General features: G+C 45.5%; 1 protein-coding gene across 8 annotated transcripts; it reads right to left on the bottom strand.

Moving 5' to 3' along the window:
• Positions 1-29,490: 29,490 nt before the first annotated feature.
• Positions 29,491-435,877, bottom strand: SUN1 (Sad1 and UNC84 domain containing 1). 8 transcript variants are annotated; one of them, XM_085629310.1, is made up of 23 exons: positions 348,854-349,108; positions 339,391-339,485; positions 269,019-269,216; positions 241,204-241,400; positions 229,029-229,055; positions 228,750-228,941; positions 187,474-187,593; positions 186,806-186,889; positions 186,337-186,453; positions 184,665-184,763; positions 183,882-183,975; positions 170,704-170,762; positions 146,184-146,323; positions 145,809-146,042; positions 144,470-144,556; positions 98,984-99,030; positions 98,242-98,383; positions 97,304-97,555; positions 81,337-81,421; positions 80,431-80,546; positions 41,950-42,117; positions 32,552-32,644; positions 29,491-31,857 (listed from the first exon to the last, which is right to left on the bottom strand). In XM_085629310.1, the coding sequence occupies exons 2-23, from the start codon at positions 339,465-339,467 to the stop codon at positions 31,741-31,743; spliced, it is 2,745 nt and encodes a 914-aa protein (XP_085485436.1). In that variant the 5' UTR covers positions 339,468-339,485; positions 348,854-349,108; the 3' UTR covers positions 29,491-31,740. The 8 variants fall into 8 exon arrangements, with proteins under 8 accessions (XP_085485436.1, XP_085485437.1, XP_085485441.1 ...); XM_085629311.1 differs by having other exon boundaries at positions 98,242-98,380; positions 348,854-349,092; XM_085629315.1 differs by lacking the exons at positions 339,391-339,485; positions 348,854-349,108 and adding an exon at positions 435,749-435,877.
• Between the last annotated feature and the right edge of the window lie 122,368 nt (positions 435,878-558,245).

Raw genomic sequence — 558,245 nt, forward strand, 5'->3', positions numbered from 1 at the left:
TTGCAAATACAATTTTCTTGTGAAGTATGGTCTGATATCATTGAAAACACCCTCAAAATAATAAAAATCTTTAAACAATAAAAAAGTTTGTGTTAAAATGGAAGCTTGGGATTTCTGTACAGAGGCAATTAATTTGGCTTCATAATAAAGGTTAGCCAAATGCTTACGTGAAACACTAATACATGCTGTCGCCGGGTCTGACCAGAGCAGCGGAAGGCCTATTTTCCCCAATTCCTCCTTCACATACCTCAGCCAAGGATGTTTCCCTGCATTAGGGAGCCCCAGGACTTCCAGAAGTTCTTTTCTATAGTCCTGAAGCTCTGGGGTAATCCAAATCCTCCACCAGAATGTTAGAGGTTTGAGACCCAATTCTTCATCTATGGATCTAAGACCCAGATCGAGTCTCAGTGGAAGTAAAGGAGTACTGGGGGGGGGGGAACGGCCAACAACTGCCTTAGGAATTTATTTTCTGTGACTGATCTCCGGACGGCAATAAGAGCCCCAGAGTTCACCACCATAGATTACTCCCCCCCCCCTTGCCTGTAGTTTGTATATTTCAAGGGGTGGGCCAATTGGTTTGGCACATGATTTGTTTAGGAATCTTATAATCCCCCCGCTGCTTGCGCTAGTTTAAGTTGGGCTTTGATTTGATGTGGGAGCCATGTCATTATTTCATTTAAGGTGAGCCCCAAGTACTCGAAAGTCTGGACCCTTTCTAGGCTGACTCTCCCTATACTCAGGTTGGGGCGTGTCGTTACTGGTGGATTGAAGATCATGTATTTTGTTTTGAGAGTATTTATTTCTAAGCCCCGTTCGAGGCAAATTCTCAAAACCATCCAGCACTCGTTGGATGCCCATCGGAGACTTCGAAAGTAGTAGGGTATCATCTGCGAACATAATCGCAGGGACCCGACATCCAGCAAGCTTGGGGGCATCACTATTTATGACCTCGTTCAGATGTGTAAATACTCCGTTGACAGAGGCAGAACAGGGTGGGAGCCAAAACACACCCTTGTCTGACTCCCCTGTCAACGGGAAATCTAGATGATAAAGCACCATTTTTCCCACACCTGACCTGTGCGAAATTTCCCCTATGGAGTCGAATGATCATGTTCAATAGGGGAACAGGAATGCCGAGTTGTAAAAGGACAGACCATAGTTTGACCCCGGGGACCAGGTCAAACGCCGCACGGAGGTCCACAAGGACAGTATATAACGAGCCACCCTCAATTTCTACAGTTTTCCAAAATAGCAGGGTCAGTCGGAAGATCTGGTCCGTAGTAGATACGTTCTTCCTAAACCCAGCCTGGTAAGGGCTTAGAATGGAAAACTCTTCTATCCAGTCCCAAATGCGATCTAAGATCAACTTTGCAAACAATTTTTTGGGGTACCTCAATAAGGCTGATAGGCCTATAATTGGCTGGGAGGAGAGGTGAGCCCTTCTTAAAGATTGGGACTATCTCAGCCCCCAGCCAAGTGCTAGGTACCGCCATGCCCCTCTGGACTGCATTAAATAGAGCCGTTAGATAAGGGGCCCAAACCTTAGGTTCGTGCTTGAAGAGGTCGCCAGGGAGTTTATCCAGCCCAGGCGCTTTGCCAGCTGGAAGTCTAGATAATATAACAAGGACCTCTTCTACCCTAAACTCGTCCTCATGTATATCAGTAGTGGAATTAAGCAATTCTAGGCCTTGCTCCATATTGATGGTGGAATGGTCGCCTCCATAGAGGGAGGAGAAGTGATCTTCCCAGACGTTAGCAGCAATATTCGGTACAATCGCCGGTAAAGGATCAGACGACCCCGTGTTAACAATTTGCCAAAACTTCCGGGAGTCTTTTGAATTTAGTGCACTAATTAAATTAGCCCAATTATCATTGTCCCACTCCATCTTGGCATGGTATATTAGCTGCTTATATTCTGATCGTTTTTGTCTTATTAATGCCTTGTTTTTGTTACACTTCACAGCCTTAAGAAGTTCTGTTTTTGACTTCCTGCAGGCATTATTGTACCAAGTAGGTCTGTTGCCTCTCCTTCTCTCTTTGGGCACTATGGGGTTAAGAACATCGGCCAGGATAGCAGTTAATTCCAAATTTAAATCCCCAAATTTTTGATGCATTTCTGGAGTTGGATGCTGCAGCGTTAAGGAACCAATTGCCTCCAGAAGCGGGATTACATGCTCATAAAGATCTGCCAGGGACGCTGGTTGTGTGACTATTTTTTCCCCACCTGACCCTACGCCTGTTGCTGGATAAGTGACACCTGTCATCCAGGTCATCATTTTGGTTACATAAGCCTGGGGGATATAAATTCTAGGATCAGCGGATTGTGGTCTCTTGCCCGGGCTTGTTGAAAGTGCACTTAGAGGGGATATCTGATTTTGAACGGCCATTGCATGCCCTGATTGAATGCTTTAAGGTTAGGGCCATAATTTGGACAGCCAATGGCGCCCATTACTTGGGTGAAGGACCCACTACTGGGGGAATTTTCCAGTACTCGTCCTCCTCCACAAGACCACTATCCGTCAAACCCAAAAGCGGCTCAAAATGACAGTTAAAATCACCCCCTAGCAGAAATGTAGTGCCCCGAGGAATCTTATTTAAAAATATGGAAAGCTCATCAATGATTCCAGACTCTGATGTAATATTCACAGGTCTTGAGTACACATTGACCAAAGCAAGCTTGGAGTCATTCGGCCATTCTAGGGTCACACACTGAAGATCTTCTGATGTCGTATTCAGCACCCTGGCTCGACAACCCAGGTGGGAACGACATGCCACTGGTTCTAAATAACGCGTTACAACAAACAAATGATGGACGGAATGCTGACAATGCAGACATTCTCCCCCAGTCAAGAGATCTGGGTTAAATCCATCGTTCTTTTGCCCACTACGCCACCCCAGTTCAGACATGGCCATATGCAAATCAGTCTTGACCCTGTGCCTCATGGGAACAGTCCAGCCCGAACTGCCAAGCCATGTCTTCCCTGGTTCTAAATAAGCTAACTCTGCAGCTTGCGCTATTATTGTAGGTTCAATGAAGGATGGAGTTTTCCATTCTAACTTGGTTTATACTCAGTCCCTTGGGGACGGCATGGCCCAATTGAAAGCTCTTTTAGCTCTAGAATATGCCGATCCTGAATTACCCACCCCAGTGGTGCACAATTCTTCAATGACAATTTTTTTTGGGGGAAACAAAATGATTTTCGAGATTCTAAAGGTAGCGTGACAAAGCATAAAGCAACACTTTGGGTTTGAGAGGCTTCTCTAAAAGAATGCTTGTACTTACACATGTCGTCCATACATTGGGCCATCAACATGCGGGAGCGTACGCTGTATTTCAATCGTTACCAACAACAGGGGCAGTCCAACACACCTGAACCAGGGGCAATCGTATGTATTCCTAACGAAGGTTCAAGAAGCAATTTGCCCAAAAGTACAAAGCTAACATCCAAATATCTAAACAAAACAATTAATAGACCTTTAAGTAAAAGAAAGAAAGAGAATCAACAATAAGAATACCATGTCTTGGAACGTCAATGGATTGGGGGATCGTATCAAACGGGGTGTTGTGCTGCAATATTTGCGTCGTTTGACTCCTGATGTGGTATTCTTACAGGAGACGCATTTGGTTGGTAATGTTTGTCATGCCATGAACAGGGGGGGCTACCGACTCGTGGCCCATTCCGGTTTCACCACCGGCTCTAGAGGGGTGGGCATTCTCCTACGATCTTCACTTCCGCTAGAGATCACCAGGGTTGTCCTAGACGATAGAGGGCGCTATGCGGCCCTGACTGGGAGGTGGGAGGGACAGTCCCTTTCCTTGGTTTCGGTTTATGTTCCCCCGGGCCTCCAGAACTCCACTTTCTCAGACTTGGGTCGTATGCTGCTTGAGCTTCCTGACAGTCTTTTGCTTTTGGGTGGGGATTTTAATTCGGTCGTTTCGAGAGATCTGGATCGCCACCCGCCCAGGGCCCTCCCTGCTGCCCAGGCGTGGCTCGGCGGGCTCTTGGATACCCTCGGTCTGGTGGATTGTTGGAGGTTAATGCATCCGACACAGTGTCAGTACACATTTCACTCTGGGGCCCATGGGAGTCTTTCCAGATTGGATTATTTTCTTATGCCCGCGGCCCAGACTGCCCGGATTCGAGAGGTTAAGCACCTGGCCCGGGGTATCTCTGATCATTCCCCACTGTGGTTGCTTTTTGACACCGGGACGCGGTCCGCTGTGCGGATCGCCCCTATTAACCCTTGGTACTTGCGAGACCCCAAAATTCGTGATAGCCTTGTTAAGTCGAATGATCTGTATTTTCTCGAGAATGAGGGGTCGGTGTTGTCCTCAGTGTCCCTGTGGGAAGCCTTCAAAGCAGTGCTCCGCGGGCATGCCCTATCCCAGATAGTGGAGGCTAAGAGGGTTAAGAATGAGGCGGTGGTGAAGCTGGAGACTGAAGTATCGGGGCTGGAGGCAGCTTTGGAGGCGGGTGTCACTCAGGACGGGCTTCACGCCCTCAGCTTGAAGCAGTTTGAATATAAGTCTCTGGTTACTGACGCTGCCAAGACCATGTATAGGGAGCAGCAGGGTAGGTTGTATGATGCCGGGGACAAGGCGGGTAAACTGATTGCTTGGTTGGACAAGAAGGAGAGAGTGAATCGTGTGGTCCCGGAGCTTCGGGTTTCGGATGGAGTGTGTGTGACTGACCCTGGTGAGATTGTGGAGTGTTTTGCTGACCACCTCCGGGTGGTGTACTCCCCGGTATCTGATAGAGATGAGGATGACTCTCGTCTCTTGCTGCGGGATATTGCCTTGCCCGGCTTATCCGTCGAGGATCGTGAGCGGATGGAGGCCTCCCTGTCTGTCGACGAGATCGCTACCGCGATTCGTTCCCTTCGCTCGGGCAAGGCTATGGGCCCCAACGGACTGCCGATTGAACTGTATAAACTACGCCCGGATAAAATCGCGCCCTTCCTCCGTCGTATGTTTCTGGAGTCGCTCGAGCGGGGTTCCCTTCCCGACGACCAGCGTCTGGCTACCATAGTTGTGATTCCCAAGGACGGTAAGCCACGAGACCGCTGTGCCTCATATAGGCCTATTTCCCTACTAAATGCCGAACCGAAAATCCTTGCCAAGGTCCTCGCTAATCGCTTGCTGAGAGTTATATGTGATCTGATACATCCGGATCAATGCGGCTTTATCCCGCATCGTAATACCGCTCTCAACTCGCGGCGTCTCCATGGCGTCCTCGCTAGGGCGGAGTCCTTCTCTGAACCGGCCATATTGGTTTCCTTAGACGCCACGATGGCCTTTGATACCATCGAGTGGCCATTCCTTTGGGCCGTCTTGGCGAAGTTTGGCTTTGGGGAGGGATTTATTAGTTGGGTTAAGCTCCTCTATGCTGGACCAATGGCTCAGGTTGTTGTCAATGGGCGGGTTTCTCGGCCCTTCGCTCTCGGGAGGGGTACTAGGCAGGGGTGCCCGTTGTCCCCTCTGCTCTTTGCTCTCGCCTTGGAGCCGCTCGCTGCCTGGCTCCGCTGGGAGCCCTCGATCAGAGGGATCCGGTGGGCCCCGGGCTTCGAGGATCGGGTCTCGTTGTACGCGGATGACATTCTTTTGTACCTCACCTCGCCGCGGAAGTCGCTCAATGTGCTTTTTGATGTTCTTACTTCCTTCGGGAGAAATTCGGGTTTGATAATTAACTGGTCCAAATCTTGCGTGTATCCTATCTCCGGTGGCCTTCCTCTCTTGCCGCCTCGGCTTCCGATCCAAACATCTCAATCCGGCTTTAAATACTTGGGGGTGTACGTTTCGTTGGACCCGGCGGCCCGCTATGAGCAGAATCTCCTGTCTCCCCTCCGGCGTTTGAGGGTGGATACGGCTCGGTGGTGTAAGTTGCCCTTGTCTCCACTTGGTCGCGCAGCACTGTTTAAAATGATGTCCCTTCCCAGATTTCTTTACGCACTCCAGAACTCCTTCGATATCATTCCGGCGGCCTACTTTAGGGAAGTGGAGAGTTTGCAGAGGAGACTGGTTTGGGACGGTCGTGCGCGCATCACTTTGGCAAAGCTGACTCTTCCCTGGTATGACGGGGGCATCGCGCTTCCTGACATTAGAAGGTACTATTGGGCCTCCCAGCTGGCTGCCATTAACCATGCTACGTACGCTCCTGGTTCGAACCCGGCATATGAGATGGATAAATTCCTGCTTCCCGGCGGTAACTATAACAAAGCGCTTTATTCTCGATCTGTCGGAAGGACCCTCACTGGCCCTACTAGGATTGCGGTACGGGTGTGGAAGGCGGCGAATGTAGCTGTGGGCTGGAGTGAGCGTTTAACGTGTGCTACTCCTTTATTCGCCTCAGAGCGCTTGGGAAGCCTCTGGACAACGAAAGGCTTTGAGCACTGGGATACGATCGGCATTAGCAGAGTGGGGGACCTATGGGTTAAAGGCGCGGTTAAATCCTTTGCGGCGCTTCAGAGCGAGTACGAGCTTAGTGAAAGGGAGTTCTTCCGCTATGCCCAGGTTCGGCACGCCCTGCTCTCGGTCTTTGGGGAGGGGACCACAGTCCCTGTTTCTTTGCCTCTCGAGGACCGTATACTCGACGGACACGTCCCCGACAGTACTATCTCCCTGATTTATAAAAAATTAATAAATAATCGGGCTGATCTCTTGGTGCGACTTCGGGAGGCGGGGACGGGTGATGGGGTTGAGTTGGACGACGAGGACTGGCAGTCTGCGCTGTCATCCCCTAAGGAGGTTGCCATCCCGGCCCGTCTCCGTCTGGTCCAGCTTAAGATTCTCCATCGTGTCTATGTGACGGGTCCCCGTTTGGTCTCGATGGGGTTTTCTGACGACGGGCTCTGTAAGCGTGGCTGCGGGCTCAGTGCCACCTTTCTCCACATCCTCTGGGAGTGCCGCGAGGTGGCGGAATATTGGCGCCAGGTGCATGCTGTTATGAAACGAGTCACTGGGGTTGCTCTGTTGCCGGAGGTGCGCCGATGTGTTCTGAATGTGTGGGAGCCCAATGACTATAATGCGGCCCAGGCTCGGTGGGTGGCCCTTGGGAACATGATCGCGAAGAGAGATATTGCGCAGCTTTGGGGTTCCCAACGGCCTCCCACCGTGTCTGTATGGAAGGAGAACATGGACTGGTGCATGTTCAGGGAGAAGACGGTGTATGTGGCTCGTGGTAAACCAGGGGCGTGGGGTAGAATCTGGGGTCAGTGGAATGTGTATCGAGGGACTATCTGTTCTCCCCCCCTGGTGGATACGTTTGAGGTTGCCTTGTCCCCCTGATCCTTGAGGGTTCCTTGCTTAATTTGTTCATCTGTGTATAGATTTGGTTTTCCCGTGGCCCCCCCTCCCTCTCAGACTCCCCTCCTTTTTATTGACCACCCTAGGGTGGTCGGGTGTGGAGTTCCTCTACTGTGGTTAGACGCCCTTTCAATGTTTTTCGCCTTGCTTTTTGTTTTTCTTTACTTTTGTTGATATTTATGTAAAAAGGGTATATCCTGACGTCCCTTTTGTGCAGTCTGATCTTCTGTAATTTAGCGGAGCCCCTGTGGGCCAGTCAATGTTTTTTGACCTGCTCGATCATTTCTGAATACTAGCGGCCAGCCCAGGAGGTTGTAGGCCCGTGCTTGTACCCTTTTTCTCTGCACAATAAAAACTTAAAAAAAAAAAAAAAATCAATAAGAATACCCATATGTAAAAAAAAAATAATCACTATAAAGCTATTAATTTATTACAAAAATGTAAAACAATTAAGACAAATAACGCTCAAAACATTATGCTGGTAAACAAACAATACAAATCACAAACCAGACAGGTGGCAAACGAAAAATTACACGTTACATTGAGGGTACAAAATATACAAAATGAATGTGTCCTTCATGAATTTTGGCCACATAGGCATTGACTGCGTTTCGACCGCTGTAGAATTACACGGTCATCCTCAGGACTAAAACTTCCATTGAGCGTCACAAATAATTCATTATCTGAAAATTACATATGGGTCACAATTAATAAAAAGTAAGCTCCTTCAAAAGAAAAGGCCTACTAGGTAAAAGATAAAAAGGAAAGAAAAGAAACTAGTTCCGTGCAATAAAGCTCCCACAGATACCCAACAGAAATAAGGAATTTAGCTCAATTTACAAACACCAAATAGACCATGATAATTTGTCAGGGAAAAAGACAATAACGTCACCTATTAAAAAAGAGAAGGACTGCAACCATAATTACTTCAGTTGGTCCAGGAACAAACTTTTTCAGTATCACTAAAAAGAAAAAGCTACAATAAGAGAAAGTTCCACATGTACTCTTGGAAGTAGAAAATAAAAGCTAAATAGTCGACCACTTACATAAAATGGGCGAGTGTAACTTTGGCCCGTCTCAAAGAATAGAAAATTCGGCCCGTCTCAGAGAGTTGAGTGTATTCAAGGTAGTGGAATCACTTCTTCTAATTAGGAAGATGATGTCATAAATCGGTGAACAAAACACCGGTGTGCTTCCGCACATCAATAGGCTGAAAAGACCGAAAACAAGGGGGGGTGGGGGGAGGAAGGAAGGAGCCTATTAGTATATTTAATTATACAGAGCGATCTCTCGACATAGGCATAACACAACTTTAACACCATGTATATAATTAAGCGTGGAGCAGTGTCGACTAAACTGAGAAACCGAAAAAAATGTAAGTATTTAATAGTACAGAGCAATATTCTAACCACAGTAGCGGTTGTCTCAACATAGGCGTAACTCAGGATTAATGCTGTGCATATATTAAAGGCATGAAAACAGTCTTGACATACCAATGTGATTACTCAGCCTTTAGGGGCATTAATCCCTGTCAGACCACGATGTTACAAAAAAGCACCCCTCACGCACAAACGCGAGCGCAAACATGCGCGCCCTGAATTTGTGCTTTTTTTGTGCCTGTGACCCTGATTTTCTCCCCGTTTTCACTTCTGTACCACCTCGCTGGTCTCGTGTCCCCCGTCCCTGCCGCTGCCTCCCCTGCGGTCCGCCCCCTCCGCGCCATTCGCCGCTCCCGTCCCTCGCCTCCCAGCTGCACCTCCCGTCCATCCTCCCCATATATGGCGGCCGCTGCGCGGTGAGGAGAAGCGACCCTTGACCTTCTGGTAGGTCGGTCCCCCCCCTGCCGCAGCTCCACCTGCACCCCCGCTGTCGCCGCTACCGCCAGAGAAGTCGAGGCCCTCCACCACCCGCAGGCCTCCACCTGCGCCTCATCCCTGGTGGCCAGTGGTGGCCTTAGGTTCGTTCATTTGCCTTGTGCTGTCTCTCTCCTTCTCGCCTCTGTGACCCTGTTTTGTGCCTATATCTGCCGCGCCACCTGCTCCTCGCTCGGCGCTCCGCTGCATTGCCCCTTTCACTCTGTACCACCTCGCCGTCCGCGCCCTCAATTTGTGCTCTTTTGTGCCTGTGACCCTGTTCTGTGCCCACTTTCATTTTGCACCACCTCGCCGTCCGCGTCCTCAATTTGTGCCTGTGACCCTTTGTGCCCCGTTTTCATTTCTGTACCACCTCTCCGTCCGCGCCCTGAATTTGTGCTTTTTTTGTGCCTGTGACCCTGATTTTCGCCCCGTTTTCACTTCTGTACCACCTCGCCGGTCTCCTGTCACCCGTCCCTGCCGCTGCCTCCCCTGCGGTCCCGCCCCCTCCGCGCCCATTCGCCGCTCCCGTCCCTCGCCTCCCGCCTCCCAGCTGCTCCTCCCTCCCCTCCTCCCCATATATGGCGGCTGCTGGGCGGCCGCGCTGAAGGCGAGCCTAAGGCAAGCCCGTATGCGCCCGTCCACGCCTGGACCGCGCCCAGTGCCAGATCCCCTGGCCCCCGCGCCAGACACGAGGAGCACCGTCTCCGCTACGACGCCAAGACCCTCATAACTCTCAACCCAGGAAGAACTCACACCTGCTGCAAGGTCGCCCCGTGGCGCACCCACGGCCCCTTCACCTGCCGAAACTGCTACTTTTCCTGCAACGAAAGGACCAAGACACCCACCACAACGGAAACCAACCAGCTCAGATGCATCCTGATCAACACTCGCTCTGCACACAAACACGCCATCGAACTCTGGGACCTACTCGACACTACATCTCTGGACGTCGCCTTCCTGACCAAAACCTGGATGAACGAAACCTCGGCGCCTGACATCGCCATAGCCATCCCAGACGGGTACAAGATCACCCGCAGAGACCGCGTAAACAGAGCCGGAGGAGGCATCGCCATCGTTCACAAAAACACCATCAAGATCTCTACAAACACCAACAACAACCTCAGCACCGCCGAACGCATGCACTTCCAGATCCACACGAACCCCAAGGCCACCCTTAGAGGCACCCTCGGCTACAGACCACCAGGACCCCGGGCTCAATTCTGCGACTCCATCGCCGACCTCATCAGCCCACACGCACTGACCTCCACCAACTACATCCTCCTCGGAGACCTGAACTATCACCTGGAAAACAACAACAACAGCAACTCCTCCACCCTGATCGACAATCTCGCCAACCTCGGACTCAAACAGCTCGTCACAACGCCGACCCACACCGCCGGCCACACACTTGACGCAATCTTCTCCTCAAGCCCCCACATCACCTTCAGCCACGTCTCCGAACTCACCTGGACCGACCACCACTGCATCCATTTCTCCCTCAGAAATCCGCTCGCACCCCACCGCACCCTACAGACCCCCCGCCGCCGCTGGGGCAAGATCACTGAAGAACAACTCCAGACAAGCCTCGCACCCAACCCTCCGATGAACCCCACCAACCCGGATGAGGGGGCACTCTCCCTCGAACGCTAGTTGAACGAATGCGCCAACACCATCGCACCAGCGAAAAACCCCACCAACAGAGGCACCAGCAGAAGAGTCAGCTGGTTCTCCTCGGAACTCCTCGACTTCAAACGCACCTGCCGGAAACTGGAATACACACGGAACAGGGACAAGACGCCAGACAGCCACACTGCCTACAAAGACGCAATCCGCAACCACCACCACCTCATCAGGACCTCCAAAAAGACCTCCTTCACAGACCGCCTCGACAACAACACGCACAACAGCAAGGAGCTCTTCAGCATTGTAAAAGAACTCTCCAACCCCAGCTCCAACGCCAACGACATCCCACCATCACAAGCCCTGTGCGACTCGCTTGCCACCTTCTTCCACCGGAAAATCACCAACATCCACAACAGCTTCAGACCCCGGCCGACCACGCCGCACCTAACCCACCGCACCCCACCACCCACGAAGCCCTGACCACCTGGGCTAACGTGAGCATCGAGGATACTATCAAGACCATGGGATCTATCCAATCCGGCTGCCCTTCAGACCCCCTCCCACATCACATCTTCAACAAAGCCAGCAACTCAATCGCACCCCACCTACACAAAATCATCAACCTCTCCTTCGAGACCGCCACCTTCCCTGAGAGCTGGAAGCACGCAGAGATCAACGCCCTACTGAAGAAACCCAAAGCTGACCCGAGCGACCTCAAAAACGTCCGCCCTATCTCCCTGCTCCCGTTCCCAGCTAAGGTCATCGAGAAGATAGTGAACACCCAGCTCACCAGTCACCTCGAAGACAACAAAATCCTTGACCCATCACAATCAGGATTCCGCAGCAACCACAGCACCGAGACCGCCCTCATCGCAGCCACAGACGACATCAGAATACTGCTAGACAACGGCGAGACAGCAGCCCTCATCCTCCTGGACCTCTCCGCCGCCTTCGACACCGTCTGCCACAGCACACTACGCACGTGCCTCCACGACGCAGGGATCCAAAACAAACCCCTGGACTGGATCACCTCCTTCCTCTCCGGCAGAACTCAGAGTCCGCCTCCCCCCCGTTCCGCTCCGAGGCTTTCAAGATCATCTGCGGCGTTCCACAAGGATCCTCCCTCAGCCTGACGCTGTTCAACGTCTAGATGGCCCCACTAGCACGCATCGCCCGACATCACGACCTCAACATAATCTCCTACGCCGACGACACGCAACTGATCCTTTCCCTCACCAAGGACCCCCTCACCGCCAAATCCAACCTCCATCAGGGAATGAAGGCTGTCGCCGACAGGATGGAAAACAGCTGCCTCAAACTGAACACAGACAAGACAGAAATCCTCATCCTCGGGTCCAACCCCTCCGCATGGGACGACTCCTGGTGGCCCACATCTCTGGGGTCCATCCCGGCCCCCACCGACCACGCACGCAACCTGGGAGTCATCCTCGACTCAAAACTCTCCATGACCAAACAAGTCAACGCAGTCTCCTCCACCTGTTTCAACACCCTCGGACAAACTCATCAGCAGACTACAAAGAATCCAGAATACCGCTGCACGCCTGATCCTCGACGTCCCACGCCGCGACCACATCTCCCCCCACCTGAGGAACCTGCACTGGCTCCCCGTCGACAAGAGAATCTCCTTCAAGCTCCTGATCCACGCACACAAAGCACTCCACAAAACCAGCCCAGCCTATCTCAACAGCCGACTCTCCTTCTACGTACCAAACAGGAAACTCCGCTCCGCTGACCACGCCCTGGCCACGGTCCCACGCATTCGGAGAACTACGTCCGGAGGCAGATCCTTCTCCCATCACGCCGCCAAGACCTGGAACACCCTTCCCATCCACCTACGCCAAACCGAAGACCTGCTGACCTTCAGGAGACAACTCAAGACACCTGGCTCTTCGACCAGTAACTTCTTCCTCCCACCCCCCCAGCGCCTTGAAACCCGCCCGGGTGTGTAGTGCGCTTTACAAATGACCTGATTGATTGCATGCATAAACTACCAAAAAGTGTTCTAAACACTACGGTTTCAGTAAAAAGTTTGTATATGCTTACCCTGCCGGCCCTTGAGGCAGCAATAAGTTAAGGGAACCGAGATGTACTAAGTCCGAAGACGCCACAGATATAATTTCAATCCGCATCAGTATTACATAAACATAGTAGAAGGACTCCGATACCGAGTCAGAAAACAGTTTACGCACGCCATCTTGAAACGATGTTGTGCCAGTTTCTTTACGAAAAAACGAATATAAGTAAAAGATTACAATCCCAAAGTCAATCGGTTTAGACAAAACAGTTTTGCAGACATGCTTATCAAACTGGATATGTATGCAGCAATAAATACAGGGAATCGGGATGTACTTAACGGGATAAGCTCCACAACTGTGATATATTGAAAAAACCACGTCAGAAGTGCATAAACAGTAAAAGGAGACTTCGATACAGAACAGCGGGCACCGTCTTGAAGCAATATTGTGCCAGCTTAAATGAGAGCAAAACTGTAATTCAGGACCAATCTGCCCATCACAATAAAGAAGAATTATGTGAGCATCACTTAGTGCAACAAAGAAAAACTAACATCCACCACCTTATAAAAATAAAAAAAGGAAAGGGGAAAGAGACATTTTCATATCGAAGGAAACTTCAAAAAAAGGGGGGGGGGGGGGGTAATATACATCCTACATTAAACAAAAACCAAAATAAGAAAATATGCAGCACCAGAAATAATGACCGAATACGGTTTCAAATATTTTAAAAAAGAAGAAACAAATATAAAGAATAATCCATAATAAATGAAAATCTTTGCAAGATACACTAACAGACATAAGATTCAATTCCAAGATTACACCTTCGATTTAGCATAGGTTGAAGACAATTGTGAATAATAGTCTCAGAAAGAGTATTATATCAAAATGTACATGTGTTCGCACTCAATATAGCAACTAGTGTGTAATTACAGTCGCCAATGGCAATAACAGTACCATGCAGACAATGTATTATTTGCGTATGTACCAATCTCTCAACTATATATTACAGAATGGCATTCCTCCATAGAGTTGAGACCCAGATTGATGCTGTCACAGCGAAGTATCCAGCGACATTCTGGCCGGAACTGCCAACGCATGTCAGAAGGAGCATGATTCTGCTCCAAATAGTGGGATACTAATGGGGCATTTTCAGTTCGACAGCAAATACGACTTTTGTGTTGACCCAGACATGTTTTTATCTTTTGAGTCGTCTGGCCAACATAAAGGAGGTCACATGGACACCAAATTGCATACACAACATTCTGAGTATTGCAATTTGAGTAGTCTCGCAAGTCATGGCATATGTTTCCATGAATTACATTTTTAGTATTTAGACTTGAACTACACATGAGACAACAACCACATTTGTAGTGTCCGATAAGTTTGTTCAAACTTCAAAGAGTAGTTAAATTTGGGGTCACAATCCGGGGCAGCGCAGCTCGGACCAGATGATCTCTAAGATTTTTGCCCCTTTTGTAGGAAAATAAAGGTAACTCGTGTGATTCCGGTTGAAATGACAAGTGGCCAATGTTTTTTAATAATGACAGAAATTTTGTTACTTTTTGTGCCAAAAGTGGTCACACACGGAATTCGATCAGTTAACTTTTTAGTCTTAGGGGTGAGTAAAAACTCACGGTGGTTATACCATGCTCTATTCATGGATCTCTTGATAAGTTTCCTGGGGTAGCCACGTTGTTTCAATTTGTCTGCCAAGATTTGTGCCTCATGAAAATAATCTTCCTTAAAGAAACAGTTTCTGCGTATGCGCAGAAACTGCCCAAAGAGCAAACCATCCCTTAGACCTCTTGGATGATTGCTGGAATACTCCAACAATGTATTGCGGGTTGTAGGTTTTGTAAATAATTTTGTAGACAGCACGCCATTGTTTGGAAAAATAGTTAGATCCAAAAAATCTACCTGAGTATTACTGGAATTTGACGTAAACTTAAAATCAGGGGAGCATGAGTTACGCCAGCTTAGAAACAGGGACAAATCCGCAACTGTGCCAGTCCAAATGAAAAAAATATCGATATAGCGTCGTCAACAACTATGTTAACTTTGTACTTTTGAGCAAATTGCTTCTTGAACCTTTGTTAGGAATACATACGATTGCCCCTGGTTCAGGTGTGTTGTGCTGCCCCTGTTGTTGGTAACAATTTGAGTACAGCCGGTTGGCTGTAAGGGCTCCTTTTGGCCTTGATATTTTGCCTAAATAATTATGGCTAATATCGACGCTCCTACTTATTCAGAGGAGTATATTACAAGGATTAAGAGTGGTCCATCACTGTTGGGATCAACAGTGATTCAACCTATTTTGAATGAAGCTCAAGCATTGCTTGATGAATTGGAACAATGTCGGTAAAAAACATGTACGTACCACCTTGCATGCTTTAATGATGACAGAATATCTTAAAACGGATGTGATACCAGTGGGCTTACAAGTACGTAATGTCCCAGTAATATTTACAAATGACCCTAAATTTACAAAGGGTTTAGTCACATAGGAGTAACGTGCTCTCACCATTGGCTTGTCCATGGCATTGATACTGCCTTGGAGCACAGTAAAAAAGAATTGGAAATTATTGCTGATTCGGAGAAACGCTTATCTGAAGGCAATGTGGTTGCTGACGCCAAATCAGCACTTGAGAAGGTGACCAAAACAATTGCTGAATTTGAGAACATTGAACGTAGTAAGAAAACAAATAAAATCCAAAAGGATATAGCCAGTTTTGATCAAACTAGGTTCAATCCATATTTGTTAGATACATTTTTTTCTCAGCCTAGACAGCAATATTCTGATAATTATCCTACATGGGGTCGTTTCAAAAGAAATACTGCAATTACATTTTCTGATTCATCAGCCAGTTCAGGTGAAGAATCTGACACAAGCATTAATGCTCGACCTGGAATCCTCCAATGTTGGCTACATGCCTTTTTTAGAACAGGGTGGACGGGGGAGAGGGAGAGTGAAAACTAGACAGCCGTCATCCCACCCACAGCCACAACATTGGAACTTCCAAGCAGGGAAGAGACAGACACGCAGGAAGTTTAATCAGTGGGGTCCTCCACAATAAAAGCTCCTGATACTATTACATCTGACATTATCCCCATTTTTAATGTATCCAATCATTTGCTGTCTTCGGCTGAGATTTCAATTTTGACTACAGGATTAAGTTTTGTGCCCACTGAAAAAACACGTTTGTTCGAGACAGCTGGAATTGTTACAATTTTTTCGGAAATTGCGCCTTAAAGCATTTATGAACAACACTTTGAACCAGCCTTCGAGTGCCTCTGGATTAAGGCCTCCTTCTGTTTTTAATCCTCCGACAAATAAAATGTCAATTGAACTGTTGGCATTTGAATCATTGGTTTTGAAAGAGGTCTCAGCTCTGAATAAAGATTTTGAGTTTATTCCCTATAACATTTCCCTGATTGAACAATAGGCTTTGAGAAAGCTTAAACAAAATCAGGAAGTTATTATATAGCCCGCGGATAGGGGTGGGGAAATTGTTGTACAATCTATTGATAAATATAAAACTGAAGTCAAACGACAACTAGATAATGTAAATCATTACCAGACTTTGAGAATTAACCCTCTATCTGAAATTCAAAAAGTAATTGCCACTGTGACTTCTATTGCTAAATCTGAGGGTTAACTTAGTGATAAGGAATTTTCCTTTCTTAATTCAAAATCTCCAAGGACTCCGGTTCTTTATACCCTCCCGAAAGGTTCATAAGGATTCTGAAAATCCGCCAGGCCGGCCCATAGTCTCTGGCTATGGGTCGGTCCTGGAGCCCCTTTGCAAATACGTCGATATCTTCATTAAAGATTTTGCCACCCATACCCGTAGTTATGTACGTGACAGTGGGGACATTATTTCACAAGTTTAAGTGATGCAGTTCTGTCCTAAATCCGAATTGCTGGTGTGTTTGGACCTTGAGTCCTTATACACCAACATTCCCCAATTGGAAGGTATTGAGGTGATTAGAAAAGTCTTGGACACACGTCCTGCTCCCGTGCCAGTCCCTACTGATTTTATTGTGGAGCTTTTGACGATTTCATTGACGCGAAATTATTTTGAGTTTGATGGACAATATTATTTACAGATTAAGGGTACTTCTATGGGGTCTTCTTATGCCCCCAATTTTGCCATATTGTTTGTTGAGGATTTTGAACAGATTTTTATTTAGGACCCTGGGGAAAAAATCATTTCGATAGCGTGCGTCATTGGCGACGCTATATTGATGATATTTTTTTCATTTGGACTGGCACGGTTGCGGATTTGTCCCTGTTTCTAATCTGGATTAACTCATGCTCTCCTGATTTGAAGTTTACGTCAAATTCCAGTAATGCTCAGGTAGATTTTTTGGATCTAACTATTTTTCCAAACAATGGCGGGCTGTCTACAAAATTATTCACAAAACCTACAACCTGCAATACATTGTTGGAGTATTCCAGCAATCATCCAAGAGGTCTAAGGGATGGTTTGCCCTTTGGGCAGTTTCTGCGCATACGCAGAAACTGTTTCTTTAAGGAAGATTATTTCATGAGGCACAAATCTTGGCAGACAAATTGAAACAACGTGGCTACCCCAGGAAACTTATCAAGAGATCCTTGAAAAGAGCATGGTATAACCACCGTGAGTTTTTACTCACCCCAAAGACTAAAAAGTTAACTGATCAAATTCCGTGTGTGACCACTTTTGGCACAAAAAGTAACAACATTTCTGGCATTAATAAAAAACATTGGCCACTTGTCATTTCAACCGGAATCACACGAGTTACCTTTATTTTCCTACAAAAGGGGAAAAAATCTTAGAGATCATCTGGTCCGAGCTGCGCTGCCCCGGATTGTGACCCCAAATTTAACTACTCTTTGGGGTTTGAACAAACTTATGTGGTTGTTGTCACATGTGTAGTTCAAGTCTAAATACAAAAAATTTCATTCATGGAAACATATGCCATGACTTGCGAGACTACTCAAATTGCAATATTCAGAATGTTGTGTATGCAATTTGGTGTCCATGTGACCTCATTGATGTTAGCCAGACGACTCAAAAGATAAAAACATGTCTGGGTCAACACAAAAGTCGTATTCGCTGTCGAACTGAAAATACCCCATTAGTATCCCACTATTTGGAGCAGAATCATGCTCCTTCTGACATGCGTTGGCAGGTCATTCAAGTGGTTCATGTTCCGGCCAGAGGAGGAAGTATTGCCAACATCCTTAACAAAATCGAATGTCGCTGGATATTTCGCTGTGACAGCATCAATCGGGGTCTCAACTCTATGGAGGAATGCCATTCTGTAATATATAGTTGAGAGATTGGTACATACGCAAATAATACATTGTCTGCATGGTACTGTTATTGCCATTGGCAACTGTAATTACACACTTGTTGCTATATTGAGTGCGAGCACATGTAAATTTTGATATAATAATACTCTTTCTGAGACTATTATTCACAATTGTCTTCAACCTATGTTAAATTGAAGGTGTAATCTTGGAATTGAACCCATATGTCTGTTAGTGTATCTTGCAAAGATTTTCATTTATTATGGATTATTGTTTATATTGGTTTCTTCTTTTTTAAAATATTTGAAACCGTATTCTCTGTCATTATTTCTGGTGCTGCATATTTTCTTATTTTGGTTTTTGTTTAATGCAGGCTGTATATTTACCCCCCCCCCTCCCCCCTCCCCCCTTTTTGAAGTTTCCTTCGATATGAAAATGTCTCTTTCCCCTGTCCTTTTTTTAGGTCTCGCCTGACCCAGCGCATGCGCTGGTCTGGCGAGACTTATTGAGAGGGCTCCAAAAAGTGCTACCAGGCCGGCCTAGAGCCACAGTGCATGTGCGCGAGCACGCGCGCCGTGCTTTACCGAGATTACTTTCGGCCGCTTTGATGTTTGATCGTGATCCCAATCGCGATCACTTTCACTTTCGCGGCTGCTTTGCATAGCCAATAGGTCTCGCTTTTGGGACCTTATAAGTATGTAGTTATGCAACTGTTGCATGGCTAAACACTTATAAGGTCCCAAAGGCGAGACCTATTGGCTATGCCAATGCTTGTTATTTTTATAAGGTGGTGGATATTTGTTTTTCTTTGTTGCACTAAGTGATGCTCACATAATTCTTCTTTATTGTGATAGGCAGATTGGTCCTGAATTACAGTTTTGCTCTCATTTAAGCTGGCACAATATCGCTTCAAGACGGTGCCCGCTGTTCTGTATCGAAGTCTCCTTTTACTGTTTATGCACTTCTGACGTGGTTTTTTCAATATATTACAGTTGCGGAGCTTATCCCGTTAAGTACATCCCAAGTCCCTGTATTTATCGCTGCATAAATATCCAGTTTGATAAGCATGTCTGCAAAACTGTTTTGTCTAAACCGATTGACTTTGGGATTGTAATCTTTTACTTATATTCGTTTTTTCGTAAAGAAACTGGCACAACATCGTGTCAAGATGGCGTGCGTTAACTGTTTTCTGACTCGGTATCTGAGTCCTTCTACTATGTTTATGTAATACTGATGCGGATTGAAATTATATCTGTGGCATCTTCGGAGTTAGTACATCTCGGCTCCCTTAACTTATTGCTGCCTCAAGGACCGGCAGGGTAAGCATATACAAACTTTTTACTGAAACCGTAGTGTTTAGAACACTTTTTGGTAGTTTATGCATGCACGCATGTTCGCGCTTGTGCGTGAGGGGTGCTTTTTCTAACATTGTGGTCTGACAGTGATTAATGCCCCTAAAGGCCAAGTAATCACATTGGTATGTCAAGACTGTTTTCATGCCTTAATATATGCACGGCATTAATCCAGAGTTACGCCTATGTTGAGAGACAACCGCTACTGTGGTTAGAATATTGCTCTGTACTATTAAATACTTTAATTTGTTTTGGTTTTTCAGTTTAGTCGACACTGCTCCACGCTTAATTATATACATAGTGTTAAAGTTGTGTTATGCCTATGTCGAGAGATCGCTCTGTATAATTAAATATACTAATAGGTTCCTTCCTTCCTCACCCCCCCCCCCCTTGTTTTCGGTCTTTTCAGCCTATTGATGTGCGGAAGCACACCGGTGTTTTGTTCACCGATTTATGACATCTCCCTAATTAGAAGAAGTGATGCCACTAACTTGAATACACTCAACTTCCTGAGACGGGCTGAATTTTCTATTCTTTGAGACGGGCTGAAGTTACACTCGCCCATTTTATGTAAGTGGTCGACTACTTAGGTTTTATTTTCTAGTTCCAAGAGTACATGTGGAACTTTCTCTTATTGTAGCTTTTTCTTTTTAGTGATACTGAAAAAGTTTGTTCCTGGACCAACTGAAGTAATTATGGTTGCAGTCCTTCTCTTTTTTAATAGGCTACTTGGTCTTTTTCCCCGACACTGTGGTGGTTTTTTATCATTTTCTATCATGGTCTATTTGGTGTTTGTAAATTGAGCTAAATTCCTGATTTCTGTTGGGTATCTGTGGGAGCATTACTGCACAGAACTAGTTTCTTTTCTTTCCTTTTTATCTTTTACCTAGTAGGCCTTTCTTTTGAAGGAGCTTACTTTTTATTGTGACCCATATGTAATTTTCAGATACTGAATTATTTGTGACACTCAATGGAAGTTTTAGTCCTGAGGATGACCGTGTAATTCTACAGTGGTCGAAACGCTGTAGACACCTATGTGGCCAAAATTCATGAAGGACACATTCATTTTGTATATGTTGTACCCTTAATGGAACGTGTAATTTTTGGTTTGCCACTTGTCTGGTTTGTGATTTGTATTGTTTGTTTACCAACATAATGTTTTGAGCGTTATTTGTCTTAATGGTTTTGTGTAATAAATTAATATCTTTATAGGGATTGTTTTTTTTACATATGGGTATTCTTTTTTTTTTTTTTGAAAGACCTTTATTCAGAGATTCACGGTACACAGCAGAGAGCCTACAACCCTTATGGGCCGGCCGCGGAGAATATACTTGCATATGTCTCGGATCACACAGCCCTGTGCCGTCAACCCGGAGGTACGGCGGCGTTGAAGGATGCAGGTGTACCAAGGTGTAACCAGAATGTTGCAGGTCTAGTGTCCCTCAGAACATCCACAAAAGTATGGGCATAGTGCCCCAATAGGCATTAAGGTGCCAAACAATCAAACTCACCCCCCCCCCCCACCCCTTAACTACCGGTCAACACTTCGCTCGTCTTACGTGTCCATGGCTCGGGGCTGCATCCTCCGCCCCCCTCCCCAGCACCCCAACCCGCAGCAGCAGGATACTAGACATCTCCGGGTTCTTCCTGCGCGATGGCAGGAGGCTCACAAATGGCCCCCCTAAAATCGTTCCACTTGGCCCATACCTCAACCCACTTACGAGGGCACCCTCTCGCCACATACACAGTTCTTTCCTGCAGCATGCACCAATCCATATCACATATGGGTATTCTTATTCTTAATTCTCTTTCTTTTACTTAAAGGTCAATTAATTGTTTTGTTTAGATATTTATATGTTAACTTTGTACTTGTGAGCAAATTGCTTCTTGAACCTTTGTTAGGAATACACGTTAGTATTTCAATGGCTGATTAAACAGCCAAATCTGGAGTAGCCACAGTTAAAGTAGCAGCAGTTACTCGTTCTATGACTAAAATGGATGATGACATTCTGGCGGCTATTGCCACGACTAGGGAGGGTACACCCTTTCCATAAGGCTTCCCTTCTCAATATACTTATCAATTGACTACTGACAAGAATCCCCTTGTAGCTTTTGCTATGGCTGGAGATCGCTGGATTCAAAACCTTGACCACATACAGTCTCTTATAGTGGCCGTCCATGAAGACATGGCTTCTGCTCATGCAGGTGTAGCGACCGTTTCTCTTTTACAACAATGAAGTTGGAGGCCCGGTTTGAACCACCAGACTCGCAAACATGTCCTTTGCCGTGATGTTTGTCTACAGATCACGAGTTCTACTGTGTTGGGTCCACCACAGAAGCCTCTTCTCATTTCTAATCATCCTTTTGGTTGCATTTACATTGATCACTGCGGTCCATTACTGTCCGATAATGCATTGAAATATATATTTGGTTGCAGTGGTTTCATGCACTAGGTTCCTCTGGGGTGGGCCAAAGCGCTTTGCTGACACTCGCACTGTTAAAAAGAATTTGCATGTCTTTGTTGGGACTAATGCCTGTGGCACTTTCCATTCAGACCAAGGTCCGGCTTTTGCCTCCAAGGCTTACCGTCATTCAATACCGTCCATGGGAGTGCAGGTGCATTTCTCATCTCCATATAGGCCAGAGGGCAATTCTGTTGTTGCACGGATGAACCATGACTTAAAGCAATCTTTAACAGCAAGGGTATTAGATACGGGCCGTGGCTGGTTAACTCACCTTTATAAGATTCAACGTGCTCTTCATAATCTCCAAAGAAGATCTCTGGGTGTGCGGACCCCGTAAAAAATGCTTTTTGGCATCAAGAGGTTTGTTACAGACCTTAATGGACTAGACGCTGTGGCGGCAGATAACTGGGCTAGCTTAAAGGATCTACAAAAAAGTTGTGATGCTCTGGCTAAAACCCATTTGCCCTACACTTCGCTTGAACATGCAGCTGCTCTGATTCCTGTTTCAGGCTGGCTCCTAAAATTTGGTGATCTGGTTTGTGAAAAGGGGCCGATCAAGAAGAAATTCGATCCCTCCTATTGTGCTCCTGTTCCAGTACTTGGTCTTCAGGGTACCCGAACTGTGATTTTACCTCCGTTGCCTGGATACAAATATAATCGCCTTGTTTCTATTTTACATGTCAACTTACACCATATGGTGAATTCTCAATAGTATGTCACAGGACGGGATATTCCTTTACATCCTGTAGAGCTCCGTTCCTTCTCGTTCTCCAGGCTGCCTGAGGGAAATGTCGAGTTTTTAGCTGACCTGGTATCCGTTTTACCTTCTACACCCTCCACAATGAAATTCGTTTATTCTGATCCACCCCTTGAGCCCCAGCGGGAGTGCAAGCCTCAAGTTGAAATCCAGAATCCCAGCCTCTTATTTCAGCTGAGTTACTATATCGATCAAGATAATTTTTCTTTGGACAATTCTTCGTTGTCTTCAGTTTTATCCCACCACCAGCAAGGAGTTGTGTGTTCATATCTTGGTTAAAACACACTTACCTGGATCCACATTGGGCACATGTCTGAATCAGGTTTTCCTTAGTATTTCTGTTCATGAAAATTGGATTTGTGACGGTTTTCTTTTTCCTTTTGATTAATGGCCACTACCTCCCAGAACGTTCTGCTGCAGAACTTGTGGGCGGGGTGTTGGCCCCACAGTCCTCCTCCCATAAAATGTTAACATTTCAGCAGTCCCAGTCACTGATTGAATTGTATGGAATAAAGCACCATTAGATGTCTTTGGTCCTACGGAGACCCTACGGATACCATATGTATTCCATCTTTCTATGGGTGAAGTGATAATACCTGGGTTGCAATCAGAGGATTGGGACGCCAATGCTGTGAATTCAATGTTTTCAGAATTGCAATATTACACGGTTTTGGATACTGAGGATTTATATTTGAATTCTGCTAACTATGCCGATTTGTTCTGTTATCAACATTATGGACTTAGTTTCCTGCATTGAGCAAATGGACAGCGTCCCCAAGTCAATTATGCTCATTGGGAACATTGCCCAACTCCATCTCAGATTAGTTCCAACACAAAAAAAAGATAAAGTACACTTATTTTACCGGTTATAACCTTTCAGATCCGGTACCATATTATTTTAAATTGGCTTCCAATGTACCAAAAAAATACATGCTTACTGAGACCAAGTTAATTTATTCATCTCATTGATAACTTAGCCCCGAAAGGATAGCCCTGAAAGGATACGATTACTGGAAAGATAATATGGACTTGAAATCAGTATGGGGTACCAAGTCCTGGCAGGTCCAAGGTATTGAATCTTTATTCTGTGCATGTATGATATCTGCTCAAATTATATTTCTTAATGACACAGTCCAACAGACTACTTGTCTGGGGTTAGCTAATACTAAGGAATTAAATACTTCTACTATTCCATCCTTGGCCCTGTTGACATTTGACAATCTTATACAAATTATAAGGAAGACCAACTAAATAGTATGATAGAAAATGGTAAACTACAATAGCGCCGTCTGGATGGTCATTATGGCCATAGAACACAAATGTTTGTCATTCTCATTTCGTGAACATTACTTCAGGGTTTACATTAAATAAACCTGATCCACATTACCCACATTCCAAATACCGTTATCACTTATTCTGAAGGTAAATTGTATCAACAATGGTTGGAACATTCTATATAGTCTGCCGTGATACAACATCTTTCACTTTTATCAGAAGACCTACACTTTTCAGATTTTCTTTTGGATCCAAAATCCCCTAGTTCGAAATGATTTCTTTATGCTGCATATAATGAATTTTGGAAATTGACACAAACTGAGGCTGCTGTACGTTTACTTCAAATTGAACAGGAAAATTTAGGCAAAGTGCTTGCTGTTGTCGACAACAGCATTAATACTTTATCATCTCGCAGTTATACTTTGGACAATATTGTGTCTTCTGTTATTGTACAGAATAAAGTGTCTATCTTGTATCATGGTCAAAATCAACTTAGATCGGTTATGCAATTTGGTTGGACACTGCAAACACTTAAAAATGGGGGCGTGCCTTGGCATTACCTGAATTGTAGTGCATTATTCTTACCATTCAATTCAACACACAAGCAGCCGTTAATGGCTATGGAAGACACTAGTTATACCATGCTACATATAGGAAAACTTGAACAGCTTCCTTTCACGGTCACGGAAACTCATTCTGCGGATTGGTTAATACACAAGGTGATCTCGTTGCCCATCTCAATGTTTGTTTACTGCCTGCATGAAGCACTTACCTATAGGTAGATCTAAACCCTTTGGGAGCAGATTATATATATATATATATATATATATATATAAGTTATGGTACCTGCATTTAATGTAAAGAAGTTTTTCTTACAGGAGAAATATGTGATTCCACTGCTGGACATTCCATTGTGTGACAATAAGTAAAAATACTTTAATGTTTCTGCCCCCAATCTGGCATGTAATTTGAAAGGAACACCGGTTCCCACAGTTATTTCCACCCTCACATTGCTTTAAAATGGCAGTTATCCTATCCTTAACAATCAAGACTGTTGCGGTCTGCGGGTGGGAATCCCGTACGTGGTGTCTGGTTCCCAATTAGTTACTTGTTGCAACAACGTCCTGCTTCCCCCTCCACATGGGAGTGTAGATAGTTTGTTGCCTCATTCCATTCCAACCCTGAAAACAGATAAATAGGCAAACAGACTCATAACGCTATTGTTTCAACAAGAAGTTACTCTCACTTCAGCACGTGAGAATTTTAAATTGCAGGATTCGAGAAAGTCTAGTGAAATACACTTATTACTGAACACAAATCTCCCCCTACATTCTGGGAAACTGATCCATCAAATATTTAACGCATCTCATACTACGGACCTGGCACGCTTTGTTAAAACTCGTGGGCTCCGGCCATGTGACTTCATTTCAAACTATTTGGGGAGTAATCCCAGCTTTTATACATTCTATTTTCCCAGCATATTCGGTGGGTTGCCGCTGCTGCTGATCTTTATTTGCGGCTTCACCATGCTGTTCCTTCTATTCTACAATGGCTGCTTCATCTGTGGTCCTGCCTGGAAAGGCATAGCGGCAGCTGTACCCTGGGCGAATGCTACGACTTTTTGGAATGGTGCCCCTAAACGCTCTAGATGCCAAATTTTGTCTAACTTTCCGGTATGCTCATTTTACCTGTGTTTCATTGAATCTGTTGCCCCTTTCAGTGGTCCCTGGATACCTGCCTAGCTACCTCAACTCATGCTGCCCTGGAATTCAAACTATTGATAGGTCTCTTAGTAGCCCATAACCAGGAGTGTTTCTTGGGCATGTGGCTTGTGTACAACTCAGCGTTGGGACCAGTGGCCGGAGGTAATCTCCATGCACAGCATCTCCTGAATCTCCATTTCATCGAAGTCAACACAGTTTCTCCTTGAATGGACCTATCAACAACTGAAAACAAGGAACATGTTTTTTCCTTAGAATTGCCAAAATGGAGCGCTGCTATTTTCAATTTGGAAGGCTTGGATATCTTCCTGGAATAAATGCAATTCCATTTGGCATCTTACATCCTGGGCCCCCGGCCATACGCTGTAATTGGATATATTTTTGTGCACAAGACTTTGCTTTTCATTAGGTAATACTATTTTTCAGATGTTCTCCAAATGCAATTAGTTGTACGCTTTGGTTCTGCTGATCATCTGACTTCTATCATCATTTAGTGCTACCGTCCTGACCAAGGGGAGGGTGTCATATGTCCCGTGCAGATCCATTGTCATTTTCCCGTTGTTTTGCATGAGCACGTAGCAGACTGTCCTATGCTTTACGCACGTTTCTCTACAAACACATTTTGGTTTGTGCCACACTGTACTTTCACACAGGACACCTGCACTTGTTTTTTCGTTCTGTTCTTTCATGGGATTTAGTCTGAACATGTAGAAAAGGTCGAACAATGCCCCTTGTTATTCTGTTCTGGTCAGGTCCTAGCACCTAGACAGAACACGCAAATGCAGTTGTTGTTTGGGAACACGTGTTTTTGCCTTATAGGTATGCACAGATAGGTAACACACACTTGGAGAGGGATCTTTTCAGGGAAGAGATCGTGACAGTCCCTGAAATGTAGAACTTTCATCTGTATATACTAAGGTACGAGGTCTGCTGCTAACTCCCATAGACCTTCTGATATATAATCATTTTGCTTCTGTAGAAGGGAAAGGAGGTTAGGCTACACTGTTGTGAATAATGACAGCTCAGTTTATGATTTACGGACTACTTGCTATGCAGACCATATTTGTATTAGGCAATTTCCTAGTTGTGGCAAGTATACTGCATACTAGAGCATGATAGCTAAAATAAACATTTAGAACTTTCCTCGTGTCTGTCAGAACTTATTGTGGTCTAGTAGGAGTGTGAAAGCAAAAGGGTGTGTCCTGTAACTGAGATTCTAGAGAGGGTCAGGAGTGTGGTGTTCTGGGGTGTCTAATCACTTGTTCCTCTGAGTGATTAGGAGGGTAAGTGAAACACAATAGCCAGTTGGTTCCGGGCTCATGGGTACTCCGGTGGTAGAATGACTCAGTCCCTGCCTACTAAGGTTCTATGATCTCAAGCATAGTTCTGTGACTGTGAATCCCTAGGGAAGCCCCCATTACATGGGACCCTACATCCAACACTGGAATTGGTGTTGGGGTAGGATTCCAACATGTTTGATAGCAAACATGACTGATTTTGGTGCAGCCAATGTATAGTTAGACATCTCATAATTGACTTGATGTCCATTATATGTATAAGATGGCTGATCCCACTTACAAAGTCAGGAGAATCAACTCCTGGGTTTGCAGGGGGGTGTCCTGCTCATGCAGGGCACCATCACATGTATAACCTAGCACCCTGCATTCAGGATGAAAAATTGAAAGGCTTGCTTTAGGGGTGACTTATAGGTTTACCGTGCAGTGACCTCCGATATAAGGACATTTATATCTGCTGTGAGTGGTGCTAGCACCAGCTCACACAGGCTGCAATGGCAGGCCTGCTGTCACAGTTTGAGTGGTCTCATGGGTGGCATAATACATGCTGCAGTCCATGGGAGTGTGTTACAGCAAACAAATGATGGACAGAATGCTGACAATGCAAACATTCTCCCCCCAGTCAAAAGATCTGGGTTAAATCCATTGTTCTTTTGCCCACTATGCCACCCCAGTTTGGACCCAGCCATATGCAAATCAGTCTTGACCCTGTGCCCTGCTGTACCTATGCCCTGGGTACCATATACTAGGGACTTAGAAGGGTACACCAGTAGCCAATTGGGAAGGTACCCAAGTACACACGATTGTCAAATTTAGGGCGAAAGCACAGTGACTGGGGTCCTGATTAGCAGAATACCAGTCAGACTAGTCCAAAACACACCGACACCAGGCATAAAGGAGGGGGTGGGTAGCCATGCCATAAGGATCATACCTTCCTACACCATTCAAATTCAGGCTTCTGTGTTTCACCCAATAGTCACAGTTTCAAATCCCAGCAGGTCACATATCCTACTGAGGTAGGGAACAACAAACTCATGTTATTGCAGCATCAAGTGACCCAAGGGGGAGTTTTGTTTTTACAAGTACCTTTATGTTATTTTGGACTAACATTACAGGCTTATTTAATTTTATTGAAATAAACTGTGGGAGCTGTGAGTGACAGGGTAGTCATTTCATCTTTGACAACTACTTATTCTTTTTTTTAGGAACTGAACGTTTATTTTATTTTTTTTAAACCAAAATGAACTTTTTTTTCTCTGTAATTGTATAATAGACCATCCCCACTTCACAATGTTGGCTAAAATGGGAGTGAGCAAATGGTTGGTAATTTAGTAATCGCATGTAAATGGAGAACAATTACTCATTACACTAGGCTAAGTGGAGTTTAGCAAACACAAGGAGATGATGGACGTAGCGCTGAAACTTTTCAGACATCACCCCCCAATCACAGATCTGGGTAGAATCCATCATTGTTCTTTAGCTCACTTTGCCATCTCAGTTCAGATACAGCTATATGCAAATCAGTCTTGATCCTGTGCCTCATGGGAAACAGTTCAGCCCAAACTGCCAAGCCATGTCTTCCCTGGACCGGAAACAAGCATCCTGGGACGGGTTTCGGGCTAACAGCCCTCGTCGACCAGGATGGCTTGAATCTAGTGGCAAAGTGAGCAAGGGACCCACGTCTGTGCATACCCTGCCAACTAAGTGGAGTTTAGCACAGAAGTGGTCCGGGAGCTTTATGGAGATTTCGGAATTCCCTTACTAATGTGGGGTCCAGGTTTCTAGCAGAAATTTAAAAACTACAGATAGGGGCTAGTGGATAAATAATCCCACGTATTTATTAAATTGGGAAGAACCTTTTTAAAATCGACAAAAGTTTCCCATTAGAACTCTCTTAAGGTGATGCCAAAATGCAGACGTTCTACTGGCCATCTGTGGCTCTTAGGGGATTTAATCGAAGCATACACATCAAAAAGGTAATTCAGCTTAAAATGTAAACAAGAAACATACCTCCTACTATATATTTACTGATCTATTTCACAAGCTCAATGGGTACCAGCATCCCACGAACTGACTATAAGGTGACAGCATGTTCAGTAAACACAAAGCCGCCACCTTTTTTACTTTCAGGGTGCGGGGCACATAATCCAAAACCCCCTGTTGTCAACCCAGCACAGCCATCTTAAAGGAGCAACCACCACAAAATCTTTCTGGCAAAGACATAATTCAACCAAATCAAGGGAATAAAATCTTTGTGATTCAAAACACGGTTTGGTGCCAAATTTCCTAATTTAAGTCACAGTGAATAGTTTCTGTCCTTTGGTCCTTTAACAAGTCTGACTTTGGCTGGCCACAGCTGCATGAAGATAGCGGGCCATGTGCGTTTTAGCCAATAGACAAACACCTATGGGATTGTCAACAAGCAGCAAGTTCACGGTTTCCTTCAATCCAATTTAATGCTAGTAGTAGTAGTAGTAGAGCAACCATGTACAAAAGTAAGCAGATACGAAAAAAGAAAATACACTGTTTATTACTGTTTTTCAAATATTACATGCAATTTCAAAATTACATTCTTTAAACCTTGGACTAGAATTCTGACAATTTTGAAAGCAAGTAAACATTCAGACAAAATAACTGGGAAAGCGTTTACAAAAATACATTGCACAAAGTCCTATTTTATTTCTTCAAAAATAAATTAGTTTTTCAAAATGTCCCCATACTTATCCCCTATCCCATCTTAGATTTACATATTATGCCTTTCATCTATATATTTGAAATATATACGAAATTCCTGTACATTTATTACACTTTCCTGCATAGGCCACGGGTTCTGCACAACAGCTGCGTGAATGAACAGAGGCAATTTCTACAGTGAGGCTTTCATTTGTCTTAGGACTGTTGTGCAACATACAAATAAAAAGTTAATTATTCAAAAAATAAGCCATTATTTTTTATCATCATGGAAGTACACTAGGGTTTACGGTACAGGGCAGATGAGGGCTTTTCTCTCAATAAAACACATACAAAAATCACCACTAAAATCTCTGTACAAAAAGCAAAAACATTGAGAAATGTATTTTGGTTAAAAATATCGGTCAAACCCGCCACCAAAATTCAGCCTTTGGAGTCTAGTGTATCGCATATAACAAATACATCTTGCTTATAAATTCATACCTTTTTCAAATAAAAACATTAAAATGAATGGTGTTTTACAGTAAAAAAAAAAAATACAAAAAGGGGAAATAAACTCTACAAATAAATGATTGACATTTCAAGAAATAAGGCAAAAGCTTATGTAAAGGGAATCTATAAAAGTACAAACTGTACAAACGAAAGGGGCTAGGTTCCATTGTTACACACCAACAAGATTTCTAATTATGGCACACAGGAATTTTAATGACACTCATCCAACCTCAAGTTTGGTCTACACCAAGCCTAGAAACACAATTGCTTGCACATTTACATTTGAGATATGCAATATTTACCTCCATCTCGCATTTCATTCAAATCTGAAGCAAAACAAACTAACATGGATGGATGTTCTTTAGTGCAGCTGATTTCCCTTCCCCCAACCACCTGCTCTTGAAAATCGCTTATGGGACTTAAAACTCAGTTGTGTGTTTTAACATGCAACTATAATGGTAGAGGGGACATACTCTTCTTGGACTTCTAGGACATTTTACGCATGTTGAAGTTCGGACGTTTGGGTTGATTCTTAAATTCAATTCAACTGTCCCAAGGACAGAAGTAAAAAATTAATTCCACTCGAGGTTATCAGACAAATGAAAGATGTTCTTCTGTTGGAGCTAGACTAACTATTTAAAAAATCAATTTCTTCAGAGTTTGCACCGTTTCAGTAGGCCTATAAGAGACATGGTCAGAGTTTTCATTGGAGTTCTTTTGTTACGCATACACACAAACTTCCAATAAAAGCTAGGGTAAGTGCTAGACTGTTCAATTTTCCTGCATCATGTACTTGCTACCATAATAGTATTCTTCTACCGTGGAGTAAAATTGGATGTCATTGTAAACTGCTCAAAATATACTCTTTTTGTTTGACTGTCTTCTGCAACCCTGAACACCCAACAGTTTTTTCTGTACCCCTGGAAAGACCTATACAAATAAAAAGCGTTGAAGAGCCTGACAAGATTCTGTTCTGTTCATCAGGATATAATGCAAAGTGCCAACGGTGTGCTCTTAGAGCTCAGAACTACAAACAATATGGTGATGAGTAGCTCAGTGACTGTGGCCTTTATACTTCAGTGTCTTGTTTCCAGCGCAAAATATACAGGGTCGAGGAACAGCAAGGATATTGACAAAAGAAAATAAATCTTGAGATCTCTTCAAGGCAACAAGTCTTCTGCAAAAATACATTTATACAGAATAATTGCCTAAATCATGTTATCAGAAGTAGTTAAGATGACAGCAGACACAGTTTTCAGCTTAACAAGCGACTTTAGACAAAAGACTTTTCAGAGCACAACCAAATAAAATTAAATTGACATCCTGATTGCCAAGTGTTATTCATGCACTATTATTCTCCACTGGGAGACAAAGATACACATCTGGCAATACAGCGGACTGACACCAACAAGCTGAGCACTAGATGTTTCTATGTACTTTGACAGACTTATATTTAACCAGAAGAGACAAGGGATTCTGCTGTAAATGCCACTTCTATACTTCCCTGAAATGTCCAGTGTTTCAGGAGTTGAGAATACACAAATAATAAAATGTACAAACAACGTTGACCAGGATTCTTCATCGGACGGCAGAGTTCCCATGCACCCGGAAACGATACAGACAGGTGTACTCAGTGTGACCCCAGTTAGACAGGATACGAAGTTCCACTATTTGAAAGGCAATTTCATTTTCTTCCTGCAAGTTAATGTCAAAATTCCTTTTTAATAAGTTCCACACAACAAAATTTAAGGAATGTCTTTGGTAAATTATTTTTTAATTGATGTACTCATCACAAATGTCAACCATGCAAATAATTTTGAGAGCCTTTCCAGGTAGGAACAGGCCTTTCCTCCAGAGTCAAAATGAAGCAAGGAAAGTGTGATACTTTAAAAAGGGCTATCTAGGGATGAGTTTTAAATAGGTGTCGAAATGCCACTAGACATTACTTTTTGTCTGATTGTTGCGGGTACTTGATTGGGTGAGGACAAGAGAATTTTCTTTACATTCACAGCTACTTTAAATATCCAAATACAATTCTAAATTTAGTTTAATAGGCAGTTTCCAGACCTGCTAAAGAACCTGCCACAAAGACCACTACTTTGACTTAATTATTGACCACTAATAAAAAGACAAAAAAAAACCACAAAAACTGAAAACCCAAAAACCCATAAAATCTATTATTTTCCTTATGAGTGACATCTCAACATTAATACAATGTCAAGTGGGGGTGATGCATTATTTTCTCAGATGATTTTGCTTAGCTTAAATGTTAAACAGTAAATGACTACTCGCCTCAATTTCCAAAATCAACATTTCTCAAAACAGATTTAAAAATGTCATGTCCTTTTATTTTAAACAATTAAAACATTATTATGGAAACTACACTTACCGTCACTTGGAAACTTTGTAGTGGATCTCCATCTTGATTATACATGTATTGGCCAAGAAGCTTTCCCTCTTCTTGATATTCGTCTTCTAAACCCTGTGACCGAAACAAGTGTTTACAGTGCGATATAACACCATAATTGCATACACTGCCCCTCAGCCAAACTGGTCAAAAAAGGAACAATCGTACTTCCAATTCACATTATTTCAACATATATCAAGACCAGTATGCTCCCTTTCAATTCAATACTCTAAAACTGTAAACTAATTACCCATCTCCAAACCCCAATTTTCCCTCTCACTTTTAGATCCCCCACAAAACATCGTAGGTGAGAATACTCACTTAATGCTGGGGTAAAATTATAATACACTTGCTTAAAGGTGCATTTTCACTTAAGGCAGTTTTGCACTTAATGGGACTCGGCAAATCAAAGTGATACTGCAGCATGGATATGTTGCAAATCTGCATATATTAGGTTGCTGTTAGCCCCTCACAAGGCACCAGTTTCACTGCACAACAATGCAGTTCATGCAACACATTTCTACTATTAAGCACAACAGCAAAGATAAGCTTGAGACTGAAAAGCTTTAATGCTGCAATAGATTCTACATATTTCATAGATCACTATGATTGTCAGAGCTAAAACAGACAAGTCATTGACTGATCATCTGAAGTGTCCAACAATGGGCTAAAATAGAAGTCCACTATTAGATGTTGTGAGTGAGATAAGAATTAAAAAAGAGCTTGTGGAGAATATGATTAGTCTAGATTTCACTCAGAAATAAACATAAGTGTCAAGAGTGCATTAAAAAGTTGGCATTTACTACAAGTGATATGAGAAGAATGGATTTCTAAGATGGCCAGAAGCCAAATGATGGCATTATATTAGGTGCTTCATGAAGAGACTACTTAAGCACACTACCAAGACCTTCCAAGTGTCACTCAAAAGACAGACTAAAGCATTCTGGGAACTTTCCTGTGCTACAGCAAGGTCCCAGAAATGCTGATGAATATCTGTCATCAGACTGAAATCTCTTGCAGTTTGCTCCTGTTCCCTCCTCTTTGTACCATATAGTTAATTAAGAGGTTGTTTAAATCAATGTGTCATTCTGGCCCAGCCACCAACTGAAGCGGAGATACTATTAAATGTCATTTGGCCTCCACTACAGGCTTCACTTCGGCTGGTGCTATCTTGCATACAGTACTGTGCGATGGCTGCCTGCTCTTCCAGATCGGGAATGGTGGCGCTGTCACGGAGATGAGTTGCATCTGAACCAGTGCTGGGTACCACTTCACGAATTCCCCTACACAGATGTAAACTAGCTAATGCTGGGTCACAGTGATACAGTGGCGTTTCAGCGGCAGCTCCAGGACAGTGCAGTGTTGCATGCATTTCCCTATTTTCCTAAATGTTGCCATTGGTAAGCTGACAAAGAAAATGCTTGATAACAAAATGCAGAGAAAGTAGACAGTGCCTAAGCCCCTGTAAATCAACCTGGAAACACTTCAAGTTACCGGACACAGGCTAGTCTGGGGTCACATGTTTAGGGCTTGACTGTAGTTTTGTTTACAGTGCAGTATACACTACATATGCATATATGAATGACTGATGTGTTCCCTTTGATTAGTTCATCCCACCCTAATCTTTTAATTGCTATTTAATTTTGCTCACTCGGGTGATGGGCAGGCACGGGGGGGGGGCAGCTTCCTTATGGTCCTATGAGCACTGAACATACAACACGGTTTTGTCACTATTAAAAGAGGGTTTTCATTAAAGTGTTTCATTTTTAAACTTTGAAAGTAACTAGTCTACTTGATCTCGGACTGTGCTGCTTCTGGGCGAGTGCTTGCACACTTTCCTAAAACGCATCTGCTTCGGTCACTCTTGACAATAGAGCCTTTCGCTGTGTAGGAGAGAGCACAACCATAGACACGCAGAAGAGACTGGGAGAGGGCAGAACGGAGATGGGGGAAAGGAAAGGAACAGGGACAAGAGCAGCAAGGATACACGTGAAGAGTTCAAAGGGGGAATAGTCAGTGAGCGGCATGAATGGAGAGAAGCAATAAATGGGAGGGGAAAATTAGTAGGTAGAAAGAGTAGCGGGAGATTTAGATGAAGGAGGGAGAAAAGGAAGAAAATGGAGAAGAAACAAATGGCTTTGGAGGTGAGAGAAAGGCTACAGAGTGAGTGGAGAGAATAAGCGAGCATGCGATTGGCAACAAGGAATGACAGTGAATGGTGAGCAGAGAGAAAGGAGGAAGTGGGAAGCAAAAGTTGCGAAGTGGCATGTAAGACTGAATGCCAAAATGAAAAATAAGTGTAGTAGAGGAAGGGATGTCAGTGTCAAGAATTTCCTCGTCCGAAACAACTAGAGATGTATGGCTGGCTATAGGTGCTTGATTTAGAGGCGCGTGATAATGCAGAATCTGCCAATTCCCAGAGGAAGAGTTTATCTAGAGAATTCAGGATATTTTCTGAAAGTCAGTGTTGCCAAGAACTGATCTGTGGAGCTCTGTTATAAGTTCCACCCGAGTTCTCTACCTATGTTTGATTCTTGATAGACAGAGGCAGCAGGAAGACTACACTGGTTCGGCTTGTAGAATCTACTTCATTTCAGATTCCATTTTGTGACACTTAATAGGAACCTGCAGAACGTCTGAAGGCCCGATAACCTATGCTGCAATGCCTGGAGAAACAAAAAGGAAATCATAACACCACAGAGTGTTCATGACAAGCAATTGCTTTGCTTTGGTTGCAGGACATTTCATAAGTCTGTTGAACAAGTTACTAACCTTCGGTAACGATGTATCTGTAAGAAACATTAGTTAGTTAGATTCCTCACCTTAGAATAGAATATCCCCAGGCGTCAGACTGGACCCGGAAGATTTTTCGTCAGCAATACCCCTTGCGCGTCGCTAGGCGTCGTCTGCGGCTCCGCGTCCGTCGTCGGCGTCGTGCGCCGGGATGACGTCGTCGGAGTACTTAGACGCCGCCCTCGCGCGCTGACGTCAGTTCTTGTACATAGCCTTCCGCGCCAGGAACGCAGAGCCATGCAAAGACCGACACTGGTGCCAAAAATAAAATCTAGGGGCCTGAAAGGACAACCTTAACCCTAGATGTCAGTTCGCAGAACGGGGAGGATGGGAGGGTCGGTGAGGAATCTAACTAACTAATGTTTCTTACAGATACATCGTTACCGAAGGTTAGTAACTTGTTCATCTGAAAGAAACACGTTAGTTAGATTCCTCACCTTAGAATAGATACCCAAGCAATACCATCCCCGGTGGTGGGTCTGCGAACCAAGATCACACCAGAAAGTCCTGGAGGACAGAACGGCCAAAGAAGCCATCCCTCCGGACTTGGCTGTCAAGGCAATAATGCCTGGCAAACGTGTGTAGAGAAGCCCACGTCGCCGCCTGACAGATGTCCTGCAAAGGGACTCCCCGTCCCAAGGCAGTAGTAGCCGCCGTGGCCCGAGTAGAATGGGCGCGCAGCCCAACAGGAGGGTCCTTTTTAGCCAAGGAATAGCAGATTTTTATACACAAAACGACCCACCGAGAGATGGTTCGTTTGTGCACAGCTTTCCCCTTCTTAGCGCCCACGTACCCAACAAAAAGCTGGTCGTCCACCCGGAACTGTTTTGTGCGGTCCAGATAGAAGGAGAGCGCACGTTTTGGGTCCAGACGGTGGAGCCTCTCTTCCTCTTTGGAAGGATGCGGAGGCGGAAAGAAGGTGGGCAAGGTGACAGACTGCCCAAGGTGAAATGGAGTCACCACTTTAGGAAGAAAAGAGGGACGAGGCCGAAGGACAACCTTGTCCGGATGAACAGAGAGAAAAGGAGGCTTTGAAGATAAAGCCTGGAGCTCACTCACCCGTCTAGCCGAGGTGATGGCTACCAGAAAAGCAGTCTTTAGAGTTAGAAGACGAAGAGGGCAATTGTGAAGAGGCTCGAAGGGAGCGCACATCAGGAATGTCAAAACCAGATTCAAGTCCCACTGAGGCATTACAAAAGGGACAGGAGGGAACGTGTGTGTAATGCCTTTGAGAAAGCGTGTAACCACAGGGGACTTGAAAAGAGAAGGCTGATCAGGAAGCCGCAAGAAGGCGGAGATGGCAGCAAGATAACCTTTCAGGGTGCCCAGGGCAGAGCCCTGCCGGGCCAGAGAAAGAAGGAAGAGGAGAACCTCAGAAAGAGGGGCGGAAAGGGGATCCACAGCCTTTGCTGTGCACCATGCCACAAATTTGTTCCACCGGCAGGCGTATACCGACTTTGTGGAGGGACGCCTGGCTGCCAGAATGATATCACAGACTTCAGGAGGCAAGTCAAATGGCATCAACTGCCGCCGCTCAATCTCCACGCATGGAGGTGGAGGCTGGACAGGTTCGGGTGGAGGACCGTCCCCTGCTGCTGCGACAGAAGATCCTCCCGAAGGGGCAGACGTATCGGGGGATCGGTCAACAGACTGAGTAGCTCGGGATACCAGTATCTTCGTGCCCAATCCGGAGCCACCAAGATGACTTGGGCCCGGTCGCGCCTGATCTTCTTCAGCACTCTGGGCAGAAGTGGTATAGGCGGAAAGGCGTACAACAGACCGCAACTCCACTCGTGACGAAAAGCGTCGCCGAGCGAGTGCCGCCTTGGAAATTCCAACGCGCAGAACTGCTGACATTGCGCGTTCTCTTCGGTGGCGAATAGATCTAACCAAGGCTCTCCCCACTGCTGAAAGAGGCCTTGCACCACTTCGGAGTTCAGACGCCATTCGTGATCCATCATGCACCGGCGGCTGAGTTCGTCTGCTCTGGCGTTCAGAGAGCCCGCCAAATGTTGAACCACCAGGGTGACGCCCTGGTGTTCCAGCCATGTCCAGAGGCGCAGAGCCTCCTGACAAAGGGTCCACGACCCCACCCCGCCCTGTTTGTTGCAGTACCACATGGCGGTGGTGTTGTCCGTGAACACCTGCACGACACTTCCCCTGACAGAGGGAAGGAAGGCTTTCAGTGCAAGCCGGATCGCTCTCAACTCCAACAGGTTGATGTGGAGACGAGACTCCGCCGGAGACCAGAGGCCTCTGATCTCCGCCTCTCCCATATGGCCACCCCAACCCAGGAGGGACGCATCCGTCACTACGACATGCTCCGGTTGGGGAAGGGAGAGGCTCTTGCCCTTGACCCACTCGCGGTCCGTGAGCCACCACTGCAACTGCTGTGCAGTGCCCTCCGAGATCAAGACATGGTCGGACAGGTTGCCGTGATGCTGGGCCCACTGAAACTTCAGGTCCCACTGCAGAGCCCGCATGCGCCGCCTGGCGTGATGCACTAGTAGGATGCAGGAGGCCATCAGCCCCAGAAGCCGCAACACTAGCCTGACCGAAACCCGGGATAGAGGCCGAAAGATGGGAACCAGGGCCTGTATATCCCGGACCCGCTGTTCCGGTGGATGGACCCGGAACTGCGCCGAATCGAGAACCGCTCCGATGAAGAGGAGCGTCTGAGAGGGACTCAAGTGTGACTTCGGCACGTTGATGGAAAACCCCAGCAAATGCAGGAGATCCGCCGTAGTCTGGAGGTGGGAGACGACTGCCTGGGGCGAGCCCGCCTTCAACAACCAGTCGTCGAGATAGGGGAAGACTGGGACCCCTGATCTGCGCAGATGAGCTGCGACCACCGCCATCACTTTCGTGAACACCCGAGGGGCACTGGTGAGGCCGAAGGGGAGCACGGTAAACTGAAAGTGCTCTTGGCCCACCGTGAACCGCAGGTAACGCCGGTGGGCCGGCAGGACGGGGATATGGAAATATGCGTCCTGCAAGTCCAACGCTACCATCCAGTCTCCAGGGTCTAGGGCAGCTAAAACCTGAGCCAACGTTAGCATCTTGAACCTTTCCTTTCGGAGGAAGGCATTGACGTTCCGGAGGTCCAAGATAGGGCGCAGGCCCCCCTTGCCCTTCTTGGGAACCAGAAAGTAGTGGGAATAACAACCACGACCTACTTCTGGACTCGGAACGCGCTCGACGGCCCCCTTGGCCAAGAGAGCCGAAACTTCCTCGCGGAGAAGATCCAAATGATCCCCCGAGATACGGTGGTGCTGTGGTGGCATGGCTGGAGGGGTCGTCTCGAAGGGGAGGGAGTAGCCCCTTCGGACGATTTGCAGCACCCACCTGTCCGATGTTATGGACCGCCAGTGGAGCAGGTGATGGCGAACTCTGCCGCCCACTGGCGTGGTATGGGCCTGAAAGCTCGGACTAGGAAGGCTTTGAGGCGGATGCTGCCGGGGTGGATGTGGGCTGACCACGTCGGCCTCCATTTCCGCCACGGCGGAAGCCACGTCCGCGACCGCGCGCAGGTTGGTTCTGCGGCTGGTGGCTCTGCGGACGTGAGGAGGCGCCCCTTCCTTGGCCACGAAAGGGGCGAAAAGCGGAGGTGTGCGCCCGCGGAGCCGAGAGGCCCAAGGACTTGGCCGTAGCCCGGGAGTCCTTAAAGCGGTTCAGCGCACTGTCCGCCTTCTCACCAAACAGGCGAGTGCCATCAAAGGGCATGTCCATGAGGGTGTTCTGGACATCCCCGGAAAATGACGTGGACCGCATCCAGGCGTGGCGGCGGAGCGCCACCGTGGTGGAAATCGCCCGACCTAGCGAGTCCGTGGTGTCAAGCCCACATCTTATGGCGTGCCGTGCTGCATCCCTCCCATCGGCCAGAGCCTGGGAAAGACGTGGCCGGACCTCCTCCGGACACAGGGGCAGCACGTCCTCCACCGTATCCCACAGGGAATGGGAATAACGGTCCAAGAGACAGGCGGTATTTAAGGACCGCAGGCCCAAACTAAGGGACGAGAACAGTTTCTTGCCAAACTGCTCGAGTCTCTTGGAATCCCGGTCCGGCGGAGCGGTCGGGAAGGAGGATTGGGAAGTAGAGGCCTGGATAACCAGACTCTCGGGGGTGGGGTGTTGGGACAGGAAGCTGGGGTCGCCCGGAGCAGGGCGGTGGCGCCTGGCAACGTTCCTATCCACAGGAGGAACTGTGGAGGGCTTGGACCAGGTGCCCTGCAGAACGTCAGTGAGGGCCTCGTTAAACGGCAGCAGAGGCTCAGTGGAGCTTGCTGAGGTTTGAAGCACCTCAGTGAGGATGTTGGTCCTCACAGCCACGGCAGGCAACTCGAGCCCAAGGGCCTCAGCCGCCTTGCGCAGCACCACAGAAAATGCTGCACCCTCCTCCGAAGCCACGGTCGGAGGAGAAGTGAATCCAGCGTCTGGCGAGGTGTCCAGCCCGCTGGCCTCCCCCAGTTCATCTGCCCAGTCCTGAGAAAGCTGTGACTGAACAGCCAGAGGGTCCTCGAACCCCTCCCAGTCGCCCCCTTCTTCCGATTCCTGATAAACAGGAGGAATGATCGGAACCGGACTGTAGAGATGGTAGGTCTCTAGCGGCGTCGGATGCGGCGTCGGCGGACGCCGTGCCGGCGTCGGGTCCGGATGAGGGCTAAACTGGGGCGTCGGCGTCACAGGCGTCGGCGTCGGCGGCGCCGGTGACGGCGTCGGTGGTTCAGGCGTCGGCGCCGGTGGAGGAGTGACAAGGTCAACCGGCGTCGACTGGGGCCCAGGCATGGGCCCCGCGGGGACCTGCGGCGTCGAGACCGGAGTCGTCGACGGCGCCGGGGCCGGAGCCGCCGGCACGCGAGGTCGCCCAGTCGAGCCCGCGGGGCCCGAAGGCGCGCCAGCGGGCGTCGACGGCGGGGCCAGGCTCCTCATGGCCGAGAGGAAGGCGCTGATCTCCGCCGGCGCCGCGTCAGCCCCAGGGACCGGAAGGTATGGGGGCGGACGCGGCACCTGCGGCTCCGCCGGAGCCGCGGGGGTGGAACCACTTGGACCCTCGGCCGAGTCGCGCGACCGGCGAGGGGAGTCCGAAGAGCGATGTCGCCTCTTGGACTTCTTTGAGTGCTTGGACTTACCCGACGACTTGGAGCCCGACGATCGATGGTGGCGTCGGCTAGGGCTCCGCGAGCGATCCTTGGACCTCCTCCTGGACCGGGATCGCGCACGACGCGGAGCCGAGTGGCGAAGCTCGAGAAGCTTGCGGGACCGCTCCCGCCTAGCCTTCGAAGTCAGGGCCTGGCAGTCGTTGCACGACTCCGCGTCGTGGTCGAGGCCTAAGCAATAGAGGCACCGGCGGTGGTGATCGGTCACCGACATCAGTCGATGACAGTCTTCACAAGCCTTGAACCCAGGCATCCTACCGGCACCAGATGTCGACAGACAGGGATCAAAAATGATCAAAAAGAGTTAGTCAAAAAAGACTAAAAGGGGTAGCTCTCCCGGATCTGCGCTTACTGGCGCGGAAAAAAGAAGAACTGACGTCAGCGCGCGAGGGCGGCGTCTAAGTACTCCGACGACGTCATCCCGGCGCACGACGCCGACGACGGACGCGGAGCCGCAGACGACGCCTAGCGACGCGCAAGGGGTATTGCTGACGAAAAATCTTCCGGATCCAGTCTGACGCCTGGGGATATTCTATTCTAAGGTGAGGAATCTAACTAACGTGTTTCTTTCAGATTCCAAATATAGTTAAATGTCTGTTGTCTGAGTAAATGTTTGGAAAATCAACGCTGTGTGGTGCCTGTTTGCCTCTTTTAAACAGACACAATGTATCAGAAGATATACAAACCTATATGAATTATTGTGCTCTCTTATTAGGTTTTATTCAATGTGGCCAAAACATGTAGTGCCCAGATGCTGGAATGGATTACTTTCTCCTGAGGCATTGCGCTTTGTTGTTAATCTTCCCACGGAACCCTGGAAAAAAACATCGCAAGAAAGACATTGGGTCCTCTCAGGCAATGTTAGTCATAGATCCCTTCCCAAAAGAAAATAGCTCCCTTGATGAGCAAGGTAGTGCCCACCCAGATTCAGGTAGCATCTGGGCAAGGTTATCTCAGTGGGACCTCAAAGCATGCCACTAACAATAGTGGGCGAGAGTCCTTTTAAAAACTGAAAAAGGTGTCTTAAATGGATGAGAGATGCAGAACATCTTCCTTTGCATCATGTTCCCTCGGTTTTGATTAATTACATTGATGGTGGTTATTGTGGATAAGTCAAGTCAAACAAGAGGCAGAATTCTTACATCTAGGAGGAATGAGTTTCGTATTAGGGAGGATCAGAAGTCTTAAGTGTGGTTAACAATAGGACTTAGGTCATATGGAAGAAAGCTGAAGAGGGCAATGGTATCGTTGCCTCTGCGATTACCAGGGTAAAGAATTGCAAATCGTCTTTCAGTTATGGCCACAAGTTTAATACATTTATTGTACTGTACTAATACAAAGGCAAACATTTGAAAATGTAACATTTAGGATAAATACTGCAAACATTAACAAATCACTCCATCATTTGAGAACCAAAAAAGGTTTACTTACAAACACTGCAAACTCTTTAGGTGCACTGGTGATGTTTCCGGTTGGTGAAAGTGTCTTTGGTATATGCTCTAGTGTAAATGCAGTGGGGTAGATCTGCATAGAAAGTCGAACCACTAGATAGCCCTGGGATCCTTTAAATGCCCAACAGTTTCCGGGATACATATCAGGCTATTAAAAAACACAAAAATACTTAAAATATTTACTCAATCCCCAAACGTTTTAGAACATTTTTAGGGTGCATTAAAGTAACTAATGCCATCTAATACATACTGGAATGTTTACACATGATTCTTCTGTTATTCCCTTTGTCAATTACATCTGGAAGCAACAAACTACTCAGCCTTAAACAGACCAATACATGGGAGCCTGCAATCTCTATATGAAAGCCAGTCTCTAATTTCTTTATTATATGCAACCTGTGAAGTCTCCAGTTCCTTGTAATTAAGAAATTACGTAGCTGCTGAACTGTAATAACTTATTACTGTTGAGTTCTGACACAATATTGCCTGTTGCAGAGCCAGGACCCTAGTGGGGAAAGGAAGGGAAATGGTGCATAATTAAAGCTGCAATTTAAACGTCAAAAACAAAATCTGTTTTTCTAGATGAACAGTGATCAGGAGAAATTAGATACTTATGGTAACATGCATATTTTAAGCACACTTTGGGTAATTATAGGACAGCTGGAATCGCTCTATATGTTTCTACACATTCTAAGCTACACATTTTAAAAAAACATCTCATTCGAATATCTTTTAGCAAAAGATATTCGACTCCTCTTTGGTGTGTTTAATTTGTGAGTTTATACTTTTGTTCATCATGTCTGCATACATTCTATCTCTTTCATATGAAAGAGCAACACCACCAAGGATTTAAGAGGTTTGGGGGAAGGGTGATAGTGTGACCATACATTATAAGAAACAAAGTACCCGCTGACATACATTAAAAGGAAGTCAACTAAGAGCTCCGTGACCCTATAAAGGAACTCTGCTTTCAACATCATTCATCTCTATAGTCAAGCAAGTTTGATGATTCTAATGTCCTTATAATGTACGGCAGTGGGTACTTTATCCCATATATTATTTAGAAAGACATTGGCAGATAAATGAGCTGCAGAGGGCGGTTTTTCGAGCTAAATATCACATGTCAATCAGCTTTAATTTTTTGCATCAGCCAAATGCAAGCCATTAAAACTTAGTAAATAAAATATAAAGAATATAAGAGAAAGTACATTTCATGGAATAATTTAGAACACAAAACACAACAGCTTTATAGAAAGTACTATACATCATCCAGGAACCAATATTTTGGATAACATTCTTTGAATAGGCATAAGAAGAATCCAGCATTTTAAAGATTGCCCAAACAAATCTGTGTTGGACTTAGCAGGGTCATCCCCAAATATTTTACCTTCACCCTCCCATTTTCTTAACCCGTTTTGTTGGCTTTTACAACTCTTTACCTATGTTAACCAGTGCTTGTGCTTTCCCTTTAACATGGTGAAATTGCCTTACACCCAATTGGCACATTTAATTTACATGTAAGTTCCTAGTAGAGTGGGTATCACATGCACCCAGGGCCTGTAAATTAAATGCTAATAGTGGGCCTGCAGCACTCCTTCAACATGTTCAAAGGGCTACTTAAGGGGTAGAACAAGGTCTGCGATTGCAGCCTGTGTGTGCAGTTTGAAACTGACATTTCGACCTGCCAAAAAAAAACAAAACTTTTGCCAGGCCTAAACCTTTTTTTATAGGGCTAGGTGGAGTGTATTTAAAGAACAAGTTACTTACCTTCGGTAACGATGTATCTGTAAGAAACATTAGTTGGTTAGATTCCTCACATTAGAATATCCCCAGGCATCAGGCTGGATCCGGAAAGATTTTTTGTCAGCAATACCCCTTGCGCGTCGCTAGGCGTCGTCTGCGGCTCCGCGTCCGTCGTCGGTGTCGTGCGCCAGAATGACGGAGTACTTAGACGCCACCCTCGCGCGCTGACGTCAGTTCTTGTACATAGCTTTCCGTGCCAGGAACGCAGAGCCATGCAAGAGACCGACACTGGTGCCAAAAAATCTAGGGCCCTAGAAAGGATAGCCTTAACCCTAGATGTCGGTTCGCAAAACGGGGAGGATGGGTGGGTCAGTGAGGAATCTAACTAACTAATGTTTCTTACAGGTACATCGTTACCGAAGGTAAGTAACTTGTTCATCTGAAAGAAACACGTTAGATTCCTCACCTTAGAATAGATACCCCAGCAATACCAACCCCTGTGGTGGGTCTGTGAACCAAGATCACACCAGAAAGTCCTGGAGAACAGAACGGCCAAAGAAGCCATCTCTCCGGACTTGGCTGTCCAGGCAATAATGCTTGGCAAACGTGTGCAGCGAGGCCCAAGTTACTGCCTGACAGATGTCCTGCAAAGGGACTCCCCGTCCCAGGGCAGTAGTAGCCGCTGTGGCCCGGGTGGAATGGGCTCTCAGCCCTACAGGAGGGTCCTTTTTAGCGAAGTAGTAACAAGCCTTTATACAGAATACGACCCACCGTGAGATGGTCCGCTTGTGTACTGCCCTTCCCTTCTTAGCACCCACGTATCCAACAAAAAGCTGGCCGTCCACCCGGAACTGTTTGGTGCGGTCCGAATAAAAGGACAGCACCCGTTTTGGGTCCAGACGGTGGAGCCTCTCTTCCTCTTCCGAAGGATGCGGAGGCGGAAAGAAGGTGGGCAAGGTGACAGATTGCCCGATGTGAAAGGGAGTTACCACTTTTGGAAGAAAGGAAGGACGAGTCCGGAGGACAACCTTGTCCGGATGAACAGAAAGAAAAGGCGGCTTAGACGATAACGCCTGGAGCTCACCCACCAGTCTAGCCGAGGTGATAGCTACCAGGAAAGCAGTCTTAAGAGTCAGAAGACGAATGGGACAATTGTGAAGAGGCTCAAAGGGAGCGCACATCAGAAAGGTCAAAACTAAATTCAAATCCCACTGAGGCATTACGAAGGGGACAGGAGGAAACATGTGAGTAATGCCCTTAAGGAAACAAGAAACAGGGGATTTGAAAAGAGAAGGCTGATCAGGAAGTCGTAAGAAAGCAGAGATAGCTGATAGATAACCTTTCAAGGTGCCCAGAGCAGAGCCCTGCTGGGCTAGAGAGAGAAGAAAGAGGAGAACCTCAGAAAGACGGGCGGAAAGGGGATCCACAGCCTTTGTTGTGCACCATGTCACAAATTTGTTCCACCTGCAGGCGTATACTGTTTTAGTGGAGGGACGCCTGGCTGCCAGAATAACGTCACAAACTTCAGGAGGTAAGTCAAATGGCATCAACTGTCGCCGCTCAATCTCCACGCATGGAGGTGGAGACTGGACAGGTTCGGGTGGAGAACCGTCCCCTGCTGCTGCGACAGAAGGTCCTCCCGAAGAGGCAGTCGTGTCGGAGGATCGATTGACATACTGAGTAGCTCGGGATACCAGTTCCTTCGTGCCCAATCCGGAACCACTAAGATGACTTTGGCCCGGTCGCGCCTGATCATCTTCAGCACTCTGGGCAGAAGTGGTATAGGCGGAAAGAGGTACAACAGACCGCAACTCCACTCGTGACGAAAGGCGTCCCCGAGCGAGTGACGCCTTGGAAACTCCAACGCGCACAACTGCAGACATTGCACGTTCTCTTTGGTGGCGAATAGATCTAACCAAGGCTCTCCCCACTGCCGAAAGAGACCTTGCGCCACTTCGGAGTTTAGACGCCATTCGTGATCCATCATGCACCGGCGGCTGAGTTCGTCTGCTCTGGCGTTCAGAGAGCCCGCCAGATGTTGAACCACCAGGGTGATACCCTGGTGTTCCAGTCATGTCCAGAGGCGCAGAGCCTCCTGACAAAGGGTCCACGACCCCACCCCGCCCTGTGTGTTGCAATACCACATGGCGGTGGTGTTGTCCGTGAACACCTGCACCACACTTCCCCGGACAACGGGAAGGAATGCCTTCAGTGCAAGTTGGATCGCTCTCCGCTCTAAAAGGTTGATATGGAGCAGAGTCTCCGTCGGAGACGAGAGTCCTATGATCTCCGCCTCCCGCCATGTGGGCCCCCCCCATCCCAGGAGGGACGCATCCGTCACTACCACGTGCTCCGGTTGGGGTAGGGAGAGGGATCTGCCGCTGACCCAATCGCGGTTCGTGAGCCACCACTGCAACTGCTTCGCAGTGCTCTCCGAGATCAAGACATGGTCTGACAGATTGCCACGATGCTGGGCCCACTGAAACTTCAGGTCCCACTGCAGAGCCCGCATTCGCCACCTGGCGTAATGCACCAACAGGATGCAGGAGGCCATCAGCCCCAGAAGCCGCATCACCCACCTGACCGAAATCCAGGATAGAGGCCGAAAGATGGGAATCAGAGCCTGAATATCCCGGACCCGCTGCTCCGGAGGATAGGCCCAGAACTGCGCCGAATCTAGAACCGCTCCGATGAAGAGGAGCTTCTGGGAGGGTCTCAGGTGTGACTTCGGCACATTGATGGAGAACCCCAGCAAATGCAGGAGGTCGGCCGTAGTCTGGAGGTGGGAGACGACTGCCTGGGGCGAGCCCGCCTCCAACAGCCGGTCGTCGAGATAGGGGAAGACTGGAACCCCCGATCTGCGCAGAAGAGCTGCGACCACCGCCATCACTTTCGTGAACACCAGAGGGGCACTAGTGAGGCCGAAGGGGAGCACGGTGAATTGAAAATGCTCCTGACCCACCGTGAACCACAGGTAACGCCGGTGGGCCGGCAGGACGGGGATGTGAAAATAAGCGTCCTGCAAGTCCAACACTACCATCCAGTCTCCTGGGTCTAGGGCAGCCAGAACCTGAGCTAAGGTGAGCATCTTGAACCGCTCCTTCCGGAGGAAGGCGTTGACGCTCCTGAGGTCCATGATAGGGCGTAGGCCCCCTTTGCCCTTCTTGGGAACCAGAAAGTAGTGGGAATAGCAACCACGACCTACTTCTGGACCAGGAACGCGCTCGACGGCCTCTTTGGCCAAGAGGGCTGTAACTTCCTCCCAGAGATGATTCAAGTGATCCCCCGACATGCTGTGGTACTGTGGTGGCATGGCTGGAGGGGTCGTCTCGAAGGGGAGGGAGTAGACCCTTCGGACGATTTGCAGCACCCACCTCTCCGACGTGATGGAACGCCAGTGGAGCAGGTGATGGCGTGGAATGGGCCTGAAAGCTCGGACTAGGAGGGCTTTGAGGCGGATGCTGCTGGGGTGGATGTGGACTGACCGGCACGTTGTCCGCCAGTACCGCCTCGGCGGAATCCACGTCCACGACTGCGTGCAGGTTGGTTCTGCGGCCGGTGGCTAGGCGGACGTGAGGAGGCGCCCCTTCCTTGGCCACGAAAGGTGGAAGTTTGCGGCCGTGGGGCGAGAGACCCAAGGACTTGGCCGTAGCCCGGGAGTCCTTGAAACGAGCCAGCGCACTATCCGCCTTCTCGCCAAAAAGGCAAGTGCCATCAAAGGGCATATCCATGAGGGTACTCTGGACATCCCCCGAGAAAGACGTGGACCATAGCCAGGCGTGGCGACGAAGCGCCACCGTGGTCGAAATTGCCCGCCCCAGCGAGTCCGTGGTGTCTAGTCCACACCGTATGGCATGCCGTGCTGCATCTCGCCCATCAGCAAGCGCCTGGGTGAGCCGTGACCGGGTCTCCTCCGGACACAGGGGCATCACGTCCTCCACCGTATCCCACAGAGAGTGGGAATAACGGTCCAAGAGGCAAGCGGTATTCAAGGACCGCAGACCCAAACTCAGGGAAGAGAACAGCTTCTTTCCGAACTGTTCCAGCCTCTTGGATTCCCGATCCGGAGGAGCGGACGGGAAGGAGGATTGGAAAGTCGAGGCCTGGATAACCAGACTCTCGGGAGTGGGGTGTTGGGACAGAAAACTGGGGTCGCCCGGAGCAGGGCGGTGTCGCCGGGCCACGTTCCAATCCACAGGAGGTACTGTGGAGGGCTTGGACCAGGTGCCCTGCAGAACGTCAACGAGTGCCTCATAGAAATGCAGCAGAGGCTCTGTGGAGCTTGCTGACGGTTGAAGCACTTCTGTGAGGACATTAGTCCTCACGGCCACAGCAGGCAACTCCAGCCCAAGGACATCAGCCGCCTTGCGCAGCACCACTGAAAAAGCTGCACCTTCCACCGAGGCCACAGTCGGAGGAGAGATGAAACCAGCGACCGGGGAGGTGTCCAGACCACTGGCATCCCCCAGTTTGTCTGCCCAGTCCTGTGAAAGGTCGGCCTGTCTGGCCATAGGGTCCTCAGACCCCTCCCAGTCGCCCCCGTCATCCGATTCCTGATAAACAGGAGGAATAACCGGAGTCGGGCGGTAGATGAAATGCTCATGCATCGGCGTCGAGCGGTGCCGGGCCGGGGCTAAACCAGGGAACGGCGCCGGTGCCGGGGGTGGAACCGGTGTCGGCGGAGAAGGCGTCATGAGGTCGACCGGCGCCGGCAGAGATCCAGGCCTGGATCCCTCGGGGACCTGCGGCGTCGGGACCGAAGTCGTAGTCGGCGCCGGGGCCGGGGCCGGAGCCGCTGGCTCGCGAGGTCGCCCAGTCGAGCCCGTGGGGCCCGAAGGCGTGCCGGCAGGCTTCGACGGCGGAGCCAGGCCCCTCATGGCCGAGAGGAAGGCGCTGAACTCCGCCGGAGTCACATCAGTCCCAGGGACCGGCGGGTATGGAGATGCACGCGGCTCCGATGGAGCCGCGGGGGTGGCACCACCCTGACCCTCGACCGAGTCGCGCGAACGGCGAGGGGAGTCTGAAGAGCGGTGTCGCCTCTTGGACTTCTTCGAGCGCTTCGACTTACCCGAAGACTTCGAGCCCGACGAGCGATGATGGTGACTGCGGCTCCGCGACCGGTCCTTGGACCTCCTCCTGGACCGGGAACAGCGCGGAGCAGAGTGCCGAAGCTCCAGAAGCTTATGGGACCGCACCCGTCTAGCCTTCGAGGTCAAGGCCTGACAGTCGAGGCACGACTCTGCATCGTGGTCGGGCCCCAAGCAGTAAAGGCACCGGCGATGGTGGTTCGTCACCGACATCAGTCGATGACAGGAGTCACAGGCCTTAAAACCTGGCCAAAAAGAGTCAAAAAAGTTTAGTCAGAAAGTGACTAAGGGGTAAGTTCTTCCCGGATCGGCGCTGATGGTCGCGGAAAAAAGAAGAACTGACGTCAGCGCGCGAGGGAGGCGTCTAAGTACTCCGACTACGTCATTCCGGCGCACGACGCCGACGATGGATGGGGAGCAGCAGGCGACGCCTAGCGACGCGCAAGGGGTATTGCTGACGAAAAATGTTTCTGGATCCAGCCTGACGCCTGGGGATATTCTAAGGTGAGGAATCTAACTAACGTGTTTCTTTCAGATAAGTTGGGCATGTACTTGTAACTTTTACATGTTCTGGTAGTGAAAAACTCCTAAATTTGTTTTTTTACTACTGCAAGACCTACCTTCTCCTATAGGATAACATGGGGTCATCTTATTACATCTAATAAATGATAACGTTCAATTGGGAGCAGGTAGCGATGTTGAGTTGGTAACCAAAGAATTGTATTTTATACCCTCTTTAATGTTAAAGTTGGATTTTAAGCCGCAATTCAGAAAATGCTACATTTAGAAAGTTGGCATTTTCTTGTCCTAACCATTTGGTGCCTGCAGCCTGTATCTTGGGCAATACAACTAGGTGTAGATGGCAGTTGGTCTGTGTGTATTGCTTCCAGCTAGTGAGACAAAGGGGGAGTAGGTATTGGTAGGACAGGCCATCTCTGACTTGGTAAGTGGGTAAAGGTGTCGCCTATCACACATACACATCACAAAGCCTCGGCCTCAGCATACCCACAAAGGGTCACACTAGTCTTATGTGCCTTCAGACAAGCTAGGGCAGGGAGGCAGGACATTCTAGATACCTTTGTAGGGGGAGAACTCTAGAAAGTTGCACTTCAAAAGTATAAAAAGTGGACCCTTAAACCAAACTGTTCAGATCACTTCTGGACCTGAGAACTCTGCCAAGAAGGACTCCCCAGCTGTGAAGTCTACCCAGCTGACTCGCTTGCTGACTAAGGACTGCTTTGATGCCAAGGCCTGCTGTTGTTGCACAAGGACTCAAACTGCTGCAAGCTGCCCTGATGAATACAGCCTGCCTGTGTGGACCCAGAACTCCAGGAAATGTCCAAGGGCCCCCTGTTCCCGCCACAGGGACATAAGACGCTTCTTCAACGTTGACACATTGACACAGCTCACCATAGACTCCTGACCAGTGCAGGTCGTCCTCTATGCTGATGCAGCTAGAATCCCACACCGGCCCAAAATGACACATCTTGTCCCCTGCTCTGACGAATCGCAGTGCACGTCTCTGCAAGACCCAAGGGCTTCCTTGTTGATGGCAGAGGACCTCCCAGCACCTCAGACAGTTCAGAGGCGCCGCCCCGCACATCTAGACACACAGACTTCACATCTCATCACCCAGGCCACAAGGTATTTCATCAGACGACTGAACTTAGTCTTGTATCCATCGCAGCTGCCTGAACTTGTGACTTGGACGTGGTCTACTGCATCCAGATAACCATGGCTGGTGCTTTTTGCTTCTTAGAGACCGATTTTACACTAAAGTTTTAAAATAGCATACCTTTATTCCTACTAATTGGACTTTTGTTGTTTTGGTGCCAAATAATTTATTAGACTTTACTCTACTTTTCCAAATTGTTGTGGTTTTTGTTTTCTTGTGTTTTTCTCTTTATTACCATTTGAAGTGCGGCATAAATACTTTACACCAGGGGTCTCCAAGCTTTCCTGTAGTGAGAGCTACTTCTGATCAGTGAAAATCATTGTGAGCTACTGAAGGCCAAGCCACTCATGCAATGTAACCAGACACCCACACAGCTAGTTTAATTGAATTGAAGACTAATATCCATCTATAGAGCCAAAGACTATGGTTTGAACAAAACTGCATAACATGTGTGTCAGAGTGTGTGGTCTTTGGGAATGTCCAAACACGTATACGTATGAGTGGGATATATGTGTATGGGTAAATGAGAATGTGTAGTGTGTACTTGTGGCACAGGACATAACGTTTGCCATATGTTGCACTGTTAAATGTATGACAAACATACAATCAAGTGTAGAAAAATATTTTCTGTAAGAAGATGTTCATAATACACAACATTTTCTGCACTTCAAATTACTCACACTTAAAAAAAAATGTTTGCAAGATGCCTGCTGTGTATAAATGTGCTGCTTTGAAATGGGAGAAAATTAAACTGGAGTTGACTTTATGTTATATAGATCATAACAAACTCATTTACATTTTCACCCAATTACGAAATGTTGCATTTACAAACAGCAGGCATTTTGCATTCAGTAGCCTGTAGACATTGTGCCATATTTATAACAGAAAAACACAGCCATTTATTTAAATAGGTTGTATTTTACTGTGAAGAAATATGCTTCGGAAAATATTAAGACTTAATTGGCTTAATTTAAAGTGGAGAAAACCATTGACTCAATGTTTCATAAAAGGATTATTTTTCCATTTGCAATAAATGACATTATCGTTCAGTTATAAATATGGAACAGTGTCTGACTACTGGGCGAAGGAGGCCTTCGGTTTGGAAATATAACACTTTGAAATGGGATCAAATTAAAATGAAGAGTTAACTTAATCATTAAGTTTACTCTTCATTTTAATTTTCTTGAATTTAAGAGTATTCAGAAACATAATTTTGTTCTCATGCTCCAATACAGAGTTGAAAAGGACTTATATTTAATTTTTTTTAAATATTTTTATTTGCAACACCAATAGTTAAATACATACATATATAGAAACATTAAGAAATTCAAGCAAGAATAAATAAGTTGGAGAGAAAGATAAAATTTCATACCTCACTGTAAAAAAACTGCAATTAATATATTTCAATATACACAATATTGGCAATGCTTCATACCAATTCTCAACCAGGCTTCGCGATCGTTTTTCCAGTTCCAAATTGGGGCCCAGATACATTTTCCTACTTTTTTTTGCCCTTCATCCCTTTCTTGCATATATCCCCTTTTCAAGATTAAAAATAGATCAAAGCCGAGCAAGCTATTGCTCAAAGGTAGGGGGAGTTGGGTCCAAACAGACGGAGGAAATACAGTTTCTTACAACTGCCACAGCCAGGAAAACTAAATATTGGCGTGCCCCTGACATTCCTTCACTAGTGACCCCAACAGCATTAATTCAGCTGCAAACATTACTTTAATCTTCAGGGAGTAAGCTAAAAAAGTTTCTATATCCTTCTTCAGGGTTACTAAGGTTGGACAGGCAGAAAACATATGAATAATATCAGCTGCTGTACTGCGGCATCGGGGACAGAGGACCCCTGCTAAGCCCCCCATTGGGCAATCTTGGCCAATGTATGATAAAGAGAAAAGATTGTTTTACAGTGTTGCACCTGTAACCCAGCCGAGCACAAAATGGAGCGACCAAGTTTTAGCGAGTCTAAAAAACAGACGCTGTCTCTACCTAGTTTTTGTCTCCATTTCTCACAGTGTTTCTGTAGATCATCAGGCACCAGCTGGTTCAGCCAGCCCTCCATATATTTGACTAAAAGTGCATCCCTCATGACCACTTATAGCCTCCATTATAGCGTCTTGACTATATTTAAGATTTAAATGCCTCAGTAATTCAGTTCACCTGTGTGCCATCGGTCACAAATCAGACTCCAGCACTGCTAATTAGCAGGCCCTGCCATATGCAGCATGAAAATAATAATGTAAACTTCCCTTAACTTTAAAAGGAAAATATGACCTGTGCTTAGTTAAAAACGAACTCAAGGCTATTAGCTACTCTTGAAGGTGTCTATGACCTACTGATAGCTTGCGATTGACTGGTTGAATACACACCTGCTTTACACAATGCCTCCAAATTAAGATGACTGCCTATGTGCCAAACTACCAGAGGGTTAAGCACAGCTTAATATGGGGATTGCTTGTGTTTACCCCAACAAGAATTGTGGTTGCTGCTTAAGAGTTTCACCCCCATCAACCAGTAACCCAATTTCCTACAACCTGGAATTCTAATTCAAAAGATTTTTTCAGGGCTGCACACATAATATCAAGATGAGGGTAACTCTACAGCAGAGGAACATGTAGAGTAAAGAAGCTATTTCACACTACACATATGCATTTAAAAAGTTACTGGTTTATATAGCTTGTTGTGTGGGCACCAGCAGTGCAGACAACATGCTTTACAACCTATACACAAGAACTAGCAGGAATGAATCCATGGTAACTGAGGCACCCTTGAATTGTGTAAATGAAGAGGTTATAGGTGTTGTCTGTATTCATCTCTTGCATGGCACTGGAATTGCTAGTCTCCTTACATTAAAGTACCACCACACATTTAGTCACTGCAAAAACCCAAGACGCCTCATTTGAAAGCGGGATTTGAAAAAAACTGATTCCCAAGGCAGTAGAATCTCTTCTACCTAATCCATAAGAAAGAACAATCTTTTGCTTTATTTACAAGCTCAGTATGATCTTAAGTTAGGCAAAAGCAAAGCCTGAAGAGGGGGAACTGGAAGCATAGTTGGAACCAACTCAGACACTCCTCCCACAGATACCACTATAAGGTGGTCTACAGATAGATAAAGAAAGCACCTTAAACTCCTGATTGAAGAGCAAATATTTCAGACAACTGTTAGGAAGCCATCTGAGCCGGGGGGGGGGTTTGTCACCTACAAGATTTTTGTCATGGGCACAGGTGTGTGTTCCTGCTAAATTTGCATTTCAGGGTTGAAAACATTGGCATTAGCTACAAACCTCTCTTGCAGCTACCTGTAGAGAAATGGACAATATTTCCATAAACTCATTTAATTAAATTTCATCCTCTGATTTCTAGCTACCTCTAGTAATCGTGAAGTTTTTCTTTTTCCTTTTAGTACTGGAAAGCATTATACCCGCCTTATTTATACATCATTGGTAGCAATGTTTCTACCAGAAGCACCTTGAGTAGAGCCATTGTCACTGGACCCATTAGCAACGAAAGCAACTTTATTGCATCTCCAAATTGGTTATTTCTTTTTCAACTTCTCACTCGTCAGTACTCTCATATTACTGAGGTGCCCCAACATCAGTTGGCCACACATTACAGCATTACGAGCAACTAGAACAGATTTCAAACCCGCCTTCTCTGATTTTTTTCCCCCATGTGCAATATTGATCTCTGCAACGACCTTGGGGGTCTCTTAGGACCCATTCATCCAGTTTCCATGAGTGCTGTTTGAATGTGTGCATGCCAAAATCTAGTGGCATGTGAAGCGGAGCATGCGCAATATGGTAATGGGGCCTAGTCCCCTGGCCTGGTGTCTCAGTGTTTCCTCAATGTATAGATAGTACAATCTTGCACCAATTCGGAGAGCTGTAAAGTAATGTGTGCACTCTATGCCCCAGCATGACACAGTTGCCAATGATTTCAACCATTCCATTCTCCTAGAGCAATGTTTCAAGTACCTCCAATTCAACACTGTCTGCGCTATGCAACAAACCATTTAGCCATCCGCCTATCCGTCTGCCCATCCATCCTCCCACGGCCATCTATCCGCCCACGCCCATCTATCCGTCCGTCCATCCATCCATCCATCCATCCATCCATCCATCCTTCCTTCCTTCCTTCCTTCCTTCCTTCCTTCCTTCCTTCCTTCCTTCCTTCCTTCCTTCCTTCCTTCCTTCCTTCCTTCCTTCCTTCCTTCCTTCCTTCCTTCCTTCCTTCCTTCCTTCCTTCCTTCCTTCCTTCCTTCCTTCCTTCCTTCCTTCCTTCCTTCCTTCCTTCCGCCCGTCCATCCGTCCGTCCGCCCGTCCATCTGCCCGTCCATCTGCCCGCCCAACCATCCATCCATCCATCCATCCATCCGTCCGTCCGTCCGTCCACCCATACACCCATTCATCTGCCTGCTCGGCAATCTGCTCGGCAATCCGTCCGTCCATCCATCCATCCATCCATCCATCCATCCATCCATCCATCGCCGACCAATCCATCAATCGACCAATCCATCAATCCATCCATCCATCCATCCATCCACCGCCCCATCCATCCATTGCCGACCCATTCATCCATTCACAGCAGACTGATCCATCTATCCATTCGCCTATCCATCTATCCACCGCCCATCCATCTATCCCCCGCCCATCCATCTATCCCCCGCCCATCCATCTATCCATCCGGCGATCCATCCATCCATCCATCCACCTACTCCATCCATTCATCTACAGATATAAAGCACCACTTAAGCTAATATTTTTGAAACAGCCAACCTAAGAAAGCCTTTCTGCCTTTTACTGGAGTACATACCAACATTAAGGAGGCTTGCCACCATGTTTAGCCCCAAGATGGCATAACAATACTGCTTGTCTCTAGAATATCCAGTGGCAAGGTTTTAAAAGACAGGAATAGCCACCACCCATATCTTATATTGTCCAGAAGCAAAACTGTTGGTGAAATGCTTGTGATCTAAGCACACCACAGTGTTTATTGAACAGAGGCATTTCTTGCAAGAGGCATCCATCAACACTCAGCCTTGCTCCATATCCATTAAATTCCTCCCATTTTCGATGATGCCTTCTGATTAATGAGCAACCTTTAAAATAATTCCTACTGAGCAAAAACCTCTCAATCTTCAGCCACTGTAATGCAGCTTTGCATCAGCGCAACTAAAAGAGACAAAGCCATTCACGTCAACTTAGACTGGGAGTTGGAATAGGGTCCCTGGCAACAATTATTTTCTAAATTGGCAGGAGTCTTACTAATTACCTAAGCTGGAATCTTAACCCATCTTGTACTCCTGTAGAACCTGGATATCTAATTAGGAACGCCTCTTATCCGTCTCTTCCAAGTCAGGATGTACAGAATATTTTGGTTACAATATAACTGTTGCTAAAAAGTGGATACTATTTCAGATTCAAAGCCACCTGCTGCCTTTGGACTTTTCAGACTTGGTGCACATGCTCCAAGACATCTATCGTACCATCTGCTGAAAATCCTCCCCTTGCCTCAGTCTCATCCCACTGTGGGAAACATCCTTTACCACGCAACCATTACAACGCGGTATGGTTACATCGTGGTTTTAACAACGCAAGTCGTTACACCGACTTGCACTGGAGGGCGCTCTAGACTAAGGGATAGTGTGAATTACTATTCTAACACCTTCCCTACTGTACGTATGCTGGAGTTGGAATAATAATTCACACTATTCCTCAGTCCAGCATCCTCCAACGCAAGTCGATGTAACGACTTGCGTTGTCAAAACCGCGATGTAACATACCGCGTTGTGATGGTAATCGTTGTATTATCATACATCCGCCACTGTTGCTAGCTTGGACTTTCCTTGTGCACTGGCGTATATTTGCCTTCAGTCTGGCCTCCCCAGACCATCCCAGCTTTAGGTTACCTTTCTTTTCTTCAACGGATTTAACTATATGCTTCTCTTCAAGTTCACATTAGCCTAAAAGGAGGTTCCCCCATCTGTGTTCTGCTTTATGATTAACCTCCTAGCTGCTAAGCTATTTCAAACCTCCCTGTTAGACCTGTCAGCCCTTTGGGTGGTCCCTCCTCATCATTATTTATTTTGTCCCACTTTTGCCTCAAACCCTGTTATGAATTTTTCCTTTTTGGGAACCACCAGACTTTTTAGTGTTGATGCAGGGCCAGGGAGCCATTTTCCCTACCCCTGGAACTCCTGTCTGAGGGCCTGAGACACAAAATGGTGGCCACCTGTGACATCATCAGAACCCACTGGAGATTTCTAGAACCTTCTGCAACATTCTGGAACCCTGTGACAGTTGGAGGCAGTTTGGAATGTTGGGAGGCCATCTCAGTGTGGCAGTTGGCAGTTGGCACTTGACTGGAGAGGAGAGAGGACAGAGATTCAGAAGGAGGAAGGAGTGAGGCAGCAGGGGTGGAAACCAGTGCTTTGAGTGGGGTCCAGAAACCCACCCTTGATGCTAGTCCCTACTGACCAAGCCCAGCCTAGAGCCCTGTGTGGGACCAAGACCAGAAAAACCATCTTAAGGACCTAAAGATTGTGAAGAGGCCTTAAAGAAGACGACCAGCAAGTTCCTGACCTGTACAGCAGTGTCCTCCTGGAGTCCCAACGTCGAGAAGCCTGGAGACCTGGAGCCCGAGGTGGAGAAGCGGTGCTGACGGAAAGCAGACGTCGTACCCGGAGCCGCCAGAGGTCGATAGAGGGCGCTGACGGGGGTCGTGGAGAGTCACCGGAGGTCGAGTAGGAAGTCACCTGAGGTCGAGGTGAGGCGTCGACGGGGGAGTGAAGTCCGCCCTCCGGAGTCGCCGGAAACCGAGGTGAAGCGCGCAGGAGGTAGGGAGTGGAGACCACCCTCCGGAGTCGCCGGAAACGGAGGTGAAGCGCGCAGGAGGTCGGGAGTGGAGATCGCACTCCGGAGTCGCCGGAACCTGAGGTGGAGCCGACGGAGGTCGGGAGTGGAGGTCGCACTCCGGAGACACCCGGAAGCGGGGAGACCGTGACCCTGTGACGCCGGAACACGACATCGAGCCAAGGCCGCCCAGCGACATCGATCCGGAGCCGCCTCACGGCACCGAACCGGCGTCAGGTAAAGCAGATCGACGCGACATCGAACCGAGGCCGCCCAGCGACATCGAACCGGAACCGCCAGACGGCATCGACACGGCGTCAAGTGGAACAGGTCGACGCGACATCGAACCGGAGCCGTCCAGCGACGTCGACACGGCGCCGAGCGGAGCCGATCATCTTGAAAAGGGCAGTAAGTGGTAGAGGGGGCATCTGAGGCCCTGTGGAGCCCTAAAAGACCATTCTAGGGGCTAGAGGGGTGTTAGAACCAGCCTGGGAGTGCCAGGGGTGAACTGAGACTGGTGCAGTGACCTCTGTGAGGGGTTGTGTATTTTGGGGAGAGCCAGATCCTTAGGTTACCCTTATTCTACCTCAGTGCAGGCCCAGCCTTGATCAATCTAGGTGGGACACCCCTCATGTCATCCAAATGACCACAAGCTGTACCTGGGCATAGTAAAACCAGACTACCTCATAAATGTGATCTGATTTGCCATTGTTAGTGATTGCTTATATTATCTATTGAAGGCGTTTTATCTATGGTCTGACTGTATTTATTCCTGCATGGTATTTATTGTCTGACAGTATTTAATTGCCCTCTGTATTTATTGCACCTATATTTATTCCGTGTTTATTTATGACCTGATCCTATTTATTGAAACCCCACTGTGGTATTATTTATTTGACCTGCTCTTTTGAGGAAAACCTTATTGTATTGTATTGTATTTATTTTTATGAAACCTGCAACTAAGAGAAAAAGATAAAGACAAGCTACTTTCTTTCATAATTTTTACGGTGTAGTGTCGTTTTTGGAACAGATGAACGCATGGTTATTGTGAGGGTGTGACGTACGCCTAGCATGGTGCCTGACCCCGACCGCTCGAGCCAAGCTACCGTTGTGCTTGGAAACCTGGTGACTGCTGACCCGGTTGCCCGGTTTCAAACACTCCCTGCTAAGCCCTTTGTTGATATTTGGGGTACTTTGCGTTTACGCCTTCATAACGATTTCCACAAGGTATCATCACAAAATTTGCATCCTTTGTTCCAACTTCCTGGTAATTATAAATGTGTGCATGGTTTGTAGATTACACTGGTGGGCACAGAGAAAAGGTAGCTTTTGGGGGAAAAGGTGCTGCACAAGATTTTTTTTCTAACAATGGCATTAACGGTGATGTGTTGTTCTATGATCAACATTTTGCCAGCTTTAAGGAACAAGCAGAATAAAAAATACAGCAAAAAATAGACACTTTTTTTAACCACTTTTTTTTGCCTTTTTCTAACAGGTAGTCCTTATTCCTACTTTTTGTGGTTTCAACCTACGAACAGATTTATTTATTTTGAAGGTTTTATATAGCTCGAACAAGACCTTTGCGCGTATCAGAGCGCTTTACATGTCAGATGTTGGAAACAAGTAAGGACATAGAAAAGACAGTTATAGGCGATTCAGATATACAATACTCAAATAAGTATAAAACTAGCGATTAAAATATGGAGCTCAATAAAACAGACTAGTAATTAAAATACAGTAATAAGTCAGTAAATTCATGTGAGTTTAGCCATGAGAATCGCTTTCACTTCTTTTTTGATGGAGACAGTGGAAGGATTCAGTCTTGTTTCTGTGGGCAAAGCATTCCAGATCCTGGCAGCCATTCCAGAAAAGGATCGGTTGTAGGTTTTTTTCTTGGCAAATCGTTGTGGTTTCAGTAGAAGAGTCTTGGCACTCCTCGAGGCTCTAATACCAGCAGAGAGCACCAGTTTCTGAGCTAGGTAGTTCGGCGAATTGTGGTGTAAGGCCTTGTGCGTCATACATGCGATTTCCAGATGAATTCTAGCTTCAAACTGTAGCCAGTTGAGGGCTCTAAGGTCTGGAGAGATGTGAGAGGTTCTCTTTTGAGCCAGTGATGAGTCTTGCAGCTGAGTTGATAGCGGCTCTTAGCGGGGCTGTCGACGACCTTGGGAGGCCGCATAAGGTTACAGCCCCAGGTTCCACTCTTGGGATTATTAGGGCTTGAACTGCTTGTTTGAAGTCGTAAGCTGGCAGGAAGTGTTTCAGTTTTCGCAGGGTCTTCATGTGGAAGTTAGCTCCTTTTGTGGAGGCGCTGATATGCTTCTGCATCTTTAGGTTACTGTCCAGAGTCACATCGACAATGAGAGGTTGTCCTTTGAGAGCTGTTAGGTGTTTCATCCAGTCCAGGATAAAGGATGCTTTGTTAGGAGGGGCGATTAAGGGGAACTCCGTTTTGAGGGAGTTTAGTGCAGATGGTTTTCGGCCAGCCAGGTTTGGGTTTTTGTAGTGTTGTGTTGAGAGATTTGATGTCCTCAAGTGAGTGGATCTTGATGTAGAGTTGGGTGTCGTCTGAATACATATGGAAATGAATCCTGGAGAGACTGAGAAGTTCGGTGAGTGGTTCCATGAAGCGGTTGAACAGAGTGGGTGAGAGGGAGGAGCCTTACGGAACTTCTAACGTGACTGGCATGGGGTTGGACAAAGATTGATTGACCTTGAACCTAGATTGTGGTGTACACAGCTGTGAAACTGACAGGAAATTCTGGGGGGGGGGGGGGCGATATATATTTCCGAAAAGTAGACAATTAAGCAAGGGGTAATTTGTGTAGATCTGTTAACATTTTCTCAAAGAAACTAATTGTTGAAATAAAAAAGTAAAAAAAATATGCAGAAAAAATAATTGGCGGCAACGTTTTCTTCTGTCATTTTTGTCACAAGGGACAACTTACAAAAGTGGTATATGGTTATGTCCATCAGACTATCGGTCACAAGGACAAATTGGGTTGGGAGGTTTTTAAAAAAAATGAGTTGCAGCTTCTAATGATTTCTTATTGTGTACAAACCATGCATTAATTTATGCATGAAGGTATGGAGGACACTTGGTTTCCCCATTCAGGGATTTATAATTTTTTGGGTGTTTACTAATTAGAAGGCAGGGTATGACTTGTAAAATAGAAAAAACCTTATGCAATGAATTAGCAATATAACTTACGGAAGTGACAAATGTATATACATAGAGATTTTCTCTGCGTCATATTCATCTTTCGTAACATCATCATGTTATTACCTGCCTTATACTGTACATATAATGTATATATATTATGATTGCATTATGCATTACTGCCAGAGACATGCTACAAGATAGCCGCCATTGTAGTAACATTATTGTGGTAGGAGTTTTTTGGCCATCTTCGCTGTTCATGAAATTCTTTCTTTACGTCATCACAATTCACTTTATAATGGTGCTTTATTTATATACTCACTGACATCGAAGAAGGTGGTAATGCCGAAACGCGTCTGTTAGTGCGGGGGAGGTTCTGCACATTAAAAATTTCACTCGACTGAATTCCCGCGAGTGCTTTCCTGCTCTCTGGTCGACTTGGATTGTCCACCGTTGTGGATGTGGATATATATATATATATCTACATATATCCCCAAGCAGGCACTGCCTTTCAAGTGTCATTAAAAACTCCTCATGGGACAAACAATGTTCCGACGTGACGCCTTTGTAATTTAAATCACCCCTCCAGCCCCGCTACTGCTATGACAGTGCATTGTGGCAGACCCGCTCAGGTCTCGCGGTGGTGCAGTCCCGTGGCCTGGGCTTGGCCACACAAATCTGAAAACTTGAAGTTTGCCGCTCCGTTGGGACACACTCGCTGGAGGTAAGGTCATGAGAAAAGGCTGCTCACACGATACACACACATTATATATATATGCATAATGCCCAGTGTCCAATAAAAGGCTTCCAACAGGATTCCCCCGTGTGGCCTCTTGCATCTTGGCATCGATGGGGTGTTTTTGGATGTTTGTACACGCTGGCCAGCAGCGTGTTTAGGAGGCCCCGTTCCACTTTGAGGCCGGAGCATTGCTGGCACAGCTGTTGACTTTACCGAGGGATTGGTAGCTCCGGCCCGCCTCGGACTGCAGAGCGGGGGATAGGGCTGTTGCCAGGAGCAGCTCGTCACTGCATGAGGAGCCGGGAATCATTGCATCCAGACTCGCGGCCAGCCCGGTTCCTGCCGGAGACAGAACACCACCACCCACATGTGAGGCACCTGAAACAGCAGAGGACGAAGATGCTGACGATTCTTCCATGGCGGGGGGAAGAAAGCGGTAGCAGTCATCTCCGCCATATGGCCTGTTTCTGCTTGGTTCTGTCCTCTACATCATCAACTTACACTGTCCCCCGATGCACTCTGCAACGCTCACCTTGGACCTCGACATGGACTGCCATATTCTGTTTGCTCACCAATGGCACAGCTATCAGACTTCAGACTGAACTCCTCCTCTTCTGATGTACTTGTCCTTCCCTGAAGGACTCTTGCTGGCCCGCCACAGGCTATCAGTGTAAAGTGGGGTTTGCATGGCCCTGTACTGCTCCAGCTACGACACTCCATTGAATATGCATTAAACAGTCATTGTCACACCGATGTGTCATGTCTATCATCTTGCAAGTGTAGAGGTATGGATGAATGCAGGGTCAATGATTACCCCATTACGTCCATGTTGCTCATGTTGTGGGACTTGGGTCAATGGGGGCCTGAGGAAGTCCGAGGACACCATTCCTAAACGGGGCCAGCCATCATAACAGCCCTCACCATTTCTCCCCGTGGACATTGACAACTATTTTGTTTCCCCAGTGCATTGCCTTTGCCTAACTGATTAACTCTGGGTACTGTAGTGAAGACCTAAAGACTACAGAAGGTGTGCAAGTTTACAACTGTGGGTGGAGCTCTCAGACCAATGAGAGAGCAGTAGGAGATTAAAAGGTGGAGATGGAATAGTGCTTCATTTTTGGAGGCATTTGACGAGGCGAAGGGTCGCCGAAATGCATAATTCCCCAGTGTCCAATAAAAGGCTTCCAACAGGATTCCCCCGTGTGGCCTCTTGCTTCTCGGCATCGGAGCGGTGTTTTTTGGATATAGCAAATATATATATACATACACACACACACACACACAAACACACACACACACAAACACATACAAATATATACCACACATAATAGACATATGCATAAACCTAATAAACCTATAGACAAATCCAAAGAGGAAAGGAGTACCTTAATGAAACAGTTGACGGAGCACTGCTTGCCCAACCGCTGAAACTCCTATCCATGCTGTTTCCAAACAGTAGTACTTGGTTAAAGTATGGGCATTCGACCACGTAGCTACTCTACAACTGTCCGGGAGCAATACTCCTACGAATAGAGCTGTGGAGGTAGCTATTTTCCTTCTTGAATGGGCTATCACTCTTGACGCCAGCGGTTTTTGTGCTTTGTCGTGACAAAAGGCAATGGCTGAAGATATCCAACGGGATATGCTGCTTCTAGATAGAGCACATCCTTTCTTGGCGGGAGCAAAGGCGATGAGTAATTGGTTTGATTTTCCAAATGTTTTTGTCTTTTCAATGTAAAATCTCAAGCAGCATCTGATATCTAGCGTGTGGAGAGACCTTTCCGCAGGGGTTGAATGCTCTCTGAAGTAAGCTGACAATATTATAGGCTCATTTAGATGGAACAAATTAGGTACTTCCAGTATGAATTTCTGATTTGTCCTCAATACCACTTTGTGACGCTGGCAATATTATAGGCTCACTTAGATGGAACAAATTAGGTACTTTCAGAATTAATTTCTGATTTGTCCTCAATACCACTTTGTCCTTTTTAAATTGGATAAAAGATTCCAAGATTGAGAAAGCTTGGATTTTGCTTCCTCTCCTGTCTGGTGTCAATGCCAACAATAGTGCAGTCTCCCTGGATACAAATTTAATGTCTGCATTATGAATAGGTTCGAACGGTGACATCAACAGTTGAGCAAGGAATGTATTTAATTGACAGGAAATTACTGGACGCTTTATTGGTGGTAACACTCTGAAGAGCCACTTCATAAATTCCTTAATCATTCTGGAAGACCAAAGCGATATTTGCCGTGGCTTCCTCCGTTATCTCGTGATTGCAGATAAATGCACATTTACTAAAGAATGGGCCAGACCCGTGCCTGCTAATTTTAGCAAATAAGGTAGTATCTGATCCGGTGTGGATTGTAATGGATGTTTCTAGTGATCTATGCACCAATGGCAGAATCTCTTCCATTTCACAGCATAAGTTTTATTAGTGGTAGTTGCCCTTGAATGACTAGGATCTCTCGACAATCTCGTGGGAATGTTCAGGGATTCAAATTTCCTGGGAATGAGGTTCCAGGCGGATAAATTCAGAGAGTCTATCTACGAATGTACCGCCTGTCCCTTGTTCATGGATAGAAGGTTGTGAACAGGTGGGAGCCAGATGTGGGGGAAGAAAGACATCCATAGAAGTTCTGAGAACCCAAATTGCCTCTGCCATGCTGGTGCTATTAGGATCAGGTGACAGCTCCGACTTCATCTTGCATAGCACTCTTGATATGAGAGGGAAGTGTGGGAATGCGTAGGCAAACATAGGTCCAGCAAAGCTGAAGAACATTCCCCCACAAACCTTTGAGGGAATCTGCTTATAAAACTCTCATGTTTTGTTTTCCCAAGTTGCAAACGAGTCCAACTTTAGGGTTCACCATTTTGTGAAGATTTGGGTGATCATCGGTGATTCAACTCCCATTCGTGGCACTGACTTGAGGACCTGCTGAGGGAGTCCGCCCACGTGTTGTAGACTCTGGGAACATGCTCCACTTGAACAGCAATGTTGTGCTTTATGAGCCTTTGCCAGATTTCCTGAGCTTGAGAGGATGGTATTTGCAATCTTGTACCTCCCTGCTTGAGCAGGTAAAACATTGTAGTAGTGTTGTCCATTCTCACTAGAACAGGAGACTCACGGATTCTGGGTAGAAAGGCTTGTAATCCTAAGACCACCGCCTTCAGCTCGAAGAAACGGACGTGCATCACTGTCTCTTACACGTTCCATTGTCCTCGAATCTCCAGTTCTTGCAGATGTGCCTCCCACCCCTGTGGCGATGCTTCTGTAACAAGAAGAGAGAAGTGTGCAGTTCCTGTATTGGGGTCTAAGCCTCCTGGTGAAACCAGGGTAGTCCAGGAGTGCTCCTTTTAGGAGCAAGGGCCCTCACACCCCAGGGGGTGTAATGATTCATCATCGCGCAGCCCCTCGTTGGGCCGGCGCTGTAATGCCCACCGGGCCCCTCGAGGGGGCTCTTTGCCGGAGTTCTTTTCTTTTTAGCTGACATGAAGAGTGAGGTGAATGGGTGATACGTGGGTGTGAGTAGATTTAGGGAGGGGTATGTGTATTAAAAAAAAAATTATTAGAGAGAGTCCAAAAAATCTATTTTAATTATCGAGTCTCTTTATCATGATTAAAAACGTGACTAGAGAGCTTGCGATGGATCTAATGGTCTATCTAGGCTCTAGTTAGCGCAAGTCTGGGGTCAACATGTTTCACTGTCCGCTAGGATCATGGCATTTCATCAGCACCAATTAAACTTCATCTACTCAAACAGGGATACTCTGTGAAATCTGTATAAAGCATGCCCTGTATATCTTACATTAGTATGCAGTATATTCCTGTGTGTAGTCCTTCCAATTAATAGGTATAGTGCCTCAATCACACTGGTCAGTGCGGAACGCTATTGTGCATGCCAACGGTCAGCCGACGGTGCGCGTTATGGGCCTCCGACCTACCCCTCACACTGCCTGTCTGGAAATGTCAGATGTGTCTGTAGTCATTACAAAACTGGGAGATTGTGGCTCGAAAACTAGACCTGTAGATATATTTTCTCTTATCTTCCACCATGACAGGGCTTTTCGAATTTCTAGAGTGATAGTAATGAGATCCTCGAATGAGCCCCGAGCTTTGATCCACTGTATATCTAGTTTTTCTTGAAGTGGTCTCATACGTAGCCGACAGTTTGGGATCAGTGGAATGCACAGAAAGCCTCCCCAGCATGTATTTGTATATTCTCACTGAAACTGACCTTTTTCCCTGTGTTAACGATGCCATCTTTAATATTTTTTCTATGCGTTACTCTAAAGGGTAGGGCTTTGCGCTCGTTGTGTCCAGTACTGCCCCTAGAAACATCAGGGATTGCGATATGAGGGTGGATTTTTCCACATTTACTTGTAGCCCTAGTGTCCTGAAGATTTGCTGACAAACCCTTGAGTTTTTTGCAGAGTGGTATGTAGGTCGCTGTACCAGCCAGTCATCGAGATATGGATAGACTTGGTGTCCTTTTTGTCTCAAGAACGCTGCTATTGGCGCCATACACTCTTAAACACCCTTGGCGCTGACCGGAGACCAAAAGGCAGCACCTTGAATTGGTAGTGGCACCTCGAACCTTAGAAATGGTCGATGTTTGACATGGATAGGGATGTGAAAATAAGCTTCCAAGAGATCTAGGGGTGCCATATAAAATCCTTTATTTAACATTCAAAGGATCTCCTGCAACAATAGCATCCTGACGGGTTGTTTTTTGACATATTTGTTCAAACCCCAAGATCCGTTACCGGTCTCCATTTGGCACTCTGCTTTTTTTTCAGTAGAATCCCTTCCTCCGGTGTTGCTGTTGAACCTCTTCTATAGCCCCTTTTAGAAGCAGGTTCGAAATTTCTCGTTTTAACAAGGCTAGATGTTGGTGTCTTCGAGACGTGAGGGAGCGCAGGAGGTTTCTGGACAAACTCCAGGGTGTGTCCCTGATGAATAATGTCCAACACCCATTTTTCCGTAGTTCTCTTAAACCATTGATGGCAATATGCAGACAGGTAGCAACTGAGGATATTTGTGCCAGTACGAGGTGGGTGGTGCAATCAGACTGTCACGGACGTCTGGAGTTGTCCTGTGACTTTCCTCTTGTAGGAGCCCACTTTCGGGCTGTCTGCTGCTTATAGGGCACATAGACGTCCATAACTTTTGCTGACCTGCATACTGGCAATCTCTGTTGGTGGTAAGGTTGGTATCTGTAGGACTGAAAGGAAGGTTTCTGTTGGTATTGACCCCTTCATCTACCTCCTCGAAACGACTGAAAATGTTGATGTTAGAGGGTTCTAAGGGACTGTGTCGTCTCCATATCAGCCTTTATACCCTGGAGAGCGTCTTCAATATGTTTCCCATAAAAGATTTTCTCCTTCTAACAGCATGTCTACGATCTTCGTCTGAATCTCCATGCGGAAGGAGGTAGCCTTTAACAAACCCTGCCTGCATAGAGCAAGTGCTCCAGCCATTTGCCTGACTGCCACTGAAGAGATATCCATAGCTATAGCTATATCCTCTCCGATTCTGCCCTAGCAACCTCTGGTAGGAGCTGTGTGGCCTCTTTTTTTTATCTTCAGGGAGATGGCCCAGGAAAGGTGCCAAGCCGGACCACGTCTGGCGGTCAGAATGTCCTAAGGTGGCTAATGCATTTGACGACTTGATGGAAGCGGCCGCCATCACTACACACTGTTTCTCTGTACCATACATCCTTCTATCATCCCTATTGGGAGGAGCTGAGCGCAGAGCTGTAGGGTTTCTGGAGAGTCTTTGGGCTGCTTGCATGACTACCGACTCTGGCCTTGGGTGCACAATAAGACATGCTGAAGAAGACTCCGGGGTTTTATATTTCTTGTCCATCCTTGGAATCGCAGCGGGTACTGAAGCTGCAGTTTTCATAAGCGTTAGTCCTGCTTCCCAAATATAATTCACTATTGGGATGGCCCTTTTAGACTTCCTAGTGGAATCTTTAAAATCATAAAGAAATATTCTGAGTTAGCTGGGAGAGGTGACGGATATGGTGAGGATGGCTTGACATAATTGTCCCATTCTGCGCCCGCAGGAACTAAACCGTGCACCAACTCTCCTTCCTTTGGTTGGTCCTCCAAATCACACTCGATATAATCATCTCTAATGGGTATTACCCTAGGAGCTCAGCCGGGGGAGGCTCCAAAACTTCAGGAAGAGGTGTATTCTGCAGTCCTTCTTGCTGGCTCAGAGTGCAAGAACAGGAGCATGAGCTTCTGGAAATAGTTTATAGTAGTCGTCGAACACATGTCTAAGATTATCTGTGACCAGTGACATTGGGACCGCTGTGGTATCTTCACGTGAAGACAGCAGGTTATCGTCTTCTCCGAAACCATTATTTTCTTGGAAAGACTCATAACGTTGAGATCTTGGAGGTGGACTATCTTTAAAGAAGAAATCAGCCTCCACATATTCCGACGTTTCACCCTGGTACTCATCCTCGGTCAGTACCCAGGCATTTTACTTTAAGCTTTGAAGGGCTATAAGAAGGCCTAAACGAGCCCTCATCTGCGGATTCTTCCATTTCCACTAGATGTGACGGAGGAAGTGGCGAGATCTTAAAGATGCCAGACCTGACAGCATTCTCCTTGATTCCGGTGTCAGAGTGTCCTTTTTGTGGTCCATCGACGAGGAAATGCACTTAACTGTTATTGTCGTAGACGATCCCTGCATTTTAGGAGATTCAAACCCTGTTGTCCACGGAATGGTCGTCAACGACCTCGGCCTTGGAGCAGCAGTCTGTCGTCGTCGGGGCCCCCATTGACGATGTTGCTGTTGAGGCGGCCGTCAGCTATGCCGTAGACGTAGTCCTCGCTGTGACTGCTCGTCGACGACGTCGTCGTTGACTCAGTCACCGACAAGGAAGATTTCGCTACTCTAGTCGACGGGACAGTCGACAGAGTCTTCTGTGCCAAAGCAAGGCCATGTCTGAACTGGGGTGGCGGAGTGGGCTAAAGAACGGGGATGGATCAAACCCAGATCTGTTGACTGGGTGTGAGTGTTTGATTGGTTCTGATGCTCCGTCCATCACCACCCTCTTTTGTACCCCTTCTTTAGAAGGCATGTAGCTATGGAATTTGGGCCATAGCTCAGCCACCACCCAGTGAAACCCACAGAACTCGGACATTTCAGAAAACTAGATACCCATGGGAGTCCATGGTGGTGTGACTTGTGTGGATCCCATGATATCTGCTTACTCATACGGCCTTGAAAACAAAACCTCAAACATGGGCTACAAACACACATTTATCTCATGTATGTGACAAAGTTGCAGAAGCTGTGGGGATCCACAAAATTACCACCTACCGTTCTTGTGTCTTCCAATAAAAACAGAACCCCACTTGTATGGCTGCACACAAAATGCCCCAAAATGCAATGTGAAGGCATCAAAAAACCTGAGAGAAAAACAATGCTATGTGAGTAGCTGCGAACTCTGGGCCCAGGCTTTACCTCCTCCCAGGGAATCCCACCTGACCCAAAGACTTTTGAAAACTTGACACCAAGCTGAGTCCAGGATGGTGCAACTCGTGTTGATCCTATGTCATTTTCTTACTAATAAGGCCTTGCAAACCTAAAACCTTCACTAAACATGCATTTTTCTAACATTTCAGTTACAAAGATCTGGAAACTGCGTGGATCCACAACACGCCTACCATCCGGCATTCTCACATTTATCCTGATAAAACCTCTAACTCACTTGTGCTGATGAACAAAGTGCCAATAGGAAAACCACCAAAACACAATACGGACTGGACTGATCACATTTTTCCACTCAATACAATCCTTTTTTGCAAACGTTATACATCTAGCTCATGTTGTCTGTCTTTATCAGGACTACCTCGCTCCACATGACTTGAAGCAGGGTCTTTAGAGTGAGATGTATGGCTCAAGATAGTTGATGTGCGCCCCTAGTGATGGACAACAAAACCACCTGTATTGTCATATGGTCGAGATGTGCACCTCCGCTGGCGAGAAAGGCTGAAGTAATGGTGACTTGCGGAACAGGGTCTGAGAAAAGCCTGCCTTGCAAAAGGTTGTTGCTCCTCCAACACGGCAGAGAGCGATGGACGCTGTTCTTTGCCAACACTAGATCTTCCCAGTGGCCTTCCACTTGTGACCACCGACTAGAGAGTTATTAATGCAACAGGCGCACATGGAGCTGGGCGATGCAGGAGGCCATCATCCTTTGGAGGCGTATGAAAGTTTTGACTGCTAGTTGATGGTTGGTCTGAGAAAGAGGTAAGAGCAGATGGAACGCAAACAAACTGCTGGCTGTGGTAGGTTTTCCCTCTGGCTGCATGGAGTACAGACCTGAGGAAGGGTGGGATCTGCAAGGGTTCTAGGGGAGGCTTGGTGGCATTTATAGTAAATTACATGCCTTTAAGCAGGGACATCACAGCTTGGGAGTGGGGAAGTCATTGTTGCCTGCCTGTGCTCTCTGGATCAATCAATCGTCGAGGTAGGGGTATACATGGATGCTCCACCCCTCTCCACCTTCTCCTTGAATGAGTGACTACCACTGCTAGGCACTTTGTGAAGGTACTTGGCGTGGTGGTAACCCCAATGGGAAGCACTTTGGTTGTTAACGATGACCACTTAGCAGAAGTCCGATATAGCGCTGGTGGGAGGGATGGACAACGTATGAAATTAGGCGCATTTGAGGTCCAGCATCGCCATGTAGTCACAGTGTCAGAGTGGAAGAGTGACATCTTGCAAGGTTGTCATGTGGAAATATTTCGAAAGGATTTATTGATTGGGGGGGCCTGACATCCAAAATTGGCCTGATGGAGCCATCCTTCTTTGGGATGAAGAAGCAAAGAGTTGAAGCCCTTGCTCAGGTAGTAAGGAGGCACTCTTGCTCCTTTATGGAGGTAGTGCGGCCTTCTGTTAAAGGTCTGGAGCCCGTCTATTTTGCAGAGTAGTCGTTGGTAGATCCTGGACCAACTACATGCAATGTCCTCTATCACTGCTTTATCAACTTGGACTGCTTATACACAGGAGACCCCCTGCACGAATGAAAAGTTCCTGAGGCAGGGAAAATAACAACTGAAATGTAAATCCTCAGGCAACCACTAAATTTACTTACAAATACAATATTTCACGATTAACAGAGCTCATGAACACAAAAATAAGAAAAGCTACAAAATAATTTCATTATCAATATTCAAGAATATACACACAACATAAACAAATATATATAAAAAATACAGCTCTAAATCAAACCAGTACAATCAACAACTGTCATAACCCATACACATTCATGAATTGCACTTAATAAACGAATAATGAAGTTCCAAAATATTTATACATCACTTTCATGTTGATATACAAGTCCTAATATGAATATGAAGGATAACCATTCAAACATATATTTTCTGATATAGCTCAAGATATAGCAAACACAAATTTCAATAGTCAAATATCATCGACAATTGATTAATGTAATGTAGCTGGAGTGAATGATACACTCTGAAGATCTCTCTACGAGTGTTGTGGCTCAGAGGCCTTCATCAGATCAGGAAAGCCATATTTCATAGCTTTGGATAATACCCGATGAAGAGTAAAACCAAAGCAGATCCTTATAAGGTATAACAATACCAGCTCAAGGTGTAGTTTCCAATATCAGGTAAAAAAAAAAATCAATAGAGCCATCTCCGCTCCTTGATAGGTCATCGGAAATTGCAGACTTTGGCACTGTATAGGCTGGTCAATACGTGGTCCGCTTTGTGGTTTTATCCTCTCCCGTTTCTGGGGCAGCATTGCGTTGACATAACGCAATTTCCTAGGACCCTGAAGATCCGAATTTAATATGCCGTAGTTTTGGATGCCTCAGCTGTTTTGTTTTCAGGTTTTCTAGCACCAGGACGCCTTTTTGGGCAATCGCATGCTTTATACATTTTGAAAACATTATTACACTCCTTCATTAATATCAGTTTAGCACAAATTAGCTTCTGCTCTCATCCCAACATGTTTTCATGATCAAATGCTCGTTGCAAAGTCAGCAATGTACTTCTGGTTCTTTTCTGATTAGTCCCCAGCACCCAATCTCTTCAGCTAAGGAAGCAATCCATATAGTACTGGCGTGCAATCAGTTCTCTGTTGGATATGTCTGGTCTCTGCAGAGGAATAGTTTTGAGTATTACGAAGGGTGCAAATATTTCCTTGATTGAGAGGTCTTTTCTTCCTTCTACCCCCAGCACACTATTCCCATTATCATGACTTTAGAACTAGAGCAATTTGAGCTTGTCTCCCTCCTCGTGGTGATGTGTTCCATTGAGGTACCCACCCACAAAAATGACCGTCATGTCCTCAGGGATGACAGGAAAGGTGCTTTGCTATTAACTCCACCGAAGATGCACTGAAGTCTCATTTCCTCATCTCCAATTGGGTGTGGGCGCCATCACCCTGGCGCCCTATCTTCTTTTATTATTGGAAGGGAGAGCGGACAATTGTTTGAGCCAACGTATCTTCAACTTACACAAGTCCTTGTACAGTTAAGGGCACATTTCGACATTAGCAGTCTCCCTCATTTTGCCCATGGTCTTCTAGACTTTCACAGTTGTCTACTGTAGCATTCACCCCAGGTTGCATGTCGTTTGAAGAAAATGTGCTTCAGCCTTGCTAAGAGAACAACCAAGGCAGTAAATAATCCAGCTGTACCAAGTGACAGAAGGTTAATCATAGGGACAGGGGGAGTTCTTTGTACCAACAGTAGATCTTGTAACAATCTAGTTGCATGGTGTGGAACCCTCAGACTACATCATCCCTCATTCTAGGAGAAAAAATTGTCAAAGTCCTTTCCTACGAAGGTTGGAAAAATTACAGCCATACTGCTGTATTCATGGAGGGTTGGCAAAAGTCTGAACAACCAGATAGTCTCTTCTAAGATCTGAATGATTCCTTGTTCTCATGGCATATGCCCAAAAGGCCCAGAATTAAGCAACCAAAAGACAACCTTCCAAATACATCTGGGTTGCATCATAACACAGCTACATGCAAAGCTTATGCTAAAGACATCCCCTTTCCCTGTGAGGTTGGGTCAAGGTAGGAATTTCACATCTACAAAGCCAAGATAGGTTAGTGTCCAGTCAGTTTCAACAGTACTAAGTAAGCCATGTCTCCCCGAGATCAGGTACTCTTGAAGATCGTCATCAACAATGTACTCCATCCAAGGCCCTCACTGGGACACTCTCAAATGCCTTTGCCTCACTCTGCAAGGCTTCCATGTTATCTGTTCATGGGTAGCCTCTTTCTCAACTCCCAAACACAGGCTTCTCCATTTCTTTGAGCTCCAACAGCCTCTCTCCACTTTCAGCTCACCCAGTGGCTCTGCCTACTATTTCTCTATATTCTTGGCTTGGCAGTGACAGAACTTTGGCAGCTGCTCAGTTTTCCATCTTCAATTGCTTTGGTTCACATAGATATTATCACCATCAGTCATAGTCCAAGAGACCCACCACCTCAACTCGCAACAGGATACCAGGGAGTGTGCCATTAAGGCTAGGACCAGCTACACATTTCAGCAGCACACCAACTAAGCTCAACTGCTTCGGAGTTCTCTGTCTCTCTTTACCGCCAGCCCATCTTACAAGATATGTTCTACAGTAGCACCATCCACCCAATGATTCTGCCTTCATCTCGAATGGCCATGCATCTGCAACTGAGGAGGATGTTTCTTCCTTTCAGCGTCTCATGGAAAGTTACAAGCAATGTGGAGATGACCTTGAAGAGGTCATTCTCTCACGTTTACAGGAACCAAGTCATTGCATCACACTAATGCTTGGCTGTGACTTTGACTGTTCAATACCAACACATTACCACCTGTACTTGTAGTAGGAATTACATCAATGCCAGATACATGACCCTAAACTCTAAAATGACTTAAATACTGTTTCTTTTCCTAGTCACATTACAAGAAGAACAAGTTACTTACCTTCGGTAACGATGTATCTGTAAGAAACATTGGTTAGTTAGATTCCTCACCTTAGAATATCCCCAGGCGTCAGACTGGATCCGGAAGATTTTTCGTCAGCAATACCCCTTGCGCGTCGCTAGGCGTCGTCTGCGGCTCCGCGTCCGTCGTCGGCGTCGTGCGCCGGAATGACGTCGTCGGAGTACTTAGACGCCGCCCTCGCGCGCTGACGTCAGTTCTTGTACATAGCTTTCCGCGCCAGGAACGCAGAGCCATGCAAAGACCGACACTGGTGCCAAAAAATAAAATCTAGGGGCCTGAAAAGGACAACCTTAACCCTAGATGTCAGTTCGCAGAAGGGGGAGGATGGGTGGGTCGGTGAGGAATCTAACTAACTAATGTTTCTTACAGATACATCGTTACCGAAGGTAAGTAACTTGTTCATCTGAAAGAAACACGTTAGTTAGATTCCTCACCTTAGAATAGATACCCAAGCAATACCATCCCCGGTGGTGGGTCTGCGAACCAAGATCACACCAGAAAGTCCTGGAGGACAGAACGGCCAAAGAAGCCATCCCTCCGGACTTGGCTGTCAAGGCAATAATGCCTGGCAAACGTGTGTAACGAAGCCCACGTCGCCGCCTGACAGATGTCCTGCAAAGGGACTCCCCGTCCCAAAGCAGTAGTAGCCGCTGTGGCCCGAGTAGAATGGGCGCGCAGCCCAACAGGAGGGTCCTTTTTTGCCAAAGAATAGCAAATTTTGATACACAAAACGACCCACCGAGAGATGGTCCGTTTGTGCACAGCTTTCCCCTTCTTAGCGCCCACGTACCCAACAAAAAGCTGGTCGTCCACCCGGAACTGTTTTGTGCGGTCCAGATAAAAGGAGAGCGCACGTTTTGGGTCCAGACGGTGGAGCCTCTCTTCCTCTTTGGAAGGATGCGGAGGTGGAAAGAAGGTGGGCAAGGTAACAGACTGCCCAAGATGAAATGGAGTCACCACTTTCGGAAGAAAGGAAGGACGAGGCCGAAGGACAACCTTGTCCGGATGAACAGAGAGAAAAGGAGGCTTTGAAGATAAAGCCTGGAGCTCACTCACCCGTCTAGCCGAGGTGATGGCTACCAGAAAAGCAGTCTTAAGAGTCAGAAGACGAAGAGGACAATTGTGAAGAGGCTCGAAGGGAGCGCACATCAGGAATGTCAAGACCAGATTCAAGTCCCACTGAGGCATTACAAAAGGGACAGGAGGGAACGTGTGAGTAATGCCTTTTAGAAAGCGTGTAACCACAGGGGACTTGAAAAGAGAAGGCTGATCAGGAAGCCGCAAGAAGGCGGAGATGGCAGCACGATAACCTTTCAGGGTGCCCAGGGCAGAGCCCTGCCGGGCCAGAGAAAGAAGAAAGAGGAGAATCTCAGAAAGAGGGGCGGAAAGGGGATCCACAGCCTTTGCTGTGCACCATGCCACAAATTTGTTCCACCGGCAGGCGTATACCGTCTTTGTGGAGGGACGCCTGGCTGCCAGAATGATATCACAGACTTCAGGAGGCAAGTCAAAGGGCATCAACTGCCGCCGCTCAATCTCCACGCATGGAGGTGGAGGCTGGACAGGTTCGGGTGGAGGACCGTCCCCTGCTGCTGCGACAGAAGATCCTCCCGAAGGGTCAGACGTATCGGGGGATCGGTCAACATACTGAGTAGCTCGGGATACCAGTATCTTCGTGCCCAATCCGGAGCCACCAAGATGACTTGGGCCCGGTCGTGCCTGATCTTCTTCAGCACTCTGGGCAGAAGTGGTATAGGCGGAAAGGCGTACAACAGACCGCAACTCCACTCGTGACGAAAAGCGTCGCCGAGCGAGTGCCGCCTTGGAAATTCCAACGCGCAGAACTGCGGACATTGCGCGTTCTCTTCGGTGGCGAATAGATCTAACCAAGGCTCTCCCCACTGCTGAAAGAGACCTTGCGCCACTTCGGAGTGCAGACGCCATTCGTGATCCATCATGCACCGGCGGCTGAGTTCGTCCGCTCTGGCGTTCAGAGAGCCCGCCAGATGTTGAACCACTAGGGTGACGCCCTGGTGTTCCAGCCACGTCTAGAGGCGCAGAGCCTCCTGACAAAGGGTCCACGACCCCACCCCGTCCTGTTTGTTGCAATACCACATGGCGGTGGTGTTGTCCGTGAACACCTGCACGACACTTCCCCGGACAGAGGGAAGGAAGGCTTTCAGTGCAAGTCGGATCGCTCTCAACTCCAACAGGTTGATGTGGAGACGAGACTCCGCCGGAGACCAGAGGCCTCTGATCTCCGCCTCTCCCATATGGCCACCCCAGCCCAGGAGGGACGCATCCGTCACTACGACATGCTCCGGTTGGGGAAGGGAGAGGCTCCTGCCCATGACCCAATCGCGGTCCGTGAGCCACCACTGCAACTGTTGTGCAGTGCCCTCCGAGATCAAGACATGGTCGGACAGGTTGCCGTGATGCTGGGCCCACTGAAACTTCAGGTCCCACTGCAGAGCCCGCATGCGCCGCCTGGCGTGATGCACTAGTAGGATGCAGGAGGCCATCAGCCCCAGAAGCCGCAACACTAGCCTGACCGAAACCCAGGATAGAGGCCGAAAGATGGGAATCAGGGCCTGTATATCCCGGACCCGCTGTTCCGGTGGATAGACCCGGAACTGCGCCGAATCGAGAACTGCTCCGATGAAGAGGAGCGTCTGAGAGGGACTCAGGTGTGACTTCGGCACGTTGATGGAAAATCCCAGCAAATGCAGGAGATCCGCCGTAGTCTGGAGGTGGGAGACTACTGCCTGGGGCGAGCCCGCCTTCAACAACCAGTCGTCGAGATAGGGGAAGACTGGAACCCCTGATCTGCGCAGATGAGCTGCGACCACCGCCATCACTTTCGTGAACACCCGAGGGGCACTGGTGAGGCCGAAGGGGAGCACGGTAAACTGAAAATGCTCTTGGCCCACCGTGAACCGCAGGTAACGCCGGTGGGCCGGCAGGACGGGGATATGGAAGTATGCGTCCTGCAAGTCCAACGCTACCATCCAGTCTCCGGGGTCTAGGGCAGCTAGAACCTGAGCCAAGGTTAACATCTTGAACCTTTCCTTTCGGAGGAAGGCATTGACGTTCCGGAGGTCCAAGATGGGGCGTAGGCCCCCTTTGCCCTTCTTGGGAACCAGAAAGTAGTGGGAATAACAACCACGACCTACTTCTGGACTCGGAACGCGCTCGACGGCCCCCTTGGCCAAGAGGGCCGAAACTTCCTCGCGGAGAAGATTCAAGTGATCCCCCGAGATACGGTGGTGCTGCGGTGGCATGGCTTGAGGGGTCGTCTCGAAGGGGAGGGAGTAGCCCCTTCGGACGATTTGCAGCACCCACCTGTCCGATGTAATGGACCGCCAGTGGAGCAGGTGATGGCGAACTCTGCCGCCCACTGGCGTGGAATGGGCCTGAAAGCTCGGACTAGGAAGGCTTTGAGGCGGATGCTGCCGGGGTGGATGTGGGCTGACCACGTCGTCCTCCAGATCCGCCACAGCGGAAACCACGTCCGCGACCGCGCGCAGGTTGGTTCTGCGGCTGGTGGCTGGGCGGACATGAGGAGGCGCCCCTTCCTTGGCCACGAAAGGGGCGAAAAGCGGAGGTGTGCGCCCGCGGAGCCGAGAGGCCCAAGGACTTGGCCGTAGCCCGGGAGTCCTTAAAGCGGTTCAGCGCACTGTCCGCCTTCTCACCAAACAGGTGAGTGCCATCAAAGGGCATGTCCATGAGGGTGTTCTGGACATCCCCGGAAAATGACGTGAACCGCATCCAGGCGTGGCGGCGGAGCGCCACCGTGGTGGAAATCGCCCGACCCAGCGAGTCCGTGGTGTCAAGCCCACATCGTATGGCGTGCCGCGCTGCATCCCTCCCATCGGCCAAAGCCTGGGTAAGACGTGTCCGGACCTCCTCCGGACACAGGGGCAGCACGTCCTCCACCGTATCCCACAGAGAATGGGAATAACGGTCCAAGAGACAGGCGGTGTTCAAAGACCGCAGGCCCAAACTAAGGGACGAGAACAGTTTCTTGCCAAACTGCTCGAGTCTCTTGGAATCCCGGTCCGGCGGAGCGGTCGGGAAGGAGGATTGGGAGGTAGAGGCCTGGATAACCAGACTCTCGGGGGTGGGGTGTTGGGACAGGAAACTGGGGTCGCCCGGAGCAGGGCGGTGGCGCCTGGCAACGTTCCTATCCACAGGAGGAACTGTGGAGGGCTTGGACCAGGTGCCCTGCAGAACGTCAGTGAGGGCCTCATTGAACGGCAGCAGAGGCTCAGTGGAGCTTGCTGCGGTTTGAAGCACCTCAGTGAGGATGTTAGTCCTCACAGCCACGGCAGGCAGCTCGAGCCCAAGGGCTGCGGCCGCCTTGCGCAGCACCACAGAAAATGCTGCACCCTCCTCCGAAGCCACAGTCGGAGGAGAAGTGAATCCAGTGTCTGGCGAGGTATCCAGACCACTGGCCTCCCCCAGTTCATCTGCCCAGTCCTGTGAAAGCTGCGACTGAACAGCCATAGGGTCCTCGAACCCCTCCCAGTCGCCCCCGTCGTCCGATTCCTGATAAACAGGAGGAATGATCGGAGCCGGACTGTAGAGATGATAGGTCTCAAGCGGCGCCGGACGCGGCGTCGGTCGACGCCGTTGCGGCGCCGGTCGACGCCGTTGCGGCGCCGGGTCCGGAATAGGGCTAAACTGGGGTTGGACGCCGTCCGGAGGCGGCACCGGAGGTGTAGGCGTCTGCGCCGGCGTCGGTGGTTCATTCGCCGGCGGAGGAGTGGTTAGGTCAACCGGCGTCGACGGGGGCCCAGGCATGGGCCCCGCGGGGACCTGCGGCGTCGAGACCGGAGTCGTCGACGGCGCCGGGGCCGAAGCCGCTGGCAGGCAAGGTCGCCCAGTCGAGTCCGCGGGGCCCGAAGGCGCGCCAGCGGGCGTCGACGGCGGGGCCAGGCTCCTCATGGCCGAGAGGAAGGCACTGACCTCCGCCGGCGTCGCGTTAGTCCCAGGGACCGGAGGGTATGGGGACGGGCGCGGCGCCTGCGGCTCTGCCGGAGCCGCGGGGGTGGAACCACCCGGACCCTCGGCCGAGTCGCGCGACCGGCGAGGGGAGTCCGAAGAGCGATGTCGCCTCTTGGACTTCTTAGAGCGTTTGGACTTACCCGACGACTTGGAGCCCGACGATCGATGGTGGCGTCGGCTAGGGCTCCGCGAGCGATCCTTGGACCTCCTCCTGGACCGGGATCGCGCACGACGCGGAGCCGAGTGGCGAAGCTCGAGAAGCTTGCGGGACCGCTCCCGCCGAGCCTTCGAAGTCAGGGCCTGGCAATCGGAGCACGACTCCGCGTCGTGGTCGGGGCCTAAACAGTAGAGGCACCGGCGGTGGTGATCGGTCACCGACATCAGTCGATGGCAATCCTCGCAAGCCTTGAACCCAGGCATCCTACCGGCACCAGATGTCGACAGACAAGGATCAAAAGCGATCAAAAAAGATTTAGTCAAAAAAGACTAAAAGGGGTAGCTCTCCCGGATCTGCGCTTACTGGCGCGGAAAAAAGAAGAACTGACGTCAGCGCGCGAGGGCGGCGTCTAAGTACTCCGACGACGTCATTCCGGCGCACGACGCCGACGACGGACCCGCAGACGACGCCTAGCGACGCGCAAGGGGTATTGCTGACGAAAAATCTTCCAGATCCAGTCTGACGCCTGGGGATATTCTAAGGTGAGGAATCTAACTAACGTGTTTCTTTCAGATACTTATATGTGGTTATTTCAAGTGAATACCCAGACCATCATGAATACCCATGACCACATTGTAATCTGACAGCATGAAAGGCTATGCTTTCAATAGGTTATCCTTGAAATACCATAGAAGATCTGAGCTATGCTCCTAAAAGCTAACAATAAGTATTAGTAGTTACTGAGGCATTTAAAATTAAAAACTCTCAGCCTCACAAAGCACAAAAAGAATTGCAGAAGCTACTGGGCCCTCTAGTCAAAGAAAAATACCCACCGAATACATCTGCACTATAACTTGAATCCACTAAGGTGGAAGAAACAGATGTGTTTCAAATGTCACCATCACTGTACTGCAGGTAAAGAATTTCCCTTTGCTTGGGTGACAAAAATGCAAAGGCTTGCAAAATGGACATTGTTCTGGGAAGGCAGCGGACCTGAGAAGCTTTCATCAGCCAATTATCCAGGTGATGGTGCATGTGTAGTCAAACTGGCAATCACTACATGCAGTGTAATCGCAAGGTTTCAACATCAGGCTACATGGCAAAGCCTTAAGCTGAATAGGATGGGTCACCATGGCAAGTCTAAGAAGCAGGTGTTCGGACAAATCAGGATGCAAAAATATGTCTTGCACTTAAATAAATTAACATTAAGACCAATTTTGGAACAAAGAGGTTTAGTAGTACCAGACTGAGAAGGATTCTGTATCACACACCCACCTTTACTGCATGATTTTGCAATTTCTGATCTACCTCCTGTAACAATTTAGCTGGAAGTTTTTCTGGCACTGTTATACTTGTTGATGTATGTCAGACAACTACACTGGGTGAGGGCTCTATGATAAAGCATACCACACTGAAGTATGTGAGTGGGAGAGTGTAAAAAACAACAACCCACCAACAACAAATGAGTGTTTCATGGGATGGCCTCTTTAGTGATATTAATTTAGTTGAGTCATGGAACGGAGGTACGCCCCTCCAATTAATTTTCCTCACACTCTCCTTTTTTATTAAGTTATTAGTTACTTACTGGGCAGGTGCACACAAATTAATATCATATTGTGAATGGTCAGATGATGCATTATAATTTTGCTCAACACAAATAAGTAAAAGCCTCACTTATCTCCTATAGGGCTACCTGTTCTAGGGCTCACGGCTCTAGGACATTCTGAGCCTGGAAGAGCTCAGTAGAAACAGCAAAGAGATAAGTGAGGGACCAAAGTGAGAAGGGTCTGGAATCTTTGGAGACAAACAAAAGAATGATAGAATGGAAGAACCTGATAGGAATCTTAGGGCAGGCATGGTATAAAGACTCTTTAAGGAGAAAGTGACTGCCTGGTTTCAGGATGCTGCAGAAGGAAAACAAACAGACACACACACACACACACACACGCACACACAAACACACACAACCCCCCCCCCCACACACACACACATTACAGAAGACAAAGTAGTGATCTACTGTCCCATTTAATTCTGGAATTTACCTGGATCACAACTCGAGGAGACTGTGAGAAGTACCATAAAGGAATTCCAAAAAGGCTCATTAGGGCAGTTTTGGTTTCATACGTCTCAGAACAGCGAGTACTCAGAATGCTCCCACCTAAATGAAAGAAAATCTTATTTAACCTACAATCATTAGTTGTTTACAGGTCTAGTTTTATTATAAGCTCATAAGACAGCATAATTGGGTATTGTGGAAGCCCAATCTCCAACCTGCAATCAATGAGCAGCTTTAAAAAAACGTACATGTTCTCAAAGCTTTATGTGACTTCACCTTTGAGGTCAGACTCCCAACAGACAGCTCATGAGCAACCTGGACCCTAGCATTAACCAGCATGCCATAAGCCAGAAAAGGCCAGAAAATGAATTCCTTGAAGTAAACTAGTCTACAGCTTGCTTGCAAAATTAGTTGCAATATCACCACTAAAAATTAAAGTGCTTTTGCTGGTTGCAAAGAAACAATTCTGGAGAGAAATGACATTTCATTTCAGTTGATTCTTGGACAGATCCTCAGTCATATACCAGGTGGTCTACAGTATCTGTAATCCGTAGTCTCAATGGATACATTCACTCTGGAGTCATGCAGATAAGGATCACCTGTGTAGCCAGTGTTTCGATAGGTTGTCAGCGCTGGCAAACACATAGCAAAGAGCTTGTGACTGGTCAAAAGAAAAGGGTTCTTTCACAACTGATCTTGTTCGCTTGGGTTAGTATTCATACCCGTTTAAATATGGATTACAAGCGTATCATGTATATGCACATCGAAACCCCATCTTATCTTGAAAGGTATGCATGTAACTAGTTTGAACTGTTAGCAGAGAATCATATACATTAAAATACATTACACAACATGGAAAATGAAGGTATTACAATTCTTCATTTAATCATACCTCCAGATTCCAAAGCATAGTCCACCATCCCGATTTTATCTTGAGAATACAGCTTTAATGCGTTATTTACAATGATGTGTGCTTGCTGTGAAAAAAAGTGAAAAAAAAGTTTATTGCCTAATAATGACATTTTATGCCAACTTAAAAACACATGAGTACAGAAATAGGGAGCCGATTATGTAGCAAAGTACAGAACAACAAGATTCAGATATGGAATGTAACAAATCCTGAGCTGTGCACCACATCCTGCATACATGACACAATAAGCAGATTAATACTGTGATGCCAGTGAACAGCGAGGGTCCAGGAGGCAACAAATTTGTGCCAAAGTAAACTAAAAATATATGTTTAGGACTTGGCTCTGCGGTGATCAGTAGAATAAAGAAAATCTTTCGTTTTTGATGGTACCCCCCATTAAAATACAGACCTTTCCTGTTAAGCAAGAATTAATCTGTTGATGTGAACAAGGGCGCCCTCTAACCAGCAACCTAAGCAAGGACATAATTAGTTTATGCATATGGAGTGTTTCAAGAGCACTAATGATAAAAAGGGAAACTTTATTTGCTCACAAACTACGTTATCTAACCAGAGTACAACCTTTAAATAAGCATTTGCAATGCAATAGGTCTCGCATTAACGCGAGTTTAAGGTATTGGTATTGTAAATGACAATGCGTTTTATTTATGTTTCAAAAACCAAAACATAAATAAAAGGCACTGTCATTTACAATGCCAATAGCTCAAACTCATGTAAATGAGAGACCGGTTGCATTGCAAATGCTTGTCTGCTTTTGGATCCTCAGTGTGTCATGTTAGAGTTCAGGAGACAGCCGTGCGTTTCCCTTTTCCAAACATGATCTCCCACATCCTCGTTCTTCCTGCTCAGCAGTTCGGGCTTCAAGCAAAGGGACACAACATCCTCTCTCCAGCGAAGTACTCGTTCTCAAACGTAACCCCAGAAAGACTAGTGAATTTACTAACTTTGTGTGCTGGAAACCATTAAGTGGTTTGCGCTGCCTCTCTATGCAGCTAAATAACAACAAGCACTGGCAAAGACAATATGTCTAGCTTCTGAAAGGCATGAATTGGCCTTGGCACTAGAACTTTTTTTCCTATCCAGGTATTGTTGCACATGTTAAACAACACTAGCAAAAAGAAAAAAAAAAGAAAAAGTCGCAAATGCTGAATAATATTGGCAACAAAATAAAGTAAAAAATGGGCACCCCAGTAGGAGTCTGTATATGCGCATGCGCCACCAATTATGCCCGTAGTGTCAGGATGCAAATTTTTTGTTTACTTTAATTTTCTGTTCTAAGATTGCAGACCGCGAGCTTGCTGCCATGAATTAAAACATAACATTGATAAGTGCATAATAGAGTAAAGAGTGGCTTGGTTGCAGATTGCCGCCCCTCCCCCTCAAAACCAGCATGGAAAGTTGTGCTGAATAGAAAGCAGAGGCAGGCTGGAGGTGTCACACTGGCACAGCGCCAAGTGCAGTTACAACCTGCATGGGAGAGGGAAAGTTGGGAGGGGCAAGAAAGTTGGGTAGAGACAGGAAATAACTAAACTATGAGGGTGAGAGACAGCAGGAGGTGTTACTGGTGGACAAGATGGGAATGAAAGAGCCAAGGGACAGGAAGTGGGGCAGATATCAGTGCAGATGTAGGCTTGTTTGGAGCAGTAAGACAGAAGTTTAGCACATAGTTGACACATTGTCCCTGATTGCATGTGTGTTTTTATCATTGAATTCAGGACTGTATGTTTTATTCTTCCCAGATATTTATTGCTGGACCACAAGCACCAGGATTTCAGATAAAGTCAATACAACTGCAACTGCATCTCTTCAGTTGCCTCTGTGGACCTGTCAGGCACAAGAAGGGGTCGGGCGAAGAAAGTCTGCAGCATAAGACCACTTGGTTTGCCAGGGGGCGCTCCTGGCACGTGCAGGGACTTGTGTCCCATTTTCTACCAGTCACTGGCGCCACCTAGCGGCTGACATCGAGTTATGCAGCCTGCCCGGGGCGTTTTTTTAAACTAGGGTGAAGGAGTGTATGAGAGTCAGAAAAGAAAGAGGTCTCATAGGGGCAAGAGGAACAGAGGATGGGCGAGCGGGAGACTGTTCTGTGTGAAATAGGGAGGAGGGCATGGGAGGAGGGCATGGGAGGGGGGCGGGGGAGAGCGGGAGGGTAATGTACGTATTTGGGTATGTCCTTTCCACTCCTGGTTTAATCACCTGCTGGCAACTCATCATGGACATTGGGAGTCGGATATGTGTAGAAGGCCCACCTCCTCTAACGACAAGACTCTTCTTTGCTGTGAAATAAAATCTGCAACACGTTGTAGAAATGGGATAGCTACGTCTAATAGAGCCCTTCTGGCTAGGCCAGGGTAAACTTTGCTGCCACTTGTCCATAGCCTATTACTGCTGAAATGAGAGGGGTGGCTTTGCTTTAGGCTCGCCTGGCCTCCAATTTTTCCTTAAGGGTTTCTGCAAGAGCTGAAGTGCTTAGCTGTGAAACTGGTTACCACGGTTCAGGGCTGCCGTAAAATGAAGTGCTCGCGCAGAGCAAACACACTTGTCCTTAATACCTTTGAACGCACATAACATTATGCTATTGATCTAGCAGTTTACAAACTATTTTTATCCCAACCTTATATCTGTAGCAGCGCGAGCAGCTGTCCCCTCCCTTTACCGCCCCCATAGGACATGTCCGTACTTGCCCTGGGATAGAGGATAGAGCTGACAGGTCCAGTGTAAGGACGAGACACCGCTCAATGGGTGGACAGGAAGCCAGGCGAGCAAGAAATCAGGCAAAACTGGCACAACCAGGTCCCTTACCCACCCAATCCCAGCAATGTGAGTGATCAGGAAACAAGTGTGAAAAGATGCTAATCTGGTGGCAAACGCTCGATGTCTCGTGTGCACAGGAGCCAATAAATGTATGGTTAATGACACAGCTTCCAGAGAGGATTCTTCCCCACACACCCTTCAGACGCAGGAGACTGCATCAACATAGTTCGATATTAAATCAACCTCATTCACTAGCTCAAACACAAACATCACCCAAGTTCGTAAGTAGTCACTCTTCGCGACGCTCACGAGCATTACGCACGCACACGCACTATCAGCCGCCCTTAAGATCACCTGATCAAAGTTCACTAGTCTCTGGAGCGACCCTCCCTCCTCCAAGCAGTGTTAAGTATGCCAAGTGTCGGAGTGCCAGTCTTACTCTTTGGCACGGACATCCGACGTGTCCTTACTTTTAGGAAACTGTTCAAACGCAATGATGTTGGGGCGGGCGCACCCTGAGCCAACGACACCAATGTAGCCTTACGGCTAGAGCTGCCGATTTTGGAGCCTCCCCCCCGGAGCTCTGTAGAGTGTGCAAACGGACACCAGGAACAAACAAAAAACACAAAGCATGGGCAGGCATGGCGGATTCTGTGAAGGAGCACATTCAGAGGTTGGGGGTGGGGTGCTGTGGGAGGAATGCAGCTGCCACCCTGCGCGCGGTCCCTAAAGTGAAACCGGACCGCACTAGAAACAAGCACGGTCCGCTTTCACTTTCATCCGTTGTGAAAGCTTTCTTGTCTTTATGGGACCATGTGTTTAAACACATGGCCCCATAAAGATGAGAAAGCTTTTACTTCAGCCGGAAAGCAGATGAGCCCGTCCAAGTGGGCCGGCCGAAAAGTGGAAAAGACTACGTCACGCAGTGCTCTTTCCCAATGGCTGGCCACCGTTTAGCATAAACAGTGACGCCGGCCAATGGGAAAGAGGGGCGGGGCTTGAAGCCCTTTACAGAACTTCCTCCAAATCATTAAATCTCGACAGCGAGACTGCGCATGTGCGCAGCCCACGCAGGCGAGACCTAAAAAGGGCACATACTTTGCATTATTTATGTACCCACTAAACTTTCAGGACTGGTTATTTCATGATTCTAAAGAATCATTGCCTGTACTACCAGGGTATTATTTACTCAAATATTTCAACAAGAGGTAAATTAACATTATCCTTAATAACTACAACATTTTCAATTCTAAATGCGGCTTGTTGACAAATGCAGTTCTTAGGTGCTTAACCTTTAGTAAATTCACATGCTTTTTTCAGTCTTGCAAGAATCTCACTTTAGCGGTCTTCAATACGTTAAAAAAAAGATGCATATGGTCGGCTTTTGTGCTTGCTTCCTATTCGATGGCTATCCATCCTCATCTTGCCTCTCTCTACACACACTTACATATATTCACTGAAAAAACCATAGGTTTCACACATGTTATAGTTAGTGGAAATTTTACTGATAAAAAACCAATGAAATTGCCCCGTTATAGTTAGCGCAGGCAACTATAACTCACGCGACCACAATCCTCTGCTGATGCTAATACTGTATTTAGACACTTATTTGCCCATGTCTTCTTCCATACATTTTTAGCTATACATATATTACAAATATTTTTTTTTCATAAAGACACATATGTCATCAGCAGAGGATTGCGGTCGCGTGAGTTATAGTTGCCTGCGCTAACTATAACGGGGCAATTTCATTGGTTTTTTATCAGTAAAATTTCCACTAACTATAACATGTGTGAAACCTATGGTTTTTTCAGTGAATTTGCAAGGTTTTTTAAATGCTAATTCCTAACTATAACGTGTGTGAAACCTATGGTTTTTTCAGTGAATTAGTACGGTTTTTTAAATGCTAAGTTTTTTTCCCTTATAATAAGCCCTGTACATTTGGTGGCCTACGGCCACCAAAAGCACAGGGGGTGGGGTAAGTGTGGATAGTGTTTTTTTCCATTGTAATAAGCCCAGCACATTTGGTGGTTTTTTTTATTTTTATTTTTTTACCGTACGCTTACCGTAAGCGTACGGTAAGCGTACCCCGCGAAATTGCCGAAAAAAAAATAAAACCGTTTTTGCACTTGGGGGATGTTTGGGGACTCCCTCAACATGACTATGTGGGAGGGAGTTGTCAAAACAGCCCCTTTACATGTTTTTGGGCTTCCGATTTTAAAAATCTCTCTCAGTGCGAGAGACAAAATGGCGGCCGCCGCTTCCTGGTTTCGGCCGATTCGAATGTTTACTAAGATCTAAGAGCCAATCAGAATCGCGCTCGCGCACGCCACCGTACGCTTACCGTAAGCGTACGGTAAGCGTACCGTAAGCTGGGTCAGATATATATATTGATTTAAAGGCTATTTTCTCAGAATCTACTGAACAGATTTACACCAAACCTACAAAAGGCACTTCCTTGACCTAGGGACTACCTCTCTGCCAAATTTTGAGTAATTCTGTTCAGCCATTCGGGCTGTAGCTCGTTCTAAAGGTCCTATGGAAAAATGCATGGGAAAAACGCGTTTTGGGACCCCCCTTTTATCTCAGCCCCCGCTTGACGAATCCCCCCGAGACTTTCAGGGTAGGAGCGGAGCGTAGCGCCCCACCTATTTTGAGAAATTCGCGAGGATTCGTCGACCGGCGCCAAAGTTATTCAAAATAGAATGTTGAGGTTTTCCTATGGAAACGTGGTCCTAACTATAACTACCTACTGGCTATCGCCAGTAGGTAATATATATATATATATACACACACATACATATACACACACACACACACACACACCTATACACAAAGGGAAAAAAAAACAAAGGATAGAGTGACGTTATAGTTCGGTTCAGACTGTACACGCACAAAACCATCTTATCTAAAGAAACTTTGACTCATGCCCTAAGGTAACTAAAACTGGTGCCTGGTCATGCACAGACTTCTCATCACAAATGTTATTGCAAATGTTGCAGTTCTATTATGAATGATGTCATACAAGAGGTTATTTCTGATGTAATATGTTGGGTAAGTAGCAGTGCATGGAAAGAGCACGAGTTATAGTTACCTTAGGACACAAGTTATAGTTTCTTGAGATAAGTATAACTATAACTGTTTAATTTCTCTGGTTTTGTGAGTGTAAAATGCTTTTGCTTTTTTGGACCCTAGACAGGTCGCTGGGCGACCCCAATACCATGCCTCGGAGGTCAGGGAATCCTTACCCTGCCCCCCTTCTCTTTTTTTATTTTTTTAAACTTCTTTTTTGGGACTCAACTGAGTCAGAGTCCCAAAATAGCTGCCAACACTTCCTGGCTGAAGTGTTGGTAGCCAAACAGATCTCAGCATAAGATCTGTCGGATCCTTATCTCTACATATCTATATTTCTTTTTCCTTTATCATTTCAAAAACTACTGAATGGATTTGCACCAAATCACAAAAAGATCTTTCTGCACCCAGATCTAGCTTTCTGCTAAATTTGGTGTAATTCCATTCAGCAGTTCGGGCTGTAGTCATGTCTAAAATCTCTATGGGAATGAACACTACAATTTTTTTTACCGCCCCTTTTTCTCAGCCCCCGCTTGACGAGTCACCCCGAAGCTTTCCATGCACAACAAGACACAGGAAAACACCCTTTCCGGAAAATGTTGTGGAGATTCGTCAAACCTCACCAAAGTTATAAGCAAACCAAAATGGAATGGAATCTATGTCTCATCTCGAACTACCTACTGGTGACCACCAGTAGGTTAAAAAAACAAGCATTTACAATGCAACGGTCTCGGCATTGTTAAAGTTAGAGCTATTGGCATTGCTCGTGACATTATTTTTGTTTGTTTTTAAAACATTTAAAGAAACGGCATTGTTATTTACAATGTCAATAGCTTAATCACTCTCAAAAGCGAGATTTATTATGCGAGCATTATTTGGGAAGTTTGGCAAATCCATAATTATAAGGAAAACGCTGCAGCATCGCAAAATGCCAGTGGCCCAGACTAATATGCATGATTAGTATGTGGATTCCATGCCCATTCCATCTTTGTCCTCTCTGCTGAAACTGCTGTCTGAAGTGTCAAATTTTATTAATACTAAACAAAAATCGCACTACCGTGCCAGGGCCAGACTTGGCGTTGATAATGATTGTTTGAAAAGGGAACTTTGAAAGGATACGAACTTGACCAATTCTGGTTTCAAAATATAAGAGAACACTGTAGAGGCATGCGTCTACCGACTGTTATATATAATTTGGGATATATTTCTTAATCTATCGAGTTCAGCCACTGCATGATTATATTGTTGTCTCTTTTTGAAACTCATGAGCAGTAACATTGTCGTGGTGTCACTAGGGCTTCAAGTGGATGCTTTTTCAATATTATATACAAGCCACAGTTACTGCAAATTTATCTTATGCAACTAACAACGATTGACAAAGCCAATAGTCCTAACTTGTTGTAGGTATCATGTTACTTGTTGTATCATTATGCCTGGATGCAATGACAAAAGAGACAGCAAAAGACAAGTCGTATAGACCCCGCGCAACACCGCCCCCCACCCCCACCCATTTGTTTGTATCCCACTTAAAGCCCTGGGTAGGATACTCAACAACAGGGCCGAACTGGAACCCCAAAGTAGGCCTGGCAATTATGTCGGACCAGCTGGAGGGTCATGGGGGAGGTTAACTGTGAAGCACTTTTGCTACAGGAATCGCCCGATGCCAGCCCGGCCCTGCTCAACAACCCCGTTCTCTCCCACATTTACCTGTGATCAGGCGCGCAACACCCATTGAACTCAAAGGGCTTCAGCCCCCCCCCCCCCCCCCCGTCGTGTGTGGCAGCCCGGGATGAGACCGCTTCCCGGGCAGACACAAAGCCGCGCCTGAGCAGTTCACAGGTCTTTAAAAATACCATTTGCATGTTGATGAGGCCTCACTGTTGCTTCACCCCTTCCAAGAACCCCCGCAGCTCCACTCTGCCTAGATTCAGCCCCCCCACCCCCGAAATCAGCGCCACTCTGCCTACTGTTTAAAGATTCAGCGCCCCCCCCCCCCCGAAATTTTCGCTTATTCCCCCCCCCCCCCCCCCAGAACATTAACTAGCAAGTGATTTCGCTGGTCGCTTTTTCACAAGCTCTGAACTTTGGCAGTGATGTTTCCCCTTGATAGAGAAGTTTCAGTTTCTGTATTTGGATTCCATGCCCATTCCATCTTTGTCCTCTCTGCTGAAACTGCTGTCTGAAGTGTCAAATTTTATTAATACTAAACAAAAATCGCACTACCGTGCCAGGGCCAGACTTGGCGTTGATAATGATTGTTTGAAAAGGGAACTTTGAAAGGATACGAACTTGACCAATTCTGGTTTCAAAATATAAGAGAACACTGTAGAGGCATGCGTCTACCGACTGTTATATATAATTCGGGATATATTTCTTAATCTGTCGAGTTGGAGTGGTGAATGTTCCATGCCACATTTTGCCATCAAAATTCATTTCGACTCAAAACTAGAACCGGAAATGAGGCAAGACGCCGAGTTGTAGCACCACAACATAAAAGGAAGTTAAGGAGGTCGAAGTACTGTTTGCCAGAGCGGAGACCATAGTCCAAGCACGGTTCATTGTGGCAGAGAAACCAGAGTTCTATAAAATAAATGTTCGTGAGGGAGGGGGTGGTTTTCGTAAAACGTGCCTGGCGCTCGGTAAAACAGCTTGAATTGTGTAACGATGACCCGCAAGCCGAGAGAGCGTGCACAAATGTTGATGTGAGAGACTGAAGACATTGAGAGTTAAAATCTGCAAGCGACAATTACTTTTATTTTCTTTGCTACATAAATGATCGAATTTAATGGAGGGCACCGAAAGACACCACCGCCTTTCTCCGAGGCACAGCAGAAATGCCTCGGAGAAAGGGAGCGTCCTTTTCGGATTCGGGGGCGTGTTTTGCTGTTGTCTCCTCCCTGAGACTTTTCGCAAAAAACACGCCCCCCGATCCGAAAAGGACGGGGCATGATTGGAGTGACGGGACCTCTTCTCCAATGGCTGGCCAGCATTTACTAGGCCAGCCAATGGAGAACAGGGTAGAAGAGGGGCGGGTTCAAGCCCCTCTTCTCCCAAGTCATTATCTCTCGCGAGCGAGACTGCGCAAGCGCAGCCATCGCTAGCCGAGACCTAAAAATACATATGTACATATATACATAACACATATATCTTTCCCTCTTCTTCTGCTTCCCTACATAGGGCCCATTAGTGTTAATTTGCTATCTGGCCACTCCTTTGTCTTTTATGCGCGCTTGCACAATTATTTTTAATTTTTATTTACCACTGCAAGACTGGAATTCTCCACCCCGGAACAGTAAAGATTACATTTAAAAACTGTCTCGTGTCACGTCAACTTAATCATTCAGCGGCCACAGTAGAATTAGGATGCATATGCGATCATGGAATGCCTCAGGTGCACATGTACCTCGTTGCACCTTTTCCCCCCAATGCGGTTTTGCATTACTAACCGCTATTTTTCCCATTGCTTTTCTGAACAGACATCAGCACAAACTTTTTCGAAGTCAACAGATCTACACTTGCAAAACCAAAAGGCGAGGCCGACTGGCTTTGCCAATGCTTGTTGTGAGACCGTGCCTCTTTCTGTGTGAGCACCTCCATTTTTGTGGTTTGATACTCTTGAATTTTGAACTCTGTGCACCAAGGTACTTCTGTCCAGTATCCAGTGTACGTGCTCCGACACCAAATACATGGTAAAATTCCTACATGGCATTTATCTAACCTGTAAGGCCATAGTATGTAGGGCAGGAAAATACACCAATGACACAAGAAAGTTCAATAGCATCTGTTGAGTACAGTACCTATTGTGCCATTGACTATTCTGACACGGAAAACATGGTTTCAGACCTAAGTGTGTAGCCCAACAGCATTTAAATCTACATGCAACACTGTCAAATAATCCTTTTTGATAGGATAGAAACCTACTTTTAAATACTAAACTAGTCAACCATACATACGCATTGTAGCCTACAAGACAGGATGCGTAGATTTTAAAAGTGGAACATGTAAGAATTTCATGATGGCTGTGAAAAACGAAAGCATATTTAAAACACCATTTTTGCTAACTTTGGTTTAAGATAAGTTACAGAAATGATTCAACCACGGTTATAAATATTAAACATCTAATTCCATGGTGGAAGAAAAGCACAGATTTTTGGTTAATATATAGGAAAAGTAACTTTAAAAAATGCAGACATTGCCTGCCTCGAGCTCCAACAGACTAATTACCATTAGCCTGCCTGCAGCTGGAGTGTTGAAGCTAATTGGATGAGGTGTGACATACTGTCATCAGAGTAAAGACAATGGTAGTGGCCTGGCAGGCTGGGTTAGGTGAAATATTTATCAAAGTTTAACCCAAGATGGACAGTTAAAAAGGACCCAGGCACTTCTCTAACTTGAAAGGGGCTAGTTGGAGACGGGTAAATTATCAGCATACTGATAATGAAAGCCTCGAGTAGAGGGATCTTATGCCCACATGATACACTTTAGTCTCAGTTTCTCAGGGAGCTGGCCAAGGAACAATTTAGGAATGACTGAGAGGGAGACCAATGCATATTACCATAGACACTCCAAGTGTTCCACAAGCTTCCTTCAGGGGCAGATGGGTTCTGACATTTTGAATTTTACAAAGAATGGTGCACTATGTAATAGTTTACAGAGAGGAAACCGGGTGTGCTGTTAAAGTGGGAAGGGTTGTAGCTGGGAATTGTTTACCCCTTGGTCAGAGCATCCAGGAGTCACTCCTATCCACTGGCTAGTGAACTGAACAAAAATAGCATCGTACCCCTACTTCCTCAGAACACTTTCTGGACCTGTGGCAGAAGAGGACTGGATCTGTGTGGAGACCTGAGGGATTAAACCTGCTCCCACTTGTGCCCAGAACTAAAAAAAATGGACTCCAAGGGTCAGTGGCTGCTCTCCTGTGTGGCTACAAGGACTTAAAAAAAGCTGAAGAGGCCATTTAATTTCGAGTAGTGACTAGTTGACCAGTTACAACTAGAACTGGACTGAACCTGGCTAGTGGCCTCTTGTAGAGTTTGTCGTTGCCACCAAGTGTTATCCCGAAGGTCCTAGTATCCTTAGAAGTTACTAAGAGGAACTGCTCCATAAAGTCTGAAAATTTGGGACATTTCATAACCTCAGAAGCTTCATTGTGACCTCACAGTAAAGGTATGCAATCTTGAAAGGACTTAGTCTAATACATCTTCAGGCTCCCCACGCTGGAAGGCGGTGAACTACAAAAAATACTAAGCCTGAAGGTAGAGATCTTAACAAGGCTAAGGATAAAAAAGTATTCGATTGATAACATTTCTTCAGCCATGAAACTTTCCATTCGGAGCTTCTACTGCAAAAGCAAACAGTTACAGCTGGACTTCTTCCATGTCTATCTGACTTCGACTGGCCTTTGCTGGATACAGTCTTCAACCGTCCCCAGTAAGACGACAGACTTTTTTTAATGGAAATCAGTGTCAGAACATAAAACCTTTGACTGCAATAATCAGCTTGGTGAATTCAAACTCCACTTCATTGTGGTTGGCCTGAAATCGTATGAAGGTCCCAGTCAATCACCAACAGCGATCTCGGATTGGTGCTTCACTTGCTCTTGGGGCCTTTTGCCTTTAAACTTTTAAGGTTCACACTTCCCATCCCCCTTACTGCACATTTAAAATTATTTTGTCACTTTTCTACCTACATTTCGTTTATTTTTGAGAAATTGGTTGCATGATTTTGACTGAGTTGTGCTTTGACTTTTCTAGTGTTGCTACACACTATACACATCTCCTTAATTCAGCCTCTCTACTCTGTGCCATATCTATCAGCAGTTAGAGCTTGTTGTTGAGCCTCTTCAGGAGAGCATGACAAAGCAATTCAGTCCGGGTCAGGAAGCCCCCACGTAGAGCTCCTGGAACATACACGGGCTCCAACAAAAAATCGAAACCAACAACACTGCACCATTTTGGCAGGACTTTCATGTCCTCATGCTACAAGAGACCTGGGCTCAACCCACTGTCACACTAACCAGCTTTGTAGAGTTCCAGAAACCAGCCATTAAAGTCAACAGGTGTAGTTGTCCAATAGGCGGCCTATCGATCTATATCTCTTCAGCTCTGTACCACACAGCAGAAGAAATTAATCTGAAAGTGCCCTGGGCTCAAGCAATCAACCTCACTCTCCACCAAAACGCTAAAGACCACTCACTCATGATTATTAACATCTACATCATCCCAACCAAGCATAGGAAAAGGGAGATATTGAGGAACCTGGTGTTAATAACCAACCTCAAGTTAAAATATCCCTCCTCTAATATTCTGCTACCCGGTGACTTTAACATCAACCTATTTGGGGGGCTAATTGGCTGGGAGGCCAAAAGCTTAGATATTGAGTACGACCGTCCAGTTCAAAATCTACCTCAGCCAACCTCGTCAGAAAATAGCCAATTTCTTCCTAAACCAGTGTGACTAGCTAGGCATCAGGCTTCTCAACAGCCACTTTAGTGGTGACAATCCACCTGGCTGGACAAGATCTGTGGGTAAGTCTATTTCCTACATAGATTTTACCCTCAGCACGGTGGGACTTTTTGATCACATCACATCAGAGATTTCTCCTTAGGGCTACCCCACAACAGCGATCATAGGCCACAGCATATTAAGTTCTCCTTCAGCCCTTTAAGACTGAAGGCCGCTCTGCTCACTAGCACAGGGGGGCGGGCAGAAAACCTAAAGTGACTGAGATGGGACGACAAAATCAGTCAGGAAGCAATGCCATGGATCAAAGCGCTACTGGCCAAAGTCATAGCCCAAAACAACTCCCCTATAAGGCAGCGGTCTCTCCTAATTGAACAAATTATGCAGGAACTCCTAGGCAAACTCTCACCACAGACAAAGCCATGCAACACGCCCTCTTTTAAACAGAAGATCTGAAGCTGCTAAAAAGTAGAGGAAAACGTAACATGCAAGCCGTTATTAAGCAACCTTTATCTATGGCCACAAGAAAGAGCGTGAATCTATCAAGATCCTTATTCAGGAGAGCACTCTGGAGTGCTAAAGGGGAAAGAAATGAGGAATTCTGGCTTCACCTGCTAGCAGCCAGTAAGGGAAGGAACCCAAGAAAATGTTGGTCCCTGATTAATCAAACCACAATTGGAAGCAAGAGGACCAACGCCAACATTCCAGATCCAGAGTGGGTCACTTGTCTGTCAGCCCACTTTTCGTCAGGGCCCAAACGCTCAATCAATCTCAGCAGCTGGAAAGGCACCCACAGCGCCAGGCTTGTGCCCCCAAAGGCCAGCAAAATGCCTGGCCCCACAAATCCTCCAGAAGTTTGTAGTAGTCTAAAGGAACGCTGCACACACAAACTGGCAACGCTGCGCAAAGACTGAGCTCCTGGCTCTAATGGGTTACCCACTGCTTTCCTCGCTTCTGACCCAGCTCTCAGGTCCAAGGTATTAGCTCCTCTGTTCAAACACTGCCTGGCAACAGATTCCATCCCAGAGTCTTGGAGAGGCTCTATAATCCAACCAATTTTTAAAGAGGGCTCGAAATCTAACCCTAGTCACTACAGTCTCATAGCTCTAAGTAACGACGCCAAACTGTACACTATCCTGCTACTTGATGCTCTCAAAGCCTGGGCAGAATTTCATTAGATCATACCCAATAACCAATGTGGCTTCAGGGACAAGTGTGGCACCTCCTCAAACTGGATTGTTTTGGCCCTCATGTGCGACAAAGCATTCAAAGGCAAAAGGGCGTTTACTCCTGCTTCATGGACTTTAACGCCGCCTTCGACAGCATTCCAAGAGGGCTCCTCTGGTGTAAACTGCAGGACTGGGGACTGCCCGACGGCCTACTGAGAGCAATAATACAGCTCCACACCAATACATGGGTTTGAATCAAACTAGGAGACTGCTCCTGCATATCCAGGTTGATCTCCACGAGCTCTGGAATGAAGCAAGGCTGCGTGCTAGCCCCCTGCTATTTAATTCATACATAGCGGACATGTCCCAGCAACTTGACGAAACAAATTGCTACCTGCCTAAATTAGGAGGTCAAAGCATGTCACATCTGCTCTATGCAGATGACCTGCTGCTCCTCAGTCAGACAAAGGTCGGCCTCCAACAGCTCGTAACCACCTTACATGACTACACAAGGGCACCAGGCTCCAGCACAGTAAGCACTACAAATACTTCGGAATAGTGCTAGACAGCAAATGGTCACTCACTTCTCACATATCCACCATAAAGAACAAGGGCTCCAGCCTAAAGTTTGCCCTATCATCTATCACACTAAAGCTACAAGGCCCTAGCCCTGACCCCCACCGTCCCCCCTCCTCCAGGTGATGAAAGCAAAAATCATACCAACTCTAACATACAGGTGCAAAGTCACCCACGGCAAGAACAAAGGGCCCGTAGACTAACTGGCCACCAAGATATACAATCCACTCTGCGTCTCCTTAAAAGAGCATCACAGGTGCAAGTAAGACTTGAGTTCAACATCACAAGACAGCACTGGGCAAGAGGCAGCTTCTTCTTCAACTTCTGCCACAGGTTCAGACAGGCCCCACCTAACACCATGCATGGCCTAATCTAGCGTGAACTTGAGCATTGTGACTCAAGATCATCTTCATACACACAACACCTCGAGGCCAAACTGTCTGAATTCTCTCTAGCCGAAGCTTGGAACAAACACCTCTCACAACAGGTCTTCAAGAACCTAGCAACCCAAACAGCTAAAAAAAATGTCAAAATTAGAAGACATGACAACTCTGTGAAAGCGCTCTCACGCGTGGTCAGTCATAAACTCCTATTCCCAAGCAGCAGTGCTACATCAGCTGCACCTACCCAATATGGATCAAACTGCGGCTTGTGGCATTATGAATGGGCGAGTGGACCTTCCGGGCCTTTTTGCCGTCCTGGCACCGCCTAGCTACCCACGACACAAGCTGCCGTCTATGCGGACAAGGTAAAGAAACCTTAGGTCATATCTTATGCACCTGTACGCAACTCATGGAGCAAAGGAGAACTCTTCTCCGAGTTGACCTAGGGGGGCGTACATGCCGGAAGCAGTGATCGCCAGTCTGAAACCAGCAAATACATCACAAAACATGAAAACTGTCAAATTTCTTCAAACTGTAGCCAACTGTACTAACACTGAAGTATCTTCTTCTCAAACACCAAAACCATCGCCTCCGCGCCGGACGCCAATACCATCTGTACAAAAGAGGAAGGCAGACCATGCCACATTTCTGAAATGCATTACACCTTACCTCTTGGACTGCACAAGGCATACCTTGAGCAAGAGAACCCACCTGCTGTCCGACACAGCTCAGCCGATTATCGCACTTTAACTGCAGTGTTATGCAACATTTGCACATTGCTTTCAGTGTCTTTCTCAAGCCGGTCCTCCTTGGTGCCTTGTTTGCTGCCTTAACTAATTTTAAAGAACAGTCTATTGATTTTGATTATTTAAAGAACAACGCTCACCATCCAGAGTCACATTTTACGCCCTGTCCTGTACTAGGTCCGAGGCCTCCTATTCTGTTCATTGATAAACTTTTTATTGCACCAGAAGCAGAACGACCTACAAGTACTAGGGCCATAGGCACTTGTGATACCTATTCTTGAGTCTACCTGCAAGTTGTTCACTTTCTTTAATCCTTTGTAAAGGTTTTTATTAACCATACAATAAAATACAATACACAGATGAAATGGCATGGTGTTGAGTGGATCCAACTTGTGCTATTTACAGTGCCACAAAACAAGAAAGTAGAGTGGCTTTAATAAATATATATTTTTTCAAGTTTAAATGTCAACGTAATTTGCCTTCTATGTCAACATTGTTAAGCTGTTTTAGGACCAGCCAAAGTGCTTGCAAATCCAACACAAACAGAAATGAGACCTTTTTGTTAAAAACACTACAGGTTGATATTTCCTTCTCATGTTTTGTTGATTGGAGAGGAAAAGACACAGTGAAACACGAACCTTCTTTATGCTTGTTTCTACCTAGTCAGCCTTCCGTTACTATGTTTAGTACTTCGGACTTGCTGTACAGCTACTTAAAAAAAACTATAATTTCAGTGTATGTGGTAAATACAAGAAGAACAGCAGGCCTACCTCAGCAGTAATTCCAGTAATCCCTCCAGCCACAGCACTCTCTACAAATTCAAAAGTGGGCATTTTGTTTGTGACAGCCACATGTTGACTGATATTCTTAAGTATCCTGAGCTCCAAATCTTGCAAGGATACATGGAATTCACTCTTGCTCACGCATTTGGATGACAGCCATTGCAGAAGCGATTCCGGCAAATCTTCCTCATGGTTTCCAAAAAACAACACTTTAACAGATTCCTTTACTTGGGCATTTACCTAACAATCCAAAAAAGAATCAATTATTTTAAAACTTTCCCAATAGTCTTTTTGCCATTATACTCTTGAAAATAGAATTACATTGATAAACTTGAATTTACCAAGCAAGACCATAGAAGTTTTAACACCCAAAAATGTGACTGCTTTCTCCAGCTGAGAAACTACTTCCCTCATTGTTTTCCCAGCCAACCCACCTTCCCCGCAGTAAGACATTGGGCATTCAAAGATATGCAGTTTGCCAACACAGTGATTTCATAAAACCCTGAAACCTGATCTGCTGCACATGTAATTGAAATTTTCTCATAATGAGTAATACAACTATTACACAACCATAGATGCAGAGATAAGTTTTCACTTAAAAATGTTTGACATTATTAGAGTTGTTATTCCCAAAACTAATGTTGGCTCTTCAACCGAACCAACTAGGAAGTACCAAATTAAAAGATTACAGCCTTTAAAGGAAACATGTGCTACATCATAACGGTCAAAAACCCTCTTTACGTCCATGAAAACATTATATGGCAAACACACTTTACATCGCAGACATTTTCTGTCCAGCATCTCTAGTACCAGGTCATATTTATTTAAAAAGACTAATCAACAGTGAAGTACTCAACATAGTAGTTTTTGTATCTGAACACCCTAGTTGTGTGTGCAACCCTACAGATTGCCTATACAAGACTTACTTGTTCATGTATTGTTTCCATTTTTTCACAGTTGGTCTTAAAGCTTTGCCAGTTCCACAATTCTGCTTTAATTTCAGCCAACTCTAACTCCAGATGCTGAATCTTGTTCATCAGGGATTCCTCCTGCTCAACAAATCCTCTACTAAAAGAAACATGAAACAAATTGTAAAAAAAGAAAAAAAGAATTTCAGAAAACACCTTTCACCTCAGTTTAGCAATCTGTCACATCTAAATTATATGTAGTAGAATACATTCAAAGTTAGACTATAATATTTATAATATTCTACATAATAGGTCTCATATTAGGTTGGTTGCAAATACCTTTTGAAAAGCAAAACAAGTAACAGATTTAAAAATTGTTCCCACTTTAGAAAGGAATGATTCTTAATTAAGTTGTGCATATGGGATATGGATGTTCTAGTCATCAGGAGATATTGGAACAAAGGATTGTTTCAAAGTCTAGGATCTGCACCACTCTCTTACAACCCATCCTCCTTCTTATCTTAAATATTAGCTCACTGAAAAGATACACAAAGTGCCCTCTCTCCAAAGTACTCCACTCCAAAGAATGGCACACTTCTTTTTGTGGTCAAGATAATCAGCAGAACTTGTTAAGGATTCAGAAATATTTCAGAAAACCAAGGCACGTCTCATCAGAAACAATTTGTATATGGTTAGGTCCACTACATAAAAACTAGTTATTTAAAACTTTAAGAAATCAACCTAAAAGCAATGGCTATACCTCTCTGCTTTTGTGGATTTTGCAACCTCCAGTTCTTTTTGGAGCTCCTAAAATAGGAAAAGAAATCACATATGAAGTAACTGTTTAGGCTATAAAAGCAGTACCTAATGAAATACAGACAGTAGATGAAAGGAAGAACAACATATCTGTCATTGTTAATAGTTCTCAATCTTTTATACGCTCCAGGCAGTAACACGTATTGAATACCCTCTGCCGTGTTTATCTCGGGTGCCCTTTAGTAAACTTTTATAGCCTTACTGCAGGAAAAATTATCTTCATGGCAACTCTGATATCTTTGAGTCGAATGACAGAAACCATCTTTTCCTCAAATTACTTTTGCTAAGTTTTCTACTCATGAGGACAACTATTGGGCTGCAATTCCTTCACTAGCCAAACTGAACTGGTTGCCTTTTTGGTATTCTGTGGAACCGAAACAGTGTTCCAAAATGTCTTATTTGATAGTTTCTTTTTCTGTAGGCTGGAGAAAGAGCTCGTGGAGGTTAACTTACCCACACTTAACCTCACTAGTTTTACCTCCAAGGTTCATCCCCATTTGTCCTTAAAAAGCTTGCCTCAAGTACCCCCTTCTTCTCATCGCACTTTGTGCCATGCACTCTACTTATACCCTTTGATTAGAACGCATTCACATTAGGTGTACGGAAACCGCAAGGATCAAATCTATACCCATACTGAGAGCAGAATCTGGGCAAATATTTTTATCAAGGGAAGACCCACAACGAACACTGGCACCAAAATTAGATAGATCACCCGTCGCTTGTGTGGAAAATAAATGCTTGCACTTCGTGTTAGCTGGAATACTTCTCACCCAGAGGAACTCCAAGGGGTGAATGCAGTACTTCCTTTAGGGAACAATTAAAACGGAAAGCATACAAAGGGAGTCAGAGGCAAAAGTGGAAACAAGATTAAGTCTGACAATTTGCCGGGAACTCTGGTTACATTTCACCATGCATTACATCCGAGTAAGGAGCTATTAAATTGTTTAATAATTTTTGGATATGGCAGAACTTTACAGATGGTAAAGTAAAATGGGAATTATTGGCTACTATGTTATGCAACCTGCAGCGCCAAGATCCCTCTGCAATTAGTCCGTATTATTGGCAATAATATCTATTTATGAACAACCCTTTGAGGTGGACTAATAAGGATCAAAAATACATCTCCAAAGATTGCTGGTTGCCGATTAGGACAAAATAATAGCGTTCTTTCTCACATAATACAACTTTGTCATGCTGTCCACTGTTGAATAACTATTTTGAAATACACTTGCCAGCATTTTGAAAAATTAGGTGGGATCACAGAAGTGCACACTGACCATCAACAAGGCAATGTTATGAGCAACTATTGTTTTTGATAAGATGAGAGCCACTGAGTTACATTTTTACCAGGTACTACCTAATTTTCTGTAAAATCATCCAACATGGAACAAGCCAGCAACCACTGTACTGAACCTTTTAACAGCAAATCAGACTCCACTTAGCTATTTAGCTGGTATAGAATTTTTCACCTCTGTGCAGGTGGAAGAACTTTAATGAACCACGTCAATGCGTTTGAGGCATACAGATATAAATCCATTCCCTCACAAAACTTCAGCTGAAGGGATGTTATTGTTAGGATGGTTTACTCTTGTAAGGATTGTTCCCTCTAAAAAGAAATGTGCTAGTTATGGTTACCAATGCAACCATAATTCTCACCCAAATCAATGCTCATAAACCCACTTCTTCAATGACATGTCTAACCTCCCCATTGACATCATCAAGGACATGAATTGTGATCATATCACCGCAGCAAAGACCAAGCACAGCAACACATGACGGCAGTGCCTGGTCTTCTGTCAAGCCCAACACCAAGCCCCTGTATTAGCATAAGCCACGTCACAGGACCTATGGCAGTATGTAACAAGGGTCAGTCTTGAGGCCTCTACCCAGCATCTGTCTGAACTTAACTTCTTTCGCTGTGCACAGCGAGGGCTGAGTATGGGCTGGCTGCACACTTTGTTACAACAACTGAATGTTTTTAAGGTGAGTTTTATGGCTACTTTAGCAGGTTTTTTTTGTCTTCTAAGCATAAATAAATATCACCCATTAACAAGGTATTTTCAGTGATTTCTTTTAAGCATTGAAACTAACCTAATCCCATTCAAATCAGCAGTGCAATGCCTACGCTCAGTTTCCCAGTGGCCATAGACTATTGTTCACAAATGTCCACTTCACATAGTCATATAGTGCACCAAGCCCTGTAGAACAAGTTACTTACTTACCTTCGGTAACAATGTATCGGTAAGAAACATTAGTTAGTTAGATTCCTCACCTTAGAATATCCCCAGGCGTCAGGCTGGATCCGGAAAGATTTTTGTAGCAATACCCCTTGTGCGTCGCTAGGCGTCGTCTGCGGCTTCGCGTCCGTCGTTGGCGTCGTGCGCCGGAATGACGTTGTCGGAGTACTTAGACGCCGCCCTTGCGTGCGGACGTCAGTTCTTGTACATAGCTTTCCGCGCCAGGAACGCAGAGCCATGCAAGAGACCGACACTGGTGCCAAAAAGTCTAGGGCCCTGAACAGGATGACCTTAACCCTAGATGTCGGTTCGCAGAGCGGGGAGGATGGGTGGGTCGGTGAGGAATCTAACTAACTAATGTTTCTTACAGATACATCGTTACCGAAGGTAAGTAACTTGTTCATCTGAAAGAAACACGTAAGTTAGATTCCTCACCTTAGAATAGATACCCCAGCAACACCAACCCCGGTGGAGGGTCTGCGAACCAAGATCACACCAGAAAGTCCTGGAGAACAGAACGGCCAAAGAAGCCATCTCTCCGGACTTGGCTGTCCAGGCAATAGTGCTTGGCGAACGAGTGCAGTGAGGCCCACGTCGCCGCCTGACAGATGTCCTGCAAGGGAACTCCCCGTCCCAGGGCAGTAGTCGCCGCAGTGGCCCGGGTGGAATGGGCTCTCAGCCCAACAGGAGGGTCCTTTTTCGCCAAGGAGTAACAAACCTTTATACACAATACGACCCACCGTGAGATGGTCCGCTTGTGTACAGCCCTCCCCTTCTTAGCACGTACGTATACAACAAAAAGTTGGTCGTCCACCCGGAACTGTCTGGTGCGGTCCAAATAAAAGGACAGCGCACGTTTGGGGTCCAGACGGTGGAGCCTCTCTTCCTCTTTCGAAGGATGCGGAGGCGGAAAGAAGGTGGGCAATGTGACCGATTGCCCGATGTGAAAAGGGGGTCACCACTTTTGGAAGAAAAGAAGGACGAGTCCGGAGGACAACCTTGTACGGATGAACAGAAAGAGAGGCTTAGATGACAGAGCCTGGAGCTCACTCACCCGTCTAGCCGAGGTGATAGCTACCAGGAAAGCAGTCTTAAGAGTCAGAAGACTAAGGGGACAATTGTGAAGAGGCTCAAAGGGAGCGTACATCAGAAAGGTCAAGACAAGATTCAAATCCCACTGATGCATTACGAAGGGGACAGGGGGAAACATGTGAGTAATGCCTTTAAGAAAACGCGAAACAGGGGACTTGAAAAGAGAAGTGTGATCAGGAAGCCGTAAGAAAGCAGAGATTGCAGAAAGATAACCTTTCAAGGTGCCCAGAGCAGAGCCATGCTGGGCCAAAGAAAGAGTAGAACCTCAGAAAGAGGGGCGGAAAGGGGATCCACAGCCTTTGCTGTGCACCATGCCACATATGTGTTCCACCTGCAGGCGTATACCAATTTTGTGGAGGGACGCCTGGCTGCCAGAATGACGTCACAGACTTCAGGAGGCAAGTCAAATGACATCAACTGTCGCCGCTCAATCTCCACGCATGGAGGTGGAGCCTGGACAGGTTCGGGTGGAGGACCGTCCCCTGCTGCTGCGACAGAAGGTCCTCCTGAAGAGGCAGTCGTACCGGAGGATTGATTGACATACTGAGTAGCTCGGGATACCAGTACCTTCGTGCCCAATCCAGAGCCACTAAGATGACTTGGGCCCGGTCGCTCTGGATCTTCTTCAGTACTCTGGGCAGAAGTGATATAGGCGGAAAGGCGTACAACAGACCGCAACTCCACTCGCAACGAAAAGCGTCTCCGAGTGAGTGCCGCCTTGGAAATTCCAACGCGCAGAACTGACATTGCGCGTTCTCTTTAGTGGCGAATAGATCTAACCAAGGCTCTCCCCACTGCAGAAAGAGACCTTGCGCCACGTCCGAGTGCAGACGCCATTCGTGATCCATCATGCACCGGCGGCTGAGTTCGTCTGCTCTGGCGTTCACAGAGCCCGCCAGATGTTGAACCACCAGGATGATGCCCTGGTGTTCCAGCCATGTCCAGAGGCGCAGAGCCGTCCACGACCCCACCCCGCCCTGTTTGTTGCAATACCACATGGCGGTGGTGTTGTCCGTGAACACCTGCACGACACTTCCCCGGACAGAGGGAAGGAAGGCTTTCAGTGCAAGCCGGATAGCTCTCAGCTCCAACAAGTTGATATGGAGTTGAGACTCCACCGGAGACCAGAGGCCTCTGATCTCCGCCTCTCCCATATGGCCCCCCCATACCAGGAGGGACGCATCAGTCACTACTACGTGCTTCGGTTGGGGTAGGGAGAGGCATCTGCCCCTGACCCAATCGCGGTCCGTGAGCCACCACTGCAACGGTTTCGCAGTGCCCTCCGAGATCAAGACATGGTCGGAAAGGTTGCCGCGATGCTGGGTCCACTGAAACTTCAGGTCCCACTGCAGAGCCCGTATTCGCCACCTGGCGTAACGCACCAACAGGATGCAGGAGGCCATCAGCCCCAGAAGCCGCAGCACCAACCTGACCGAAACCCAGGATAGAGGCCGAAATCCGAGCCTGAATATTCCAGACCCGCTGTTCCGGAGGATAGGCCCGGAACTGCGCCGAATCGATAACCGCTCCGATGAAGAGGAGCTTCTGGGAGGGTCACAGGTGTGACTTCGGCACATTGATGGAGAAGCCCAGCACATGCAGGAGGTCGGCCGTAGTCTGGAGGTGGGAGACGACTGCCTGGGGCGAGCCCGCCTTTAACAGCCGGTCGTCGAGATGGGGGAAGACTGGAACCCCCGATCTGCGCAGATGAGCTGCGACCACCGCCATCACTTTCGTGAACACCTGAGGGGCACTGGTGAGGCCGAAGGGGAGCACGGTGAACTGAAAGTGCTCCTGACCCATCGTGAACCGCAGGTAACGCCGGTGGGCCGGCAGGACGGGGATGTGAAAATAGGCGTCCTGCAAGTCCAACGCTACCATCCAGTCTCCTGGGTCTAGGGCAGCCAGAACCTGAGCTAAGGTGAGCATCTTGAACCGCTCCTTCCGGAGGAAGGCGTTGACGCTCCTGAGGTCCAAGATAGGGCGTAGGCCCCCTTTGCCCTTCTTGGGAACCAGAAAGTAGTGGGAATAGCAACCACGACCTACTACTGGACCAGGAACGCGCTCGACGGCCCCTTTGGCCAAGAGGGCCGTAACTTCCTCCCGCAGAAGATTCAAGTGATCCTCCAACATACAGTGGCACTGCGGTGGCATTGCTGGAGGGGTCGTCTCGAAGGGGAGGGAGTAGCCCCTTCGGACGATTTGCAGCACCCACCTGTCCGATGTGATGGATCGCCAGTGGAGCAGGTGATGGCGAACTCTGCCGCCCACTGGCGTGGAATGGGCCTGAAAGCTCGGACTAGGAGGGCTTTGAGGCAAATGCTGCCGGGGTGGATGTGGACTGACCGGCACGTTGTCCTCCCGTACCGCCACGGCGGAATCCACGTCCGCGTGCAGGTTGGTTCTGCGGCCGGTGGCTAGGCGGACGTGAGGAGGCGCCCCTTCCTTGGCCACGAAAGGGGCGAAAGGCGGAAGTTTGCGTCCGCGGGGCCGAGAGACCCAAGGACTTGGCCGTAGCCCGGGAGTCCTTAAAACGAGCCAGCGCACTACCCGCCTTCTCACCAAAAAGGCGAGTGCCATCAAAGGGCATATCCATGAGGGTACTCTGGACATCCCCCGAGAAAGACGTGGACCGCAGCCAGGCGTGGCGCCGGAGCGCCAACGTGGTGGAAATCACCCTAACCAGCGAGTCCGTGGTGTCTAGTCCACACGGTATGGCATGTCGTGCTGCATCTCGCCCGTCAGCAAGCGCCTGGGAGAGACGTGTCCGGGCCTCCTCCGGTCACAGTGGCAGCACGTCCTCCACCGTATCCCACAGAGAGTGGGAGAAACGGTCCAAGAGGCAAGCGGTGTTCAAAGACCGCAGGCCCAAACTCCGGGAAGAGAACAGCTTCTTTCCGAACTGTTCCAGCCTCTTGGATTCCCGATCCGGAGGAGCGGACGGGAAGGAGGAGTGGGAAGATGAGGCCTGGATAACCAGACTCTCGGGGGTGGGGTGTTGGGACAGGAAACTGGGGTCGCCCGGAGCAGGGCGGTGGCGCCGGGCCACGTTCCGATCCACAGGAGGAACTGTGGAGGGCTTGGACCAAGTGCCCTGCAGAACGTCTATGAGGGCCTCATTGAACTGCAGCAGATGCTCTGTGGAGCTTGCTGACGGTTGAAGCACCTCTGTGAGGATGTTAGTCCTCACAGCCAGAGCAGGCAACTCGAGCCCCAGGGCTTCGGCCGCCTTGCGCAGCACCACTGAGAAAGCTGCACCTTCCTCCGAGGCCACAGTCGGAGGAGAGAAGAAACCAGCATCCGGGGAGGTGTCCAGACCACTGGCATCCCCCAGTTTGTCTGCCCAGTCCTGTGAAAGTTGGCCCTGTCTGGCCATAGGGTCCTCAGACCCCTCCCAGTTGCCCCCATCATCCGATTCCTGATAAACAGGAGGAATGATCGGAGCCGGGCGGTAGATGAATCGCTCATCCATCGGCGTCGGAAGCGGCATCGAGCGGCACCGCGCCGGGACCGGGACTAAACCGGGAAACGGCGTTGTCCGGAGACTGCACCGGAGGCGGAACCGGTGTCGGCGCCGGCGGAGGAGGCCCCGACACGCGAGGTCGCCCAGTCGAGCCCACGGGGCCCGAAGGCGCACTGGCAGGCGTCGACGGCGGAGCCAGGCCCCTCATGGCCGAGAGGAAGGCACTGACCTCCGCCGGAGTCGCGTCATTGCCAGGGACCGGTGGGTATGGGGACGGACGCGGCTCCTGCGGCTCCGATGGAGCCGCGGGACCACCCTGACCCTCGGCCGAGTCGCGCGACCGGCAAGAGGAGTCCGAAGAGCGGTGTCGCCTCTTGGACTTCTTTGATCGCTTCGACTTACCTGAAAACTTTGAGCCCGACGAGCGAGGATGGTGGCTGCGGCTCCGCGACCGGTCCTTGGACCTCCTTCTGGACCGGGACCGTGAGCGGCGTGGAGCAGAGTGCCGAAGCTCGAGAAGCTTACGGGACCGCTCCCGCCTAGCCTTCGAGGTCAAGGCCTGACAATCGGGGCACGACTCCGCGTCGTGGTCGGCCCCCAGGCAGTAAAGGCACCGGCGATGGTGGTCTGTCACTGACATCAGTCGATGACAGGAGTCACAGGCTTTAAACCGAGGCATCCTACCGGCACCAGAGTCGAGTCGACAGAAGACCAAAAAGAGTCAAAAAAGTTTTGTCAGAAATTGACTAAGGGGTAAGCTCTTCCCGGATCGGCGCTGTCTGGCGCGGAAAAAAGAAGAAGAACTGACGTCAGCGCGCGAGGGCGGCGTCTAAGTACTCCGACGACGTCATTCCGGCGCACGGCGCCAACGACGGACGCGGAGCCGCTGACACTGCGCAAGGGGTATTGCTACAAAAATCTCAGGGGGGGGGGGGGGGGGGGGGGGCACCCCACACTGGTCATCTGCGATGCCCGAGGCCTCTGCGGCGCACTCAATGCCTTACCGATCTGAGGTGCTCGAGACGGCTTGACAGGGTGTGCCCGCTGCGATCTCAGTGGCTACAGTAGCAATGTGCCGGAGCCCGCGACGCCAGTGGGTGCTGTGACATGCAGTCAGTGCCCCAGGGCAGCCGGCAGTACCCAGGGTCCAACCATTTGACAAGAGCCACCCACATTGTAGGCCTCGGGAGAGTATAGGAGCAGGCCCAGAGGTGAGGGAGCAGAGGTAACCCGGGCCTTCACTTCTCTTGCAGTGGGGACTGCAGAGAAGACAAAGCAACGGCAAGGGCAATTGAGATCCCAAAGGAGGGTGCAGGTGTATCGTGGACGGGAGAGAGCGTGGAAGCGTCTCATGGTGTCCGACGAGATAACTACAGCAGGGCCTAGTCACAGTAGCCTTTTGTCCACATCAGGAGGCCTCATGGGCAGGTGTCTGGTCCTCCTCCCTGATTAAGCACTATACTGCATGGGTGACGGCGATGCCACTGCAATCTACCAATTGGACTGTGCTGGCCCCCCGTGGACCAAGCCCATACACTCTGCTGGGTGAGACTGTTCTCTGTGGCAAAGGGCTCTCCGGAACTGCGGGAAAACTGCGGCACAAAGCTGGTCTGTGAGGCCACTGTAACCCTACACGGGCCTAAAAAACTCGGGGCTCCATTCTACCATCACCGGTAATGGTGGCACAGAGGCACTTCGAGGCGGGCCCTGTGCAGTAGTTGTGCATGCTCAGGAGAGCTGCTGTTTGCAGTGCTCTGCTGCACAGCGGGGACACCTACTGTGGTCACACTCCCAGCTGGTCATTAACTCCAGCACCAGAATGGTGAAATAAAAAAGGGCCAAAACTGGCAAAGGAATGCCACTGCCCTCTCTGGTTGTGGCTGGCGCAGTTTCAGGGATATGTTTTCCATGGTTTATTATGTTTGTTGCATGCGGGTGCTCTCTCGTTCTCTCTCTCTCTCTCTCGTTCTCTCTCTCTCTCTCGTTCTCTCTCTCTCTCTCTCTCTCTCTCTCTCTCTCTCTCTCTCTCTCTCTCTCTCTCTCTCGTTCTCTCTCGTTCTCTCTCTCTCGTTCTCGTTCTCTCTCGTTCTCGCTCTCTCTCGTTCTCGCTCTCTCTCGTTCTCGCTCTCTCTCGTTCTCGCTCTCTCTCGTTCTCGCTCTCTCTCGTTCTCGCTCTCTCTCGTTCTCTCTCTCTCTCGTTCTCTCTCTCTCTCGTTCTCTCTCTCTCTCGTTCTCTCTCTCTCTCGTTCTCTCTCTCTCTCGTTCTCTCTCTCTCTCGTTCTCTCTCTCTCTCGTTCTCTCTCTCTCTCGTTCTCTCTCTCTCTCGTTCTCTCTCTCTCTCGTTCTCTCTCTCTCTCGTTCTCTCTCTCTCGTTCTCTCTCTCTCGTTCTCTCTCTCTCTCGTTCTCTCTCTCTCTCGTTCTCTCTCTCTCTCGTTCTCTCTCTCTCTCGTTCTCTCTCTCTCTCGTTCTCTCTCTCTCTCGTTCTCTCTCTCTCTCGTTCTCTCTCTCTCTCGTTCTCTCTCTCTCTCGTTCTCTCTCTCTCTCGTTCTCTCTCTCTCTCGTTCTCTCTCTCTCTCGTTCTCTCTCTCTCGTTCTCTCTCTCTCGTTCTCTCTCTCTCGTTCTCTCTCTCTCGTTCTCTCTCTCTCGTTCTCTCTCTCTCGTTCTCTCTCTCTCGTTCTCTCTCTCTCGTTCTCTCTCTCTCTCGTTCTCTCTCTCTCTCGTTCTCTCTCTCTCTCTCTCTCTCTCTCCTTCACTGGGGATCTATTCATGGAAATGCACACCAACTTATTATGGCAACACAGGAGTATTGGTTACTCACAGGGTATGTGAGAGGTATAGGCACATGTGAAAAGACAGGACTCATTCGTATCTTAAAAGTGGTCATACACAGTTGGCATGCCTCCAGGAAAGAGACTTAACGGCAGGTGAGCTTACTAAACTAAGTAAGCGATGGAGGGGTGGGATATTTGCCATTACCTATTTGGGGTACACCAGCAGGTACGTATGTGGGTGTCCCTGGGAGTCCCGTACACAGTCTCCTATACTCAGATCCGAAGGGTTGATCAGTGGTGCTGGAGTGGGCTGCTAGATGGGAAGCCTCTAACGCTGGTGGCTATATATGTGCCCAATGCAGAGCTGGCTTCTTTCTTTGCCTATTTGACGCTCTCACTCCTATGCAATACAATAGCGTTTTCGATATGGTGCGGGTACTTTAACTGTGTCCCGGACCTACTGAGGGATAGATCGGCACCCCCGGTCCCCGGAGTACAGTCCTGTGCTCCTTCTCAGTAGATAAGTCTTTGGGCACATAACATGCAAGTTGAGAATGTATGGAGGGAGCTGAATCCTGAGGAACGAGAATGCTCACACTACTGAACAGTACATTTACTACACTCGTGCCTAGATATAGTGCACCGTTTCCTTAATCTGGTGCATAAATTTGTACGGGAGGAGTACTGGGGGTGCACCCTTCTCTGATCACAACCCACTACTGGTCACTCTCACCTGAAGGAGGTCCTGTTGGAGGATCCCTACGTGGCACCTACCAACAGCAGCTCTTAACAACAAGGGGTATGCAAACTGGTGAGACCATATGGCAGTACTTCATGGAAAACAATGGCTCAGTGTTGGGGGCACTTGTGGAGTAGGATGAATTCAAGGTGGTTTGGAGGGTGGATGTGCATTAAAACCATGTATGGGGTGAAAAGGGTGCTGAACAAAGAAGTGCTTAGAACAGAGGACCATATTAGAACCATGCAGGATGACTGTCGCACCCGGAAAGACTAGCAACACGGACTGAGCTGAGGAAGGGCTATAGGGCGCTATTGCATAAGTTGTCCAACCTAGAATATATAAGGCATAGCTACAGAGCCAACATGGAACAGGAGATAAAGCTGTTAGCCTTCGGACATGGTTGATGCGAGCAGAAGCAAATTAGTTACTTACCTTTAACTGCAATTCTCCAGTATTGGAATCTTTCATAGATTCGCATGCTTGAATCATTCCCCATCACAGTGGGAGTCCCACGGTACCATAGTAAAGAAGTATGGAATAGCACCATAGGCTATAATGGCAGCGCAAAGTCACTTTAACAGCCTAAGTCCTTTATAAAAAAAAAAAAAGACCAAACTTGGAGTATAACCAATCAGGTGACAGCACCCTGGAGAACACTCCCAACAGAGGGGGAGTCCCTCAGATTTTCAAAGCACAAGTGGGAATGAATAATCCCAATCTAGGAGGAGAGCCGCTAAAGGGAGGAGAGTAGGTTGCATGTAAATCCATGAAAAATACCAATACTGGAAAACTGCACTTACAGGTAAGTAACTAACGTTCTTCTCCAGCAAGAAAGAGCGGAACGCCTGTATCTTGAAATTGCAGCCAGGTAAACTTTTAAGACGCATGTACCAAGCCTGATCTGGCTTGGGTGAGTAGGTAAAGAATGATCTGCTCAGGTGACGCTTCCGAGGGATGAAGGTTAGATTGCAGACACCACAAGCAGAATCTTTTCCATTTCAACCTGTATGTCTTGTTTGTTGATTGGGCTCTTGCCTTGGCCAAACTGTTTCTACAGTCTAGTTGAATTTAGGAGTTAAGCATGTAATTGGAGAGAAGCTGGTTCTGGGTGTAGGATCTGGCCATTGTTCCTTGTCAAGAGGGTTTAGATCCTGGGTAGGCAGATGGGATTGGACTCAGACAGAGCAGCAGGAGCGTGGTAAACCAATGCTGCCTGAGCCATTTCGGAGCTATTGGAATGAGGAGACAGTGCCCCATCTTCATCTTGGTGAGGATCCTCGGTATAAGAGGGAAGGGGTGAAAACGTATGCATATATCCCAGACCATCTCATTGAAAGGGCACTCCCTGACGACCCTGGGAGCAGGTATGGACTGGCATAGAACTTGCATTTGGCATTCTTGTCTGTTGTGAAGCGATCCAATGCTGGTTTGCCCCAGCGTGAGAAGATCTTGTCCAACACCATCGATTCAACTCACACTCAAGATAACTGTTTCTGGTTCTTCTGAGTGTCCACCAAGGTTTTGTTCACTCCTGACACATGCTTGGTTTTTAGAGATATGTTGTGGGCTGTAAGCCAAGCCCAAAGGTCTTGAGCCTCCTGAGAGGGAGTTAGAGATTTTGTTCCCCCCGCTTGTTGATGTAATACACACCGTTCGTATTGTCAGTACAGAACAGCACGGAGGCTCCTGCTATTCGAGGCAGAAAGGCTTGAAGAGTGAGAAAAATCGCTTAGAGCTCTAGACGACTGACGTGCATCGATTTCTGAAGTACGGACCATTTTCCCCGAATTTGCAGGTCCTGCAAATAGCAGCCCCAGCCCTCCAAGGAGGCATCTGTAGTGATGACGAAGTCCGGAACTGATGGGAGGAATGTGAGGTTTTGTGAGAGATATGCTTGAGACCACCACGCTAGTGTCCCCCACATCCTTGGGGTAATGTCAATTAAATCCTCGAAGGAGCCTTTTGATTGGATCCATTGCATCTGGAGTTCCTCTTGCAGTGGCTTTATTTTTAGCCGTGCAAGCGGGACCAAGTTTATAGAAGAGGAGATCATTCCGAGGAGCGGCTTGAACAGCTGACTAAAACAGACCTTCTTTTGGAGATTTTTAGGGTCAGGCTTGATAATCTTCGTTGTCTATCTTGTGACAAATAGGCCTGCTTTCTGATGTTATCGAGGTGTGTATCCTGGTTTGACTTTGGATGGTGGGGATTTTGGGTAATTCACTGTGAGGCCTAGTCTGTAAAACAGTGAACAGCAGGTCGAGGGACCCTTGTTGCAGAGTTGAGGCTTTTAGCAGCCAGTCGTCTAGGTAGGGGAATACCCAATGACCTTGCTTGCGAAGTGTGACTGCTACCGGGGCGAGACATTTCGAGAAAATCCAAGGAGCAGACTTGATTCAGTAATGGGTACCGGCTGCGGTGAAATGGGGATACTTGCGATGCTTTAGATGTATAGGAATGTGGAAGAACATCTTGTAAATCCAGGGTCACCTAATCCCCGCTGTTCCGTAGGTGGAGCATGTCGGAAACAGTACTCGTATGGAAAGACTGTTTGCGCAGAAATTTGTTTAGTTTCCTAAAGTAGAGGATAGGTCTCCATTCTCCTGATTTCTTGCTTATAATAAAAAAAACTGTATTTGAATCCCATGCCCTTTTGAGAACAAGAAACCCTATCTATAGCGCCCTTATTAGAGCTTCTTTCCTCAGTAAGTGAAGACGAGGTAGGTGTGCGCCTTTTGAGGAGTGTCTGGTGGTTTCTGCACAAAAACTAAGGTATGTCTGTAGATTTCTGAGTCCAACATCTATTTGTCCAATTGTATCTGCTTCCATTGGGAGAGGTAGTTGGAGATATTCACGACCACATGGGTGGAAGAGCAGATGTAGCCCGTCGATGGTCTGGGACACTGTGGCCTGCATTATGACCCGGGTGGGGGTTGCTTTCGGCATGCGCCTAGCTTGCTGTAGGCTGTTGAGGATGGTTGGTGGTAGGCAGGCCTATATGGAGATTGAGGCTGGTAATGCAGAGGTCGCTGATAACCGCCTCTGAAGGTACAGAAACCGCTCCCTCCAGCTCCCCAAAGGGCAGCTTCTTGAACTGGAAAGTGGCAAGAGATCTAGCAGTGTCAGTTTTGATAGCCAATAAAGTGTCAGCAAGAGGTTTACCAAACAAAGTTTTATCGTCATAGGCCATGACCAGGATATTTGATTGGACTTCAGGTCTAAAAGAGGCAGCCTTGAGCCATCCTTGGCATCTTAAGACTGCTGCTCAGGCCATTTGACAAAAACCAGTGAAGGCGATGTCGAGAGCACAGTATAATTTCTGAAGAAGTACGTTCTCCTTCCTGTAGGATCTATTTTGCTTCCGCCTTACTGTCTTCAGGGATCAAATCAAGCAGACTGCTGACATCTGACCACATCTAGTGGTCCTAGCACCCCAGGATCGCAAGTGAGTTGGCTGCTCAGACTGTAATGGCAGATATAAGGGAGAATCTTTTCCCTATATTGTTCAAGTGCCTGCCCTCCTTGTCTGGTAGCGCAGAGATGGGTGCGGAAGGATTTTTAGAGTGCCTTTGTGCCGCTTGAGAGAGGGCAGTCAGGCTTGGGATGACTGGTGAAGCAAGCAGGGGAATCAGTGGCCTTGTATTTTCTGTCTAGGTGAGGCGGTACTGGCACTACCGTCACCAGGGTTCTTCATGATTTTAATCCCCTCAACCCAGATGTAGTCTATAATGGGGATGGCTCTCAGACTTTCTGGCTGGCTCTTTAAAATCATGAAGAAAACCGTCAGACTGCGATACAGAATTTGGAAGATGGAATCTCACCGCAGCTCGGTATATCAGATTATGAAAACCCCCGATATCCTCTGGGGGAGACTCCGATGGATGAAGTGATGTAGGAGACTGAGTAAGGACAAGGTAGTCATCCCTAACGTCACATGGATTTTGGGTAGTCAGGCATCTCATCCTATGTGGATGTGTAGTTCTCCGATGGAGGTGCTGCAATATTCAGGACTGGTGTCATTCTGAGCATTATCGGATATATTCTTGGCGCGCCAGGAGAAGCAGGCTGGGGTGAAACAATTGGCTGCTCTTGTGGAGGTTCAGAAACTCTTCTCCATTAATCCTGCAGCATGGTCTGTAAGTCCTGAACTAGAGAAATATGCATCTGAATTTTCACCTTGTCTAGGCTGAGGATGCATGTGGTATTCGTAGTGTTCATAACGTTGCCTAGGAGGGGCATATTAAGATTGATAGTAATGCTCTTCATCATCATCTTCCTCCTGGTATTTCACCTGGAGCTCTGAAGGATTGTGTGCATCTCCAAAAGGCATGTGGAGATCCGATTCTTCGAAGCCTAATAAGTGACTGGGTAGCAAAGATGAGACCTTGCTTAGAGAGGTCACTTTAGGCCTTAAAGCCGTTTTTGTTATCCTTGTAATCTTTGTCGATACTCCTGTCAACAACGTGAAGGTAAACAAAGGCGTCGATGGCAAGAAGGCGGTCATTAATGGTGCAGCTGAGGTGAATTCCGCTGTTGATGGTTACTTAGTGGAGGAGATCACCTTGGTTGACCGATCGGGAGCATTAATAGCTGCCAATGTCCTCGACGACGTTGGCCTTGTGGACGAGACGGTGGCGATGGTCGCCGTTACTAGCCTGAACGGTGATGTCGTCGTCGACTATGTTCCGGGAAGATTTTTTGACTTATGTCCACAGTTCTGAGGAGGGAGAATGTTTTCTCACCCTTTCTTCACAGACTGAGTAGAGGGTTAGGAAGAGGCCGCCCCTGTGAGGATGAGCTTAAGTTTCTCATTTCCCAGAGGGTCCTTAGGATGCAACTTCAAGGCCTTTCTACTCTCCTCAGAATCCCCATGGTCTAAGGATCTTGACCTTTTATGGGGTCTCTCAGAGGAGTACCTGTTCTCCTCAGAAGAGCTGGAGTTTTGGGATTTTAACTTCTGTACCCACAAAAGCAGCCCCTCCTCTCTGTCGCTCTATGTTTTAGAAGAGAATGTGCGACAAGTCTTGCACTCCTTTACTTCGCGGTAGATTGTAAGCTGTAAAATTAATGCGTGTGTAAATCGATAAACATGACCTGTATCACTCTAACCTGTGTGTTTTCTGAAACGATAAAAAAATCTTAAACAAGTCTTGCACTCCTTTACCCGATGTTGAAGGTAGAGCGAAATTTGTGCGGCTCATCCACATGCAGCCTTTTCTTTCTACATGACTTGTAGGATCTGAAAAGGTCTTTCTTAGACGATTTGGTCATTGTAAATGGAGAAAAGTTGGAATATACTGGAAATAACTGAGCAGAGCTCAGGGAGACTCCCTTTACAAGGCGTCCAGTAGAAAATAGGAGGGGCTCAGCCTTTGTTGGGAGTGTTCTAGAGGGTGCTGTTGCCAGATTGGGTATAGTTAAAGTTTGGTCCTTCTTAAAAAAAAGAAAAAAGAAAAAAAAAAAGGATATAGATAGGCTATTAAACTGACTTTGCATTGCCATTATAACCTATGGTACTATTCCATACTGCTTTACTATGGTACAGTGGGAATCCCACTTCAATGACAGAGAAGGATTCAAGCATGTCAATCTATGAAAGATCCAATACTGGAGAACTCCTTGCTACACCCCTATAGCTTCCTTCCGCTTAGGATCAGGGCAGATGGGTGTACTTCCAACAGGAGATCAATAAAAATTTCAAGACTTATTATAAAGATCTGTACAAGGACAACACAGAACCCCACAATCAACTCCTTACACAAACAGGAGTTGGAGGCCACCTTAACCTTGGAAGAAATTGAGGTAGCGATCACACAAATAGCACAGGGAACAGGGCCGGGAAAGGACAGGTTCCCGACTGAGTTTTAACCCATCTTTTGTTGGCTCCTCACCTATTGCAGGCGCATGAGGCTGCGCTAAAAAGGGTTTCCTTTCAGACTCAATGAAGGAGGCTTTATTTGTCCTGGCTTGCAATCGGGCTGGACGTTTCCTATGGGGAGCAGGGTCGAGACTCATTTGCATATGTCTGGGTCCAAACGTGGGAGGCATGGGGAGCAAAAAAAACTATGGATTTAACCCATATCGGTGACTGGGTGTGAATATGTGACACTGCTCATCATTCGGTCCATCATCTCTTTTTGTGTTGCTTCAATTGTAGTGCTCCTGAAGCCTGGCATCCTACCACCCTTTGACCCCATTAAATCTGGCTTATAGGGTATATGGCAAAGGGCTTGCCAATCAACTAACCCGATAAGAAGTACGTTATTGCACCACACCCAAAAGTTTAATATCGGGTTGCAACGCCCTCCTTAATTTGCGCAGACTGTTCCACATAATGGAATGACCAAGGTGCACTAGCACGTATGGGTGTGCGGAGGAAAATAAAGATTTGGTTACTGGAGATTATACCCCAATGATTGGTGTCCTAAGGCAAGGAATGTATAAGCTGCAGCACTTCGAATCGGGAAATTACAAAGAAGTACCCAGTTACGATCATCTGCTTCCCCCCACACCATTCACAAGTGAGAGTGAAGAGAGTTTAAGGCTACAGGACATGTTTAACTAGGGAACCACAGGCCGTCATATTTCTTTTGGAATACCTTAGGAAGGCATTTGAATCAATGATGACTGAAAGTAGGAGGAAGAAACAGCATCCAAAGTTGATAAATCTACTGGTCAGTTTGTTTTAAAAAAAATGCAGGACTTTGTGTTTCTGGCCCAGTCACAGATCTGGGTTGAATCCATCATCGTTCTTTAGCTCACTTCGCCACCCCAATGGCAATTCGGGCTGGACTGCTCCCATGAGGCACAGGGTCAAGACTGATTTGCATATACCTGTCTGAACTGGGGTGGCGAAGTGAGCTAAAGAACGATGATGGATTCTACTCGGATCTGTGACTGGGGGTGAGTGTCTGAAAAGTTTCAGTGCTCCGTCCATCAGCTCCTTGTATTTGCTTTATTCGGCCTAAGTTGAAAGGGTATGTTATGCCCAGACATGGGTTCCTTGCTCACTTTGCCATTGGATTCAAATTAGCCTGGTTGATGAAGGGTTTCACTACATCTGGCCTGGTTTGACCCCGGGTCCAACATCTCAACCACATTCCCCAGGTAAAATATGCTCAATTCCTATCAGACCTTGGGACAATGACAGGGACCTCTCTGCTTCAGGGTCAGTACGATTGCAGAGTATTGGGTGTAGACATTAATGTGGCACTTGCACAGCTCATGCAGCTGCAGTTTGAACCACTTTACTCTTGCGCAATGCAATATCTTTCTTGGAAAGAAGCCTTCGGAATGGAATCCCTTCTCTAAGAGTCAGTGAGTTGCAGGTTCAAACTGAGGACTAATCCCCATTTTCTTCCTAGAGTGGTTTTCTCTTTCATGCAAACCTAATCATAGAGCTACAAAGAGTACCCAAAGTCTGTGGCAGAGAGAGCACTTCACACATTAAATGTAAAGAGGGTGCTAATGTTTTTTTATTGACGGAACAAAGTTCACCCACAAGCTCTATTGCTTTTGATGAACCTCACTTGGAAAACCCAATTCCCTATTTCAAAGTCAGATTTAGCAAGATGTAGTCTCAAATATATATACCACTCTGCTATTCAAAGGTAAAACAACCTTTGCATTCGCTGCAGAGGGCACCACCAGAAACACAGGAGCTACAATGGCTTTCTTAGGTAACACCCCACTAGCAGACATACACAAAGCAGCTACTTAAGCAACCCTACACACTTTTACTTATTATTGTGTGAATAATCAAGTCCACAAAGAGGTGAGAGCTGGCCAGGGAGTGCTTGGAACTTAAGTTTCACACATCTGCTTCATCAGCTCACTAACAATTGCTTACATGGAGTGCACTCCCTTATAGTCTATGCAAAACATGTGATCTATTGCAGCATGTGCTACAAACAGAAAATATAACTTATTTCAACTGACTTGTAGCCTGCAGTCCTGTAGATTCACTTGCACTGCCCCTCCTCCCCAGAGGCAAATCAATGCGCGTGCTGAGGCTTTTACCCTCAAAATGCACCTGTACTGCATACGTTTCAGCTTCACTTAATCTGTGAGGAGTCCTTGTCGTGGTGCACTGTGGGATTCAAGAAGTAGTCAGAAGACATCATACGACTAATGACTTATTAGAATAAAAACAACTTGCAAACATCCATTTCACCATTAGATGGGAGTGTGCAGAGTATGTTTTTTATACCAGCACATGCTACAAACAGAAGCTTTTACTGTTAAGCTCGAGTTAAACTCCCACCTGATAACTATGTGGTAATTCAAAACCATTTTCTCCTTGAAGTGCAGACCACTGGTGCAGTGGTGACCTGAGAAAACGTATGTAACCAGTGCATCTACGCTCTCATTGAATGTAACTTTTTGTTTAGACCCAGCACTCTCATTAGGTCTTAAACTATTTAGCAGATTACTATAAAGAAGGGTGAACATTGTGTAATATTTAAATTTGAGACGGTTACTCAATGTACGTAGGTGATCCATGTTGCAGTTATTGTAAGATGTTGTTCAATCCTTAGCTGGTCACAACAAGAATACGCAATGCTGAATGAAAATCTCTAACAGAATAATTCTTACTTTGATGAGTGCTCCTTAATAAAGTATGTACTGATCCCACAGATTCATCTAGCTATTGAACCATTGTACAGGACCACCTGCTTGCCAAAATCATGGAACGTATGTAGCCCTGCAAGATGTACGGCACCTGAAAACATCATGTTGTGTTAGGAAATGGTAATTGTGCTTCTGCCCTGGCATGGGCACGAAAATCAGCACTCCTGGATCAAGGGGAGCAGTCACATTGGATACGAGACGAGTGTGAACTTGCACTGTTTTGACACGCAAATCTTCGATATTCGGAGAAATTCCGGTCTGTCGCGTATGCAGATGACGTGTTCGTGCCCGCCTATGAACGCTTACAGCATCTGCTTTTACAGGAGGTAGACATCAACACCATTGTTAACGTAGCTAGTTTGGCCCTTCGTATCCGGTCTACGCAGCACTGGCCACAGTTGGGCACTATTTAGACGCCGCCTGGGAAAGTTGTGGGGGAAACCAAAGTACCACATCAGAACTCCAAGCCATGATTGAACTCGATGGCACTCAGCCCTGTTCTCTCTTCATCCCTAGTCACTGTGCCTCCACTCTGGGAAGCCGGGGAGGATGTGAGAGTCCAGGGCAACCTGAGGAGACAGGAGAGCACACACACACAGCACGGGGACGTTTCCAATGGTTTTCTTTTTACCTTGGCTCCTGAGTCAGCTTTTTCCGATTACCTTTCATTGTGACAAATCTGGGTGAGCTAAATTACATAGAGAAATGAACTCTCTATCAGAAGGATTTTAGCCTCTAACACTTGGTGGTGGCAGCTGAAGTAAAGTAAAGCGGATATTTGCAGAGGGAGCATGCAAGTTGCATTTTTAGCGTGTGGAATACTTTAAAGAGTGCATTACGTGGGAAGGTGGCAAGGACGGGGGAGATGGGAGAAATCAATACCATAGGAGAATGCTTTCTTATTACATTGACTTTTATGCTTACCTGCTGGTAGATACAGATGGGTTTAAATGTAAAATCTTTCTTAATAAAAAAGAGTTGATCCATAACAAGTAAAGTAAATAAAAAGATTTCACGATCAGGCTACTAAGAAACTAATTAACACCAGTAATTAGGTCCAAGCTATTCGCAGGGGATTAATTAAAACTAACTCCAAGTGTCCCACCTGGAAACTACCTTACAAATGCAGTGGTTTGGCAAGCAAAAAATCGTAAAAAATGAAAAGGCAACTTAAAACTACAACTTACACAAAGCAAAACATTAGAAGTTGAAAAATCAAATGAGTTGATAGTATATTAACTCCAGAAATTAAAGAAATTCTCTCAAGATCAGATGAGAGGCCTAATTTACAACCTATATCCTCCTTCATAGACAAGCATTACAATATAGCGAACACCATTTCACAGCATCATTCTTCTACATCTCCTGATAAACCTCAGGACCCAAAATTCAAATACCTAACATAGAGCCTGTAGCTCAAGTTCATCTGGGCCAGCATTGAGCATGTATCAATTATTGAGGTATCGCCACTCACTCACCAGTCAAAGGAATAAAAACAAGGACCCTGAAGTATAATAAAGTTAACAACTCTGATACCTTTGTACTGAACAACTCTGAAGTTGAACAAATGGATGACCTGTACTATTCATGAACACATGATCCCATGTTAAGTCAAATAATTTTAGCTACTCCAAGGAATATGCAAACCAATACACTTGTCTATATCAATCTTTCATTAGCCACAGCTATAAAGGAAGTGAATTGGCAATCTCTTAAACTTGAATTACAACTCAATCTTTTCAACTACCCTTCATTGCCCCTCACATTTTTGTCCACCTAGTATTGCAGTTGGTCCAGAAGTTTTTGTGTTTGAGAGGAAGGTTTTAGATGAAATTAAGATACTTGAAGAATCTCAGAAGCAGCAAACTTTTAGTAACATGAGTCAGTGTGATTGGCAAGCGATTAAATCCCTACAAGAGAATGCCTCTTTAACAATAAAGTCGGCAGATAAAGGTGGGGCCATAGTCCTTATGAATACTGTGGACTATGAAACAGAAGTAAGGAGGCTTTTACAGGTTAAGAAAAACTACCAACCATTGTCCAGAGATCCGGTTGTCGAGCTCCTTGGGGTAATTACAACAATGGTGGGACAAGCCAGAGAGAAGAAATGGATAACTAGTAAAGAGGCAGATTTTTTGATTAATACTAAACCAAGAACACCGGCTTTTTATATTCTGACGAAAATTCATAAGACGCAACGACCACCCCCAGGACGCCCGATAGTTTCGGGGATCTCCTCTGTGCTAGAACCGCTATCGCAGTTCGCGGATTTCTTTTTAAGAGAGTCAGTGTTGAAGCAGTTGTCGTATGTCCAGGACACTACAGATATTTTGAGCATTATCCAAGATATGGATTTTGATCCTTCACAACAGTTGTTAGCGACGATCAATACTGAATCTCTGTACACTAGCATCCCACAAGAGTGACGTTGGTGGCAGCAGCGCACGCGCTCTTGGGGGGCAGGATTGGTTTTATGACACGCCCCAATCCTTTGTGATGCAGTGTATCGAGATTGCCTTGACCCGCAACTACTTTGCTTACAAGAATGAACTTTTTTTGCAGATATCCGGTACTTCAATGGGCGCTACATTTGCGCAGAGTCTGGCCTGCATTTATGTAAGCCAGTTTGAAGAGCACCATCTGTACCATTCATCTAACCCCTTCCAGAGTCATATTTGCCTCTGGATTCGGTACATTGCTGATATTCTGTGTGTGTGGTCAGGGACTGAGAGTCATCTTTATAAATTCTTGGAATGGCTGGATAATCGTGATGAGTGCTTAGAATTCACCTGGATCATAAGTACTGAGAAGGCGACTTATCTGGATCTGGACATTGGTGTGGTTGATAACAAGCTAACCTCGAGTGTTCATCAGAAACCCACAGATGAGAACTCATTATTACATTACCAATCATTTCATCCCAGAGCTTTGAGGGATAACCTCCCGGTGGGGCAATTTCTTCGGTACCAGAGGAACTGCTCTTCCACTGGTGATTACTTGCAACAGTCTGAAAGTTTAACTGAAAGACTGGTGCAGCGTGCATATCCTAGAAGAATTGTCAACAGAGCTCGTAAGAGAGCACATAATACTCCACGGGAGGCCCTACTGGAAAAGAATACAAAAGAAAAAAAATTATCGTCTGCCTGTTGTACTGACTTTTGACCCCTTGTCGACCAAAATCCGTCAGGTGATTAGGAAGCATTGGTCGTTGTTATCTACCAATAATTACCAAATGCACCAACCTAGGTTTGCTTTAAAACTTGCGCAGAATGTTAAGGACAGGCTTGTCCACAGGAGGCCTATACAGCAAACAATGAACACATCTATTCCATCTGGGCACTACCTGTGTGGGGGGTGCTCAGTATGTGAGCTCACCGAAAAAACTAAGTGTGCAGCTACAGAATGGGAGAACGTGGTACCTAAACAGGTTTAGCAATTGCAATTCAACAAAGATCATCTACAGACTATCTTGCCCATGTGGATTACACTATATTGGCCTCACAACGAGAAAAATCAAAGTGAGGGTACAAGAACATCCAAGTACAATCAAAAATAGGAAGTTGACCACGAGATTGGTTCAACATTACAAAGATAAACAACACAACTACAGGGCAGTGAAGTGGGTGGTGTTGGAAAAAGCAATGTGACCCCAATAGCATTGAGAGAACACTTGCAATGAAAGACGCGTTGGATTTACTCTGAGAAGGCGGACCAAATTGGTCTTAACGACCAAATTGAATGGAATAAGATCACTAGATAGACATCGATAGCATATGTAGTACTGCTCCCTTGTGGTCAATAATGTTGGGTCAGATAATGTTGTGTCCTTACTATTATGAATAAACTGTTTGGGCTTTTTTGAAGGTATACATGCTTCAGGATGTCCAGTTTCTTTAGCCTTCTGATGCGTCCTTATTTGTGCTCGTGATTTGACTCTGTTCATAAATGGCCCCCAAATAATAAACCTTACTGCGCTTATAATTGGGTTTGAGATACTGTGGTTTTATAATTGAAATTGCATTGTTGCAGCTTAACATCATTGGACATCATGCTGCACCGAAATTGTAAGGCGTCTGTGTTGCGTATACTATGGTATTTTGTTTGGGCAACAATCGCTATGCAGTCGAGATGAGACTGACCCCTTCAAGATGGCCGCTGAATCGGCCACACGTAGATCGAAGCGTTTCTTCCAATTCCGGTCGTGTAGTTTACACTCTGACGCGAACCGGAAGGAGAAGAGACGCGCTACCCTTTAAAAATGAAGACGCGCACTGGCTCGGATTGTTGCCGGGACGAGTGACCGTGCGCATTTGTAGCGCTAACGGTGAGAGTATGGTTGGCGAGATGACTGTTCCTAAGGGTTGTGTGTTCATTGAATTTGTGGGAAAAGGCTTATGGCACATTTTTTCCAACAAAACGAAATGTAAAGAGAAGAGGTGTAAACGCGCTCTTGGCGGTATGACTTTAATAAGATCTTTAACAAGTCATGGATGGATACCAACTTCCTGATGTCTAAATTGGTTTCAAATTCAATCCTGAGCTTTAGTATAACGGAGGACATATTGGTTGAATTGGTGATGTTGGTATAGTATTTTAGTTTGATACATTTATTATTTCATTGTATGCGTCTGTCTCCGCAGATTAAATGAAGGTGTGAGCAACAGAGGTGCGTGCAGATGGGGAGAATAGTGTACATAGCACATACCCCCGCAATTAAATGAGAGCTGGTATGCGGGCCCGTGGGTCTCACTAGGTAAATAACCTTGATAACCTCATGCTATGTGGTTGCTATTTCAACTCAGTTGATTTTAACTTAGACTACCGGTCTTGAATTTGTGGATGGGAATGGGTGGTGTCTCATGAATTACCAGCCTAATTTCTTTTTTGCTTATTTACAGTCACTTTTTCTTAACTAGAAAGGTCCAGGGAAGTGAATGCTGACCTCATATGCCCTGATGAATTTGCAGTTATCTTTGAAAAAGGCAATGAAACATGTTGGCCATCCTGGACGTGGTTAAATGACATGAGTGTGTTTTTAACCTTGGGATAATTCACGCAATGAAAAAGAAATTGGAAGTATATACAGGAGTTAGACCCAATTTTACTTGAGACTTCACAGGTCTCTCTTTTTCTTTGGGGTTTTGCTTACATTCTTTCAACAACAAAACATTCACACTTTTTTTTCTGGTCACAATTTTTCTTTTATGAGAAAGTTATCAATGATGATAAAAACATGGGCAAGCTGGTGAGTAGCTGTCAGCAGCTCCTCTGGTGGTGCGCACGTGAGCTACTTTCTCATTTCTCCACACTTTTTCTCTGCACCTCATCTTTATGAGACATTTTCTTTTGATGGGTGTTGGTTGAGTGACTTAATTCGTGGCTGGTCTTTTCACATTATGGGAATTATTAAATACTAAGTTGCATGGCACAGGGGATTTTTTCAGAGTTCATGAAAAGAACGACTGATCTAGGGGAAATCGATTTATATATTACCCTATAAATAATCCTACGTATTTACATTTAAAAATTGTTGTAAAGTGCCGTTTGTTGCCAGGTCTTTGTTGTTGGATTATAAATTGAGTGGAGGGTGGCCTGGCATTTTTTATCCCTCTACAGCTCCTTGTTGGATTACATTGTGCACTTTGCCAGAAATGGTAAAATTATTAAATCAACAAACATTAAATCACTAAATGCATTACATGTAAAAACCCTTGCAGGTATGGTTGGTGACTTGGGCAGAATGGCCCTTACATCAGAAACAAATTTGCAAAACAGCTGTAATACCTTTATTTGTAATGAATAAATACAAGTCTTCAATCTAAATTGCATGAGGATTACAAAAGGGGCTACGGCTGTTGAGGATCTTGCAACTACTAATGAAAAAGCATTATCAAATCATTCAGTAGAAGAAAAAATGAAATTGAAAAAGAAAATGTTTAACAGGCACGCAATCTTCAAACAACTCATTATTCACCAGAAATATAGCAAAAAGCGAACACAATATATCCAATTTTTGCTCAAACTTCGAAAGAATACACTTCTCAGGTCGTAGCAATTTATCAGACTATTGCAGGTAAAGCATGCCAGTTGACGTCCTTTAGTCCAATGGATAGTATGATTTGTATCATAAAAAACGTTAAATTCCAATCTGACAGAGCTTTGACCAATCCAAAAGCTCCTCAGAGGACAGAAAGAAACACCAGTAAGGCAATACACAACAAGCAAAGCCAGGAACTGAAGCACACATGATTACGTACAGCACTCGACTAATTACAACCACTAATGTAAGCCCCCTTCCTGACCAGCAAAAACAGATTAGTTTAACAACCACCATCGGGAAAGAGGATACACACAGATAATCCAACATCTATAGACTGTTTGCAACCTTTAGAGAATTTAAATAACAAACATCTGTGGGCATACATCTTCTGTCCTGCTCAGAATTTATGCATACTGAAACATCAAATGTTCTTTCACATAAAAAAGGCAGAAGCAGAGAGCAAGAAAAAGTGGAATTTCTGGTAGAAGCCCTAAAGGCAAATTACATCTGTGGCATAAAACCCTTATCTGAACAGGTCACACACGTTTACAGTATATTTCTAGAGGGGAAGACGATCTCTTAAACAGAAAGAATATATTCTGTCCCACATATCAGCTTTATCGATATTAAAATCACAAGATTTACTCAGTATTCACTTTTTACCTTCACTTTTTCAGAGGCAACTCAAATTATTTGAAGACCAGCTGAAATAGCAGACCTGGTGTACAGTCTCAAGAAAACAACTGCCATCTGGGTGAGCAAAAAAGATATAAAAATACCCTGAAAAACTAGTCTCTTCACATCCTAAGGAACCCCTAGATAATAAGCATCAATCCATTTTTAAAAAAGGTCACATGGTGCTTCATCATCTCATCATACCTAAAAAGAGGCAATCCAAATTATATTAGGAGGTGGACATCACGTACACTCCTATTTTATACCTACATATTAAATAGAAAACAAGGCATATTGGAGTTGGTTTCCATTGATTTTGAGGTGTAGGGTTGATCAGCACCCTAAACAACATTTTATTTATCATAAAAGTTAACTAAATTTAAACTATTACCAAGAACACCATATTTCAGCAAAATCATGTAGCAACTTTGGCGGACCATCGGGTGGTTTGACAATATATATTTCTGCAGTAATAAAAACTGAATCCTCTATTCTAACTCTCTGGCCAGAGGTGATAAGTGGTGAAGGAGGACCCCAATTCTAAGTCACTTGAAGCTCGACACAAACCAAAAAGTTTTAAAGCAATCAGGAAAATCTAAAGAATACACACACAAAAGGGGATAACATCAGGTTTTAAGGAGACAGAAAAGCACAGGTGATTTGAAGTCTTGCTACAGCGTTTCTCAAGCATAACCTGCCTAGTTTCTGCTCCAACTCTCTCCACCCTTCTCTCCTCCATTCCACTGAAAGCTGATCTAACTGCAACGCAGTGTGTAAAACATCAGCTTGTATTTTATTTCATGGTGCTGTACTGGTGTGTACTTTACACTCTTGATTGCATGAATGACTGCTTATATATTTAAACAACAAATATTCAAATGCATGCTCTCTCACGGTTATATAGTAGGTATGTTTCTGGGCTGATGATACTGCAACTATCGTACATGATGGGGGTTATTTACTATTTGTTAGACAGGTTCTCCTCCGCAGCCGTGATAGGGTACCCTGTCCTCCACATGGGTAGTCCACCTGCTCTATTGCATTCATAATACCTCAGACCAGACCTGACATCTTGTTTTTTCCTTTTCGGGATTGACAGGGAAAGACTGGCGGGCTTTGAACGGAGAAAACTCCCAGGGTGCTCTGGCCATTTGTTTTTTGTTTAACAAAAACAAACTCCTGCTTTTGGAGTTCGCTTTTGAAAAACAAAAGTTTGCTGGACAGCTGCAGAAACATGGCAGCCACTCAAGAAACTCACCGCGCCTTGAGAGGGGTCGCCATGGCAACGGCTCATCTTAAGATCTAGAAATGTCCGCCAGGCAAGAGCTCGCTAAAACGTGTGCGGGGCCGAACACCACCAGTACATGCCTCTGCTGCCCCGGCGGAACGCAGTCCATCCTACAAAACCCTAAATGGCCTACACAGTGTTCGGATCACTTTTTACCTCTATGCAACTCAATTAAACATTCCTCCTAGCAAATAGAAACTTTGTTTAATAAATAAATAAAAATAATACATAATCAAATTCTGTAACGCACAGCCCTTTCAGGTGTTTGCTTACAGCAACAGAAGCTTGTATGTGCCATTGTGAATATCCACGGGGTCGCTGCTTTTAAACAAAATAAAACATCCGATTGCACAGTTTTAAACATTTCTCTGGATGAAAACAACGAGCATATATGCGATTAACTTGTTAAAGGATATATAAGGTGTTTTCCCTCCTTCTGGGGTTTTCAGCAGCACGAACAACCAGTGGTGCGCGCGCACCACAGAGGAGCGAGGGCGGAAATCGAAACTAGTGGTGCACCACAGAGGAGCACCACAGAGAAGCACGGGGCGAGGGAGCCTGTTGTCTGTGCCGCGCGCTGATGCGCGTCCTAGACACGGACGGGAATGGGCGGAGCAAAGGCGGGACATGCGCCCACCTTTGCCCAATCGCGTGCCGCTTAAAAAAAAATATATATTAAAAAGCACGCTACAGCCAATGCCAGCCTGCGAAAGCAAAACCACACGCACGAGCGTGTGGTTAGCTTTCTGAAGCCCATACAAGAGGTCTCGTGCTGCGCACTGCAACGCTAGGCGCAAGACCTAAAAAGGGACACGCAGATCTGAATAGGAGAAGCACATTAGCCAAATGTACACCTATATTAATTGCGATCCTGTGAGAATCTGGGTCCAAGCAACAGCCATCATTCAGCCTGATTATTTAACCAGGGATGGCAGCCTCAAGAATGTGAATTCACCTCTACAATCTACGCATGGGACACCAAATTAGCCCTAAAATGGTACAGATCAGATGGTGTTACAGGCAAAATTATATTCCTGGTGTGCAGTTTAAAGCAGACATCGACTGCTGGGAAACCTGACTAACTCTGGTACATTGAACAACTTTCCAGCTATCTATTACAATAGAAACCTGGTGCGATCCAATTCTATGTCCCCTTTTAAAAAAGGTTAAGTTGAGCAGATCCAGCTTATTATCGCCTGATGGCTTTGTTAGACATTGATAGGAAAGTCTATGCCAGGGTTCTACTGAAGAAATTAGAAAATTAATTAGAAAATAAGTTAATAATTCCTGTCTTTTACACAGCCTCAACCAAACTATAGCGCCATTGATAACATTGTCACAATGTCATACTTTGAGCAAGGCGCAATCCCAGGGCAAAGTGGTCCACTGTTTGCATGGTTCATCGATTACACAGTCGCCTTTGATAGTGGGTTGGCATATCCTCTGGAATAAACTTGCAGGCTTGGTGAGTATAGGACCCTCTCCTAAAGAAAGTAGCCTCATACTGTCAAACCTGGGTAAGAATAAAAGTTGTCAGAGGAAACTAAACCTCAAAGCAAATATAAACTGCTTGGGGGCTCAAACAAGGATGCATGTTGCCCCCCTTGCTGTTATTAGTGTTGCGTTAAAGCCAGAACCTTTCCAGCACATATCGATAACCATGGACTCCAAATTCTGCAATACATCAATGATTTTGTTATACTTGTTCAAACTCATATTGTCTTGCAGGGCCTTTAAGGCATTATATAATTAGAATGTTGAAAACAGGTTGAAATTGAACCAAGCAAAAATCAATATGCCATTAAAGAAAAAAAAAACTAGGCAGTCTGGCCAATTAGTTCTGAGCTATGCCACAATGTATAATTACCTAGGAATATGAAAAGGCGAATGGCAAGACACCAAATCCATAAAAAACAGAGGTGCTTCACTATCATTCGGCCTGTTCAGACTAAATGCATAATTACAGAGTCCTTCCCGCTCTAATCTATGGCCATCAGGGATTTCCAGGGCATTTTCTCCTACTGTGAAATGCAATGAAAAACTTTCAGTAAACTTTCACATACCAAAAAGTACATTTAGAGCCACAATAGAATTTGGATTACTACAGCAAGAGAACCCAGTAAAGTCAATTATTTGAAGTACTGTCACCTGATAAAGAATGCAAGGACGGATTCTCTAAAAAATGCAATAAAATCAATATTTGAGACTCGTAGCCATGACAATAATCCCTGGCCTGCTTATTTGACATAAGCTATTCATGATTTAAAACCGGAATCCACTGGGTGGGGAAAAATGCAACAAGGCTATTTTTTTTAGATCTGAAATAAAATCTCAGGTCATACTGCTTAGCAGCTCAATAGAGCTAACCAAAATAAGAAGAGAACAAACACTAGGAGCATCAAGGACTCCTACAACATCATGTTAGCTCAATATTGGTTATGGTAGTCAGTCAGTCAAACCACTTTAGTCGGTCGATTAAAACCATAAAAGTACAATACACAATATAATAAAATCATGTAACCAAATAAAACATATGAGCGACTTAAAAAATAAATATAGCAAGATCAATTTTCAAATGCATAAAAACTTAAAAACACAGTTAAGGGTAATTTCAGAAAGGAGCACAACAAAGGTTTTCTATGATCGGAGCTCATACAGATTTTAACATAGGGTACCTTCTTTTTCTGAGACGAGCCGCTGAAACTAAAAAGCTGGCAATGTTAAAAATCTCCCATGGATCGTTAAGCAGTTTAAGATAAATTAAGGCAGGTCTAACCTGTAAAAACCCCTTTCCCCCTTAGCAGAGGGACTAAAAACCTCCTACGAATCTCACTGTAATAGTCACAAAACATTATAAAATGCAACGTGTCCTGTGACGAAAAATTGTCACAAGGACATGGACCCAATTCCTCTGATCTGCACCAACCTTGCAGATTACCTAGAAATTAAATTAAAACGAAACCTAGTTAAAAGCCAGCGATGAAAGGGCTTGGTAACAATTCTCAGGTAGGGCTCAATCAGAGGGGAGGTTTTTAACAAAAAGTGAGCCCTAACTGAGGGTTTCAATAACTCCCGCTCCTCATGATCCGCCAACAATAAATTCAAGAATTGGGATTTAATCCATTTAACATCCTCTTTTTTTTATCCTATCGGGATAATTAAAAAGATCTGGACGCCCCAATTTTGACAACATATGCTTAACGTAATGCAACCACGGGATACTGCTAGCTTTCTCCAGGGTAACACAGTCCCGAATAATCTGATGATTCAGTGTTAAGTCTGGGTTAAGCCAGGTCTTAAGCCAGCGAACCACCGGGGCCAACCTCATCGAGTCTGACACATATCCGAGCCTCAATTCTTGATGGATAACAAAGGTTGAAGTTGATTGAGGGACCAACAAAAGGGTATGCAGACATTTTGTTTCAGCTATCTGGACCCCTTCTAAGTGCTTGTAGCCCCAGATGGCAGAGTCAAGCATTTAGATCTATAAATATTAAGCATGGCTTCGATGGGCCTCGCACCCAGACGCTGTGCAAACCCTTGAACAGCAGCCGTTGTTCTTACCATTGCATTTCTTTTGATTTTCTGTTGGGGGACCCAGGAACCTCTCTCGTCGAATAAAACCTCAAATAAGTAAAAGAGGACACCCTAGACACCTCAGCTCCATTGCAATAAAAAGATTTTACATTTTTGTCCAAGGACTTCATATAGGCCCCAAAGGCATCCAATAGCCTCTGAAGGCCTATGGCTACACGGGCCAATAACACAGCGTTATCCGCGTATAGGGGAACAGGGATACCCCTTTCCCCTACTCGCAGGATGTCCAAACTAGCCAGGTCTAAAAACGTAGCTAAATTATTGATATAAATGGTAAAAATTAGTGGCGTCAGAATACATCCCTGGCGAACAACTTGGCCAGATTTAAAGTGCCTTGTGCATTTTCCTTCCTGGGTTACTGTAACTGTTGCTGAGAGATCCCTGTGTAAGTCTGCCGGGAAATGAACTAGACCTGGATCAATGCCCATATCCAGCAGGATAGACCACAGCTTCGATCTGTTAACCAGATCGAAGGCAGAGGAGAGGTCCATAAAGGCCAACTGTAAAATACCTGCTTTAGCTATGGTATATTTGCCTATTAGGTGTAAATTAAGGAACTGATCCATGGTACTCCTGCCTTGTCTAAAGCCATATGGTAGGTTACATAAAACCTCATTTTCGTTCACCCAATCCGTGACCTTAGATAGGATCACTCTCCCTAGGATTTTCACAGCGGAATCGATTAGAGATATCTGTCTATAACACCATGGATCCCCTCTCTGGCCCTTTTTAAAAACTGGAATGATCGTGGATAAAGACCATGATGTGGGGAATCCCTGGGAACTTGACACATTAAATACATTAGTCAGTATTTTGGCCAGATCAGCCGGAACAGCATCTGGGCTGGGAGCTTTGTTACTAGACATCTGTATTATTGCCCTTTCTACATCATCTTCATTAAAAATCACAGGAAGGGAGACCCTATTAATCTCTAAACTAGCGGCTGAATCCGCAGCAACATTAGACCCATAAATTGCTTTGAAATGAGAAAGCCACTGGGCTTCTGTAATATCACATTCTAGAGAGCCATTCTCTGTACCAGAGAAAAAAAGGTTTATTAACAATGGCCCAAAATCTAGAGCTGTCCTTAAGAACCTCAACTGTTAAAAGGGCATTCCAAGCCTCCTCTTTAATCTATTTTTTCCGCGTAGAAACAGCAATCTTATACGGTTTTCTGAGCATAGCTATCTGGCCCTTACTTCGTGGTATATTTTTCAAAGCTTGAACCAGCTTACGGTGGGCCCGTGAGCAATCAAACCACCTTTCACCCACAGTTAATTTGGGTTTAGTTATTGTCAGATCAGATGCTACCCGACCACAAATGCCTTCAAAGGCTAAGAACCTTTTCCCCTTGGATGGTATTATCAAGATATATTGCAATATTATCTTGAGCTTTCTCACAAAGGTCCATGAAAAAGAGGTCCGGAATTACCTTGGCCCATTTAAGCCTCAGGCCCTGATCACTAGTTATCACACTATTAGCTCCCCCTATCTTTTCCGGATTCCCCAAAAGACCACATTCTTTATCTAGCACAAGTATAACCGGGTTGTGATCACAAAAAGGCTACCACCTGGCATTATAAAACAGTACCTGAGATAGCATGGTGGGGGAAATTGAATATGCTACTTACCAGTATGCATCTGTTCTTGGCATGTAGGGCTGCTGACATTCATATCTGTGCATAGATCGCCGCCTAGTGTTGGGTCCGGATGTTTGCACGTTGTTGTCCTGGAAGAGTCTTCGAAGTATCCTGGGATAGGGGACTCCTCCCCTGGACTACAGTGCGCATGGGCATCCTCTCCATCCTCAGATTGTTTTTCGCCATTGTGGCAGTGATGGAGTAGATACAGAAAGTGATGACCATGCTTACAGTAATTCTGAGAGCTGCAGCTGCTACAGGCGCCGGGGAGGAGGGAGGGCGATATGAATGTCAGCAGCCCTACATGCCAAGAACAGATGCATACTGGTAAGTAGCATATTCAGTTCGAGGCATGTGGGCTGCTGAATTCATATCTGTGCATAGAATACATAGCAGTGCCCTCTATTAGCGGCGGCTACCAGTGCCAGCTGCAGCGGTCTGAAAAAGAGTTTTGAGAACAGCCTGTCCTACAGCTGCCTGCTGTTTTGATTGCACATCTACACAATAGTGTTTGGTAAATGTATGTGTAGTGGACCAGGTGGCTGCTCTACATATATCACGCAGGGGAATGTTTCCTAGGAAAGCCACGGAGGCCCCTAACTTACGTGTTGAGTGGGCTCGTGGGGGAATCGTTAATGTGCGTTTAGCCTTTTGATAGCAAATTTGAATACATTTAACGATCCATCTGGCTATACCTGCTTTGGAGATAGCGTTACCTTTGTGGTGTGGCGCAAAGGCAACGAAAAGTTGTTTTGTCTTCCTAAAGATCTTAGTCCTGTCGATATAATACATGAGGGCTCTCTTCACATCTAGTGTATGGAGTGCTCTTTCTGCGACAGTTTGTGGGTTTTGAAAGAAAACAGGCAGTTCAATCGTTTGATTCATGTGGAACTGCGATACCACCTTGGGCATGAATTTGGGGTTGGTATGTAGTACGATCCTGTTGGCGTGAACCTGTATAAATGGCTCTTGAACGGTTAGTGCCTGGAGTTCACTAACTCTTCTTAAAGAAGTGATCGCTACTAGGAAAGCTACTTTCCAGGTAAGAAATTGAAGCTCGCATGAGTGAAGAGGTTCAAAGGGTGGACCCATCAGGCGTGTGAGGACCAAGTTGAGGTTCCACATTGGAGCCGGCGGGTGGCTTGGTGGAATGACTTGTTTGAGTCCTTCCAAGAATGCTTTGATGGCAGGCACTCTGAATAGAGAGAGGTGCTGCCTGGTCTGCAGATAGGCTGATATTGCGGTCAAATGGACACGTATAGAGGTGTACGCCAGATTGCATCGGTATAGGTGTAAGAGGTAACAAATTATGTTTTGTATGGATGCGTCTAGCGGGTTAATGTTATTATTAGTACAATAAATGACGAACCTCTTCCATTTGGCTGCATAGCAAGCTCTGGTAGTGGGTCTCCTGGCCTCCTTAATGATGTCCATACAGTCAGGTGGCAGGTTTAGGTAGCCAAACTCTAGGACTTCAGGAGCCAGATCGCCAGGTTCAGCTGTTGCGGATCTGGGTGCTGAATCTCTCCATGGTTCTGCGTTAAATGCGCGGGTTTGATCCGCAGCCTTTGATGCGGCACCACGGAAAGTTCGAGAAAGGTGGTGTACCACGGCTGGCGTGCCCACGTTGGAGCAACCAGGACGAGTGTCAGTGAGTGTTGTCTGAGTTTGCGTGCCACCAGCGGTATCAGTGGTGCTGGGGGAAAAGCGTACGCAAATCTGCCGGACCAGTTCATCCATATCGCATTGCCCTGCGACTGCGGATGTGGGAACCTGGCGGCAAAGCTTTGGCATTTTGCGTTTTCGCTTGTGGCGAATAGGTCTATCTCTGGATGACCCCACTGCTGGAAGTACGGTTGGAGTACTGATGGGTGTAACTCCCACTCGTGCATCTGGTGGCTGTGTCTGCTGAGCAGATCCGCCATCTGGTTGTCCTTGCCGGGGAGGTGTTCTGCCATGAGGAACATGTTCCTCTGAATGGCCCACTTCCACATGCTCTGAGCCAGATGAGACAACTGTGGAGAGTGTGTTCCTCCTTGCTTCTGTATGTAGTACATGGCGGTCATGTTGTCCGTCCGGATCAACACGACTTTGTTGCACAAGTGTACTTTGAATGCCTTCATTGCCAGGAAGATTGCCATCAGTTCCAGAAGGTGGATGTGCATCTTCTTCTGTTGTGTTGTCCATAGTCCCTGCACTGTGTAGTGGAGTACATGAGCTCCCCATCCCTGGAGAGACGCGTCCGCTGTCAGTATTATTTGTGGAACAGGCTCTTGGAACGGTCGGCCCTTGCAAAGGTTTTGTGGATTCCACCAATGCAGAGAGTTGTATGCCGGACCGCTCACCAACACTAGGTCTTTCAGCTGTCCTGGAGCCTGATTCCACTGACATGCTAAGCACTCCTGAAGTGGGCGCATATGTAGTCTCACGTGCGGGACTATGAAAATGCAGGAGGCCATCATGCCTATCAACTGCATGAACACTCGCGCAGGAAGGGAGTGTTGGGGTTTGAACTTGGAAATCAGCATTTGCATGCTGTTGATCCTCACTAAATTTGGCTGAGCTGTGGCCGCCAGAGTGTCTATAGTCGCACCTAGGTACTGTTGTACGTGTGCGGGCTGGAGATGGGATTTTGGGTAATTTAGTGAGAATCCCAGACTGTGAAGGAGGTGAATGATGCGGGACATGTGGCTGGCACATTGCTGGGCTGACTTTGCTTGAACGAGCCAGTCGTCCAGGTAAGGGTAGACGTGTATGTGTTGCCTCCGTAGATGTGCCGCCACAGTAGCTAGGCACTTTGTAAAAACCCTGGGTGCTGTTGTCACGCCAAAGGGAAGGACTTTGAATTGGTAGTGCTGCCCCTGAACAGTGAACCTGAGGTATTTTTTGTGTGAGGGGTGAATGGGTATGTGGAAATACGCATCCTTGAGGTCCAGTGTGGCCAGGAAGTCTCCCTGCTTGAGCAGCGGGAGGACTTGCTGTAAAGTGAGCATGTGAAAATGCTCGGAGAGAATGTAGCGGTTCAGGGGTCTCAGGTCTAATATAGGTCTGAGTGACCCGTCCTTTCTTGGTATTAAAAAGTACAGGGAGTACACCCCCGTACCTCGCTCGTGGACGGGTACGACCTCTATTGCGCCTTTTAGTAGCATGCTTAGCACCTCCTGCTGTAAGAGCGTTAAGTGCTCTGAGGACATAGGACGGTGTTTTGGAGGTATTGTGGGTGGAGTGGAGGTTAATTCTAGGCAGTAACCGTATTTGACAAGGTCTTTGACCCACCTGTCCGTGGTGATGGAGTTCCACGTGGACAGGAACCTTTGTAGCCTTCCCCCGACAGGTGTTATGTGGTCGGGAGGAAGGGAGAGGGCGTCACTGTTTGTTCTTGGGGGAGGACCTGGTGTTGCCGTATCCGCGTCCTCTGCCCTTTGTGCTTGAGCCACGATAACCACCCCGGGTGTTTTTATCGTAGGTGCTTTGTGTGTTGCCTTTGTTGTAGGTTTGCTGTGACCCCTGTCCTCTACCTGCTCCTCTATTTCCGGGGCGACGAAAGGAGCCGCTCCGAAAGGACTGCGTTTGAAGAGCCCCCATGGACTTTGCAGTGTCCGTGTCCTTTTTTATTTTCTCTAGGGTGGTGTCAACCTCCGGCCCGAATAAGTAGTCGGGGTTGACAGGCTGGTTGAGGATGTTATTTTGTACCTCAGGTTTGAATCCGGAGATTCGCAACCAGGCGTGTCGTCGCAACATGACGCTAGTGTTTATGGCTCTGGCAGCTGTATCTGCGGCATCCAGTGCACACTTGATGGATGCGTTTGTGAGGAGTTGTCCCTCCCTGATGAGGATCTCTGCACCTTCTTTGAATTGGTCAGGGAGATGTTGGAGTAATTGTTCTAGTGTGTCGTAGTGTGCTCGATCGTAGCGGGCGAGGAGCGCCTGAGTATTGGCAATGCGCCATATATTAGCTGCCTGGGCCGCAACCCGTTTGCCGGAGGTCTCTAGCACCTTGGACTCTTTGTCCGGGGGAGGAGCATCACCTGTTGTTTGCGAGTGTGCCCGTTTGCGAGCATTCGCAACTACAATGGAATCTGGAGGTAACTGGCCTCTAATGTAGGTAGGGTCCCCAGGCGCCGACCTGTATTTCTTGTCGATTCTGGGGTTTATTACTCTTGCCCTGGTGGGTTCTTTGAAGATGTCCTTTGCTGGTTTGAGGACACCCTTTAACATGGGTAGAGTTTTTATATTCCTTTCTGAGGATGCGAAAGTATCCATGAGAAAGTCGTCCTCCACGGTGTCAGAGTGGAGTTGCACCCCATGATTGGCCGCAGCACGTTCAATTAGGGCGTTGAATGCGGCAGTGTCCTCTGTGGGAGATGTTTTTGCTCCATAGAGTTGCGGGTCCTGTGTATCCATAGGTGCACCCGAGTCTACAGGGTCATCCCAAGCTTGGTCAGGGTCCTGTTGGCCTTCAGGGTCCATCTCTCCGGGGTAGGGGACGTGGTCACCCATGTAGTCCTCCAAAACGTCAGTGTCGGAGTGTGTGGGAGAGAAGGACTGTGGATCCTGGTAAGAGGAATGGAGAGGTTCGTAAAGAACTGGTTCCGAAGTCACTGGCATCTTTTTCTTAAGCGGGAGCCGGTAGGAGTCCAAAGCTGGCTCTGAAGTTATTCTCCTTTTGTGGAGCACCATCCTGCCGGTGTCGGTGTCGATGACATGTGACGGAGACGTCTCCGCAGGAGAGCGTTCGACAGGCGTGAACGTGGTGTGGGTGACCCGTGTTCTGATCTGGAACAGTTTTGGGGCCGTGGATGGCGGCAGGCCAAAAGTGATATTGGTCGGTGCCGAAGAGGCCGTTGGAGCTTTTATCGGCTTGGAGCCTGACGTGTCCTGGAGGACTGCTTTGTGTTTGGTGCGTTGCGCAGCAACGGTCCGCACCTGGAGTGCCATAGAGTCCTTTGTGCCGGCCGTTTCTGTAGAGGCGGGCGTGGACTTCTTCGGTGCCGGCGAGTCATCGAGTCGAGGGGCTCACCGGAGCTACTCTCTTCGGCCCCTAAGGCCTCATTGTAGTCTCCTACCTCGGTGTCGGCTTCATCTCTGGAAAAGAGTCGTTCTTCGACGTCTTCCGATCCGGAGTCGTGTTCGGAAGCGGGGCTGGAGGGTAGGTTCTCCACGTCTTCGACATCTTCGTCTTCGGCGCTGAAGATGTTGGCTGGGGCCGGTGCCGCTTGCTGCGCTTCGAGTCTCGCTGCTCGTCGATTCCGAAGAGTCTTCTTGGATCGGAATCGGGCACAGGCCATACATGTAGATTCGTCGTGATCCGGTGAAAGGCATTTGTTGCACACCGGATGGACGTCGATATGGGGATATTTCGCATTGCATACAGGACACGGCTTGAATGGTGTCCTCGATTCCATCGTCGATGACGGGTCGATGGTCGGGTAAAATGCGAAAAAGTTGTTTCTGGAAGTCAGTAAACTAACAATATACTATAGATACCGATCGGGAACAGTACCGACGCGAACTAAAGGCCTTTTGGCCTGTACAAAGTTTTTCCTAACTTGAGTCAAGATAAGCACATCCGAACCCAATGGCGGAAAAAAAATCTGAGGATGGTGAGGATGCCCATGCGCACTGTAGTCCAGGGGAGGAGTCACCTATCCCAGGATACTTCGAAGACTCTTCCAGGACAACAACGTGCAAACATCCGGACCCAACACTAGGCGGCGATCTATGCACAGATATGAATTCAGCAGCCCACATGCCTCGAACAAATATATAATCTATAACAGTCACCGGGGCTTTGAAAGTGGGGATCCGGTCCGTGTGATCACTAAAACTAGGGTTCAAAAAGATCTACCCCAGCCAAAAGCTCCGCCAGGGCTTCCCCCTGTTGTGTATGCTTAAAATGGGGAGTCGAGGAATAGACTGGCCCTAAATGATCATCAACCTGACAGTCCGGTCGCACACATGAATATTAAAATCGTCCATAAGTACAATAGAATAAAAAGTGGTTTGCTTCATCCTATATTCTTCTAAGAAACATTTCAAGTGACATAAATGTTTGTTTAAAAAACAGCTCTCTCCAGAGTTATAGAAATTAACAAATAACATTTTCGGGAGGTCATGGGTTATAAGTTCTATTGCAAGGCAATTATGAGACCCCACCTCCATCCTCCTTTGGGTCCCTTTCAATTTTAACGAAAATAGCATTAGAAGGCCCCCCCTTTGCTCTACCTGCCGGAGCGGGACGTGCTGGGGAACAGTAAGATTTAAACCCATCCACCCAGAAGTTATCTGCCTTGTCCCAGGTCTCCTGTAAACTGATTAGGTCATAGTTTGTAAGAAAACCCAGCCACCTGAGGTAATCTTTCTTGCTTCTAAGGCCTGCTGTTCCAACTAATAATTTTACAATTAGGGGCTACATCTACATCTATTACCTGACCATTATGGCTATCCCCAAGAAAGCTTTTTGGCACTGGGTCATCACCAGTCAGTTATTCACATCTAATTGGGGCAGTGGGAGAAATCAATTTTTTTTTTTTAGAACTAAGCCACCTCCTTCATTCCACACAGTGGGCAGGGTTAATAGCTGTGGGGCCATTACTGATCTCCAACTGGGCCTATCTGAACAGTTCACTGCCTCATCATTTAAAGAGGGACGGTTACCACCCTGGTTGTACGTCATTGGGCAAGACGCCCTTGGGGATCTGCCAAGTACCTGTGTTCCTCTTGCTGGTGGGTAAAAGAAGCACAGGGGCAAAGCCCTGATGCCCCCTTTCCCCTCCATAGAGCTGTCCCCAAACAGCCGGCCAGCTATATACCTTTTATCAAAGTTAACGATGATACAATCGCCGTCAACCTGTTTGGGACAATTGCCAACCCACCCCACACATCTAGCCATTATAATAGGAGGTGAAACCTTGGAATTGCCAATACAGTGCTGATCACACCAGTATTTGGTTTTTCGTAACAGATTCAAGGTAGATTCACGGCAGCGCTCTCTAAGTAGGGGCACCCCTGTAAGAACAGCTACCAGGGGAGTGACTTCTGGAGGGAGGTTATGTCTATTTGATCTAATATTTAACTCTTAAGTACCTTGGCTCCCACTTGTAGCCAAAATCATGCCATTAGACAAAGGACTTCAAGGTCTCTCAACCCGAAGGGAGGTGCTCCCCCCCTGCTTGTCTGCCTTATGGTTATGGTAGTCAATACAAAAAAAGTGACACTAAATCTAATGTGTTTTATGCAGCGATTAAACAGGAACAATAAATCTACATTAAGAAGATGTTATTGCCCAAAGAATCACAAGATGTACAGATGCACTAAAATAATGCTCAAATACTGGGAATATTTCAGTATTATGTTAGGCTAGTAAATTCTTTTAAGGCGGTTATAAAAAAAAAAAAAAAAAAAAAAAAAAAAAAGCTTTTAGCAGTTTTTTGATCAAGTGATAGCCTGTTGGGCTGTCTGACTGAGGTGGCATGGGTCTATGGAATTTTAAAGGATAGTTAAGGATTTTCTAGCCGACAGTCCCTCAAGTGAAATGTAGCGTGCTTGTCCACTTGTGCCACAGTCATCTGCGGCTCTCCTCAGGGTTTCTCGGCTCAGTTGTGTCTAGAGTTGGTAAGATCTGATTAATAAGAGCCCAGGAGCCTTGCCCCTACAGACATCCAGCCACAAAACCCAAGTACAGTTCTCTCACCCACTCCTTACACAAGAGGTAAATCAATGAATCTTAATATTTTAGTTTTGAGACAAAATGATTACATTAAAAGAAGCGGTTATGGACATATGTCTAGAAATATAACAACTGCTGCATGTTTTGTAGATAACTTGACAAATGTTTAGTATACTGACATATGTACATAGATCAAGTTAAGTACTTCATGTAAGCATTTATTATTAATCGGAAAGTAATGCGTTTAACTGGGTTAGCCTTTTCAAATCCGCTTCCACAGTGGGAGTGTGCTGCGAAGGGCTCCCTATGCCCCAGACATGCCCTTGTGGGTGGTTCAGCCCTTTCAACAGATCTCTGCATGTATGTCGGTGCATAAGTAGCGGGAGGGGGGATGCCTAAACATGGCGGACCTGTACGGCAACAAACAGTACATCACATGAGAGCAAGCGACAATCGCCTTCGTGTTGGGGCTGGGGCAGTTTCTCCAGTATGGGAAAATAGCTCAGGTAGCGTGGGAGCTGCGGCCTATGTTTCCGGAATAGCCTGCTGTCTCTCAGATACTACAGACTCTGATATCAATGACTAAGGGACGCAGGTTGGTGTAGCACCTCTAGCGGGCTATTCGGGCAGGCAGGAAGGCCCAGGCATTGCCGGTCCAGATGAACTGGGAGACATTGATAGGGAACCCCATAGCAGAGAGGGACTGCATCAAGATCCATGAAGGGGTTAAACAGGTGAGCTTGAATGCACAATTCAAACTAACACAGTTTAATTTTGTACACCAGACATATCTTACACCCAAAGGTTACACAAGATTTAACCGAAGCAGTCGGGCCGATGTACCAGGTGTGGAGGGGAGAAGGCCACATTTATACATACGGTCTGGTCCTGCTTAGAGCTTCAATTGTACTGGACTGGCGTCTTAGACGCGTTGCGGAAGGCGTCAGGATTGGTTAAATTAAGGGAAGTGCGGATAGTGTTGCTTGGTTTGTTGCCCCGACCGAAAAACAAGAACCTTAGTCGGAGGTTCGTCCTTTTGGGATTAGTATTAGCGAAACGCCGGAGAGCTATTAAGTGGCTGAGGCGCAACCCACCCAAAATGCTGCAATGGGTGAGGGATATGAAAGAGTGGGCGACAGCTGAGGTGTTGCGCATGCAGCGGACTAGACGTGATGAAAAGCTGGAGGATGACCTGCGGGCATGGAGGGCAATGGTAGAGGACCTGAAAAGTGAGGGAACAGACGCTATGCGACAGGATGAGGCCACCGAGAATGCATTAAGCCTTATGGGGAATGGGATCCGTAATGCAAACTCATGTAAAGGGGTATTGCCTCCCACGGCATTATCTTATATATATGCATAGAATGTACCTGCCCCACTCAACCTAATACACATGAATGTTTGAGGTGTCTTCATGTACAATTTTATAATAGTTCATGCTGTCCTGACATGTTTGTCTCAAAAGTCAATAAAACAAATATTAAAAAAAAAAAAAAAAAAACGCTTCCAGAGTGTGAGTTGCTACCATTTCTGAGAGCAATGCACCTCATTTATTGCAACAGAAGCACTCTCATGGAAGCAGAACAATACATCCAATGGCCAAAACCATAATGTAAGAGAAATACTCTTTTGGGCTCAACCAAAACTTCACGAAGTATTATTTCAATAAGTGAAGTTGACTGAGCCAAAGCCCACTATCTGTATATTGTACAATAGTCCTTGTCGGCAGTACAAGCGGTCAAGTTGGAGATAAAAATACTATTAATTCTTTTTCTGCGCAGAGTAGAAAGCTATAGGACGCAAACATTTAGGCTGGCTTGGATCTGCAGCATTGGTATATGTCAAATTCACTTTCCTAGTCACCGAACTAGGAGTTCCACTGTAAAAATTAACAGTGCCACTTTACTACCACATTTACCTCATTAGAAAGAACCAAAAATCCAGCCACCACCACTCACAATTCAAAGCACAAGTGAGAAACAATCAGTAGATCGGAGGTGAACTTCCAGCAGGAAAAAGTAAGAATCTCATGTGAATATATGAAAGATAGCAATTCTGGAGTACCATAGTTACAGGCAAGCAACACATTTTTATTCAGCACTTAATCTTTAATGGCACTGCATACTCAAAGTATAATAGCAAGCAGTACAGACAATACAATTACATATATAGTAAAAACGGAAGGTAGGGTCATTTTATTGAAACAAACGCTGTTTGATGCTTTTCCAAGAACAGAGTCTCCATATCTGGGCAAATCGTGTTTTGGACAGGTATGGCCACTCTTTCATGCTGCTGCTATGCAAATATAAAGCACGGCACTCCTGCAAAAAGAGCCAATGTCACATATACTCTGCCTATTTTATGAGCCTTCACAACAAAACAAAGTGGATATCCACTTCTTGCGTTGCAAAAACCTAATCACTGATGAAATCCATCTGGTGGTTCCATGATGGAAAACAGAGCACCCCATTTGAAGGGGACTAATTGAGATGAATAACTAGTTGGTCTGTCTTGAAGTTTTTACTTTTTTTAATTCCTCTGATGGTAAACTTGAGATGTTCAGATATCCAGAGAGACCACAACAGAAGGTAGCAATATCAGCTGGTGGAGAATTCACATGAAAAATGCATATGATCACCCCTAGCCGATAATCATGACACTTTTAGCTCCTATCCACCTAATCTTCATTGACTTCACTTTCTTCTGCTTCTTCAGTAGTATGCACCTTGCCTTGATAAGGCTAGTAAGCCAGAAAGGGAAGGACAGAGTTTGAGCTGGTGATGGCAGCGGGGGATGCTTGAGGCCATGCCGTACCAAACAGGGAATCTTGCATATTAATCACTCATCAGCTGTTGAAAATCGTTAAGGTCAGTAGGAAACTGCAGCACTACGGACCTTGGTATTTTGATTCTTTGAATATTGGTAATTGTGTCCATATCCCCAGTTTGTCCTGGTAATATGAACAACAGATATCTGCACCGTGGGGAACTTCGTTGCCAAGACCTTATTTCCATATGACGCGCAATTGAAATGTGCAGAATGGTAGCCTCAAGGGAAGCAAGTTCAGTGCACTCTTACTTCACTGGCTGGCATTTGAGGTATTTCCAATGAGATAGTATGACTGAAGCATCCAGTTTACAGTCTTTAGTGCGCATTTGAAGCTTATACTGCTTTTTTAAAGTTACTGTGACACTTCAATGACGGAGAGTGTCTCAAGCATGTGAACTTATGAAACACCACATTCTCAGTTCACTTTATGTCTCTAAAATTGATTTAGGTATAGGGGCATAAGCGTTTTGTGATGTGATTTATACAGAGCCTCATCACAAAAAAGAGAAGTATAGTTGGAATGCCCATCTAGGTTTTGTTTAGCTTTAGAATCTCCTTTACCTTCGTTCTTTTGATTTTATCCCATAGATTAATGGGGAGCTTTGTGTATGAATATAGTAAATACCATCTGCAAGGTAATTATAAAAATAATTTACTGTGCACCATACCTATTTCTAGTCTTACTTGACTGGATCCTGGTTACTTGGCTAACTTGTTGTTTAATCTGCTAAATTGCAAATATACATAGGCTTCAGTTTTAGTTTGCCTGTCATACAGTCTGGCAGAATTTCAAATATGCTTGGCGTCTTTCAGAAAGGCAACTTCACATTCATAAAATTGCATGACAAATACGTTATAACGCACATTAGCGCAGCCCTTGCAGAAAAAGAAAGACGATTAGGAGCAAAAAGAGTCTGTCTGCACAAAATTAAATGGGATTTTGCATCAATGTTCTGCCAAGGATACCCCAGTGTGTAAATTACTCTGACAGGAGTACAAATCTAATCAAGGCTCTGAATGTTACAGTCAAAGGAAGAGCTTACAATTGAGCCTATAGCGGTAGTCACATATTCAAAAGCCTGTGGGTGAGCATGTGCGTTCTCATGAAATATGATTCATAGCTAAAGCAAATAGGGACAGCAGGATTGTTGTAACCATCATAACATCTTCCCCCAAACTTTGCACACTATGGGCATTAGTACGGATTTATTAAAAGATATACAACGGTTTTTGCTGTAATGGACTAGTTGGCAAATAGTTACTTTGGTAAATTGCACTTCAAAGCTTTGTAGCAGAGTTTCTGGAAAAGTATTTTAAGTTCAGCTACTTTCACGATGGGAGCCTGGAAGAGGAAGTAGTTGGGTTCCAGACAGCTTTGAGATTGGCAGAGCCTACATGCGTAGGTCATATGAGAAACTTGATGATTACTTTATATTCAAATGTTTATAGTAAATGTTACTTAGGATGTGGTTCATTTTGGTGCTATCAGTGGTAAGAGAAGCGACTACATGCTGTTCACTTTTGAGTGATTAATAAAACCATAAATTTCTTCTAAATTAGTCTTCTAATTTTGCATTATGTATAGGTTTGATGCAATGAAACTTGGAAAAAACATCATACTAATTGTCAAATCTGTTTATCCGCATGTAGATTTACACCATTTTACCCATTTGGTGGCCCATTAAAGATATCTCTGTTGGGTTGGCTCGCAATGCCACATTAGTGATTCAAAGAGATATCCTAAAAATGTTTTTGCTTTTTAAGTTAAATGTCTCAGGCCCACTGAGAATAGTATTTTACATTATCAATTTGCAATTCAGCATGATTTCATACTAGAATTACGCAGCAGGTTGACTAAATTAGGTGGCAAGGATAGGTGAATTAGGAGTATGATATGGCAAAATCTTGTGGTATTATTAAGTTATTATTTTGCAATTTTTACACAAATTAACAGTGTCTGGCCGTATGTTTCATCTCAATAGTTCCAGGTGAGAAAGAAGCAACTGAATGGTGACCAGTTAAAATTTGCAAAGGGCCTGCCATTATGTGGCAATTTATTTAGTTACCTCTGTTGCGCTAGAGTTAGGAACTATTTTTTGCTACAATATGCTAATTATTTATCAGATGATTGAACTTTAAACACTGCAGTATCACACATTTCCAGTGGCACTGCCCAAATATGTGTGTCATACAATGTACCGACAAAATACATAACATCTATGAACATTCCTGTCAATTCCAATGGGCTGTTTATCTGACCAGACACAAAACTTTCTAGCAATTACTAGGCCTTGAGTAGATTCCATGCTCGCGAACTCAGGTGATACATCAAACATATGCAACATAACCCACTGAGTCTTGTCAAAAAGACAATATTTTTTCTACAGACGTACATAGTATCGAACAGCAATCCCTTAGAAGTATATATACACATTTCCTATCTCATCAAGTTCACTGCAGTGGTACAAATCATTCTCCACCGAACTGGCATTTAAAGAGCCTTGGAAGAAACTGCAGACAATCTTTTCTCATACAGTTTAGATTAATGCAATTCAGTCAATATCAATTTACATCATTACCACAGAAAAACGAGATGGCTGGTTTGGCTTTCCAGCAAGTATAGTATCAACCCAATTCTATAAATTAAATGAAAGCAGGGATGACTTTCGGTGACAAATATCAAGAATTTTAATGCATCACAATGAGATGTAAATGCTCATATGGACTCAACACATACAAAATAAAATGTCATACCTCAGATTTGGCGAGTAGTTTTGCAAAAAGATCTTCTAGCTTCCAAATACGTTCATCGGTGCTTTTATGGTAAACTTGGAATTCATCCTTTGAAGAAAAAAAAATGCACCCATTAAAATGTATCTTGAACATGAATATTGGCATATGAAACATCTCAAACCATCGGACCCCAGGACATGCCATCTCCAGTGACTGTTCCAGCACTATCCAGATATTAGTTATATGCACAGGAACAATAGTAAATTATCAACTCAATGTCTTTTAACACTAATTCAAAGTCATGAATACTCATATGGTTTGAGTAACCAGTCACAAACAGACTATAATATAACCAGCAAAATATGTAAAAGAAATATAGCAAAAGTATCTATTGGGTATGCTTCACAAATAAGGCAAGGTGAGAGATGTTATTAGGAAAGATATTCCATCCAATACCAGTAAGGAATATGCTACTTGGCACAAAGTGAATAAGAAGGGTCAATGAAAGGTATTTTGAATACAATTCCAGTGGAGGGGCTGCACCATTCTCTCAATTTTGGGCAGGACTGGTAGTTCAGAGCATGTACAAATATATGCGTTGGTGATTAAGAACCTATGGTTTTAATTAATTGATTAACCAATAGTATATGTTTGCCATCGACATAATCTATCAAAATTAAATACCAAAAACAAATTAACTTAATTAAAATTTTAATTGCAAAATCTACTGGGTTTAACTTTCCAAATGAATGTAAAAATGTAAATAGAGTAGCTCAATTACAAAATATAACACTGAAAATGATGAATTTGCATGCATTACACAATAAAGGTTTTACAATTACAATAATTAACATTTAATTAGGTATATCTGTCCAAATACAATTAAAACAAAAACAGACTGCATGAATTAAACCTATACAACTACAGAGCCAGATGTTATAATCACAAACTGTGTAATAAAAACAAATTAATAAAAAAAATTGAAATTACATTATGTAAAGAAATAAAATGCAATGGCTCACTGAAAGTAGAAATCCGATTAGACCACATTTCTTAGAAACTCAAAATGTTCAAGTTAGCACAATTATGAAGTACAAGATAATCTTTCCTTATATAAATTAATGTTTTCAAACAAACATTTTCTAACTGTTTGGTTCACCACCTAAAAATTACAAAACAAAAATCTGCTAGACACCAGTGAACATTTTTGATTTTGAGGATAGGATAATGCTAGAGGACCAACCTGAAAAGGACATTGCAAGAATTCATCAGCACTTTATATTGTGCATTTGTAAACCAACTTTAGAGGCTAGTCGATTTTTAGAAAGTTTGCTAAATATAGCATTGGTTACAAGCTTACCCTTGAGAAAAATTCTTGACCAGCTTTAGTTGACTGAAAATGTTGGGTTATTAAGTTTGTTATCATTGCTGACATTTCACTTTTGTCATCCATCTGTGTAACTTGCTGTTGAAGCTTCTGAAGGATTAGCACCATTTTACTATATTCTTCAATATGATGATGGTATTTGTCAGACAACACAGATATCTGTTTTTCTAACTCTGCAACATGATGAGAGTCAATCTGTATTGCAACCTAAGAGAAGATGGTGCAAACATATTTCTATTTAGTTTTGTACTTTCCAATTTACACATATTACTGCAACAAATAAAAACTAGTACAAAGTAACATTCTTTAACAGGCACTCTTATAATTAGAGCTTAACACACAACCTACCTTTGGAGGTGGACTAAAGCCAGAATAATCAGGTTGCTGGATAGGAATAGTGGGTTCTTCTGTTTGTGTTTTAGGTATGCCTTTTCCGATTAAGACAGGCAGTAGAGAAATAATTCCTTCAAGTCCCCAGTACAGCAAACCTTTGGAATAAGGATGGAAAGTATTAACAAACATATGGTAAGATTACGATTAACAGTTGCACCGAAGCAATTTAATGCATCCGAATGTAGAACATCGCTTAAAGTATACGTTACTGGTATGCAATATACTTATAGACAACCTTCTGCAACAAAAAACTAAAAAACCTGGAAACTGTTGAGTAACTCTACATGGAAATGACCAATGAGTGTACTTTTGAATCTACAAAAAGTTGTAAATTATTTTTGGGGAACTTCAAAATGGAAGAGAATTAACTTAGCACCACGTTTACCCAAAGCACCTAAGTTTACAAACTACGTAAAAGGCCTCAAAAGGAATGAGGGACTGTACATATGGAGGTCTCACAGACGTCCGCAATGATCATATATCTTTGAATAGCTAGAGATACTACCTGTAATTTAGGGGAATCTGTCAGGCACTAACATTTATCTGCCTTTCTAGAAATTAAGAAAAAAGTATTGTTCTAAACACTGCAGTTAGGCTTCCTAACAACATTCATACAACACTATCCTCTCAGCTTCAAGTGTATGTCTCCTACTAGGCCCATGGTGATGTTTGCTCAAAAGAACTACTTGACAAAGTCGGCTATTAAATGTCCCACTAATTAGTAGCTGGAGTTGATGGTGGGGCAAGGTTTGGGGTGAAAGTCCTAGGCAACAGGCAAGGATCACAACATGAAACAGGGCACAGTATCACATACAAGCAAATATATCATCAATCTCAAACTTTCATACTTATATAGACTCATAACCTTTTCCATTGCCCTTAACGAAGTAATGTTTATCTCCGTTAGGTAGACAACTACATAAGCTTCACTTTCTCAATAAAGTAATGAAATTGCAGCAAGCACTAATAGAAAAGCTAAAACCTGTAATATCTGTCAATCAGCTATTGTACTGATGAACCATCCTTTTTACATACTCCAAAAACAAATGATCATCAGTATTCCATACTATTATTTACCTAAAAACACTAGACATAGGCAAAGTATGCAGTACAAACTGAATACATAATGAATACTGTTATCAAACAGAATTTACTTAATTCAGAATACAGTTAGACTAGAACAAAACTTTTAAAAGTCTAACTGAATCCTAACCAGAGCATCACTGCTTTATAAACTAGATGAGGAGTAATTACTGGTTCCTTCAAATTAAGTTTTTTCCCCATACTGGAATCTAAAGTTTAGAAATGTTGTTAGTCTAGAACTTCGAAATTGCACAGTACATCTCTGGGGCCAAAACTTTCTCAATTTTGGAACACTTTTCAGTTTTGATAGCGAGGCAGAATTGACATGGCAGAAGACTGTCACACAATAGCCTTTTAAAAGCTTTTCTAAAAACATTGTACTTTATCATACTTTTGAATTCCATACGGTCATAATGATCATATTGTTAAATAGCCAATATTTTTTGCTGAGTGTAAATTAACAAAAATAAATGAAATACAGCAGAAATGATTCTTCGTTTAGTGTTGCTACTAGTGATATTCCCAAGTCTAATTCAACTACATCTCCAGAGTTACCTATTTTAGCTTATATATAGTCCTAAATTAAGAACACTTGATTCTGTATGACCTAGGATTACTTTTACCATTCTAAGACAGTAAGCAGCATTAGACAATAGAACACACTTTACTGTCAAAATTCCCCAGTCCTGGGCAACAGGATACTATACAACATTTGCAGTGAAACTGCAGCACAACCTCTGTAGTACTCCACATTTCTTCTTCAGATGTTACCATGTAGTGCCCGTAGGAAGCGGACTCTTTATATAGTGGACCAAAAAGAGGGACACAGTGTAAATTCAACACTGGAATCAGTGTGGATTTATTAATAAGAGGTGTTCGTTACCAAACACCATAGGTTTCAGTAAAGCCATTGCAGAGCTGGGAAACTCGTTTTTACCAGTGCCCAGAACATACCTTCAGATGGCTTCCCTGTTCACTTGTAATGTCAGTAATTAAATTGGCCAGTACAGGGGCATAGATGCTTATGCAGATATGTCACATGTAAAATGGTGCACCCTGCCTTAGGATTGTAAGGCCTGATGTAGGGGTTACTTACAAATATTACATGCCATGTTAGGGGACCTGGCACACAAGTGTTAGGGACACTCCTTAGTCCTATGCCCTAGGTACCAAAGTAACACTTGCTAGGGGCTTACAGAGGCACTAAGAGCCTGGTCATTTCGGGACCAAGTGACCAGCTGTCCTGTATTGGAGTAGGAACACTGGCACTGGGGACCTGTTAGCAGGATCCTAGTACACATCAGTCAAAGTCTCATCAAATACCAGGCAAAATGTAGAGGGACTACTGCAACAGAACCCAGTTTCCCACAGAGCCCATGTTAAGTTAGATTATACTTTAATGCCCAGATGATCATACCTTTCTACAGCCTTTATTGGCCATCATTCTACCATCCATGTGGAAGAACAAGCTTATGTGCCAAACATTACATGTTTTTGCAAATATTATTTTGTGCTGGAAAATGAAAATGCACATCTTCAAGCATCATGCAATTACAGAAACTCACATAGGTAAAATACGTTTCAAAGTGAATATCATCATAACACTAAGAATATGTTTTTCCGTCCCCGGATGGACATGGCTAGTGTAAATCACACATCTATCACAGTATTGACAATGCAGGGCTCTAGCAAAAATGTAATATATCCGTGTTTGGGTTCTGGTCACATCTTTTTAGGTAAGATCTTGACACTCCCTCCACAATACCCAAATTTGATCAGATTCATTAAGGCAGCCAGAACTTTTATAAGCTACTTTCATGCACCACTTAATGCCCTGGCAACCAGAAGATGATGATCTGTACTATTAAGCTACCCCATAAATAGGCTATAATCTGCTCAGCCACTCTAAAAGCTATATTGAAAAATATATTATTCTTTATGGGGCCATTTCTTATGGGAACCTACTCGTCTTCGTCCAGGTGAGACGAAGACGAGTAGGTTGCCATTTCTTATGGGAACCTACTCGTCTTCGTCCAGGTGAGACGAAGACGAGTAGGTTCCCATACGAGCTCGCTACCTATTCAGGTATACCCGTTCAAGTGGTCAGGTCGCCTTCCCTCATCTATGAGGCTCTCCATCCAACCTTAGGAGGTGGAAAGCCATATCAAGAACCCTAGACTAAGGATCTTGAATTAAAGAAAGGGAGTCCCCTTCCCTTGGCTGACAATCAGCGGTCATGTCATTTTGGTCCTGAAGAAGTGTCGCTTTACTCTAGAGCACAAGACACGAAACATGTCGACCTAATCAGCAAAAGGCTACCCGAATACCCTCACTTATTACACGTAGCCTCACTGTTTTTAATAAGTCCCAAGCTTGAGCATTAATAAAGTGAACCAACAAGGTCAGGGGCCTTTTTAAATCACACTTTGCACCTTGTAGAAGACAGTGTTTCTCCTATATCCCCACACACCGCACTCATTATACGGCGTTCTCAGATCAAACGATCTCAGACAAAGATGCCACCAGGCCCGTCGGACATTGCAGCGCCGGTCCGACGAGGAGCGCCCAATGATGAAGCATGACACCCTAACAGGTGTGTGAGGGCATTACAATCTGAATTTGCAGATCCCTCTCCAGATACCATCCACATTAGTGAAGTAAGTCATTGCAACTCTCTACGTAGGCCCATAGAGAGGAACTGTTCCCCCTTTTTGATATTAGCAGCTATGGATACGAGGTCCTGACTAGATCTACTTACTCAGGTAGGTACTTACAGTTAGGACATAGTTTCCATAAGAACAGCGTATTTTGTTTTACAAATAACTTTGGTGCCTTTGACGAAGCTTCACGAAATATTCCAAACCAAGTGACCTCCTGATTCTAGTTGTACATGGAAAGTTTCAGGTTGGTCGGTCAAGCGGGTGCTGAGAAAAAACGGAGGGCTGCTTAAATTTTTTTTTAAAGTGTGCTTCCTATGTTAATTCCCATAGAGATTATAGATAACCCTACAGCCTCAACTGCTGAACGAAATGACACCAAATTTAGCAGAAAGGTAGCCTGGTCAAGCAAGAGCTCTTTCGTGATCTAGTGTAAATCCATTCAGTAGTTTTTGAGATATTAAAGGAATTTAAATCTAGATATCAAGAGGAGCGGACCCTTTGCAAATTCTACAGATCTCCGACAGAGATCTGATTGGCTGCCAAGACTTCAACGAGGAAGTGTTGGCAGCCATTTAGGACTCTCACTCAACTGAGTCCCAAACAAAAAAGTAAAAAATTAAAAATAAAAAGAGCAAGGGGTAGGGTATGAATACCCTGACTCCCTAGGGCCTGGTAGTGGGGTCCCCCAGGACCAAAATGTATTTTAAAAAAATTTAAAATAAAATTCACAATAAAAATCACAACAATTTGCAAATCCTTGCGAAGATTTTTAAAAGTTCGTATTTGAGGCCTCAAGTGGGCCAGGTCCCGGGGAACATTCAATATAATATGGAGAGAGGGGTGCACACGTCCCCCCTACCCATGGCCAATATTGGCCTCGGGGACCGCCACCTCCCCAGGCAGGACGATTATTTTTATTGTAGGGGTCTGCACAGCCTCCACTACTGAGGCTCTTAAGAGACCCTAGGACCACCACCTCCCTGTGGCTTTATTAATAAATTGTAGAGGGGTCAATTGGGCACCCTTTCACTGCTTTTAAGGGCCCCAGGGAACACCACCTCTCCGTGGCCACAAATATAATTTAAAGGGGGAGGATGCTGAACCTCCCGGGCCGTTTTCAGCCCGGGATCCACCACATCCCCGGCAGCTGGCCCTAAAATAAAAAGAGTGGTCCCCCTCCTAGAGCCATTAATGGCCCTGGGACCCGCCCCCCCCTAAGTGCCCACCCTTGGACTCAGCTGTTTGCTCTAACTTGGTGGGAGCTGGGACAGCTCTCACAAAGCGAGAGCAAACAGCAAGGCTGCTCCCAGCAGGAGAGAGAACAAAAACTGCACCAGCTTGCTGGGATCAAACTTTATCTGTTTTCCTGCTTGCTGTCAAGGCGGACAAAACGGGTCGCTAATAAACAAAGATTTGCACTGATATTGGGTCTGCCTCCTCAGTAAACTGAAGATTGCAGTGGCGAAGGTACATATATATATATATATATATATATATATATATATATATATATATATATATATATATATATATATATATATATATACACACACACATACATATATACACACACACACACATATACACACACGCACTTTCTATATTATTCCTAATAACTAGGGCTCCAACTTAAGTATGCTTGATTTTCTCTCTATTTTTTTTTCTGTTCAGTAAAAAGATAAGAACCACAATAAGGTTTTTTTCCTCTGGGTAAATCCTTAGGGCTCCTCATTATGTGGAAGGGAGAGGACAAACTCCTATTCCAAAATGCTTGAAAGAGGGAACTGGGCATACAGTTCGATCACAAACATTAGTAGGAGTTTCTGGAGAGGGCTAATAAATTTTCCTTTCAGGTAGATGGAAAGTTGTAATGGTGGTACTATACCCCCAGCAGACAGACTATATGTACTCGATGAAAACCCAGAAGTGACACCTGCTGGAGACAGTGTGCAGAGAAGGGCTCAATTGCTAATATTGTCTGGTCTTTCTCACACATCAATCCCTTCTGGGAAAAGATTGTGCAGATTATTAGACATAAAATATCAGAACTGGCACTATGCTCGAAAGAAAGCCTATTGGGCTGATCTTCCTTAGCAAAATATACACAATAAAACAAAAGAGGGAAAAGTATTATGCATGCACTACTAGCAGCAAAGCAGGAATATGTCAACGGTTATGGGTTCGGTTGATGAAGCATGGCAAAAAGCCACAAGGAAAAGAAAAGGTTGTTCAGAAGTAATGACCTCTTTCTCACTTATCTGTTCTGGGAATTTACAGAATGTGAATATTGAACACACTGGAACAGTCAAAGTTGAATACTGCAAACCCAACTGCAGGCAAAACCTAGAACATGTATTACAAACTATAAAGCATAGCTAATCCCAATAGGACTTTGCTGGAGGTGTGAAATAATCTGGATGAGACTAGACTGAAGAGGGGGTGAAGGGGGCTGGGCGGTTTAAAACTTGGGGCTAAGGTCAAGGTCAATTTTGAAAGAAAGGTGATGGAGGTGCAACTAAGGGAAATATTTCAGTTAGGAGGGAGAAGCGACAGTCTGTCAAGCGTTCACCTTATTACTAGATGACACATCCGTTAAAATATCTGTAGCCGAAGCCCACAGCTGTTCCATCCCAAATATGTCAGCTTATCTAAAAGGAGCCTGATAACACATGTAGGTGGTCATCAAACAATAAGGAAACTGCAGATGCCACCAAATATTTAAATTGGTCAAAAACCTTGTCCCCTATATAGTGACTAATATTAAAAAGGTTTTTGGCTGGAATAATCTTGTCCAAACGGGGGTTGATCAGGTGGAAAATGGACTAAACATATACATAAGAGAACGTAATTACACAGTCAGTATAATGGATGGAGTATTAAAAAATTCCACTTAGATCCTCTTCAATGTCTAAAATGACAAAGGTATTTCATTTTTAATATTCAAAAGAGCTAGATAAGTCTTAAATCAAAAGAACCACTAAGATGAGTGTCTACATGTCTCAAAAAGGAAAGTTCACTAGCCTTCATATTGAGAGTGGCTCCTTTTGTTAATGTAAGGTCTAAGGAGACATGAGTAGGCTATTCTTGGAATCTGAAGTCCCTAGTATGGAGTCTTTGTTCTTCTCCATTCTGGATCTTCTGGGAGAAAACCCACCCTTCAAAAGCAAGCACTTTTGAAGAAACCAATAAAGAGCAACCAAGTAGCAGGGACCCTGAAAAGATCGGAAATCTATGTGCAAACCGAGATGGCACAGTACATGCACTTTCATCGGATTTCCCCATAGCTCGACCTAGGCGATTACATGGCCTAAACCTAGTGAAACAAAGCATCTTGAATCCCATCTACAAAACCCAAAAGTGCTTACCAGTCAAACAAAATACCAGTTTCTTATGGAGTAAAGCCTTGAAAGCTCAATGCTTTCCACTAAGAACCCCTCAGACGTCTTAGTCATTTAGTTGCAGCCCTTTAACTGCAAATTAATATCATGGCAGGTCTTAAATGGGGTACATATTGAGTTGGAAAAGCGGTCACAGTATATACGTTATATTACATATCAGAAATAATTTAATAATCTAAGAAAATAAGAGTATCTGCAGCAGAGCAGCTTGTTAGATGAGTGTATGGGTTTAGTCTGCAGTCTGCATATTATATTCTTTTCTTCCCCTTGGGTAAACAGAGGGATGAAAGCAAGTCTGTTTTCATTGCAAACGTGCTAGGTGACGTTGACATGAAAGCAATCTTGGTTGACAGCAACACTGAAACAAGCGGATCTTCTTACATTTTCAGTGTGGTAAAGTTGAAGGAATACATTTGAAATGAACTACAGATGGAATGCTGCCGTATGATATTACAGAGAGATTTGAAAGTGTGTGCGTGTTTATTTTACAATTCTGTAACCTTGAACTTTTATTTTATAGGCTAAACGCTACAAGTTTACACGATGTATGTCGAACTTCTGGTATTCATTTAGCACAAAGTGAAATCTGGCAATATTATTCCATGTGTGTTCTCCTAAGATGCTTTATAATTTTATATATGTGTAGTTGCAGGACCCCCGATTTCACTGCTTCCAAACATTAGCACATTGTTTAATTAACCAGTGGCCGTTTGTAGATTTTGACTATATAATGCGCTGAAACAATGTTCTAGTCTACATATGCCTAAGGAGTTACAGGGTGCTTGATTGGTTTATGTATGCGTGTACTGTATGATGTTTGCTGTTGGCACTATATGCAAGTTTTGCGTCTGCTGCTGATGTGTTATAGCTGGCCTATGCCTTTCGAAGTTTTAGACTGATGTCATGTGAAAAAATAAAATGATTATGTTAACTGTACATGTGTTTATGTTATCCAAGTCCCCAAGAGAGCTGTGTGTGTGATATCAGGGGACTAACTGTGTGTGTGTGTGTGTGTGTATATATGTGAATATGTGAAACAAATCTGCATATATACAAACAAAACCTTACATATGAGAGATGTACATCTCCCACATTTGTACATATATTGAGTAACAAAGTCACCCATGCACATGATTAACTGTTTACAGGGGAAAAGCTTAATAAAAAAAAAACAACAAAAAACAATGTGCTGTTGGGAAATCCTCAGTTTTTTTGGGAGGGGATTTAAAAAAAAGCTATGCACAAAAATGGCTTTGAAGTAGGAACTGTAACAATGCAGTTAGCTAGCGAGACCGTTTTGCAAGGAACAGAGTATGAAAAACTCACAGCAAATACTTTATCTGCTGTGCCCCCATAGTGTTGCTGAGGTTACACTTGGTTGCCTCAAAGCAACCAAATTAGGCTTAAAGTCTTTATGAGTCTGCACATATACATCCCCCCTTTGTACCTATGGGCATGTGCTCATAGATTTAAAACATATTTGTGGCTATGCCCCAGGGTCGTTGGATCATCAATTGCAATACATATTGTGGAGCGTACCTGTACAGAACTAGTTTACAGAGTATTTGCGGATAACCCTGCCCTTACACTTTTGAAAGGGGTTGCTGCATGAACCTCTGGATCTCTTAATGTATAGGCTATACCAAGTGTCTGTAGTTAACCTGAAGATGTTGCACTTGTGCATATATTATAGCTTTCTATAGGCAGATCTGTTCTCTTTCCCAGAGTGCTATATAACATAGGTATAAACAGTGCAAAGAGCCCTCGTATGCATTGTCACTTATCAATTTAGAACATTTCAATTTTGCTTTAACAGCTGGCACTGTATCTCTAACTTACTGTTCTTGTTAGAGGACAGCTAACGTACGTGCTTCCTGCAGATAAGTGAGATTGGTGTGTACTCGACATGAAGGACATTTTACAATGTTTTCAATTGCTTGCTCGAAGCCTCTTAGCTGTCGTTCCCCTATGTGTGTTGGACATGAGCAGGACCTTTACAACTCCTTGCCAGAAAGTTTCCAGATATTGTGCCCCATCTGGTGCAGAGCTGCATGTTTCCTGTTCTCACGTTTCCTGCCAGCTCTGCTTCCTCCCAGTTTTCCCGAATGTTTTCTCTTTTTCCCTTGTTTTTTACAGCTTTCTCCTTCCTTTCCCTCGTTTTTCTGAGTTGTCTCTCTGGCTTTTGCCTTGTGTTTATTACTTTCTCCTCCCTTTACCCCCATTTTTGTGAGTGCTTTCTCAAACTTTTACCTCGTTTTTTTACTGCTTTCTCCTTCCTTTCCCCTAATCTTTGTGAGCGATTTTCCTGCTTCAGCTGGTTTTTTTCTCACTTACTGTTCCCACCTGCTGCCCATTTTCCCGCCTCCCGACTAGCACCACCTACCTCCTCAGGTGTCTCCTCCCAGTACCTACTTAATGGAGCCCGCAGTGCGACCCCATTGAGCAGGCCCCAGACCCAGTTCTCCCGTGCTTTTGCCCGCTTTCCTTCATTTATTTTACTGCTTTCTCCTTCCTTTTCCCTCTGTTTGAAAGCTTTCTCCTAATTGCCTCATTTTTTACTGCTTTCTCCGTCCTTTCCCCCCATTTTTCTTAGTGCTTTCTCCAGCTTTTGCCTAGTTTTTCACTGCTTTCTCCATGCAGTAGCTAGCAACTCCAGCGCCTTGAGAACCACACAGGTGATTTGTCATGCTTTATAAATCCTGATTGATTGATATGGATTAGTTACTTACATGGAATCCTAGTTCTATTCCAAGGGTATCCTCATCAAAGTCATATGCATTAGAATATTCCCGCGCATGGGTGGGAATATTCTAATGCTTATGACTATTGATGAGGATCCCCTGGAAGAGAAACTTTGATACCCAGGAAAACTCTTGCTAGACTAAATAGAGATGAAGGTCCCCAAAAATCCCTTTTTTTATCAAAAGCACATCAGACTCATCATTGGACAACGTTAAACTTTTTAAGTGAAGATTTTAGTAGAGCTAGCTGTTTGGAAGCCAAAGAACAACAGGAACATAGGGGTAAACTTTCCCGAGAAAGACAAGTTATGGAAAACACTTTCTTTTCCTTTCAGTACAAGTGCATTACAAATTCATTTGAAAAACTTTAAGGATGTTGCAAAGCAATATAAAACAATATAGGGAGTACATTAACAAAACTTTGCAGTTAGCACTAACCCTGGGCAGTGAACTCCACTCAGTTTGCAGATTTTTCTGCACTCTGCGGAGCACACAGAGTTCCCCAAAACTCTGCAGAGCAGAGGTTTTTTTCCCCGCTCGCACTCTTCAATGTCAAGTTGGCATTCTTATGAGGGAAATATCCTTACTGTCTTGAAGGCGGTCACAACTTGCATTATCTACCGAAATGCATCAACGCATATACTGTGCTAAGTTTGAGGGACAGATGGCCACAATAGAAAAGGAGTTTTTTTTTTAAATAATTATTTTTGTGTGATTCCTACAAGCTAGCTCAAACTAATGACAGATGTAATTGTCTTGTATGTTTTCCTTCTTTTAAATAGTTTTTGTATATTCTCTATGTATTTTAAAAGAAATTTGTGTTTAGTCTTTTTATGCAAAGGAATTTTAGCTTGTGAGATGTAATGACACTTAAATATCGATTGACTCTTTATTAAAGTTTTGAGATAAAAAGAGCTAGTAATCTTTGCAGCATCTGCTCACTCAAGATTGTGGTTATGAGTGCTTGCCGTGTTGGTGTCTGTATATAGAGCTGGTGTAAGATCAGTGGTTTTCACAGGAAATTATTTACGGCTTGATAGGCCAGCAGTTGGCTAGAGTCTTCAGGTCTGATGAGGGTTTCATGAAAAGGAGGATAACTGTGGCATGTTTCCAGGCATCCGCTTAGGTGACGTGATGACTGAGTCTTTCAGAATCGGGGAGAGGTTAGCGCTAATGGGGTTCAGTCCTTTGATCAAGCCGTGGTCAATGCAGGGGTCCTCCAATATCCATGGTAGAAAAATAATCTGAGAGTTTGCGCACACCCGAAACAATTATAACAAACCAAGTAGCACTTTCCAACCACGATAATCCTCAATAAATAAGTAGACAAGGTGGAAATGTAGTCTTATGTCAATGACTAAATCCAGGCAGCGCAGAAACAAGTAAATGATACAAAATGTTACAAGAAAGTGACCAAAATCCCACATACACAAAAATGACCAAGCTACAAACAAAACTAGAAGAATGATACAGTAACCTTGCTTAATTTTGAAGGAAAAAAAGCTATCAACACACTCAACCAGGGTCTCTCTATTGCCTCCAAAATCGAAATTAAATTTTTTTGCCCCAGCGCTGACCAGCGAAGAAGTCTTGGCAAAGTTAACAAACAGGACACTTTTTCAAAGAACATTTAGGTAAGTGTCCGTCCACGAAGTTGGTTAGAAGTACTTGGGGTGACCAACTCCTCAAGGAGCTACTCAGGGGGACCAGCAAGGTCCTCAAGAAAAGTTACCTTCATAGAAGCAGTTCTTCAGCAGTTCCAGGTACTTTATCTGCGCTGCAATGGAGTCCTATGTAGTGGTTCTGATGCAAAGGATGAAGGACTGAGATTCTCCAAGGATGCTGTGAATGAGATGCGGTCAACAGGGTCTCCCTGTAGTGATTCCTGGGTCCACGAAGATGGTGAGGATATACTGTTTGCTGGGTTGATATCCCACGAAGTCCTCCCCGGTCTGGCTGAAGTTCAGTCACCACCGGACTACAAGTTGCCCGTTGTCGCGGTCACAGACCAATGCTTCTAGAGTTGATAACTCGCCTTCTGAGGTTTCCAGCAACTCTCCGACAGCACTCCCAGATTCAACCAACTCAGGTGCAACTCTGTGCTTCGGGTCTTGGTCCGTGTTGCTGCACTGAGGCAGTGGAAATGGTTTGAAAACTTTGGCTACCAACATGCCCCAGCAGGCTTCTTCAGCTGTTGAATCACTGTGCTGCGAACGGGAGATCAGTCGGCTGGAACTTGAGTCTCTTGGCTTAATTAGGCTCTGGAGACAACCCCTCTTTAAGCAGGATACGGTAGGCACAGTCCCTCTCTTCACTAGCCACCAGGTGCAGCCTGTGACGGTGAAGCTTTTCTTTGCTGGTCCCTCAGTGCAGCCAGGCAGTCCTCCTTCAGTCCTTCTTCCAAGATGGTAGAGATCCGAGTTCTGGGTGCCAGGGGTGCCCTATTTATCTTCAAAAAATGCACCCAGGTTAGGACTTGGTTGGTAGTCAACCGACTACCAGTTTCCCTCCTTCCTGATGACCACTTCCTGGTAAGTGTGGCATCTGGCTATCCCAGGATGCACCATTCTGGCAACTCCCAACATGGCGAGACCCCTCTCTATACTTTGGGAGCTCCTTAGCCCACCCCCAGAGGTGTGGCTACCAATGGGCTACAAGACCCTGGAAAAATCAGTTTGAAGAATGGCTTCTCCTCTCCGGTCCCCAGTTCCAGCCTGTCTGCCTAAACAATAGTGTCCCTCTTCTAACTGTTACCCATCAAAGACAGCTTCTCCTTTGAAGTTTGCTTTTTGGACCAACATCTGTGTCTCTTCCTTCAGGAGGGAGGTAAAACCTCTCTTACATACAGGCCCCTATTGAGTCCTTTCCTCTGAGTCATTTTCACGTCTCCCCAGAAGGACAGAAAACTGTCTGCAAGACAAGCTCCGTGTACATCATGAAACAACAATTTAGGGTCTTTACTGTTGGAACATGTAAAAGTACACCTTCCACTTGTTAACACACAACACCCTGCGTTAGGGCCTGTTAGGCATACCTTAGAGATGACTCTTATTAAAAAGCATTTGCCATGCAATAGGTCTCGCATTATTTAAATGTAGAGCTATTGGCTTTGAAAATGGAAAAGAAAAGCAGAGTCCGCCTGCCTTTGTTTTTTAGGTCTCGCGAGCCAAAGGCTCGAAGAGACATTTTATATCTGGGCTTTTTCAAAGTGCTGCCGTGGCCTAAAGCTACAGTGCACGTGAACGTGCACGCGCGCAGCGCCATGTGTCTTTCCTCCGTAGCGATCGTAATCACGATCACTTTCACTTTCGCGGGCTCCTCTGTTGCTGGCATTCCCCCCTCCCTTCTCGTTTGTTTATTTTCTCTGGCTGCACGCATAGAAACAACTGTGTTACATTCCTGATATTTTCATCATGATGCCATTGAGGACTATTCATTTGATCTCACTCTACATTTTATGTGGGCTTAAATTCTTGAACGATTTTATAACTTTGTTTTCGGCAGTTATATTAGAGTGCCTGCTCGAGCCGTGTGACGATTTTACTTCACTCTCTCCCCATATTGGAAGACCTGGACAACACTGCCATCTACTGGTTATTTTTTTAATTGAATATAAGAATTGCTCTTGTTTCTACCTGACACTTTCTTGCCTCTTGCCAACGACTCACAAATGGCTTTCAGTCATAGGCGCAGCAAGGGTGCCATGGGCCAATCGTGTGAGCAACGACAATGGCCCCGCCTCACCTCTGCTTGGAAAGTTAGATTCTTTAATAGTCAGGCTACAGTGAACATCTAAGGCCTCTGGGCCCCTGGTGCAATCGTACCTGCTGCAGCATTGGTAGCGACGCCCCAGCCTTGGTAAGAGCAGCCCCTTCGAGGACCGAACTGCAAGGACCTGCGTTTCTGCAGCCACACTCGTGCTCGAGGTAATAATTAACCACGCAATTAACTCATGCCTGTTCCCACCTTCAATGAGCAATGGGTCGTTTTAAATTTAGTGCTGAACAGGTGTAATCCTTTTCCTGGTGTCTGCAAAGCAATGTATTTTTCTTGAGGAATAATTCTTTACTCCCTAGGTCTCGTGCCTAGTTCGCCCCGTATCTCAGCCATTCCCCCTCCCCCACGGGTATTGCTGTTCCAAACATGCATCTTCCCCCTACCCGGCGCCCCCTCAACGGCTCCTGTCAGACTCGTGCCCCCTTCTCTAGCTTTCCCCCTCCCTTCCCCCCTCCAGGTGTCTGCCTCTCTGTGGTGAAACGTCCTCGAGTTTTCTTTGCCCGTGCAGCTCCTTTTACATGATTCCTTCTAATCTTTTATGTGCTTTTTTGGCACACACTGCATGGAGTCACAGAGAGCAAACTATCCTGTCCGATCGTTTTTACGAGCGAGTGATAAAAACGACAAGCTGTGTAGCTGCAATAAGTGTTGAATCTTTACACCTCTCTAGTGAAGACTAAAATGAAAGCATGTGCCTGCGTGGCCCTTCAGAGTTGTATTTCTCAATTCATAGACTTTTTATTGTATTTTCTTTTTTTCTTTTTGTTGTACGAGGCCCATCACACCCCACACAATTTTTTTCCAACCAGTTTAATTTTCCTGACTTGAAACTCTGCTTGCAAGGTACCATTTGAGCTTTTAATTGCTGCTTGTATTTTGTGTTTGTTTTTCAATAGCACAGCAAGTGGCTTTGATTGCCCTTGAGAGGCAGGAAGGCTGCTCTTAGCGTTCTTTCTGAAAGAGAAGCATGGCCTGCAGTGTTTGTTTTGGAGAAGGTGGACCTTTGATTGGTGACCAGTGTCTGGTGTAACTGCCGGTGATTGATTGTTTGGGCGCATTAGTGGTGCCTCTGTGTATTCTCTTACTGCTTAGGAAGCCAAACGAAGAGTGTGCTGAAAGTGAACTGTCTGCTGGGATTTGACTTTCAAACGCGTTGTGTCTGGAAGGAAAACAAGCATTGGCCAATAAGTCTCTCCTTTGGGACCTTATACGTGTTTAACCATGCAACAGTTGATGTTGTTGCACCAAGGATATTGTGCTGCATAACTAAATACTTATAAGGTCCCAAAAGCGAGACCTATTGGCTATGCCAATGCTTGTTTATTCATTGACTTCTGAAGCAATGGCGGCACGCTGTGCTTAAGTTTGAGATGTTTAAAGCTAAAGCACAGTGTGCCGCCATTGCCACAAAAGTGAATAAATGGAAAAAAAGTTGAGGCAAAAAACCTGAAGGATTGCAGCAATAATGGAAGGAAGGGGGTACGAGGCAACAGATGACCAGAGATGGCCAACCAAAAGAAACAATCGGTGATGTTCCATGGGAGGGAACCAAGCACCAAAGGCGGGACAGATGGACACTACTGACCAACCACAGTAAAGGAATTTCCAAAAGGCATGCCAACCAACCAACTAGTGTCTCAAACTTAACACCGACAAGACCGAAGTACTCATCTAGGGGAAACGCAAGGACACACTGGAACAGCAAATGATGGCCCCCAGAGCTGAGCCCAACCCCGATACCCACCGAGCACGCCCGCAACCTCTGCATCATCCTTGATAAGACAGCTATCCTTGAAGAAGAGTGTATGAGCCATTGCCTGCTTCCTCATGCTACGCATGCTCAGGAAGGGTTTCAGATGGCTCTCGACCAAGACCAGGCAAACTGTCACAGAGGCGCTCGTCACCAGCAGACTCTACTACGGCACCTCCCACTACGTAGGAATAACAGCCCAACTCATGAAGAAACTCCAGACGATCCCGAACACAGCAGCCAGGCTCATCCTCGAACTCCCCAGACGGATGCACCAAACTCCTCACCTCAGGAAACTCCACTGGCTTTCAGTCATGAAGAGATGCCAGTACAAGCTACTTACCCATGCATACAAGGCGCTACACAATGAAGTATCCGTGTACCTCAACCAACGCGTGCACTTTCACCAGCCAACCAGGAATATCAGACCCTGATCCCTCACCCAAGCTGCCACCCATCGCATCCGCCGGACGAACTGCGAAGGTCACTCATCATCTGGCAGCCAAGGCTTGGAACCGTCTCCCCATGCACCTCAGAGCCTCACCATTGCTGCGGCAATTCAGGAAGGACATCAGCACATGGATGTTCAAGCAATAGGAGAAGAGGCAGCACTACCCGACAGCCCCTCGAGACTCTCACATGTGAAGTAGCCGCGCTCTACAAATCCTGACTGATTGATAAGTTGGGGTAAACCTGGAAGCCTGTTGGTTCATTGAGTTTCAGGAATTCACACAGATCATTTTTTGTCTATTATGTATAGATGTCATGCTAATCATTTGGCAAGGATTAGCAGCAAATCAACTTGGTCATTTCACCCAAATAGACTTTTTAGATCTCATCTACATTAAAGACATTTTTTAAAACACCTTACATAGAAAAAACACTGCTGCAACTAGAATTCATGAAGAATACTATAGAAACATACAAAAATCTGATCCAACTCTACCACTGATAAACCACTATGTATAAGTTTATCAGCAAAACTGAACCTTCTCATTCTTTGGACATAAGCATATCTCTCAAAAATTCCATGGAGGAAATAGGAAACTGAGGATGAGAAAACAGGTAAGTGAACTCACACTACAATTTGATACTGTAAGATATGGACTCAATAAGGTTGCTGAAATGCATAATTAGCTGAAATAGAAGTCCAATATAACTTTACTGACCAGTGTTCCCACTAGTATTGGCCAATAGGGTCAACCACAACTAGGACGCTGACATAAACCTAATAGAGGCACTGCATGGGGCAACCTCACCTGATGCACTGAGGTGATCGCGGATAGTAATCTTGTATATTGGGACACTAATGTAATTAGGTCTGATGTGGTCAGTATTGCAACTCCAATATTCGTAATAGCGGTCAAAGAGTTTCATTGAACATAAATAGCTCTTTATACAGAAAGAGTAGAGCGGATTGTGCCCTTACTGTCATAGCCTTCTGTGGCCTTGCAGCATAGCTTACATGTATTCTCCATTTTAGATTCAACTTCTTAGGTTGACATCTCTTTCTCATGGTGCCCTTTGCCACACTTTCTGCTAATGCAAGAATGTGCTGTATATGCATCTCTGATGGGCACTGACACCCAGAAGTCTTTACAATTAGTTCCAGGGTCGGTTATGAAGAACACAATGCCATTGTTTGCCTTTTTTTTCTGAAGACACTTCATTTTAGCTAGACAAAATCAAATGAGCTGTTCTGCGTCTCTGCCACAGTTCATCAGAGCAGCTCTTTTACAGGAGTATTTTCATGCTGGGATTATCACAGAACCGCTGCAAACTGTGACTGAGATGCAGCCCTGCTGACTCCAACCTCCATCCTGCTAACGAGGAGAACCTGTTAAACTGTGACCCACTTTCTGACACCCAAGACCAAGGTGTGGGGATTAGGCTATCCCAATTGATCTGGCGGAGAGTATTCCCTGCTATGCTCTTTTTAGTACATTATTAGATACAAAAAGGAATAAGCTAACAACAATTAACATGGTTGAATTGTTCATATCGTTTACCATTCAGATAATGCTGATTATAGCAACTTCCTATCTTTCTAATAATCGCAGGTCATGCTTTCTTTAGAGGAACACGATAATTTCATTAATTGTTTGAAAATGCACTGTTTCTTTCTTGTGCTTACCTTGGGCATGCAAGAGTGACGAAACAAAGGGTCAGATCTGTTTCCACGGATACCTTGAGAATCAGTGTCATGTTCGAGGTTGCCAATAACATCTGTTACCCTGGTCAGTTTAGGGGTTAGATGTGGTACTGTGAGCTAGCCAAAACCCACCAACACGTACTGATGGTATATGTGGACTGTCACTATACTATGAAGTTTGTGTTGTTCTGAAACACAGTCCTGCTATATTTGTAGGAACCATATAACAAACTCCACATTCAGTGAAGAATCAGATGTGCTTTGTTCTCCCATGACCCTAAAGGTCAGTGGGACAGAGCCTGGAACTAGACAGGTCGTCTTGAAAACATACGGAGAAGGGGAGAGAGGTATCTCCAGTTGTGGAAGAGATGGCGGTGAGGGTGTTGGTACACCGGGAAGGTGGTGGTTGCAATGGTCATGTCAGTGGCTGAGGTTGCTATGGAAGTAAAGTTGGTTATGAATGCCACATAACTTTGTAGCACAGGTGAGTGCTTCTAAAGGTGCAGCAAGTAAGATAGGTCATTACTGCTTGGGCGGCCTTCCCCCGAGAAAGGTCTGAGGCGGATATTCTTGCTGGTATTTGCCATCCTCATAAGGAACCGACGAAAATTCAGGTACATAGTGAATATCCAACTGCACAGGACTGAATCCAATATTCTGCACGGGGGGCTGGGGGAAGGGAGGGGGAGGAGCGTACAAGCCTTTAGGGGGTAAACATGGAAATGTTAGAGACTGAAAAAGGCTTCCTGTCTTTGAAAATGTACTAATTGATGTGGTGGTCAATGAGGTAATGGGAGAACATAGTGTCACTGTAGATGTGATGCTTGCTTATGACAAGGTCTTTCTGGTCAATGAGGGAACACTGGCCGTTGACGACTTGGTCAAATCTGACAAGATGTCAGTAGTGCAATTTTTTGCTCAGATTATTCCTCACCCTTTTTAATCCCTTTTTCTAGTGTCAGCAGCTACTTTTTTCAAGCAGATGAATTTGAAGAAAACTTTAGGCAAGAAAGTTTCAGAAGCTTGCTTTTTGGGACGTCCTTCATGGCAGTGCTTGTTGGGCACTGTCACTGAATTTTCCCTTCTTTTCAAGCACAAAGAGCCAAACTCCTTTCTCTGTCCTTAAGCATCTTTGAAGGGAATGTTTGGGAGATGTAGCAGCAAGACATTTTATGAGTGGTCATATAAGTCAATAAGTTAACTTATGAGGACATTTTTTCACAAATACACCAGGACTTGAAGAGATCTTTTCCCATTCTAAGCCATTGCTGTAGTTGGCAACAGTTGACAGTCCACTTTGGCCGAGTGGTAGGTAAAAATCCCAGAAATCCGTTAAAAACAACACAGTTTGATGTAGCTGAAGACAGGGCTGTCAGTAGTCCTGTTACCAATTTAAGGTCAAACACAGGTTAGAGCACAGTTCTTATCAATGACTCTCTTATGCACAATGTGCAGCAGAACATCTGAGCAATAGTGGCTGCTAGGAGGAGAAAGAAATCTCCACACTTCCAACCTCATTGACTGAAGTTTCGAATGTTTCAAATGAGATGGATGTGCTACTAAACACCGCTGATTAAGTATACAACTATTTTAACATTGTTGCCTGCTATTTAAAGATTGCTCAACAAAAGAATGATGCAAGCATTTGAATATATGCAGGGTGGCCTTGATGTTGATACAACTGTATAAAAAAGGGGGGGCTTGAGGTCCCGCGACTACCTATACTACTATGCCGCTCACCTATGACACGCCGCCAGAAAGTTGGACCAAGATGATAATTAGGAGAAACACCTGCTGGCGGGCAGGGTCCCGGACAAATGTCTTTCCTAACTCCTGATGGAGGGCACGGGTGCCCCACAAGATGCCACTCACATAGTTAGACATAGGTCTGCAGTGTGGCAGAGCTTCGTTCAGTCGATTCCATAGAGAACTACCAATCTGGATACTGAAACCCATACAACAATTGATGGCCAATATGTCTTTCCAAGCTTGGCACAAGGGTGGGTGTGAGCATCTTGGGGACTTGTATCCCGGACGGATGTTCATATCCTTCGAAGAGGCCAGTCTTATCTTTACATTTGGACCCGGCTTCTTCATACACCATGCTGGTTTAGCAAACATAGCACGAGGAACCTAGCCTACCCACCCTGCTGCCCCTACACCTACACACACTAGGCATAATTTTAACCTGCAGTTCTGGCAGACACCTGATCACGCTCCTTTATATGGCCATGAGAACAGATACAGAGGGGGCCCCCCTCTGTGGTCAAGGATAGCACAGGATGCAGATCTGGAGTCACCTCTGGACAATAGGGATTGGGTCCACGTTAATAGCCTTGGACACACTATTTCATGCAAGGCTCACCTCAAGGTGATTCACTATAATTTTCTGCACAGGACCTCTCTCACCCTGGAGGCTTACATCGAATGTCCTCCAGATCGGACAGCTGCCCTCGTTTTGGTGCTGGTGGTGCAGGCTTCTTACATTTAGCTTGGCTATGCCATGAGGTCCAGTGTTTTTGGACCCTGGTGGTTGCGGATTTAAAAAGAACGGTGCAACTACCCCCTTGAACTGACACAGCAGTGCTGCTTAGCGAACAACGTCACGCGTCCAAGGGGCAAGACAGTGGCATATAAATGTTTACAACTGGCATTTGTTTTGGCCCGACGCAGAATAGCCATCACTTGGATGGGTCAGAGATCACCTGAATTTGACTACTGGCGAAAAGACATACAATAATAGGCTATAGAAGAGGAGACCCACATGAAGCTTAGTATGAGAGACAACAAGGTAAATGACGATCTCGCAGTCTGGAGGGAGCTCTGTGACACGCTTCTAGAACCCGGGTCTACTACGGCTTCCACAGACAGTGGCAACGGGGACAATGAGGGGTTAAGAAGACGCACACAGTAGGGGAAGAGGATACTGCGCAGCGGTCTAGTGCATTGTGACATGTTTGAATAGGTTGGGTGGATGCATTTCGGTTGGGTTCTAGCAAATCAGATGTTTGATGCTCTGCTATTAATGCGTCTGCAATAAATGTACCCGATGTACTGGGTGTCTTGTACGCCGATTTCTGCTGTTCACTTGTTCTCTATGAAAAATAATTAAAAAGGTTTAAAAAAAAATAAAATAAAAAAAAGTAAATAAGCATGTGAATATATGAAAGATTAAATGCCAGAGAATAAAATAGCCCTTCCAATTACTGAAAGAAAAAAAAACCTAAGCAGTGCAGTTGGGGGAACTGTATGCAAACTTTTTTAATTTGCATTTCAGAAACTACAGTTGACAAGGGAAGGATGTACAAAATTGTTATTGAACTGCTAGAAGACCAGAAAATGCCCTTGAATTTTATCCAAAGCTTCCAATATAGTACAGGAGAGCTTCCTGTGGAGGGTTCTTCTGGAAATATTTCAGATTTCAGTGGGCAGTGAACGCAACATATCCTGCAAGATGGCCTTAACATAGCAGTGGATGGCAAAGAGGACTTCAATAGAGAAGACTCCAGCATTAGTGCCATTATTTTAATAAAAAGCAAACAACATCTTTGAAGGGTAAATCTGGCAGCTACTGCAATTCTGAGAATTCGAATGCCTTGTACTACCCAAACTTGGAAATAAGGCTAATGCACATAGATTGTTTTGGGAGTCTCTCGCCATGTGATTTTGTTGGGAGAACCCATCTGGAACCATAGCCCTTTCCAAATGGAACTCTACAAGTCATCAGCAAAAATGTGTACAGCATGGAAAACAGATAGTTTGTAAATGGGCTCAGTGGTGAGAAAAGAAACAAACCAATTAAAAACCTGGATGTATCGATACCAATGAAAGGGTTTTACCTCTTATTACTGCATTGTATTCTTTCCACAGTCTAATTGGGATGCTGCTGACGGAGTGTGATCCCAAAGTATTCCTCAATCCCTTCGCGGAGGAGATCCGCAAAGACACTGTCTTTCAACCACCAGGAGCTCAGACGCCATATGCTCCAAGGTACTCTAGTGGAAGCATGAAAAACGTTTTTTAACTGAATTATGGTCTAAAAGACCTCTAGGCAGGACATGTGCACCTGCTGTTTCACTGAGTCTACCCGGTAGCACAAACAAGTAGTCTACCCTGGAATAACTATGGTCAGAGGCTCGGTAGCGTGTGTAATATCTCTCGCCAGGATGACAGGTGCACCATACATAGACTAGGCCCATGGAAGCTGCCCATTTATTAAAGTCCAATAATCGTCTAGGGGCACCGTGTTCCGGCATTCAGAGAGTTGTCAATGAATGAAAAACAGTTGCCCCCAATCACTTAATCCCCAGCTAATGTTTGGAGCAAGTCCTCCTGCAGTGTGCCTGTGACCAGTGAAGGAGGAGCATAAACACTACAAAAAGTCAATGGGTGTCCCTTCAGCGTCACCTCTAAGATGACTAAGAGACCCATGTTGTCTGTGTGAACCGTAGTAGTCTTCAAGAGAAGGACTTGCGTAGTATCACTCCCACCCCTCTTGAGCCTCTTGTGAAGCCTGTGTGGGGTACCCTAGAGTTACTGTATCTCCCCAAGGACACCTTGGAGGTGCATTTCTTGCATTAAGACAATCTCCGGGCAGTCCCTCTTAGTTTTAATCAAGGAAGCCATTATCATTCCACAACAAGTTCAAAAGGTTACATTCTCTAATGTGCAGCTGCAGCTGATGCATCTGGGAAGTGCTTTAAAAGCGAATGCCTGCCTAGTGCCATAACCAACTAAAGTAGAAACTGTCGCTCCCACCCCATAACAATTCCACCCCAGAAGTATCTCTCTCAAAAGGATTTCTTTAAATCAAGCAAACAGCAGGCTGCCTCTGCTACTTAATGAGTCACCCATCTATGGACTCACTCCCCGGACAGCGTCCCAACCTCCTGGTTTCAAAACCAGCTCAGCATATGTGAGCCAGTAGATGCAGTGTCTTTTTTCTATTCTCGCCACTCCATGGCTAAAGTAATCCATCTATAATGTGTCACAAGAGAGGGGAGCTGGCACACCTACCCTATGAATATAGAGGCTGTGGAGGGGGATGGGGTGGCTAATACTGGGAGCAGTGTGGAGACTAGGCAACTGCACCCCCTCCCAGTGTATGCCCCACTACCAATATGATTATATGCAGCAGGCAGGGGTCTTGTTCTGGGTGGACACAAAATCAAATGTCAGTTATGTGGACCCTTCTTGCTTGTTCGTGGCATGCCTGGGTCATGGATTACCAAGCGCCTACACTCTTCTGAGGCCTGCCACAGGGACACACAAGCTCAGCTGCTGATATACTCATTCGGTCTGTGAAAAATGTGTGGGGGGGGGGGGTGGAGAAGAGTGCTCTGCATGTTCTGCACAAGCCGGCAACAAACTCCCAAAGCCCAGAACAGGACACCACCTTTCTCCTATTGAAGCCTACGGACCCTCCTGTGCCCACCTCCCAGAATTTCAAATCTCGTATGAACTCACCGGGCAGTGGACCGGTACTACGTCACACCGCTTGAGATGATTCTCTCCAAGCCGGTCTGGGCAGCTCTTTCTGCTACCACCCCCCCACCAGGCAGTCAGCAAATAAATCAGTCATAGCAGGCCCCCAATTGAGTATTCAAGCATCCTCTCTCCCAGTCCTCACTACCTGGTGGAGTTGTTGGTGAGCTATTGGGGGAAGAGGGGATCCTACTTTTGTTGGATGGATGCTACAAGGGCAGCGTAAATGCAGAATATATGTTATAGGCTCAGAGTGCTGCAGTCATGCGACCATCATGTTGTGCTGCCGGGCACACCCAGCTTGTGATAATTTGACCACTTGGAAGTGGTTACAAGTACTCACTACCTGGTGGAGTTGTTGGTGAGCTATTGGGGGAAGAGGGGATCCTACTTTTGTTGGATGGATGTTACAAGGGCAGCGTAAATGCAGAATATATGTTATAGGCTCAGAGTGCTGCAGTCATGCGACCATCATGTTGTGCTGCCGGGCACACCCAGCTTGTGATAATTTGACCACTTGGAAGTGGTTACAAGTACTTAAGACTTATTCACTGTCCTTTAGTTTGCAAGGTGGGGGTTGCTAGTCACAAATCTAAAAAGAAAGATTGCAGACACAGTTATCTGAGTCCTGATCATGCCGGTTCTTGAAGGGGGTAGGATGGGGTTATTTTTAGTATTGTCTCCATGAGAAGGAAGAGTATCCATGAAAAGACTATTCTACTACACTCTCTTCAAGGCTAGAAGCCTGGGTTGGTTCCTCAAATGTGGCCTTGGAGTGTTACAGAATTGTGGGACTAATACTCTGACCAGTTTCATACTTATAGATTCATTTAATTTGGTAGATCAGGTTTGCCAAGGAAATGCTGGGAAACTGCTTTATAGAAGGCGTTGCAATATGGCAAAGGCATTCCACAATGGACAGTACAAAATAATATAAAAAATGCTGAAGTGGGCTTGGGAGGGATTGGAATAACCATACATTTTGGCAGTCAGCAAATTAAACAAATCTTGTAAAATGTGATCAGAAGTGGCTGTCAACAACTTTATTGCCTAGGAAGAAACTTACTTTTCTTCTTCTTGCATCATAGTGACGAAAATACGCGTTAGAATAAACGGTCATGAAATACAGGTATTCTGGAAAAATTAATCGAAACACTTATAAAATGCGATCATATTTCAAAGCTAGGAAGTACCTTGCAAAACCTACCAGAGGCTGCATCGGTTTCTGGAACTTGCAATATTCTAAAATAAATCCTTACTGAATATGATAATACAGCACATTAAACTAAACTGCGACCAAACAAAATACACTACAAATACTAATTTGAGTGCATCAGTAGGTTAAAAGTGTCTAAATGACCAAGATAAATCTTTAAATTAAAATAGTTTAATTATTACATAATTCAGCAAAATAGAAAGTATTTACTTACCGAAGAAAAGTAAAAGTGGGATGAGCAGCAATAACAACTTGAAAGCTTTCGGAAGGCACCTAAAAATATGAATGTAATCAATTAATGTACAGTAGCGGATAAAATCCTACACAAGACAACACTGTCATAATTGATCTGCAATAGAGGTGATTGAAAATGGATATGAAAAAATAAAGTTCAATCGACAGCCGCACCATTATGATTATACAATTATTGTTATTATGGTCTTGTATAGCACATAGCTACCCAAAAAGGCTTCCCAGTGCCGGACAAAGGTAGTTAACTAGCCAGAGAAAGAAGAGTGAACATCCAGGTTTTTGTGACAGATGGTCCTAGATTAGCAGCTTCTCAATGAATCGGGCAGCGTGTTCCAACGCTTGGGGCCGAAGTAGGAAAATTAACCACCACCAATACAGGCTTTGACAATGGAGCCCTTACAGATGTGTCAGTTGCTCGACTGAAGCGAGCAATTTAGGCAGTTCCACAAGCTGTTGCAGGTAAAGGGTACCAAAATTAGACCTAGCTTTATGCATATAGCATAGGGCTTTCAATTGTATGTTTGTCCACCAGAAGCCAGTGGAGATCATGAAGACGACTAGCTATTGCAGAGCACTTGGGAAGATGAAATAGAAGCCTTGCAGGGGAATCCTGAATCACTTGTAGGTGTTCGATAGGGGACTGGCCAGCCCCCAGATAGAGAATGTTCCCATAGTCCAGCCTCGATAAAATCAAGGCCTGGATAATCATTCTCCGAGCCGAGAAAGTGAGCACCCAAATGGCTTTCTTTTGCCATTTTAAGACAGCGAAAGTGGAGGCTACCTTGGAGATTTGAATTTATGGATAGCTCATCATCTAGCCTGAAACATAGGTTCTTAACCTTAGAGACCGGCATCGGGAGGGCTCTTAAGGTGTCCAGCCAGTGTTTGGTAGCCCACAGAAGGGGGTTCTTGCCCATCACCTCACTCTTACCACCATTTGGCTTTAAAGAGTTAATGTTCATCCAGGTGGATAGCTTGAGGTGATAAGAACTCAGGGTGACCATGCAGTGACCCTCTGCAAAAACAGATTATCTGAGAGTCATCAGCATAGGAAAGCAGAGTGAGGGCACAGCCTTCACACAACATCAGCAAGGGGATGAAAATAGATATTAAACAACATCTAACTTAAAATCGAGCCCCGTGGCACTCCAGAAGAAAGAGTGAAACCTATTCTATGTGCATTTGTGGAGCATATGGAGACCCCTAGGGCATCCCAGCGCCAGCAACGCGACTCAGAGTCCACATAAGTACTCAGGGGTGAATTAGTTATCAAGTAGCAACGTTTTTCTTTTAAGTTTACTGAATTTGAGTTCATTCTCAGTAAGTCTCACTGTGAGGGGGAAGGTATTCCATAATTTGGCCACCGTGTATCCAAATGACCGCCTTCCGCTTCTTGCTCTTTTTATACAAAGAACGGTAACCAAGCAGGCTTTGGTGGAACAGAGGGCTCCAACAAGCATGTAAGGGAACACCAGAGGGCTGTGCATAATAGGGTCTTTTGTTTGGAGTGCCTTGTGAGCTATGCATAGGGCTTTGAATTTTACCCTTTGTTTGACTGGAACCCAAGGCAGGGTGGCCAGGGCATGCCAGGCAGAGTGGTGCTTAGGAATATTCAGCAGAGCTCAGGATGATACGTTCTGCACCACTTGTTTTTTGCTGAACAATTGTAGGGCTCCCAGACATAGGGAGTTCTCATGGTCCAGGCAGGATAAGTGCCTGGACCACCAGCCTTCAGGAAGGGAAGAGGAATAGGTGTAGTATTTTGCAGAGCATTCGGAGAATGCCACAGCAGCACGCAACAGGTTTTGTGGCCTGGGCAGCCATGCTTGATGATTTGTACAGCTATACCCCGAGGATTATAAATAACTGACTTGGGGAACGGGGGAGCACCTAAGCAATCAGGCCAGCCCAGGTTGAGGTGGATACTGAGGTTATTGCCCAGTACCAGCTGCTTTGTTTTCTCCCCATTTAGTTTGAGGCAGGTGTCTGCCATCAATCTAGCTACTCACTCCAGACGGGGTCCTAGTGTGAGTGAATGGGAGTCATTTCCCTGGATTAGAGAAAACACCAGTGGGCGTAGGAAACCAGGTATATCCCAATGATTGTACTATGTCTGCTAATGGACGAGAATATATGTTGAAAAGAGTCAAGGTTAGGGATGAGCCCTGTGGTACTCCACACCTCAAATGGAAGAGGTTCAATGAGCAGCATCTATCACAGACTTGGAAAGTCCTGTCTTACAAGAAAGAGGTGAGCCAGTTTAGAGCAGTGCCCATGACACCTGCACTGTAAGTTCTATTAATGACACATAATTAGATAAAAAGAACTGAAAGATCTGATCATGCAAGAATGAGGTCATCCAAGACAAAGCTGTGGATTGGAGACTCCTGTTGCAATAACAATAGTTTAGTTTATTAGTCAATTAAAACCATAAACAAGATCATACAGTACATAAAGTTTACATACAAAAAGGATTTTTTTTAAAAGACCCCTGTTCTCAAGTCTTTCTAAAAGTCGTGTGAGACACGGTATTGAAAGCCACGCTCAAGTCAAGCAGGATCAGTACTGCCATTATCCAACAACCGTCTGAGGTGCTCAGTATCTCTCAGTAATGAGACTTCAGTACTGAAGACCGTTCTAAAGCCAGACTGGGACTCATGGAGAAAATTCTGCGATTCCACAAAGGCAGATATTTGGTGGTTGACATGTTTCTCGAAGATTTTGAAGAACAGACGGAGCTGCGAAATTGGCCTATAATTAGGCCAGTTGGAGGCATCCAGACTAGGTTTCTTCAATAGGGGCAGGAACATAGCATGGGCCATGCCTGGTGAATACGCACCTCTTGTAAGGAGGAATTATGGGGCATTGCCAAAATTTCAAGAAATTTCGGACCAAGTTTACTGATCTTGGCCAGGAGAGTTTAGAGGAGAGCCTGACTGTATTAATTGCAATAGTGTGCAAAAGAGAAGGGCAGTCAATGAAGCAAATTAATCTAGACTTTTTTTTTATAATAGGGGATGACGGTATCATCAGTGAAGTATTTAGTGCATGCAGTCAATATGGCTGTAGGTGGTTTTTCCATCCGTCAGAGGCTTAGAAGGCAAACGTTGAATGTCCGTCACTTTTTTAACAAAAAGGTGTGCTTGTTTATCACATTGTAACTGTGAAGGTGGAGGAGATAAGTTGCTAGTGCCAGAAAACTAACAATTCTGAGAAGCAGCGATTTCATCGGAGTAGAATGCAGCACAAGCAGCTCTGCATAGTGTATGGTATTCTTTCAGTGCTGCTCTATACTTATGATTCTTTTCCTCTGCATAAGATTTCCTCAAGCATCTTTCCAGAAGCTTGCACAGCTTTTATTCCCCTCAGAGGGTCTCATTAAACCAGGGGGCAGGTGGGTGGAGTCTGACAGAGGCTGAGGATTTGACAGGCAGACAGGCAAAACTAGGACAAGAGATTCCTGAACCCAGGCATCAACCACAGGTTGATCAAGATCAATGGACTGCTCTAGACTGGGCAAAGTGTCTAGTAGTCGACGGTAGAAGGTAAAAAAAAAAGTCAAGCTTGGACCAATGTCTGGACAGAGTAGAGGGCCCTGAGAGGACAGCAGAGTGCAGAGAATATGTCAGAATGGAGAAAGGAACTGAATGATTGTCAGACCAAAGTAACAGGATCTATTATAAGACCCTTAAGATTAAAAAATACAGGGTCAAGAAGATGTCCCACCTTATGCATAGGGACAGTTAATTAGGTAGAGGCTCAAAGATGTAAGGTCCTCTGTAAAGGAGAAGCCAAAGCCACAAGTGGCTTCCTCCAGGTGTATGTTTAGATCCTCTAAGAAAATAAAGTTGGCCTATTTAGGGATAGAAGGAGATGAAATGTTTCATACCGTAGAGCGCCAGTTGCCTGCATAGCCTGGCGGGCGGAAGATCAGAGCACCAGATAAAGTAAAATTATGTGAGAGACAAATGCAGAAGACAGAAGCTTCACAGTCAGGGATAAGAAGATCTTGTATCTTACATTGGTAGTTCTCTTTGAAAACAATAGCTATGCCACCTCCTTGCTTGTCCATGCAATCACTACTGAATATTGCGGTAATTAGAGGGGAAAGCTGCAATTGTCAGGCGATGATGCCTTATGGAACAATGTTTTAGTAAGAAACAATGCGTCTCTGGCATTATCCATTGGAAAGTTATAAACGTAAGGCTGATGTTTTGGCAAGGAATGGCAATTGATGTTATAAAAGGAAAAAATAGTGCCTTTAGCGTTACATGTGCCTAAGGCCTCGACCCTAGGAGAGGAAATAACAGCTTTCCAATGAGGAGTTATGGGAATTATAATCAGTAGGGATCAGAAAGTTACAGTGGTTACATTTCATAAGACTCTCCAGAGGGTGTTACGACAACCAGATCTCTCAGGCCTTATAATACTTAACTTAATGAGAGAATTCCGGAACACTCAGGATGGTGGGTTAATAGTGCTAACTCGCCCTTGTTTCCATTGGGACTCTTAAAAACGGTCACTGTGGACCAGCTCATTCCAGCGGGTTTAACCTGGAAGGTGGATACTGTTAAGTCATGGGCATAAAGATCATGCATGGAGACAGCGATCGTTCGACCTGAATATGGGATGGGTGCTTCGTAATCTCCATCCCTCAATTACATTCCTGGAACATCTTAAAAACTGTCACTGATGGGTATACTTGCATTAATTAAGATGGTGGCTTTGCCTAGGTGTTCACTATGGGCAACTTTCCCTGATGCTCCAGACTTTACATATACTCTGGTGACTTTACTATCTATGGTCGGAGAACGCAGACTCATTACACACCTATTCAGGGTGATGAGTGGAGACCGGAGACTATCGCAACTTCGCGTAGAGGAGGCCTGGCAGAAAGTCGGACTAACCAATAACACCCACCCCACCCCTCCCCCACCCCAAAGACTGGTTGAAAATTCATCCAGGGGTCCGTAAGGTGTCAATCTGTGCCAGGATCAAGCAGATCCAGTAGAATATTGTACACATGGTATTTCTTTCCCCTAAGAGACTGCACACCATATACCCCAGCTCGAGTTCAGCACTATCCACGCTGAGGTGTGATGGCAGCAGACTTTTTGCGTATATTGTGGGACTGTGCCGGGACACTCTTGAGTAGCCGAGCGCGTTACAAGTGGAATAAATGAAATTATACCTTTCTGGACAGAACTCCTGTCCTGTATTAAACATATCACTGGTCAGGACATCCTCCGACTGATTCTCCAATGCCTGCTGGGACTGATCCCAGATAACCTTAAAGAGACTTTGAATAGGAGATGCAGGATTCTATGTCTGGACCGGAGGCTCCGATAATGCTTTTCTTTCTCCGCTTTAATAAACAATCTCACAGCAGCCATGAAAAGCAAAAACCAAGATTTTTCTCCCAATATTACAGGAAAAAACATCTCACAAAACATCAAAAAATCGAAAGTCTGATAACAGACTACAACTCCCATGAGTCCACAGGGTATAATGCACAACAAGTCCTTCCATAGTGTCCATGAAGTATAGATATACCCTCCATTTTAGCTGTCCCTCCTCTTTCTTCGCTGCTTTGCAGCCAGTTAAGTCATTTTTTCATTCTGTGCTTGTAATTTTTTTTCTTGTTTTGCTAATTGTGATTTGCTGCCCGGTGCTCGTCTTCATTCCAGACAGGGCCCGGGGTTTGTTTGTAGTTGCTCTGCTAAGTGATGTAACTGTGTTGGTTAATTTTTTCCTTTTCAGAGCCCTGACGGCCGCAGGAGCGTTCCCGCTCCTTACGCGGACGACACCATTTCCCTCATGGCGTTTGTATAGGCCGCTAGGGGGACTCGCACGTCTCACTGCTCCCACGGCGCGGTCTTCTCAGTCGACGAGTCGTGCTGCGGGAGACAGACTGTCGTGAGCCTTGTCCCCAGATACCGTTCTCCCCTGAACGCCCCTCTGGGGTCTGTATTCCCGGCGGTGATTTAATCTACGCCCCGGCGGGGGTCTGTATTGCAGTTAGTGCAGCATTGACGCCTTCGGGCAGAATTCTTTGGGCACACGCTGTTTGGCTGGGTTTTTTTGACGCACTGGGAGATGGTTGGCCTGGTCAGTTGTGAGGGCCTGTACGTGTCAGAGGTTAGTGCCACCTCAATCGCGGGCTTTGCTCCCTGCACGAAAAGCTTTAGCACTCTTCTGGTCTGCCCTTATACTGTAGCTGGGATCCCCAGTCTTTAAAATTACCTTGAGGCTAGCGCCTGGGGGTATCCGAAGTGCCCGAGCTGTTTGCTTGGTTAAGGGCCTGACTGCGTTCTGCTCACTGGGTTAGCATAATGGAGCATGATGATGTTTATGAGGAGGAGGTTTACCAGGAGTAGCTCCCCTATGGCGATGATTTTTTTTTGAGGCTGTCGACACCTCCAGATATAGGTGTGTGAATGAGGGTGTGGGCCTTCTGGAACAGCGTCTTTACTATCGGATAGTACAGAAGTGCGCCAAGTTGGGGCAAGTCCGTTTGGCCCCGGCCCCCGTGGATACCCCATCACCCGGGGACGGGCCTCCGCCCCCAAAGGCGGCTTCTCCGGAGGGGGGCCCTCATGCGGGGCAAGGGGTGGACAAAGGTGCGTTCGAGTGCCTTAAGCATGTGTTTTTGGCTAAAGGGGTTCCTCCCCCCACCCCGGCTCCTGTGCAAGAACTCCGTGAAGCTCCTTTGTGGTCTTGGCGTCCGGCTGGCACTTCCGCCGATATGCCGCAGGACTGTTCGGGCATGCTGGACCCAGATGAAATGATTCATCCTCTGTCAGCGGCCTGGACCCCTGGGGATAAGGTGGCCAAGTTCGTGGCCGGCCGCCTCTGCAAGCCCCTGGAGAAGGAGCCCAGGGGGTGTTTGCGATCAGTGTCCACGGCCCACTTTAGAGGGTAAAGTCGCCTTCACCCCGTAGGATTCCATAATGGCTACCTTTTTGGCCAAATACATCAAAGATCCCCGGAAGGGCATTCATCATTCTTGGCGTTCTTGCCAAGATAAACTGTTGGACGTGGTAGGACCCCTTACAAATATTTTAGATATGGCAGAAGAGGCTAAAGTGTAGGGGTCCACTATCTCGCCTGAGGTACTCTCCAATTGCGCACAACGTGCAATAATCTTCTTGGGCAAAGCCAACTGTGCCCTCTCGACAGAACACCGTCGCTCGCTTCTGATCAAATTGGATCCGAAGTTGGGCGATCTGGCCTCCTCAGAGGCCGGGGCAGTTGTGCAGGTGAGGAAAATAAAATATCATGAGGCCTATGTGTCCCCGTGTGTTCCCCCACACTCATGTGCACATACATGTCACCTATGTATTTCCCCTCCATGGCCTGTCTATCATGATGCTTATGCTATAACGTGGCCTGCCATAATCCAGTCTCCCATGAGAGAAACGACAAATCTGCTCTGAGGCCTACACGTTTTGCATCATGTTTTCCCGCATTTCCATTATTGTGGCCCAGCCAGAGCCGAAAAGAGGCTTCAGGCCTCAGAACGCTCTGAAAGCTGTAGCTGCGTATCCTTGGCCTTGCACACTTGGGCCTCAGCCAAAGGGGCCCTGTCCGAGACCGTATTGAGCACGGTTATCTGCTTACTCCTACCGAAACCACATTCCTGCCTGGAGAAGGAGGGATAAACATGACCCATCTGCAAAGGATAAAGCCTAGCCTTTCTGTCTCTTTTTGTGTGATTACAAAGCTCACGTCAGTGAAAAAACCATAGCCCCCGTGCAAGACTTCAGCAGTAAACGAAGAAATAAATGCCACATTGGCCCTTAGTGATGGGCAACCTATGTCACGAATCAGTCCCTGCTCCAGACTTTAGATACCCGATAATACAAGATGTGCTGGTCGCCCTGACACTGAAGGCCTCATTTTCAGACTCCAGACTCCCCGGTTGCATAGCAACCCTTTCACACGTCAGTTACACGTCATGCTCGAGTTGAGCACAAGTAAGGCAAAGTTCCAGTAAAGTTCCAGCTGATCACGCAACCCCCTCTAGGCATCCACCCACCTATGACACTTACCTATTATCATCGAGTGGACGCCCACCTTCACGCCTACTTACACACCCACATGCTCTTATCTCATTCTCTCTTGCTCCGCCTGAAGCACTCTTGCTTACGTATATTATTACAAACATATATATACTGTACTCTGTGAATAAAGTTGGAGAATACTTTTTGAGAATCCTGGTCCTGATCCCTTGTGGTGATGGAACTATTCTCCCTATAAGTCGAGTTATTTGAATAAAGCCCTTTTTGAACCTGATACCACGGACTCAGCCTCTTGCTTCATGCATAATCATATTGATATCTAGAAATTCTGAACTCGTAATAATTTATTTACGACACAGGGGGTCCTTTTTGGGGACCCTTTCGTTAAAGAGTTAGGGAAGTTTGTTGCTACATTTACTTCGTTGGATAAGGCCCAGTCCAGCATAAAGAGGGTTTTCCAGCCCCGTTTCTCCCAAGGAGCCGGCCGTGGCAGGAGCCGCTCGATCGGCCGTGGCAGTCAGCACAATCCCAACAGGGGACAAGGCTCCGGGCAGGGACAGTATAACTCCACCGCAAATTACACCAATTTTTACCCCACAAGAGGGCAATGGATCCGGGGCTGTGGTGGCTTAAAGAACAACGTCGCTGGCGGTGGTTCCAATGGTAAGTGTCTTGCTTGCTTTTCATATCTGTATCGGGGGCCGTCTGGCGGCGTTCAGGGGCGCTTGGGCGAATATCACAAAAGATGCTTGGGTCTTGCAGATCATCCGAGGTTTTCACAGAGTTTTACAATCGCCCGCGAAAGCAGGTTGTCCCTCTTCCCATCGCCTTCTCCGTTGCCGATGCACAGCTGGTTGACGAGGTGGTCTCCGCGCTGCTTCGCAAGGGGGCCATTTGTTGTTCAGCGCTGCATCCAAACGGCTTCCTCAACAAAATATTTTGGGTGGACAAACCAGACAGGGGTCGCCGGCCGGTAATCAACCTCAGGGAGTTCAATGGATGGTTGGTATACCGGCATTTCAAGGTGGAGGGGATCCATCTCCTTCGGGATGTTCTTCTACCATCCGACTGGATGGTGAGGCTGGACCTCACGGATCCTTACCTGGTAGTCCCCATCCATCCTTCGCATCAACATTTCTTCAGTTTTGCTGGCAGGAATCAGATTTTCGAGTTCACATGCGGTTGGGCGTGGATGGACTTGCCCTTGGCACGCCCGCTGCGCATGTCCGCACCACGGCTGCAATTAAATATAAGGTGGGAGCAGGAAAGATGTAGCTGGAGAGCAAACTGACCCAAAATAGCAGGCCAATCAACATGGCCGCTATACAAGTATGGGCGTATGCACACAGCGCACCACGCTCGAAAATGAAAAATAGCAACAGTAAAAAGGCCCCGGACCACCAACAAATGCCCTAATTTCAAAACAAGCACATTTTTTCAAACGTATCTGGCCATAGTGGTGCCACAAGACACACTACCTTAATCAGACTTCATCCTTTACCTTAATCTGACTTACTAGCAATGGAAATGGGAACACGGTCCACAAGGCAAGCACTACATAGATTGCACACTATCCCTCTATTTGCTCTAGGTGAAGACTGGGACAGTGTGCCCTAATATAGATAAAGTACTGCACCCCACAGAGTCACAATCTTGTGACTGCCCTTTGGGCAGCATTTTAATGACCGATAAACCAGCTGTTTGAAGCCACCTGTCTGCTTTTCATTGTCATCACAGCAATGCTGCCTGCATTTTAAAGGGGTCAGAGATCCCCCTGAAAGAGGATGCAGAAAGCACCAGCACCCCCCTACAGGGAATATTTTGGTGGTCTTTAGTAACCCCTTTTTCACCTTTCAAAAGGTGACCTTGGTTGGGAGAGCGGACACTGATTTTGAGCTATCCATTTGTGGTACACAAGTCAGTGCATCCCCAGACAGTGCCTTTGCCTCTGTGCCCACGTGTGTAATATGGCGGAGACAAACTATGGCTTTTTGAATGGGGCCACGAGCAAAGACCCCACCCCCTTAACATCAGGCCAGCACTACATGCGCAAGCTGTCCTTTCTATAAATGCTAAAGTGCTCCGGAGGTGCAGAAAGCAGGCACATGCACACCTGTTGTGCCCTCTGGCACTTCGAGTAGAAAAAGTTACTGACCTTCAGTAATGCTCTTTCTGCTAGAGACTCTCTCTAACCACAGATTCCTCACCATTTGTAAAGCTCCGAAATCAGCCCTCTATCCAAATTACGTTTCTGAAGCTCAAAAACAGGCATTGTTCACGTATACTTAAAGCCATTTTAAATAAAAAGATTACCGAAGTCTAGTCGTGAACAGCAAGTGTTGTTTGGAGTGTTATACATTCAACTAGTTGAGTGATTTATGTAAGTTATAGTTGCAGTACAGGACAATGAAATTAACAGGGTTAATTTGGACAATGGACATAAATTAAGAAAGTTTCCATGCATTAGCTTGTCATTTCAACTCTTTTAATGGCCACATTTCCGCTTTCAAAGAAAAGATTCAAATTTCAAAATTATAATATGTAAATAAGAACTTTAAACAAAAATGTACATTCAATTGGAGCCATATTCCTCCTTCTCCCTACTCAATACTGTACGGGGAGGCAGGAGTGTAATTTTCTATCCTCTGAAAATTCTCTACGTTGCTCTCAAGTCAGTGACCTGGTGATGGAATTCTGCATAAGCTAGGATCAGCCTGTGAAAAAGAAAGTCAGGTGGGAAGCTGTTTTTTCCGGTATATTTCCGGCACTGTTCCAAGGGAAGCAGAGAGTTTAAACGTGATCAGTGACAAAAAGATTATTTAAGTTTTGTTTCTCCTCGCTGTGGAGAAATCCCGGAGTTTGATGAACTGATCAGTAACAATTGCTGATTCATTCAATCTTTCCATGCCACGGAGGGCAGCTTCAGATGGTAGAGTTAGAGCTTTTGAAAAATGAGCACTGCACAAATGGAAGGAGATGGCACCTTACTGTAGACATTTTGGCCATACATCGACCAGTGGAGGGTGGTCCATATGCCGGTGAAGCACCCAGCTAGCAATAATCTCCCAAAAAATCCAAGCGGAATCATGTACTCTCAGGACAGTCGGAATGGAAAATTGAGGATTTATTTTTGCTTCTTCGTGAAACAAAAAAAAATCCTGGATTTTTCATTCTGACAGTGTTTTGAGAGTACGTGATTCCGTTTGGAGTTCTTTTGGACAGACGGACAGACAGACAGACACACACTTTTTTTATAAGCATGTAGAAAAGGTTTACATTTGAAGATAGCCCTAACAGATCAATGGGTACCTTCTGACTATGGCCAGATTTTGCCGATACTCATGCATATCCCAAGATGTGAACTGATAACTGTGAATTGGGGGTGAAAGTGCCAAGAAAGAACCAGTACCGGGTGAACACGCAGACTCTGTAGCAAAATGGACCTCCTGCAAATTACAAAGGAGATGCACATTATACTCTTTGAACATAAGATTAGTAAGAACCAATGACTGAGTGCACTTTCAGCTTCATTCTTTAAAACACCAGGCAGGCAGCCGACAACTTACTTGTTGTTTGACCTGCCAAGTATATATTGTTTGGTGCTAGATGGGATGACAAACAAGGCCAGTGCCTCAGGAATCTCATTCACCTACACCTTAAATATGGTGCCTTCCCTCCTCCCCTCAATGGTCTTCAGCCCTACCTCCCCCTGATGGCTTGACTGCACCACAGAATCAAATCTACAATCAAAATCAACTCAAACCTTGAAACAAAGTAGAAAGGGCCAATAAATAATTATTTCTCAATTAATAAAATGGCCACTAAAAAGTACAAACCTTTCGTAAGCATTCTCTTGAAGCAGCAACTGTTGTACTATTGTTGTATCTTCAGTCAATACTACCATGTCTATGCATCTGTCCTACAACATGCTTACCGAGTAATGACCCTCTAATTGGACTCAAGTAATCCCTGTAATATTACCCATTGTAGGACACGTATGCAAAATCGATACATTTCTTTTCTTAAATAAGGCCAAGTGTTTCTCTCGTGCACACCTGTAATTATTACCAACTTTTAAACTATTCTAGTGCACTTTAAAATTCAAAACAGTTGGATTATTTGGGATTGATACATGGATTCTGTGCGACTTCCTCCACTATACCCACCATCTGAGATTAGGGAGTGAATAAGAATTGTTAAACCTATACTTTACCACGCCAAGCGTAAAATAGCCATGACATGGAAGGCGCAAACGGGCCCCAACATACGCTCGTGGCTGCTTGACCTTCGTAGGGCGCTGGTGTCGAAATACACGAATCAGCTAGCAAATGCAGCGCGTGCGTCAGCGCCCCGGCAACTGAATTCCATTCAATGGCAAGACTACCTGAAAGTAGTCGAGGCCAAGCTGGCCGCGGAACGCCCCCCCCCCCCCCCCCCCTTATCCCCGGGCAATGATACTAGGCCTTTAGCTCTCTGTTACATGGGAACCGCGCCCACGTAGATATACATTCCAGCCTGGTGGATACACGGGGCCTCCGCCTTTCTCCCCCACTTTTCTCTCCTCCTCCATTAGCAGTTCCCCCATTCCCCTCCCTCGGCTCATTTTTCACCAGATGGACTATCACACCCATCTAGTTACATACGTGATGCTCACTGAAGCGCTCCACTGACATGTATACTTTGGCCTGTGCCTACGCACAGGGTCGACCTTTAGTTTTCCTTTTTCATGTAATTTCACTCTGTTGCTCACAAATGATTCAATGATGGAATTGATCTGTGTAATACCAACGGGTGTTTCCTTTTTGTTCCTATGACTCATGTAACTGTCAGTAAATATACTGTGTAATGATAATGTGAAGTGACAGTTCGCATAGGTGTACTTTCTCTTTCATTGCATTGGATTCTCCTGGCGTCCCACCTAAGCCACCCATGTTATTGTCATTGTAATGTCAATGTTGGATTATGTTGTTATAAATCATTTACAAAGAAAACAAAACGATACTTTACCTGACTGACACTTTCAAAATTTGCATTAAGTCAGAAAACAGCCAAATCAATGTATAAACAAATTTGGTTTTACATTTTGTAGGTAATGAGAAACAATGTTTAAAAGACCAACCTTGTGAGAAGAAACACATTTAATAATGAAATCCAAGTAATAAGTTGGTACCATCCAGTGCCAAGCCACCAATATGTTCCAGACGCTGCCTTCCCTGTGAGAAGAAAATTGTCTATGAGATCAACCCTGTACAATCAACAACAGTACGAATGGAGGGAACTGGCAACACACATGGCGCATCGCCGGACACACAATCCTAACTGACCAAGAAAAACAAACCGATTCAAATGCATACAGCTTAAATATACAGACATATTTTAAACAACATTTAAACTAACGGTCATGCATATGGAAGGCACATTTTGAATCAGAAAATCTGATTTTCCAGCGAGATTAGGAAAGCATCTCAAAGTCACAAGTCTGAGTAACATGTTATTTCTATCAAACAGACGGTGAAGAGAGAAATATAGATGTTAGCAGCATGCTGGAGAATTAACACAATAAGGTTACCTTTTTCCATGTAATGAGCATTGATAGAATTCTGCTAAACATTTACTTCATGCCACTATCTTTTACTAATGGGTAATTAGTTATCGAGAAAGGATGATCAGTTTTATGTTAAATATAAGCAGGCAATGTGCATCGCTGAATGAGCAAATTAAAGTTTCTGAAGACACTTTAAGAACTCCATGCATGCTTTTCACAATAGAAATTCCCTAAAGAAACCAGGAGAAAGGACTGTAAGGCACTAGACAAGCAAGCACTAGAAAAGTCAGATATACAATAATCGAATGAGCGACAGGGATCATGCCAAACATGCAAAAGCAAACTGAAAATAATAACCTGGAGAAATAATGGCCAACCAAAGAAACGACAACACCTTCCTGGATACAAACCATCCTGCTGCTCCAACGGTTTGCACTGCTTGTTGTAAAAAGTAACCTACAATACAGATTACATGTGAATGCCTGCGCAGAAGCACCTCTACAATTTGACAATAGGGTGTATGGATCTACTTTGTTCAACTAACACCACCATTTGGAAGATTCCTTTTACTGTAAACATCTATCTATCTTGGACCAACTGAATCCCATCGATCTACAATGGGATAACACTAGCCAAAGCAATATTTACGCAAAAGCCCACAATCCAGTCTCTGAACAAAAGTTTCATAGTATTTTAAATAAATGGGTGTTCTGGGATTTAGAAGAAAAATATATAAAGCACACTCCATTCCTACATTAATATTGGTTTCTACCTATTATTCAGGAAAACTGGTGGATATTAGGTCATGCTAGAGCGACCACAATTAAGGCCAAAATTAAAAAAACTCAAAGATCCCTAAACTAAGCTGAACATCTTTAGTAACAAGAGTGATGCTACAGATATCGATAAAATAACTTCACATTTTACTAATCTCGTTATTTTACTAAGGGGCTCCTCTCATAGATGAGCAGGTAAGCAATGTATCTATCTGAAGGAGTGTGGCTCCGTGTACGAGGTCACTTTTTCAGAAAATGAGCAGCTATTTTCCACTGATTAACAGGAGAGCACCCCCCCCCCCCCCCCACTTCACCCTCGGTCCTGCAAGCTTGAAGTAGTCCACAACAATGGCAAGCAAATTAGAGCGCATTGTTTAGAAGTTTAAAAGTGCCAGCAGAGTACGCAGAAGCATAAACGAGGTGGTCAAAAGAATACGACTACTGCTTCCATATCCAAAATGGCACATGGGAGCTAGAAGCATTGCAAAAATGGTAACTGAAATATTAAGATGAAGGACGCTCATGCAATTAGCAAAATAACAAAAAACTGGGTTAAAAAGAGAACTGCTTTATGCAGTTTCCCAAGGTTTCTTAAAACCTCTTTGATGGCTTTCATCATTTCTAGCATATCCATGATGCCAGCAAGAAATCAAAGTTACAGCTGTCACTACAATTAGGGCGTTCTATGTTTTTTAATTTGCAACAAATTAATATCACCGCTAAATGTAATAACATTTAACTAAGGCATTAATTTTGTTATTTGTAATAAGAGAGCATGTGCTATGGCTAATTGTTTGGGGGAGGAGGTTCAGCATTGATTATGGCAGCATTTTGTAATCGGAACCAATTCTCAGGAGGCCAAAATATAAACTGGAATCCCTTTTTCGAAAAGGCAATAAATGAGCCAATATGTAAAGATAAAGTGCCCTAGATTCGATGACAACAACATGCAGCGTAAAGTGAATGCATGAGAATGCTCAAGCTAAAAGCAAGACGCTTTAAAATTCCAACAGACTTTAGCCATATAAATCTGAATGTTAAGTTCCTGGCACACTGCAGACATGTAATTAGGAAGAATTACAGTGCATGATTTTAGAAAAGCTTGGATATGAAATCTGGCTGGTACAGACCAGTGTCACTGCTCAGTCCTGCATAAACACAATACCTAATTTGTCATAAAAGAATCAATATAAATTAAATGAAGCATTGCGAAAAGATAGGTTAAAGAAAATTAAAAGATGTCAAGTGTCAACCTGCATAAGAAAAGATGTGCCAAAGGGTCCTTTCTACCCTTTTTGACCTTGAAGATTGAATGTAGGCTGTTGTTGTTGTGTGTGATTCAAGCTGTTTCTTCCCCTTACAGTCATCACCTGTTGGTTGTGGTAACAAGCAATTACTTCACAAATACAACAAAACAAAAGTAATAAAAACGAACATAAATTCTCGAAGACTTTACAGTACCAAATTAAATAAATAAGAACCATTAGTCCTGCTAGAACTACCTATGCCCAAGTCAACGTAAGCAAAATAATATGAATCCATTGCTCGCCAGTGAGTAAAGAATTACCATGTCCTGCCATATGTCAAGTGAGCAGAATTCAATCTCTGTATATTCACTAGCAATGGCCCTTTGTTGCAGCGATGTCAATTAGCACCATCGACACCCAAAACATCAACCCCAAGCAAGGAATGAGAGCACACTTGTATTGAAGCCATACTCACACAATGAGTCGCCATTCACATGGAGGTGGCCATCCTCTCTGAGAAGCTCCTTCACATTCATACTTCCACAGTAATTCGAATGCACTGAAAGACCCACAAAAAACAAAATGGTCCTTGAGGAGCATAGTTACACATAAGCAAAGATAATGTCCTTCATATTTGCATGTAGCCTGGGAAACAAGAAGCCAGCAGAGGCGCAATTTGTTTATAGGTAAAGCCACGTCAAAGTGCACAGAGCACTACAGGGGTATGCGGACTTGTGAACTTGTTTCAGCAACTGGACTGAATTTAAGAAGGGCAGACCCTTTCCAAAAACATTTGATGCTTGTCCAGGCTTTCACAAAACACAGACCGATACTGCAGAGAATACAACAACGAAGATTTATTTTATTTTTTAAAACACGTTATTTTAAATACACTTGGAGCTTAAGACCGCCACCACTAATGCCAGCATCGAACACCACCACCAGATTGCATTTCATACAATACAATCATGAGCACCATTCTAAACTTTTAGAGTTGTGCAAAGTACGAATCAAGTGACCACCAAAGAAGCCCGATATTAATGACGTGCATGATAAGCAACACCGGAAAACACCAGATGAAAAAACTTAAGTGAGAAAGTTGTTATTGTGCAACAAAAAATCATCAGAAAATATGCAATATACCTTCCGATTCACAACCAAACTTCAGTGAAACCAACTGAAATAGATGCATGAATACCGATGCAAATGATGTTGCAGTATTTTTCAAGACCTGCCGAAATTTACTTTTGAAGTGAATGTTTCCTATTAAAAAAGTGTTGACAGAAAAAATTACTTCCCACTGCAAAACGGAGTATCAGATGAAAATGCAAACATATAGTAAACCTGCACTGCCACGAGCTGCATTACAGTTGTGCAGGGTTTCATTCAATAGTATGATCATGAATGCTACAGAGATGCAATGGACTAATGAGGAATCATCAGGGTACTGTAAACTACAACATCTTACATAAACTACATACACTGAAGTCATCATCGGATACATGCACACCCAGCCTCCCTTTTCACCGCCAAACCCTCTGAACATTTGGATGTGTACATTAAATTTGCCTGGCTCTCTACGGCAAAGCATTATCCAATTCTGGTCTGCATTACTGTTACGAGTATCAACTTAATTTCGGAGTCGGAATATCACAATAATAAAATTAGCACACCAAATTGCTCCTTTTATTAATAATGTTGTTACCCACTTCAGTTTCCAGGTCCATGGGATTTCTATTAATTACACCTTTGACTTCATTAAAACTACGCAGCTGGGATTCTCAATATTGTTAGCTATAGATTATCAACATCAAGGACGCTAATTTTGGACACCATTTACCTTTTTTTAGATTGCTTGCCCCTTTACTCATGAAAAGATGATATCCATAACAAACAGCCACTGCCAAAGGTTATTCAACTGTTCCTTACCAAGAAATCTTCCTCAGAGTCAAATACTAACCACCTTGGACACTGCCATCCAAAAGAAATAATGGGCATAATCGAGTGGACAAGCTGAGAAGTTTTTTCCAGGCTTGCCTAGTCTACTGGAGATTTGAATAGAAAATCAAAATAAAAACAGGTGTTAGAACCCCCAATTAAGGAGGCCCTTGGCAGGCACGAATATCCTCCACGACCATGGTGGGTGAGGCTCTTTGCCTCTCGTATATCCAAGGTCTGTCACAATAGGACTCTGCAAAGTGGGCCAAGTACAAACCTTTCCCCACTCTCAGGATAGGCAGCGGTCAAAGGCTTCACAGGGAGACAGTGTGGGAGAATAAGAACGAGAACTCAGCCAATTCACTGTCCAGCCCAGTACTTCTCTTTACAAAAAGACACACATTTTAATGTCACAGCAAAAAATGCTCCACAGTAATGGAGGCTCAGTACAGGTTTTTTCCTAAATGTTCACCCACAGCCAAGGTCCTATTCCCAGTTCCTGTGGTGGTCCCAATATATATGATATCTAGTGGGAACACCAGGTCACAGGAAACACTGTCACAGATGCAAGCTCACTTAAATGGTCAATACGTTAAACAACCCATAGTTTGTTTGATCTTAATAAAAAAAGTTAAAAATTAATAGACTCACTTTAGTAACACTTTCACCCACTCTAGGCTTATCTTTACCAGATAGTCTTTCGACTCCTAGCCCAGAGTTGCCTGTGGACAGGGGGCACTGTTTAGTACACTACCAGTTGGCATGCTTCCTGGGTTTGCACCAGCAGCGCCTTCAGGAGTGACACAGGAACACAAATGGCGGGCCCTGCTCCTAACTCAGGCCGCCTGGGTGAATCTTTGCAACCAGCAGGAGCTGGTCTTAAGTAGCAGTGACCTCTGGAAAGTCTCAGAATTTTTTTTTAATTTTTTTTTTACATTTTATTGAACACTTCTTATTACAAACATTCACATTTCATTATATAAAGTGAGCTTTCCAATATCCTAGCCATACAGTATTAGCACCAGGCAGTAAGGGAAAGTGTCTCTGATATGGCAGCAATGACCATCTTCACAGAATGCGCAGCATGCCGGGCCGCACAAGTCCTCTGGATCTGCTGTGATAAAGCCAGAAAACATGCCACTGGTTTCATTTGCAGTTTTCTTGATTCAGTTCGCCTCATTAGCTGACAGCACAGGGAGGCTGTGTGACCTCATGTCTAGGTCAGTGTCAGCTGAGCTACTGATTACAGTTATCTTCTCCTGGGTGCTCCACACCAGAAACACAGCAGTAATTCTCCTCCTGGACAGCCTCTCATCCTGCTGGGTCATGTACTGTGGGGAATCAGGCATCATCGAAAACCAGTTCCATTAGTGTCTCATGGACTTGGACTCTCTTGGACAATGTTGTGGAGCATGAAAGGTGAAGTTGGAGGACATTGCCAGCACACTGGCATAGTGGGAGGCACAAAATAAATAGGCAAAAGAGAATTTGTGTCTACAGTGCTTATCTGCGTTTTCTTAATATCCTTTGCATGTGGCGAGATTAATCTCTTCTAAACGTCGATAGTATCATTGTTTTTCCTAAACAGAGTTCCTGAGACACTGACAGATGGCCTCCAGACACTATTCAAGGGCCTGGAGGAGCACTGAGAATTGACAGGAATGCTTATATGCATCTAAAAACTGATATTTAAACAAGAGTTTTTAGGCCTTGCAGGATTAGAAAACTCTTAGTGGTTACTCAGAGAGAGAGAAAAAAAAATCACTATTCATATCGTGCCCCTCAGGAGAATCAGGAGAGGCTAGCTGTTCCAGGCCTCCTTCTGACTAGAAGACATTGCTTTACACTCAAGGTGGACAGGACCAAACCAAGAGAAATTAATCATTCTGGAACGCTCTATGTGCAATGCTCCTTCAAATATCAAATTGATGTATGCAGGGAGTGTGAATTTAGAGTGAGGAAGATGTTTTGTGAGCTGGTAGTGCCTGCATACTCGTTTTTGCCTAATGATGCTAGCTAATGCACAAGTTACTATTTGTGTAACGATATATCTGTAAGAGACATTAGTTAGTGATAGATTCCTTACCTTAGAATATCCCCAGTCAGACTGGATCTGGAAAGTTTTGCTAGCAGTACCCCTGCGTGTCAGTAGGTGGCGTCGTGCGGCTCCGTGTCCGTCACTGGCGTCATAAGTGCCGAGATGACGTCACGGAGACTACTTAGGCGCCACCCATGCGTGCTGAGGTCAGTTCTGTACACAACTTTCCGCGCCAGGAAAGCAGAGCCATGCACGAAACTGACCACTGGTGCCAAGAAACTAGAGCCCTGAAGGGGAAGACTTTAACCCTAGAAATCAGTTCGCAGAACGGGGAGGATGGATGGGGTGGGAAGGAATCTATCACCAACTAATGTCTCTTATAGATATATCGTTACACAAGTAGTAACTTGTGCATCTGAAAGAGACATGTTAGTGATAGATTCCTTACCTTAGAATAGATACCCCAGCAATACCAACCCCGGTGGTGGGTCTGCAAATAGATTACACCAGAAAGTCACAGAGAACAGAACGGCCAAAGAAGCCGTCTCTCCGGACTGGACTGTCAAGGCAATAATGCTTGGTAAACGTGTGCAGCGAGGCCCACGTAGCTGCCTGACAAATATCCTGCAAGGGAACGCCGCGTCCCAAGGCAGAAGTGGCTGCAGTCGTCCTGGTAGAATGGGCACGCAGCCCCACAGGAGGCTCCTTCTTAGCCAGCGAGTAACAGACTTTGATGCACAGAACAACCCACCGAGAGATTGTTCGTTTGTGCACGGCCCAACCTTTTTTGGCACCCAACTAGCCAACAAAGAATTGGTCATCCACCCGGAACTGCTGTGTGCGCTTCAGATAGAACGAGAGCGCACCTTTCGGGTCCAGACGGTGGAGCCTCTCTTCCTCCTTTGAAGGAGGCGGAAAGAAGGTGGGCAAGGTGATTGTCTGCCCGATGTGGAAGGGCGTGACAACCTTTGGCAAAAAAGAAGAACGGGTACTTAAAACCACCTTGTCCGGATGAACAGAAAGGAAAGGAGGTTTAGAAGAAAGAGCCTGGAGCTCACTCACCCTCCTGGCAGAGGTGATAGCTACCAGGAAAGCAGTCATGAGAGTGAGAAGACGTAAAGGACAGTTATGAAGAGGCTCAAAAGGAGCGCACATCAGATAGTTCAAGACAAGATTTAGGTCCCATTGAGGAATTATGAAAGGCACGGGCGGAAACGTGTGCGTAATGCCTTTCGGGAAACAGGTAACAACCGGGGACTTAAAGAGAAGGCTGATCTGGAAGCCTTAGAAAGGCGGAGATGGCCGAAAGATAACTTTTGAGAGTGCCCAGAGCAGAGCCCTGCTGGGCCAAAGATAGGAGGAACAGAAGGACTTCAGAAAGAGGGGAAGAAAGGGGATCCACAGACTTTGCTGTGCACCATGCCAAAAACTTGTTCCACCGGCAGGCGTATACCGTCTTAGTAGAGGGACGCCTGACTGCCAGAATGACATCACAGACTTCGGGAGGAAGATCGAAAGCTGTCAACTGTCGTCGCTCAATCTCCATGCATGGAGGTGGAGGCTGGACAGGTTCGGGTGGAGGACCGTCCCCCTGCTGCTGCGACAGAAGATCCTCCCGAAGAGGCAGACGGATCGGGGGATCGATCGCCATGCTGAGTAGCTCGGGATACCAGTATCTTCGTGCCCAATCCGGAGCCACAGGGATCACTTGGGCACGGTCGCACCAAATCTTCTTCAGCACTCTGGGCAGAAGTGGTATGGACTGAAAGGCGTACAACAGACTGCAACTTCACTCGCAACGAAAAGCGTCGCCGAGCGAGTGCCGCTTTGGAAATTCCAACGCGCAGAACTGGTGATATTGTGTGTTCTCTTCGGTGGCGAATTGAATATGCTACTTACCAGTATGCAACTGTTCTTGGCATGTAGGGCTGCTGACATTCATATCTGTGCATAGATCGCCGCCTAGTGTTGGGTCCGGATGTTTGCACGTTGTTGTCCTGGAAGAGTCTTCGAAGTATCCTGAGATAGGTGACTCCTCCCCTGGACCACAGTGCGCATGGGCATCCTCAGATTGTTTTTCGCCATTGTGGCAGTGATGGAGTAGATACAGAAAGTGATGACCATGCTATACAGTAATTCTGAGAGCTGCAGCTGCTACAGGCGCCGGGGAGGAGGGTGGGCGATATGAATGTCAGCAGCCCTACATGCCAAGAACAGATGCATACTGGTAAGTAGCATATTCAGTTCGAGGCATGTGGGCTGCTGAATTCATATCTGTGCATAGAATACATAGCAGTACCTCCCATTAGCGGCGGCTACCAGTGCCAGCTGCAGCGGTCTGAAAAAGAGTTTTGAGAACAGCCTGTCCTACAGCTGCCTGCTGTTTTGAGTGTACATCTACACAATAGTGTTTGGTAAATGTATGTATAGTGGACCATGTGGCTGCTCTACATATATCATGTAAAGGAATGTTTCCCAGGAAAGCCATGGAGGCCCCTAACTTACGTGTTGAGTGGGCTCGTGGGGGAATCGTTAATGTGCGTTTAGCCTTTTGATAGCAAATTTGAATACATTTAACGATCCATCTGGCTATACCTGCTTTGGAGATGGCGTTGCCTTTGTGTTGTGGAGAAAAGGCAACGAAAAGTTGTTTTGTCTTCCTAAAGCTTTTGGTTCTGTCTATATAGTACATGAGGGCTCTTTTGACGTCTAGTGTATGGAGCATTCTTTCAGCGACATTTTGTGGATTCTGAAAGAAAACCGGCAGTTCAATCGTTTGATTCATGTGGAACTGCGATATTACTTTAGGCATGAATTTGGGGTTGGTACGTAGTACGACCCTGTTTGCGTGAACCTGTATGAATGGCTCTTGAATGGTTAGTGCCTGGAGTTCACTAACTCTTCTCAACGAAGAAAAGCCACTTTCCAGGTGAGGAATTGAATCTCACATGAGTGGAGAGGTTCGAAGGGTGGACCCATCAGTCGGGTGAGGACCAAGTTGAGGTTCCACACTGGTGCTGGTGGGTGTCTTGGGGGAATTACTCGTTTAAGTCCCTCCAAGAAGGCTTTGATGGCAGGCACTCTGAATAAAGAGAGGTGCTGCCTGTTTTGGAGATAGGCTGCTATTGCGGTTAAATGGATACGTATTGAGGTGTATGCCAGATTGCATCGGTATAGGTGTAAGAGGTAACAGATTATGTTTTGAATGGATGCATCTAGCGGGTTAATGTCATTGTTATTGCAATAAATGACAAACCTCTTCCATTTGGCTGCATAGCAAGCTCTGGTAGTGGGTCTCCTAGCTTCCTTAATGATCTCCATACAGTCAGGTGGCAGGTTTAGGTAGCCAAACTCTAGGACTTCAGGAGCCAGATCGCCAGGTTCAGCTGTTGCGGATCTGGGTGCTGAATTTCTCCATGGTTCTGCGTCAAATGCGCGGGTTTGATCCGCAGCCTTTGATGCGGCACCACGGAAAGTTCCAGAAAGGTGGTGTACCATGGCTGGCGTGCCCATGTTGGAGCAACCAGGATGAGTGTCAGTGACTGTTGTCGCAGTTTGCGTGCCACCAGCGGTATCAACGGCGCTGGGGGAAAAGCGTACGCAAATCTGCCGGACCAGTTCATCCATATCGCATTGCCCTTCGACGGTGGATGTGGGAACCTGGCGGCAAAGTTTTGGCATTTTGCGTTTTCGCTTGTGGCGAATAGGTCTATCTCTGGATGACCCCACTGTTGGAAGTACGGTTGGAGTACGGGTGTAGCTCCCACTCGTGCATCTGGTGGCTGTGTCTGCTGAGCAGATCCGCCATCTGGTTGTCCTTGCCTGGGAGGTGTTCCGCCATGAGGAATATGTTCCTCTGAATGGCCCACTTCCACATGCTCTGAGCCAGATGAGACAACTGTGGAGAGTGCGTTCCTCCCTGCTTCTGTATGTAGTACATGGCAGTCATGTTGTCCGTCCGGATCAACACGACTTTGTTGCACAAGTGTACTTTGAATGCCTTCATGGCTAGGAAGATTGCCATCAGTTCCAGAACGTTGATGTGCATCTTCTTTTGTTGTATTGTCCATAGTCCCTGCACTGTGTAATTGAGTACATGAGCTCCCCATCCCTGGAGAGACGCGTCCGATGTCAGTATTATTTGTGGAACAGGCTCGTGGAACGGTCGGCCCTTGCAAAGGTTTTGTGGATTCCACCAATGCAGAGAGTTGTATGCCCGACCGCTCACCAACACTAGGTCTTTTAATTGCCCGTGAGCCTGATTCCATTGACGTGCCAAGCACTCCTGAAGCGGGCGCATATGTAGTCTCACGTGCGGGACTATGAAAATGCAGGAGGCCATCATGCCTATCAACTGCATGAACACTCGCGCAGGAAGGGAGCGTTGGGGTGTGAACTTTGAGATCAGCATTTGCATGCTGTTGATCCTCACTAAATTTGGCTGAGCTGTGGCTGCCAGTGTGTCTATGGTCGCACCTAGGTACTGTTGGACGTGTGCGGGTTGGAGATGTGATTTTGGGTAATTTAGTGAGAATCCCAGACTGTGAAGAAGGTGAATGGTGCGGGACATGTGGCTGGCACATTGCTGGGCTGACTTTGCCTGAACAAGCCAGTCGTCCAGGTAGGGGTAGACGTGAATGTGTTGCCTCCGTAGATGTGCAGCCACAGTAGCTAGGCACTTTGTGAAAACTCTGGGTGCTGTTGTCACGCCGAAGGGAAGGACTTTGAATTGGTAGTGCTGCCCCTGAATAGTGAAGCTGAGATATTTTCTGTGTGACGGGTGTATGGGTATGTGGAAATACGCATCTTTGAGGTCTAGCGTGGCTAGGAAGTCTCCCTGTCTGAGCAGCGGGAGAACCTGCTGTAGGGTGAGCATGTGGAAATGCTCTGTGAGAATGTAGTGGTTGAGGGGTCTCAGGTCTAGTATAGGTCTGAGTGATCCGTCCTTTTTTGGTATTAAGAAATACAGAGAGTAAACCCCTGTCCCCTGCTGGTGGACGGGCACGACCTCTATTGCGCCTTTTTGCAGCATACTTAGCACTTCCTGCTGTAATAATGCTAAGTGCTCTGAGGACATAGGACGGTGCTTTGCCGGTATTGTGGGTGGAGTGGAGGTTAATTCGAGGCAGTAATCGTGTTGGATAACATATTTGACCCACCTGTCCGTGGTGATGGTATTCCACTTGGACAGGAACCGCTGGAGTCTTCCCCCGACAGGTGTTATATGGTCGGGGGGAAGGGAGAGGGCGTCACTGTTTGTTTTTGGGGGAGGACCATGGTATTGCTGTAACCGCTTCCTCTGCCCTTTGTGCTGGAGCCACGATATCCACCTCGTGTGTTCTTATCATAGGTACTTTGTGTGCCCCCTTTATTGTAGGTTTGCTGTGACCCTTGTCCTCTACCCGCTCCTCTATTTCCGGGGCGACGAAAGGAGCCACTACGAAATGTCTGCGTTTGCAGAGCCCCCATCGATTTCGCAGTGTCTGTCTTTTTTTATCTTTTCTAGGGTGGGGTCAACCTCTGGTCCGAATAAGTAGTCGGGGTTGACAGGCTGATTGAGGATGTTATTTTGAACCTCAGGTTTGAATCCGGAGATTCGTAACCAGGCGTGTTGTCGTAGCATGACGCTGGTGTTTATGGCTCTCGCAGCTGTGTCGGCGGCATCCAGTGCACACTTAATGGATGCGTTTGTGAGAAGTTGTCCCTCCCTGATGAGGAGCTCCGCTGCCTCTTTGTACTCGTCTGGTAGATGTTGGAGTAGGGTTTCTAACGTGTCATAGTGTGAGCGATCGTAGCGAGCTAGGAGCGCCTGTGTATTGGCAGTGCGCCATATGTTTGCTGCCTGGGCTGCAATCCTTTTGCCGGAGGTCTCTAGAACCTTGGACTCTTTGTCCGGGGGAGGAGCATTTACCAGTTGTCTGCGAGTGTGCCCGTTTGCGAGCATTAGCAACTACGATTGAGTCCAGAGGTAACTGGCCTCTAATGTACGTAGGGTCCCCAGGTGCAGGCTTGTATTTTATCTCGATCCTGGGGTTTATTACCCGTGCCCTGGTGGTTTCTTTGAAAATGTCCTTTGCTGGCTTGAGGACACCTTTCAACATGGGCAGAGTCTTTACAGTCCTCTCTGAGGATGCGAAAGTGTCCACCAAGAAATCATCCTCGATTGTGTCTGAGTGGAGTTGCACTCCATGATTGGCTGCGGCACGTTCAATGAGGGCGTTGAATGCAGCAGTGTCCTCTGTGGGAGACGTTTTTGTGCCATAAAGCTGCGTGTCCTGTGTATCCAGAGCGGCACCTGGGTCTACAGGGTCATCCCAAACGTGATCAGGGTCCTGCTGGCCTTCAGGGTCCATATCCCTGGGGTAGGTGGTGTCGCCACCCATGTAGTCCTCTACTGCATCCGTGTCGGAGTGCGTCGGAGAGAAGGACTGTGGATCTGGGTAAGAGGTGTGGAGGCGTTCATAAAGAACGGGTTCCGATTCTGCCGGCAGTTTTTGCTTTAGCGGGATCCTGTAAGAGTCGAAAGCCTGCTCGGAAGTGATCTTCCGCTTTCGGAGCATGAGCCTGCCGGTGTCGGCGTCGATGAAGTGGGACGGTGATGTCCCAGTATGAGTGTTCAGTAGATGGGGGCCTTGTCTGGGTGACACGTGTTCTGATCTCGAAGAGTTTCGGCGCCGTGGATGGCGGCAAACCAAAGGTGATGTTGGTTGGTGCCGAAGGTGCCTTTTGAGCCTTTTTCGGCTCGGAGCCCGACGTGGCCTGGAGGGCTGCCTTTTCTCTGATGCGTTGCAAGGACGCTTGAACTTGTCGCTCCTGGAACGCCGACGGTTCTTTGAGGCAGAGTGGTTCCGTAGAGGTAGGTGTGGACTTCTTCGGAGCCACAGGGTCATCGAGTCGAGGAGAGGTAGTAGCTGTCGACGGCGTCGATGATTGGACCGTAGTTGCTGCTTTCGAGGTGGATTGCGATGCAGCGGCCATTTTAACCTTGGTGGTCGGTGCAGATTGTTTCGGTGCCGGGGGCCGAGGCGCTTTGGCGGTACCGATGGCCTTTCTCTTTGGGTCGGCGCCGACATCGGCTGCAACGAGTTCGGCCCCGAAGTCCCTTTTGGTGCGGTCGGAGCCGACGGGTTTGGCTGGCGTCGAAGGTGTGGTGGTCCTCGAGCCGACCAGTGTTATTTTCACTTTCGGTTTCTGTTGAACCGGTGCGACGATTGGTTTCGGTTTCGTGGAAGGGAAACCAGTCTTTTTGGGTAATAATGGCTCTCGCTGGATGTCCGAGGCCGGGTCAGAGGGCGGGGCCGAGGAACTGCGGGATTGGTCTTGGGTAAGGCCCGAAGGCGATTCCTCGACCGGAGCCGTAGACTGACGCACTGGGATATCTTCTGTTTGGACGGGTAGGCCCTGCTCGTCACCAGAGCTACCTTCTTCGGCCCCTAAGGCCTCATCGTAGTCTCCTACCTCATCGTCGGCTTCTTCCCTGTGAAAAAGCTCTTCATCTACGTCTTCCTGTGGAAATATGGATTTTTCTGATCAGTTATGTCCCCTATCTTGGACCCCAACGGTTTCATGTATGAATCACAAGTACATGTATGTTCCCTCCAGTTCCAGTTATGAAGACGCAAACACATGTGCGTCCACCGTCAACATGTCCTCTTTCAGATCCGCCATAAATAGGCCGGATATTCCATTCCTAAGTATGAAAGGCCACCGGCTTTATATGGTTCACTTATGCCATTTTACAGTCCAGGCAAGTAGGCCCTGATTCTGTCGTCGAACTCTTCTTGCCTTCTGCCTCTGAAAGCTCCAGTCTGAGCCTGCATCTGTGACCATGAACTTTGTCTCATTCTCTGCGCGGTCCACGAAGCCTGACATCAGCTTGCTGCCTGCCAAAAACTGTATTTCACCTTCGAAATTATCTGCTCCGTTCCCTGCCCGATGCATTCCTGTCTAGTAGTTTAGGTAAACATTCTTCCAGCTACCGAGCAAAGGCCCGGCTTCTCTGTCTTTAAGCAAGTAATTCATAGCCCTATTACTATGGAAGATTTCTACCCACGCATCTAGTGTAGACACTTAGACGCTTGTACACGCACTAACAGTCAGTATGGTCAGTATAGATTAAGATTCTACTCTAAGAAGACCTCTCTTTTGGATAACTTAGTTCTTTAAACATAGGATGTTAGATATGATTTGGGATTAGGTTGACTTGACCCTCCAGACTTCTGTCGCCACATGTAGAGCTAAATGTCAAGTCCCCTTCACCCCCTAGTTGCACGTCAATCACACGTCATGCTGCTGCGCGCGCATTTCTGCCAAGTATTTCTGCTGACCTTGCGAAATTCTTTCATAGAACCACCCTCTTATGACATCACATCTGATGACGTTCTTTAATCACTCCCAGTTACGCCTATTTTTGCTACGCATGAATATATTATCTACACTATCAATTGTTACGCCTCTTGTATTTGCTTCACTGTAAAGCCTATTGTATAAAAGTAATTGATTGTCAATAACGTATGTACTTCACTTCCTGAACCTTCGTGGTGATGGAACTTGGAGCAACCGATTCGAATCGACCATTGGAATAAAGCCCATTCCGAACCTCTAATACCACGGATTCTGCCTCTTATTTACTGAGCTATTTTATTATGATTCTGTATCAAATTAAGTCCCGGTAATTAAATTATTTACCACATGAATGGCGCCCGAACAGGGACACTTTCTCATCTCACGCGCCGGCGGTGAGTTGCAGGCCCGGTCTCCTGCCACAGCTGGACGGACAATAACGCGTACCAGCAGGATTTCCTGTATCTCCCTCCGGTCAAGCGGGGGCGACTGAGGCTGCGATCAACACCCAGACGAGGCGGTGAGAAGTGCGAAGTATCCCGACCAGAGCCTAGCTGAGAGAGCAAGATCCGAGGTATACAGAGGCCCACCAGTTTTCCGAAGTCCCGAGTCGAGTCCAGTTTCCGAAGTGTTCGAGTCGAGTCCAGTCCGGTTCAAGTTCAGTTCAGTTTCCGAGGCCTTCCGTTTCCGAGCTACCCGGTGAGTACCATTACTGGGGAGGTGTTCTGACGTGCACATAGGTTGTGCCGGTCAAGACGGGTTTGGGTACACAAATCCGGTCTGCACTGTTTCAGCAGTGTATCTGTACTGTTTAGCAGTATATCTAGTATATAAATTCAGAATAATTCAGTTAAAGTCGAGTATTATGTTTAGTGATTAAGTTTTCCTTAGATCGTCATCATTATTGTTGCTCAGTTAAATGTTAAATGTTAAATGTTTTAAGTACGTTCTGCATATTGTGGTATGAATGACTGTTTATTATTGTGTTTACTGTATTAAGTTTGTTCAAAACCAAGTATCAGATCAGTTCTCAATATGCCGCTCTTTTAGAAATTAAGACAGATCACAACGAGAAAAGGGGTACTCGAAGAAGCCGTTCCTATTCCTCCTAGGGACACTCCAGGGTACTTCATGTATCATAAACATGGCTTAGACGCCATATTATTTCTTGATTTATGGGTAGACTACACCAAGGAATTACCAGAAAGTCAGAGGTGGCCCGCAGCTGGGACCTGGGATGCAGAGTGCATCATGAAAGTAGAGGAGGAGTTATGGAAAAGGAAAGTCAGACAGTCACAGAAAGACGCCATTGAGTTATGGCGTAAAGAATCTCATAGACGTACAGAAAAAGCACTCCGACAGGAAGAGAAAAATAGAGAGAATTCAAATCAAGTCCGAGAAAATCTATTAATTGAAGAAGGTACACGAGTGAAATCAGAACAAATAGACAGACAAAGAAATGCCCTTATGAATGGTATGTATCCCCTCCTGGCCGAGGGATTACCGAAGGCTACTCCGGAAATACCAAAAGACTTGCCACCCCCATTGTTTCCAATAAAAGTACATCCTAAGGGGCATCCTAGAACCGCAGAAGATGTTTTTCTTTCCTCATATTTAGATGACGCAGTTCCCGAGTACGCTAATCCCGCCCCACATAGACCGCCTGCCAGGGAGGTTCAACGCCAAGATCCAGTATCTGTACCTCTACAGCCACAAATCCTGACACAAGTCCCGGCAAGCACATCTGTTTCTACATCTGCTCCCACAGCTACTTCTATAGCTGTGTCCACACCTATAGTTGCGGTATCGCGTTCAACGAATCCTTTCACACCCGATACCCCAGACGGAGCTACGGGAGGTGCTACCAACATTTTTTTTACGCCACCCAGAATAAATAAACTTACCTTTCAAGAGTCAGCACATTCACGTACCCCCAAACTCATAAATGCCCGTACGCTTAAGGAACTTCTTATAGATTGTAGATATGACCCTGTGCCCGGCAAAGAGGACGAAATGATCATGGCGTCATTACGTATCAGACGAGCCGCAGTGTATTTAGGGAAGTTACCAGGAATGACTACACATCTAGATAATACATATCATTTTGTCCAAACAGGACGAGATCCTGAATGTATTAACAGAGCTATGGAATACCAGAAAGTGGAGATACAGGGGGAACTGTTACGTTTCCTCATAAATTGTGTGATCAGAAATCATGACCGACCGGGGGTAGACCCGGAAGCAATGCAAATTCTTACCAGATGGAGCCAGAATATATCAGAAGGGAGACATGATAAGCAAAATTGTATAATAGCCATGTGCTGAAAGATCCGTAAAGAAATAGAACGCCTACACGAAGAGAGATTGGCGGTAGACCAGTTCGAACAAAGCGAGGAGGAAGGATCAGGACTGCCCACAGGACAGTCAGACACCATAGCCTATGTAGGTAGAGGAAGATCTTGTAATAGTACTAGATGTCTTATTGACCCGATACGTCCGATATGTCCAGATAATAACAGGAATTTCCAAACACCTATAATAAATATAAGGTCCCCCGAACATTCGTTCCAAACCGCTGACAAATTACTCCGAGAACGAAGGGGTTACCATTTTCTCGATTCTATGGATGAACAAGAATTAGCCAGGTCAGCCGTTCAATGGGTTGACAGTCCCGGAATGTATGGTGATGATACAGTAGCACACACATTTTTGAATCTCCCCCCAGATGAACAGCGTTTAGCTGGGATTTATATGATTCAACAACTCCTCATACTATATCAGAGTCAGCATTCAGATCCCGGTCCCTTACCTGAAATACTGACTGAATTACTCAAGAATAGATGGAGAGGTTCAGGTACTAAGTTAATTAAAGAAATACTAGAATCAAGAAAGCAGTACATTCTTTTTGTATGCCCAGAACATGTCTCACTGCCCATCAAGGAAAGAACCACGTATTACATGGACAGACAGAATCCCTTACGAGAAGTACACCCAATAAAAGGCGAGGACAATGAGTTTAAACGCGTATTTGTATATACGCCCATATCAAAAATAGAATTGTTACAAATGAAGAAAGTGGTACCCAGTCATGACAAGGACCCAGCGGGTTTCCACCGAGAAATTAAAGACATGTTACTCATGGGAGAGTATACCTATCCCGACATTATGACAATATTAAAGGTATTAATGCCTGCTGGCATTTATGAAAAACTCAAGGAAAAAGAGTGGGAGGTGGGAGACCAAAAGATAGAATGGTCAGCATTAGAAGCAGAAGAAAAGGCCCGAACTGCAGGAGCAGGACTTGGGGATAAAACTAAAGCACTACCAGGTTTACTAGTACAGGTATTGCCACGTTTATTAACTACGAAAAAGGAAGATTGGGGTACAATTTCAGACTGTAAACAAAAGCAAGATGAAGACACTTGTGATTTCTATGCCAGATTTGAAAAATGTTTTGGTATAAATAGTGGCATAAAAGCAAGTAGCGAATCATACCCACATCTGTTTGTGACAAAATTGGTTGAAAATTCCTTGCCTCAAGTGAAGAATAGAGTATTAAAATTCGAGAGTACCTGGCAAGGTAACACTCCATCACAAATGTTACAAATGTTACAGTATCATCACAATAGAATTAGAGAGGAACAAGAACATGAACAAAGACGCATGAAAGACACGAAAATGAAAATGTTAGTCTCCCAGACAGTTCCAGCTGAAGGACATAAAAAGGGTACGACACATTCCGGTGATTCAACAGGACCTGTAAAAGGGACATGCAACTATTGTAAAAAGCCAGGTCATTACGTACACGATTGTCCAGTTTTGAAACATAATATCGCCATAGGTAATACAAAAGAAAGACCACGGCCACCTAGACAGGATCAGAATGAACAAGGAGCCCCGCAGCATGCACAGTCCATGCCAGCTCCACCACAGTCTATACAGTTTGTGCCAGCTGCACCAGCGCTGCCTGTTGCTGCCACACAAACCACGACACGACAGCTGTACCAGACCGCACAGTACGACTATCCTGATTATCAACGATACGCATGAAGCAGCCTAGAGAGGGAAGTTGACTTACCCCTTATCGAGGTCCCTATAGACCAAGAAGGACCTTATGTACACAGTGAATTATTAGGCCAAGATAGAAAATTTTTACTTGATACAGGGGCAAGTCGAACAACTATAAAACGTAGTGAAGTTCCAGGGGCACCCCTCTCAGGCTCACAAAATATTTCCCTTGGTTTTTCAGGAAAACCTATTGTTAATGAAGTGTCACAGCCTCTTCCACTTACGATAGGACCTTTGACCCGAATTACAGATTTATTGCTTACTAAATCATGTCCAGAAAACTTGTTAGGTATAAAAACACTGAAAGCTCTAGGAGCTATAATATGTTGTTCTCCGGAAGGAGTAAGATTGTTTTTACGTGATTTTAAAGGTCACTATGTGTCCAGAGACATGGATCCCCGACTGCAGACTTTACCTACACATCTATGGGCACAAGGCCCTACTGATGTTGGTTGCATGAATATTACACCATACCGAGTTACACTAAAAGCAGGAGTGGTACTACCACGAATGCGACAATACAAGTTACCACCAGATGCTGTAGTGGCTTTACTGCAAATCATTGACGAGCTCATTGCCCAAGGAGTGGTTGTGGAAACAGACTCCAATGTATGTAATTCACCGATAATTCCGATTCTTAAACGAACAGATCCGAAGGCTCCGCCAGTATATCGATTGGTTATTGATCTGCGCGAATTAAACAAATGCATTGTGCCACAATTCCCTGTGGTCCCAGATATCTCGTCATTACTGACAGCTATTGATTCCGAAGCAACATTCTTTACTGTAATTGATCTCAAGAATGCTTTTTTCAGCGTCCCAATAGATCCGGAAAGCCAATATTTGTTCGGATTTAGTTTAAATGGACGTAGCTTTAAATTCTCACGCGCACCTCAAGGATTTACAGAAAGCCCCAGCATCTATAGCCAAGCACTGAAACGAGAACTCGACAGTATCCACATGCCAGTTAACACTGCCTTGCTTCAATATGTCGATGATCTGCTGATCACCGCGAGAAGCGAACCCGAATGTGAGAAAGCATCACTGACAGTTTTACAATTTCTGGCCGAAAAGGGGCACAAGGTGTCCCCTTCTAAGCTGCAATTCTGTGTCCAGCGAGTTGTTTATCTTGGACACTCGCTGTCCAAGGAGGGAAGGCAGCTTACACCCGACCGCATCCAGTTAATAGCTAACATGCCAATACCCAAGACACAAAAGGAGGTACAGGCTTTCATAGGCCTCACTTCATATTGTAGGCAGTGGATCCCTCAGTATGCATTTCTAGCAAAACCACTCATTCAATTGACAACACAGGAGGCAGCCACATCGACTGTTCTCCCTTGGACTCAGGAACATACACAAGCTTTTGAAAGCCTAAAGAAAGCTTTATGTCAAGCACCTGTCTTAGCAACGCCATGTTACAGTAAACAGTTTACACTTTTTGTTACAGAACGCGAAGGTACTGCCTTGTCAGTACTCACACAGGAACAAGCAGGAGCACACAAACCACGTGCTTATTTTTCTAGTACATTAGATCCCGTAGCTCAGGCTTTGCCCGCATGCCTAAAATCAGTGGCAGCAACAGCTTTGGCAATCAGACAAAGCGATGCCATAGTGTTAGGACATCCATTGACAGTTCAAGTACCACATGCAGTAGAGGTTCTTGTAAATAGAACGCAAACACAACACTTGACTATAGCGCGACTTACAGGGTACGAATTAACATTGTTTCAGCCACACATAGAAATCAGACGTTGTAACACATTGAATCCTGCCACACTTTTACCTGTAATCGGAACAGACCCACTAGCCCATGACTGTACTGAAGTCATTACAATCACGACGAAACCCAGACAAGACTTAACCGATGTCCCATTGTCAGACCCAGACCTGACGTTGTATGTAGATGGTTCATGTATGAGAACAAGTACAGGAGAGTTAGTGGCCGCTTACGCAGTCACAACAGATACTGAAATCATTGAAACAAATTGCATAAATACCTTGTCAGCTCAAGCCGCAGAGCTCATCGCTCTGACACAAGCCTGTATTCAAGCCACAAATAAAAAAGTCAACATATACACTGATTCACGTTATGCATTCGGAGTCGTACATGACTTCGGCGTGCTGTGGCGAGAGAGAGGTTATTTAACTTCCCACGGTGCCCACATTCAGCACGGACCCCTCATTCATGCCTTATTAGATGCAATACATCTACCAACTGCCATATCAATCATGAAATGTAAAGCTCATACGAAAGTTACTGATATCATTTCTCAAGGCAATGATCTAGCTGACAGAACAGCTAAACAAACTGCTCAAATGCAAACATCCGACATGACAAAGACAATAGTCCTGACGCCAACACATTGCATGACGATTAAAGATCCTACTCTTGACGTAATTGATATACAGACACATGCTACACCAGACGAAATAAAGAAATGGACTGAGTTAGGAGGGATCCAAACGGATCAAGGATGGATGATGAAGGAAAAGTCTGTGTGGTTCCTTCCTGATTCAATGGTCCAGGTTATAATTAACACTGTACATAGTCCCGCACATCTAGGAGAAAAAGCTATGCTAGATAGCATTCAACACATTTGGTTTAATAAACATTTACGAGCAGCAGCCAAACAAAAAGTTCGTACCTGTATGATCTGTTGTCAGTTCAACCCAGGAAAAAGCGTTCCCATAGAACAGGGTGGATTTCAGCCTCCTGATCACCCTTTCGAAGTCCTCCAGATGGATTATATCCAGATGGAACGATGTCGAGGATTCAAATATGTTCTCGTAGTTGTCTGTGCTCTTTCCCGTTGGACAGAGGCATACCCGGTTTCAGATTACACTGCCCCGACTACTGCCAAACAGTTGGTTCGAGAATTCTTCCCACGATACGGTTTACCACGTGTTGTCTACTCAGATAACGGCCAGCCGTTCTCATCCGAACTAATGAAACATGTTTCACTTTTGTTAGGCTATCAATGGAGATTTCACTGTGTCCGACATCCCAAGGCAGCAGGTCTCGTAGAAAGACATAATCAGACTCTGAAAATCAGATTGTCCAAAATATGTAGAGAGAAAGGTGTCGACTGGGTAGTAGCATTACCAGTTGCACTCTTTTACACAAGAATGGTAGCACACTCACAAACTGGGCTATCCCCGTATGAGGTGATCTTTGGCAGACCACCAAATATGTGGGGGACGCCCATACCACGCAAAATAACTGATATTGACTGTAATATGCTGACAGATTACTTGGCTTCCTTGATGTCTGCACTACAATCTTGTCGTTCACAGGTAGCTGCAGCTTTTCCTGACAACACTGAGGTGAAACCCCATGACGTAGTTCCGGGAGACCTGGTCCTGGTGAGGAACTTTGATCGAAAGACTCAACTGGAACCTAGGTGGAAGTCACCGCAGCTGGTCTTGCTCACCACAAGGACAGCCGTGAAGATCGAGGGCAGGAAAGGTTGGATTCATTCAAGTCATATCAAGAAATTTCATGGACTACCAGCGGATGTGAATACCACACCTCGTGTGTCTTCACCCATTGACTCAAAACTTCCTTTTGTTGAAAAGAGTAATTCCGAACATTATAAACTAAAGCTCAGGTCCAATCAGTCAAGCAATTTGATTGTTTAAGTCCTCTCCGAGGTGAAGCGGTTGAATTGTCTCTGACATGTATCCCTTGGACCTGAATAGAGATAACACCGGAAAAATGTTGAAACGACAGGCGTACTGTAAATCACTGCGTAGTCATTGCATAGTGACGTTATTAATTTTGTTTTTCTTAAGTCTTTTAATAATTACTGCAAGTATATTGTTGCACATATATTATCCTATTTCTAGACATGTTTACAATGTTACTGCTGAACATTCTTTTAGTGAATTACCTCCGCTTGAGTTGTCTTATAGATTTGCGCTGCGCAATAACACGTTTATCAGTATGTTACATCATTCCCATCAGGTTAGCAATGCTACAAATTGTTGGATATGTGGCCGACTCCCTCCCTATCAGAATTATAAAGGAATTCTACCTCTCTTTCCATACCCGTTCACACACAACGGCTCCTGTGGAGCATGGTTTAGTTTAATTAATTCTCTAGATTCGAATTCTGCAGTTTATCAAGATAACTGGGTATGGGGAAATTTGAACTTAGTTTTACTTAAAGTCTGCTATCCTAACAAGGAGGGACTTCCTCAGAGAACAGGAACTGATCTAGAAAATGAAGTGTATGGATTAGGTAATTTTACGCTTAATCTTATGATCCTAAATGTCGAATCCGAAGCTACTCCAATTTTGCCCGCTATGTCAATATTTCCAGTAAAGGGTGAATTATGTGTAAGAAAGAATGGTTCCATACATATGGGCCATAGTAGATGCACCACTGTAGTAGAATTTAGTGATCAAGGCAAGTCTACATTTAGAGCTTCCCGCCATTCCTATTTCATATGTGGTCAGACGGCCTATGTACGTTTGCCTCTGGATTGGGATGGTACTTGCTACATTGGATTCCTTTTGCCACCTGTTTTCCTAGCTCCTCCTGATTATCACAGAAATACTCATTTAGTATATAATAGAGTAAGGAGAGATCTCCCAATAGTTGATTATACTGAAACAGCATGGGAAAAATACACAGATTTCAATAAAGGTCTCTTTCCCTATATAGGTACCGTTACCAATAGTAAGCTGATACGTAGATTAACTAGAACACTTGAAGCAGTAGTGAACGAAACTATTTCCGCCTTAGGCAATTTAACAGAAGAGCAGTCTGCTATGCGGATTGTTGTGCTTCAAAATCGTCTTGTCCTTGAAGTCATCCTGGCCGATAGGGGCGGAGCTTGTAGGGTCATCGGATCAAGCTGTTGCATTTTCATACCAGAAAATTCGCCATCTATATATAAAGCCATAACTCGCCTTCATAAGATTGTAAGCCAGATACACCAGAACCCAGGCACCTGGACTTGGTCCGGTTGGTTTTGGAGTGTATTATCTACCTTTGGATGGAAGGTCCTATCTTTCCTAGGTATTGGCCTTCTCGTACTATTCAGTTGCTGTCTATGTCTGCAATGTGGACCAGCGATCTGTGGTCTGTGTGCCACATTGTGTATTTCACCACCAAGATTTCATTCATCCCGGAAGAAGAAAGAAGAACAAATGATGCTATATGAACAGATCAATGGATTGATGAAGATTGATATCTCTTAACGGGCAAGTAGGGGACAAGGAGGGAATGTGGAAATATGGATTTTTCTGATCAGTTATGTCCCCTATCTTGGACCCCAACGGTTTCATGTATGAATCACAAGTACATGTATGTTCCCTCCAGTTCCAGTTATGAAGACGCAAACACATGTGCGTCCACCGTCAACATGTCCTCTTTCAGATCCGCCATAAATAGGCCGGATATTCCATTCCTAAGTATGAAAGGCCACCGGCTTTATATGGTTCACTTATGCCATTTTACAGTCCAGGCAAGTAGGCCCTGATTCTGTCGTCGAACTCTTCTTGCCTTCTGCCTCTGAAAGCTCCAGTCTGAGCCTGCATCTGTGACCATGAACTTTGTCTCATTCTCTGCGCGGCCCACGAAGCCTGACATCAGCTTGCTGCCTGCCAAAAACTGTATTTCACCTTCGAAATTATCTGCTCCGTTCCCTGCCCGATGCATTCCTGTCTAGTAGTTTAGGTAAACATTCTTCCAGCTACCGAGCAAAGGCCCGGCTTCTCTGTCTTTAAGCAAGTAATTCATAGCCCTATTACTATGGAAGATTTCTACCCACGCATCTAGTGTAGACACTTAGACGCTTGTACACGCACTAACAGTCAGTATGGTCAGTATAGAATAAGATTCTACTCTAAGAAGACCTCTCTTTTGGATAACTTAGTTCTTTAAACATAGGATGTTAGATATGATTTGGGATTAGGTTGACTTGACCCTCCAGACTTCTGTCGCCACATGTAGAGCTAAATGTCAAGTCCCCTTCACCCCCTAGTTGCACGTCAATCACACGTCATGCTGCTGCGCGCGCATTTCTGCCAAGTATTTCTGCTGACCTTGCGAAATTCTTTCATAGAACCACCCTCTTATGACATCACATCTGATGACGTTCTTTAATCACTCCCAGTTACGCCTATTTTTGCTACGCATGAATATATTATCTACACTATCAATTGTTACGCCTCTTGTATTTGCTTCACTGTAAAGCCTATTGTATAAAAGTAATTGATTGTCAATAACGTATGTACTTCACTTCCTGAACCTTCGTGGTGATGGAACTTGGAGCAACCGATTCGAATCGACCATTGGAATAAAGCCCATTCCGAACCTCTAATACCACGGATTCTGCCTCTTATTTACTGAGCTATTTTATTATGATTCTGTATCAAATTAAGTCCCGGTAATTAAATTATTTACCACATTTCGATCTGGAACAGTGTTCGGAAGCGGGGCTTGAGGGTAAAATTTCCACGCTTTGAACATCTTCGTCCTCGGTGCTGAAGATGTTGGTCGGGGCCGGTGCCGCTTGCTGCGCTTCAAGTCGCGCGGCTCGTCGATTCCGTAGAGTCTTCTTGGATCTGAATCGGGCACAGGCCATACATTTCGCTTCGTCGTGATCCGGTGATAGGCATTTGTTGCACACCGTGTGGACGTCGATATGTGGATATTTCGCGTGGCAAACAGGACACCGCTTGAATAGGGTCCTCGATTCCATCGTCGATGTAGGGTCGATGGTCGCATATAATGGATCCGAAAAAGTTGTTAAAGTCGCTAAACTAACCAGTAAACTGTCGATACCGATCGGGAACAGTACCGACGAAAACTAGAGGCCTTTTGGCCTGAAAACTAAATTTTCCTAACTTGAGTCAAGATAAGCACATCCGAACCCAACGGCGGAAAAAAACAATCTGAGGATGGAGAGGATGCCCATGCGCACTGTGGTCCAGGGGAGGAGTCACCTATCTCAGGATACTTCGAAGACTCTTCCAGGACAACAACGTGCAAACATCCGGACCCAACACTAGGCGGCGATCTATGCACAGATATGAATTCAGCAGCCCACATGCCTCGAACAGATCTAACCAAGGCTCTCCCCACTGCAGAAAGAGACGTTGCGCCATGTCCGAATGCAGACGCCATTCGTGATCCATCAAGCACCGGTGGCTGAGTTCGTCCGCCCTGGCGTTCAGAGAACCTACCAGGTGTTGAACCACCAAGGTAATGCCTAGATGTTCCAGCCTCGTCCAGAGGCGCGGAGCCTCCTGACATAGGGTCCATGACCCCACCCCGCCCTGCTGGTTGCAATACCACATGGCGGTGGTGTTGTCCATGAACACCTGCACTACACTTCCCCGGACAGAGGGAAGAAATGCCTTCAGTGCAAGTCGGATCTCCCGAAGCTCCAAAAGATTGATATGGAGCCGGGACTCCGCCGGAGACCAGAGGCCGCTGATCTCCGCCTCTCCCAAGTGGCCACCCCATCCCAGGAGGGACGCATCCGTCACCACTGTGTGCTCCGGTTGGGGAAGGGAGAGGGATCTGCCATTGACCCAATCGCGATTTGTGAGCCATCACTGCAATTGTCGTGCAGTGCCCTCCGAGATCTGGACATGATCGGACAGGTTACCCTGATGCTGTGCCCACTGGAACTTCAGGTCCCACTGCAGAGCCCGCATATGCCATCAGGCATGTTGCACGAGCAGGAGGCCATCAGGTCCAGGAGCCGGAGGGTCATCCTGACTGAAACCCAGGATAGAGGCTGAAAGATCGGAACCATAGCCTGTATATCCCGGACTCGCTGCTTGGGAGGATAAACCCGAAACCGCGTCGAATCCAGAACCGCTCCGATGAAAGGGAGCTTCTGCGAGGGACTCAGGTGCGACTTCGGCACGTTGATGTAGAACCCCAGCAAATGCAGGAGGTCGGCTGTAGTCTGAAGGTGGGAGACGACTGCCTGGGGCGAGCCCGCCTTCAACAACCAGTCTTCGAGGTAGGGGAAAACTGACACCCCTGACCTGCGCAGATGAGCTGCGACCACCGTCATCACTTTCGTGAACACCCGAGGGGCGCTGTTAAGGCCGATGGGGAGCACGGCAAACTGAAAATGCTCCGGGACTACCGTGAACCACAGGCAACGCAGATGGGCCGGCAGGACGTGGATGTGAAAATATGAGTCCTGCAAATCTAACGCTACCATCCAGTCTCCAGGGTCGAGGGCAGCCAAGACCTGAGCCAGAGTCAGCATTTTGAACTTCTCCTTCCGGAGGAAGCGATTGACGTTCCGGAGGTCCAAGATGGGACGCAGGCTTCCTTTGTCCTTCTTGGTGACCAGAAAGTAGTGGGAACAACCACCACTCCCTACTTCCGGCCCAGGACGCACTTGGTGGCCCCCTTGGCCAAGTTGGTCGTAACCTCCTGCTGGAGGGTTGCAAAGTGTTCCCCCGACATGCGGTGGTACCGAGGTGGCATGGCTGTAGGAGTGGACTGAAAGGGAAGGGAGTAACCCTTGCGGATGATCTGCAACACCCACTTGTCCGATGTGATAGCGTGCAAGTGGGGGAGGTGGTGGCGGAACCAGCCACCCACTGGCGTGGGGTGCTCCACAAAGCTCCGATTAGAAAGGTTCGGAGGTAGCAGGAGGTGGACTGACCCCCACGCTGATTCCCAGACCCGCCCCTGCGGAAGCCGCATCCGTGCTGAGGCTGGTTCTGTACAGGCTTACTGAAGGAACGTGCCTGGGTGCCTCTGCCGTGGCCACGAAAGGAACAAAAACCAGGAGTGGCTGGGCTTTTTGCAGAAAGACCCAAGGACTTGGCCGTGGCCCGCGAGTCCTTAAAACGCTCCTTATCGCCAAACAGGCGAGTGCCATCAAAGGGCATGTCCATGAGTGAGCTTTGGACATCTGGCAAGAACCCGGTAGATCTCAACCAGGCTTGGTGACGAAGCGCCACAGTCGTATAAATTGCTCTACCCAGAGAGTCCGCGGTGTCCAAACCACACCGAATGGCAAACTTAGTCACATCTTTACCCTCGGCAACAGCTTGGTACAGCACAGCTTGGGTCTCTTCAGGACACTGAGGCAACACCTGTGCAACTGTATCCCACACCACGTGGGAATAGCAGCACAATAGGCAGGCGGTGTTCACCGACCACAGCCCCAAGGTGGCCGCAGAGAACAACCGCTTACCGAACTGCTCCAGCTTCTTAGAGTCCTTATCCGGCAGAGCCATGGGAAAGGCACTCTGACGTCGGGGCTTGGATGACCAGGCTCTCAGGCGTAGGATGAGTGGTCAGAAAAGCGGGGTCACCAGGCGGTGACGCCTGGCGACATTCTTATCCACAGGGGCCCCTGTGGCTGGCCGCGACCAAGTGCCCAACAAGACATCAGTGAGGGCATCGTTAAATGGGAGCAGGGGCTCTGACGAAGTGGACGCCGTCCGGAGCACTTCAGTGAGGAGATTAGTTTTGAGGGCCACCGTAGAGAGATCAAGGTTGAGGACCTCAGCTTCCCAACGGAGCACCATCGTGTAGGAGGCGCCCTCCTCTATGGTAGGCGGGGGAGAGGCAAACCCCGGGTCAGAGGAGACGACTAGGTTGCCAGCATCCTCCAAGTCATCCGTCCAGTCCTGCTCGGAGTCTCACTGACGGCCAAGAGGGTCTGAAGACCCCTCCCAGTCGTCCTCCACCTCTACCGCATGGGGAACAGACGCGACGGCAGAGCAGGAACCGGAGAAGGAACAAACTGCGTCGGAAATGGTGCCGAAAACTGTGCCGGGAATGGCGCCGGCCGAGCCGGCACCGCGTCTCAATGCAGATCCCAGGTATGAACAAAATGGTCCTGGGCAAGTGCGGTACAAATGGCAAGAACTGCGGCGCCGGAGGCGGAGACTAGGGTGGCGCTGGAGCCAGCAGCACTGGACCTTGTGGCGCTGGGGCCGGACCCACCGGCGCAGGATCCTGTGGCGCCAAAGCTGGATCCGCCGGCGGCCCAACAGGATCCGGACACGGGACCGCGGGGCCCAAAGTCGCGCCGGCGGGAGCCCGAGGCCTAAAGAGGAGGTCCATGGTAGCAAGAAATTCTTGCACCTGGGAGTCGCCGACGGACCCGGGTAAGGTGGGTAGGCCGTGGGACTCCCGGGCTCCTAAGGAGCAGAACCCCTGTCCCCCCTCGTCCGCATCCGGGGACCGACGGGGGGACGTCAGAGAGTGAACATGCTTCTTCGACTTCTTGTGTCGTCTCTTACCCGAATCCGAGGGTGAAGACTTGGAGCCTGAGGAGCGATGACTGCGGCCCCACAAGTGTTCGCTGGAACGGCGCTGGGACGAGTGCCGGACCTCCAGCAGCTTCCGGTGCCGCTCCCTCAAGCCCTTCAGGGCCATGGCCCAACAGGACCGGGAGTCGTGGTCAGTCTCCAGGCAGTAGAGGCAGACATCGTGGGGGTCCGCCACCAAAATATTGCGACGGCAGGCCCCACAAGACTTAAATCCAGGCAACCCTACATGCACCAAGGAAACCAAAATTGTACAGGAGACAAAAGTATCAAAAAGGGTAGTCAAAAAGTGACTAAGGTACGTGCTCTAACTGGATCTGCGCTTTCTGGCGCCGGAAAAGTAAGAACTGACGTCAGCGTGCATGGGTGGCGCCTAAGTAGTCTCCGTGACGTCATCTCGGCGCTTACGACGCCAGCAACGGACGCGGAGCAGCCGACGCCACCTACTGACGCGCAGGGGTACTGCTAGCAAAACTTTCTGGATCCAGTCTGACGCCTGGGGATATTCTAAGGTAAGGAATCTATTACTAACGTGTCTCTTTCAGATTACAACCTTCAATATGAATTCCTCCCAAACATCTCCCAGCCCCCTGTACCCAATGCTGTTCGCTTTCATTTAGCATGGACGGTCCTAGCTGCTTCAGAAGTTACAGACTTGCTTCTAGCAGGCCTTTAGATAATGTAAAATGTGCCTTAGTGAAAGAAAAGTTCTAAAGACATGTAAGTTTCTGACCTACCTAGAGTCAGTTGTCCTTTCTCAAAGCTAAAGTTCAGGGAGGTTTCCATGTCTCTTGAAGGGGTAGGCGATTGGTGACCCACGGATGGAGGGGGTCAAAGGCTTACAGGGGAAGATATGCTTAGGCATTGAGGGCACTAAATTATTTTAACATTTTTAAATTAGTATTTTTTTAAATTTTTTTTAAGCGCAATGTTTTCCAGTCCTGCGCGTCAGTGCAGCCAATAGTTAACTAGTTGGGAAGAAGGAACAGAGGACAAAAGCCAACACTAGGTCAGTCCAATATTGGAATAGGCCTAGCAGAACCATCAATATGGTAAATTCAGTGAATAAGGCCTCCATGGCAGAAGGATAGACTTCTTGGGCATTATTTACCATTAGAGACTAGAGATGGAACCTTTTAAGGCAGTTTTTAACTGACCAACCCCAATGCCGGTATGCAATATACATTCCAATAAGACACGTTTTACCCCAATAGCAGCCCCTTTGACTTGCGTATGGCTTAAACAGCTATCCTTTTTCTAGTCAAAAAAAGTAATCGTCGAATTGTAAAATACAACAAAAAAATGAATTAAAATTTTTATTGAGGATTTGGAGTGGTTTCATTCAGCAGCCAATCGACCCTAAATCACTGAAGAAGATACTTCCTACTCACAAATAGGGGGTAATATTAGCCAACTACACAACCTCTGGCTAGCTTCATTTTGTAGCTGCCTTTAAGAAAAAGGATAAACTATTCAACAGAAGATAATTATTTGCAGTGAAATTGGAATTTCCAAAATATAGGTATTGTTGATTAGTAGGATGTATAATGTTTATCATTTTCCAGGGCTATAAGAGACCAATTTCTATACATGTGTAAGTTTTAGGATTTACTGAACAAAAAATCTAGAGTGCTCAAACAAATCATGCTGAATTAGGATTATAACCGCACTTTCATACTTGTGAGTTTTGCCAATATTGTTTTAATTCACATTGACATTGCTACCTTTAGGTAATAGGATTATGATATCTTTGGACTCAAAGATATCAAAAGAGAACATTGTAAGTAGAGCATCCAAGTTGAGAAATGACTGGTAATGTTGAAGTACCTTCTTTGAATCCTGCAGAGCAGTTGAGCTCGTAGGAGAAGCTAAATGTATTGTATTGTCTGACAGCTGAGCATGTCGCATCCACACTAGCATGTCCGAATCCTAGGTCACAATTCCTGAATTTACAGAAAGCCGCAACAGATAGGAGAAACTCTAACATAGAAAATGTTTTTGTTTCCATCACGGTGCCCAACAGTTGATCAACTCTTAGAATCCTGCGTTGCTGCAGCATGGCAAAAGTAAATATAGTATCTTTTAATGCCAGTACAAATGCAGCAACTTTGATAAAGCAATCTGTGCAGAGAGATCACCATTTCCATAAACTGCTCATGCTCAGCTAACAAATGTTTCTTAAACATCCATGTCCACAAACCATATTCTAGACTGCATTTGCGAAATTTGGTCCTATAATTTTGTGTTCAATTCTGTCCCAAAAAAAACTATAGTTACCTGGAGAAGCCTATTTCACTGAGATATAATATTTATGTTTCCATGGTCCACAAACCTTTTACTTGTAGCCAAAAGATTTCATATCAAGACTATCTCAAGGACATAGTGTTGCAGTGGCTGAGGAACTGCGAATTAGCCCAGCAATGGAGGCCTGCATGCGGGATCAAGAAAGTATGTGAAGCAATTAGGCCGATTTACTTGGCTATTCGATTATCATGATGCAACCCACATTAACCAGATCAAATTAAGCAACTCATTTTGCAGAAGAAGGATTGTCTTGCTCTATTCTCTAATGGAACCACTCAAGGTGGGATCAGATTATACCCCAAAAACAGTTACATTTTTTTTTTAACAGGAATTACAATCTAGTTGAAGAGTCCTACGTGGTGCAAAATCTCAATTCCCTTTTTAACATCAAAGTGTGTTAGTCATCTTGGAACAGGATTAATATATTGGGCTAGACCTTATACACTTCTTACAGAAGGCAAGGATCTATTATTTGCACGCAGATTTTTTTCCACTCTTTATACCCTTGTTCAAATGTTTTGATAAAAACAAAATTTATTCCCTAAGCTTCCAAAGCTCCCACCACTCCATGAAGACGCTCAAAATGGAGTAATAATATTGGCAATATAGACAAAATCCCTATATTGTTTAGGGATCTGATTATCTATGCCTAACATAACACATCCATTGGTCAGCACTATACTGTTATCTAACATTTCCGAGAATATCACAACGTGTGCTCAGTAAGCAGATGAGCATTCCATAAACATATGCAAGTCATCAGTAGAGTAACAAAAGTAACGAGGACCTCTAGAGTTGTAGAATAGTCTGCATTTGAACAGCTTATCGGCTGTATATAAAATTACCTTATACTGTTGAATTTTTAATTTAGTACCTTTTAACTTTAGTATATCCCATTCTTAGTCGTTTGAATAGCTTGTATTATTTGTACCAATTTCTTTGACCATTTTTCTAAATTCTTGTGTAACTCATCTTCAAATAATTAGGGTAAGAATTGATAAATCCACTGCATAGTCACCTTCCCAGTTTGTTCATATAGTAGTGCTATGAAATGTATCGGTTTTACACCTATGTTGGAAATATAAAACTATTCCCTAATTTGCATTTATTCAAAGACATTGTGTTTTTATATTGAAAACACATTGTATTATTATAGAAAATAGCGCAATGTTATAAATCCTGTGACAGGGCCCAATTAGACCTCTTCTTTTAGCACGTGCTTGCAGATTATTTTATTTTCTTAATTAGAAAGTGTGAAGTTTTAGACATGCACAGAAGTGCAAGTATCATGTCTACTTCCTATCCAAGTGAAATTTTTGTTGTTTTTATTATGGTTGCTGACATAACAGTAAGGACCTCTTATAGTGAAACTGGATAGGTTGCTTTTGTTTGAGTTACAGGGGCAAGTTAGCTGAATGTAAATAAATGTGACACATTAATTTCCATATTTGTTCTTTCCAGACATTAGGTTCTCCAAGTGCTTTCCCAATTCTTCAAACATGATCAAATCGGCGATCAAACACTATAAAAACCCAGGTATGTGACCATTAATAATAAGAGGCGCTTCATGCTATAATAGTGAATAGCTAACAGGTATTTAAAAAAATAATTAAAAACGCAGAGAAGGTATGCTGTGTGATCCATTTTAAGAAAACTCAGTATATAGGGTTTCTATTGTTTTCTAAAATTGAGCATAGAACTTTGAAGAAGCAAGAAGGGTTTAGGATACTTGGAACTTGCTAAGTAGATCATTGATGTTCATATTGTCATCGCTGCCCATTTCTGCATTTATTTTCTCATTCTGTGTTGTTACCATTCATATTGTATGCTCTACAAAGGGTTTTCGAAATAAGCATTTTAAAACTAGCACATTTTTTGGATTTTAAAAGATGGGAAAATACTGTACATCACGTGATATATTAGGTTCATACAGCAAAAAATTGGTTGTGCAAGAGTGGTTGTGTTGCAATTTTTTATTGAAACATTGGAAAAATGATACATCAATACAATACATAAAACAAATTACAAGAGAGGAGAGGGGGATGGGGAGCAGCCAGGTAGGAATCATGCCTTGCACACAGTATATTCATTTTACATACAAATGAGACCGAAGTACATGAAAAGGAGGAGCCCAGCTGACCTAGGAGAAACAGCATGAATGACAACAAATAAAAGAATAGCGATCTCTGAAGGCGGAGGTGGGTGATACGGAGGAGAAAGGATGATCCACAGAATTGGTAGAGAGAGAGAGCCTAAGAGAAGGGTGATGGTTGTGCAGGACTTTAATAGTCAATGTAATAGTTTGCTAATAAAGAGGGCTAGCAGACAAAAATGTTTTTTATGCCCATTTCCCATGCAAGTGATATTGTGTGCATATAGCTGCTACTAAAGCAAAGTGAAAAACAGGCAACACAATTTTAATTCAACTTCCCAATCATTTGCACACATGCTTATGTTTGCCACCAAGATTTAAAACTTTGCTTGATATTAGCTTCTCGGACCAAATTCTTATGATACACGATCTGGCATACGGAAATTGCATGCGAGGATCAGAGAAATACATGATGTGAAGAGATCCATTAACTACAGTATAGGGTGTACTGGAGCATCACAGTGAACAACTCCTATGGGTATGTCAAAGAGCTCTAAGAGTGCTACACCAAACCCACATAACTGAAACGTCTGTTTCAGTGTGAGAGAAAGGCCAGAGCCGGCCCCTCCTTGGAGTGTGGCCTGGGCGGAAATAAATTTGCCCCCTTCGCTGCTGTACTATGGGTCAGCGGGGGACGCTTTTCACAGGCTATTTCCTGGCTGGCTACATCAAAGAAGTGACAATTCTTTGATTTTAAACATCTTGCATCTCCCCAAACTCACCTGAATCACCTACAGCTTCAGTCAGTCAGGCTGGTGCCAAGTTCTTTGTTGGGGAGAGGGCGTTGGTGTATAGCAGCAGTGAGTGAAAGAGATGGAAGGGGACAGATGGGTGCTAAAATATAGCTAATGCAACACTTTGAACTAAAATCGCTGGAGCCAAGATAGAGGGACATAGCTATGCACGGGAACCTAATGCAAAGAAAGCGCTCTGTGAGCCCCACTGAAGATTGACGGCCTGGGCCCAGCTCGCCCATGCTAGCCAGCCCTGAGAAAGGCTCTATCGGTTAGAAATGATGAAGGGTGGGAACTGGCTCGAGAATAAAAGAGGCTATAGCCTTCAAGTGAGTGAACTATCAAAATATTAGACATGAAAATCTATTATTTAAAATGCCAGGAAGTATTGCTACACTCAATCCTTTGTATATGAAATACTGGAAAGCTCTTTCCCTTCCAACATTATTTCAAGATGTAGATAAACACTGTTCTGAACACGTCATTTCATATTGAATGGCCTCACTATATCCATATGTGTGGAGCCCCTGCTTGCCATCTGTTCCACATACACACCCAAGTAGAATGTCCCAAAGCCACGTGCCCTATTGGGCTGCACAGTGGTACAAAAGGGGGTGGTGATGGACGGAGCATCAGAACCAATCAAACACTCGCACCCAGTCAACAGATCTGGGTTTAATCCATCACCGTTCTTTAGCCCACTCTGCCACCCCAGTTCAGACATTTGCATACCCTGCCAACTTATGGCGAACAAAGTGGTACAAAAGGGGGTGGTGATGGACGGAGCATCAGAACCAATCAAACACTTTGCCACTGGATTCAAGCAAGCCTGGCTGAAGACAGCTGAAATGCCAGAAACCGGTCCTAGGAAGCTTGTTTCCGGTCCAGGGAAGGCATGGCTTGGCAGTTCGGGCTGGACTGTTCCCATGAGGCACAGGGTCAGACTGATTTGCATATGGCCATGTCTGAACTGGGGTGGCAGAGTGGGCTAAAGAAAGGTGATGGATCAAACCCAGATCTGTTGACTGGGTGTGAGAGTTTGATTGATTCTGATGCTCCGTCCATCACCACCCCCTTTTGTACCGCTATTGGGCTGCACAGCGTAGAGATTAGAAAATAGTGTTGAACATCCCATTTCAGTGGGGGGGGGGGGGTAGTGTTTGAATGGAACTCCGAATTTGCAAGTAGTGGACTATGACCCTGAAATCAAGACAATGCTCTTTGACCCCCAAGAGAAATGAAGCACAGGATCTCTAATCATGGAGAATGCAAAAATGGTCCTATACGAAGTGCACAACTTGCTCCCACGTGAAAAATATAAGCCTAAAATGAAGACCTGGAATGCCATTCAGGAACCTATACTAGCCTCCTTGTATGCACCTCTCAATTTCATGGCCTGGCACGCTGCCCGCATAACTTACTTGCTATGAGCTCCAAACTCAGGGATCATAGGGTCAAAAAAGGCCTTCTTATAAATGGAAAGCTGACAACTGTATAACGATCTCAAATCTCTTCTCAGTCTCTGAGATAATTTCCTTATTTGCAAACAGAAATTTCACTTAGATGCAACAAAAAGCTATCATTACCTACGGCTGTGACATTGGGTGATGAACCTTGAAATCAAGTAGTCAGTCACCCTAGACCTCACTCCATAAAAAACTCTGTGAAAAATGCAGGGGTTACAAAGTATGGTGTAACGAAGCTTTGTTCCATCCTTTTGCAAGCTTCTAAAGCTTCTTCACATCCTTATCGGAACCATTGATCAGAGGTGCTCAAGAAACTAATAGAGGATAAGCAGTGGCCTACCCTTAGGAGTGACACTGCAAATAAATACAATTATCACAGGGAAGAGAACCCCACTATAGAATAGCATTTGATTGGAATATTTACCCAAATAAACTGAAGAAATTCTACCGCCAGGTGTCAGACCTTTGCTGGAGGGGAAGCGGATTACTAGACGATTTCAGACATATAGGTGGGACTCAACATTTATTAAACCTTTCTGGGTTGAATTCCTGGCAGAGATGAAAACTGTCCTGGGATACCCACTTCTGACACACAATGACTACTGTGGCTAGGTGATCCCAAGCTGAAAGATTAAACCAAGGCAGATAAAATACTAATGTGGTATTGCTTGGGAGCAGCTCAAACCAGCATCACTTTAAGCTGGAAAAAGAACCAAAAAACACTAATGAATGAAATTATATTTATAAAGCGCGATAGCTACTCGAAGGCCTCCCAAGCGCTGTGGACAAAAAAAACAGGCAAAGAACAGAAGCAGAGGAGAAAGCTAAAACAGCCAGGTTTTTAGGAGCGTGCGAAAAGATAGAAGATTGGATTATTTCCGTAATTGAAGCAGAAGGGCATTCCAACCAAAGGCACCATTATACGCGAAGGAACGGCCACCACATCTGGCCCTCCTTATTCTGGGTTGACGGGCAAGGAAAGATACAGATGACCGAAGGTCTCTCTTCGGGTGATAGGGGGTTATTAGGGACTGAAGAATTGGGGGGGGCATTGTTCCAGAAGGCTTTATGGACCAAGCACATAGCTTTAAACTGGATCCTTTCCCTGATTGGCAGCCAGTGCAAGCTCTTTAATGCTTGTTTGGCAGAATGCCAATGGGGAATCTGAAGAAGTCTACAAGCAGCAGAATTCTGAATAACTTGGAGCTTATTGATGGTGTACTGCAGAGCTCCCAAGTATAATGCATTTCCATAGTCCAGGCGAGAAAGGATCAGGTCTTGTACCATGATCCTTCTAGCGTGGAAAGGAAGAAGGAGCAGAATTTTATGAAGCATCCTTAGTAGCCCGAAGCATGTTGCAGAGAGTTTCGCTGCCTGGTGACTAAACGCAAGGGAGTGGTCAATCCAGATGCTACTAATAGCACATTAGTTCATGAGAATATGGGGCATTCTAGCAATGGAGTGTCTTTCGAACACTTTCACCAATACACAAAGATTTTGATTCCATCTGGGCCCCCTTCATGAACACCTCTCACACGGTTCGCCCACAGCCGAATGCCTGGTTCAACTACGAGCACTTAACAACTACGAGCACTTAACTTATATTCTGCCAGAGAGTTAACCTTTTAATGCATCAAGAAAAGTGCACCATTTCTTCCCAGATATGTTGGCTTCAATAACAGCAAAGGATTGCCCAAGGTCACTCACGGACTTGATTATTTCTACAGCCCTGAAACTTGTTTGAGAGGGTAATGTTCTCGCTAACCGGATATCAGCAGATGATCATGGTTTTATTTTTCATATGGTTTCATTTTTCCTGTTTTTATGTTGGGAATACGAGGGAGGGATGAAAATTGTGAAGTGTTTTCTCATTACTGGTACGTGTTTGTAATGTTTGATGTCATCTTGTGTTTTAAATTGATTTATACCAACATGCTTTCTAAACACACCCAAAAATTTAAATCTGTAATAAAAAAAAAATGTCATTCTACTCAACTAAATGGTGCATAGGTAATAGTAACTTGTGTGCTTTTGTTTACTAATCATAATCGGCTTGATTTCATTTATTACACTGTCCTATTTGACCACATCCTCAGGGTGGGTGACCTGTGAACATGACACACTAAAACAGGGCAGCCTTCCAAAAGAAAGCCCGGACTTTGCAATCTAGATACTATTTTGGAATCAGTAGGAAGCTTTCTGTGCTCGCCTGTCCACTTAATACTGAAGATTTACTGCAATTTACAGGATAATCATGTAAGCACTTTCAGGTATTGCGGTCCACAGTCACTTTGGGAAGTTTTCAGTCAGTGTGCATAGTGTGTTGATGTGGTTAGTATATTGCGACCATATTTGCTACCGGAGCGAAGGCACACCAAAGACAAGTCCAGCTCTGTTCATCTACCCCTGGACCATGCCCAGCGCCAGGAACCTTAGTCTTATCACTATCCATTACTACCCTACTGCACGCCTCCATGCTCTCAACCTTAGCGACAGCTGGCTACATGCTAGCACACACCTTCACACAACACTGAGGGAGCATTGATAGGCACTTCCTGCAAGTTCTCAAACACTCTCCCACACTGTACACCCATCGCTACCGCACCAGCTGCACCCCACATGCTCATACTAACCATCCACCCATTCACACTCATGCAGACCAAACACTACCCACACACTCATGCACGCTTCTCAAAATCTGCCAGCGACATCACAAACCTAGTTGCCCTTTTCATCAACTGCAGCACTGGAGACTTTAACTTTCACCTCAATGACTGCACAGACACATTTTACAGCTCTTCAAGAAAATCCTGCATCTTACCGAACTCATCCACACCGCCAGACACCTACTGGACCAGATTTTCTCCTATATCAGCAATATCACAGATGACAAGCCAGCAACTATGGTCTGGATAGACCATACCCTCATCAGTTTCACCCTACCTATCATGCACCACCAGAGACCTACCACCACCTGCCACAGTTGTAAAGGTATCACTGAAGAACTGGGGATTCTGTCCTCTCTGCACTCACCCAAGCACAACAGAAAATTTAAGGAAAATCCGTCAAGAACGTCAACAGCTGGATCATTGCATGTGCCAATACCATGGTTCCTTTAAAAACGCAAAACAATTGCAAGAGCCTGGACACAGCCCAGCTGGAACTCAGGCTGACGAAACGCAATAAGCAACGGAAGCACAAATGGAGAACATGGCAAGACAGACACCACAGATAAAGACAGCTTCAAATCTGTCCTAAGATGCTACCAACAGCAGAAATGGAACACAAAGCACAGTTTTTGCATCTACGCCATAACTTTTGCCATCACAGATTTCACCACATATCCTACCGCCTCCAGCACCATCACGCCCCCACAAGACTAGGCCTGTTGCGCTGATTTCAGTGCCAGTAGCTTGTTTTGCGCTGGGCAATTTGTATGAATGGTACCACACGGTGCACAGGAGCACACGGCTATTTAAGTTGATTTTGCTGCTGCTCGAGTAGAAAATCTACTTGGGAAGCAGCCCTCTGACCATCAGTGTTTGAATATGTCGAAGAAAGTCCTCCCGGCGACCAGAAATTCTGCTAGGGGACGTCAAATCATGTTCGCGAGCTTGCTTCCTGGAGCCTTGGATTATTCCTGCTGTCACTGCATAGCTCAAACGGGGCGAAAGATCTGCCACACAGTGACTGACGGAATTTGACAGTAACACTGTGTACAAGAGTAATGCAGAGTTGCCAAATTTCTCTAATCACGCCTAGGCCAACACAAGACTTTTGCAACAAGCTCTCAGAATTCTTCTGTAATGAAAAACCTCCATATATTACAACTTCTATCCTCAACCGGACCCAATCATGATTGCAACAAACTTCCCATCACAGCCAGAAAATTAACCTCGACCTTGTGGCCCGTCGTCACCACCATCAAACCCATCGCTGTCATGACGCGCATCCACACAGAGCCCTCATCTGAACCTTAACCCCCACCATGCCTTCACCAAAGAACTCCCACCGATCAACAAAGCACTAACAAATATCCTCAACAGCTGCATCAAATACCACGTTCCCAGACATATAAAACACACCACAGTCACGCCACTACGCAAGAAAACATTTGCTGACCCAGCCATGCTCTCCAAATACACTCCCTTCTCCTTCCTACCATACCCACCCAAGGTCTATGAGCAACTTTCAGCTCCTTGATGTTACGCAGTGCAGATTCAGGCTCAACTACAGTACAGAAACAGCACTCCTCGCCGCCACAGACATCAGTATTAGCATTAGCCTTGAAACAGGAGACGGCAGCTCTGATTCTCCTAAACCTCTCTACAGCATATGACATGGTCTCACTCCCATCCTCATCAGATACCTGCAAGAGATTGCCATCCAAGCACTCATTCTCTGCAGGATCTGCTTCTTCTTAACAAATGGAACACAAGCTGTCAGGCTGCACCTTACACCTTGGCAGCCTGGGAAACTCATCTGCAGAGTGCCTCAGGTTCACTGCTCAGCCACACCCTTTCCAAAGCATACATGATCCCTCTGGCCAAAATCATCTGGACAAGCAACATCAACATCCTCTTCGATGCAGAGGACAAGAAAGTCATACTCTCCCTCTCGGACAAGACCCCCAACACAAGAAACAAGTTCACGCCTATATGACCCAAGCCGCCAACTGTATCAAAACCAACAAAAGAGATCTTCAGCAAGAACACCTCACAATGGGACACCAATTGGTGGCCTGAAAACTCAGGCCCACACCCACTTGCATAGCCCATGTCGGGAACCTCAGAACCATCATCACTAGCAAACTGGACATGACAGCGCAAGTCAATGCAGTCACTGCATCCTGTCACTGCATCCTGCTTCAACACCCTGAAGATGCTAAGGAAGATCACCAAACACCAGAAAAAACATTACTCCCGCCCTACTCACCAGGAAGTTGGACTACGGGAACACCCTCTATACCAGTATGACCAAGCAACTCTCTAGAAGATTACAAACTAACCAGGACTCAGCAGCCAGACTCATCCTCACACTTCCACAAATAACTCATCTTGCACCACACCACACCTCAGGAAGCTCTGCTGGCTCCAGATATACAAATGCACTCCATTCAAACTCCTCACACACACACACACACACACATTCAATACACTAAGCTAAATAACTTAGGCCCCACCTACCTGAGCAGCCACATCTCACTCCACCAATCATCCAGACACCTCTGCTGGACCTCTTCTCGCACACATCCCACGCATACACAGAACCAGATCAGGAGGATGGGTGTTCTCTTTCATCACTCCTAAAGTGTGGAACGACCTCCCATGCCATATCAGAGCCTCCTTCTCTCTACTTGAATTTCTAAAGAAGCTGAAGACCTGACGTTTCAGCTAACCAATCTAACCTGAGAAGAGCTAGGCACACACAAAAATACACCTGCTCACTGCCACAATACCCTTATGGCCGATATAGCACTATACAAATACACACAACTTAAAGTCTACATTTATTTTTTCTAGAAGTTTGGCATCTAAGCAGTTCTTGCGAATAGATCATACAGTAGAAAAAAGGCAGAGGCTTAAAATACTACAATGAAGTTGCTAACATATGTTGAATATAGCGGTCTAAATCATGAATGAGGCCTTTCAACATTTCAAGAAAATAATTTGCTTGGAAAGGGAAGCGTTTACTCGTCGTGGGCTAAAAAAACCTGCCTATTTCCAGTTGGCTATTCAAATGAAATCGCTTAATGAATCCTGCACTGAAAACAAATTTATAACATGTAACAAAATCAATGTTCTGATGATGCCGTTGCAATAGGCTGGTATGCTCCAAGGTCTATAGCCTGGGGGTATGGGTAGCACAAGAGGCATGATGAGTACTAAGTGCATTCAATCTCGATCTGGTCAAATTACAGAAACAGCTGGTATCTAGAAAGGTAATAGGATGCAACCATGTACAGTGTCACTGCAGATAAGGTGAGGCCGAGTAAGTTCTCAACTACTCAGACATGAGGGTTAAGTAGTTGAGGCAGAACACTAGTCTGAGAAAAGTATGGAGGAAGACCACTCAGGAAGGGTATTTACTCGGGTAATCAATTTTGAGTGAGGCCTGACGTTTGTCATGGTGTAAAAAATACCAAAAGGTATGTTGGTTATGAATAAGGAGATATTTACTCACAGCGTCAACTTCTGCTACATTTCTCAAGGAGATATCTTCTGGTTTTAAGCATGGCCCAACATCACAAATTAGTTTTAAGGCAGGAAGTTAGCAATAAAGGCTGAGCCTCAGACAATTCCTATGCAGATAAAATGAATTAAGTTTGTCACTGCAGAATTTAACAGAGCCTTCATTATCCTCGTAACTTGCTGTGTTTGTATGCTTAAATTACAGGAATACCCTCTACGAAGATATACATGTAAAAACGCTCATGGATGGGTGCAGGCTTTGGTCAGTACTCTCAACTACATATACACAGACTAAGTTGGAGATATTTCCTCTGACTAGACAAGTGCAGCAGACTGAATATAGATCGAAGATTTTGTTTGTGCCAATATCCAGTACGATCAATTGGAACATTTATTAACTGGGTCACAGAAGAATGATCTTTCCCAAAGCTCACATTCTCTCAATTTAATAAAGGTAAATTAAAATTAGACGTTTCAATTTATCCCTAAACATCCCTATTTCTTATACTGATAGAATCTTCATTCACCTCCAAAGCATGTTGTTGACACCTATCTAGGAATGTGCTGGTCATATCAAATAGAGACACCCACCAAAGGATCAGACTACCGCCCTTCCTCTCCGCCCCCAAGGAAATCACCTGAGGAGTCCCGCAGGGGTCATCACTGAGCCCAACCCTCTTCAACATCTACATGACCCCACCCCTCGCAGCCATCGTCCCACAACATGGCCTCAACATCGTATCCTAAGCCGACGACACCCAGCTCATCCACTCCCTCACCGAGACCCCACCACCGCAAAACTCAATTTCCAGAGGGATGCAGGACGTTGCAGTCTGGATGACCAACAGCTGCCTAAAACTCAACACCGAAAAGACAGAAGTCCTTGTAACAACCCCCTCAACTTGGCACAACACCTGGTGGCCCACCGCCCTCGGAAGCCCACCTCCTCCCTCAGACCACGCTAAAAACCTCGGCATCGTACTCAATTCATCACTCACCATGAACCAACAGGGCAACGCCGTCACCTCCAGCTGCTTCAACACTCTCCGCATCCTTCGAAAGACCTTCAAATGGATCCCCCCGAAGTCAAGGAAGACAGTCACCCACGCACTCATTACCAGCAGACTGGACTATGAAAACGCTCTCTACGCCGGAATTAACAAGTCCCTACTACACAAACTCCAGACAATACAGAACACCGTGGCCAGACTTGTCCTCGGCATCCCCCGGCACGAACACATCAGCCAGCACCTGCGGAGACTCCACTGGCTCCCCGTGGAGAAGTGAGTCACCTTCAAGATCCTTACTCATGCCTACAAATGCCTACATAACAACAGACCCAAATACCTCAACGACAGAATAAACTTCCACGTACCCAATAGAAACCTCCGATCTGCCAACCTTGCAATTGCTGAAACCCCACGCATTCACAGAGCCAGAGCAGGCGGAAGATCGTTCTCGCACATTGTGGCCAAGATCTGGAACGAACTACTGACAGACATCAGACGCGCTCCCTCCCTGGACACCTTCAAGAAGGCTCTCAAGACCAGGCTCTTCGGCTGAAAGGATTTGCATACCCCTCCCCCTCAGCACCTGGAGACCCTCACGGGTGAGTAGTGCGCTTACAATTTCCTGATTGATTGACAATTCCCTTCCATGTGGCAGAGGCAGGCTGACAGTCGCCAGTTCTGAAATTGGCTACCTTGCTATCCTGCTACACCATTAATTTTACTATTCCTCAATGTTCAGTTCAGCAAGTTGGCCATTTTGAACTGAAAAGGTCATTACTGCCCAGCTTCCTTGGAAGATGGTACTACTGGTTCACTCATGAGACCGCAGAGATAATCCCCTAAAAGATGAATGGGCCGAGTTAAAATAAACATGCCAGGCTGTCAGAATTTGACTCACCACTCCTAGACCGGAAATTGATGCATTTACAATTTCGTTTAAGAAAATGTCTAATACTACGATTGGAAAACTAAAGTTATAGATTTTGGTGATTGATCTCTCCAGTCCTTGTACCAGTTCGGGAGTCTAAAGGTATATTAGATAAAAAACCAAAAAAACCTTTGCTCAGGAACATCAAATCTACATTTCAACTGCGCCCAAGCAACTTAAAATATAAGCATTCAATACAATAACTAAAAAGTGCCAGGTAGCTAATTTCTGAAATCTACTCTCTCTGCAATAGCCATGGCAACAATAAATTAACTTTGAGAGATCAGAAGAATCAAGGTAGAATTATTTGGGTGAAACTTACATCAGTTCTAAAGCGAGCTGCAACAACTGCGTCAGGAGAAATTGCAGCATGGCAGTCACAGAGCAGCTGTCTTGCACTTGGTATGACTGCGCCCCTGGCTACAACTGTTCACACGTGTTCAGAACAGAATAGGCATTATCTTCCCTCACACGAATCAAATTCAATGACAGTGTAATACTTGAAGACTCCAAGGAGGTGTGGAAAATTTCAGTTCTCTTAAGATTATTGGCCTGAACCTGTGTAACCAATTTCTAGTGATGAGCTTCCGTACTGCCACCCAGAATGGCCTGCAAGCACACCACCAAGCAGAACTTGGCAGTTAGATCAGCTGTTGGACAACGTGGTCACAGCAAATTTAACTAGAACCTACACCTTACATTTTACTCATTCATTAGTGCCATCTCCTACTAAACTATTTTATTGTTCATTTAGAAGGCAAGTTTAATAAGAGCAAACGCAGGGTCACTTTTCTTAATAACTCAACTCCAGTTCAGTGCACATGGCGGGTGGTATAAAGGATTTTACGAAGATTCATGTGCACAAGTCTGTCTCATTTTCCAAAGTGATAATTGTTCAATATTTTGTACTTAAACTAACATGAAAAGGGAACACTGGCTTCTCAAAACAAAAAAAAAACAGAATGAAAAGCTCTTACTGGATTTATGCTTCTGACTCCTGTCTCTAGAATACACTGTAGATGTTGCTGCTTGAGTGCTATAAGCTGTAAGGACATCCTTCCGTTCAGAAAGCATGCTGCAATCATTGCAGGTGTAACCGTTTAGAAGAGTGGTCTGGGTTTCCGCTGTAGCGAGGCCACCATTTGTCTGAATCAACGTTGACTCCCCCCCTGTATTAATAAAGAAAGAAAAATGTACGTGATCTTACAGCACACTAAGCGAACCAAGAATCATTAGAAAGATTTAGTTTACAGTACCTCTAAGATCTCCATCGTCGTCAAGACCTGAAAAAAAAAAAAAACACTGGTCACTTAACTACAGACATTTAACATTCTATCAATGTGTGCATACATTATGCCAAACAACTAATAGTTGCATCACCTGTCAAACATGGATACTGCAAAATAATCATCATATCCAAATGAAATAGTATGGGACTTTTATTAAATGATCCCAACAAAGAAGCAGCCCTTACAGTACCTAATATAGTTTCCTTTTGCAAAGATACTGTCTGAAGTCACCAGAATGGGAGAGTCAACATCCAAGATCAAAACATTTTGCTAGGACTGCACTGTGATATATGCAATATTTAGGAGAGGAAATCCAGAATCAGTTGGGTTCAAGCTAAGAGACAAGGGTGATCACCTTAATGCAGAGTAGGCAACTCTTCAGGCAATGGCATACTGAATTTGTGGAGTACAAACCGAACTATGTTGAAGCAGAAGTGTCCACCTGTGTGGCACACCGGAAAAGCCCTTAAAACATTTTTTTACCAATGAACTGTGAGAAAAGGAACATGTAACCCACGGTCAACTTCATCAAAGTCCAAGGAGTTTTCTGGTGGAACTTGCAGGCGCAGCCTCCCTCCCTCCAATCCAGCCCATGATGCAGAATTTGCAACCTCAAGAGAATCATTCCCAAACCAAAATCCGAAGTATAAACCCAGAATGATTCATATAGAGGACTGGATGTTGCTGAAGTGACAGACTTTTGATGATACTTGTAGAAAACTGGAAATTAGCACCTGACCGATGTGATTTAGATTTAGAGCAGGTCATAAAGTTAATACGTACATCTAGGAAGATGCAGATCTTTCATAAGTCTAAAGAGAAAAAAAGGTGGGAAACATTTTGTTGGTGATCAAGTCGACTCAAAATCCAATCAAATATTGGCAACTGAAAGCCACAAACAATTAATATTCACATTGATTTCTAGTATATGAGGTGGGTAGAGAGTTAGCGCAGTGCCTCGTTGATTAAATAAGCATTGATTTGTTGTTAGAAGGAATTATGCGAGTGAATGTACACAAACAGTGGGATCAAACAGGTTCCACATAATCATTATAAGACACTCTATTTCTGGCAAGTTGGTCTAATGCCATCAAATTTGCACTGTGTTAAGAATATGAGTCATTAAGAAACCGTGATGCATTAAGAATATAAAACCAGGATGCCATTTCTTTTTCACGGTTGCATGAACCTTTAAGGAAGTGTCTAGTATGTGACTTAAAACTGATATCCCTAGTTCTCAAGTACGGAAATTCAGGCAGGGGACCAAGTAAATGATTGCTAGGTTATTTTTCACTGTTTGAATTGAAATGTTTTGGGAGGAGTACTTCCAGAGTGTCTAGACCTGTACCACCAGACCTAAACACAAATGGACATAACAGGGTGACAGTGTGGAGATCAATTCATAAGGACTGTCTTGGCAGGAGCATAGACTAGTAGCAAATATTACAATAACTTGAACAGGGGATAAATCAAGGGGTTGTGGAGCCCTGCATTAGAATGGCATAACATTCTAGCATCAAGGCACATTAAGAGGCAACTTGCTTCCCTAAAGTACTGTACCCACTTTGCATAGTGTAGACATTGATATATAGTGATCCACTGCTTAAGTCCGGGAGCACGGCCGATAGACTCTGAAGAGTCACCTCCTGGTAATTGACCAACTGTCTTATATGCAGCAAAAACATTTCAATACAGTTAGAAGGGGTTTCAAGTTGAAAGGCTGTTTTCATCCACATTTTCACACAGTTTAGGTATCAGTTACGCATGAGAAATGCATCAAGTTCATTCAAGATTGTAGGGTACCTTAGATTTGAAGAGGTACATTTATAACCTAAACTGCACTAGCTGCCAAACAGAGGGGATGTGAGAAATACTCCACGGATCAGGTGCAGTTCATATGGGTCTTATGTACAAATCTGTACTGCATACACACAATCCACTATAAAGGGCAATAGCAAAAGCAGGGAAGACTGGACATTACCACCTGTAGACCAACTCCAAAAGAACTGAACATAATCACCAAGGAAGTTCCACACGTTTCGTACTCTAACGGCCAGTATCTCCAAAGTGGCACACACCTATAAATTATGTTGCCAAACATCCCCCTCAGTCCAAGTCTCTAGCCACAGAAGCCATCACTTTCTTTCTATTGCGGTAGCAAGGAGCGCACACTTTACAAGGGACCCTTCTGGTATCCCTTTGTGTTGATAAACAGAGGCATCAGAGTCCAGCTGCAAGGCTCCTCAAGTGCACCATCTGAGATATTATCCAGAGAAAACTCCACAATAAACTCTTAAATCTTTTAAAGTGATTTTAGGCAATAAAAGATGATCCTGCACACAATATTAAAGATAATTCATATAAACAAGCAATGAGGACACTGCATTTGGCATGAAACAGAGCTGTAGTTAGAGGATGCATCACAGATTGTTCCAGTCCCACTCCATGCAGGAGGCAAAACTGGAAATAGTAAAGGGAAAATCATGAAGTGGTCTTAAACCATGGGATTCCAATAACAAATAGGTTCATAAGAAGTGTACACTGAGTGAAAGAGCAAAGTGGGGGCAGACACTAAAATCTTAGACATTCTATTAGTCTCCAATATGCTTCAAGAAGGAAATTAATAGGTTAGGCATTTTGCTAGTTCCTCACACTGCTTTGTTCTTATGTGATGAGAATATACATTTAGTAGGATTCTGTTGGTTTCTGAGGCTCAGTAGTAAAGACTAACCTCCACAATGACGTTGTCCTAGTGAACAAGGCTTTTCTAATGTTTCTCTATCTGACCGCAGATTCCCCACCTTCAGAATATCCCCAGACACCAGACTAGAACCAGAGAATTTTCACAGTAATGCTGCTGTGTGCCTATAAGCAGTTTCATGTGGCTCCACAGCAACTTCATTCGGCCCCAGAAATGAGGGAGTGGAGCTTCATATAAGTGCCTCCTCTGTACCACTCAATACCATTTCTTAATCTTTCTTCTTCCATGCCCTCAGACACAGGGTACTTAGAATAAGTTTCATGTGACTGTGTGCCAAAATCTAACTTGGAACCTTATTATGATGTTCCGGTTTCCACTCCACAGAGGGGAAGGGCAGTGAGGAATCTGTTAGAGTATTCACCAGAAATAGTGCTTCCAAAGACAAGTAACTTGTTCTCCTGAGAGATATTTCTAACTGAAGATGCCTCACCTTCACAACAGATATGATGGCAATACCTTCTAAAGATGAAGGGTATGGGAAGAGAACTCAAGCCAGAAAGTATTGCAGGACCAAGCAGGCAAAATGGCCCTTCTTTCGGCTCTGGGTGTCAGGGCAGTAGTGGTTTGTGAACGTGTGTTCAGACACCCAAGTAACAGCCATGCAGCTGTCAAGCCTCTGAAACCTCTCTAGCTAATACCACTGTAGCAGACTTGAACCTGGTAGAATGTTTCTGCATTGCTTCAGGAGGTTGACTCTTGGCAAATGCCCAATAGATTTTAATGCACAAGACTAACCGTCTTGACAAGGTATTTTTTCTGCAACTCTTTCCCCGTCTTTTCTCCAGACAATCCAACAAAAATCTAGTCATCGAAGAATGACGTGAAGCTAAAAATGTTGGCAGTGATGTATTGGCAAATGTAGAAATTCAGCACACCTTTAAGCAAGAAAGATGCCTGGGTCATCAGCAGAAACGTGTCCAGGAAGGTGACGAAATAGGGCAGTTGCGCGATGAGTGCTTGCAGATCTTAGGAGGGATGCAGAGGTGATGGAAATCAGGAAGAGTGCCAGTCACAGCGTGTAGCAGTACACTGGCTCAAAAGGCACGCACTAAAGAAAAGTCAGCAGTAAGTTCAAGTGCCATTGCGGCATAACAAATGGCTTCGGAGGAAACATGCAAGTCAAACCTATGATAAAAACCCATCACAACAAGTGATTTAAATACAGATGGTTAATCAGGTAAACAAAGAAAAGCTGAAAGGGCCAACATATAACCCTTAACTCTGCCCATTGAAAGGCCTTTGCTGGGTCAATGATAAAATTAAAAAAACAGCACATCTTAAAATCTGGCCTGCAAAGGGTCCGAATGACTAGCACCTCGCCAGAAACAGATTTCTCCCAGTAGCCAGCCTAAATGAACTTTATTGAATCTCGTGGAGCTGCAAGGATAAATAACTACACAGCTGGCAGAAAAAACGCATTTAACTGTTGAAGCTCAATCACCAGCCACAAAGGTGTGAGGCTTGCAGACTCTGGTGCAGGACCCTCCTTTTGCTGAAGCAGAAGTCAACTGAAGTGGTAGCTGAATCAGAGGGCAACTACTCCTATTCAGGAGCTCTATGTACCATACTCTCCTGGGGCAGTCCGAGGCTATTAGTATGACTTTGGTGTGGTATGTCCTGACTTTTCTCAAAAACTAAGCAGAAGAGAGGGGCGGGAACACGTGCAGGAGAGCAGTGTCCCTTCGCAGTCAGAATGTGTCTCCTAGAAACTCTTTTAGACGAAACTGCAGTGTGACCAATAGAGTGGACACTAAGAGCTAACCAATAGCAAGCAGATCTAACTAGGAGTCCAAGGAGCCTCAGCACAGTCATCACTGAGACCCAGGATGGAGTCTGAATCATAACCGGAATTTCCAAGATTCAATGCGGAGGTAGAAAGGCCTTGAAATTCACTGTAATCAGGAAAGCTCCAATGAGGGGAATTCTATGTGTGTGGCACAGGTGGGGCTTTGGCTCATTGAGGGTAAAGTCTAAATATGTCATGAGTTGAGTTACGGTCTGGATATGTTCTACAGAGGAGGTACTGGAACACATGTAATACAAGCTTCAAAAGGTTGCCAGTGACCACCTCCATCACTTTCATGAACACCGAGGAGCTAAGAAGGCCGAAGGGAAGCACAGCAAATCGGAAGTGTTCCGAGACCACCAGGAACAACAGATAACGTCTGACTGTAGCATGGCAAGACTGCAGAATGGTCCGCTGATGGTCTCTCTGACATGGGGAGATTATGTGGTGAGGAGGAAATGAAAGTCAGTGTTTAGCCCCTTTAAATGAGCTTTAAGACCCATCATAATGATAAGGAAGTAATGATGTATCCTGCTTCCTATAATTTACACCTTTGCTTGTGAAAGCAAGTTAAAGCACCTTGGCAGCTGCTGCAGTAGAAGAGGTAGAGAAGAGCAATCTCTACTGGTGAAAACGGATTCAGGCAACACCATGATTTCTGTCCCCAAAGGAGTGAGTTTGCTGCTACTTCACATGCGAAAAAGGCTTGCATTGTTCATAAATCTCCCCCAGAAATAGTCCCTAAATTTACTGAACTGTTGGAGGAACTGGTTGTTAAGAGACAAGAGTCCAGAGGATCATGCTGTGGCTTAACTGTCAAATCCTTCAAGCACCCATTTAGTCTTCTCCCTAAACAATCTAAAGCTATCCAAGGGCATGTTTATAAGCACCACCTGGACATCCCAGGATAACATAGTGGATCGCATGCAGGTCTGCCTTCTGAGCAACACAGTGGTGCCAATCTTTACACCCACACAGTACGTGGTTATCAAACCAACAAGCATACTTCATCACATTCTCCCCATTATGTACTGTTTGAGCCAGCAAGGATTTGCAGACTTCTGGGACGACCAGCAAGATTTTGCTGGCCACGTCCCACGGCCCATAAAACATGGGTATACCAGCACTGAATGTAAACCGCATTCCAGGACCAAACTGACCAAAGAGTGAACTCTTTCCGAACTTAATACGTTTAGACTCTCTATTCGGAGGATCAGTGGGAAAGGCATTAGGAGAGACTTATACCTGTACCATCCGGATGTCAGGCATAGAAGTTGGACCTGATTGAAGGATTTCAGTTAACAACTATACTTTGGTTTCAATAGTAGGCAACTGTAAATCGAGCATTTCCGCTGCCTTTCACGCAACTAATGTGGCACTCTTTCACTAGTGACCCTGGTGGAGTGTCTTGCTCAGTCTCAGGGGATAGATCCAGCTTGTCACCAACATTTTGGCAACTCAGGGGTAGCCAACCATCAGAAGAGTGAGAGGGGGGAACAGGTTGTCTGCCTCATCATAATCAGAGTCATGGGGACATTCTGCAAACCCTAAACTGCTTCCAAGTCAGACACAAATAAGGCTTCCAGCCTTTGATAGTTCTGGTGGGTTGAGGCAGATGATTAAGTTAGAGGTATAGGTGCTATACTTGCATAGAATCTCATGGTGAATGCTAGGGAGAGTGGAGATAATAATTAGAATTGGAGATTCCCTCCCCCCCCCATCCCAATGTGGTCAGGTACTTGTTGTTGGTACACTCATCAAGACTGCGGGGAGGTACAGGAGTCATTTTACGGTGGATGAATTCAGTGTCAGTTGGTTCTGGAAGACAGTCAAATGGGAAAGAAGTTGGTAAGGAAATTTGAGAAAGGAGTGGGCCAACTGAGAAGTGGACTTTAGTACAAAGAAAAAATGCTTCTTAGCCCAAGGGATTAAAATAAGCAAAAAGGCCTGCAAACAGACAATAGTTTACTTTACTTTTTCAAAGAAGTACAATTATGGTAAGATGCTAGCACGAACTGGGTCCAGAGGATCATGGTATACACTTGATTCCAGGTGAGTGGATATTTTGAGGCAGGCAGGTCGACCTTCCCTTGCGGATACAGAGGATTTTCAGCTGCTGGAGTGTCAATACAACTTTTGCCGGTTATTCACTGATTGTTGCACTTCTCTGCTTAATCCTGACCACCACTGGCATTCCCAGCCAGACCCACCTCCCTCCAAATACCTGCTCACCTAGTATCAAAGGTGTACTGTGATCCTTTTTACCAGGTCGCAGCTGACTCTGTAGTAGCGAGAGTGAGCAGTTACAGGCTTCTCAGGAGGTTAATGTGGCGGTACTCCGGTATCAATATCAACCCCCAGCAGCTCAATAAGATAAATGTCCAACCCAATGATTCTCTTTGTTGAAAAGGCAAGTACTTTATTACACAGTAAACACAGAATTTGACTCCATGTTCAATAGTGCACAAATACCCGATTCACTAGTGCAGATATCTTTGCTTTTAGGAACCTCTACCGACTAAGTCAATCACCCCAACAATAGTCCATCTGTAGGTCCCCTTAATTTCTTGGTATCCCCACCACTCAGGTTCAGACTTTGAGGCAAGCGTTCTAGGGGTAGCTCCTAATCCATCTCTCCCTCATTGTGTCTTACCGTTACACCCTCCCCTCAGCATCTTAGCAGTAGCACTAGGATTTCAGGCGGCACAGCAGTCTTCCAGGCAGCTGCACGGCAGCCTACCACGCAGAACGTCAGTCAGAGGGTCATGGCAGGAGCAGAGGCTTCCAACAGTGGCCCTCTTCCTGGCGACTGTTTAAGACACCGCTCACTCACACTACTATGGGTACGAGACTGACGGCACAGCTCTCTCCAACACTCTTGGAGTACTTGGTGCTTCTTGAGCACAACGGCCACATGTCTGCAATTGATTATTCTACAGCGAAACAGATGACAGGCGCAATGTTTGGCACACAGATCCTCACTGCGACAACCTTGATTCTTCATGAGGCACCCCAGTGACACGCTTCAGGTCACTTGGACTTTCGTACTGGTCCTGACCCAATGGCACACTATGCAGTATCCCGGTCATCCAGTCGACTTGTGACTCAAGTGCCGCATCAGCAGATGCTTATCCTGGCTTCATCAGGCCTATCGCTCAAGCACTCAGCTCCAGGTGCCTTGGTAGCTACAATGGAGATATGGGACGAATATCACACTGCCAGATCTGGCAGTACTGTGATTTCTGTGGCACCCTTGCTTAGGCAGTCTCTGTCAGACAGACCCTATGCCTGGGTCAACTACACCATCCCTTCGACTATATGCTACTCCTGCAGGGTTGGCATTTGCTTCCAATGTTCAAAGGGAAGATGTCTGGGCAACCAGGACACTACAGTAATTTCTTCTTCATATTGGACTATAGGCGAAGTTCCCTTGTCTCTGGGGAGTTGACCATCAGGGAAAACAATACTTGACTGTTTAGTAGTCCCTGAGAATACTCTGTGGAGTACCCCCATGTTCAGTAAGAGAGACCATAACAACTAACACAGATGGGCGCTGGACTGCCATCTTTATAACCGTTTCATACATGGAGGATGTTTTTTCCAGGTCTGCTTCCTCTTGTGTGTCCTGGCCAAGCCACATTCAGGAGTTGGCTTTTGTCTGCAATGCTGCTCAGCCCAGCAGGACATACTCCAGGTGGAGTGCCCAGCAAAGAAATATAAAGAGGTGTGAGCAGGATGCACACCAGTATTTACAACCCCTCCTCAAAGAGATCAGGAAGAGAGGCGAAAATCTGTGCCCCTTCCTATGACTCATTTTGCCAAAAAAAGATAATGCAGGCCTCAACCACCCGGCGCCTACCACATGGCAGCTTCACTTAAGTCATTTACGCCCGAATGTATTAGGAAGGGCACTGGAACTTCTAAATAAAGCCTGCCTCACTACAGCATTTGATGTTTCCCCATCTAGGAGATGCCAGCAAAACACATGTTTGGGGAAAGAAAACTCTTCAATCTTGCCTTCTAGTCAAGGCTGTGGGCTTCCAAAAATGGAGCCCACAGGCATCTATCACTTGTGCAGGGCATACTATCAATCCTAGCACACGCACATGTACAATGCATGAGATGTCGGCATTCAGGATTCCAGGATAATCGGCAGTAGTGGAATTTTAAATTAATGAGCCTGCAAGCATGCATTCAGGTCTTGCAGGTAAAAAGGCCTAACACTGTAATTCATCAACTACGGTAGGGTGCCAACACCATGAGGCACACATGAAATCTGCATCAGGGATGGTAGTCCTCTGTCACTATAGGAGGCTGCCCTCCAGATTCATGACAAGGTCCACAACTTATCGTCAAAGACAGGGCCCAGTTCAACGTGAGCACACAGGATTAGTGTGTGTATTGACCAAAAATAAAAAAATGGAGCACAGGTACATGCAGTTTGGGAACGCAGGAACATTAAAGTTCCAACAATATCCGGCAAAGCAATGGGACCAAATGGCATACCAGTTAAGCTCTATAAAAGGGTAGCGGGGACCATAGCCCCGCACTTGCTACACATGTACACCGACTGCTTGACGATGGGCGAGTTACCACTAGACCAGCGAACAGCCACAATAGTGGCAATACCCAAACCAGGCAAACCTGCTGAAGACTGCACCACGTATCGCCCGATATCATTAATTAATGCAGAGGCAAAAATGTTGGCAAAGCTATTGGCAATTAGGCTAACGCCGCACCGGTTGACCCTGGTCCACCCGGATCAGTCCGGATTTATGCCAGGTCATAGTACGGCATTAAACTTGCGGCGCCTGCAGGGAGTAATGGCCCGTATTCCATATCTATAGGAACCGGCGGTTATACTCTCCCTGGACACTAGAATGGCGTTTGACATGGTCGAGCGGCCATTTCTATTCGCAGTCCTTCGTCACATGGGCTTCGGCCCTAAATTTTGTGCATGGGTCCGCCTTTTATACACCAAACCTGTGGCGCACGTTACGGCTAATGGGCACATCTCTAATGACTTTCCTCTAGCGAGGGGCACATGTCAAGGCTGCCCCCTGTCCCCGCTGCCCTTTGCCCTGGTACTGGAGACGTTGGCGGCATGGAACAGGTGGGAGCCAACGATAAGAGGACTCAGGAGGGCAGCAGGATGGGAGGACCGCATCTCTCTGTATGCGGACAACATCTTATTATATATGGCCTCCCCCAGGCGTTCCATACTGGTCCTCCTCAATATATGCGAGCTCTTCGGACGGGTGTCCGGGTACACCATTAACTGGTCCATTAACTGGTCCAAATCCACCTTGTATGTACTACACTGCCCCCCCCACCACAACTTCCTATAGATTGCCCGCTTCAGATCACGGTCGACACGTTTAAATACTTAGGTATCTATGTCACGGCTGACTCGGATGACTTCTTCAAAAGAAACCTGATGCCCCACTGGAGCGCCTCAAAAGGGACGCAGCACACTGGGGGTTATTGCCGCTGACTCTTCTGGGGAGGGTAGCGCTTTTTAAAATGATGGCGCATCCTCGATTCCTATATGTGTTGGAAAATGCTCCATTCCCGGTACATCCAAGCTATTTTAAAGCAATTGCAGCCCAGGTCTCCAACTTAATTTGGGGAAACAAACCGGCACGCATAGCGCAGGCCAAGCTAGTACGGGGGTGGTATGATGGGGGATAGCGGTCCCAAATATACAACTATATTACAGGGCGGCGCAATTGAAGGTGATTAATCAGTGGGTACACGTAGCACAAGCAGACCCTGCATTTAAGGCTGACAGATTTCTATTAGGAACAGGAAGTATGCTGTCCCCCCTCTATAATAAGAAGCAAACTCGTACATTAATAGGGCCCACGAAACACACAGTTACCATAGGGCAAGCAGCACAGGCAAAACTGGGCTGGCAAGGGGTCATAACCCAACTCACTCCTCTATGGGACACGGGGAAACTGGGACGACTTAGGAATAGTAAGGACTTTGATCAATGGGATGCCATCAGCATATCCACGGTGGATAACATGTGGCATAAGGGGGGGAGTGACCACCTTCGAGCACCTCCAGCAACAGTACAAGTTGGCGCCCACTGAAATCTATCGATACACACAGATAAAGCATGCATTGACAACGGCCCTGCCGCCTGGTACTGCGGTCCCGGAAGCTTCCCCTCTGGAGGATAGGTTACTGACAGACTACAAGCATAAGCGGGCTACGTCATTTACTTACCGCAAGTTAGTTAACCTACCGGACCCCACGACGCCACTTAGGGACCAATGGATCCGCGACGTGGGTGAGCTGGATGACACCGCGTGGCAGGAGGCACTGTCCTCACCAAGGGAAGTGGGTATACCCTCGAGACTCAAATTGGTGCAGCTTTAAGATGGGTAGAGCCTCGCACCCATATTGTCTTAGGCGATATGGGGAGGAGGGTACCTTTTATCATACCATATGGCAATGCCCGAAGATTAGGGTCTATTGGATGAAGGTGATGAGGACGATTTCGCAGGCAGAGGGAGTGTCCCTCTTGCCGGAGCCCAAAAGTTGTCTGCTAAATGTATGGGAACCAAATGACTTAACACAGTAGGCGCAAGACTGGGCAACATTGGGGGTCATGATGGCTAAACGCAACATAGCGCAGAAGTGGGGGGCGGAGGAGGTGCCGTTGCTTAGCGCATGTTGTAAAGATATGGACACGGCTATGGTAGCAGAGAGAACAGTGTTCATTAACCGCGACTGCCCTAAAAAATGGAACAAGATCTGGGGGGCGTGGAATAAATATAGGGGTAACATCTGTGACCCGCCAAGAGAACAGGCGGATGAGAGCTTTGATGGGGACCAATAAGGAGGGAGGAGGATGTTCAAGGTGTGCTAATGGGTATGAATTTGATGTATTGCGCTTTAACGCAGCAAAGTGCTGGGATTGTGGTCTATTGCTTAATACTATGTATGTCCAACATATGGAAAAACTCTGCCTTGATGATGTTATATTTGATAAAATAAAAAAGATTTCACAAAAAAACAAAAAAGTTCCAACAATGCCATTATGTTGGAGGCCAAGTAAATATAGTGCAACTATGCCTCTTTCTCGTACTGTCAGCAAAAAATGGCCTGTCATTAATAACAGCTGAAGGACAGTTTGGTCAGACTTGGTCACAAACCACTGTGCTCAATGATATTCTTTGTATGGATGCAAACAATGACTGTGCACTGGCAATCAAAGCCATGTCAGAATAAGGATTCATGGAAAGTATTTGACAAATGAGAGAAGCAATCTGGCTGCTATGATTCTACTTAAGTGTGGGAGCGTAGGGGATCGGGAGGTAAGTAATGAAAGTTACATGCTTCAGCTGTAGTACACCGTGCAGAGCCAAACCAAAAGTTGAAATACTGGAGTATATGGTGTAGTAAAACAAACCAGGATAAGAATAAGCAGATGTTGTACAACGATTAACAAGTTTTAAAATACTGGCACTCAAAAGTAGAGAGAAGCAAGAGTGAGAGCTACAAAGGTTACACTGTAATGCATTGAACTACAAAAGAGTAATAAGAAATCAAAACAGTCTTACAATAGAGCAAGCACTGCTTACCCCATAAATGGTCCACTTCAGTCTGCTCACTGATCAAGGTCTCATCCAGTACAGTAGATATTATTGAAGCATCACTGATGTGGCTGTTAAAACTACTGTGTCCAATGGACATGGACATGATTGATGCACTTTTCCGTGGCGTGTGATGTATTGCAACAGCGGACTGTTTGTTGATACTTCGACTTTGCTTTGCAGTTCTAAAGAACAAAAAATGTGAATTTAATCATCCTTCTAAAGAATACCCAAGTCCCCTCTAAAATCAAAGAACTGGTACACTCAATCTCAAATTCTAAAAAATAACACAATGAAAAGCAGCATACTAAAAGGAAGGAAAGGGAAAGAGTGACTAAGCTCATGAATTTCAATTACAAACATAAAATGCTCCACGAAACTTGCAGTGGCATATGGAATCAAAACTGTGATAAACCTAACCATATCTAAAATGGCGTTCAGTGAAGACCAAGTAAGCATTCTTTTAAAAAAAAAATATTTTTAAAAACTGATCAACGATCACCAGTATATTCTCCCACCCCTACGCTGATGAAGTCCCGGTCCACAGATACAAGAGGAAGGAACCAGCACAAATGAACAACTTCATCATGAAGTTAACTTTCATAGTCTTACTATTAATCTATCCTATTTGTAACACGCAATACCAGTCTACCAAGGTAGCAATGTCAGATGTTTGAGACCAATTAAAGCCCAAATCAAGATTCAACATATGCCAATGGAAAATGTAGGGGCTTTACTAAAACCGAACTGGGGCGAAAGTAAAGCAAAGAATATTCAGGAGAGAATAAAGGCAAGAATTTCATCTTCCATTTTCTCCAACTCATCTGCTCCTAAATGAGACAAAAAAGCATCAGTCCTCCTCCAGTGATGAAGTACCATTGAGACCCACAGAAGCCTATACCATCTGGGATGAAATTAAGGGGATTGGAGTGGAATGGCCGTTAAAATTATTCTGTAATGTAGGTGAACTTCCATGGGATCAATGAATGCTGCACAGAGGCCGGACTGGGGCACACATATGAACCGAGAGGCAGCCCCACTGTGCAATTCCTAGAGCACTCTGAATGCCTCAGTGAACCAAAGAATGATGTCCTACACTGAGGAAGAAACATGTGGGTTCTAAATGACATGCTGTGTATATGGTGGGGGTTACATAAGAAACGTAATTAACCCCATTGCAAGTGAGAAAGCAATGTGCTCATAGTTGACATGCAGTCTCAAACAGTAGAGAGTGGGAGATGAAGACAGGGTAAACAAAGCTAACAACCAAAACGATGAGGCTAGAAGGATTCTCAAATTGCATAATCACAGGCCCCGCCTTTAAGAAGCACTTGATGCATGGTGGTAGGATGCTTACATGACCATATAGATAAATCGTGGGGCAAAAGGAGGAATGTGAACTGACGTCTGGGGTGGCTAAGCGTAGGTGGTCCCAGGGCTGGGTGGTCCCAGGGCTGGGTGGATGAGAACCAACACCTACTAAAGTGGTAGCCAAGACAATAAAAAGCATTGCTTGAAGGCGATTGCTGAGCAGGATCACTGGATTTTGGAAATGGGGCTGTGGGTCAGAGCACCGCTTTAATATTGGGATCAGGGGACAATCTGAACCTTCCTTAGGTGTTAAAAAATATTACAACAGAAGACCATCACTGGCATAATGGACCTCAGAGTTACTGTATTAAGGTTGGGGTGGGGGGGGGGGGGGACATGTAAAATCAGTTCTTGATTTCTAAAGACATTTTAGAAAACCATTGACAATCCGTTTTTTTAAAAAACACCTCACTGCAGAAGAGGATAGTTTAGATACAGTTTAGTTCTCGATATCATTATGTTGTATGAGTTCTTCTAACAAAGACGATTTTTGCTAGTGGTGAAAGCGATGAGCATCATGGACTAACTGATGAGGCTAGCAACTGACAGAAGGGTCTGTGACCTTACTGGCACTTTAAAACTTTGAAAAAAAAAGTCAGAATCAATGTGTGAAGCTGTTCTATACCCTGTAAATGGAATTTGAACTTGCACAGAAGAAAAATGTTAAATACCTACAGGTTCAGGCAACTGTAGTTTAGAGTTCAGAATTAACAAAAGGGGCTGTTTCAAAGATCTACTGAGCCATAGTTAATATGAACCTTACAAGTCAATGGGTCAGAATATAAAAGGGATGTTATACACTGTCCAATTAAAAGATTACTTGAATGAGACACTTTCATAACCCAAGGCAGTTACTAATCTTCGTTCAGATTAATGCAGTGTAAATCCTACATATGGTTTATGAAAGCAGAACAAGGTTCTACACAAAGGTTTAAGTAAAGATTCTTTTTTGTGGAAGCTACTCCAACGAATTAGATACATTTCTTCACATCATATGGAGCTGCTGACGACAGATTCTCACTTTCCTGAAATTAAATTCACAGGGATCAATTAGGAGTCATAGGTATACTTTCTGAGTTGACCACTCATACAGCACAGCAAGGATTTAAAAGGGGTTAACAACATTGCCCAAACATAAATGGATCCTGTAGAATCTTGGCCTGATGGTGGCACACAAGAACATCACATATGAATGGCATAGCAACAATGTACCAAGTTTGTCCGTATGACGAGTGGGCACTGATGGGTGTACAAGCATGGAAAAATTACTAGGAGGGTTGTGTGTGCCCAAAAATGGGAGAAAACTTGATACTCTTCGAGAGCCTTGAGATGCAATCTTTAAGGATACACTTAGTAAGTTGTTGGGGGCCATCTACAGCTCCAGGAGTCTGCCTTTTTTTTTTTTTTACTGATGAAATGCCCTTTAACTGGACATTTCTTTCCTGAGAGGAAATCCACATGGGTCAGTTATGCTTTTCTATGATGGACAATCTATAATTGGATTCATTTCAAGATAAAGTAATGCCAATTTCAAAACTTAATTTAAAAAAAGCTTAAAAACAAAATAACTTAGATTAAAAAAAATAGTCTACATGACCTCTGCCCTGTTTCATTCAGCAGAGGTTAAAGAAATTTATTTCGCGGAGGAACTGACAAAAAAAATCTACTGAAGAATAAATGGATACAAGGCCCCACTCTGCACAGCTTATTGTGATACCACATTGCTATGGTGTGGTCTGTGAGGATCTGCAAAACCTCCCTATGATGGTAGGAAGGCCGCCTTCAAAGCCTAGAAATGGCTTGTTACTCCAATAGGCTTATGTGGAGTCAGGCTTCCCTTGGTGACCAGAATCCCTGGTCTCCTTTCCCAAATGACCTCCCTAACCCAGCAGTGTCACATCCACCACTATCATCGGCTATGGGCGGGGAAGGTAGAGGGGCTTGCCGCTGGTCTAATTGCAGTCTAGTAACCACCATGGCAGATCGAATGCAGTCTCCATCAAAATCCGAATGGCCTCCGGTAGGTTTCCTTGGTGCTGGGTCTTCTGGAACATCAGAGTTCATTTCACATCAGAGTTCATTTCACAGCCCGAATATACCACCTGGTGTAGTCAACAAGGAGGATGCAAGAACCAAGAAGACTCACAGTTACTCTCACCAAGACCCAGGACCGAGGCCGAACCATCAAGAACATAGCGCAAATGCCCTGGACTCGTTGCAAAGGAGGGACAGCCATGAACTGTATAGCATTCAGGACTACCTCGACAAAAGCAAGTCGGTGCAAAGGAGTCTGGTGGTCCTTCGGCTCATTGATGAACTCCACTGATATAAGGAGGTTTGCTGTTGCTTGGCGTTGGTGTGCAACTAACTGTGGCGTGCCAGCCTTTAACAGCCAGTGTTGAAGGGAGGGGATAACTTGTATCCCCGAATACAGATGATGGGCATGACCACAGACATCACTTTCATAAACACAGGCGCGACACTGGTGAGTCCAAAGGTGGGCTAAGCCAACTGGAAATGCTCCAGGCATACCTTGAACCAAGAGGAAACTTCTGTGGGACTGAAGGACAAGGATATGAAAACAACACACGTTCTGCAGGTCCAAGGACACCATCAAGTTGCTCAGGACCAAAGAAGACAGGATCAGAGCCAGTGTCATTCTGAATACATCCTTCCATAGGAAGACATTCAGAAGATGAAAGTCTATGATGGGACACAAGGAAATATCAAGAATAGCAACCCTCACCCATTTGTGCGTTTGGAGCCCTTTCTATAGCTTTTTTTGGACAGTAAAGCACAGACCTCTTGCAACAGAATGGACAGGTGCTCCCCTGAGATTCACTCTAATGTGGGGGAACGGTTGGTGGAGCAGAATAAAAGGGTATGGTACAGTCATGCTAAAAAAGGTGAACAACTTATTTGTCAGACATGATGAATCGCCATCATGGAAGGGAATGCGGGATCCAGTCTCCCAGAGAGTAATTGTGTGCCACTAATGGCAAGCTAAAGAGGCTTGGTGGCTGTTGCCCAGGGGACGGGGACTGTGATGATTGATTCCCTTGTAGGTCTGCATGTTGCATTCCATATCCAAGTCTCTTGCAGTGGTATGTAGTGTGCTGTGGCTCTACTTTCTTTAAAATGTCCCAAAGCAGGATCAGCTCTTTTGCTGGACACTTGGAAACATGCCATTGTCCTTGCACTGCTCAGGAAACAGACCACATACCCATCTACGCCCACTAAATACAGACAGCCCTGCCTACTACTGTACTTTGCCAAAATTCTAGAGAAACTCTTCCAGACACCTCACTGATCACTTCAACGACCAGCTACTTCTTGATGCAACACAGTCAAACACAGACCCCCAAACACAGCACAAAACCTGCCCTCCAAGCCACCAGATGACATCCGAATGGTCCTAGACAGAAGAAACTCAGCAGCCATAATCTTCCTGTACCTTTCGCAGCATTCTACATGGTCTCACCCCATCCTCATCCGACACCTGCATGACAATGGAATCCAAGAATCCGCTCTCAGATGGATTGAATCCTTCTTGACAGGCAGGCTTCAGTGATTCTGCTCCCTACTCACTGGACAACTGCAACCTCATCCAAGGATTATCACTGAGCCTGAACGTCTTGAAAGCATACATGATCCCACTTGCAAGCAAACTCTGTGTACATGACATCAATGTCCTTCATTATGCAGACGACTCAGCTTCTACTCTCCCTCTCGGGCAAGACTTCCAACACAAGGACCAGGTTCCCTGCCTGCATGACCGAAGCAGCAGACTGGATGAAGACCAACTGTCTGAAACTGAACTTCAACAAGACAGAAGTTGTGGTCTTCGGAAAAAACACCTCACCTGGGGACAGTTGGCTGAACTATGCTCCACATGAACCATGCTCCACACCCTCCCCATGCCAAGAACCTTGGAATCGTAATTGACCGCAAACTCCACATGGTAACCCAACAATGAAATAGCCTCCTGCTTCCACACCCTAAAGATGCTGAGGAAAAGTAGCAAGTGGGTGCCAACCAGCAAAACCTTCACTAACACCCTTGTCACTTGAAAGCTGAACTACACGTAGACCTCTATGCTGGGAACTTAAAACATCTCAAAGGACTGGAAACTTTTCAAAACTCGGCGGCCAGAAAGATTTTTAACGAGCCGTGCCACACATACACACATCAGACCACACCTTAAGGATCATCAATAGCACCCCCATACAAAAGCGAGCTCAGTTCAAACTTCTTACTGACAACTTCAAAGCACTACAAAACACTGGCCCAGCATACCTCAACAACTGCATTTCCTTCCACACACCATCTAGACACCTCCACTTGGCCGGACTCCTACATTACACATCCGGAAACCAATTCGGGGGAGGGGGTTGAGCTTTTTCCAAAGTCACTCCTAAACCATGGAATGAACTGCCATTATATATCAGAGCCTAATCCTCTATTTAGGAGTTCCGCAAGAAGTTGAAGACCTGGCCATTCACATAGCTCTCAGCCTATGCTAGGCTTGTCTCACCTGCTCAGGACCAGGATACCACCCTGCTGCCCCTGTCCTCCAAAACCTCACTACACCTACCTCCCCAGGTCCACAACGCCAACCTGCGAGGTGACAACACATTTTAATCCTCATAACAAACACTGAAATGTGGGAAGCCAGAGCTCGCATGAACTCACTCTGCTCATGCCTGAATTCCAAATTGCATGACCAGGATAGCATATAGCTTCCTAAACAGGTTAGTGGTCAGTTGCACAGACAAGTAAGCGAGAAAGTGTAATAGTCATGGCAGTGATACCATTTTCACCAAAGCGATTTTGTTGTTTCTCAACAAGGCCAAGCCCCATACGATATTGCAATCCATGTCAAAATCAGCCAGGTAAACCTTTACCCTAATGTATGTTGTTCCCATTTATGTTTGCAGTAGAGAGGAAGCGTGACAGATTCATACTGAACCAGTAAGCTGCATATTTTCAACCGTTTACTTTTAACCCATTCACTGCCTCAAACTGCATTAGTGCATCCATTAATGGCTCACCACACCCGTCAGATTCCAGAAGACATGATAGTATGCCATCGATACAATGGGTATAACAAGGGTTGTGTATGACCAATATGTCAAGGTCCGTTACTGAGGCTTACCAGGTCTGCGAGGGACTCCATGGTCAAGGAGAAAATAAACCGTGATAATGGCTAAACTGGCTGTGTACCCCTTGCAAGACAATATAGTTCAAAACTACACCAACTATGTCGGGTCTAGCTGGGTATACAATAAAGCAATCCCTTTTAGCATGTCTTCCATTCAGTCACTTTAATATTGCACAAGTGTACCGTCAGCTAACCAAATAGAAGTCTTTTTTTAATTCAATCGCTATCACTGTCGGGTGCACTGTCAAGACGGGGGTCACCTACATTATTCAGCAACGTATTTTTATAAGGATCTTTTCACACGGAATTCCCTTGATGGTATACAGAAATTATCTCCGGAGCTTTAGTTCAAATTTGACCATTCACCCTAGAATTCTGCCTTCTTGCCAAATTTCTCCATAATACAGAAGTATACTTCCTAATCTAGTTTCAGTGGTCTTGTTTAAGAATGATGGGTTATTACAACCGTTGTCATGAAATATGAACTCCCTCTGACAAATCTGTTTAAGTGACAGAGACTGGTCAAGAACAGTGTTCAGCTGATCAGCATATTGTTTGTTCCATCATTCAAACGGACTAGTCTGGAAAGACTTTTTCAGTCTTGGAGGCCACACTTTGGAATTATTGTCCCTCCTTTTCAGTATTGCGCCGAACCTCCTAAAGTTCAGAAAAGCTATAACTCCCCGATTACTTTCTCAATATCAGGAACTTCTGTGTATCAGTTTTCGTGATCTTATCTAGCAGTACACACCCAACATCGCCTTAAATTCCATGGGCCAGTTGAACTCTATAAATAACTAGAATATGGGAGTTTCAGAACAGCATATTCTTGAGAATCAAAACATGTTCATTTCAATAGTTCTACCCACTAACTTATAGAACTAATGGGTGGTCAAACATTTCAAATAGTGTCTGAAGGTGGATGTTAAAGACAGTCTGAAAAAGTCCAGTCTCTCACAAAAGCAAAACATGAATAAAAAAGCGATTGGTGGAATGTGCAAATTAATAATCAGTCACCTGCAATTCTTCGGAATCCTGGCCAGCAGCTCAGGCTGGAACACTGCAGTGGAGCCCGACCAAAGCTGAAGTGCATATGGTAAGCTCCCTATCTGGCGAGGCACAGTGTGAATAAATAAATAAATAAATGTACAGGATTCCGGCCAACGGTAAACTTTGCTTTTCTAAAAGCCTTACAGCAAATTCAGAAACTGGTAATGTAATCTTTAGTGTTTAAGAATGTACGGTTCGGGGGGGCGTGGCTTGCGCGCCACGACGATATGGCGGCTTGCGCTTGAGCTCCGTGCTGAGCTGGAGCCGACGGAGGAATAGCGGTTGTTTTCGGCTGCCCCGGTCATCGCGGATAACGGCCGCATGGATAGGAACATATCTCGGATGTCTGGGAGAGGGTTTCCTGCTTACTGAGGCTGCCGGAACTCGCACTTTGGTTCCTGTTTGACGGCGCTCGGTGGTTTCGCGAGCGGCCGCCATTTTGTCTCCTCAGGAGTGGTGAGAGCTTTCTCCTCAGCGCGATGTCGACAATGCCACAGAAGGGCCAGGAGTGAAGTTAAACAAATACTGGTGACATTTCTTTTATTTCCTCAACTCATATGGCTTTTTCTTCTCTGTCTGCTGCCTTACTGCCTATTTTTGTATCATTTTTGTTTTTATTTTTTGCTAAGATATCGCGCGTCAGGAACTCCGTTAAGGACATTTAGTGGGGCTTCTTTGACTAATGCTTACCTGCCTTTGGGTCATTTCTGACTGTTAGGACCCCTTTTGATACCTGCAAGGTGGGATATTTTTGTGAGGTGGTTCCCTTCCCTGTCCCTGGAATCTGCCTTTATTATTTTTCTGTTCTCTTGCTAAGAGTGCGCTATCCATTTTTGCTCGTTCCCTTTTGATATATTGAGGTTTCCTTCCTCACTTGGCATTCCCTTCTCGTAATTTTTCTGGAGTGGTGTTCTGTACTCCTGCTGAGGTGGTGTGCTCTATGGCCGCGAATATGGGCCCGTCTTCAAATGCTAAAGACGCAAAGGAATCTAAAGCGTCTCTTAAAAGGGCCAAACAGTTATCTCCTACACCTGAATCTCCGCAAAAGGACCCTAGTCCCACTCTTGAGACTATCCTGACGCGCCTTAATGAGGTCTATGAAATTGCGCAGTCTACCAAGACCAACACAGATTTATTGCAAGTGGAAGTGTTAGCTATCAGAAATGATTTCAAGGCCCTGTCTCTTCGTGTTTCGGACACGGAAGCACGTATTAGTGGCGCAGAGGATTCCATGCAAAAGCAGTCCAGATTTCTTTCACAACTTGAGCGATCAATGGTTGCTTTGCGGAAGGACCTCACTGAGCAAGAAGATCGTAACCGCAGATCTAACCTGCGCATTTTTGGGCTTCCTGAGGATGTTGAGAAGGATGCGTCTTCTATGATTGATTTCCTCTATCAATGGATTCCTTCTACATTGCAAATTTCCTTCCAAAGAGATTTTGAGCTGGAACGTGCACATCGTGTTCCTACTTTTCGTTCTAAGTCTACTACGCAACCTAGGGCGATAATTTTTAAGCCACTGCGTCATCAGCATACAGAACAAATTCTAGCTCATATGCGGAAGGTTAGAGTTGTTTCGTGGAATGGTCATCGCATCTCAATCTCTCAAGACTTTGCCAGAGACACGGTCATAAGAAGGAAGGGTTTTCTTAATTTGCGGAAGCGTCTAACTGAGATGAATATCCCCTTTTCTTTTGCTGGCCCCTCTAAATTCCGCATTACTTTCAAAGGTCGCTCTAGAATCTTCGATGAACCTGCTGACTTGGTCTCGTTTTTGGATAATCAGATGGAGCTACAGATGGAACTTCAAATGGAGGCCTCGCTTGTTCCTGGCTCTGCTGGCACCTGATGCGGTTATTCATACTGCTATGTGTTTTTTTTGCCAGAATTATTGAGCTTAGTCTCTCTTAGTCCTGCACGGTGGTCTTAGTGTCCATTGTTTTTGTTGTGCTTTTGTCGGCTGTTGGTGTTCCCTCCTTATCGGTATGGTGTAACGGTCTTTTTTTTGTTGTTAGTTCTATTGTATGAACCTTTCAAGATTTTGTGGTAATGTTTCGTGTTGGTTTAACGTCACTTGTGCGCGATTGCCATCCTTTTTATTCTTTTCCTTCCCAAATTGTCTTTCCGCATATTAGGTCCCGGTCCGTTTCTTATCCTATTGTAGGATTTCTTATTTTCTATTGTTTTGGTTATGTGTATGATTTTCATCGTCTTTGGTTGTCTCATATTTGTGGAGTACGTTAGTGTTTATTAATGTATTGATTACATATTTGATTCATTGATGAGTATTTGTTGCTTATTAATTGCTATAGTTAGAGTTTGTGTTTAGCTCTATGTCACTGGTATAGCATTGATTGGTTTGTATCGTTATTATTATTAAGTGTCTTTCTCGAATAGGTCGGAATTTTTTAGCTGTTTTGTAATTGATAGGCTTATGTTTCTTCTCTTCCATGTTCATATATTTAAGATATTCTCACCTCTCTCAGTTATATGGAGTGCAACGAGGAATATGTTTTTGTGGACAGTTATCTATTAGCTTATTTATAGATTTTGCATTTTTATGTATAATCTCATTTATATTATGTATCTATCATAAGACTTTATTGTTTGATACATTAGTCTGTTACTATATGCCGCTCTCCCCTTTATTTCATTTACTTTCTTCTGACTATTATTTAGTACTCTTTGGAAGTTTTTTTTTTTCTTCTTCTTCTTTATTATTGCTCTTTTTTTTTTTTTTTTTTTTTGCATCAGCTATTACTGTTTACATCTGTTTTTTCTCTTTTTGCTTTTTACACTTTTTATGATCCTGCTTAGGCGTTTCCTTTTTCTCAAATTTGATTAACATGTCGCCTGTATAGATTTATATGGTGTACTGTTTCCAGAACGATAATTGATTCTTGTTCATATCCTTTAGACAGTTCTTCTTTTTATAATAACGCATAATCTGTTATGTTCTGTTTTGGGGCTATTTATGCTGATGGTTTCTATTCCTCATGTTGGGCTCTTTGCTCATTCCCATGTCCCCCCTTGTATGAATTCGGTCTTTTTCAGACCTTCCTTGTTGGCCCTTCTCTCCCTTTTTCTGTCTATCCTCTTCCTTTCTTCTTTCTCTCTTTTTTCCTTTTCTCTTTGGATTTCCTCCTGGGATTCTCCCGGTTTTGTGTTGATGTCTAGTGTCTGGAGGCGAGGTCTCTTGGAGGCTGTAGTTCATATATCATTTGTGCAATATCTATTTCTTCTGCTAATAGATCTATGTCTGGATTGAATGTACTCTCCCTTAATGTCAAAGGGCTAAATCATCCAGTTAAAAGGTCGAAGATTCTAGACTATTGCAAATCTCTTTCTTCGGATATCGTCCTTTTTCAGGAGACAAAGGTCTCTGTTAGGGAGGCGTTATTTCTGAAGAAAGAGTGGGTTTCTGATGTTGCTTGTTCAGATGCTATTGGTAAAAGGAATGGGGTAATCACTTTAGTCTCTAAACATTCTGGTCTGTCTATCGTTTCCTCTGAACAGGATACAGAGGGTCGTTGGTTACTATCTAAGTTGTCCGATGGTAATGCTGTTTTCTTTGTCATGAACATCTATGCCCCTAACAAGGATGATCCGGCTTTTTGGAAAACGATCACCAAAAAGCTAAATGACACCTCATTCTGGCAATCTTATTGTTGGTGGTGACTTTAATTTACCAATGGATCCTATTTTGGATAGGAATTCTGCCTTTAACTTTCGTCCCCCTCAAGCACATAAACAAATGATTAATATGTGTTCGCTGACCCATCTTCAGGATGTTTGGAGTCTTCACAATCCCACTGGCACAGGGACTTCTTTTTTTTTTCTTCCCCTCATTTGTCCTTCTCACGTATGGACTACCTTCTGGTTCACTCTTCTCTTGTTCAAGCTTCCTCATCTCCGCTTATTCACCCCATTTTAGTTTCAGATCATGCCGCGGTAACTTTCACACTTATGTCTTTTGCCCCTCGGGTAAGGTCTAGATCTTGGAGACTAAACACGGAAATTTTACATGATGTTTCCCAAGTTCGAGAGTTTTCTAATGATATTGAGACGTTTTTCCGTGAGAATGTTGGTTCAGTAAGCTCCCCGGTTGTTCTCTGGGACTCTTTTAAATGCACTTTTCGTGGTCAGGTCATTAAGTGTATGTCCAGGAGAAACGCTGCCATTAAAAAAGAGCTCACGGATTTAGCGGATGAGATTAAACGTCAGGAAGCTCTTTTTCGACAGTCTAAGGATAAGTCATGCTTACAATCTATTAAGAATTTAAAATATGCGTATAATACTATTGTCACCAAGAGAGCGCATATTGGTTTTCAGGCTCAGAAATCTAAGAGGCTGCTGTTAAAAAATCGTGCGGGCAAGACTCTTGCAGCTACATTAAAGTTCCAGGAATCTTCTAATAAATCTTCCCAAATCTCTTCTATTACTGACCATCTTGGTAAGAGGAAATTTCAGACTGAAGAAATTCTTGAGGTCTTTCGGGATTTCTATAATAATTTATATACCCCCTCTACGCAGGAGTCTTTTGAACAGTGCCAGGAGTTTTTGAAGACAGTGCCGTTGAAAGCTATACCGGAGGATGATGATAATTCATTAAATGCCCCGATTACCTCTGATGAAATTACTTCCGCGATTAAAGCCACTCGTTCCGGTAAGGCTCCGGGCCCTGATGGGTACCCTATTTTGTTTTATAAGACCTTCTTATCTGTGATTGTTCCGAAACTTCAATCGGTCTTTGATGCTTTTGTCAAAGATGGTTCTGTGTCTGGCTCTGCTGCTGATGCTACTATTGTAGTAATCCCCAAAGAAGGAAAGGATCATTCAGACCCCAAGAATTTTCGTCCCATCTCCCTGCTTAACATGGAGGCTAAGATTTTTGCTAAAATCTTAGCTAAACGATTAGAATCCTTTATCCCTCAATTGGTTAATCCTTCCCAAACAGGTTTTGTAAAGGGTCATCTTGCGCGTGATAATATCCGTACTTTTTGTCATATTCTAGGTGCTGCTAAGCGATCCAATCTTCCGGCGGCGGCCTTGGCCCTTGATGCTGAAAAGGCCTTTGATAAGGTTTCCTGGCCTTTTTTACGAGCTGTTTTATGTGCACATAATCTTGGTGATTCCTTTATCCGTATGGTTATGTCTCTTTACTCCCGACCTAGGGCTAATATAAGAGTGAATGGGGCTACCTCGTCCTTTAACCTTTGCCAGGGTACTAGACAAGGGTGTCCTTTGTCTCCTCTTTTATTTTTGTTGTCCATCGATCCTCTTCTCAGACTGATTGACGTACATCCAGACATTATGGGCTTTTCTTTTGGTTCCCATCAGTTAAAAGTAGCTGCCTATGCCGATGACGTTCTCATTTTTTCAGATGATGTTGCACGTGCCATCCCGGCTATTTCTGAGATCATTTCCACCTTCTCAAAGGTTTCAGGATATACACTGAACAGAGATAAGACAGAAATGTTCCCCTTAAATGCTTACTGCTTCTCCTCTCATATGGGCTCGGCGGGCTTTAAGTGGCAATCTAAGCAACTAAAGTATCTGGGTATTTATTTTTGTTCCACCCTTTATGCTACGGTTACTTATAATGAGTCTCAAACTATTCTTAAAGTGCGGCATCTTTTAGAAAATTGGTCTCCGAAGCATATCTCCTGGTGGGGTCGGCTCCAAACTCTTAAAATGATGATTACACCTATTATTAATTTTGTCTCTTCTATGCTTCCAGTAAAGCTCTGATGCCTTCTTTCATGATCTTGATTTAATTACTTCCAAATTCTTATGGAATAATAAAAGGGCTAGAATTGCCTATAAATTTTTGAGGAAACCCTATGAGTTGGGGGGGATGTAATCTTCCTGATTGGGGGAAGTATCAATCTGCTTTTCTAGCCTCTCAAGGTGCGCTCTGGTTTTCCCCTCCCCTTATGCATGTTCCAGCTTGGTTGCTAATAGAACAGGAATTGGCCTCTCCTCTTCCAACTGCCTCTTTCTTAACCACAAATACTCTTTTCATTCCATTTTCTAGATCTATTATTTTGGATACTGTTGCTGCGATTCGTAAAATTGATAGGAGAGTGGCGATTCCGTTGCATAAAACTAGATGGTCATCCATTTGGCGCAATTCCAAAATTAAGATTAATATTGATCCGGACTTGATGTCTTATTGGTCGGGGAAAGGTATCTCGCTTGTTAAACATTTGTATGATTCCAAAAATGACCCTCTTCCTTTCTCTACCCTGGCCCAGCAATTTTCTTTATCTAATATAGATTTTTATACTTTTCTTAAGATAAAGGTAGCACTTGCTAGATTACAGCTTCAGCCTTCTTCCCCTATGATTATGCTTTTTCACTTATGGATTAAGTCTGGTCATGTTGCATCTAGGATTTATAAATTTTTGTCGTCCGACACTTCCTACCCAAACTGTTGCACAGCAAAAATGGCTACGTCATTTCGGGCATGAGATCACCGATCATATTTCTTCAGACACTTGGCAAGATATTGGTAGGCTTTCTCTTCGTAATAAAATCGCCCCCTCGCTAATGCAATCTAAGTTTTTCTCTATTAATCTTCTTCACTGGACTCCCATTCGTTTACACGCGCTAAATCTCAAGGACGATGATCGATGTTGGAGTTGTGGGCTAGCACCTGGTGATTTCCAACATATGTTCTTTGATTGCTCTCTTCTCCAACCCTTTTGGGGTCTAGTTCACAAACACCTCATGCTTATCTTTGATATTCAGTTTCAACTCTCTTTTCCACTAATTCTTCTAGGTCCGCTGGCTGCCTCGGTCCCGTTGCCCTTAGATGCCATGGAATTACAATTATTGGATCTTTTACTATCTATTGCAGTCAAGGTAATTCTCATGGAGTGGAAATCTTTTTCTTCAGTCTCTTATCATACTTGGTGGGCATGGGTTTCTTTTCTGCGTAGTGCTCATACAGTTGATCATGCTCACCTTTCTCCGTCTATATCTAATGAGGTGTGGCTGACTCTAGATACGTACATGCAAAGAGCCTCAGAGGGTTTGGTGGCTCAATACCCTTTTGATGTGCCTGGTTAATGATGGTGTTGTTGTTGGGTGAATCCTTTGGAAATCCTCTTCTCTTTTCTCATCTTGTCTTGTTTCTTCTTTTCTTCTTTCTTTTTCTGTCTTTGCTTTCTATCCTTTCTTTCCCTTCATCCCTAAGTTATTATATGATGATGATACTTTTGATAAACACGGCTCCTGATTATCCATTGATTCTTCCTTATTCAATGCATTCCTCTGATACTTCCAGATTAATTAACTTTGTAAGGTGTTTTTTTTTTTAGTTTTAACTCTCATTTTACCAGGTTGAATGTCTTTTAGCTGATATCATTTGTATCATTCTTGATTGTATTCTATGCTTGTTTTTACTCCCTTAAAATAATAAATTCTTTTGAAATAAAAAAAAAAAGAATGTACGGTTCAGTGAGGGCGAGTGGTTATGTATAAGGAAGGCACTGCAAAATATTTGCTCACAAAACACAACTGAGAAGAAACTAATGTTTCTGCAAAACAAATAACCAGGGACAAAAAAAAGTAAACCAGGGAATCACTTTTTAATTGCTGCTCTGTTACAGTGGAGGTGGATCAGGAGGGCACTGACAGGAAGGAGCTGCTAAAGCACAGCTCTTCAAAGGAGAAAGCGCGAATGCCTATAGTGTTCCAGAATGTTTGCCAAACTGACTGACTCAGCTTCATTAAAGTAGGTGGGGTGGGGTTCCAGTCTAACCATTGTGTCTTGGCCCCTGCTCCTTTTATAGTCGAGTTTCCCAGGGCTCGTCGAAGCAATTACAATCATTTTCTCCTACGACTGGCTGCAGCCAAATGGTAATCAGCTACATAAAAAGGACCCTGTAATCCTACACTACAATGCTTTAGAGCTACAGAGGACAACGGTCTTTTACTTACTTTTTAATAGCAAAACACAAGTGCAATCTGTGAGAAAACAGAGGTTTTAGTTTTAAAAAAACAGGCCATTCTTCTTGTGGTTGATTTGGGAAATTTAGAAGTAGTACAGCAGCGCAGATATCCAGCAATGTGTTTCTGTAGATCATTGTTGTGGACTGCCGTTCTAAAAGTTATAAAATCATATCTGTGTACTTTCAAAAGGATTGTTAATTATTGTAAAGAAAAAGGCTTTTTGCAGGTTCACCCCCACTTTTCGCTCTCATTTTGACTGCTAGGTACTAGTGTAATGACCGGAATTCCCTGAGCCCTGCTAAATAGGACTTTGTGCATGTGCTCTGATCCTTAAATTAGTGCATGTTTAACCGGCTTATCTTCAATTAGCATAGCCTAACTTACTTGGAAGTCCTTAGTATATGGTGCCAGGAGTACCCAGGACCCGTACGTTAGCACATCCCCCAGGGACTGCAGCACCTGTACCCTCCTGAGTGGGACAAGGTAAAACATGGCTCCCAGTTTACCACTGCAAAGTGGAAGAGCAATTTTAAACTGCTAAATCGACTTTGCCATTTAATATAATAGCAAAGTCCAAATATCCGCTTTGAATATATGCAAGTCACTCCTAAGGTAGGCCTCACAAGTGTTGTGTTAAAGTGTAGGACTTGTGTTTTTACATGTTCCATCAGTAAAAATCCTAAATTGTCATTTTTACTGTGAAAAAGGCTGGTAGTCCCATTGGAAAGTACAGAGTTACAGGCTGACACACCAGCCCTGCTAACTTCTGAATGGGACTACTAAAGTTAGTACTGTAAGGTATCAAAAGAGTCCGTGCATTAAATAAGATTTAATGGTTACATCCAATTTAATGTCACTGTTGAGCACAGTGCAACTTTAGAAGTTGCCACTTAGTTGCAGATGGTTTCCAGTGCTTGTTTATGGTTGTACTCTAGGTCTGTCTTGCAGACAGCTTTCTGCCCTCCTGGGGAGACGTGCCAACTACTCCCAGGAGAGATAATTTAAACCTGCCACTAGAGGAGGTGTTACCTGCTGCAGGCAGGAAGTCAAACGAGTATTCGCCCAAAAGGCGAGCATCAAAGGTGAAGCCGCCTTGGAAGGGCGAATGGGGAAACACGTGGGAGAGGAACCACTCTATTGTTTAGGTAGACAGGCTATCAATACGAACAGGGAAGGGGAAACAAGTTGTCAAACTGGTTTGCCAGTGGTGTGCAGCCTTAGGATTGCCACACCTCTGGGTTGGGTTGGGTTAGGGAGCTCTGAATGCAGAGACAGGGATTCTGCCAGTTTGGAAGTAGACAGAGCAGTGCATCCTGGGATATCCAGATGTCACATTTCCCAGGAAGTGATCAGCGGGGAGGGAGGAAGGGAACCTGGTAGTCCACTGGCAACCAACCGCATCATACCCTGATGCCATTTTCTGAGAAAGAGTGCCCTGCTGAATAGTGGAACCAGCAAAGAGAGACTGCACTGTCATGGACTGCACCTGGTGTCCAGCAAAGGAGAGTGACTGTGCCTGCTGTGTACTGCTCTAAGAGAAGTTTTTTTTCAGAAGCTCAGTCAAAAAAAAAAAAGACACTCAAAAAGTCAGCTGACTGGTCTCCTGTTGCAGCACAGAGACACAAGAGCTGAAGAAGCTGGCTGAGGCAAGTTGGTGGCTTAAAGTATTCAACCCACTGCCGTGCTGCACCAGGGACCAGGATCCGATACACAAAGTGGCACTTGGGTTTGCAGAGGCAGGGAGTGTTGTCGAATTGCAACTGGAACCTCCAGAGTACGCGTTATCAACCCAGGAGGATTGGCATGTGACCGCAATACTGGCCAAACAGTAGTCCAGTGGCGACTGGGCTACTGCCAGCACCAAGAGAACTTTGACCAGGATCGCCTCACCCCCTTCGTGGATCAAGGAGTAGTTGCAGCAAGAACCCTGTCGACCACATCGCATCCACAGTATCCTTAGAGTATCTTCAGTAACCTTTATCCCTTGCAACAGGACCATTTTCATAGGATATCGCAGCAAAGGATAAAAGTGCCTGGAATAGACTGAAGACTGCCTTTACCTGCTGAAGTAACTTTCTGAGGACCTTTCTGGTGCCTCTGACTGGCTCCTTACTGGAGTTGGTTACCTAAAGTGACTAAGTAACTGCGGTACAGCTAGCCTAAATGTTTTGATGAATATGTTTCCAAGTATCAGCTTTATTGAATTTGCCAATGCCTGCTTTGATTTATTATGTATTGTAAATTCTAGATCTCTGGAACCCTCTGGTGGATCTTTTTCATTGTGGCATCTGAAAATGCGTAAAAATACTGTCTACTTTTATAAATTTGTGTCCGATATCTTTGGTGTCTTGTCAATTTCTTCAATTGTTTTGGTGGTGTTTAAATACTTTACACTTGTTCCTTTGTGTAAGCCTTGCTGTTCAGATCCACAGCTACAGAGTTGAGCTGAAGGTTTGACAAATGAAACCTATTGTTCCTAAAGGGGTAGGTGAGAGAATTACATGGCGAGGTCGCACAACCACACCCCCTTTCCTCACAAGTATAATGTGTAATATGGTGGTTTTTCATTGGTTTGATGATGGCTTCAGTGGTACAGTTTCAGCAGTTGGAAGGTGCTGAAAAGGGTACTACTTCTTTCGAACATTCTGAAGGTCCACAATCAATGACACAATAGGGCCTATGCCCTTGGGATTCCTTGGTAAAAGTAAATGTATTAATTTCATAAGCTGCTATTCTTCAGAACATGCCAGCGAAGAGCAAATCAAGGTATCAAAGAAACTGGTTACAACAGTAGATGAAACAATGCTTCTATATATCAAGTACAAAACTATATAATCAGTCAAAGTCACATAGGGGTATCTCGGTGGGAAGGGCGTATTTGATTACTTGAGCTCCGGCACTAAATTGTACACTAAAGTCTTACAACAGAGAGCAGGCTTTGATTAAGTGTGATATCTTTAAGGCCTTGCAGCAGACTTTAAGGGTAGCAATGGGAAGTCTATTTGTTCACTGGAAGTAAAGTAACCTCCTATGTACATATCGCTATACTGCCCTTTTGAAAAAAATCTTTTGTTGTAAGCATTTGCAGAAATTGTGCTCAACATCTACAACTAGCCAAAGGGTGCTGTTGATTTCTGTGACCAAATGAAGTTCATTTATGATAAATTAAGAACACTTTATTTTATGTGTATTTGTTGTATCTATATTATCTTTACAGGGCTGTTCAGTCTAAATAAATGATAGTATTTCTTAATGGAAAAACAGCACAGGGATCTTGAAAAAAGGCAGATATAGACATTGTCCAAGAGAAAACAGTTGCAGTTGGTGGGGAAAATAATTTCAGTGGAGACCAAACTAAAGGCTTAATTCCATTGAGATGGGAGCTGAAGCACAGCTGAGGGAGAATGCAAAAGGAGGTAAGTACGTGCACTTCCTTAATTTTAAAGGGATAGTGCTGGCACTTCTCAGCACTAAACAGGTGCTCTGGGAGAAGGAGTACTTCCCCTTCTATATTTCCATTTAAGGAACTGGGAAATACAGAGTGAAAACTGGATAAATTGACTGCAATCAAATCAATTACTGGTCCTTTCAACACTCCTTGTGGATTAATGATAAGGGAAAGAGAATTTTGAAGAAAAACAAAAAAACACTTTCACTAGAAATAGACATTAGAGTCTTTGTGCGGCTGCTGGGCAGGCTAAGGATTCAGTTTCCAGGAAAACATATTACTCATCCTTAAGGCTGAAGCAGCTAACGAGTTTGTTGACACAACAAGGGCAAACTACTCCAGTTAAACGAAATTCACAGCAATAGCAGTAGTGATCTTTTCAAACTGCACCGGTCAAAATCCTGCAATTTCCACATGCCTTGTGTCTGCTCCTACAGTTTCAACTGCGCACAAAACTCAACAATAAATCAACACTCTTTTTGTTAGGAGGGCAACAAAATCTCTTGTTCATATATTTATAAATGTTTTAATATAACTAATTGCTTTAGATCCCAAGTTCAACAGTGCAATATTTCCTTCTGTTGGGAGTTATTCTCCACACGCTGGAATTTCACTCAAAAAAATATTTATTGTAATCAGTTTTCAGTCATTTTTTGGCAGACCCAGCCAACATGTTTCATCCCCTGTAGGGACTTCAAAAGGGCAAAAATGTTTTGGGAACCAGGAACTTCCATTTGCCAGATATGTGAACTTATTGATGTGTTTGTAATGGATTGAAATTGCTAAGAATCGAATTGATGGAATCACCGAAATGAGTTATAAGAACACGTTTCTACCCTGAATAAGTCCCTACAGGGGATGAAACGCGTTGGCTGGGTCTGCCAAAAAATGATTGAAAACTGATTGCAATAAAGAATATTTTGAGAGAAATTCCAGTGTGTGGAGAATAATTCCCAGAAGAAGGAAAGATTGCACTGAACTTGGGATCTAAAGCATGATTCCAAGTCATTATAAATCCCTCCTATTCTATGCTGGAAAACTGCAATAGACTAAGCTGCAATAGTAAAGGTGTGACGTGCGTGCGCTGATGACCCTGGTGATTCTAAGGATCAGCAACAGAATTGTTCGTACTTCCTCTTGATGGCGGCAGGTGGTGAAAGACTTCGTAACAGAGGTAACGTGGGAAGGGATGGCCTAGACACTGATCACAGCTGCAGATGTCAAACAGGCGAATCGGGAACTCGCCAGGAATTAGACCCCAGGCCTAGACGGCCTACCCATAAAGTATTACAGCACTCCTGGTGGCAACCTAGTACCTCGATAAGCAGAAATGTAGAAGGACTCCCTAAAATGTGGGGAGCTACCATCCTCCCGCCAAGAGTCCTTGTTGGTCTCTATTCCTAAACCAAACCGGGACCCCAACTGTCCTTGTTCTGACCTGTTGCCATAGTGGGCGCAGACTGTAAACTACTAAGGAAACTTGTCCGGTAGATATGCCCAGGCCCTTCTAGAACTCATCCATCCAGACCAAAATGTATTTGTCCCAGGACGTACGTCGAAATAATTAGGCGAATGTTCCACATCCAAAATCAGTTGCCGGGATGGTTTCCCCACACAACGTGCCTGGTGCTAACTTTGGAGAAGGTGTTTGACTCGCTGATGTGGGAATTCGTGCTTCCAGGTCTTAATGCAGATGGGGGTGGGCAAACTCCTCCTGACTTCTGCGTGGCAGTTATAGTCTAAACCTCTCTCCCATGCTAGGTTGGGGCGCTAAATCTTGTCCATGTTCCTGGTGGGGCACAGCACCCAAAAGGGTTTCCCCTCTCCCCCCTGCAATTTGCAATGGAGCCACTTGCTATTTAGCTACAGAGAGATGATCATTCCTGGAGTATACCTCTCACAAACAGAACGCATATGGTGTCACTGTACGCCGACGACTTGTTTCTGTACTTTCAGTATGTCCGGTCAGACATCTTCCCATCCAAGATGCGCCCCAGGCCTTTGCCAGAGACGCAGGCCTCAAAGTCAATCAGGGGGAAGTCCTTTGTCTTTCCATTGCACCCTGACTTAGTCCCACAAGACATATGAATGGGAGGATCCCTGCTTTTCTCGCAGAATTCTGCCGTCATATACCTAGGGGTTCACCTCTACCACTCACTGATAGACCTCTTTGATGGTAATCCAAGACCTGAGCTGACAGCATTAAAATCACAAGTGCAATTCTGGAAGAAGTTACTACTTTCCACTATGGGAAAGATAGCTTTATCGAAGATGGTGATTTTGTCCGGGCTTTTAAGCTACTTCACAAACCTGCCAGTGGTGCCTCCTCTGGGCTTCTTCCTTGAACTAGACACGCTGCTGGGAGAGCTTTTCTGCGGTAACGGCCACAGAGTGGCTCAGAAAAAACTGCATTTGCCACGTGGGAGGGGGCGTGGGGTCTGGGTGCTACATAATTTGAAGCCTACTACTGGGCGGCGGGTGGCTAGCGAGCCACAACCTGGAGAAAACGTACCATGGCCTACAGCCTATGGCAACCGCCCAAATCTGCTGCTTTGTACTCCCCAAGGGTATACCCAATTCCCTGCAAGTGCTTGTGGTCCACAAATGCCTCACTAGAGTTCAACTCCTTACATAGCACATCTCTCATACGCTACAGGATTTCCATCGCTAGGTCTTCCACGATAGCATGGGACATTTCGGCGGTGGAACTGTGTGGCTGACAGAATCGATCACCGACAACTGTCAGCGACTTTTTCTCAAAAGGCCAACTTCTTTACTTTGAACAGCTTCAGGCGGACTAGGACTTTCCGCTGGGACAGTTCCTTACATGCCGTTAATTGCATAATACATGTCATACCCTATGGTCCACACGAGAGGAGGAGCCTGCGACTCATGCTGTCCTCCAGGCACTTCTTACAAGGGGAACGGCCATCATTTGATCACATGGGTCTGTAGAGCAAAACAAAGTCATGCAGGAGCTTCCCTAAAGTCCATAGGCGCCAAATGGGAGGATGATTTTGGAAGGGTGCTGAATGACACCGAATGGGAACCGGCTCTAGAATTTCCTAAACAAATCTCCAGAAACACCCAATTTAAGCATACGCAAGTTTCCATACTTCACCACACACACTTACATAGCTTAACCGCTATTTCCCCATGGCAGACCTGCAATGTCCCCGCCTTAATTCACAGGGAGCGGATCTCAGTCATATGTTAAGGTTCTGCCCCGATAGCCTACTGGTGGAGAGTACATGAGGCACTGCGGAAGGTGACAAACTCACAGATCTATAGAATAAACGGGAGACTTGCACCTTGGGTATCTTCAAACACAGGAAGAGGTGCGCAGTATGGTCTCGATACACGGGCATGGCACTCTTACTCGTAAAACAAACACTTACTCATCTAGTGGAGGGCTCCAGCTGCCCCGCCAGTGGCGGCATGGCTGGGTTCAGCGCGTAAATGTGGAAAGGAGGAGGTTGAAACCCTACGATATGAAGAAACATGTCACCTGCGCACAGGCCCAATATCCCAAGAGTGGGGCACACACTTAACGTCATTCTTACACCTTATGTCCCATTGATGATCTAACTCCGTGAACCCAACAGACCTGAGGACAGACTCTGGGGGATCATGGCAGGCAGTCCTATACAGTGCATCACTGTTCAAAGCCCCCAAACCCTCCCCCCTTCCTCCTCCTTAAGCCACAGTGCAGAGCCGATTTATGGGCTTCCCCACCCAGTTTCCCACATCTCCCATCATTGCACCATCCATACCACTACGTGCTAGATACACTACCTCATACCTGGACCGGTCTCTGCTCAACTTCGAGCCCCTCCCTAAGTTGCAGACTCAATGTTATGTTAATTTCTATTTGTATAGCGCCAAATCACCAGCAGGTCTCTAAGCGCTAGGACAAACCCTAAACCTGGAGCCTAACATGCTTCCCAAAGCTTTGCATCTCTGGATGAGCCTATCCAAACGCCTGAGTGAAAAGGAAGGTCTTAAGAAGACCCTTCCTAAACAGGAGTAAGGTAACTTCCCTGCGCAGGCTATCCGGGAGCTTATTCCAAAGCGGAGGAATCACAACTGAGAAGGCCCGCCCCCCCCTCCCCAGAGTGTTTTTATCAAAGCACGGGCATGCCAGCAGGCTTGCCTCAGCCGATCGGAGGCGTCGTCCTGGCACGCATTTCTTCAGACAGTCTTTGATATAACCAGGTGCTGCTCCATGGGGGGCTTTGTGTGCAATGCACAGCCCCTTAAACCTGACCGTCTGCTTGATTGGAAGCCAGTGCAGTTGTTGTAGCAGGGGTGTGGCACGCGCTCTTCTCTGGAGTTTGAAAATCAATCTTGCTGTGTCATTCAAAACCACCTGAAGTCTCCCCAAAAGTTTGTCAGGTAGCCCGAAATACACTGCGCTACTGTAATCTAGGCATGACAGTTAGGACCCACACCACAGTGCGCATGGTGGAAAATGACAGCAAGAGTACAAGTCTCTGGAGTTGCCTCATAAGGCTCACACAGCTCCCCACTACGGCAGTCACCTGATTATTCAGTGTTAGCTTGGTGTCCAACCTAATGCCCAGGCTCTTCACAACTGGCACCGGTGTCCGAGTAGTGCCTAGCTCTTGCGGCCAGAAGGCATTAGACTAGGGGTTAACCCCTGCAGTAATAAGCAAGCACCTCCGTCTTGTCAGGGTTTACTTTCAATGAGTTAATGGTCATCCAATTCATAGTTAGCCAGAGAATATTTTGCACGTTGGACTGTGCCTGTGAAGAGCTGTCAATCAGCATGACTAACTGTGTGTCATCGGCGTAGTTGAACACCTGACAATGCAATTTTGCCAGTGGCTGAAGGTAAATGTTGAAGAGTGGGGGATAACGAAGAGCCCTGCGGGACCCCACATGGCAGGGCGCCCTTCCTGGACAAACATTCCCCCAGCTGTACCCTTTGTGACCGGTCCTTCAGGAAAGAAGTGATCCATTGGAAGGCCCTGCCAGTGATTCCCAGCCGCCGAACACGGGCCAAAAGCGGAGTATGGTTCACTGTGTCGAACGCGGCTGAAAGATCAAGAAGGATCAAAGCGGACGATTCCTTCTTATCTGCTGCGAGCCTCAACTCATCCAGCACTGAGAGCATCACCAGCTCTGTGCTGTTGTGGGCCCTGAAGCCCGCTTGTCTGGCGTGTAGCAGCTGATGTTCCTCCAAGAAAGAGGACAGTGCTCTGAGCACATGCTGCTCAAGTATTATAGCCAGGAATGGAAGTCTGGAATAGGTCGAAAATTCTCCAGGTAGTTAATGTCCGCCCCAGCCTTCAACAGCGGGGTCACCATAGTTCCTTGAAATTAAGAGGGACATTCCCCGATGTCAAGGAGAGGTTTAACAGGGAGAGAATCTCTGGTTCTACCACAGGGAGGACCCTTTTGAGCACCCTCGGCGGGCAGGGATCTTCTGGTGACCCTGATTTCACTTTGGCCATGATGTGCGCTAAGCCGTTTGAGTCCAGAGCAGGAAACCCTGCGAGAATACCATCCTGGAAGTCCGGTGGATCTACCACTGAGAGGGGGCACAGTCTTACTAGTGTTGCCTATCTCTATGAGGATGTCTTTAACTTTGGCTAGAAAAATGTCCTGTATTTTATTGCAATTATCTGGGTTGGCAATCGTTTTCTGTTCTTTTTTCTGGCTCAGCTCCCTTAGCAATTGAAGGTCTCCTTCTGAGTATCCGTGGCTTCCCTGATCTTTAGCTCATAGTACGCGGATTTCATTGCGATAATAGATGTTTTGTAAAGAGCTAGTTTTGCTTTATATTCTGCCCGGGCTTTCGGATCATATAATTTGCGCCAGTGCCTTTCGCACTGGCGAAGGGCCTATTTTCCCCCTCTTAATTCCGCAGAGTACCACGGGGCGCCCTTCGCTCTATTCATTATCTTTTCCCCTCCGAGCGGGGGCCACCTTGTCCATGGCGGTCCTCAACCGGCACGTAAATTTCTCTTACTCCACATCCGGGTACCCAGACTGTTTCCCTGGGGCCTCCCTCAAATTGACATCCCCTATCTTGTGCCAGTTCCGTACCATCCTCCATACTGGTGGTAGGAGGTTAGGTTGACTAGGCACGGGGATCTCGAAACTGATCAGATAGTGGTCTGACCAGCTACATGGTCTACAGTCTGTCAGTAGCGCAACAGGAGATGTAGTCCAAATAAGGTCCAAGGTATGGACCTTCTCGTGAGTGGGGTTCTCCACATTTTGTTTCAACCCCAGCATGGTCATGGCCTCTCCAAACCTACTGGTCACCAGATCTCTCGGAGTCAGAATCGAGTGGTAGTTGAAGTCCCCCATTACTAAAATCTGTTGGTATCTGAAGCAGGTCACTAACCACTTCGGTGAACCGATTGTTAAACGAGGGGGATGGCCGGGGTGGACGATATACTACCACCACCGTCAGGCAAGAGGATTTTAGTTCAATCTTAATCCCCAGGACCTCCCTCCAGGCTCTCTGCTAATATTTTCTCAATAGTCAAAGTCTTGCGGCAGAATACTGCTACCCCCCTCCTTTCTTCCCCTGGCGATTGAGTGTTAGAACATCATAATCTGGGGGGGGAAGGAGGCCACTATATCGGGCCCTGAAGCATCATCTAGCCAAGTTTCCGTTAGAGCTAGAATATCTAGCTCCTTCTCCTGAAGCAGGCCAAAGATTTTCAGATTATGCTTCTGCAGGGACCGTGTGTTCAATAAGGCGGCCCTTAAGCTAGAAGGGGCATCAGCCCCCCTCCGAGAGCCCTCGGAGCCTGAGTGCCAATCATCTCTTGCCTCCCCTTATCCACAAACAGCTTGTATAGAAGAAGCTTTTTGACCAATGCTGCAGAGAGGGTTGGCATGTAGAGTGTGTTTTTTAATGTGCGCTGTTCTTCCATGGAGTAAATCACTTTTGGACCAGGGGTTCTGGCCCCTGGGCCCGTTCGGACGCAAACTGGCTTGCCTGAGGTGCGCCTTCTGCGTGCCAGCGGCAGATCCGCGCAGCGCCCCTGTTTAAGTACATTTAGCTGACTCCCTAGAGCGTGTCAATGCGGAAGTGACGTTGCTCTTTTCGTCAACGTACGGAGAGTACAGAGGGAGCGGCCAGAACTGGCAGTCACCTCTCTCCGGTAAGTTACCCCCGAGTTGCCCCCAAGCAAATTCAGATCGCACAATCCCAGTAAAACGCCTTACATCACATCAAAACAATTTTGGATTGTTAAAAAAAAGTTGCAGCCTTACAAGTAAAACACTTACAATCAAACAAAATCCATTTCGGATTTGATAGAAATAAAGGTAGCAGCTTGAAGTCTAATTTAAAACAAAAAACAACAAGTATTTAGTACCAGGTTTGAGCCCCTGGGAACCTATAAATTGCTGTTTTTGCATGTGCAGTTAAGCATACATTAATGTAAGATCAGTCTGTTCTTGCCCCTTTGGCCATGAGGAGGCTAAGGTATGCTCAAGGTACTTTACTTATTACTGTACAGCACAGTCATTGCTTATTCCTGTAACTCATTACCCAGAGATTTCTTTTGTACTGCTGTATTCATGTTTATTGAGAAACCCAATAAAAAAAATTAATAAGAAAAAAACAGGTAAGGTGTGGAATGAAACTAAGGTCTGAATAACAGTACACAAATGTTTCATACTTGGTGTCATGAGACAACTACTACCACAACTACTACATTGCTTATGCAGAATTGTAGCATGTTTACAAGCATGTAGAGAGTGGGCCAAGAAGTTTCAAATGTTTGCAAGACAACACAAATTTACAAGTTCGTGGGGGTTTGCCATTTTTGTAATGTGAACGCCTATGGGACTCCCATAAGACATTCCTACCAGACAGTTTCAACTTGAAAACCTGCACACGCGGCAGTTTTTCTACTGGCATGACACCCGCAAACAGAAGATTCTGCAAATTCCAACTGCATAATAAGTGGTACTATGTCTGCATGCAAGGTTGACTAGCAGAAGATGGTTAATAAGCTTCAGACTGTACTGTTGGCAGTAAGTGATCTGCAATTCCTGCTCTCCAGTAAAAGGCACAAGTTAAAAGAATTTAGCACAGTACCAAGAGGGGCAAATACCTTCGCCTCACACACTCATAACAGAAGCAAAGACAAAAAACATAAGGAAGCATTAAAGGAAACGCAAGCACAAACAATATACAAATGTGCAGGAGGTCGACTGTATTAAAGTCTGGAGTTAATCCAAACCTTTTAAATAATTACAAATAGAAAATTATTTTATCAATCACACACACCTCTCACTACTCAGATTTTACCAACTGCTTACAAATCTTGCTAAAAAATAATTACAGAAATACAATTCTCTCATATGGTGGGTTGCCCGGATTAACGATGCATTCAACAATCAAAATTGGTTAGCCTGCCATTCACTCGTAAGACACTGTAAATATAGGAGGTAATGATTTACAAACCGCAGAATTACTCGCCCGTTGGTATGACAGCACCTATTTTTAGATCTGCCCTACAGACAGCTGTCTTGCCAGCGTCATGTTAAAATATATATATATATATATGCATATATACAAAACACACTGACTGAAAGTCGGCTTATTTCATCCAATAGGTTGATCAAATAATATTAACATTCTCTCTTCCAGTACAGGCTTGGCTTTCGGGTTGGGAATCAAGCTGCGCCTGAGAAAATAGCATTGCATGCGTGCGTTTTGTCCTGCACAGCCACGCCGTTTTTCTTCGTGTTTATTGGAGGTCGAAAATGCTATAGAAAAGACAACACCATTGAAAGTGCAACAACACACATGGTCTTTACCTGGACGACCTCGAGGAGGCCACGCTGCCAGTAAAAGAGATGTTGCTATTAATGCTGTCATTCTGGATGTCATCTGCTGCATAATATCCTGCATTGCTGCCAAGGCGTAGGCTGCGGCGCGACATTCTTGGCGAGTCATAGACCGGGTTCAGTTTGTTCTGGGTCTCGAAATCCAACGCAGCAGTCGAGTAACTTGAACTGAAATTAATTAGTAAATCATTTTTTTAGATACAAATACATAAAACAATTATTGGCACATTATAATACACCGAAGGACAAGGAACTCATTACGGTGAGATCCGATATATAGATGTTTATTTTACAATGAAGTATTATTCTTTTTAAAAATCACAAGAACTTGCGTTAAAAGTTGTCAAATATTTTGTGGCTGCGAAAAGAGTGGGCTCTCTGTTTGAAAAATATAGTAGTGGAGTATTACATCGTTGAGTAAGAAAATAAAACCTACAAACCGTTTTAGAAATGCCAGAAAGATTTTGAAAAATGCAAGCAAGGGAAGTGACAGCTACACTTGAGCATTGTTACCATGGAAACATGTTCACTATACTAAAGTGTTGTTGGCTCTTGGCCTGTATCCATGCTTTAAAACACCGGAAATAAAATGTACCCGTTGTAAAAACAGAAGCTATACTAGTAGGATAATATTTGTATTCATTCAGACAAATGCGACGGTAGCAAAACCACACTAGTCCAATGGAGTACTCGGACCCTGGAACAAATGCCGAGGTGGCTATTCTGAAAAGCTGCCAATGAACCAGAGACATGCCAATGTGCCTACTTTGAGGAATAGGAATATCAAATGTGGGTCCACTGGAACATTATTTCATTATTTACTTTTAACCAATAAAAAGAAATGAATGTCTCGTCGAGGACATGACGTGCTGTACAAATGTTGCAATGCAACGTTTCAAAATTCAACCTGTATTAAAGAAAAATTCAAATCTACTTTAATCGCATCTTTGGTTAGATGAACGGACACCCACTTCAACCCGATAAGTAACTATGACAGGCAAACCCCACTGGTTTTAGGAGTCCTTTACATATGTGTGCTTAATATGCGAGAAACGCACAAAGGCAAAAAAGCAAACATGGGTTTTGTATTCAGCCACTGAGGGGCTTTTCTATAACATTTCACTTGCAATAAAGTTACAGGCACTTGTTTATTGAACACTAAAAAAAAAAAAATTATGTAGAGCTGTACGCTAATGCAAGCTCGCTGCCAACTACCAGGAAAATAAGTTGTACATTTTAATGTATAAAACCTATGCTTAAAAATCTTTAAAAAAAAAGACAGATGATGGACGGAATGCAGAGCAATCCAACTTTCACCCCAAGTCAAGAGGTTAAATCCATTGATTTACTCACCATGCCACCCCAGTTTAGAACCAGCCATATGCAAAATCAGTCTTGACCCTGTGCCTCTTGGGAACAGTCCAGACCGATCTGCCAAGCCAGCTCCTCCTTGGAACGGAAACAGGCATCCCGGTACTGGTTTCGGGGCATCACCCCTCAACTGCCAGGCTAGCTTGAATCTTTAACATGCACGCCACCTGCCACGTCACCTGCCACTTGGTCCGAGTCATCCCAGATGACTCAGACCAAAGCAGTCATCGGGGAACTAAGACCCCACTGCCTCCTTTCAATACACCTAACCCCACAAACATTAACCTCCCTGGAGGCACAGGCCTCAAGAAAATGAACGCTCTCCTTCAAACACTGCTCTACATCACAGACATCGAGTACCACATCACCGATCCTACCGTTGCCAAAGGCAACACACTCAAACGCATCATAACCGCCTCTCAATCAATTCAACGGAAGGTTTCTGGACAGTGGCGGCTCCTCCACTATAGGCAGAGGAGCGTCGCGCCCCGCTTTTCAGCAGTGGGAAAAAAGGAAAAATAATATAACATGTAATCATTTTATTTTTCTGTGCAGATGGCCGAAGCCAGTTTTGGGGCGGAGCTTGGCTGTCGTCACAGCCAGCAGGGGGGAGGATTGGTTGGTGCACCTAAGTGTGCATGACGGTTTGGCCGGCCATCTTGGACTGGCCAAACAGTCATGGCACTTAGCATGTTCTCCACCGGGCTGAATTGCACTGCGTGGTGGTGAACATGCACAGGCTCCCAAGTCCCTGTCTGGGTGCCAAACCAGGGCGCTCAGACCAATCAGGACGCTGATGTCTTGCTGGTGACCGCAGCATCCTGATTGGCTTAGGGGAGTCTGCTTGCTTCCTTTCAATTTTTTATCTTCACATGAACAATATGCAAATTAATAGGTTCTACAGCCTTCAAAACAGTCTACCACCTAGCACCAATTGGCTTACTGGAAATTGAAAGGGTTTCTCAAACAGTCCTTTAATAGTTCACCTCTAACCTCTCCAACCATCACCAGTTCATCCACAGACATCTTAATGGAGTATGTGAATAGCACTCCAACAAAATGCTGGATATCAGTTTAGAGGGGAGTGAAATGTTAATTTTAATTAGTTCGCCAAACAGTCATACAACTGACTCGTCTGCTGCAATTACAGTAATTTTCTGTACCATAAATCAGATATGCCATACATGGATAGGAACTAACCCTCATAAGAGACAACACTGGCTCTCTAACCAAAGAGGTGCATTTGTTTAAATAATGTAAGGGTCCAGAGACACAATATAGAATGGGGACTGCACTAATATTTCGATTAGGCCCACTAAATATCTTTTTTTCCAAATGGTGCTCTGAGACTCAGTTCAATGATTATCCACTGAATTTCAAATGGAACCCATTGTGCCTAGTTTCCTTTAACAAGCAGTCACCCAAGTGTTTTGTCTCTGAACTCCTAATAAAAGTAGTAAACTAGCAGTAATAAAAAAAGTGTATTAAATACGAACTGGTCCTCCCTCTGAGAGTCACCCAATGAAGAATCCAGCCCTCTGCCAAAAGCGAATCTACTGCTTTGCACTCCCAAATGTGAATCTACTCCTGTGTGCAGGTTATGCTCTCAGTATTTATATAGCACAGTAATATGCCACTAAAATGGCCTCGTAGCACTTCTAACAATCAAGAAGGTTTCCACATGGAAGAAGGTTTCCAGTCTGTCCGTTTCCGAGGATGTGTTCCTGGTATTGGGTTCTGGTTGTATTCGCGATTAGGCAGTTATGCAATTTTTATTGAAGCGTGTATTGGCCAATTAAGGACTGCAAAAAAATAGAAAAGTGATGGACGGAATGCCTGAAATCATCTCAGCCATTGGTAATTACTCTGGATCCTTCCCAGTGCATTTTTCTGCCCACATCAGATTAGACCTAGATATATGCAAATCAGCCCTGGTGCTGCTCCAATGGGAACAGTCCAGCCTGAACTGCCAAGCCAGGTCCTCTCACCCGGAACAGCAGCAACCCAAAACCAGCTTCGGCCTAACTGGGCCATCGGATATAGCTTGGTTTCAGAAACACTATGTGCACTGGACCCACATCTGGGCATACCTGTTGTACGTAGGAGTTGCAAAGAGGAATACAAAAGAATGATGGGTAGAATGCATGAATTAATCTCAGCCACTGATAATTACTGGAAGCTGCATTCTAGTCCATCACTTTTTGTGTACACAGGTGTCGTTTTTCCAGGGCACAAGTACTAAAAAAAAAGAAGTGGGGGGGACGTACCTAGTTTGGCAGTATGCAAGTGACATCACGGCGTGCGACATCACGGCGCACTTCATCACACATGGCATCACAGGAATTGACATCATAGAAAGTGGTATTACTAGCCACGACTTTGTAGGAAGTGGTTTTACAAGAAGTGACATCAGATCTAAAGTCCTCACATATATGTTTAGCAGGTCTACCATGTGCACTTTTGAGCGCATTGCAAGGATAATAGTACAGTGAGCTATGGAAAATTATATGCGACTTCTATACCTTGCAATCCCTCAGTTTTATGTGACACATCCTGTACATTCATTTACAAAACTTATATAATGTATCGCACATGTATTATGACACCCTGCATTGGAATGAGTAGGGTTATACAAGAAAAAATAGTGGTACTTAAATTATTCAACGCCTCCTCAGGGAAAGTAAGCTCTATATAAATGCAATTTGCTTTGTGAAATATACTGGGAAAGACCAACACATCTGATATTCTTACAGTGCATGCATATGTCCTAAACAGGGACTGAACAAAGTGAAAAGCTGCCTCTCTAAAGTATGTGTGAAGTGCTAACAAGGTGTGAGCCTTTGTTTCCCCTTAGCTTCAATTGCATCAGGTGTAAGGCTCCAGACTGCTCCCAGCCAAGAGACTCCAACATAAGGAGGCGTTATGACCCCTCAAATTCGTCCTATGTTATGGGCCCAGCAGGAGTCTTAAATAAGAAAGCCCAGTTCCCACCTGCATGTTGTTGCTTGTTGCAGATGGAAAGCAGACAACGTGCAGGCGCTGGTGAAGGTGTCCCGGTGTTTGGAAATTACACCGAGACAAGTTCAGCACATTTAGTGGGGCCCAAATTCTTGGCAGGGTGGACGGCGTTCACTGTGAAAAAAGTGGGCGGACGCGGTCCATCAGCGTGTACCCCCGACTCGTGCCCTGCATTTTTCCATTTACAATTTCTGTTGCATGTGTACCGTTAGATAATCCGGAGTCTGGGCATCATAAAATGCTGGTACAAGCTAAAAGTATAATATATGGACAGATTGTTGAACAATGTCAAACATTCACCACAGTACAGCGATCTGGGCCTAGTTGTTCTGCTCCCGATGCCATTCCAGTTAAAATACAGCCATATAAATAAATCAGTCCTGAATCCGTTTCCCATGGGAACAGTCCAACCCAAACTGCCAGGCAAGTCCTCCCTCGACCGGAAACAAGCATCCAGGGAATGGACCCCCATGGGTATACCTATTGCACTCAGGAAGTCGCACTGAGGAATACAAAACAGTGATGGGTAAAATGCATGAAATAATGTCAGCCACTGACAATTATTGGAAGCTGCATTGTAGTCCTATTTTGTTTTGTCCTGCTGTGTATACGTGTGCCGCTTTTTCAATGTATTGTCTGTCGAATGTGTACCGTCAAATAATACGGAGTCTGGGCATCATAAAATGCTGTTACAAGCAAAAAGGCCCAAGCCACTCTGGCTAGTTTTTATTTTATTTTATTACTATGGATTAGCTGTTCGGGAAATACTTAACATAAAAGTAGCCAGAGTGGCAGGAGAGTCGATAGCATGCTTACACAAAGAGTTATGACAGTAAGCCCAGTAATTTAACCAATGACCTCAACAGAAGCTAAACAAAGTTGAAAAGCAGGATTCTGGACCATCAGGTAAATTACACCAAATGAGCAGAAAGAAAAAGCAAGCATTGGCATAGTCAATAGGTCTCGCCTTTGGGACTTTATGAGTCGTTAGTCATGCAGCACATTATCCTGGGTGGGCTCAGACAATTCCAGCATGGAAAGTTTTGTTGAAAAGAAAGTCAAGGTAGGCTGGAGATGTCACACTGGCAAAGCGCAATGTGCAATTAGAACCTGCATGGGAGAGGGAATGTTGGGAGGGACAAGGAAGTTGGGTAGAGACAGGGAATGACAACTATGAGGGTTAGAGACAGCAGGAGGTGTTACTGGTGGACAAGACTGGAATGAAAGCGCTAAGGGACAGGAAGTGGGGCAGATATCAGTAAAGATGTAGGGTTGTTTGGATGCATGTGCCAAAAAAACACGCCAGTGCTCGCGCAACCCGACAGCTCGCGCGCTGCCTTCCATTTAAAGCAAATCCAATTAATCCTAACTTTGGGATTCATTGCCTTTGCCAATGGTTTTTAGCAATTCTGTACAGTGTCCACGATGTTGAACAGCATGGCTTAAGAGTAAACAAACAAAAATAAATGCACAATGACGCATCAGCCTGCATGCCCATGTCTACAAAATATTAGCGCTTTTTTTTCTTTTTGTTTATTGATTCTGGTTGGATCAGTATATATAAAAAAAAATTATAAACAGGAAAGCATTTCTTTCTTCTTTAAGCGCGTGTGAAGGGAACCAACAAAAGTGGTGCGAGTGTGGAAGGAAGCAACACAAGGAGACAAAGCAAAACAGGGGTGGGGGGGCGAATCAACATTGAGGGCACAGGTGTAGGAAGCGATAGAGAGGGAAGGGGAAACAACACTGAAGGGAGAGAGGAAAGTGAAGAGCAGGGCAAAGAGAAGCACATTGGTTAGAGACACAAATGTGGAGAGTATGTATGTGAAAGCATATGGGGGAGTGGGAGAAGTACACAAAAAAAGTACAACACAAAGGGCAAAAGAGCAGAAAACCGGCAAGAGAGAGCAACCTGGAGTGTGGCACAGTGGGGAGCATGGCACAGTGGGGAGCAGTACACAAGGGACAATTGCTATTAATCTGAAGTACTTTGATGGAGTGCCTAAACAAAAAGAAACAAGCGCTGGTCACACGCCGCTCCCGGCACCCCGAGCATAGCAGCACGGCAACGCGTTATTTAACAATTGCGCGCATGGTGCCATCTGTTTCGAATTAGCGTGGTGAAAGCGACCACGCTAATTCAAGCTTTTCAAGCACTCGTGCTTGTGCTCCACCTTGCGGGAGTGAGCACAGGGGCCATCTGTTTTCAATTAGCGCGCGCGCCGCTGCTCGCTCCCGCAAGGTGGATGCCAGCACAAGCACAAGTGCTTGAAAAGAGCTGACCAATTTCTAAAGGTCATCTCCTAGAGCATCGCATGCGCGCTGCCTAGGAGAGACCTAAAAAGCACTTTGAATCGCAATGAAAGTTGGCCACATGAGGAAAACCTATGCAACACTTTGCAATCCAGATTGCACCTACTTCTCCTTAGAGAAAGAGGCAAATTTGAGCAGAAGCTCATGCCACAAGCCCCTGTCAAGTTCCTCAAGGCAGGCAAGCACTCGTGGTCATTGCTTAAACACTGGATACACTGGTACCCAGCAAATGAGTGCGAGACATAAAAAGTTTGGTAGGTTGTTGCCCGGCAAAAGACAACTGATCAGACCTACCTCATAGCACCCTTATGGACTCGCCACTCCATGCAAGCCCAAAACTTTATTTTAGATCCCAGCGATGCCTTGCAAATTCCTTTTTCTTTTCCCATCTTCCTCATAATTCCAACCGGGCACTTTCACTTAAATTTTTTTGTCTGAAACGTCTTATCTCGACAAAATGACTGGGGAGATAGCACAACTAAAAATAAATTATAAAATTAACAAGTATGGTGTTTCCACCCACAGATGCAAATAAACAAGAGCATCGGATTTTTTATCAGTTGCGACCAATACCTGACCGGGACTGCAACCCCTTTCTCCTAAACCCAGAAATGTCTAAAACGGCCCCAAGGAGCCCACGTCATGTGACTCGTGCTTGAGGATTGATTAATGTATTTTATTCTGCACCGCGACCTTAAAGAGAAGAATTAGCTCCCACCCCCGCGAGGTGTTTATCGTACCCTTGCAGCAATCGCTAGCCAGGTGACAACAAGCTACACAATGCGTGCTTCAAATGATCGCCTTTCGGATTCCTGAGCGTTAGTTACGGTTTCTCGCGCAGACATGGGAGAGAACGTGACACTGCACCTCTGATCAATGTCACAATGCCAGTGGCGGCTCCTCCACACTGCTTTGTCGCAGTGCGAGAAAGCAGAAACATAAAATGGTAAAACTACCATTTTATGTTTCTGCTTCTCGCACTGCGATAAAGCAGAAGTGCCTGGTTGTGGGCGGGTGGGTGGGCGGTCCTGCCCGAGGGCAGGGGTGGAAGTGGCTTTGCCCACTGTTGTGAGTACTGACTGTTTGGTCGGCCCCAGGGCCGACCAACTCAGTCATGCGCACTCCCTTTTTCTCTATGTAGGCTGCTGCATGCAGCTTTCATAGAGAAAATGGCCTGGCTGGGGCGCTCTCCTGCTGTGCTTCACCAAACAACGCTGCTATTGCAGCGTTGTGATTGGCTTAGGGTAGGGGTGGGAGGCTGCCTGCTGGCTGCTTCCTGCAGGAACACGTGGGATCCGATTTCGGCTGCACCATTACATCGGCCAAGCGGCCAGGAGCAGAGGCAGTGCAGTAAGTAACTTAAAAAAAAAAAATGTATCCCCCCACGCCTCCCACCCCCTGCCTCCCACGAGCATGCTGGCCCCGGCTGTGTGCTAGCCCTGCGTGTGTGTGTGTGTGGGGGGGCAATTTGAGGCTACACGCGTTAACTACAGCACGTGGAGTCAATCACTGTCGCTCTGAGGTATTCCTTGAATGCAGACGAGCGGTGGGTGTAGTACAGTGACTGCGCATGCAGTGTACAGAATCAGCATGTGCCGAGTGCAGTAACTGTGTTTAAAGAGGAAGTCCGCCCGACACAGTGACAGCTGGCACAAGGAGTGCCTTGGCGCTAACAGTGATTCTTTTCAGGCCACAGTTTATAGAAACAGCCGTCCAAACATTTGGTCACGTTATGTACAGCGAGTGTGCTGGGTGACGTCACTGGTTATAGCCGGTCGTAACAGGATCCGTCTGTGCAGTGACAGTCTATGAAATGACTGACGGTCTTGTGAAAGGCTGCCACACCACAGGCTATCAGTGTAGCAGGGTGCTTATTGGCAGACTTTACAGTCACTGTGTGGTGACAGTCAGTGGCATTACAGCGAATGCAGTCAGCGTCCCTATTGGCAGCCTTTACAGTAACAGTGTGTGGGATGACAGTGTGAAATGACTGTGTAGTGGCAGGCTCAGATGTCAGATAACAGCCCATACAGTCGTAGTGTTAATTTACAATCACTACAGTGGCCGTGCATGCAGCGACAAGCGGTACAGAGACAGCCTCCGAAGGGGCATTCTGTGCAGTGAGTTTACAAAATGACAGTCTGTAACATACCAGTCATAGTGTTTATAGGCAGTCTCTACAGTCAGTGTTTAAGTAGTGGATGCCGGTAGAGTGACATCCTGTGCGGTCACATTCTATTAAAATGATAACATCCGGTGTAGTGAGCCTGCGACATGACAGTCAGAACAAGAAAATGGTCTACAAGCAGTCTCTAACGTCACAGTCTGCGCAGAGGCGGTCCTTAGTGTGACAGTGGGACACTGTGTTTAGGGACACTCTGTGGAGTGACTATAAATGACAGCCTGTATAGTGCAGCCTGTGACATGCCAGTCAGTGCGGGTACAGTGGTTACATGCAATCTCGGATGTCAGTGTGTGCCGTGGCACAGTGCACCTCAATCCAGAGCAGTACCACATTTTGCTTATCCATAGACCTGCAATCAAGTCTGCCAACCTAACTCTGTTGAGCAGCCCAGGCTCCTTTTCCAAGAGGTATACGGCGATCCCTAATCTGCTCATGCACCCCAGGCATTCTCGGTAGTACCCCTGCTCTCTCTGTAGTCAGCACAGCTCTGGAAAGCCCATCACTTAGCTCTCTTACACTCTGGCCTTGTCTAAGACACTTAGACAAGGCCAGAGTGCAAGAGAGCTGTTGGGGAGGGTGATGAATGAGGAAGGCGTAGAGGTTACTAGTCACAGCGAACTGTTCCTTTCAATCGAAGCTGAATTAAAGCAAAAAGTAAAAGAAAGGAAGGAAAATGAAGGGGCAGAGGTAGTTCGTGAGAGTGTTGACCTGGGAGAGAGGTCCCAGAGCGCGGAAAGGCTCCGTCATGCTGTTGGCTCACAGAGCCCCGTGCGCCTGCCAGCACTTGTGCTGAAGTGTAAAGTAACTGCTCTCAAAATTATGCTCATTTTCAATTTCTTTGCGCCGCGTTTAGAAAGCGTCACCTTTTCCAGGGGGGGATGGCCAACATCATGGCCGGGTAGCTGCGTTTAACAAGAGCTCCGCTGGCCCCAGACGATAACCTGCATTTATCCTGTTCATATTTGCCCCCAAAAACGCACCATCGGGGATCGGAAGGCGTGGGCTGGAGTGCCCGGTGTGCAGCTGGTGTTTGCCTGAGGCCGGTAATAGAGACTTTGTCGGTGCATTGGTCGGCGCGCAGTCTACTAAAATGGCGGCCGGGGCGTAATTGAAGCGGCGCACCGGAGTGGCTGTGCTCTCCTGGAGAGGGTTGGTGTGCACCGAGACCAAAGAAGACTGAGGTGCCGCGGATCGGAGCCGAGACTCGCCCCGATCCACCACAGGAACAAAGACTGCCTGAGGGAGTTCCTGTATCGCTGCGGCGGAACAGACTGACGGCGGGGAGGCGGAGGTGCCGGGTGGTCCTCTTCGGCTGGCAGCGAGGTGATATCTGCAGCACGAGAACTTACCGGTGGAGCCTGCGGGCTGCAGCGGGGTAGGTGGTGCATCGGGGGAGTGACGGGCTCCCTCTCCCATGCCGGCGCGTGGCCCAGGAGGGCTGGACTTGATAATGTGATGCAGGTGAGGCCTTGGGCGTCTGGAATCCCCTCTGGCTGCTGACCAATGGAGCCTGCACTGCATAGCTGGGTTGGAGGTGCGCCCTGGTGGTGTGCTCTGCCCCCCTCCTTGCTTTTCTCTGCCACAGCGCTGCATGGGGTTGCTCCCGCACCTGGCCTTCCACCAGCACCAGCCATTCATAAGCTACTTTTACTGCGGGGACACTAGAGGGCTGGTGTGCTCCGTTTTATGGCCATGAGGTGTTGGACAGAACAGTGTTGGAGGTAGCTACGCACCCGGTCAGTGGCCTAATGCTTTGGTGCACACAACAGTCTCCTGCGCTGGGAGGAAGGTGGCTGTGTAGAGGGAGACTTGGGGGCCAGACAGGAGCAGAGATGGAGACCAACTGGAACACTCTAGAAACATCATGGCAGCGGGGTAGTGACTCAAGACGGACCCTGTGAGGAGTTGGAGGGGCTGAAGTGTGTGCAAGCATCCTCTGTCCTGACTCGTGGGGTCCATACACAAACTCACCGGTGCAGTAGGGGAGGTACCCTATGAGGAGTGATATACGCACTGTTTCTTTGCTGGCTAGTTTGCCCCGAATGTTAAGTGTACCCTATTGAGCCTTTTTGTGACCTGGTCGTTGGGATCATCGTGGTCTTGGGGCCCGGTAGCGGCGGAAAGTGCATGGTCAAAAGTGGTGCTATGATGGCAAAAGATGAAGACCCCAAGGCTTCCAGGCAAGAAAAGCTGGACCTATACGCCAAGGTGCTGTCTATCCCCACTGGGGCAGAGGGTGGCATGAGCCCCCCCCCCCCCCCCCCCCCCCCCCCGGACACCGACGCGATACTACAGGCGATTTATGCATCTCGAGAAAGCCTGGAAGGTAAAATTGCAGAGGTCCGGACAGAGGTTTCCTTCCTGCGCCAAGACCTGCGAAAGGTTTCCGAACGAGTCACTGAGGTGGAGCAGCGCGTATCGGAACTGGAGGATTCCTCGTGGACCACAAGTAAGGAAGTAATTTGACTCATAGCAACTGTAAAGGAGATGGCATAGCATGTGGATGATGCCAAAAATAGGGCCCGAAGGAATAACCTGTGCTTTATAGGTTTTCCAGAAAATGCAGAGCGCTCTGACCTGGGCCACTTCCTACTGACATTTCTCAAGGATGCTATCCCAAAGACGCAATTTTCGTCCTGCTTTTTTAGTGAAAGAGCGCACAGAATGCCGGGAACATGGCCGCAGCAGAGGGCTCCCCCCAGACTGCTGATAGCCCGGTTCTTGAATTTTCAGGACAGGGATCTTATACTCCGGGAGCTACGGAAGAAAGGTGAGATCAAATATGAAAACACCAGAGTGATGATGTTCCTAGACTACTCACAAGATGTTCAGAAACTGCCACGCACCTTCGAGCCGATAAAAGTTTAACTTTGTACCCTTGGCATCCAATACATGCTGCTGTTCCCAGCCAAACTTAAAGTAATCTTTCAAGGGACTACGCAGTTCTTCTAGACGCTGGAGGCGGCATGGTCCTGGGTTGAAAAGCGGGCCCGGCTGCGCCATGGATCACCGGCCGCGGCGACCCTGCCTGTGGACAAGCAACCGAGCTCTAGTTGGGAACGTCCTAAGGAGAGGCGGCGAAGAGTGCTAAAACGCTGGACCCCTGTTGGGGCTACTCCGGCGAGGCCCCTGCGGTTGAGGGAGCGGAAAACAACTGGGTCGAACACAGACGATGATACGGCTTGTGTGGATTGTGTGTCTCGTACGTCTCAGAAATCGATGGACAATGAAGACTCTGACCAGTCCGAGCGACCGGACTCCATGGATGTGGATAGCGAACACCCTCTTTTGGAACATATTCAGCAGCTGGAGGCATCTGACCCGGATAACCCGGTGATTGACACCCGATCGCCGCAAACAGAGAGTAAGGGCGAAGATGAATGAAGAAATGGGCCAGACGCCCACCTAAGTACCCTGTGTGACTCCTGAGGCTTAGCTAACTTTTGGGACTTTGGCCACTATACATGAAAGTATACAGTGGGTTCTAGTTATTGTACTGAGTTTAACTATGCTGTGAGAGGGGGGAAGTTTACAGTAGAGTTGTTTTTGTAGTGTTCTATAGTTGAGTGGGTGAGGAAGGGGGGGGGGAAGAGGGTTACAGACCTCCGGGTGCTTCACCTGCACCAGTGTTGTCATGTTGACGAGATTAGGGGTGGTGGGAGTACCTGCAGAGTTTGGGGAGGGGGACACAATGGACCCTGCTAATTGTTCTGAACTACGTGTTCGGGGTGGGGGTGGGGTTAGTTCTGGTTTGAAATTTTGCATGAATACAGCCAATGACGTGAACTGGCATCACACGGGCGGTGTTGGGAGGGTTTGAAAGGAAGAGGGAGGCTCTAGCTTATTTCACACAATGGCTACCGATGGGTACTCAGTGCTGAAGTGGAACGTCAATGGACTAGGAAATAAGGTTAAAAGGGGGTTAGTTTTGAGATATAGTAAAAGGCTTAAACTGGACACCACACTCTTGCAGGAAACTCATCTCATGGGGCCACACTGCTCTTTCCTGGGTAGGGGGGAGTACATTACTTTTGCGCATGCAGGATTTACCAGAGGGTCGAGAGGAGTGGCGATTCTTGTCAAGCGGTCACCCCCCTTCCGGGTTACTGGACCTTGGGAGGACCCAGAGGGCACATATGTAGCGGTCCAGGGTACTTGGAATCACAAATGTTGGCTGATTGCCAGTGTTTATGCACCCACACGGCTCCAGCGATGTACGCTGGATAAACTGTCTGACCTCCTGTTACAGTCTGGCACCGCCACACATCTTATAGGGGGTGACTTCAATGATGTGAGCGACCCGCCTCGGATCGTACACTGACCAGACTGGGGCAACAGGAGGCCTCCACATTTGCTAGGTTTCAGGCAGACCTTGGGCTCACTGACCATTGGAGGTGCCATCATCCATCCACATGTGCATACTCCTGCTTTTCGCGGGGCCCACAGGGTGTATTCTAGTTTGGCTCATCTTTACCCCAGCTGGTGAGATTGACTAGGTTGAGGAGATGACTTCTTAGCCAGGGGAACCTCAGATCATTCACCGCTAAACCTGCGGGTGGGGGGGGGGTGGAGGACGGAGAAGTCAGGGCACGACTTTGAGGAGGAACGTTTGGGCACCGAGGGATGAACCAGTTGCTAAAGAAATTGGGGTGGATACTGACCTCTACTTTAGAGAAAATGAGGGCTCCGTGCAGTCAGCGGTCACTCTCTGGGAGGCATGCAAGACTGTTACGCGATAGAGCCCAAAATATTATAGCTCACAAAAAAAAGACGCGAACTTCAGGAGACACTGGTGCTGGAAACCAGGCTGATAGAACTTTAGAAGGTGAGTGCCCCTCCCATGAGTGAACATACACTCTGTCAAATAGATATTACTAAACAGGAATACAAAGCGCTCGTTACTAAAGAGACTCGGGCGCATCAACTCGCAGTCCAACAGATTGTATGAGACTGGAGACCGGGCGGGTAAATTGTTAGCGTGGTTGGGCAGGAAGGAGCAAGACTCGAGGTGGGTCTCATCTATCAAACAACAGTGCGGTATTTATACCACACCTCAAGACATTGTGGAGGTTTTTGCTTGATACTACTCAAAGCTTTATGCAGCACAGACACAAGCCACAGAGATGCAAATAGCTCAGTACCTTGAGACGGTTGAAATCCCCTGTCTGCCCCCCGATGAGAGAGAGGGAGAGAGAGGCTTGATGAGGACATTACTCTGGGCGAAGTCACGGAGGCCATTGGTCGGCTGAAAGCAGGGAAAACCCCGGGTCCTAATGGCCTTCTGGGAGAATTCTTTAAGGCGTACTGTTCCCTGCTGGCTCCGCACCGACTTAAGATGTTTATGGCCTCTATAGAGGAAGGAGTACTCCCGACAGATCTTAGACTAGCGACGGCGGTGGTGATTCCTAAAGAAGGGGAACCCCCAGATAAGTGTGGGTCATGTTGGCCCATCTCGCTTTTAAATATAGAAGCTAAGATCCTGGCCACTCTTTTGGCGATACGCCTTGTGTCCGTCATCACCTCCCTGATACATGGGGACCAGACGGGCTTCATGCTGAAACGTGCCACACGTTACAACCCACGACGGGTAGCCAACTGGATGGATGAGGTCAGGGACCCAGAGGAGGCTCATCTGCTACTTTCCCTGGACGCCGAAAAAGCGTTCGACACCATCCATTGGCCCTTCATGAGACACACTTTAGAGAAATTTGGCTTTGGCCCAGGATTCCAGGAATGGGTGGCACAATGTGCCTGAGGCCAGGGTTAGGGTAAATAGGGCTCTTTCTAACACCTGGCCAATTGGGCGTGGGACTAAGCAGGGTTGCCCGCTTTCCCCTCTACTGTTTGCACATTTTTTTGGACCCCTGGCTTGTGTGGTTAGGGCCACGCCAGGGCTGGGTGGCTTTGTGGACGATTCCCCACAGATAGCGGAGGAACGCATATCATTATAGGCGGACGATATTTTGCTGTAGGTGAAGAATCCGACAGACTCTTCCTCACATCCTGCGCATTGTTGAAGACTATGGCTACCATGCGGGGTATAAGATCAACTTAACCAAATCTACCCTATACCGGGGGGGGGGGGGGGGGGGGGGGGGGGGGGTTGGTGGAGGATCAGACTTTCCCTTGCTGCTTCCACTGGTCAGCAGAAGGCTTTACCTACCATGGTCTTAACATTACTGTGGATGTGAACACCAGTCTGATCCGAAACATTAGGCGGGTCTTCTCAAACTTTCAAGAGGATGTTAAAAGTTGGCGGAAGCTTTCCCTAACCCTTATGGGAAGGACTGCTAGGTTTAAAAAGGTCACGCTCCCACAGTTGCTGTATAGCAAAAATAATTACATTAAGATTCCGGGTCTGATATTCAAAAGGTAAGAGTAACATGATCAAAAGTTAATTCACGACATACTTCGCATTACAATCATCACTATTTAATACAGCATAGAGCGTGTATACAACATGGTATAGCATAGTCTCGTTAGGAGCGATAATGCAAGCCATAGCAGAATCCCAAGAATGATATATTCTATTATATCATTACTCAACAAGGTAGGTATAAGGCTATAAATCAGGGATCAGGAATCGGATTTGATATTTACTGCAAAGTGTCCGGCTGAAATTACTAGCTTGGCGGTGTGAGGGAAGGGAAGGGGGAAATTTAATTTAGATAAATATTGCTTTCACCCCAGCTGACCTCTGGTTATTTAAAAAAAGATTAGTCGTTTCAAATATATTTGATTACCGGGCATCTCTGCGGTCCTTTCCTCATGTATCGTCTTTAATCGGCATCCTAGCCCTGGCGCAGTTTTAACATTGGTGTGGAGACTTAGTCCTGTGTTAAAGTTTGTCCATTTTGTCCAGTGTTAGCTCCCAGTATGGCCAAAGCCATCTTTGAATGGTGAGCCAATAAAGAATTAGCACAAATTAGAAATAAAACTACCTTCTCTTCAGCTTAAAATAAGATGCAATAAGCAAAGTTTTATTTGTAGGAATTGTTTATAAGTGCATGCTGACATCAGTTACTTTTCATGACTTTCCATGCCAGAAGTGCACAGCCATGAAGTGTACGGACATTGGAGTGCTGTTTGAAAACTAGGGCCCTGAAAGGGATCCGCCCGACCCTAGAAATCTGTCCACAGTGCAGGGAGGATGGGTAGGTTGGCAAGGAATCTGCACTCAGATCATGTCTCTACCAGATAAGGCGTTACCTAAGGCTAAGTTGCTTTTTCATCTGATTAACATTTAGCTGCAGATTCCTTACCTTTGAACAGAAACCCAAGCAATACCATTCCCGGAGGAAGGACTGCGGGCAAATTCAGACTAAGAAATCCTGCAGTACTGAACTGCCGAAATAGACGTTCCTGCGGATTTGATTGTATTGGCAGTATTTTAGAATATGAACCAGTGTGATTGTGCAGTGTCGGTGATCTGGCCAAACAGGGCATGAAAAGGCTTAAATTAGATCTTAAATTCAAAGCTGTTCTGAACATGGGCGCCCAAAATACGTTTGGTCCAGGGCCTCCAAAATTCCTAAAATGTCCCTGCTCGACCCTTTTTCTCTCTCCAACGTACCCCATGAAGAGTTGGTTGTCCACCCAGAACTCTTTTGTGCAGTCAAGGTAGAACGACAACGTCCATTTGGTGGAGCCGCTACCCTTCTTTAGAGGGATGAGAAGGAGTGTAAAAGTGAGCAAGATGACAGATTGTTCCACATGAAAAGGTATAACCACTTTCAGGAGGAAAGCAGCACTAGTGCGAAGCACCAACTTGTCTGGAAATATGGTCAGAAAAGGGGGCTTGGATGATAAAGCCTGCAGCTTACTCACCCTCCTGGCACATATAATGGTCATTAAAAAGGCCGTTTTGATGGTGCGCAGCCAAAGGGGGGCAATTATGCAAGGGCTCAAAAGAAGCACACATGAGGAAAGGGAGAAACAAATTAAGGTCCCAGTGAGGGATACTAAAAGTGACAGGTGGAAACATATGTACAATGGTTGATTTAAATAAGGAGGGTTGGTCTGGCAGCCTCAGAAAGGCAGACAAAGCTGAAAGATACCCTTTCAGTGTGCCCAGAGCGGAGCCCTGCTGGGCAAGGGTTAAAATAAAAACCAACACATCAGAAAGGAAAGCCAACAGAGGGTCAATAGACGTTTCAGTACAATATGACAAATATATTCAACCGGCAGGCGTATACAGTTTTGGTGGAGGGCCGCCAAGATAACAGGACTAACTTCGGGAGGAAGGTCGAAAGCGGTGAACTGTCACCATTCGATCTCACCATTCTATCTTCACGCAAGAAGGCGTAGAGTTGGCAGGTTCGGGTGGAGGACCCGCTCATGCTGCTGCAACAAAATATCCAACCAAAGGGGCAACTTGATTAGAGGATCGAGGCTCATCTGCAGAAGCTCAGGATACCAGACTGTGCCCAATCCAGAGCCACAAGGATGACTTGGGCCAGGTTGTTCCTGATCTTCTTGAGGACTCTGGGCAAGAGTGGTATGGGTGGAAAGATAACATCCCCTTTGGAGAATTTCTAAGACTGAGACGCAATTGCACGACTTTGGATGACTTCTACCGCCATGCGGAAATCCTAACAAATAAATTAAAAGCAAGAGGATATCCAAGGAAGCTAATAAAGCACTCCTTAAAAAGGGCGAGGTTCTACAACCGAGAATGTCTATAAGAGACCAATAAAAACAAAAACAAAAAAGACATATCGAGTGGTAGAATGGTCTTTGTTTCACAATTTTCCAATATAAGCAATAGAATCAAGAACATAGTTAACAGAAAATGGAAAATCCTTAACTATGAAGCAGAAAGTAGATTAGAAAAACCCCTTTTCTCATTTAGACGTAATAAAACAATCCGTAACTCCCTGGTGAAGACTTAGACTTATGACACTCAAACCACACTGGCAGGTGAAAAAGCCAAAGGGAACTACAAATGTGGCTCTTGTTCGACTTTTGCACAGTGTATGGAAGCAAAAAGTATCACATACAACCAGAAGAACATATGGGCGAAAACACTTAATAATTGCCGTAGCAGAAATGTTGTCTATCTCCTCATCTGCCCGTGTGGATTGGGCTATGTAGGCGAGACAGGCAGAGAACTTCGCACCCGCCTGTCTGAACACAGGTCTGCAATTAGGAATATGAAAGATAAGGCTCCACTTACAGACCATTATGGGAAATTCAAACACGATTGCAATGAATTCAAATGGTTCATCTTAGAAAAAAATCACAGTCAACAGGAGATGAGGGGACCCTAATACCCGAAGAAAACAACGTGAACAGTGGTTCATGTGTTATTTGAACACAGTAGATAGGGGCCTTAATTCCAAGGAAGATTGGATGAGCATCCTTACAAGATAAGAGACATTGGAGAAAGCTTATGCTCTATTGGGTCGCAGATAGTTCCAACTGTAATAATGGCTCTGTGACATCGCCTGGGTATTTATTTGCAACCTTCAGACCTTAGGAGTCGGTGTTATGAATGGTCCCATATATCTGTTTTTGTGACGTTTTCATATTTAATCTGGTCAATACCTGAGTTTCCGTGATAATTGAGAATATTGATGCCATCGTAATTTCGGTTAGGAAGACCCCGACAAAATAGGGACACTCGTATGAATAGGGTGGTTAGGATATATGTATCCTTTTCCACACACATAGAATGTGTATAAAATGTTGTTAGTATCAACTACTAGAGGCAAGGTGCAGTTTGCCTTTTCTCTCTATAGACAATAAAATGTGGCGGACGTTGTCGTGCAATTTGTAAAACGTATTACCCACATTCCTTAAGTATATAAAGGCAATTTGTCCGAAAATATTGAGGGTGAGTAGATACATATTACTATTTATGTCAGTGAGGAAACAACAAAAAAACAAAATAAGACGCAATAGAGACAAAAACTAACAAAACTCGTTTGTGTTAACTGGAGTTGTGGAACAAACTCGTAAAGTTTTAATTTAAATCATTTCCAAAAAAAAGACGAGGAAAACAAAACCACTAGATGGATGTGGGTACATTAGAACCAATGAACGGGGTTCTATTTTAAAATCAGAACACATCATGTTGGCATCTGCGTATGAGCAGGCAGATAACATGTAATCCCCACAAGCTACATGAGTGAGACAACGGGATTGGCCCATGATAAGTCACATGATGAAGGTAACCAATCAGAAAGTGAATCTGTTAAAACAAATAGAGGACATCGGGAGGTAATAGCGGTAATCACAAACCGCATCAAGGAATTATCCCCGCATGGACGACAGAACCTGTATCTCCAAGGTAAGACTAACAAGGAGGAAAACCTAACAGTGAAATCCGTTGTTTTTCGCTGTAATTGGATAGAAAACCGTGGGTTTTAGAGAAACTTCGTAGGGGGCACACTCCTAAATTTCTCCAATATTAATTTCAAAACCTTTCTTTCACCTCAGAATAGGGGAATTGTCAAACAGGGAGGACGCTCCATTCATTGCCGGTCCTCGAACAGGTCTCATTTGTACCTGCTTTAAATTGGAAGAAAAGGAACGACATGCGGGCCACAGTATAAACGCCAAGAAAAAGGTAGGAAAAAACTTCATACAACAAAGGGCCAACGATAGGAGTGGAGGAGGTCGTACATAGTAGGGATATGACCAAAATATGTATGTATTATAGATCACGACAAACGGACAACAGTAGCTGGGCCAATTGAACAGATAAAGAACAGTGCCCTATTTCCTTGATAAGCCGTAGCAGTAGTATACAAGCCTAACGGTAAGAATGCAAATCATACCTGAACTATACAATCTATAGGCATTGAGTGAGGTAGTGAAGTTGAGTTAACGTGAAAAAGAATGGACATGATGTAATTTATATGCTTTACAGATTATATATAGGTGAAGAATGAAGGTGGAACATTAATTCCCGTTACACAAGAAGTGTCGCCCAATCATCCATAGTGGGTTGTATTAATAAGGAACAAAGAGAAAAATATACTCAGGTGAGAATATTCAATTAATGTAGACCGCAAAAACATGAACATAGAGTGTAAATATGAGCATAAGTAACATAACACATTAAGTGCTAGGAGTGAAAGTGACAGTACCTTAAAAATTCTTGGACATGGAGTTATCCAGATAAAACGATATTAGGATTAGGGCCAGTCTGGACAGGGCATAGTTCACTAGAAACAGTTATGAAATAGATTCAGGTGATAACCCATCTAAACATAATAATAAATCTTTTTCTTCCTTAGCTGAAATTTAAAATTCAACACTGAACGAGAGAAAAACATCGATTACTGGTCTTGACAAAGATAGCGGCATAAATTTAGCCCATCGAAACGCGTCGACGCATAGGACAAATACAATCCAAAGAAACGGATATCCACTTGATAGGATAAATGGGTTAAGATCTCACAAGTGTTTAATCCCCAGAGCTGTTTTAAATTGGATGTATAGTTTATGACAAAGTATAGCGTCTTCTTTATGTTGTATTCTCTCTGTTATGCGGGCTCATAATAGGGTTGTGTATTTTATCAAATCACTTGACTTGTTTATGATAAATTTTTAATTTTGTCTTAGGTTTTTCGTATGTATTTGCGAGTCACTATATGTTTCATGTGATTAGACTCAGGGTGTTGATTAGAGTGAAAACAGGAATCAATACAAAGTGATGTTTTTAAATGTGATGAAATACATGTTTTTTATAAAATAAATGTATATGGCTTTTTTAATTTGATTGTATGTAAAGTGACTATCTTTGAAAATCTACGTTGCTTCAATATATTTGTGTTCAATGGACTGCTAGTTGTTACATGGGTGGAAAGGTGTACAGGAGGTCTGAGCACCATTTGAGATGAAAAGGGTCTCCGAGGGAGAGTCGCCTTGGAAACTCCAGCTTGCAGAACTGCTGAAATAGAACATTCGCGGCAGAGGCAAACAGACCTAACTAAGGCTCTCCCCACGTTAAGAGAGACCTTTGGGAGTGGGTATGCCGATATCGGCCCTATGTTAGTCTACCTGTTATGCCAATGTGATATGTTTGTGCCTTGGTCGTGCCTTTTACGATGTACTTTAGTATGGTGCTGTTTTCTTTGTTGCAACCAAAATCACTAAAAATTGGTTATCAAAAAAAAGGGAGACCTTGTGCCACCCTCTGGATGAAGACGGCACTCGTGATCCGCTAGGCACCAACGGCAGAGTTCGTCCACCTTGGCGTTCAGGGAACCTGCCAGGTGTTGAAACACCAGGGAAATGCCCTGTTCCATCTGGAGATGCAGGGCCTCTTGGCATAGGGTCCACGACAGCACTCTGTCCTGTTTGTTGCAGTACCACATGGCGGTAGTGTCCGTGAACTCTTGAACTAGCCTTATCTTGATGGAGGGTAGAAAGGCTTTCAATGCCAAACAGCTCACTCACAGCTCCAGTAAGTTGATGTGGAGTCCGGATTTCGGCTGAGACCAAAGTCCTTTGATGTCCACCTCTCCCAAATGGCCAACCCATCCCAAGAGTGGCGCATCTGTCACTACGGTCAGTTCTGGTTGGGGAAAGGAGAAGTGTTCCAATTCTCATCCAAGGGCAGTTCGTTCGACCACTGCAGGTCTCGTGCAGTTCCCTCTGAGATCTGGACCATGCCGGAGAGACTCCCCTGATGTGTCCATTGAAACTGCAGATCCCACTACAGAGCTTGCAAATGCCATCTGGCATGTGTGGCTAGCAGGATGCAGGAGGCCATGACGCCCAACAGTCTCAGGCTTTCTCACCGAAATTCAGGATAGAGGCTGAAACATCGGTATCATAGCCTGAATACCCTGAACTCACAGCTCGGGAGGACAGGCCCGAAACTGCACTGTGTCCAGAACAGCTCTGATGAAAAGGGAGTGTCTGAAAGGGAGTTAGGTGGGACTTCAGCATGATGATAGTGAACCCAGGCGAATGCAGGAGGTTCGCTGTAGTCCGGAGGTGGGAGACAACAGCCTGTGGAGAGTCTGCCTTTAGCAGCCAGTCGTTGCTAGGGGAAGACTGGCACCCCTGATCTGCGCAGATGCACTGTAACCACCGCCATCACCTTTGTGAACACCCGAGGGGTGCTGGTAAGACCACAGGGGAGCACTGTGAATAAGAGGTGCTTGTGGCCTACCATAAACCACAAGTAGCGTAGATTGGCAGGAAGGCCAGGGATATGAAAATAGGTGTCCACTATCCAGTCTCCTGGGTCCAGGGCAGACAAGACCTCAGCCAATGTAAGATTCTTGAATGTCTCCTTTTTGAGGAAGTAGTTGAGGGCTCGAAGGTCTAGGTTAGGATAAAGGCCCTGGTCAGTTTTCTGGGCCAGATAGTAGCAGGAATAGCAACCACTACCTACTTCTAGCGCCTGGAACAAATTTAAATGATCGTCCATCAGCTGTTCGAAGGAGGAGGTATGGAGGAAGAAGTGGTCTTGAAGGGGAGGGAGTAACTCTTTCCGATGATCTGAAGTACCCATCTGTCCGAGGTGATATTGTGCCAGTGGTGGAGGTGATGGCTGATCCTGCCACCAACTGGATGCCCCATTATCTGGAAGGGCAAGACCAGGAGGGTTTGGATGTTGAGGTTGCTTGGGAAGCGGGGATGTGGTGGTTTGACCGGACATATGGCTGACTGACCCTAATGGTCAAAACAAACCTTGTCCGTGCAGAGATTGGGCAACTTGTGAGCTGAGATAGGGTTGGCACGGTTGAGTGCCCCTTCTGTAGCCACAAAAGGAGAGGAAGGCGGACAGGGGAAAGCGGAGAGGCCCAAGGACTTAGCAGTAGCCCAGGAGTCCTTAAAGTGCTTCAGTGGCATGTCTGCTTTGTCTCCGAAGAGATGGGTGCCATCAAAGGTCCTGTCCATGGGGGAGGCCCGGACATTCCCTGAAAAGCTACAAGTTCTCAGCCAGTCATAGTGTCCAACAGCCACCTTTGTTGAAACCCCTCTGGCCAGCGAGTCGGTCGTGTCTAAACCACATCAAATGGCAAACTTTGCTGCATCTCTTCCGTCTGATACTGCTTGGGATAGGGTGGCCTGGGCATCTCCCGGGACCTGTGGCAGCACTTGCGCAACAGTTTCCCACAGAGACAGAGACTAATGGCCCAATAAGCATGCGGTGTTCACCGACCGCAATGCAAAGCTGGCGGAAAAAATCATTCTTGTCCCAACTGTCCAGCCTTTTGGATTCTCTGTCCGGGGAGCGGCGGGGAACTTGCCATGGGAAATGGAGGCTTGGAATACCAAGCTCTCTGGGTAGTGAGAAACTTTGGGTCACCCAGGGAAGGGCAGTGGTGGCAGGCGATCATCCTGTTCACAGGAGCCCCAGTGCTGGGCTTTGACCATGTTTCCAGAAGGAAGTCCATAAGGGCTTTCTTGAATGGGAGCAAGGGTTCTGAAGAGGAAGTTCCTGGCTGTGGCACCTTTGTCAAGATGTTAGTCTTGACAGCCACTGTAGGTAGTTGAAGGTCAAGGACCTCTGCTGCCCTGCGAACCACCATTGAATAAGATGCACCCTGTTCCGCAGCAACAGTAGGATGAGAAAGAATGCCAGTGTCAGAGGGGGTATCTAGACCACTGGCCTCACCCAATTTCTTTTACCAGTTTATGTCCTGTTCGTACTGCTGGTATTCTAAAGGATCCAGGGACCCCTCAAATTATTCTCGCAAAGCCTGGCCTGTCCAAAAAAGGCTCAGGGGACAATATAGGACCAATGGGCTCTGTTGGCTCCAGAATCTGAGTCTGTTGACGCAATGCCAGCTCTGTCATCAGGGACCAGAAGAGAGCTGATGGCACCAGGAGCATCGGCGTCAGGACCGGCATCAAGAAGGTCGCAGTGGCACGACTGACACTGGTCACTGACACAACTGACACTGCAGGATCTAGGTCATGAGCCCCCCACAGGGCCCGAAGAAGCACCAGAGGGGTCACTCCGGCTCCCTGGAAACGCAGTGAAGCACGGAGCAGACCCAGGTGCCAGTTCCAGAGAACAAGGCTTTGAACGTCAAAGTCCCTAAGTCACATCGGCTGATGGATGGGGAGAAGTCGAAGCACGCTTCGACTTCTTGTGTTTTTTATGCCTAGTTCCTAAAGATCGTAAGTGGGACGAAGAGGACTTGGGGGCTTATGGAACGGTCCCGGGATCTTCCTTTCGACTGGGACTAACACCTCGGAGAAGCCGGGCATGGCCTTGCTTGCAGGGCCGCAAGCAGCTTTAGGGACCACTCCCTCAAAGCCTTCAGTCATCGCCCAGCCGTCAGAGCATGACTTGGAGCCGTGGTCGAGCTTCAGACAACATAGGCAACCCAAATGCAGGTTCATCACAGACATCATGCGTGGCATGGTGACAGGCACTGCACGGTTTGAACCCTGACATTTTTTTAGAAGACATTTCTACACACCGAAAAAGAGGTCGACAAAAAGTAGAAAATCCTGTCAAAAAAGTGTAAGAAAAGGACTGGCGTCAGCGCGCCGGGGGTGGAGCCTAGATTGGTGGTGCGGACGTCACCATGCGGAGCCAACCGATGCAACCTACCAGCACGCAATGGTATTGCTCAAAGAAAAATCTTCTGGATCCAGTCTGATGCCTGGAAAATTCAAACGTAAGGAATCTGCAACTAGATGTCTATCAGATTTGATATTCAATACTAATTTAGCTATGTTCATTAAAAAGTAATTATATTTTAATGTTATGTAGTTGTATTCCCCTAGGGCGATTCATCTATACATAATCAAGGGACTATTAATTGTTTAGATAGTTTGGTTTCAGCGATTCTACATACAATATCAATCACAGACTGACAGTAATTGTACACGATTAATAAAATAACAAAAAGATTGATAATGTTTAGCATAAAAATCCATGTTGATTTATACAGTACTATGCACTTCTCAAGATAACGTGCATTACTTCCTAATGACCATTAAACTCATATTAGCAATATACATTACATATGAAGGCACAAGTAATCAGTATCAAGTTTTCTAATAAGATGTCCCCTGTGAAGCCATGTGTGTAAGGAAAGTCCTATATTCAGTTCAAAATCTGCCCATACAGTTCAATTAGTTCTGTTTGAATGAATAGGGGGTTCCTCAAGTGACTGTTTTTGCTTCAAAGCAGCCAATTATGCAGTTCAGAATCCGTATGGAGTCCCTGCTGGATTGTCAAATTTTAATATCAATTCACTTTCCAGTTTTCGGAGGGACAGTTCTTGGTCACCTCTTGGGTTTTTCAATCCCAAGGAAAGTGAATGTTCGTTGGTGCGGATGACATTTATCATAGTGTTTAACCAATAGTGTTCAACCAACAGCAATTTTTTGTCTGATGTCTGAACACTCCAGTAATCATTTTGGACAGTTTATTTCAGTGGTCTGATGGTACCTCCTATGTAAATTTTATTACATGGACCAATATATGTTACATGGACCTTACCTATGATGTCTCTTATTTTATTCACCACGGACGTCAGAAAAGTGCTTCTTAAGGTAGCACAGCAAATTTGGGACAAGCATGCATGCCATGTCCCATACAGCATGATATACAACCTCAGGAAATGGGCTGTATTAAAGGAGCAGAGAAGACCTTTTTCCACTTAACAGTTTCTAACTTAAGACTTTCTGCCAGGAGGATGAACCGGGAAAGCTCCGATTTCGGTTTAGTACAAGAGGAGGCCTGCACCACCAGGCTCTAGGGGGAAGCACGTACTGTCAAGAACAGAGTATCACCTAAAGCTTGCCTGCATCTCCTTGTCACCATGCAGTTTACTGCCGGGACTGATGTGGGCTTTCCCCACAAGTATTTACTGACTCATTTAGTGCCTCATTAAAGGGCAGCAGTAGTCCTGCTGAAGAGGAGGAAGACTGTAGGACTTCTGTCAAGATATTAGATTTCGATTCTACAGAAAGAAGAGACAATTCGAACACCTCTGCCGTCTTCCTAAGAAGGACATGAAGCAACCTCTGTGGAGTTTGGCCTTGAAAAGGGGGGTTGAGGTGAGTTGCATTTTACAGCTTTAAGTAATTCATCATATCTAGGTAAGAGAGTGGCAGCCAATTGGCAATCTCAATCCTGTCATCCATCCCTTCTTGTACTCTTCCTCCTCCACAATCCTCTGGGCCTCTTTTCTTGACTGCAGAAGGATGTCTGCTGACTTTGGCGCCAGCTGGTATTTTTGTGGAAGAGGTTGGGACACTGGCGCCAGTGGAACCAGTATCCGCAGCGTGGGTGTCAACAGCTTCAGTGAAGATGAAGGAATGGCTCTGCCCAGTGCAAGAAGAGGTCCTAGTGGAAAGAAAGAAATGCTTGAAATGAGGAAGGACCTACGGGCGGAACACCTCAATGATCTGATGTGGCCCAGAGTTGTCAGAGTTTGGGTCAGACTGGGTGAAGAAGGGGGCGGGGGGACTAACCAAATTCTGCCAGAACATCTCCATCATCACTTGGAGAAACAGAGCTGGATTAGGCCCAGGGACTGGGTATTCCAGATAAGCCACCATCATCACCATGAAAGGCATCAGTGGTGGGACATGAAAGGGCCCTGAAGCAGACTCCAGTGGCACTGTTGGGAGTTATATCCATGGGCTTTGAATCAGAGGACGAATCCGCTGGGGTGGACTGGGTCACAGTTACCTTTGTGTATCGAACAGCATCAAAGAGAATCCGCCCCCCCTCCCCCTCCATTCCAAAGGTTTCCTCTCTTTTTCTATGTTTTGTCTGTTTTTCCTGGAGGACTTGGGGAAGAAAGAAGAGGAACGAGATTGATATGGGGGCCTTGACCTGGAGCACAAACCTCATTAACCAAGACGTTCATCCTTCATCAGAAAAACGTTTGCCTCGCCTTCCTTTATGGCCTTGAGATTCATGCTCTTGCACAGCTTCCATGACCAAGTAGTGCCTCAAACTGAGAAACCTAGCAGACCTCATGGAGGTCCGTAGGGGCTATTTGCCTATCTCAATCACTACAGGGCTTGAAGCCTGCCTTTTTGAGAGCAGACATTACTTGAAGCACTGCACAGAAAGTTGATTTTTTTGTTTGTTTTTTAAAGGACATTTTCTTACAAATAACCATGAAGGGACAAAAACAAAAAAGTAACAGGTGGTATGCCAGGATGGATGCTTACGGTTCCACTGCGATCACCGTGGTATTGTTTATGGTGCTGAATCAGACTTCACGCTCCTTACCAGCACGGGATATGCATGGAAACGTTTCCAGTTCCTGTCTAGTCAAGTGAGGAATCGGCAGGTAGAAAGAAGTATCCTTCGCAAACAAACTATGATTTCTCTCTAGACTAATCGAGACATCTAGTTATAGCCATAGGCAAAGTATGTCCCAGAAAAAATGAGTAGACTAAATCATCCTAAGTGTTTGTGTTCCACGCCATGCCAAACTACAAAATGGTACAACAATCATTTTACTGAATGGGCTGCCATCAGCCAAACAAAAATGGCCTAGCCACAGAGAACTGCTCTGTCTGGCTGATGGTAGGCAATCAGAATTGTTGAATAAGCATGCTGTTTCAGAATATCACTCAAAACAGGTGTTCATAATTTGACCATCTGATTAACCAACATCAGTCAATTCAAGAACTACCCTGCCAACCCATCCAGTCCCCAATGATTCTGTGTCTTACATAAAGACTGGGCTCATAATCTTGTAACACTACGTAATTCACTACAAGATAACCGGCTGTGTTCTACCTCCCCTGCCCCTTTGGTGAACGGCATAATTGGATCCGTGGAATTCATGGATTCTAGTCACAATTCACTTACCATGAAATGACTTTTCCCCACGCAGCCAGGAAGGCAGCCAGGAAGGCTACTGCTTTCTCTTATCTTTCTACCATGTGATGATATACAAATCAAGTGCTTCAATTTTTTCCAGTCTCAGCTCCTAACATTTAAAAAATATATATATTTGATATGCTGAATGCCAACACTGAGGGGCAGGTAGTACAGAAGAGCCAACGTATTTTAGTCTGCCTACACCAAGTCAAAAATATTTATCATGAATTCTACTCGCCACATTTCATAATGGTGCATCTTAGCGCAGCGTAGTGATTCACCTGAATCAAGGGAATGCATCATAATGTTTGTAAAGGAGGTAGGCTCTAACCACCACCCATGTCAGAAGGACTTACATTACTGAATCGGATGGGATGCCACTTTAGTGGCTGCCACTTAACATGCACAAAACACATATGCATCTTGGCAGCTCCCCCTTTGACACCTCACATCTGTCCATACATTTCTGGTGCTAGATGACACTCATCCAACCCTTAACCTTTTACTTTGCTTTCCATTCCCTAGACCCAGGTTCCTACTATCCACAGTAGTCTGGACCCATCAAAAGGCAGATCAACAAGAGCAGCCTGCATGTCGGGAGAGAACCCAGAAGACCTCAACCATGCATGGCTTCTTGTTGCAATGGATGAACCCATCACCCTGGCAACATAATCCGGCGTGTCTACGCCAGACTGGATGACTTGGCAAGCTGCAGCCTGAGAGTCTGCCAACACCTCACTCAGATTTCCCACCGTCTTCCTCAGATAACTTAGGAAGAAGCTGTTTGGCAGAGTCCATTAGGGCATGAATGTATCTACCCAAGAGACAATTGGCGTTGGTAGATTTCAGTGCCATGCTAGCTGAAGAAAAGACCTTCTTTGCAGATTGTTCCAGCTTCTTGGAATCCCTGTCGGCCGGAGCTTGCCGAAAGGCCCCTGTAGACTGCCTCGAACAAGAAGCCTGCACCATCAAGGAGAGGGGTGTGATGAAAGGAACACTGGATCCCCAGGAGCAGGTCTTTTTCTTCTGGACACTGACCTTGAAACCGCAGGAGCAGAAAGAGGGTTGCGCCACACATCAAGTATCGGCTTAGTCAGTGCATCATTAGAGGGCAAGAGTGGTTCAACCACCGAGGACGGAGAATGAAGCACCTCCGTAAGAAGATTAGGCTTATACTCCGCTATGAGAGCTGCAAATCCAAAAGTTCCGTGCCTTCCTAATCACAGAATGGTATGGAGCAACCTGCTTCGAGGGGGAAGCCTTCTGAGAAACAAAGTCCCACTCTGGAGAAGTGTCAAGTCCACTTGCCTCACACAAGTCCTCAAACACATCCTCTGTGTCATACACTTCTCCTTCCTCCCTCTCGTCCACCTGGTACTGCTCCTCCTCCAACAACCTCTGCGCCTCTCTCCTCGAGCGCATCTTCGGTTGCGGCGGTGGCTACGGGAGGGGCGTCAAAGGAGGATCCACTGTAGTAACCGGCGACGATCGAATCCGAGAAGCTTCACGGGATGGAGCCGGGGACAGCCCATACGGCGTCGACATCCTCGGAGCCGGAAAATGCCAGGATGGCATCGCCGGCATGAAAGGCACAAACGGGGCCTGTGGATACTGGTGAGACATACCCCTCTGGTGCTCCTTTTGGCATTTAATTTGGGTATGAGGCCCTGGCGAACACGCCATACATTGCATTCAGAAAAAGCGATGGATCCGAACCCGGCACCGGAAACTGTGGATATTGAGTCGGTTCGAGATCCAAACGAGGCACCCCTGGAGTCGGAGCCGCTGGAGCCACAGGAACCTCAGCATCAGCCAGATTCCACACACCCTCTGAAGTTGGCGAGAATCTCGGTGTCGATGACTGCTCCGGAGTCCCTTTGTATGATGGAGAATGGACCGGAGTCGCCTGAGGAGACGGTGAAGGAGAAGGAGAGAAAGTCCTTTACTCGACGTCAAGGAGTTGGAAAAGGCGACCTAGACACCACAGCCTTCGACGACTGGCGCAGAGAAGCACGTCTCTTCTTCTTCTTATACTTTCTCTTGGAGTCATGCGACGTCGATAACCTGGACTTCGACCTTTTTCGACCCCATTTTTCTTTTCTTGCCTTGGCCATATACAGCTTGGCCTCCTGCTCCTTCAGATTAATCTTCCTGCAGGCGTCGTGGTCAGACGACAAACACCAAAGACAGTCTTCATGCGGGTCAGTAATAGACATATGACCCCCGCATTCCTTACAGTGCTTAAAGCCAGACTTCTTCGGGGCAGACATGCCAAAAGAGAGAAAGATACAATCGAAGTAAAGTACCCAGTCGAAAGTATGACAGCGCGGAAAAAAGGGAACGGACGTCATTACGCCGACGTGGTCCTCTTATGGCTCCAGTGACGTCATGCGGAGCCATGGTATTGTGAAGACCTCGTCGGCGTGGAGAGCTAGGAACATTTTCCGCGGAATGCTGGCGCAGGGGATATTCATAAGGTGAGGAATCCACAGGCAGATGTATTCATCAGAACCAGTCTTATCACTCATTATACATTACAATAGTATGTGCAATCAATACAACCACTTTCAATGTCCCACTTATTATAGTTCATATTACTGGCCACCACAAATTTCACACTGCTCTAACACTGGCAAAGGTATGCTGTTCCACCCAAAAGATGATTGATCCCCGAGCATTGCCTTCTTAGTGATTATACCCTGCCACAACTCTTAATTACACTACCACTGACCATATTCATACAGAGCTCAGTCAATAACACCAGAAGGAAAATTCCAACACCTGTGCAAAAAAAACGAAGCCAGCAGGTCTTGCCTTTATAATGCAAGTGCAGGGATGTTGGCTTTACCAGTGTTAGTCTGTAAAAGAGTAACGAAAAGTGTTTAGAAAAGACCCCCCCAAATAAAAAGAAACCCTTCAAAATACAATTCAATATTTTGAATACTTCTAGATCTCATGATTTATTTTTCAAATAAATTTTGCTTTGGCAACTGGGAAGTGAATTAAAAATAAGTGTAAGGAAGTGTAAAAATGTAAAGAGAAACACTTAGCGAGGCCTAATTTACTTTTCACAGGACTCAGCCATTTAGTCTTCAGCAGTAGCTGAAGGGGCCGATTTATGGGCCTCTGGGAGAAGAATTGTGCTCACTGGCTGAGTGAGTGCAGTGCCATAAAAGCCTTTGCGTACCAAAGCTTGCAGTTCCTGGAAATATGTGGAATGCAGGAGATCAAACAAAACAAACGATAAACTCTGCACTTCAGCCATACAATAAAATTATCCTTGTTGCTGTGCGTTAAGACCAACTGGGAGTGGTGGGGAGCACCACAGCCCACGCCTGGGGATGGGTAAACATTTTAGTGGGTGAAGAGCACATGAGGAAGAGAGAGACACATGCACGCTCATGGGAGTGCTAAATGAAACAAGCATTGAAAAAGCAATAGGTCTCGCCTTTAAGTTAAAGCCATTTGCTTTGCTAATGGTATTGTATAGCAAAGCAAATAGCTTTAACTTAATGAAAGGCGAGACCTATTGCATTTTTAATGCTTGTTAAATATGGGAGTGTGTCTTCTTCACCTCAAAACCAGTCTTGCAGCGGCATTCTGTAATAGCTAAAGATGGTAAATAAGAGGAGTCAGTGCCCTTACTCGAAAGGCATTACAGAAGACCATCTGTGAAATGAGAGCTTGGACCATGTCTCCTCTTGCTGATTTAAAGATGAAAGGGAGTTTTGATTACATTAAGCGAGCGAGCAGGAAAGAGTGAGGAAACGAGTGAGGATATTAGGGAGAAGTGAGAGAAAATCCAAAAAGGATTACAAGGGTGAGAGAGATGAAAGAAAAGAAGTAAGAAAAAGAGATAGTGAAACAGAAAGATGAAGGTGGAACGAAGGAAGAAGTGAAAGATGCAAGGAGGGTGCCGAAACGAGGGAGAAGATGGAGGATAAAGAAAGGATAGAAAGTTAAAAATGTTGAGGAGAAATGCGATTGAGACAGTAGGAGGGGGAGATGAAAGCAGGGCACTGAAGGGGTGGATGGAAGCAAAAGCAGAGAGCAGAGAAGAGACAATGAGGTAGAGAAGTATGAAAGCAAAGCAAAGGATGGAGAGAGGAGGATTGTGCCTCAAACACACTTATTTGGCTTCCTTGTGCTCTATCAAAGTGAAGATTTGAGTTAGAGGTAGGAGCCGACTTAGAATCCCCCAATTCTTTTTAAGAAGGGACTAAATTTGACAGAGAAATTAGGAGGTTGGGATTCCTAAACCATAATTTTAATACCACCTGTGTGCTTTCAGTATCAGGCTGTCAGGTAAGTCACTGGTGGCCCAGGAGCCAACATGTTGGGCCCTGCTGCTCTATGCAGCCTCAGGACTCTTGCCCTATGCTTGAAGCTTCACAGACTAGGATGCAACAGAACATGCTCACAGTTTCAGCTATCCATGATGCTTATGCTTAGTGGTTTCAGGCTGATGTGGCTTTTAAGGTCTCTTTTAAACCATTGAATATGAGAAGATGTGTAATTCTTCTTTACCATTGTCTCTTGACATGACCGCAACTGTCTGTTTTTTACTCTCAGTAAAGTATCACTCAAAGTCTCTCACAAAAGGCCTGGAAATGACATACATATACACAATCTACACATGGAAATGTTGCAAATAAGCAAACTGAAAGCTTGGCAGCTATGCTCGGCTGCTCTTTCCTAGAAGAGCGGAAAGGCTGCGCGCACGCGGCGTGGCCTCTCACCACACACGAGACATCCACATTGGAACGGGTTAAGGGTCACCCCGGCGAATCCATCTGCATTGGCGTGGGGGAGCAGCTCCCGAGTGCGCGCGTCTCGGACAATATGGGAGAAAGCAGATCCCATCTTAATGATGAAAGTATTCACCGGGCGGTACATATCTGACAGCGTGGAAACGCACTGCGTGGTAACCAGTGTGCGACTTTTGCGGTCGGTAAGTGGTAGCAGCACACCTGGAGGTGTGGAATGTAATGAGGGGCACCGTTCTCTTGAATGCGTGGTATGGGCTGATGTTCACATAGAGGTAGGAACTTGGACGTGTGGCGTCGGGCTCATGTTCGCGCTATATAAAACTTTATAGATAAAACAAATAAGTGCACACTTGGTAAAGGGAGGGGTGCGTTTTGGGGGATATGGGCTCTGGTTGTCTGGAGTGAGGGTGAGGGTGTGAGAGTGCGAGTGCGTCGGTCGGGGGGGGGGGGGGGAGGGGGGTAGTCACGAAGTTCCATGTATATGGAGACAAGGATTGAGATGTTATTGGTGACCGTGGGCATGGTAGTAGCCAGGGAGAGGTATGCCTTAGGGTGACAGCACTTGTAGGTGTGACTTGGGGTAGCAGTGTATGAGCACATGGAATGTCGGTGTCCCGAGTGGCTATGTACATGGGGTGAGGTATATGTGCGGATTGCGTGCATATGGGGGTAGGGAAGGTTAGGACTGCCGAGCACAATGCGGTAGGTAGACATATGGTATATGCTACCATTGTATGAGTTTACCCCAGTGAGGGCATGCACACGCGGTAGGCAGCATACTCAATAGAGGTGGTAGTGCACAATGGGGTGTTCGGGGCAGCGTGGCCCGCTGGCAGCACGCTTGCCACAGAAGAGATGCCACTTACTTACTGAGCTGATGTTCTGAGCTCCAGCAGAGCTGATGCCAGCACGGCGCAGCAGAGTGACAGCAGAAGCAGTTCGATGTTGTCGCAGCTTCTCGTCACCACGTCCCGGATCTTATTTTGCAGCGGAAGCGGAGGGCTTTTTCAGGTCACGGTGGGAGACAACAGCCTGTTCGCTTTCTTGAACTTCATGCAGTTAGTAATGTCCCGTCGTCCCGCACGCTGCACACTTCCGGAAAAGCACGACGGATCCTCGGGACGATCTCCTTGGTGATACTGCGAGTTCTTAGAAAAAATAACAATGTCAGCAAAAAAAACAAGCCGAGAACGGAGAAATAAAAAGCGCGTCAGCCATTGTTGAAGGCAAACGCGTATTATGAAAAAAAAGTGCTTAGCTGCTAATTGAGACACACTGTCTCCCGCCGCAAGTAAAAGATCAAATCCCGGTGAGCGGGGCTAAAAGAGGCCAGGGTGGCAACCCTCAGTGTAATGATTGCCTCCGGTGCAATCATTACACTGTGTTTTGCCTAATCTATGACGCAAAATGACACGCACAAATAAAACAAATGGAGGCGGAGCCGCGACACGACTTCTGGAATTGTATTGATTCCAGGAGGCCCTCGTATGACGAGAGCAGCACATGCGCTGCTTTCACCAGGCCGAGACCTAAAAATAAACAATTGTCCTCTAATGTAAGAAGTGGAAGGATGCAAGTGGGTCAATCCAAGGATCATAAAGATGCTATGCTCAAGTGGAGGGACAAACAAAAGAAGAGAAAGGCAAGCCATCGAACCAGACGTAACTGAGTGACAAAGCCAACAATGGGTCAGCTATAAGCCCACTACTGTGAGGGGGGGTCTGCCTGTTTCAAAGCACTCTCAATCGGTTGGCAGAAAACGAAAAATACCTACCATAAATACCTACCATAATACATACAATTAGACGATGAGTAAGTGAATTACAAGGATATTTATCTACCAAGGGGTTCTGTGTAACATCAATTACACAAAGAACGAAGCATTGGGTATTGATGAGATGACTCAACCACAAGGGGGGAAAAAATCTCCTTTATTCCATCGACAATATTAGGTATTGTATGTTATGGTCTCCCTACGCACTCTTCTCGCAAGAGCTGCTGTGTAACAGGACTCAAAGTAAATAAAAACAAAGCACTATGGCACTGCCCATGTAGACCGTGTCCTAGCGCCTTTTTTATTTAGCCCAAGTCATGTTGCACAGCAGCCTGTGCCGCTAAGAAACATCTTTAAAAAACATTAACACAGCCAAATAGCTCAGTTTCAGCTTTGATAATGTATTATAAAAAGAGGAAGTGGCATTATGGCCAGAACTGCCGTCTGCAGAACAGGGGAACCATGTTTGAGACTCTGCGTCAGCTCAACTTCCTGTGATTCTGAGCAAATCACTTAAACTCCAAAGTCATAAATGAATCCCCCCAGGGCTCTGCAATTAGTCCAATTCTTTTTAATCTATACCCAAGACCTTTGATCTCGCTTATTAAAAGCTACAACATCAAAATGATTAACTACGCTGATGATACGCAGTTGATACTCTCCCTGGAAGGAGAAGACTCAATTTCCATTGAGACCTTTCACAAATGTCTACGTGACACCTCTCACTGGCTAAAAAACAACTCCCTTCAATTCAACGCAGGGAAAACAGAGGTACTTTACAGTACTAGTACTAAGATTCCTCGGCCCTTCCCAGACAACTTCTGGCCACCTGACTCCGGGACCATAGTGCGTCCAGTAGCTACAATCCGCAACCTCGGGGTCATGCTGAATCAGGAACTCAGTATGGAGACGCACATCCAAAAGACCTCTGCTTGTTGCTTCGCTATCCTCCGCTCCCTAAGGAAGATATTGCCTCTCCTCCCCACTCATGCACGGGCCCAAGTGGTACGCTGTACCATCCTTAGTCGTCTTGACTATTGTAATGCCTTGTTACTGGAATCCCCTGGTTTCCTGTTAGACAGACTCCAAAGAGTCCAATCTGCAGCGGCAAAATTGGCATTGGGGCTTCCTAGAAGAGCAAGTGGAGCTTCCTCATTAAGCAAACTCCACTGGCTTCCGGTGAGACAGAGGGTCCAATTTAAAGCCCTCTGCATAGTGTTTAGGGCATTACATGCAATTGGCCCTGCCTCCCTCCAATCTAAATTTGCTTGGTATACCCCAGCTAGGCAGCTTCGCTCTTCTGAAGCAAAGCTTGCAATGGTTCCAAAATTTAAAAAAAAATCAGATCCGGAGGCAGATCCTTTAATGTGGCAGCTGCCAAGCTTTGGATCTCGCTCCCAGCGGAAATTAGACATATCTCTGAATTTCTACCCTTTAGGAAAATAATCAAAACCTGGCTTTTCCCCTAAGACCTCTCTCCACTAATCTTGTCCCCTGATGCTTCTGGCCTTCCCCACCCCATTAGTTTCAGTCAGCGCCAGGATGCCTGCCATGGTGACAAAAGATTAAAATAAAATAAATAAATTCATATAAAGCAACCCAATACCCAAGGGTCGAATTTGCGCAGTAAATCTGGAGATTTTTTTTTTTTTAACCCCTTCGCTGCTGCGGACATTCCGCTGCAGCGCTGGGGGGGGCAGGGGGGCAGCGCGGTGGGCCTGTGCTCATGACGGAGCCGCTCCGTCATGAGCCACAGTTGAGCTGTGCTCATGACGGAACGGTTCCGTCATGACTCCGCCCATTTGCGTTGTCCCCCCGCACAGGCGGGGAAACAGCGCCGCGTAGGCGGAGCGGCCGCCAACGGGAGTGTCATGACGGAACCGTTCCGTCATGAGCACACGGCAACCGTGGCTCATGACGGAACGGTTCCGTCATGAGCGGGGAAGGGGTTAATTAAAAACAAAGCAACAAGGGGAGTATGGGAATCAAAGGGGGCGGGTGAGTGTGTTAAAGAGAACAACAGTGGTGCCCACAGGTAAATAATTTTTTTTTTTTTTGAAGGAACTAAATATGTTGCAAAAAAAAAAAAAAGTACCTTAAAGAGTCTATGGCCAGTAGGTGGACACTAGCCACAGGACACAGTACTTGCTCCATGCTTCACGAAAGTGACAAGAAGGGACAAAGACTGAAGCCCAGTAGGAAGTCTGAGGGGAGGAGGAGACGCAGATCAACAGCAAGCAAGGAAAAGAGTGACGTGGGAGCAAGTAAAGGTAAGTAATGGTGGGGCTCCAAACCCCTTAGTTTTTTTTTTTTTTTTTATAAAGAACAGCAGCTTTTGCTGACGAAACCTAATCACCCTTTCTCATGTTACATTTACATATTAAGGAATTCAGTGATGATGATTACTGCACCATGAATGTCTGCAAATACATTGGTTAGTATGTCGTTTGTAATAGTTTAGAGGATACATGGATTTTATGCACTTTATGGAAGCAGTACATTATTTATTGACCACCTCACCTTTATTTTCTCTTTAGGACTGTTTCGCTATCAACATTCAATTGATTGTGACATGGGAAAGAAAACTATGTGACTGTATGAAGAACATTCATGATTGCTTACACGACGATTATCTGGCACACCTAGGACCAGATTGGTACTAAGATCATAAGTAAACGAGTGACGGGAGGATAAGTTTGATTGACCACTACAATCTATCATGAAAAACGAAGCATTAATGTGATTGAGTTTGTTGTACAAGAATGAATTGGGGCAAGATTTGCCAAAATGTATATATATGAATATTTATTTAAAGCAGCGAGTCTTTCTTTTATATTCACGCCCAACATTGTCACGGACTAGATAACTGCCGAATTGTATGTGGTAAATGATTTTTCACTACATGGTGTACAAGGATCAACTGTGGCGAAGTCAGCCAAAATGTATATATGGATCAGTGAGTCTCTTTTTATAAATTATTTTACGTTATGTTTATTATGTTATGAGCCAGAAAATTGCTGAATTGTGGGTGCCAAACAAAACTGTTCACAGAAATGGTGTTGAATTACAGATTACGAGAGGCGCAGATGTCCGGGTGGGTATTCCAACATTTAAAGATTCCAATCAATGTGGGTAGGGAGCAATTGATGCAACTTAATGTATTTAGCTTGACTTATCTACTTTATTGTGCACAATGTGGGTGTCCCTTGCACTTTTGATTGGGGAGTCTATTAACTACATTTGCACTATATATGCACTTTGGTTATGCAGACTGATGAGTCGCCAACACTTCACGATTTACAACTGAAAATAAAACTTGTTGCACTATATGCTCAGGTGTGATTCACTTTCTTTCGTATGGACGAAGGAATGGAAATTATGGTGAATATAGTGCAGGTTGATGAAATACCCAGTGTGCTTGGAGTCCATTGGGTCTCACGATTGGTCTGGTGGAAAATATATGTATAACAGTGCAGGGATATGCAATTCCTATAGCACAATGCCTAGGACATCTTGTTTGGGGTCAAGGGCAACACGTTTTTATTTGCATTTTGTCCTTGAGACAAGTAGGCCCAATCCCCTGCAGGACAAACCCTTTGGCTTCCAGTTTTGCAGTAACACATTATGGATCAGGGAAGGGCACTGTCTTTAGTTAAGGTAACATTTCTGCCCATATGTTAATGCTGCTCAAACTTGTATTTATGATTCATTAATTGAAAGCCTTTATTATTAAGGGGAGCGCTCTAAGTAAATGTTGTAAGCTCCGACTGCACTACTGACAGTGGTTCCAGTATAAAAATGTGTACACACGTTTTCAAAGTTTAGCAATATGAGGCTATGTATAATGCTCCCAGAATGCTCTGATTTGATGCAAATAATTGCAGAAGCTTGAAAGCAAGATTGAGGATTCTATGCTTTCGAAATAAAATGTTCATGAAAATATGAAAGCAGGGGAAAAAAAACATTTTGCTAAACTATTGTAAAATTTCAGGTACCATTTCTACCATACGTTGATGCAGGCTAGTATTCCCCAAGAATATTCATAACCGAAAATCAGTGTAACCAGTTTCAATAAGATTATGGGAAACAAACCAGCATTGGCAAAGCCAGTAGTTCTGAAATTGGTGGCCAGCTTTTTAGTTTTGTCAAAGTGCGACTTGTTTTGGCATGGTTTCTGTAAAAACGTATTGGTGTGTGAGCTGCCGGGCCATCACCATTATAACAAACATTGGCAAAAGCAAAAATGTTTTTTTGTTTACAAAAAAGCACACACTACCACAGTAGTTACTGAAACGGAACACAACTACTTTTTGTGTCGATATGCTCCTTGTGAAAGAGCAGAATGCTGTTACTCTCAGTTAAGCCAGTCGATTCAGAGAGAGACGGAATTTTAATAAATGAAAAAGGTCACAGTCAACGTCAGACCAAGTTAGGAGCCCAATTATTAAAGAAAGTCTCAAACATGCACCCATGGGATATGTCCTTACATTAATTGCAGTTATACGGCTTTCGCGAATTCCCAAGAATTTACAGAAGTAGGACAAGAGCATAGTACTCCCAGAAAATATTTATGATCTGCATTTGCATGAGCAAATATGCATGTGTAGATTTGCTCATGCGAAAATCAGAGTGCTTGCAAGTTCACTTTCCCTCCAACCACTTTTTTCCCCCCAACTCTGGAACTAGGTTTACATCTGCCATTGTCGGGAGTACATTTCCAACATTTTTCAGTATGGGAAAAGATTAGAGAAGAGTTGTTGAAAACCCTTACAACATGCAAGTTAGTAGGTTTGCACAGATTCAAAAGGGCATTCTAACCCTGGAACTATTGCTTACCACTATCTTCAGCCCCAGTATGTAGATCTGCGGAAACGTGGCAACATAAGGGGATTGCAAGTATTCAAACACTACTATGGTATGAGCCCTGGCATAATCAGAGAGGCTATATCAGAACTCTTATATAATGAGATTGCTGCCATAATTTGTTACTGCACTAAGAGGCATGTATGGGACAAGCAGATTTTGTTACAGGAGAAGTAGATTTATGGCGCAACCTGCCCCATGGACAAGTAGATATTTCTTTAAATTCCAAACCCCGGAATATAATAAAAACACAAATATATATATTAATGCGTCTATGCCCCTTGGAGAGCGGCCTTCACAATCAATAGAACTTTGTGCTTCAACTAGTGGGGCAGTAAGACAATGAATGGCGAAAGGTGACTGACTTAATTGGCATTTTACTGAGTAGTAATACTACCTACAGCCGACATGAATGCATGCATTTCATGTCTGTTTCAGACACTACCAAGTTCACCTAAAAGGCCTGTAACAGCTGGTTTGACAGAAAAGTACCTACGTTTCTGCCTCTCAATTTCTCATTCGTTGGTCTCACCTCATTCTTAGTACCTCTCCATTCTCTTTTGCCTCCCTTCTTGAGGTGCTGTTTTCCCCAAATTTACAATAATCTATTTGCCCCCTTCCTTACTGCCGTTTTTCTATTCCTATCGCTGCTCATCTTTTCATTCATCCTCAAAGCAAACCTGAATTCCTGCTCTTTCACCCCCCTCCTCTCTGTAGTCATCCACACTACCTCATTATCCACACTTTCTAATGTTCCTCCCAACCCCTTTGCATCATTAGGCACACATTGCTCTCGTATGTACATTTTATCTATTATTCTATTTCACACTCTTCTTACATCTTTTACCCTCCTCAATCTATCATTCAGACTGTCTTAGGGGACTCTAAAGAACTGCAATATATATTTTAAGAAATAGACATCTCTGCAGGCAGTAGCTAATCGAGCACATATCTTTAAGTAACTATCAAGGACTGACTCCATTGCAATGCATGAAAGATAATGAATCTGTTGTGGCAGTGTTACCCATTCATACCCTTCGTGCACATGATGCTTCAGTGTCCTGTGTCAAGAGCCAATGTGTCCCCAAAGGTTCTCATCTTAAGCTTTTTCTTTCAAGGACTATGGGCAATGGTGGCGTTCAGAGCAGCTTAATGTAGGGAACAGACAGGTGATTGCAAAGGATGCAGCTATAGGTCAGCAAGTGCCAATGACGTGAGGATTTGAAAGTTCAGATTCAAGTTAGCCTTTGCTGGAACAGTGGATGCAGTTCAGCGCATTCTTTAGGCCAGGATAGATAGATAAATAAATCGGATATATCTATATCTCCATCTCTCCATATCTTTTAGAAAGGTCTGCGCTCTTTAGACACTTTATTGCTACAATTTTGTAAATGTGATTCTTGTGTCAGGGTGGCTTTGCGCTGGTTTTCCCAAACCTTTATATCTTCATCTGCATATTTTCTTCAAGAGATATTTCCATTGGTGGAAAACCCTTACTTCAGTGTTCACCAATGGACGCAGATTCAGTAAACCCAGATGCAAACTCTGTTTTAGCCAAGAGTTTGCAAATACACTAATATACACACACAATTCACTACAAATATCTCTGCGCTTTGTATCATACCGTTGCTAATAACTACAGTCAAATCTTTTTCTTCCCAGACTAGAAACTACTATTGTGAACTGCATGACTGCTTCAGTCTCTCCATTTTTATCTTGCATAAAATAAGAAAACAGCACCCCCATCTTTCGGATTAAACATCGCAGAATTTTATTACAAGGAACTTGCATTTTAAACTTAATAATGTATGAATTTACGTTCCAACTGAGCATTCCATGTGAACCACATGCACTCCAAAGAGTGGATGCTTGTTTTGTAGTGGTCTCTGTAATGAAAGCAGTCAACCCATCAGAGATGTACTTTGAGATATAATCAATTATGCCATTGATCAAGTCTCCCTGAGGACAGTGAAGTCATCCCATTTGTGGAGACCCGTCGGTGGGTACACTGTACAGACAGCAGTTGTGCTTCTCGCACTTGACAGGTTTTGAAATAAGAGCACTGGACACAGAACAAAGCACTGCATGGTATGGTACGGGGGAGTAAGGCGATCAACAGGCATTATCCTCAGAAGGAACTGATAAGCTTCTCCTCTGACAGACCAGTTAAAGACCTCAGGTATATTCTAATCAAAAGATGCAATCAGTGACAAGTACTATCAAAACCAATATATCGGACTTTAAAATGCAAACACATGTAAACACAAGCATTCTCAAATGCAGTTTGCAGGTGTGACATAAACAAGTGCTGGTTATTACATTAAGCGTTACATTAAAGCACGCCCTATTGGCTTTGCCAATGCTGGGGAAATAGCAGCAAAATGGACTCCTTACAGAATGCATATTGGAGATAAATTGAATCTGACAGCAGGATGGTGTACTTTTTAGATGTAATACAGTCCTTCGAGCATTCGCTGGCCAAGAACATTGAGAGAGCAATAGAGCACTGTGTGGAGCTAAAGCCCAATCTATTTATATTTTAAAGAAACAGAACTAGTACGTCAATCCAGACATAAAAAATAGCAAAGTCAATAGGTCTCGCCATACTGATGGATTTCATTTATGTTTCGTCTAGGTTTATTGCAATGCTGAACAGGACTGGAAAAATAATGAAATCGCTTCAGCTTAATGATGTATACACATGTATGCATCATGGCGCTCAAGTTGCCCAGCCTGATGATATACAAGTGTTTCCAGAAATTCACACATGCATGTCATGACACTAAAGCAGCCATTTTAATTCCTTTTACTATTCCACGATGGTACAGTAAACAAAAACAAGCACTGGCAAGCCTGTCGGTCTAGACATGGCAGCAGATTTTTGTAACGTGTTATTTAATTTTTCTAAAATAAGGCAAGCTGGGGCTATTAGTTCAAATAAAAAAAATGTAATAACAATTTTGGAATATATATATATATATATATATATATATATATATATATATATATATATCTATCTCCTCCAAGCTGCTCCAGAATGCTCACCACCTCCAAACCGGAGGGCGCGTCGACGAACGGGCCTCCAAAGCACGGCCCGAAAATATCAAGATAAAGAATCCTCTTGGCAAAAAGGAAGGTCGACGCCTTGTCTGTTGCGCAAAAATCTTTAATCAGCTCACAACGTTAGACGCGTTTCGCCTGCAAAGAATGATGCATGTATTGTGCGTGATGCAGATAAAGGGGGCAATGTGGTTCTATGGGGCAAAGATCAATACCTCAAAGAAGCATATAAGCAACTCAACAACAAGACAAACTATGTGAGAGTTAGCAAAGATGTGATGTTTGCCAGTCATGTTAGCTATAACGAGCAATTGCAGAATTGGTTTAGACATGGCCTGATTAACAATGATGAATTGTTATTTTTGAAAATCAACTGTCCCACTACACCGGTCCTATACCTGATACCCAAAGTGCATAAGAGCATGGAAAATCCTCCGGGTAGGCCAATAATCTCGGCAATTGCGAGTGCCTTTGAAAACACCTCTAAGTATGTGGATTATTTTTTAGCACCCATGGTAAAAAAGCTCCCGTCCTTTATCCAAGACACGGGTGACTTTTTGCGTAAAATTTACGACATCCCTTGGGAACCAGATTTCCTGTTGATGACAATAGATGCAACAACTCTCTATACAAGCATTAGGCACACAGACGGCCTCAATGCTGTTAAGCACTATTTGGGAGAGAGACCTTTGATGCTGTTGACAATGATTTCCACCTGCCTTAATAATAACTTCTTTCTCTTTAATGGGGAACTATTCCATCAGATCTGCGGGACTGCGATGGGTGCCTGCTTCGCCCCCAGCTATGCGAATTTGCATATGGGCTGGTGGGAGGAGCAGGTAGTCCAATCGCGGTTCTCCATGATATGGCAGGAGAATGTGATGTTTTGGTGTCGTTACATTGACGATCTTTTTGTAGTATGGAAAGGATCTGCTGGGAGTGCAAGGGATTTTGTCAATGGTTTACAAGAGAACGACCTAAATTTGAAACTTACCCATGAGATCAGTGAGTCCAATGTTAATTTCTTAGATGTAACAGTCTACATTGTTGACGGCAAACTGGAGACCAAACTATATCGTAAGGCGACAGATGGAAACACCTTACTACATGCCACAAGCTTCCATCCAAATAATCTAGTGAGAAGCATCCCCTATGGTGAGTGCCTTAGGGCAATGAGGAATTGCAGTAATGTCCAAGACTTTAACTTAGAGCTGGGTTGTCTCAAGGTACGCTTTGCAGCCAGAGGATATCCCCAATCCTGGGTGAAAACAGCTATCTGGAAAACACAGAAGACATCTAGGGAGGCAATACTCTTTAGTGTAGACTAATTACCAACTACAATGCACAGGAGGGCAGCCTACGTAAGATACTACATAGACATTGGCATATCATTGCCAATGATCCAGTGCTTGGAAAGCAAGTAGGACGTAAACCTCTGATAACCTTCAGGAAAGCCAAATCATTAAAACAATCATTGGTATCTAACATGCTGCCAATGTCTAAGGGGCAGACGTCCATATTTGGCTTAAGAGAAAGGAAGGATTTGTCAAGTGCATGAAATGTAAGGCCTGTATCCATGGCAAAAACACTTCGGCTTTCATGGGAGGTCTATCATCCCATGAAAGTAAAATCAAGGGGTATTACTCCTGTAAAACTGAGTATGCTGTCTACGTGCTGCGTTGCCCTTGTGGCTTGCGGTACGTGGGCAGCACAATCCTCCCTGTACACAAGCGTATTCTCCAGCACCTTAGGGCCATTAAAAATGGGGATAAAACCTACCCCGTGGCCAGGCACTTTGATACATACCACAAAAGGGACATTAAGGGCCTTGAATACTACGTAATTGATGCAGTTCCAGTGAGCGCAAGAGGAGGTGATCGAGTGAAAAAATTGAGGCAATTAGAATCCAGTTACATCATTCGCCTCAACTCCAAAATTCCTGAAGGTCTTAATATTGAGGAGGACTTTCACACACATTTATGATCCCACCTCGGACGCACCTCCCTATCTGTATTTTAATTATTTCACTTATAAGTCTTAGAACTTATTTTAACTAGCACAAGCACTTTACACAGACTAAATATAATTCGGAAATTGATATGAGCAATTTGCTCATAGGTCTACTACAGTGTCGAGTTTGCCCACTGGGGCTATACACGTAGAACCGCAATGATAGAAATTCTGTCCACTGGGACTGTGGTATGTACCCGTTGGGGTGGTAATCCTTTTGAATTCTTTTGAAATTATTTCTTTTATATTTCTACAATGGTTACGGTTCTAACCCCCCTTTTTTGTAATTCTGTAATATTGTGAATTGCAACGTATAAATAGATGGTTAATTGTAGAGCATGACACTGTATTTACACTGTATCAATTGTTTGTAAATTTTAACCGTGAGCGCACGTTCTAATTCGCATATGTCCCGAAACTACGAGTCTGTTTACACTTTCTATGCTTCAGTAGTTCTTAATTGTCACGTGAGCACTGTTTACTTCAAAAAGGCTGAAAACTTTACCTCAAACGTTGGTGAACAAGCCTGCTTTGCAGGCGAAACGCGTATAACGTTGTGAGCTGATTAAAGATTTTTGCGCAGCAGACAAGGCGTCGACCTTCCTTTTTGCCAAGAGGATTCTTTATCTTGAGATATAGATATATAGATATATAGATATATATATATATATATATATATGCAACTTTGGACATGGCTAAAATTCATCAAGACCTAGTTGACACATTATGTGGTTCCTTTTATATATCCGGCTCACAAAATACAAAGAAGCCGGCCAACCCTAATTCTTGGTTCACCAAGAAATGCAGGCTAGCCAAACACGATCTACTCTATGCTATTAGAGGAGGTAATCCCCTATCAATTAGGGAAGCCAGGCGATCTTACAAAAAGTTAATTTTTATTGCTAAGTCTGAGTGGGAAGAGAAAAGATGGGCTGCTTTAAGACTAGCACTCGTAGCAAAAGATCCAAGAACATTCTGGAATCTTGTCCACTCTGGGAAGTCTGAGGGCAACACCCTGATCGACCCAAATGTTTCTGAAGACGCTTGGGCCTCTCACTTTGAAAATCTCTACTCGATTGATACAAGTAGGTGTATCGATCCCCCAGCTATCCTAACGGTCAAGGATCCTTCCTGGCTTGCCCCCCCTTCCTGGACCCTATCAGATGTAGATTTGGCATTGCACCAGCTCCAAGCTAATAAAGCTCCGGGGTTAGATCGTATTCCAGGGGACCTGTATAAAGACGAACCTAAGATCTGGGCACCCTACTTTCAAATCCTTTTCAATGCCATCTTACAAGGCTCACCTGTACCGCCAACCTGGAAGGGTGCGGAAATCATTCCCATCTTTAAAAAGGGATCCCCCCTTGATCCAGGCAACTATAGGCCCATAAGCCTAATAGATGTGAGTCAAAAAATCTACTCTAGGCTTCTCCTCCAACGCCTACAGAGTTGGATTGAAGAGAATAATACACTAACCCCCCTACAAGCTGGATTCAGGTCCAAAACGTCCACTATGGACCAACTATTCAGGCTCCAGATGCTCCACTGGAAGCATGTTATACTAGATGGGGGCAGCCTATACATGACTTTTGTGGATTTGAAATCCGCATTTGACATGGTGGATCGTAATCAGCTATGGCATCTATTGCTGGGCATGGGCGTCCCGCCATATTTATGTTACCAACTGAAGACTCTTCACGACGGGACCTACGCTAGAGGTCGCTATGGAAAACATGGCAATCTGACCGGCCCATTCCCTGTTGCAAAGGGAGTTCGGCAGGGCTGTGTTCTTGCCCCAACCCTGTTTTCTTTATTCCTTAATGGCCTTATTGCTGACCTCCTTGATGCCACTGACATAGATGCGCCAAAATTGGCCTCCAGAAAATTCCCTGCCCTTATGTTTGCTGACGACACCCTGCTGCTGTCCAAGTCCCCAATGGGCATGCAGCGGGTGCTAGATCAGTTCACCACCTTTTGTAAAAAAAGGAACCTGGTGGTCAACATAGGCAAAACTAAATATATGGCCTTCAATGTAAAATCCTCCAATTACCCACATCCCAAAATGGAAGGAGTCGCCATGGATCGGGTCTCTGTATTCGAGTACCTAGGCCTGACCCTAAATGACAAAATGGGCTGGTGCCCTCAAATTTGCAAAGCCAATTTAAAACTCAACCAGGCTGTGGGGGGCATCCTCAAAGTCCACAAAAAATGCCGTTTAAAAATTATAAGTGCCCCACTAGAAATTTACCGTGTCCAATCTAGATCTTCCACATTGTATGGGGCGGAATTATGGGGACACACTAATCCCAAGGACTTATCTATCACTGAAAATAATTTCTTGAGGAAACTACTATCACTTCCAATTAATACCCCGCTTATGCCATTGAGGCTGGATCTTAACATCCGTCCTATTTCAGAGGTCATTGCCTCTCGCCCGGTGATGTACTGGAAAAGATTGTGGAGTACACCGGAGTTGGCATGTTACAGAAACGAATTGAAAGTAATCTTGAGCTTACTAGGGGCCGACAAGATTCCTTGGCTCCAGTATGTTAGGCAGACATTAACCAACATTGGTCTTGCCCACCTCTGGACTAACCCAGAGATTTCTACTTTAGGCATTTCCAAAAAAACCCTTGCCATCAATCTTAAAGATTACTTTCTAACAAAAGCTTATAGTGTAGTCAAGCCTTCTAGCCTGACTGATATCTTTTTAGATGTTAAATGTCACTACGCCTTTGTACCTGACCTCGACGTTATCCAGCCCACTTTTGCAAAGAAGCTGTTTCTACAGTTCAGATACGGGACACTCCCCCTCTATTCTTTCACTGATAAATGGGTGGGTGCCCTCGAGCATAGTTGTCCGGGCTGCTCATCTGAAAAGGAAACCATGATACACGTTGTGCTCTTTTGCCCCGCATATGCTGATATCCGGAAAAAATGGATTATCCAGCTATGCCTAAACCTGGGTATTAGAAGCTACCTGGATTCTTTCAGGATCCTGCGAAGTGACCAAAGTCCACTTGTTGTGATAGCAATTTCCAAGTTCTTGTTTGCGATGTGGCTAATTCGTACGAAACTATTAAGCAACAATATAGCCTGATTGATTGTCTTAAAAAGGCCCTTGTTAGTCAACTAAACTGTATGCCATCTTCTTTTTTTACTAGTATGGTATATTTTATTAACTGTATATGTTCTTAAATGAGTTGTTTTATATGTACTTTTATGATTTTATATAATCGAAATAAAGACTTTTTGAATTGAATATATACACACACATACATACACACATACATCTATACACGAACGAGAGATGCTTCCGGGTGAACAGAAGCTGGCTTCCTGCCGTTCGGCCCAAATGAGGGAGGGGACCGCTTAACACCGGGGAAGCGTGTCGGTGTAAATATGCAGGAACTTCGTCACACCATTCAAGCTTGCAGAAAGGACGAAGCGGACCCAGTTGAACCAGTGCATATATATTTAATCCAAAAGTGTATTGTGCACCGCCATGACGCGTTTCGGCCTCAGAAAGGCCTTGATCACATGACGCTGATACAGGCAGCATTGGCTGCCTGTATCAGCGCCTTGTTCACATTAACAATCGCCCACAGATACATGGGAAACCCTTACTGAACAGGTGTTCAATCTGTATACAACTGTTCAGAGAATACTAAGTTCCTCAAGATATTCAACGTCTGCTCCAAAATTAATGCCGTACTACGGACAACTTTTATCTGTATCAAACCCCTCAAAGTGACCGAACCTAAATTGAGAGATGAAATGGATAGGAGTAGAAAAGTGGGTACTTAAATAGTGTTTACTCTATGGAGAGAATTTACTCTACCACACTGTTTGTAGACAGTGAAACTCGTGAGAGATTCACCAAAGAGTATTAAAAATGATCTACTAAGAACAATGTACATTATGGAAAACTTGCCCAAAGACAGACTATCTTCTTACAATAACCAAGGTCTGAAGGTGCTAAAGATCATACTACCTGCAGCCTTCATAGTGTGGTGAAAACTTAACAGCTAGCTCATCTTTTGAAGTAAGCACATGTAAATGGGTTCGCATGTCCTGGACACAGTCTAGGTTTTGAAGAAATTGTCATGCTATGAAGATTCCGTCTAAAATCTCTAGGCTGCTAACAATACTTGGTATCTACTATGTGGAATCTTTGCCCTGTTGGAAACTTTCTGTAAAATCAAAATACTTGTATGGGACATACTGGACACAAGTGTTCAACTCTTATATGCACACATAGTCACTCTACACACCTGTGATGCATTAGAAGCACATCCGTTTTGTAAACACTTACGCATGTTGTCCAAAATGTGTAACAGAAGTAATACGGTAGCCTTGGTGAAAATCCAGGACACCCACCAACCACCACGTTGGGGCCTGGGGAAGGGGAGCCGAGGGGGGGGGGTTGTGTTTTTTTTTTTTTAAATGCTTCCTCCAGGAGGGGCGTGGGGCGGGGTGCAGAGACACAGAACACAAGTCTGCTCCCAGCAATCAGGAGCATGAATCTTCCACCAAGTTTGAGCAAACTTCCATGTTTGCTCCTGTCTGGTGGGAGATTTAAAAATGTTGGAACAAACAAAATTCCCTGCCCTTGCTGGTGCAGGCAGGCAAACTACTGTGTCCCAGGGGTGGTCTCCCCAGGACACAGTAAGTGAGCCGTCCCCGGGGCCTATAATCGCTCAGGAAGGCGGGCGGCCCCTTCCCTTTTGATATTCAGCAGTCGGCCCCCAGGAATGGGGTCCTATAGGGTACAAAACGGGCTTGGAGAGAGGGCCCTACTCACGCCCCTTCCAATTTATGGTGGGATAGCCAGAAAAAACCCACGGATTGTTTTTTTTTATTTTGGCCACAGGTGAGCGGCCTTTGCCCCCACCATCCTCCGGGCTTAAGGGGTCAAGGTATCCCTACCCTGCCCCCTTATATAATTTTTTTTAGGACAAGGGACTAAGTCCCCGAGTCCTCTAATGGCTGCCAGAAACATTTTACTCATGTTGCTGGCAGCCAGACAGAGTGCTTGCTCCCACAAGAGCAAAATGGACCCAGAGAAAAAAGCTCCCTGGGTTAATCAGAAGGCTCCAATTATTAAAACTGGGTTTGAAGGACTCTCCTGCGAGTCTCTCAAACCAAACTGTCTAGATATACAAATATCTTTTAACCTCAATTACTCAAAAACTACAGAACAGATTTATAACCAATCACAAATAGCACACTTTCTGGACCAAGATCTAGCCCCTTACCAAATTTGGTGCCATTTTGTTCTGCAGTTTTTGAGATAGCGGTGTCTAAACAAAAGAAAAATCTATGGAAAACTTTTCAGGAAGACGACTAAGTGGCTGAACTTTTTTTTTTTAAGCTTTGTTTAGATTCGTCAAACGGCGACTAAGTTATTAGCAAACCAAAAAGCGTTAAGGTCTATGGGCAAGCAGACCCAACTATAACTACTCAATGGGGATATAGATAAATATATTTATATATTTATTACATACTGGCAGTCACCAGTAGGTAGTTATAGTTAGGACCTAGTTTCCAGAGGAAAAGCGTGTTTTTTGTTTTGCTAATAACTTTGGCGCAATCTTACAAATCTTTACAAATTTATCAAAACTAAATTTGCCACTCACTTCAGCTGAAGTCTGAAAAATTTCAGGAAGATTCGCCAAGCGGGGCTGAGAAAAAGGAGGGGTTCCAAAACACGTTTTCCCCATGCTATTTCCCACAGGTATTTAAGACACTACTTCAGTCCAATCCTCCAAACTGAATTACACCAAGTTTGGCAGAAAGCTAGATCTTGGTCCAGATATAGTGCTTTGTAATTTGGTGCAAATTTGTTCAATACTTTGAGTTATTAAAGAATTTTTTTTTTTTATATATCTAGAGACGCAAATTCTAAGTGAATTCGACGGATTTCAAAATTAGATAAATTAGCTGAAGTGGTGGCAGCCAATCCTAGGACTCTGCCAGAGTCCTATGAAAGAAGGTAAGAAAAAAAAAAACATTTTAAAACATATGGGGCAGGGTAGGAATAGCCTGACCCCCCTAGGCCTGGTGGTGGGGTCACAAAGGGACCACGCTGGGGCCAAAAATGTGTGTGTGGGGGGGTGTTGTTTAATTTTGCAGCAAATTCGGAGGATCCGCAACATAATTTAACAACAACAAAAAATAAGTGCAGTCTCCTGCACTTGTTTTTTTATATTTTTTTAAGAATACGTTCACCTGGATGTGCTGAGGCGGGAGGTGGTGGGGAAATACTCAAACATGCTATTGTGCGAGTCAGGTGCTGACAGGGTACACTCTGTGATCAGCTTTGGGTCAAACAGGCGGGTTAATCCCCTGGACACCAGTGATAAAAGACTCCGATTGGCACAATCGGAGTTCAGTAACCAGACTGCCTAAACTAGCTGATAAATGCAGCAGGCTGAGCTGTACAAAGGAAGACCGAGGATAAGGACCGACATTTCACAATGCGCACGTTGCTAATATAGTACAGTAGCTCCCAAAAAGAGAAATAGTGTCTTCTATACAAATAAGCACTGGAAAAGCCAACATGCCAGAGTTTAATATGTAAACATTAAGTGTTAAACTAGTGTAAGATACACACAAGGGAATCAGCGGGAGCAGACAAAGGAGGCTATGGCTGTAAATAGTTCCCAATGCAGTTGAGAGCAAGCACTACAGTACAGGTGAACGCATACACCCACATATTCAATAGCATTAGGAAAGAGATGAATAGTCCACTGAGCTGAGAAATGATTGCTAAAGTCTCAAGCCATGGCTGAAAGCGTCTGGTCAAAGAAAGGCAATGGTGGATAAGGTGTACCCAAAGGCCACGATGTATATTGTTAGCAAAAGGCCAGTTTGGAAGCTGCACGGTCAAAACCCAGACCCAACAATATGAAGTGTGAAAACCCTCATAATTTAGAAATCAACATCCCAACAAAAAACTGCAGCTGCCGGAACACTGACAAATAGAAAATGTTAAATTAAGAAAACTTGACTGGGAGGGAAGCAAATAGAGGGTGAAACAAAAGAACACTGAAATCGCAGCATGGAGGAAACATTACCAGGGAATGGGAAGCATTTGAGTTTAGGCAGACAGGGGAGGGGCTACATTGCATAAATTAAAAGACTAAATAAGCAAAGGTGGGAGGGCCAGGGGAAATAAGACGAGGTTGGCTGTGGGAGGAAGTATCATGGAGAGAGCAGGGTTGTGATGGGAGAACAGCCCAGAGAGAGCAAGAAAAATCATGCATTCCATGGAATGCTAAAATCAAAAGAAACCTGCAATGGTAAAGCCTGTGGGTTTTACCTTTGTGATATATGGTCTTTGCCAATGGCTTTCATCAATGCTGTACAGCATCACCGTTGGCTTAAAAAAAAAAAAAAAAAGAAAATAAAAAAAAGCCTAGGATGTGGCCGCCTGCATCTTTTTGAAGGTGTGCACACTGAGCATGTGCGCACCTACAGAATGACTTGTGCTGTATTTTTTTCGTTACTAATCCAAGTTGGATCATTAAATAAAACGAAAAACAGACCGGCAAAAGCGGGGATTTTTTGTTTTATTTTTCTAAACTTATAGGTAGGAAATACTAGGGGGCAGAAGTAAGAAGCGGGGTAGAAGCAACCCAAGAGGTCTGAGTAGTAGGGCAACAGCGTGGAGGCATGGGTGTTCGGGGAGGAAGCAAGATGGAGTGCGTAGATGGGGCCGCTGAAAAGCAGAGGGGCGTGCAAGAGAGAGCGAGAGCAACATTGAGCAGGGAGGGGAGAATATTAAAAAGGCCAGAGAGAGCAATATGAAGCCTGGGTGGAAGCACACAGCTAAGAAAACAACTCTGGGAGGGGTGGTAGTTAGAAGCACACGAGCATCACTGAGGCTGCAGAGATAAGTACACAGGTAAGAAAAAGCAACATAGGGCGATCAAGGAGAGAAGAGCACTAGGGAGATAGCTGGGAAACATTCATTATAGTGAAATGCTTAAAACAAAATTAAATGTAGTTCCCTAAAAGTGAGCAGTGGAAGGACACTGGTAAACAGGCTATGTTGCAGGGGAGGGACAGACACAAGATGGACAAGGCAAGATTTCGATTAAGTAGTAGACAAATGTGAGTGACAGTGAAGCCAACCAATGGTTAGAAATGAGTGGGCTGCTAATCCCTCTAAGTTCTTGGTAAGCCCACAATATATGTTCGCAAACAGACAACTGTGCTGTTTAGTAAGCCTGACCTAAAAAGTAATTTCTCAAATGTAAGCAGTGGAAGGAAACAAGTCATCCAGTCAAAAGGGTGGCAACAAAGCTATGGTTCTCCTCTGAGATCAGAGCCTCCTTACTCCCACTCTGGACGAAGATTGTAAATGCTTTACTTATGCAAGGTGCTATTCTGGACTGCCTAAAACCTTAGCAGATTACCCCCATTCTAAAGAAACCATCCCCATATCCCTCTGACCTACACAACTTCCGCCTAATTTCTAATATTCCCACATTGGCAAAGCTCCTAGAGAAAGGTGTGCGTGCATGTCCAGCTTTGTGACCACATTGAACAATTCTGACTCCTGGACCAATTTCAATCCGGTTTCCGCCAGGGTCATAGCACAGAAACTACTCTCACTCACATTGTAGACAATGCGCTAAGATTGCTAGATCAAAACAAATCTTGCAGTACTGATCCTCCTTGACCTCTCATCAGCTTTTGATACTGTTAAACACGACAACCTAATTGACCTCTTGGAACACAGGATGGGGCTTTCTGGGCCTGTACTAAACTAGTTCTTTACTTCTCCACAATAGAACCCAAAGCTACAAGGTGAACCAGTCTCCTCCTTCACCGGTCACCCTGGGGGTCCCACAGGGATCTGCGCTCTCACCCACTCTCTTCAACCTGTTCATTGAGCCTCTAACAGAAATCTTGAAATAATCCAGCATTCACGTATCACATGTGCGCCAATGATATCCAACTGTACATGAAGGTCCCTCCCCTGAGGACATCAGGTCCCTCAACTCAGTCTTAATGAAAACACAAAGCTAGTTGACACGGAACCACCTGAAGCTCAACACTCCTAAAACTGAATTCCTCCTAATCGCACCACTCAAGCAGTCTCCAGTCATCGATGAGTAAACTAACAGCTCTAAAATGCATGCCACACATCACATGATTCCACAAGCTCATTGGGTTTAATGCTAGACAAGAGTCTGAACATACAGAAGCACATTACTCACCAAGGGAGCAAACTTCTGTGGTGACTTGCTGATGCTTTTGGAATTTGGAACGAGTTACGTGTTCCTGATTCCGACAGTGACAGTTTGACCCAGGCTCGTATGAATGCATGCTAAGCTATTGCCTGAAGAATAAATTATCTAATTATCTTACCTCCGTTGTGGTGACATCTCGTTATTACACTGGGTTTAATGCTAGACAACAGTCTGAACATGCAGAAGCACATTAGAACACTCACCAAGGGAGCAAACTTCCAACTCAGCCTCCTAAGAAAAACCAAAACTTTCCTCCCTTCACAGGACTTAAAAGTTGCGGTGCACGCCCTAGTGATCTCCAAGCTTGATTATGGAAGCGCAACCCTTTGTGGCCTTCCTAGAGTGAAGACGGCCCCTCTCAGGGGTACCCTCAATTCTGCTGCAAGGCTCGTAATGGGCTTGAAAATAAAATTATATCGCGCCAGAGCTGATATCCCTAAACTGGCTCCCTTATGAAGCTAGGATACAAATAAAAATTGCATGTACGGCAAATAAAGCCATTCATTTCAATACCCCAATGTACCTCGCTCAAAAGTTGGAGCTCTTGGGTGGATCTAGATCCTTGAGAAGCGCCAGCACATTACTGCTCAAACCACAAACATTTAACAAGAAAAGAAACGTACAATCTAGCCTTCTCAGGTATCGCCCAGAGGATATGGAACGCCTTACTTCCTGAAGTCAGGTTGAATCACTCTACTGCCCTTTTCAAAAAGGAAGTTACATTGATACAGACAAAGAAACTTTTACCATTGTAATGGAGCTTCCAAATCACTAGATGACATCCTTGCCAGTCGGAGTATATGAAGACTGTCTTGCCAATCTGTTGGACCTCTATTACCTCCACTTCATTCCGCTTGCAACATATATATGGTAATGCGCTATGATACCCCCTGTAATCATGTTCGCAACTTAGACTTATTCCCGATACTTCCTTTCTCATGGAAGTAAAAACGTTATGGATGAAGAAACTTTTTGCCTGGACTCATTGCTTCCATTGCTACCTAGGGCGCCTTGCTTTATGAGACCGTTAAGAATTTTTTTTGTTGCTCTGTTTTTTACCCCTTGTATCCTTCCCTGACTTATATACTGTAAAGCACTGCGATACCCTGGTGGTCTTGTTCACGCTATAGAAAACTTTTTAAATATGTTCCAAGGGAGGGCAAACACAAGAAGAGGAAGGCAAACCATTAAATAAGCAAGCAAATGAGATTGACAAGAAAACTAAGACAAAAAGGCAACATGCTCATCCAAAGTCCACAGTAAGGAATAACTTTGTGCAAAGTAGTTTTATTAATGACAGCTAAAGTTGTAAGCTCTCTGTAGGTACGAGTTTTTCAAAAACTGAAAGCAGCTCTGCTCAAAATACCCCGATTTAAGACCCATTACCCCTGTGGTCAGAACACTCAACCCTGTAATAAGGAGGAGGAATAATTAGGAGGATAAATTAATTGCTAAATTATAAAGAAAACACTAGATACATCTTTCCAGTTATTGTCATGTTGAGTGCCTTTTATTTTTAACTGTATGTGTGTGTGTGTGTTCCTTTCCATCTATGAAGCAACACTCTCTGCCCATAAAGGCCAGAAGCAGAATTTGTTTTATTTAAAACAAATAACTCCAGGAACTGAAACAGACAACCAAAAGTATGACCCACTCTCCTATTAAAATGAGTTCTGATCTTATCAAACAGATTCCTTCCCTAAGGTTAAGCCTAGAGTTATAAGAAATCTAATTTAACCAACGAACCCAAACAAGATAATCACGGATTTTCCAAGAACAACAAGCAAGAAATAGTACAAACATGGCTCAATGACATGAAGCTGGACAGCTTCAAACCCAAACTCAGAACTCGAGTAAATCGAGAACATGGGTTAATGGGAATGCATAGTGAAGCTGAAAGATCCATCTCAACTGAGATGAGTCCACCAGGGCTACTCTCAACGGTAGTGGAGGGGTCAGAACAGCTTGCATTAAGCATTTTCAGAGAAGGTGAGAAAGTCCACCTGAGGAGTGACTCACATGGCAAAGATGTCAAGGACTACCTTCAGTAGAAGAGGCCACTTGTGATCGCACATATAACCTGGGCTCAGGTTGTCAGCTCAGATATTCAGAAGACCCCCAACCAGGTGACTGGTGGTTAACCAGATCGCTTGATGGTGTGCCTAAGACCAGAGTCTCAACATCTTCTGAGCTCAGACCCTACTCCCCCTTGCTTGTTCACAGAATACCTCGTGCCCTATTATCTTTTAATATCTGGACTGAACTGCTGCGAATGGAGGGGGAGGAAGGCCTTCAGAGTCAGACAAATTGTCCACAACTCTAGAAGATTGATGTAACAAGCCTGTTTTTCTTGAGACCAGAGACCCCTGATCTCCAGACCCTTCAGATGAGCACTCCACCCAAGAGTGGAGGCATCGGTCAACCATTCCCATGGTTGTAAGGGAACAGAGGGACAACCCTCAGAAAAGGATCCCTTCTAACCTCAACCAAACCACATCTGCTGCAGTGGTCCGGGAGACAGCAATGGTGTCTGACAGATCTCCCCCATGCTAGAACCACTGCCCCCAGAGGCATCATTGCAGAACTCTCATGTGCCAACACGCATGCGTGACCGGGAGGGAGATACAATAAGCCAACAGACCTAAAGGGCACAAGACCATCTGGTCTGGAACTCTGGCACCTTTCCAGATGGATGGGATCATGATCTGTAGGACTCAGATCCCCAAGGTGGAGGACAGGGGCAAAGAAAGGTAAAATCAGAAATGGCCCATAAGAACAGAAGACTGGTAAGATTTGGGCATTTTGATAGAAAAGCCCAGGTCAAACGGTAGAGCTGCTATCGACTGCAGAACGCGCAGCATCATCTCTGGCAACCAAGATTTGATCAGCCAATATCTAGGTAGAGGAAAACCAGGGTCACACCCATCTGAAATGTGCTGCAACCACAGCCACCACCTTGGTGAAGACCGTGAGGAACCAATGTCAAGCCAAACAAAGGTACCACAAATTGGTAATGGGTAGAGCCCACCACAAACGTAGCTTCTTCTGATGTGACCAAAGGACCGGAACATGAAAGTATGCATCCTACAAATCAAGTAACAACAACCAGTTTCCCACTTCCAATGCCAAAAGGACCTGAGGTATGGTAAGCATCTTGAACTTCCCAATCATGAAAAATGTTCCGTTTACTGAGGTCTAGGATTGGGCATGGACTGCCAGGCTTCTTGGGAACAAGGAAGTATTGCAAATAGCATCTTTTCCATAACTACTGCTCACACAACCACTCCTGCTCAGGCAACCACTCCACTGCTCCCGTCAAAATCAGGACTGTCACCTCCTGCTGCAAAATGGAGAGGTTATCTTTTGGAAAGAAATAAGGCTGGGGAGAGAATTGGGAGGAGGAGCCTGTAGGAAGAGTATGATATACCACACTTCTATCTGTAGAACCTAATGACCCAAAGCAATGGTCTTTCAGGCCCATTTAAACAAGGCCATACAACCTCCAACTGGCTCCTGGTACGCAGGTAACAGCAAACTATAGCGGATTTCCCAGTGTGTGGAGGGGAGAAGGAAAATACATAAATGTATTAATCCAAGCCTCACTATGTTCAGGTTCCCTAACAGATGAGTAGAGGGGAAAGTTTCAGAGACTTGTCCTGAAAAGCAAGAAGCTTGAGCCACCATGTTCTCCAAAGGGGGTTGAATGGACAAGAACAGGCGTGTCCCCAGAGACATGGAGATAGCCACCAATTTATTTACAGCAGAAGTGGCCATATCCCGTACCGACAGAACCAGGTCAAGGAAGGCCTCATTAAAGGGGACTAACGATTCAGAAGATGTGGTAGAAACCCGGAGTGCCTCAGTAACAACATTGGTCTTTGTTTAACTGAGGACAGAGACAACTCCAGAACTTCACTGCCGTGACCTCAGGAGTGGAAGGCCAGAAGGAGAACTCCATTTCTATTTTATGAGCGTTATTGAGACTACAGGCTAAAGTAAAGCCATCAATTTCTGCAGCTGGGTCAACACGTCCCTAGTCCAATCCCTCTCCAGGTTCATACAGATTTGGGTGATTGGACTCGGACACAAACAGACTGTGCAGAACGTGCTCATAGTAGAGAGAAGATTCCTTGCCATATAAACGGAGGGCCTTATTTGTGGATCTATGCTGATCTACAGGGGTACTAGCTCTGAACAATGAGAGCCGGTAGAAGAGCAGAAGCTGGTGCAGTCGGAATTCCTGAAGGTCCCTAGTCCAATCCCTCTCCAGGTTCATACAGATTTGGGTGATTGGACTCGGACACAAACAGACTGTGCAGAACGTGCTCATAGTAGAGAGAAGATTCCTTGCCATATAAACGGAGGGCCTTATTTGTGGATCTATGCTGATCTACAGGGGTACTAGCTCTGAACAATGAGAGCCGGTAGTGGAGCAGAAGCTGGTGCAGTCGGAATTCCTGAAGGGGAGGAGACTGCTGTGTACCTCTGGGCCAGCGAGAGTGAACTGGCAAGCAGTGAAGGGTCGAAGCTGAATGACAGAGGTCAGTATGAATGGCAACATAAGCATACCGTTCGGAACAATGGAGCCCAAAAGGCACCCCAGACGGGTTTGCAGCCAAAACCCAGCGTTAAGAAACACCGCCGGATCCAAACCAGAGGTCAAGAAGTCTGGATAAGCTGGAGGCTGCACAGGCTGGGCCATTTCAGCCACAGGCTCAGAGGTGAATCCATCCAGTGGCGGCTGGTGACATTTGAAAGTGGTAGGGCGGAGAGTTTGTGGTGAGTGCGCGGTGGCTTCAATGTCATAGGGAGGGTTCGGGGGGGTTCTCCCCCCGAGAAAATTTTGAAAAAAGAGTGGGCAAATGGTGCATTTTAAAGCATATTTGCAAAAGCAAGTAGGTTAATAAAGCAATGGTCATAGTGTCTTTTCAGACTCACAAGCCTGTCAATAAATCTGCTGGCACTTCTCCAGCTCAGCTGTCCTTACAGACTCCTGTACACCCTTTAGCACTCCCAGGCCTGCCAGTAAGTCTAACGTCACTGCCCCAGCTTCACTGTCCTATCAGACTCCCAGGACCGTCAGCAAATCTGCTGGCAATACACCCAGTTCCACTATCCTATCTTTGCTCTCTCTCTGGCAGGAAAGGGCCCTCTAGGCACTAGCAGTACACACACACACTTGATCTTAGCCAAAAGGCCGAGAAGCACTAACAGTTATTTCTCGTCCACTTTGACAGGAGAGGACCCTGGCAGGGGCTGGCAGTGGTTGCCGGGAGGATAATGTCTAATAAGTCAGACTTTTTCTGGCTCAAGACCTGTTTCCCTGAACCAAGTGCATTAGCCGGGAACTTTTAAGGGATTTGAAATCACTCTTATTAAATGGGATCCTCATGCACCTGGCAGTGCCACGAGCTGCCAATAATGGGTATCAGGAGTGGGGCACCCCCACCACCAGAGTGCGGGCATTGGGGACATTAGCGGAGACTGCCTTTCCTATCACAGGCACTAGGAGGGAGAGAAGGTAAGAGGCAAGAGAAAGAGAGGGGGAGAAAGGAAGGGCAAAGGAAGAAAAGTGGAGAAAGGAGGGAAGAGAAAAGAAAAGGAGAAAGTGAGTCAGTGGGGACAGACAGAGGAGAGAGGACAATAGAGAGAGAGAGAGAGAGAGAGAGAGAGAGAGAGAGAGTGAGAGCGAGATGGGGATACTGAAGAAAATAGAGATAAAGAAGAAGGAGTAGTGTGGCAGAGAAAGGGAAGACCAGAAAGGAGTAGGAGAGAGTGCAAATAAACAACATCATCCATCAGCAACAGGCCAGCCCAGACAAGAAACTGAAGTGAGGCGCCGACACCACAGCTGATCTATGAGACCTGACAGGCAGCAGTCCTAAGGTTTTTGCTGCCCTTGACAAAAGTGCTCTAGAGAGCGACATCTAGCAGCCACCACCTCTCTAGTGTGCGCACATGAAGGAACAAGTTATTTTACTTATATGTGGTGACCTGATGCATTTCAAGGTGCATCCAACGCCATACTTGCAAACCTATCCCAGAGGAGAGAACCACCACCCTGTGCCCCTAATCACCCACCTCACAGCTTCAGAAATGAAGCGATTACTTTAAGAAATTAGACTTTATTGATGACATTTCAAATTCAAACTCACCAAATCGATGGCAGGGATACATTACAGACAAACGTGGCATTTAAAAGGCTTGAAGCTACCTCCTAAGAACCTGAATACTATTTAAAGGCGAGGAATACATTAAACACTCCTCCGCAAAGAAATATGCAATGTTCTTCTAATGTAAATGACAGACAAGATTATAAACGAGTCTAAAAATTACTGATATTAAATAATGTCTGCCGAGACCGGAAGTTGTCTTGTTAGCACTCTTGAAGATGCACTTTTATTGTCTATGTGAAAGTGCACCTTGAGCAAGCGAGCAGTGCAGCCTGCTATTCACTTAGCTGCACGGACTGAAATGATACTCACTCACTGGTACAGCCAGGAGCTGGAAGGTGAAGCAATTAGATTCAAAAGGGGCACCGGAAAGTGTGGAGGGGCCCTTGCTGCGAATTTACTGGCAGCACTGACTAGAGATACACATAGAAAAACGCAGAAGGTGAATGCTGCAATGTGAGCATGATTGCCTCCTTTACAGCAGCAGCACACAATTATCATACTGACAAAGACTGTTACAACACAATGCTGACAACATGGCTTTACAAATAATTATTCATATGCAGATGGAAGACCGCACTAAAAGACCTGTTGACAGTGAGCCCCTTTTATTTCATTTTATAGGCAAACAAATCAATCTGTGGACCATCATGTCTGGCTGACTGTCATACAACATGCCATGGCTTCAGGTGTTTCAGCTGGCACGTGTCACGCACAGACAGGCGAGAAACGGAATATATAATAATGTGAGCAAGCACGTTCTCGATGTAATTTTGAATGCTACCCTAAAATGTCTTTTTTTTAACATACTTTGCACACATCTGCACATCCCTAAAGCCAAAACTAGGGATATGAGAAGGAATAACACATTTTATTTGTTTTATTTGTTGCTACAATTGTAAGCGCTGTCACCAAGTGTATTACATTTAACACAAATACCCCTAACAGGAGTATTTGTGTTAAATGTAATACATTTAACACACATGGAAGTTGCATCCGAGAAGCACTCGGTTATTACTACCTCAACCAAGCAAGCAGCGCCAATGAGAAACAACTGATTAAGCGTAAGGCCCATTTTTTATAAAATTCTTTTCATTGAATTTTGAAGTACAGAAACAAACAGAAAGCTGTGCAATCTCTGCCTCTACGTAAGGCTAAGCAACCATGGCAAGGGTTATGCACGGACGCATTTTTAATGTGTTCACGGTTTGTTAAGTGCGGCCCTGCCCTGAACAGCGTGGTGCCGCGCATCACGCTATACCTACTAACTCACCTACATTCATGACACTACTGCGGACGTCTTCAAATTGATTTTTATGAATAACTAACACTCAAAAGTAACTATTTTCAATATTAACCTGTTATGTGAATTCGGCGCTTTCTTCAATACTTTCTTCCCTGGCAACCTTTCCTTTTCATGTCAACAGGAAAACAAAACCTCTCCAACTCCTTGCCATGCCTGATGGTCTTGACCCGATTACTTTAAGATCGGTGACTTCACCTTTGTACTTAAGCTTTAAAATTACAAATCTAAACTACCGCAGCAACGACTTCAAAATTACTTTGAAAAACATACAATTAAATGCAACGTCTTTCTAAAGATCACACAACAACAATGGCTCAAGTGTAGTGCAATTACGCATAGGAGGGGGGGGGGGGGGGGGGGGGGGTTACAATTTAAAAAAGAAAGCTAAGCTTACCAGATTAGGTCCGCGCGGCGCCTCTCTGCTCTTCTCGGCCGGGTCCCGTTGGCGCCTCTTCTAAGGTAGGAACAGCACTGGTTGCCAACCCCTCTAAGCCAATAAATAGACGCTGCTCCAGCAGCGCCAGCATTGGCTTAGAGCAGGATGACTCACCGCCCGCCTGCCCATTAGGAGACCGAGGTTTGAGCCTTTGCTCAACCCTCGCTCTCCTAATGGGCATGCGCCAGCCACAGCAGACAGTAGTGCGCATGACTGGGCACGGAGCGAAAATTCGCCTCCTTCACCCAGCATGCGCACTGCTGCCTGCTGTGCTCTCTGCGCCACCCCTGGTCTGCTGCATGTCAGTCACTCAGCAGCATGACGTCGGACCGCCCTCCCCCTTCAGACTCTGAAGGGGGAGGGCGGTCCGAGTTCATGCTGACTGTGACTGACATGATTGTCAGAAAATTCTCCCTCGACGCCGAGGGAGCTGCCGGTGCGGACGGCTTGTGGGGCAACGCCCCAGCGCCCTTAATGGACGCACCGCCACTGAATCCATCAATGTGGCGGGTGGAGGCAGACAAAAAACGAACTCCAGCTTACAGGATAAAGATCCTGTGTGAGTCGGAAGGCACCTGTGTGACTTACCTTTCACAAATCTGTATTTCTTGTGATTCTTCCGTCTGATCAAGAAATGAGAGGAGGGGGGCCTCTAGTGGGTCTAGGGAGTGCAGTCTGCATCTCTTTTGATCGCAGACCCATGCCCTGAAACATTTTGACTTCCCTCCCTCTCCTCAATAGCCTTGAGGTGCACACTGAGGAAAACCAAAGGAAATGATGGACGGAGTGTTGAACATTGCAAGCACTCACCCCCAGTCAACTGATCTGGGTTTAATCCATCACCGTTCTTTAGCCCATTCTGCCACCCCAGTTCAGACATGGCCATATGCAAATCAGTCTGACCCTGTGCCTCATGGGAACAGTCCAGCCCGAACTGCCAAGCCATGTCTTCCCTGGACTGGAAACAAGCTTCCTAGCACACGGAGGAAAAGACTCACATGACAGTGTCCATGATCTAGCCTCCAGTAACCGCAGGCAGATCGAATGAAGGTCTTTAATGGTCATGTACTGCTCGCAGTCTCTGTAGGGATTACATTTCAAATGCTTTGGGGGCGACATCCTCTTGTTAACGCTCATTTTGGTTTAAGTATGTGCAGCAGTGCAAAACACTTAGCGTGGCTCCAGATCAGAGTGGAAAGTGCTGAAAAAATGGCGTGATGGCGTTGTGCCGGGGTGGGCACTATAGAACTTCAGCGACATACCCAAGCATTGCTTGTGGCACCAACACACAGCCTGCGGCCCCCAACTTGCATCCAAGGGCTTTGAAGTTTTTAGATCCAGTCAGAAGCCCGTGATAATTCATTTCAACAGGTGAAGAACCTGCAGGTAGAGGTATCTATCAGAAATGCCTATGGGTATTGTAACTAGAATGCTGCACAGTGCTCATGAAGAAAAAGTATACTCTGCTGCACTACTGTAGCCTTGCATTACCATGTAAATATCGACACAATAGGTATGCATACTCTATTTGTTGTCTACAACTGCTGCAATGCCCACAAAGCTTGGCTCACGCTTTACAACTATATACAAATAAATATACATCACTGAACAGGAACAGAACATGCAACAACATGAAACAGGGCATAGACAGGTGGAGCAAAACATACAAAGGCCAATTCAAAACTAGAGAAGAGATGCACTGGGGAGACATGTATCTCTCTTCAGACAGGTAACCTTTAGAACGCACTGCTGCAAAATAAAAAGAAATCTTTACAATCACATGGAATTCAGAAAGACGGTCAAAAAGTGTCCCTTTCCAAACATCTTCCCTACCATAAAGGCCATCGAACTCCGATTTCATTCATGAAGAAGGAATCAATCACCCCCACAAAGCTGATGTGCAACAGCATCGATGACTGTATCAATCACCCTACTCATTGCATGCTTAAGTGCAGTTACAAGCTTGCCTTGGCACAACAGGAGTGTCCCTCGACTCCTCATGCAGGACACAAACTGTTCCCACATCCGACACATTTCCAGCAATCAAACCACAACAATAGGAGCAGCGTGCTATAAGATCACCAGGAAACACAGGGATTTTATCACAAATTATCAGCGCCATTGAAAGGCTACTACAATAAAAGGAGTACAAGACTTGTCGAGGTCAAAACGCTGCACACAAGCTTTCAAGTTAAAGAGGAAGGTAACTGCATTTCATCTTGCTAATACTGGTGTTCATTTGGTTATTAAGTGCTACGGATTTTGGCAAATAACGGAGCCATAGCACAGGTTGGGGAGTGATGTTCCAAGTACCAAACAATTTGTCAAACGCTGAATGCCTAGCTTAGACCCAGGTTTTCATGGTCCACTGTAGTCACTAGCTCTCTTGTATCCATCAGATGCAAACAAAGGCAGAATACAAGGAAAGATATGGGTCAATTACAAAGTCAGATAAAACAACATAAAAGGGGACGGGAAAAAGGATGCAGCGATTTTGCACCATATTTTTATGGTCAAACTTAACAAAACCCAAATATTCGTAGTTTTTAGTTTTCTGGAGCAAAACCATTAACTCTCTAAGCGATCATATCTACAGACCCAGGAATACAAAAGAAGAAAGGAAGATACACCAAGACTCAATGAGAAAGAAGGATGATAACGGAGGAGATGAGAACCCTGCAATGAAGTGACTAAGGAAGATTAGACAGCAACGGGAGTAGGAGTTCAAGCAAATGCCACTACAAGCAAGGGAATGGCTGGGAAAAAGGGTAATACATTTTTTTTAAAAGAGATAAAAATGTAGAAAGACAAAAACAGGGGAAAAACTAGGTATTAGTGAAGGACCGGACATAAAAGAAAACTAATCTTATTCCAACAGAAAACAGACATCAGTCTAAATATGAATCCGCAAAACCAGACATGAAGGTAACCGAATAGAAAGCCCTGAGAGGGCACGCCAATTGCAATCGGGTTATATAGATCTCCATTAACGTCAGATATTACATAGAGAGAAAAAAATACGAATTTTAAATGGAGACAGCAGTTCATCTGTCTGATACAATCACAGATTGTTCAGCAGATGTTTCAAACACTGACTGTACACACTTGTAGCTTGGAATTTTCTGGTACTGTAGACGTGCTGAGAGAAATCCCAGAGTGGAGGGCTGTGCTTTATATCAAGATGTACTCATTACAGATTTGGCAGTAAGGCTCAGCAACATTTATGAATCACAGAATGAACCCACTTTAAAAGAAGGAGTGAAGCAGAATAGTTCATCTGCAAGGGGATTTCCTCTACGGCATGGACAAATATAAAAATTGTAGGGTCTGAATAATATTGACCATGTGTTCTGCCCGTGCCCAGCCACTATTAAACCATGCATCTTGAGCATGATGTTGCTTAAGGAAACCACTGGATTAAAAGGGCTTGGAATCCTTGTCAATGACCACAACAAGGGCTTATGATGCACATTCAGTGCGGGGGGGGGATGGGAGGGGGGATACATTACTTAATCGCAGAGGATGTGTTTGTTTCTACCTACTTCCTGTATAGAAGTACAAAAAGGAGTAAAGTGTCTGCAGTTCCAGGTCTCTGGAACACCTTGTGGTGTAGCTTAGACCTTTGGTTTTCAACCTCCTTCATCACAGTTGTTCAAAATTCCCGGTTTGTGCTCCGCAGAGTGCCTGGGTTGTTCAGTTTTGAGAACCTTTCATGGTGAGCCACTTTATCTGTGGTGCTTGCTTCTAGAAGTAGGAGAGTGGCCACTGTACATTCCCAATGTTAATTTCATATTAAGGCATCGAACAAGGAAAGAAGACTTGTCAAGCTATTTACCTACTATGTGGAGTAGCACCCTCCTGACCTCTGCAAGCTTACTAGCCACGTCTCTAAGTGGTGCTGAAAATGTAATCTTTTCAGAGCGCATTTCCTTAATCAATGATGGTGAAACTCTTTTCCCCTGGAGCCAGTAAAGAAAACTCAATTTGCTCCCCAAATCCACCTTTCCCTGCTTATATCATGGTCTCTATCCCCATCCAATGACCATGTCCAATGTCAGTTTGTTCCTACTTGAACTTTTGCTATGCCTGCTGCAATACTACATATATTAGTGTCAATGAGAGGACATTCTATAGTGACAACCAAGTGTACAGACAAGTGTTTTACAGTTGTGCAAGTTTGACTCCAAAGAGAGGAGCAAAGTACAGAAATCGCTGTAGTAGGTTCACTATTGTGTGTAAATCACAGTTTTCTAACTAAAAGTATTTGATGTAGACAGGTGTCAGTGTGCATGCCTGTGTGTGCACATGGGTCTCCAGCCCAAACCAGCAAAGTGGGGATTTTAAAGGCCATGTGTTTGTCGCTTCTTGTATAGAGTTAACAAATGTTGTTTTTTTCAAAGCATTGTTTGGCAGAGTTCCAGGAGAATTCCCAAGACTCACGGGCAGTGAATCACCCCAAAATTTAATCCCGTCATAGGAAACAGTATGGCAGCAACTTTAGATGAACCGACAGCTCTCCTGAATCCCACAGCGGCAAGTGAAGGCCAGAACAAATGTAGTGTTGGTCTGAAAAGGAGCATTTATTAGAGGCTGAGTTCTAAAGCAAGTTAGAAGGCAAACACAATAATTACAAGATACTATTTATTGGCTTGCTTAGGATGTTTTGAGATGAACTTTCATAAGCTTGCCACACAACACTTGAATAGTTTCTAACCTGCGTTTTAATGAACAATAGACAAATCTAGCACATCAGAACACACTACAGTCTTGTTCATTCATGGGCAGCCAATGTTATCAATGCACCTAGTGTAAACAGCTGTGTCAAGCAGGAATAGTTGGTACAACACTGGATAAGAGCTACTGAGTGAAGTGAGAGAATTTGCTTTTCTCCATCACAGCCACAGAGGGCACCTAGACCGTGTCTATGAATCCCTGATGATCCCTTGCACAACCTCTCCGGAAGATCTAGAACACATTACAGGACTAGATCTCCAGCCTACAGTGGAAACACTGTTGCGTACTTTGGCACCTACAGGCACCATTAGGCTATACCAAGGGACTAACATTTTCTTTAATAAGGGCTACTTATGTTCAATTGAACTGATCTGAGCTAGTCAGTCAGTCAGTCATGAAAGCTTTATTCGATTTTCAGAGTAAAATCATAAAAGCGTACATACATATAAATAAAAATACATTACATATTTAAAACAGATAAGAGCAGTTAAAAAGGATAAAAAGACATAATATGGTTTTTAGGATGGTTGCATTGAGTTCCGAAATTTGATGACCAGTTTTAAAAAACTGAATACTGCAGAAGTAACACATTCATCTTCTAATTGTAGGAGCCTAATCATGGCAGGTCTGCAGGTACGGATTCCCCAGGCTTTTAAAATCGGTTTTAGGAAGGCTCCTCTGGGCAGCTGATAAAATTTACAAAATAGAATACAATGTATATTTGATTGGGCAGAAATATTGTCACAGGGGCACAATAAAATTTCATTAGGCCAGAGGTTACAGACAGGGAATGTAATCATGCGAAAAAAGTTGCCAAATCTAAGACGGGTCAATAGCGTTCGGGCATAGCAGTTTGGCTGAGTTAAGAGGTACCTTTGAAGGCCTTCGTTGATAGTTACTTTTTGGAAATCAGTGACTGTAGTTTGGGTTTTTTCTAAAGTCCATCTCTTAGAAATTAGATGGTTGAGAGCCAACTTTCTTAGAGTTTTTTTGGGCACCATTTCCATGCTTGATGGCCTCACAAAAAACTCCAAATGGCCAAGATCGATCAACATATTTTTTACATATGCAAGCCATTTAATGTTTGTCAGACCATCGAGGCTAAAACAGTCAGTAATTAGATCTCTGTTTAATGAGGTCTCTGGAGTAACCCAGATTTTATGCCACAAGAGTATGGGCGCAATTTTAATAACATCTGAGATGTACAGCATGCCCAACTCAATATGTATAAAATAAGTTGATGTTGATTTAGGGACTCCAAGTAAGTAACGTAAAAACTGATTTTCTGTTTGTTGTATCAAAGCTGGATTTTCAATCCCCCAAAGGCCTGCTCCATAGGTGGCAGTAGAAACGCATTTAGCTTTGTAGATTTCAATCAGCTTTTTCACTGGCCTGCCACCTATTTTCGAGGAGAACTTTTTTAGGGCGCCTATTTCTCGAGTGAAGGCTAAGTTTCTGGCATTAATTGCTGCTAGCCAGTTTCCTTTCCTATCAAAATTTATACCTAGATAAGAGAATTGGTCTGTGGTCTCTATCCTCTTATTATCTAAGAAGATTGGGCAGGACATTTTCTTTGTGCCGGGTCCACAGGCCATCGTGAAGGTTTTTGAAATATTGATTTTTGGCCCTCGTTCTTTCATATAATTAGAAAATTTCTGGACGGCCCTCTGGAGGCCGATGTTAGTTCGAGACATGATGGCAGCGTCATCAGCATAAAGAAATAATGGGGCAGGAGTGCCCAGAATTGTTGGATAGTCATACTGAGATTCCATTAAGTGTTTGCCAATGGAGTTTATGTATAGGGTAAAAAGGAGGGGGGCTAAAATGCACCCCTGTCTCACCCCTCTCTTAATAGAAAATTTGCCAGAGCACTCCCCTTTGTTTCCAAAGCGTACCCTGGCTCCTGCATCGCTATAAAGTGCTTTTATAAAGTGTAAAATATTTAAATCTATACCCATCTCTGATAAAATGGACCATAGTATCTCGTGATTCACGCAATCAAAAGCGGAACTCAGGTCCACAAACGTAACAAAAAGTTTTCCCTTTTTTGCCTGATTATATTTTGATAGAACTAAGGCCAAATTTAGGCTCTGTTCTATAGTACCTTTACCAGGGCTAAATCCGTACTGTAAGTGTGACACTATCTTGTTCTCTTCCGCCCAGAGTTGTATTCTGTCTAAAATTGCCCGAGCTGCTACCTTCATTAATGCGTCTAAAAGCGATATTGGCCGGTAACAAGTGGGGTCGTCTCTGTCTCCTTTCTTGAAAATCGGAACGACTATGGCTTCAGACCAAGACGGTGGGAACCCATGTCGATTAGAATGGTTTAAGACATTTGTTAGCAGGGGGCCCCACAAGTCAGGTTCGGCTTTGTACACATCTGTCGGAACGCCATCGGGACCTGGAGCTTTGCCTGAGGGGCTATCTTTAATTGCCTTTGTGATCTTCAGGCTGGAAAAGGTTATGTCTATAGGGAATGAGGAGGATAAAATTGTAGGTTTTTGGATAAGTAACCCATCCGCCAGTAAATTGCTATAATTGAGATCTTCATGTTTATCATATAGAAGTTTAAAATGATTCACCCAGGTTTCCTCATTAATGGCTATGTCTATAATATCGGACTGGTTATTTCGTAGATAAGGAGCATTGACAGCTTTCCAAAAAGCAGTGTTGTCCTTAGCTTTAGAGGCTTCAGTTAGAGCCAACCAGGCCTCTTTACGTAGTGTTTGTTTCCTCGATTTTACAGCCAAATTATATACTTTTCTACAGCTGCGAATCTCGACTGGAGATTTGTTTGTTTCATGTAGCGCCCTTTTGAGAGCTTGAAGAGCTCTGGTGCAGTTTTTATCAAACCAGCCGTGGCTGTTTTTAGGGTTGGAACGATATTCTCTGGTTAGCAGTTTTTTAAGCTCGAGTTGGATTTTTGAGAAGGAGGTCATAATAACTAGTGACTCCTCTTTCTGTTAAGCAGACAGATATGTCATTTCGGGAGATTTCCATTAGTTTATAAAGGAAATCTACGGGATTTACCCTTTCCCATTTTATCGAGTAGCCATTTTTTGTGGCTAAATTAATGTTAGGGTGATAAGTAAACTTCTCCGTGAAGGTCTGATGTTTATTTTTGATTTTTAGATTGAAGGAGATCGGGTAATGATCGCCAAAAAGGGCATCATGTGTTACCCAATCTACAATCGACCCTGCGTTGGGTGAGGAAATAAGGGTAAAATCAATAATTGAGCTACAACCCCGCCCATGAAAAGTGGGTTGAAAGGGGATGTTTGGGGTACATAGTTCATTTATAAAAGACAAGTTAAAATGAAAAAGCGCATTATTAAGAAGATTTCCCAGTTTAGAGTGAACAAAATGGGTTGGGTTATCGTCCTTGTGTTGACCAAGGCCGCAAATGCCTTTGGATCCATAAGGGCAGATTGTACAATTGAAGTCGCCCACCCAAATCAGTAACGACTCGTCTTCTTTCTGGGTCTTAGTAATATTTATACTCTGAATAAGTATATCGATCTGGCTTTCTAGGCTGTTAATTGGGATATTATTATAAAAATTAATAAGGGTCACAGATTTTACGTGGCCCCAACTAATAACTAAAATCTGATAGAAATCAGTAAATGAATATTTAACAACTTTTATATCCTGTGTCGTAGAGAGATATATGGCCAGGCCTCCTTTGTTTCTCCCCTATGGGGTGAATTGTGCAGGTGCATGAAGGGTCTGGGTGCAGGTGCATGAAGGGTCTGGTCTGGTCTGGGACTAACATTTTCTTTAATAAGGGCTACTTATGTTCAATTGAACTGATCTGAGCTAGTCATTTTATAAGTGTTGTAATAGTGACATCATCAGCCAAGATTACATTCATGGCCATCATATGCAAAATTACTAGCAATTACCATCTCGGCGAATCAGGAGTGGTTACTAGCAGAAATGTAAAAAAGGCAATATTAGTAATAAGTCTACCCCAACACCACATGGATTATCAAATATATTTTGAAAATTCGGCCATTTTTCTCCAAACTACAATTTCTTATAATAGACAAGTTTTCGTCTCAAATACAGATTTTTCAATGTTAGGACACATACATTATATAATATATTTGTTACGTCCATGTGACTGCCCTGTTCCAAAGCCCAAAAGCCACTGTTTAAAATGTAGCAAGGTGCGCTGCGTCAATGCTCAGAGTTTCTGTTTAGCAAATAAATCACAGTACCAGCATTATCTTAAAATATTAAAGATTGCCTGCTGATCAAGCAAAAGTAAAAACAGCCATTCATCTCACCTGAGAGCATATGTATAGCCAGTGTTGTCTGGCGCGCACTGGGGTGGCGCATATGTGTGAAGATGTGAAAAATCCATGTTCCGTTTCAAACCATACTGCAAAGGTGGAAATAAGAGTTGGCACTTAAATATCACTTTAAGAAAAACATTCCTTGCATGCAAACTTGTGAAACGCGCCGATGGAAACAATGTTTTTACTCCTCATCAGAAGCAGCTATAAAATATTCACGGCTATTGCGTCTCCACGGCACAAAAGCACCCCTCAGTCACCAAGAAAACCCATTTCTGCCAAAAGATGGACGATACGGCCGCACATCGCTGATACACAAAGAAAGCTGCAGTTTTTGCTCTGTGCGTATTCATCACAATTAAAATGCAATTCTAACAAAATCTACAACACAAAAAATGAAAACATTACGTAACACACTTGTTTACAGTGTGCCTCGGTGTGCCGTGCGCCTCAAGGAGTGTAGAGCGCGCCTCGATGTACACAGCGCCTCAGTTTTCCCGTAGGGCTCACTTCGGTTGACCAAAGTCCCTCTCTGAAGCTACTATTACTGCTCATGGAGCATGCACCCCTTTAAGAGAAAGGGGGGGGGGTTGTTCTAGAAAATGCGACCACCAAGCAGTGTTTTATTTTGCTTGTTTTTAAACGCGGAACCGTTTCTGCAGATCGGCTGCACTGGTGTTCCTTGGGGGGATAGAAATACTTGACACACCCAGACAGCAACTGGGTATGAGTCACAAACATGCTTCAGCGAACTCAGGACGAGCCGAACAGCCTTGTGGATTTTCAAAGCTTCATCTCGGTTTACAGAGCGGCTTACAAGTTTCCATTCTCTGTACGAGTCTATGGAGTGTTTAATGATACAGCGAAAACGAAAGCATTCCCTACTTTACAATCACGTGAAACTTAAATACTCTACATTCGTTTGTAATTTGTCTGAAGTTCTTCAAATCACGTGTCAGGGAGTATGCAAAGAGGCTATCTGCTTTTTAGTCGGGCTCGCCAACAAAGACACAGAAAAGCGTGCGAGAGTTCACGGATGTGAGCGTTTGTGTGTGCACAGATAGCAGTGACTTCCACACAGAGCTGCTAACGATCAAGGGGCTGCCAACACTTCCGAAACTCACCCCACTGATGACGTGTTATCCATCCATCCACTTGACAACTCAAGTGGAGCCTCTAAATTGTCAATCATTTTCTACCTCCATTGTGGGGCGTCTCCTCGGATACATTTCAACAAGCTAAAGTAACAAGGACTCAAGTTAGTAAAAACTATTTTTGTGCATACTGAGGTAAGTAATGTCTCCGAAATTTTGCTAGAATATAACATAAAAATGTTCAAGTATAAATTGTGACCAGATGAGTGCAAGAAGAGACGAAAGTCTTTGTACTGTGTGGACACCCGTGTCGCCATTCATATTCTCGCTCAGTAGACAGACATCTGCAATCCATCTGTGGTTGGTCCATGGTATCACAGGGTTGCACTAGCAGAGCACAAGGCTCTTTGGGACTGGTTTGCACCCAACGAAGAGGGGTGGGAGGCCCTCCTTTCAACAGATTATGGGGACTGTTGCTCGTAGTGGACATCCTAGCAAGTTGCAAAGGCCATTTAACTAGTAAGAGCAAGCGATTAGCAACCCTTTGTATAAACACAGTGATTCCACTATGGAAGTGCACACTATGCCCCTTGAATATAAATTCCAGCCACAGTGTGGTGTCCGCTACAAGTCCTCCCCGACTGAGAATGCTCGGAAGAGGAGAGAGACATGCACCGGGAGGGTAGAGTTATGGATATTCAACATAGCACACCCTTTCATCAGCTCTGGCATCAGATCAGTTAACCACCGATTTGGTTTAGAATTGTCCCACCAGCTCATTTTAATCATCTGGTCATCTGAGAAGCACAAATGCACCAGAATAGGAAGAGATCTGATAAGAACAGGCCTCTGAAAGGTGCCTGTAACACCACACTTCCATCCCAAGACCAGGGACACGCCTAGGACTTTTAAAGAAGCCCTGCTTCTATGACTTGGCACTGAAGAGGAAACTGTACTGCTGAGAAGTAGGGGAGAGCTGGTCCATCACAAGAAGGACAGGTATGTGCACAGGAAGTCACCCCAGAGCCTCAAGAACGTCACAGTTTAGGTAAATACATCTGAACCAATGACATCTGCATCACAAGAGGGTCTAAGACCTGCATGAGACACTTCAAGATTACAAATGTGGTCTGTGTACCTTACCCAAACCAGACCAACACTGGATTTTATGGAAATAGCCATCACCCACTTCCTAGCCTAAGAGGGAAACTGACATTTTCACTTTAATTCTAGGTTTTAGGGTAGTGTACCAAAGGCTGGTTAATCGGAATACAGAACTATCCGAGTCCTCTTTAAAGCCCTCATATTCTTAAGATATATTGCTACAATGGCAAACGTTGATCCTTAATGACCACAACAATATACCCAGGTCTAATACTTATGAGGAAAAGATTAAAAGATCTGCTGAAAATCAATGATTACGACCGATACAAAAAGAGGAAAGGGCTTTCTAAAGGGACGAGAGCCCTCACCCACCCTGAGGTGGCATGTTTCATCATAGGGTTCATCATCACACCAGTGTCACCTGTGGTGTGTGTTACAAACTCCTAAAATAGGCGGTGCTCTTGGACGATTTTTGATCTACCCTGTGTGAGTAAGAAGTGTGGTTGAGTTGTGCAGATTGTTAAAGAGTGGTGAGCTAAAACGGTCACCGGGTCAGACCCTAAACTTTATTCTTGTTGACGGTGGTTTGTACCCGCTGGCCTGTAAATACTCCTTGGCTTTTTTGTGCGTTATTTAACGTAGACCCTTGAACATGAATAACACTTTTCCAGTTGTTAGAGGGAACCAGTGATTCCAGTGGGTACATCATGCGTGGTTGGAACTGCTGTGCCGCAAAATGGTTGAGCACAACCAGCAGTTTCCATCAAATAGCTCATAAACCTTGGTACTTCTGGGAGACAGACTGTGTTACCCCAATCCCAGCATCAGTAGCCGGGCTATTGACTGTAGAGCAATTAACTGTGACCAACTGATCTGGTTGAACTCTGAACTGAATCTAGAGCCCTTTTACCTCTCTCAATCTCAAGAGCACCCAGCAACTCAACGGCTCAACACCAGTAACTTGGATGGATTAGATCTCAAAGTTTCAGTTAAAAGCCAAGTCACTCAGATGCACTGAGTACATCAATCTTATCCTCAAGGAACACATGGCCAACATAACAAAAATGTCATGGCCAACCTAACCAAAAGGTCATGCTTCCAGCTCACTTTGCTTAAGAAAGTCAAATCTTTTCTCCCAGAAAGAAATTTCAGGACACCTATTCAAGAACTCGTACTCTAGAATCTGGATGGTGGCAATGCCCTGCTCCATGGCCTCTCAGACTCCATATTAGAGCACATAGGATGCCCTTAACTAGATCTAGAACATCTTCCCCACCCCAATCTCTAGAGTCCCAGTAACTGAACAATGGAATCCGACTTTGCAATGCAGTCCCTTGGCCTTCTAAAACTACAATTTATTGGTGGGTAATTTTAAACTCCTTTTCTGTCACTAATTCCTCGAAGCATCCATTAGTAGAAGAGGAAGGTAGCCTGCAGCCATTGAATGGATGGAAACACAACAGGTAGTATCCAATGTGGACATTCCAGAAGTAGTTTAAATGCATACGTTGAGAAAGAGGAAGCAAAATGTTCTAGGTCTTGGCTTAGGTGCCTTGCAAGCTCGTCTGCAGAGTTTGCTTGAATGAAGAGATCTTGAAAATAGAGGCAGAGCTGGGTAAAGAGCTGTTGGACAGAGGTCCCGCTCTAGCGCTATTAGCAAGTGCAAACCTACAATTAAGAGACGCTATAAGGCATCAAACTGCCAACCAAGTGCACAGCTTTCATTAATCTCATTTCAGCCAGTCCTCCAATTTAAATGCAGCGCTCTCCAAAAGTCATTAAAGCAGTGGCACACCTGCATTCTAGTGGAGAATAATAGTTAGCCTGACAGCCAGCAGTTGCGAGGGAAATTATATTTGAGCGAAGAGATTTCAAAAGCACTCAGCCTTTTGCATATTCAAAGCAAAAGGAATTACTTGCTTACTGTGCCACTTATACGAAGATACAGTCACTTGTGTACTAAGGATCTGTAGCTTGTGCCCAATTTTGTGACTATTCTATTGCAAAAGAAGAGAGAACTTATTACATATTACGTTTTAACAGTCACTCAGATTTTTCTATAAGGACCTATTTTCATCCACGGGTAAGAACGGGTATTAGAACCCTAATTTTATTTCAAGGTGCATCTTAACAGGAGGCATGAGGCTATCATCTAACAAAGTCTGAAGACTAAAAAAGTGCTTGGTGACCCACAGCTTGGTGTATGATGGTTGAGTGCAGGAAACAACAACCCAACTCCTGGGTAGCTCTCCAAGATGATCGATCACAAAAGTGCCACCGTGCAGGTGACCATGTGCTTCACCACTTGTGTAGGATTGGGCTTTGCTTCTCAGTACACGCACTGCTCTCCTTTACACAACATGTGAAGTAGCACAATACCGAAGGTAGGTTCTGGCTCTGCAGTGCAATAAATGTAATTTTGCTGCTCGAACTGATGCAAAGTCCTCAGCACTGTCACACGATCGAGACTGAAACGAGTGATCTTATTAACCCTTATCTGTCAATATGATGTGTGCATCAACAGTGCTATAAGGAGGGCTGTACAATGGGAACTTTCAGAAAATACACAATCGTTTAAATTAGACCATGCGGGTGAGTAAAAAAGTAACAGTTTCGTAACTGCCACACTTTGGTGTGTACAAGAATATCCAGCCTGGAATGTCCAACACACTTTTTACAGTGTGCGCACCCACCTATGGCATCCATGAAGGCAGAACATGCCCCTTAGGGGTGCCTTATCTTCGGATGGTATTACCCATTTATACTACGCATCTGGGAGGGAAGAACAAGTTGCAGGACAAGCCCCCTAGGGACTCTGTTGTCATTTATTTGGTTGTAAGCATTCGCCACGGTTTCTAACTACGGATACTTTTTACCCACTGACCTCGGAGGGAATATGAGGCTGCTCTTGGTAGACTCCCTTTTAGCCTATGAATTTGTACACACATCAAGCCCTGGACGTTTCCCCTAAGCCCGACTGTCAATCCCCCTCTGGTACACAGACCGTCGCTGCCATCTTGCAGCTTTTCCCACTGTGGACGCCAGCAGTTTCAATTGATCAGCTACAGAGACAGCACGATTAGTTTACACATAGGACTAACTGTATTGGGATTAGACAGAGTGGCCAGTCCGTGCTATTCTCTTGGCTCCTAAATCCAGAACCTGCGACCTAAACCATCCCTACACAGTTCCGGTCACACATTAATCAAGCAGAGGAATGGTGGCAGTCCAGGTATTCGGATCCATAGAAATCTCCCCTATGGACAATGCTTCAGTTCAACCAACTGGAGAGAAGGCGGTCGGCTTCATTACTAGATAGAGTGCCCTTTCAATGTCAAATTGGTAGTTTAATGAGCTAGAGATTAAAAGGGGAGCTCACAAAGTCTGGCAATGGACCAACGAACATGTCACAGTGCCTACATGGCATAACAAGCAACAGTGGGCCCGTGAAAGTTGCTTACCAGTGCACAACATGAGCACGTGTCTGGGACAACAGCAGGTGTTTAAAAAAAGCCCTGGCCGGCATATGTCCTTGAGGTTGATAATAGAGGATTTATTACAGCTTTGGATTATGCCAGCCTAATGTTCCATTTCATCACGTGAGTCAGAAGCTGTAATACGGTTCATGGGAAGTGATTGTAATGGAAAGGGTGCAATACGAAGGGGGAAACGAAACTACTGCGCCGAAAGCTTAGCACATGCCACTGATTTTTAGTTACATTCCTCGATATCACGTTTTGCACGTAGATCCCAAAACAGAAAACTGTAGATTTGTATTTTCCCCAACAGCAGTGGCACACAACATTTTGCAAAGGAAAAGTTTAGTAGAGAGCGTTTTTGATTGCTTGCGAGCAAATATACTTACTATAGTGAGAAGTTGTCACTTTTATGCACACCATGAGAAAATCGACCAAATAGAAGGAGCTGGTGTTTTGCATTAAGCAACAAACCACTGTTCATGAACTACAGGTTTCATCAATACATCCAGATCTGGTGGACAGATGCTGGCCATTATGCATTTAGCTACAATGATAAAGCCCCAGTGCCTAACTGTCCATTCTGCCTGCCCCGCCCCCAAGCATTTCAAAGAGATGATGCAGGTTCGGACCAGCTTTCAAATCGCCAATCGGTGTGACACGACGCGCGGAGTAAGAGCAAGATATACGGTTTTCAATTATTATATGAGGGGACCGTAAATTGGGATTGTACCATCAATTCTTCAATTAATATCTCAACTAGTATAAAGATATCCACTTATACAATATTTTAGATGCTTGCCCTTAATTGTGGCGAACGTCTAGTGGCTTTGCGACATTGTACCTAGTGCGCATCCTAGGATCTCCCTTTTTGTATTACTACGGAACTTCAATTCTTAGCGCACCAGATTCCCAGCCAACTTTTTTGGGGTCTGGTAAAAGAACTTTTTGAGCGATCGTTGTATCACTACCCACAAGCCTTGAAAAAGTCGTATCAACACGACGAAACACGTGTCGGATGTCTGTTCGTCCAAACTGGACTTAAGAGTCGTCAACATCAAGACTCTTAAAGAACTCTACATTGGTCTATTTTTATTGTGATTGGCATCTGGTGTATTTGTATTGTTTGGATTTGGACTGCTTTTTACATATTTGGGTCTATTAAAACTACACTGACTACTTTGTCAGCTTAAAAGATACATCAATGGTTGTGCTCTGTAATTTATATTCTGCTTTCAAATCAGGTTGGCCAGTCTTGAACCAACCATACCTCTATATCCCCATTCCACTTGGCGGCCTCCAGCAGGGTGGTGCTGAATTGAACATTTTTTGCCAAGGCTGGTTTTCGGTTTATAGTACTGCCCTGAGTGTGAGGGACTTAAAGTGGTTTTCTTGTGTTCCTATTCAGAGAGGACAAGGTCTAGTAATCTAAGCTAGTCGACTATCTATTTTGGAGCAGAGTCAAGGCAAACGGCGGGTGCCAATCTGCACTGACAGAAGATGCTAAAAAAGATGCAAAAGAATGTGCATATAGAAATTAAGTCGTTCGTATTAAATGCAGCATCCTTATCTTCACTTCGGTGCTATTCTGCATCTGTGCTGTAGATGGGTTATGTTTTTTATTGAGCTGCCCCGATAAAGCGCCGGGACACTCCTCTGGAGTAGCCGTGCGCTATAGAAATAAAATTTTAACATAACATAACAACAAAATATACACAGAAGCTGGAAAGCAATGACCTAGGATTCAATAATGCAGTTCACCTGCTTAGATTCTGGATCAGAGTTTCAGCACCATATATTTTGGAATGTCATTTAAATGGTAGTCTGGTAGTAGTCATGCCTGGTTAAGAGTGACTGAAATGGACATCACTGGGCCATCACTCAGATGTGGTGCATGCCGGGTTGTTGGTGTCCTGTTCCACTGTACTAACTTGACAGCGAATAGTAAAATTGGTTCAGCTGAATGTCTTGCTGTCTGGCCATAGCGGAGAACCCGAATTCTAGGCATTCCTGCTCAATAATAACCCAGGAGGAGAAAGAGTAGTTGTCATCCCACACAGTGAACTACCGAGAATGTGAGGCTTCCTACTGATGGACTCTGTATGCACTCTATGCAGATGAAGTACAAACATGGTCTTTTCCTTAGGGGGCAAAAATCACAACAGTAATTACTATGCATTTTGATGAATGTTTAATCAGTACTATCATGAGTGCCAAGGTTATTTACTTTAGCAATACGTAGACTGCTTACGTTCTCAAAGTGCCTTTATCAGCTAAATGTTTAGATTCCAAGAAATGCTCTGTCCTCCAGAGTATTGCAATTTGTGAGTTTCAGCACAGGCAAACTACACGGGATTGGAAACAACAACGCTCAAACCGGTGGGACAATTTTACTGAGCATTAGACACTAACACACTACGTGATCCCAAGACCTCTAAAACATTTTTAAATACTACACATTTCCTCAACAAGAACAGGTAAAAGGTTGTGTGGTCTGGAAACCAGGCATGTAGCTTAAGTGTTCGTCTCCCAGCAGGGGCTTAGCGCCGATTCTTGCTGAATCGGAAGTAAAACACGCTTATAAATGCATGCGATTTTCAAAACATACAGTGGATAAAGTAAGTAAGTGACAGTACGATCATGCCTTGGTAATTGGCACGGTGTTAAATTAATGTTTTGCTAAACCATTGTCGAGCAAATGTTAGGAAACACCAGGTTAATATTACAAATCATATTGGGCGAACTGCATGATATATATATTTGAGTGAGACTTACTCCCACAACTAAGTCATGCTCGTTCATGGAATAAAAAAAACATATGAACCGGGCGAGTTGTTCCCTTACACAATATTATTTCTCAAGATATATAGTTTGATAACTAGTTTTAAATGCGTGCAGGCTGTTTGCGAGGAACGTAGGTAGAGAAAACCAATTTCAAATACAGAACACGTGTGCAATGTTATCAAGTGGATTCTTTACGTAAAAACAGCGTTCAGTAAGTGTCAAATACTGACCACAGAGAAATACTGCAGCTTTCACATAGGACATGCAAGAGAATGTTCCATGTGTATCACGCCATAACGCGTAAACCCTTTACGACGCTGTGAATATATAGTTGCATCATTCCTGACCATGCGCGTCTTCAAGCACAGACATACTGGCATCATGCCCTCCTCTAGGCTGTGTATAACCATCACACCGATTTACAAATGAAAAATACACGCACGCACTGCAAACTGAACCTTCTGCCTGAACTACAATTCATACAGGTGCCCCTCCTTCCAACAGACCGCATGCAAATCACAAACTGCGTAAGAGTGGTTAATAATATACCAAGCATCAGCTCAAAGGCGCTGGAAATGGCAACTTTCACGGGTAACTGATAAACAGTTAATAGAAAGCAAGGTCCTTTTCGGTTATCAAACGGCTCTTCAGCCAGCAATGCCAATGCAACGCTAGAAGTAAAGGACACGAGGGTAAATGGGGCCAATGCTACAGTAACAAGCCAGCAAATCCCCCTACGCAAGGCATCAGTCCCTTTAAAAGATGCTGAATACTTAACAGGCGTAAGCGGGCTTTGACTGCAAATACAGCAAAACTGCAGCGCTACTGTGCACTACTGTACAAATCCACGCCAACTGCAGCCAAACAAACGCAAACACAAAGTGCGACAAGAAGGCAATTACAACCAAAACAAACTCCGCACACTTGCTCATTACAGCCCAGCGGTAAACCAGATAATCACAGCAGGATGCGAGGGGGAATAAAATACTGCCAAACCTAGGCGTCTTTAAACGTAGCCAATGTTCTTGTCCCCAGATACAAATCTGCCGTGTTTAGGTCATTCCCCGAGATCCCAGCAAAGGAACTGTCATTCTCAGGCTGGGCGGTAGGAAGCTGGCTGGCAGTGTTTTCGGATCCACACTGCTGCGCGATCCCAAAATGGCTTCCCAGCCTCCACAAAGCCTAAAGGATCAGCGCAATGTTGTCCACCCACTTAAAGCGGCTCTTGTCAGTCTGAGGCAGACTTCAAATGCATTGGATACGGCAACGGCGAGCCAGCCCACTACAGCCTTAACCCTTTAACTGCCTTCCACAGGGAAGGAAGAGCAGCATGCACAAGAACGCGCTCACCATCTTCTAACTTTATAGCTGTAGAAGGCAAATAAAACAAGATCGAGTTTAAAAACGTTTATATGGAGAGTGGACATGCCACACTTGGATGAATGTGGGGATGGAGGGAGTCGGGGGGAGAGAAAACATGCATACGTTTCTGGTCTTGTCTAGCAGCGTGCAAGGAGAGTTACTCAAGCTGTCTGCCGATGTTTTATGTGTAACAGCTGAAACGGGGTTTACTTGCAAAGACCCCATGATTAACTATAATCAACAGATGTAAACATACATTTACAAAACAAATGCGTCTTTCTATGCACCGCACGCACAACCCTGGCCCTCACACAAATAAGCCGGGCTACACACATATCCGTCTTCCAAAACACAGACCTCCCACTGAGTTGGGTTCTGCATGTCCGCATATGCACTTCTGCACCTCATCAGTGGTGTGAATAACTCAAGACGAAATGTAAATTACTCCAGCCTAATTTGCTTAATTTGGGCAATTCAATGGTACAATGGTACATGGAGTTCCTGGAATTGTGCCACATTTCATAATTACACTGTCGTTTGCCGCAAAATTATAGCATGGGAACAACCAGAACGTGAGCGGCTGTTCACGCACGTTAGGACCCGGATACCCCCCAGTCTGGCCCGCGCCCCTCCTTATCCCAAAAGTATCACCGACAGGACAAACCGAGGTTGGTGGAAAAGGTGATATTATATACATTTATTTGTAAAAAAAAATGTTTACACAATGCCGATCAAGACAACAGACAGCAACAGACAGTATATCAACTACATATTGTTAACGATTAAGCACCAGTGAGAAAATAAAAAATCATAGCAGAAAAATCATAAATCATAACTGTTCCAAAAACCATAAAGCTTCTAACACCAGGGGCTTCTGTAAGCCCAGACACCATTGGACCACACAGGTGTAACCGCCCGTGTCAGTAAGGGGCGGCCCCAGCCTCACTGTTCCCTAGTCTGCATCCTAGGGCACAGCCCCCCCCCCCCCCCAAAACACCAAGCTGTCTGAATGGCTGCAATGAGGTGACCAGCAGCAGCAGCCTCATGCCCACCCCAGGTGAACCGTGCGCCCTAGCCCTCAAGCAGGTGTGTACATCCTCTGGTTGGCTAAGGATTGCTGGACCCTACCCTTGGTGTTGCTATGGGAAGTCTGTATTGGAGGACCCATCTGCTCACTAGGGGTGAACTTAAGCATATAGTTTCCACCAGACCTCTTAGATAATTCCGAACCTTGCATTAAGAGTTGGGTGGGAGGGAAGAATTTGTCATCCTGTGCACCTCTGCAACTGCGATGCTCCACTCGAAAAGGCAGAGGCAAGGGGCCATATATACTCCTGGTCATCACCATGGTGGTGGGCGGAAGTGACGTGCAAAGGATGTGACTCGCTACTTCCGCCTCCCGTCGCCCCAAATGCATCTCACGATACATGGGAAAAGGAAGCCATACTCTGGTGACCCGGTATTACGAGTGCCTGAAATGGGCACCGGCCGCAGGTGGTCCAGGGTCCTAACATGACACCCCCATTGTGGCATTGTATTCAGTTTTTTGTGGGGGTTAAGTGTGAAATGCATCTTACATCAATGATCAACACAGACAATTTTCACGCTAAAATATAGCGCTAAACGACAGGTTTACCAAAATTGTGTAATTACACAAAATCAAATTAGATTAATTTTGCACCGCCTTAGGTGTGATGCGCTATATAAATGCAACAACACACAAAGCGCTACTTTCACAAAGTGTTTCCACAATTATTACACAATAAAGTACGAGTACTTTAACTATGAAAATCAGAGAGCGCACCATTAGGGCCCGGCCACCTGGGATTCCAGCCACGCCCACCTAGCAAACCAGGGTAGCCCGATTGGCGACCGGCGTGTAGGAAGTCCTTCCGGGTCACATGGCAACGTGTTTCCGGCTGGGACCAGCGCTGGGAAGGGGAGGAGCTAGAGCCTATTTATGCTAGGGGACTCGAGACTTCGTTCTCTCTCTACGCCGGTCCCAGTCAGTCACCAGTGAAGAGTCTTCTCCAGCGAAGGAATCTTTCTTTATTTCTCTCTGGAGGTCCGGAGAAGCGGAGAAGGCGACACGTTTGGGCCGGCGTGCATCGTGGGAAGACGGTGATCGAGTCGGGCTTGGTCTCAGCAGTTCCGGAGTCGGCAGACTCGTCAGCGGGAGGGCAGTGTCCAGTTTAAAGTGCTGCAAAGAACGGCGGGCGGTCTTGGTGGGGGTACATGTGGTACTTTGAAGTAAGGTGTCAGGGGTTGGGGGCACGGGGCAGTCGCGGGGGGAGCGGTATTGCTGTTGGGGGATTGGTAATTTCAATTTGTTGCCCCGATTGTGAATCCCGCATGCCATCGATCCCCGTGGCTGCCTTGTGTCCACAATTGTCAGCGCGCTCTGCAAGTTGTGCGCGCGGTAGGCGGCATCTCTCATTGGCCTCTGAGTACCCGGCGGGGGCAGCGTGGCAAATTACAGCTGCTGAGCGTTACTTTACTGCGTATAGTGTTTAATTGATCACCACTGAGTTAGTCTTCTCTCCCTTTGTCCCCGGAGCACCACGGCGTGTCTAGCTTGCATAATACAGTGGGCAGAGCGTCAGTTTGCCTTAAGTGAGGGCCGTTGGTGTTCGGCGCGGCCTTTGACGACACGCAGTAGAAGCGGATTACCGGCCAGCAATCCAACAGAACACTCCCATTCGCTGGGGCGGCCAAGTGAATTAAGGGGGCATTGCAAGTGGGGCACTAATCTTGGGAGCAAGGGATCTGGGGAGTGCCCGAGTCAGGGAATAGGCACATAGAGTGAGTGCACACTAATTACACCGTATCAGCTGGCTTGCGTGTGGGGCCACCTGTAGTACCACATTCCCTGAGAGGAGACCCTTCTACAGCGTGAAAGTAGGCAATCAGGGCAACAAAGCGTCAGTAAGGCAGGTTGGTGATCCTACACCAAGAAATATAGAATTCCTGCCAAGGGGGCGTAGCCCAAAGAGGAAGGACAGTGACCCCAACCTGTCCCAGTTGTTAAAACTTGTCCTGGCCAAGTTAAGTCAGAACGAAGGGAGCGATGAAGAGGCAGTGGTACAGGCCACAGAGAGAGATCAGGGCATGAAAGGGGAAGATCACCCCCGTAGAACCAATGTCTCCCCCAGGGCAGCATTCCCCCCACCTGGAAAAGCGGCCCAGGACACGTAAGGAGAAAAGTAAGGGTGGGAGAGGGGCCAGAAGGAATAATGATAGACATGGGGAAGGAGAACTTGAGGAGCAGATACCAGCTCAGGAGGCGCCTCGCGGGGCACCCAACGAAGCACCCCATCCCATGCCAGCGCAAGCAGTACCCAGTGGGACAGAGCAGGATGATGTGGGGGCAGTGTTAGCAGAGATTCGCGGTGCATTTAAGGCATTAGCGCCCACGCCCCAACCCCCGGGCACAGTGACACCGGTTGAGCCATGTACTGAGGAGGCAGGGCAGAGTGCCCAGAAGGACCCAGCTCCTGCACAGGTGCTAGCCCCAGCGACCCAGGGTGGGCTAGGAGGGGGAGTGCCATCACAGGGTAGCGCGTCAGGGGGGTAGCTCCCCCCGCTTTAGGTAATTTTGAGGGGCCAGCAGGGGTAACACAAGGGACAACAGCTAGCATATTAGCCTCAGTAGCAACCTTGCTAACACAATTGGCAGCACCTGCGTCAGGGAGTCAGGGCAATGGTGTATCGGTGGCACCATGGGCACCACCACCAGCCTTAGGGAGCACGGTCAACGAAATCAGTAGGCAAGTAGCTCTCTTGGCAAGGGCGCAGGACAAAGACGTGAGCACAGCCTCTTCAGCGGTGGGTCAAGGGGCCCCCGCACAATCCGCTGCAGCGACAGTGACCACAACAGGTAAGGCCGTTGAGAACACAAGCAAGAGTACCAACAGCAGGGTGAAAGCGATTGGGGGCAGGATACACTGTTGTCAAAGCCAGGAAAATTAAATTGGCTTCACACGTTCCTCTGGACATTAGGGAAAAGATTTGGAAGGGAGAATTCATAGATATATTCTCCTTAATCAGACCAAAAAGGAGGGAAGTGGAGTCTAAGGAAAGGGATGGGAAAGAGGGCTCTTTCAAAGACAATTATGAATTGGCTGTTTGGTTTTAATGTATTTACAACAGTAATGCTGGAAAGAAAGTCTGAGCTGGCGATATTATTGATATTCTATGCTAAAAAAATCCTAAAAGCACACACAATGTACGGCGGTATGGCATGGCTGGATTACGACAGGGATTTCAGATGGGCTAAGGTAAAGGACCCAGACATAGGTTGGGATCAGTCAGAGGTGAAGGTTTGGTTAGAAAGCATGAACAACAAAAACACCAGTGAAGCAGCCCTTTCGGACTTCACGAGGGGGGGGGGGGGGCTTAGGGGGTCTGTCGAGAAAAGAGGGACCTGCTGGGCATTCAACTGAAAAATATGTACTCGGCCGGCAGGGTCGTGTAAGTTTAAGCATGCCTGTGCATTCTGTGGTCACCCATCCCACCCGGAGTTTAAATGCATTAAAAAAAATAAAAAATCAAAAGGATAGAGGTAGGGAGCACAAGGCCCCCCACAATAGGTTACCCACGCCAGTTGAGATTGGGAAGCTGATTTTCTGCTGAATCAGTACCCCAATAGGAATGCAGCCAATATATTGTACCAGGGGTTTTCTACAGGTTTTCGCATTCCCGCCCAGGGGATGCCACCTGTCGGTCATTGCAATAACCTACTGTCTGCACGCACACATTCCACTGTGGTGTCTCAAAAGGTTAATAAGGAAAGCACGTTAGGGCGGATAGCAGGCCCATTTGCTACCCCCCCCCCTCCCCCCCCAGCCAGATTATGTTTGTTCACTGTTAGGGGCGGTACCCAAGAAGGATCCAGGCCAGTACAGGATGCTACATAACATATCTGTCCCTAGGGTGAGTCAGTGAATGATGCCATAGACCCATCCTTGTGCTCAGTGACATATTCTTCCTTTGACACAGCATTGCAGAAGCTGCGTGACCTAGGTCCCAATACCTTCATGGCAAAAACGGACATGGAGTCATGCCTGTGCACTCAGAGGATGATCACTTGTTGGGTTTCCAGCTGAATCACCAGTATTATTAGGACAAATGTATGCCAATGGGATGTGCGGTGTCTTGTAAATATTTTGAGATGTTTCGCTCCATGCTCCATTGGTTGTTTACATTCAGAACAGGGTACATTGACATCGCGCATTACTTGGATGAATTCATGGTCATGGGCCCGTCTGGGACATGTGGTCAGGCTTTGAGGGAACTGGTCTCCATGTTTGAGGAATTTGGGGTGCTATTGGCGCGTGGGAAAACAGTAGGTCCTGCGACATGCATGTCTTTCCTGGGGATTGAGATAAACACGGTGGTAGGAGAGTGTAGGTTACCAGAGGACAAAGTGCAGGCCTTCTCCAAGCAATAGATTCAACATTGGCAGGAGTAAATGTGACATTTCACCAACTCCAGGTATTGGTGGGCCAGTTAAACTTTGCCTTATGTATCATTCCGATAGGGAGCCTCTTCGCTAGGTCAATTGGTAGAGCAATGGTTGGATTGACTCAGAAGCACCCATTATAAACAATGGGGTGACCCAAACTAGTCCTTGGACCTGGGTGTCGATTGTTACAAAAAACAGTGGTCCTGGACCAATTATTCAAAATAGTGTTTGATTAATAACAATAATCATTTAATCTAATTCAGAGCTTGCAATAGTCAGCTCACAAAAGTCTATAGATCGTTGAATTTATCCAGATAGAAAGATGTGCAGGAAAACTATTGTATTATATTTATTTGAGAAGTAAAAAAAAACACAAACCTTAGAGGGTCATAGAGAAAAGGAGAAAGGAAAATGTTCAAGCGGACGTGTAGAAAAGGGTGCTCAGTTATTAAATATAAGAGGAGTCAAGAGGACTCAAGGCTTTCAAACAGAAAGTAAGGGGCATATATTTACAAAGACTGTACAAAAACTGATGATAAATAAACAGTTCACTGCGACCTGGCCCTATACAAAAAAATCAATTTTTCTTTTAATTTTATATTTCCATGATAATATGAAAGAGACTTTCCTTTTCTGGAACAGGGAAGATGGTCTAGGTGCAAGAAGGGGGGGTAGCGTAGACGTTTCGATTTGACTTCTCGGCGGGAGAGGGAAATTATTACCTCAGCCATGCGCATCTTCCTCAGGACAGGGGGAGGGGTGGCCCTCTTCATTAAGTCATGTAGCGTCCAAAGGGTCCAGCGAATGCGACACCAATACCCGCAATAATGACAATTTAAACTCTGGTGTGGGGTTTAGCTTGTGGTCGAGAGAAAACAGGGCGATAGCGCTCAGGGAATCCAAGGGATGAGGTTGTCAATGCTCGCATGCGTGGGCATTGAGAGAGAGAGAACACACACACACACACACACACACACACACACACACGAGAACGAACACACACACACACACTCTCTCTCTCTGTTTATGTATGGGTAGTATCAGTTAATCAAATGTAAACATTTTTTACTTAATGTGGGATGTGTCAATTTTTGTAAAGAAATATTATTAAAACAATGCAATTTAGGGTATAAAATTTTAAAGAATTCTAAAAATGGTAAAGCTTTTAAAGGTTTCTCAAGCCAAAACCTCAGGTCTTCCACAGTATATAAATTATGTAGGTCTACGTTAGAAAAATGTGCGCACACCAGCAACACTGAATTCTGATGCAATAAGACAGCTCTGCTCAATGTGCCAGCCTGTCAGGAGCACATCTCTAATATGTCTGGCCAACTGTGTACTAGTGGTAGCCTTCAGACATGCTACTGCTCAAGAGAGTAGGGTTGATGCTCAAATAGAGCAGGATCGCTTTAAATACCACAGCACTGTTCAGGATGCCTACCTCCAAGACTGGAATAAGTTAGATTTTCATTAGAAAGTTACAGAGCTTATATGTTCAAGTAGCAAAGTTACCCTTCAGGTTAATGACATTTACAATGATGACAGCTTCTGCACCACCCAAAGACACATTGCCATGCCAGCTTCTACAATGCTCTAGTAAACCAATAATAGCTTACCAGGGAGTGTTATTTATAATGGAACAGCAAGAATTTAGGTCAATCTAAGCAGAAAGACCGACAGTCACAAGAACATACCAACACACCCACAAATGCACAAGGTTCCATGGTAAGGAAGGCGTGCCAAACCTTGACCTCTCTTACCCCAAAACTGCATTCACCACATCCAATACACCTGTCTTTACCACCTCTGACCCCCACCCCAATTTTCTAAAATGGATCCCTATCTGTTCCTCTCTGTGGTATCTTGCGAGTTAGAAATGACGGGATTATTTTGGTTCCAGACGGACTCCGTAAAACAGCGACGCAAGAGCTAGGGCATGGGTACCAGAAATCCTGATGTAGAATGTTCAGTTAACGGTGAAACGCTGAGCGATAAAGACTTGTAATATCAAGCTGTGTGTGTGGCGTGATCATTTACATGAACCCGGGCTGGGAAAGAAGCTACAGCTGGCGACGAGATAGGGGAATTAATTCAACCCTGCGACCTGAAGAACAGAGTGCTCTCCCAGAGAGTTTGCGCGGTCCAGAAAACGGCTTGTGCGTGTCATGTGTGCCTCGGTCAAAGTGAAAATCGGCGGTTGGCATATGTGGAGTCAAAGCGCATCTCCAGCAAGTGCAAGGCCTGTAAAGAAAGTGGAGGCCTTACAGAAAGTTTGTCGTCAGCTAGAAAGTTGCTGGTAAAGTCGAGACAAGAGATACCGTGGGACAGCAGAACACAGAGCCGGCAATTATATAGTACTACAACGCTAAATGCAGTGACAACCAGGCACAGAGAAGAGCCAAGAGACAGTGATCGCAGAGTCCAAGGAAGCACTAAAATCGGAAAACATTTTTAAACACAAAGAAATGCAAAAAGCAGTAAAAACCAGGTACAATGCGAAGGAGGTGAGAGTGGTGAAGACCCGTGCAGGAAACAAAACGGCTACCCACCACCAAAGAAGAAGACAGCACCTCACAACCAGAGAGTAGGCAAGAAGACCCAAATGTAAGCACACGGCTAGTGCGTAAAGAAGGTGCCTGTCCAAGTGGGCCGCCGACGCTGCCAGAGTGGTCTCCGCTCAGGACAGCAGAAAGTCCCACATTTTATGATGCTACCGCCTGCTTAGAACCACAGCCTCCCTTAGATACCACCAAAAAGCAGAATATTGGTGACAGATGCACTGCCTGGATCGAAACGATCAATTTCATTGATGCAAGGGAAGAAGCAAATAACAAAAAAATCATTAAGTATCTGAAAAATTGTGAGTGATGGAGTAAAAGAAGTGTTGAAGGAAGTGACGTACCGTCAAATGAAAGAGGTGTTCAACACCAAGTTCAATCTAATGCCAAATGTAGACTATGAAAGATAGATTTTCAACCAAGAAAGACAAAGTTGGTGAAACAATGGATGAGTTTGTAGAAAGACTTGATTCATCATTGCAAGTTCAATAATGAAGAGGCCAATTATAGATGGTTGTCTCTCCGATTCCTTCAGAAGACAAATGTTTGAAAAGAGAATCCTCTCTCTCTTCCACTCTAGCAGCCGTAAGTATTCGGTCCAAGCTGGCAGACAAGCAGCTAACATGGAGTCCGGAACAGCCCAAATGAATCAGTGCAGAGTGTGAAAAGCAAGCCAAACACAAGGCAGAAGGCCATAATGTAATGTCTCTAAAGAAAAAGATGGTGTTTTCGATGTGGAAAGGAATGTGGATTTTCTTTTCCACATGAAGCTAAATGTCCCGCTATTGGACAGATATGCAAAAGCTGCCGGAAAGAGAACCATTTTGTAACGGTCTGCAAAGCGAAGGAAAGATGAAGTCGGTCACATCGAGAAAACCAAAAGGATGGCAGAAAGTTCCAGAAACATTCCATATTCGCCCACAAGGCAAAGAGGCAACATCGGTTGAGGTAAGTAGGTACAGTTGACTGTTGTCAAATTCCTCATCTAAAAGTTAGTCACAGTCATTGTCAAGCGACAGTGAGGAAGATGGGTGTGTGAGGTCAATGTCGACCACTGGACAAAACAAGAATATAGGATTAGCTTCTTGCAAGGAAGAGTGCCAGTCGAAACTAGACTACAAGTGTAATTGAAACATTGATTTGGACACTGTCCCAAAATCTCTCTGAAGGTGAACGGGTGCTACATACTATTTATCATAGACAGTGGCCAGTCAATAAACATTATGCCAGCGGAAAAGTACAAGTATTGTCTCCAGTGCCCCATTTAACCCAGTCGAAAACCAAAGGGTATATGTGGGCTGCTTAAGCGCCACTGCGAAGTCAAGGTTCGTTCATAGCAACATTGAAGCATAAAAAGACAGAAGTACAAGCAGGGTCCTGCAAATGACTATATGGAGGAGGATATTACTTACCTCCCAATTGATGATAACTTCTGCGGCATCACTGATGCCTCCATTCAGAAAGCAGTTTCCCCAAGCACTGGCCCCATTGGAGAGGAAATTACTTCAGATGGGAGCACAATGACAACAACCCTTCCGCGAGGGAAGACCCCTCTGGACTATTGGTCCCCCTACCTCCAGGACAGCCTACTGCAACTCTGGCAGAAGGTAAGTAGAAACGCGCAGATGATCTTGGTGTTAATCTGGACGCTTTTGACTGTCTCAAAAAGGCTTTTATGATTTGCCAACCCCTGCCGCCCCTCTCCTCAGTACTTCGAAGGGTAATGCAATCCTCTGACAAGCGGGACCCAGTCTCCCGAACCTTTGGAGGTTGGGGGACTCCTCTAAAGCCTGTTGGCAAATCCATTTCGGGTGACGCTCTTTAAGACCCAGTCTCTGACATGCTGAGCCCGAATGAGTTATTACATCAGAGCTCCGCAGAGTAGACTACATCGGCGAAAGTCGCCTCATATGTGGTGGGCCCACTGTAGAAACCACTTGACAAGGAGGTCCGCTGTTGCCTTCAGGCGGAGTGCTCAATCCCCTCATTGGAGAGCTAGGTGTCCCGGACTCTCAAAAGTGATGCGAAGATAGCTATCTTTATGACGAAATATGTCCGGGACCCTAAGAGTGAGATTGATTACTCCTGGCACTCATACTAGGATAAGTTACTGGATATACTGAGCCCGTTATCCAATATCCTGGACTGGGCAGAGGATGCTAAGGCATAGAGCGCCTTTGATATCTCCTGTAGCACTATTGGGCTGGGCCCAGCGTGCCATAATTTTCCTTGGAAACGTCAACTGCATAATTTCCAACAAAAGGCATGGGTACCTACTAATAAACTTAGATTCTAAGTTGGGGGAACTGGCGACATTCAAGGCAGGCCCCATTGCACAAGGGGGGTCTATTCGGGGATCCCTTTATATGTGAGCTAGGGAAATTTGCTGCCACATTCAATTCCTTAGTCAAGGAGGTTTACCCCACAGGTTTTCGCCAGGGCTGGTCATGGGAGGGGGTGCCTGATTGGCAGTGCTCTCCATCAAGTCTCCACCAGAGGTTCAGGTGTACGTCGAGCCAGTGGCAGGATCCTTCACAAATTGGTGCCTTCTACCCTACCAGAAACTACCCACGTCAACGAGGCTCAAGAGGGAACTCCAGAGGAAGCGGCTCCTATGCTACCTCTCAAAGTGAACGTTCAACCTCTCTCAGAGACCCGACTTGGGGACAGACGGTCAGATTTTTTTCACAATTGGGAGGTTCTCACTTCAAACGCCTGGGTCCCTCAGACAACAAGAAGTTTCCAAATATAATTTTTTCAGCTCGCCATACTAACCTCACAGACCAAATCCCTTTCCTTCTCTCAATCTCAAGCTGCCCTTTTAGATATGGAGAGCATACAGCTCTTGGCGAAAGGGTCGACTGTTGAAACGCAAGGATGCCCCTTTGGTTTTCTCAGGAACCTCTTCCTGGTGGAGAAGAGGGATGATGGGGCAGCGTCCAGTTATCAACTCAGGGGCATTCAACAAGTGACTGGTTTACCGTCACTTCAAGATGGAAGGCATTCACTTCCTCAGCAACTTGTTGTAGACTAACATTTGGATGGAGCACATGGATTTAAAGTACGCCTACTTCACAACTTCAATATTCCCCCTTTGTCACCGTTTTCAGCAGTTTCAATGGCACTCACAGACTTTCAAGTTTACCACTCTTCCTTTCAGTCTGTCTTAAGTGCCATGGTGCTTCACCAAGGTTCTGAAGCCGGTGATGGAACACCTGCGAGCCCGGAGCATCATTCTCATTGTGTACCCTGACAATATCCTACCCATGGGCCAGTGCCCGAGGCAGCTGTCGGGGCATCTACAGTTGACCGTCGACTTTCTAGAGTCTCTCGGGTAAGTCATCAACAAACAGAAATCAGTCACTTTCCCGATCTAATCCTTATAATTTTTGGGCTTTGTAGTTAAATCAGTCTGGACTACCCAGAGTCTCTCATTACAGAAGCTCACCAAGATAAAACGTGAACTAAGGAGGACGCGGATCGAGCCAACTACCCATCTCAGGCAATTACCCCGAATCGTAGGTCTATCATCATCCAAGAAGGCTATCATCATGGAACCGCTACACTACAGAACCTCAAGACCTTCCACCTTCGATGAGGCCTCACCTATTCTCAGTTGGCTCCCATGTCAGAGGAAGCCAAGGAGAAATTGCAGTGATAAATCGCTCATATGGAGGCTTGGAACGGTCGGGCCATTTTTGGTTCCCAACCAGATCGGATGATAGAAAGCAATGCCAGAGGCACGGGCTGGGGAGCACAATGTGGAGAGTGCGCCACAGACGGAAAATGGTTATTCGCAGAGCAATCTCTTAATATGAACTGTCTAGATTTGATGGCAAGGTAATTCACTGTGAAGTGTTGGAGAAAGGACAGGGTTCAGTGTTGTGTCCTCCTCAAGGAGGACAATGTAGCGGCAATCCACTGTGTCAATCATCTTAGGATAACATGATCAAAAATTCTATTCAACTTAACCCAGAGCTGTTGAGCCCATTGTCGGGAGAACCAGATTTCTGTGACTGGGGAAGTCCAATCAGGTGGCGGATTGGCAATATCGGCAATGGCAAGAGGAGTCCAGTGAAACTGGATCCACAAGTGTTCCAGAACTATAGACCAGGTGGGAACCCTTTACTGTGGATCATTCTGCGTCCTGCCTGGACCATCAATAGAACAGGTACTACAGTACAAGACCAGATCCCAATGCAGTGGCAACAGATGCATTCCTTCAAGACTGGAAGGACAAAGGGTATGCATTTCCCCGTTTGACATGATCATAAGGTTATCCACCCAAGTTCAGAGGCAGCAAGCAAGCATAGTGGTAATCACCCCGATCTGGAGGTCTCTAGTCTGGTTTCCAGTTCTGAGGAACTTTCTTTGGATCCTCCAATCTTTCTACCCCTATTTCCAGGTTTCCTCTGGGATTCCTTGAGGAATCCGCATCACCAGGTTCTGGAGAGTTCTCTACATCTCATGGCATGCAGGATTACCAGGAACACTGGAAAGTCCCAGGCCTTACACAGAAAGCTGCCTCATGGTTTTCCCAAGCATGGGCAGATAGCACAATCATGAGATACCACTCAGCTTGGGCTCGATGGTTGGGCTGGTGTCATCGACGACAGCTGGATCCCCGTGGGAGTAGAAATTGTCTACATTCTGAATTCCCTTGCTTACTTAGCTTCAGAGGGTATGGCATATAGGTCTGTCAATACATGTTGCTCGGAAATCTCAGTAGGCCATTTCCAAGTGAGTGGACAACTGGTGGGGGACACCCTTTGGTATGTAAGCTTCTCCAAGACATCAGACTTACCCTTCCTCCGGAGCCCAGACACTGTACTTTATGGGATGTCAATAAAGTCTTAAATTTGTTTAGATCCTGGTCCTCTAATAAGTATTTGTTACGGAAACAAATGTCTGCGAAATTGGCTACCTTGCTATGCTTGATATCTTGTCGCGCTTTGGATGTCAGTGCTTTGGATATAACAGGTAGAGTATTTGCTCGAGATGGGGTTACTTTTCATATATCAAGAGAACAAAAAGTAATTCAAAAACTGTTTCATACTCTATGTCTCCATATGTTCAATAAACTGTGTGTAGTAAGGGCAATAAGAGTTTATGAATCTATGACAGAGGATTGTCGTCCCCCACGGCAACGGCATCTACTCATTGCCCTCACTAAGCCTCAAAAGTCAGTATCCTCTCCTACCATTACCAAATGGGTCAAGCAGGAAGATGGCATTGATACTAAATTATTTGGGGCCCACTCTGTGAGGGGCACTATGGCCTCCAAGGCATTTTCATTGGGAGAGCATCTGGAAGACATTCTTAATGCTGCGGATTGATCCTCAGACTCTACGTTTAAATGGTTTAACTTTAAATCAGTTCAGAACATGGCATCGCTGGTGTCAAGAAAGCTTTGAACCAGCCTAATCCTCGCCTCCGGTACTAGCACAGAATGCATGCTTTACTAACTATTGTAAAGGAAAATTTCAATTCCATTAAAGGACATGGAGGCGAGGATTCACCCATCCTTCTGCATGAAGATTCCTGCACCGGCCAAATGTGGTGCAGCAATATCCCTTTGCATGTCAAGAGCAGTGATATCGACTTTACATGCAAGTACTTGGTCTTCTCCAATATTTCGATGTATATTGCATCATAACTATTGTGACAACATAGTTCTATTTTTGTAATGTGACTTCTTGGCTTATGTTTTTTCTGAACTGTACACGGTTTGTGACTTGAGGTTCACATGGTCTTTATCTCCTTAGGAACAGATTCAGCAAACCAGAATGAATCACTAAACGATTGGTTGTGGTCGCAGGAAAAAGGAGGAAGCAGAAGCGTCTGCAGAGGATCTTGAAGGGCATTCATGGCCGTTGATTGGATGGACTGATAGTTCTTTTTCCCAGGGTTTCATGGGAAATTAAGTTTTGTGATTAAGTTGTTGTTTACATAATGGCTGGTGTAATAAAAAGTGAAGAAAGAACAGCCTAAACTTTGCCCCAGTGTCCTCAACAGAATTGAAATAATCTGTTATGATAGCTAGGAAATGTTTCTTTCCTGATGCAGAATTTTAATTTAAATGTTACAAGTGGAGGAATAAAGTCGTGTAATACCAAGCTCCGTGTGTGGCATGATCATTTACATGTACCCGGGGTGGGGAGGACGCTACACTCTCCACCTCCAGCAAATATTCCTCACCTACATTGGCCAGCAGTCCATTTCCCAGCCCACACACAACTGTACTTTTTTCATTCAACTCCTGCACTGCCTCTCAAATCTTCCCAGGCTTGTCTTCTAAACTTTCCTCGTTCTCACCTACATAGTCACTCACCTCTGCCCTGCATCTCCTTAACCTAAACTGTTTCTTGCGGAGTCGTCTTTTCTGCTGGTATGTTTGCTACTCAACACATGTTGCAATCCTTGCTAATTCGGTAGAAAAGTTTCTCCCCAACACAAACAGCGTAGCCAATATTCTTCAGTCCCAATGTGAAATACCTCTTAATTTTTCTATAGTCAAACCCATACACAGATATAACATACCTTGCCCTGCCCCTCAACACTTGACTCATGACCACAGTTTTCCCCATCACTTGCGTCTTTGCTAGGAGGAAAAACATTAAATTTCAGCCACATTACGTGACTAAAGTTCTGTGACATATTGTATTACTTAATACACCGATACAAAAGAGATCTTAATGCTGCAGAAAATAAACAAGGATAATTACGCACATCTATTAGATCCTACTGAAAACTGTTCACCATGAATTAATGATTTTGGCACTGTTCTATGAACCTCCCATAGCAGAATGCATAACACACTATGTTGCACTCTGAAGAAATCAAGCCTACATGTACACACTGCTTTGTAAAGAAACGTTTATCCCATTCTGATCATCCTAGTCATGGTTTAACACTTGTCCTCAATTTTGAGTTTGCATTATGTTTGCACAACAGTGTATTTGGAAGCCCCAGGACATTAAAGATATGGAAAATGTTTGAGATTCTCCCTAACACTAAGTGCCATCTTCAACCAAACAGCTGATACAAGAACAGCAACAGCACTGCCCAGAAATACCAGTCACACACACCCTTACCATAGCACATATTAACCCCTATGTTGAGGAGGCTTTTCCACCACCAGCGCTTTCCTCTTTCTTTGATGTTTGGGGCACATTGCGCTTAAGTCTCCATAACTGTTTTCCCCACAAAAGGTATCCAGACCAAGTTTGAGTACTTTTACACAACCCTCCCCCATCTTGAGGATCCAAAAGGAGACCAAGATTTGTGGGTTTCCCCTGGGAGAAACCAAGAAAATAGACAAAATATAGCAGCACTTTGGTTTTTGTTAGAAAAATTGAGAAAAAGATCTATATATGATAGATATATGATCAAGGCCTCTGGGGCTGGAACGCGTCATGGCGGAATAGCAAGTTTGCTTTAATAAAGAAAAAATTACCAGCACAAAGAAAAATTGGTGTCCGTTCCCTTTCTGATTGCAGGGGCAGGGAATCGCGCAGAAACGGTGTTGTGGAGATATGTCTCTTAAAATGGCTTTAACTAAAGGTAGAAATAAACTACACATTTTTAATCACACTTCTTGCATTTTTCTAACTGGTAGCTGATTTTCCCAATTTTTGTAGTTTTATCCTACTTGTACTTTGTAGTGGAAATAGGTGTGAAACCCAGGGTGAACCATGGAAAACTATGCATTTCTGAAAACTAGACAATTCTCAATTCAGCAACAAGTGTTATGTGTAGATTGCTCATGGCTATCCCCAAGAAACGAATCACTGAAATAAAACAAAAACAATTAAAAGAAGAAAAATAATTTCAATTGGCGAGCAATGTTTTAATGTGTCATTTTTTGCCCCAATGGGCAATTTACAAAAGTAACCTACCATTATTTTCATCAGAACCTCCTGGTTGGAGGAACATATGCAGTTTGCAGGTTGCCCCAAAACATGTGTAACCCAGAACCATCAAGTGAGCTGTAGCTTACAATGACTGTTCATTGTATAATGACCATGTACCATTTCATACGGCAAAATCTAAGTTTTAAATAATAGGTATTAAGGAAATAAGTAAATTTCTGAAATGTGCACGAGATACTAAATTTAAGAAAATAGGTTACTTCTCCATCTCAGAATTTGAGATTACCCATACTATTGTCTGGTTCAGAGGGCATTTTGCATAATCTGTTCTGTTTTTTAACACTGGCTTACATTTGGAAGTCAAGAAAGGAGAGAAATCCAATTGGTAATAACTAATGCTCTACTATGCTGTATTCCCACATTTCTCCAGATAAAAACAGTACCCCATTTGTGTGGGTGGGTCTATCAACTACAGGAGGAAAAGGCCCAAAAATGCGAAATGGAGAAACATTTTTGCCATGAAGCACACAGCCTACAAACCTAGGCATTTCTGAAAACTAGACACTTGGGGGAGTTCGGGATGGTGAGAGTTGCGTGGATCCCATTAGGTTTTCTTACTGAAGAACGCCTTATAAACCTCACCTAAAATTAACATTTTTGATTCACATCTGAAAGAAAGTTCCACAATCCGCAAAGATCCACAAAATTCCCACACTTTCCCAATAAAAACAATATGCCACTTGTGTGACCAGACTAAGCACTCATGAAAGGATCAAACCAGGGACCATGTGAAGGCTATATTGAAATCGCATCGTTGCTGGTTTGATCCGTTAGTGCTGTGGTAGCTAGGCCCAGTCATACATACATACATTCTAGTGTATTTAATCCCAACCACAATCCTTTTCAACTCCGAATTCCTCTAGCATTTAGAGCATCAATCTAAATCCCAACTTTTCCATGCACTCAGTGGGACCATCTTTCTGCATTCTCCACCAAAACATAATCATAGGTAACACTCCTATAATTCAACAACAAAGAAAAGGACAAACTAATCCTTAACCAGGAACCAATGGCCTCAAGAGTGCCCTTGCAGATCACAGCATCTTGGTCCTGGAATCACCTCCCTTCCTGTTACTAATTTCCATCCCCTTTCTGGCAAATTAAATCATATCCGTTCTTTAAAAGTTGGAAAAATAATATTTTTTTCAAGAGCTAAAGATTAGACCCTTCCGGGTACCTAGATTTCAGAATGCTTAATTTGTCCTGGTTCTCATTAGGTCTCTTTGTGTGCTATTAATCTTGTCCGTCGTGCAGTACTGCGTCTGACATCCAACTTCACAAACACTGCATGTGCATCATCCAGACCTGGATGTCTAACACCAACTTGAAGATCAACCCAGCCAAGACAGACTTATTAATTGTCAAGAACAAGAAACAGTACAAACCTGGCTCAATGACATGAGCCATCATGGTTTCGAACCCTAACTTTCACCAAAAGCCAAGTTACTTGGATTCATCTTGAACACCTACATCCCCCTCAAGGAACACATTACGAAAAATACAAAGACTGAGTGGTACCAGCTCTCTTCTAAAGAAAGAGTAGCAAAATCATACAGAAAAAAACTACAGAACTGCTGTTCAAGCCTTCGTACTCTTGTACCTAGATGAGAAGGCTCTGCTATATGCCCATCCCAATTCAATACTGCCCCCCTCTTATGGGCATCCTACATGTGGCAGCACGTCTCATCTGGGACTCCATTGGTTCCGCTTGCAGGACCACATCACATTCAAACCAAGCTGCAACATTAAAGCCAGCACAACCAGCAGCCATGCTAACCTTACAAATAAGCTCACCATCTGTGGTGGTCTTGGCACACCCACAGCCAGGACATCATCAGGCTCAAAAGTGCTAAAAAAAAAAACGAAAAAAAAAAAACAGAAACCACACACAAGACAGTAGTATTTCTTCATTTCTATGCAATTCAGTAAAGAGTTGAAGAGTCGCCCTTTTAAAGAAATAAAGCATCACAATGCATGAACCATGCATAACCCAGCTACCTCCCCTGTCACTCATTAATAAGCATTATGCCCTTCTTTGGCCCTGTACAGCGTTCTACTGCCTTTTGGCTAGGTTTTGTGCTATAGAAATATCACATACATACACACACACAGCAGAGGACAATTACTTAGTACACTACTTAAGGAAATGTAAAAGTATGCATATATAAGCATGCAATTGCAGGAGTGTTGGGGCTCTGTTTAGGATTGGTGGTTGAGTTACCCTGAATAAAAGCCACACTGTGGGGGTACTGCATGCTGCATTTATTAATAATCATAAGGATAAAACAAAAGTGGTCTTCCTCACACTCTTGGTCTGCTGCAGGGTTCCAATGTCCAATGAAATTTAAATCCCTGTAGGCTTGGTCTACTGCCTGCAGTAGTTCTGGTCTGGCTCACGAGCACCTCCTTTCTACTCAACTATGGATAAATCATGCTGCAGAAGACCGACTTCAGATGAAACAAGTCCACTGACATTCTACTCGATGTCTGGTTTGTTTGCCGTTTGGTGGACCCACCCAAATAGAAGTGCATCTAAATCAACAAGATAAGAGGGTGGTCTGGTGACATTAACATTAATCAGTGAGATAATGAATTCCCTATAGTTTTGAGAATGCCAAGATAGCACAAGACCCTCAACGGTAGCAGTGAAGTTGAGATCTGAGAATTTTTCCAGGGTATTTTGCAACCTCTCTGAGGAATAGACAACAGATAATGTTCTGCTCTAGTTACAAGCCTGTCACCAACTCCAAAAGGGGTGTTCCACGTTAGCAGCGTTAGGTAGAATGAGACAGTTAATGGAGTCAATAGAACACAAAGCCTTCAATGCATATGTAACAATGCTTGCGAAGGACTACTTCAAGTTGCAGGATGTGCTACATCAGTGAGCAATTTAATATGTTTTCCGATCGTAGAATGGATAGGACTAACATACACAACCACGAGTTAAAACGGTCAGCAAAAACATGGATTATAAAACTGTAAGACAGCACACCTGGCTTCTCCGATGGGAAGCCAATAGAGGAGGAGAAGGAAGATGGAAAACGTAGAAGACCCTTAACAGCAATTAATTACTTGTTTGCTGCTCAGACTGCATAGTCTTTAAGGGTACAGGTAGGAAAGTTATTTCATGAGCCACCCCTAGCCCTCATACATTCAATTTTAGGGCACTGATAAACATCCATCATGGACTGCCTCTTGTGATATGGGTTCCATATCATCATTTAGCCATGGTTCCACAATGAGGAGAAGGCCATGGTTGAGATCCGCTCGAAAGTCACAGTTGTGATTAGTGTTTTCTTAGTGATTCAATGTAAATTACCATACAAATGATTGATGTGATACCCAATAAGAGTTGCGATTTCCGGCTGATTGTGCAAGGGCCAATAGAAAGCCATCAGGACTAGCTGAGGCTGTCTCTGGATCTATGACCTCTTGTTGCCACTCTTTAATCTTCTAGCTGGCATGGCAAGCAGGATGCTATTGCTGGATCCTTTGGTCTGATATTTTGCAGCGCTTTACTTTCATAAATGCCTATATGTCTGTTCTTGCAGTACTGCAAAAACGAAAGCTTGTAGATTTGTCAATTCTTCTGGTCAAAAGATGTATTGTTATAGTGTTGAGATCAAAAACAGCCCCTAATCACTGGTCGTGGTGGCTCGACAGGGGTAATAAGGTGGATGCTGCAAAACTGAGTGAGCATGTAAAATGTCTGAGGGAACCCTCAGAAGGTTGGGAGACCTTCAATCGGGGAGAAACTCAGATGGCCAGCTAGTGACTTGTTTGCAGATATGAGACTATGATATTGTGTGAGAATGTAACAGTGAAAACCAACAGCAGTGGAATTGTCAGCAAAATGATACTCCATCAAAATCAAGAGGTCCTGTGAAAAAGGAAGGCAAGGTTTGCCAGTACGTGTCTGCAAACTGAGATCTGCCTTTCACATATATCTGGATCTTCTGAGGAATGGAGGCACTCAAAATAAGGAATATCACAGGTAGATCTGAGGGAAACAGAGGGTGAAGTGGGCCTGCAACCATGGAGGGACCACGACAATACACCCAATATTATTGTAATTTCTTTGTTTAAATAAATACAATGAAAAAAATGGTGGATTCCTCTGGTCTATACTTCTGCAAGAATTGGATTTTAATTTCTTCTTGTCTTATCGAATGAACGTAGTGGTGATACAATTGTGTTTTTTGTTCCAAGCACTGCTGTTTTTGATGGGAGTTCCTATAGCAAGTTTGCACAGGGTCAACGCACTTCTCTTAGTTGCTATGGTGGTCACTCCCAATTATTTTGGCAGCTATGGTAATGGTAAATGCAGGTCTAGCCAGGTAAGGGGTAGATAAAGTACTGAAAGAGGAGTATTGCAATGTCATGCATTTTAGCTGGCCATGGTTTAGTTGCTCGCTCCAGCGAAAGCTTTAAAGGTTACTCTGGCTGGTGTGGCAGGTTATGTGGTGGGGAACATCTAGTGACAGGTTTGTTCAGTTATGAAGTAGGCAGGAACTTCACTGTATTTGGTTGCAACAGAGTGGCAAGTGAACTGTGATCAGAGGGAAGAGAGCAGAGTGACGAGTAGGTGGAAGCACTGGAGTGTGCAGTAGATAAATTGAGGGGAATGCAGAGACAGCAGGTAAAAAGAAGGTGTGGAAAGATGGATGGATAGCAAAGGAGTCCCCGAGAGAGGAGGGGGTTGGAAATGCAATATGTTCTGTAGGATGTTTATAGGCCTGCATTTTTATGATGGTAATTGTTGTTTGGGGCAACGTATGTGAGGTAAGGAATTATAAGTGGGGCTCTTCTGACATCGGTAGTGGGAGAAGGAGCATATACCATTAGTGGATTGTAGTTGTGAGAAGGGTAAAGAGGCTAGTGATGTAGGGGCCAGGGTGAATGGAGAGGCATGTATTAGGAGGCAATGAAGAACAGAGTTTTTAGTGATTGGGTAGATGAGAGTAGTGATTGTGAGAGGTTATTTTTAGGGGGGCGTTACAGGGTAGAGAGGAGAGAGAAGGCTTTGATAGAGGAGAAGGGATGGGACGGAGTTGTAGGTGAGGGGGAGCATTTTGCACTGGAATAGACAACATATGTTGTTGCAGACAAGAGCATTCTTTTTTGCAAGATCAGTAAGATTTGTAATAATTAACCCCTTCAGTGCCCATGACGAGCTGGACTCGTCATGGGCTGCGGTGGCGCTGTGCCCATGACGAGTCCAGCTCGTCATGAACTCCGCCCGCTAATAAAAAGCGCGGCACTGGGCGGGGAAAAGGGCGGGCATGCAAGGGGTTAAGTCAATACTGATATTTTGTGTCACTGTAGGTTATTTATCGAATAGCCACACATTGTCACATTGAAAATAGGGGCTTTTGGTACAACGTTCGCGATTATGATGAGGAGGGCAGGAATTCAGTTAAATGTTTCGACAGACTATTGCCAACAGGGAAGCACAGCAGTTTGAGCACTCTAAAAGTTAATATTTAATCTCAACATGATAGTTCCCAGCTTTTGGTTTCCAGCGCTTTGTTATTGTCTGTTCCAATTATGTACTGAATCTACCTCATTGACAAGACCCAAGTTGGTCGAAACCGATCGGTGTTGGCTTGCATTCACATCTGGAGGGGACCCCGGCCTGGGTGTTCAGGTAGGATTGTCCACATTAAAGCAGGACAGAGACGGACAGGTATATGGCAGGTTTCTGTCTGCAGTGGCATGTTGTTCAAAAACCAACTGGCAGAAATGAGAGCCATCACCTAGTGACTGGTATTCATTTGAGCATTTCTTCCATCACTTTGTTGTTGTTTTCCCTTGCTGTAGTGGGATCTTTAGCTGCTAGGTCCATCTTCTGTACTCAGTAGATTTAAGTCTACTTTAGATTCAGACTTTTCTTAAAGTGAGTTCCGGTCAATTGATGAATCAGTCTGGGGCAGCAGAAGTTAGGCTGCCAGGCTCTGATGCACCCAAGATCCCCGTATGGTCCCGATTCCATCTTTTCAATAAGCTTGTGGTGCTAGTTCTGTGCCTAGTTATCGGAGTAGCTTGGGTAATTTGATGGTTTGTAATCTATTGTCATTCTAGGTTTTTGCTGTGAAACAACATTATCAGTTCTGTTTTTTTGCAGAAATGTCATAATAGACCAACTCAGCTCCACTAAGGATGGTACCATCGCACGACACTCATTAGAACCTGCAATGACTCACCGTTAACTTTGTCACGGTCAACATATTTCAATTAATGTGTGCACAAGTCTTTTCTCAGTCTTTCTGCAAGCTGCAAAGTATCCATGAGACCCAGCAGATGTCCACACATTGTACAGCATTTGGACAAATGCCCCAAGAGAGCTTGATAATACATGAAACGTCTCCGGGAGTCATTAATTTGACCCCCGCCCTTCGACAGGACACTTAGAGTGAGACTTTTGGGGGTAATCTTCTGGGGGCCGCTGCAATTCTGGAAGCACCCACAACACTTAATAAACTTTGGTCTGCTTTGTCTGGGACAGCACAGAAACAAAACATATGTCCGTTGTTGAACTCCACAGAGGTCTCTGCAGCACTCCTTCCTCCTGGCTTGCATATTTGTTGAGCTGCCTCAAGCTTTATCTTTCTAGTTTTAGCCTGTGTGCCTCCTTCATGAGGGGCATTCAAGTTGTTCACAAAGTAGCTTGTGCGACCTGATCAGCTCCAGATACAGCTGTTCTGCACCGGCAGCAGCCTAGAAAAATAATTTTCGAGTTATCAGACGTGCAGGTCTAGTGACTTGAATTATCTACTTGACCCAACTCTAATGTACTTGACCAGTAAAATGTTCTCAAATTGTGTGATCCGTGGAAAATGTTTTATTTTACAGTCACCTTTTTTCCATTATCACATATGAGAGCACCTTCAAATATGGGAGTTGAGCATTTATGCTGCACAAGACACTTTTTGCTTGATTTAACAGACTAAACGTGGGGGCGGGGAAAGGAAAATGTCAGGCTGATGCCACAGCTGAGAGCACTCACTTTCTGTTAGCTTCCTTGGCCCCTGCCGACCGCTGCTACACCGCCTAGCTCCCCAATCAGCACCCAAGTTGGTACTGGCTGGGGCTACAGTGTTTCAGAGGTTGCAGGAGACACCTATGTGGCAGCTTTACCGATGGGGGATGCTCGGTCTAACAGCACTACCACTACGAATTCAGCAGTCAGCCTTCCTCTGCTCTCCAACCGCAGCCAGGTTATCACTTGCAGCAGCATGGCGCCGCTGCAGAAGTGTGCGGCCCATGGTGGGCAGGGGACCTGCAACCCAGTTAAAGCTGCATTGAAGATTTTGACCCCAATGCAACTACAGAGGATGGGGCCGTCTCTCATTCCTTTCCAGCAGACAGCTGTACCTCACACGTCAGTTGCTCAATATTAAAACTGCTCAGATCGGGCAGAGCTGTTAGTTTCCTCCAGGCATAACGGAGGGAGTGACTCTTCAATGGCTAAATCAGTGTGCTTGACACTGGGAGGCAACAACGTTGCGAAGACCGCCCAATTTGTCTGTTCAACAAACTATCAATTTACGGCCTCCTGGAAAGCCTGAAGTCCTTGCTCATCCGACTATTGGAGACCCTGTAGAACTGGAGTCAGAAGAAAATTCTTGCTCTGAACTCTCCGTTAATACAGTGAGTAGTAAGGGGCCTTCGGTGGCAGACACTGCGGGTGTAGTGGGGTGCACAAAGGAGGCTGCTGAAGGGGGGGATAATTCTAACCTCTCGGTGTTGTCTGCAACAACCCTACCATAGCAGGCTGTGGACCCTGGCACGCTTTGGCCATCCCCACCTCTTCGGCCTCTGACCCAGACGCTAGTAGAACTCTATAGAAACACCCTGGACATACCTGTGGGCATAGCAGCATTGAATACTGATGTACCCTGAACAAGGAGTGACAAGCAGCCTTTTCAAAACAGCCAGTGTAGTATCAAGAAATAACGTAAGCTCAAAAGTTCCTCAGCATGGCAAGTCTGCGGCCTCGAATCTTAAGAATAGAGCTGTAAGTAGCAGTCATAAAAGGTACCCGCTGCGCAACTGGGCTATGTCAACAGGGGCAGTGTAAACCTTAATCTCCCAGATGTCAACTACTCACTCGACAGGAACACCGATAAGGGTTGATAAGCAGCTAGTTGCTGAGCTGTACCCCGCAACATCTTAACCCCGAAGCCATTTCATCTCCTAAAAACAGTTTGGATTCATCCTGCGGTGCCCCCTTTGGCAGCCTCTAACCAGTGGTATACACTGAAACTTCTATAACAAATGGAATTCAGGAACCTTCCTTGCTGGTGATACTACAGTTGTTACAGGCTCAGCGGTCAGAGGCACAACAGCACTATGCTCAAGTAAGAGCAGACAGTGTGGCAATTCAGCAATCCCTGGCAGAAGTAACTGGTAAGGTAACCACTCTTACTACAGAAATAGTTGAACTACAGCAGCGAGTTGCCAATGAAGAGGAAGTGGGAGCGGCTACCATAAAGTCTGTTAGGAATCACAACTGTCAATTGTCATATGTCCAATCTTAAAATTGAAGATGTGAAGAATTGCCAGCGAAGAAACAACCTCAGAGTGTTTGGAATACCAGAAAGGAAAGAGGTGGACTATCCCGACAGTTCACCGTTCAGTCGGTTGGGAAAGAATTCCCCAATCTTGGAGACTGGGACATGGACGCTCAAATTCTACCAGCACATCGTCTCCCCATAAATCGAAACAATACAGGTTTTGGTAATGTTAAGTCATTGCATCCTCTGCCAAGCTTAATATATGTTGGCAACTTTCTGTTAATGCAGGCAATTTGTTGATGATATGTTGACATCAGTGCGCTCAGACCTGTGTACATCTACTATGGAAGAGAGGATGTGGTGCAACTGCCAGAGCTGCTGGCTTTAGAACTGGGGAACCAGGTTTGAGTCTCGACGTCGGCTCAACATCCTATGATTCTGGGCAAATCACTCAATATCCCTGTGCCTACAGAAAAGAATGTAACTGGTGCTCATGTAAAGCATTCCATTACCGTCAGGTCGAGTTCATGCTATATTATAAAACTGCAAAAAAAATATTATGGATAGACGCTGGAAGCTCAGTCAAATAATTGACCAACTGTAGGCGGACTGGGATCAAGTTCTCTTACAGGAACCAGCAAGGCTTAAGATAAAGACGAACAGACACATATGCTATATGGAGCAAGACCCTACACAAATCCTTAGCAATCTGTAAGGATCTGCGCTGTAGATACGTCTCGGCGGTAGTGTGGGGGTCCTCAACAAGAAATTTAGCAACGGGTTGGATAGTTGTGCTGAGGGGGTGAAATAAGTCAGAGTGGTCAATTCTGGTATTTGAATTGTTATTTTGGTGTGGCATACATTTTTATTCATGGTTTTCTATAGCGCGAACATGACCCAAGATATGGGTGTTAGAGCGTTTTACATCATCCCCCTTTACAATCAGAGGGTATTCATTCCTTTAAACACAGGCGTAAAAACGTGTTTCCTAGTATTGGCAGATGCTAACCAAAGTCCAGCTTGCAACATATTGAAGAATAAGGAAATCATAAGGTAAAAGTAAAATATGCCAAAAACATACTTCTGATCCAGAGTAGGTCCATTCCGGATATCCTAGCTGTCTATGATGGTTATACTATTGCTACTTTCAAACAAATATACATTGATCGAGTTCCTTGATTGTAGACGACATCCATGGGCTTGGGTCTGTAGTACAGAATGGTCATATGGAAGATGGTTTATAGCAATGGTTAGGTTTAAATGTATCAAGGCCTGTAATGCTTCCAGCCTTAATTTGACCGATAAACAACAGCTAGTTTGAGAAGAGATAAAAATGTATCACCCACAGGTAATTTCTCTAACCGAGACTCACCTTGTCTATAAGGACTGCCTCTTGCTTAGGCAACTTTGCTATAATATTATTACAAGTACATCACAATCGCTTTCTATACGGGGGGTTGCTATCATGCCTGCTAAGAACAGAGGGTTTGTCAGCATAGGATTGACGATAGCCCACTTCTTGCGGCCTAGTGGAGCAGTTTTCTCTGAGATTTTGGCATCAGAAATCCAGAGTGCCCCTGAGACTGTTGATTGCTCAGGGAATTCTATCAATTTAAAATTGCAACATCTTGCCTTGGATTCGAAGTACAGTTTACCCACAAAGCGATCATGATGGAATATAAAATTGAATTTGATTCTGGTTTAAGACAGCTACTCTCAATGATTGCTTCCGCTAGGCTCTGTATCGCCATGGGTCTCTTAATCTCCGCCGAGGTCTGCTGAGTGGTAGGCTGTCTTTCGGCAAATTGAGGAGTCCGAATTGGCACTGGCCAAAGCCAGAGGTTTTCGTTCTCTTAAAAGATTGAATAGAATTTGGGATGGATTTGATAGGGATTCTCAGTCTAATGTTTAAGTTAATTCTTACAATCCAATAGTCGATATGCTGTGGAATGCAGCTGTTTCTATTGTTTAATTTACTTATATGTTCCCCTTGTTTATCTGTGACATACCGGTCCTGCATTCGGTGTATCATTTACTTTGTTGTTCCATCTTTGCTCGGCAGGCTCATTATTTATGTGCAATCGCCAGCCCACCCAGTTTTTTATCTACGGCTCTTTTTACCGTTTTGATTATACAGGTAATGACCACATCGGACTTAATAAAAAATATTTTCAAAAACTAAACGTTTGCAACATGTATGATAAGAACCCATCCCACATATAGGGTGCACATAACCTTGACTTTCCTCTTAGTTTACCAATAGCACGGTCATCAGGCCGGGGGCAGGAATGTCTCAGTTCATGTTTAAAAACTCACTTTTAATAAATGTATTACTAAAGCAAGATGTGGTAGTGCAATGTAATTTACAGACAGCACATTATTCATTTAAATGACCACAATGGGGTGTTTTATGCACCTGGTGCTTACTGCTCTCTACAAAGAATACATGGAAAGAGCACCGAGCAATGCTTCTGGAGTGCGGCAGGGCTCTTTTTTAGGTCTCGCCTGGCGTAGGCTGCGCACATGCGCAGTCTCGCTGGCGAGATTTAATGACTTTGGTTATTTTCTGTAAGGGGCATTAAGCCTCGCCACTCTTTTCCATTGGCCGGCGTCACCGTTTATGCTAAACGGTGGCCAGCCATTGGAAAAGAGGTGTTTGTGCAGTTTTTGCTCGGCTTTCTGAGCAGTCCCATTTGGACGGGCTCGTCTGCCTTCCTTGCGTCGCAATAGGTTTCTTATCTTTATGGGGGCCAAACACATGGCCCCACAAAGATAAGAAACCTTTTAGCAGGCGAGGCCGTCCAAGTGGGATGGCAGAAAAAGCCCAACGAAAAAACCAGCGCTTGTTACGTCTATGCAACCCACGTCTCCTACTGGAGTTCGCTTGGCGTCACAATATCGAGCCTCCTGTGCATTCCAGAGCGTAGTACGACCAGCAGTGTGAGAATTCTGTAGACTGGTTGAATACCATTTTGTTACGAGCGGGAAGGGCGAGAGACACCTCAGACTGAAATGAACATATACCTGCGTAGAGACATACAAGACCTAAATTAGGTAAGAAAATGATTGCATTATGGGGAGGCTTGTCTTAAATGTTTACAACCGGTTTACATATGAAGTGTTTGAATCGTCTCACACATGTTTATTTATTGTGTCTATTGTACAAACGAATTTACTTTCTACACGCCTGTAGCCTGGAACGCAAGTCGAATATATATATTCCAAGATGTCTGCAGACGTACCCACCCCCTTCTAACCCTCATTGGCTGGTTACTACGATGCCATATAGCCGATGAAGGCCCCCACCCCGCGCTACTGAAGTTCCTCTGCGCGCTGACGCTCAGTGTACTACGTCGATCGTACTGCGGGATCCGGATTTTGTGCTTGTGTCGAAGACTGAAGAAGATGTACAGGCGGACCAACAGTAGCGGGTCTCAAGAAGGGTAAGAGTAGGGCGTATGGAAACGATAGGTCCGAAGCAGGGAATGGGACCCCCAACGGTGTTACGGAGGGGGGTCCTGGTGGAAGGGTCCCGTGACTTGGTGTGGTAGAGCCATACCAGAGTCGGTGTTCACAAGAGTCCGAACAGCTGGCCATAAGGGAAGGCAATCCCACGATTAGTTGGGGGAGTTTTGCTGTTGTGGTGTTGACAGAGGGTCGATCCTGAGTGGGCAGAGGAGATGTGTTGAAGATAATGTATCTGTAATTTCGGCAGAAGGGGTGGTGGTGTGCACGAGAGGGTCTTTTGAGAGTGGTCTAGTGGGCAATGAACGTGCCTCTGGGGCGGGTGTGGTTTAACGGAAGATTCGATGACGGAAAAGACCCCGATAGCAACATGTTTCAGCGCTAGAACAACCAAACACCATAGTAATTTATGTTGTAAGAGCTCACGTTGCATTTGCGCAAGTCTGATGCTAGCAGTTAAGAAAAATTTCAGTTGTGAAATGGTTTTTTTTTGTTTCGTTTGGAAGCTGTATTAGAAACTACTGTGCCTCTGTCATGAAAAGTAGTGCTACACTGCCCATGAGTAACTGGTTGGTCGAAACGTGTTCTGGTAGATTGTAGCCCAAAGGAAAAGGAGCCTAATTTATTGCCTCGGACAAGCATTCTTACACTATTGTTTTCTCCGGTTAGGGTACATTTTTATTTGACTGCCCACCTTTCTGTTGAGGGCTATTTGAAATGTAATTATAGATATCTATTTCAGTCTTTAAAAATGCTTGAAGTGGGGACTTCCCTAGTTTGCAAATGGCTCTCATAATGCAAATAGCTCTCGTAATTCTTAACCTGGCCCATGTGCAGTAAACATGTTGAATTCCTTCGTACCCATACACTTTTCAAACAATGTTTTTCGAAAGTTAGGACCAGATTGTCAATATTTCTTAAATCAGACCGCTCCATATTTGTTAAACGGCCCCCAATGTATAGTTTTTATTCTTGTAGCTATCCATTTGGAAGTAACATTTCGAAATGAAATGTTACAAATGAACAATAACCAGTACATATAGACTCTAGGTTAATAAACAAGGTTCAGATTTTGCGATATTAGCTACAGATCTGTCGGTGAAAACTAGGATTACCTGAGTAAAGGCAAGCTGTAGCTAGTTGGTCAGAAAATGTAGTTTCCAAAATGTCACAGAAAATAGAAAGGCCGGTTCGAGAAGAGACAAAATCCTGTTTGGGTGAAGGCAAAATGTTTTCACGGGTGACCTCATAGTGGATCTTTCTTGTGGAGGGAAGAGTAATTTTTACCTTTTAACTTTTGTAACAATTCAATTGCAATCTAATAATTATACTTTCCACCTTGATTCCTGTAGATGATGCTATGCTGCCCTAATCCTCTGGCACACTCAAAACAGCTGGTCAATATGTGACCCTGTCATGCTTTCTGTGTCCTGTGTGACTCGGCCCCACGCGTTAAGGTGCAGGCAGAAGGGCAACGCAAGCCAGCCTCATCTACAAGTATAATGTATTTTATTGTATTGCAACATTTGTATAGCGTTTACTACCCCTATGTGGGGGCATCAGAGCGCTTGCCTTCATGGATAGCACACTATGCTGTTGTAGGGTGTTTGTTTGAAATGATATTGTCTTTGTTTTGATCCTGTGTGGGGAGGTTTTTCCAGGTTGTGTGTGAGGACCATCGAGGTGCTGTTATTTTATGGGACACATCGCTTGGCAGTGTGATGGATGAAGGTGGTGAGATAAGCACACCAGTTATGTTTTTTTAGTCAGCTGGCAGGTTTGAACAGCTCCGCAGGTCCCTTTTTGGTATTTCTTATGATCGTAGTCCACTTAGCTGGTTACTGCACTAGGTTGTCCATTTTGAGATACTTTGTTTAGGATTCCCTAGTTAATGCTCTAATGGTACCTTATTTTCTACTAACATGCTATTCTTTGCATCGCCTCACTTCTGCTTGAGTAGATGCCCTGGCAGGCGGATATCTGTTCAAGTAGCTGCTGCTGCTTTGCACTCCTACCCTTTCTGATTCAGTGGCCTGATATTCAGCAAAATCTATAGTTTTAGCTGCGTGGACATGGAAATACAGTATTCAGTTACTGTCATGGTCTAGGGGTGTAGACCGGCTCTGGTAGAAGGGTATGGCTTTCGTCCTCCTCTGAAAAGATGTTTGCACCCGTCCTGTACTCCAGTGCAAGCTACAGGAAGGTCACAATATGGGGTTCAATCTGAAGAAGAGTACAGACCCTTCCTGTTGAGGGAGGTGGGAATTGGAGGGTTTGACAGTGGATATAGTGGTGGAGTTGTATATCCGTTGAGCAATACTGCCATTTAGTCTGTAGATTCTCCCACCGTGGGCAGATGCGGAACTCAATGAGATGAACCTATTAGCCTCCAGATGCTAAAGGCAACTACTTTGGGACACTTATTTGGACTACTGACTCCTTGTTCCAGTAAATAGTTAAGCCACTGCCAATGGGTATCACTAATGTAGTCTCGCTGATGACCTTGCAACCTGTAGGTTGATGATTCCAGTCTGAAGACTGATGTTGTCATTGTTGAAGTTTCCAGCTAGACCGCACGCTGTGAAAGGCATCAGTTAAAAATGCTTCTCTTCATCACAAGGAAGCAATAACGTGATATTGGGGAAGTCTGCACTAATTATTACCAGCCTACAGCGAAATGGGTAATTTAGCTTGGAAGCATGTTTTGAAATATGGAAGCAGCATGGACATTGGAAGAGAGTACAAATATTAGATATTCAGTTCCTCTGATGGTGTACCCTCTTCATAATCATCATAAGAGATGCAATATGATGTCCATGCAATGGTCGGTCTGGCCTTGATCCTCTACATCTTGGCATCCCATACATGTATATTAACTAGTTCCCTGTACAGCCAGTCTTTATATAGACTACTGTCGTTTTTGCTGACTTTTTTTTCGAGACTAAGACTTTAATATGCACAATTTGCAAGTGTGCTCAGAAAACTTGCCTAGTCGCCTTGGTTGTGAACTGCCTACTTACCCCCCCCAAAATCTGACAAAGCAGGAGGCGGACACCATAAACCTGCTCAACAACTGATTTACAGTTCTTTTGGACATTCCCATGATGCCTCTCACCAAATATGGCCGCTATATAAAACAAGCATTTGCAATGCAATCGGTGTTGCAGTTAAGCGAGTTTAAGCTATTGGCATTGTAAATTACAATGCCTTTTATTTAGGTCTTTAAAAACAAAACAAAAACAAAAGGCATCGTTATCTGCAATGCCAATAGCTCAAACTCGCGTCAATGTGAGACCTATTGCATTGTAAATGCTTGTTGTTTTATGCTGCTTTCTGCTTTGGTCTTCGCTCCGATCCCAGGGCATGAGGGTACCTGGGGGCAATTCAGAAAAATAAATGGCGGGTGTCACATGCACCCTTTAGCCATATTCCTTCCAGGCGAGTTTATAGAATTTGTTTTGCATTTTTCTCTTCTGTAAACGTAACCCACTGTATTGAAGCACTTTACATGAACACCAGTTACTTTACACAGGGTCACAATCCTTTTTTTTTTTTTTTTTTAAGGCACCTGTAGATTAAGTGATTTGGCCAGAATCACAGGATGTTGAACTGACATCAAGACTCAAACCTGGTTACCTAGTGGCAAAATTGACTGCTTTTGCCATAATGCCAAAGCAGAATACCACTTGAACTCAGGCCCCTTGGGGCATCAAACATTCTCTGTGGCTTTCTCAGGCACCGTTAAACCAATCTGGAAGGGGGATGTTTTTTTTTACTCCTGGTGGCAGCCTCAAACCCATCAAAACTGTTGATTTCCGACCTCCTGTACTCGAAGATTTGTAAATTCTCGGGCAGTCTTTACTGAACACCCTCCTCACACAAGACTAGTTTCTTATTTGGGTGCCTGGCACTTCTGCTTTGCCTGGGGTTTTCTCAGCAGCACCCCAAGGCTCCACGGCAGAGTGCTCTTGCTGCCTGCAATCTGCAGGTCCCACAGCTCCTTTGGCCACTTCAGGAGCACCCGGCCAGCGGCCGTCAGACTCCCCGCTCCTTCAGGTCACTCTTCTGCAGGACCAGTCCAAAGAAGATTCAGGGGAGATGGTGTAGGGTGACCAGCACCACTGGCCATGGAGAATTAGATCTTAATCCTTGAGTGGCAGTTTAAGAACAAAGATCCTGGAAGCCATCTCTGCAGGAGTCGGGGGGGGGAGGGGGCTGCTCTCTAACAGATGGGCATTCCTCTGGCATTGCTTCCGCAGGTCCAGACTGTTCTCAAAAGTCTCTCCAGTGTGCAGGCAATCATTTATAAGTGGCGTTAGAAAGTCCCAACAGGTAGGCCCACAAACGCAGTAAACAAGAGAAAAACACATTCCTGTTAAGTAAAGAGCAGACTTGTTGACAGTATAATAAACGTCCCTAATCCGGACTTTGACGGTGGCATATACTATTTTAATTCTGTTGTCCTCCTCGATGTGACGTATGCATGTTTTTCAGCGTTCAACCCGAGCAGTGTGGGGCATGGTGTAAAACGGCCACTGAAGTACCGAGCAAACGCGTTCTAGTAGACCGATGCAGAGCTTGGCCACCACAGAAGCGCTCGGCTAGACTTACACCTGGTATTATCAGTTTGTACAATATAGCACGTTTAACAAACCAGGCGCCGACGTCTTCGAGTGCGCACTGAAAATGGTTAGGCGAATGGAAGAGAGGGAGACGAAACCGCCTCGCATGTCAAAAGGGAGCGTTGTACAGAATCTCTGTAAGTTTTGCAAAAATGCTGCCACCTCTGTAAAAACACGTCTAAACGTGCCACCAAAGACCGTAGATGTAGGACTTCTCCGTAGAAATGAAAGGCCACGGCCGGGGGGACTGGTTTTGTGTGCGTTGGCATGCACGTGCCTCGTCACTGCCGCTCTGCCAGGCCACGCCAATACAGCACGCTGCAAGCACTGTGCCGAAGGGCGTGTGTTCCGATAAGGGACGGGAGCGGCAGTCAAGAGGGCTCATCATCTCTTCCTGGGAAGAGGTCCGTGGGGCGGCCTCTCCCATGGAGTGAGTCACAAGCATCGCCCTCGCCGGGCAGCCTGCCAGCTGGGCATGGCAGAGGCCGCGACAGCCAACAGCTGCCAGCCCTCGCCCCACGCAGCTGTCACTGGCGCATTCACAGAGGCTGCCCTGTCACTGGGTCAGGAGGCAGTGACCGCTCTGCCAGCTAACGAGGCGCCCCCATTGTCCGTCTCACTAGCCCACTTGTGTCCCAATGGATGGACAGCTGGAAGGGTGCCCCTCACCGCGACCCCCGCGTGTGTTCAATGTGTCTCCTGGGTGTTAGCGCCTGCGGGCCGGCCCCTGCCGAAGAGGCACTTCTGGAGAGCTGAACAACCGACCGCGCAGCTCTCCTCGGAGCACCGGTGACGTTTAGAAAGGCAACAAGGGGGACTGACGGTTGATCGGAGGAGCAGGCGAAGGGTACAGCAGAGTTACTCGCGTTAGATTTATTTTTTAGCACGTAGGGAATTTGACAAGATTTCAATTAGGAGGGAGAGGGACAACAGGAGGAAAAATGACAGATTGGCATTTTGCAATAACCAGCATATCGCGGAAGAAATGGTCGATGGGAAGCGTCATTTTTAATTTCCCAATTAAGGCTATTTTACACAGTACATGCAAGAACACAATCTGAAAAGTAAAGAATTAACTGGATAAAAAGGGGCCCTCCAGGTGGGCTCGAGACCAGAAGACTGGCGTTGGAAGAATTTAAAGTTGGAAGAATTGAAAGGGGTGAACTTGTAGGCTGGAAGGGGGAGTGAGGGGTCTGCACTGTCACCAGAAAGAGAAAACAAGGTAGATTACAGTGCGCCGCCTTAAGACAGACCACACCGGGCATTATAAGAGACAGACAAATGAGCACGGACTGTAATACACTAAAGAACAAGCATTTGCAATGCAATAGGTCTCGCATTTACGCGAGTTTGAGCTATTGACATTGCAAATAAAAATGCCTTTTATTTTTGTTTTTAAAACATATATAAATGGCATTGGCATTTACAATGCCAATAGCTTAAACTCGGGTAAATGCGAGACCTATTGCATTGCAAATGCTTGTTGTGTTTAGTTTCCTAGCCACTTTCAGCATACCTTCCAAGTGTGTGCTCTTCTATGTAGGAGCTCTGTACGACGTCACTTTCTTTAGCTCTCTTTGAATTCGTTGTTGTCAAGTTATGAGACCTGCCTTCCTTTTTTAGGCACTCTTTGTCGTTTGCTACGTTTATGTGCTATTAAAGCTTTATTTAGCTTTTGAACTATTTCCACCCAATGTTTCTCAATTCCCATGGCCGGGAGAGAGTTGGCTAGTTTCCAGCACGAGTATCTGGCAATGCAGGCGGGGCCCAGTTTGACACTTTTTATGAATGGACCAACATGGATGGAAAGTATTTGGCCTGCCTGGTTGTATACCTCTTGCGTCATCGCACTCACGTTGACCACAATGGATATTAGATGGTCACTTTCAGTTCTGTGTTGGACTTGGTAGCTTATACATCTACTTAGAAGCTTCTTGATTAGGAAGACATAGTCCAGTGTTTAAATATTTTTGATGGTGGGCTTTGATTTTCCCTCATCAGAGCCTTCTTGGTCGGAAGAGCCCAACTTCCAGAATGTTTCGACTGCGGTCCCTTCAAGTTCTCTCAGGTCTATACATAAATTGAGTACTGAAGTTTTCGGCCAAAATGCAATCATGTCCCGGGTTCTCATAGAAGAAAACTTTTATCAGGTCGGTAATCTTCGCGGCATTCGCTATTTTCACATCACGGTATGGATTGCGGCATGAACCCGGTTTCCCAGTTCCAGTCGGCTTGGTGTTATGCCACATCCTGTCTGAGATGGTCTGCATTTTTGGGGGCTTTTATCTATGTTTCCCTCACTGACACCCTCCCAGTACAACCACCCTTAACCCTTTCATACCTTTCGTTCCGTGAGTGCACGAGAAGAGCATTTCCTTAACAACAACTTATGAATGCGTGTGGTCTCGGGCCGGCCTGGTTGATTTCGAGGCATCAGTTTCTAAAAGGTGGAATAAACCCGGTTTCATGCACTCCACCTCCTACGTCACCAGCTTGTCACCGCCTGCAGTCTCCCTCTGTTTCTCTTGCCGCTACGGAGTCCTGGGACTGCGGCTTCCCATCTAGTACTGCTGTAGTAAAGTCTGCCTTTTGTGCACACGGCTCAGCCTACCGCTGCGATCCCAGATCAGACAGTTTTTCATCTGACTCGAAGGCTTCACTCCTTGGCCCTAACACCATTTAAGTAGCTACAAGTGCGGTAAGTGTCTTCACTAGCCCTGTTAAGTGTAGCTCGTCAACGGGTCAAACAAACGTAAATGCGCCATTATCACCCCATGACCACACTGAAATAATGTGTCACACAATTTGAAGTTCCACCAGGTAACCTGGATTCGCTTGAACGGCATCTTTGAAAAAAACATGCTGTCAACGCAAACATGGCTCTGCATATTGATCGTGCGGTACTTGAAAACTGCTGCCTCTCTTGTATAATGCTTGGGTTGAGTAGGTGAGGGGTGGTCAGATTGTTTTGAGGCCGTTACCCCCGAGAAGGCTTTTTGCGACTTTGGTTGCAGGGAGATGATGGTTGCCATGACTCAGTGCGTGAACCACCTCGTTCTCCAGCACTTTCGTTTCAATTTAATCCCTTGCACAAGCAGTCTCCTGAACCCAACTGCAATGGGCAGTCCGACACCCAGGCACCTCCCAGGAATACAAGCTGCGTGCCACTGCATGGTGCACCCGCCTGTGACAGCGCTTGACTTTAACAGATCGCCTGTCTAGAGTTGGTAGGTAGGACCAGAGTCCAAGGGGGTAACTGGCAGTAGCCAGCCTTGCTGAGGCATAGAGCAGTTGTGAGGTTGTTGACTGTCAGAGTTTGGAGAGGTTAAATAGGCAGTGAAAGTGAAGAAGGTTCGAATGTTTCCTTTTGGAGTTGACCCAGATCGAGCAGCCGTGGAGGGTCCGGGAAACGAGTATCAAACTACGGCGTGTCTTTCTGCGCAATGGCCGAAAGAACATAAATGGTTGTTACCTTGTGACCTCTTTGGGGAACAGTTTTCCCTCCAATGTAGGGTTCAACAGAGACTATAAAGAAGAGCTGGAGCCGGTCTATTAAAGAGGAACACAATTAGATGGTCATCTAACTAGGATTAGGAAGCGCTCCACTGGATGCTGCCCACACAAGAAAGGCTTTTAATCAAGGTCACGGACACGTGGCGTAGAGACCTCCAGTGACTGCATGCTGGGTAGATGTCAGTGTTCTGTGATTGCTGCATATGTTATCATATGCGGAGGAGCCACAGTGAGAAGCTTGCAGACTGACATGCCTGCATCAATGAATACTCGAAAATAGCTCCTTTCTGTTTAAGTCAATGTCCCAGGTTATCCTGTCAGAAGATAAGTACAGCGCACATGCTTGAAAGTGCACAATTGGAGCTTTAAGATAAGAAATGCTTGAGTTAGAATTCCAGCCTGCCTCTCCTGCATACGTATTTTATGGAAGACAACCCAACACTTTTATGAACTGGTGAGTCCGACTAAACCAGCCACAAAATGCACGTCACACCTTACCGAACACGAGCCTGGCAAAAAAAAAAAAAAAAACAGCAAGCGCTCGCCAGACACGCAGGTATTCGCTGTTTATTTTTGCATCACTCTTTCAAAAGTGAAAGCGAGGGGGCGTGGCCAAGATGGCGGGGTGAGCGGACGCTTCCTCCCGTAGCTCCTCCGGCCCGGCCAAGCTAAAGCCTTTTTGTTATGCTTTTCTCCCCCCGCTGAGGCTCAGCGCGGGAGAGGAGCGTGGCGGAACATCAGGGGCACACATTGGTGCTGTTTTGGTCCGGATCGCCCCGGGGGAACCCCCCCAAAGGTTCGTCTGAGATCAGGGGACGACGGCGGTGAGCCCGAGGGGCGGAGCGTATTGGAGAGCTGTCCGGGCGCCTCGGTTGGGCCTGGTGCTGAAAGCTGCGGTCTGGAGGGGATCTGGCCCGCCGCTCGACGGTGACTGAAGGAGCCTGGCGGGAAGGGGCCCGACGGTGTGGAGGGCTTGGGACGGGTGCCCCGGCACTCGGACTGGTGACGGCGACACCTGGCACTGCGGAGGCCCTGACCCCTAGCCGAGGTACGGCGGACTCCTTGTTGGGGCCGGATCATCTGGCCCCCTGTGCGTGACTAACGGGGGCCGGTGGTGGAACTTATTTCACGGCGGGGCACCTCGGAGGCCCCGGGGGTGTCGCCGGGCCTAGTCGGTGTGGCTTGCTCCGCCCGGCCGCCATTTTGTCCCCGAAGGAGCAGTGGTGGCGACCTCCGCTGAGCCCTGGATGCTGGCTGCACACGACCTCCCGATATTGCTGTCTTGACTACCGGAGGGATGAGCTGTTGGGACCCCCTCGCTGCGGCCCCCTTGGTTGTCTCACGCTAGCTCTTGCGGCTGACGGTGACCGGGCTCGGCCGCCATTTTGTCACCTGTGACGCAGCGACCTCACTTGTGGGGGATCCCCCGGCCCGAGTGCTTGCCGGCGGCTGAGCATCTCTGGGGCGCCTGGATCGGGGCCCGACTGCGGAGCTGACGATGGCTGGGAAAGGAGGCCCGAAGAAAGGGGACCGTACTCTGCCGGACATGCTTGGCAGGGCCCAGCACTTGCGGGACAGGACACAGCCCTCGCCGGGGCCCTCCCGGGCTCCGGCGGATGTGACTGGAGGGGAGCCACCCGTCACGAGGGCCTTCATGGAGGAACTGTTTAGCTCCCTCAGGGAGGACTTCCAGACACTGAAGCGGGAGGTGGCCAGCGAGGTCCGAGAAGTGCGCAGAGAGGTGGAGGGCCTAGGTGAGCGTGTGGAGGCGGTGGAGACGGAGGGCCAACAGCGAGCGGAGGAGATAGTCCACCTCCAGCAGGACGTTCTTCGCCTCCGGGAACAGTGTGTGGAGCTCCAGGCCCACTCTGAGGACCTCGAGAACAGATCTCGGAGGAACAACATCCGAGTGCGTGGCGTGCCGACTGCGGATGAGGGGTCCGATCTGGGGGGCTATCTGCGGGCCCTGTTCCGAGAAATCCTGGGGGAGGCCGCGGACTTTCCCATCAGCATCGACAGGGCGCATAGGGTTGGCCGCCAGCGCCAGCCATCGGCACCCCCACCGGACATTCTGGCCTTCCTGCCCGACTTTCCACTAAAGGAGCGTATCATGGCTGAAGCCCGCAGGAAACAGCCCCTGACCTTTCGGGATCGGCCGGTGGCGCTGTACCAGGACCTCTCTGCCATCACTCTACAGAAACGCAGGTCCTTTAGGATTGCCACTGACTTTTTGCGCGAGCATGAGACGCCGTACTCTTGGGGTCACCCCTTCCGCTTGATTTTTCGGTGGAACGGGGTATTGCATCAGCTACGCTCCTTGCAAGACATTTGTGGTGTCCTGGGGCTCACGGCAGCGGAGGAAGAGGGAGCTACGCCGTCGTGGAGGTCCTCGGAGGGACGGAATCGGCGGAGGTCATCGAGGCGGCGCTCAGCGACCAGTGCAGGGCGCCCGGACTCCCCTACCATTAGGGCGGACATGGCAGACGCCCTGAGGGCGGCGGCCGGGGACTCGATCGGCTCCTCTAGCGTGGCCTTGACGGCCTAACATACACTCCGGGGGGAGATGTCTTTAGCTTCTTAACATGCTTGGCACGGGGCGGGGGGGTTGGGGGGGAGCGGGCGGAGGTGAGTGGCTGGACGTCCACTTTGCTATTTTCTACGGACTTGCCCGTTTTGGGGCTTGACTGAGACTATGGGGTGTTTGAGTTTGGGGATGGCTAGTTGCCAAGGTTGTGTTTTGGGTGGGGGAGGGGGTTGTTTTGGGGTTGGGAAGGTCCCGTCCGATGTTGTCTTTGCCCGCTTTGTCTTGGCTTGTCCCGCGCTGCGGCCCCGCGCGCCCCACCCGCTGATTCCCTACCCATTGCATGGCGCTCCCGATCCCTGCGAGGAATGCCGGGCCTAAAGGTAGTGACCCTTAATGTTCAGGGTCTGAATAACCCGGTGAAGCGCAGGGCGATCCTGTCGTTGCTGGAGGGGACGCAGGCGGACATTTGCCTTTTGCAGGAGACACACTTATTGCCCCGAGACTGCCACAGGATGCGCTCTGCTAAGTTCCCCACCCAGTTCTTTTCCTCGGCAGCGAACAAGACGGCAGGGGTAGCCATTCTCCTAGCGAGCTCCTTTCGGGGGGAGGTGTTGCATAAGTGTGCTGAACAGAAGGGGAGGCTCCTTGCGTATCGCATGAGCCTGGGAGGCATAGCATTTACGGTTGGCTCCGTTTATAGCCCAAACGAGCACCAGGAGCGCTTCCTAGACTCCGCGCTGGTGGATGTCACTGCTTCCCCGGACCGACACGTTATCTTGGGCGGAGACCTCAACATTGTCTTTGACTCTGGGATGGACAGATCGGCGCAGCGCTTCCCGCAGACGGGGGAACTGTCCCAGGCTGGGAAGGCCCGAATTGCGGACATGGACTTGCATGATCTCTGGCGCTCCCTGCACCCCACGGATAGGGACTACTCTTTCTTCTCGCACGCACACCGCACTTACTCACGGCTGGACTACCTCCTGGTGAGTGGACCGATGCGTGCCGCTGCCACGGCGGCGGACATCGGGGTCCTGACCCTGTCTGACCACTCTCCAGTTATCGGCGTTTTCCAGTGGCCGGCGGCCTCCCCCTCTCGGGGGGTGTGGCGCCTCCGGGACACACTTCTACACAAAAAAATCGGTGGTGCAACGCATCGGGGAGGTCATACAGGACTATCTCACTCACAATAGCAACACTGACACCTCGCAGGCGACACAGTGGGCGGCATTGAAGGCCGTCCTACGGGGGGAATTCATCTCTATCTCTGCAGCCGAGAATAAGGAGCGACAACTGAAGAGGGATGAGTTGACGGCTCAAGTTCGGGAGCTTGAGCAGGTCCACCGCCGTACGGGAGCGCCGAGGGTCTGGAGGCAGTTGAAGGCAGCGAGGAAGCTCCTCTCGGCTCTGGATCTTGATAGGGCGGAGTACGCCGCCTTACGTTTGAAACATGCCTACTACACTGGGGGGGACAGATGTGGCAAGCTCCTAGCACACCGGCTCCGGGTCGCGCAACAGCGCAGCGTCGTGAAAGAATTGGTGGGCGCGGACGGGGGGGTTGTCTCCGGGGACGCGGAAGTAGCGGAGTCTTTCCGCGGCTTCTACGAGGCGCTGTATGCTGAGGAGCCCTCCCCGCCACGGGAGACCGATAGCTATTTGGAGTCGGTGACCCTCCCGGTACTGGACCCGGCTCAGGCTGACCACCTGGAGCGGGACATCCATGTGGAGGAAGTGATTTCAGCTATTGCGCGGCTGAAACATGGCAAGGCCCCGGGCCCGGACGGGTTCACGTCGCTATTCTACAAGACTTTTTGCACGGCCGTGGCCCCTGTCCTTACGCGGCTGTTTAACTCTTTCTCCGCACCGGGAGCCATCCCTCCGGATCTCCTGAGGGCGACGGTCGCGGTAATCCCGAAGCCTGGGAAGGACCGGGCCCTTTGCGGCTCATACCGGCCCATCTCTCTCCTCAATGTCGACCTCAAGTTGTACACGGGGATTCTCGCAGCCAGGCTGGGTCCACACCTCCCCGACCTGGTGGAGGCGGACCAGGCTGGTTTTGTGCCCGGTAGACAGACGGTTGACAACACCAAGAGGGTGACACATGTTCTGGAGAAGGCCTCAAGGATCTCGGGGGAGCGGATGTTGTTGTCCGTTGATGCAGAGAAGGCCTTCGACAGAGTTCACTGGCCGTATCTTGAGCGGGTCCTTAAGAAACTGGGAATCGGCGATAAGTTCCGCACCATGGTATTTAATTGCTATAAGCATCCTTCAGCGTCGGTGCGGGTAAACGGGTGTAGCTCTGGTAGCTTTGCCATCGAGCGCGGCACGCGGCAGGGCTGCCCTCTCTCGCCGCTCCTGTTTGCCCTCTACATGGAGCCGTTTGCTCAGAGGATTCGTGACAATCCGGATGCTGTCGGGGTCCGGATGGGCCAGTACGTCCACACCGTCAGTCTCTATGCGGACGATGTCCTGCTGACTTTGGACGACCCTAGGAGGTCGCTGCCTACTTGCCTCCGAGAGTTGGACGCCTTCGCGGGGGTGGCCGGCTTCAAAATGAATATGAGCAAGTCGATGGCACTGGACGTGTCCCTGGCTGCGGAAACCAGGAGGGATCTTCAACGGCTCTTCCCCATGCAGTGGTCCTCGTCCACGGTGCCGTATCTGGGGATTCTGCTGGCGCCTACACTGTCGGAGATGGTTACGGCCAATTATGCCTCCCTCAGCAGGAAGATCAAGGACGAGCTTGGCCGCTGGAACAAGGGCCTGCTGTCCTGGCTGGGGCGAATCGCGGCGGTCAAAATGACGGTGCTGCCCCAGATACTATATCTTTTCCGGGCCCTTCCACTCCAACCCCCGGTGGGCTGGATACGACAAATGCAGGCTGACATCTCCCGCTTTGTCTGGCAGGGCCGCAGGCCACGCATGAAGAGGGTCCTCTCCACGCTTGCTCCGGAAGCGGGGGGTCTCGGCATTCCGGACCTCCGTAAGTACTTTCAGGCGGCACAGCTCCGCTATCTGGTGGAGTGGAGCAGGTGGGAGTCCGACAAACATTGGCTCTTCCAAGACCAGGCAGTGGCGGGCCGCACCTTACAAGAGGTTCCATTCCTGCGCCGCGCGCACCGCCCCGCTAATCTTTACGCTTCCTTTGTTACGCGGGTCCCCCTGCGTGTGTGGGACGCGGTCTGTGAGGCCCGGGGCCTTACCACCTTCCCTTCGCCGCTCACGCCCATTGCGGGCAACCCGGACTTCTCCCCTGGGATGGAGCCGGGGGTTTTCTCCCACTGGGTGCAGGCGGGCTGCAGGGCACTCTTCCAGATCTATGGCCCGGAAGGAGTGGTTCCTTTTCAGCAACTCCGCCAGGAGTTCGGCCTGACGGAGCTGGACAGATTGCGCTACATGCAAGTTCGGCATTGGGCCCTCCAGCCTCAGGTGCGTGCCGCCGCTGCCCGTCCAATTACACCGTATGAGCGGTGGTTGGCTACTCGGACCTCCGACGCTAAACTGATCACTGATCTGTACAAACACCTACAACCCCCGCCGTTTCACTATTACAATCCGGGGAGGGAGCGTTGGCACAGGGAATTGGGTAGGACACTCAGCCACAAGGAATGGGACAAAATTGCGTATCGGGCGCGGCACTCTGCATACCACACGGGCCTTACGGAAACCTTCACTAAAGTGTCCACATACTGGTACTACACCCCGGAGAGACTGTATGAAATGCATAGACACACTGACAAGGGGTGCTGGCGGAGCTGCGGGCAGGAAGGTACCCTTACACACATCCTATGGGATTGCCCAGTGCTGACCGCCTACTGGAAGGAAGTTCTGGACGAGGTGGATGAGCACTTTGGCATAGAGCTGCCGCGCCTCCCGGCGTATGTCCTGCTGGGCCTCCCCAATGACCTAATGTACCCACTGAAGTCCCGCAGGGGTAGGCAGATTGCGATAGCGCTGGGGTCTGCGGTTCAGAACATTCTGATCCACTGGCGCACATCCACCGCCCCCTCCATCACCGGTTGGTTGCACAGACTCTGGCATGTGCTGGGGATGGAGAAGCTGTCGCTTACGGTTGCGGGGGAGATAGACCAATTCGAGGAGCTATGGCAACCCTTTCTAGCGCTGCTATCCACTGAATTCCGGGAGCTCACCTGCCCGAGGTATCTTAGGCTTCTCAGGCTGCGGCCGCCGGTGACCCCGGCGGACTAGCTTACATGTGAGATGGGGACCCCCGGCGGGGGGGGGGGGGGCTGTGCGGGGCTTCCTGGTTAGGGCTACTTTGCTGCGGGACCATAGGACGGGGGGAGGGGGGAGTGTTGTTGTTTTTGTACTGGGAGGATGGGGGATGGGAGGGGGGGGACTGTGTTCTGTTGAGGGGTTGATTGGGGGGGGTTTTATTGCTCTGCTTTTGGGTGTCGGATACGCGCGTGGGATTCCACAGCTTGTAATTCTAGCGTTCATTTACTGTGTTCTTCCCTCTGAGCCAACGCTTCACCTATTGCCAACCCTCTGGAGATGCATCCCTTCTTCTTTGACTGTATTCCACGTATCCTGCCTCCTGTCCCCCTCCCCCATGGTTTGTTTTGTCTCAATAAAAACGTTTTAAACATAAAAAGTGAAAGCGAGATGCGAAAATAAACACGCGGCGCCCCGTCTGCTTTTTTGTCCGGCCCAATCAAAGAGCCGGACTGGGGCGTGCAAGGCAGCGTGACGAAGCTTCTGAAAAGAAACTTCGTCGCGACAGCCGTAATGCAAGCGAGCCAGTCCGGGTGGGCCGGTCAAAAAAGGGAAAAGGAGGCACCCTGGAAAGCTTATTGAGGAAAAGTGTCCTTCTTGTTGGCATCCATTTTGTGTCAGACTCCATTATTTTAGCGTTGCCATTTCGTGTCAAACACCTCTGCATGACCCTCCTGATCGTTTCTACTGATGCTTGCCAAAGTTCTAACTGTCACGACCGCCCTGCCCTTCCTGCTCCTTGCGGTTAAGCCAATTCCAAAAAGGGGAACAGAGAATTGGCCTCTCACCGCCCTCGGACTGGACTCCTGCACGCACCCATCCTGTTTCGCAAGATTTGGTCACGACGCTGTCCCAGAACTAGTTTTTCACATATCCTGTTTGTCAAGATCGCTTTGATTCTTTCACGTACATATTACGTTTGGCAAGATCTGTCCTAATCGATTGCACCATCTGTTGCAGCACCAGTTCTGCCTGAACGAAGAATGGCGTAACTACAGCCCCATCCGAACTGGTTCCTTAGGGTGGGGAAATATGTATATAAAGGCCTGTAAGCTGCGGAGTAAAGCAGCAGCCTCCTCTGTCTTGTCACCAACGAGCTTGGGACTTTGTTCCATAGCCTGGGCTATTTGAATAAAACCTTGTTCCTCCCACAGACGAAGGCTCCTGTGTCTCCTTTTTCGATATAAGGAGGGTATGGTAGACTTGGGCGGTTCCCCCGCAACCGAGACCCAGTAAGTGGGTATTACGGCTCTACAAAATGGCACCCGAACAGGGATCCCGCGAGCACGAAGGTCAGGCCCGGTGGATGTGAGGAGGTGCACGGAGAGACTCCGACGGAGGTACCCTACCCGAGGGATTCTTGCAGTCCGGTAGCCAAACGACTCACCCGCTGTTGCTCCCCGCCAGGTCTGGGCCACATGACCGCGTCCTCGCTGGGGTCCACTAACAGTGATTTCTGGAACAGGACACGGGCCTACGTCTGCAGAAGAGAACTACCCCTTTCAGGTAAGGGTGGGCTGATCACCCACCGAGTCTGTATGATTGCGCTCTTATTGACTTTTGCAAAAGCCAAGCCAGCAAGGTGAGTTTTTTTAAGGCCCGCTGTTGTTTGCATGATCTGTTTTCGGTCCTTTTTAGTATGCCGGCGAATAGTAAGTTTAAGAAATTATGTTGTTGTATGTGTACGCAGGACTCCCAGCTGGAGGCGGCTTGCCCGCTTCCTCCAGAAGGGACACCTGGTCACACTATGTACGCAAAACATGGCCCATCTGCCATAACGTTTTCCTCCCTTTGGACTAAGTATACCAAACGAGCCGTTCCAGATTTACAATGGCCCCCTTATGGGTCCTTTGATCCACAGGTTCTTGCAAATCTAGAGGAACAGCTATTAAAACGGAAGGGTCATCCCTCGATATTTGAGTCTGTCAGGCAGTGGAGGAAGGAAATTGAGCAGAGAGCAAAGAAGGAAAAGGCACTAGTGAGGAAACAAGAGCGCATGTCAATTGCGGACCATGCTAGGGAGCACTTACAGGACCGAATGGAAAAATCTGTCGAGATAGCTGATAGGAAACATAGGGCGCGGGTGCAGAAGTGCTACCCGGCCCGTTAAGAGAAAGCGAAAGGCTTTATGGAAGGGGGAGAAGAGGGCGATTCCCTGCTAGATACCATGTTGGAAAGTCCTCCTGCTTATGCCCCTATGTACCCTGCGCTGACCCCTCCTGCCCCGCATGCAGCTGCACCAGCCATGCTACACACTCCTGCCCCCACTGCCCCTCCTACTGTTCCCCCCCCGTCACACCAACCCCCCCTATAACACCGACTGCGCACGCTTCCTCTGTCCTCGCCGCGGGAATGACAACGAGTCCCCATCCACCCAATACCTGCAGCTTTACCCCTGCCCACCCCCTTCCTTCTTTCTCGTGGTCTACGGTTAAGCAGGATTTATATAGATTATTGAATTCCCCCCGACTGGCTTCCTTGCGCTCTGCAGTCAGCTTTTCGTCCCTTTGAGAAGACGACCTGCAAAGGCAACAGTGTGAATGCTGGATAAATAGCGGGAATATTTATACATTTAAAGAAATATGGTCCACCTTTTCCCAGTGGACGATTATGGAACAGACCACCTGGGCTGAATACACGTGTACCTTGGTTGTGCAGAGATTTGAGAATTCATTTATGCAGATACCCGCCGAATTGGTGGACCTAAGGTCACAAATAAAAAGATGTGATGTACAGGGAGAGGGGATGTTTGGTGCTATGTCTGCTTTGATAGCTTACCGTGATATGACCGCTTTCCCCAGCCCCACTCTAGAGACAGCTATGCCAATGCGAGAGGCGGCCCCTGTCTTTGTTAAAGCACTCACCGATGCCCAAAATAATGGCCGAGGGGCTGTCGAAGCACACTGGCGCAGGCTTTGGGTTCATGTTCCTTGGAAAAGGTCAGAAGTGATACAGTTAAAGGGACAATTGCCAGATCCTCGGAAGAATCCGGCTGCCTTCTATAAAGAATTAAGCCAGATAATATCTGCCGGTACCCTTATTCTCGAAGACCTAGATTTACTTTTTGGTACGGTCGTGCCTACTAAGGTCTGGGATAAAATACGACATACCGACCATGAAGTAGAATTGGGAGGTTAATGGGCTGATTTAGAGGCCATGGAAGGTAATAGAGTGGGAGGGACGAAACCGAACGCCGCCATCACAGCCTTGCCTGGCAAAATCATAACATTCATGAAGACGCTGTTGCCAGAAACGGTCATCAATTGGGATAAAATTAACGCCTGTAGACAGCGTAGGGATGAGAGTGTGGCGGATTTATTCACCCATTTTGAAACTGAATACAAGGGACACAGTGGCCTGGACCCTCGGGTCCCAGGAGACGGCCCGGTATTCGTTGACAAATTTGTCAGCAATTTGCTCCCTGACATTACTGCCAGACTCAAGAAGGTTGAGAGCACATGGTCCGCTCAGACTATGACAGGTATCTTGGCCATGGCCCAATACCATGAGAATAGGGAAAACGAGGATAAGGAGATAGAGGTCAAGAGAAATAAAGACCTTAAAACGAAAGTACTTCTGCAACAGGCCTATCCTCCCAAAGGCCCTGACACCCGTGGCAATTTCCGGCCGCCCCCTCAGCGGCCACCAAGAGCACGCCAGTCAACTCCCTCCGGCCCCTCCGGGCCTCTCCAGACAGATCAATATGCCTATTGTAAGGGTTACGGCCACTGGGTGGATGAGTGTCCTGTTTCGACAGAAAACATACGGACAGGTAAAACACGGCCTCTTGTTCACAGGGATGGGGTGATTGCTAAAGACCAAAGGCAACACTGCCCTAGTAGCCGAGAGGGGAGACACAGGGATGACAACACCATACGACAACGTCCCGCTAACAAGTTTGATGGGTATGAAGCCACACCTACTTATTAAAATGACGATTATGAAGAGGTAGACGAGACACTGTTTTATCAAGCATAGGATAGCCAGGGAAGGGGTATTTCGAAAGTGCAAATTCCAGTCGACCAGAAGGGCCCGTATGTTCAATTGTCAGTTACAGGGGATGCTCGGTCTTTCCTTCTGGACACAGGGGCGACTAGGTCTTCTATTGCACGTGTATCGGTCCCGGAGGCACCCCTTTCTGGCAATTGGAAAGTCTCTGTGGGTTTTGCGGGAACACCCGTGACCAGCCCTGTTTCTGAACCCCTCCCTCTCGATATCGGCCCCGCCCATGTTGACACTCCCTTGGTCCTTACTACATGTTGCAGTGAAAACTTAGTAGGCATGGATTTACTGAAAGCTCTGTATGCCACTATATCATATAGTTCCCAAGGCGTGTCTATAACAATTTCCCCACCCCCAACTCCTATATGTATCTGTCCGGTCCTCTCACACCAGAGTTGCAGTCATTACCTTCCTCCCTCTGGGCATCATCAGACACTGATGTGGGGTGTCCCAACATACCCCCTCATGTGGTACGCATTCAGCCAGGCGACCTTCTCCCCCGCCTCCGGCAGTATCGACTACCCGCAGAAGGAGAAATCGCCCTTTTAAAATAATATCTGAATTGATGAACAAGGGCGTAGTGGAGGAGACACGTGGTAATATCTGTAACAGTCCCATTATTCCGGTTCTTAAGAAGACCAATGGGGATGCTCTCTCCCCTAAAATATACAGATGTGATTGTCCTGAGAGCCCTTAACAAAATAACGATCTCCCAATACCCTGTTGTCCCCGACATTACAGCCCCCTTGACGATGGTCCCTTCTGACGCCACGCACTTTTCTGTCATAGACCTGAAGAATGCTTTTTTCAGTATTCCTATACATCCTGACAGCAGACATTTTTTTGGTTTCTCCCTTGGTGGGCGGAGCTTTAGATTTTGCCGCGCCCCTCAAGGCTTCACCGAGAGCCCCAGTATCTATAGTCAAGCTCTCAAAAGTCAACTAGATTCCTTGGAACTCCCTGACAATTCCACACTACTGCAGTACGTTGATGACATTCTCATTGCTGCAAATTCTGCCCCGACATGTAAAGAGGCTACTCTCGGTTTGTTACGCCACCTTGCCCTTCATAACAACAAGGTCTCTTTAAAAAAGCTTCAGTTTTGTCAAGAGAAGGTGACCTATTCAGGTCATCTCCTCTCGAAGGAGGGAAGGCAGCTCACCGCTGATCGTGTAGCCATTATAAATGCTATGGCGGCCCCACAAACACAAAAGCAGGTACGAACCTTCATAGGCCTAACCTCATACTGCAGACAGTGGATTTCCAAATTTTCAGCCATGGTCAAACCTCTTCCTGCCTTCACCACTAAAGACATGACAGACAGTTCCTTTCCATGGACTAGAAAGCATACGCAGGCCTTCCAGGATTTAAAAAGAGCTCTGTGTACTGCTCCAGTCCTCGGTACTCCTGATTATAACAAACGTTTTTTTCTTTTTGTACAGGAGACAGACGGTTGTGCATGCGCTGTCCTGACCAAGATGTTCGGAGATCACCATCGGCCATGTGCCTATTTTTCAGCTACCTTAGACCCTGTTGCGAGGGCTCTCCCAGGTTGCCTACGGGCGACAGCTGCGGCCGCACTCATGGTCCGTCAGAGTGCGGGGATCGTCATGAACTCCCCCTTAACTCTGATGGTTGCCCATTCTGTGGATACCCTCCTTAATAACACCAAGACACAGTACCTCACTAGCGCACGACTCACAGGATATGAATTGACACTCTTTTCCAGCCACATTAACATCAAGATATGCACTGTACTGAATCCCGCCACATTACTCCCACTGGATACTCTGGATGCCCGTTTAGATCCACATGACTGTATATTGAGGACAGAGGAGGAGACGAAGGGACGGGTTGACTTACAGGATACCCCAATAACAGATCCAGAAGGTACACTGTATGTGGACGGATCAGGTCTCAGAGGGCCAGATGGTAACACATCAGCCGCCTACACCCTCACGACATTGGAGCAAGTAGTAGAAACAGCTCAGATTCCACAGTGCTCTGCTCAGGCTGCAGAATTTGTGGCCCTCACTAGAGCCTGTGAGTTAAGCAAAGGAATAACGGGTAATATCTACACTGACAGTCAGTATGCTTTTGGGGTGGCTCACAACTTTGGAAGACTGTGGAGAGAAAGGAATTTCCTTACTTCACATGGGACGAAAATCCAACATGGCCCCCTAATTCACCGATTATTAGACTCTCTGACGTTTCCCTGAAAGGTAGCCATTATAAAATGTAAAGCGCAAAAGAAAGTGAAGGATGATGTTGGAAAAGGCAATGCCTTGGCTGACCATACAGCCAGACAGCTCTTAAGAAAAAGGAAGGAATGTACGTGGGAGGTCCGGCCAGGTGGGTGGCAGAAGGGGGCATGGTTGAAGACACAGTACAGAGTGTGATTGATATTCAGTCCCATGCTACCCCCGAGGAGCTGAGGATGTGGACGGAGCATTTGGCGGTAAAGGAAATAGATGGTATGGAGAGACAATGGATGTTGCCCGACAGTCATGTGGTACCGGTAGTTACAATGGCCCACGGCCCTGCTCACATTAGTACTAAAGGGATATGTAAGCTGTTGGAACCTACATGGTATAACTCAAAGATACAAGCGTATGCTGAGAAGTTGGTCAAAACATGCATGATTTGCCTTATGTACAACCTGGGTAAAGGTACAGTAACTCCTGAGGATTCTCTCCTCCTACCTTTCCTTTTGAAGCCCTCCAGATGGATTACATCCAAATGGACAGAAGTAACAATTTAAAATATGTCCTGGTGGTGGTCTGTACCTTCAGCCGATGGGTGGAGGCTTACCCTGTCAAAGACTGCACCGCTATCACTACCACCAAAATACTATTTAAAGAATACTTCCCACGATTTGGTTTGCCCAGTTTGATCTGGAGTGACAACGTGACACACTTTACGGCTCAAATAATGGAGTACGTCTGTTCAGCACTGGGTATGAAACAAAAATTTCATGCAGCTTACCATCCCCAGTCAGCAGGTCTAGTGGAGGTGTACAATGGCATCCTAAAGACTAAAATGGCCAAAATTGTAGCCCAGACGGATGTCACTTGGGTTGATGCTCTGCCCCTGGCTCTGTCTGTCAGGACAACCGCCCATACCAGGATCGGATTATCTCCCCACGAGATTGTGTTCAGGAGGCCTGCCAATGTGTGGGATGTCCCACGCCCTAAGAAACTGTCTGATGTTGAATAGCCTGTGTTGACTGATTATCTGTACAGCTTGACTAACACCTTTCGTGCCCTTTACCACCAGGTGCACGAGGCCATACCTGATAAAAGCGAGGGACCAGGACACATTATCCAACCTGGCGACTGGGTTCCGATTCGCAACTTCCAACGTACTAAGAGCCTCGAACCCCGCTGGACACAGCTCCGCCAGGTGTTACTGGCCACCCGCACTGCCGTGAAAGTTGAAGGTCGGAAGAACTGGATACATGCAACGCACTGTAAACGAGTGCCTCTGCCTCTCACCTATGATCAGTGGGTGAGAGAAGGACAGGGAGACTCAGAGACAGATATAGTCCCAACGTTTGTTCCATTCAGCGATGCAAGATTGCATTCTACGTTTACAGAAGCAGAGAGTGACAGTATTCTGAAGGGAAAGGTGGAACTCTCCCCTAACTCTGCTCAGCATCAGGAACCATTATTCCCCGACCATACTGTCCCTACTTCTACCTGATATAACTTGCGTTCCAGAAAGAAGGCTTGTCCTTGACTTCGCCCTAGCACCTGTAGGCTGTAGAGATGTGATCTCCCGGCTGAGGCTGGTGTGTCAGACTAAGGAACGTCCCTAGGGCTCTTGGCACCTGCATCCAGTGAAGCAACCACCAATCACAGACAGCCACTAGTGGTCACTGGCTTAGTACAATGGCAGCTGTTCAATACACCCAAGTCCAGAAACGATATGTCAGTCTCCTACATTGCAAGTCCTTCCTGGCCACCGTGGTGACACAGTTAGTCTCCCTCATCTGGTCTATCATCGGTTGGATGTTACTGATCTACCATCCTGTTACCCCACCAACTCCTACCCAGACTCCTGCGGAGCATCAGTATTTCACGTTACCTGCCAACGAATTACCCCACCGTGCAGAATTTTTCAATAACCCCTACGTCCAAATGTTACATCATCATAAGCCGATCATAAATACTTCCAACTGTTGGGTATGTGGACTGATGCCGCATGCTATGACACAACCTGTCCCATTCTTTCCTTATCCTTTTTCCATGTCTGGGTCCTGTCTTGCATGGTGGATGTTGATACAGGAGGCCTATACTGTCAATGGTACTGCCAATTCTGCACTTGGAACATTTCGAGATGACTTCTGGTGGAACAGGTCTGGCAATACCAATACCCCTTTTTGCCCGACCAACTCATCAACATTGCTATTATCAACGGATGAAAATCGGTGAGATGGTGGTATTTAACTCGACTTCGACAAACATTTTCCAAATTTCACGCCAGAAGGCTACTACCTGATGTACGAAACACTCTGAATGTTATAAATGTGCGGGCCGTGTCTGTATCCATGGCTTGGAAACTAAGAAAGTTGGTACTAGTATCTGTGACATCATTAAAAATTTAAAGTCTACTCAAAAGTTGGTGGCGTCCCCCAACACTTATTTTATCTGTGGCACAGCAGCCTACACTTGGCTCCCCTGCAACTGGTCTGGCACATGCTATCTGGCCTTCCTCCTTCCACCAACGTATTCTACCCATGGAGATTACCACCTGTTGATGAAGGGTTCTTTACGCCGCTCACGTAGAAGTGTCATATCGGCTGAGGATACAGTAGGCCAGGAAGCCGGGGACTTCTTTAAGGGTTTCCTCCCATTCTGGGGCCCCATGGCAAACGAGGACTGACCAGGGTCCTTGAGGCCACCATCACAGAAACAGCTGGTGCCCTCTCCAACGTCACTGCAGAGCTACAGGCGAACCGCCTTGTAACACTTCAAAATCGTATGGTCCTTGACATCATCCTCGCTGATCGTGGTGGTGTGTGTAAATTGATTGGCTCCAGCTGCTTTGTGTATATTCCAGAGAAGCTAAAAAAAACACAAGGAGTCCGTATGTAATAATAAGTATATGAGATATATCTCTGTATACGCCAAAAAATTGGATGCTGAAAAATCTAGTAGTGATCCTATATTTGTGTGCCTTCGACCGACAAGACCTAATAGAGCTAAAACCATACTAGAGCTTAAAAAGACATATATCGCAGTAACACAGTACAGCCAATGTTTACACACAAAAAAACTCATTCAATTTGATAGTAAGTATATGAAAAAAACAATTTTATTCCAAAAGACAAAAATATTGCATAATCAATCATGTATCAATAGTAATCTTCCTCCCTATATGGGTTACAATCTGAGCGCATCGGAAAACTAAAAACATATAAAAATCAAAATTCTTAAAAACAGTAATCTCCTGTTTGTGTGTTCAGTGCCTGCCAATGCTCTGTGCAAAGTGTGTTCAGGCTCTTAGGCTTCCACCCTCAAACATTCACGACACCAATATGAAGATGATGCTCGTACAAAAAACAGATTATCTCATGAATATAGACATTTCGTAATGGTTTTGCCACTCAATGGCAAAAGAAGGGTCTGAGGAAAAGTGTCCTTCTTGTCGGCATCCATTTTGTGTCAGACTCCATTATTTTAGCGTTGCCATTTCGTGTCAAACACCTCTGCATGACCCTCCTGGTCGTTTCTACTGATGCTTGCCAAAGTTCTAACTGTCACGACCGCCCTGCCCTTCCTGCTCCTTGCGGTGAAGCCAATTCCAAAATGGGGAACAGAGAATTGGCCTCTCATCGCCCTCTGACTGGACTCCTGCACGCACCCATCCGGTTTTGCAAGATTTGGTCACGACGCTGTCCCAGAACTAGTTTCTTTCACATATCCGGTTTGTCAAGATCTGTTTGATTCTTTCACGTACATATTACATTTGGCAAGATCTGTCCTAATCGAATGCACCATCTGTTGCAGCACCAGTCCTGCCTGAACGAAGAATGGCATAACTACAGCCCCATCCAAACTGTTTCCTTAGGGGGGAAATATGTATATAAGGCCTGTAAGCTGCGGAGTAAAGCAGCAGCCTCCTCTGTCTTGTCACCGTGCTTGTGACTCAGTTCCATAGCCCGGGCTATTTGAATAAAACCTTGTTCCTCCTGCAGATGAAGGCTCCTGTGTCCACTTTTTCGATATGAGGGTATGGTAGACTTGGGCGGTTCCCCCGCCACCGAGACCCAGTAAGTGGGTATTACAGCTCTACATTATTCCCAATGACGGTGCACAGTTGAACATAAACAGTGACGCGAGCCAATGGGAATAAGGGGCAGGGCTTCAAGCCCTTTACAGAAACTACTCGTATGCATTAAATCTCGCCGAGCGAGCTGAGCATGTGCGCAGCAAGGTTAGGCGAGACCAAAACAAAGACTGACTGGGAAACTGTACTAATGAAGAAAAAAAAAAAAAAAAAAAAACTCGGAAACGGTACTAATGAAAAAAAAATACAGACTCGAAAACTGTATAATACACATTACAGTATCGAGCAACCTCCTATTTAAAGCGATGCCATTTCAAATCTTGCATCAGCGGCATTTAAAGCCCACCGTGCTTTATAAAATATTCCACGGTTGTTCACCCATACTCGTACCCCAAGATGCAGACTTCATTCACACGAGTGCTCATGTCCAATAGCGAACGACTTATGGGGAGAAACCAGAACTACGCAGGGCTTGGGGCCATATTTAGTCTATGGTGCACAAAAATACGTATAGGTCCTCTCTATTACCACAGCCTGAGACAGAATGCGATACAGGTTCAGAGCGCTGCTCTTTAGGTATCCAAGAGGCAAAGAGAAATTCACACCAAACAGTGAAAGCTGGCTCAAAGACGGGACCGGGGGACCCTCTGAGAGGAGTTAATGTGGCTAATTCGAGAGCAGAGGAACTGAAGGACGGCGAGGAATTCATTTGTTTGCTATCTATAAAACGCGCTCGACGAACACACTGTGCCATGCTAATTTATATACCACGCTGTCCCTCGCTGGCAGCGACAGTACTAAGCTGTTGATTTGGGATGATAACTTGACTGTGTGAATACAGAGGACTGTGATGTACTTTTATCGTTTCAAAGGTATATGCCAACCAGAATGACAGATGTGAATAACTGAACGCACGTGGACATTGCGACCTGCCAAAGGCGCAATCAATCTAGCAGACATTTATAGAGCGCCTGTGAGGGTCTCAAGGAGCTGGGGATGATGGTTAGATTATTTGAACATCCAGATCTTTACCTCTCTTCTGGGGTACTGGAGTGATGGAGCAGTCCTTGGTTGCAGGGGGAGGTTGTTCCAGGCCTTGGCTGCCAGGTGTGAGAAGGAGCGTCCTCTGCTGTTGGCTCAGCGGACGCGTGGTTTGTCTGGGAGGCACAGGGATGATGATCAGAGGTGCAGAGTCTGTTAGTGGAAGGTCAGGTGTCTGTTGATGTATTCTGGTCCTTCGTTGTGCAGGCTTAGTAGGTGTGGTTCAACATCTTGAACTGGCATCTCTCCTGAATCGGGAGCTAGTATATGTTCTTGAGATGGGGTGTGAAGTGGGTGTCTTTGGGGTGGTCGATTAGGACCGCTGCATTCTGTATTGTGTGGAGTTTTTTTTTTTTATTTTTTTTTAGGAGTTGCGCCCCGATTCCTACGTTGATTAGTTTCCATAGTCCAGTCTGCTGGTGACAGGGACTTGAGTATTGGTCCTTCTGGTGCTGGTCAGGAGCCACCTATAGATCTTACGGGGCATGCACAGGGTGTGGAAGCAGGCTGAAGATACTGTGTGCACTTGTTTATTTATAGATAGCTTGCCATCCAGGATAATGCCGAGGTTGATTGTGTGGTCTGTTGGGGCAGGGAGGTACCGAGTTCCGCTGGCCACCATGTGTCATTCCAAGGTGAAGGGTTATTTCCAAAGATGAGGACTTCAGTCGCGTTCAGCTTGAGACAGTTGTCCTTCATTCAGTCTGCGACATTCATCATGAATCTTTAGAAGTTGGCTTTGGTGGTGGAGGGGCCCTCGGACAGTGAGAGGATGAGCTGTAAATTGTCAGCGTAGGAGATGATGCTGAATCCGTGTGATAAGGCGGTGTCAGCCGGGGGAGGGGGTTATGTAGGTGTTGAAGAGGGTCAGACTGAGGGATGATTCTCATGGGTTCCAAGGTGAATAGTAGGAGGCATATCCTTTGGGTTCTGACAGTGAGGTACGAGGCCATCTATCTGAGGGTGTTTCCTTAGAATGTGGTGTAGACTGTTGATCAGAATGTTGTGGGAGACTGCTGAATGCAGCAGACAGGTCTTGGAAGATGAGGGCTGCTGTTTCCCCACGGTCCAGGAGGGCTATGTCGTCGTCGGTGGCTGCGATCAGGGCTGTCTCAGTGCTGTGGTTAGCTAGAAATCCTGATTGGAAGGGGTCCAGGAGGTTGTAATCTTTTAGGTATTGTGCGAGTTGCTGGTTTAGCCTTTTCTTGAAGACTTTCGCTGGAAAGGGGGGCAAGGAGGTAGGCCGGTAGTTCTTTAGTTTGGCTGGGTTGGCTGAGGGTTTCTCCGGGAGGGGCCTCAATTCAGCATGTTCACAGTCCCCGGGGAAGGAGGCCGTGGTGATGGAGGTGTTTAGGACCGTCCTGAGCTCGAAGATTGTCTTGCATCAGAGGTTGAACACTTGGTGGGGGCAGGGTACCATGGGTGCTACTGAGTGCACGAAGTTCATGATGGAGATTTTGTGTGTTGAGGAGGTCCCGGTGGGTGAGTAGGTTTTCAGGGTTTATGTTCGTGGGTGGGAGCAAGCGGATGCTGTAGGTGGCGGAGGCTTGGAGTTCGAAGTTTTCATAGATGATCGAGAGCTTGTCATGGAAAGTCAGCAAGGCTTTTGCATAGTTCCTGCGAGGGAGGGATGTCATTCTCAGTGAATGGTGAAGTCCTAGACAATGGCGAAGAGTTCTTTGCTGTTGTTTGTGCCGGCCTCAATGTGCTAGGGCATTTTTCTTGGTCTCCTTCAGGAGGCGGTGGTATTGGATGAGGGTGGTCCTGAAGGCAGTCCGGTCTTCTGTGTTTTTGCTGAGGCGCCACTCCCTTTTGAGTTGACTACAGTTGCATTTGGCAGAGCACAGTTCTTCAGGGAACTAGCCGACTCTTCTGCTTGGGTTTTTGGCCTTGGTGGGGGCTAGGACATCGATGCATTCTGTGATCCACTGGGAGATGCGCTCTGCCGCTTGTTCTGGACAGTGAGTCAAGTCTGGGTGGTGGGAGGTGAGGATGTTGTTCCACTAGTCTTCAGATAATATTTACAATTCCCCTGTGTGTATCAGGGAGGTGGTGTCAAACCTTCGCTCACCTGAAGTCCGGGGTGTCACCTTGAGAGACGTGAAGATTTGTCTCAGCTGCCCTCAAGAGCTTACGTCCAACAAGCCAATCCAAATTATGACTTACTGAATGCAAACACCCAAGGGAAGGGGGAAGTGGAGAAAATAACAAAAGAGAGAGAGAGAGAAACACGCCGCTCTTCTGTTTGGTGTGAAGACTAAATCACCTCGGGCACTTTCTTGTCTCTGGACAGTAAACACAAATAAAGAAATTTGAACTGTAGAAGTCTTGCAAAATCTATGCTAGCTCAAATCAATTAAAAAATAACATTCATTACCTCTTACGTCTGGTCTTATATCTGCCAGAACCTCACTTTGATAATTATACAGATGTTTTCTATATAGTATGAATCACCTTTCTCTGCAACACAAACAAGAAATCTTGAACTATAACTCTGTTATCTTTGCACACTGCTATGACAATATATGTATATGTTTTCATAAGCTCAATTTACCAAAGTGAGAGATAACAATGTTTATCAAAATTGTCTTCGTTTTTTCCCTATTCACTTAAGTCTCTTTTAATTTCTCTTGCAGAATAAGGAGTTCGTTTTCTGGCTGAGGAGGAAGCTTGCAAGATAAGTATTGTTCTTTTTCCCTCGTTGTTATAGCCAAATTATTAGAACTTACTTGGTTTGCCTTCGTTTTGCTCAAAACACTACTCACTGTCTTTCTTTTCTTTCTTTTTAGGACATGGCTCCTTTAAGAAGCGAAGCTGGGTCGCGGGACGCTGGATTTACAGGTTGCTGTCGCGGGGGAAGACTGAAGAGAGAGGACCGGAACCCGACCTCTGAATCCGGAAGACGACAGAGGTCCAATGGAAGGCGGTCCGGAATCGGGAGCTTGTGCTGAGGACGGGATGACTTCGAACTCCAGGTAAGCGGGTAGCAAAGGACGAGCGCAAGCAGGGTTTCACGCTTGCGAAGGGTTTAAATAGGGTTTTAGACTGGGTGGGGTTCTCGGTTAGCACGCGCACATTGTTCACGTGTCTTGAGTTTAAACGGAGCGTGCAACAAGGAAACGTGCAAACAAAAGCACATGAATATCCATGCTCCGTGTCAACTGCCTAAACGAAACGTGCTTTAACTGTCAGTTCACTCACAAGCAGTAACACGTGCAGTAGCTAAACATAATATTCTGTTCCAACTGTAATTTACTCTCGAGCAATAACACGTGACTTAACATGGGAAACAATATCCTTAGAATAAACGTTTACTTCACATACATAGATAGAAATAATAACAAAACATGAATGAACTGAAATTATAATGAACCTGATACGATTTCAGAACAGATCTTCAAGTCCCCATTTACGCCAAGCCAACAATATAACTGCCTTAATTAGCATCATGCAATGATAACATATTATTCAGTTTTATCATGAGATTGTGCATGATGCGGATGACGTTGTGCATGATGCTGATGACAAACCCTAACAGTCGCTCCCCTCAAAGGCCTCCCTACCGGACGTGGTTTATGTGGGAATCTTAAATGAAATTGTTGTAACAACCTAGGAGCATTAACAAAGGATGCTGGTTCCCAAGAATTTTCAGAAGCATCATAACCTTTCCAGGCAATTAAATAAAAAATGTTCCTTGTATACGTTTAACATCCAGTATTTTTCGAACTTCATACTCCAAATGACCATCAATAGGAATTGGTGGGGGTGGGGATTCCAATCGAGTATTAGGGTTGTATGGTTTCAACAAGGAGACATGAAAGGTAGGATGAATGGCATATTCTGGAGGTAAGTGTAGTTGCACAGTCACAGGGGTCAATATCTTACTTATGGGAAATGGTCCTATATACTTAGGTAATAATTTCCTGACACCTAATACTTTTAAATTTCTGGTTGAAAGCCATACTTTCTGACCTTCTTGATATTGCTGAGTGTCACTCCTATGTTTGTCTGCCTGTTGTTTCATCATTTTTTTGTAGTTATTTAAATGTTCTGTTGCTTTTTCTTGGATTTTTAACAGAGAGGTAAGCCTTTCTGTAACTCCTGGAGGTGAAGAAGGACTCATAGATATTGGAAGAATCCTTGGATGGTACCCATTTAAGAAATAAAATGGGGTACATTGTGTTGCTGAATGTACATTATTATTGTAAATGAATTCAGCAACAGGTAAAGCTTTATCCCATTCTGATGTGAAATCTGCCATTAAACATCTTAATGTTTGCAACTAAGTTTGATTCACCCTTTCGGTTTGGCCATCTGTTTCTGGATGGAAGGCAGTGGAAAGGGCTATTTCCATTTTTAAGGTTTTACACATATGTGTCCAAAATTTAGAAGTAAACTGACCACCTCTGTCCGAAATAATTTTAGTGGGCAGGCCATGTAACTTTACTATTTCTTTAAGAAATATGTCTGTTAATTCTACCGCAGTTGGAAGTTTTTTCAAAGGTACAAAATGTGCCATCTTTGACAAATAATCCACAACCACTAAAATAGTTGTATAACCATTAGATTTAGACAAACCAGTTATAAAATCCAAACTAATTGTGTGCCAAGGATGAGGTGGAGTAGATAAGGGCTGTAATAGACCCGAAGGAGCTTTATGCAAAGCTTTATTCCTAGCGCAAACAGCACAAGAACTTACATACTGCTTAACATCTGAAATTATGGAAGACCACCAGAAATGTTTTTTGCAACTATCTAACGTTTTTTGATATCCTGGGTGACCTGCCAAAGAAGAATCATGATGCCACTCCAAAACCACATTTTGTAATTCTTTAGTAGGCACCAATAACATAGTCTTATAGTATAACAAACCATCCTGTATTGAGTGGTGAGAATCTTTTAACCAGGTTTGTGCATCTATCAGTAAATGTTCAGCTCGTAACTGTGTCAAAAAGTCTGATTGAACCAGTGGTGCTACTATCTTTTGTGGAGGGATAATAGGAGGTCCTGTCAAATCTTTTTTCAAATCTTGTGTATACCCATACCTTGATAAAACATCAGATTGTACTTGCTGAGTACCTGGTCTGTAAGTGATCACAAAATCAAAAGCACTAAAAAAATTTAACCATCGCATTTGTCTTGGTGTCAAAGCTTTTACTGAACTAAAAAATTGCAAATTTTTATGATCACTAAAAATAGTAACTGGGAATCTTGTTCCCATCAAATGATGTCTCCACTCCGTGAATGCCAATTTTATAGCTAAAAGCTCCCTTTCAGCTACAGTATAATTCTGTTCAGCAGGAAGTAATTTTTTAGAGTAAAAGGCCACAGGATGTAACTGCCCATCTTGAGCATCTCTCTGAGACAACACTCCTCCAACAGCCACCTGTGAAGCATCCGCTTCAACAAAAAATGGAAAATCTGGATCTGGGTGTTTTAATAGAGGAGCAGTGGTAAATTTTTGTTTAAGAGAGTCAAAGGCCTGAGCTGCTTGACTGGACCAAGAAAAAACCTGCCCCTTATGTAAAAGCTTAGTGAGAGGCACCACGGTTTCTGCAAACTGAGGAATAAAGCGTCGGTAAAAATTAGCAAATCCCAAAACTTTCTGCACTTCTTTAAGTGTTGTGGGTTCTGGCCATTCTCGAATTGCACTCACTTTTTTAGGATCCATCATTATGCCTGCAGGTGACAAACAATATCCAAGAAAGTCTACAGTATCTACATTGAAAATACATTTTTCTAATTTTGCAAACAAATGGTTCTCCAACAATTTGTTTAAAACCGCTCTGACATGATGGATATGTTGTTCTTTATCTTTTGAATAAATCAAAATGTCATCAATATATACAATCACACATACATCAAGAAATTCATGCAACACTTCATTTATAAAATACTGAAATGCTGCAGGCGCATTACACAAACCAAATGGCATTACAGTGTATTCAAACAGACCAAATTTAGTTTTAAATGCTGTCTTCCATTCGTCATTTTCCTTCACTCTAACCAGATGATAAGCGCCTCTTAAATCTAGTTTTGTATAGATGGTTGAATTACGCAACTGATCTAACAAGACAGGAATTAGAGGCAATGGATACTTATTCTTTATGGTTGCTTTGTTTAATCCGCGATAGTCTATGCAAGCGCGAAGACTGCCGTCAGGTTTCGGAATAAAAAATAATGGCGAAGACACAGGTGATGTTGAATGCCTAATAAATCCAGATGCCAAAAGCTCATCCAAATATGTTCTCAGATACTTGGTTTCTTCCTCAGTGAGAGCATATACTCTACTACTGGGCAAAGGTGCTCCAGGAATTAGATCTATGCGACAGTCATAAGATCGATGTGGTGGTAAAAAGGCGGCTTTGACAGGATCAAACACATCTTTAAAATCCTGATATTCAGATGGAATACCAGGAACAGATGTCGTTGTATTAGCACAATGTAACATAGTCATAAAATCGTTTGATGCTTCTTGATAACAGGATTCCCTACAATGAGAGGAATCTAAGGTCACTGTTCTAGACGTCCAATTTATTTTAGGGTTATGTAAAGATAACCATGGCACCCCTAAAATAAGGCCAAAAGTGGGTGTGTCTATTAAATCAAAAGATATTGTTTCTGTATGACCATTCTGACATACCATAACGAGAGGACTCGTCTTTTTGGTTATCATACCCGAGGAAAGTGCAGAACCATCCACTGCACACACTGATTCTGGGTGAGTTTTCCACTCTGTGGGTATTTGTAAATTCTGAGCCAATTTAATATCTATGAAATTACCAGTTGCGCCACAATCCAATAAAACAGGAATCGAATGACGCATATGAGTGCTAATTATTAACACTACTTGTATGACAAAATGTCGTGGTATCTTGGGCACCATGTTTGTTATTTTGGAGGTCTGTGAAGAATTCCTACTCGAGCAAGTGACCTCCTTCCTTGACGAGTTATCTAGTTTTCCTGTTCTGAAGTACACTGTGAAAGAGCATTAACCTTTTTTGGACCTTTTGGTTTATTGGGACATTCTTTTGCAAAATGTCCAAACCGAGCACAATATAAACACAAATTCAATTTCCGTCTTCTATCCTTTTCCTCAACAGTCAAAGGCCCTTTTATTGTTCCTATTTGCATAGGTTCAACTTCTGCTGACTTTGAGTCAAAATCTTTTTTGTCTGATTTTAAGGTTGTAAACCGTGGCTCATAACGAGTTTTATCCCCCTTTCTTTCCCCTAAACGATGATCTAATTTTACCACCAGATCCACGAATTCAGAATATTCATCTGGGAGATCTACTATGTGGGCCAGAGCATCTTTTAATTCGTCACGCAAACCCCTATAAAATAATGAGGTGCGTTTTTCTTCTGGCCACTGGGTCTCTGTTAATAACCTATTAAAAGCTGTGACATAGGTTAACAAATCTGATTTTCCCTGTTTCAAACTCAAAAGCTCATTATCACTGGCTTGAACGTATGCATGTCGCGCAAACAACTTGTTCATAGTGTCTTTGAACTGAGGCCAGTTATGCAAAATTGGGTCATTCCTATTAATATAGGGTATAGACCAATTAGCTGCTGTACCTCCTAAATAAGAAAGCACAAAAGCCACCTTGGTTGCGTCAGTGGGAAACAATTGAGGTTTGCAGATAAAATGCAACTGGCATTGACTGAGAAATATGTTAAACTTATTACTATCCCCGAAGAAACGCTCTGGAGCGGACAATGGAACCACATTAGGAACAGACACAGTAACTTGAACTGGAGGCGTATTGGGGTCTGAATCCAAACCTCCCCTAGAAGACTGAGGTTTTTTGTTGGAGCCAAAAGATCGTGGTAGTGAAGGGGAAAAAGGTAAATTCCACAAGGATTCTCTAGGTTTATAACGAACTACTTCCTGTTTTAACTCCATGTTTTCCTGCTTCAAATTATTAATCTCTAACTGCATTTTTTGCATCATCTCTGTGACCGTGTGATCCCTTTCAAGGTCTTCATCTAAGGCCTGAGTCATGGCGCGACTATCGATTCCCTCGTCTTCCAAATCCATGTCTCTCAAACCCCTTAGGTTAGTAAAGGCTTGCGCTTCTGTCAAACCTTCGCTCACCTGAAGTCCGGGGTGTCACCTTGAGAGACGTGAAGATTTGTCTCAGCTGCCCTCAAGAGCTTACGTCCAACAAGCCAATCCAAATTATGACTTACTGAATGCAAACACCCAAGGGAAGGGGGAAGTGGAGAAAATAACAAAAGAGAGAGAGAGAAACACGCCGCTCTTCTGTTTGGTGTGAAGACTAAATCACCTCGGGCACTTTCTTGTCTCTGGACAGTAAACACAAATAAAGAAATTTGAACTGTAGAAGTCTTGCAAAATCTATGCTAGCTCAAATCAATTAAAAAATAACATTCATTACCTCTTACGTCTGGTCTTATATCTGCCAGAACCTCACTTTGATAATTATACAGATGTTTTCTATATAGTATGAATCACCTTTCTCTGCAACACAAACAAGAAATCTTGAACTATAACTGTTATCTTTGCACACTGCTATGACAATATATGTATATGTTTTCATAAGCTCAATTTACCAAAGTGAGAGATAACAATGTTTATCAAAATGGTCTTCGTTTTTTCCCTATTCACTTAAGTCTCTTTTAATTTCTCTTGCAGAATAAGGAGTTCGTTTTCTGGCTGAGGAGGAAGCTTGCAAGATAAGTATTGTTCTTTTTCCCTCGTTGTTATAGCCAAATTATTAGAACTTACTTGGTTTGCCTTCGTTTTGCGCAAAACACTACTCACTGTCTTTCTTTTCTTTCTTTTTAGGACATGGCTCCTTTAAGAAGCGAAGCTGGGTCGCGGGACGCTGGATTTACAGGTTGCTGTCGCGGGGGAAGACTGAAGAGAGAGGACCGGAACCCGACCTCTGAATCCGGAAGACGACAGAGGTCCAATGGAAGGCGGTCCGGAATCGGGAGCTTGTGCTGAGGACGGGATGACTTCGAACTCCAGGTAAGCGGGTAGCAAAGGACGAGCGCAAGCAGGGTTTCACGCTTGCGAAGGGTTTAAATAGGGTTTTAGACTGGGTGGGGTTCTCGGTTAGCACGCGCACATTGTTCACGTGTCTTGAGTTTAAACGGAGCGTGCAACAAGGAAACGTGCAAACAAAAGCACATGAATATCCATGCTCCGTGTCAACTGCCTAAACGAAACGTGCTTTAACTGTCAGTTCACTCACAAGCAGTAACACGTGCAGTAGCTAAACATAATATTCTGTTCCAACTGTAATTTACTCTCGAGCAATAACACGTGACTTAACATGGGAAACAATATCCTTAGAATAAACGTTTACTTCACATACATAGATAGAAATAATAACAAAACATGAATGAACTGAAATTATAATGAACCTGATACGATTTCAGAACAGATCTTCAAGTCCCCATTTACGCCAAGCCAACAATATAACTGCCTTAATTAGCATCATGCAATGATAACATATTATTCAGTTTTATCATGAGATTGTGCATGATGCTGAGGACGTTGTGCATGATGCTGATGACAAACCCTAACAGGTGGAGGGGAGGTGCCTGGGAGAGAGGGTCTGAGATGGTGAAGTGGACGCAGAGGTGGGTGCTCTAGGTGAGTTGTGTGGTAGTGTTGTATCTGAATCTGTCGCCGGAAATGAAGATGGGTTGAGCGTGTGTATAGCAATGTGGGTGGGGTCGGTGCTTGAGGCAGATGTTGATCATGTTCTCCATGATGTTGGTGTTGCCTAGTTCATGGAGGTGAAGGTTGAGGTCTCTTAGGAAGATGTAGTGCTCAGAGTTGAATGCGAGCAGGGTGATGAGGACCTGGATTGCACTGCAGCAGTTCGGATGAGGTCCGGGTCGTCTGTAGGCAAGGGTGCCTCTGGTGGTGCTTTTACCGAGTTGGAAGTTGAGGTGTTCCATTATCGGCGTCGGGTTGTCCGGGGATGTCGTGCAGTGGACGGTGTCCCTGTAGAGATTGGAGATTCCCCCTTCATGTTTGCTGGTTCGGTCACGGTGTGTTATCTTGTAGCCTTGGGGGATGGCGATGGGAATGTCTGGGGCGGAGGCGGGGTTAAGCCAGGTTTCTGTGAGGAAGATGAGGTCTGGGGTGAGGGAAGAGATCATGTCCCAAATCTCTGTGGCGTGTTTGCAATGTGAGGGAGCGTTGAGTAGGATGCATTGGAGTGGTGTTGCGGTGGACTCAGTCGAAGTAGAAGACGTGGCTGCCTTGGAGGTGCCTCTGGCGTCGCTGAAGGTGAGGCAGCAGTGTCAGCAGGAGAACAGTCCTTTGGTGGTTTGGGAGGACAAGCGGCAGCAGTGGATGTTTGGGCGTCCAAGGTCTAGGGCTCAGAGTACAGCAGCGGTGTAGAGGCACGGGTGGAAGGACCAGGTGTCCTGGCGCTGGGCACTGTCCAGTAGTGGACAGGCTTGCTTTTGGAGCGCCTTCGGTGCCCCAGCAGAGCAGCCACACAGGGGCCCTCCATAAGCACTCATGGGAGCTGGTAGCGGCTGTCAGGGAAGTGGGAGGACTGGAAGCAAAATAAAAAAAAACACTGCAATAGCGCCAAAAGGGGGAAAAGGGGGACAAGTGGGAAAATACTCTCAGGATGCACCTAGACAGTCTGTGAAATGTAAACCATAAATTCCAAATGCTTAGTCTAAAATTATTATTATACTACCGTGACTGTGTTTGTGAAAAAGGAACAGCAATTGCTGAAGTTAGCGGTGTCCCTGAAGCTGTGGGATCGAACAGGAGTCCTTGGGGACTGTACAGTGTGAGCAGAGTCCCAGGCTCATGGAGCTAAGGCAGCATGAAGCAGCGCACACGTCCAGGAGGTGCAGGGCTACTTTCTGTGCATTACTGTAAAACCAATACCTAAAGTTGAAAAATGTAGGGGCTGGGACAAACCTGATAATATTGCTTGGACCCGGTGTCGGGCTGATCTTCCACTGTTTTTCCTCTCACTTGTGCAGATACCCATTCCTTGCTCCCTGCCCTGCACCTTCCATATAGTTCCAGTTTCCTTTAGCCTTTCCCTCTGCCCACCTATCTAGGCTGCACAGCTTTTCATCTTGCTTTGCCGCTCACCCTTTATAGTTCCAATTGAGGAGGCTTTTGTACAGTGAAAAGATACCCACCAACCTCCACAAAATAAGTAAATCTGGATAGCAGTCTGCAAGCTTCCCTAACACAATGAGCACTTGCAGGAGGCGGCATCAGTTTATCACTACGCACATGTGCAGCAGTTATGCAACATTACCTGACGATGTTAAACAATGCGCTACCTCTTCTGAATTCTACACAAGCCTACGAGTTTGCTTGTCAATATACAAACACTGCAATGACTGCTTTTGCTAGTATGAGATTGGTTATATAAGTAACAGACTGAAGAAGATTCTTATTTTTTTAAGCATAGCCCATTACTCATGTTCTCAAGACGATTGGTCCCAATACAATGCAGCCTCAGAAACGTTCATGCACCAACACAACTCTCACAAAAACACGTCTCACATTGTTAGTTTGGAATTACAAAAAAATAAAACAAGGGCTGTGGCTGCATTAGCGATAAGGGCCACAACGTGCACAGGTAAAAGGAAAAAGTGGAGGAGAACCTTTTTCTCCCCTTTGGCTTGGACAAGGAGAGGGGTACCGACGGATAGAGCGGGGCCTCAGTACACCGAGCAGTTGCCGGGTGAGGGGAGGCGTACTCCCACATAATGCTGGGAACACTCTGACATCCCTTAAACTACTGGACAAATCAATGACTGTTTGATTTTGGTAGGGTATTGTCACGGTGATGTTCTTATCAAAGTATCTTTGTAAACACATATTTCTGCAGTAGCATTTTACCATACATGGTCCTGACGAAAGCCAGGTAACTGTAACCTTTTGGCTGAAACATGTCGACCTCTATTGCTATAAGATAGTTTGAAAAAATAACTATCAGTTTTTCACTTGCTTTTTTAATCTTGGCACTTTTTTTGACACCGAATAAAGTTGGGTGGTGTTATCAGGTAGCCATTTTTAATACACTTCTCTTCTGTTTTGCACTGCATCTCACATCTTTCTCAGTACCACTATGTTTTGAGACTTTTTCTCTGGAAGACTGCACACTCATTGCATATACACAGTGATGGTTCCCCTGAAATAGGGTGCACTGCAATGAGTTGATCCACCTTACTCCCAGATGATTATGTTCTGCCAAAACGGTGGGCTGATGGGATTGGTCTCAACTTAGTGGGCTGAATCTGTCTATTTCTCTTTGGCTCCCAGTTTCTTTACATTTTGACCGGCTCTCTCCTCTTTTGTTGTTTGTGTAGTTGTTGGGGGTTTGGAGTTTGCCTGGTCGTTAAAGATTATTCCCCTTAGACCCTCCACGAGTGTTTTTTGTTGTTAGAACCTTTTTCTCTTTCATTGGCCCTAAGGCAGGGTGATAGAGATTGTGTGCTGTGGTTTTAAGGGGCGAGTGGGATGGCACGAAGGGCTGAATGTAGCAGTGTTGGCACTGCATGTCTAACAGCAGTGACAGGAATGCATGGGGGGTTAGATGAAGAGGGGCAGAATACAGAGAAGTCTAGAAGCAAAGAGGGTGACACTGGGGATAATAAGGAGCAATGGGGGTGAAGGGGGGAGGGGAAAGAGTATAGATTATATGCAAGGAAGGAAACCTGAAGGTTGAAACGGGTTAAATGTCAAGAGTTTAAGGTAGAAGACACACCTGCAGTCTAAAGTCAGAAGAAGGCCAATGTGGGTATAAGAGACAAAAGAATAAAATGAATCTCTTAAAGTTGGAGGGTTCATAGAGAGCTTAGGCATGGTGCACTGGGGGGGGCTCAAAGAAAAGCTGGATGGCAGATGTGGGTATCTGGTACCTTCTAGTGAAGGAGTTACAACCCAAGTTGAAGTTCAAAATAGAAGAATGAAGTTTACGGGCATAGGAGACAGAGGACAGCATTGGATGCTGAAACACAAAGGTAGATTACACTGCAAGTCTATAGCCGATGGTGGCTGAAGGCGAAGATTTTGCTACTACTGCTCAGGTTCTAAAAATAAGTAGCAACCTAGTTCAAAAGGCAAAATCAGCTTAGTACAGAATATATGTAGGTGATAGGAGCCTGGGGTGAGAAGACTGGCGTTCTGAATAAAAGGCACAAGGCTTAATATTGGGAGATAAAGAAACGGTGGATCGAAAATTAACTCACATGACGTTTGTGCACATATTTGCATATAAGAAATGGTTGGCAGGGGCAAGTAGTAGTAGGATGAACCTAGTGCTAATCCATCTTAAATTGATAGGCACAAGAATCATGCCATCACTCATCTGTATACTTACAGGAAGTGTATTCAACCAAAGCCATTTCCCATTACCTGGCTCACTGTGTCACTTACTGTGTTAATATTGATAAAAATCGATGCCAATGTCTAGAATGATACAGTCATACATAGGAACAAAATCGCATTACTTATCAAATTTGCCCGTCATAAACTCTCCATCAACCCCAACTCAAAGACGTGGTGAGCAGGCTCTGTGACCTAGGCCTGAGGTTACTGATTGACGAGTCACAGGTGGAGTGGCACATAAGCCGGCAGACAAACGTGCCAATAGGAAACTCAGGTCCATCCCCCAGATAAGCGCAGAAACACCAAAATGGTCCATGGAGATGGACCCTAATACAGCACTCATGGCCAGAGTGGTGCGCTCATTCTCAAAATACCATAAAGTCAGACGCCGCATGAAGTTAGGAACATACAGCCAATCAGGACACAGCACACACAATGATCACGCACCCCTCATGCAGGACATCTGGATACGTTGCCCATTGTGTCCATGCAAGGTCGATGGCCACCTGCATTTGTTATCAGAGGCCTTATTTATGACTCCACAGACATGGCCTACATATTTTTACCAAAAAAAAAGAGCTAAGGAACAACTTTATGATACCCAAAGAAATGTACAAAACCCTGATTACATTGATTGTACTTTGAGACAGTCCTCAGACCCGCTTCTGTAACTGCGATCCCAGCCGAACTGTTTAATTAAACCAACTGTTCCTGTTTTGCCAAATGACTCATCTTTTGTTTTTTATGGTAAATTCATATTCGAAGCAACGTTTTGGCGAGCAAGATAGGAGAGATTGGTACCTCGGACCAAATTGCAAACAAAGATAATGGACCCCGCCCGGACGGATTCACATTTGCGCAGCAAGAAAGGTGAGCAGACACCGCAATTGATTGGAAGCTCGGCTGAATCTGTGGGGCGAGGGGTCCATCCTGAAGCTGGGACTAAGGATCAGATGTAGTCTCTTACCCACTGACGGGGGTAGAGGTATGTTCTGAAGCAGCAGTCAGTGGGTATGAGACTACATCTGATCCTTAGTCCCAGCATTTGGCGTATGGCAAACTAGGAAGAAGCGCAAAAAATTTACCTAAATGCCCTGCCACTGACCAAAATCTGTCATGTTACCTATTTGATGTGTCTGAACTGATTAGTTGCAAGGTGGCCTTGGAGGAATTCCTGCGGAGGCCACCTTTCTTTCGATAGCCTGCTAAGAAGAGTGAATATTGGTCATCGCTTGGACCGCTGGGCGTGACACAGATGGTACGGTGGTTCCCTGGGTGTGATACAGGGTTGAGACCTCACCTCTTGGCCTGCTGGTTGTGACACCGATGTTACACATGGGTCCTGGCTAGGATATAGGGCTGGAACTTCAATCTTATTTTCTTAGTCTAAAGGGGTTTTCTCAGTGCTACTGGTTTCTTAACACTGTTGGTATCTGACATAAGTGAGCGGTGTTTGCTTAAACCAGTGGGCATGGCAGCAGATGGTACGCTTGCCCCAGTTGCGATACAGGGTGAGATTCGAATATTAGGGAAAAACATTTCTATCTGGTACATCAGGTGTAGCTTGCGGTTGGCCAAGAAGAGCCTGTGGTCTGTGAATGATTCCTCTTCTCAAAGAAAAAAAAATGTCAATTTTTTGTCCCTGAGCCGATATTAACAGAGTATCTGGCTCACTTCGACCTGTGTACCATGCAGGGCTTCCCCTGGTACCAGGATACTTGCACCAGGAGTGGGCTAAGGTATTTCTGACAAAGTCATCATTTTTTCTGTCAGTTTTCTCTTATTATAGTCTTAAAATTGATGAAAAGGTATGTTTGATGTTGTGATGATTTGATGCTCTAGTGCTGGTAAATTAATGTAACTGTATTTTGTCTTCAGTCTTGCCGATGTCTCAATGTGCTGTATGAAGGTGTTGATATTTCTCACAATCGTTATTTCATATCAAAGTAAAGTCTGATATTTGCTGCCAAATTACATTTTAACAATTGCACTTTCTTCCAGGTGGGGACCCTTCATATGCATTGTTATTTGCATTTATGAAATATTCATGTTGATGCATCTGTAAATAGAGTTGAGATCATAGTAAGTAGTTAGAACCAGCAATCCCCATGTATATATTTTCCCAACTTAAGATTCCATAAAAACCCGAAAAACTAGTGCCCATCTATCCCTTTAAAAAGTACCCAACTTATCATGGAGTTTCTACTAAAACACATGTAAACCAGGTTCCCCACAAGGGCAAAAAACGTAACAAGCTTGGTCACAAAAGGCACGCACACATGATTCCCTGGCCAAAGGAGGATACCTTTGACACTAACATAATCAAAACAAATAAGAACACACATATGGGCCAAATACGTAGGACAGGAGAGAGGCACTATTAGAACTATGAGGCCCAGACCGATAATCCTATTCCACAGAAAATAAGCAAGGTGTGCACACCTCCCCCACCACATGCAGGTCTGGAGGTGCTCTCCCCGCTGTCTGCTATTCCCACATTAGAATACACCAACCCACCATTTCATGGAGCCAAATGGTCCACTACCGAACAACGAACTGTTAGGTCCAGGTGTGAGAGTCTAACCGGCCAGCAGCCCAGGGTAATCAGAGAACCACCCCACTCCAGTGCTAGAGCTCCCATAAGTTCGACCCCTCCATTTGTCGCGTTCAACCCACCGAACCCCAGCGATACGGTGAATATGCACTCCCACTGGTTCGAGTGAACACTTTGGTACAAAGGAGACTCATAGCTGTTCAGGACAGCAATACACCTAGTGGTGGTGGTGGGGGGGGAGGCAGTCCTCCCCAGTCCGATGACTAGGTGGAAGCCTCAGGTAGCTTAAGAAACAACAGGAAGAGAGTTTGAAGGCAAGTTCCGACCAAAAAATACAGCGCACAGTGAAGAAGGCAATCTGGGTGGGATTTAGAGGAAAAGCACGAGTTCTGAAGAGAGTGATGAAGAGCTCGCACCATGTAAGCAAAGCAAGAACACAGAGCAGCATGCCTGCCACGTGAGGGGGGCGGGGGTAGGTACAGACACCATTCGGGGAAGAGTCCAAGGCAGCACTAGAGGAGAGGCTTTCGGCTGGGATCCAAGCCTTACCAGATTGTCAACATAGGAGAGGGCCTGACCAGGAAATAGGAGACTAAGGTAGCATGGTGCAAACTCAACTAACACGCAGGAGATGTGAGATGGCACCTCTACATGCACACAAGAGGAGCAAAGACAAAGATGTCCGCTTCTCCTCCCAAACGTACAGGACAGATAAACTGACCCCAAAGGAGATAGTCGCACGAGAGGAAGGTGACACCTTCACAAGGCCATTTTGCCACCTGCTAGCCCACTGGATCGACGGAAAGGACCAGTACGATAGACACTGGCTGGAGGAAAGATCCTTTGAACCACAGGACATAGCAGTTGCTTTACACTGCTTCCATCACGGACAGGGGGATCCCAAGTGGAACTTCCCCTACATGCAGGGTTGCCCAAGACGATGGGAACGCTATGGAAAACCCAGTGGAGCTACCCAAAGCCAAAATGTACCAGCTACTAAAGAAGGGCACATCAGGGACCATCTATGTGCTATAGCCTCAGATGGATAAAGAAGGGCTAAGGACCAAATTGCAACCTTTGCTGAATGGTGCAGGGAAAAGGATCTCATGTTTTGAAAAGAACACTGTGGAAATAAATCTAGCGATAGGCGATGTCAAAAGTTTGCTAAGTAGCCTCATCGGAGAGCAGACAAGCGCAGTGATTGCCTGAGCCCGATTCCGAGCAGTCCTGCTGACAAACACAGATCATGACGGGTCGCATTCAGTTTGTGCCAGCACCAATTATAGACGGCCAGGAGGGAAATGTTCCCCGACTGCCCAGATGTAGGAGAGTTAATGGCAGAAGCTATGAAACCTGGGGAGACCATGACTGATTTTCTGGAAAGAATAAGGTAACGTTGAAGACAAGAGCCAGGATAGACATGGACTGTTATGCCTTTAAAAATATATATATATATATATATATATATATATATATATATATATATATATATATATATATCCTCAAAAAGGGGCTGCCCACTGAGATACAGAGCAGTTTGGAGAGCGTAGTGGGGTTAGACACTAAAACCTGGCGGGAGAAGCAGGCCCACATATTACACTACCACAAAAAGAAACGAGAGAAGAATAGGGAGAAACAGGAGCAAACCCAGAAATTCACTTAAGTTTGTCCAATACAAATTTAAAAAGCCTGCCCTCGAGGGGGCCGCATTGGCCGCAAGCGTATAAACGGCACCAGTCTTGAAGGGAACTCCACCGCAAAACCCCAGACTCCACATGCCTAAAAGACCCTACACAAATGCCGGACCTGCGTACCTTAACCACCGCTTCTCATTCCACGCACCCACCAGTGACATCCGCTCATCTGGCCTTGGCCACCATCCCAAGTATCCACAAGACCATGGCTGGAGGAAGGTCGTTCTCCTACCTCGCCGCAAAGACCTGGAACACTCTGCCTCTCCATCTCACGCAATCACAGTCACTGCTTCAATTCAGGAAGGACCTCAATACCTGGCTCTCAAACTGTACCACAGTGCTTTCAGCGGATCAGCAACCCCGCCCTCTGCCACCAGCTCCTTGAGACCCTTACGGGCGAGTAGTCGCACTTTACAAGTCACCTAATTGATAGATTGAGCTATAACAGCAAAAGTCAGGGAGGCTGACAGCAGCCAGACCTTAGAGAATGTTACTATCGACACAGAATGGGCCACATAGCCAACTGATGCTGGCCAAAACCATACCACGAACAGAGGTAGTTAAGCCTTGGCCAGTCCCAGCAGAATCTCCATTCACAAAACCAAGCCCAGGGGAACCTGAATGCACCTTAAACTCAGCCACAGGGCGAGTCATTCAGCCACCGCAACAAGGCTCAAGTAGTTGGTCGAATGCGTGGCAGCAGCAACAACTGCCAGAAAACCCAGCCCGACAGGGGCCACAGCAGGGAGGGGTCACTGTCTGGAGAGGCAATGCCTTTGCAAAAACACAGAACCCAAATGTGCAGTAAGTCAAAACCCCCAATGCGAAGCATCCATTTCAAGCGCACCTCAAACTTCACTGCACCAAAATACGAAAGAAGGACCAATAAGACAATATAGGAAATTCAAGCCTTTACCTGCATTCGGGAATTTAGGGCTGCTGTATCTGCTTTGTCAATCGGGTATCCTCACTAAAGTCCGGCATTAAGGGTGCCTGCGGGATTCTAGGCCCCACTGTGCTGCTGATACCCGAGGGCAGCAGGGCTGGCTAATCAAACCCCAGGAGGCAGTGCAGTCTGATGAGGAGGGCAGGGCAGGTCCAGACCAGTCCTTAAAAGCAGACGCCCACATCCCTGCATTCACAAGTCAATTGGAACAGGTCCCAATTACCAAGTCCCCGCACTCTGGCACCCAGCACAGGACCAAAATTCCTTTGTGGCGTGAGGTTCCAACAGTGCCCCCAAAAAGCTAGAAGCCTCCAGCCAATAGAGGCCCCCTTTCAGTTCCAAAACAAAGCTATCCCCCAGTGTTGGAAGTCAGGTTTTTCGTACGCTTGGGATAGTGAAGACCTCACAACCTCCGCAGCACCCACACAACATCAGACAGGTTGTGAAGTGCCGCATGGCACCACGTCAGTCACAAGGGAAGGGGGAGGGGAATTTTGTCAGAATACCAGCTATACCAGTCAATCACCATTAGGCTAATTCTGATTAATTATTGACCTAAAACCGTGAACTCTTCATGCAGCAATTTTTCTCTTCCTTTCCCTCAAGTCATCCAAATGTCCAAAGTCTGTTCACCAGGTCATGTCCCTTCAAAAGAAGAGTGGCACTGCTTAGATGTCCCTAACCATGCCCTGGAAAAGACAAGATACAAATGAGAGTGAGCGCCTGGGAGAAGGGGTCCATAAATGTCCATCACAGATTGAAGCAAAACTAAAAACGCACTCACCTCCATATTAGACCTAGCAATAATCCAATACACAAGGCCTTACATACACCATCTAGAAGAAACAGTAAGCCCAGCCTCAAACACTGCAAAATAATAACACCAACTGGAGTACCCTCTGAAATGGGCAAGTGGCCCAGTGTGCCATTTGGGAATATGGCTGAGCAGCGATATTCAAGAACTGCGAAACACGAACTATGGCAAGGCAGTGGCATGGCTGGAGGGTAAGATAGTGACTTGGACTAGACTGCCTCGGTCTCTAGCAGGTCGAATTGCAATAGGTAAAATTATGATTTTGCCAATTCTTTTTATATCTGTTCATAAACATCCCACTTCCACAGGCAGTCTTCAAAACAATGCAGTCCTTGTTAATAACTCTGATCTGGGCTGGGAGACAGGCTTGTGTCTCATGGGAGCTCCTGACGCTTCCTTTGGTACAGGGAGGGCTGGGAGCACCGGACAGTCCGTTGTATGCATACTGTGCACAAGCTCAATTCCTCCATTACTGGGTTCACCCTGTACCATTTCAGCATCATGTTGGGGTGGAGATGGACAAAGCTGCGCCTACACCACTCCAAGTTGCACTATACCAACCATATAAACGGAAGCGCAATGAGATTGATACAGTAGAGACATTACTGTGGGGCAGGGAGGACCTGAGAAACAGAGACAAACTAGAGGTCCTATATGCGCCTTCTATACCAGTGGCGCATAGCCCGCATATCCCCCCCAATGAAAGACAAGGAGTGTGTGATGTTAGTTTGGGGGCTAGGAAAAAACACATTTGCTGATCGATATCCTGAGAACAACTTTCGCCCCTCTCCAGCAGAGCAAGAGGGGGTTACGCCCACCTTATCAGAGATGTTCTTATACCATCGAATAAAAGCGTCTGTCGACAGGTACATACTACTTTCCCCAGGCCCCCACGCACATTACACGCACTTGAACATATGCTGTCCGGCCCATCATCGCGCAGACTCATTACACGATTGTATAGTACCATGCAAAACAAGGCCCGGTGCTGACCCCCAAAGCATGGATTTGAACACCGAAATCAACCGTCCAATCTCGGATGAGCAGTGGAAGTTATGTGGCCCCATTAGGGATGATCTCTGTCAACTACAAGTTAAAACTCATACATTCTAAAATCCTGCAAAGATTTTATAGACCTCCTGTCCAACTGCACCGCATGCGACTTAGACCTGATGCTAGCTGCTGGAGATGCAAGGCAGAGCCAGCAACATTCCTACACCTAGCTTGGAGTTGCCCACCTGTAGCAAGATACTGGCTTGACATTTTTGGCATAATTGGGGGAAGCCCTGGGGACTCCAACTGACCCTACACCATTGTAGATATGTGAAGGAGATCCTGGTAGGTACACGGAAACTGCATGCCATGCTCCTTCTCCTGGCAAGGAGAAGAGTGGCTATGGATTGGGGGAAGCCCATCGTGCCGTCGACCAAGACCTGGTTGCAGGATATCACCTACTGCCAAACACAGCTCTCTTTAGACTGGGAACTTATGCCCTCCGCCTCCAGGCCAAAAGACATATGGTGTCCGATTTTGGAATGGATACACATGAAACAAACCGGAGAATCTGACCGTTCCAGCCCTGAAATTGTATGGTCAAGTATTTAAACCCACACCATTGTGCATAGATGTCCTGAATAATATGACACACAAATAATGCTTCTGTTGAGGTAGTTGAATGGTAAAAGTGTGAAGTAACTTTATAGGCAAATACACTGGTAATGCTAATCAGATTTGCGGATTTTATTTCTTTTTGTATGACTTGCTGTCCTGCGAGTTAATTGTTAAGGTTGTTGTTGAGATGTAACCAAATGTATGTCATTTACTGGAGTCGACCAATACGCACTCTGTCATTGTATAAACAAAATACCAATAAAGAAATTAAAAAAAAGACAATAGATCATGTGAGATCTAAGTGAGATGCCCAATAGACCAACAAAAAGAACCCTTAACTAGCCCAAAAGAAATGTTCAGAAAAGGGCGTAGCCAAGACACTTGGCGCCACGAGGGTCACGTTGCATGCCGGAACTTCAGGGATAAACACGTGACCTCAGGGCACATTGCAATCGCCAACAGAATTTAGTTGGGACACGCCCCCCGCTTTGTACATCGTCCTGTACACACGCAAGTTAAAAGACACCGACTGCACCGATAATCAACCCCCATGCACTCACTAGGTTGGATAGGATATTGAATGACTGGCGCTGACCACAGAGCGCTAGTTAATAACTGAGACCATCCACATGCTCTCAAAAATCACCCCGTAAAAAGGGGCCAAACAACCCATAAAAACGAACAAGTTTTTAACGTAACCCACTGGTGCCGCCTTCCGGTGCCTCACTAAAACTTTGCTTGATTTGTGTGTGGAGAGCACACCCTTAAAAAAAGTACAGGAACTTAGAAGAAAATGATTGACAACACATGCAATAATGCAGTTTTCTTAACCAATGGACGCAGTGCTTATTCAACTGGTCGGCAATCAAATATCCAAGTGCACCACCTTTTTAGCAGCCATATCAGCCCCTGCCAAGATCTACAGTGTGAGAACTGAGAACTACGAATTGTTATGTGAACTATCCCCCCCCCCCTCCCCCTCGAACTTTGTTAAACTAAAGACACTCCCAATTACCAGAGGATTACAGACATCTCCCCTGGATTCATCCCATAACCTGATATGTTCAATAAGTTATGTATTCAAGATGGCCGCGTGAGCTCTGAGCTCCCGAGACCCTCGCGCCCTCCGTCGACAATCCTGTCTCTAATCCTGTCGGTATGCACGGCATCGTGTGGATGACCTGTCAGGGAGGCGATTGATGCTACCCGCGGTCTGATCGCCCACCGGGAACCGGACTTATGCCTGGCGGAAGATTGTGGCCTATCTCCGAGGGATGCCAGGGGCTAGAGTTGGCAGGATGCCCGACTTCTAGTTGAACAACAACGGCCAGGCGAGGTGTGAACTGTCGGACGGAGGTCCCCATCCTTTCACTTTCGCTTACTCTCCCTTTGTCAGCCCTGCCCCTGGAGAGCTCTTGGTGGCTTTATTACCCTATGGACGCTCTGCAGGCTACTCTGGTGGCCCACTGCAGAACTGATCACCTCTGATTCCTTTCATTGAGAGGGACCCGTCTTATCTGAACCGACCTGCTTGGTATCAACCATGTCGGGCAAAGCAGAGGTGGATCGGCTGAAGGCTAAGTCTACCAGGCGGGGAGCCTATACCCAAGTCAATAGTATGGACCGCTATGCTCTGCAGAAGGGATCACCGAGTGGGTCGAGCCAGTCGCCAGATACCCAGAAGGCGGCCTCGCCTTTGGCCCCGGAGCTCTCACTACAGGATGTCATGGGCGCGCTCGAAGGGATGCAGACCTCGATTGGGAGACAGTTTGATGCCCTGGCGCATAAGGTGGACGCCATCTTGGTGGATGTTAACCTGATCCGTGCGGACTTGGGCAAAACAAATGAACGTGTTAGGACCCTGGACCTCAAGACCACGGGCCTCACCGATGTCACGGAACTGCAGATCGAGGTTCGTAAGCTGAGGACCGAGAGTGATCTCGCCGCCCGCCGGCTGGAGGATTTTGAGAGCCGGGCCAGGCGCAACAACGTGCGCGTCATCGGGGTCCCAGAGTCCTCGGATGAGGCTTCGGTTGACCTGCTTGTTGAGGACATGGTGCTTAATCATCTGAAGCCTAAGGGTCTTGGAAAGTTCTTTGCGGTTGAAAGGGCCCATAGAGTGCCAGGTGGGAGGCCCAAGGTGGGTGCCCCACCGAGGCCGATCGTCGCTCGGCTCTTTCATTTTCGAGATCGGGACGCTATCCTGCAAGCATCGAGGGTGACGGGCCCGGTCCCCTTCCAGAACGCGTCGGTGAATTTCTATCCGGACTTCACCCAGCAGGTGCAGAGGCAGAGACAGGGCTTTCTGGGGGTGAAGAGGCGGCTCCGGGAGAGGGATCTGAAGTATGCCATGCTCTTCCCTGCCAGACTACGTGTGGTGCACGAAGATCGGACATTCTTCTTTGACTCTCCTGTTATGGCCGATGAATGGCTGGACGCTTTGCCCCGGCGACGGACGGGGGAGGACATTGCTGAGGATGGGGACAGTGGCCGGGATGGGCAGGGCTGATTTTTCGGAGCCGGTCTGACTCGATTTGACTATATTTGAAGACTTGAATAGAGTGCAGTCAATGCGGAGGGCGGCGGGAGGACGAGGGGTGCTCTTTTCCTCCCTTAGGGTACTTTTTGTAGATTTTTGGGGTTTTTGTAGGGCGACAGGCACACTGCAAGTTGGGGGGGCTTGGTAAGCTGCCGCAGGGGTGCAGGGTGGGGGGGGGGGGGTTTCTGGGATTTTGGGTTTGTTGTTGGGGGGTTTATTTCTGCAAGGCATGATGATTCTTTCCAGGACCGTTCCATGGTGGCTCTTCGGGAGTGGGGTGGGCCTCTTTACGTTCGAGGATGGGGGGGTAGGGGTTTAAGTGTTATAAGCTGGAATGTTAATGGTTTGGGGGATCGCATTAAGCGTGAGATTGTTTTGCAATTCTTGAAACGGTCAATGCCGGATGTTGCCTTGCTGCAGGAGACGCACCTTATTGGTAATACGTGCTATGCTCTGAATAGGAAGGGTTATAAATTCATAGCACATTTGGGATTCTCCTCTGGGTCCAGGGGGGTGGGCATCCTAGTCAGAGCCTCGCTACCATTTGAGGTGGACTCCACCATTGTTGATGATAGGGGGAGGTTTGTGGCGGTGGCGGGGCGGTGGGAAGGAAGAACTTTGGTTTTAGTTTCGGTTTATGTCCCGCCGGCCCTGCAGGCCTCCACGTTCACAGATCTGGGTAGGGCCCTGCTGGATCTCCCGGGGGGTATGCTTGTGGTGGGAGGTGATTTCAACGCTGTTGGCTCCGGCCTGCTGGATAGATACCCGCCCAGAGACACAGGGGGGGCTCAGAAGTGGCTCCCAGACTTCCTAAACACGCTTGGCCTGATAGACTGCTGGAGGCTCCGGCACCCCACACAGAGCCAATACACGTTCCACTCCGGGGCACATGGTAGTCTTTCCAGGATTGATTACCTACTCACTCTGGCTGCGCATGCCTCGTTGGTCTCCGAGGCGAGGCACATGGCGCGTGGTATATCTGACCATTCGCCAGTGTGGATCCGGCTGGATCTAGGTCGGGAGGGAGGAGGAAGGGTGGCCCCTATCAACCCGTGGTATTTCCGAGACCCCAAGATGCGCAGCGCGCTGGTAAAGAAAGTAGATAATTTTTTCAAGGATAATCAGGGATCCGTGGACTCGGCAGTGTCGCTGTGGGAAGCATTTAAGACCGTGCTCCGAGGGGAAGCCCTCTCCCTAGTAGTAGCTGCCAAGCGGCGGAGAGATGGCGAGGTTCTGCAGGTTGAGGAGGAGATCGCGGCTTTGGAGGGAGAGCTGGAGGAGGAGGTTACAGAGTCCTAACTGCATGAGCTTTGCTTGAAGCAAGCTGAGTATAAGGACCTGGTGACGAACGCCGCTAAGACCCTCAGTAGGGAACAGCAGGGCCGATTGTATGATGTTGGTGACAAGGCAGGGAAACTCCTGGCTTGGCTGGACAAAAAAGAACGGGTCAATAGAGTTGTGCCAGAGTTGACGGGAGAGAGGGGAGAGGCGATTGTGGAACCTGAGAGGATTGTACAGTGTTTCACGGACTATTTCTGTAGGGTTTATGCCTCAGTGTCGGATAGGCCGCCCGAGGACTCGTCTGACCTCCTCCGTGATATCGAGTTGCCCTGTCTCTCCGACATAGATAGGGACGATCTAGATGGTGACATAACGGTTGACGAGGTGGCGGGGGCTATCCGCGCGTTAAACGCGGGTAAGGCCTCGGGACCGAACGGCTTGCCGGTCGACCTGTACAAGCTATTTCCGGATAGGGTCGCCCCTCACCTGCGCGCCATGTTTATGGAGGCGCGGGGGAGTGGGACCCTCCCGTTGGACCAGCGACTGGCGACGATCGTGGTTATACACAAAGAGGGCAAACCCCGAGATAAGTGCGCCTCATATAGGCCTATCTCACTTCTTAACGCAGAGCCGAAAATTCTGGCTAAAATCCTGGCGACCCGATTGATTAGGGTACTCGGTGACTTGGTCCACCCGGATCAATCCGGCTTCATCCCGCAATGAAACACAGCGTTAAATCTTCGGCGCCTTCATGGTGTAATCGCCAGGGCGGGCACACTGCGTGAACCAGCTATTGTGGCGTCTCTTGACGCCACGATGGCATTCGACACGGTGGAATGGGCATATTTGTGGGCCGTGCTGACCAAGTTCGGCTTTGGCCACGGTTTTGTGAGTTGGGTGAGGTTGCTGTATGAGGGGCCACTTGCGAGTGTGGTGGTGAGTGGTCGGGCGTCGGTTCCGTTTCAGCTTGGGAGGGGTACTCGGCAGGGTTGTCCCCTGTCGCCTTTGTTGTTCGCCCTTGCCCTTGAGCCGCTGGCTGCGTGGATACGTTGGCACCCAGATATACGGGGCCTTAGATGGTCGCCTGCACACGAGGACCGTATTTCGCTCTATGCCGATGATATCCTGCTGTATCTTGCCTCACCCAAGAAATCACTTATAGTGGTCTGTGACGTACTCACATCTTTTGGTAGGAACTCGGGTCTTGTTATCAACTGGAGTAAATCATATTTGTATGTTCTTAGTGGCGAGGTTCCCCCGATCCCTAGAACATGCTCGATACAGGTCGCTCAGCAGGGTTTCGTGTATTTGGGGATTTTTATCTCCATGGACTCTGCTGTGCGATATGAGAAGAACCTGCTCCCCCCCTGGCACGCCTGAGGCGGGATGTTGAAGGCTGGCGGAGGCTGCCGCTCTCCCTCGTTGGGCGTGCGGCCCTGTTCAAAATGATGTCGCTTCCCCGCTTCCTCTACGCATTGCAGAATACTTTGGACTGGGTTCCGGCCAAATACTTTCGGGAGGTCGAAGGCCTCCAACGAACGTTGCTTTGGGATGGGCGGCCGCGAATAGCTATTGCAAAGTTGACGCTTCCATGGTACGACGGGGGCATTGCGCTCCCAGACATCCGACGGTACTATTGGGCCACCCAGCTGAGTGCGATTAATCATGGGTTTTATGGCCCTGCCCTCAGCCCTGGGTATGCCATGGACAGGTGGTTGCTGCGTGGTGGTAACTATTACAGGGCGTTGTATTCGCGGTCTCTGGACTCGTCCCTCACGGGGCCCACTGGTGTGGCGGTGCGAGTGTGGAAGATGGCAACTGACTCGCTGGGCTGGAAGGATAGGCTCACCCTCGCTACCCCGCTGTTTGAATCTGAGAGAATGGGTAGGCTTTGGCACACAAAAGGCTTGATCGGCATCTCCAGGGTCGGAGATGTCCTGATTAAGGGGAGGGTGAAGTCCTTTGAAGAGTTGCAGAAGGAGTATGAGCTGGGGCCATCTGAGTTTTTCCGCTATATCCAGGTGCGTCACGCCCTCCGATCAGTCCTCATAGAGGGTGAGAAGGTGCCTGAGTCCTCTCCTTTGGAGGACCGAGTCCTTGATGGCCATATGCCCGAGAGCACGATTTCGCTCAGCTATAAGAAACTGATCAACGTCCGGGCGGATATGCTTCTGGGGTTGAGGGACCAGTGGGCTAGGGATGGCCTCGAGTTGGATGACGAGGATTGGCAGTCTGCTGTTTCCTCTCCTAAGGAGGTTGCGATCCCGTCGCGTCTGAGGCTGGTGCAGCTTAAAATACTGCATCGAGTGTATGTGACGGGGCCAAGGCTGGTTCACATGGGATTCTCGGAGGACGGCCTATGCAGGAGGGGATGTGGTATGGTGGGTACTTTCCTGCATATCATTTGGGAATGTGGTGTCATCACGGAATTTTGGAGGAGAGTCCATGCAGTGATGGGGGAGGTGACGGGCATTGCTATGCAGCCGGAAGCGCGGTGTTGTCTCCTGAATGTCTGGGGGCCCACTGATCATAATGCGGCGCAGACCCAATGGGTGACTCTGGGCAACATGGTCGCTAAGGGAGATATCGCGCGATTGTGGGGCTCCGCGGGGCCCCCCACATTGACCGCGTGGAAAGAAAATATGGACTGGAGTATGTTAAGGGAGAAGACGGTCTATTGCGCTAGAGGCCGCCCCCGGAAGTGGCACGCCATGTGGGGGCGGTGGAATCAATACAGGGGGGGAATATGTCTTGCCCCGGATCTGGATCCTCCCGAGGAACAGCTTTCCTCCTAACCTTCTTTCCAGCTCAGTATGGTTTATGGACTTTTTGGCCTCTGCTGTCCCTCTTCTTCCTCTTTACTCTGTACTGTAACTGTTAGATGAGTGGGGTCCGGCCTCCCCTGGGGGGCTCATCATGGGCTTTCAGTGTTCTTGCCTTGCTGGGGTTTGTTGTGTGTTTTTGTGTTTAATTAAAATCGAACCTTTGCACTTCTCCTTTCATGGTACTGGGGACGCATCTCTGTTTCTATACATCGATGCTGCCGAACCTCCGGGTTGTCGGCTGAATAGCTGTGTCCTGACTTTTGAAAATAAAGGTTTTAAAAAAAAAAAAAAAAAAAAAAATAAGTTATGTATTGATGTACTTCCATGTACCTTGTTCTGTTTACTGTGGGTGTTGTTGCATCCGTTTATCACCAAAGAATTGCCTAATCTAATGAGTTCACACGGAAGCTATCACTGCGCTTGCGTAGGGACATCTCACACATCACTTATAATTACACTGAACCCAACTTTAGCATTCCACATGCACTACACAGCACCCTCTTACACAACACATGGTTACAGCACATGACCACCGTAGACTCCAAGACATCAACCAGATCATGTTACGTCTGTTCGCGGATACCACATGCGGTAGGCCCATGCAGGCTTTGCTTGTCCCAAGAGATAGCCCTCGTGAAAGCAAAATGCCTTCTCCACCTAAACCTATGTAGGATTACGGGCCAAAATACAACCCAAGAGAGTAGAGCCCTGTAGAGTAGTAGTGATTCTGACCAGATACGAGACCAATCCCACAGCATTGTACCTTTTCATCAAGCCTATCAACATTCAAATTGATAGGATGCACAGGAGGGGTACCATAGGGGAGGATAATGTTTGACCCCAAGACTTTCCAGAGAAGAGATTCTTGGAGGTAGCAAAACCATCACACCGATGCATGAACACGTTTGCTCCTTCTTTCATTTGTGGTCTCGGGGTGGCCCTTATCATATCTGGGGCTGTCTTCTTTAATAACAAATGGACCCCAGACATGGATTTCCACTGTAGGGCCATCTACCTTGATGATACAAAGGGAAATGAGTAGGGGAGGGTTTACAAAAAACACATACATACATACATGCAAGAAATCTGGGATACTGAGGTGAATAGATACATGTGGTTAGAAGAGAAGGGGCAACCCCTAATTGTATGAAAACTTACACTGCATTCCTTGTGTTTCAGGAGGTAAGGGAACCATTACACTGGGAACAAATGAAAACTGAGGTACAAAACTGCACATGTTGGACATGCAATGGGGCACCTTCACGCTGATGGATACATACTGGCAATGCAGCAAGTTTGCCTACACTCAGCTCATCCTCGAACAGCGTGTTCTCTGCTCTCTCGTCACCATACACACCTCCATCCTGGTGTCACAGTAGCACCAACACCCAGTAAAGAAGACAACTCTGTTGCATCAAGCTTGAGGAAAAAAAAAAAAAAAAAAAAAAAAAAACGAAGAAGGAAGAACTGCTGAAAATGTTGGCTGGGCTCAGTACAAGGACATTCCGGAAGAATCTAGACTGTTTTCTGACATACTAGTAAAACGCAGGATTCCTAAAGAGACACACCTTACTAATCGCATACCATTAGTCATAGGTGCCATCTCCGCCCTCCTTGAACCTGATGAAGACACCACTTCCAAGACGCTAAGTCTGCTGGTTCCCATAGGGGTCGAAACGTCGAATACATACTTACATTATATGCATGTTTTGGCAAGTGGAAGTCCTGCTGAGCGTGAACTGTATGAGTTTTCTTGTGTAGCGTGGAATGCAAACAGGCGCCTTGAGGAGCGCACATTTTCCGGATCAAATAAGGAAAATGAAGAACAATCTGAAATCAGTTTGCTTCTCGTGCTACACAAGGACATTCTTACACTTAATCTCTTCCAGGTCTTTCACTTGCCAACACAGACATATAACGGAAGTATGGGAACATTTTTAACTTTGAGAGCCAAGATGATAAAGAGCACATAGTATGTCAGTGAAAGGAGAGGCAGTGACACAGAATTGTGGAAGAAGCTGCTCAGGAGCATTCAGTGTACCAGGGGCATACGGTGAGCAAGTTAGTGGTCAATAATCCCATTGACAAGAGGGGAAGTCAGCACTCAACACCACTAAATTCTACATTTGAAAAATATTTATTTTTTAGCAAAACAAACATTTGTTTTTGGCAAACCCTCAGCATTATTCTTTCTAACAAGTTATTTGCACTAGTATAAACAAATACTGAACTATGTTAAGGTTTAAATACTGTAATGAGAACACATACGTGTTCTGATATGAAGGACCAGATTACATCTCCTCACAAGCAGTCATTTTTTGCATCAACTGTTTTTTTGTTTAATACAGACCAGACAATTGTGAATAGTTTGCATCACTGTACAGTTGACAACAGAAATAATGCATTCTCCCCCAATGGGCTTCATATCCTAATCTGCCAGTGCAGGAGGTCACCAGGGTCATTCGGAGACACAGCCAGCGAACTTCGAAAGTGATATCCATTCCTCGTCTGAACCCAGGCAGGAGAGGCCCCTAGTCACCGCTGCCACCCAGAGACCAAGATAATGCCCCCTTTCCGCTGCGCTAACAGACTTCCTATCATCCTTCCATGCTTTCAGAGAGGCCTGTTCCACACTCCCTGAGCTCCTGCAATCGGCACAGGACCGTTTAAGAGATGCATGTACCTGTACGGTTTATAATCGTTTATCTGGGCTTCTTAAGCACAGCCGCTGTGCCCCACATACTACACTGTACTCACTGTTGCCGGATTGCGCACTATGTGGGTAATTACCCCATGCTGCGTTCTCACCCACGTGCTTCACGCCCAACAGCTCCACCCTACTCTATCTAGCACCTCTGTTTTTCTAATCCCATATTTCATGTTTCTTTTTCACACCCGTTTTGCTTCCAACCCTCAATTATGCTCACACACCCCATGTTGCTTCTCCACCGTATTGCTTCCCTCTTCACCCCAAAAAAATACAATGGAAACCTTTTTATGTAAATTTACATATCCAACTCGAATCAGTAAATAAAAAGAAATAAAAGCACCGTGTTATTATGTAAGCGCACACAGGCGTGTTACACATGTGTACCAAAAGGAGGCAGGGAGACGAGTCTTAGCTCCTTTTTTTTGGTCGAGCCTCGGCAGCGCATATGCTGCTGCAAGACATGCAGTATTGGAGTAAGTCTTTGAAGCCCTGCCCACTCTACACATATTTTTAATCGGCTTGTGTCATTGACCTTCGTAAATGCTGGCTTCCGAGTCATTATTAGGCTTGTTAGTCCCTCCTTGGTACCGCTTTCTCTGCATTTCCCATAGCACCTGGACCTTTTACTTGTCTTGTTACACGCTCTACTTTATCTTGGCTGTGAGCACTATTTTGTTTAATGATTTGCCCCTATTCAACCCACTACATCGCAGCATGCCGCCCCGCTTATATTTTATTTACTAATGTTGGTCCACTCTAACTATAGCGGCCGTGTTTATTTATGGTAGCAGTGCAATCCGCTTTAAGTATAGTGGAAGCGCTAATTTATTTATTTTGTTTACTAGCACCCATTCGGAGCTTTCACATTTCTGGAGGCCGCGCCCCTTTCTTTAGACAAGCCACGTCTAAAGAAAAGTGCGCGGTCGCTATTAAAGTGAAAGCACGGCATGGGCGCTTTTCCAAAGGAAAAAAAAATAATCTGTCAACTTGACAAGCAGGTGCTTTTTTTGTCAAAGCGCCCCATGCCGTGGTTTCACGTTAATGTCAGCCTCGCCCCTTTCTTTATGCACGATCTGTTTAAAGGGGGGCAGCCTCCATGAATGTGAAAGCACCGCATGGGCGCTAATAATTTACAATGCATTTGCGAGAGTCTAAGTTATTGCATTGCCAATTGCTCAAACTCTCGTAAATGCGAGACATATTGCATTGCAAATGCTGGTTTATTTACTGCAGCTGTGTCAATACTGGTTTAGTTCATGCGACAAAAGACTCCCTTGCCAACACGACCCTTACCACCCAGCAGTCTTCTTCCCTCCTTACATCAATTTACCCAAAGCAAGGCATCCCACCCCACCGTCTGGCAAGACAGGTCTATCGGTTACCCACAAACACGTTTCGACTCACATTTGCTCTTATACCACAAGAATAGCCTTGAGCCCTTCCAAGACAGACAATACAAGACCACCCCACACTCATTAACTCCCGAAGGAGTGCACACGAGTAAGCTTCTCAATTCGATAACTGACCTCCCACATTTATCTTCCTTATCTCGTGCCACATCTCAAAGGGCACAGACTGTCAAGGAAAAAAAATTCAGCTGCCTTCAGAACTCACTTTTCCACCTTCATTTTTCCCTAATCCAGAGGACAGAGCCTCAATGAGAGCGATTCATCAACTGATCCTGTTCGATCACTCCTCATTCACTTCACCCACAACACATTCATGTAGCATCCTCCCCAAGACTAATCCCACAAAATAGACCATGGTTTCGCACTTTTCTTTCTTCAATACACGAGACAACCTCCTCCTCCCCAATTGGGTAAAGCTTTGCCCCCGTTATTCCACGAATTAACCTTCCTTTTCCCCAACCCCTAAAAAAAAAAAAAAAAAGATTTTCCGGCAGGCCCAACAAAATACAGCCTCCTCCTTATTCATATTGTTCCGCTCCTGGTTCAGGAAAAACCCAAGAAAGAAAGCCCCTGGCACCTCCTCCACCCACTTTTGCCATCTTTACACAACAATTTTCTGACCTGCCCAGTAGAAAGAGGAAGTCGGGGCCTTCTCTCCACTTCCGCCGCCACTGTTTCCTTACTCAGCTAAGTCTCGCTGCGCGGACCCGTCCACGAACTATTAGGTGCGTTCAGATTGGCCGCGCTCCCGCGCACGCACAGCCAAAAACGTGTCGATTGGGTTACGCACACGACCAATTACCAACCCATTTAATTGGACAGGTCTCCGGGCTCACGTTAATGAGGGTGTTGTTATTGGCTGCGTACTTCATCAGATGTTACTATTACCCTGAGACCTTATGCGGGATGCGAAAGGTAGGAAGTAGGAACGTAGGACAGCTATTTGGCTTATAGAAGGATTTAAACGAATTCAAGTATTTTTGAGATAATGGTTGCTACGTATGTTACCCCACTTCGAGTTTTGTTTTTAAGGAAAAATACTCGCAGCTGTCAAATGGTTGTACGTCAAGACTCATTCAGCCAGCCTTAGTTTTAAATACAAACAAAAACTACGATATATGTGGTGGACTGACTCCCAGTTTTATAAGGAAAATGGCTATGACTTCAATACTTATGACGACTTTAGCATTTTTTGGTACTCCTCCCAAAAAAATCCAGCACAATTGGTAACAGGCATTTTCAATGCAATAGGTCTCGCATTATTAAAGTTTGAGCTGTTGGCATTGCTAATAATAATGCAACACCAATAGCAGCTCAAAGATTCAGTAATGTGAGACCTATTTATTGCACTGCAATTGTTTTTTTTTTGTGTTATTTTTATATAGCACAAACTTGAGTGAAATGTGTGTATTTATGTTGCATTGAGTACAGTGTAATTATGTGTTGTGTTATTATGTGTTAAAGAGAGGTATTGTGTGGAGTGTATTTATCTTGCATTAAGTAGAGAGTAATTATGTGACGTGCAATTATGTAGTACTGAGTGGTATGTGGAGTGTATTTATGTTTTATTGAATACAGTGTAAAGTATGTGATGTGTAATCACACACCCACACACACAACCACACACAACCAACACAACCACACACACAAACACACTACCACACACTCGCATACACACAACCACACACACTACCACAAACAACACACACAACCACACACACACAACTACACACACCACACATACAACCACACACACAAAACCACAACCACGCACCCACAAACACACACAACCACACACACAACCACACACACACAGCCCCCCACACAACCACACACACACAACCGCACACAACTTAAGGGAATCGGTTAACGGAAAGAGAAAGAACTCTATCCAAAATCACATGTTTTCAGTCCAGTCGGAAAGTATGACTTAGCCACAACGAGTCCTTGTTTTGCAGCTAAGAAGATACAGTCAATTATTTCAGTAAGCCTGACACAACATTAGAAAAAGAGAAGTATAGTGCAATTATTAGGCACACATTGTTTACCTTGTAACCGCGTAAATATTTGCCGCGCATTTTCATTTTTTTTACCTTGTAACCGCGTAAAGATTAGCCACGCATTCCCATTCCCGGGACATATTGTTTGGGGTCAAGGCCAACAAGTTTTCATGTGTAGTTTGTCCTTGGGACAACTAGGGCCAACCCCATACTGCACAAACCCTTTGTCTGCCAGTTTACAGTACCATATTATGGACCAGGAAAGGGCAATGTCTGCAGTTAAGGTAATATTTGTGTCCATGTGTTAAAAGTCGTTCAAGCTTGTATTTATGGTTCATTAATGCAAAGCCTTTATTATTAGGGTGAGTACTAAAAGTAAATGCTGTAAGCTCGACTTGCTCTACTGACGGTGGTTCCAGTATAAATGTGTACACACGTTTTCAAAGTTTAGTAATATGAGGCTATGTATAATGCTCCCAGAATGCTCTCTGAATATATGCAAATATTTGCCGAAGCTTGAAAGCAAGAGTGATGATTCTTTGCTTTCATAATGAAATGTTCACGAAAAAATGCAAGTAGAAAGAAAAGACATTTTGCTAAACTACTGTAAGGTTTTAGGTACCATATCTTTGCAGCATCATTTAGCTCCATTTCCCAACAATATTCATAATGGAAAATCAGTGTAACCAGTTTAAATAAGATTCTGGGAAACAAAAATAAACAAGCATTGGCAAAGCCAGTAGGTCTGAAATTGGTGGTCAGCCTTATGGTTTTGTCAATGTGTGACTTGTTTAGGCATGGTTTTTGTAAAACCTTATTGGTGTGCGTGCTGCTGGGCCCTCACCATTCTAACAAACATTGGCAAAATCAAAAATTGTTTTTGCTCTCAAAAAGCACACATTGCCACAGCAGTTCCAGGCACTGAACAAAACTACATTGTGTGCCAATATGCTCCTTGTAAAAGAGCAGAATACTGTCACTTACAGTGAAGCCACCTGATAGAACGAGAGAAAAAGAGAGAGAGACAGAATTTTATTAAACACAAAAGGTCATGGTTAACGTCGGGCCTAATTAGAGGCCCAATTATTGAAGAAAGTCTCAAATGTGCATCCATTTTATATATCTTTGCATTAAGTGCATATATATAGTTTCCGTGAATTCACAAGAATTTACAGAAGTAGGCCAAGAAATAGTACTCCTAGAAAATATTTGTGAACTGCATTTTAGCATGAGCAAATGTGCATGTGTAGATTTGCTCATGTGAAAATCTGAATGTTTCAAGTTCACTTTTCCTCCAACCACTTTTTTCCCAACCCTGGAAGAAGTTTTACGTCTGCCACTGTCGGGACGAAATTTCCAACCTTTTTTCAGTATGGGAAAAGATTAGAAAAGAGTTGGTGCAAACCCTTAAAACACGCAAGTTAGTAGGTTAGCACAGACTCAAAAGGGCATTCCAACCCTTGAACTATTGCTTACCACTACCTTCAGCCCCAGCATGCAGATCTGCAGAAACGTAGCAACATAAGGGAATTGCTAGTATTCAACCCTACTATGGTACGAGCCCTGGCATAATTAGAGAGGCTATATCAGAACTCTTGAATAATGAGATTGCTGCCGTAATTTGTCACCGTATTACATGGCACAAAAGGGCCAAGTGGATTTTGTTACAGGACAAGTAGATTTATGAAGCAACCTGCCCCATGGACAAGTAGATATTTTATTAAATTCCACACCCCTGAATTAAGCAACAATCTGTATTGCAGCTGCAAAGCCACAAGTAAAGTGATTGCAAAACTGAAAACAAAGCCACAAGTAAAGCGATTGTGAAACCGAAAGCAATCGCTTTTGGAAGCAGAGTCAGCCGCCAATGGTGCGCGCGCGCCACAGACATCCATATGCTTTCAATTATCGCGCCCGTGTCTGGGCACGATAATTGAAACCAGATAGGCTTTAGTGCGCGTAACAGACACCAATAGGCCGTGCGCAGAGTGATACGCCCGCCTTTGGAATATTGCGTGCTCTGTCTAAACAATACAGCCGCTAAAAGCCCAATAATAGAAGACAAAACATAAAACACACGCACAAGCTTATACGAGTCCAGGGTCCATTTCTGAACCCCGGACAAAAGGACTCTCACTGCGCGAGCACTGCTGTGCAGTGCAACGCTAGGCGCGAGACCTAAAAACGTCTGCTGGCTGCGGATTAGGGAAGCAGGGTCGGTGCAGGAACTCTATTCAAACTGGATAGATTACTGTTGTTAAGGTGCCAAATGTAAATAAAGACCCATGTACCCCTGTACTGTAAGGCTGAGGATGCTACCACAGCATTGCAGTACCGCTAATTCCAGGCCCAATTTTTCTGTGGCAGTGAAGACCATAGAAAAAAAATGTTGTCTTTTTTGCAACTCCTCAAACATATATACAATTTAGGAACTTTATTTAAGTTATGTTTTTTAAGCAAAATTACATAATTTATATAAAAAAAAAAATTCATTCTATGCTTAATGAAAACGATTACATTTTGGGCTTTTTCAGTTCTGGCATCGGTATGATTTTAAGACGAGCCTCACTTATTTTAGATGACTTTTTTAACAATAAAAACATAACTTCTTTTTTTGTTTTTAGTTCCATTGAATTCAGTGGTTTTATTTTTTTCTTCAAATATGTAGCTGGTTGGCATTGTGTGACAGATATTTATGCGCATGTAAACATGAAATCTTTAGGAACTTGATACGTAATAGTCAGTAGTGGTTATATACTAATTTTGTCAATGTACACAACTTGCACTTCTGATATTGTTTGCATGCACTAAAATATAGGCTTTCTTATCCCAAATATTTGTTTCATATGTACAATTAAGTTGCAGGGATAGTCCAGCATGTTTTCTGTACACTGTGACAGTCGCATCAAACCTCTCCTACTGCAATCTTTCACGTTTTGCTTTATGAAGGCATTTTGACTGTTTATACTAACTATTTGACGGTGCAACGTCCATTGGTGTAGTAAAACCACAATGAAACGTACAAATATCTGGCCACCATCTTGAAGAGGCATTTTTTTAAATGGGTATTTAGAGAGCTTTCTGGAAAAGATGCCAACAGCATTGCTGCCCACCTGTACAACACCATTACAGCCCTTTCATGGATGAAGATTGTTGGTCCTTTATGCCCTCTCGCTGCCCTAGTGACTGTAACCCATTGTATTTGGCATGTATCTTTTCCTTTCTTGCCTTTGTCTCATTAGAGCCCACTCTCTTTTGGGTGGCCAGCTTTTTAATTTAATTTCACATGGCTCTTTCTAAATCCTGTGATGCACACAGATCATTCATATGAATTTTGTGGTGGAAATATGTTTGGTGGTCCACGACCAGTTTCTCTTGCCTGGAATTTCAGATATATTTAAGGACGAGGGTGCCTTTTGTATCAGTAATCATAGCCCAGAATAGATTCCTGTCAATTTGCCTTCTTACAAAATAAAAAAGACCCACAGAGTCTCCCCCCAAACCCCCCCCCCCCGTGATTAGCAACTTAAGCGTGACTTTGAGGCTATTTTGACATGTTAACACATTGACACTAAGTGGCTGCCAATGCTGAAATAATGCATGTCTTAAGATAGTATCAGTTGAATGGGCATAATTTTCTATGTAAAACATGGTTCACCAACAGTCTTTGATAAAGTAAATCAATCTCCTATAGTCTAAGCTTATCGAACTTGGCCTTGATGGCACCCTGTTATATCTGAGCAGCACTCTTTATTCTAACACCTGTCTGCAAATCAAATAATCGGAAAAGCTGGCTATTTCTCCAAGGTTAAAGTTGAAAACTTGTTTAAGCAAGGCTGTGTTTTAGCCCTCCTGCGTTTCTAATTATACATTTTAGATTTGGGTTTTTATGTACATAAATCAGAATTCAATCCACCCAAATTAGGAAATCTCCATGTTGGCTGTTTAGCTTATGCGGATGACCTTGTAACTTTTTCGCAGACTCCACTTGGCATTCAGGGCCATCTTACAGTACTAAATGAATCCTATCATATCAATGGATTATCTGGTAATATCGCTAAGACAAAATTCCTATCTTTTGAGAAGAGATCTCAGAAATTTAGCTGGTAACTAATTCAACTAACTATGGAGACTGTAAATTCATATGATTATTTGGGATTTTACTTGGTTACGGAATTATTAGCAGTGGAATGTATGGATAAACTAAAAGCCAAGGTTTCAACTGTAATAAAAATTCATAAAAAAGGTTGCCCAAGTGTATGTTGGTCATGATATCAGACCCGCCACTGCTGTCTTTAGGGCCAACATGGTTCCACTTTGTCTTACGCTTCAATAATGCTCAATGAGAAGAAGCTGGACAAATTAGAAACAATTTTCATACAAAATATTCGCCTCTTATTTAATCTTCGGAGCTCAACCTTGCATGGAACGATTTAACTGGAATTAAATCTTCCATCAATTCAGTGGGTTTCTTTCACTCCAAAAAACTATTATTTTTGCAAATGCTCCTCAGATGATGAAAACTAATGGAGGGGCATGATCTACCAAAAGTTGACACAGAATTCAAAGAATAGCTTTCCTCTCTGCCTGCTTTATTGCCACACCTAATGACCATAATTCACCACAGGCAAAGGATCTCCTAAAATTATCAAAACTCAATTGTAAACATGTCATCAGGAAAAGTTTACAGGAGTCTTTTCGAATGAAAAATCTACTGAAAGCATCAAGTTATAAACATATAGGGTAGCTTGTGAAATCCTTCCTTCAGTTTAGATAACAGTACATTGACTCTAATCTAGAATCTAAAACAAGACATACATTTTTAAGATTCCATTTATTTTACATCTCTCTGAAACAATTTGAAGACGCCTGTGACTTTTCGTCCCTTCATTTGAAATGTAGTCTGCATTTAGTCTTAAAAAAAAAACAACTCGGGGCATATTTCCTGTCTTTGCCCTGGTTTAAACGACATTCATAGAAAATACTTATTACAATCTTCTAGTAAGCGCTCATTACGAAAAAGAAGCTCCCTTGGTATGCATCTCGGCATAATGGAATGATTTTATTGGGGAAGCTAATTGGATTTTTGTATACAACCTATGAAAGACTCCAGTCTAAAGACGGCTGCAGCCAGAGACCTTGCAGTGTGATTGTTGGAAATGGCCCCTTTTGCCGGGTTATTCCCAAACATTTTGCTTCTTCCTCCTATTTTTTCCTGGCCTGTTTGTGTTGGTTTTAGGACTCTGGGCACTTTACCACTGCTAATCAGTGCTAAAGTACATATGTTCTCTGTGTAAATTGTGTTATGGATTGGTGTTTCCATGATTGAATATTTGATTTACTTATCAGTCCCTAGTAAAGTTCAGTAAGAGTGCCAGGGCCTGTAAATCAAATGCTACTGGTGGGCCTGCAGCACTGATTGTGCCACCCACATGAGTAGCCCTGAAAAGGTAACTCAGACCTGCCATTGCAGATTCTGCGCGCAGTTTGTAACTGCCATGTCGACTTGGCCAGTGCACACTCTTGCCAGTCCCTAACCTTCCCTTTTCATACATGTCAAGCACCCCTAAGGTAGGCCCAAGGTACCCCTGTGGGCAGGGTACAGTGTATGTGAAAGGTAGCACATGCCCTGGTGTGTGTAGCATGTCCTCATAGTGAATTATGGCCAATTTCGTTTTTCACTATTGCAAGGCTACCTGTTCCCCATAGGACAAAATGGGGAGTTTGTTTATAACATCTTATAAACATAAGTGGCCCGGGCAATTAGGTAGGGAAATACATTTTGGTATGCCTGAACTCATAATCTAAAGATGCATCTTTTAGTGAAGGTGAATGAAACACCATTTTTAGAAAGTAGGTATTTTCTTGCTCAGTCATCCCATGTGCCTCTGCTGGCATGTGAATTGCCTGTCTGGCTTTTGGATGACAGAAGGCTGGGAAGCAGAAGTGGCTCCAGATAGTCTAGGTGGGTCACGAAAGGGCTTAATAGACCTGGGCTGCAATTGGGGAAGGGGGATGAGATTTCCTTGCACCTCAAAGGGCCTGGTCTGCCTATGACAATGCCGTCTCCACCTCTTGCCAGGAAGTCACACCAGAAAAAGCAGAACTGGTTCTGGCTGGGCACAGACACTCTCTGCCTAAGAGATCAAAGGATTTTGGGATATAAATATTGGGGCCCAAACCCCTGAACTTTAGAACTCTTTTAGACCAAGAAGACTGCCAAAAAGAAGAGCTGGAGAAGCTGTGAGGAGAAACTATCACTTTGCTGTGTGCTTTGCTGTGTTGGCCTGCCGTGGCTGCTTCTGTCTTGGGCAGTGAAAGGACTGGACTGAACTTTCTGCAATCTCCTTTTGTAAGTTTCTCCAAGGGCTTGAGGTAGAGCTTGCCCCCTGTTCAAGAAGTCTCAGGAAAAACAAAGACTTCAAGCTCTTCTGCCCTCAGCACTGGCAGCTGTGTGTTTTATGCTGCAATAGAAGAAAAGCCACCCGACGACGTCTACGACGCCGCTGCCGACTCTGTGTCCTAAAGGCACCGCAGAGGGCACCGCCGCACCGCGACCCTGGTTTCACCGACGACGCCTGCTGACCCCGCCTCCGAGCCGCTGCTCGCACCGTGACCTGTAAACTCCGTACCGCCTCGCTTCACGATGACACTGTGGTATCCCCGATGACGCCGCTCCATGGCGAAATCGACGCCGCTGCTTGCACCCTGGTTTTAGGGCACCGCTCGTAAAGTTACACGACGCACCGGTCTCATCCCACACTGCAGCCTTGGCCTACCGACTCCTCCTCCATCGACTCCAGTTTGTCAGCTGACAACAGTGCTTCAGCAACGACAACGCCGCTGCATGCACCGCGACCTATGAGCACCGCATTCACTTTGCACCGTGACCTTGGTCTCACCGGCGACGCCATCTGACGCCGCAACCTTAGGGTGCTGTACTTGGCACTGCATCACCCGACGCCTGCCGACGCCAGCGCTCCTGACTTCAACAGAGAGGAGTTCGATTTGCAAGCGTGTGACTTCCAGTGCCCCGACCACCCCTGCACCAACCTATAGAACCGACGCCTGCGGACGCCGTGCTTTCGGAAGCTCAACGAGAGGTTACCGACGCCCTGCCTTTCTAAAAGGTACTTTTTGCGGGTCTTCCCGACACCGTAGCTGGCCCGCGACACCGCGTTCAGCCAGAACTGTTTGGATCTGTTTTCTCACGGCGCCGTGATAGCCCCAAACGGAGCTATCGACATCAAGGAGCTGTTTTGTAAGCATATTTTAATAACCAAAGATTTTTAAGTACTGTATTGTGAATTTTTATTATGGTTATGTGCAAATGCTTTACACACTGCCTCTAAGACAAGCCTGACTGCTCGTGCCAAGCTTCCAAGGGGGTGAGCAGGGGTTATTTTAGGAATGTAACTTATCCTGACTAGAGTGGTGGTTTCTGTCTGGCTTTGACACATGCCCTAGCCTCCCAAAAATCCCATCTCTATCAGTGATTGATTAGTTTTCTTCCACTATATGCATTGTAGTAATCAATTTGTTAACTGAATTATTTTAACAGCACATGCTTGGTAGTCTATTTAATACGTTTGTACATTTATAGATTTTTAAGGATTTTAATTTAGAATATGGAACAATTTTAATTTCTTCTGATTTTTTTTTAATCTAGCAAGGTGTCACGGTTGTGTTCGCAATGCATGGTTCATTTATTTGATATTGTTATGAATTTAAAGAATGCCCATAATACATGTCTAATTTACCCAAAAACAGTTCTTGAGTAACATACATTTTTCCACTCAGCAAAAAACTCAGGCATTGGTACAGACTTCTTGTAAATAAATATTTCCTTTTTTTACTCTGTCCGTCCAGTTCTATTTAAAACATTGATTTCATTTTCAGGGTTACCAGGTGTTCACATTAGAGGGCTTTTGGATGCACTTCTTTCTAGTAGGAAATTGCATTGCAGAATGTCATTGTACGCTTCATGTTTGTTTGTGTTTCCCTTAGAATCGCTTTAGGGTTGTGTAGTGAGTTCAAAGGAAAGGGCGGGACAAAAAACCTCTGTGTACAGGTTATTTTTTTATTTAGAACTGAAGCGTCTCTTTTAAATAGCCAGGGTTCCGATCAATAGTCAGGATGGCAGGATAGTAACAGAGTCCTCCAGACGGTAGTGTTTACAGAAAGGTCATCTTTTCCAAGGTCTTCTGGCTGGTGTTCAGACCGCTCGGCTCCCCCTGGTCAAGTGGCAGCTCCCATGGTGACAGAGGAAAGAAAGGAAACGATATGTATAAATGTCCTGTGTTTTAATTGCCAAAACGGGGAGGTTAGTGAGGGAAACCACTCAGTGATGCATGTCTATGGTAACAAAAAGGGCGTGATAGTGCAGGGAGGGGAACGCTCCTACGGAGGGGTCAGGAAGAGGCTACGTCACTTATCTGTCGGACTTCTCCTGCCAACCGCCCACTAACCTGTGGGGTGTAACTTGGTCCCGATGGCCTCCTGGCTCTTGTGGCAGCTCTGCACTCTGACCGGCGGTTTCGGTAGTCGCTGTCAAACCGGCTGGGCTCCAAACTTCTCCCCGCTCCACGTTCTCCGTCTTCTCCCGTTCTCCACTGCTGTCCCTCGTCTCGCGTTCTCCGGTGGTGTACCACACCTCCTTCCAGCTCTCGTCTGCTCTTGTTGGCCTCCACCACTCCGTGTCATCACAGGGGGCGGAGTCTTCTGATGTTGCGTTCCTGTTAAAGGGATAGGCCTCCTGATATGCGGAAGGTGGGCATGAGAGTGGTTTCCAGCTCTCCTGTTGCTGTAAAAGTAGAGGTTGTTTTGTTGTAGGGACATCATACCAAGAAAGTTTATCATAGTCCCCTGGCTGGTCTGCCCCGTGACAGGTTGAAAGCATCTACCTTCACAAAAAAGCAACATTTGGTTTCTACTAAACTCTAAGTAACTCCTTGAAATATCTGTCACTTTGGGAGAAATGAATGAAATAGCTTCTGCTTTGAGAAGAGTGTGGTGGAAATATGAACTTGCTTGAATGAGTAGTGAAGGAAAACATTGTCATGACAAACAGGAATCATTCTTTGGTTTTAAGCTTTACCGTCCTCCTTTTGAAGTATCAGGTTTTGTGAAGATCAAGACTTTATCTGTCATATAGGTGCCAGTTCTGGAGGGTTCTGTTTCAGCATTCTGATCAGTTATTAAAGGCATTTTTAGAGTATAAAATAGTGGAGGTCAACTCACTGACATATATAACATTCTGTGGGACACCTCTTGTGTATTGTCTCAAGTTTCAGGGGTTACCTGGGTCGAGTTGTGTGTAGTTCTGAAGGCCACAGCGGATTTGTTTTGTGAAAGTGTTTATTTATTGATGGGTCAGATTGTGTCTGGCTGAGACTTTCTGTAAGCAAGTCTATTGGTGGTTGAAGATGCGAATGGATGGGTGGGTGGATGGGGGACTATGAAAGGGTGGATGGAGGACTGAATCGTTCAGTTAGTGAGTTAATATGTGTTTGAATGGTAGGGTGACTTCTTGAGAGGATAAGTGGGTGTGTGCATGAACATGTAGGTCAGTGTTCTGGATATGGCTTAAGTTTTGTGTAAAACTATTTATTAGTGCATGGGTTTTTCTTTTTGTGCATGGACAAGTGAGCAGAAGTGGAAATTAGGTATTAAATCCACTTTCTTTGAAAAAGCTGGTGGTAATTCAAACAAAAGAAACTTCGGATCAACAGTCACCTTATGGTGTCTCAATTGAAAAGCAATTTGCCGCTTTTCAAATACAATCTAAATCTAATGACCTTGAAAGGAATTCCAGTGCAGTATTTAAGATGAACAGTAACTGGTGGGCAAAGATCCTAACACAGCTGGTAAAATATTGTTTACAGATGGTGTAGGAAAGTCATCTTTTTTGCCCTGATCACCCCCCATTTTTGGACTGATGCTGGTGGTTACTGACTCTGCAAACGCCCTGTGCCCGGCTAAACAGGCCCAGGGCCAGTGCTCTATACTCTAAAAGTATACGCTGATTAGTATAATTCAAATTGATGTGGGCAACCTACCTATACACCTCTAGTATCTGGTAGCACATGTAAATTTAGAGACCCTAGTGGCCTTAATGCACTTAAGTGTGCTCTGCTGTGGTGTCTGATCTCGTTTTAAAGACAGGCCTCCTTGCAAGCTGGGTTTAAGATAAAACTATTTCCAAAATTGACTTTGGAATTAAAAGCCCTTCCAAAGTTCAATGCTATATTTTGTAGTACTTATAAGTCATCCTAAAGTCTGCCCTAGGTGTCCCATGGGTAGGGTGCACTGTTATAAAAAGCAGGGACCATATACAAACTATTTTGTATCCCCTGGTAGGGAAAAACAGCCAAAGTCATTATTCCCTATTGTTGTGCTGCTAGCAGCATAGGCTAATGTGGGGGAGGACTTTATTATATTTAATAGTGTCTAACTTTGAATTGGAGCGAGGTAGCCATATCATTCAAAGTATCAATTAATAGTTCTATTAAACCAATTTGCCAAGGTCGATTTTAATATAACTATTGCAGGAAAGTTGTTTTAGAACTTACTACCTTGAAGTTACCTAAAGCAGCTCTGTAGCGACATCTTCTGATTGGTCAGCCTTTCGCAGCCTGAACCAAGTTCTTCCTGAGTAGGTGTGAAGATGCCTGGGCATCAACAATACAGCTATTTGTTGGAACGAGATCGCCTTCCTGGAGAAGTCGGGGAGAGGATGGGGGCGAGGTAGATACGCTGGACTTCAAAAGCAGGAGCCTCTACAGAAAACAGCTGTCACAGATAGAAACCCCACTCATTAGATTAGGAGAGGGGCTGGAAGGGGAGTGTAGTCAGCTGCTAGCTACACCTTTGGGGTGGGTTTCAAAGACAGACCTTCAATGAGAGATTTTCTCGATTTTGATTTTTGGGATAATGCTACATTCTGGGCTAAACCTTTGCCTCACTTTGCAGGGAGTGTTCATACTAGCAGGAGGCAGCTTTGTTCCTATTGGTTAGGGTGCCCCCTCACTCAATCCCAGAAATGAAGGATAAATAAGTCACCTCTGCAGAGCTCACAAGATCAATGCTTGGAAAAGAAGAGGAGAAGGACTTCCCTGCTGGACACCCTGGACTGCACCAAAGAAAGGCTTGCACTCTGAAAGAATGCACCTGCTGCACTCTCAAGGCTCCACAAAGAAAGGACTGTGCCTAACTCCTAAAGCAAAGGGGTGGACTCCCTGACCAGAAACATGTAGCAAGAGCTGAAGTTGTCACCTGTAAAGCCAAAGAATGGACACCACAGCTGATCAGTTGCAACTGGACTTGTCCTGGACTATGCAAGTGCATTGTGGGAGATTGAGTCCTAGCCCCTAAGTGGCAACCCAGAGCCTATGAGCCCGTGGGAAGTGCTAGAGGACACTTACCTTCCCAAAGGAACCAAGAAACAGCTGTCGGCCTCACCGGACAGATGAAAGACCACACAAAGCCTCACCACCCAGCTGTCACGACCCCCTCTCGTACCCTCTGTGCTGTGGGTTTAGCGCACAGGATGCATGTTGCCTTTCTCCTGTGGCACCTAACGGCCTTCTGAAACCAATGGTGCTCCTCCCAGAGCTCTTCACCTCCTTGAACCTCCTGTACCGTTGTTTCCTCTGCTTGCACTCTTGTAAAAGAGTCACGTGTTTCCTTGTTAATTAGCTCCCTCCCCCATTACCAATGGCTGCCCCATTTAGGCTTATTTGTTCCACCTGCCTTGGTTATTCGAGCCAACTTTCTTGACCTATTGACTCCCACGGCTAATGCTCTTTGGTTCTGCCTCCCATTGTTAATTGATTCCAACGGTCACTTGCACCTGCCATTCGCTACGGTCACATCCTTTATTTGAACATGTGCTCTCTGCAAGGTTTACTTTAGAACTTTCCGGCCTTCCATGTGAGCTATGTGCCCTTCTGGAACATTCTCTTCCGTCAGGTATATATACTCCTTCTGAACCTGAGTCAGTGCCTGGCCTTGTTCCAGTCCTGCACATGCAACTTCCCTGCACTCGCCTTCTGAGTTGCCCGGAGCCCTCCAGCGCTCGAGTCTTCCAAGCCTTCCTGTTGCTGCTTTGGTCCTGAATCCGTTGATGTTCCAGTGTCTTCGCGTCCAGAGCTCCGTCGATATTTCCAGTGTCTTAGCATCCAGTACTAACATTTCACCTCTTCTTGGGCTTCTTGCATCACAGCCTCCAGTCTTCTCTGGTTTCCAGTTGAAGAATTAAAGACAAGGCTAAGTACTCAATTCACAGGTTAGTGCACTCTAATCCATAGATAAGTGTTTAGATTAAGTCAAGACAGAGTTCTTTGAAGGTGAAAACCCAGTTTTTGGGAATCCGACATATTTGGTTTCTAAAAGTCCTACTGCTCCGGACACCTTTTTCGTGGGTGCTTAGAATTTATTTGCAACAGAACTAAATGTCTCCACCTCATTGTTTCTTCACCAGTTTGGTATCATGAACTTGGAAAGACTTTTGAGCTCACATTCTATACATTCAAGTTTGAATCAAGTTTGAACAGAACATTAAGACATTCTGAGGAGTGCCAGAAAATGCAGATTACTTTTGAAATGTATCTCCTCTCAAGCATAATTTGTGATGAAGCCTGTAAGTGCTATTATTTTTGCATATAACTGTTACACACTATATCCTGAGAACAAGTATTAAAGAGCTTTTCTTGTTGATTCTAGTGCACCGCACCCACATCAACAAAAAAAGGTCCACGGCGTATAGATCCTCCAGTGTCGCAAGGCATCAGAGCAGAATCAGTGACATTTATCTTTTTCTTGTTTTATCCCAATCCCCATCCGGCCAGGGGCAGTGGGTGAATTAAGGTTGTAGTTACTTGTTTCATTCGCTGTGCCAGGGCGGGATTGGAGATTCAGCATCGTCTCTCCGGTCGTAACCAGGTGAGTGCGTGACACCAGATGCCAGCTTCAACAGAACCGATGCAAGTCACCACAAAGCCTCACCGCAAAGCTTTACAGAACCATTGCAGCATACCGCAACTTGATGTAGGATCCCACATCGCAGCCCATGCAGCTCCTTGGACCCAACGGTGTACAACGCGAAGCCTCGCAAACCAACTCCGCGAAGACCGCATATCAAAGACCTAAGGTACAATACTCAGCAGGCCTAACTTGGTCCTGTGTGCGGCCTGCACTTCATCGCGGTTGGCCTAAACTTGTGACTTTGTCCGGGTCTAGCGTGACAACATACCCTCCGTTGGCGCTTTGCACCTTTTGGCACTACTTTTCCCTAAATCTTTAGAAATGCATATCTCTGGTTCCCTACATTTGATTATGGTTGTTTTGGAATTGTTTTAAAGATGAAAATATTTGCTTGCTTTATAAATTTGTGTTGGATTTTTGTTTTGTCATGTCTTTTACTTATTTATTGTTTTGGTCTTGTTAAATGCTTTACACATACTTATTCCCTAAATTAATCCCGAGTGTTCATTTGCCAAGCTACCAAGGGTTGAGCTAGGATTACTTTACTGAGACGTGACTGAACCTAGTAGTGATTGTGGCATTATTACTACCTGAGGGTGAATACCCCCACACTTTCCTACAGATGGGTAATGGTTCAATATGTTGGAATGGAAGTATTAAAATGCCATTATGGAAATGGGCCCCTTAGGAGATCTCTAGTCTTGGTGGCTAATGCCTTTGTTACAGTGTTGGAAAAGTTCTCTCTAGATATCTGTGCGCTACTACTAAATTGGGCATTTAATTCATTGTTAATAGAAGATGCACTACAGATTGAGACAATTGTTTTTGCAGACCTTGATTAAAAGTAGTAGTTAAACAGAAGACACATTTGCACTGCACTTTATTAATTTTGTATTTCTTGACTGTAGACTATAACAGAGTTGATTAAGTCACCTGAAAACCTCTTTACCCTTCTAATCCTCCACTTGGTCTGTGGTCAAGGGCAAAAGTCTTCTAGTCTATTCTTTACCGTAAAAGTAGCTTCTGATCCTTTGTTCCATACATTTTTGTAGCAAAGTCCCCATTCTATCACTTCCTTAAGTTGGAAATCAAAGAGGAATCCTCTGCTGCAGAAGTAAGACTCATTGTATCCAAATGTACAAGGTGTTAGTAGTCTTTTATAAGATTAAATCATATACAGCTTTATTATCAAAGGGGATGTTGTAAGACAATTAAGTGTTCTGCAAACTCAACTTGTGTTGCTGATGCAGTAATTTCAAATTAGGTCTGTAACATATTGCCAAACAAGGAATGTTCCCTGCACAGTATACAGGTGTGTTCCCTTCCCTGAGTGTCTAGCTGCATGTAAATCAGGTATCCTGACTTTTTGTTTGGCTCTAGTATCATGGTGTTCTTGCGTGTGCGGGCAGAGGCATACATCTGTGTCTGGTTATCTGAGGCCCTGGATCTGGAGGGGCACACCAAGTGTGCCCCCATAGTGGACACCCACAGTGTCCTGGGTATAGCATATAAATTGGTGGTGACTGCATTCCGTGTTTTGGAAATTGATAGTGTGACCAGACCTATTTATCTCTATTAATGAGAGTACGGCCTACAAATCCTTTATGTGCAACGTTATGCCTAGTACTTGGCCCCCATCCTGTTTGTATGTTGAGTGCATGCATAGTGTGCCTCTGTAAGGCTGTATGTGTGAGTGAGCCTGAGAACTGAAGTTATTGGGATCCATTTTGGATACCCCTGGTTTGGCAAAACACAAGATAGAGGATGAGGAAAACTTCCTTAGACAGTTGAAGTATATTCCAAACACGCTAGCTTTGAACGGTTGTGAAGTGTGGCACCGCACTCTCTTTCCGAAAGAATGGATGCTCCGTTCCCTAGGTGAACCGTTCTAAAATCCAACAAAAGATCTAAACTACAAAAAGAAGGTGGGAAGGGCACACCACAAAGTAAGTATTCAGCAACAAAGTCAAATTTACATATGTATCTAGCAGACGGAATGTCGACTCCAATAGCTCACGAGACCACGTTTGGTTCAGGAATATTCTTTATTTCATTTCAATGCAAAAGAAAGCGCAGCCAACTTGTTTCGTCCCAGAAGCAAACAGGACTTCTTTATGACAAAGTTAATTCCCACGAAGTCAACCAATGTTCAGCATTCCATGTATATATGAAAACAATATATTTCCCAAGTCCAGCAGTCCCCTGTGGTGTTTAAGGATCACGTGTATTATTTCCCACTCAAAATGTCACAAATAAGCGCAGAAAGAGAGTCTTTTAGACATGCCATGGTGAAGAAGTGACGTAGGAGTACAGTTTCTGTTTCAGGCACTTTTAGGAGTGTGTCCATTACGGAAAGGTGTGTTCTTACTTTTCACACTTCCTGTACCACAGCACAATGTCAGACATTTCACTTTACAAAATCCTCTATCTTTGCAGTTATAGAAAGAAAAGTAAACGCCAGTCTCCAGAATAAAATAAGCAGCAATTTGTAAGAAGATCTAAGTCTGCATTGACCTTTGTCTTTGAAATGCACAGTAAATGTGACACAATAAAAAAAGGTTTTAAAGTCATCTTTGTTGCTCATTCACTTTTTGAATGGACAGAACATCTGTTCTTTGCCAGTTCAAGCTCTCTCATCAGAATGGGCCAGTAGACCCTAAAAATAGCTTGTCCTAATCAAATATGACTCACCATATCAAGTGGGTGAGTCGATTTTTCAAGGCCCGTGTGTCAGATCCCTCAGGGCTTCAAACCTAATTAACGGGGATTTTCTTAGCTTCAGTAAATTTTCTTTAATAAAATCACCATTTTGCCACATTAAAGTTGGGTGGAGTTGATTGCTAGTGAGGGTTTTTTGGGTTTAGGGATGGATAATGTTTAGGGGTTTTCTGGGGCTTTTAAGATTTAGGAATGGCCAAAGTTCAGGAATAGAGAGGGTCTTTTAGGGTTCAGAGACAGGTGGAGTTTAGGGGTGGTGAGGGGTATTTAAGGTTCACAGATGAGTTGAGTTTAGGGTGCGAGTTGTTTTTAGGTTCAGGGATGTGTGGAGGTTAGGGTTGGTGAAGAGTTTTTAGGGTTCAGGATTAGGTGTAGTTGAAGGTGGTGGGGGGGTTTATGAATTCAGGGATGGTTGGAGTTTAGACATAGAATGGGTTTTTAGGGTTCAGGGATGGGTAACGTTTGGGGGGGCGGTGAGGGGTTTTGCAGTGTCATGGATGGATGGCGTTTAAGACCCACAAGAGGAATTTTAGATTTCAGGGATGGGTGCAGTTGGGTGTGGTAAGGGATTTTAATGGGGGGGGGAATTGGTGGGGTTTCGGCGTAGAAAGATGTTTTTATCATTTAGGAATGGGTGGAGTTTGGGGTAGTGGGAGGTTTTACAATTCAGGGATGTGTGGACTGTAGGGATAGAAAGGTTTTTAGGGTCCAGGGATGGTTGCAGTTTGGGTGTGGTGAGGGGTTTTTAGGGAGCAGAGATTGATGGACTTGAGGGGTCAGCAAATTAAAAGCATCCAAATTATTTGATAATGTCAAATGTATAAATCTGAAATAATGTCCCCTGAGGTAAAGCGCTGAAATAAATCTCTCAGACAAAACTGTTTCTGAATGTAAGGCCTGCAACAATTGCATTTACACCTTCAAAAATAAGCATGCAAAAGGTAATTTCGAACAAAGATATTCTATTCATTGGTTTCTATGAAATGGTAAATGGCCTTCATTCTGAACATTTCCATTAAACAGGTTGGATGAAATGGTTTCTCATCAGTGGTATTCCATTAAATATTTTTTTTATTAAATCACATACAACCATAGAACATAGCTCCATCCTGAGAAAAGTGGAGGCCTGTCAGAGAGCGGGCATTGACATTTAAAACTAGTTATACTACAAATCAGATATGACTGGTAAGTCAGATTGCGAGAGTAATTGTTTAAAGGAGGTTGGGTAATTGGTAGATATAAAGGAAAATATTAATGGAATGTCCCAAGCAGAAGACTATTGCGGCAGAGGTTTCTTAAGGTGAATACCTTTTATGAGGTGACAGATAAGTGGGTCCTTGCCCCGAGAGATGGAGTTAACTAGAGTGAGGTGAGCCGCGATAGCACACTGGTAAATGTTGGTGGTTCAATAAAGTTGGAGTTGGAAAGACCTGGAATGTGCTCCACAGGCACTGAAAGTTTGCTGTGGAGGAAATGTTCCAAATGTTGATCAAGATCTCTGGAGAGGTCTGTCCGAGCCTTGCATCTTCCCCTCCAAGCTTTTTGATATATCATAGACCACAGATAGCTTGCCTATTCAAAGTAGAATGCAGCCAGTGGCAAAGGAGCCTGCAAAGAGCTCCCTAGTTTTATTTATCATTTATTTTCCAATGGGTATCATAGACCTTTGGTTGACAGAGTTCCGTTACGGACACTCTACCATGACCTTCTGGCATCTCAGTTGATAACCATATATGGGAAAATCTGAAACTTGCTCTGCCATTCCAAGCTTCTGTATTGAGAAGCACCAACAAATTTCTCTAACAGACTCTCTGTCAAAAGGAACGTGATCCCTCCATGGGAAGGCTCAATAGCGGAAAGAAGGCTCAGAGCGATGCTTCAAGAAGGCCCATAGGTTGGGCCAGACTTCTCAGAGGAATTGTGTGTGTTGATAGAGCAGTTTTCACTTTCCGTTTATCAACATTGTTTCTTGTCTGGAAGCTTGAGAGTGCGGGTGGCTGTGTTTACAGTGAAGCCTACATGGTCTGATGTTTGAGACCAAATGCGGAATGTCTTTTCAAAATTGTCAAGAAAGCCCGGATTGTGGAGGAAGCATATTGTCAATTCAAGCTGCTGGGAAATTGTAGTTGGAGATTGAGGCAGCAATAGGATTGCACATCTCCTGTTTCAATTAAAACTGTAAATGGCTTCTGGTCTCCGCTTATGGGAACTAAAAATACGCATCCTTGAGGTTGAGTCGGTCTATACAGTCTCCCAGAAGGAGTGTCTCATAGGAGGTGGATATCCTCCATTTTGAAATATCGGTATGATGCCCAAATAATGAGTCCTCAGATGTTGACATTAAATTTGTGCAACTAAGAAAAGGCAGGCTTACAAGCACGCTAGGCAGCGATGACGGCATCCTTTTGAACCATTTCCAAAACCTCCTGATCTACTGAGCAGACTCCTCTGTGGAAGAGGAGTGGGAGGGAGGAGGCAACAGCTTTTGAATGCGGTAGCCCAAAATAAGTTGGATAATTGGAGATAGTTCGAAAAATCCATGGGTGAATAGTTATGTAGTACCCAATTGGGAGGCTTAAAGCAATGCAACCTCTGATCGGAAGTAGATGGAACTAATAAGATTGGTTTACTTTGATTGGGGCGGGAGGGGGAGCGGTTTGGCTGCTTTATGATGCTTCTGGGGGCACAGCATCTCTTGGGTAGAAGGTGAGTGCATGGGAGCCAAGGGAAGTGGAGGCTTCCTTTAAATGGACGTCATGAAGCAAAATGACCTTGAAGCTAATAGACTAGCACCCATGCTGAACACCGACCGATGGGAAAAGTGTTGCTTTCGGATTATGTGTTGCATATTGGCCTGCAGTATCCAGAGCAATGAGTGTGGACACACATTTAGTACGTTTTAATGAATTTCTCCCTCAAGAGGAGACCATCAATGGGATCCGGAATGGGTTTTGAGGATCGGTCTGCCAGTTTAGAATAAAAGCGTAGCAATGTAGAGCTGTGTCTTTCTGCCATAATAGAAGGCTGAGTGAGGACCTCTAGTTCTGTCCATCTAAGTGTGGTAGCAGCTCGCTCAAGGGCTTTAGTGAGGCAGATCAAGGGGATCAATGTGTTTCACAACCGTGCTTGGCAGTGCTTTAAAGCATGACCAATACAGCATAAGCTTTGTAGAGGGATCAAACATAAGCGCCCCAAACAAACTCGGGATAGATGATTTTGAGGTGGAAAGCTCGGGAGGAGATGCAGGGACAGCTAGAGCATCCTGTGGGAAAGCAACAGGCACATCATCCGTGCCCCTTGAGAGCAAAACACTTGAGGAGAGTCGTCCTCCTCACCTTGGGTCACATCCTCGTCAACCTCCCCTATTATGGCCATGGGGTGAACAATTGGGCAACCAAATCATTGTAGTGCTCTCTTAGGAGGGGTGTACCAGCGCAGGATGACCCCGTTAGCCCTGGGTAAGGCATTGTTCAGGTGCTTGCATTTACAGGGCGCTTTGAGGTGCTTAACAGTGGCCATTGATGCCACCAAGGGAGGAGTAGGGGCTGGAAAAGCAGGAAGCCAAATTGAAGCTAGCATTTCTAATGACCTTTCTAAAGTAGATTGTCTCTGGGCACGTGTATCGTCTGCTGCTTTTTGCAGCTGCGAGTGCTGAACAAAAGTATTGCATCAGAGGCAGCATAGGAGTTAGTTACCCTGTAGGGTTGCGAATGCTGCAAGCTGTGCCTACTTCCATCTTGGGTAACAAAAAACATATATTTCACTATCCTTGCTTTCTGTCCCCACCCTCACTCTTTCCAGATGCAGCAATGACTGGTTTAAACCATTTCCTCTTTTTTTTCTTGTGAATGGATAATAAAGAATGCTGTCGCCACGCACTGTTTCAAATTGTAGCCAGAATGCAGCTGCGTTGAGCTCGAAGATGTGCTGTTAGAAACAAAGTAGGGATTGCTATAGCAACAGAAAGCAGGCAAGGAAATGCCCCCCGAGTCTTGTTGCGGAGAGGCACGTATCGCAGTGGCCGAATAGAGGCTTGGATGGTCTCAAGCACCATGCAGGGACCATGCGGACAGTCTGTGTTAGGATGTATCGTGAAGGATAAACAAGCACAGGCAAAACCAATAGGACTTTCCTATGTGAGATTTATTGCCTTTTCTAAATTTATTTTTGCTATGTTTCAAATGACTGAAAGTAATGTTTTAAAAAGCTGTATGACACAGCCAGCGTTGTCCGCGTTATACCCCTTTTTTTCATCCGGTATGCTGCACTGAGGCGAGCACTGCTGTGTAACATGGCTTAAATATTGAAAAAGCCAATAGATCTCGCATAGGCGGGACCTATGGGCTTTGCCAATGCTTTATATGGAATGCCATTTAGTAAGTTATAAGTATTTATATAGTGTTTACAACCACTAAAGTGCTAATGTTCTAGAATGGAGAATGGCTTTGCTAAGGTGTTAGTGTGTTCAGAAGCATTTTAGGACTGTAAAAAACTGTGAAATGTGCCATATAAATGAGCTTAATGTAACATAAGTTGTAGGTAGACAGAAAAGTCCAATAGACTTAAGCATCACAGTAATAAAAGCTGTAACCTATGTGTTACTTTGGGTGCAATGGTCAAAAAAGAACCAAAAAAGCACGCCTGACTGCTTGTTTAGTACTAAAATATAGCAATAATCTGTGTTCAGTGGGTGTCCTAGACAGTTTAGCCCCTGTACCACTGCACCTGCTGCACCATTCAAATCATTACCCTAGTGCCTGCAAGATAACTGTACGTGTGACTGCTTGTTTAGTAGTGAAATATAGCAATAATCGGTGTTCAGTCACCGCCAGGGCCATTACGCACTTATATTCCACATTGCAGGGCAGACCAGTAATGGAGCGTGCGCAGTTAGGAGATTGGTGGAGCTTGGCGCTTGGAACTGATTTTCTGACAAATATTGGGACTGATGCTTACAATCGGTCAAAACGAGGACATGAAATGAGCAGTTTTGAGGTGCAGATCTGTCGAGGCTGAGTTTTTGCACACAGCGTGGTTCTGCACGCTAATTTGCCCTTTTTGGGAACAGAGGTCATGGGTGGTATCTGCGGGAATGAGTAGCTTGTTCCCGCTGGATCCACTCAAATACTTGCTTGATACTAGGCATATAGCTAAGAAACCCAAAGGTCTGTTGAGTTTTCTGAATTTAGCACTTTTCTTAACTCAATGCTGTAACTTTATGTCCTGGAAGTCAGCGGCAGAACCCCCGCTGAGAGGCTGCCAAACAGACATGCTCCTCTGGGCAAATGCCGAGCTACCGGTACACAAACAATTGCGTATGAGAGAGGACGGGCCAGATCTGTTAGAATGCTGGGACATTTACCTGGAGAAACTTGAGACGGGGGCAGACAACCACCCCCTTTGAACGCCTACTCTATAATCTGGGAAATAATGCACAGGGTGGTCTGCTCCACTTGACCGTTGCTGCCAGGCCCATCACTTTGGTTAGTAAGCTGGATGGCTAGACGATGGGCCCGCTTCCGAAGTGTCTTTGACAATACACAGGGATGGAATCTATCAATTGGGAGGTATAGTTGTGAGTATCCATGTACTCGCTGTGACTGCTGTACTCTTAGATTGTGCCCTGTTCACACACAGGCACCCACACACACACAAATGGGTAGGGATGTTGTTTACTTGTTGTGATTTATTCAATTCAAGTTCACATATGTATAAACTTGCGACATCTGTTAAACTGTACAGAGCGGTGAAGTACAGCAGTAGACCCCATACTCTTGACCCATTAATGGCAAGTGTTTCATTTACCATATCGGGTACTTTGGCCAGTCGAATGTTGGGTTATATTTAGTTGGGGGGGGGTCATTTCCCAATGTATATGTTCCTGGTGGCCTATTTGTCACATGTGACTGTGCGGTTTATGACTTTGTTTCTCTTCCCACTATGTGTGGTTAATGTATGCCATATCTTTTCCCTTTGTCGATTGCATCGACATAAAATGAAATGCAATAAAGATGTTTAAAAATAATTATATTAATCAGTGTTCAGTGGGTTTCCTAGAGCTTTTGGCCCCTGTGCCACTGCACATGCTGCACCATTCAAATCATGACCCCAGTGCCTGCAAGGGAATTGTGCTTGTGACTGCTTGTTCAGTAGTAAAATATAGCAATAGTTAGTGCTCAGTGGGTTTCCTACACCTTTGGGCCCGGTGCCACTGTACCTAGTGCACCATTGAAATCATGAACCTAGTGCCTGCAAGGACAAATGAAGAAATCGTTTATATCCAGTAATATATGTGTCCTGAAAAGAGCACAGTTGCAGACGGAATATATAATTATTGTGTACCTAAACATGAACACAAAAGCTTTCATAAAATGTTCCTTTAAACTTCTCCAACTCTCTAAAAGGAGTTGCCACAGATGTTATAAATAAAGCATATGCTTTACACATCAAAAGTGAAAACCAAGCACGGTTAAATTGTTTTACAATGTGGCTGGCTCTTTCCAGTGAAAAGATCTTATCCTGTGCTTCACAGTAAATGGGCCGTACATTTCCCAAGATCACCATATTTCAGGCTGATGCTGACACTGAAATGTAGTTTTGTACTTTGTTCCTAAAAAGTCAGCTTCACAAATTAAATTAGCCCACCAAAGAAGAAGAATTTTGCAAAAAATGTGCAAATATTTTGAGCAGATGAAGGAGATATCTTTTGAGATGTCTATGTCTAAAATACATGTTTTATAAAAGGCATAAGCAGGCTCCATGGAGAAAGTATACTGCATTCCTCTTTCCTATAAACACTCTCACTTTAAAGTCTGTGGAAAGCAAAATAAACACCAGGCTCCCACGAAAACACAGCTTGACATTTGACCTCGCTCTTTCAATGCCCAGAAAAGTGATGAGATAAGAACAAGTTTTAAGGGCCTGTTTATTACAGAAAAGGAGTTTGTGGAAGAATACTGTAAACACAGCTTTAGCAAGGGGAGATACAAACTCAAGCTGCACAGCTTAAAGCAAACACATTTGGCAAATGGAAAGGCAGAACCCGTGAGTTACAAACCAAAAGCCAATAGCAAGTCACAGGCGGAATGCATTCCCAGGTCAACTTTCTGAAAGTCCCCAAGATGTCTTTTGCATAGCCAGACAGCTGTGCCTTCTCATAGGCGGTTACCTAAAAACAGATAGCACAAGTAGCAAAGATGGAGAACGATGATGCAACATGTGGTGATTAAGGGATGTCCTATGCTGGCTCGGGAAAGGTGGGGCTGAGCAGGAGTTGAGGCACAAGTGCTCAAAAAAGTGATCAGAGTAAGACAAAAGAATGGAATGAAAGGCACTGTGAACTCAGTTCAGGGAAAGAAGAGTAAAAGAAAAAAATAATAGAAACAAATAAGTAAGGAAAAATAAATGAAACAGTATACATGGAAAGGAATATAAGAATTTGCTAAACGACTAGAGACTTAAGGCTATAAAGGAGAATACATTCAAGAGTACAGTTAAGGAGAAGTAAGGCTGGAAACTAGAGAGCCTAACCAACCACTTATGTGTGCCAAGATCTACAATTGGACAGGGCTTGTGTTGCTGTACCTGATGTTGCATACAGCCAGTAACTTCATTTTGTCTTTGTGTCACCTCTCACAAACCGTATTAATGGAGCATTGCATATTGTACTGCCTCATTGTCTTGTGACAAAATCACAGCCCTCCTCCACAGAGCTTAGCTTTCAAGTGACCTTCATTTGCCTAATTATACTCAAATTGGACCCATTTAATTTGTTAAAAAGTACATGATGTATAACCTCCCAGCATTTATCTAATCCAAGAACCTGCAAAATATGTATCTTTTGCAAAGTTTTACCCAGCTGTGTTTTGGATTGTGGAACTAGTAATTCGTTTGTTTCCATTATATTTACAGGCACACAAGTATCTCTATACAAAGTGCTGTTTGCTAAAAAAAACAGAACTGTCTGAAGGTGAGCCTCATGACATGGATCCTGTTGATGACTGAGTTAATTCACTGGAAAGTTCATGTTGGATCATTGTTTTGGAGGACCTTTCGGACATCTTTGAAAGGATAAGCTGTACGAGTTAGCATAGAGCACAATTCCCTCATCTTCACCATTACATTAGTAAGGAAAAAGGGGACTCAACCCATCAATAGAACATATACAGGACTCCAAACATTCCTCAGCACCAGTTGCTTGATGCTGCTTAAGGCAGCTTTGAGGTTGGGTAGTTTGTCCCAACCACTCAGCAGAGGGAGTTTTCAAGAAGGTTGAGGTCAATGGTCACTGTGCTGAATATTTACTCAAAGGCGCATTAGCAAACACGGATGAGACACTGTGCTTTATATAAGTGGTTTATTTTAATGCAATACATCGTTCCATGATTTCCCCAAAAAATGCAGCCTGCTCTAGCCGATAAATAGGCAAGAACCAAAGGGAAACAAATCATCAAGTGTGAGATCAAAAGGGAATTAATTGAGAAATGGTCTTTAGTGGCACTCATAGGAAAGGTATCTTTGACTAATGAATGCATTTCATAGAAGACCTAAGTGAAGATAAACCCTGCTTAGAGATAGAATGAAACAGTGACCAACTGTTAGAATTTTTGCCTGAAGATCATGTACAGAACCTGAAAAATCTAGTTTTTGAGCTGCACTAAAATACCTTTAATAATAAAACCTCCTAATTAAAGAAAATCAGTTTAATATTGGGTTCTCCTGAATATGTGCTGATATGTGTTAGGCATGTCTGACAGTAAAAAGTATTTTAGGTATGTCAAATGGTTCACCTTGAGTTGCATTCAAATGGTAAATATTTAGAAAAGGAGAGGAGTGCAAACTTCTTCAGCATTCAGCCCAGACGAGGCAAGCCAAATATTGACTTGTGAATTGCTTCCCAGCGTTCTCTGTTATTGAAACCCAAACTATTGTATTCATTTACAATGTGCATAATTTGGCAAATGCCATGAATAGGCATTGATAGTTCTTGTATGTACTATCCATTAATTCTAATGAAGAATTTCTGGAATAAATTAACCTTTTTAGTTTCACTTGTAACGTAATAGATCCAAACATGTACCATAATGATTCGCGTGGTGCGTGTTTTTATACAGTTCCTGGTCTCTCATAGCATTGAAACCACCCTGGGTCCTAAAACCTTGCCTAGTAGAATTAGCTTCCCAAAAGTTCACACAAAAGACTCCGTACCTCCACCACGCCTCACTGCAAAGAAAGGTACACTTTTTACAAGAGTAGAGGTTGAAGGATACATTATGATTAGAGAGTTACTAGAGTTGTGACTGGCCTCTGGTCGTAGGAACAATCACAAGTTGAATGTGACCGGGCATCCTCCAGAGCCCCTGCCACCTTTTATGTGCTTAGAAGTTCGCCAGTCAGGCATTAGACCCCCAGGAAGTCAGAAAGGCAAAAAAAAAACACTCCATGAATGAAACACCTCATTAGCCGGGGGAGGGTAAAAAGGACTGCCATGAGGAACAATGTAGCATGGGTTCTATGCATGCAGAGACTGTAAGGTTCTCGTCTTTTTGAGAATACTGGTAGTGTATAAATCTATTTGTTTTTCTTCTCATTGTGGTTCGTGCTCTTGACATTCTTCTCTTTTTTTTCCCGATTATCCCTTCGGGCGGATTGGATACCTCGGCAGAAGCGAGAGAGACAGGTAAGTTCCTATATCCTTCTATTTGTCTTCAGCAGGGCCCTGAAACCCAGAGGCGTCTGCACAATCAGAGCATACAATGCTGACCTTGACGTTTTTCATAATTATACCCAAGGAAAAAGAAAATTGAAGGTAATACAATAAAAATCTAACTACCCCCCACCCCCCTTCCAACCTCTCTCCCTGATCACACTATACACTCACTCTCAAACCAACCCATTTGAATATTGCAATAATGCTATCCACCGGGTTCCATGTCCCACCCCCCTCTCAGGATCCTCCCCGCGAAACCCAGATCTCTAAGTGCGGGTCCTGCGACACTGGAACCGGCTCTAGGAGCAGTCCCCGATAGTCTGCCCACCTTTTCCATTTAAAAAAAATGTTTTTTGGGGCACCCCCTGGCAATGAAAATGGGTTTTTCTAGGCCCATGCAAAAGTCCAGACCATTGTTCCATGCGGCTACTGCAGGGGGGCTCAGTGCTTTCCACACCCTCGCTATGTCCCGTTTTGCTAATGTAAGACCCAACAGTAATAAATAGCGTTTGTAAACATTGCCACCTATCCCCTCCATGACGTGTAATAAGGCAAGGTTTGGCGAACGGGGGAGGTCCCACCCGAGGACCTCCGATAAACAAGTGTGAACCCCCCCTCCAAAAACGATCCAGGGAGAGACACTGCCAAACCGTATATACCAGAGTACCTTCCTCCCGGTTACATTTAAGGCACACCAGCGAGGCAATCAACCCTGCCTTCCACAAACGCTTCAGTGTGTAATAGGCCCTGTGGAGGTATTTAAACTGGATCAGATGCACAGCTATGGCCGCCCGCACGGAGCAGCCAGGGCCTCCACCCAGCCCTCCTCCTCCAAGGGACCTATATCCCCCCTCCCAATCCTCCCGGAGTTTCTGCAATGTGGAGGAGCAATGAATAACTAGGGTTTGGTATATTATGGAAATAATACAAACCTGAAGCTCTCCCATAACAACTTTGGTTTCCAGGGGGCTGAACTCAGCCACGGACTCCAAGCCTTCCAGACTGAGGGACAGGGCGTGCCGGAATTGAAGGTACTTGAAGAACTGGGGATTTGACTTACGGAACTCCGTCTGAAGGTCCTGGAAGGATTTCAAGACTGGACCCCTCATAACGTCTCCCAAGACCAATAACCCTATACGATCCCAGCCCTGAAATCCCTCGAGGCAGCTAGCTGCGGTAACCGCCCGTTATACCAGAGGGGAGTGTCCCGCGTCAGCATGTTCCACCACCCCATCCTACGCAATGCCTGTCTCCAGACTTGGAATACGACCTGCGTAGCCGAAGGCAACCATCCCCGCAACGGTGCCAAATATAATACCCTGTGCAGCGAGTGATCTCCCATAAGCCGCCGCTCCACTGCATAAGCCGGATCCTCCCTATTGCCATACCACCATTCATTTAATACGAGCAGATGGGATGCTTGATAATAAGACAGAATGTCTGACGATGCTAGCCCCCCACAATAGGTAGATAAAAAGCACGTATGCAGCGCCACACGCACCTTGCCACCTTCACAATAGAACTGTCCCAAGAACCACGTTTACTTGCCGGAACCATCGGAGGGGATCGGATATGGGTGGTTCTGCATCTGGTAAAGAAGCCGGGGAAGCGCCACCATCTTAAATATAGCCGATCTGCCATAAATGGTATGGGGCATACAAGACCAGATCTTAATATCTTCACACACTCGCTCCCACACTGGAACCAGATTGCATTCCCAGGAAACCACAGGCATGTCAGTTATAAAGACACCTAAATATTTAAATCCTCCCACAGCCCATTGAAGCGACGATTCCCAAGCACCCAATTCCTTCCGCCCTCCGAGCATCCACAACATTGATTTATGGGGGTTCATATACAGACCAGAGGTCTCCCCAAATATTTGCATAATACGCAGGAGCCGAGGCCCCGTTCGATCCACATTCGTAAGGAAGAATAGGACGTCATCCGCATATAATGTGATCCTATCTGACAATCCCTGAGCCCATTGGAATCCCTGTCCCTGCGCATCCATTCACACCCACGCAGCCAGCGGCTCCATTGCAAGGGCAAATAAATATGGGACGCGAGTGGTTTACCTGACCAATAGAGAACATGGATGAGGCAGCGCCAGCCACCCGCACCGACGCAGTAAGGTCCGTGTATAGAAGAGTCAAATAGGATATAAATCGCGGTCCGAAATTCAGCCTATGTAGTAAGGCAAAGAGATATACCCAGCTAAGGGAGTCAAACGCCCTATCCATGTCTGCTAACAACAGAGCCGCTGGTGCCCCCAGTCGCTGAATGGCAGTCACAGCTATATGCGCCTGCCGAATGTTGTGCCTAGTCGCTCTTTGAGGCATAAAACCAGCCTGGTCGGGGTGGACCAGAGCGGCAATATAGGGCAGTAGGCGATTCGCCAGGGCCTTAGCCAAGATTTTGGCTTCCACATTTAAAAGGGAAATGGGTCTATATGATGCGTGTTGATCTGGTGGCCTACCCTGTTTATGAAATACAACCACCTCCGCCTGCCTCCAGTCCAGGGGGAGAGGACCGTGGTCTCGCGCCTCCTCCACCACCGTGCAATAATGACGTCCCAGCTGCAAAAAAAAAAACGCCTAAAAAATTCGCTAGGAAACCCATTGGGCCCCGGGGCCTTCCCTGAATTCAGTTCCCCTAGTGTGGCTCCCAGCTCCACGTCCGTCAGCGGGAGCTCCAGCTCCCCCCCTCACTGCATCCGATAGAGCCCTGGGCAGGAGGTCGGCCAAAAACTGATCGATCGTAACAGCTGACAGGCATTCTTTGGGGGCATATAAGTCTGCATAATAGGTAGCGAAGCTCTCTGCCAGGGCCCGTGGATCTGTGAGTGGCTCACCGGCCGGGCCCAATATGCCTTTAAGAGTCTGGGAATGATACACCCCCTGAGAGAGTTGGTGGAGCATCTTGCTAGATTTGTCCCCCCGCGGGTATACTCTGCTGCGCGTCGCCAGCCGGGCCTGCCGGGCCTCGTCCAGCAGTAGCACAGCGTAGCTTCTTGACCCCGACGTTCAAGATCTTCAATGCCTGCCTCCGCCTGTAATAATGTCTCCCTACGTGTTCTGCGAGCCGACGCGCACAAGAATATGTCCGTCACACATGTGTTCGCTATAGTCATCGTTTTGCAAGTGCCACAACGACAGGCGCCACCAAAACGGTTGTCTCCTCTGCCCCATCTGTATGGTGAGGGCCACTGGGGAATGGTCCGATAGACCCCTTGGAAGAATCTCTGCCGCCCCCACTCTGCTCACGTTCACTCGGGGGACAAAGAGATAGTCAATCCTGGAATAGGAGTCGTGGACCGCCGAGAGATACGTGAATCCCTGGCCGTCCCGATGCAAATGACGCCATGCATCCACCCAGTCAAGCCCTGTCACTAAAGAATACAGCTTCGTGGTGCAGCCACCCTCTGGAGCCCCCCTTTCCCTCCAACGGTCTGTGGCAGTATTCATCACATCGTTCCAGTCCCCGCCAACCACAGATACCCCGTCAGGCATATCCACCCAAAGAGTTATGAGAAGCTCCACCAGGTTCCACTGAAATGAAGGAGGGGCGTAAACGCTGCCTAGTATGAGGAATTCCTCCCCCACTTTGCCCTGCAATAATATGTAGCGCCCCTGAGTGTCGGTCCATTGCTAAATGTGTGTATAGGGGACTCTACGGTGAATCAAGATGCCCACCCCACGGGACCCCCTTACAAAACCCGACTGAAATACCTGTCGAAACCCATACCGTTGAAAGCAGAGGATCTTTGTCCCCAGTAGGTGTGTCTCCTGTAGCATGAGAATGAAAAATTGAAAAACGGTTGCACTCTCAGTTGGAGAAAATGTAATTACTGGTGATCCTTGTAAAAAATTATCTGGTGCTGGTGAGTACCACCTCCTAATCGCTGAGGTGTAAATCGATAAATGTCAGATTGCGTCTCAGGGAAAGACGTCCTCACTGTAGCACTCACAATGCGGCAACCCGCTTTTGAAGAAGGTACTGACGATGTGATTTGGTTATAACATGTTTAATTCATGAAACTTTTCATGCGTATGATACTGCTCATACTTTCAAAGATAGTTCAAACGACCAAGAGGTTCGCAAATACATGTTCATTCTTTAAACAAGAGTTTTCAGATGTCCCAGATGCATTTCGGGACTCGCCCTTCATCAGGGGATGATTCTACAGAAACAATAAAGGAGGACAATAGGCATAGGTCCAGGATTTACGGAATGCAAGACTATGATATCTAATGCGGGTTATAATTTACACGTAGTGAGAAACAAATATCGCGTGTTGGAAAAGAAGTACCGATGGTGCTCGTGCTATGACGTGCGAACAAATGAGAATAGGAAAGTAAAGGGAACCAATACACTCCCGTTAAAAATTACGGAAAAGAAGTATCAATGGTACTCGTGTCATTGGCGTGTAAGCAGGAAAGTAAAAGAAACCGATACACTCCTGTTTAAGAATTGCGGAACCATTAGTGAAAAGGTGCTCGAGTGAATTACAGCGAAGTAAACGAAGAATAGTAAAGAATCTCAACCTCGTAAGTGCAACCAATAATGACGGTCTAAATACCTGAAAACACCGGAACAAAGTGCATGAAGCCTCACTGAAGTTGATATGAAACATGTGGAGTAAACAACAGAAATATATCTAAGAGAACCCGGAAGTGATAGGCAGAGTAAAACGAGAAAGCGTACCATGTGACATATTGAGAGTGAAGAAAGACTAGCGTGCGTGTAGTTTAACCAAAGAAACCTAAAAATGATAAGTGGGTTAAGGCAGGAGAACATGTGGCGTAAACATTGGAAAAAACCAATAATGAAGCCGTATTACGGATGCTTCTTGTTCGTCCGTCTCCTCTTGTATTCCCTCCACCTGTTTATGTCCGCCTTCTATCTCTACTCATGTGCCTTTTCTTTACTGTTGTGTACTCTGTAAGACAAAACCAAGTCCTTTGTTTCAGTGTATTTCCCTTCTCCATTTTTTTGCCTGTATTTGATTTCTAATCTATTTCTTTTCTCATTTTGTATTCAGATGGCATTCGATGGAACGTGTTGTGAGCCAACAAGGGAGTGATGGGCAACTAGGGATCCTCCTCATCTGGCGCTCGTTCGTCGGCCCCTTTGCCACAATGTACAAAAGAAAATGCAACACTCAGGACAGAACATATAGGTCTAATGTGCATTTAAGGCAAAATAGCCTAGCAGCATTAAAATATTAAGCAAGGCAATTCCTGTAAGCAGTAAGGCACATATGTAGGTCAATTCACTTTCTCATTCTCCCCCACTTTGCGGGGAGGCAAAATTCCCATACCAACCCAATAGCAAACAAGCAAGTGATTTCACTTTTATTCTCAATTATTACTGCCTTCATTATCCTCCGATGTTCTTGGCGGATAAGCAAGGGTTGCACTTTTATTAATGCAACCTCTTTGGATGATGCATATAATCAATTTAATTCGTGCATGCTAAGTTATCAATTCAATAATCTTTTTTCCAAAATCCTGAAATATATTCGACAACCAAGACTAAATACCACTTAATTGGAAATCAAAGCCATTTTGACTCGTGTTCTTTCTTCATACCACCTTTAATGTACTCTGGCTGCTCATGTACGATAAGTGTGGTGTGACCTGCACTCGGAGGCTACTATCCTGCAGACTCCTACCCTTGGCTGCCAAGAGGTAATCTAAAGCCATTCTATTATGCACTATTATAGTCTTCTGAACTTCTAACACATCTCTTATCAAACCTAGAGATATGGCTATGGCATTTCATACTTTTTCCAGTATTCCAGCATTTCATATTGTCTCTCAGATTACCTGTTCTACACCTTTGATGAAAAATAGTATGGAGAATAATTAGGCTGTCCTTTTTGTAGGTTTAAACCTATAATAACTGATAAAACCCCACAGAAAGGGAAATAGCCCTCAACAGTTTGGGAAAAATCACTCCGTGTCCCAGTGTCCAGAAAGAGGAAAATATGGCTGGACATCCAGGCAAAGGTAAATGCCACTGGTGTGACCTGAGAAAGAGATGGTACGGCATGCGCTCCATGTCCAATAAGAAGTTGACAACCAGGCTGGGAGAGGCTAAGAAGAGTGGTGGGGGAATACCAATTGCAACAGAGTCAACACCCCCTGGAGGAGATGTTTGAGTCCACCCTTCAGCCCAAGAGCATCAGTGGTGTGGCTGACATTGACAGCTCTGACCCTGCAAACACCAACCAAGGTAAGATGCATGCCAAATCCAGCCTCACACATCACCATCCCATTCACACACTCAGGAAGGCACCAACTACAGAGTACATATGCTACTCCAGTACACTTTTTCCAGCACACACAGCAATGCATCATGGGAGATGTAGTCAGATGCATCATACAGTGGGGCAATGAGACACAGCAATGTAGAAGCAGTATGAGAAATTCAGTAAAGGCCAAAAGCGCTAGACAGCAGTTAGCTAACGCAAACTGAGAAAACTTTATTCATTGAGAAATGCAGATCATGACACAAAATCATATTGTGCCTTTTCATTCACAGCACCACCTGTAACACAGGATGACAGTGCAGGAGCTGAGGAGGGCGCACATACGGAGGAGCACGCAGGGCAGGAGGACACCGAGGATAAAACACAGACCACACCTGTCCCACCAAGAAAGCGTGCCATTGTTCCCCCACGGCCACTTTTAGAGGCAGAAACACAGTCCATAGGAAAGGATGATGCCTAGGCTGAGCCAGCCCACGAGCAGCACAGGTCCAGGAACAGCACACTCTGCAACATAGTGAGGAAAGATCTGTGAGACGCATGCCAAGGGCGAGCACCAGCGCTGCCGCAGATGATGAACACACAGTGTTTGCTGGACTGGAAGGCTGCAAGGTGAATATACAGCGCCTGCAAACCAGATCAATACGGTCAATTAACCGGCAGCTGGTCTCAGTAAACCATAACCTACGTGACATGAGGGAAGACATTAGGGACATGGCAGGTGCAATCAGAGAACTGTGTGCCACAATGAATCAAGAGCAGGCAGCCAGACGCAGGGGGAGACAACATCCCTACAGCCGATTGGAGACCTACAGCAAGGCCGTGAAACGCCTGTGTAAAGCCACGACCCTGCTGTCACGTCGCTCTGTGAGCATGCAAGTGGAGATGGCCCACTGCAGCCAGGATGTGTCCAGAGGCCTGGTGCAGGTCACGACCACCGTGGAACAGCTGCAGACAGCCACCACAGGTGGCACAGGACTCCTGGGCTCAGGGGACAGCGAGGAGCTGTCAAGCAGGAGCAGCATAACCCCACCAGTTCCCGAAACCAGACGGCACAGTGGGAGACAGGGCACAACACCTGATGAATCAAGGGAGGACAGTCAGCACCCTGAGCGTGCGCCAGCAGGCCGTTCCCGGAAGAGATGAACTGCCATCACGGAGGATAGAAAATGGGTGACGCAACCCATTACATCTGGACTTGTGACTCGCCTACAAACCTGCACTGTGGCCATAACATGTGCAACATCTAGTGACACTCATAATGTGTCTGTCAGGCTGTGTGACTAAAATTATCCTGCTGCTAAAGGACTGATAAAACACAGTCCTGCACCAAAACATATTTTGCATTGTGTCATTATTTCTCACCTAGAAATAGTTCTGTCTGATCTCATCACGTTGCTGTCGTCCGGCAGCTGCCCCAACTCAAACTGCTGGTCTGCAAGGCGGACCTGGGCCCTCATCCTCAGAAGTATCTGTAACCGTTAGTTCTACTGGAATGCCTTTTTTCGTAGCTACATTGTGGAGCATTGCACAGGTAGCTACAATCTTGCAGCAGGTCTCAGGGCTGTATTGTAGTGCTCCTCCGCTTTCATGCAGGCAGCGGAACCGACTCTTCAGTATCCCAAATGTCCGCTCAATTACACAGCGCGTAGATTTGTGCGCGCGATTAAATCTCCTCTCCCTTGCATTGGCTGGATTGAGGTATGGTGTCATGATGAAGTCCCACACTGCATATGCACTGTCACCTACAGGATTGAAAACAAGAGGTCAGTTACTGTCATCCCACCCCAGACATTTACTGTATGTTAGAAGGTTTGACATGCATTTACCTAGCAGGTAGCCCGCACCAAACTCGCCAGCATTGAGACGTCTGTATATCCCACTATGTCTAAAATGTAAAATGTAAATGTAGTGCTTATATAGCGCACGTATCACCCCCGAGGGGGTCTCAAGGCGCTGTACACATACCGCTGTGGAACCCTTCCTGGCCTTTCCCTGTGAAGTGCCCACTCCTGGGCACCCCCAAGGTGAGGCCAGGCATCCTAGCGCTGTTGGGGCCGTTGTGGAGGTTAAGCAAGCTATTGCCCAGAGTTGCAGCGTGGGACCCATGATTAGAATAGGCACCGAGGCGAGAATTAACAGGTCCGAGGAAATTAAGCCCAAGACCCGCCGAGGCGGGAATTGAACCCTGGTCACGGGCCAGAACTCTGCATCAGGGTCTGCCGCTCTAACCATTGAGCCACACTCCTCCACAAGATAAATGAGTCCCGAGTACTACCTGGGTACTTCGCTACAATATCATTGATGATATATTTTGCATTGCTGATGACCTGTATGTTTAGTGAATGATAAGATTTTCGGTTCCTGAGTACATATTCATTGTTTGATGGGGGTGAGAGGGCGACATGGGTTCCATCTATGCAGCCGATTACGTGGGGGAATTGTGCAATCTGGTAGAAGTCCTGTTTTGTTTGCTGTAATGCCTGTTGTGTGCTGGGGAATTGTATGTAATGTCGTAGCTTCTGTACCATTGCATCCAGGAATGCATGGAAGAAGCGCGACAGGCAACTCTGGGGGACCCCACCTGCTGCTGCTATCACCCCTTAAAATCCCTGATGCCAGTAAGTGCAGTGAGCACAGGACCTGCACATGGGTTGGAATTATTTGGGTCCTGTGTGTTGGGTGTTCCAGCAGGGGCTTCAGCTCCTCTATCAGGTCCATAATGGTGGCTGAGTCCATCCTATACTTCTCATGGATCTCCTCGTCAGTCTGCTGGAACAGAGTGATGCGCACTCTGAATATCTGTTCCTGTTGCCTCCTTCTCTGTGCTGCAGCCCGAATTTGCAGCCTTCTGGCTATCACATACAGCACTGCCATGTGGAAGTCCCTGTTGCATTGTGGGCTGGTTTAAATAGGTTGCTTTGAATTGGTGGTAAAATAAATGTGCAAAATTGCAAATTTCACGGAATCGCAATTTGTGATTTTTTTTTCATGCATTGATTTGCGAATTCGCATTTTGCGATTTCTCTATTTGCAAATTCGCAATGAAAATTCGTAGATTTCAGACCTCGCAAGATAGGTATTCGCTGAATTTGCGAATTTCAATTTTGTGATGCAAACATATGCCATACATAACACAAGTTTATTTTGCGTTCGTAAACACAAGTTTATTTTGCGATTCGCAGTGTTTGCGATCGCAATATAGCATGATACATATGCCCCATAACCACTGCTAAACCCCTGCACAACCACAAAACAATGAAAAGTAGAGTGAAAGAGTAATTTTGATTTCTTCCTGAAGGGGCCAATGCAATGTAACTTTGTTATACAAGGTAGCAGCAAGAAAGACTGGGTTAACATTATTCTTTCTTTATGGATGTCACTAAAATATTGTTTCTTCTTGCTTTTTTCAGTTTTGTGGTCTGTGGCCTAAAGATGCAGGGTTTAGAGATTGTTTTAGTTCTTATTTAAATATTTTATAAACTGTAGAAAATCAGGGAAATATCAAAATCGTATTTGATATTTTGCCTACATTTGATTCTTTCACTGATAGGTAAAATGGCTGGTTTCATAAGAGTCCTAATATGTTTGATTGCACTTACCCATAGGCTGAGAATGGGTGAAACCCTTTGATTTATCAGCCCCAATTTCTAGCAAGTCAGTATTGATAGTAGGTGATTTGCCAAACACTTTAAACATTCAATGCAAGTGTAGTGACAGGAGACTGAGCAACATGGCTGATGCCCGGTGTAGCTGTTTAGGTAGCTTAAGAGGAGTTTGGTTCTGGTTCACCCCCTCGGCTGTCACCTACCTAGTCAGACATTGGACATAGTTTTTCTTCGTCTCCCCGCTGTGTTTCCTTCCCTCCACCACCTCCTCCCTCCGTGATCCTGTGGCTACCTCCCCTTTCCAGCTGATACGTTAATATCTCTTGTTACTACCCAGCCGCCCATCAGACATAGTTTTCCTCGCCTCCCCATTGTGTTTTCCTACCTGCATTCCCTACCCCCGTTTACTATTCCCCCTCTACCTCTTCACTCCCCATAAAACGTGTGTACGCGCTAATAATCTCCCATTATTGAGTAATCTCATGTTTCTACTTTTCTCCTATGTCTATACCTGTCTATGTAATTATTGAACCTGTAACTCACATGATCCTCATGAAAAGCGCTCGGATACCTCCGGGTCTAGCCAGCGCTATATAAAACTTTGCAAATAAATAAATATATGTGAAAAGAGTGCTGTCACCGAGCATCTGGGATAGTAGTGAAAACATCACTCCAGTATCTTGGAAAACATTGAACGCAGTGTCACTTGAAATGCTGCTGCAAAACGTTCTTACCAAGTTAAACAAATATTGGAGTGACGTTGTTTATATTTGTAGTGATTTAGCTACATATATGAACATGTGTGATGATCGGTCAAAATCGATACCTGAACACCTGAACTGAAGTTCTTCCCTATAAGAGATCCTTGCCACTTGCTAGATGGTATGCTGAAAGCATCTTCGCGATCTTTATAGTTAATGAATAATGCTATTGATTTTGTAGTCCATTCTGGTGCCCTGTCTCATTATGTGCAGGAACTAAAATGCTAATATTTCTAATTTTGGGCTTTGTGTGGCATCAAAGAAAGAGTAATCTCAACTGGTGTCATTTAGCCGGTGGTTCTCAGTTCTAGAGGCCGTGAATGCTTTATTATCCATGTGGCAACCGATACAAACGTTTTGCTCAGTGATGATACCAAAGGCTAGAAATGTGAGGATTTTCGGTCGCATATTGATAGTGATGTTAAAAAGTTCACTCTACTGCATTCTTAGATTTTTACACGAAAACATGACTGCTGTAGAGCACAAAATAAAAAAGTCTGAAAACACCCTTGTGTACCAACGCCGCGAATGCAGCCTTTATAGATAGGGGAGACGCGGAATTTCACGGCCTTGCTCCCCCCTTACCTTCTTTGGGGGATGTGTTGTGGGATCGCGGCACCCAGTGGAGCCCCGGTGGTCTCTGGAGCTGGATCCTGTTGGCAAGTGGCAGCCCTGGAGCTCAGGATGACCCGCAGAGCAGTAGCGCGCGGTCTCCTCCGGGGCAGTAGTGGCAGCACAAGTTCAGTCTGCCTGGCCACAGAAGTTGCAAGTCTGCGCATAACCCGACAACTGCAAGGGAACAAGACGAAGGAAAAGATGGCGAAGGAGGTGATCCCACAAGGTCAGACCGGATAAACACGTACGAAGTATATCAACTAGGACCACTAGAACAACCAAAAGAAGGCTCAGGGGTGTTTCCAATTTCGTTCAAACCCAAGTTGGAGGGAGAAAAAGGGGTACAACGAGGTGAAAGAGTGCCAAAAGCCGAGGGGGGAGGCTTTCCCCACCCCTCTCTCAAAACCCTACACAAGTTCAGAGAGTTTCACATACTTTTTTGCAGTGTGAAGTGAAGGGTCAAGGTAGCAAGAGAGGAGGGGGAGAAAAAACCAGACAAAGTAGACAAAATAAAAATTACTCTCTCCCTAAGGTCTTACTTCAATGAACAGCCCTTTGTTGTAGACGTTGCTAAGCAGGCAGAAGCACTTAGAGGAGGGAGTTCAGCGCGTCCTAATACCATGGTGGATAAAGAGGCTGCTCCCCTTGCAAACGCTGCAGACAGTCAGGGGAGACCATTTACTGCGATAAGGGATAAAATCGTCCCTCCAGTGAGTCCTAGCAGATTTCCTCAGATTGGAGAACCAGAGATAGAACCAGGTATAGATGGTTTAACCCAAAGCAATCATGCGAGGAACCCGTTTATACCCCTGGAAGCCATGTTTCATGTCCTTTCAGAAGAAATTAAAAAGGGCGTTGCAGTTTCTGAAATTAATCAAGGAGAGATCAGGGGCTTCTGCGATGCATTAGAGAATAAAATTGATTTTCTGAGTTTAAGGACTGAAACGCTTCAGAGTTCGGTGGGGGCGCTAAAAGCAGAATTGAGCACCGCAAAAGTGGACATATTGGACCTTAAAAAAGAGGAGCAAGTGGTTCAGGAGAAATTAGAGCAACTGGAGAATAACTCTAGGAGGTGTAACCTTCGCATCCTTAATGTTCCGGAAGGAAGAAGAAGACCTTAGGTCTTATATTGTTACTCTAATTAAGGAATCAATCCAGTTAGAGGAATTGGAGGAAGAACTGTGCAAGGACATTCAAAGGACACACAGGGATCCTTTCAGAAGAAACCCCAATAAGACTAAACCTAGGAAAATCCTTCTGAACTTTCACACGTACTTGATAAAAGAAAAAATCTTGACTATGGCCTTGAAAGCAAAGTCGCTGAAGAGAAAAGACTTCTCCTTTAAAATGTGATCGGACCTTGCTAGAGCCACCTTGGACAGTCAATGGGAGCTGGGAAGAAAGCTGGATTAGTTTAGAAAATTTGGGGCAGTGGCCCAACTCAAGTTCCCCTCTTCCCTGAAAGTTATGCACAAGAATAAAATGCATAACGTGCAGTCTAAACAAGAGGCAGATGAGCTTCTAGAGGGCATTAGGAATGGGGAAATATAGATTTCACAGCCTCTGAGCCTGTATTAGAGCGTTCCTCACCAATCTGAAGATGCTCTTAATTAAGAAGAAAAGACACCACCCCTAGGTTTCTTTGAGGCCAATAGGGGTGGGGCAAGTAGTGAAACCCAAAACAGATGCAGAAGATGGTCTTCTAGCACAGTAGAGCGATAATAGACATTACATGCATGAAGGTGTTGGTGGGGGGTGTCTCTGGACGCAGCAAGTAGGACTCACATCTAGTCCTGGAAAATGGTGGGTTGGGTTCTCCAGGGTGGGGGGTAGGGGGAGGAGTGGGGAATGGATTCACTGGGTGGGGAGCATTTCGTTAAAAAATTAAAATGGGTTGAACACATGATATGCACTGATCACAGCGCCAACATAAGGGGAGTGGCAATACTAGTTAAAAAAACAAGCTAAGACACAGATAGTGAATTCAATGGCTGATATCTGCGGTAGATGGATTATTGTTAAAATATTACTCTCTGGAAATCTTTTAACTTTAGTAGGATACTGTGGACCAAACTGGGATGACCCGGCCTCTTTAAAAGCAGTTTTCGCGAATATACTAGACTACCCAGATCCGGTAATAATGGCAGGGGAGTTTAACGTGGTATTAGACCCAAAACCTCCAAACAACAGAGCTACATCAAACTTATGTGCATTCTTGCACTTAATGATGAAGCAGTTAGGTTTGAGCGACATATGGAGAGAAAGATCCGGTCATCAGATGGGAGTTTCCTACTACAATCGGAAATATGGTCACAAGTCTAGAATAGACTGTCTTAGTAAGCCTCAGCCTCAGGGAAAAAATCAAGGGCATTGGATATTTGACAGCTCATCTGTCAGACCACTCAGGGGTATACTTAGACTTTGACCTGAAAAGTAGGATGACCGAGAAAGTCTGGACGCCTGACCGGACATTCCTCCAGAAATCTGAAGAGATGAGTTATCTCTCATCAGAGTTAAATGAATTTTTGAACTTTAATGTTGGAACTGCCTCCACACCAGTAGTCTGGGATATGTTGAAGGCTTTTCTAAGGGGAGAATTTCTGGCAAATTATGTTTCAGAAAGAGAAAGTTCAGGGAGGATATAGCTAAAGATGAGGCAAATATGAAAACCATTGAGGTCGATATGGGGTGTACTAAGGAAGAGGTGAAGAGACCGGAGTATGGAGACACCCTCAAGGAATCGAAAGAACAGCTCGATTCTATATTACAAACGAGGGTAGCCAAGAAATGGGAAGCAAGCAAGCTGGCTCATTTTGTGTACGGGGAAGGTGCAGGGAGATTACAAGCCTGGAAAGCAAGAACAGATAAGGCAGGGAAATTGTAGATGAGGAAAGTATGGCTAAATTGACCACTGATGCAGGAATAGAGGGTGCTTTCTAGGACTACTTTGAGAAATTATACACAGAAGATAGTAAGGTGAATAAACAGCAAGCTGACAAATGGCTGTCCTCGAACACAATCAAATCCTTGGCAGCTTCACAAAAGTATATTTTAGAGCACGAAATATCACAGGAAGAGGTTAGGGGGGGCTATATGTTCAAGTAAGGAAGGAAAGGTGGCGGGCCCAGATGGACTACCAAACCAGTTATACAAAAACTTGAGCGAGGTATTAACTCCAGACATGACCTTGCTCTTTAATGAGATCCTAAGTAAAGGGGTTAAAATCCTGGACTCCTGGGGCGAAGCAACGATCATCCTAATATTAAAGCCAGGGAAAAATCCAGCGAAATGTGAGTCATATAAACCCATTTCTCTGCTCCACACAGACTATAAGTTCTTACTAAAATCTTAGCGGAAAGGTTGGGCAGAGTAGCTGGTGACATGTTACATCTCGATCAGAAGGGCTTTGGTGAAGGCAGAATGCTGCACAAACTCACTTATGATCTGATTGGGGCAATAGACCTTGCCTCAACATATATTTACTCCTTCTGGCAGTGGTGACATTGGACGCCACAAAGACGTTCGACAGAGTAAACTGGGTGTATTTGGCGGCCGTACTGGAAAAATGCAACATCGGTACGACTTTCCGCAGAACGATCCAGCTGATCAATCAAAACCCTACTGCACAAATGTTGGTTAACAGCAACTTAACAAAGCCTTTCAAAATTACTAGGGATACTTGACAGGGCTGTCCTCTAACGCCTCTTCTCTTTGACCTCTATATAGAGCCCTACGCTCAAAAGATCAGAGCGGAGGTAAACATTCCATCTTGTAAGTATGAAGGGTGGGAATGGAAGACTGCCCTATACGCAGATGACATACTGATCTTTTCATCAGATATCATAGATACGCTCCCAGCTATTCTATATCAAGCAGGAGAGTTTGGGAATGTCTTGGGTTATGAGGTCAACGCAGGGAAGACAGAGGTTATGACTTTGAACTTAGAGGCAACTCGATATCAAACCTCAAAGGAGATGAGAATCTGGGGGTGAAAATAGTACATGAGATTGAAAAAATCGCCAGAGTCAACATGTCTAGCGTCACAAGTGAGTGCCTGTGGCTTATGAAGAGCTGGGTTCACCTCCCTTTGGCGATCTATGGTAGGGTAAATCTGATTAAAATGATAATCTTACTAAAAATTACTTTCATCGTTAATACTATCCCTCTTCATATGGAAAAGCCCCTTATTGATAAACTCCAGCAGGCCAAAATTCCTTCATTTGGGCCATTAAAGGGATTAGAATCGCTTGGAAGAAGCTAAGACGGAAGAAGGAGAAGGGAGGGTTATCCCTTCCAGACCTACAGTATCACGCATGGGCATTCCAGCTGCCTCACTCTAGAATGCTGTTAAAATCTCCTGACGATTCTGTGGTAGGGTCCATGTTTTCAGCTATGTTGAAGGGGGCTAAATTGGGCAAAGAGCGCTTTATGTTTAAATACGGGGACCCCAGGTTCTGTTAAAAAGTAAGTCTAAAGGTGTTACAGGCAGCAGCTAGAACTTGGGCCAGTATCAGAATGTTGACAGGACTTAGCTATTATTCCAGTCTCGCCCCTCTGTGGGACTCCGCCGGTACACCGGATTGTCTGAAAGACTAGTTAGCACAGCCAGTGAGAAATGTGGGGCTTAGTGTTTGGGGAGATTTTGCCCTAGAGGGAATAATCCATTCATGGTTAACACTACAGGCCACTCTGGAGGGAGAGCTCTCCAGATTTAAATATATCCAGCTCTTCAGCCCAGAAAAAGTTAAAGGGCCCATTAGTTGGAGGTAAATCCTTAGAAGAACATTTGCTAGTAAAACCGCCAGGGAAAAAAGAAGTCTCCAGGTGGTATTGGGAGATTGAAGAAATAATAGATGGAGATTTCAGACTACCAGAAGAACTATGGGGTGCTTGCATGCCGGGAGTCGCCTGGGAAGATTTGTGGCAAGTCTCAATGAACACACTATTCCTCACGGTTAAGCCTGCCTGGCTAAGGAGGAATAATCTTTTTCCATCCACAGGGCTTACCTAACTCCTCAAAAGTTGTCGAAGAGAACAACTGGCCCTCCGCTCAAATTCAAGGAGTGTGGACTGGAGAGAGCTTCCGACATCCTTATGTTTCAGGAATGTGTACACATTTTGGAGTTCTGGACAAAGGTCGGTACAACGATCTCTGCTATTCTGGGGGCTCAAGTTAAGGTAAGCCTCTCTATGATTATCTTCAGAATCTCTAGCCAAGTTATGGGCCCTGCAAGAGCCTTTCCCTTCTACGCAATGTTACTAGCAAGAAGGGAAATCTGTCGCAAATGGGTGGGACAGCTGGCCCCCCCAACACTCAGACTGGTTTGAATCTGTCATATCAACATAAAAGTTGGACCTGAGGGGGACGCAATCAAAGAGGAAGACGGGTCTCTGGGATCCACTATTAAGATGGGTGGACTCGGATATTAGGCAACAAAACAGGGGCCCCCTCCTCCAGATTTGATCAAAAGAGTTTGCCCTATGATTATACCCCTCTGGATCTCTCTAGACTGTGATGGGCCCCACCCTTTTTTCACATCATGGGACATCTAAACAGTCCCATGTTTATATCGAATGAAATTAGGACACCTTCCAATACGCAGGTCTACCCGCAGGAGAGAAGGTCTCAAGTCCTTCTTTACCTGCGCCCAGGGTCTGATGGGTACCGACGTTTGGAGCGGTTATTGCGGTCTGAGGTGAATGAGGACAGAAAACAAAACATGAGTACATTGGTGGGCAGCTCACTTGACAACTGCAATCTGTTGGGGTAACATCAAAGTGTTCAACAGATTTTGTATATATTTTCCATTCACAGGGATTTCGGCTGATGTTTGTAACCCACTTTGCATCTAGAGGAGTACCAAGACATGCATCACTCTAAAGGCATACTTTGATTCCATGAACACTGTTACAAACATTTTCTCAGCCAAGATGCAGGCACAAGTCAGGTCAATGAGTTCAGCAATTTGAGCATTCTTAACATATGGCGATCTGCAACTTTCAACAATTTGGTATGTACAGTACATACAGCATAACCTGCAAGGACACCTTCATCACGTGAACAAAATACATCAATTCACAGTTTAATTTGGGTATGTATCTTAAATCAATATGAGATTTGGTGTCCTCTGTAATTCCAGTCAGGCAGTTGTGGGGTTCTCCCAATTCAAAGATAGGCATCTATGATGTGACATTCAAAGTGAGGCAGCAGACACGATTAATGTGAGTTGAAGACAAAAATAGTATTTTATATCTAGACTGTCTGGTAGTGGAAAGGTACTGAGTTTTGATAGTGAGAAGAAGGGCAACAGCATAATGAGGCACACACACAATCAAAGTAATATTTTGTAAAGTGATTTCAGAGGCTTCAGCAATGAAGACCTGCCGGGATCCAAGCCAAGACTGGGTCCCAAGCGGAAGAATAGTAAGCTGCAGGCTTTTTCTGATCACTCGATCTGGATCAGAGACCCACGGGCAAAACCATTGTGTTCATGACAATAGACAGTTATACGGTTTTGCATAATCAGGGAGCCCCTGAACAGGTCCAGAAGTCAGTTCTTATTTCATTTGTACATATGTGTTTTTAGTATGGTTTAGATCACTGCGGGCATTCTCAGCTGACTTTTCTGATGAAGCTTTGCAAGTGCTTTGCCATAGTGTCATAGCCTGGGATCTATTGTCTACAGTATCCAGCTATATACAAGAAAGTGTGTATCTGGGAAATGGTCACTGAACAGAGCAGCTTACAAATGGCTTCAATGCTGTTAGGTGGCACTCGCCACCTGAGGCTGCATTATCAATGTATCAGTCTCAGAAGGCAACACTGCAGTTTCTCTTTAAAAGTCTTGTGCCACTTTTTGTCCAATTCAATGAGGAGGTCAAGTGAATCCACCTCGCAGTGATATAAGGTGCCAGACGCCAAGAGAAGGTTGTCTACGAATTGAACCAAAGTAGAACCACAAGGGAAGACCAATGTGACAGATCTTTCTTCAAGGCTTGGGAAAAGATAGACGGAGAAGAACTGACTCCTTTGGTGTATGGGGATGGAATTGAAGACCGAATAAGGGTCCACCATGGTATTCCAGTTGGCGTTTGCAGGGATTCAAGAAATTATGATGGCAGGGTTGGGAAGCTAGGGATAACCACATTATTTGAGGTGCAAATCCTGTACAAATCTGTAAACTTTGGCCACCTTTCCTGCTTTCTTGATAAGCAAGATTGGAGTAGTGCATCTACTGACAATGGGTATCGAAACTCTTCTGCTTGATCGGTCAACTGTTACAGAAAATTCCTGCCTCAGGTTTAAGGGGATACCGAGATATTCTAGGCAGCTTCCTTTGTCGGATGATCTTGAGCTTCACTGATTCCATTGAGGCTGTAGATCCCACATCATTGGTCCCTGTGGACCACAGTGTGGAAGGTACCTTGTAAAGCAAATCAGTTAAATCAGGAGACGGCTCATTTTTATTTGCAGCTGCTCAACAGTTGGAATTCTCGCCGAGGAGAGGCAGCACCTCCTTCTCTCAGAGCTGGTGTATATTGCAGTAGACCCTGCAGAAAAAAGTGCAATTCAAGTTACACAAAATGTCTCACTCCAACAGGTTAGCTGATGAGGTAGACTAGGCGAAGGCATGTTTATCGGTAGTGGGTCAGAGAGAACTAGATATTGGGTCAGAGAATTAATGGGGAACATGTTGCCTGGAAATACTGACTGCGTCTACGGACAAACCGAATAGAGGCAATGAGCGAGAAACTTTGTTCTGAGCAGAGCGGCTAACACCTGCCAATAAGGCAGGTGGTGCGTTTACCATTGATCAGGCAATCAACGAAGGAACCTTTCTGATCTACAGGAATTAGGATATTACTGGCATAAACCTCTCATGCTGTCCTAAAATGCAGGATAGGCATTCTCGGTTACAGTCAAGCTGATCAGCTAGACCGGGCATGTTTGAGACAGCATTTGGGCAAGTATCTTTTCTGCCCCAGGGGCGGCTCCTCCTTTAGGGCGGAGAAGTGACCTCCCCTGTGCTGCCTTCCCCCTGAACACAGCAAACGTAAATAAAATGGTAACAAAATTATTTTATTACCATATTATTATTAAATGTGCCAGTACTGGTCCAGCCCAGTGTGATGATGGGGCCATTCCTGCTGATTGGCAGCAGGGCAGACGCAGGGTATAGTTTGAAGTGCATTTCAGATTGACTGGCTGTCTTGTGATAGCCCGCCCGACATGAGCACTTTGTACCTTTCCAACCTGAGCTGTGTTAAACAACCAGATGGAGTGCAAACACAGGCACCCAGTCTCAAAAGAGCGCTGTGTTAGCCTGCTCCAACCCATTCTGGTTCTTATCTCATGCTGATTTACTATTATAAACAGCATGAAAGCAGCTCCTAGATTGGTTAGGTTAGTTGGCTCTGCTCTGGGACACCGCAATTGGAGCCACGTCTGATGTTGTGCACTGGCAGAGATAAGAAATGGCAAACCGAGGGCGCACAGCCACTGTGACAGTCACAAACACTGATTCACTGAGGTAAGTAAATGTTAACATTTTTAAAAGTTTGAAGGTCAGTGAATTAGTTCCTGTTTATGTTGCATGTGTTTTACTTAATCTTGCATTCCCTAAAAGTGTTAGCTATTTCCAGGATGTTGTTCCTCTATTTTCTTATATGTAGAACATTACTCTTGCACAGTGTATACTTGGAACTGAGTCACACCACATGATTATACGGCCACGATTAAGAGCTCTAGAGTTTCTCAAAGTGCTTGTCAGTGGGTTGAAAGGTGTTGAAATGAAAATAAAATTTGTAAAGCGCTCTACTACCTTAAGTTGTCTAGGCGCTAACCACAGGATGGGAGCATAAAGAGAAAAGATGGTAGACTAATCACGCTGGAAGATTGAAAAGCCAAGCTTTTAATGCTTTCCTAAAAGCAAATAGGTCAGTTTTGTTCTTTAACTGGAGGGTCATGGAGTTCCACAGCTTGGTGGTGCATAAAACAAAACTCCTGCTGCCCCAAGACAATTTTCTTCCTTTAGGTATTACTGGATTGAAAGTGGAGGATGACCTCCGCAATCTAGAAGGAGAATATCACTGAAAACGTAGTCTAAGATAGACCGGGCCAGAGTCTTGCAATGCTTTGAACGCAGTGCAGAGGGCTTTAAAGTCAATACGCTGTTTGACTGGCAGCCAATGAAGCTGCACCAGCACCTGCGGCGCAGACTTGTGTTTGGGAATGCCTAACAGCTAACGAGCTGCGGCATCCTGCAGTTTCCTTAGAAATCTTTTCTGAATATTGGTGAATAAAGCATTGCAATAGTCCATTTGTGAGCGAACAAGAGAAGAGACCACCATTTTCTGTAGCTCTTTTGGAAAAATTGGGGGGAACTTTCCTTAATAGATAGAAAGAGGAGGAAGTAATTGCATAAACCTTGCCTTAGAATGACCGCTAGCTGTCAAAAAGAAGTTCCAAGTTATTAGCTTTCACAACCGGGGTAGGCAGTGTCCCTAGTTCTAGAGGCCACCAATTAGGGGACCAGAAAGTGGTATTTCTGCCAAATAGAAGGACTTCGAGTTTGGAGGAGTTTACATCTAAGCAGTTGTCGCTCATCTATTTTCCAATTCGGAGCATGCAGTTCAGGAAATGTGAGGCTGTAACCTCTGAATTACTTGCTACTGACACCACTATTTAAGTGTTGTCCGCGTACAAGACCAGCAAGACGCCAAATGCTTTTATCAAACTGACCATAGGAGTCACATATAAGTTGAAAATTGTTGGGGTCAGTGATGAGCTCTGTGGAACCTTGCAAGAAAGAGAAAAGAATGGGTATATGTAGTCACCGAGAGCCAGAAATTGCTCTCTTTGTCCAAAAAGATTTTAAGAGTGACAGGGCTTCATTCTTAACGCCATTGGAATGATGACAGTTAATGAGTATGGCATGGTTGACCATGTCGAACGCTGCCGACAGATCTAGTAAAATCAGTGCAGCATTCGCACCATTGTCCAGGGTTTGTCTCAATTCTTCAGAGGCTATGATTAAATACAGTTCTGTGCTATGTTAGCTTCTAAAGCCAAATTGTGTGGAATCTAGAGATAGTTCTGATTAATATAAGCAGTAAGTTCCACATTCATGGCTTTCTCCACCAATTTTGCCGGGAGAGGTAGGCGTGAGATCGGCCGATAGTTATTTATATCGGAGGCATCCAAATTGGGATTTTTTAGAAGGGGGAGGATAGTTGCTCTTGTCTTTATTAAAGTTAATTAGGGGGAAGTCCACATTCACCAGCAGAATATGTTGGCCCAATTCCTAGCTAGCTCACAGTGCCCCATCTGAACCCCTAACCATACAAGGGTACCAGATGGTATCTGCAACCTCAGAACATGACCACTCTAATTCCCTAAGGAAATTGTGGAAATAGATCTACTCTTTCGTTGTTACTCAGGCAGGCCCAAAGGAGACACAAGAAAGATATGAACTGGCTTTTCAAACATTTATTGAAACAATTGTATTCTTGTGTAAAAAGCATGAACTGCAATTATTAGTAGGATGAAACATAACATTGTTACTAGCATTATAATGGTGAAAGGATGAACAGTTCAAGCATTGTAAAATAATTTTGTGATTATATAATTATATTTATACTTCTACGTAATTCTACCTACACTAGCAAGAGCATAGTGGGAGTGCCCTGTGCCAAATCTCTTGGGACAACCCAAACACCATACCTGCATATACTGTATCTGGAAGCCGATCTGATGTAGAGCAGGCTATTGTCCTTTGTAGGATGAAGGTTACAGTCAGCAGGGCTACATCTTAGTCACAGTGTACAGTGATCCAGGATCATCCCAGCAGAAGTGCCCCTCTACTGAATACGGCACAAAAGCAGAATATATAATAAAAGTGCTATTCCAACCACTCTATGTCAAAGGTGCAGAAATTATACGATTGTTTGTCTTGAGAGTTAGAGCTGTCTGAAACTGAGCAACCAAACGCAAGGGCATCGCGCTCCATATTCCTACCATTGAACAGAGTGTACAGGCAAGCCTGACAATATGCTTACTAGAAAATGCACTGTGTGCAAAATAATTTCTAAGTATGCTTTCATATACATGCGAGGATGTAGAAATTTACCATTAGAAAAAGATGTTAAGTTAAACGTGTATTTAAAATGGAGACTGTAGCACAGGCTCTGTTCAACCTTACAACACAGCTAAGCAGTTTACCTTCAGGTTCCAGTATGTATCTGTGACCGAATTCAATTATTAAACACCTCTCTGTAGACAGATCCATATTCTTGTTGGGCTCCCATCCTGTTACGTCTGATGTATGTTGCTTCCTATGCAACGACATCAACCCGATTTATGTTGTTGTAAGAACTACGCTCTTGTTGGGCCCCCATGCATGTTACATCTGATGTATGTTGCTTTTTATGCGACGACATAATCGTATGAATGTTGTAGCTTATAATACAAGACCACTTGTTTTTGCTTTTCCATGACTGTATGCCATTTTGTTCCGGGCGCCTCACCTTGCCATACTGTATAATCTGGTTATTTTATTCAAGGTGTCCCGGACTTGTTGAGCCTTTTGTTTGGACACATCTATTCTGGTCCTTAGATCTGCATCTGATCCAGAAGGACAACTTCCTTCACATTGAAATTAGATCCTCATCATATTCTTCTTCGCTGTTAGCTTTTATTTTCTCAAATATAGCCCTGGGTTTCAAGTGAGGTTTTGGAAAGGAGTTGCCCATACCAAGATGGCGTACCTTGCCAGTTTCTCTTCCAAGTTTTATCTTACTCATGGACCCATACCTCTATGTAGAATTTTTTGTGAGCTTGTCTGCCATCACACTACAGATACATTTGGCTGACTTATCATGTTACTTGCAGGGAATCATATATTCGATCAGCCCACATCTGTATATTGCATTTATGCCTCCCACATATATATCCCGTGCTCTTGGCTGGTGTTTGGTCTTGTTTGAGTTTAGCTGAATTATTACAACTCTTTTAAGGAAATATTGTTTCCTTTCAGCAAAAATGTGGACATACGTACCTAGTTCCACCAGTTTTTCGGTTCTCTTATTTTAGAAGGTCAGACCTTGCATATACCTTTTTAGGCTATGTTAATTTATGTTTAGTTTTATCAAATAAACGCCAATCTAAATATGGCGCTTTCTTTTCGCAGTACGGGAGTCGCTTTTTAGGTTTTGCCTGAGCCAGCACATGCTGTCTCTTCGAGACATTTAGTAAGTGGCTTTTAAAAGTGCCACCAGAGGCTTTTGGTGGCCTAAAGCTTGAGTGCACGTGAGCGTGCACGCCTTCAGCCGCCATCTGCCTTTCTGTCATGGCTCATTAAGCCTCCTCCACCCACTTGCTGTCTGCTCTCACTACCCCCCTCCCTTCTCCCCCCTCCCTTCTCCCCCCTCCCTTCTCCCCCTCCCTCCTCGTTAGCTTGTTATTCTTAACTTCGGAAGCATCTGATGTGAATTTCTCAAGGAGCAATTCACTTCTGACTAAGCCAATGCCGCCTCAGACAGTAGACATTTTCTGGTGCTTGTTGTGTGTTTCTTTTCGTCGCATTTGGCATATAATCACTGTATATAACGTTACACCATGAAGCACTCTTAGACCTTTTTTACTATATGGTAACTTGTTGCACGGTGCCCGTTTTTGATTTAATTATTTAATTCTTTAATTTGTTACAATTAGCGTCCGTTGTATTAACTTTCTCCACCCCTGCTTAGCTGTTTTAACACTAGTTGCCCCGTCTACTGTTGGGGTTTTCCGTTTGGACTACATACAGTTGGGACGAGTTTGTGGGGTTACATTGCGCGTCAGCCTGTCCATGCAAGCCACTGTACTTTACCTATGGGATTCCCTTAACCAGCACTGCGCTGTAATTAGGCCATAAGCCCTATCTATCATTGAGATCGCACTCGCATCTCACCGTCTTTATGGCGTTTAGCTCCCACGCACGTCAGACTTTAATGCGAACATAGGCTAGTTCAAGCGTCTCCTTCACATTTTTATTCCCCCACTGTGCCGCCACTCTCCTTTCTTTAACTGTCTTCGGAACCTCTCCTGTTTCGGCATCGGATATCTATCCACGATTTGGGGCATTGTCGTGATTGTGCATGTCATGCTCTGCAACAAAATTACAGTTAATCAGTTTGCACTGTCATATTTCACGTTCACCGTAAAACACACGCATCTCGTGACTCCTAACGTAATGCAACTCAGTTACCTGCCTATAAAACTGCTACTTGCACTTAGCCTGGTCTGTGCCCGTGTCTTCTTTGCTGCCTGCAACCACTACGGGACTTGCTGATGACATATATTTCCCCACATTTCATGATTTTCATAGTGACGTGACAAAGATTGCAAGCTTTTGTGAAGCTGCAACAAATTTCATAGACTTTTGCAAAGTATACCTTTCTGTGCAATTTGTATGGCCTCATTCAAAATATAGAACCATCTTTATAGTCAGTGAAGAGGGTGGCCTCAGCAGAACAGGAATATATGTTTGCTATATATGAATGCACACATGTATAATCAGATCAGACTCTTTATTCCCAAGAAATGCATTCTTACAGAAATATTGCACATTATTCAAATTATTGACATAAGCAATTACAAATATCATAACAATCTACAGTAAATAGCAATTAATTAAATGAATACAGCAAACACAGAACACCAACATAAAACAAATATAAAATGGTATATAAATTAAAATATCTTAAAATTAATTGAGCGATCTGCAGCCCATTAACCAACACATGCAAAGCTCATTCCATCAGGTAAGGCTACAAGAGAGCATTACACAGGCCTACATAACATAAACCGGCAGAGAGACAATCCATTTAAAACAAGCATTGGCATTGCCAATAGGTCGCGCTTTTGGGACCTTATAAGTATTTAGTTATGCAGCATCTTGGTGCAACAACATCAACTGTTGCATGGCTAAACACTTATAAGGTACAAGGTTTAGCCATGCAACAGCTGATATTGTTGCACCAAGGATATTGTGCTGCAAAACTAAATACTTATAAGGTCCCAAAAGCGAGACCTATTGGCTATGCCAATGCTTGTTTAATTCCGGGTCGGGACGATATTTCAGACGTCACGCATGACCTAGCCCCGCAAAAGCGTGCCCATATCGCTACCAGTGGCCACATCGAACCAGGAGCACAAGGTCAATTAACTAAACTTTAGTAATACAGATGACATTATCCTAGTTATGGGTAGACATTGTCGCTATATAAATATATTTCTGCACTTTGGAGCCCTTGTTTGCTCCTACAAGTTGTGTCCGTATCAGAGTGACTTTATCTCCACCGGAAATCTATAATACACATACCAGAACATCAGTAAGTAGCATGGAAGTATTATTTTAACAAGGCAGCCTGGGGAGGTGTGTTTTCATGTTCCACGCATTGCGTCTCAAGCCTTGTTTAGACTTTTATACCCAACAGACGAGAACATTAGTAAGTAGCATGGAAACATTCTTTCATAGAGGCAGCCTGGGTAGACGGGTTTCTATGTTCCACGCATTGCGCTCTAAGCTTGAGTGATTTCCATATTTACCCATATTTATCACATGATATGTTCAATATCCATATTGTACTACTCGATGCTAGCCCGATATAGTCAGGTGATGGCGAATTTTATGGTATTACCATGCTCTTACAATAACTTTCAAGTATGCATCTTGAAGCATTCTTTTAACGAGGCAGCTTGGGTAGATGTATTCCCATGTTCCAACCATTGCGTTTTAAGTTTGAGTGACCCCTGCACTCCCCTTTGTATACCACGTGAGCTTTACAACACCTATATTGTATTACCTGATGTCAGCTTGAAATGGTGATCGCGATGCTTAAGGAATACCTAGTCTTTATTATAAATTTCAAGCATGTATCCTGAATTGCCAATATGCAACCTTCTACTTAGAACCAATGATAGGAACTTGTGATTGTCCACCATAATGAAAGTGAACAACACAAATGTTTATTACCTTATTTATCGCTTGAACAGGCAGCTCTAATTGACTCTATTAGCGACAGGCTCTAGAAAGAATTCTTGTTAGTTCACCTATAGTCGGGAGAACGATATGAGTGTCTATTATCATTGAACCTGCTGTAGCATGTACCCCCCCCCCCGCTCTGTATGGGTGTACGACAAAAGCGTCCTCTTTTGGCAACACAATACCGCACAATCTCCTTGTGCCAGTGTCCCTATTGTGTATTGCCAGTGCTGCCCAATACAGCGTTGATTTATAGAATCTCGGGTAAGACAAGCTATTCAATATGATAGTGAATTTATATTGAAACCCTAGCAACACGCTATGCATTACATGCTGACTGTTCTATACTTTTATACATTTTTCCTCCCTATGTAAATTAGTTACAGGGTAATTCCAATTTCTTTAAGAAGCATTGGGCCCGATTAATTAGTCTTCGGTACCATGGAGGGGAAATTTCCATGTTGTTCTAGGTATTTTTAGTGCTTTTTTAGGTCTTGCCTGACCCAGCGCTTGCGCTGGTCTGGCGAGACTTTAAGTAAGGGCTTCAAAAAATGCTACCGCCGGCTACAGCTTGCAGTGCATTTGCGCTTGCGCGCGCTTATGAGCAGAGGTGCCATATGGCATTCCTCATGCTCATTAAGCGCATCACTCGCCGCGCGCTTGTTCACAATCACTTTCGCGGCCGTGCGACGGGCGTGCACGCACCACTCCCTTTCTACTCTCCCTTGTTTTTTACTTTCAGTGCGCGCGCGCACACAACACCCGGGCTTGCACACCCCCCCCTCACTTTTACTTTTGTTGACTTGTTTTGACTCGCTCACACAAATACAGCAGTCTTGATTCTTGTCTTACGCGAGGCGCCATTAACATTAACATGTGGGGCAACAAACGGCTGACAGAGAGGTAACATAGCATGTTTTGTTCTACTCGTTGAAGCTGTCTGCCATCTGGCATTCTCCTAGTTTCATTTGTCTTCTGCTTGCGGGTGGTGGCGTTGTACCGGGGGATTATCTATAGGTGTGTTCCTAGTACTGTCACTCACACTGAGTTTTGAGAAAGGATGGCAGCATCGTTCACCCTCTAGATTAAAAGACTGACGCGTTAGATGCTCGAACAACTAACGCTGTTGCCCGTGCACTCATTCTTTATTGAATAACATTGAGGGGCAGCTGTCTAGAATTTAGCAAAATATTTAAGCGAAACAATGAGCATGTTTTTCTCTCGTCGCAATAGATGTACTTTCAGAGTACTTGGAGTGATTTTTTGTTTAATCCCGTTGGGGTTGTAGTCAAACCAAGAATTGAGGTTTATTCACTTCCGCTTATTCTGTCCCTGCATCCAACACCAGTGATCCAAATCATGCGAATCATTTCTCTCCCAGCTGCAGCCTGTAATGCTTCATAAATATATGGGAGCTAGGCCAAGTCGCTCTCTCTCTACCTCTCTCTCTCTACCGCTCTACCTCTTTCTACCTCTGCCTCTCTCCCTCTACCTCTCTCCCTCTACCTCTCTCCCTCTACCTCTACCTCTCCCTCCCTCTCCCTTTCTCTCTCTACTTTTACCTCTCTACCTCTACCTCTCCCTCTCTCTCTCTCTCTACCTCTACCTCTCTCTCTCTACCTCTCCCTCTCTCTCTCTACTTTTACCTCTCTACCTCTCTCTCTACCGCTCTCTCTACCTCTCTCTCTCTACCTCTCTACCGCTCTCTACCTTTCTCTCTCTCTCTACCACTCTCTACCGCTCTCTCTACCTCTCTCTCTCTACCACTCTACCTTTCTCTCTACCGCTCTACCTCTCTCTACCTCTCTCTCTAACGCTCTCTCTCTACCTCTCTCTCTAGGGCTCTCTCTCTACCGCTCTACCTCTCTCTCTACCACTCTACCTCTACCGCTCTCTCTCTACCTGTCTACACCCTCTCCCACTACACCCTCTCTCTCTACACACCTCTCTCTCTCTACACACCTCTCTCTCTCTACACACCTCTCTCTCTCTACACACCTCTCTCTCTCTACACACCTCTCTCTTTCTACACACCTCTCTCTTTCTACACACCTCTTACTCTACCTCTAAGTGGCAGCTGGAGCCTGATAGCACTGCTTGTCTTTTTTTTTTTTTTAAAGCATTGGCATAGCCAATAGGTCTAGTCTTTGGGGCCTTATAAGTGTTTAACCATGCAACAGTTAATGTTGTTGCACTAAGGATATTGTGATGCAGAACTAAATACTTATAAGGTTCCAAAAGCGAGACCTATTGCCTATGCCAATGCTGGTTTCTTTTGACCTACATGCTTGTTTCGAATACTGTTGATCATTTACCTCTTCCTACTCACGAACACTCACCTCTTCCTGCTCACGAACACTTACCTCTCCTTATTCACGAACACTTGTGAATTTCCTCTCTTGTGTTAGAGCACGGTGATTGTAGTGGTTAACTCCGGGACAATACACCATTGGTTGTTATCATTTCTTTGATCCGTTTAAACCGCACTTTGCAGGTGGGCCCCCTCAAGTTTTGTTACGCCACTGTGAAGAATGATCTTGTTGCGGGCTTATTATATATGTAGATTATTTGTTTTTGTGTCCTTTCTTAGATATTCATGTGACTGCTTCCTGATGAAGGCACTTCTGCCGAAATGCGTGTAGTCACTACATCTTCAAGCCTTCCACAATATAACTCATGTTTGAGTTTAAATACAAAATGACTAATAATGTTATTTTTGTCTTCAGCTGTATATAACAAGAATTATTGTTGAAGATGTTCTTTCTGCTGTACTTATACTAAACAGCTTTCTAATATGTTCTTTTGATATCTAATTATGTATCCATGAATGTTAAGAACCACTTTTAAACAGCTGTTTAACAAATGTTTCACAATCTTTTAACTTCAGTACTTTTTAGGTCTCGCTTTGGCAGCGAGCATGCGCTGTCTCAGCAAGACTTAAAGTAATCTGTATGTTGTGTGAAACTCCGTGTGATTTGTCATACCGCTTGCGATTGGTTTAACTGTGGCATTGTTGTTCTTCTGTTGCTTTCTGTTGGCTGGTGGTCCGATACCTCACTTCCGTTTTCCTTACGTTTAGCAGGAAGCAGGACCGACAAACTACAGTGTAGTTCCGCTGCTGGCTGTTATCTACTCTTGTAAGCACTATTTTCGCGATTGAGTTTCTCCCCCTTTAGGCACAACGATGTTTGTCGTCATGCTCAGTGCTCTAACTCACACAAATGCGAGACCGATTGCATTTCCAATGCTTTTTTTCAACAGTGGGGCATGCGTAGGGTCAACAATGGCACCATGCATTTCTTTTATCCTTGAATCATTAACGCTGTACGCTAGCCCGCAGACTACCAGGCCACTCACCGCACACGGGTGCGCACACGGGCCCTGCACAAGTAAAACATTTCAAAATACTCGCCTAGCTGCAGTCGAAAACCTTGGTGCGGTAAAGCATTTACAGATGTCGTCCTCACCGACTCCTTCCCCGCACCCACCCCCTGCACCCTTAGCTTTAGCTATAAAGCGCATTCTTGTGCCTTTCCGCAGGGTAGATTCATCAATAGAAGATTCAAGTTGCCCGCTTTCAACAAGGCACTGATGGGACCTGCCTATAGCGGCTTCAGAAGGAGGAGCACCCACGCAGTGGGAATGGGGCTCAGGTTTATGTTTCATACAGGTCCTACTTTTGCTCCATCAGAGAACCATGAGTCACTTTTATTGTCTGCCTCCTCTCAAACAGAGTACTGTCCGGCATCCCAAATATACATATTATGCATTAGTGGGCCGAGTGCTTAAAGGCTCTGTCCCAACACGAGCCGAGGCTGGCCCCTCCCCCTCGGTAATCAAACGGAAAAGCGGAAACCCTTCCTCCCCTCCCAGTCTGCAGCTGCACCTTTATAGCGCCGTGAAGAGCATTGGGTTTTGTATTACACAATCAGCACAATCTACCTAGCAACTCAAAGGTGCTCGTTTACGTAGCAGCCTCCACTTGCCCAGAACTAGCAAAACTTACACATAGCCATTAACATTGTGATTGCAGTTAGCCAGTTTAAGGATGATAGGCTAACAACTATAATGCCCTTTATACAGTACAAGGCGGAAACTGCATTTGATGGCTGTAAATGGAAAGCCCGCACTGCCTAATTTAGCAATGAAACTTCTGTGTTATCCACCTTGGAAGGGTGAATGTCTGGAAAGGCACTGCTGGCAGTGAAGTGTATGATTAATATATTGTATACAAATCTTAAGGCACATTTGCTCGCTACATTTTTTTAACTGGATTTTGGGCCTTGACGTTACAAAACCCAGGCAGAGGTCTGAAACTTACACAGAAACCAGAGGAAGTTAAAAACGTCTGCAACATACACTGCTTGTGTTAGAGCTTTAGGTTCTGACATCACTCATTTCAAACACATTGACTCTGTGCCCCCGGCCCACAGAGCCTCCTCTGGCTCGGAGTGAAGGATAAGTACATTATAGCCAGGGACACTGGAATTATGCGGCAGGAGACTACCAAATTATGTTACATGGTTAACTAAATTATGCAGCAAGAGAACTCAAATTATGCAGCATGATGCGGCACAGTTAGTGTTAGTATTATCTTGGAATTTTTACACATGTTAACACGATCTACGCAAAGCTTTCACCTCATTTGAACCACTTTCCCACCCTAAAACAGAAATGGCCCACAGTCAACCTTTGCGAAGTGCCTTTCACTTCTCGGCAATATGTCAGAGAGTATAGTAATTTCGGATTTGTTTGATCTAGAAACAGTTTTTTCGTTGAAATATGCAGATTACACAGCACATGATGAATTGTGTGGCAAAAACCATATTTATGCTGAAAATGATGCAGCCCCAGTGTTGCATAATTTGAGTAGCCCCGATTATGGCCTTTGGTAAGATAACGCTTTTATTAAGGGGTGTGTACATTTTGTATTCATTCACAGGTCCAATCCTCTCCTCCCACCTGAATCGTCTACCCAGCTTCCAGGTGAGGGGGCGAGAGGGAGAAGGAAGGGAACAGGATGGAGGTTAAAGAAAGGGATGGACCTGGACAAAAGATCAGCACCCTGCTTTTAAAGGGAAATATGGCACGCTTTTAGCAATGAAGATAAGATTTTATTGTTCACAATTTAACGGTTTTCAGTTTGTTGACATTGGAAAGGTGTGAAAAGCTGAGATGGCTTTGTCTGTACTTTCCCTTTTGACTTGCAGATTACACCAGATATCAGCAATGAGTGCTTAGCTCACTGAGTTATCTTGGTAGTTAAAAGTCAGTGACTGAAGTTTTAAGTAAGCCTGGGCAAAGCACTACGCTACGCTCGCGTAGTTTGCGAAGTTTGCGCTACGCGAACTGAACGTAGCACAGTGCGAACACGCGTAGCGTAGTGTTGCGTAGTGCTGCGGTCATTTTTTGCTTGCTCGCGGTCCTCAACGTCAAGTTGGCGACCGCGAGCAAGCAAAATGACATCCCGGCGAGACTTTTTCCTTTTTCGCGATCAGCAACATCAAGTTGGCGATCGCGAGCATGGAAAACAAACCTTCCGGTGAGATTCCCAATGCGAGGAGGTCAGGTTTCTCATTGCGAGTGGTCGCGTATGCTCGCGACCGCTCGCGATGAGAAACTACCAGTTCGCGTTGAGAAAGCTGCCGCTCGAGTAAAAATCTACTCGAGCAGCAGAAAACTACAGCTCGCACTGTGCAAGATGCCATTTTCAATGATTGCACAGTGCCGGTTGCTTGTCCGCACTGTGCAATCATTGAAAACGACATCTGGCACAGTGCGAACAAGGTACTACGCAGTTCGCGAAGTGCTACGCGTAGCTCGCGTAGTGCGAACTGCACTTTGCGTAGCTTCGCAAAGTGCTACTTCGCGAACTACGCCCAGGGTTAGTTTTAAGTAGCCCATCGCTCCGCACCCTCTGAGTTCTGGCCAGTGAAAGCTGAAATACAAATTCTCAGTGAACAAACATTTATTGTCTCAGTTTTAAAGTCGTTGCGTATTTGCACCTATTTAGCGCAGCCTACCTCTTTCATTTCTGTTCCTACTAGGAAAATCCACAGAACAGTGAGCTTTATTGAGCAATACACTTATTCCGGATTCAACAGCTTCACGTGAAAGAGATTCAAGTTGTAAAGGAAGGCTAAGTGATTGAAGCAGCATTATAAGTGTGCTGTTACAGTCACTGTAAACAATTAGCAACCAACCTGCGGGAAGTAATGAAAACCCAAGGGCAGATTGAACAGTTCCGAAGGCTATCTATATACATATCCCATTGACAAAGACATTTTCTAGAGTAACCTTTCACCATAGTGAATGTTAAATGTTAAAAATTGAACTCTGCCAGAACTAGAGGTAATCACGTTCTATTCATTTGTTTGTTTGTGTTTGCAAATAAATGCACTTTGACATTTCACATCGTGTTTGCAGAAGTGACGTCTCAAAGTGACTCAAAAACAAAATATTTCATCCGAAAGAAAAAAATAAGGAAACCGTTTGAGGCCATTATAAAAAATAAAGCCCACATTTCAACCCTAAAGGTCGCAAGGGAAATTGGTGCTAATTTAGCGGTGGGCGGGAGTAGACCTGTCCAACCTTCTGTTCTATCCTTTCAAAGATTTACAGGAACAATGTATGGGAAGATAGCCTAAAATTTACCAAATTTGGTGCAAAACCAGCCAAACTGTTTAAAGATTATAGGAGGGCTCCCTAATTTGTTTTCAATTGAAGATTTTATTCTCTCATAACTCTGAAACTCCTGATCGCTCACTCACACTTCCTATCTCCGCTCTATACTGCCTGCTCATACATGCTACCTTCCTGTACCACTTCAGAGTGTACAAAAGCCCACCTCTTGCCCCCCCACCCTCAGGGTGCCCCATCTTCTTGTCCCTTTCTCTCTCTCGTTCTCTCATGCACTCTTCCCACCACTCTCCTATTAGTACACTTCAGAACTTCAAGCACAATTTCTTTCCCGTGCCTTATGAACATTTCCTTCCCTCAAACCCACACTCTTCTGCACTTCTTAGTGTCTCTTCTGCGTACACATTCTTTATGCATCTATGGCCAACACACCCCTTCTTTCTTTCTCACACATTCTTTCTGCTCCTCTATCTAGAGTCCATTCACCACTTCGTGCACATACTGCCTAGCTATCTCTATCTTTCTTGCTATCAATTCTCTGCAGCTCTCACCCCTTTCTATTCACTTTGTCACATAATTCCTCTACACAAATCCACCCCACATCACACAAATCCACCCCACACACTTCCACAGCTAACAATTCCAATTCAGACTACATAGTTCCACTCCAAACAACATACATCCACTCCACTCTAAACCAAAACACGTAGATAAAAGGCATTGTCATGTACAATACCAATAGCTCTAATTCTCGCAAATGCGAGACCTATTGCATTGCAAATGCTTGTTTTAACATTGTATACACAATAAAAATGCTACTCCTCATGCCGTGAATAGAACAATTCTTGGTTTATAGTTATTTTTTGACCAGACTGTACTGTTGTGTGTTGGATCAATATTTGCATGCCCGCTGACTTATATGAAATATTTCTTGCTCAAGAATGTTGTCAAATTTGTAGCTGTCTTTCCCTGCTCTTGGCAAGTCATTTGTGTGCAGGGGGCCCCTTGTTTCCAAAATAAATGTATCTGTGACCAGGCCAGGGAGCTGAAGCTGCACATTTCAAGTTATGAATACCCCATTCTACAGTGATTTGCAGTGCCCGGATTGCATAAATACCAATTGTTGGATTTCCCGCAGCTGTCTCTCTTCGTGTGGATAACAGGACTGTGGGTTTGTGTAAAGAATTGGATTTTTTTTGTCCTAGTGACTATTCTTTCCCGCTCCACACTGGTTCAATGCAGAGTTCTATTAAATACCACCCGTCAGCAGTGGCCTGTCAGCTGCCATCAGCTGACTAGAGAGCAGCACACAGTGGGCACTGTATCTGTCTCCTAGTATGGGAGCTGTCTTCACTTGCTCTATTGAGTGTGTCTTTGCTGATTTCAAGTCCAGCAAATGTGGCTCTCGATTCATTATCCGCCAGACATTGTTTTTTTAATTTATTAATTTGTTGAAATAAATTAATGTGTATAAGTGCTGAAATCATGAAACTCCCCCTTTGTCGTAGAAGGCGAACAAGGTAAGACACGTGGATGCACGCGTTCATGGTTCCTGCTGTCCCACCTGCCACACAAACATTAATGACATGAACATGCCGCAAGGCAGGCTCATTTACGGACAAACAGGAGGCAATCTGAAAAGCTCCAGACTTCCTTGATGATGGCCACAGCTTGTCTTGGTTCTGCACATTGTTAAGATGTTTCTATCAAGCCTCAAGACTCTCGCCTCTAGGCACACCAGTAAACCGCAACAAACCAGCAGGCAGCCAGAGCATCAATGGGATCAGCCAATGAACTCAGCCGTCCTTGAGGCCACAGGGATTCAAACTATAAGTAACATTAGAGCATTAGAAGACCAATGGGAATAAGGCAGTGATGGCAACAGTAGGGGTGGGTGGCAGCTGTTGGTCCAGTCAGAGAGAACGTGACCTCTCAGAAGGCAATAACCATTTTTTTTTTTTTTTTTGCAGATTTATATAGCGCAAACTCGACCCGAAGGTATTGGAGCGCTTTACATGAGCACCGGTTACGTCAAGGACGCATTCATTTTTTTTCTGTAGGCATGTGGAGATTAAGTGATTTGCCCAGAATCACAGGATGTGGACGCGGCCCGAGGCTCGAACCTTGGTTTCCAGCACCAAAGTCGGCAGCTCTAGCCATCAGACCACACCAGACAGTTTTGTATATCGGAAATCCAAAGATCTGATTGTTTGGTGTAACCTGTTCACTTGGTGGTGTTGGCATCTTTGTCTCTTGACCCTGAGCAATAATCTAATATTGCCCATAAAAATAGTTATGCAGTTGAGGAAATATATTAAGAACATTGTGTATAATTTAGAAGAGAACGGTGATGGAAAATCTGCCAGAAAGTGGCAGATTCCCACATATTCGGCTGCAATGTTTACACTAGGGCTCAATTGTAATTTGAGGGGCATATCACATGAGGCTTGGGCCGCAATTCCTGCCTGACCCTCCCATATGGTGCAAGGGAAGTTAGGAATTCTTCCCTGTCAGCCCACAGTCTGTGCTGCCCCTTGGAACCCTCCTCAAGTCCTCACCTCAAACTTGACCCACTTTTCCATGTATTACCTGTTCAGAGTAAGTGGTAAATGGAAGTGCATTTCTCCTTGGAATGCATGGTGGCACCACAAGCAGATTTTGATGTGGTAATTCTGGGTCCACATCTTGTCCTCATCTTGTTCCACATTCCAGGGCAAATACTCACAATAGCTGTAGTAATACAAGTCTGAAACACTTTTCTAGCCACACAAAAGCTCCACCTTTAAATCCTGACGCCTCATAATCAGGGCCATAGAGTAAGACACGTGGGAGACAGAAATCTTTCTGGTTCCACCAGCAGTGCACAGACTAACACCAGCAGAAATATTGGTGCTCACTCGCTCAGTCTAAAGAGGCGTTCAGCCACCATATCCAACAGTTATTTCTATGAAAGCCTGGGTTACTGTGTGATTAGTGTAGTGTCCTAAACGTGCCAGAACAACAACCCCATCTCGTTAGAGAGTCTAAATATTTAGGCACTCACAATATACCACCATTTTAGAGGTATATTTTCTTTTTTTTTTTTTTTTCTTTTTTTGAAACCGTGTATTACAAATCTCAAGAATATACAGTTATGGGCCTACAACCTTCTGGCCGGCCGCTAGGATGACAGGAGCATATGACATACGTTCATAAAACACTTGGTGTTGCAGAGGAGCATAATCAGGAGGTATCAATGCCGTGGGCCATATCAGTCAGACCCCACAATACGGTTTCATTTTATACAAACAACAAGAAAAAACCACACCCACAAGGCAACCCGCAATCGACAGTAGCAGCACGTGCTCCCCGAATGGGGGACCCCAAGTAGCCACAGGAGTCTAAAGAGGGGAAGGGGAACAGAGCAAGGACTGGGGGAACCCTGTGCCCGGGGCTGGGGGAAGGAGTCAGCTAAGGGGACGGGGCTGGTGAGGCAGCAGGCAGCAGTGGTGGCGCGCAGATACCCCCACGATAGGCGTTCCAGGGGCCCCATACTTTCACCCATGTCCCAGGCTTACCCCTCGCCACATACACCACCTTCTCTCGAAACATGCACCAGTCCATGTGTTCTTTCCAGGCCGACACCACCGGGGGCTTCTGGGATCCCCACAGTTGAGCAATATCACGCTTAGCTACCATATATCCCAGAGTCACCCACCACATCTGCGGAGCCGAGTAGTCAGTTGGTTCCCACACATTCAACAGGCACCTCCTCGCTTCAGGCAGCAGCGCGACACGCGTAACCACTCGCAGGACCTCGTGCACACCACGCCAAAATCGCTCCACCTTCGGACATTCCCACAAAATATGCAGAAAGGTCGCCAAAGCACCACACCCACGCTTACACAGCCCATCCTCAGCATAGCCCATACGCAGAAGCCTTGGCCCCGTCATGTAGACCCGGTGGAGTATCTTAAGCTGGACGAAGCGAAGGCGAGCCGGTATGGCCACCTCCTTCGGAGAGGCCACCGCGGAGGTCCAGTCCTCGTCGTCCAACTCCAGCCCATCGGCAACCCAAGCCTCTCGAAGGCCAGTTAGCAAGCCCGAGCGGTCATTGATCAGCTTTTTGTAAATAAGGGAGATCGTGCTGTCTGGGACATGGCCATCTAGCATTCTGTCCTCCAGGGGGGAAGACTCCGGGATGGAGGCAACGTCTGGGAAGACGGAGCCCAGTGCATGACGGACCTGCAGGTACCGAAAGTATTCACTGTCCTGCAGCTGAAACTCCGTCTGCAGCATCTTGAATGTTTTAAATCCCCCCCTCGTCCAGAGATCCCCGACTTTACTGACGCCTATCATGTCCCACTTCTCGAAGCCCTTCGAGGTCCACAGGGAGCCCAACCTCTCAGATGCGTACAGCGGTGACGCCCGGGTCAAACGGTCCTTCCACCCCATAGCTGCATTAGCCGCGTGCCATACTCGCACCATGACACGCGTAGGTCCCGTCAGGCGAGCGTCGGGCGCGCCAGAGTAGAGCGCTCGATTGTAGTCGCCACCGGGCAGTAACATCTTGTCCATTTCAAATGCCGGGTTCAAGGCGGGCCCGTAAAGGCCATGGTTGATTGCAGCTAACTGGGAGGCCCAGTAATACCGTTTAATATCCGGGAGGGCAATCCCCCCGTCGTACCATGGGAGCGTCAACTTCGCCAGGGCAATACGCGGCCTCCCGTCCCAGAACAGGCGGCGCTGTAGACTCTCCACCTCACGGAAGTAGCGCGCCGGGACTAAGTCCATAGTGTTCTGGAGAGCGTACAGGAAGCGTGGCAACGACATCATTTTAAACAGCGCCGCCCGGCTGAGCGGCGAAAGCGGCAGGCGCCGCCAGCGCGCGACGTCCTCCTTCAGGCGCTGGAGGGGGGGAAGCAAGTTCCGCTCGTAGCGGGCCTCCGGGTCCAGAGTAATGTAGACACCCAGGTACCTAAACCCCTGAGCGGCAATCTGGATCGGACAGCCCCGCGGGAGGACGGGAGCCTCCCCGGAGAGCACATACACACATGATTTGGCCCAGTTGATGACAAGGCCTGAGTTGCGGCCAAATGAACGTAAAACATCAACCAGGACTATTAGTGATTTACGTGGGGAGGCTAGGTACAAAAGGATGTCGTCAGCGTATAGGGACACGCGGTCCTCGTACTCGGGGGTCCAACGGAGACCACGGATGGAAGGATGCCACCGCAGCCACTCCGCCAGGGGCTCCAAGGCCAGCGCAAACAGGAGCGGCGACAAGGGGCAGCCCTGCCGCGTGCCCCGGCCCAGCTCGAATGGGGCCGATACTCTTCCGTTTACCACCACCTGCGCCAATGGGCCCGAATACAACAATTTGACCCAACTGATGAAACCCGGGCCAAATCCAAACTTCGCCAGCATCGCCCAAATGTATGGCCACTCAAGCGTGTCAAACGCCATGGTGGCGTCTAAGGACGCCAGTATGGCCGGCTCCCGCACGAATGGAACACGTGCGAGCACCCCGTGCAAGCGCCGCAGATTAAGGGCTGTGTTGCGATGGGGAATAAAGCCGGACTGGTCTTGATGGACCAGATCGCCCACCACGCCGACCAGCCGATTGGCCAGCACCTTGGCAAGAATTTTGGGCTCCGCATTTAAGAGCGAGATAGGCCGATAGGATGTAACCCGGTCCCGAGGTCTCCCTTCCTTGTGGATCACCACGATTGTAGCCAGACGCTGGTCCAGCGGGAGGGAGCCCAGCGAGTGGGCCGCCAGGAACATCGCGCGAAGGTGGGGTGCCAATGCATCCGGTCGCAACTTATACAACTCAATAGGGATGCCATTCGGGCCCATGGCCTTGCCAGAGGCGACCGAGCGTATGGCGAGGGCAATTTCGTCGGAGGTGGGAGCGGCATCCAACGACACCCTGTCCTCCTCCGAAAGGGAAGGGAGCGCGATATCCCTAAGCAGGGCATGGGAATCCTCCTCCGAGCAGGGAGAAACCGGGGAATACACTTCACGGAAATAATCCGCGAAACAGGAGACAATTTCTTCTGGCTCGGTTACACTCACTCCATCCATCCTCTCAATCAGCGGGACCACACGATTCGCTCTCTCCTTTTTATCCAACCACGCGAGCAGTTTACCAGCCTTATCACCCACATCATACAGTCGCCCCTGTTGCTCCCTACTGAGGCCCCTGGCCGCCTCCGTGACGAGGGCCCTGTAGGCCGCCCGCTTAAGCTGTAGGACATGTAGCGCAGCATCTGTCACCCCACCCTCTAGATCACCCTCCAATTCGACAATTTCGGCCTCAACCCGGGTCACCTCCTCCCACTCGCGCCTCCGGGCATGGGAAATAAGGGATAGGGCCTCCCCTCTGAGAACTGTCTTGAAGGCTTCCCACAGGGAGATAGCCGAAGGGACGGACCCCACATTCTCATCAAAGTATCGCTGTAAGGATTTAATCAAGTCAGCGCGAATGATGGGGTCGCGCAGGTACCAGGCATTGATTGGAACTACCCTGCCCTCACCCCTCGGGCAGACATCAATGTGTAACAGGAGCGGGGAGTGATCTGAAATACCCCGCGCCAAATGGCGCACCTCTCCTACCTTAGAGGTATATTTTCACTATGCGCATGTGCTGTTGGGATTTCCATCAGATGGCTTTCTCCTCCAAAGTCATTCTGTGTGTGAAGGAACCTCTGCATTGATGGAGTTCCTCAAACTTGACAGATTTTTCTTCACCTTCTGGAGGATGAAAATTCAGATCAATATTGGATGAAAAATCTGACGCCTAAACTCTGTTAGACTGAATGCATTTTGCATCTCATGCTTGAATACTGCGAAGCTGATATCCCTTAATAGAACACTCCTACTAAAATGGATTGTATAGTTGGAAGATTTTCTCTTCATAATGTTCAGAATCAGATTCTAATTATTGCATTATTTTTAAAATCTGCAAAATTGGTAAATAAATTCTCATAGTCTATTAAGCAGAACCTATGCTTTTGCTCCTAGTCCACCCACTTAATCCATGCACACTATGCTGCGTGCGACCTGCTTTGAAGTCACTGATACTTTCTAGAATCTCTTCCACCCTGACAGAGTAAAGGAAGATTTATTGCAATGTGAGGTTTTGGGACACCAGCTCCAGCTGACTTCAAAAGAGGATTGCAAAAAGAACAAATGATGGACGGAATGCTGAACAATGTCAAGCATTCACCCCTAGCACAGAGATCTGGGTCTAAATCCATCGTTTTTTTGCTCACCATGCCATTCCAGTTTGGACCCAACAATATGCAAATCAGACTTGACCCTGCTCCTCATGGGAACAGTCCAGCCCAAACTGCCAAGCTAGGTCCTTCCTGGCCTGGATACAAGCCTCCTGGGACAAGTTTCGGGGCATCCCCCTCATCAGTCAGGATTGCTTGAATCCAGGGGCACAGTGTGCAGGGGATCCACGTCAGGGCATACACTTCCTACTTAGGGCGACAAATACAAAAAGAACAAATGATGGATGGAATGATGAACAATGTCAAACATTCACCCCCAGTAAAGAGATCTGGGCCTGAATCCATCGTCTAGAGTTGAATTACAAGATTAGTCTTGTTAAGAGAATTTGGGTTACTATGTAATCTGTTTGAGACAACCTGGCTGGTTAACCATTTCATCGCATCGAAGAACCTAAAGTAAAGTTGAAAGGTACTCCACTAGAGACCAATCAGAGAAAACATATGCTACACAAAAAATAACAATCCAAAAGGTCCCTGAAATGTCAACTATAACACCTACATTTAACCCCACACTATGAGCCATTCTTATATCTTCCGCAAGAAGCAGTGTAACAACAACCTCTTTAGTGCCTGAACTTCCAGACACTAAAACTCTTGAGAGCATGGTTTGAGACCACAGAAAATGGTGGGGAGCCTGTGAAGCTCTGCTCTCCCCCTTCTGAACATCACTCCTGAAATGCCCACTACGACTGCTATAAACACAGGCAACTGTGGGATAGGTGCTTTGAATGTTGCATAAATAACCTGTAAAAAATAAAGACATAGATGCTCATCACAAAAGCTTAAATTCTGGCTCATCTGGTCTCACCTAGCCCCAATACTTGCCCCCAAGATGGAGACTGTCATCAATCACCAGTAACTCAGCTACTGCCAGACCATTAATTACCAGATCCAGTTGCCTTTCCATTTGTCAACGATCAACTGCTCTTCGCCATTGCAGCACAGGCGTAAACCTCCCAAAATGACAACTAAGAACATTTTGCACCAACGTGTCCATGCACAACACCTACTGGCTGCTTTTACCTGCTCATCCCATTCTCGGAGCACAATGGTGCCTACAGGAATAGAGCTGTGTGCCATTTCTCCATGCTGAGCCCCGCACAGAATTAGGGCTCTCCTAACACAATGTTGGGTTCCCGCTCATACATGCAGCCAATGACCGGAATCTGCATGGACTTTGCATCCGTCATAACTACTAATACTAAGAACTTTATGGCTTCCTCTAATTTGCCTCGGACATTGATACTATGGCAGTGTTCAGCACAAAACACAGTAAGGACCCATAATTATTATCAGTAAGAGAAAATAGTAAGTAACAGTGGGGTGCATTAGTGTCCATAAGTGTTCATTAGTGCATGCCTTATCAACCAGCATTCAGCATCAGCCTCCACATGCAATCTTTGATCTTGCTCCAAACATGTTATAAATTTCTAGCTACTCAGTCTCCAGAAGCCTGCACTAAATCACTGAATTCCATGCCTGCATGCTGCCAAACCATGGGTAACTGGCCCGGCTCTCTGGATGATTCTGAGTGCCTATTGGGTGTTTTATGTGGAAAAGCATACCAGCAACATAGAGTTGTCATACAGGGATCAGATACCTACCACTCCACTTGGTATATCTCACCACAACACCCAATCTCGACTACAGGAAACAAAAAGAACAGAAAATAAGCTTCAAGTGCACCAAGGCTGACACTCCCACCCCAGACTCTCAAATCAAAGAATTCTGTCTGCAGGATCAACATGAACCTAATCCTTAGGAAACAGCTGTCCGTCACCTAGTACAAAGTACTAAATCAACAAGCATTGGCATAGCCAATAGGTCTCGCCTTTGGGATCTTATAGGTGTTTAGCCAGTGCTATTGGCTTTGTCAAGCTATGCTGTAGAGCATTGTGGCTGCTGTGCAGCATGTTGAAAAGTCATAATAAAAAAGTATTTTTGTTATCTTATATATAACCAAGATGACATTACGTAGAACAGACCAATCCTATTAAATAAAGAATATAGAATATGTCTTCTAGTTATTTTTTCGTGCAATGCTGGCAATTTCTTCCTGCCTGTTCTAATACTTGTAAACACCAATCTTTATGTTAAAAAAACAGATATCAGGAGACATTGCCTGAGATTTGACCTCTGTTTTGAAGCGCAGCAAATGTGACAAGATAAATACAATTTGCAATGGATTTTTATATACTGTTTGTACATTTGGGACCCACCAAAAACGTGTTGCAACCCAGAGTTTGGTAAACACAGCTCTGCCCATCTAAAGAAATACATGCAGTCTAGCGCACATGGAAATAAAGTATTTTGATTACATTGGATGCACCCCTTATATTCTTATCTTTCTGCTTCTTATGCGTGTCAATAAACACACTTTTCCCATCACCTTTTTGCATAGAAAGCTGAAAAACATCTTCCTTCGATTTCCATGTAGTCTGTAATAAGGTACACATTAACGCTCAAGGACCGATCATCAGCAGTGCCAGCATAAAGGGTCTCTATCTACTTCCACTAGTTCGAAAGGAAGGATTGCAACAAGGCCCATACCACGTTTTTATTGCGTAAACGTAGTTTTGCGTTAAACTGTCATACTTTTGAATGATTTTGATACACAGATTATGCAGTTTTGTCACACTACATTTGGCTCATCAGAATTATCTTGGAGAACTGTGAAACTGAGTTAAGTATGCTGTGCTAGCAACTGTATGCCCAATTCACAGAAAGTGATGGACCTAGGCGTCTTTCTCTCGACCCACCAGTAACATCTGCTGCACAGGTGCTTACCTCCTGACAGACTCAACAGGGGATGCAGCCAGTGAACTACTGTAAAAAACACTAAATTTGCATGCAAAGGGGAACTGGCGATAAAAAGATTGTAAAAGTCTTGATTTTGATGGAGCAGGTAAAGCAAAATTTTGTATACCTCCTCTATTTTGAATGAAAATACTAATCATTTAATCAACTTATATTATAATTTGAATTAACTGTTTGATGTGTTATACTAACCAACCTTTTGCAAATTTTGGTAAACACAAATTACACGCGGGACTCATTGCTATTGCATGGCAGAATAACTCTAATGACTAACTGTGGTACGCCTATTAATAGTAGTACGTGTAGTGATAGAATATTGCATGATTTATGTTGCTTTGGTGACGTGTGCGTTCCCGGTTGGATAGAATGGTGAGTTTTTATTGCTTTAAATGTCGCTATTTATTTATTTATTTATTTATTATGCAACTTATAACGCGCAGACTAAACCCGAAGGTATCAAGGCGCCTATCAAAATCAATAAACAATAAACAGAATATACAAAGCACCACTACGGGAATGCACGTGTAAAAAGGTGAGTCTTAAGCGCGGATCTAAAAGTTTGCAGAGAGGAACTGGATCTTACTTCCAAAGGGAGGGCATTCCACCACTTAGGTGCCAGGAAGGAAAAGGCCTTACCTCCCCATCTTGCTTTTCTGACACGGGGTACAGAGAGGAGAAGTTTGTGACTGGAGCGAAGATTTCTACTGGGGTTATGCCGAGAAAGAATGGATCCCATGCTTGTAGGGCTGGGTTTAGCTAAGGCTTTATACACCAGGCACATGGATTTGAAAAGGATCCGGTATTCAACGGGGAGCCAATGCAGTTGTTTTCGGGCTTCGGTGGCAGAGGCACGTTTTGGTAGGTCAAGAGCAAATCTCGCTGCCGCGTTCTGGACCACCTGCAAGCGCTGTAGAAGACTCTTGTTCAGCCCTGCATACAGCGCATTGCAGTAATCCAGTCGCGAACCCAAAAGGGCGACAGCAAGTTGCTTTCTTGCCTGGGGAGACAAAAAGTGCCTGATTTTCCTCAGAATGTGGATAATCCCCCAGCAGGTCGAAACAGTCCTGTTGACCTGTTGGCACATACTAAGGTTGGGGTCGATCATAACTCCCAGGTTTTTTGCTGACAAGGTGGGCTCAGGACATACGCCCAGCGAGTTCGGCCACCACTCCGCCGACCAGATCGGTTCCTTTCCTCCAAAGACCATCACCTCCGTCTTCTCCCCATTCAGTTTTAGTGAATTGTGGATCATCCACTGGCCAACTGCCTCCATGCAAGATCTAAAATTGGCGGCAGTTGATGTAGCTGGCTGGGAGAGAGAGACTAAAATCTGGGTGTCGTCCGCGTAAGAAACTACCTCCATCCCAAAAGATCTGATGAGTCTGGCAAGGGGGGTCACATAGATATTAAAAAGGGTAGGACTGAGCGCTGACCCTTGAGGGACCCCACATTGCACAGACAGGGATGGAGATAGAAACGATCCCAGCATTATCCTTTGTTCTCTATGGTCGAGAAAAGAGGAAAGGAGTCCCAGAGCAGGCCCGCGGACCCCAATCTCCCTCAGGCGAGATGTTAACACCACAGGAGACAGGGTATCGAAGGCCGCTGTGAGGTCTAGAAGGATCAGGAGGGAGGTCTGACCCTCATCAACTCTAGTGCGGATGGTATCCAGCACTATGGTGAGGGCAGACTCAGTGCTGTGTTCCCTCCTGAAACCATGCTGGGAGAGATCCAAACAGCCCGAGCTCTCCACAAATGCAGCCAGATGTTTATTTAGATGGGCTTCGAGCATCTTTGCGGGAGCCGGGAGCAGTGAAATGGGGCGAAAGTTCTTTAACACCCCAGGGTCCAGAGAAGGCTTTTTAAGCAAAGGTTTTACAACAGCATTCTTCCACTGCTGGGGAAAAATGCCTTCCTTCATCGCTCTGTTCATGATGTCAACCAGAGGAGGAAGGAGAGATTCTCTGCACTGCTTGAGGATCTTTAGCGGGCAGACATCCAACGGGGAACCAGATTTGGTTTTATCAAGCAGGATTTCAAGATCCTGACAGGAAAGGGGAGGAAAGGAAATCAAATCCTGATGTTGAGAGGATTCAGCAACACTGGACTCAGGGAGAGCAGGCAGCAAAGGAACGGCGGTCAGGGATTTTTGGACCTCCAGAGCAGCATAGATGTCGGCGATTTTTGACTGGAAAAAGGCGGCTATCTTGTTGCACAGGTCCTGAGAGGCAACCACAGGATCCGGTGTCTGAAGGGTCGTAAGGGAATCGACAATCCTAAAGAGTTCTCTAGGAGATGACAATGAGGAGGTGAGTGCCGTGAAGTATTCCTGCTTGATCTTAATAACTTCCAGTTTGTAATTTTTAAGCAGGACCCTATGGGCTTCTCTATCCTTAGGGGCCCAACTAGAGTGCCATAAGCGTTCCTGCCTTCTTACTTCCTGTCTCCGGAGCCGGAGCTGTTCGGAGAACCAGGGAGCTGAAGGTCTTTTCCTAGCAGAATAGCAAGACCTTGCAGGAGCAAGTTCCTCTAAGGCCTCAGCAATGGTATTTTCAAATATAGAGACCGCAGTGGAGGTATCTGCCTCCTGAGGAATGGACAGACTGGTTGTCCATGGATGGAGGGAATCTTCCCTGATCTTTTTGAGGTTCCTTCGCACTTCCATGGTGCTCGAGGCCCTTCTAATATAGCCCCGTGAGGGATACATCATATTAAAGGGAACGGCCAGATGGTCCGACCAGGAGAGATGGAAGGGGCTGGCAGCTGTCAGCCTAGGGTCGTTAGAGAAGATGCCATCGAGCGTGTGCCCCGCTCGGTGGGTGGGACCGGTCACCAGCTGGGTGAGTCCGCAGGCTGACATTATTTCTACCAGGGAAATAGTGTCGTGAGCCTCCAATAGCTCAAGGTGGAAATTGAAATCACCTAGAATGGTCAGATTTTGTCGGCCAAAATAGGGTTCCAGAACCTGCATCAATTTCAGCCCAAATCCTGCTCTTGGGCCAGGGGGGCGGTAGACCAAGATTCCATTAAATGCTGGATTAGCAGAATCGGAGAGGGAAAAATATAGGACCTGGAATGTGTCCTTGGGGTCAGAAAGGGGTATAGTGTGGCAGTGAAATTTGTCCTGATATAGAATAGCCAGACCACCGCCAACACGGCCTAATCTGTCAAATCGAGTTAGGCAGTAACCCTCAGGGACCGCTTCAACCAGATCAGGACCCGAGGAGTCTTTGGCCCAGGTCTCCGTAATAAAAACCCAAGAAGGTGTTTTATCTAAGACCAGTTCCTTGAATACAATGTTATTTTTAATAAGCGAGCGAGCATTGAGAAGAAGACAGGACTCGCTGGGATTTTTAGGTGTTGATAAAGAGCGAGGCTCCGGAGGAGCAGAGGAAAGAGAAAGCAGAGGCTCATCTGCATCAATCGGAAAGCACGCACAGCTAGGACATGTCAAATAATGCTCAGGTCTGTAGCGATGTGAGCAAGGGGCAGGGGCGGGCTTAAGCCGCAGCATTTCCCTTAAAGAGTATTTCAGGACAGGGGCACCTGCCTTGTAATGGCCAGTGGTCCAGCCGTCCAGCCCGTCCTCAGCGCGGACGAGCGCAGACGGGCAGGACTCAGGCACGACTCCGGCGCAGGTTCGGCGCGTCCGCTGAACGCGTCCGCTGCGCGGAGGCATTGCCTTCCGTTTTTATAGTGGCCAATAGAGAGCGTGGAAACGCTGCCCCAAACCAAGATGGCCGCCAAAGTCGATTCTACCTGGCCGAGGCTCGGCTATCTCAGCATCCAAATCGGCTGAGGGTGATCCGAGTATCAGGGTGAGTGCTAAATTAAACAAGCGGGGGGCAGGGGGATAATTTCTGCCACTTTTACATCAAACAGAGTAAATCAGTCACAATTACTAAACAGTGCAGCTAAGCTTCGTTTTTCAAGCCAAGTGCAGTGGAGTTAAAAGCTAAAAATACGGCGAGGTTTTAAAAAGGTGCAAAACGAAATTATAATCAAACAAGTAAAGCAGCAACCTCCCGGCTTCCGCCTCAGGAGGGGATTAAATGCACAGCGAATAGGAGTGCTTGATAGGGGATGTCCTTTTATAGTGGCCAATAGAGAGCGTGGAAACGCTGCCCCAAACCAAGATGGCCGCCAAAGTCGATTCTACCTGGCCGAGGCTCGGCTATCTCAGCATCCAAATCGGCTGAGGGTGATCCGAGTATCAGGGTGAGTGCTAAATTAAACAAGCGGGGGGCAGGGGGATAATTTCTGCCACTTTTACATCAAACAGAGTAAATCAGTCACAATTACTAAACAGTGCAGCTAAGCTTCGTTTTTCAAGCCAAGTGCAGTGGAGTTAAAAGCTAAAAATACGGCGAGGTTTTAAAAAGGTGCAAAACGAAATTATAATCAAACAAGTAAAGCAGCAACCTCCCGGCTTCCGCCTCAGGAGGGGATTAAATGCACAGCGAATAGGAGTGCTTGATAGGGGATGTCCTTTTATAGTGGCCAATAGAGAGCGTGGAAACGCTGCCCCAAACCAAGATGGCCGCCAAAGTCGATTCTACCTGGCCGAGGCTCGGCTATCTCAGCATCCAAATCGGCTGAGGGTGATCCGAGTATCAGGGTGAGTGCTAAATTAAACAAGCGGGGGGCAGGGGGATAATTTCTGCCACTTTTACATCAAACAGAGTAAATCAGTCACAATTACTAAACAGTGCAGCTAAGCTTCGTTTTTCAAGCCAAGTGCAGTGGAGTTAAAAGCTAAAAATACGGCGAGGTTTTAAAAAGGTGCAAAACGAAATTATAATCAAACAAGTAAAGCAGCAACCTCCCGGCTTCCGCCTCAGGAGGGGATTAAATGCACAGCGAATAGGAGTGCTTGATAGGGGATGTCCTTTTATAGTGGCCAATAGAGAGCGTGGAAACGCTGCCCCAAACCAAGATGGCCGCCAAAGTCGATTCTACCTGGCCGAGGCTCGGCTATCTCAGCATCCAAATCGGCTGAGGGTGATCCGAGTATCAGGGTGAGTGCTAAATTAAACAAGCGGGGGGCAGGGGGATAATTTCTGCCACTTTTACATCAAACAGAGTAAATCAGTCACAATTACTAAACAGTGCAGCTAAGCTTCGTTTTTCAAGCCAAGTGCAGTGGAGTTAAAAGCTAAAAATACGGCGAGGTTTTAAAAAGGTGCAAAACGAAATTATAATCAAACAAGTAAAGCAGCAACCTCCCGGCTTCCGCCTCAGGAGGGGATTAAATGCACAGCTATAAGCTAGGTAAAGCTAGGTAAATACTAATACATAAAGGCATTTCGGTGTATTAATTATTCTTTTGTGTTTGTTTTGCTTAAGTTGCCATTTGGGCCTACCAAACCATGACATCCAAAATGGAGTTCAGATGTGGCCACCGTCTCGTGAGTGCGATGTCTACTGCGCAGACTCGGATGGCTCCGTAGACCTCCAGGCACCCTCAAGTCAGAGCACAGTGTTCCTGGTCAAGGATAGGAACATGGAGGACTGCCAAACTTCAGTTAATGAAAACCAATTCAAGAACAATGAATATCCACAACCTTTAAGAAATACAATGTTTCATGAACATGTCCCGGACTGAGGAGTGACTAAACACTTCTTTGGGAACCAAAAGTATGGGAAAGTAGGACGATGTTAAATTTTCCTTCAAATGGACCAATCGGATCACAGCATTGTCAAAGAAATGTTTCATGTTATCCCAAATTTTATTATAAAAAGGGTAGTAGAAAAGGGAGGAGTTAGATCTCCTATTTCCGCACACCCTACCGACCCCATAGGCGATGACCGATGCTTGCACGATTCCTGGTCCTTGGAGATCTTTGGGACTGTGACGTGCTGAGTAAAGAACTTTTACAGACTTTGAATCTTGGCCTGCTTTATTCGGACAATTGAGCAGAAAATTCGGTTTATGCAGAGCCAACTGAATTAGAAAAAACCCTGATAGCAAGAATAGGTAAGTATAAAAATGTCATGCGATTTGTGTTGATTGACTAAATTTCAACTTTGACTGACCAAAATGCTACTTATATAATTGCAAACAAGATTTTAGATAAACAAAATTGGATTAACAGAAGTTATGAGTTTGTGATGTTTCCAATTAGGAGATTAAAGGATTCTGAAGCTTTAAAGTGTTTTAGCTGCTTCATAAATCACCATCAAACAGTCCAACTAATTGGTCCATTAACCAAGTGGTGGAGTGCCTTGATGTTAAGGTTAGGATCCTATAGGTGGTGATGGAGATGTATATTCTGTAACTAATTTTTCTTCCCTATAGGTAATAAGGTACCCTCCACATGTCCAGCGATTCTCATCCTCCTGTGTGCAGATTCAAGTGAGACGTATGAGTGTTGGTGTCATGGGCCCCACCAATGAATGTGTGTGTGAATGAGTAAGTGCGGTGATGGATCTGTGACGCAGGGAGGATCTGTAAAAATTTGCCCCTTTTCCGCTGGATCAGTTTCAACACGAAAGCACAGAGCTAGCGCGCTTTGCGTGGTTCTCATGGGCTTGTGCAAGAAATACGTGTACTTCACGAGGAAAGAAACTTTGCACACCTTGTTGCCATGCAAAACAGAGAAGAGACGATTTGAAAAAGCAGACACCGTCATGTTGCTTTCTCCACTCCTATAATAAATCAACTGCCTCTGTAATAGGTAAACTTTAATGGACTTTAGCAGAGTACATAATTAAATAGAATAGAAACTGAATACTTATTAAGGAGTGCCTACAGCGATGGTGTTCCCCAATGCTTTCAAAATCTTCTTGCTTTCAATCAGAATAATGCTCTATGCAAATTAGAACAGGCATAACGTTCTAATGATGTTAACTGTACCAAGGGCAATGTCAGAGCCTGAGAATTTATGAACTCTTTGACACTAGAGGCGGAGGGTCTGCACAGGGAACCGAGGTCCACAGCGCATTAGAAGCCAAATGTTCACAGACCGGACATTTTGTGAACTGTAGTCCACTGAGATCTGCTCCTAAAAGTGAACAGAACCATTGAAAATGTAAGCAAATAAGATCATAATTTAAACATTTCATACAAAAAGCTCCCGTAGGGTGAACGCGCTTTGTTCTACAAGCACTTTAAAAACCCGGGCAGAAACAATAAGAAGCACGCATTTGCAATGCAATTGGTGTCGCATATATGCAGTTTGTGCTATTGACACTGTAAATGACAATGCCCTTTATTGATGTTTTGGTTTTCAAAGTATAAATAAAAGGCATTGTCATTTACAATGCCAATTGCTTAAACCAGCGTAAATGCGAGACCTATTGCATTGCAAATGCTTGTTTTCTTTTGTCTTAAGCACTCCTTGAGAGCGCATTTGTTTTTAAGCTGTCTCCCTAGTGTGCTTCTCCTTCCCATTCTGTGTTGCTCTCTACCCCATGAGCTTCACCCACTATTTGTTATGCGCTTGCCTCCGTATGCCTTTCACACCCCACCCCAGGTTGGTTCCCTCACTTCAAGCTCCATGTTGCTTATTTGCCTATTTGTCCCTCCCACCCCACCGGACTCCAAGCTGCTCTCTTTCTCTCGCCCATTTGCTTTTCTCCATAAAGCCCCCACCCACTTACCCCTCTGCACCCCCGCATCTGCGCCCTTCATGTTGCTTCCACTTCCAGGCAGTAATCAGTTTGAAACTGCACATATTTCAGCTTTTTATTCTGGTGAATCTGCACTTCAGTGAATTATTGGAATATCAGTGGTAGGCAGTTTTTTTGGTTCAGTGTGGCATTCCTTTCTTGAGGGTAGCATTAGAAAAAGGAGAAGAAATCTACGTTGAGGTGGCAGTAAATAAACGTGTTTTTGGATGGACAAGTGATCTTTGCTCCTGGCCTGATTCCGCATGAGTGAGTAAAAGGTAAGAGACTTATCGTGACATCTAGTCATGTGGTAATTAGAAACCAGGGTTGAAGTTGAAGGAATCTTTGTAAGGAGGATGCAGCTGTGAGCTGTGGAATATGTGAACCCTCTGCAGCAGAGATGCACGTTGATCCAGCTTGATATTGCCAAATGAGTGACATTTCACATACGTCGAAATATTGTGGCATATAGATGAACACTTCTGCAAGTGCCAACGGATGTGCCAAGTATATGAAACCCAGTTCTGTAGTAGTTTGCTAACATTTGTTAAGAAATACCATTGTATTGTTAGATGGAATTGGTGTGCGCTGTGGCTTGTGACCAATCCTCACATTCACCAACTTGCAGGCAGTGACATCTTTGCTTAAATGTTCATTATGGTGAAGGAAACTTAATTCACATGGGCTCTTTTTTCTGAAACCCACATATTCCTTTTAAGAAAAAGTGCCCGGAGTTCTGTACCATAACTCAGTGCTCTGACCAGATGTGTAGACCGTAGTAATGCTGTTAACAGACTGCACCAGAACTACGGACTCGGTCAGCTTAGTTTGAAAACACGAACATGCCGAGCTGTAGTATCGGGGACCCAGTATGCGCCGTCTGCTTGGGGAAAAAAACTATTTGCCTCAATTAACAGAAAACCGGGCACATGCATCTCAGCAGCCCTGGCTTTGAAGCATGGAAGAAACAACTACAGCTCTTTTTATGTTAATTTACCGGAAGCAGCAATACGTGTGCAGCCTGCAGTCACCGGTTTAAATCCGAGAAGGTAGATCACAACCTTACATTTTACATTAATATAATTGTTTGAAGTATACAAATCTGTGTTTACAATAAACAGGTATTAGCTTCACTTTCCTCCTTCTGTTTATTTGCTCCCCTGTGAAATAGATCCAAAAAAGAAAAAGCTGTCGGCATTGTGCGAGCGCACGCACTGAATAACGAGGCTTGTCCCAAGGGAGGTGGCAACAGGAGCACGCCGTGGCGCATTTTAAATAAGCTGTCGGCGTTGTGCGAGCGCGCGTGCATATCTTCTGTCCTGCATGCGTGCAGACAGAGAGGGAGCGAGCCGAGCCCTACGCACGTGACCATCTCCGGGCACATGCATCTCAGCAGCCCTGGCTTTGAAGCATGGAAGAAACAACTACAGCTCTTTAGGTTAATTTACCTGAAGCAGCAATACGTGTGCAGCCTGCAGTCACCGGTTTAAATCCGGGAAGGTAGGACACAACCGTACATTTTACATTAATATAATTGTTTGAAGTATACAAATCTGTGTTTACAATACACCGGTATTACCTTCACTTTCCTCCTTCTGTTTATTTGCTCCCCTGTGAAATGGATCCAAAAAAGAAAAAGCTGTCGGCATTGTGCAAGCGTGCACACTGAATAACGAGGCTTGGCCCGAGGGAGGTGGCAACATGAGCACGCCGAGGCACATTTTAAATAAGCTGTCGGTGTTATGCGAGCGCGGCAAGCAGGAGGCGTGTTAACGCGGCATCACTAATACGCGTGCACATGTCCTGTCCTGCAACTTTAGCTAACGCCGCCGTACGCGTTCACAGCTGATGTCTTTTAAGTGCGTGCACCTATGCTGTCCCGCATCGCTAAGCAAGTCGGCAACAATAGATCTCGCCTACGCGAGCAACGCATGGCGCTGCATCGCTAGGCGAGACCTAAAAACTGTGGCAGCCAGTGCAGCACGAGAAGAGCAGGAGAAACGTGATCCCACATATACTCAGCCTGGATATGGCGAGTGTGTGTATTTTTATAAATATAACTGAGTATTATCAGCTAAATACTGATGGATAAGAGCCATCTCTATATAATCACAAGGATGTACCAAATCACATTACCACATGAGATCAGTGCTCAGGAACCGAGATCGGTTGAAATTCAGAAGCAGGTGGCCTGGGAGTCACTTTGTCGCCTTTTCAAAACTCTCAAGCTGTTGCCGACTCCTGCTTGCTATGCAACTAATAATAGAGACATCATCACTATGGTACCCTTTGGCAACTCACACTGTGGCGCGTCACCTTTCTACCTGCCCTTGGCCTAAGGTGAACACGATCCATCGTTATATCACTGCCGCCTCATGGCCGTTCGTGGGCCCCTGCCAGCACCTGGCATGCCCCCGCCCTGCCTCAGCCTGACAATGAGAACCTAGCACTTTCCCCGTCACTGACCTGACCATGCCTGTGCCCTTTTCTAACTACTCACCAGCCGCTGACGGTTCCTTCCTGCGTGTGCTCTCCTGCCTCCTCACGAGAGAGGAAGCTCTCTGTGCCGTGCCAGAGACGTTGCCAGCACCCGGTAGCCTTCTATGGGATCCCCTTCTCCAGCAGCAGCGCAAAGACAAGGCGCACACCGCTTGAAGTGCCAACCCACATGCGGTTGGGCGGTGTTTCGAGATGGTGGACAGGTCTTTCCGTAGGAGGGGGATTGGCTATTTACCGTTGGGCAGATCTTTTTTGTTTAATAACCGATTGCAGACGTTATTGGTCAGAGCCCTTTTGGTACCGCCCACAGCCTGTCAATCAATGCAGACCTGCCGTCTCATTGATTGCCTTTGTGTATGGAATTTAAATGGACTCGTCCAAATATTGAATGATGGGCAGAGTGCAAAGACATGGAGAGACAAGAGGGTATTTTACTGACGGTCATTGGTAGCAACCAGAAAGCTGCTTCATACCCAGGGACAAGGACAGGAGCGAAATTAGCAGGAAATTCTCTTCACGTGCCTTCCAAAAAAAAGCCTCCGATTGGATTAAATAAAGACTGCCCCCTCCTCCCCGGCTCTATTGGTACCGCCCCCGCTTTTGGATCAGAAAACAAGCGGCCGTGAAAGTGAAAGCGATCGCGCGAAGCCCACGCTAATTAAACGCACACGCAAAGCGGCATTTTTGTTGCTATGGCAACAAAATGGCGTCGGACTGTTCACAGTCTCTACGGACACGTGCATGCTGTTTGCTATGAACAAATGGCGAGAGCGGACATGTTTGTCTATGCAGACGCGTGCATGAAAGCCCTCGGCAGAATTGATTCCAAAAGGTACTTGCATGCGCTGCTTTCGCCAGGCGAGACCTAAAAAACAGACTTCATGCATGCATAGATGTCCAGCCTCATAAAAGGTTCTAGAGAACAAACCATCCATGTCACTGAATCCAAATCCAGAATGTCACCTGGAAGACTCATCAACACAAACCACAAAAACAAGGAGGTCAAGCAACATCTAAAATGTTAACCCTCCAGAAAGAAATGTGCAAACTGGGGAACTGCAACAGAAGACTCCGTCTCTGTATATTTGTATTTCAGGACGATGTGGGCGCAAAATCAGCATCTTGCTTGGCTTTTTTGGAATCATGGCTACCGAAAAAGCTAGCAATCACCTTTGCAAGAGATTTTCAGAATGAACACACCCATCGTGCTCCGTCCTAGAAGCATAAACATCCAAAGACTCCAAGAAATGTTATTGTCAGACCCCCTAAGATATTATCACAACAAACAATTCTTACCGGATATGAGAAAAGTCAAACAACTTGTGTAGAATGGTTCTAGGGTTATCATTACGGAGTACTCCAAATACACTGTCAAGCACTGCAAAGGCTTCTTAACACCCCATAACAGGCTCAAAGACCGAACCATTACCTTCTCTTTTGTAGGTCCATCAAGATTTGAGGTAATTGCTATTGGCAAACTCCACATGTTTCACAATCCAACTGTCTTTCAGACGTTGGACTCTTTAATAAGCAACCATGCCTCAATCTTAATGCTTCTATTGCTTAATGCCACAGGAAGTAGTTTGTGTAAACCATAAAATGTTGTAAATACTACAGTTATACGCCAATAATATCTTCTGATCCCCTCTAGGTCAAATGTGCCAACACTATTTAGTCTATACTGGCTACTAACACATCATAGCCTGCGTTCACCAATAGTACTTTACACTAATCTGTATTAAGCTATATTTACTTACCTCTACCCAGAACCCGAATCCATGCTAACCCATCTTGTAATGTAATGTAATGTAAGCTAGATTTGTATAGCGCGCAATCACCCAACAGGTATCCTGGCGCTGAGAGAATTACCTTGTTGTTATAGTGCGTGATTGATAGCCAACCCCAAGATAAGGCAGACAGTGAGGAGAGGGAGGAGAACAGAATAAAACGTCAAGATGGATCAATGACAAATCTGTGTATTACTCCTCTCTCGGAAACAACCAGGTTTTCAGCTTCTTCCTGAATTGCATTAAAATCTCAGTTTGCCTGATATCGATTGGGAGTTCATTCCACAGCTGTGAGGCCGCAGAACTGAAGGCTCTCCCTCCGGTCCTGGATCTTTTACATTTTTTAGTGTTCACCAAATTTGCTGTTGATGAACGGTGATTTCTCAGGGGAGTATACCACGTGAATTTTCTCTGCAGTGGTTTAGGACCCAGACCATGTACTGCCTTAAAAACGATGCAGAGAGATTTAAATTGTATTCTCTGCCGAATCGGCAACCAATGAAGATCTCTTATGGCCAGGAATGTAGAGGACCTGCGCTGCCGGTTCAAAGCTAACTTTGTTGCTATTGTTTGAATTCTTTGCAGTTTCAGTATCTAGGAATTTAGTGCTCCAAGATACAGGGAGTTACAATAGTCCCACCTGCTCAGAGTAACGCTCCTCACTATTTGTGTTCTGACAGAGATAGGCAGTAGTGGGAGAATCTTTCGTAGAGCTCTAATCAAGGAAAAGCAGGTACCAACTGTTTTGTTTACTTGAGAATCCAACTGAAGATTGTTATCCATCATTACCCCCAGATTGCGTTCTGTTTTAGTTGGAGTTAACGGTGTATCTGTATTTAATGATAGGAATAAGTGGACGCAGGTATATATTGAATAAGATCGGACTAATTGCTGATCCCTGCGGGACCCCATATTGGACGGATGTCTTCATGGATGTGAAAGGTTGAATACTCACTGCCTGTGTCCTGTCCGATAGATAGGACTGAAGCCATTTTAATGCCTGACCCTTAACTCCAATGTTCCTAAGTCCTTTTAGCAGAATGCTGTGGTTCACCGTATCAAATGCGGCTGACATGTCCAGCAGCACTAATACGACCAATTGTCCATTGTCAGCTCGCATTCTCAAATCGTCAAGCACAGTCACTAGGGCTGTTTCTGTTCCGTGCTCAGGACGGAACCCAAATTGCAGCTCATCCAGTAAATGATTATCCTCTAGATAATGAGACAAGGATTTACTAACTACTCGCTCAAGGATTTTTAACAGGGTAACAGGGAGATTGGTCTGTAGTTAGATGGGCAAAAAGGATCGAGTGTTGGTTTCTTGAGTAACGGGGTCACCATTGCCTGTTTCCAGCATTCTGGGACCTCTCCATTGTTCAATGATTGGCAGCAGATTTGACACAGCCAAGGAAAGAGTTCTAACTTAAATTCCTTCCAAATCCTCTGTGGTAGAGGGTCCAACGGTGACCCAGAGGAAACAGTCAAGGCTACTTTAGTGAACATTTCCTCAGTGGGAATCTGAAAATGCTTCAGAATAGCCTGACGGTCTTTGTCTGTACCCTCATCCTGTTTCTCTAACATTATTGGCGCTGACAGATAATTTTCACCATTCGTGTGCAAGTCATTTTCATCATCCGCCCCAATCTGATTATTTAGATTAAGGCCGCCAATGATTTTATGGATCTTCTCATCAAAATAAATTGCCAGATCATCACATAGCTTTTGCGTAGCTGTGATCTTGTTCCTTACACACGCTGGCTTAGATAAATCCTTTACTATGTTAAAAAATAGTTCTAGCCCTGTTAGGTGCTTGCAAGATGATTTTTGCATAATATTCGGCTTTTGATCTAGCAATTGCTTCTTTATATATAACCAGTTGAGTTTTAAAGGTTCTTTTATCGGTTTCATCATAGAGTCTCCTCCATTTTCTTTCTGCCTGTTTACATTCCTTCCGCTGTGACCTCAAATCCTCACTATACCATGGGGCCGAAGGTTTGTCTCTATTTTTTAACACCTTTAATGGTATTCTCTGATCCAGTGTTTCGTTTATCTGAACACAGAGGGTTTGGTAGTTTTCTTCCACTGACTTACTGGAATCAAATAGATTTTTCTATGTTATTAGTGGGATTTTTTATTTTTTTCAATAGTCTGGTCCGTTCCCTTCCCTTCCCTGTCGGAGGTTCCCAGGGTGAGTCATTTTATTATTCACTCTTGGTAGTGCTAGCAGATAATGGATTAAAAAGTGATCAGTCCAGCAAAGAGGCAGTACTTCGACCACTTTCATTTCAATGGAGTTAGCAAATACTAGATCTAGGACATGGCCTCTTTGGAGTGTAGGTTGTAACACTAATTGTTGCATGTTGAGGCTCTCGCATGCTTGTACTAATTCTCTCAGAGCCGTGCCAAGATCCCAGTTATCCCAGAGGTTAAAGTCACCCAGTAAAATCATCCTGGAGTGGGTCAGTGACATATTATACACAATGTCAATCAGTGCCTGACACTGGGGACTCTGTCCTCTGGGGGGGCCTATAGCACACACTACCTGTGAACAGTTGTCCCCTAGCCTCCTTAAGGGAGAACCCTAAAAGTTCTGTACCCTCAGCATCATCCATTTGAAGTGGAGGAAAATTCAATTATTACTCCAACCACCCTCCTCTCCCATTTAGTCGAGGTTTGTGGAAGGCTTTGTATCCCGGAGGGCAGCCTAGCCCTATCACATCGAGTCCAGGTTTCCGTTAGAAACAGAGCATCAAAATCATGACATTCCAGCAGAATGAAAACCTCTTGATGATGCTTGACTAAGGATCTAACATTGACTAGACCGCAATTTAGGCTATCTAGAGGTGAATCTGCCATGGAGATGATTCCCTTGTTTAAATTATCCGCTATAGGACCTATATCATCTCGCTCACCTATGTGTAGGAGTTGCTCCCTTGAGTGGTGGAGACTACTGTCGCCGGGTGGGCGGCATCTTGGCTGGCGCTGTGTGCGGCCAGTGCACGGACGGGTGCAGACGGGCTTGCCTCTGGTGCCCCAGCAGCGCGGACGCGCTGCTTGCTTGCATTACCCTCCCTTAAGTAGGGGAGGAGCGTTCTCAGCAAGATCATCTAGAACACTGACCAAGATGACGTGCGCTCCCCGACCCGCTCTGACAGGGCGGAAGTACACCAGCTCACCCTGGTCAGTGAAGGTGCAAAATGCAGAGTAGGTAAGTAGGACTAAATATTTGCAGCATATAGAAGTAAAAACAGAGTTCTGACAGCTTTAAACAGTGCACACTGCTCCGTTTATAAAAGGTGTTAAAATCACCATACAAATTTTAAAAAACAGGTTCTAAAAGCAAGTTACTAAACGCGGTTTCCAATTGTGCTCAGTTTAAATTTTTAAACATGAGGTGAACATCACACATGCATCGGGTAGTCTCTGTCTCAGATCTAAGGTCTGTTAGGGCATTTTCATCTATGCACTATGTTCAGCAAACCAATAAAATCTTACTACTGTGTACAATGCACCTCTAGTTCACCCGCACTCAATGTTGATAATTTAATTAATACTACTCACCATGGGCAACTTGCATAAGTAATGTTACAGACATACTACAGGCACACACTACACACATAATATGAAGTTAATCAACCCTTACAAGCATACAAGATTCCCAATAATAATCTTATTCAGTTTGGGGAATAAGAAGTAGCAAGACTCTTTCTTTTGTGACCATCAAAGCCCTCCGGACTTTTGGGGTGGGATCAGGCAGGAAGGGTTTAATTCATCATTGTTGGGTTTATACTTTTTGATCTCCCTGGTAGTTGACCTCCCTACCCACTCTGACATGTTGTTTGTACCAAATCTACTTTACACCACCACAATCCAAAACTAATGCTTGGGTTTGCAAATATATTTTATTATTACCCCCCAATAGGACCTTGCAACTATGGTATGCTATACAATACAACACTATTGAGCCAAGCCTGGCTTCATTCACACGGCACTTCTTGCACCAAACCAACCGAGCTATCCAAACACCACAAATGAGAAATGTCTTAAGGTACTGGCACTATAGACTAAGGGGCTAAACCATCTAGTATAATGTAGGGAAACTGCTGATCATGCCATTGACTGAGTTTGGTGAAGGAGTTTGGTTTTTCCACCAATCTAATAAGAGAGGCTATCAACTTCAGAGGTAGATGGGTCAATGACATTACAGTTTCACTTGCGATAGGGAAAAAATGGGGTGATTATGATTTCCATCCACTATAAACGAGAGGACAGATGGCTAGTAATCAGACTATATAGAGATGGCTCTGACAAATATGCCATTAATATCTATGCTTACAACTCTTATACACCTGACTTTTCAGACACCTTGAGAAGAAACCTTCCGCCTTCCAACTGCTGCAAATTTCATCTTGAGGGTGGTAAGTGATTTCAACCCCCTTTGTATAGCATACTGGACAGTAACCGGCAGTGAAAAGACCACCAAAGTCACACAAGCAGATGCATAACGTGCCCTTTATACAGATTCTTTAACACATGGAGACATTTTTTAAATCCCAATCGTAGAGAATTTGCAGTTTTCTCACACCTAAATCAGTTTTTCCCGCACTGGAGCCTGTAGCCAACTTAAGATATATTGCACTACAATAAAAAAATGACACCAGCCAAAAACTATAAAGTACTAAATGTCTGGTCTCTTAAATTTATATCTTGGTGAGGTGATCATTAAAACTATATATATAATTACCCCAATAGTTAATTTACTCTATCGTGTTCTCAATGAGGCTGTCAAAGGATTTCTTCAAATCATTTTATAATACCATCTCGTTATTGATATTGGTGCATAAAAAACCCAGATTACTCTGAAAATAATTAGATTGGGAATATACTGGGGTGGATTAAATTCAGCCAACCACTTTCACTAGCAAACGTTCTTTTTTCTCCAACATGACTACCATTGATTCTCCATCGTCTGCCCGAAACCTACAACCTGGATGGAATGATGGAAAAAGAACTGATGTCCAAGCAACTTCTCCTCTTGACACTCACTGTCTCTCAGATAAAAAAAACACTCTAAAACAAGGATTCAAGACACAGTTGAAGCTGTTTCAACACAAAATAAAAGAAAATGATAAACAAAGTGTCTTAATCAAATCTTACGCAATTTGAAGCATTAAGAAACTGAAATTAGAGTGCAAACACCTCTTCTAGAAGTACTGGGTTGTTAAAGATATACCCATACTACTTGTGCTACAATGTAAGGATTTCTCATGAGCTTAGCAGAATTACAAGTGCACCACAAGCTTCCCAGCATTGATTTCTAACGAATCGTAAAACTAAGATAAGCTGTCACCATACTTGGAATTCTGTACCTGTGAACTCTTCCAACTGTTCTACACAAATCCTACAAAGCCGGTTGCTTGGCCTCCAAGTATACAAGCTTCTGAGCAACGCCCAAGAGAGATGGAACAACGAACAGGTGACAGCAGGCAGACCTCCTGTACCCCAGGAGACATATAGCCATATATATATTCACTGAAAAAACCATAGGTTTCACACACGTTATAGTTAGGAATTAGCATTTAAAAAACATTGCAAATTCACTGAAAAAACCATAGGTTTCACACATGTTATAGTTAGCTGTACATTTCACTCGTAAAAAACCAATGAAATTCCCCCGTTATAGTTAGTGCAGGCAACTATAACTCACGCGACCGCAATCTTCTGCTGATGACATATGTGTCTTTATGAAAAAAAAATATTTGTAATATATGTATAGCTAAAATTTAATGGAAGAAGACATGGGCAAATAAGTGTCTAAATACAGTATTAGCATCAGCAGATGATTGCGGTCGCGTGAGTTATAGTTGCCTGCACTAACTATAACGGGGGAATTTCATTGGTTTTTTACGAGTGAAATGTACAGCTAACTATAACATGTGTGAAACCTATGGTTTTTTCAGTGAATTTGCAAGGTTTTTTAAATGCTAATTCCTAACTATAACGTGTGTGAAACCTATGGTTTTTTCAGTGAATTTGTACGGTTTTTTAAATGCTAAGTTACTTTACGCCATTTGTGGCGTGCGCGCCCACTTAACGCAGTTCGTTCCGTGCGCGCACGGTGCGCTTCGCGCACCGTGCGCGCACAGTGAGCACGCGGTGCGCTTCGCGCACCGCGTGCCCACGTTACGCTAGATGGGCCATGGACGCACGATGCGCGTCGCGCACCGTGCGCACATGGAGGTCATATGATGAGCATCGTTGTGACAGGTAAAATATATGTTTTGTTTATCTCTGATGAGCCATGCACAAAAGGTGCCCTTCGGGCACCTTCTGCACACGGGGTGGGGAGAATGTGGATATATATTTTTTTTTTTATTATTTCTTACCGTACGCGTACGGTAAGCGTAATCGGCAAAATTTTCAAAAAATTAAAATTGACTTTTTTCACTTGGGGGATCGTTGGGGACTCCCTCGACATGGCTAGGTGCTTGGGAGCTGTGTAAACAGCCCCTTTACATGATTTGCACTTTGTTTTTCAACCCCCTGTCAGAGTGCGAGAGAGAAAATGGCGGCCGCCGCTTCCTGGTTTCGACCGATTCAAATGTTTACTAAGATCTAAGGGCCAATCAGAATCGTGCTCGCGCACGCCACCGTACGCATACGGTAAGCACACCGTAAGCGCACCGTACGCTGGCTCAGATATATATATTGATTTAAAGGCTATTTTCTCAGAATCTACTGAACAGATTTACACCAAACCTACAAAAGGCACTTCCTTGACCTGAGGACTACCTCTCTGCCAAATTTCAAGTAATTCAGTTCAGCCGTTCGGGCTGTAGCTCGGACTAAAGGTCCTATGGAAAAATGCATGGGAAAAACGCGTTTTGGGACCCCCCTTTTATCTCAGCCCCCGCTTGACGAATCCCCCCGAGATTTTCAGGGTAGGAGCGGAGCGTAGCGCCCCATTAGTTTTGAAAATTTCGCGAGGATTCGTCGACCGGCGCCAAAGTTATTCCAAATAGAATGTTACGGTTTTCCTATGGAAAGAGGGTCCTAACTATAACTACCTACTGGCGACCGCCAGTAGGTAATATATATAGCTCCTACCACTGCAAATTGTGTCCCTGCCCTGTGTCAGTGAAGGTACTTAGCAATCCAGGGGTCCTACTGAACTCCTTCACAAACTAGTACGCAATCTGGACAACAAACAGCAGTTCCCCCCCCTCTCTCTCATTAGGGCAGAGGAGCATCACCCCCCAGCTGCCAGTGCAGCAAAAGTGAAAAAATAAGACGGTAATAACATGATTTGCTGTTTTATTTTTCACTGCTCCCAGCCTGAGCAGTGTTTGGGGGTGGGCCATTGCTGCTGACTGGCAGCAGGAAATGGGTGCTCATTCCACCAGTTTACATTGCTCAAGCCACCTTGGCCGACTGTCTTGCGACCGCAAGCCTGACTTGCGCAGTGTAAACCTCTCCACCTGGCTGTGTCAGACACCTGGGTAGAGAGCGGGCACAGGCCTCCTGTGCCTACTGTAGCGTCGAGGCAGCCCGCTCCAGCCAATCCTTTCGCTACTCTCATGCTGCCCATGTGCAGCATGAGAGCAGCGTTGGGATTTGCAGAAGAGGCTGGCCTGAGGCTCCATGAATTGTCGTGGAGCTGGCTTCAGAAGAAAGAAGATAACGCAGGTAAGTTCATTTTTTTTAAATGATCTTTGTCCCCCCCTGAGTTTGTCTCTTGGTCCCCCTCCCGACGCCCCTCCAGTGTTGAGTTTCACTGCCCGCCACTGACAACAAATGGTGGAACCGTCACTGAATCCAGAGGCAATTTATTGTGTTATTTCAATTAAAATGTGCACCCTGTCTGTGGCAAACAATTAGCATACACATGAAAGAAATATTCAGTATACACATTAATCTAGACTTCACCACATCCACCTTGGGTATGTAAGAGCAGATAATCTCCTTGTCAAAATTAGTCAATAATAATAATAATCTGACTTGGGCTTCAAACATGAAACATTTTAAAATGGCACGCAAATACTTGGTATTGAAAACAAGAGGCTTTCAGTGGCAGGCCTTAACTAGACTTTTTCCCTTTAATAAATAAATGCTTTAGGAAATACTGAACCATGCACTAATATATTTAATGTGACTGCCTTAAGAGTTTTTCCTAATTGTAGGAGTGTGCTATTTATTAAACTCGCAATAATTAAGTATGTGTGTAGAAATAAAGTGTAGTTTGTATTAAATTAAACGTGACATTTAAAAGTGCAGAAAACACAGTTTGAATAGAAAATGCAGTACGTGCAAATCTTGAATGCTTTGGACAGCTTGCTAAAAAGTACAAGAACATGCACATTTGAATACGCTGACCTCATCTTAGCATTGTCTTTTAGCAGAAAATGTTATTGAAACTCTAAAACTTTCAGTTAAGGAAATGTGCCCTTTGTTTTGTGTAATTCTGAAGACTCTTCTTGCCCCACTGATATGCTAAATGTTATCACTTTTATTTTACTTGCTGTAGAGAACAGAAAACATGTCATAACAAAATGCATCTGTTGACAATTTATACTTTTAATGAATGGATTTCCTGTTTAATAATCTTTTCTTTATACAGGAACAGTGGTTTCTTACAACATAAGTAAAAGGCAGTAATGAACACAGAGATACACTATCTATGTTAAAGGAGTCCCAATGGGAACATTATGATTGTATTTACATTAAAAATAAAGAAACCGTAGAAAGTGGGACAGTGTTTAAGGGGAAAGAGAGTTTCCAAACACAGGCGTAACAGCGTGTGGCTGAGATACAATCATTGCACGTATTTACAGTGAATGAATGAACAAATCAGGGCCATATTCTCAAGGAGCTATCTCCGAGTTAAGGGCACTTTAGCGCAGCCAAAATCGTGATAAATTTACCGCCCCATTCACAAGCCGGTGCAAACAGCCTACCGCACCACTTTTCTGGCGTTAGCATCTGCAACAAACATCGCCACGGATTACCCCGGCAACTATCGCTAATGAGATGCTGAGTAGGCGTTCCCGAGCAAAAAGCAGTGACAACATCACTCCGCAGCATTTTAAACAACCAGTCAGATCTGCGATAAGAACACAAAACATGCGATAAGGCGCATTAGCACCAGGAAATTAACACCTGCTCTTACCTGGTGCAAAGTCGGACCACAACCTGCACCAGACAAGGGAGCACACCCCATAGCCACACATGTAGAACAACAGATGCCCCAGAGCAACTGCCTATGCAGCACGGACTCCCAAGAGGGCCACAACACCCACTGACACCACACCCAGGCCCGTAACCCCGCCCCCAACCCCGGACAAAGAAACTGCACACCAACACCACGAATCCCAAAACAAAATATTTTGCCTGGTGTCGCACAAGCAGGAAAATCAACATACATGCATGGCCAGAAAATGGAGAATCAGTCATACAGCAATACAATCACCAACACAAAACACCATTCAAACAAAAGCCAAAACAACCATTCAGAGGAGTCCTAGCGAGTCCTCACTGGACAATCTGTAGGACACAGCCTGGAAGACAAAATCCAAGAGAAGAAGGTGTGCCATGCACCCAACGAAGGAAAGAGAGGGAGGGAGAGAACGAGGAAGAGAGATGGAGTGAGATTGCACAAGCAGCGCAAGGACTCTCGGGCACCTGGCTCCACATGCCAACATGTCTGTGTGTGTGTATCGCCATCAGCACACCATGAGCCCAAGACCTTGTCTCAATCTCAGCGCCAAAGCCACATCACATTCCGAAAACGCAAGTAGTAGTCAGACAAACATTAGGGATGAAAGCTCCTTTACAATGCAGAAGACGAGAGGACACCTGCACCTCTGACCTTCGTCCTGAACGTGGCTGGAACACCCTGAGAGAGTTGCCATGGCAGATGGGGACGACTCCCACACCACGCATTGCGCAAATGAACTATCCAACTTATCCACACCCCACACACAGAAGCCCCTGCCTGAGATACCCCCGCATGGGATGCCCTTGACACTCACGTAAACAGCAACCCATTCTCCCCAACATTGCACACACATTCAAATCATTGCTCAGAGCTGTGGCATATCCTCCACACAACTGCCGCAGTACAGAAGAGTGCTTGTTCCACGATACGCACCAAAGCAATGGCAGGCCATCCCGGGCACATGCACAACCCCCGTCACGTGGAACAGTACCGTGCACGTATGCTGCATTTACTGGGCGCACTGCCACTGGCTGTGCTGCTTATCAGTTACCGGCTGAGCTTACGCCTTGCCTACGTCACCTGCGTCCAGCCCTGGTTCCACTGCCGAACATGCACATTTGAGTGTCCCACGGATGTCTGCCTATCCAACACAACCGTAGATGAATTGGACTAATACTTGTGTGTGCGCCCCCTGTTGGATCACAAACAGGAGTGTAACCGAGACAGCCGTGCATGGGATGCCTTGACATACTGCGTATGTATTGGCAGTTGTGCATTGGAATTGGAGATTGCACAATTCCTCATGTGCAGTGACCACATCGAGGCGCTCCCCTATTGGGCTGTGTTGCGGATTGGTGAAATGGCGTGGACTGAGCACACCTGCTTGGACCAGTTAATTGGTTGGCTCACCCTGCTATTCCTTTAACACGACAACGACGTACTATTGGAACACATTGCACATGAAGCTGCACGGGCATTCATGGACGAGTAACTAGTTTTCTGCAGCCACATCGGATTGTCACCCACAGCACAGGTCACAACACCTTGTTGCATCGTGGGGAATGCTCACATATCCCACCACAACAGAGGACATGTCTGCCTTCGTCAGGACTCTGGATGCATGTGCATGGAACTACGCGTGTGTACACACACCTGTGCAAGGTGATGCAGGTCCATGGTCGGAGCAACACAGCGTTGTTTGGCAATGTTACCAATTCGGACATACTGCTGGGGGGAGAGTACACACATGGCAATGTAGCACGATATGTGAACCTGTCAGACCCTTTCACCTGATCACGGTCAGCAGAGGAGACAGTTGGCGCACTCCGGTGGCAGAGCACTATGCAGATTCCATGGGCAGTGAGTCGTAGCCCCTCACACGGGGCAATGGGCAGACGCCAAACAACACATGACTCGTCCAGCACGGCAAGCTGGGCTGAGACCGTTGCCATCCGTGATGATTGTTGTCCATTTTAGCCTCACCATTTTCTGCACCTTGACATGTTCCCATGCTGCATGTAAGTGTCTTAAGCATATCCCTGCCTGTTGTGGCCGTTGCCTTGTCCGTACTGACACGCACATGCCAATAAAGTCTATATAACTCCACTGGTGTCTAACTGTGATGAGTGTTGATTAGATTGTCCACTCGTGTGCCACAATGAGCATCGTCCCTGCATAGGGAGGAACTGACTGACGCATGTACAATGGGGGGGGGCTCCCTTTTGCAAGCTCCACCTCTGTGAATCCAACATTGTTTTGGGATAGTTGCTGGCCGACCTGTGCATTTACGTGACTTCAGCAATGTGAGTATGGTGTCCAAACTCAGACCATGTGGAGCAATGTAATGAATTATAACAGGACGTGTCCACACAGATGTGTGTGGGTAGGTATGCGACGTGAAGTTCGGTTGTCACATGTGATGTAGGACACCACTTCTGGCCTGCTACCGATTTGGTCATTCCTACACACAGCCCTATTCAATACGTGGACGTGTGCCTAGGTTGGAGGGTTGTGAGATTGTTGTTGATGTGCAATGGGGACACAGCTAGTACTCACCTTCACAGTCATCCAATTGGCCATGTGTCTCAGGGATACACATGACCATAGATGTCAGTTACCAGGTTGTACCTTCATGTGCAATCATTGTCCCTACATCCAGCCATACTTCCATACGTGAGTGAACAGAGTCATGACACATCTGTATGATTTAGAATGTTTTATTCACATTCAGGTGATTGACGGAGCTGGAGCTGTACATGGCCATCCAAGCCCACATTACATGGAAGCCCAGTGGTGGGACAACCAGTGTCCTTTGGGGATTAAAAAGTGATTTGGACGAGGGGGAGTGCAGTCTGCAGCAGGGTTGCTGTGTAATTGTCAAGCAGTGAAGATATGGTAGTCCGTGTCGGGGTCCGGGTGAATGTCACAGAGTGTTCCGGGGGTCAGTGGCAGGTATTGTCCCAGGGCATGATGAATAGGTCAGAACCAGGCCATATGGGGGTGATGGATGCTACTGCTTCCTTCCTCACACAGTAATTACCATCCCCATCTTACTCCCCTGATAAACGGGTTCCGTGTCCGGTGTGTTTGGCGGGGTAATGGCTGCATCACTGTGTGCCACTGACACATCAGACTGTGAAGGTGATGGGGCTGCATCACTGTGTGCCACTGACACATCAGGGGTCGGAGCTGTGTGTGTCGATGTTCCCGCTGCAGTCATCTGGGACCGGCTCAGTGGCAGCAATGGCAAGATGATGAACTGCAGGGCATTGAAGTTCCCAGCTACTACTCGCTGGGGTCCAGCCGTGGCAGCCATACTTCCAGCCTGCATCTGCTCCATGGTCTCCATTGACCTCCGCATCTGTGACAACTCTGTGCTGTCATCGCTGGTGCCTGTTTGACCAGACAGTTCTTGTATCCGATTAATGGCCCCAGCGAGGTCAGCCAAGGTCTGTGGTGGAGCATGGTGCATACAGGGGGTGTCCGATAGGGACTGTACGTGGTCCCTGATGGGACTCAGACACCCATGTATGGCATCGAGTTTGGCTTCCACGAGCTCGAAACCCACCCGCAGCTGATCAGCCAACTCCACCTGGCAACCCAACATGCGATGTTGGAATTCCATGTATTGGCCCGGGGGGTCCTGGGAGACTGCCGTGGTGGTATGTGTTTCCTGCTGTGTGGTCTGTGCAGGTGGTGGGGTCACCTTGAGGCAGCTGGCCTGCCCTGCTCCTGGGGATGGGGTGTGGAAGCTGTCCATTATCCGTTGGTGGGTGTCTTGACATATGTGCAGGTTGTCCTCTTCATAATCAATGATGAGAAGTGTGGTGTGCTCTGCAGTATGTGTTGCTTGTCCCTCTGCAATGTAAAGGGGAGATGCAGGTTAACTGAGTTTCACATGTATGTTGAAGATTTGCAGATGTTTACATTCAGACTGCATGCCAATGTACATTTTGACTGTTTTGGTGGAGCTGGCTAATTGATGGCAGTCAGTGTGTTTTTCGACTACATGACGGATGTGTGGTAGTACCCGTACATTATCATCACACAGTGTCAGGCAATGCCAGATGTGAGTGGACAGTTAATACGCACAAGCGGAACCTGTTGTGAGCTCTGTCCTGTGGTGTTGGTGTTGCACTTTGTACCACATTGCCATCATTGCTGATGTTCTGTTATTGCTATGTGTGTGTGCTGCATTGTGGGGAGTTGCCCCTGCAGCTCTGATTTCATATACCCTTCTCCCTTTGAGGCGGGGTGCCTTTGAATTGTGTGCTTTTCGGGGGCTGACTTGTTTTTGACTTGGGTCAAATGTGCTCTTGGACAGATTTTTTGGCCTGGTGCATTGTTCATCTGCTGCGTGTATTGTACAGCATGGGTTGTGTGTGCATGTGGATATGTCAGAGTGTGACCTGCTCCTTTATGGATGTGATCCGCACTGGGCCACCTCCATGTCGATTTGTGGACCATGTCATGTTTTTTGGGTGCTGCCATGCTATCGGGCATGCAGTGTCACTTGCATAGTCAGTGTGGCTCACAGAGCCGCTGCTTTGCTGGATTCAGCACATGTGCATGGGTAGGGTCTGAAATTGGTGATAGGGAGGGGGGCCCCTATGTGCACATTGTGGACGGGGGCCTACTTGGTGTTTCTATATGTGCTGCAGTGTGCCAAGGCTATCGGGGACATGTCCCACGATCATTGTGGGTGTGCAGTGTGCTCCACATAATTGTGCATGTGTGCCATTGTGCCCATCTTCCCCCTGTCCCCCAGTCCCTGGTCGTTACCCTGTTGCTGTTGGGTCAGGTCGTATCGAGCTGTGTCCATGCCCCCAAATCCTGCCAACGTCTCCACAATGCTGACAGTGGCCACCATTTCCTCCAGCTCATTCAGCTCCTCCTGTGTCGCAGGACTCCCACCTCCAGTCGCCGTTGCTGCCTTCCTGTTGGCGGTGAGGTTCTGTTTGGCCTGCCTTTTCACATCATTCCAGCGCCTCTTGACCTCCTCCATTGACCTCCTCAACACTTCGACTGCATTGACGTTGGTGACGATGGCCTGCCATATTTCCGTTTGGGTTGCCAGTGCCGCAGTGGAGGTGCCGAACAGTTGTTGATGGTGTTCTATCACCTCCGTGACGATGATCCGGTCTTCCTGCGGACTGAAACCTGTCTTCCTCTTCCTCTTCTCGTTGCCCTTCCCCAACACGGGGTTCCATGCTGGTCCTCCGTGGGGCTTGTGGAGTTCGGCTTGTCCTCTGCACTCGGTCTGGGTGCATCCATAGTGCTACGCAGTTTGAATTGGTTTTGGTGGGGGTTTTTTTTCTTTCTTTTATAGTGCATTTTCCCGCCAGACGCGTGGGATTTGCAGGCCTGTGGCTGGTTTTCGCAGCTTTTTGTATCGCGCTTGGCCTCATCGCAGCTTTTTTGCATTCCTTTTTTGCATTTTTGCAGCGTGGCGTTGTTTGTAACGAGCCCATTTGACTCGTTATCTGGTGACTATCACATGGTACCGCTGTGTTGTGAATACTTGGTTAACACAGCGTAAATTTCCCACAATAGACTGCGATGTGGTAGGTTGCGTTAAGTTACGTTTGCGGTGATTATCACACGTTCTTCATAATATGCCCCTCAGTGTGCTGAGGTGGATGGCGTTTCGATTCTTAACACGGTAATGGGATCATCATCAGGACATAACAAGTAATGCTTGAGATAGATACCTAGTTAGAAATGGAGAACCATGCATTAATCAAGAAATCCAAGCAATCTGTAAGAACGGCAGGGTAACGGGCGCCGGACCAGAGCAAGATCTGGCCTTGGGGAGGACACTGGCGTGTGTCCACAATGCGTGTAGATAATGTATTATACATCGAGCGAATCAGACCTGGCTTTGGAGAGGACACAGCATGTGTCCGAATTGTGCGTTAAAAAGAGGATTAATGCATGCGGTGACAGCATTCAGCCTGTGAGTTATCCACAAACCATATTGGCGATGGGACATCCCATCTTAACAACCTGTCAACATCTGCCATGCCTCGATCTCTGCTGATTATAGTTGACTTTCCTGATATGTTACTTTATCCCACCCTGGTTAACTTTTAGGTTTCAAACTACTAGATTTCCATCATTGGCATTACATTATATATGTAACTGCTTGTATACAATGAAGTTCCAGGTTTTAATCCACCGAGTAGACAACATAATACCATTGTTTGTATCTTTTAGTATAGAAATTAAATAAAAAGTTTGAAATGTATACAAAGAATGAAATTAGAAGGTAGTACATGCGTGATAGTGCAATAAGTATGTTGACTTGGTTTTTTAAAGCATGTCCTGCACAATATAATTGTTTCTTGGGACTCATGGCAACCGGTAGGCTACTTTTAGTAGCCGCTCCGTGGCTGGGTCAATTTGTCACCTTAGAGATGCATAAAGGCATTATATCCATCTTACATTGCAGCATACACATTGTGTTACCCGGTATACTTGAACTACTGATTACTAATTCACAATTTCAACAACTTTATTAACATATATTCCGAAGGCACACTGGTCAAACCGCTTATGCATTACGCACGCTCTTTTCTTCAATAACCACGCTTGTCCTTGATTAACCTTATCTACACGCACGCGACTGTTTGTTTCACAGGTTTACAAATTATAATTCCTACGATGGGAATGCTAATTCACAAAGTGCACTTAGTAATATTAAGAATCGTATTCTAGACCTTGGACCAAAGCAAACATTTTTTGATTTATTACAGGGAGAACCTCCTGAGGAAGGGCTTGACCCTAAATGCATCGGGGTATTTCAAATCTCTACTGTGTTTACTCTAATGGAGTTTGAGATTTTGTGACTCTGTGAAAATGAAACATTGGAACTAATACATGAATGGATTAACATTATATCTATGGATTATGTCGTCAATAAACCATAATGAACTGAGTTTATGATCTTGTGATCATTGAAGGCGTCTATTCGCATCAAGGAGTGCTTACATATGAGTTCATCCTTGTAAAGTTTACAAGGATTATTTTTCTTTTAGCATACACATTGCAACATGTAAATATGCTGCTGTAGTGAGATTGTCCTGTTGTGTGCATTCTGTGATACATGTCTTTTGGGAGTCGTTTTGGTAATTAATATGTTTCCAGGCTTCAGATGTCGAGTGGGTATCTCGGGCTGTTACTCAGGTGTTTCCAAGTGGGCCCTGACAGTTCTGTTCTTGTGATCTGATTGGTTGATGTTGCTAGTCATCTCTCTGCTACCTCACCTTGCTGCCTCCTTAGTATGCTGTGAGTAGTTTGAAAAGTTACACTTTCAGCTTTGCCCTAAAACCACTGAGGTGGGAGACACAGCAATGGCTTGGGGAAATTTACGGCCAGAATCTATTGGATCCACAGTATTTCCTAATGAAAACTGAGTTTCAGTAAAACCAGAACAACATAATTGAGTTGCTTGTGCAGGAGCAGAAACATTACGAAGCACTGTCCTGTGTGCACTTCCTGTTTTTATACCTACGTGGTGGTGTAAAATGGCTAAGGGGCAAAGTGTACGGTGCACACCCTTTTATGAATTTGTAAACTTTTACTCCAAAGCTCAATAACTTATCGTGTGCTGTGCCGTGACGTGTCCTGTCTAGTACACATTTGCATAATATATGAATGAAACCATACAATAATTATTGTGTGGAGCAGCATGCACTACTATTGAATTTATCAAATCAAACATACACAATCTTTGTTTAAATACACAATGTATACAATTTAATTTACAATTTCAACAAATTCTTTGAACATCCTTTTTCAACATGATACAGATTGGCAATGATGCCCCCAATTTTCACTTACAAAATCATTTGACCATCCAAGATTATTTACTATATATGGTGACCGCCCAATGCATTTCGGAATTCGATGATGCATTGGGCGTTCATCGAATGTTGTTCGATGATGATGTTTGATCAGTAGCGGCCCCCCCCCCAGCGCCTTGAGACCCTCGCGGGTATGTAGTGCGCTTTACAAATGACTGATTGATTGATTGACTGATTCCTTCCTCAGGGGCAACTGAAAACAGAGTAGGAAGACAGGATGAATATATTCAATGTTTAACATGATTGTATATGATCAACTGTGCTTTGTTGTGATGTAGGCCGTTATCCAAAGGGTGTTCAGTGAACTAATGAAAGCTCCAAGTCAAGACGTGCTTCCTATGATACTTGAAATAAAATGAGTGAACTATGTGTCCCAGTGAGTACATGCTCTTTAGTATTCAACAATATGATAAAATTGCTGATAAGTGTACACCTTAATTAACCTTAGGTGTACCACTGACCACACGTTGAATGAAAATACTAACACTCATGTTACACCATTGTTCTGCTTGGGTTTTCGGATCAGATAGAACCCGCTCAGCAGCAGGGCCGTTTCTAGGTGTTTGGCCACCCTAGGCGAGAACTGAAAAATGCCGCCCCCTCCATATTACTACTAATTATGCACAAGAGTAATATAACCCCTACCCTCACACACCAACCCCGGAAGCCACTGAAGGCCTAAACAACTACGCGCAAACGAACACAAGTGTGTGTCACACGCCTGCAGCTGGCTGCCTACTGCACCTATAGCCATTTTAGAAGAACATGGATTCCCATGGCACCCCTCGGTTTGCCTGACAGCAGACATGTCTTACACGAGCTTTGAACAGGACAGTATTGCTTATATTGCAAACAGAGTTTTAAAAAAGCGCTCCTGCGAGGCCTGCACAGATGCAGAATGGTTGCTCCCTATGGAGTAAGGTCTGGTCACCCTCGCTCCTCCAACGGACCCCAGAGCACGGGAGAAGGGGCGAGGCCGTGTCTCAAGTACCCTTGCAAGCAGAGTCCCGCTGTGGGTGTGTTTTTAACCTCCTGGGCCATCACAGCCCCTGTGTGTTTGTTTCCGCTGGGAGGACCTGGCAGACAGCTCCCGCCCCACAGAAAGGGGCAGTTAGGAGGGCGGATGGACGATAGCCGGGTCCATTGTGGTCTGAAGGAGGTGCCGCTGCTGGGAACCATTCAGGGACACCCAAATGACTGGGGCCATTGGCATTGCAAGTTAGTCCTTAAACTCTAGACAGTCGGAGCGAGAGTGGGCGAGGAGACGATACCACCTCCCGGTTTCCTTTCAACTCCCGCACAGGACCTATCTTCTCGCATTTAGATGAGAATGCAACTCCCGCACAGGACCTATCTTCTCGCATTTAGATGAGAATGCAGCTGCGATTTTGGCGGCCCCTGCCCGCCTACCCAAGACATTCTCCTGCCGTTCTTTAAACAGCTTTTAGGCCAGGAGTGGGGGGGAAACAGACAGACCTCCTTGCAGGGGAGGAAGAAATGTGAAATGAAACAACTAATCAGCTTTCCTTTTCACCCTTATCCAGTTGGTGTAAAGACAGGGCCGGCAACTCGGACCACAAGGGCGGCATTTCACGGTTTGTTTTTAGAAATTAAACCCAAATTGCTGTAGAGATGGGAGTAAGACGAGAGTGGCTGTAGTAGGCTTTACACGTCTCACTACAGATTCCATGTCTAGACAGCGGCCAAGAAATGCCTCGCTTGTTCATAATTACAACGCATGCACCTCCCTCACAGGTAGGAAGAGAGACGGTCAACTGAGGGTGTCAGAGAAGAAAAAGTGGAAATTATTTCGACCACTAAATTAATCCTACCGTGTCCGTAATACACCTGCTGGCACCTAAAGACTCCCACGCCACGTGCAACAGAAGCAGGCTGCAGTATCTGCCAACCAGTCCTTGCTTTGACGCTCCTGACTCCTCCTCTCAGCTCCACAGCACTTCGAGTCTGCTGCGCGCCAAGTGGCAAATCGAATGATGACACTCCTGCCCCTCCGAATTTCATTGGTTCATTCTCTCTGAGAGCAGGTCGGCATCAAGAAGCAGGGCCGTCACACATAGCGCGTTCACGCTATGATTGATTGACGGCCCTGATTATTATAGATTATATGAAAAATTAAAAATTATTTCCCTCTTTTGCCGCCCTAGCCCTTTTGCCGCCCTAGGCGGCCGCCTAGTCTTGCCTAATGGTAGAAACGGCCCTGCTCAGCAGAGCCTCTCTAACCCAAACCAGAACGTTACCCCCTCCCTAGGGCCTATTTACACCTAAATAACCACATATATGTACCACCTAAGGACAGGGAATTCCTACTATATATACCAAGACCTACAAGTCACAGCCTCGCGGTCCCAAACGGACCCAGGACTTCCTGCCCAGACGGCAGCCACAGACTTCCTGCCCAGACGGCAGTCACAGCCTCGCGGTCCCAAACGGACCCAGGACTTCCTGCCCAGACGGCAGCCACAGACTTCCTGCCCAGACGGCAGTAACAGCCTCGCGGTCCCAAACGGACCCAGGACTTCCTGCCCAGACGGCAGCCACAGCCTCGCGGTCCCAAACGGACCCAGGACTTCCTGCCCAGACGGTAGCCACAGCCTCGCGGTCCCAAACGGACCCAGGACTTCCTGCCCAGACGGCAGCTACAGCCTCGCGGTCCCAAACGGACCCAGGACTTCCTGCCCAGACGGCAGCCTTAGCACGAGTTCATCCTATAATTACCACGAAATCAGTGTTACTATATATCAGATCACACAAAGACAGCTAGTTGAGCACAACTTGTTCCCCAGTTCGAAGGGCTCCTTTCTCCCTTATTCAGTTACCACCTACCTGATCAGGATTAACATCTGTTCATGTCAAGTCACAGCTGACTAGAAGAATAGGTTACCCTCTCACACAAGAACACGTAGCACATATTGCTTTACTACAAACTGAATACTTTATTTAGTTATTACATGCACACTCACGGAACATAATACATATCACATAACCTGCAAAGAAAAGTGAAAGATTAAGTTGTACACTCTAATAGTAAGGGGTTGACATCACCTTGGTCGTATGTAGCCTGCACTCAATGGTCATCTAGGTTCCCTTCTCGTCTGCGCCTCGGCTTCGCCTGGAAGTCACACCTCCGCAATCACGGGTTTACTCCCGTCTCCCTCTCCGAGTCACTGGGACCTCTTCCTCATCGGCTACTCTCTTCTCTTTGGAATATCTATTTCTCGGTTTTTCTCCACCTCCAAGTTTGTCATCTGTCTTCCCTGGAATAAGTAGCAGCTTTACTACTAACGGCCAGGTGCCGCCTATGGACTAGAAGCAAGTGCCAGCATCTGCCTCAGACTTTCACTAATATAGAGGTACATTTTCTCATGGAAAATTCCAGCCCGTAACCTGCCGCCCACCAAATTCTTGTACCTCCCCGTGCCAAGGACACGTTCCCAGCCGGCCGGCCTGATGTAGTGTCTTCGGCATGAAGAAAAATACAATCCTTCGATAAGGGCCGGCCTGAACCGGTTCTCTCCAAGCGAATAACACCTCATAACTAAAACATCCCCTTTAACCTAGAAGCATCTCAAGCTGCCGGAGCAGAAAGAAAGATGGAGTCTCTCCCGTTTGAGGCCTACCAGGCCTGCATTCAGCACGGCTCCATGAAATACCCTCACTACAGGACAGGTTATCCCTAATACTAACGAATCTATCCCCTAGGCTATATGTGCAAGCCCTGATCTATGGGGAAGAGCACAGAATCATGTCGAAGTGCCTAGTAAATAGGCTCCATTCACTACTCTAACCCTTAGACTTGAATGGAAAGAGACTGAAGTCACCTAAATCACCCTTCAACACAATAAGACCGGAAAAATCGAGCAGTACAACCATTCTCCGCGAAACCAAACAAAAGGAGATACGCGATTAGAAACCAGGTGCTGCTCTTTTTTTGACAATCAATTTTATCGGTTTAGAACATTAAATACAGATCAGCCAAAACACGGAGGACAGTAAATCAATTACATTTTTGAGAACATAGCGTCCCACAGTTCTGCACCTCATGAGAAATACATTGACAAAAAACAAGAAGCGTATCACTCCAGGTCTTCCACAGTGCCCAGCCATTTACCCCACACCCTACAATATTTCTTGGGGCATCCTCTTGCCATGTACAGGGCTTTTTCTTGAGTCGCGCACCAATCCACGCCCCTACGCCACTTCCCCAGGTTCGGCGGGTCCGAACAGTTCCAGGCCGCCGCTATATCGCGCTTGGCTACAATCAGTTCTTCGTCTTATTCCTGCCACATCAGAGCTGCTCAGAGTATAAAAGGTTCATGGGGATTGTAGTTAAGTTACTCAGGCTGGAGACTCTGTATCTCAATGTTAAGTGCTTGACTTCCTTCTGTGCTGCATTTTATTGACGAATTATTGAGAAATAGCACTTATATTTTAGATGCGAGGGACAAACAGAAATACAGATCTAAAATATCTGGGCAAACTGTTTTTATAAGCCCCTGTTAAACAATATAGAACAAAATACATCAATTTACAAGAGTGTATTAATCAGTGTATATAATACGAACATCTGCTAAACACAACCCCACATGTAATAATGCACCAAGAGTATTTTACTTTCAAATACATATTCTTAGGTGTCCTAACAACCACTGGAAATCATTAACCGTAAACATTATTGCCAGATAAGAATGAGCTATTTTTAGACCATTGCACATTCTCTCTTAATAACATACGCCTAGAGAATTTTAGTTTCCACTGGGAGTTTGGGGGAAGGGGGAGGGGGGAGGGGATTCTGCCGTCATCATGGACTGTAATAGGTTTGCACAGAGACACCAACCTAGTGTAACACTACAATACTTCAACATGTGCACATATAAAAGAAGAGCAAAGCATTCGGCAACACTACAATGTTCACTAAGGGATTCATCCAGGAGCGGCTGGCAGGTATATATATTGGTGAGGCGGGCAAACGGGTGGTGGGTGCATGCATGCAGGCAGGGTGAGAGGCTATGAATAAAATAAAAATACAGTCACTTGCCTTGCTTGCTGCATGTCCGACATCCTCCTCGCTCCGGTCCCTTAGCTCTGAGTGCCACTGCTCCAGCCAATTCCATTAACCAATCCTGGCGCTACTCTCACGCTGGTAACCAGCATGAGAGAAGCACCAGGATTGGCTGATGCTGGCTGACTGGACACTCCTATAGGCCCTGGAGGCCTGTGCTTGGTCTCCACCCACCTGTCCAAGACAGCTGGGTGGAGAGCTGCAAAGTGCACATCGCACTTTGGCCAGCATAAGAGAGCTGGCCAAGCTGACATGCGTACTTTGGAGCATCCAGATAGCTCCTCCAGTCCTCTATGCTGCCAATCGGCAGCAGAGGAGGACACGCCCCCATTTCTGCTGGCTTGGGGTAGGCTGGAGGCTGCGGGGCGAAGCGTGAAAAATAAATTGGCAATATAATAATTTCTTTGCCATTTTATTTTTTACGTTTAGCGGGGCTGCAGCGGGTGGGGAGGTGACACACCCCTGCCCTCATGAAGAAATCGCCGCTGTGTTTATCTTGGGCCTCATGTCCTCTACGCCCTTAGATCTCCAATCCAATGGTTATTTCAAAGTAGACCAGTCTGTCCAGCTTAAAATTCTCATCTCGCTCCACTCACAGGTATTATAGCTAGAAGATTAGCTGGAGTCATTTCTTCTATAATCCACTCAATCAAAACGGTTTTGTGCCAGTCAGGCAAATTAATGAAGTGACAAATCTCTTGGTAGGAGCAATGGATATACCAGAGACTTTTGGTATCCCTTTAGCAGTGGCAACTTTTGATGCCACCAATGCTTTTGTTAAGCTCAACTGGGTATATCAGTAGGAAGACCTGAAAACCTTTGGATTCAATCAGAATGTGATAAACACCATACAAAATGCCTTCAGTCAGAATATTAATTAATGATGTGCTTTAGGGGAGGAGGAGCCTAGCGCGCAACCAAGATGGACGCGTACGCACAGGGCTCCCCGGACCCTTGCCGCTCCTCGCAACTTATCCTGACATTATCCTGGATTTGTGAACGGATTCTGGAAGATGAACCTTGGCTGAATCCATAACTCTTTTCAGAACGTAAATCGGACCTGGGAGACCTGAAATATAGCGTCTTGCATTTTGGAGGCCCACCTGGAAGCTTTGCCCGGTGCTTTGGTGAACTGTGGGGCCGGGGAGTAGTTGAACAACAACGGCATCGGAGCCTTGCCAATGACCGCGCCCCCACTTTCAGTTTCGCTTTTGCACTTGTGCATGGCCTGATCGAGGAGCTACTTCGCGCGGCTGGGGCGCCCTCCGGCCTTTGTACTGGACTGATTTGTGCCTTTTTCTCCACTTTTCCGTGCGGGCTCTCGGGCAGTCTGTGTCTGATCTGCTGGCACCCCTTTGCTATCGGTCCTGGCGGACCCCTCCGGTGAGCATCGCTTAACATGACGGGCAAGGGGGATCCCGAGAAACGGAGGACCAAGACTTCCCACCGTGGGGGACCAGTCCAGAGTAACATCATGGATCGTTATACCCAGGGCAAAGGATCCCCCGGGCCAGCAAGTGCCGCCGTGGAGGACTCCGGTGGTGGCCCGTCCGTGCCCACGGAATTGTCGCTGCAGGAAGTTATGGGCGCCATCAACGGCATAAGGGAGACCATCGCCCTGCAGTACGAGGCTCTGGCCCGTAAAATTGACACGGTTGCCATTGATGTTACGTTAATTCGGGCGGATCTCTCTAAGACTAACGAGAGGGTTCAATCGCTGGACTTGAGGACATCCACTCTTGTCACGGATGTATCAGACCTCCAGGCAACTCTTGGCGATCTAAAGTCGGCGAACGACACGATGTCCCGCCGGCTGGAGGATTTCGAGGGTCGGGCACGACGCAATAATATCCGCGTCATAGGTGTGCCGGAGACTCTCGACAATCGTCCGGTGGACCTCATGGTCGAAGATCTCGTCCTCAATCATCTTGCTCCTTCAGGCCTGAGCAAGTTCTTCGCCGTGGAGCGTGCCCATCGTGTCCCGGGCGGTAGGCCTCGCCCAGGAGCTCCCCCGAGGCCTATCATTGCAAAACTTTTTCATTACAGAGACCGGGATGCGATCCTGCAGGCCTCGAGGGTGCACGGCCCAGTTAACTATGAGAATGCCTCCGTTAACTTCTTTCCGGACTTCATCCAACTCGTTCAGAAACAGAGAATGGGCTTTCAGGGGGTGAAGCGCCGTCTTCGAGATTTGGAACTTAAATACTCTATGCTTTTCCCTGCCAGGCTTCGTGTGGAATATGAAGATCGGACTATCTTTTTTGAACGCCCTGACATTGTGAGTGACTGGTTAGACTCCCTGCCGGACCGGGGCGAACGATCTGGGCGTACTGGCGGTGCTGAGGGCGGAGGGCCTCCGCAGGAATGATTCTTGGTCCTCTACTTTGACATTTCCTTCTGCGCCCAGCCAGGTTCTACTTCAATTGTATATTTTGTCTATTAATGTTCTGTCTGGATGCGGGCGGGGACGGGTCCCTTTCCTCCTCTAGGGTCTTTTTGTAGCATGGGATTGTTAGGGCGACAGGCACACTGCAAGTTGGGGGGGCTGTATAGTCCGCAGGGGTGCAGGGTGGGGGGAGTTGCAATGGCGTGGGGGTGGGAGGGGGGCAGTGGTTGTTGGGTTGTGTGCTTTTTCTTTTCAAGGCGGTGTGTTTGTTTCCTTTCAGTTTTAGGTGTCTGGCTGCGTGCCCGGGGACTCCAGCTTCTTGTGTTGGGATGGGGGGGGACGGGTTGAAACTTATGTCTTGGAACGTCAACGGATTGGGGGACCGTATCAAACGTGGGGTGGTGTTGCAATATTTGCGCCGATTGGCCCCTGATGTGGTATTTCTTCAAGAGACGCACTTGGTGGGTAATGTATGTCATGCCATGAACAGGGGGGGCTACCGACTGGTTGCACATTCTGGCTTCACCACTGGATCCAGAGGGGTGGGCATCTTGCTGCGATCTTCCCTCCCGCTTGAGATTGACAAAGTTACTCTTGATGATAGAGGGCGCTATGCGTCCTTGACTGGACGGTGGGAGGGTCAGACTCTTTCAATGGTCTCGGTCTCTGTTCCCCCGGGCCTCCAGACCTCCACTTTCTCTGATGTGGGTTGTATGTTACTTGAACTTCCTGATAGTCTCTTGCTTGTGGGTGGGGATTTTAATTCCGTGATTTCTGGTGAGTTGGATCGTTACCCTCCCAGAGCCCTCTCTGCCGCCCAGGCGTGGCTCGGCGGGTTCTTGGACACTTTTGGCCTAGTGGACTGCTGGAGGTTGATACATCCGACACAGAGTCAGTACACATTTCACTCCGGGGCTCACGGGAGTCTCTCCAGACTAGATTACTTTCTTATGCCAGCGGCCCAGACCACCCGGGTCCGGGAGGTTCAGCACCTGGCCCGGGGCATTTCCGATCATTCCCCATTGTGGCTCCTCTTCGATACCGGGATGCGATCCGCCGGGCGGGTCGCCCCCATTAATCCCTGGTACCTGCGTGACCCCAAGATCCGCAAGGGTCTCATTAAGTCGCTTGACCAGTATTTTCTTGAGAATGAGGGGTCCGTCTTGTCCTCTGTGTCCTTGTGGGAGGCTTTCAAAACGGTTCTCCGAGGACACGCCCTATCCCTGATCGTGGGGGCCAAGAAAGCTAAGAACGGGGAGGTGGTTGCGTTGGAGGCTGAGATATCGGGGTTGGAGGCTACCTTGGAGACGGCTGTCACTCAGGACGGGCTCCACGCTCTCAGCCTGAAGCAATTCGAATATAAATCCCTTGTTACGGAGGCTGCTCGGACAATGTATAGGGAACAGCAGGGTAGGCTGTATGATGCTGGGGATAAGGCGGGTAAATTGATTGCTTGGCTTGATAAGAAGGAGAGAGTGAATCGAGTGGTCCCCGTGCTTCAGACGTCGGAGGGAGTGAGTGTGACTGACCCTGGTGAGATTGTGGAGTGTTTCGCTGATTACTTCCGTGCTGTGTACTCCCCGGTGTCTGATAGGGATGAGGCTGACTCCCGTCACTTGTTGAAGGATATTGCTTTGCCCTGCCTGTCGGTGGATGAGCGTGAGCAGTTAGATGCCCCGTTATCGGTCGACGAGATTGCTACCGCGATTCGTTCCCTTCGCTCAGGCAAGGCTATGGGCCCCAATGGACTCCCTATTGAACTTTACAAACTGCAACCGGATAAAATTGCGCCATTTCTCCGTCGTATGTTTTCGGAGTCGCTTGAACTTGGTTCTCTCCCTGCTGACCAACGTTTGGCCACTATAGTCGTGATTCCCAAGGATGGTAAGCCTCGGGACCGTTGCACCTCGTACAGGCCTATTTCTCTGCTGAACGCCGAGCCGAAAATCCTTGCCAAGGTTCTTGCTAATCGCCTGCTTACTGTTATCTGTGACCTGGTGCATCCGGACCAATCCGGTTTTATCCCGCACCGGAATACGGCCCTTAACTTGCGGCGCCTACATGGCGTACTTGCAAGGGCGGAATATCTCTCAGAGCCGGCCATCTTGGTTTCCTTGGACGCCACGATGGCCTTTGATACGATAGAATGGCCGTATCTTTGGGCCGCCCTGGCAAAGTTTGGACTTGGGGCGGGATTTATTAGTTGGGTTAAACTCTTATACGCTGCTCCGTTGGCTCAGGTTGTCGTTAATGGGAGGGTTTCCCGCCCCTTCGTTCTTGGGAGGGGCACTAGGCAGGGATGTCCGTTGTCTCCCTTGCTCTTCGCTCTGGCTTTGGAACCGCTCGCTGCTTGGCTTCGTTGGGAACCGTCGATAAGAGGGATCCAGTGGGCCCCTGGCTTCGAGGATCGAGTTTCGTTGTACGCGGATGACATTCTTTTGTACCTCACCTCACCACGTCAGTCACTCAATGTGCTCTTTGACATCCTTACTTCCTTCTGCAAGAACTCTGGTTTGATTATTAACTGGTCCAAATCTTGTGTCTATGCTATATCCGGTGGCTTCCCTCTCTCTGCCTTCTCGTTTTCCTATTAAGGCTTCCCACTCCGTCTCCGTACCTGGGGGTGTATGTCTCATTGGACCCGGCGGTCCGCTACGAGCATAATCTCCTCTCTCCACTTCGGAGATTGAGGTTAGACGTGGCCCGTTGGCGTAAGCTTCCCTTGTCTCCCCTCGGTCGTGCGGCGCTTTTTAAAATGATGTCTCTTCCCCGATTCCTTTACGCACTTCAGAACTCCTTTGATATTATTCCGGCGGCCTACTTCCGGGAGGTGGAGAGCTTACAGAGGAGGCTTGTTTGGGATGGTCGTGCACGTATTGCTCTTGCAAAACTGACTCTCCCCTGGTATGACGGGGGCATTGCGCTCCCGGACATCAGGAGGTACTATTGGGCCTCCCAGCTGTCTGCTATTAACCATGCAACGTACGCAATCCGGCTTTCGAAATGGATAGATTTTTGTTGCCGGGTGGCAACTTTAACAGAGCGCTTTACTCTCGATCGGCTGGGAAGAACTTAACCGGTCCCACTAAGATTGCTGTGCGTGTGTGGAGGGCTGCGAATGTGGCCATGGGCTGGCATGAGCGTTTGACGGGTGCGACCCCTTTGTTTGCGTCTGAAAGATTGGGAAGCCTCTGGACGACGAAGGGCTTTGAGCGTTGGGACACGATTGGCATCAGTAGAGTAGGTGACCTTTGGGTGAAGGGTGCGGTTAAATCCTTTGCTGCGCTGCAGAGTGAGTACGAATTGAGTGAGCGGGAGTTCTTTCGGTACGTCCAGGTTCGGCACGCCTTGCTCTCGGCCTTCGGGGCTGGGACTGCAGTCCCTGTGTCTTCGCCACTCGAGGACCGCATACTCGACGGTCACTTGCCCGACAGTACTATTTCCCTTATCTATAAAAAACTAATCAACGTTCGGGCGGATCTCCTCATGCGCCTTCGGGAGGCGTGGACCGGGGATGGTGTGGAACTGGCCGATGAGGATTGGCAGTCTGCGCTGTCCTCCCCTAAGGAAGTAGCCATACCCGCACGTCTCCGTCTTGTCCAGCTTAAAATTCTCCACCGTGTCCACGTGACGGGCCCTCGTTTAGTTTTGATGGGTTTTTCTGAAGACGGGCTCTGTAGGCGCGGCTGTGGGCTCAGCGCCACTTTTCTCCATGTTCTCTGGGAGTGCTGTGAGGTGGCGGAGTATTGGCGCCAGGTGCATGCTGTCATGGAATGCGTCACTGGGGTCGCTTTGTTGCCCGAGGCTCGCCGATGTTTGTTGAACGTGTGGGAGCCTAATGACTATAATGCGGCTCAGACTCGGTGGGCGGCCCTTGGGAACATGATTGCTAAGAGGGACATCGCACAGCGTTGGGGTTCCCGACGGCCTCCCACCGTGTCAGTATGGAAGGAGAACATGGATTGGTGCATGTGCAGAGAGAAGACTGTGTATGTGTCTCGGGGTAAGCCGGGGGCGTGGGGTAGAATCTGGGGTCAGTGGAACGCGTACCGAGGGAACATCTGCACGCCCCCACTCGTGGACACATCGGATGCTGCCTTGTCCCCCTGAACCTGAGGTTCCCGGACTCTTACATTTTACCTGTAGACGGTTGTGGTTCTCCCGTCGCCCCCACCTCCCTCTTGCTTATCCTCATTGTCCACCTGAGGGTGGAGTATGTATTGTGTAGTTCCCCGGATGTGGTTAGACGCCCCCTTTTTTGATGGTTTCCGCCTTGCTGTTTGGTGTTATTTTATTTTTCTTTGTTTGTCTTTCTAAAATTATGTATCCTGATAACCTCTGAGGTGCACTCAGTAATTTGTTAATTCGGCTGGGCCCCAGGGGGCTTGTTGCTGCCTCGATGTTGTTGACCATGTACATATTAGCGGCCGGCCCTGGTGGTTGTAGGCCCATGTTTGTATTGATTTTTATGTACAATAAAGGTTTTCGCAAAAAAAAAAATACAAAAAATGATGTGCTTTAGGGCAAATTCCCCATTTGAAGAGGAACTACAATTTGTTCTTTTGAGGAAACCATGCGCATTGTACACAAATATCCACTTGCTGAATTTAGAATTGTGTCTAGTTTTCAGAAATGTGAAGTTTTTCTGGTTCACTCATGGGTTTCATACCTGTTTCCTTGACAATTTTCAAGTTGGTAGGAACCACAAAAAAATAGGAAAAGTTGACTACCACTTGTACCTACTACCAAATGCAAAATCTGGTGTAAAAATCGTTTTTGTACTACTCTGTTTGTTCCTGAATGCTAAGAAGATGGTGTTATTTTCACAGCAAACATTTTGTGATTCCATCTTTAGGAAAATACGTAGGCTCTCATACGCGGGCTCTTTTTTTGTTCCCATTGTTCCAAAAAAAAAACCTTTGCAATATTTTGGCCACTTCTTGGTTGCCTCCAGAGGAAACCAAAAACTCGGGTACTTATTGAATATCCAACCAGTAGGGAGAAATGGACATAAATTGTGTTCAGTCAGTTCAATTTTATTATAAGTTAAAACCTTAAAAAGTGCAGCTCATCGATACGAGTTCAAACAAACAATTTAAAACAAGCCATGAGCATCCATTGTAAGCGCATTTAAATTAACCCAGGGATCTAAAAGTAATTAATTAAAACCTTACAAGAGGCAAAAGTGCAAGGCAAGCAAATGTTCTTAGTCCAATACTTAGTAATAAAAGAGCCGGAGAAAGTGCAAAGTTCAAAAGATCTTGCGACGCTATGCAAACTTGTTATTAATGACTTAAGCATTTTTGCAGAAAGTCATTCTAAGATCGAGTATCTAAAGAATAGGAGAAGAGTGTGGGAAAAAGTAGAGTGCAGAAACAGCATAGTGTGTGCCATGAGTGTTATAGTTGGCTCAAGCCTTCCACATGGCATTCTTTTTAAGTACCAGAATTAGTTAAAACCTTAAAAAAGGCAAAAGTGCACAGCAAGCAAACATTAGTCAAATACATAGTAGCATGTAAGTGCAAAATTCTGACATATAGTGCTGCTGTTTTATCATTAACTTGGGCATTTATACATAAGGTCATTTTTAGGACTCGCGCCTAGCAATGCAGTGCGGAGCACTGCTCACGCAGAGAGAGTCCTTTTGTCCGGGGTTCTGAAATGGACCCTGGAATTGTACACGCTCGTGCGTGTGTTTTTACTTTTGTGGCATGCTATTGGCCTTTGCCTGCGTGTTTTTTTTAAAGATAGCACACAATAGGCCAAAGGCAGGCGCATTGCTCCGCCCATGGCTTATTGGTGTCTATTACGCGCATTCCTGCCATATGGTTTCGATTATCGTGCCCAGACACGGGCGCGATAATTGAAACCATATGGCTCGCTGTGGCGCCCGCGCGCGCACCCCTCGCGGGCTTCTTTGGTTTTGAAGCAATTGCGAAAGTGAAAGCGATTGCTTTCCCTGCATCTTGTTAAGCTAAGGAGAACTTGATTCCATTACTGTTGCCTTTTACAAACGGGGCTACGAACCAAATATGCCCACCCAAAACAACCCCCAGCTGGTGATCACCACAATAACAGTAGTTGCAGAATGACAGCTTGGTGGTGAGATGGCAGGGCAGCAAATGATAAGTATGGACGACAGACATCGTGAAACGGGGTAGTCATGCAGGAAAGTGCCCGAAAAAGTTACCTCGGCAGAGGTCTAGCAATGCAGAGGGTTAGACTTCTTAAAAAAGACTACGTGGACAGGATGGTTACTTTGGCGAAGGGAAAAGCTTAGCAAATGATTAGCCTGGCATAAAGAAAGTCTTCCTGGGCTTCGTGTGGCAGAGGGGCAACATACCAAATACCTAGTAGTGCAGATGGGCAACCTAGCAAATTACTACTATCCGAGAGAAGGTCCACCTGGCATATAAACAGTAAGTGAGTGATGTCAGTTGCGGCAAGGCTCCCTTACGTTTCACCCCGTAACCCTACAAATCAAGCTTCAGGTTTTCGAAAGTGTGACTTACCTCCCGCCACTGGATCTTTAAACTCCGATTCCCACAGCTACATTCTACGCCGCATTCACAGCGCCTAAGCGGGTACTAAGGAGACGCAATATGTAAAGTAGACAGCACTAAGTGACAGGCAAGGGGCGGCACTTGGAAGACATGGGCGGTTACCTCACAACACATCTCGCGATTATTGATAAGATGTCCCCGCCCCGGAAAAGAAGCTTTATTCTGTCCCGGAAGAGATTCGAAATTTGTAATAAGGGCGCTAAATTGAATACCGAACTGCAGGAGACAGGACATTCCTCGCTTGGGCATTGGTCCGAGTTAAAGGTCGGGATGGTTTTCCTCTAGAGACATATTCTTCTTTGCAGTTAATCACAGGATTCATCTGGTTATCCACAACGCAGCGAGTACCGCCCAAGGCCTCTGAACCTGCATACGACACGATTGCGTTGTTCTTACTTTTCGCTGAGGATTTGGTCTTTAATTTGTGTACCTGCCGCCGTATTCGGAAGGGTTGCCGCACAGTAGACTGCGAGCCCAAGATAGTGCAAGATGGCCGCTCTGTTGTCCTCTTAGCCGCCTCCAGCAGTCCTCTCCTGCACGTTGTGCACCACTTGACCAACCCGGCTGCTGGACCTCCACCTTGATCATTCAGTGTTGGTTAAAATGCAAGAACTCAGTGGTAACGAGGAAATCTCACGTCCAGACCAGGGCGCCTCTGTTGTCTGCCGGACGTCCAAGGAGCTTCTGTGTGTTGGCGGAGAAGGTAAGTTAGAGGAGAATAATAGAGACATCGGGTGGAGAGTTCAAGCTTCCCCACATATCCCAAAAGTAGTGAAACAGCAATCTATGGGGTCCAAAGAAGGCTCCTCGACAATTGAAAGTGCATAAAGGAGGGAATGTGGTGAAGCCTCTATAACCCACACAGCAGAGCTCTGAATGAGAGTCGCATTTAGAGACCCTGCCCTGGGAAATCGCCTTAGTGTATAAGCTCTCAACATCGCCACCCTCCTGGGTCTGCGAGATATACCATTTGTACGACTCACATTGGCCTATTTATGTATGAGATAAAGAGCTCTGCCTGGCAGGTAGACACGTGACTGCTGCTGCTTCTGTTTTTGAGGGGTTTAAGACTCCCTCCTTCCGAGGCGAAGATCAATATTACAGTTTTTTCCAATTCCCAGTGGTGCTATACTATTTATTCAAGTTTATCTGTAGCCCTACAATATCAGGTGCAACTAAGCATTTTTTTATTTCATACTTTTCCTTCATATGACCCAATTGACTAAATAGACATTTAAGGAGTAAATTCTTAAAACAAGCCTTAAACATTGGATGTGTTGTTGGTAAATGGCTCAGTTAAGCAAAGAGCCGGGTAATGACATTTTTGTTATCACCCTGTCAGGCTTTACAGGTCAGTAAGCTCTAGGGCATTACGTTTCTGTTTAGACATCTTTGTAACATGCTGTGGGGTGTATACTTTGAAATCCTCTTGTAGTGCATTTTTTCTCTACCCCTTCCCTTCTTTTCAGTGTTTTGTACACACATTACCAGAAATATTTGCTTTGTGTATGTTTTGAGATGTTCTCTTTCAAGTTTCCTTTTGAGGATGCTATATAGACACACCCTGTATGTAAAACCATGCCACAGCAGGGACACAATGAATCCATGGGCCAATAATAAACCTAATCCAGGGAAGATTTGCACCAGGCTTATCTGTTTTATTAGTATAGTGGTTACACTTGGGTGAAATAATGGGGCATCACCACAAATGCTAATTGTTCCTTTAAGTGCCAGATCTAACACAGGAGAGGTGCAAACCATGCTCAACTCTTAAAGGTTATTTTCATTCAAACAGGCAAAAAAGCAACTTTGAAATGCAATAGGTCTCACATTTGCTAGAGTTTGAGCTATTTTTATTGTAAATGACATTGTCTTTTATTTATGTTTTGGTTTTTGAAACATAAATAAAAGCCACTGTCATTTACAATGCCAATAGGTCAAACTTGCGTAAATGCGAGACCTATTGCATTGCAAATGCTTGTTAGTTCAAGTATCTGAGGGCAGCAGATTCCAGGAGAAAGTGCAAAAGCAGCATAAGGCTGTGTCATGGTAACAGTGCTTAATTTGTAAAAAATAAAATAAAAAACATGTGCCCGGGCACTCATCAGGAGGCCACTACAGCTTGCACCACGCATTGTTCCTGCTGGTGCTGCTAATGATAATAACAAGACAACTACTAACCATAACACTCCTACAAGTGTGACAATTCCGACTATTTCAGGCCTCCAAAGCTATAAGAATGGCTTGGGCGCCAGATAATATTAATTTTTAATGTATATGAAATTATTAATTACATGTTGTGGTAATCCCTAAATTAGCCAGACAGTGCCACCTTCTGGCAGACTGTCACAAGCACCAGTGTTGACAATAAAGTGCAGGAGCCGAGGACCGGAAACCACCGGCTCAAATTAAGGACTGCCATGGTTGTTATAGTAGGTTCTCATGTGTTGAATCTTTGTGGGGTAAAGGTTATGCCCCAAACATCAAAAAGGGCTCAGCACGGGAGTGGTAAAAGCTTCAGTAGCTAAGACGTTATGTACTGAATTCTTTTGTCAATAGTGATTGCACCAGGCACAGAACTAGTTTGAGGATAAGGTTAATAACTGCAGCAGCTTCTAATACTTCCAATGTCTCTGTGTTAGCAGCTGGCCACATAACATGTTTCCTCTTACAGTGCTCAAGAGGTTCATTGTTTGGCCCTAATGTGGTTCTTCCATGCATTGATGCCTCCCCATTTTATTGCAGTAGTTGCAATAGCAGGTTGACTGTAGCTGCCACTCAATACGTTTTCTAACCCTGCAACAGACTGACTCTACTTTCGTTTCCTTACCAAAGGTAACCAAAAAAATCATCTAAAATAACATAGGAGAGATCATGGTCGGTCTGTCTTAAAATGCTCTAGGAATGGTTTTGCTGCCTTTTAGTGGGCGGGCATGTATGTTTGACGTTTGCCTAGGACCGTCAACTTGGTGGGATAACTGAAGACTCTCTGAACATGACAACCTCAGGAAGTCATCCAGGATTTCTTTAGAGGCTCAGTACTCAAATCAGCAAAATATTGCACATTTTGGGACCTTTTGCTGTAGTTTCAAGTCAGGACAGTATCATCTGTGGCCTCAGGTAGCTTCTTGCAACTTCTTTTTTTTGTTTAAGAAGTTTTTATTAAGTTTTCAAGAAAAAGAAACAAAAGGCAAAAGCATTCATAAATTATAAACCATATTACAAATTATAAAGTGAACAAATAATATATAAATACAATATATGAGAAAATGAAAAAAGAACAATAGAAAGGAAAGGAAGAGGGGAAAAAAGAGGAAATAAAGATAAAGGGGAAAAGTAAAGAGAAAAAAGAAGGGAAAGGATGTTCTAAAAACTTTATATGATAAAAGAAAGGAGAAGAGAGTTAGCGTATAGGAGCATGTGTAGAGAGATAAGTTGTGAAAGGTAGCCAGAGGAGATCAGATTTAATTTTTTGAGAGAGAGTGGAAGAAGAGACATTGGCAATTCTATGTTCATCACAAATAAAATTCCACCAAGTCAATGAAGATATTTTGGAATTATCTTTCCAAGTTGATAAAATAAATTTGAATGCTATTGCAATAAAAAGGAGAAATAGTAAGGATATAGAGGAGGAGTCATCAACATCAGGTGAGGAAGAACCTAGAAAAACATTTAGTAATGATAATGGCAGATCACAATTAAACATTTTCGTGCAAGTAGCCCAAACAGATTTCCAAAATGTCAATACAAACAGGTGTAATAACAGCTCTATTGTAAATAAAATACAAATATTGGGTTATACGAGCAGCAGCAGAAACTTTAAAAACCTTAGACCACACTTTATCCCAATCCGTAACAGAAAAAGAGAAGGACAAGTCTGTTTCCCACACAATTTCAATAGGGGATTTAGGTCTTTCAGTAACATGTGACAACAATAGTTTATAAACAAGCGCGGCTTTAGGTCTTTGCAATTGAAATAAATTGTATAATGGAGTAGGTGGAGTAAGAGAGGGTGTATCAACAGGAAGGTCAAAACAGGCTAATTGTGATTGTAAGGCAGTTGAAATTACGGTATACTCATTAATGCAAGAGCTAGGTAAATGAAAACATGACTGTAATTCAAGAAATGGAATAACAGAGTTTTGATGAATTAATTGGTGCACAAAGATAATACCCTTCTCCTTCCAGTATTTGTAATAGAATGATTTACCCTTATATTTGAGAAATGTATTGTACCAGATCGTAGAGGATAAAAAACATTGAAATGGAGATAGACCATTGGTAAATGTATTGTATAATAAATTCTGGGAATATTTTAAAAAAGGGTTATTAGATGTAAGAGTACAATTGGACATATATACTACGTTCTGAAAAGAAAAATCTTTTAATAGTGAGCGCTCAAAAACAATCCATCTGGGAATAGGGGTACCAGCAAAATCATAGGATAAAGCGAAGGATTGTTTAATCAAAAAGGCCGAATGATAAGCCTTAAAATTTGGAAAACGTACGCCACCTTCAAATTTAGGGCGTGTAAGTTTTGTAAGAGCAATTCGTGGGTGTTTCGTTTTCCATAAAAAAGTTCTACAAATGGAGTTAATTTGAGAAAAATATGAGATAGGAATCCGGTTAGGCAACATAGATAATGTATAGAGGACATGTGGTACTATCAACATTTTGATAGTATCTAACCTACCCCACCAGGAGAGATAGAGGGGAGTCCAGGAAAGAAGGAGTGATTGAACTTTAGTAATTAATGCATTGAACGTATATCTAATTGTGGTAGACAAAGAAGCAGAGAACCAAATACCAAGGTATTTGATTTTTGGGGGCACCATGCAAAATTAGTGTCATTAAACATATATTGGTAACACAAAGAGTTCAAGGGTAAAACTTCTGTTTTAGAGAGATTTAACTTATATCCAGAAATACTGGAGTATAATCCAACCTCATCCAGAAATGGAGGGAGGGAAGTAAGAGAATTTGCCATGTAAATTAATATATCATCAGCATATGCTGATATTTTGGTTTCTATTGAATTATATGGGAAGCCAGAAATATTAGCGTTAACACGGATGCATTCAAGGAAGGGTTCAAGACATTAAACAAATAACAGGGGAGAGATGGGACAGTCCTGACGTGTACCTCTAGATAAAGGAAAAAATCTGGAAAAGTGATTATTTACAAAAATGCTGGCTCGTGGGCAGGAGTATAATAGTTTAATATATGAAATGAATGTAGGTCCAAAACCAAACCATTGGAGAGTTCTAAACATAAATTGCCAATTAATAGGATCAAAAACCTTTTCGGCGTCCAAAGACAGCGCTTCAAGAGGGGATTTGAATTTTTTTCCATAAAAAATAATATTTGCAAACATTCGAGCATTGTCCGATGCTAACCTGCCCTTCACAAATCCAACTTGGTCAGTCTGAACCAATAATGGAATAATATTTTCAAGACGAGAGGCAAGAATTTTAGCAAATATTTTACAGTCAGAGTTGATTAAGGATATAGGGCGGTCATTTTTACAAAGGGAGTGATCTTTATCAGGTTTAGGGATGAGAATTATTAAGGCATCCATAAAAGAGCCGGAGGCTTTAGCATCATCAATAAAGGAATTAAAAAGTGCCAGAAGTTTGGGGACAAAAATGGAGGCAAAAGTAGAATAAAATTCAACAGAGAGACCATCAGGCCCTGGGGCCTTTTATTTTTTTTTTAGGATTTAATAGCATTAGTTATCTCTTGGGCAGTAACCTCTCCCTCTAATGAATTTAATTCATCGGGCAAGGAAGGGGAGAGGGAAGGCCATTAAAAAAAATATCCAGATTGTGATTAGAAGGATTCGTATCGTCAGAATAAAGTGATTGATAATATTTATAAAAAACATTGGCAATATCTTCATCTGAGGAAGCTAAATTCTTAGTGGATTCATTTAAGATGGGTCCAATATTTTTACGTTCAGATTTGATTTTCAAATAATTGGCTAACATCTTACCCGCTTTATTTGGCCACCATGATATTTAGATTTAATTTTAAGAAGAATATTACATGCTTCGACTGTCGCAAGTTTGTTAAGTTCAGATTTGGCCTTAATCAACTCATGAAGAGTCGAGGACGATTTGGAAGTAAAGTAATTATGCTCCAATATTTTAAGCTGTTGTAATTGATCTGTATACTTTTTCCGAGCAGTTTTCTTTTTACTTGAAACATATGAAATAGTAAAGGCACGGAAAGATGCCTTAAAGGCATCCCAATTATTGGAAACAGAAGTGTCTAATGGATTATTAAACCTGAAAAACTCATTAATAAATGTAGTGGCTTCTTTGATAAAAAATAGTATCAGATAACAAAAAGTTATTAAGCTTCCAACGGCTAAATTTTGGGGAACTAAAGGAAAGATCCAAAACAGTATGAATTGGTGCATGGTCGGAGATAAAAATAGACCGAATTTCCGATGATTGAATGGATGGAAGTAAGGATCTACTAACCAAAATATAATCAATCCTGGAACGTGTTTGATGAACATTGGAAAAAAAAGTAAACTCAAGAGAGTCAGGGTTACAAGTTTTCCAAACATCAAATAATGAACGAGAGGCAATGGCCGATTGAAATGCTTTATGGGATTTATCAGGATTAAACTTACATTTAGATTGTCTGTCAGAAAAGGGGTCAATCCATTGATTAAAATCTCCAGCAATAATAATATTAGGGCAATCAATGGAGGAGAGTAAAATCTTAATGTCATTCCAAAATTTACTGGGCCATAAATTTTCAGCAAGACCAGAATTTTGTTTTGTATACTGACCTTGGCCATTACCCAACGTCCACCATCCTCATTTTGTGTAGATAAAATTTGTACCAACAATGACTTATGAAACAATATAGCAACACCCCCTTTTTTACTAGAGGCAGGAGAGTAAACAACTTGACCCACCCACTGTCTTTTTAACTTAAGCGATTCCGCTTCATTACAATGTGTTTCTTGAAGAAAAGAAACCTGAGAATTTAGTTTGGATACATGAGATAATACCTTTTGTCTTTTGACGGGATTTCCAAGACCACGAACATTCCACGTGACAAAATTACACATGACGGAGGGATGGAGGGGTAATACACGTAAAGAGTTGATACACTTCAGGGATACAACTAAAAAGAAAAAAACACCACATATGAAATGAATAGAAGAAAAATATTACAGAAACCCAAACCTTATTAAGGGACACATGCAACGCATTAAACATCATCGAGTTAAAGAGAAAGATGAGCAGAAAAAAGGAAAAAGACAAACAAGAAAAAGGGAATAGAAATAGAAGAAAGAGAAGATAGATCAAGGCAAGAAGTCCAGATCTATGAGAAAGTGATAACAACTGATGCGTTGGGCGTAACTGCACCAACAGGAGATGAAGCAACAGAGAGAGAGATAAAAGTAATAGAATTACGAACAGCCATAATGAATATGATATGTGAAAGGAAAAAACAACAAGAACATTAAAGACTCTATGAAGAACCAGCGGCAGAATGTATAGAAACGCTCTGAAGGAATGCCCTCAATTTAAGCGGATCATCAAACGAATGTGTGGAGCCAGCATGAGTAATTTTACACAAGCAAGGATGAAGGATACCATATTGAATATTCAATTGTCTCAGTTGAGGACGAAGAGCCAGGAATTATTTTCTTCTAGCATTCGTAGCATTAGATAAGTCTTGAGATATGAAGATATTATGACTAGACAATTTGAGATGACGTTTTGCTTTGGCTGCAGAGAGGACTCGCATTAAGTCAGTAAATTCCAAAAACAACATAATTATTCCTCTAGGCTTGGCAGCATGAGGATTTATTCGACCAAGTCTATGGGCACGTTGAATATTTAAAGAAGGCTCTGGCGGAAGGTCCAAAAGTTCTGACAAGAATTTCTTTAGAAAAAGAAGCATATCCGCACCCTCAAGATTTTCTGGAAGACCATAAAGACGTAGGTTATTGCGTCTATTCCGATTTTCAAGGTCCTCTGTGTGAAGCTTTAGATGTTGAATTTCCTGTTCCAAAATGGGAATTTTAGTAGAAACATCATGAAGATCGCTGATGCGTTGCTCCATATCTAACACCTTAGCTTCCATACTGATCCATCTATCCTCTATTTGTTGAAGTTTCTCGTTAGTCGTGGACATAAAGGTCTTAAGACCTCTCACTTCATCCAAAATAGTATCAAGAACAGGATTTTGAGAGGATAAAATGGGTGAAGGAGGATCATTTTTAGCTCTCTTGGGTTTGGTACCAGAAGATGAGGCTCTAACCGAAATTGGAGCTTTGTTAGCCATCTTGAAATGGTGAGGAGGGCGAGAAGTGATTTTTAATAACGATTTCAATCTGCCCATATGCCTAGTAAAGACAAATCAGCAATGAATAAGGCTCCAGAGAAAAATATATCAAAAGAGTTACGTCACCCCCCCGTCAGCACTCCATTATTCGCTATCAGGTGATGAAGCGAAAGCGACGTGGCAAATATTAAATCAAATGCCAAGATTTTAAGGAGGCTAGGAGGTATGACCAAAAAGTAGAGAAAAAATATTAAAGCTTAGACCAAACGTCATAAGCTCAGAAAGCGCAGCATCTTATTGAATTTCTATTCATTTAGCTGGAGAAATAGAGACAAAAAAAATACTTGAGGTAAAAAAAAGAATGGCAGCATAAGACCATCAGTTAGGCTGAAGACGTTGAAAATACATGGCATGTCTAGCAAAGATAGCGCTTAAAACCATGTGGCAGATTAAAAAAAAAAAAAAAACACGTTGCCGCGCGTTAAACATATAAGCGCCGGTTTACCTTAGAGCTGCATGGGGCCAGCGGTCGATACAAAATGGCGGCTACCACTCACATCAAGAGGTGAAAACACCGCCGCTGCCACAGGAACGCTGGAAGAGGTTAGGACAGTCAGAGCAGTTTTAATCATCGCTCCGACCTTTCATAGAACGAAATCCATCGTCGTAGCTCCTGAGGACTGCAAATACGGGCTTAAATCCTCGTAGAGGCTCCGCGGTCGTACGGAGCTCACCGGAGAGCCGCCATCTTCCTGCGGCGCGAGACCACGCCCCCCGCTTCTTGCAACTTCTAAAGTCTCTTTTATCCCTTGTTGTCTTTTACAGTTTCAACGTGTGTTTGTGTTAAACGCCTCCCCTTCACTGGAGGGGGAAGAGCAGCCTACATTGTCTCTCCACACATACACCGGTTTGCTCTTCAAGCCTTGCACGACATCCACCCAAGATGGCAAACAGCCTACCTCCCTCAGAGCCTCTTGTCTCAATAATTTGCGGCCATTGGCTCCAGCACAGCCCTCACTGTCTAACACCTCTCTGGTCTCAGATGGTCCCCTGTATACTTCCCTGAGAGCTCAGATCTTTTTGTTGGTGTAGCCTGCTACACTCCCACTTCTAATGAGGAGGAGCTCAGTCAAGGCCTTGCTGCCACTGTTGCTGCTATGTCAGTTCCCAGACACACCTCAGAGAGAAGGGCAGGAACTCCATTTCATGATTTCTACCACTCTTGTCTGCCCACATACTCCTGGCACCTCCTTTATTCTTTGGCCAGGGCACCTGTTTCAGTGACCTGGAGCACCTAAAACTACTTCTGGAATGTAGATGTGTTAGACCTGACAGCCTTACAGTGGTCTTCCCGCAAACTTTTTTCCTG

Source organism: Triturus cristatus, chromosome 10, assembly GCF_964204655.1.
Source record: "Triturus cristatus chromosome 10, aTriCri1.1, whole genome shotgun sequence".
NCBI classification, from domain to species: Eukaryota; Metazoa; Chordata; class Amphibia; order Caudata; family Salamandridae; genus Triturus; species Triturus cristatus.

What these genes read in the sequence shown, in the direction of transcription:
- SUN1 (XM_085629310.1), bottom strand. Translation starts at nt 339,467, where the DNA reads ATGGATTTTTCACATCTTCACACATATGCGCCACCCCAGTGCGCGCCA. An exon ending in CGACGATGGAGATCTTAGAG is followed by an intron (nt 228,942 to 229,028) that starts GTACTGTAAACT and finishes TTATTAATACAG; the next exon opens with GGGGGGAGTCAACGTTGATT. An exon ending in CTCCTCGAGTTGTGATCCAG is followed by an intron (nt 42,118 to 80,430) that starts GTAAATTCCAGA and finishes GTTTTTTAATAG; the next exon opens with CCTGATATGTATCCCGGAAA.